Here is a 559,451-nt window from a genome sequence, read left to right as displayed (position 1 = left end):
ACTGTGAGCAGACCCATCTTGTATCAGCTCCATACCAAATGGACTCGTTACATCCAGTCACTAAAAACACAGACAACAGATTTACTATGAATAATTAAAGCATTTTGCAAATTTTATGTTCTACATCCACCTACAACTGTGTTTATGTTGCTACAGAAAAAAACCACCATTAAGGGTTGAAGATCATTAATATATCATTAGTATCAATCAGCACCACGACTGAACCGAGCCACGAGGGGACAGGACACCAAGAGATATGCTATTTTATTTAAAATCAGAACACAGTAGATAACAGAAAGACTTATTATGCAAACAACTCCACTGTATGTTTCACAATTTGCTGCCCCTCATTAAGAGAGTCCGGGGTCACACAGAGGAACCGTTCAGGCACAGGACGACTCTGCCCCCTCTGAACTCCACGTCCGCCACGCAGCTCCACAGGAGGGTAAGAGAACTGTCGGTCTGAGCTCTGTGATTCCAGTTTGAGAGGGCACAGAAGTCCCAGGAGAGGTGGAGACCGAGGCTGTGGAGGATGGGGATGGTGACCTCGACCAGGCAGTGCCCAGGTGCCTCCTGGCATCCCAGGGCAGCTCCTGTCCCCTCCAGCAGTACCGAGGTGACCTGTCTGGATCAGCTGTGCTGGAACAACCCACTCCACCTTCTGTGGGAGGCAGTCCTGAGTGCAGTGAGACCCAGCCAGGAGCCAGAACTGCTCGCTGCAGTCCCAGGTCCAAGTCCCAACTCACAGAACTGCACACAAAAGACTGGCACAAATAATGCTGCCCAAAGAGAGCATTTCCAATGCTACCAACACTCTAAAGCCGTGTTACACATTGTATTTAAAGGATTTTTCTCCACTCCAATTGCTTTGGGGAAGTATATGCTATTTGTAGCAGACATCAAAAATCCTTTCTTTTTATATATATATATATTTTTTTTTTTTTGGCAAGCATCGTGATCCACCCCCTCTCAAGTCTCAGCTTGCCTATGGCATTTTAATCTCACTATCTTATAAACAGTGCAAATTAGTACAATTCTAAACATCCTAGCCAGAGCAGAATTAATTTATTAGCTATAACAGAACAGGAGAAGCTGTTGAAGGGCAACAGGTTGAAAGCACTGACACAGCTCTTGCCTGGTTAGTGTTTCGTCAAGTTTGTTGCTGAGAGGATTGAACAGCTTTCCACAGTCATTCTTCTCCTTTACCCTTGAACTTCACCAGCAGTCAAGTAAATATTTACAGTTTGTGTGCAAACACACACACAAAATTAATGGCAAAACGTTTTCCATGAGCAGCTGGACTTCAGTTATGAGCTTGCAATAACTGAGACATCACATTAGTTACATCAGCTATGTTCAAACTTACCCATCAGTGAAGGCAACTATAAGCTTACAAATAGCAGATACAGCTGTTTGTTCTGAAGTATGAGGGTCAGTTTTTAGTAAAAGTCAGTGCTCTCAAAGAGCCCTTATATTAGAGTTAAGCAATGGCCATTCAAATGATAAAAATGCTAATATCCTAGAATTACAATCACAAGTAGTGATCCTAAGGCACATCAGCCACATGCATATGCAATAATGCATTGTTTTGCTTTCAGACAAAAAAACTGCATTAGCTTTGTCTGTACTTAGTGTGCACAAGAGGTTGTTTTTAGATAAAGTATCCCTGAAAGGTCATTGTTATCACAAAAGTTACCAAAAGACAGAAGATTTAACAAGTAGTAAAAATATTTTTGGACTACTAATACCAATAAAGTCTGATACATAAAATGCAGTGCAAATTCACCATACACTTATCTATCACCCCCATCGCTTCTGAGGATTTCCAACTCTCAGAAAAAAAGTTGGCACTTTGTAAGTGTAAAATATACCTGGTTGTTTTTATGAAATCTTAGTAAAACTGATTTGGGAGTGTTTTAGAGTTTTTGTGTAGCAGGCTCAAAGTATGAATTTCTGTACTCAGACAGCACCCTGGTAGCCCCCACCCACTTTAATTCTTTCTAGGACACAAACCATTTCTACAGCAGACTCATGTTTAGCATCCAGATACAACAGCTGCCACCCAAATACCAGCACTAACAGCACAGCAAAGTTACTTTGAAACGAGTCATAATTAACCATGCTTATACAAAGCTTCAGTGAGAAAATAATACCAAGAAAAGATATCACACTATTAAAAAAAAAAAAAAACAACCACATCCTGTACCATCACTAGATTACAGAAAAAACACACTTTGCAAACAAATCCAATGCACATTGCTTCACAAAATCCCCCATCTATAAAAACTTGCCAGATTTACACTGGGGAATTGGTTCAGATGCCAGTAACACTGACCAACCTTCTGCCCTGTCTGCAGAAGGCAAACCAAGCCAAATGACCATATTCATATTTTCAGAATCAAGAACTTCCTGTTATAAGCTTAATTCCAGATTAGTATTTGCTCACCACCACACTCCAGAGGAAATGATTAAGGGACAATCCAGGACTCACATAAAGAAAAACAAAAATAGATATTCTATTCTGTCCGATGTTTGTAGTACAAACTTCCAAACAATGCAGTGCATTCCAGCACAATGATACCAAAATAACTGAAATAACCAGGGGCTTTGACAGCTTCTGATTGATAACAAATTCACAGACACATTCTGTGCAAACAACAAGTGTTAAAATTTGCCTCCCCTAGTGTTGGATTAAAATACCAGCATGTGTCTGCACCTTAGGCTTCAAGAGCCACATTGAGAGTGAAATCTGAGCTGCCCTAAAAAGCCTCTCCCATCCAGTGGCAGAAGTTAAGAACAGATTCTGTAAGATGCAAACAGCCACCATGGACTTCAAAAGGCTTTTCTTTTTTGCCTACTTGCAGAGAAACATTAACTGCCAATTCCAGATAGATAGGCATGCCCCAAACTGCAAAACTAAACTAAATGGAAAAGTTAAAAGTAGTTCTGCCAAGTGAGAGACAGAGTTAAGGGATAAAATGAAATTGTGGAAATTCAAGTGGGCAATTACATGTGAAAATCCAGTATTTGATTAAGAAAATACCCTGCCTAGATTCCTGGAATCACATGGTAGCAAAAGCTAAGCACCTGTGTAAAAAAATCATTTCTGTATCCAAGGTGTGGAAAAGGAGAGAAAAACCAACCATTAGAAAGAGTCTTAATAGGCAAGGAAATAAAACTGCCTGGTAAAGTGTCTATAAAACCCTAAACTGGCTCTACAAACAGTTTAGTTGCATTTCAAGAGACCAGGACTTTGAGGGTATCAAGCTATTTAGGAGTGGGAGTAGTGTCTACTTTGATTACACACTGTCTAAGGTAACAAATGAAATGCAGAAATGAAACTCTTGTCCTTTTCCCTGCCCCAAGGTGTTCTGACAGGAGTTTCAGCTCAGTGAGCTCTGAAAACACCCTGCACCTGGCCCTGGATGCAAAAGGTGCCGAGGGGAGTCCTGTGCACACCCCTTGCCCAGCAGTCAGATATGGTTGTTACCATCCCAACACTGTCAGAGAATTCCTTAGAGGGACAACCAGCTCCCCGTTTGCAACACATACATCCAGCTGCCATGGGAATACTTCAGAACAGAGGAGGATGCTGATTTACCATCACTGAGGAATTCAGAGCACGACTCGGTTTGTAACATCAACAAATCCACTGCGAGTGCCTTCCCAATTTGATGGATTTACAGAATTTAGACCTCATCACCTTCCTAGGAAAACCTCGTCATCACTGACCTTTGCAAACAAACATCATCACATTTAGCAAAGCAACTGCAAACCTCTGTGCCACAGCTCGGCCTTTGTGCTCCATTGTGCAAAGAACAGAGGCTTCCCATTGCCTACAGCAAGTCTCTGATGGGGGAAAAGGAAATATAAGCACCAATACATAAGTCAGGCGCACCCAAATTTTTACTGGAGGATAAAGCCAGGATGTGGTGGAAGGCGAGCTGGTCTTTGGGGCAGAGGTGGAGGATAGGGGGGTACAAACTGAGCTGGGTACCCCGGCTGTGCCGTTTGACTCGTGGGCTGAGCTGCTCCCGGCCGGGGCGGGAGAGGAGGGTACGGAGCACCTGGGTAAGAGAGAGCTGGTCCTGAGCTCATGGCTGCAGTGAAGGGAGTGGGGAAGCGTCCTGCCGGGCCTGAGGGAGGCGGCGGGGGCGGGATCCGCCGGGGCACCACCGAGGGAGGAGGGTTTGCATCCGCCTTGTAGGGATCGGCAGGGGCTGCTGCGGGCTCGGCTGCCCTCGGCTGCGGCAGCGGCTGAACCTGAGGAAGTCTCTGTCCCTTCAGCACCATTTCCTGCAGCTTCTCGATCTTCACCCGGCGCAGGTGAGCCAGTTTCCTCTTGCTCTGGTACTCGTCGATGAAGGAATCCAGTGGTATTTCACCATCAAGGAACCTTTCTGCCATATTCTGTCAAATACAGAACATTCTCTTAGGGAACAGCCTACTGCAACAGAATCTAAATGGCTCACATCCCAAAAATAGCAGCATTTTGCCTGTGATTTTCCAGCTGGCATATGGAAGATGACTGGCATACTGAAGAATTCTGAGCAGAACTTTTAGTTATTACTCAGACGCACTGAGAGTTAAATATCACTTTTGCATAAATTTATACTGAAGTAACAGCAGTAAAAACATCTGAATCTCGCTCTGAGTGTTCCCCTGATCACCAGAGATGGGAATGAACCAAGTCCAGCAGCTTCCCAGATTGCCAGCTAAACTGAATTACAGCTCAGTGCTGCCTGAATGCCAACAGAAACACTGGGAACTCTGTGAGACTCAGCACAGAGATTATTGCTAAGTCAGGCTTAAGACTCACCCTTATTTGTGGCTTTGGCTAAATGATGTTTAATAATTGAGAGCTGAACCAACATAAAATCACAAAATTCAGCTTGTCCTGGGAATGTCTTTTTACGATCACAACTCAAGGCTAACGAGCGCATTTTTTTTCTCCTGATTAATTACAGAAAATGCCTGCATGCAAATCAGCAAACAAAACCAAACACTCCCATTATTCTGAAGTCACACCACCCTTCAAGCACTTGTGTCTCAGGAAGCGGTGACCACTGGCACCTGCACAGACCCACTGAAATCACAATGGAATACTTCACCAGAAACACTGGAGGAAAAGCAGCACAGGCACAGGGTTTTTTATTAGGCTACTAATTGACATTTATTATGAAGTAATACATGTACCAGGCAAACCCCATTGAAAAAAGATTCCACATTTTTTAACTCTACACGTTTGAAGGCAAAGCCAAGGAACTAAGAGGGTTTGCCTATCTTTTCTAAAAAAGAGTACTTTCTCTCTTGAACTCAATGATGTTAAGAGTAAAATATTACTCAGATAAAAAAGAAATAAAATTGCTGGAATCAAATAGCTGTTGCCTGAAGTTCAAAGCAGAGACAAGACCGTATCCTTAAAATTACTCCTTAATCTGTCACAGGCTCAACTGAGCACTGCAGCCATGGACACCGGAAGGTTCTGGCAATGGGTGGAAGTGGCAGAATTGGGGAGTTCTGTCATTACCTCTGTGTCCTCCTCAATCTTCGCCCCCTCAGTCTGCAGCAGTGCCAGCAGGGTCTCCAGGGAAGCATTACTGGATTGTCTGTCTGCAAAGGCACAGGAAGGACAGAAAATGACAGCTGGCTCTAAGTGACTTGGAACTACACAACAACCTCCAAGGCACATCTGCACAACCAGCAGACTCTGCAGCTCTACACAGGGTGATGCACAGTAAGAAATACATTAACAAGTTCAGGAATACTGTCAGAGTGCTAAGAGCTGAAATTTAATTCCAGTTATATATTTCTAATATTGAAAGCACTTCAGCAAGTGCAGTATCAGATGTACAGTATAATTCACTATGAAAGTTAAATGTAATATTCCATTTGGTTTATAAATAGTCACCAAAAATTCAAAGTGTTTTGCTCTTTAGCAAGGTAACTGAAGTTGATAATTTAGAGAAGAGTGGGTCAAGAATAGGTAGGTAGCAGGAAGAACCCACAGTATCTGTTACTAGGTGTGACAGTCACTTAATAAATCATCAGAGGTGTGATCTATTTCAGCACTACACAAGAATGACATTTCACTTTGTACCCTAATTCACACAGCTAAAATGAGATGCCAAAAACCAAACAACAAACAGGCAAACAGATTTACATTCACTTAAAAAACAGCAAATCATAATTGTCAACAGCCAGTGTTACCTAGTTTTGTTTTCTTTATCTGGTATGCTTCAAAAAGAACTTGCAGCTCTTGATATTTCTCAGTTAAATTTGATTTTAGAGACTCCAACTTTGGCTGGTACAGGAGATTTCCCTCTGCCAGACTGCGGTTGCTGGCAAGAGTCATGTCCTTGCTGTGCTGAACATTTTGGGCCTGGACATAAATTAAAAAAAAAAAAAAAGTGTGTGAAATGACAGTGAAATTATTAAGCAATAAATGAGACTTTGAAAACTTTTAAATAAACAACGAAAGTACGTAAGAATTAGTGCTGTGGCATTGGATCTGCACCTGATGAACAAATGATGAAAACTGACAGATAAAGCAACAGCTCTTGAAAAAATCTGAATTCCAGCAGTGAGACACAATGAGTGCAGAAGAATATAATCCTTTATCTTGTTAATGTGTAAAAAATAAGGATTGCATTGTGACTGTTCCTTCTCCAGAATATTCTTCCCCAACTGTGTTACACCAATGCTGGATTAATGCCAAAACCTTCATTTTTTTCAGTTTAATCCTTCTGCTCAACAGTTCCTAGCCTAAAGTGACAATTCTCACACACCCAAAATTCAGCCAGATTCCAGTTTGCTCACACTCACACATGCACATGATTTTATCAAGAGAGCCTTCAGGAGCTCTGGGAGAGCTGAGTGTTTGGAGAAGTCTGCCCTGGATGTCACATTAGATTCATTAAAATATTCACACATCAAAAGGGAAAAAAAAAAAAAAAAAACAACCAAGGGATTTGATTTCAGATTCTCAGGTTGAATCAACAAGTGGAATAGTCCTCCCAGGGCACAACAGACTAATTCTACTGAGCTGCCTTCAAAACCAACATTAGTTTGGTACATTTTCGTGACCTCCTCCATGCATGTGCCCCCTCTAGTCCAGGTTATCCCCGTTCAGCTGCAGCTGCTCCCATTTACAGCCCCTGCAAACAGAAGCACACACCTTGCTCCTGCCACACTTCTGGGTGGACACAGAGCCACACCCCACAAACAGGAAAAGAGCAAACCCAAATGGGCTGTTTAAAAGCCCCAGAAGAGGTCAGCATCGAAATGCAGGTGTTTTTCCAAACACAGCAACTGTCCTTGAGAGCAATTACTTCCTTTTGCAATATTGATATGCTACTTTAATTTCCTAAATTCAAAACTCGCTTGGTGTTACTTAAACACTTCTGTCCCCAGATATTGCTCTTTAAAAACCAAACTTTATTCTCACCCTGTTCTTGCCAAATCACTTAAAAACCCAACAACAACCACTAAGGATAATGCAGAGTCCTAAATTCTACATCAATCCCAGTTCTACTCCAAATTGTGAAATTCAGAAATTACACTTTCAATATTGTTTTGTCTCCTCAAGCCTAAATAAGCATCCAGCCCTATGCTTGTGTTTCAATGTGGATCTTTTCAAAGAATAAAAAGAAAGTTCTCTTCTTACCTTTGAATTTAATGCAAAATAATTTAAATTAAACTGGTTTCCATTTGTTTATTCTCATATGATCTGATCCTGTTGGTACTGTTGCTTTCAGAAAGCTGCAGTCCCCTTGTTTTACATTTTTTAAAAAAGAATTATGAAGGGAACTAAAATACACAGGGTTTAACAGCTTAATTTGTGGCATCCAACTCTTACCAACCTCCTGCCATCACCACAAACCTTGTTACTGGCTGCCTCCTGAACTGCCAGCCAAGGAAAATTGTGTGCAAAAAGATTGATGGGTTCTGGTGCCTCTTTCACCATTTTAATGAGCTCACTACTTCCTCACAGCAAATTCAGTATTTTCACTGCTTGGGAGGCTGATATTCTCATGTCAAAGCAGGTGCACAGTCAGTCAGGAGAGACCAGTTTAATGAGTGAAATTTGATCTCTCTTTTAGGATGAAGATGTACATTTACCCAGGGCAGGAAAAAAGCCAGTGGACACAAACCTATAAGCCTTTCAAGAAGACAAATACCAAGAAAAGGAAGCTTTTACTATAATCGTTTATAGTAAAGAGGAGGAGGTAGAAGTCCAGATAAACAGAGTAAGAAAAGGCTTCCTAAAGTCAGATGAGACTTTAGTGATGTCCTCCCTGGCTCAAGTGTCAGAATACTTCTCAACAGGAGCAGAAAGGAAGAAGCAGCAACAAATTCCTCATCTTTCATTATGATCTGCTGAATAACTTCTAAATAATTTCAAATAGGTGAAGATGAGTAAATATCACTATGACATGATGTACCTGACTTGTAAAAATAAGAAAAATGTGATTAATATGACCTGCCTACATCTAAGGCAGAGTAACATCCTGTCCTTTGGCTCTGATATCTAATAATTATGGACTAGACAAAGCTTTAGCAAAAGCCTTAAAAATACTTGTTTTAAACTGAAGAAGTTAAGGTATTTGTAATTGTACTGTAAGCTATAGTAATTGAGAGTACACAGGACTTCATGACTCAGCTTTCTCCATACTAGAGCACTTCTGAGAAGGGCCTATTTTTTCTAACAGAAGTTGATCAAAAATGGTAATTGACACTTAATGACAAATTAAAATGTCACTCCTGAAGTCTTCCAGCACTGGTCTGTGTCAAATTTATTTTAACAATGCACACTTGGAGAGATGAGAAACTTGAATCTCACCCAAAACCATGAGAAGAACCAGTTCCTCAGATACAAAGCAAACATAGGAATGATGTTTAATGAAATTTAAGGAGGAGCTGGTGATGAGCCATCCACTTGTTTCAGGACATTGAAACATTTCACGTCACTGAAAGAATTTTGAAGTCTTTGAATTCTATTTCACAAACACAGCAGATATAATCCCAGAGTGATGCAACTTGAAAACAGTCACAATCTATAAATCAGAATAATCTCTGTCACTGCTGTTAAGGTCTGTGTAAACTGACTACAGCAACTGTTCCACTACAATTGGAAGTTAATTTGAGGAATCAGAGAGCAAACACTGTAAAGTTTGCCTAAAGTGTGCTGTAGAAAAGCTTTCTAAAAATGAGTAATTTAAAACTACCAAAAAACCAGCTGCAAAATCATCCAAGGGTCAAAGGCACAGTCCAGCATGAGCAGTCCATTAAGATTATCAGTGCAGCACAAAGCATGCTTTCAGCATCCATTCACAGCTTTCCACAAGCCCGAGACAAAGGCTGTGGAAGGAATAAATCCAACAAAAGGTGTTTTGTTGTCACATGTGACAAAAACGTGCATTAGCAGGGAACTGCTCCTGCACTGGTTGTTCACCTGCCCATTGGAAGTGCAAGGAAAAAAGTTATTTAGAGATAAAAGTCAGGAGCATGGGAGTCCAGCAGAATTCCTAACAAGACTCTTGAGGTCATGAGCACTTCAACAGGCAGGAAACTGTTGAACTGTTAATCTGAAACCAGATGAAAATACCAGTCAGAATCACGAGACACAGTGAGACAGGACAATATTAAGGAGAATATATGACTTTTAAATTTTTTTTTTAACTGCTGAGCTTCCACTATGAATTCTGAATGGGACAAACAGGGCAACCATACTGAGCTGCTCATAAAGGGATTTTCATGGTACAAGGATTGCTCACTCCTGAGCAGAGCACTCAACACCAAACTGTGCTGCAAGAAAATGAAGCCATGGACACATGGAGGTTATTAAAAACAAAAGCCATGGTTTATGCAGCACTTCAAAATTTCAGCTGCTTAAAAAATGAATTTCTTTAATGGACATAATTTGAATAACTTTACTCAAAGATTTATTTAATAAGCATTTCCAAGAGCAGGCAGCAGAACTGCTTTGGGAATTTAGAGTCTACTACTTTTATGAACTGCAGCTTTGTTTCATCCCACTTTTAAAAAAGGGAAAAAAAAGCTGGATAAAATTAAACCAGAACTAGTACTGGCTTAGCAACATTCATACTATAAATGTTGATTCCCTTACTCCAAAATAATGGTTTGCAGCAAGAGTTATTTGTGTAAAATGTCTCTGAAAAGCGTCACCCTGGTTCATCCAAAAGCACATTTCCAGAGGAGCTGTCTCCTGAGACACTGAGCAATCCTGACTACCCACAAAGTCCATCAAGAGCTGCTCTAATTATAAGCTTGCTCTGGCCAGCACCACGGCGAGGAGTCTCTTGGTACCTTCGAGAAAAAGTCTCTTAAGGAGCTATAAATAAAAAGCAGCTTTGTGTGGCACCGTTTTAATTGCTTTATACATAGGATACATCCACAGTAGTTTTAGATCTCTCCAGCCTCTGAAATTCCCACATTCTCTTTCACTTACACATACTTGTAAATTAAGAAGGAAATATGCAGTCACACTGTGGAAGTATAAAGATGCACACTTGGAGTGTCAAATTAACCCCTGAAACAGGAGCTGACAGGTGCAGAGTAGGAGAAGAGACTTCTTTTACAGAAGATTTAGGAGTCCTTTTCATCAAGGACTCGTGAATAATAATACACCCCCTAACAACATCTGTTCTGTAATAAATACTAAAACATACTGCAAAGTAATTAGATTGGCTAAATTTAGCTCTTCTGATTATTTGAAAATAACGAAATAAAGCTTAGAAGGTAAGCTGCAGTTCCTAGACATTTCTTGCAGAGGCAAGACACTCAGCACTGCAATTTGCACTCATCAGACACAGATGGGTTACTCATTTGATGCTCAGCTAGAAGAGAAAAATCTATAGTTGTCACCAAGTCTAATTCCTAACTTTGCAACTAAATTTCATGTTTGGCCAACAAGAACATGACCACTTGCACAATGTGGTTTTAGGACAGGAGTAGGAATCCCAAGAAATCTGGGCATGAATGCACATAGTTTAACTTGGACTTTCTGCCCTGCATGATCTGTTCAATCAGCTTTTGAGACAAGGACTATGTTCAAAAAAATCCTTTTGTGCTTGCCAGTGTACTCTGAAATGCTGAAATGAGAAGAAGGCAATACATTTCTGACTTCTTGATTTCACATAATTAAGGTATTGAGAAGCAAACAATTTTTGGCCATGGAACCTTAGCAGTCAGTAACACAATACTGCACTGTTACACAAGTGATGCTCCAGGAGATAAAAAGAAAATTCACTTTCACAGGGAAATTCGTCAAATCATCACCAGTGTCAGGTCACAAATTCTCTCATCTGTGCTTTTTAGGGTTATCTCACCAACACTGACTTTTATAAACAAATTATTTTTATAACCCTGCCATGGCAGAAGGGTTGGAACTAAATGATCTTTCAGATCCCTTCCATGCCCAAACCATCCTGTGACTGCCAATTTCATGAAGATGGATGCTGCACACCCACTACAGAGATCAACCTGAAAGATGATAAAAAAAACCTTCCTCAGTTTTAAAAGACTGGGAGTACCAGACAAGCAGCTTCCTTCCCTTTTTCTGGCAGACAAGATGTTCGTTGTTCAAGCCCTGCAAGCCCAAGCTCAGAGAGGAAAAGCAGCAGTTCAGCTCTGATGCTACAGTGTCACCCACCTGGGGACACACGTGCAGGATGCCCTGGGAGCACATCACCCGGTGGGCACACACAGACACAGACACACGCCCCCACAAATCCTGCTCAAATGTCACACAGGAATTCATTCCCTCTAAGGCTGGAAGTGCCTATTTTTAGCTGTTAGCAAGAAAGCCAAGTGGTTTTTCCAAATCCTCCTCCTCTGTGAACAAAACATTGGGGTTTGAGCTGGGTTTCCCTTGCAACAAGGAGAACAAAGGGTTTTTTTCAATTGTGGAATAATCAGCTTTAACCAAGTTTGCCATTGAAAATACAAGTGACCTCAGAGAAGGGATTCAGGAATCGTGATTTAATTGGCATGTCACAGTAAATTAGGAATTTAAGGACTTTGGAATAACCCCACAACCTGGATACATAATGGACTGACAGCCAAGCAGCAGTGAAGTCACCATGGTGCCTCCTTAACGTTCAGGATTTCCCTCTCTCCCTCTTCCTGCCACACACTTCCCAGTGAAAACTCAGGTCTCAGCAGCAGAGGCAATAAACAACTCAGTGGAGGCAAAAACAGAAGGAGGAAGAAATATTCAAGCATGGCCAATTCCTTCCAAGATGGGTAAACACATTTCTAGTTGAACAGACTCCAGTAAAAGCCTCCACCTGCAATAAAAGAGGATTATAGCAGACAGCAGCACAGCCGTGTTTCCACACAGCCTGAGCACCTTCAAACCTGGCCACACTTTCCAAACACCACAAAATATTCCCTCGGGCCCACAGAACTTTACTCTACAATTTAAAAGCCTTAAGATGCCAACGAAAGAGGAAAACCTGAGGGTCAAATCGAGAATATGGGCTGGTTGTGCAGGGAGGAAGGACTTCGTCTACTGAGGTCATGAGGTTTTCTGTCACTTCTGATCTACAGTCTTAAGTCCACACTGACAAATCAATAATAATAAAGAGCCCACCGAGGCAGGCCTTGTGATCGTGCCCCTTGTCAGGGGGTCACACTGGAGCCAGCAGCACTGCACCCCTTCACATCTTCACCACGTTAAGCCCATTATAACCCGCTGAGTTTCCTTAAATAGCTTTTATTCAGCAGGGTGCTCCTGCCCCCTGCACACCACGGGGCCTCCAAAAGCTCTCTGCATGTTCTACTTTCTACAGCACCGCCTGTTTCTTCTAAGTTCTCAAAATATAGGCTTGCACAAAAAGTTATTATGGCTGCCCCACTCTCAGAAATCTATTGGCACAAAGTTCAAAATCTAAATTGCTGCATAATACAGCAAATAAATTCCCCAGGACACCTCATCAACTCAGTCCCAGCCTTCAGTGGGCCTCTCCATGTGTAATACTTTGACAATTTGGCTCGAGGTGATTGGGAACAATTTCCTCAGAAGCACCAAAAGGGCCAGAATCTTAGTTTGAAAGAACACAATTATAACTGATTTCACTTAATAAACTAAGCTCCTTTCTCGAGAAGATGTTGCCACTGTTTTTCTTCTCCTGAGGCTTTTGTCCTCTAATTTAAGAAAGCAGAAACCCCCCAATAAATACAGGACCCAGAGAGGCAGAGCACATTTTTTTCAACTTTTCATACATATAGCTTCATCTTATTCGCTCTTATCTGACTAAGAGCAAGATTCTTTCAGGGACATCTGTGGCCAAATAAACCCAGAACAGTCTCATATCTGAACTGTAACACCCAGTGAACACTGGCACATAGAAAAACCAGTTAAAGAAAACCACAGCCAGAGGAAGAAAACAGGCTCCTATTTTGTTTTAAGAATCACAGATCCAAAAGCACGACTTAGAGTCCGATGCACTGACAAAGACACTTCAAACAGGCAAAACAAGCAGCAGAAAAGCCTGACAGCCCTGGCTGCGCCCAGCATACCAAGCGAGGCACACAGAAATCTCTTTCACATTGTTTTGAATTCACCCTGGCAAAATCCTTCACCACGGCCAAGGCACAAAACAAGGGCTGTGCGAACGGAAAAGCTGATCCCACCTCCGGGCCGTCAGTGTCCCTTAATTCAGTGGACGAATTAATTGAATTTCGCGTTTTCAGCCCGCCGAACCCTCACCCCTCCTACGGCACCCAGCGGGCACCGATCCCCCCGCCGCGGGCCGGCGAACAAAAGGCCGGGAGGGCCGAGGCCGGGAGAACGAGGGCCGGGGGCGGCAGGGAAGGGGAAGCAAGGAAGGGACCGGCAGCGCTTCCCGCAGCCCCCGGGGCTCCTCACGCACCGGCAGCTCCACGGCGGGGCCGAGACCGCCCGGCGGCTCCGGGGAGCGGGGAGTCATGAACCCCCCAACACCGAGCGCACCGAGGGCGGGGGGCCCTGCGGGCTGAGGGGGGCGGCCCGAGGAGAGACCGCGGCCGGGGAGTATGAGGCAGCCGCTCACCTCCTCCATCTCGCGGGCCATGTCCTGGAGCCGCTCCTCGTCGTCCAGCAGCGCGCTGAGCTCCTGCAGACTCAGCGCCTCCAGGCGCCGCGCGTCCAGCGCCATCCCGGCCCCGCTCCCGTTCCCGCCCCGGCCCCGGACCGGAAGTGCCGCCGCGGTCTCGCCCCGGCCCGGCGGGCACCGCCCTCAGCGCCCCCTGCCGGGGGGGCGTGTCGGGGCGTACCACGGGGGCGGCGCGGCGGGAGGGGGGCGCTGCTGGACGGAACCAAAGGGGCCTGGGGAGGGGGGCCGCGGTGGCTGAGCGGGCCCGGGATGAGGGGAGCCCCTGTGAGGGGACGAAGCCCCTGTGAGGAGACGAAGCCCCTGTGAGGGGACGAAGCCGCTGTGAGGGGTCTGTGGAGACAGTCCCTGTGAGGGGGTGAAGCCCTTGTGAGGGGGTGAAGCCCCTGTGAGGGGTCTGTGGAGGCAGCCCCTGTGAGGAGATGAAGCCCCTGTGAGGACATGAAGCCCCTGTGAGGGGGTGAAGCCCCTGTGAGGAGATGAAGCCCCTGTGAGGGGACGAAGCCCCTGTGAGGGGTCTGTGGAGGCAGCCCCTGTGAGGGGACGAAGTCCCTGTGAGGACATGAAGCCCCTGTGAGGGGACGAAGCCCCTGTGAGGGGATGAATCCCCTGTGAGGGGTCTGTGGAGGCAGCCCCTGTGAGGGGACGAAGCCCCTGTGAGTGGATGAAGCCCCTGTGAGTGGATGAAGCCCCTGTGAGGGGACGAAGCCCCTGTGAGGAGATGAAGCCCCTGTGAGGGGACAAAGCCCCTGTGAGGACATGAAGCCCCTGTGAGGGGTCTGTGGAGGCAGCCCCTGTGAGGGGACGAAGCCCCTGTGAGGACATGAAGCCCCGGTGAAGGGATGAAGCCCCTGTGAGGGGACGAAGCCCCTGTGAGGGGACAAAGCCCCTGTGAGGGGCCCGTGGGAGAAGCCCCTCCACGGGCAGAGCGCTGGGCAGAGCGAGCTTTGTGTGCTGCGCTCACGTGAGGCGCTCGGGGCCCTCGGAATGCCGAGGGATCAGGCACTGAGGTTGGGAAAGACCTCTGAGATCATCGAGTGCAGCTTGTGACCGATCGCCGCCTTCTCCACCAGACCACAGCCATGAGTGCCACGTCCAGTCGTTCCTTGCACACCTCCGGCGATGGGGACTCCTTCCCTGGGCAGCCCTTTCCGATGTTTTATCACTGTTTCGGTTAACAAATTCCTCCTGATGTCCAGCCTGAGCCTCTCCTGGCCCAGCCTGGGGCTGTTCTCTCTCCTACTGTCCTTGTTCCCTGCAAGCTGTAAATTTGGAAGGAAAATCAGTTAGATTTAACTCGCGTTTCCTTACCCAGGGAGTATATCTCAAAAGAGTGATTGCGTTATTGTTCTCAAGCCTAAGCTGAGTACTTATTTAGGTTAAAAATAGCTAAAAATCATATCTGGCCAAGCTTTGGTGCTAGGCCATTTCATCCATCTTAAGCGCTTTCTTCTTCAACAGTGAAGGTCAATAAATATTCCGTCAATGATGTGTTTCGTGGTAAATTTAAATACTTTTGAAATGCAATGTAGTAACAACTGCGTCAATTAAACCACCATATATTTTGTTCTTCTGATTTTTATCAGTCATGTCACCAGCACTGGAGTAGGCAGTGTGTGGTAACCCTTAGGAGCAGCAGCTCCCCAATTACTGCTGCTGTTAGCAGAGCTGATAAAGGCAATTATGCCTGGAAACAATTAATTGTGTTAAAAGAGCCTAAGTTATGTGCATCACTTGGCATGCAGCACCTTCCTGGCCTGCTTTTGTCCCTACGTGGGTGTGTGTGCGTGTATTATTTCCGTGTGTATAACTCTGGAGAGAGAGCCAAAAGGAGCCAGGAGCCAAAGGAGCAGGGGAGGGAATGGCCACATGGTCTTTGTCCTTTGGAGTTGATATTTTTGATCTAACTGGGGGAAAAAAAAAAATCCATATAGTGACCGAATACAATTCTGATGTAATGAAGTTGCAGTCACACTCGGGAAGTGACCCAGCAGTTCCTGGCAGGACACTGTGATGACGTGACAGCATTATGGTTGTCCTTTTGTCCAATAACTAAACTCAGCTCCCCACACCTCCCACCCTCCTGAAAACCTTCTTTGTCATTATTATCCTCAGGGAATGACGACCAGCAAGGTGACCCTGCTAGAGGAAGCCTTCCAGCCCTTTTGGCAGCTCGGTGCAGATCCGAGGGTGCGCTCAGAGGGAGGTGAGGCGTGATGTTTGCGCAGCAGGAAGCTGAGCCGAGGGTGGGGAGAAGGTATTCAGTGATACAGGCATGTCCCAGTATCACAGCACTCACCACCCCAGCACACCTGCCCGCTGCAGGAATGCGCTCTGTGCCAGGTGAGTCAGCAGCCGTGCCCTGGGCACTGGCAGGGGTTTGCACAGTCACCACAGCCCTGCCTTGCTCTTTAAAACCAGCAGATAGTCGCCCTGCCAACACCATTCCACCGTAGCCTGTATTTGCACATGCCCATCAAACAGAATTACAGCCACGGGTTAAACCTGCTGTAAATCTGCACATGCAAACACACGCATAGATATACACACATGCAAACAGAGGAATTAGTTGAGGGATTAGGAGAAGCCCTTTCTTCCCAAGAACATTGGTAATTTGAACTTCATACCATAACTAAATAAATGGTTTGGGGGGAGTGTGGTTCAGAAGAGTCTGACTCAGCTTCATGTTGTAAATCTAGTTTTACCACTGCCTCGCTGTGTGATCCTGAGTGGAGTTCTCAGATTCTCTCAACCATGGTGCCTTTTGCTGAAAAAGTGGGAAAATAAGAACTGCTTAGTCACAGGTAAGAACATAACTAATTTGTGCTCAAGTGCAACATACATTGAAAATACTGCTTCTCCCTGGGTGGATAATTTGGGTTCCGGTGATGGTGGAGAGGAGTCTGCATTAAACATCTGGGTTGCTTTGGAGTACTTTGGTCAGCACCTGCATGTAATTGCGTTCTCCAGTTGTCCAGAAAAGCAGCTGAGGCTGAGGCACGAGATAGAAGTCAACTGCTTTTGTATTATTATATTTTCTATTTGGACAGGTAGAAGGGTGCCTTCCCATTCTGCAGTCTTCATGGAAGATAAAGGTTTTGTGACAGCACATCACTGGGACAGGATATGAAGGATTGCAGATAAACCAGGATTTTGGGCTACAGGGTTTATCAAATATTGCAGTGCTGCAGGCTGGGATTTATCATCTCCCCAGGCTTGGTTCCTATTTGCCTTTGCTGAAATCCTTTTGAAGGGTGACAGCAATCGAGTACATTAGAACTGTAAGCAGGCAAAGTACAGAAATCAGGCTTTCTTATTACAGGAGAAATGGAATAAAAAACTGTGAAGATTACAGGGGAAACCATGTCATGGTGAATAAGAAGTCAGGCTCCAATCTTGGGGAGAACTGGCATCCAGACTGGTTTAAATAAGATGCTAGATTTTTTTTTTCCTATTTAAACTTGATCTTGAATTTCCTCCTGCTACCTTATATCCTTTTACGGTCAGTAGCACTACCCTCATGCATATTTATTAGTTTTAGACATATTTTGCAAGTCACCTTCAAATCTTACTTTCTTTTCCTGGACAAACAGGTTGGTTATGTACACACTGAATTTGCAAATCTCATCTCTGGTGTACATTAACCCCTATTAGTCTGGTTGCTCAATGTGCAGATAAGTTTTGGGGCTTATTTGCAATTTAGCTTCCTTCTGTATATTAAACACAGCCCATACTTCTGTTTAGCTTTCACAACCCAGATTCCTTCACACATGGACATGAACTGCATATTCAGCATCCTGGCAGAGAAACAGCTGTTCTGTTTGAGAGATCAGTGCCCCTGCTGTCTGAGAGAGAGCAGGAATTAGGTGTTTGTAAGGTACTCCTTCCTTTCAGAGAGCTGCAGGTGTCAGAAGAGCAGCAGGTTTATTTACCTGCACTTATTTTCTTTGCCTTAAGCTCACAGTGAAGCTGGACTAGAAGAGGCAGATTTTATTTTTTCTCCCCAGACTAAACCACATCTCTGAACCCGAGCTAGAAGCACTTTCTGTTTGCTTGTGGCACTTCAGACCTGCTGAAGGCCTAGAAAGTGCAGCCACTGAAACACACAGTTGGTTATTGAGGCAGAGGTTGGTGTGGCAGGAGACAAGTTGGAATAAACACAGCTGTGTTTTTTCCATCACTGTGTGCTCATTTACTGGGTCAGTCAGCCACAGACCCTGGCTGTGCAAAGGTACAGGGTAAATCCCTGTCCCTGGGGAAGCACTGGGGACTGTAGGATCCACTCTCAAATTTCACCTTGGATGGGGTTCACTGTTGTTTAAATCAAATAAAGCTGTGGTTATACCTATTACAGGCAATGCTTAGAGCTTATTAATAGTGAGGCAAAGAACCTGCCATGGGATATACAGTCAACTTTGCAATCAGTTGTGCTTTCAAATGCTTAATTGCTTACAGTTATGCCAGGGCAGTCTTCAGTGCCCCTAGGTTAAGGTTTCAGATGAACCCCTCTGAGTTCCCTGTGAGGACTTTTCCCTTTGAAGAAAAGGAACTTTTTATCTCCATCACTCTGAGAAGCTCTCAAACTGGTTTTGTTCCCGTTCCCAACTCTGGGCAAAGCCACAGCCACAAAACTCTACAATCCAGGGTTTCAGAGGGAACAGTGGCCTTGTTTCCAGGAGAACAGCCTGAAACACAGACTGCCCACAGGCAGCCAGGCCCGAGGGATTGGGCAGCTCCAGGAAGCAGCTCGTGTTCCAGCACTGGAGCAGTTCCCACTGCTGCTCTGGGTGAAGCACAGCTTTACTGCCAGGCTCAGGCTGGCTAATGGGCATGGCTGACCCTGATTTTCACTTCAAAAAGAAGCCGTAGTTGGAATGATTTAGAAAGGCAGGATTTTCTATACAGGCCCAGGGTTTGTGCAGGCAAAAAGATCTGCATTAGATTAATTCTGTTGGATCCCTGGTGGTGTGTGGAGCTCCCACCCATCTTCCAGGGCATAAGAAAACCCTCACAGCTTTAGCACACAAGCAGTGCCACTTGTCACATGCCAAGAGCAGAATAAAAGGGCCCGTTCAAGCCACAAGATGAGAGGCTCAGGGGAAAAGTAGCCCTGAGTTATCTGGGTGCAGAAGAGAGAATTCAGCACCTGTGGCAATGAACAAAGTCAGGCCCTGTTATCAGCTGGAACTGGTGCCACCAGCAGACACAATCTGCTGTTTCCAGTGTGCCATTTCAGTTGAAGCTGTTTGGACCTAACCTGGGAATACAATGCTGGGATTATCATCACAGCAGCCTTGGGAAACAGGGTTCCCTTCCTGAAATTCAGTGTCGTTTTTGCAATAAAACAAATCTAATTGCACCCTCCAGTTCCCTTTTTGCAGTCACGCCTGGGAGGGACACACAGGATATAATCAAATTCTCTTTCCTGGCATCTCATGTACTAATGATCATTGTCCTACCGGTACTTTGCAGGCTGAGTTGGCTTTCCTAGTTCCCAGGCAGCCCAATTTGGGTTTTCCCCCAGTTTTTTTTAATTAAGCAGAAATCAATTCCACTTTTATGAACCGGTGGCCACATTCTGCTCCCAGATACTGATAAAAATGCAGAATGAATCACTTGCCTGTCAGCACTGGGTGGAACCCCCAACCTCCTCATACCCACAGTGCAAATTTTCATCAAGCAGGAACTCCTGGCCATTTACTGAAGGGGTGACTGAGGAGCTCAGAGCGCCACACAAGTTCCCTAAGTGGAGGGAGGGAAAACAAAAAGAGATCTTGTTCTTCTTCTGAGACACAGATTGTTATCGTATCACAAAAGCCAGCAGCTGAAAAGATTCCAGTCAGGAAGCACCGGTGCTTTGAGAACAGGTTAGACTGCCTGTCCTTCCCTGGGAGACTGACACCCAACGGGATCTGGGATGGAAATGAGTTATCCTGACTGCTGGGCTCACAGCCATTATCAGATGCTGAAGTGTTTTACATACCTCCTTCTCTGTGGGTTCCTCTTGTCATTCCCCAGAACAAGTGCAAGAGCAGCTGCATTCAGCTGTGGTGTCAGATGAACCTTACCTTGAAAACCCAGAAAGCAAAAAACACTCCCAACCAGAGCGGCTCGACGTTGAGTGGCAGAGGTAGTATTTTATTTTTTTTTTTTTTGAGCATCCCTCCTCAAGGACACCAAATTTAGAGTTTGTAAAACATCACTAACTGAAAACAAAACATTGCCAATAACAAAAATGCAAACCTGCTGGAAAGGAAAATGCAGCAGCATTCAGGTATCAAAAAACATGAGAGCTAAAGTGCTTGAGAGAATTTCTTAACTATGCAGAGTCTGAAGTGAGTGTTCCCCTAGAAATGCTATTTTTAAAACAGCACTTGCCTGGCTGCATAAAATTTTTCACCAATCTATAGCAGGATAACACTATTAAGCCAGAGCCATTACCCCAAAGGGCTAGGAGCAACACATTTCTTTCTATCCCTCATACTAAAATAAATTATATTCAAAGAAACACATTATAAAGTTCAGGCAGCCAAAGTTGGACTTCAAGGAACGTGACAGAATGGATTTCCCATGCAGTGAAGTCGCTAGCATGGCCTGAAGCTGAACAAAGCTTTGGTGGGATTTCTAAAGTGCTGTCTTTTAGTGTTTTTTTGCCTGTCTTTAGTAGTGTTTTTTTTTCACACCAGCACCGGGGTTGTGAGTTTAAAAAAATTCTGAAATAACAGACCAGTTTTCAGTGGATGCTGGAGCCAGACAGACATTGCACAGTGCACACAAATAACTTTAAAAAACTACAAACAAATCAAACCAAAAAAAAACCCCAAGCCCCCAAACCTAACCCAGTTATGGTAAAACGTTTCATCCCTAAAAACAAACACCCACCAAGCACCAAGAGCAAATCAGAAAGTAACATCTGCCTCCTGGTCCCCTGGCTTGTCCCAGCAAGGATGGATACTACGTAATACAAGCTCAGCAGCAATGGTTGAGAGCCTGAGCCTGCAGGCACTCAGTGCAAAACTCTCTCGGCATTCAGCTCCATGGGAGTGATCCAGCTTTCACCAAAGCCAAAGGGAACTCCCTACAGGCTTCAGCCAACTTTGGATTAGCCCCATAGATTGACGGAGGGAGCAGGACCTTACTTTACAGTCACCGTTTTTCTATCCAGCCACAAAAGCCACCCCCTGAAATTCCTGGAGGGGTTTTCGACCGTCCCCTCCACGCATGCATTTAACATCCATTACAGTTAATAGCAGTTACACATGCAGATCGATGGGAGAAAAGTCCCAGTTGAGAGGAGTTACTGGTAGTAAGAAAAGAAACCCAGTAGAAATGCTGAGAATTGCTAAAGACCCAGCTCCCTCGAGTGAATCCCTGTTTTGCCAGCCGGCAGGTGTCCTGCAGGAAGCTCTATGGTGTGTGTTTGGGTGTGCAGGGTGTGTGACGTGGGGAGAACCAGCGGCGCCGTTCTGCCACCTCCATCCCAGCTCTTCTGCCACCTCCGTCCCAGGGAGCGTCCGAGCGCCGGCCGCCCTCACTTGGGAGCAGCGTTGGTGAAATCGTCCTGTGCTACAGCTGGCAGGGAATGGTCTATCCTGAACTCCTCCTCCAGCCCTCCGGGCGCCTTGGCCGCATCCCCCCGGGCTGCAGGCTGGACACTGTCCATGCCACCCCCCTCCAGCCCCAGGATTTGTCTCTGCACCAGCTTGGAATAAAGGCCTCCTTCTTCCATCAGCTCCTTGTGCGAGCCCTGCTGCACCACGCGGCCCTTGTCCAGCACAATGATGTTGTGTGCCCTCTCCACAGTGCTCAGCCTGTGAGCTATGACAAGCACCGTGTGGTTCTGCAAGTCGCCGTAAATCGCCTGCTGAATCTGCGGGGAGAAAAGGCGTTAGTGCCCGGGCAGCAGCTCTGTGGTCTGTGTCCAGAACCTCTGGACAGGAGATGTGTTCTCCTCTGCTCCCTGCAGCACTACCAGCACCAACATGTCCAGCCCAGCTCCCAGCTGCAGCCCAAAGACCGTCTCAGTCCAGCCAGGTGAGCTATTAGCACAGGTCTGATCCTGCAAGCTGGGGACTTGTTACAGCCGGGCCCCAAATTTGGAGACCACGTGGTGCTGGCAGTCTGCAGGAAGCCGATATCTGGTGAATGCAGCTGCTCAGAAAAGCAGGATTCTTTCCTCAGTGTATCAAGGCAAGGCAAGAGAGGTTTTTTGCCAGTCAAGAGACAATAGCACTGACGTCTAAAGGCAGGCAGGTGGCCATCAGGCACATGTCACATTGACACCCCTGGGTAGCCAAAGCCAGCCCTGGGCTGGCATCAGGTACCACACACGTGACACCTGTGAGGCAGCAAGCTGCTCCAAGGTCAGATACTTGTGCTGCCCCAGCAGGATTTGTCCTCTGGGATTGGAGGCACATCCTCAAAAACCAACCTTGAACAGGCTTTCCCTTGAGTCATTGCATCAGGGAGGCCAAACTTCCAGACAGATAAACCACTTTACAGGATGCTCAAGGCTTTTCCTGCAAGTGTGGATTCTTTGGTGCCTTGGCTAGGATTTGAGCTCAGGCACTCCTACTCTCGTTGCTGCAGCACCATTTTATAGGGTCTTCCTCTGTATCCTGTCCTAAAAGACTGCACAGAGTCTCTGTATGCCAATTAACACCTTCCACATTGAAAAAATCAGCAAAGATCCCTACCTCATCAGGACTGTCAGGCATTGGCTGCTGTGAGCATGGAATTATTCCTTTCCTGGTGGCTCCAAGAGCATGGGAAGCAAATTTGGAATTCGCGCTTTACTCAACCCTCTGATTGCACTGTATCAAGAGTAAGTTTGTCCACTGGCTGGAAACTGAGGCTACTGTCTGTCCTCCAAACCCTCTTTGGCCCAAACAGCCAGGTCACCCACTCACTGCGTGCTCGCTCTCTGCATCCAGCGCGCTCGTGGCTTCGTCCAGGATGAGGATGGGAGGGGCTCGGATCAAGGCCCTGGCGATCGCCACTCTCTGCTTCTGCCCACCTGACAGCTGAGCTCCTTTTTCCCCTGCCTCTGTTGGGTCAAGGGAGAGAGGAAGGGGTCAAAATGAAAATCAAGAGCTGCCAGGACGCGCAGCTGCCAGGCCCAGCAGCGGGTGGGTACCTGTGTGGTAGCCGTCCTGCAGCTCGGTGATGAAGTTGTGGGCGTTGGCCTTCTGGGCAGCCTGAACCACGGACTCGAAGGAGGCCGAAGTTAAGCCATAGGAAATATTGTCTGCAATCGAGCGGGCGAACAGCACGGGCTCCTGGCTCACCAGGGAGATCTGCAGGAAGCAAAGGGAGAGCAGGGCTCAGGAGCAGAAGATGCACTGCATGATATCTCTGACCGTTGATATTTGTTCCTGCTGAGTAAGGACCGACATCAAGATACAGGAATGTCATTAAGCAAGATAGAGAAGTGCTCAAGGTGAGCTTCCAGTGAGGATGCCAATGTCAGGGTGCTCAGTTTGCATCTTCTGCTGGAAAGCCAGTTTGCAGGAAAGAAACCTGATGCAATGCTGGCACATTGGCATCTGGGATGGGCTTCCCCCTCCTAAAGCCTTCTGTGGTTTTGCTCCAGATCTGTTATTCCCATCACTGTTTGCTTTTCCCAGAATGGAAAACCAGCTTCTGGGATAAGTCAAGCTGGAGAGACCCTCTCCCAGGCCCTTGCTGATTTTCCTTTCAAGGCCAGTAATCACACTTGGGCCGTGTGAATGAGCCCTCTTGCATCTTTTAATCCCAAATGAGCAAGTTAGGGAGGTAACTGCTGCAATTCCTTAATTGCTTAGCAACAGTCTCCCTGTCCTGCCTTGCAGCCATGGCTGTTCACTGTCACGTTCAGCTACTTTATCAAATCCTTGATATTGGAATAAATCAAACCTTTCAAACTATCACTCAGAACTGTGCATGAGAGAGCCAGGGAGGCACAATCATATTTTAATTGACTTCTCTCCATGCCCCTAACACCACACCAGGCTTTCTAAACTGAAAGATTTGCTTGGCCTTTGATTTTTCCTCTGTACAGGCAGGGAATGTAAATTAGTCACAGTGACTTTGGCTTTCCAGCCTGTCTCTGATCAATTGTTTTCAGGTTTTCCTGCTGACTGCTGAGGCCATTTGCTCTGGGGGCAAACAAAGGAGGCAGTTACTTGCAGAGATGAAGGCTGATCTGTGCTGACACACAGATGAGAGCTGAGGGGCCCGGACCCCTCTCCTAGGCAAAGCACCAGCCCTTCTGGTGCTCCAGCTGCTGCCAGGACCCTGAGAGGTTTAACTCCCTATTAGCTGAGAATTACTGTAAGATCTTAAGGCAGAAAGGGCTGGAGGAATACAAAACTCTTTTTCCAAACCCAATTTAGATGATAATTAATCCAACAGCCAAAAACATATTTCTACTGTGTTGGCCAAAAAACACCAAACAAAAGATGTTTTTTGCTCTGTTTTTGGAAGGCTTCCCCTTCCCCTTGAAACCACCCTCCATCCCCTTCCCTTCCACCCCCACAAATTATCCAAATTCATTTCTTGGACCACTTCCAGCCTCCAGCTTTCTGGACATTTCTGGAGCTGCCAGATCAAATCCAAAGCAACGTGCAGCCGTGCCATGCATCCCCTCAGAGCCCTGCAGGCGGTAAGTGGGCTAAGCAGAACACAGGTATCACAACCAGAATACAGGTATCAGTGGCTCGTACCACGGAGTGCAGGTACTTGTGATCGTACATGTTAATGGGACGCCCATCCAGCAGCACCTGCCCGTCCTGCAGAGGGTAGAAGTTCTCCAGGATGTTGACACAGGAGCTCTTCCCACTCCCCGAAGGACCCACCAGCGCTGTCACTTTGCCGGGGTGCAGGGTGAAGGACACGTTCTGCAACATGGATGGGAGAGCATGCTCAGGTCCAGGCTCTTCTCAACGTCCTGGGGCACTACACAAGAGAAGGAGCCAGGATCTGGCCAGAGTGCCCCTCTGCCTTGGGGATGTGCCACATCAGCCATTTCTCCTGGCTCTGAGGAAGCAAAAAGCCTCCAAATGGCTTCAGATTTGCCTGCTGATGTAGCAGGTCCTCTAAAAAGCAAACTGACCTCTTTGCTGCTTCCCCCTGCCTCATGATCCCAGCCCCTCTCCCACGGAAAGAGCCTGAGGCAGCTTGGCACAAAGCCCCGTACCACGCTGACATGTTTAATGCCTGAGCGGGGAACAAAGGTTTTATTAATAAATCTCATTCCTTGTAAGGAAGGCCGGCCCTAAACACCCGCTGCTCCTTTTAATCTGTTTTCCAGCAAGCACTGAGCCTGCCTTTACACATCTCTGACAGGAGCTGACACTCCCCATGGGCTGGGGTTTGCTCCTGGCCAGGATGGAGCAGCAGCACGTGGTGCTGGGAGTGCGCAGTGCCCACGGGGCTCACCTGGAGGACCTGGGTTGCGGAGCGAGTGCGGTAGGAGAAGGTGACATTCCTGAACTCCACCTCCCCATCCACGTGATCCGGGGCCAGGGAGCCGTCGTGCACCATCGTGGGCTTGCGGTCGATGAACTCGAAGACCTTCTCAGCAGCTCCCACTCCCTGCATGAGGCCGCTGTACACGGAGCCGATGGACTGCAAGGGAAGAGGCAGCGGTGAGAGCCTCCCAGGTGATGGGGAAATCAGCCAGCGCCACTCGAAAGGGGAATGGCTGAAGCATTCCCAAGTCTCCCATCGCCTGATGTTGACTGCAGGCATCAGACACAGGTAAAGAAAACTCTCCCTCCTCTGCTGGGTATGGAAGGGATATACGGACAACCCAGGGAAAGGGTGTTTTCTAATACTAAACACAGAGCTGCAGAACAGTTTGTACTGTAACTGCCCCTCCCACCAGGAGGGGGAAAAACACTCCAAACCAAACTAAATCCACACCAAAACCACAGCCTGGAAACCCCACCAGAGGCTGCAGTCATCTGAACAGATGGTGAGAGCCAGGCGAGCTGCCTCTAGCTCTGCTCTGCCCCTGCACAGAGGCTGAAGCACCACCAAAACCACACTTGGCTGTGAGGAAACCTCAACTGGATCATTCCTGCCTGGATTAGCCAAGTTTATGACTCTGCAAGGGGAAGGCAGCCCTGGGTGGGCTCTACCATCCCACCCACAATCCCATCTTGCTAATGTGCTGCCAACGCAGCAGCTTGCAGCCTATTCCGGGGAAAGGGAAAAAAAAAAGTAATATAATTAAGTTCTTAATGAAGCCTGAAATTTAACAGGCAGCTTTGTAATCCCTTCATTCTTCAGGCCAGGAAATGTGCTTGGCAGGCAGCCAGGGCTCTGCCCTTCAGCAGGGCCAGCCTGACCCCTCTGGTCCCAGCTGCCTTTTTGGGGGACAAGCTGCTTCAGGAACATGAAGGTTGTGAGACCACAGTAAGGGAGGAATGGGCAGCAGAGGGGAGAATCCTCCCTCTGGCAGCACCACGGCACCAAAGAAATGTGTCAAGGGAAAGTCAGCACTGGATCTATCCCTGAAACTGCCCTGGGACCTTCTGGGAGATAGAAGGGGTAGTCCAGAGTGTGGGGAGGCCCTGGCACAGGTTGCCCAGAGAAGCTGTGGCTGCTCCACCCGTGGAAGTGTCCAAGGCAGGGTTGGATGAGGCTTGGAGCAACCTGGGAAGGTGTGGAAGGTGTCCCTGCCCATGGCAGGCAGCTGGAATGAGATGGTCTTTAAGGTCCCTTCCAATCCAACCCGTTCTGGGATTCCCTGCTAAAACTGACTCACCTCCATGCAGTCCCCCAGGACGAACTCGTAAATGATGAAGGATATCAGGTTTCCACTTGTCATTTGCCCAGAGATCACGAGGTGCCCACCATAGTAAAGGATGCTGACCTGGACCACCAGCAGGGTCAGCTGAAAGCAAGAAAACACCCCGGAATCAGCAAGGACAAATGGATATTTTGGTGCATTTGGCATTACTCACACAACAGCCCAAACTTCATGTGCTGACATTTATTCTTTGAGCCCTGAGCTGAGGATCCCTGACAGTGCAGCTGACAGCCCTAGGAACGAGCATGGAAATGAGAAAAACAACTCAAGTACATGGGCTGATTTAAGGAGCTGGGCAGATATCTTTCAACAAAACAAGTCCCGAGGGACAACAGCCAAGGAGGCAGAATTTATCTGAAATAACAGATCATCTCATGAACTTCTCTCTTGGATTAAGGTTCTCAAGCATAATAATCTATGTTCAAATTATCCAAGGCACGCAGTCACCTTATCACTAAAATAAACTTTCTGTTATATGAGTGTGACACATTTTAATTTAGAACACAAAATCAAGCCAGGAGTTAATGCAGAATATCCTCCTTGCCTGTACAAGTCCCTGAAGCATAACCCCAGCTGTCACCTGAAGTCAGTGTGGGGGGGGTACCACCTACTCTGGAAAGGAGACAGATCAGCTCTGATGTGACAAATACCAGCTCCTTTTACTCAGCTGGTTTTGTTCCATGCTGCCCATGCATGCCTCCTCTATAGCTCTGCTACGATCTGACCTTAAGCTCCTGTGTTCCCTCCAAGAAAGACTCTACCAGGGCTGAGCTACATCCATTGTCTTCTTTCTACGTGAGCCCTGCAGGAGTGGTTTTTGAGGGCTTTTGCCTTCTTAGATTTGTCAGGATCAGCATCAACCCAGCTCATGCTCCAGCTTCACCTGGGAGCCCAGAAACAATGCTAATAATACTCCCATTTTGTTTCCAGACTTGGGAAGCCATAAAGTCTCTTACAGCTGCATGAAGGCACCATAACTCACAGACCCTTCACCAGCGACTGCCTCGATCCCTGAACATGCAGAGACAAGGGCAGCCTCACGTGAGGGTTTTGCCCTGGAGAAATCCCAAACCATCTGGTGTTAAACGATGAAGAATCATTTTGGGGGGGAGGGAAGGGGGAAGAAAAAAAGCCCAAAGCCCAGAAGCCTCCCCCTGCCACCACCCACACGCAGAAGATCTCTGTTCCCGAGCAGAAGCTCAACCAACGCCGCGGCTGTTCCCAGCCGGAGCCCCGGAGCAGAGCTGGCACAGGCACGCACTGCAGCACCACGCAGCCATGGGCTGCTCCACGACCTTCAGCTCTTAGCAATTACTGCCCCGTTTGCAGGGGAAAACAGGCAGCTCCATGGGACAACACAACGCTGCCTCGGGGCGGATCGGGATGTATTCTTGGATGGATAAAAATAACAAATGATCGAGAGCCCAGGGATCTCTGGCAGCAGACAGCAGGGCTGGGCTCACCCCAAAGAGTTCCCTGGGAGCAGAGGAGAACCACGTGTGCTTTGGGATCTGGAGAGACTCCCCTGCCCATCCCAGCCCCAAAGAGGGAAGCCCCAGGGCCATCCACCTACCCCACTGGACCAGACGTAGTAGGTGTAAGCCATGGCCTCCCGCTTGTTGAGCTTGTACACCTGCTGCAGCTTCTGCCAGTACACATTGGCCTCTGTCTCCTCGTTGGCAAAACTGCGGACGGTCTTCATGGCCGAGATGGTCTCCTCGGCCGTGTTGTTGGCCTTGGCCAGAGCACTCTGCACATCCTTGGAGAGCTTCTGCAGGGAGCAGGGGGAGGCAGAGGGAGCTCAGCGGGCGGCAGGTTGCCTGCGGCACATCTCCCTGCTCGCCCTGGGCTCTGGGACCCCACCAAGCAACTCCAAAGTGGGAGGAGAGATGGCACGAGGACAGGCAGATGCATACAGGACATTCCACAGCCCGGCCACCTCTTCGATCAGACCTGAGATGCTTCCACTCCTGAGCATGAAGCAAGGTAAGAGCCCAAGCTACACCTGTCTGCCCACGCAGGTTTAATGTCACCTTCCTGCCCCCACTGCTGGCAGCAAAACGCTCCAGCATCACTCCCACCAGTTCCACAAGCTCCTTGATGGCTTCACAGGGAAACCAGCCCAGTCCTGTGGCAATGCCAGCTGCTCCTGCCTACCTGGTAGTACTTCCCATAGACATCAGACACCAGCATGATGATGGGGAAGCCCATGAAGGTGACCAGGGAGAGCTTCCAGGAGAGGCTGAACATGAAGAAGATCACACCCGTGGCCTTCACCACGTTGCGCAGGAAGATGTTGATGTTCTGGGAGACCAGGTCGCTCACGATGGTCGTGTCCGACGTCAGGCGGGAGATGACGTCCCCTGCAGCAACGAGGGGTCGGGGAAGGGGAGAGCAGGGACGTGGTCAGCACGGCAGGTCACTGCCTAACCGTGTCCCACATCCCATGCCAGGGGCCAGATGGAGCTCCCCATCCAACCGGCTGGGGGTCTGAAGGGTGGCATGGAAGGGGGGCAACTCTCCACCGCTGTGGATGCAGAGCAAAATAGAGGAGCTTGGATTGCTGCATGCAAGAGGAGCAGGAGGTGGCATCTGAAGGCATAAGCGACATCCCTGAGTCACCAAGGGTGGCTGTAGGACAGCAAAGGGGACTGTGGCAGCATCCTGTGCTGGAGGGCAGCCCACAGCCTGGAGCTGGCCCAAGGGACCTGAGGACATGGGTCCAGCTACTAAGGAATGGAGCTCTGGCGGTGCCTTTTGGTGGAGCTGAGTGTTACAGCCAGCAAACATCACACTGAACTCCTGAATCCTTGGCCTGTGTTTGAGTCCAGCTGAATTCCCATGCTTTTGTGCAAGTCCAGGGTTATCTGTATCCCACTTCCAGTAACATCTCTGCTTGCCCTCAGCTACCAAGGCACTGTGCAGTGACTGCTAAATACAGCAACAGCCTCAAAACTAAAAATACCACTGAGACAAAATTAAATGTGTGCAAGTTACACCGGAGTGGCACACACAGCCTGGGACTGGGACAGGACTGAACTGGAAGCGGGGAAAGCAACAAGCACACCCAGCAAGCCTCACACATCCGAGGTTTCGGGGACAGGAGCAGAGCTGGACAGCGGCCCACCAGTAGGCACAGATGGGGGGGAAGGAAATGGGAGTTTTGGGGGTGGGACTTCTGGATGCCAGGCTGATAGATGGCAACGGGATATCCCCACGGTGGGAGGCAACAGAAAGGAAAGAGCTTTCTGCCTCTATTTCTAACCACGAGCACGTGGGTGCCGCCTCTGGCTGCTCCCAGTCTGCTGTATGACAGTAGAGCAAGCCACGGGGAAAAAAATCTGGAATGGGATAGAGGGGTTAGAGCAAATCCAGGGGAGAGAGGAACCAACCTGTGCGATTCTCATCAAAAAAACTCATCTCCTGAGACACCAGCGACCTGAAGAGGCAGTTCCGAAGGCGGATGTTCAGCCGTGCAAAGATGAGCGTAAAAACGCCGCCCCGGATACCTGCGGCAAATGAGCTAATTGCAGATAAGAAACGTTATAGAGCCATGGACACGAAACCCTCTCAGCAACACCAACACCCCCACGCCGGGCCAAGGGCCTGGGCAGTGCTGACACCACTTATCACCAGCCCACACCTCTCCTGGGTGCCACCAGCAGAGCGGTGGCTGGTCCTAACCATGGTAGTCACAAGCTCTGGGAAGGAACGCAGCACTGCTGGAACAGCACTCCCCAGGGAACCCATTCCCTGTGTCCATTCCTGCTCCCCCACCTCCAGCAGATGGGCATGAGGGGCCACACAAAGGCCTCGTGACTGCCAGCCACGGCCTCTCTGCTCAGAGAATTCCCTGCGCATCCCTGGGGCCTGGCAGCAAACTGGTGGAGTGGGTGCCTGTGCCCACCATCACCACGAGCTCCCGTGGGAAAACCCCAAACTCCTTGCCAGGGCCAAATCCAGCCCCTGCGTTACCTTCCTATGGCGAGCAGCGACATGACCAGCACTGCCGTGGAGAAGCGATCCATGCTCTTCTGCACCACGATGCCGTCGATGGCCAGCCCCGTGTAGTAGGGCAGGAAGGTCTCTCCTGCAGGACAAGCACAGGACATGGAGGTTCAGCCCCACTGCAGGGGACTGGCACAGGACCTGTGTTCCCCACTGTGACAGCCTGTGGACAGCCCCATCCCCACCACAGCGATACTCAATACGCAATCACACAATACACCCTGAGAATGTGGCACACGGGGATTGTATCCCCTACTGCATTTGGTGTTGCCCCATTGCATTTTTCATCCACCCCACGCAGCACATGCCACCCAGCACCCCCAAAAAAAGCAATCCTAGGGTGCTTCCATGCCCCATCACCATGGCTCCTCCATCCCTCCTGGTGGGAATGGGAGCACACCACGGCCTGCCTGGTCCCTTCACTCACCCAGGGCAGCCACGAGGAGGAAGAATGAAGCGATGCCCAGGAAGAAGGCATCTGGCTTGGTGTAGGACAGCAGTTTATGGATGGTGGGACCTGCTGCCTCCTCCCTCTTGTCCCTCGGGGTGCCCCCATCACAGCTCTCCTCCACCTCAGCGCGGGACTCGGAGCTGGGCCCCAGCGCCTCGCGGGAGGAGGTGACACAGGCCAGCAGCTGCCACAGCCCGAAGGTGGCCGCCAGCGCCACGTAGGTCCAGGCAAAGAGCCCCCAGAACCAGGGGTCCCTGATGGTCTTCCGCACCTCCGAGTAGAGCAGCAGCTTCACCATCATGTAGATGCCCATGAGGAGGCAGACGACGGCGATGAAGGTCCGCGATGCCCTGAGGCGCCGGGGGCCATAGGCTGTGTTGGTGGCCACGCCGATGGCAGCCCCCAGCAGCACGCAGCTGCGGTACAGGCAGCCCCCCCAGATGTCCAGCAGCGAGTTGAAGATGTTGAAGTGCCGCAGGTCCTGCAGGACATTCCGGCCGCCCTGGCCGTGGGTGTAGAGCAGCGTGGTGACCACCACATCGGCCCCGCTGAGCGCCAGCGTGCTGGCCACCGCCTTCCAGGCGCGCATCCTCGCCGCCGGGCTGGGGGTCACTGACGTGGTGAGGGGCAGCCCTAACACAGGAAGGACGTGATCATGTCGGCCTCTGTGGGGTGAGAAGAGGGGGACGGGGTTATTTACCCAAGGGAGGAGGCAGGGAAAGGGAAGCAGGATGGGGGAGCAACCGTGCCAGCTCCCCACCAACCCATCCTGACCCCAGACACCACTATCTGCACCTCCCTCCCCTCCCCTGCTGCACACGGTATTTCATTAAATGAGCAGCACAAAGGAAGACAAACTTCTCTCCTGGATGCCTTCACCCATCCTGAATCCCAAAGCAGAAATCTGCACATCCCGATGAGAATCTTGCTGTGGCGGCTGCTGGGTGCTGCCATCACATCCGTGCAGCCACGTGTCCTGCACTACGGAGCCGTGTACATGTTAAACTTGGACAGTCATGATCCCAGAGTCCCTGCCCACCTTTCCCAGGACAAAGCTGAAACCAAGCAGTCAAAACCGTAGGAAAGCAGACAAGGGAGCAGCTCAGCTCTATAAGGGATCCCCCTCATCAAAGTAAGACTAAAGCAAATGTACCGCAGCTTGCCACACCTTACTGTCCCCAGCCCTCTTGGATATCAATTCGGGGTAGCCCGCTGAACCCGCTGTGCGGTCAGCGCGCAGTTCAATGACACAACAAAAATCCCGGGAGGAAATTGCAAAGGGATTGGAATTCCACAGCTGCGTCCCGCGGGAGGGAAGGCTCCAGGGCGGGCGGGACGCTGCCCTTGCCGTCGCCCGGGTCTGTCCGGCAGCGGCGATGGCGGGGCAGGCTCTGAACGGACACGGCAAAGAGCCGCTCACCGGCTCCGGTGCCATGCCCTGAGGAGCCGCGCGTTGGCAAGAGGGAGGTACCCGATCCCGGGATTTGTGCTGGGTCAGCAGCTGGTGACGGTGCACAGTGCGGAAGGCACCGCGCAAGGGGTGCCATGTGTCGGACACGCTCCGGCCTGTGTGACCGCAGCGCCCCAAAACCAAACCACCGGGACGAAGGGCAGCCCTTGGCACTGGACAAGCTGCGCCCTTGGGCCAGAGCTGCTCGGTGGTCGGGCAAGCGGGATAAAGAACTAAAAAGCGGAGGAAAACACGGCTGAGGCTGCAATTTGGGGAAAGCACGGGGGTTTACGGGGAGGGTGGGGAAGGAGGGATGGACGCAGAGCAGAGCAGCGGTGCCAGGGAGGAGCAGCACACGCTTCCCAGGGTGCTCGCTGCTGCCATCCGCTGCAAAGCTGCGCGGATCCGGCCCATGGAGGAGGAGGAGGAGGAGGAGGAGAAGGAGGAGGAGTAGGAGGAAGCCACCGCAACTCCCCACCAGCCGCAGCAGTGTCCCCAGCCCCCGAGCTGGAGCCGCCCAAGGTCCCCCACTCGCATCCCGCCTTCCCCGCGCAGGAGAATGTCCCGAGGCGGGGAGGGGAGACCCGGGAAGGGCCGTGCCCGCCATAGCGCGGCCGGACACCCACACACGGCTCCCCCTTCAGAGCAGCTCAGCCTCGGCCCGTCCGGACGGGTCTTACCGGCGGCGGGTCGGGGATCGGCGGGATCAGCGCGGTGCGAGCGGCGGCGGCGCGTCCCGGGAACAAGGTCGGTGCTGGGCGTGGCCCTGCCGTGGCCACGCCCCGACCCCGCCCTCTCCTGCGGCGCGCGCCCGGCCCCGCCCACGGCCGGACCGAGCGGCGGCACCGGGGACCCCCAGATCCGGGGCTCGGGGGGTGGTCCCCGGTCCCCCCGCTCCACCCTGCCCCGGTAAACCCTGCCCTGACGCGGCAAAGGCAGCCCCGGAATTTTCCCCGCCTTAGAAAGTTTTTTATCCTCCCCAAATAGACACGCTTTAAATTTTTTTTTTAATTATTTTATTGGTTCTATGTCATTTCTGCAGTAGGGAGGGAAAATACAACATAGGAGTTGGCTCAAAAGCAATCGGGAAAAGAGCTCGAAATAATATTTTAAGTTAATCCTTAAAGAGGGGCTCGATGGGTTTAATTTACCCCTCAAGAGGGACTTGACAAGGGTTTAATTAACCCCTAAAATAAAGGAATCCACTTTGAAGAAATCCAGCTTGTAAATTATTTTCCCCTTCACCTCCCACTCTAACTCTTTAGGAATGGAAGGGCTCAGGCTCTTCCCTGGACAGCACCCATGCGTCCAGGTGAGCTATACAGGTGACAGAGGGACGGTGCCATTATCCCAAAATTTCCATGTGTTTTTGGAGTGCTGGGCTTAAAAACACCCTTGTGACCCTCACTAGCACAGGCACAGATGTCAGGACTCCTGGAGTTTGCACCATTTCTGGAGAGAACAGAATGGTGACGTTACAAAAGACAAATTCATTTTTCTCTGCCTGGATAACCAAAACTAAAAATACCACATTCTGTTGTTGATTTTATTTCTGCTAATAAGTGCAATTTTACTTCTGCTAATAAGTGCTTAAACACAAAACATTAAAAACCAAAAAAAAATCTCTCACTTCAAGCCCTTCCCACATCCACCAGGAACACAGTCAGACCTGGAGTGACTATTCCTGGCTCAGGCTCACAGCAGGGACACTTCTAAGCTGCAGGAAACATTGTCCGTGGCTAAGCCGGGTCTGGATTCTGCTTCTCTTCCATCTGCACCCAGGTCACTCCCAGGCTTTGGTCTGCACCCAATGGCTCCCAAAGGGCAACTTCCAAGCCACAGTCAAGGTGGAGCTTTTTGGCAGGACCGAGTCTCTCCCTGCCAAACCTAAACAAGGACGGTGCCACCTCCCTCGGTCTGAGGAATGATCCAAGGACAAACCTGGACCAGGAAGGGACTGAACAGACCCCCTCGTCTGAACCTTCCCCTTCCTTTCTCCCAGGACAGAGCAGGCACGTCTGCGCCCTGCACTCCCACGCAGCCGGGCCACAAACCTTGGGGACAGTCCGTGCTGTCCCTGGCGCCGCTGGACCCCCGGCACGCCCCAGGGTTAACTGGGTTTCTTCCCGCTGGACACGCTCTGCTCAGGGGGCAGCACCGTCTCGATCTGGAACGACACAAACTGGCCCTTCTTCAGCTTCTTCAGGGAGCTGGCAGTGCTGCCCCCAAACACGTTGTCTTCCACCTTGAAGGCCAGAGAGGGCAGGCCCCGAGTTTTCCTTTTCACGCCCTTCCGCTCCCGCTTGCAGGCTGTGGTCATGTTGGAGATCACCTGTCAGGAGAACGGAGGGGCTGGGCTTCAAGGTGTCACTGAGCAATCAGCTCAGCTCTGACACAAGCTCAGGGAATCCCAGGAAGGGACCTCTGGAGGTCATCCAGGCCAACCCCATGCCCAGGCAGGGTCACCTGGAGCAGGTGACACAGGAACACATCCAGGTGGGTTTGGAACGTCGCCACAGCGGGAGAATCCACGGCCTCCCTGGGCAGTTCCAGTGCTCTGCCACACTTAATGGAGAGAAGCTCTTCCTCTTGTTGAGGTGGAACTTCTTGTGATTTAGTTTATGGCCACTCCTCTTTGTCCTGTCACTGGGCACCACCGAGAAGAGCCTGGCACGATCATCTGACACCCCTCAGAGATATTTCTACGGGTTGATGAGATCCCCTCTCAGTCTTCTCCAGACTGAGCAGGCCCAGCTCCCACGGTCTCTCCTCCTAAGACAGGCTGAGAGTGAGTGAGAGCTGGCAGTGGCAAAGAGTGATGCACCTGGGGCAAGGGAGGGACTCAGCAGGGACTTCCCAGCCTTGTTCTCACCACCCCAAACCAGCAGAGGACCTTGCAATGTGAAACTGCAATTCCACGGCCAGCCCTACTCAGAGCTGTCAGTGCTCCATCAGCAGAGGGCAGAAGGGGATCTAGGCTGGAGTGCCACAAAGCCCAGGGAGGCTTTATCACCTCCTGTTAATTACAGCCCCAAACCCTGCCTGGATGCAGCAGAGCGCCAGTGATCCCAACAGCAGAGGCTCCCTTAGGGACAGGACAGAGCTCTCTCTGCCCCGTGCCACAATGTGCAGCTGCATGTCACAAAAGGGGAGCTGAGCTAGTGAGCCTGAGCTGCCAAAGATCTTACATATCCAGCTCCCAGGCCCTCCTCCCTCCTGTCATTCCCTGGCAAGAACAACCACAGTCCAGGTGAGATCAGAGAGAACCACACAACCATGACTGAGTGTGAGAAATGACTGAGCAAACAAAGCACTTGAGTCTTGTCTGTGATTTTTTGGCATGCAGCTCACCAAGCACTTCACAGGGGACACTGAGGTCATTTTTCAAGTGAGGGAACCAAGGACTAGAGAGACAAAATGAGCTGCCCAAGGTCACCCAGCATGTCAGAGACAGTCAGGAGCTGCATGCTGACTTTCCTCCAGAAGCCCATCTCCCTGCTCACTGGGCCACTACTCCTCACAGTAGCCCAAACCTCCTCGCATTTAGGAGCAGGGCTACTTTAAACCCTTGTAGTTACACAGCATCTCCCTGAAGGCTTCTTGCCCCTGCCTAAGGAGGGACTCCCTTGGCTGATTTGGGATGCAGATTACAAGGCAGGGAGCTGGGCAGGCTGGGACACAGCTCTCATTAGCCTGATGGGGCAAGTCAGTCCCTTGTATTTCATCACCCACCTCTGAGCAGCACCACCAGCAGCTCCTCTGTGGTGCTGGCCCAGAGGGTCCAGCTCTGCTCCTGCTGCCTTGGCACACACTGAGGCCCCACCTCTCCTCTCAGGCCAGGCTTGGACTTAGCTGCAAAATGATTTCAAGGCACCACAAGACTTACAATCTCCTTCACCACGTTCTGCTGCTCCTGCACCGTGGCTGTGAACGGCGGGAGGCTGTCGGCCTTACCGGAGCCAGCCCCCTGCTCTTTAGAGTCCTTGACAAAATCCACCTGCAAGGCACAGATTCGGGTGTTACTCTGCAACTATGGCAGTGACAAAGCTCCCGCAAGGCTCCCCGGGGCCGGGCAGTTACCTCTGAGGACAGGCACACGTATCTGTTGAACATGAGGAAGAAGGGGCTGTACTTGGTGGCAGAGTTGACAGAGGTGCGGAACTCGAAGAGGACGGGGTCCAGGTGTGCGTCCCACTCGCTGGGCTTCTCGTTCACCACGCTGCAGATGGAGGCCCTGAGCACCTCAGCACTGCAGTCACCAGGGCTGGGAGGGTCTGTGGGGTCTGTGGGCGTGAGGAGCTGCGAGATGTTCCAGCGCTCGCACAGGTGCCGGCTGACCTGGGACAACATGGAGATCATGGTGTGTCAGCCCCACAGCAGCGTCCAAGGCACTGTCCCCCTGTGCCAGGACAGGCACTGTCACCCTGTGCCAGGACAGGCACTGTCACCCCTGTGCCAGGACAGGCACTGTCCCCACCCTGCCAGGACAGGCACTGTCCCCACCCTGCCAGGACAGGCACTGTCCCCACCCTGCCAGGACAGGCACTGTCCCCCTGTGCCAGGACAGGCACTGTCCCCCTGTGCCAGGACAGGCACTGTCCCCCTGTGCCAGGACAGGCACTGTCACCCCTGTGCCAGGACAGGCACTGTCCCCCTGTGCCAGGACAGGCACTGTCACCCCTGTGCCAGGACAGGCACTGTCACCCCTGTGCCAGGACAGGCACTGTCCCCCTGTGCCAGGACAGGCACTGTCACCCCGTGCCAGGACAGGCACTGTCCCCCTGTGCCAGGACAGGCACTGTCCCCCTGTGCCAGGACAGGCACTGTCACCCCTGTGCCAGGACAGGCACTGTCCCCCTGTGCCAGGACAGGCACTGTCACCCCTGTGCCAGGACAGGCACTGTCACCCCTGTGCCAGGACAGGCACTGTCACCCCTGTGCCAGGACAGGCACTGTCCCCACCCTGCCAGGACAGGCACTGTCCCCCTGTGCCAGGACAGGCACTGTCCCCCCTGTGCCAGGACAGGCACTGACCCCCTGTGCCAGGACAGGCACTGTCACCCCTGTGCCAGGACAGGCACTGTCCCCCTGTGCCAGGACAGGCACTGTCCCCCTGTGCCAGGACAGGCACTGTCACCCCTGTGCCAGGACAGGCACTGTCCCCACCCTGCCAGGACAGGCACTGTCCCCCTGTGCCAGGACAGGCACTGTCCCCCTGTGCCAGGACAGGCACTGTCCCCCCTGTGCCAGGACAGGCACTGTCCCCCCTGTGCCAGGACAGGCACTGTCCCCCCTGTGCCAGGACAGGCACTGTCCCCCTGTGCCAGGACAGGCACTGTCCCCCTGTGCCAGGACAGGCACTGTCCCCCCTGTGCCAGGACAGGCACTGTCCCCCTGTGCCAGGACAGGCACTGTCCCCACCCTGCCAGGACAGGCACTGTCCCCCTGTGCCAGGACAGGCACTGTCCCCCCTGTGCCAGCAGAGGTGCAGCAGAAAACACTCCCCAGAAAAATTAGAGCCAGGGAAAATGTTTTGCAATGACAGCTCCCGTGCTTGAAGCTCTCCACAGCAATGGGAAGCTGGGTTAATCCCAGGGTAGGGCTGGAATTTCGTGCACATTGTCTCTCCTTCTGAGCAGAGAGGACTTGCACCACTGATCCACAACCTTAAAACGCTGCCAAGGTGAAAGCAGTGGCAGATCTGCTCCCACTCCCAACAGGGGCAGGGACACGGCAGCATCAGCACCTCACCCCCGCTACACAGCACATCACAGCTCTGCCTTCAGGACCTGCTGCCTGCTGAAGGTCACACTGTCCAAAAACCCTGCTGAAGGTCACACTGTCCAAAAACCCTGCTGAAGATCACACTGTCCAAAAACCCTGCTGAAGGTCACACTGTCCAAAAACCCTGCTGAAGGTCACACTGTCCAAAATCCCTGCTGAAGGTCACGTTGCTTCCCCCTGAACCACTCCACAGCAGACCCACCTCCTCGCAGAAGTCCCAGCTCTGACTGGTGTAAATGTTCTTGGAGGCACCAAACCTGGGCAAGAAGAGGACACACAACTGGTTTTACTCCATCAGCTGAGGCAGAGCCCAAGGAGTTCCATCTTTATGGGTGCAAATGGGATAGGAAGGGGACAGGACTCTCCAGTGGAGCTGGTGCTAATGAGGCTGCCACGATCTCATGTGCCCAAGAGCAGAGAGAGGTCTGCTGGTCCCTCTGCTCCAAACCAGCCACGCCTGTTTGCTTTTGAATGATGAGGCAGCAGGAGAAATGAGAGCAGCTTCTTGCTCTGAATTCAAATCTCCACTGGCTCCACACTGTTTTCCACAAGGACAATGTCACATGGTGACACGAACACTTTCTAGGAGAAATCTGGGAATGGCTTTAAAGCTTCTGCAGAGAACTGGGACACAGCTTCCCTGGCCTCAGGCTACTCAGAGAAACATTTCTGCCTCTTTCTTCTCAGCCTGTAACAGGAGGACAACAGGCTCTTCCCAGGGACTCAGTAAAGAGCAACTGAGAGCCACTGCATGGTCTCTCCTGTAGAAGGGAGAGTTCCTGCTCTCATAGGAAAACATCCTGAGGACACCAGGTGTTTTTGCAACACGCCCCAGCACTCCCCATCACACCACAGGGGTGCAGTATAACCAACAGCAGAGGAGCCCACCTGTAAAAAACAGTAGCCAGGGCTTTAGCCACGGAGAAGGGATCTTTCTTCTGCAGAGGAGCAGCCTCCACCCACTTGGTGAAGTAGTCAGTCACAAGCAGGACGTGTGTGTTGCTCTGGCTTGTCTCGGGAAAAGGCCCTGCATAAACAGCCACCAAAAAAAAATCTATGTGATTGATGGGCAAAGTGAAAAACCCAGTCCCTGCAGAAGTGACCACGACTCTCTTCTGCAATGTCATTCGGCCAGAACATTTTCAGTGACCTTGGTCAGCAAAAATACACCCGTGGGAGCTTCAGTTCTGGGGAAGAAGGCCCGCTCCCAGCTCTCACTGTGCGTGCAGAGGGAGCCGAGCCAAGCCCAGGGATCAGGTTGCAGCCTGGGCGGCTGCTGTGGCCTCCTTGGCACCTCCTCAGAGGCAGCGGCAGCTTTCCCTCGGTGCGTGTGGCAGCAGGTCTGCCACGCTCCCGGCTGGAGGGAGGATCCCTGAGAGCCACTTGAGACACTCACTCACCGTGGATGTCTAATCCCAGCACTTCCCAGGGGGATTCCACCCTGACGGGCCTGGCTTTCCGCGTCACGTTCTTGTTGTGCTCCGCGTTCTGGCACGTTTCACACATCTTGATCTGGAGAGAAAAAAGTGGGATCAAAGGACTCGGGAATGTGCTGACAGATCCTGTCAGACTCAGACTGCACAGTGAGACACACAGCAGGGCTGAGCACTTTCCTTTCTCCCAGTAAAATAAGGAGGCGCAGGAAAAAAAGAGGGTAAAACACAAGAGGCTGACGCATCTCACCTTTCACAAGGCTCACCTGACAGCTTTCTCTGACACAATAACCAAATTTCTCAACGTGGCCTACAGCTAAGCTATTTCTCACCCTGTTTCCTGGCAAATTTTTATTGTATTTTGACCTCTTACTGCTGGTTAGAGAAATCCTCAGCCCTAGGACGCTGGAGGAGCTCAGACCACGCAATGCAAGCACACTCCTTAAACCACAGTGCTGCAGAGAACTGCCAGCAATGAAGCAGACGAGGCCAAGCAGCTGAGCAGACACCAAGATCCTTGTCTTGCCACAGTTTAGGGAACTGGGCAGCTCCGGAATGAATCCAAACTGCCCAAAGCCAGACTCAGCAACTTGACTGAAACAATCCCACACTGCCAGGCTGACCAAAACTGCCCTGCACGAGGAGGCTGGGGAGGCTCAGGGGAAGACATCCAGCCTACCCAGCTGCCTCGGGACGTTCCAAGATTCACCGGCAGAAGAACTCAGTGTGTGGCTTCTCAGCACATGCACAGGCAATGACACCACCCCTGCACCAGCGCTCCTGTGGCTGCTGCCTCGGGACGGCTGCCAGCACCGGTGTCACGGACACGGTCACTGCTCTCCACTTACCCAGTCCACAACATCCTTCACGATGCCCAGCCAGTAGTAGCGGCTCTGGATGCGGTGCACGGTCTTTTTCTGGCCCAGGTGGTTCCCGATTTCGGTGAAATGGCTTTCCAGGAAGACCTGACGCCTCCGCTCGGGATCCACGATCACCTCGCGCTTCTCCTCCTTCTTGGGTCCCACGTAGTAGAGGCAGCCGCCTGCGGATGCCAGAGGTTTGTCTGCAACAACGCCCTCTCACAGCTGCTCGCCTCCAGAAAACGGGTCATTCTCCACACCGGGAAACCCGGCTGAGACACAGCGCCGGGGGCTGCGCTGCCTTGGGAGCTCCTGCTGCCCCGGGAGAAGCTGCTAAACTGGAATCACCCCTACGCACGCCCACGGAGCTGTTCTGCGCCCGGGACTGCGTGAAATCCTCCGCTACAACAAAGCCGCCGCGGTCCTCACGGGGCAGCCGTGGAGCAGCGGTGCCGCCCCGGGGTGACACGAGCCCCGCTCCGTGCCCCCGGAGCGGTGCCGGGGCTCGGGGCTGGCCGGGGAGCGGCGGCGACGGCGCTGCCCAGAAGCCGCATCCCCTCCCCGCGCCGAGGCTCCGCCGCATCCCCCCGTGTCTCCCCCCGGCTTCCCCCCACAGGCTGCCCCCGGGGCAGGCCGCGGCCCGGGGCAGCCCGACACCGCCGCGCTGCCCCCCCGGTCCCCACCGTCCACGACGAACTTCTGGGCGTAGCGCTTGAGGTTCTTCCTCTTGATGGAGCAGAAGCTGGGCGGGAAGCAGCCCTCGGCCAGCAGCCGGTAGATGTCCTCGAACTTGCTGCCGTGGCCGCAGGGCTCGGCCGCCACCACCACCTCCCGCTCGGCCTCCGGCAGCGCCGCGTCCATGGCCGGGCCGGGCCGGGCCGGGCCGGGCCGGGGCCGCGCTGACCCCGCCGCCCGTGCGCGTCCCCGCCGCCCGTGCGCGCCCCCGCCAGGGGAGCTCAGGGACCGTCCGCAAAGAGCCTTCGGCCGCCGCTGCCGCCCCGAGCGGACCCGGCCCGGCCGTGAGGGCTGCGGGGCAGCGGCCGCGCTGCGGGACGGGGCCGCGGTGGCGCCACGGCGATGACAAAAACAACAAGCGTAAAACCGGGGAGAACGGGCGAGTTCCGCCGCTTTCCGTTTTCGCCCCGGTTGGGAATTTGCCGATGCGCCCTCCCGCGGCCGGAAGCGGAGCCCTTTGAGGGCAGGACCGCGACGCGTTCGCCGGCAGGAAACATGTCCGCGGGCCGGCCGTTCCGCGGGTGCGCCTGCTTTTTCACCGACAACATCTTCGTGGGGCGGTTCGGGCTCCACGTGCGGTACCGGGACGGGCCGCAGCTCCGCCGGGACCACGGCCGGGTAGCGCGGGGGCGGGCGGGGCCGGGCGGAGCGGGCCGCGCCGGCGGCCGCGGCGGTGACGGGACGTGTGTTGCAGGCGCTGCGGGAGCGCGGCTGCCGGAGCGAGGAGCAGTTCCGGGAGGTGCTGAGGGAGGTGAGCGGCGGGAGCCCCTCACGGCCACCGGGGGCTCGGGGGGACCGTAAAACTCACGCCGGCCGCGCAGGGACACCTCCCGCAGCCCCAGGGGCCAGCCTGGCCTTGGGCACCGCCAGGGATCCAGGGGCAGCCACAGCTGCTCTGGGCACCCCGTGCCGGGGCCTCACCTCCCTCACAAGGAGGAATTTCCCCCCAAAATGCCATCTCCGCCTGCCCTCTGTCAGTGTGAAGCCATTCCCCGTGTCCTGTCACTCCAGCCCTTGGGAACTGTCTCTCTCCATCGTTTTTTGTCGGCCCCTTGAGGCCCTGCAAGGCCACCCTGAGGTCACCCCAGAGCTTCTCCTGTGCAGGCTGAACACCCCGAGCTGTGCCAGCAGCGCTGCTCCGTCCCGGTGCCGCCCCGAGCTGTGCCAGCAGCGCTGCTCCGTCCCGGTGCCCGTCCCGGTGCCCGTCCCGGTGCCCGTCCCGGTGCCCGTCCCGGTGCCGCCCCGGGCTGTGCCAGCAGCTCCAGGTCCCTCCTGAGCGGCGCCCGGGGCTCCAGCAGCCCTGGCCCCGCGGGGATCCCCGCGGCACCGGCGCTTCCACACGCCGGGGTCGGTGCCCGAGGGAGCTCGGGAGTCGCTGGAGCCCCCAGACCCGGGGCCGAGCTCCCGGCACCGCGTCCCGATCCAGCCCGCTGCCGGGCGGAGTCCCGAGGGGAAAATTCCCCGCGGGCGCCCATCAGCGAGGAGTTTATTGAGCCGACACCCTGCAATTAAATGCTGTCATTCAACACATCCCAGCGGCCTCTGAGCCGCTCCCTCCTTGGATTTACTCCGCGGGTTCACAGCGCCCTGCTTTGTCTTTCCCTGCCTCTTCCCGTGTCAATCATTTTTAAAGGCAGCCCCGAGATGGGATCCTGCAGAAATTCAGCCTTTATCGCGGCATCTCTGCTTCTTTCCAGGCCAGGGATCAGTCACTCACCAGCTCCAGTGTCACCTGACACTAAGGGGACAGACAGGTTCTTTTAGGAATTCTTGGCGGAATGATGGTGGCCGTAAATCATGCTGTTAATTAAAGCTTTATTAACTGCATATTATGATTCATACAGCAGAGAATTTATGAGTAGAACAGCACAGGATTTCCCCGGGCAGAATCAATGGAGCACAACGAGCAATGTAATACAGAATTTATAAAACAAGATCCTAACTTTGGCTGTAATTTATAATCACCTCGGTCCTGAGCATTTTTTAATCACCTGGGCTCTCTGCAGATCTGCTCAGATCTGCATACAAGGTTTGCTGTGTCAATATAAGCATCATAAAGGAGACTTAAAAATAACATAAACAAATGTAATTTTAATAATTATAATAATAAGGAGTGACTCAGTGCTGGCAGGAAGCAGATGACAGTGGCTGTCCCTGGCTGGGGGAGGGCACAGCTCTCCCTGTCCAGCAGCAATTCCAGACCAAATTTCCCACTTAGAACTTGATATTGGTTTTTTTAGGCAGTGCTGGGTTACAGATCCCTGCTCTGTGACCTGGTGCCCAGGGACCTTGGGGCTGGGAGGGAGGGGAAGAGGAAGCAAGCGGAGAAATGTGTTTGATTTGTCTGCTTGGTTCCCAAGGCCGTCAGGGCCTGACACTGAGGGAAAGGGAATGAACACTGCTTGGTCCCAGGGGATGGCTGCTCACTCACCCCTCCTGCTGCAAATGAATCTCCTGAGGGGGAAATAATCGGGAGGAGCTGCCTGGATCAGCTGTTTGCTCTGAAAGGGCAGCTTAGCCTGTCTCCATCACACTTAGCAGTAATCCCTTCATGACAGGACTGTCTCGCTCCCAGCAAATGTCTTCATTTTGGACAATGCCTCTATTGTCAGAACAAAAACCAGATTTGGGAGGTGTCAGAATGCCTGAAAGGGCTGAGACCTCCCAGCTCCTCTTGACACTTCCACAGAAAAGTCCTCACTTTTTAAGCCACATGTAAAGGGAACATCAGCTCCTCTCAGGAATTTGGCTCTCCAGATATTTGCTGGACTTGGCTTGACCACAGAAAAACAAAGCAAACACTCTGTCTCCCAGAGGTGCCCCCAAACAAAAATAACTGCTTTAAAACAATGGGCAGACCCCTGGAGCTGTTTTACTCAGCCCTGCTGATTTCTGACAGTGTGCTCTGTTGTTTACCTGCAGATTGAGGCAGAAGTGCAGAGAAGAAAACAGTTAACCCATCAGTCAGTGGAACGCAGAGCCATCATCTCCAAGTGCTACAAACCAAAACACCCAGAGGTGTACACTCTGCAGGTACACAGAAGGTTTGGAATCTCTTTTGAACCCAGAAAAAAAAAATCACCTGAGGTTTTTATTTTTGCAGTTTATTTCCCCCTCTCCTCGGGACTGCACAGTGCTAAAGCTGCACTGAATTAAAACACAGGTGTAGCGTATGAAAACTGGATTTGAAACTTTAAAAACACGACAGCACAGTGTGCTCTCCGGGCAAGATTCCTGGTGTTCCAGCCAGGAAAGGCTCTTTCCTGACATGTCTGTGCTAAATCTGGCCAGTTACTCCTAAAAAAACCATGAACTAAAGCAAGCAGCAACTTCCCTGCCCCACCAGGTAAAGCACCAGTGCCATTCTGCATTTCCTGCCGTGGAACTACCCGAGTGTGACTCAGCCTTGCTCCCTAGGGAGTGGGTATTTCCCTGGGAGTCCATTTCCCTCTCGGGCTGTGCAGGCTGATTGTGTTTCTGTGTGGTTTTCCCATCCTTCCCTTGACACCAGGATTCCTTCCTGGCCCCAGAGTTCCTGGAAATCGAGAGGTTCTGCACATCTCCAGGTGCTGATCTCCAAGGCCTCCTGAGCTACCTCGAGTGCTTCTCAGGTAAAGAAAACAACACCTCAGTCACACAGATCTCCCTGGTGACAGCTGTTCCCAAGCCCTGTGTGGAACAGCTCTGCTGTGACACAAGCTGAGGCACACAGGATGTCACTCCTGCCTCAGGAGGGTCTCTGGAGAGGCAGCAGCTCTGCTCTGGATCAGAGGCTGTTTTCTGCTTTCCCATCCCAGCCTGCTGATGTCTCACCAGAGGCTCCAGCTGCAGCAGGGCTGGGGTTTTGGTTGTACCACACCTCACCAGGGAGCCTGCTGAGGGAGCACTGGGAGCCCAGGGAGCTTGGTTTTCCCTCCCCAGGTGCTTTCCCATTGCAGACAGTTCCTGTGGGTTAGTCTGGGCTGAAACAGCTTCAGTCTAGTTTCAGTCTTTGAAAGAGAGCTGGGTTTTCAGCTTCTCTGCAGGCAGCTATGAAGCTCCCTGCCTCCAGAAAAGCTGCCAAGATGCAGAGGGGAAGAGGCAGAGCTGCCTCCTTTCCTCAAGGCAAAGGACAGGAATGTCTGTGTGCAGAGCTCCCGGATTTATCCAGGGCACCAGTTCCAGACACAGCCTTCTGCTCTGGAAATGGGGGACCAGCATGAGAAACGACAAATACACCTTGGACCTGATCCAGGAAATGGTCCCTGCACAAAGTGGAGCCTGTGGGTGTGTGCTCTCACTGCCACCAGCACAGTGCAGCTGGACAGGCAGCCAGGAACACTGGGAATCTCCCCAGCAAACTCTGTCCCCGCTGTCCTGACAGATAAGAGGATCTATCGACTCCCAGTGTTCACAGAGCAGTTCTGCCAGGCCTTGGTGGACGAGCTGGAGAACTTTGAGCAGTCGGATATGCCTAAAGGCAGGCCCAACACCATGAACAACTACGGGGTAGGACTCGTTCCTCATGCTTCTTTAGGGGCAGCGCTCACTGTGCTCACCTCGCTCCGGTCCAGGGGGGCTCTCATTTCACATTTTGAGTTCACAGAGACACGAAAGAAAGTGGGAATGCAGGGGAAGGGGAGGGAGTTGATATCTCAGAGAAAAGAGCACCCTTTCCTCCAAATTTAAATCAGAGACAGTTTTTAAACAACACTCGCCTTTTAATTTTATTACCCTGTGTTTTCCCCCACCCCTCTCCACCTTGATCTTCCTTCCTTTTCCCTGGAGCTGGAGCCTTTGCTCCAAAGTGATCTGAGCCAGCAGCAGGGCTGGAGGAGGACAGAGCTCTGAGGAGCAGCAGCAGACCAGGCTGCTGAGCTGCTCCCCCCCGCTGTCCTCGGCACAGGTTTTGCTGAACGAGCTGGGCATGGACGAGCCTTTCCTGACGCCGCTGCGGGAGCGGCTCCTGCCCATCACGGCCCTGCTGTACCCGGAGCTGGGAGGAGCCTGCCTGGACAGCCACAAAGCTTTCGTGGTCAAGTACTCCCTGCACGAGGACCTGGACCTGAGCTCTCACTACGACAACGCTGAAGTCACCTTGAACGTTTCCCTGGGAAAAGAATTCACAGAAGGAAACTTGTACTTCGGGGATTTCAACCAGGTACTTGAGCACATCCCACTCACCTCTCCCTCCTCACCCCTCAGCTTCAAGGCATCCATCCACTGTGTTCTACAAAACACTTCTTCACTTCTGACAGTCAAACCTGCTCTGTCCCTTCCCCATTTTCTGCATGGCTTGGTTATACAGGAGCCTCTTCTGCTGCAATATTCCCATATCCAATACCTATATTCGCTATTTTAAAGAGAGGACAGATGCAGCTTCACAGTAGAAACTGGAACGAAACAAACCATCCCCTCTTTCTACATTGAAACTGTGAGCAGGGAGGTGCTGAGGGAGAGATTTATTTCAGATGTGACTTCAACCTAAATCTCTAGCACCTGTTTTTAGGGCAAGAGAGGGGTAGAAGCTCCCATGCAGCTGTGAAACATGTTTTTTTTTTTAAATGCGGGTGTTTTATGCTTGAATCTCTCTAAATTCCCTCTGAACTTGGCACTGGGATTGAGGGTTTGCCCTCTTCATGTTGCTGCCCGAGTTCTGTGGGGTAAGAGGTGACAAATTTCAACCATTTGGGGGACTCAGTGGTGTGACATCGAATCCCCTGCCTCTGTTCCAGGATCCCACCCCCGCGCCCAGGTACATCGAGGTGGAGCACGTGGGGGGCCGGGGGCTGCTGCACCGAGGGGGGCAGATCCACGGGGCCCTGCCCATCGCCTCCGGGGAGCGCTGGAACCTCATCGTGTGGATGAGATCCTCGGCCATCCGGAACCAGCTGTGCCCCATGTGCCACAGGAAACCCGAGCTGGTGGAGGCCGAGGGCTTCGGGGACGGCTTCACAGAGCCCCCGCCCGTGGATGTCTGTGCCTTGGGGTAGCAGGGACTGGGGGATTTCCCCACACCCAGCTGCCCTGAGCTCCTCTCTGCTGGGTGCAGAGTCCTGCAGGGAACAGCTCTCGCCTTGGGAAGGGATGCAAAGCCAGCCCTGCCAGGATTCCAGCTGGAAGAGCTGGAACTCAGCTCCTGAGGGCTCAGGCTGGGGCTGGAGGACTCTGTAAGGCACAGAAATCCCAATAAATCCCAACTCTGATCCTCTGCAGGAGCCCTGTCAATACTTCCAAGTGCACAATGAAACACCCCAAGCTCCTTGGCCTCTCTGCCCACAGCAGCACCCCAGGTGCCGCTGGAAACGGGGAAGAACGGTGCAATAAACCATTTCTGTGCTGTTCTTAGGGCCTCCTGTCCTCTGCCAGGGGAGGGGAAGAGCTTTGTGTTGCTGAGGGGCCAGGAAGGATCTGCTCAGGAATGAGATCCAGGTGATTCATAGTGAGCTGCTGGGAATGGCAGTGAACTACCATCACTGGATGTTTGTCTAACCCAGGCTCAGAAAAATCCACCAGGAGCAACACTGATCCCCCAGGGTGGCTGAGAGATCTCCCAAGGCTTCTTGGAAGCAGAAACTTCCCCTTCAAAGTTTTTGTGAACCTTTTTAAGCAGAGCCAGAGCTCTGCAAGCCACCTGCAGCACAGCAGAACTTCCCAGAGGAGGACAAGATGCACATTTAACTCCCTTTGCTTAAGTTACATGAGCAAGTGAAAATATAAAATAACTCTGCCAACCTGGATGCAGCAGCAGACAAGGCCTGGGGCTTCTTAATTTGGCCCCAGGATCCCCCAGGAACTGATGGATTAGAAGGGTCCAGTGCTTTCCCCTCCTTCCTTCCAGCTGGCTGAACGCATGTGACTCTTCCACCTACTAAACAAACGAAAGAAGCCAAACGTCGTCTGATTTCTCCGTGGAAAATTAACGTATTCGACGGATGCTGCTGGGTTTCTGAGGGGCTTTTCCACTGATGCCTTCAGTGCAGTAACTAGAGCACAAGGGCAGTCACATCGGTACTTGTGCAAGGCTGAACGCGAGCGGGTGCAGCTCCCACAAAAGGTTTTTATTGAGGCTCTCCCAGCGGCCCCGCTGGATTTTGGCCGGGGCTGCCATTAGCACAGGGCGCTGATGAGCTGCTCATTAGCAAAGCTCATTAAAATTACACCGGGGCAAGGAAACCGGCTGTTGTATCTGAGCGAGGAGTCGCTATGAAGAAACGCAGCCTCGAAGCCTTTGCCTCGTTCACTGGCGGACGCGAGCGCTCCCAATCTGCTCAAATCCACCCCAAAAATTGAGCGGCGGCCCGGGCCAGGCGGCTCCCGGAACCAAAGATCGCGGCCCGGCTGCCGCCCGGCCCCGCGCGCGGCGGACAGAGGCGGGAGGCGGCCAGCGCGGCCCCGGCGGCGGGAGCCCCGCTCGGGGCGGCGGGACCCGGCCCGGTGAGTCCGCGCTCCCTCCCGCTCCTCTTACCTGCGGCGGGGCCGGGCCGGGCCGCCTGAGGACACCGGAGAACGGCGGGCCGGGGGGCACAGGCCCGAGCGCTGCGGCGGCCCCGGGGCCGGGGGGGCGCATAAAGAGCTGCGCACTTAAAGGGGCCGCGCCTGGAGCCGCGCGAGGAACGCGCCCGCGGAGCTCTTAAAGGGCCAGCGCACCTCGTGCCGAGCTCTTAAAGGGCCAGCGCACCTCGTGCCGAGCTCTTAAAGGACCAGGCACTTCGTGCCGAGCTCTTAAAGGGCCAGCGCACCTCGCACGGATTCTTAAAGGGCCAGCGCACCTCGTGCCGAGCTCTTAAAGGGCCAGCGCACCTCGTGCCGAGCTCTTAAAGGGCCAGCGCACCTCGTGGTGAGCTCTTAAAGGGGCAGCGCACCTCGTGCCGAGCTCTTAAAGGGCCAGCGCACCTCGTGGTGAGCTCTTAAAGGGGCAGCGCACCTCGTGCCGAGCTCTTAAAGGGGCAGCGCACCTCGTGCCGAGCTCTTAAAGGGCCAGCGCACCTCGTGCCGAGCTCTTAAAGGGCCAGCGCACCTCGTGCCGAGCTCTTAAAGGGGCAGCGCACCTCGTGCCGAGCTCTTAAAGGGGCAGCGCACCTCGTGCCGAGCTCTTAAAGGGCCAGCGCACCTTGCGTGCCGCAGGCTCCCCGTGCCGGGGTGAGGGTGGGGACGGCCCCTGCAGCCCGGCCGGGCCTGGCAGAGCTGGCTGGGCAGGAGCAGTCGCTGTGGGCCCCGCCGGTGCCAGGGTGGAGGTGAGAGCCCGGCTGGGGGCACAGCCAGCCTGGGATGCTGCTGGGGCGGATTTGGGATTCGTCGCTGGGATGCGACGAAAGATCCAAGCCCCTAACGCTGGCCCCAGCGAGGCCCTGGTGCTAGGGGCAGCTGCTGGGTGTGTGTGCATGGAGGACTCATCCTCTCATCCTTCCCTGCCTGCCTGTAATGGTTGTGACTGGTTCTGGGGTTTTTTCTGATTGAAATTTCCCTATGGAAATCAATCGGAGGTCTGATTTGCTTGGGAGCAAATCCAAATTGCTGCCTGGGAATGCTGAGGTGGTAAACAAACAATTCATTAAATGTGGTGGTTGGAAGGCGGCTGTGAGAAAGCGTTTCCCAGCTCCCGCTCTGCCCCCGGTGCCAGTTTGTTTTTTTTGTTTTTTAAATTAACGAGAGCACGGCTCACACTGGCCTGGGGCCGCCGGCATCCCTGGGGCTGATGGACAGGGGTAACAGCTCAATGCATCATCTGATTTCTAAGAGTAAATTGGAATATTAAAAATTCATTCTTCCCCTTGGCTTGTGCCTGCTCGCAGCATTTGAAGCGACTCGGGGAGGACGTTCTGTTCTGTTCTGACCGTGGCTGCAGTGTCCATCACCCCCTGCCTGCCCCTTCTCCTGCTGGCTCCCAGGGAGTGACCACCAGGGGATGTTTGTCCCATCCTCCAGGGACAAACAGCAGGAGCGCAGGGAAAACCTGCTGGAAGGTTTTCCTGGTGGCAAACCTGCCCGGGGACAGCTGAGGGCTGTCCCTGTGCCAGCTCCCTGCCCAGGGCTCCCTGTTGGGGGCTGGTGGAATTCCCCAGGGCCACGGCTGTGATGGGAGGTGGGCAGAGCGGGCGGGAGCAGGGAGGGACTTCAACAGGAGCGGGTTTGCCAGGGCTGGTGGCTCAGACTGGAGGGAAGGATTTTGGGGCTGCTGAGCAGGGTTGGTCCCCTGATGTGACCCCTTCCCCCCAGGAGCTGCCATGGCCCACAGCCGCTCTCGGAAGCGGTCACGGAGCAGGAGCAGGAGCGGTTCTCGGAGCAGGCAGGAGAGGAAGGAGAAGAAAAGGAGGAAGAGCAGCAAGGACTCGCAGCAGGGCAGCAGCTCTCCACTGAGGAAGAGGATCTCTGGCTCTCACGGACACGCCTCGAGCTCGGCAGCAGCCAGGGAAGGTGGGGAAGGGCCCTGAGCCTGTGTTAGCCCACATTTCCCTGGGGCAGGCGCGCAGAGAGGGCCCAGGGGGAGAAGAGGGTCCCTGCTTCTAGCTGGTGTGTGTCACCTTGTCCTGCACTTTGTGCCCACTTTGGTCTGGTTCTGACAAGTGCAGAGCCCTCAGCCCCTCCATGAGCTGACCTGCCTGGGACCACAGAGCATCCTGGGTTGAACGTGGGCACAGAGGGGAATTGCAGGCAGGAAAGAAACCAGGCTGGGAGGGAGATAAACCAACATCGCTGCTGCTGCAGGGCCAGGGCTGCTCCACTCACCCTCTTCTTGTGTATTGCAGAAAAGAAAAAGGAAGGAAAGGACAAAAAGAAGAGGAAGGCCAGTACCTCTTCCTCTGGTACATCTTCATCCACCAGCTCTTCCTCATCTTCCTCTTCCTCCAGCTCCTCTTCTGATGACTCCAGTGACAGTGACTCCAAAGTGAAGAAGAGTCAAGACAGCAAAAAAAAGCGAGCGAAACAGAAAGACAAAAAGAAGAGGAAGAAGAAGAAGAAAAAAATAAAGAAGAAATCAAAAAAGAAGGCAAAGGAGAGGGCTAAAGAGGAGAAAGCCAAGGGAGAAGAGGTGCCCGGCCCCTCACTGGAGCAGTGGCAGAAGGAAGCAGTGGTGGACTCTGGGCCAGGTAACGAAGCTCTTTCCCTCCTGCTGGAGCCTGTGCTGGTCCCTTCCCATGAGGGGTGTCTGAGGGAAGCGGGGCTGGGTACAGGGAGGAGCCCCAGGCTCCCCTCCCTCCTGTGTGCGGTGCCCACCTTTGAGCCACACTCAGAGGTTGGTTTGTTAAGTGTTTAAGTGTTAGGATGTGGTTTATAGATGTGAGAGGGGAACAAAGAGGCCAAATGGAAGGACACAGTGAGCAGTAACATCCTGGCAAAGCTGTACTGGCTTTGGGGTGTGAAACGTCCCTTTCTCTGTGAGGTTTGTCCCCACACCCCGAGCACCGCCAGCACCGCTGGGATTCGGGTGTGGATTGTTGTCTGCGGGCTGAAGCCCTGGCGCTGCGCCCCTCTCCTGGAGCACAGCTCTGACTGAGACTGCGCTCCAGTCCTGACAGATGAACAGAAATCCCGGATCCAGGCCATGAAGCCAATGACAAAGGAGGAGTGGGACGCGAGGCAGAGCGTCATAAGGAGAGTGGTGGATCCCGAAACAGGGAGAACCAGGTATGACCCTGGGGAAAAGGGAGATGGGTTCTCCATTCCCATCCATGCTGAGCGGGCTGCGGGCCTGCGGGATGCCTGTCCATGGCACTGCAGCACCACACCTGGACCCAGGCTTCCTTCAGCAGCAAAGGCCTGAGCCAACTCCTCACAGGTCCCCCCTCACCAGGCCAGGTGTGACTTACCCAGAAAGTGACACAATGACACCAAATCACTGAACTGTGCTGGGGCTCCACACAAGGGACACTGGGCTGTGCCCCAGGATCCCACTGCTGCATCCAGTTACCTTTCAGCTCCAAAGCCCTGGGCCCTGGTTAACACCCAGGTGGGAATGAGGAGCATGTGCCCTGTGGGGTTACAGACAGCGATCAAACCCAAGTTCATTTAGCTGCCAAATAGAAATGACCCAGTTTTTAATAAACTGCATCTTCTCAGCAAGCAGAAAACGTCATGCTGAAGAGAATTGGGTATGACAAGTCCAGTCTTAAAATAGAAGGCAGCCTGCAGGGCTCAGGGAGGTGTGGAACAAAGGTCGGTTCCCTGTAAGGCACGTAATGAAGACAATTAAATTTCTGTTCATGTCTGGAGGTGTGAGCTGCCTCCAGCACTGCTTGGAATTTGCTCAGCAAGATATTCCCCAGCCTGGCTGCATTTCAGGCCCAAACTGGCTCCTGTTCCTGAATGGCTTTGCAGTTTCCTGGGGCAGCCAGGACCACACCTGAATGCTATGAAAAAAAAGAAGAGGTTTTGCATGGGTTGAGGCACTGTGGATTGTAGGGTGTCAGGGGATGCTTTTATTAGGAGTGTTTTGCTGTGCCAGTGTGACTGACTGCACAGAGCAGGCAGTGCCCACAGCCTGAGGCAGAGCCAGCTGGCCCTCAGTTCTCAGGGGAGCATTCCTGTCCTTGCTGCAGTGTGGTGACATTAACCCCATGGGAGCAGTGGCAAAGCCTGCTGTGCTGTTTAAGCCTGATACAAAAACAAAGTCACAAAATACAATGTCAGGGGTGGGTCAGCACTGGCCTTGCCTGGAGGTGCAGCAGCCCAGCACCTGCTCCTGGGTCTGGGGGAGCTGGGGCACGGCAGGTGCCCTCAGGGTGGGGGGCAGCTGCAGGAACTTGCCAGAACCCTCATGGCTCCTGGGCCTGCGCTTGTCTTGCAGGCTCATCAAGGGGGACGGGGAAGTCCTGGAAGAAATCGTCAGCAAGGAGAGACACAAGGAGATTAACAAGGTAGTGGGAACTGGCCAGCAGCATGAGCTGCACGGGGTGGCCGCGCACAGCCAGGGAGCTGCTGCACCCAGAGGAGTTGTGCTTCCACCCTGGGGACAAGCTGAGCCCTGGCAGCACTGCCAGCGCCCCCGGGGTGGTGCTGGTGGTCCTGCAGCCCTGGGCAGGGAGTGCTGTGAGTGCTGTGTGTCCCTTGCAGCAAGCCACGCGTGGGGATGGGCTGGCCTTCCAGGTGAGGACGGGGATGCTGCCGTGAGGGCAGGCACCAGCCAGCCCAGGAGCCCGTCCTGCTGCCCCTGCCAGCCCGGGGGAGCCTCTGCCTCTGGACCACGCAGACAGCACCGTGTCAAGATGTTCCCCAGGGGCCCTTTCCAGCTGCTCTGTAAGTTACTGACTGGGAAGGAGAGCGACTTTAGTGGCTCATCTCCCAGTAAACAGCTTCTCCCCTCCCTGTCACAGCTCAGGCCAGCGTGGCTGTAACGTACCTGAGCCATTTGCCCCGATGCTCCTCTGGATACTGGAGGAGCTCAGCAGCACCCAGGGGACAGGCTCGAGGGTGCTGAGCACCTCCAGGTGCTCTGGGCTTTGGGGGGCAGGAGCCAATGCTGTGGCCAGGACAGGGTGTGCACCAAGGCCACAAACACGCAGCTGGCTGCCACTTCTTCCCTTCAGGGGCTGCCCATGGCCCTTTCCCTGCTGGATCTGGCTCACAGGCCCCTTGCACTCACTGGCCCTGCTCAGAGAGGAGTGGCTGTAGTTTTGCTCAGGCTGCAGCTCCTCTGCACCTCTGAGTGCCACCCTCCACTGTGCCCCGGGGCTTCTCCCAGCCTTCCTGCAGCTTCACCTCCTCGGGTAGGAGAGCACTGACCTGGCACGCTGCACTGGCTTCTGTGCAGGTGTGCATTGTGGAGAGGTGGCTTTGCCTTGCTCTCTGCTCCTGCATGCAACTCGTGTCCCTTCCCCACAGCACAGGCTCTGGGCAGTGCTGGGGCTCTGGGCTTCTCAGGGCCCAGGGCTGCCGTGAAGCAAACACAGCAGCCTTTTCCCTTGCTGGAAAGTCCATAAATCTATAAACTGTAAAAAAGAAAAGGAGAAATGGGTTAAAGGACAAATGGGTCCTGCAGGACTGATCTCCACAGAGGGTTTCCCCATTCTGTTCATTGCTGTAACCCCATTAAACTGGCATGTGCTCACATTTGATGACTTGTCTGTTTCTAGAGTATTCCCCCACCCCAAAAAAAAGCAGACGGAGAAGAGCCTTCCCATTTCTTTAATCTGTGTAACTCACAATGGTACTGTACACAAAGCACACCAGGCATTGGAACGATGCACTAACAGCAAGGAGGAGAAGGAAGTTGTACAGAAGGTTTGCCACACACACGCGGGTCATCGGCACGGCACACGCGGGGCGTGCCCGGCGCCCTCGGGCATCCCCCCGCTGGTTCCCCACGCACAGCTGGTACCCCTAGAGCAATTTTTTATAAATAAAATATAACTAACATCGTTGGAATATAAAACTGACAGTCGAAGGTATCAACAGGCAGAGGGAGGGGACCGTAAGGCTTCTAGAACTAATAGGAAATGCAGCAAACAGTGGCGATACCTGAAGAAGGGGCTGCTACAGCAAGCACGGCGGCTGCTGGGAGGGTGGTGGTGACCCTTTGGCTGATTTCTGCTCTGGGCTCGCGCCCCCGACACTGTAAACGGTTTTTGGTATTAGGATTTCGCCTCATCTGACCGAGTGATCTGAGCAAACCCAGGAAAACGACTCGGGAGGGAATGCACGGGCTCCTCTCACTGGTTTTTTAAAATACTTTGAAGGGACAGCGTCAGGTAGAAAGTCCGGCCTAAGGGTGCAGTAATATAAAAAGCTGCTTTTCATAAAAAATCTGAGCTCCGCAGCAGAGTTTGATTCCCATGGAAACGGAAAAGCAACCCCAAAGCCCGAGGCTGTGTTGTGCTGATGTGCAGAACAGGACGTGGGCTGTCACCGAGGGCTGCCCAGAGTACGGCCGAGGGAGGAGGACAAGAAACTTCCCATTCTCTCCTTTCAAAGCAAACAAGTTACTCGTAACAAGGATAAATTAGGTCTTTACCCTGACAGTGCCCCTTTAGTAAGGATGGAATATACATTCATCTTTGCCTCACCACGTCCAAACGGATCCTCTTCCATACACGTGGAAAGGCATCGCGTCACATGCATTGCTCTCCAAAACAGCTCGGGACAAACAGGTTATAAACACAGAGTTAAACTATTGCTATTGTTCTGTGAGTGTTGATCTCTGCTTCAGAGGGATGAGTGCCAGATGGGGGCGGCTGAGGACTGAGCGATGGAGACGGGGATGGACTGAGTTGGTGAAGAAAAACTTACTGGCATTATTTCCTGGTAACTGCACCCACCTCCCAGGGTATTATTGCAGCAATAAAGGTCCTGCTCTAGAATTGCTTCTCCGTGTTGGATCCCTATGATGGCAACGGATGGGGGGCCAGGGGAAGGACCCGGGCAAGGTTCAAGAAGCTCAACAAAGGATGAGGACAGAGGTGCTGTGATTGTCAGGCTAACTGTTAGGAGCTGTTTAAAACATGAAGTGATGGAGAGGGTATCATATTGCACTTCTGCATTCATTGACAGTTACATTAAACTTGGTCCATAAAATAATTGCTTTGTACATAATGCCTGAAACAAAAAGCTACATTTTTAAAATATTAATAAACCCTGAAGGTTCCAAGTACCTCCAGACATTTTTTTTCCCTCTACATAAATAAATAACTTTCAATTTTATATATCCACTTTTTATGTTGAACATTTACATTCGCTTCTGTTTTACACTATCTACACCTAAGAAAATGTGAACATCTCATCACCTGGAAAATGTACAGGTCGTGCCTCGGTTCTGGACTTGGAGGAAAGGTGAATTTTGCAAAGGCCATATCCAAATTTGCAAAAATTATTTAGTGATGTGGTTTGGTGACTTCAGAGGATGGATTGTGGCTTGGCTTCCTACTCAGATGGCATCTGTTTGATAGAACATTTGGCTAGCAAAAAGCTGGGACAAATTCACATTGTTTTCAAACCCAGTAAACGCTCTGGATGTACATTCAGAGAGAGCCAAGCTGAGTCAGCAGAAAGGGAAGTCAGTTTCTGGTAACGAAAAGTCATCGGGTACATTCTGTACTCGGACAATTACCAAAGAGAAGCGGTTAAACGTTTTGCAGTTGGGTCTGAGCGCTCCAGGGGCTCTGATGCCGGCAGCAGCTCCGCACTGTCCCTGCTCTGCCTCGGCCTGGACCCTCCACACCACGAACACATGAGCTGGATGAGTTGGATTTGTCTACCGTGGCCCAGAGGCAGTGAGCAGAGCAGCGTTCACAGTGCTGTGTATCTCAGTGCGGCCGTCCTGCACCGTTCTTATTGAAACTGGTAAGAAAATGAAGCAGCCAGTCTAAAAAATTCTGTTATAAATAAGATCCTCGTAAGTAGAAAGTGATACAAAGACAGGAGAGTGTGGTGGGGAAAGCGGGGTTACACACAGTCAGGGAGCTCGGTAGGACTAGAAAATCTCCACGTGAAGAGGCCAGCTGGAGTCGGAATGGGCACCGTGGAACCCCCTGCGTGGATGCCCCCCTGCCCCGGGAGGTGTGTGCATGGAGGGAACCTTCGCTGGCCCCGGGAGGGACAGGACTGAAGGGCTTTCTGGCAAGCCCTGGCTCCAGGCACTGTTCTCTGTCCTTGTCTGGGTGTCACCGGGGTGCCAGCCCTCTGCCACGCGCCCACCGGCTCGCTCCAGCAGCACAAACCCAGTGCCTCAGGCACATCCACTGAGAAACACACCAGAAAAATTAAGATATGGCCTTTTCTTAAGGTTGCCTGACATTGTTGGCACACTTCCTTACAGTCTCCTTACTGCTGGAAAAACTTCTGCACAGATTGCTTGTTGGTTTTTTTTTTTAAATATATACATATATATATGTGTGTGTGTGTGTGCATATATGTATAGATATCCACACACACCCTGGCTTAGCAATATTTCGTTGTCATGCACTACAAACACTGGTGTAGCTACATGAGATGGTAACAGGTTTCCATTCTAAAAATCATCAGTGCAAAAAACAATGAGGTTTTACAGTTCAGTAACTATAGGTAAAAGAAGCGAGTCTAGTTCCCATGAAAGCTGCTACTGAACTTGGAGAGAACCTGGGAAGAAAAAAGGTCTCAGAGGTGGACAGTGAGAGAGTCAGACCCTGCATTTGAATGAGAAGAACTGCAATGCAATCCAGCTGCTTCCAAATATATGGTGGTTACTTGTTGGAAATAATACATAGCGAGAGTATTTGGAGACTTTAACAGCAATTAAGTGTCTGAGGTTTGTAACAGCTCAAACAAAATAGCTTGTATTCCTCTTTTAATAGGTCAACACATTAAATTCCATCAGCTTCTAAAAGATCTGTTTAAAAAATAACAGTAATAACGATAAGGACCCCGCTGTCTTGGGCACGAATCTGCCGACATTCTGCCTCTGCCAACGGCCTCGATGCAGCTTCAGCTTTGCACTGCACCAGCTCCTCGAGAAAGTGGCTGCACGTGGAGCTCTCTGTCCAGGAAAAGCTCTGGGTCGCTCTGCCCGGCACAGCCCACGACAAATCCCTCGCTGGGGCCGGGGAGTGGCGCGTTACCCAAGCCCAGAGCCCCCATCTGACTCCCGGGACAGCCCAGAACAAGCTCCCCCAGCCTCGTGCCCTGTTCCTGTGGCTCTGAGGACAGCACTCGGTCGCCGTGTGGGAGCGATGGCTAACAAGGCGAGGAGGCACCTATTTACAGTCACTGACCCTGGATGAGAGAAGGAGGCAGGAGAGAGCGCCGTCCTGATCTGGAGACTTCCCCCCGATTTCCAGCTGTTCCTCGGGCTCACGCTGCACAAACCTGACGCTTCCGCTGCAAGGCCTGCACGTTCTGTGTGGGAAACATCCCCTCTCTTCCCAGAACACCGTGTTTATTAGAGTAGCACCATATTTACCCTTCCAGCCCGAAACACTGGCCTCGTCCCTCTTTCCTTTTATTTTCTCCTCTGGTGGCTGCAGCTGACAATCCTGGCTCTGGCCCGGCTACTTCTGCCCCAGGAGGCCAGACTCCAGCCGGGACGCGGCGCTCCGGCCCCAGCAGCCCGTGGCGATGCTCATGCTCCTCTGGCTGCGCTCCCTGTCCCTGTCCTTGTCGCTGTCCGACTGGCTCTGGGTGCGCTCGGGCCGGTGGCCGGCGCCGCCGGCCGCGGGCTGGGAGGAGATGGTGCGCAGCAGGTGGTTCCTCTTGCGCAGGAACTCGGCCTGGCTGGGCAGCCCGAAGCTGCCCTTGCGCAGCGCCATGCGCGTGGTGTTCTTGGCGGGGCGCGCGCGGTGGTTGTACTCCAGCTGGGCCAGGTGGGCTGCGTAGCCCTCCGTGATGAACTGCGGGGCGAGGGCAGGCGTTAGAGGGGTGGGACACGTTTCCCTGAGAGCCACTGGCAGCCAGAGATGTTCACTCTGCCAGGTTCTCTGGCGTGACCAGCCATGGAACCGCCCGATCCCATTACGTGGCCCTGCTACCTGGTTGGTTCCTGCCCTGTTGGCCAACACTAGCTCAGTCACCGGACTTGTGATGACCAAATTCCCACCTCCCTCCCATGGGAAGCCCTTGGCAGCACCTCCAGGGCTCAGCCAAGTTGGTTCCTACCTGACACTGGCTCTGCAGCTTCTTGGTGGGTCGGCCAACGATGTAGATGTGCGTGGGCGGGAGGCTGATGGAGCTGTACACGGAGATGTCCTTGGTGGATCCGTACGCTGCGTGGATCCTCATGTGCAGCTGGGGGACACAAAGCAGCACAGGGTCAGAACACACCGGCACCCCGCGCTGCTCAGCAGGCTGGGCTTTGGGTTTTCCAATAGCATTTGTGGGAATCTCAGGTCACTGGAACTAATGCAAGTTCCCAGCTGGATAATGAACCACCCAGGGAAGAGCTAATGAACAGAGCTGGGGATGTTTACAGGCCGTGACAAGAGGAGCGACAGCGACACAAGAGCAGATCTCCACTTGCTGATCCACGGCCTTCCCTTGAGGTCTGCAGGGGGCAAGGATGCTGCACACTTCCCTGCAGTCACTGGGGGAGAGGAGCTGCAAGCCTGTGCAGGAATCGTTAGCCAGGAATGTTCCCCTCCCAGCCAAGCTGCTGTTACCTGCTGGGCAGAGGGAGAAGGGATAGGCAGCAAAACCTGCTGCTTTTCAGGGATACCTCTTTGCCTCTACTCCAAGCAGAGAGCAGCTCCTGGATAACCCTTTCTGTAGTGGGCTGGAGCAGGGGCTGGCAGGGGAGGTGTGGACATTGGTGCCACCACACACTGGCCAGCTTTGAGCCCAGAACCAGAGATCAGGGAGATGGAAAAAGAATTTCTGACCCTGGTCCCAAACTTGTGGAGGACCAGAGAGCAACTGAGGGCCAGCTGCTCCCTCCACTGACAAAAAAGGAGCCTAAGAAAGTTAAGGACAGGCTTTTCCTGCTAATGAAGGCAGGGCAAGGGCTTGGGACACTGGCAGCTCCTTTACCTGCCAGACACAAAAAACCTTGCTCTGTGTCTGGAGCTTCCCTGAGGCTCTGGGCTGAGCAATATCAGGACCTCCCAAGGGTGAAAGGCCTGGAAGATCTCTACCAGCAAAGCCATTTCTGCAGCAGCTCCATCCCTTCTCAGTCCTGCTGTCTCCACCACAGGCAGCCAAAAGCCACCAAGCCGGTGAAAAAAGTGCATGTGGTGGGGGAAGGGAGGCTCTACTGCCTCTGTTCCATGAGGGGTTTGAGGAGCAGTGATGAAATGGAGCAGTGCAGAGCAGAGGCAACACAATTTAACAGCATAGACACTTTTGTAGAGCAATAAAGGGATGAAAATAAAAAATGAACAGATTAATCTTCCACTGCAGGTCACATTGCTGCCAAGAGACCGGTGCTGACAGTGGCGGTTGGACGAGGAGCAATCTAAACCCGTGCCACGATCCTGTTTCAGCAGAGGCAGGCTTACGTCGGTGATGAGGGATTTCAGGAAGTTGGCCTTGTGCCGCAGCGGGTCGTGAACCAGCCCATCGCAGAAGGACACGATCCCGTGGGGGAAGTTGTGCTGTGCTAGCCACGCCACCACCCTCTGCTTCTGCATGTCAGGGCGGCCCGTGACATAGATAATGAGGTAGCCGAGGTCTTGCCAGTGCCTGGAAGGAAAGCCACGAGTCAATGGGTTGCAGAGCAAGGCCGGTGTCAGATCAACCGCCCCAGGCCCTGCCCTGACCTTACAACGTCCACGGCCCCGGCGCGGACTTTGGGGTCGCTGCCCATGATGGACACGCTGGCTGCGAAGGAGCCGTCGATGCTGAACACCACGAACTCCGTCCCCTTGGGCAGCACCGTGATGTAGCTGTCAGCAAACGTGTGGTCACCCCTGAGGGAAGGGAGGCAGGTGTTTAGAGGCATCAAAATATCCAGAAGGCATCACCAGGACCTGCAGAACACCACGAGCCAGAAGCAGCTCCCACGTCTGACCCAAAGGCTCCAACAGTGATGCCACCCTTGGTTAGAGCAGGAGCAGGCACTGTGTGAGGGTCTCTGTGCTCAAGTGAGGGTGGATTAGCACACCTTGGCAGCAGAAACTCAAAAGTTACTCCCAGAAAAACATTGCTGGGTTCACCACCAATAAGATGCTCCACTCCTCCCCCTCCCAGAGCCCAACACCAGCAGTGCTGGAGCTGAGCTGGAGCCCCTGGGCTGTGAATCATCGCGAGTACAAATTCCTGTCCCTCAAGGACAAGTTTATGATCTTTAAAATATGCTCAGTCGTGCAGTTTTGCAGATGGCCATGAGGCCCCGTGGTGCAGAAGACCTGCTCCTGCAGCAGGAGCTCAATTCCCGTGCTGGTGGTGATGCAGGAGCCAGAATAAAATGTGCATTTTCCCCTTGCAGCTGCAGAGTACAAATGGCTTTGCCTCTGTTGCTGGCAAATCCGGCTCTGAACCCACCCAGCAACAGGAGGGACCATGTTCTACAGCCATCCAATTCCTCTTTGCTCCTCCTGCAAAAGCCCCAAGCCCCTCACCTGACCACCATCTTGACGGGGTAGACGCCGATGCCCAGGCGCCGCTCCTCGGGGATCACGTAGGAAATCCTGCCACTGCTGTTGCTGATCTCCGTGTCAAAGTACACCCACTCCCCTGAGGGTGGCTGGGTCATGATGTGGATGTCCACCTGGGGACAGCGAGGCTGTGTCACCCCCGGCAGGACAGGCCAGGCACAGGGACATCCCACCCAAGCCCCTTTGGGTGGCAGCAGGCTTGGTCCTGCTCCCACCCTCTGCACTTCACGGATCTGAGCTGGGCAGCACCCAAACATCAGGGGCTGGAATGAAACCTGGCCTCGGTGGTGGGACCTCCGTGACAAATGCCGTTCCTGGTGGGAGGCACCCACAAGTCTGAGCAGGAGAACCAGGCCAGGACCCAAGTGCAGCAAACCCAGCAGGGACCAAGGGAGCAGTGACCAGCGCTACCTCTGTCCCACAACTGTCACCACATAGCGACAACCCCCAGCACACACGGTACCTTCTCTCCTGTGAGGGTGACCATGTCTAATGGACCATACATGAACCTCCCAGTTAAGGTCTGGGGCCCATCCTCGTTAGCAATGGTGTCGTTGATCCTGTGGTTGGCTGTGACGTTCTGCACAAGGCAAGAGGGGAGGAGGAAAAAAAAAAGAAAGAAACAGTTTGCAGCAATGGATAACCTCACAGGGAAATGCCAAACATAACTGGACAAATTGGAGCATGGGTTTCTCTGTGCCATTCCCCTCCCTCCACTCTGCCCTCAGCTCTGGGAAAGAATTTGACCTGTGGCAGAGGTGAGGCTCTGTGCCCTGAACTGATGGGTGGATTGGAGTGCTGGAGAGCCAATTTCCATGGCAGGTTGTACGTGCAATCCTGATACTCTCTATTAACTCTCACACTTTGGAATTAAGAGGAAATACACACAGCTGCCAGAGAAATCTGCTGATATTGTTTCAGTTCTAGCACAGAATTGCCCTCCTAGAAACTGGAGACTTTACTGGGAGCAAAGGGCATTTTCTGAGCTGAGAACTGGTATTATTGGACTTTGAAAGATGTTCCATTCTGACTCGTTCCCTGACCCACAGCCAACGCTTCCTGTCTTTAACAGACTCAAGGCTAAGAGGAGACCTTGCTGACACACATCTTCAGCATTGCTCTTTTACAGGCACCCAGGTAGGATATAACCATTGAAACAGCCCAGCAATGCAACACAACCCTCCGTCTGTGCCACGGCCTCAGAACAGCTTGTGCAGCCCAAACCACAGCAGCTTGTGCAGCCCCACAACTCCCCTTACCCGGAGCTTCACGTTCGTCCTCTTGCGGAGCCACTTCTCACGGGGCTTGGAGGGGGTGAAGACAGACACCTCCTTCCCATCCAGCTCCAAAACACTCGAGTTCTCGTGCCTCATCACCTGCAGGAGGACAGATCCCACCAAGGCATCAGCCCTCTCCTCCTGCCTGGCTGTTCTGCATCTCCTGAGCCTGCAGTGAGGAAGGCAGTGCCTGGAGAGAGGCCCCTGAGTTTGCTGCTGGGTGTTTGGCTTGTCAGCTTGCAGGCTGGACAGGACAAGTGGCCTTTTCTGCACCGGCAAAGCCTGTGGCCAGCGCTGACTTAATCCTGGCTGGGATGCAGGCTTTTTGGATTGTCAGGAGGTACAAAACTGACTCAAACACAGCAGGATGAGCTCTGCACTAAGATACCTGCCCTTCCTCCAGGGATTCATTAGTCCCTTCCCACGGCCTGCAAGAGAACACGAGCCTTCCCCATTCCATAACAGATCCAGCAGCAGCTGCTCTGACTGGCTGCATGCCGACAGATCCTGTTCCTTCAGCTCATTTCTAATTCCTACTGAAATTCCCAACTCTTGCCCCGTGGCTTTTGCTCCTCTCACTGATCTGACCCCTGTGGAGGCACACAGGGGTCTGGCTTGGCTGCAAGGCAGAGCCCAGGCTGTCTGTCCATCCTGGCTGACAGAACTCCAGGACTTTGTGCTGGTGGGACATCACTGCCAACCAGCCAGTTCTGTGAGGCAATTCCTGCCTGTCACCAGGGCATGGACAGGGATGGGAGGCAGGAACATGGAGAGAGGAGGGTTAACTCCCACCTAGGTTGCTCTTAACCTCTAGAATGGAAAAGGAAGAATAACACCCAAAGGCTGGGAGACACCTCAAAGACTCACAGTACTGCAGGACTGGGAGGTGACCCTGCACACAGAACTCCAAAACTGCCAGTAGTCCTTAGTGACCAAAAAATTAAGAAACCTCCTAAATGTGGGCTCTTTTACAAGGTCCTGAGCATGTTCTGTGAGGTCAGCCGCTCTCCAGCTGAGCTTGGCTGACACGGGCCAGCTCTCTTTGCAGAGCTGAAGCTGGTTTTCATCCAGGGAAATGGAAGAAGGACCCCAGGGAGGATGAGCTTGCAGGGGCGGCAGCTCATGGAAATCCAATGTAAACAAAAGAACAAATTTTACTGAAAATTATTTAAATCAGGAATGTATTTTGAATCCTATCTGGGCTTGTTTTGACAAGATTTAATCTTTGGAGACTAAAACTATTCAACAGCTTCTTTTTACATTTTGTCCAGAGATGACTTTCAAAGGCCATTAGGAACAAGTCCTTATTAGGGGAAGCAGTTGTGTGGTGCTGGTGAAGGACAGTGAGAAGACAAAAGATGAGATAAACCCCTGGTCTCAAGGCAAAGAGGAGTGAACAGAGACAGGCACTGGCCAAGGGGGTGCCAGACTACCCAGGCAGCCACCAGCAGGCTTAGAATGGATGGAGAGGTACCTCCAGGTACCCAAGGCACAAAGTTTGAACCACCACACAGTGCTACAGACCCAGGTTTGGGCTGAAACCTGAATAATTGACTATTTCCCAAGTGGAACATTTTGTGTATGAGACTGTCATGACTGTTCCCCCTCGTGCACAATGAGAGTTCTCTCTTCTTTCCTGCCCTGTTAGACTGGGCTGGATGTGGGACCATCCATCCAGCCAGGAGTGTGCAGGCAGAGCCTGGACACAGCCTGGGAAGAGAAGGGTCCCTCTGGATTATCAGCACTGCTCGGCCGCCACCGGCGCTGCCACTGCTGCCGCTTATGGCTCTCACACTATTTGGAAGATAACACTGAAAGAAAGTTTGCCAACAGAATCATAAATAACTGAGAGCTGCAGCAGAGGAGGCTGGAGGAGAACAGGGAGGATTTAACAGCTGAGCTAACACAAAGCAAACCCGGCACCGAAGTGGGCAACACAAACCACAGAGTTGCTCTGAGTTTTGTTTTTTTCCAGCTCCATGCTTTAAGTGTCATTCTCTGGGGAGTTCATATTTTTAAGGCGAATAACTCCCCCTCACCCCCAAGGAACTGAACGGAAAGTATTTCTTTTAGGGAAAACCACATTTTAGACAGTAAATTTGAATTTTAGGCCAAATATAGGTTGATAAAATCTGAGGTGTCAGACTCCAGACACCAGCAATCCCCATTCTCCTGGCCCTAGAACTGCTTTGTGCTGCAGGAACGAGGACTAAATGCCAATGAATTCCTAGAGGAGACAACAATAACTTAGAAAGGCAAAATGGAGAACTGCATTCTGCCTATCAATTCATGCTGAATTCATATAAAACTTCCCCTTTGGTTTTATTGTATCTGGTGCTGGTTTTAATTGTCCTTTGAGAAGTTTCAGTTTCAGACTTGAGATCTGACCTGGCTCACAGATCACTCCTAGAAACAAGTAACACTGACCTTTACCACTATGGATGTGATAGGAAACTGCCCTGGGCTCTCTCCATGGATCCCAGTGAGCCCATCTGAAACCTGCTCTGATGATAAACCCAGCCCCAAACCAAACAGGTGTGACAGCACATCCATGAAATCTGTATGCGTGCAGCTCCGCCAACACCACAGGTGAGGAAAAAAAAAAAAGAAGGGAAGAAAATGGATCTGCAGGAGCAAAGGGTATTTTTTCATCTCTAGGCCTCAACAAATCTTATGGAAGGTGCACTGGAAAAAACAAAGAGCCCTGAGAATTTTTCAGCCCAAGGGAGATGAGGGAGAGGGGATGACTGTACCTGTCTGAGCAGGAAGGAGACAACGTCCGTGGACTCCCAGTAGCTGGCGTGGAAGAGGTGAGGCAGAGCCACCGTCGGGAAAGCCGTGAGGGCGTCGGGGCAGTACAGGGCGTAGTCGATCCGTTTGGTTCCCCACCACTTGGCAGCAACTACAGAAGAAAAACACTCTTTCAGACAAAGGGGGTTCACAGAAGGCGTTTCAGGGCTCTGGCTCCTTGCTCCAGGCATGCCAGCAGGCTGCTCCCTGGCTGGTCCCGCTGCTCTGGGGGAACAAGCGACCCAGGGCTCGGTGTTTGCTCACACCAAGGGAGGAACACTCGGCCACCAGCAGTGAGCTCTCCCTTGTTTAAGCAAAGAGGAAGGCACTGGAGGGCAGGCTGTTAGTCCAGACCCCAGGGAAGGGGCTCAAGGCTCCTGTGCAACGAGCCAAAACATAAAGACAGCAGCAACACATCTCCCTGGAGCTGTGGGAGGAAGGATGGGCGGGTGGGCTCTGCCCTGCTTCCAACTCCTTTAGCTTTCTCCAGGGAATTGCATCCAGGTATTGGCCACACTAAAGAGGACTGAATACTGGGAATCCACAGGATGCTACAAGGCACCACAAGGCAGGGAATATGGCACATGCTGATGGGACTGGTAGTCCCCAACAAATTCTTATTGCCCTCCGGGGCAATGGAGATGTGCAGCCCAGCCCTCCCAGGGGCACAGCCTCTGTGGTGAACAAGACAAATACCTGGGAGTATTGGGACTTCATTGCATGGGGGACTGAAAAATACACTGGGATTTAGTGGGGGGGGCAGGGATACAAACAAAACAGACAAGTTTCTCCCTCGGGGAGCCAACAGCTCGCAGGCAGGTGTCTGACAGCCACCCTTCACCCCGGGACACCACAACTGCCCTGAGCTCTGCCCACACGCATCCTGCCCCAATCCCTGGAAATCAGCATGCCTCAGTCCAAAACCTCAGAACCCAAAGCCATGGGCTGCTTTCCAGCAGCAAGGAGTCCTCAATGCCTGGGCACTCCAGCCCAGAAAAGCAGCCAAGGAAAGAAAAGATGGAGATCAAGAGAGCAGTTTGTGTTTGCATGCAGGATGCAAGCTGGGGCTTTGACAAGGGCTTCCTCAAGCTTGGTTTGTCTCCGTGACAATGTTCCCTTTTTAAGGACTTCCAGGAAAGCTGCCAGGTTTAAGGTACAATCCAACACACCCCTCTGCAAAGGGCAATCTGCCTGATGATGAGCACAGATGCTGAACTGAAAAGATGGATCTACCTGCTCCTTCCAGAGACCTGCACAGAGCTGCCACCAGAGCAAATGCAGAGGGATGTGGATTCAGCACATCCCCAGAGCCCAGCCCTGGCTGTGCCTGGTGCCAGCCCACCCTCACCCTGATAGTCCCTGCTTTTCTGAAGAGCCATGGGAAGGAGGAGCAAGGTTTGACAGATCAGTGTGGCTTTTCCAGAGCTCACAGGCACCTCCTTGCAGCCACTTCTGATTCCCTGCCTTCCAAACTGACAGCTCCTGGTCATGTCCCAACTTTCATTTCTCATGCAAGTCCCCAGCTTGGGTAATTTCAGATTCTTTACAGGAAGCAGACAGGACTGACTCTTCCATGCTCAAAAGACAGTGGTGGAGGCAGAAGCGTTGTCCCCTCAGCTCTGCCCAGAGGAACTCCTGCTCCTGCCAAGTTGTTAGCGGTGTTATGATGGATCTTCAGGGCAAAGTGGCAGAAATGCTTGTTAAGATGGAATCAGAAACTGCAAGTGCCTCAGTGAAGCGCAGAGATTTGTTGTGAAGTTCTGTGACTACCAAATGAGAGAGGAGGCCGACAGGAGTGGATCTCTCCAGAATACCTGTCTTGATGTCCAGGTCTGGTATCCGAAGAGCACAGCCTGCAGCCCGGCTCCGTGGCCCTTTGAGCTTCCTTCCCTTGGCAGGGATTTCGTGTTTATGCTGCCTACGCCTCCTGAACGAGGTTTGGGTAGGGGATTTGTGAGGGAGGGCAAGTTGGGAGAGAAGGCTAAACCCCCTACAATGATTAAGGAGTTTGGTTTCTAAAAGGAAAAATAAAATATATAAAAAAAAAAAGCAGAAATCACTTATTATTATGGCACACACTGATTTCATCCTCCACAAACCCATGGCACCAGGGGAGCTGCACCCCTAGGGAGGCTCCTGGGAGGGAGCTGTGGTCTTGCAGTGCCCCTCCAACCTTCCTCCAGCTCTCCCTGGGGATAAGCAGGGATCACATCCAGCCCTCAGTGCCACGGCTCCACGTTACCACCACACCATGAGGCTGAGAGCAAGAGCAGCAAAGGCAGAGCCGGAGCGCGGGGGACACTCAAGAGTCGAGGGAAGACTCTTCCTCCCTGATGTCAGGAACAGGCTTTGATGGCTGTGTGGAGGAATAAATTACACAACGCAGAAGCTGCACAATGAGGGAGAGCATGGGGAAAGCAGAGGTGAGTGTTGTGTGACCCAGCCCTGCAGCAGCTCGGGACAAGATCGCTCTGTGGGACACGCCGGCCTCGGGGCATCACCCTGGCAAAAACACCTCCCCGTGAACCACCACTGTGTGCCAGCCCAGCAGCTCCCCGTGGGTGGGGAAGCAGCACAAAACAAACATCTTCTCCCCCAGGAGCTGCTTCACAAGCAGATTCCTACTTAGCAGTGCTTGGCAGGATGTCAGCGCAAGTAAAAGGACGCACGCGGGGAGCGCGGTGTCGGCTCCTGGACACACTTTGAGCAGGAAAGCTTTGTTTGTCAGAGAAGATATTTTAGTTCTGCTGCTGAGTGTTGCTTCAAACAGGGCAGGAGGTTACAGCAGCCCCTGAGCAGCGCCCACAGACCTTCAACAACTCATACCTGCCTCCGGGAGCATTATTAACCTTAGCAATTAATGATGGAGTGAGTAATTCACAACCCGTGCCAGGAATGTATCTCAAAATTTTTGAGACCTTCTGGGAATGGAGTTTGGGCTGAAAATTTCCTCATATGCATGGTTTTTTAGGTTTTGTTTTGGTTTTTTTTGGTGGTATTTTGGGTTTTTTTTGAGTTTTCAGCCTTTTTTTGGTCTGAGTTACCAGAGGTCCACGAGGCCACAGCGTTCATCTCATACCTGAGCAGAAACAAAGAAGGGGCTGAGCCATTAATACAGTCTGTTCTTCTCCACTGTATTAGCTGGGAAGTTATACAGGTCTTGGGAAAATTAATAAATAAAAAATCCCTTTTACTCCTCATTCAGCTCTGGGAAATGGGTCATAACTGACTGGGAGCTGCCCTGCGGGCTGCAGAAGAGCTGAATTTCTAATGCAAAGTAACAAATGTTCTGTTCTGAACCAACCTGTCCTTGCTTTTCAGCGTTACAGAGGGGCTTACTCATCCCTGTTTTTGTGGGCCACATTGGAGGGATCCGCATCAAGCCACATCCTGCATTACCCATCTGGTCTCAAGTGCTGATCCCGACCAGTTCTGCACGACTTACCATGGCAGCACAGAAACATGCCTCTGGATTAACCCTCGCCACACACAGCAGCCAGACGGTGCTCAGAGTCACAGTTATTATCTTTTCTTTAACAATTCGTCACCAGCAAGGTCCAACATGCGTAACGCAGCCGTGGTCCCTGCGTGGCCATCAAACACACCACCTGTTCTTGCAGGGGATGTGGTGACACACGGCACTGACTGGGGCAGAACCAATTCCAAGCTTTTGGTTACGAATGGGAAGCACGCCCCGGACAGACGGACGGACAGAAGCTGCTCGGCCCGGAGCGTGCTCTGAGAGCAGAGCCTCGGAGGGGTGCAACACTTACTGTTGGCTATGTTGGAAGCAGTGTAACTGTCTGCCATTCCTGAGACCTGGCTGGCAATGCTGATCTCACTGGCTCTCCGGAAGCCCCTGAACTGAGGGGCTGAAATGGGGGTGGACAGGGACGCGTTTTCCATGAAGACGGCACCATGAGACTGAACAACATCTGCTACAAAGTTGAAACAGGGAAATCAAAATATTAGACCAACAGACAGAGGCTGGGCAAGATGAACTCGGGGGGGAGGAAGGAGGCAAACAAAGCTGGTAGGTGCAAAAACCTTTCAGAGCTGATTGGAATGAAACAGAAACACCCCACATTTCATTGGAGCTCTGGTTAGAAAAGAAAGCAAACAGCACGGCAGGCAGAGACATGTGGCTGGAGGAGCAGTCTTTGATTGGGAGAAGCAAAGTAAGTAGCTCAAAAACCAGATCCAAAGAAAAACCCAGGCAGACTTATTCAAGCAGCAATAACAAGCATGTGTCATACATACAGATGTGAATATACACAATTTTATACATTCACATCGAGACAAGATAACCAAGGTAAGGAAAACAAAAAAAACCAACCTTAGAAAGAGGTATTTGTTTTCTTGAGATATTTAAATGTAAAGGAATGTCTCCAAGATGGAAGCATTATTAAAAAGCAAAAATCAAGAAAACATCTTCATGCCTGGCAGGGACTAAATTTGGACTTGTATTTTACTGCTGAAGGACACAGCCAACACTCATTAATCTGGAGAAAGGGCTACTAAAGGGAGTCTGGTGCTGAGCACTTCTATCTCCCATCAGAGTCAGCAGATCAGGGAGTACTCAGGCTCTATGAAAACGGGGTTTTTTTGGTACAACACGCAGGTCTGGATTCTTAAAACCCAACCTGAGGTTTACCAAGTTAGGCTGAACCCCTCAGTACATAAATACAGAAAGGAGGGTTTAAAACCATGCTCACATGGACCTCACATATGGATGGCAGGGAAAAGGACCTCGAACACCCAGGAGGGGCAAAACGAGAGACGCTGAAAGTCACGCTAAAATCTCTGCATTTCTAAGAGCAGCCACCCCTCTGTGGATGCTACGAGGCCAAACTAAGTGGGATATCCCAAGCTCCTGCAGGGCACAGGTTTGTAATGCCAGCACCAGGTGCTCACAGCAGACAGCACCAGCGTGGCAGTAACATGCAAAAACAAAGCAATTCATTATGGTTTTAAGGTTGCCCATCTCTGCTGCACTTGAGGAGCAGCACCTGAATTTATTCCTAGGTATCAGGCAGGAGGTATCACAAGGAATGTGAGCACATCACTCCCACACATCAACACCCTCCACCTATTCCAGCCGGTTTGGTTATCCCTGGATTTAATCCCGGCACACGGCTGACACAGGGTGTTGTTTTAGCAACTGGTTTATTTTAATATCAATCTTTTTTTGCTCGGGGCTACTGATTTTCTCCCTCCAATCCCTCAGCTCGCAGCAGCAGCAGCAGCGTCTGCGCCCACACAAATCCTGCTGCAGCCGAGGGAGAGGCAACGTATGAAGCAGAAAATGTGTGGCTAAGTGTCAGTAAAAGAGTTCTGGTCTCTGCAGGGAAAATCAGGCCACAAGCTGCTCTGTGTAAAAGCTTTGCGGACTGTGAGATCTGAGCCTTAGCGGGAGCCTGACCTGATGATGAGCTGCACACACAGCCCACGTTGTGCCTGAAAGGCCCTTAGCAGCATCACTTTCCCAGCACTTTCCCCCTCTTTCCACCTTGCCTCGAGCTGCTGGCTGTCAAGGCTGTGAGCAGGATCCACAACCCAGCCAGTCCCACCAGGCCAGTGCTGTTTTCTGACTGTACAAAACACCAGCATGAGCAAGAAGAGGCAACCCAAGTGGAAAACAGGAGCTGCACTGAACCCCACAAAGGTCTCAGGGGTAAAGGGTCTCATTCCCTTTGCTGGGGGACCTGGAAGAAACCTCTCTTCTCTGATCACCCCTCCCTCTCCATTCTCTGGCCTATGGGATGCTCCTGTGCTCCTGCTCTTGTGTCCCCAAACGGGTGACGATCATCGCCTTGCCCGAGTCTCCTCAGATGTGAGGAGAGGTTTGGCTTTGTCTGTGTCAGGAAAAATGCCAGGTTCAGGTTTGACCACCAGAGATACCTGAACTTCATCCTCTGCTTTAACCTAAAGCACCTGTGGCGTGAATTAAGAAGACAAGTTCAAAAAAGGCTGGGCCCAAAGAGGCCTGCCTGGGGTGGTCACAGCTTTGACTCCATCAGTTCATCTTCACTTAGCTCTGCCTGAACTTCAGCTCCTTTTTGAGAACCCAGAAAGTGAATAAAGGAAGAAACAGTGAGATTTTGGGCCTGGTCTTTTTTAGCCAATCTTGTTTTCCTGGGCTGACCAGGGATTTTGGAAAATAATGAGTTTGCAGCAAAAGCACCCAACCTCAGCAGCCCTTCAGCCCCATCCTGGTGTCACCAGAGCAACAATTCCCTCTCCTGTTAAAGCCTGAGGTATTTCAGCATTGCTGAACCCTTCAGTTCAGCACTGCCTGCACTGGTGGCAGGAGTCTGCTCGGAGGGGACAAGGAGTCTGCTCTGAGGGGACAAGGAGTCTGCTCGGAGGGGACAAGGAGCCTGCTCTGAGGGGACAAGGAGTCTGCTCTGAGGGGACAAGGAGCCTGCTCTGAGGGGACAAGGAGTCTGCTCTGAGGGGACAAGGAGTCTGCTCGGAGGGGACAAGGTGCCACCTGACAGCGCTCCCCTGCTCCTGCCCACTCAGGGTGCTCTTGTGCTTCTCCCTTTCCCCAAGCTACACACCCTCTGTCCCTGAGAAAGGGCAGTTTCTGAGAAAAACAAAGGCCAGGAAAAGGCAGGGTGGGAAATGTGGAGGAAAACCTGTTTTATGCATTACCACCCACTCAGAAAAGCTTCCTCCACACCAAAGCTGCAGTGACAGCAACTTCCAAAGAAAATCCTGAGACCTGACTCGCAGCAAAAACCCACAAAGCTAACAGCATATTTCCTGAATTTGTGTATTCCCTGCATCATGCCTCTTGTGCAGCAATTTTGAAACCAAAGGGGCTTTCTTGGGGAGCGTGGTGACCAGGGTAGGATGTCACAGATGCTGCCGTGCTGGCACAGCCAGACCCCAGCACCTGCAGCCAGGTGTTCCCAACAGGAGCCATGGGAAGCCTCCTGCACCCCAGAGGTGCATCCCCAGCCACAGCTCAGGTCCTGACAGCCACGGGGAGGTTTTCCAGGCAAGCCCAGAGGGAAGCCAGGAGGTCCAGCAGCAGCAAGACCCTTACCAAGATGAGCTGTTCCTCTGCCACTGGGTGAGGACAGAGGTGCCCTTGCCTACTGCCCTTTGTCCTGTGACTCAGGGCTGACTCAGGGCCACTGGACCAGAGCGAGGAAGAGGAGCTTGGCTGGAGCAGTGCCCTGAGCACCCTCCCAGCAAAGCACCTGCTGCTGCTGGAACCACAAGGCACAACCCATGGCATGGCCCAAGGTTTAACTGCACTTCCAGGGGAGTGGAAATGGGAAGCCAAATCACTTTTTTTGTTTTGGCCTACCTATGAATCTTTAATACCCATTTTGGTGCTGTGCTCTTTCACTTTTGGACTCATTTATCAATGTTCTTATAAGGGAACAGCCCTGAGCCATCCTCTCAGGTAAGTCCTTGGGGTACCTGAAAGACAGAATTTGGTATGTACTATTTGGAGACCGAGCTATTGCACCGAAGCAGGAAATACTGAAAGCCATCAAAAATATGTACAGTTCAATAAAAACAAAAATATTAAAAACCACAGGAAATCCAGGCAGCTGCTCAGCATAGGCCAGGCCCTGCTCTCACTGGAGTCACTGGCCAGTGCTGGGCACTCTGCAGTCACTACCCTGAGATCAAGAGCAACAGATTTCTGCTGTCCACAAGTTTTGCTGATTTTGGAAATCTCCTGCAGTGCAGTGGCTGAATTGGGATTCAGCAACTCACATCAAGAACTGCTTGGACACATTGTGCTCTTGACCCACAATGTAAAAAGCAGAAAATCACAGAATCCTGTCATGGTTTGGGTTGGAAGGGACCTTAAAGACCATCTAACTCCAATCCCCTGCCAGGGGCAAGGGATGCTTCTACAAGCTCTGTCCTGACCACAGGCAGCATCAGCTCACAGTGAAATGGCATTTCACCAGGGACCTCCAAAGTGATTAATCAACAGCACCAGATCCTTTCCCTCTGCTTTACCACAGACCCTCACAGCACAGGCAACATGGCAACTGCACACCTAAAAATCCTCTCCACCTCCAGGAGACGGAGGAGAGACCACGGGGAAAACTCGGCAATGTTGCCGTCCTGTATGACCACATAAGAGCCCCAACTGCTCAGGGACAGTGAGGGTCAGCTTGTTAAAGACAAACAGGGCAGCAGAACCCAGCTCTCAATGCAAAACACCGAGAAAGGAACGAGAACGGGCAAGTGAGACACGCAGGGAAGAAAAAAACCAGAACAAAGGCAAATCTCATCAAAATTGCAGATGTAGCACCAGCCACAATCAGAATAAATGAGGCCATGCAGGACTGATGATGGAAAATAAGGCAAAAAAAATGCATCAAACTTTGCTTTTAAGGCGGGAGACAAGAAATTAATTTAAATAACCAACACGCAGAGCCACGCTGGGGTCTGAAAGCCTCAGTGCTGTGCTCAGCAGAGCCACGAGTGTCCAAACAGGAAAATACTCACAGGGACAAAATCTGGTGTGACATGGACATCAATTGGAGTTCTGGGCACGGTGATTCGTGGCTGCTGGGGAGCTGCACACTGCAGGACACCCTTTCCCAAGGGATCCTGCCCTGGGTGAGCACCACACGAGCAGGGCCAGCAGGGATTGTCTCTGCCAAAGGCTCTTTCCAGCAGCACAGAGCAAACCAGTCCGTGCATGGCAGCAGCTCCCCTCCAGCATCTACACCAGAATGGGACAGAGTTTATAACCCCAAGCCCCTTTTCCACAGTGGCTCTCCCAGAGCCAGGTGTGATCCCCAGTGGTGACTTTGTGTGGCACAGCCTGAGACACAGCACGGAGATTTCAACTCCAGGAGGCAACAGTGTGATCTCCAAAAAAGGACCCCAAGAACCCAACAGCACAGACAATACAAAAGTGTAGATTACACACACTCAGCACAACCAGCACTTTTATTGGAAACATCTTGCCAATTCAGTACGGGAACGGGGATACTTGTTTCCATGAAGCTGTCCTGGTGCTGGAGAGCACCCAGAGGGCTACTTTCCATGAGGAGGATGGGATTGTTCTGGATTGTCTCAACTAGAAGCAGATGGGGAAAAAAAAAAACATAACAGAAGGACAAAGAACAACAGACATGCGGCCACAAAGTGTTAAACATACAAACAGTTACACCCCAGCACTTAATTATGAATCTTCAATGAACAGACAACCTTCAAATAGAGTAAAAGAAACAAAATGGGTGATTTCCAAACACACCAACATCCGAGATTAACTGGGAGCAGAGGAGAACACAAGGATGGCATTTCAACAACAAAAGGGAGGCATCTTCACCCCCTCGTGAGCCAAATCCATAAATACACAGCAGATCCAGAGAAATCTTTTTTACTGTGAGTGGAAAAAATATGCTGTAAGGGAAGAATCAGACTCACAGCCTACACTGTGCAAAGCACAGGAGTAAGCAGGGATGTGAGTTTGATTCTACTCTGCAAGTTGAAATGACACAGGCACCAGCATTTAGTACAGATGGGGAAATGGGGGAAAAAAACAGCCTGAGAGGCTTTCTGAATGGTGGACTCCCAAAAAAGCTACCTGCATGAGGAGATGTGCACAAGCAGCGTTACACAAGGTTTTGCACAAAACCAATTATAACTGAACACCTGAATTTGATGTGATCAGCAAAACACACAGCTTAATTATAGCAGCAATTAACTTTTCTGGAGTGCCCTCCAGTGAACACTAACTTCAGGAGCAGCTTGGTGAATCATGGTTAGTCCTTCTGGGTAATGTGTCCATCACAACGTGGACTCTAATGGAAAGGAATGGCCTGTTACTTTCTGATAAGCAAATGAAGAGGCTTTGTCTTACAGGAAAAAGAGAATTCAAAGCTGGTTTTTGTCAGTTTTATTCATCAAGGCAGAGCAGTATCTCTTAAAACAACAAGGCTCAGACCTGGAGGTTTTGCAATCACTCTGCCCTTCTCACAGGAGAGCTAATTGCTGTTTAACTTCACTGCATAGCAAGTGTCTCTCCAAACACAGCCAACTCAAGGTCCAGGGAGGCTCTAATATTCCTGCTGCTGTCCACAATGATAACCAGAACACAGGTTTAGTGTCAATGGGGCCTCTACCTCTGGGTTCAGTGACAACAGGGGCTCTGGCATGTATGTAAGAGAAAGAAGGTAAGAGGTTTAGCTGCATTTATTTTTTTTTTTAAAGCCCCTTGCAGCTGATACCTAGAATACACCCAAAAAGCAAATTGCTCTTCAAGTTGCTATAGATTCCCTGAGCTGTTGTAACTGGCCTGGGTACAAATGCAGCTGTGGGTGGATCCATTTTTAAAAAGTGTTGCAGCAAGATCTTGGCTAAATTTGACAAGTGAGTGGGGCCTGCAGAAAGCATTTTATTCACTTCATTAAACATGGGGCTTAGTTTGCCCATCTAACAAATCAGGCCTCTAGATTGAGCAATTGCAATACTTGAAGACACTGATACCTAGAGAAAGCCACTTCTTTGGATTTTCAATGTTAAAATGATGCAGAGGATGACCAGAATTATCCAGACTGTTACACAGACTTCTTCATTTAGTCCTGCATGGTTCAAATATCAGACAAATGGGATGCAAACAAGTAAATCATCTCATCATCTCACTGTAGATTCTGCTCCCTCCAGTCTTCTCTGGCCCTCCAAGTCCTAAATTCTGCCAACTCAATTGTGTTCCATTCACTCTCAATCACAAGCACCAGTCTGGGTGTAAAACAGAAGCCTTTACAGAGAGGTCACCACCTCATGACCCTCAGCAGCTGGAGGCCCTTGTGTGACAAACAGAGGGCACACAGGACACAAGGCACTGATTTCACTGGAAGAAAATTCCTTTTCTGGTAAATCAGGAACAAGCTCATGCTACAGGGCCAGTTCTCCTTCTCACCATTTCCAATTGTGTTGATAACTTCATGTAACACGTGGCTGTAACCCTTTAACAGCTACTGTGGATCCAGAGGGACTCACCCAAAACAGCAGAGTTGCCATCGCCCAGCGGGAACCTCTGGTACCGGGGAATATTGAAGGGGGGCAAAAGGTAAAACTTCCTCTCCAAAAGAGGCTCGAGGCGTGAAGCAGATGGGTCTGCAGGGTGGAACAGGTTATAGACCTGCTGACAAGCTGGTCTGAGCTGAAAGACTAAAAAGACAAAAGAAAAGAATCCCTCAAGTATCAAAATATCCCTTGTTAGAATATTGTAGATATTTGTCTCAAAAAAGGACAAGTGTCAGGTTACAAAATTGCAAAATATTTATCATCTCTCTCATCTTCTAGTTTAGTCAGCTGAAACAATTTATTACAATGTTTACAGACTCAAGAATTGCCCAGCGTTTTTCATGTCTGGAAATGCTGTAATCCGTGGTGCATAGAGCACAGGGAGTTCTGCTTCTTTACGGTGCAATAAACGTGATACAGAAATGTTTGGGTTTAACCAGACTCCTGCAAGTGCAGCAGGAGGTGCTTACACCACCCACCAAGGGAGCGCTTTGCACCAGCACTTACTGTCAAGAGCTGGAATTACAGTTTTCCGCAGTGCAAGCACCAGACCCAAGGGAGAACCGAAGAGGAAGAAGTCGGTGATCTCAAAGTCAAACTTCCCAATATTTCCTCCATCCAGCATCGTGGAGCTGCTGGATCGCCTGGATGTGGGGTCGTTTCTCAGGACACTAGAATGTAAACTGGGACAAGAACAGAAAATGAACCCTCAACTATATTATTACTGTGTTTTCATAATTAAAGCCTGGATTAGTGATTGACAGTGGATATAATTTCTAACTCTCAGTGAAGGAACTGTGCTAATCAACCCACAGTGACCCCACTGCACTGGCACCATTTAAATGTACAAATCCAAGCTTCAGGTGAGTTCATTTACACGCCATCTCCTCAAAATGTTTTTTCTTTAAGGAGTCAAAATCATGGTTGCTGTTACTATATAGAACATGTCCAGCTTTTCCTCCCTCTCTCAGGTGTCAAATCTGTTTGCAAAATTCCACCTCTGTGTTGTGCAGGCTGGGCAATGCACAGGTTTAACACAGAGATTTAAATTCACATTTTCCTTGGGCACTGAAGAAGAAGCAGCAGGATTGCTTAGGTGAAAATCCTGGGAATCCACCCCCATGTTAGGGAGAGTTGCTTCTTTGCAGTCTAAATCTGGGAAAATGAAATGACAGATGTGTAACACTGATAACCTGGTTCACAAAAGGCTTTCTGAGATGCTTCTGGTTCCCACTCAAAAGCATGAAGCTGCATATTCTTCTGCTCTCCAGGTTGTGCAGATTCCAGTGGCAGCTGTAGTGGGTTATCTCATTATAATTAGAAGCAGAGAGTTGAAGGCAGTACCAGCAGTGCCTTAAGAGAGTGTTTGCAAACACTTAAAAAAGCATCAGAACAGGTTCTATAAAACATGTAGGAGAAATGGATACTTAAAGAGATGGGTTGGATAAAGGCTTTACTGGCCTGGAGTTGGGAATGATGCAGATCCAACAGTCTCCTGCAAGCTCTGTGGCCCCAAAACAAAACCCCAGGTGGTGACCAGTACTTGTCACATCCTCATGTGCAACAGCTCTGGCTCATCAAGGCTACTTCTGAGGACAGTGACAGCCCAGCACTGCTGTGGTCCCAAAACAGGGTTGTTCCCACCATCCTCAGCACAGAGCAGTTGCTCACAGACCCCTCAGACACAGCCACAGCCTGGGAGCAGCTGCAAATGCTCACACTTTTGGGGAAGAAAACCGGGTTTCAGGCAGGCTTTGCTTCCCTAACGAATAATCCCAGAGACAGCTCCTGTGCTGAACGCCATTCCCAGAGGATGCTGAACCTCCGCCTGCTCCTGCTGCGCCGTTGTGTTCCCTCTGGAGCTGCACACACGCACATGCACGGCTCTGCTCTCCCGGTTCCCAGCCAGGGAATGATAAGTTACTTATGCCAGACACACACACACATCACAGGGAGTCAAAACAGTGGTGTCAAAAACGGGAGGAGCGGGAGGTTACAGCAGTGACAGCTCAAACGAGCCTGTTCCTGTTCCTGTGATGCAGACGAGGCTGCCTGAGATCAGAGAGCCGAGCTGCACAGCCCTGAAACAGCTCTGAGAACAAGCCACCTTTGGTGGAGCTACAACTGCTTTAGCTAACAAGATGCAACGCAGCGAGTTTGCTGCGTGTGAGGAATGCAAAGTCATTTTGAAGACGCTCAGTTTTGCTGAAGGCAGGGTGACAGCAACGGGATTCCAACAAAGGCTCCAGAGGAAAAGCTATCCCCATGGCAGGATGGGTGCAGGGGGTGTATTCCACACAGCTTCCCTCAGCATCTCTTCCTGGGGAAGGGAAGAAGCAGAGCAGGCACAGCACGGAGCAATTTGGGCATCTTCACTCCTTCTGCTGGGAACTTGGTATCGTCTTTTCAGCAATCAAAAGAAATGAGAGCCAAGGGGAACTCTGGATCAGTCATGCTCCAAGCAACCTGCAGTGCCCTGTTCTCCCTTTAAAGAGCAGCAGATGTACTGTGTGCATTAATTAAATAGGAGCTTATGGATTTCAAAAGCAAATCAACTCATTTACAATAATACAAGTACGGCAAAGCCAGAAATAATGTAGTTGTGCAGAAGGACCGAGTTTAAAAATAAATGTGTGATTGTAGTCTCCAGATGCTGCTCTGGCTTGCTGGGCATTATCCCAGGGAAGTGGGTAGGTCTGATACAAGAATAAAAATGAGTGTCTTTGGCACAGGCTGAAATCTGCAGTGGGCACGGACAGAAAGGTCCCTGTGTGCCAGGCTGCCCGTCTGCCGAGCCCTGGAGGAAAACTTGGCTCTGTTCTGCCAACCTCCTGCTCGAAGCCACGTCACACCAGGGCTTGGTTTTTGCATGGGAAAAAAATCATTCCTTGATGGCAGAGGCCAATGGGCATTCTGCTGGTGCTGGCTGGGAGAACAAGGTTCAGGGATGGGCGTGGGAGCGACGTCCTGCTGACATGCAGGAGGGGATGAGTGAATCCCTGCTCCCCAGCCTCTCCTGCACCAGGGATGAGTGAATCCCTGCTCCCCAGCCTCTCCTGCACCAGGGATGAGTGAATCCCTGCTTCCCAGCCTCTCCTGCACCAGGGAGGAGGTGAATCCCTGCTCCCCAGCCTCTCCTGCACCAGGGATGAGTGAATCCCTGCTTCCCAGCCTCTCCTGCATCAGGGAGGAGGTGAATCCCTGCTTCCCAGCCTCTCCTGCACCAGGGATGAGTGAATCCCTGCTTCCCAGCCTCTCCTGCACCAGGGATGAGTGAATCCCTGCTTCCCAGCCTCTCCTGCATCAGGGAGGAGGTGAATCCCTGCTTCCCAGCCTCTCCTGCACCAGGGATGAGTGAATCCCTGCTTCCCAGCCTCTCCTGCACCAGGGATGAGTGAATCCCTGCTCCCCAGCCTGTTCTGCACCAGGGATGAGAGAATCCCTGCTTCCCAGCCTCTCCTGCACCAGGGATGAGTGAATCCCTGCTCCCCAGCCTCTTCTGCACCAGGGATGAGTGAATCCCTGCTCCCCAGCCTCTCCTGCATCAGGGAGGAGGTGAATCCCTGCTCCCCAGCCTCCCCTGCACCAGGGATGAGTGAATCCCTGCTCCCCAGCCTCCCCTGCACCACAGAGCTGAGTGGGAGACATGCAGAAAGAATTCCTACTGCAGCTTCAAGCTGCCCCTTTCCCTGAGGGAATCCTGGTCTTGAGTTCTGGGAAGAGACTAATTTTTAGCCCAAGGTCTAAAGGGAGGTTTAAAAACACCTAAAACTCTTAAGAAGTAAAGATGGACCAATCTGTCACCTCACTGAATCCCGACAGCTCTTGCCAGGGACCCACAAGTGCTGCATGCTAGGTGCAAGCAGAGCCCTTCAGAGATGGAACAGGAAGGAGCAGCAGAAAGCTATTTGGAACAACAAAATGAGCAATCCATTATCCATATCAGGCCCAGCACTTACTCTAAAATAGGTGTAAAAATGCATCAAGATTCCAGCCTGATTTCCTTAACTGAGTCTGTGCCCCTGAGGTCAATAACAAGGAAGAAAATCAGCACATTTTTGCACAACTCATATATTCCCTGTAATACAGGAGACTGTTTTGAGGAGGCAAGAACAAGAGCCTGACTGCCTTTTATTAACCTGCTGGAAATAGCCAAGAACCTCACTGTGGATTCTGTAAATGCAGCTGTCTTTCTGAATATCCTTTCTCTGTGCACCAACAATATTCACTTCGATACCTTCTCTCTCCATAAATCATTTACCAAAGGGCCCTGACATGGCAGGACAACACAGATCCCTGTGCTAAAACAATGACTCCAAGTAGTGATGGAGGGGGAGAAAGGCAGGGGAAGCCTTCAGCTCAGCACAGGGCAAGAGGAACAGCCTTGGCTGCAGCTGCAATGCAGATAATGGGGTTTGCTGTGGGGGACACTGCTCCTCAGTTCCTGGGACATGAGAGAAGTGGGATTAAGAGCATATTTATTGCAGTTCCTCCAGGTCTGCAGGAGAAAAAGCTCTGGGCTGTCCATTCCAGAGGCTGAAGATTCAGTCAGAAAAAATCCTCTGGGTTTACAGAAATAATCCCTGAATGACCAGTGGCCATGGGCAGACTGCTATGAAAATTCCATGGGTTAAGTGAACAGACACATTTCTGTATGTCCATTTGAAAAAGCTTAAAAATGTGATACTGGAGGCTTCAACAGTGACTAACAAATTTGAAACATGTCCTTGGTGCAATGAAGCAGCCCTGGCAGGGCACAGAATAACTCAAAAATCAGGTTTCAGAGATGCTTTAAAATTAATACAACGCTGGGCTCCCAGTTCTGCTTTGCTGAGTTCCCTTACACGATTTCTCCATTTGCTTCTGACCTCATCCCACACTTGGAGCACAGCAGAGCAGCAGCTCCCTGGCTGCCTTGGCTGTCACACAACAGCTCAAAGGGCTTCTTGCCATTGCACCACTGATGTAGTAGAGAAGCTGGATTCTCTCAGTGCCACTCAGCAAGAAAGCTGTTAATTTCTTTTGCATATACAACGCACTGAAATCGATAACCCTCTCATCTAAATTGCCTTCCTACACCTTGCTTATCGCAGGATGACAAAGCAACACTCAGATTCCACAGATACACCACCCTCAGCTCCAGGACACTGCTGGATCTGTTCCTTCCAAATCTTAAATCTTACCTTGAAAGAAAGGCTTGATGCTGCTTTATCGTGTCCAGTTCATAGGTGGATGAATCACTCCTTTTTCGTGGCAGCTGCTTCTTTGGGTCTTCTCCATTGCTACGAGGAATATCAATGTTGCTCCTGCTGAGGTGTCTGCTGGCTTCCAGATTAGAGCCACTGGAACAGTGGCTGTTGTTCACCGTTATTCCAGGAGACAGGAGGTCGGTATCCTGGGATTTGAAATGTATGGGTTTAGCTGAATTAAGAATACACCCACATTGTAACACCTCCCTCCTATCCTCTCCCCATTTACCCCAAGATCCAGTTGAGGCCAGTACAGAATCTCAGGCCCAATCACTCTAAAGTGTGGGTGATGCTTCACACCAGAGGGTGAAACATCCCTGTTCAGAGCAAACACACCCAAACTGACACCCATATGCACCTTAAGACATGCCTGCCACTGATAAGGAACAGAGTCTTTGCTGTTTGAGGAGATCCTTACTAAAACCAGGGTCTGTGGAGGAACTGGGAGCCAGCATTACCTGGACACTCACGACGCTCCCTCGCCGACTGCTGTTCTGGCTCTCGGACACCGTCTGGTTGCTGTAGCATAAGGCATCAAATCCCAGGATCCCTCCAACACAGTCCCCTACCAAGCAGACCTGAGGCAGGAAACAGAAGCAGGGGAGGACAGGGAGGAGGAATAAAAAGGAAATTTTAAAAAAAGCCCCTGACTTCAGTTCAGAACTAACAGTTGGAGAGAGCGCTGGATTACAGCTGGACAAGCTGGAGTGACAGGATGCCCAGTGCCTTCATCAGTAAAACTGCTCAGCCAGTGAAATCCCATCACTGCCTGCAGACTCCCACCCTCTCACACAGCTCAGCTGTCCTGGCTGCCCCCACCAGCCAACTGGAGCAACAGGACAGCAACACAGAGCCCTGATCCTGATGCTAACTGCAGAAACCAAGCTGGATCCCCTCGGATCCCTGTGCGACCTCAGGGAAGCTTCTGCCCGTTTGTATCCCAAGGGGATAGCAGTGTTCTGCCTCCAAGGGTATGAGCAGACAGGCAGAGTAAAGCACCAAGATCCCTGGGAAGGAGAGGGCTGGCTGGGAAGAAGCTCAGGGTGAATAAACCACATGACAGCAGTGCAGTGTGACAGCTCCTCTAATTTCTCTGCCCTCGTGGGGCTGGGGAGTCACTTGGCTCAGAGGTGTGAGGCTCAGTTGTGCTCTTTATGGGGTGCAGCAGCTGCACAGCCTCAAAAAATAAACCCATGGGTGCGACAGCTCCAGCACAAGCTGCTGAAGGTCCTTTAAAGCCAGGAATGCTTAAACAGCCTTGGTTTGCAATGGGGACAAGACCATGTTTAGTAACAAAGGCAACATTCCTGCTCAGGCAAGGTGTGTCACACTGAAACCTGATTAACTTCACAGCTTTGGAGCTTCATTTCTGAACACAAACTCAAGCTTTCCTTCGAATCCCAAAGGTTCAGGACAGCATACAAGCAATAATCTCTCCCTCTCAGAAAGAAATGGAAGGCACAACACTTCCTTATTGCAGCCCAGCACTGTCCTAGTTCCATCCCTCCTGAGAGATTTATGGCAAAGAGAGTTTCAGAAGGAAATTGCTTCACTTGTTCTTCCTCTGGCGGTGGCTTGAGCAGCCCCTGGCTCACCTGGCCATTGAAGGAGGTGCCCTCCTGGGATTTGATGAACTCACTGTAGGCCTGGTTGGCTCTGACAATGACAGTGGCCACAGCTTCTTGGTACTGCGGGGAGGACGTGGCGAGCAGGGGGAGCGCAGCGAGGGGAATGTGATCCTGGCTGTTGGACAGGCAGCCCTCATCATAACTGTATGGGCTGAGGCTGCAGAAGGCAAGAGACAGTGGGAATGTGGGGAAAACAACTTGCAGGCAGTACAGTCAAGTGTTGTGGTTCATAAAAAAAAGCCTCAAGACAGAAAGGCCATTTAGTCCTCTGTGAATGGGTGAGAGCATAATAAATCTTTCCCTCCCATCAAACGTAAATCTTCAAGGACAACATACTTACACTGACAGAACAACCTCCAGACAAGGAATTAAATCCTTAGTATTTATTGGATTAATTAGAATAAATCAATCTCAGAACTCGTGCTGCACGATTACTGTATTCACTGCAGCTAAGTATGAAATCGAGATTGAATGCCTGGCTGGTACATTGATAAATGCATTCTCAAAGCATGGTCAGAGCTCCCAGTGCTACATGCAGAACATCTCAGGGAAACAAATAAAACAAAACAAACACCCAGAAACCCCCACTCTATGATCAAACAGCATCAACTTACCTGGACACCAGGGAAAATGCTTCGGAGCAGATGGCTGGGCAAGGGACAAGTTTGATGGCAATGTGTCCCAGAGCAGCTGGGTAATGCACCCTCATCACCGTGTCAAACACGGTCGTGATGGTGTTGACATCCCCTTGCTTGGAGCTCTGGTCACCACTTCCTGAGTCCAGGATGTTCCCTCCATGGAGGACCAAGAGGAGGACATGGATTTTACTTGGCTGCATTAATGGCTGCACAGATTCATCCTAGGTGGGGATGGAAGAGAGCACACAGAAAGGCTCATTTTTCAAAGGGGTGGGACTTGTGCTTAATTTATGGCAAATTAATTTATGGCAAAGGCCATCAGATACACCACAATACAATGCTAAAAACCTGAGTACTCCTTCCAGGTCTCTTATCCTACACTTGTGCATGCATAAATGCACAGACAGCCTCAGTGTGACTTGTCAGAAACAGAAGGAATGCTGAAAGTAAAAAAAAAAAACAAAAAAAAAACCCCAAAACACTGCATAAAATTGTATCCAGGTAAAACATGGCAGCAGTGAAGACATCCTTGTGTATATTAGGGTGGAAAAATACAGAAATAAGAGATGGGTGTTGTTTTTTTGTGGGGTGCTGAGCTCAGCTGAAGTAGTTGGCAGTGAAACACATTCAGCAAAATTAAGAAATGAGATCAAACAGGTCAGCAAGTGGCAAGTTACTGAGAGGTTGTGGGAAGATCAGTCATTGCATGTTTGCCTAACACAGAAGTTATAAATAAGACTTCAGATTTGCCTAAACTGTTGCAAGAGAGGAACTGAAAAGAAAAAAGTTCATGACCCCATAACCCAAGGAATGGCCAGCATGTGGCTGGGAGACTGCTGCATGAACACAGTGAGCGATTTTAATTTGGCTGTCCAGGTGATTTGCTCATTGTGTTGAACCAATTCCTTGCCTAAACAGACAGGCTGTAATTTGGGGGAAGGAGGGCATTGTATCCTTATCATCAATGCCCTGCCAGAAGAGCTGTAAGCCCAATCCTGATGCCCCAGGCAGGTACAAGAGCATCCATGGGCACATACTGTAACACAACAGAGCAGTAACTCTTTTTAATATCTATGTGCTACCAGGGCTTTCAGTGTTTACAGCTCCCACATGGACTCAAATCCTCCATCCCACACCTGTGAGATCTGTGCAAACCCTTCTGAGAACATCTGAGAACATCCTGAGCAACTCCCTGCTGCCACTGAGAGGGGGCAAGGAAAGGATGGAGGGCAGCACTGCCTTCCATTTGGCAAATTGTTCTAATTCTAGCATCTTCAGTCACCTGTTGTCCTTTGAGCAGTGACTGAGTCCCTGACAGACCTGCTGGTGGGAGGAAAGCATGCCCAGGCACACATGAGCAGCCTAACAACTAGATCACATTTTTGCCAGATAATGTTAAAGCTTGTCTTACTACACAGCTCACCAGAACTATTAAAATTATCATCCAAGTCTGTAATAATGATTTTTCCAGACCTCCTGCATAAGAATGGCCTTGAATTATTTAGCACCATTCCACTGCATTCCTGCCTGCTCTTCAAATCTTCTCTGACTCCAGTTTTAGCACCTGCACAGTGAACCTTTCCCTGGGTGGAGGCACAGGAGGAGCCCTCAAAGCATATCGGCACCTCTTCTGCTTCCAGACAAGGATTTTAAGTGTTCATTTGGAGAACAACATGAGTCACCAAGCTCAGGTCATGCAGAAGTTTATCAGCAGTGATTTGGAGGCACCTTTCAGTTCATTACCCTCTGCTCTGAAGGAAGTGGGGAACTGCTGATCAGTTTAAGGGCGGAGGTAACCATTTAGAACTTCCTTGTAAGATCTGGAGCCTCTTAAAACACCTAAATCCTGAACTACCTTCAAGTGAGGGAAGCTTTTAACCTGAAAATCATTGCAATTGGTGGCACAGGAATTTCATACTGTTTTAGCAGACAGCTTGTGAACAACTACAAATAACTGTCTTTTTCATCTTGCTTTGAAGTCTGTTCTTTTTCTAAAATGAAGGCAGAAACAGGAGGGGGGTTGAGTTTGCACATCCCTCCGAGGAAGACTAGTTTCCCACACCATCTTGAGCTCCAAGAGAAATCTTAGGGCTGTGACTGTGACTTGTTTATTTTGAGGTGGCCAGAGCTGTTCCCCTCCCAGCCATCCACTCTCCTCATGACCCTTGGACTCTCAGTCTATTATGGAAAAGCCAAACCACCAATCACTTACAAGCCTGGCAGAGACAATAATTCCAAAACTCATGATCTTTGATGGACCACTCAGACACAATGCAGGCACTGTGCAAAGCAGCTGCACCACCTCTGCAGCACAGACAGGCAGCTGCAGAAGGGCAGGATGAGAACAGCCAGCCTGGGGTGTCTGACCAGGCCTCTGAACTGCAGAAAGCTGGGCTGGCTCAGTGTGCTGTTATTTATTTATTATTTTGCCCAGAGTCCTGACACAGGCTGTGCTATAACTGGATTCCAAACACGACTCTGAGCAGCTCCATGCTGTGGGCTACGGCTGAGCGCTGTCCTTTGCACCTTGGTGCTGCAGGAACGTGTTCTCCCACTCCCACACTTGCTCATCTGGCATTGCAGGATAGCTCTACCCTAGAGCTGCTCTGATCCCCACAGGATTGCCAGTTTTTTCCAGCTAGATACCTGATGCTGCCTGCAAACTACACAGCATTTTCTATATGATGTTCCAAAGATGGGTGAAAAATCCCTTAAATTGGAATTACAGAAGGGCACACACAGGTGTTACTGGGGCTCAGCACATGGAGACAAGACACTGCTCACGGCAAAGGGACCCATTTATCCCACACAGAGACATTCCAGCAGCAAAGGATCTCTTTAGAAGAAGCCAAAGCACTCACCTCGATGATGCTGAGCCTCTCCACGCTGGAGCCAACGTGGTACTCTGCTGATGTCTCCTGGTACAAGTCACCTGGAAGCACAGAGGTGTAAAATGTCAGCACTGCCAGATGCTCTTTGGCAAAGACATTCTTCCATAAAGACACTGCTTGTTCCAATGCCTCACATCTCCTTCATTATTTCATCAAATCATCCTCTCCCTCCTTCCTGCCTCCTTCCACCTGAGAAGCCTGGGCAATGCTGGGTCATTTATTTTCCAGCAACTTCTTGTAACCTGGGTAAGAGCTGAGGACATTAGTGAGCTCTTCTCTCATTACAGAGATCTGGGACTGCTGCTTTATTAAGGATGGCAACAATGGGAAATCCCTGCACGACTGTCAGAAATGATTGGTTTGTGGGAAAATAAAAGGAATTGCTTGAACTACGCTGGGGAGTAGAGATCTGATGTATTCCTACATCTGTGCCTACACAGACTGACTTTGTAGAAAAAGCCTGAGTGTCACCTTCCACCGTGAATCGCTCTGGCTGAGGAGCTACAGCTTCCTTTCACCATTTCATAATGATGAGAAAAAACTGAAGCAGATACAGTCAGGAACAAAGGATGGAGCAAAAGGAAAGAAGAGCCAGGAGAAATTCAAGTCATTTGAGACGGAGCTGGGATATTTCATCATTATATGAGAGAATCCTGGCTGTCACACAAAGGAGCCAAACCAATGTGGAAAGTAAAAGAGAATCAAAAGCTATCCCCGCTCCCACTGAGCAAATCTTTTCCAGCAGCACTGGGCAGTCATTTTTATGCTCTGTCTCAGCTTCTCCCTTTGTGAGACGAGGATAACAAGTTTTACCTTGTTCACAATGAGGCTGTGACAATTGCCTGGAAATACTGTAAAATAGCACATGCAGTTTGTACTTGGAAAAGAATTACCCTGGACATCATCGCATTCGGGGGTTTCAATTTTATCCATCAGATCGTTGGAACTCCATTTGGTTATTTCTTTCGGGAACATTTCCTCATTGTCAGACAAGTCCTCTTTAAAAAACAGATTTTTTGAGAGTCACAAACACAAAAATATGTATACAGAAAAGAGCAAAACCCAGAATTCTAAATAAAACCCACAACTCTGTGCAATCTATACACATTTGGATAGCTTCAGTCAAAATAAACCACATACTTTATCAATTTTTGTTATGTAGAAACCAAAGCACCTTTTGAAAAGTAAACAAAATGTTTTAGTTGCATGATTTAAACAAACAAAACTCCTAAAACATGGAAAGAAGTAACCTGGATTTTTAGTGGTACCGTGTTTGGCCTTTGCCTTGCCATGCTCTCTGATGGTGCCAAAGCAGCCGGAATGCTCCAGCACAGGAGAGGACAAAGCAAGGACTGCCACTGGGACCCTCCCAGCCCTGCCTGAGAGCTGTGGGATTTCTCTGGGGGAAGAAGGGACAAGGATCACTGCTGCTCATAGGACCAAACAGCTAAAAAGGCAGAAGCAATAAAGGCAATGTGAACTCCCCAGGCTGGTTTCCTCAGGAGATGAGACACACATGGATCTGCCTTTTCCTGCCTATCTCAGTATCTTCCAAATCCCCTGGCTCAGTTCGACTATAGACAACAAAGAATAAGGGTCCCAAAAATATAATGTTCTTAAAAGTGTAATTAAAAGAAAGAGACATACAAAGGGCACCTCTCCTTTCTCTGTCTCTCTTCTTTTTTTTCCACTGAGGATGCATCTTTTGCTGCTATGATGGTTAAGTGCTTTCTAATTTATTTATACCTCGTGCTTAGTATGTCTTTCCTGAAAATTTTGGGCTTGTAAATTTAATAAAGAGTTATAAACGTAATAACAGCAGTAATTACAGATATCTTGAAGATCTAAAAGCTGTAATCTTCCGAGTCCCAGACTAGGATTTCCCTTTCTTATTGCTGTACAGTTACTAAGAAAATAATTAGATGGAAGAATCCCACAATGGGGAACAAAAAAGGTTATGAAATATATTAATCTTTTCAGCAAATCTGAGCAATAGCTCAAGAAAAAAATGTATGAAGGGCACTAGGTGAAGATCCAAGCAAAGCCTGCTTATTTTTAGGAGTTTCTATTTCAACTTTGACCATAAAAAGAGAGCAACCTGGAAATTTTGTACCAGCATGCCATTTCCTTTTCCAGCCATGGAAAGAATTTGAGTAAATCCCAATTTCCCTGCACACAAGAGTCTGGAGCTGCCTGTCCAGAGCAAGTGGAAAGCACAGGCCTGTAACACACGTGCTGGCAGAGAATTAAGAGGACGATTGCACTCTAAGCTCCTCCAGCAACTTAATCTAAATATTAAACTTAATTCTTTGAGAGGTCTAATTACAGCCCTTACTGCTGCTCAAGTGATCCCTGAATGGGATATTACTCCTGTTATTAGCATTTATTACAGGATAGATACTCGATATTACTGTATTTGTCACTATCTTTACCAGTGAATGAGCGTGAGTGGGAAGCTGGAGACAAGGAGTCTTCTCAGGCTCAGGTTACGCCCACTGCACTGTGAGGAAACGTGTGTGTGGATGGGAAGCACTTCTGAGGAACTCTGCTGGCCGTTGACTCACATCCTGAGCCCTGCCAGTTCCCATGGTACCGACTCGGGCAGGATGAGCTGCGAGCGGAGCCTCATCCCTGCTCACAGACCCGGAGCCTCTGCAGGCCAAGGGGCACCAAGAGGTCCCTCCTGGGGATGGGGCTCTGTTCAGCGGCACGCACACGCCAAGGCTTTGACTCACGAGCCAAAATCCCACCAGATTTAAGCAGACTTTTCAACCCAACCGTGCCGACTGCCGAGGACAAACTGTGCATACACGGAGACTCACAGGAGAGCAGCTGCTTTTACTCTTAGCAACCTCCTACAAATACTGCAACTGAGGTGCACAAGGCTCATTTTTGTTAATTCCCCTTCCCAGGTCCGTTAGGAGCATGCCAGGGATTCCCTGGGCTCTGGATCCCAGGCAGAGCTGTCTCCATCTCAGTTTTATTACTGAGTAATTAAAAAGGCAAAAAGCGCGTGGATAGCAATGGTGCCGTTTGGATGACTCACTCCTCTTCCCTTATACTGCTCCAATAAATCCCTCACATACTTGTTGTAAATGCTACGTAAGTTAATAAATAGTGACACTTAAACTAAGTTGGCCCTTCCCCTTCCCATTCCCGGCAGGAGACACGCATTTATCCCAATTCACACATGTCCCAGCCATTTCAGCTGCTGCTGTGCAGCTCACCACAATAACACAGCCCTTTCTACCCCACACTTTGAGATCCATGCCTAAACACTCATGGCAGAACTCTTCTGGAACACGATACTATCAGTTTTTGGAGGCTGAACTTCAGCGGAGCACCAGCGAAATTCTGCTTTGCGAGACTGGGGTGTCATCTTTTAACAACTGCATTTCCCAACTTTATCAGCAAATATTGCACCTCTCACTTCCATCAGACCAGCCAGGAGGAGAGTCCATCTGTTGTCAATAGAGATGGAACCCTTCAGGCTTAAATTTGCATTAAGCACAATACATAAAATAAGTGCAGTGGAACAAAGCTTCTTCACACACACATGCACAGAGGAAAAAAATATAACAGTGTTCTATTAATGCAGATAATCACAATTAATTTGAGAATTCTGGAATCAACACTGATTAATTTTGGCACCTGAAGTACCTTGCTGCATTCGCTGTTGTATTTCTTGGAATGGGAGAATGAGGAGTTAATAAAGGCAAATTTGGGTCTCTTCAGGCCCAGACAAGACAACTAATCATACCTCTTACTGATTAAAAAACAAATTAGAAAAATAATCAGTATTTAGGACACACCCACAGCCCAGTTAGTACTGCTGGCTTTCATGCACACTCGTTTGCACCAAATAAAATACAGCCCCTAGGGCTAAGACTGTTCAAGATCCCCTCAAAGAGCTCAGACTGCACCTGAAATGGTGCTGCATTAATCTAAGAGTCTGCTGGGTGATGCTGGAAGAAGCTGCACGTCATGGTTAGAAAGGAAAAGACTTCAAAGCAAAAAAGTCTCGCTTCCTTCCCTGCTCACCCCCCGCCCTTCATGCTTTCCGTTCTCTTACCCCACCATTTCAGGGAAGAAAAGATGGTGATTTAGGCTCCACATACCATGTGCATCAAAGAATTCATCATCTGAGCTGTCATCTGAATCCCTGGCAATGCTCTGCATCCTCCACTCGGAGATACTATGGCGCGAGGGACTTGCTGGAAAAAACAAAAAAGCTTTATGCGAAACGCTCCATCGACAAGACGGAGAGCTCCCAACATGATCTTTGCTGGAGGAAGAATCATGCGTTCTCCAAGAAAATTCACTGCTGCAATATTAAAAAACACAAAACCCCGATGATGCTGGTGTGATGTCAGTGTACTGCTTTACAGATCCTGTTTGTTTACTGTTGGTAGAACCTGCCAGCAAGATGCTACATTAAAGCAAAGCTGCTTGGATCACTCTTCTGCTATTTTGAATGGCAGCTATTTATAATTGTTAGTAGGACGTGCAAAATCAGCTGGGTTTTAAAGTTTGCAATTAGGAAGGAAGCAGGCTGATTGGAAGCTCTCTCCGTGCCTCTCATCAGCACACAAGCCATGCCTCTGCTTCGCTAACTTTCGGGTGGGTAGCTCAGCAGAGCAGCCTGGAGAGGAATAATCTGTTTTCTGGAAGGAAATTGCTTCCACACAAATTGGATTAGAGATCTGTTTAAACTTTAAACTTGAATGATTTAAACAACATGCTATCCGACTACTTCAAAGGAAGCTGTTGGAGCGGTGGTCCTGACAGAGCAAGGAGAAACCCCAAAGTCCTTGCAGTGCTGTTTGCCCTCCTGCTCCCACACCAACCTACTCCCTTTCACTTTTGCCTCCAGAGTTCTCTGAGCTAAATATAAATACATTATGGCTTCTTCTTTTATTTTTTTCAGATGTAATTTAGCAACCATCCAGCCTGAGCACTACATGGCTGAAGTTGTCTCAGAAACAGCTGCCTGCTGAAGGGAGCGCTGTCCAGAGAACATGGGAGAGAGGGTTTGTCCCCTCGTGCCTGTCACACAGAGCACACAAAGCACTCACAGCAGCCACCTAACCCAGCAAAAACCTGAGGAGACTGACAAGTTCTCATTTAGCATGTACAAGAGCCTGAAAGGCTCCGGTTACTGTGACAGCCGCACAAGCCGTTTCATGCTATTGTTCCAACAGAGTTGAATATGTAAGTCAAATTCTTCTACTCTCCCACCCGGTTGTCAGATGGAACAAGGATGGAGACCCGGTGCAGAGCCATGTAATTGCAGCTCAGCAGCCCCCAGCACCCCTCCGCCCACCCTCGGGAGCAGCCAGCGAGGAGGTGGCGGAGCAGAGCTAATTCATGCCGGAGTGACGTCAAGGCGCTCGCATAATAGCTGCTAAAAATAGAGCACCTAATAGCATAGGGGAGGGCGACAAGGGTCCTGCCATCACCAGAGGTCTCACTTGGGTGGTGGAGAAAAGGGAAATCTTTTGGAGAAAAGGCATTTTTTTCAGCTGGAGGTGGCGGTGCGTCGCGACAGCCCTCGTTGCTTCCATATGGTAATGTGCTGCCAGCATGAAGGAGGATTAAAATATCTGTGTGACGTACTTCCCAGCACATCACAATTAATTTCTTTCATTACTTTTCCTTGTAAAAGCTGAGACATTCTGCAGTTGAAAAGAAAACCATGCTTTACTCTCAGTGAAAACCTTCAAGTGAAATCCTGAGAGGTCTGAAAACTCCAGCTCCCAGTGAACATGTCAGCAGTGGAAGAGGGGGTTTGTGCAAAAAGCATAATGGGAGATGGGTACATCAATATAAAATCCTGGTGCAGGCAAAGTAGCCAGTATTTTTATCTTTATGCAGTGATTTATGAAGCATCTGGTAGGTTCTTCCCTGGGGCTCACTCGAGTGAGTCATCGCAAGGTAAAGCTACTGCTCCTCTCTCATTCACCCTGTGATGAAATCAGTGATGGAGTGGGAAATAAAAATGGAGACTCAGCTCCCGATATTTAGTGCATACGATAGACGGAGAAGCTTCACTCACCCAGGTGTTCCCTTCCACCATCACTGGAAGAAATCCTGCCCCTTGGGGTTTTCATAATTTTTTCCCCCTCTTGCAGGGAGAGCTGCTATTTCCCTGCTACCAGCAGCACTTGGCTAATCTGAGAGGGAATTGCCGAGGGCTTGAACCGTGTGGCTGTAACTCACCAGGGAGTCACCCCTCTGTACAGAAGGGTCCAAAGAAGGGAAGTACAGCAAAACGAGGCGAGTCCCAAGGGAGAGGTCAGTAATAAAATCCAAGACTCAAAGCTGAGTCCTTACAGGGTATCCACAGCAGAGCTTTAACATCAAAATCCTGAAAGCTTCCTTGAATGGTGTTTCAAAGGTAATGTACAGTCCCACCTAATCCCAGGGTGAGGAGTTGTCTCCAAACAGCTACTGCACATCATTACCAGGGGAAGGCAGCAGCCCCCATGCACCTTTGGGGGTTCCTGCCCTAATCTCCCCAGTAGCTGACGAGATGTTTCACTGTGTGCAGCCCCACGGAGCCAAACACCCCTCCTGAAATGACAGGCACATGGTGCCACAGAACCCTGGCCACGGAGCACAGGTACCTGCTGTGACACAAGTATCAAGGATAAGCAGATATCCAGAAGGGAACACCATGGAAAGGCACCAGTGGCTCCTAAGTAACAAGGACTAACCCTGTGCTGCTGGCTTTTGAGCCCCAGTGCTGCCAGCCAGCTCCTGCCTGCTTCTCTACAGTGTTTTTACAGATTCTGTGCTTTTGACATTGGCAACTCTGCCACGTGACACTGAGTCACAGTTATGGGATGACTAGAAACCTTCCCAAACCCAAAAGAGGTCGCCTGAAAAGACTGAGCCTGCAGCACCAGCAAAGAAGGCCTCTGAGCTAACAGGACTCACAGGACTAATACACATTATCCCAAAGGCACCCGTCACAAGGAGACATGATCCATCTCCCAAAAAGCCCAACCTCCATGAGTTCAGAAGAGCAAGTCACTGGCAGCATCTTACCTCCTCTCTTTGAAGACCGTGAGGACTTGGAGGAGGTGGACCACTGCTTGGTGAGCGACCTGCCGGAGGCCGTGTCGCTGTTTGCAGAGGCGTCCTCGGTGTCTGCAGGTGACCCCGTGCTGGGCTCCACATCCTTCTCCCCAGGAGTGTCCTTGACACCGTGCTGCTCTGGGTCATTCTCACCGCAGAACTGGGCCATCTTCTGGGCCAGCATCAGCTGGGCCTCCTTCTCCAGCTGCCGGATGTCCTCAATGGTGAGCCCGTACCACTCGTCCTGCCAGCACCAGGCCTGTCGGTGGGCCCGGACCATGACCTTCCGCAGGCCTGCAAAGCCAGAACGTCCCTGTCACTGAAGCTAAAAACTGCAGCAACCAACGTGTTCCCCTCCCAAAGCCTCTCAACACCATGGCAGGGACATTACAGTGACACCCAACCCGCAGTGCAGGACCGTCACGCAGTCAGAGCGGCAACCTGGTCACTTCATCTACTTTATCTCCTCAATTCTTCCTAATCAACCTGAAATCACTGAAATCAGCCAGTATTCTGTCACTGCTTTCAACTTGGAAAGGGATTTCCTAATTTTGGATGGAAGACTTTGGCTGCTCCACCAAGGAAGAGCCACACACAGACCACAGTTTCAACTCCCTGAAGTTTTAGAAGTTGTAACGTTTGGATCCTGTCTTCAAAGTGAAATATATTACCAAGTAATTTAAAAAAGAAAAAAGAAAATAGAAAAAAGCTGCTATTTTTTTTTTTTAATCCTGGAGAGTTTCAAGTCATTCCTTGATGGATGCTCCACAGCCCTCCCCAGTTGTTACATTACAGAAGCACATCCCACATTCCTGTCCTTGGAAACCCGTTTTCTGCACCTGGTTTCTACATATCAGTGAAACAGCATCACAAATGGGACCTTCTGAGATAATGGGATAGAAAGCAAAGTAAGGGAGGGAATAAAGATGCTTTATTTTGCAGATACCATCTGTCTTCTGCTGCAAGAGAAAAATGGAGTGGGTAAAGCCAATTTAAAATATTTCAATGTATCACATATCTGAAAGGAAGAGCAGCCTCAGTATCAACACACAAGGCACCTTACCAGGCAACAGATACTCTCCCCAAGACTCAGACTCACTCACTAACACCATCACACCCCCAAGACTTTTAAAACATAAGAGTCACTCAGGATTTTCATCAATATTATTCCTTAAAAGCTCACAACAGGTCAAAACTCCAAACTGGTATTTATTTCTGATAGGATCACACAGAAGTAATGGTGCTTTTAAAGCTTCTGTAAATACTGGCTAACTGATCCTCAGGTATTTTTCTGATAATAAACAATCAATTAATATTGCCCCCTCTTTAATTACTAGGAAACTGAGGCAGAGATGGGTTGAAGGACAAGCCAAAAGCATCAGTGGGATTTGCTGTCAGTGGGATTAAGAGAGCAATCAACAGGCTACATTAGAATCATTTAGGTTTTGGGAGCTACAGATTGAGCTCTCCAAGCACCACCGTGAGGTAAGACAGCCCTCGTAAGCCACCCTCCATCTCCAGGAGCATGGCCAAAGGGGGATGGTCCCACCCCGTGCAGGGTTTCTAAGGTGCTGCCAGCAACACGAGCTTCCCTGCGGTACAGAAAACCTTAGATCCCACCACTGTCACAGCTTCTGTGATGCTCAGCCTAAAAATCCGGTTTGTTTTCAGCCATCATTTTTTGTTTGTTTGTTTGTTTTCTTAAACAGAAAAAAGCAAGTTTTTATATGTTTATCTCCTTCCAGATCTCAGCACTTTATTTCTGTTCTGCTCTTTGGTCAGTCCTCAATGCCACCAGTCATCCCAAGCCAGGCTGCCAAGAAGAAATGGCCACTGAGATCAGCAGCTAATGCCATGGACCAGCTCAACCTGAACTTCATTTACACAGCCAGATTAAATCTATCAATATTTGATGTATTTTGCTGACAGACTTTCAGAAGGGAGAGGCAAGTTTGAGCCAGCAGACTGTAACCTTCTGGGGGCAGAATGACAGCCTTCAGCACCTTAATTCTGTTCGACCTGAGCTGAGATTCAGAGTTATTTCCCCTGCCAGATTACTTTTTGCAGAACTACAGGAGAATGTTTTAGCCTCTTCACCTCCTGTTATGACTGACAACCAGCAGAGCTTAAAAACCAAGATTAAATTTGCATCACACCCACAGTGAAAGCCAAGAAAACATTTCTCTTGCTGTCCCCACCACCCTTTGGACTTCCACACCCACGGTGTCCAATTCCACCTTGCTTGGAACACCTTGAAAACAGACTGTGATCAGACACAGAAGTGAATGTTGCTCTTATCCCACGGCTTGCCCCATTCAAGGGCTCAGCAGGCTCCACTCCTGCTCCTGAATCCAGCCTTGATGTATCAGTGCCCCAACTCCTCAGAAATTCTCTGTGTAGAGGCACAGATGCCACCGACCATGTATCCGTGTTTTAATGGATTAACCTCACAGGGAACATGAAAACCACTTGGGGGTAAAAGAAAGTCTCTTGAAGTTCCTCTCTGCCTTCTTAGATCTCAAACACCACCTGCACTGCTTCCTGCCAACCCACAGACCTCCCCGTGTGCCCTGCTCACATCCCTTTGATTAGACATCCTAAAACACCCTTCCTTAAAGCTTTGCTCCTTTGAAAATCGGATGGCACCACGGTGCTTCAGAGCTGCTGTGCCTCTACCCCTCCAGGTTAGTTAAGAAGTCCAAAAAACAGATTACTTTCCCAGCATTTGGCCTTCCCCTGTGACGTGCCAGCAGTGCTGCATTTCTCTTTCTTAAACACGAGGAGAAAACCTGGGGGAGAATGAGGCTGTGCAGGTACAAAAGAAACGGGAAAATAAAAGTCATGGCTTGCAGAAAAGGCTTCAGTGCTAGGGAAGAGAACTTGATGGGCTCCTCTGTGCACAGCAGTGGGCACTGAATTCCTGCCCAGCCTGCAGCCTCCCTGCAGAGACCCAGGGAACACAACAAGTGTCCCACACAGCTACAGGGAGTCAGGATCCAGCTACAAATGACTGACCTCACCTGTCCAGACACTGCTGCTCTCCCTGTGCAATGGAAAAAAAAAAAAAAAAAAAAAAACAAGGCTCAAAGCATTTTTGTATCAAAATCTTAAGAGAAAAACAAGTTTTCTATTGGAAAGTGAAAAGGAGGGGAGACACCAGGCCCAGGAAAGAGTAATCGGGAAAAACTCTCTTCGGAGCAGATGCCCATCAGAAGAGTGCTGAGGGAATCTGTGGCCCAGCTGGCTTTCCTTTTTCTCCCTGGAAGGAGAGAAGGTGTAAATGTGTCCTACTCAGCCTCAGAAGTCCCTGTCATACACTACCCCAGCTGCAGCACAGTTGGAAGTTTGCCTTGCCAGCAGGTTTTCCCCCTCCAGCAACATGCCCCAAGCTTATCTGAGCCTTCTTCCCCAGAATCAGAGGAAAACCCCACAGCCTCATCAGACACCTCACTGAAGTCAGGCAGAAAAAATGGGAAGAGGTTTTTTGACAAGGATGCAGCTACCAGCTGGTTATCAGTCATTAAGTAGACTATCATTTCTCCAGAGCGCAATGCTTTGTTTAAAAAAGCAAACAAACAATAACACCACACATGCACAAATGTGCAGGCTGAGTTCAGAGCACCCGTCATCATGTGTTGATTTAATTATTGTAACATTTCCCACTGTGCTGTGCAGAAAGATCATCTGTGAAGAGCTGAGTAGGGTGCAAACATTTAAATCATTTGATTTCCAGCTCACCACCTCAACGACTCAGGTTGAATCCTTGAGGTGCTGACTCCTAAATGATTTGTGGTGTTGGACTCTATCATACAAAAGGAAGTGTAAATGACCATTAGACAAGCCAGGAGAGACAGGTGACTTCATGTGAATTTAAAAAGCTTTGGTCTGTAATTCTGGGCTTGTTTTTCAATGTGAAATTAAAATAGTAAGTGTAATAAGGTCTCAACAGAAATAAATCACAAAACCCACCAACAAATTCTGCCCCATATGCCCTCAATATCCAAATAAAGCAAATGGGTATCTGTTAATATACCCATTGCCTCTGTACCCAGAAGCAACTTCCCAAATAATTTTATAATGCACTGTCACAATTTCCTGACAGCAAATACAGGATGCCTGATTGTCCATGTGCAACACTCTTTCCCTGACAGTCCCAAGAGATCCCAGGCCAGTACATTCCAACCAAAGGCCACCTGCAGTCACACCTGCTTGCTTCCCTGCCCTCCCTTGCTCAGACCCTCACAAAGAAAAGCCTGTGGTCACATCCACACCATGCCAACTGCAACCTGCCTCCCCTCGGAAAGACAAAACTCTGCCTTTGGGGTCCAGTGGGCAGTGGATGAACTGAGTCATTTTGAGTGCTTTCGTGAAGCCAAAGTTGGGCAAAAGAGCTTTCAAAAACCACTTCACCACTGTGCAGCAATTTGGGCATATTTAGCCTAGGACACAGTGGCTTAGACAAAGCTCCAGTTACTGGGATGGAACACACTTTGCCACAGTATATAATTAATAACCCATACACAGTCAACACACTTGTTTAACAACAAAGGACTCAGAGCCCACATGCACCATTAGGAAGCAAGTGGGAGCAGAACATCATGCAGTGCCAGTCCAATTAAACTTAAAATCTATGGGAAAGGAGTAAAAAAGCATACAAATATTACAGCCAAGCAGACTAATAGCCCACAATCACAATTTTAGTCTGTATCTCAGGCTGTCAAAGCACTGAGTAACTGTCCAATTAGTCATGGGAAAGAATGGCTGCTGCACTCAGTAAGAGTGAGATCGTTTCGACACCGTCCCCCAGAGTTCCTCCCTCTGTGCTCAGCAGCCCTTCCACATTGCACAAGCCATCCATCATTTACCTCACACCTGCTCTTTTTTCAACCCATTCTCTAATTTGTTCCACTAAGCATTGCTCCTCATTGAGCAGAGGTTGAATCTTGCTGTTTGTTGCCTTGCTGGCTTGCTGACCCTGCACAGGGTGGGCTAATTCCCCAAGAAATAAAGTTGCTCTGGTTGGGAACGGAGGAACCAGGAGGAAAATGCCAAGGAAGAAGGGGCTGACCACCACAACAGCTCTGGCTCCTGGGAACTTGGCTCACCATCAGGTGCACAATGCACAAAGGTCCCCATCCACTTTTGGCCACCAGCTGAAAGCCCCGCACGAGGATCTGCATCTAAGCCTGGTCAGTCCTGTTGTAATCACATCTTTCCAACTTAAACATCCTCATGCACTGCTGGCTTTGGTACAAATGCTGTGGCGCTTTGCCCACTCATGGCTTCCCCACAGCTATCCCAGGGCAGGGGGAGGCCACACAGCTCCTGCAGATACCCCAAGCTTTTACTCTCACTTTTCACTCACTCTACTTCGTCTTGCCTAAAAGACTTCTCTGATTTTATGCATCTTAACCACTTTGAAAAACACTATTTGCCATCTTTGTAACATGCTGGAAAAGCTTTTGAAAGGCAGACAATGAACTGGCTCTGCTCTGTGCAAAGCCTCAATCAAGAGGGAAATGGCAGGCAATCTTTCAGGGAATACAAAAGCAATATTTCTAAGGGACCACAGTTAATCTATGCCAAACACCTCTGAACTGGAAGAGTCACATGCTCCTTTTCTATTTAACAGATACAATGGAGTTGTTATTCTGCCTCCATGTTTTCCAGCATACACTAAATTAACCCGTGTCACCAAAACACCAAGGGAGTTCAGTGCAGAGAGGCACTTGTAACACAGCCTACAGCAGGAAAAGCCTTCATCCCTGCCCAAAGAAAAGCAAAGGAGCTGTAAGAAAACAATCTGTGAGCATTCAGAGAGGTGCACACTATTCTCCACTGCTCTATCAGTGTTTTTCACATTAGCTCTCAGGAGCACAGTTGGACTGCAAAGAGCTTGAAAATGACTTATGCTAAAATCAGGCACTTCATGAAGACCTGCACATCAAAAGCAGAGTTGTAGAGGCCATGAAGGAGGATTTTCAGTGCACAGGAAGGTGGTAGCATCCTCTACACATCCTTTTTTTGGCATTTTCTTTGCCAGAGGACAGCCCTTTCAGATGGGAATGCTCCTTTAAAACACTATTTAGGTTTTCCACTTGGCCATAGATCCCATCATTTGTGGCAAGCCTCAGAAACTGTATCAGGTGTTTTATAGATTTTCTGCAAAGAACAAATTACTGCCAGCACTGCCACCACCTGTACTGTCTCCACCTAGTTACTCCCAGACACATCCAATTCCTCCTTAAAAGCCCTGACCTAACAATGATGCACCCATCAAAGAAGGACATTTACTCACAACTCGGAGCCACACAGAGACCCACCAGCCCTGTCACAAGGCAGGTAGAAACTAGGGGTGCTCCAGGGAGTGGTTTTCTGGAACCACTCAGGACACTGAAGTGAAGCTTATTTCTTTAGGCAGCCCTTCAGGATGGATTTTGCTCACAATAAAGAAGACTGGCAGAGTTTAAAAATGATCTGGCAAGTTTATATTAAAAAAAAAAATTAAAAAAGGAGAATGCAAGATGTTGCCTACACAGGACTTGAAACCTTTTCAGTGGGCACACGTGGCTTGGATTTGTACATACCACGATTATAAGTGACAGAATAACAGGATTTTTTCTGAGCTAGCCCACAGAGTCACCAGATCTGAGAGCCTCTTCACAGACGTGTCCTGGAATGTGATGCATTGCACATACCTCACCTTCATGTTTCAATTCAGTGCAAATGTTGAGTGTACTCTGCAAGACCAGAAATGCTCACCAACATCGTGGATAAAGCGCTCGATTTTCGACTGCATCCCCCAGTATCTGAACTCCACTTTACACAGTTTATATGCACACATGATGGGGTATTTCCCAGGGTTGTTCTTGTACTCTTGAATCCAATCTTCTGAGAGGGGTCCTCTTTTAGTCTTCACTGATTTATACAGCTTTGGATCCTCCTCAGCTTTGTATTCGTGGGGAGGGATAGGATCTTTAACAATATCAATAGGATCTATAGAAAGAGAACAGAAACAGTTAGACCTTTCCTTTTCCTGAGCAAATCATGAAAACATCATTTTTCATGAGTTATTTCTGCTGTAGTCTTACTACCAGAAGCATTACAGCAATTTAGTTTCTTTTTACTTACACTTAAACAACTGATATTTAAATTGTTTATACACTGCTGCTGGGCAGAGATCAGCTCTGCCAGAGGAACGAGCACACGCAGTTCCAGCAAACGGAGGCTTTGCTCCAAATAGATGTTTTTGCCCACAGTAACTGCAGATCCACAGCACCCTGGCAGCTCTGCACACTCTGTCTTTCCAGCTCCACACAGATCTGTTGCACATTCCACCTTCCAGCTTTTCTACTATCACTCAGTGCTGCAGCTGTCTCAGCCAAGAGAGTTAAACACACCTGCCCTGCTATGGAACAGACATTGCCCATGGAACATCTCATCTTTGGGTCCATCAGAGGAGGGGACTGGGAACTCCTCATCTGCTATTGTTAGACCAGATGTACTGTGGAAAGCAGAAAGTTTAACTAAAGTCCTAATTGACAATCCAACAATGGAGAAGTGGAAGCTGCAGCAGGAGTGGAGTGAATTAACATATTTTAAAGGCCTGCAACCCCCAGAGCTCAGCAGAAGCATCTGAAGTTTGGATTCAAGGGCAGGATCACCCTTCCCCAGAAGTGACGGCTCTGTGACACCTCTCAGTGCACTGGTGGGACTCGAGCCTGCTCAGCAGTGAAAGCCTGGTCAGACAGGCCCAGCAATGAGGACAGATGAAGTGAAGTACAAAAGTACTTTTTTGAAATACTTTTGCCTTTTCTCATTCATTCCTTACGTTAACTCAATCTTCTAAAGGCAGCTGTGAAGTGAGTGTTAACGTACATGAGGGCAGGACTAAAAGGAGAGGGAACAAAAATTAAATGCAACTTCATGCTTCAAAAGTGCAGATAGGAATCATTTTCATATACATGAAGGAGCAACACAAATAATCAGCAGTATTTTCACAATTATACAGCTATTTTTCCTCTTCTATGGTTATTTCTACTTATTACCCCCAAATTCATTAGATGTCTTACTCCTCTTGGGAGCTGCATAAATAAGATGGAAAAGCATCAGCTTAAATTTACAGATGGGGCATTCAAATTATTTCCATGGGATTTACATCAAGCCTAGAAGAGAATTCTGGTATCCTCACCCTACTTGATGTAACCCTACCTGCAGTGACACTGACAGGGTGTGTGTTTAGGGAGAATGGACAGGCAGATGGACACACCAAGAAAAAAAAAAGACAAAAACAGGGAAAAGTGGAGGAAGAAGGTTATTTACCTAAAATGGTTTGCCTTTTTTCTGCAGCAGAAAGGTTGAACACGTTGTTATGGTCTCCTGGGTCAGTTTTGTAGTAGGTCTCAATATCAATAGAGAACTTCTCCACAAAAGGACACGTGTACCTGGGAGCCAGAACAACACAGCTTAGAGTAAATCAGCCTCAAATCCCAGCCAGCCTTCACTCATGTTCTCCTTCAGATATGCTTAAAATACCAACCAGAGATTGTTCTTTAAAAACTTCTTAAGACAGGAGCTCACCACTTTTCAGCAAGGAGATAAATTTTGGGCCCACTACATTAAAAATCTGTGACATGGATACTGATACAAGGACACCCAGGAAATGCACCTGTGCAAGGGGAAAAGCAAAGCTCCTGCCTGGAACCTATGGCAGAATAAAATACAAACTAGTTCTGTGCAGCACAGGTTTCCTAGCCAACTGATTGACTCATAGGCATTTCAAGAGAAGAGATAAAAACTGACTGGAAGTGAACTTTAATCACTTAAAAGTCAGGCAGCTCCATTATATTCAGTCACTGGCAACAGCCCATATGCACACACAGATTCCCCACCTTCCCAGGATTGATGTTACTTGCAGAGACCAGCTAAAACAGAACCAGAAAATTTTTCCAGATTTTTCATAAAAGTCAAAATACCCATTAAAGCCTTTTTATTGTGCAAGATGTCAGGAAAATCAGATTTGTAAATCTGAAAAAGAGCAAATGCTCTAAAATGGAGTAACTGGCACAAAGGTTATTTTTTTCCAGGGTGTGCGAAGTCCTCCCTGACAAAATCAGATGAAACAAGGAGGTCCCAGAGGGCTCCACAGAGCCTCTGGCTCTCTTCCCTCCTCAGGGTGAAAACCATAGGATGTAGGTTTGTTATTTTCTAGTTAAATGACAGACAGTTCTCAGAAAAAAAGTGCTGTGATTATTTATTTATTTATTTATTAAGATTTTTCTTTCCCCTGTACAAATGCATCCTGTCTTCCCTGACGGGATTCAGCATGACATCTGTCCCAGCACTGTGCACATTTATAACCTCCCCAAGCGTGCAGAGATCTGCAACGTTAAGCAGATACAAATAGAAACCATTTATGATTGCCCAAGCTTTGACAGACAAAACAGCTCCACATTTTACAGCAAGAAGCCACAAATTCTCAGGCAGGTGTGCAGTCAGCCCTGGCAAACTCCTGAGACCGAGCACTGCACAGGAATTTTAGGACTTGACCCCAGTTGCTCTGAAGGATATCACTGGAGAGGGGAATGTCACTGCCAGAGAGTGACATCAAGCCCTGTCTTTAACACAGGGAAAATGACGGGATCAGCTTTGCTTGGAATGACGCTGAAATCATAAAAGTCCCTGTTCCCCAGCCCGGCAGCCGAAGAAGAGGGCTGGAATGCGTGAGGTCAAGTTTTCAAGGTTGTTCACTTTTCCTTGTCTGTAACATTCTCTCTCTGACCTGCCCAGGTCTGTCTAGCACAGAAGCCATGGCAGTCTGCCCTGGGCAGCTCCCACATTATGTACTCAAAACTACGTGTGTATGTTTACAGACTTGTGCCAATGCCCATCACCCCTGTCAGACAGTGAATCTCTGCCTTAAACCAACAGAAAAGTGTCACCATCACACCAACACATGGAGGACAAGAGGATGGAGAAGAAGGCCAGGACACGCCCAGATTCCTCCATCTTGTAGCCCTGAATTACCTTCTAAAAACCCCAAAATTCTACTTTTCCACCCTGTGTCAATTCACCTATCACACTACTCAAACCCTTGTGGCTTGTAATTCCTCAAACAGAGTTGGAAGCCTCTCCCACAGGCTAAAATGGAAGCCACAGATGTTTTTAACTTCTTGCCGAGGTCCCCGAGCCCCCTGCCAGGGTCTCGAGACAGCCAGGGCAGCCAGAGGGATGTCCTGGACTCGACAGGAAACAGCTGTGGGCATTTTTGCCCAGATTTACCTTGTCCTTGTGTAAGGATAAGCATTCCAGGACTCCTCCTCGACGCGCAGAGCTGCCTTGGGCAGGATGGAGCGGAACCAGCTGGGGATGTGCATCCCGATGTGGTAAACCTTGTGTGTGTACTGCCCACTGCCCCCCGGGCCGTCCACGTAGGGCCTGTTCTCCAGGATCTCCACTCCACTGCCCTCCCCACATGTCTCCTCTCTGCTCTTTTTCTGAAAGGGAAAATAGATCACAAATAGATCACAAAAATGTTCATTTTCCAGGGCATCTACAAGGACCTGGCTCTCAAAGCACCTGGACACCAGGGATGGTTTCTAGGACTCCTTTTGAGCACAGCAGAGCTGTAGCAGCACCCCAGCATTAAGATTACCAAACCTAGACCTTGTAAAGGCAAAATTTAGAGATTCACCTGGCTAACAAAGAGATTTGATTTATTCAGGACCCCATGCCAATTTCCATTTGGATGCTCAGTTTGAATGGAGATGTAATGACACCTCAACTCCTGTTCCTGGAACAGGTAACACATCACACCCCAACCCTTGGCTCCAGCTCTGAACCACCCAACAGCACAAAACCCTTTTGCATCAGCAAGGGGGACACAGCCAAGGGGAGTGTGTCCAACCTGGCACAGCCCCGTGGTGACGTGTCAGCGTGAAGAATCACACACGCTCCTGCTGCAGCAGCTCCTCAGGCTGGACACCAGGAAAAAGCTCTTCACTGGAAGAGGGGTCAGGCATTGGAGCCACCACCCCTGGAGGTGCTCAAGAAATGACTGCATGTGGCACTCAGTGCTCTGTTGGCAAGCTGGGAATCGCTCACAGGTTGGACTGATGATCTCAGAGGTCCTTTCCCACCTCAATGGTTCCGTAATCACAGTGATAAAGATTATTCTGTGACCTACACCCACAGGATTTGAGGGTTTGTTGCATGTGATCTGGCCCAGCAGCAGCTCTCCAAGAACAGCTTGGAGACTTAGCTCTGCTAATTAAGATATTTAGAAGAAACAACCCAAGTTTGCCAGAATGATCACTGCACCCCCTGGCAGCCTCCGCATTTTGGCTTATTTGTAGGACTGCCCTTCAGTGAAAACCTGGCAAAATTCCCTCAATAAAAAAATACCAATTTCAGTGCTTCTAAGATGAGCTAGAGGCAAACCAAATATTTATTAATTTCTCACACATTTCAGCAGATTGGATGATGTATAACCTTCATCATTTCCAAACAACAGATTCATTCTGTTAGCATTTTGAGATTATTGTTTGTATTTGAAAGCACAGTACTTTGGAAATTAAGGGGGCAAAAAAGGAATTTTATACCAAGAATCAACTGTGAAATGTAACACAATAACAACTCCTCATTTTTGGCATACAAACAATTCAAAGGATAATATGGTTTAACAGAAAATTATTAATAAGATGCAAGAGATCAACTTCTTATCTTTTGAGGACAGTATGTTAAGCCAAGAGAGCTGCTTAGAAGTAAGTAGACCTGTTTGTAAAGACCTCTCCAGTGATTTTAAATTTAAACAGCTGCAACTGACAAACCTAAATAACTGACAATCTAAATAATCACTTTTTTCCTGCCCCACAAACTGCAATAGAAAAAAAAACCCCAGAAAAACAGAAAAGTATTTTGTTACAGTTTATTTCTAACACTCAGCTGGCAGTTCATTAAAGCACACATCCTCTTCTAACAAACTACTGTCTTTCAGTTCTTATATAAGCACTGACCAAGTCCTGTACAAATATTTATGACAATAACATTAAATAATCTTGATGACCCCAAAATCTGGTTAATTCAAAGGTCTCAGAAAAGGCAGTAACCCTGCCAGCACAGTGGAAGTGTCAGAATAACTGCACAGCATCTGCTCTGAACAGTTGATAGAAATTACAGAGATTTAGAGTTTTATTATATGGCAGAAGCACACAGAAATCAGAAGCACACAGAAATCATAAGCAGAGGGAAGATGGGTTTTCTTCATGCCAAGTTATTCAAAACTCCCTTCTAGACTGCACAGTTACAGCAATTCCAGGCAATTCTGCAAGTCCTCATTTGGGACCAAAATCCACTGAGGGGTTTTACTCACTAACACTGCCACTCCCCATTTCACTTTTCCCCGTTCAGCGGGTTTTAACAAAAACTTCTCTGCATGGAGATGAGCTGCCTGATTCTCACCCTAGAGCTGGAACCCTGAAGAACCCACAACACTGGCCAATTTTTGCTGTACACGAATAATTCCATCAGCAGCTTCTCCACCCAGCCTGGAACTGGTGACGCTCTGACGGTGGGAGATGCGAGGGTGACACAGTGTCACTGTCCCAGCTCACTGGGAGAGAAGGCAGGAAGGAAAAACCAAGTTCACTGAGACTCTTTGTGAAAGTCAGTTCACGTCCTACTTCTGAATTGTGGTTATTTTATTCACTTCTATGCAGCTGCAGCAGACTGCAAACCCTATTCTGGGAGCAGGGTGTGCTTCCTCCTCCAGCCTTTCCAGAGGACCAACTGCAGCCCACAGCCTTTGTCACCCAGTTACAAACCCTAAGCAAATTTTGGCCCTTCACATCCCTCCTACTTGTCACTTATCTACATAAGATATGACAAAACCATTTTCCCAGATGAATGTGAAACAAGAGCTGTAGCTCTGCTGACAAAAAAAAAAAAAAAAAATTTTAAAAATCAAAGATTATATCCCAAACTATCTTTAGAGCCAGAACTTTTGAGTCAGGCCAAATTTATACTCATAACACACCACACTGCTGGGAAGGATAGTATGATCAAAGAGAAATTCCCCAGGATAAACCCACACAAAGCTGCTTCCCAGCCCTCCAGGCTTTCACACTTAGCAGCTGGCTGGTTGAGAAGACAACGAGCTGCAGTGAAGTAAGGAAGGGCCAAGAGTCAGGAGAGATGGTGAACAGAGCAGTTACTGACCAATCAGAGAGACAAAGAGAAAATATGTTTCTCATATAATAAAAATAAAGACTTTAGCCACATGCACTTGAGAGACCAGGATGGTACTCTGGGCATAAGTGGTGCTGTGAAAGTGAAGCACTTGTGGGAGTGAAGAGCAATTTGCTCTGCAGCCATGCAGCCTCTTCATGCCTACTGTGCCTGAGCTACAGCCTGGAGAGGGCTGGTCACAAGGAAGTGGTCTGTAAACAACAATTAAAAAATAACCCTCAATTAGGAAAACATTTGGCTTGAGAAGTGTGTGGCAGGCCCTCTCCAAGGAATATCTGCTGGAGGTGATGTGCAGGCACTTGAGGGTCAGTCTCAGAGGTTTCAGCCTCGGAGAGAAGTAGAGACTTTATTTAGCAGATTACCTGGGTCATCGCTACTTACTACTGACACAGCATCTTCCCCCTCTATAAATACCTGAGGAATGGTCCCCAGCAAAATCAAAGAGTAGCTGACAGCCTTTATATGCAGGTTGTCTAACCATAATCACAGTAAACCATCCTATACTGTATTACAAGAGGAAATCCAGTCATCCCTTTCCAAGCCCCTCTCTCCTGCTGATGACACTCCATGTTCCCCACAGCCCCATCAATAGCTTTTCAGGACAGATGGTGACACAGATCCCTTCTAGCTAAAGTAATAGCATTAAATTACTCATAACAGGGAACCCAGAGAAAGCAGATGCACCATGATTAGCAAGAATGCCAGTTACTTAAAGGCTCCTATTAAAATAAATCTCTTGGCACAGCAGCATAGCATGGGACACAGCACATGACCTCAGCACAACAATCACAGATGAATAATTCCCATGAATATCACTTAACCACTGGGCCAGCCTAACCCATTTATCATCTGCCCTTCTCAACAGCAGACAAACAGCTGTAAACAGAGTCTTCCACAGGCAGGTTCATCAGTCCTCAGATCTCCCATCTCCTTTCCCATTTAGAAATGTGTCTCCCAACCAGAGCAAACCTTTTGTGCAAAGCCTTAGTCCAGCAAATGACCTGGCCCAGGTGAACAGAACCAGGTGACTCAATGCAATTTGTTTGTTTTTCTAGTGGGACACGGTTCCATAAAGGAATGATGGTTGATGGCAAGAGAAACCTTCACAGCCCAGGGAGTCTCAGCACAGCTGAAGGAACAGCATTCCTAGAACAGGAATGCATAATGCTGGATCAAACAGTTAAGGATGTGGCTTATTGGATCAGCTGGAGAAATACACAAGTCAGGCTGTGTAAATTAAGATTGCCTTGTAATGTTTTGCTTTTAGGGAATTAGAAGAAAAACAGCCCCATCAACCAACTCAGAACACCAAGAAGAATATTAATCTAATCCAGAGTCCTCCTTGTGTTCCTGCCCTGGAATCCAGCCCAGGCTGCTCACAGGCTCAGGTCTACAAGCAGAGAATCTCTGCAAAGCCAACAACAGCACTGCAAACAGCTCAGCTGGTTTAGCTTCTCCTCAAAGTGTCTGTTTTTATTGTAACTACTCTGAGCACTGCAATGGTCCTGCAGAGAACAGTAAGGACAGGGTAGGCAGCATGCTGATAACGGGTGATCCGGGCATGCTCTAGCTTTCAAAAACAGATTATAACTACACTCTCACCTTGTTTACCACTGATTATTGTTTACAGTACAAGCTCTCAATCTAAATAAGTGAGACAGTGCTTACAAAAGGTTGGGATGCTTTAGCTTCCTGATGTTCTTACTTCCCTTCAGCAGTGCAGTCACACAGGACCCACGAGAGTTCTGATTTGAGATTACTCCAATTATGAAGACTGACAGCAGCATGCTTGACAGACCTATCATCCATGGGTACAGAAGACACAAATCGTTGTAGAGAAACAATAACCAGAAGATTTTTTGGGGGTGTTTTTTTCCTCCAGCTCCCATTTGGAAAGGGGGTACTTTGATAGTCTGGACAAAACTCTTCTGGGAGAATGCATTAAAATAACACTGAACTCTCAGGATTTTTTTTAGCCCACTTAGACACAGATAGGGATATGAGAAGTTTCCAGCTGGCTGATGGCTTCGGTTAACAAGGACAGCAAAGACATCTCTGTAACCACAGAACAAGAACATGACAGCAAATATCCCCAGAGGACCCTGCTAACATACTTGCTCATATTGTTGTGGCAAGGGAGGCTAAGAAAACATTCTCTATGACCAATTACTATTTTTTAATTGTTTTGGATGCTAAGGCTACCACAAACACCAATTAAGTCCCCAGAAACAGACCTTTCCTTTGGGAACCAGAGAAAGCATGAAGTGCCTCATACAATCCATCAGACCACAAAAATGCCTGAAGCTGCTCAGGAAGATGACTCCTGTCATCACTGGAGAGCTCTTAAGACCTGTTTTCACCAACCAGACCTGTTCTGCTCAGTTCTAGAAAGGAAGTGCAAAGGCACCCAAGGTATAAACAAAATTTAGGCTGGGGGAGAGGAATAAACTCTTTCCTTTCAATCTCTTCCATTGAGGGAAAAATATTCCCAACTATCTCCAGTTGAACATTATCTAGGCTGAGGGATATTTCACTCTTACAATTGATTTTCCAAAGTGGAGTCTTCTTCCCACCACCAAGAGCCTTCCTTGCTATGCTCCAGCAGCTGCCCACCAGCCATCCTCACTCCCAGCTGCAGGCACCAGGTACTGAGGAGGTACCAGTGACACTGTGTGGCTGGGACCTTGCAGGCTGTAAACTTTAATAGAAAAGCTGGGAGAGGTTATGAGAAAAGCAGCCTGTTAGTCTCAGCCATGTAATTTGGCTTATTGTGGCAGTATCAGCAGTCAAACACCACAAACAAACCAGCACAAAATATGACAGCACATTCCAGCTATAACTGCTGGAATTAAACAGCATCAAAAACCAGAAAGCCAATGATGGACACACTGGGAAACACCAAAAGGTCCTGGAAGGAATGCTTGGTTTATTCTGGACGGGTTTTCCCAGCACAGGACTGCTGCACACAGGTGTCATGTCCAGGGAGGGTGTGCCTGCTCAGGGTGTATCTGCTCTGCCTCCAGCCGCCTGTGCTGCGGAATGACTCAGCTCTGGCTTCTGTTAACCACTCCTTCACGAGCATTTGAGATGACATCTAATTCATTACCAGCAATCTGCTTTCACCACCAGCAACCTTCTGCCTGCTGATGCAGATATCTGATAGACCAGGCCCCATTCATGGTCACTATTTACTGCAGGTAACCAAAACCCACCTAATGAAAACAAAATGCTGGGTTATCCTAAAAGTACCATAGTTTCATACTTTACAACTAGTTCTTTTCTTTTCTTTATGTGTGTGTCAAAGACCCGAAACACTCAATCAAAATTCATATCACCATAACCAGGGCAATACCTGAGCAAAAAGCTTTGTTCCAAGTGAAAGAAGGGAGCAGAGGAGATGGAGCTATTCCACTCTTAGAGAAGCCAAGATGCAGAACTTCTCGTCGCATCAAAACCAACATAATTTTATCAATGCACAATGTTCTAATAGCAAACAGGAAGTTTCAGGAGCTAAATTAAAAATAGAAATCACCCCTACTGTTACTTATGCAGGAGAGTGCTGAAGTACAACAGCACACACAACTTGTGGCTGTCAGAGGCTTTTGTGCCCCAGTCAGAACAGCTGAGTCCCCTCACATTAAAGATCATGGAATCAACAAAAGAGCACCACTTTGAAGAAAGTAACCTGAAGACACAGAGATGCTGACAGGGCTACATCCAGTACCCAGATCTTTAAATCCCCATTTCAGCACCCTAACCATTTTGTGACAGTGCTCTTTGCTGGGCTGGAGTAGAGACCTTTACCAAAATATAGCAAAACAGTCCTCAAACAGGGAAGTTCACTTAAGATTGTTGAGAACAATCTTAATGGTTATATTAAAGGTAGGCAGAGGCTTACCTTTAATAATGGGAATCCTGTTATCCCAGGGATGGTTTTAACAGAACTTTTGAGCCTGCACTTTGTAAGCTCCAATCAGAAACAATTACATCAAGTTGGACAGTCCTTCAACCACAAAACTGCTCAGGAGAGCAAGGGACTTGTGAGTTTTGCTCTTGTCCCTCAAAGCAAGGCTCACTCTGCCTCATCATGCCCAGTAAAGTCAATGGGAAAACAAGTCCAGCCACACAGGATTCCCCACTCTGCCCACAGCGCCATTCCTGCCCTTCCAGAAGCTGTGGGCACCACAGGACCCTGGTTTTGTTTACACCACGAGCATCATGTTATGCATGCAGGCAACTTTAAACTGCATCCTTTATTTCCATGGCAACGGGAGGGGCTGCATCAGCAATCCCCTAATTTGGGCCATCCTCACTCAGCAAGGATTCAGCTGCACTGAATCCTTGCTGGGAACAGCAAACCAGTGATGTCACCAGTAACCATGGTGCCCACAGCTGAGCCTCCCCTGTGCCCTTTGTGCTCTAACATGCCTCCTTCATATGTGACAATTACTTTAATCCAATTAGTGCTGTAAAAAAAAAACCAAAAACATAAAGGGCCATGTCAATACTTATTTTGGGAAGGAAGGTTAGTTTGAGTCAACAAGATAACGATCAGAACACAAGGCTTGACAATAGCACTTTGAGCCTCACTGCTCCAAATACACGGGAATGACCTGAAACCCTGGGGAGAGGGGAAAGAAATCTGTTCCTCATCAATGGCTTCATTAATACAGGCAAAAGAGCAGCTGTTTTAAACATCCCCCTTGCAGGTTTGATCAATGGGCTGGGCAATATGCAGTGCTTCACTCCAGCCAGGCACTGCCCTGTCCCCAAACACTGATGCCTCACCAGCTGCACGTAATTCTGATAGTAACCATGAAGTAGTTACCCTCTGTTAGTAACCATGAAGTAGCTACCCTTTTCCCAATGCAGCACTGATCAGCTGCAACTTCCAGGAGGGTTCCCTTTTGGGTCCTTCCCAGCTCTGCAGGGAGATGCCACCTGGTAACTCCTGCCTGTGGCAGGGATTTTAGGGGAGGGAATCTTCCCTCAAGTTTACTGAGCAAGAATTTGGACTACCAGACAGGCCTGTAACCACCCTCAGTGCTGCCTCCAAGGGGACATCCAGCACACCAGGAGACCAAGAAGGGTCTTTGCGGCAGGGAGAGAGGCACATGTAGAGCTGCACAAGCAAAGCTGGGCGTGCAGGAGGCCCTGAGGAAGGGACCTTTCTCACCCAGGCATGTGCACGTTACCTGCACTGCCTCTGCAGCACCATCAGCACCAGCACTCCTGGCTGCTTCGCTTGCAATGGAATGCACTATTTTTTGTAAAAAAGCCCTAAAAACTGCAGGCAGGCCAGGCTGTCAGCATCAGGCTCCTGCAAGGTGGAGCAGAAACATGCACAGCATCACTTTGTACAAGTGTTGTAGGCACTGCATTATTTAGAATCAGGGCTAGATATTAATGAAGCTGCTTGCACAAAAATAGGATATTTTGGGGACAATGAATTGTGCAGGGTCATAAAAAATTTACAGCATTAAGAGAACCTTTCTCATGGCCACTCATTAATCACTTTGCCTTACAAAGACACCCAGTCATAGTCCTTTAGAGTCAGGGCTGGATGTGCCAGAGACACATGAATTAGGGATCACTTTATTATGGAGATACCTCAAACTTGTTTACCCCACATGCCTCATCTTTCAAAATGTCTACTACACTTCCAGCTCAGTATTTCATCTAGTCTAAGTATTTCTTTCTGTGTCTTTAAACTGATTTTTCATTGCATTAACTATTCCACAGACACTGTCTGTAAGAATTACTGTCCCTGGTTTAAAGGGAGGCAGAGCAAGTTGCCCATTACTATATTGTGAGTCAGAGACAAAATTTCAACTTGGGCTGCTCTGGATCAAGTCTAATCCTCTGACTACATCCCTGATACTTCAGGAACCCAATGCAATTGTTCACTAACAATGGGCTGTGTGCTAAAATACCACAGGCCTGGCTTAAAGAAATCCCCATAGTCTTCCTCATACTTAATTCATTACTTGCCTTCAGGTATTTGAAAAAGGGAGAACCTAATCCCAGTCAGTATTTTTGTCCTTCATAAGAATAAAAAAAAAAAAAAAAAAAAAAAAAAAAAAAGGGGTTTTGACAGCCAGCTCAGTAGGATTGGCAGTGCTGTGTCCTGTATTAAAATCAGTGCAAATCTGAAGTTCAAAATTGTTTGTATTATAACATTATCCCAGCTTCATTCACCTTTGTTAAGAGAAAGAGAGCACATGAGCTGTCAAGGCAACATCAAGTCCACTACACTAAAATCTATCTTTTTTGGAACATGATATGGAATCCCAGACAATGCAAGAATTCAAGGATAATGACTACAAAACAAGAAAAAAGTAAATGTAGAAAAGGTGTTTGCTCCTTCTGTATGTTTTCCCAAAATGATAACCTGTATGGGTGCCACTGTCACCTGTGCAAATGAGACCCCAAGAGTGGTACCACCAAACGTAACCGTACCACCCTTGTCCTCAAAACTAAACATCTGCAAGTGCCTTACTCTCCTCCTCCAGAAGGATGCAAATCCTCAAGATAACAAAGAAAAGGTTATGAAAACCAGAGGAAAAAGAGAGAATACAGAAGCCACAGGTTTTAACACTGCAGCACAGAAATCAGGGGAAAAGCTTCAAACCAGGCTTTGCTTTTAGACTTGTGACCCTTCCAGGGTCCCTGGAGCTGTCAAGCAACATCACCTGCTTTAAAACTGAAGCATAAATGTCTGTCTGTGCAGATGGCCAAGGCATCTGCATGCAGAACAAAAATAATCAGCCATCCAGTATTCAGTGTCCAGAGATGAAGGGTTAGTTTGCTTTCCCCCACTCAATCAATCCTTCACCATCTGCTGAGCCTGCTGGCAACTGCCAAGTGGAGCTGAGGGTTTAAGGGACACGACTTTTGCACCTGGGTATCACGACAGGGCCTCAAGAATTACCACAGCACAAGCAGAGTTTTAAGTCTGTTCTCAAAGGTGCTTCCTGAGAGCTACACTGAAATGAAGGGGAAAATAGGACAGTGCAGGTGTCTGGAAACTGAGATGATGGACAAACCATAATCCTCCAGAAAGGAGGAAAGTGACTCAGGATACTCCATCAGCAGTCAGGACAGGAGATGCTTGGAAACACGCTTTGATTTTTCAGGGAAGGCAGTAAATGCAAAGCCCTGGAGGATGGTAGAGAAGAAGCTCATGTTAAAACATGAGAGAAGCCCTCAGTTCCCAGGATTCTGCCTGAGTTCAGCAGGCAGTGTTGAGCAGATGGGTTATCTTCCATGCAGGGCCTCAAACAGGGCCAAAGGCCTTTCCCAGTCATGGACTCTCAAAATGATGAATGACAAAGTATTAACTCAAAAAAGGATGACGCTGCATCTTAAAATAAGTCTTATCCTCAAAAGGTAATCACTAGGTCCAGCAGAAGAATATTTTTAAAGCACACTATCTTTGGAGGAAGGTCACAAATACCCAGAGAAATCTGTGTAGACAAAATGAAGACAAGAGTTATTTACAACAGACAAGAAAGCTGTGCACACTGATACAAAAATAAGTTTTAATAACAAGAGGAATTCTCTTGTCTTATGAAAGGGTCAGAAGGGCAGCGGTCTCTCGGAATCTCATGGCATATGGAAGCGCAGTAATGAACGCTATTAAGATGATAAAAGGACTGACCTTTGGCTAATAACATCCTAACAAATGCATTCAGGGCTCATATTTCAAGCTTTTACGAAACAGAGACTTTATGTTAATGTGTGCATTGTTTCTGGGGTGAGCAGGAGGAGTTGTACAGAAAGGAAGGTTGCCTGAACACACAAGGAAAGGATGCCAGTGTTCCAGGAAAGGATTGCTGCTGAGACCAAAACATGCAGGATTCAGGAGGGGAAGAATTAAGAGACCCTTTAATAAGATCTCTCTAATGTGTAACACAGATCCCTTCGTGCCCAGCAGGATTCACCTCACAGAGGCTGAAACAGCACACACACCTCGGATGTGATGTGCAGAGTCTGAGAAGACATCCAGGACAGAGTCCTTGGCTCAAAACTTCTGCAGAAAGAAACAAATCCCTACAAATGGTTACAATTGTTCCCTCCATAAATGGTTTGTGTTTCACAGAACTCATTCCAGTGCTCATCTCCAGTTCCTCCTCTCTCCTTACTTTAGGACAGCAGCCTGCAGCTTCCCCAGATCAAACAACTCCCAGTCCCATGGACAACTCAACTCCAGGCTGAGATCATTGAGAAACCCTCACCCTTGGAAGCAGAACTGGATTTTAAATGTGCACACAGATTTCAGGGGAAGTTACATTAATAGAGGTATAATTTCACTGTTTTGAAATATTTTGCCTGTTTTATGCACCAGAATAAAACCAGGTCACAGCAGGAAGGAAGATTGCTGCTTCTTAGTTCATATATAAAAATGAGTATGTTTTAATTTGGACCTCAAAAGAGACAAAACCTCATCAATGATGCAAAAAGGTCTTGTGCCTATGGAAAAGCTAAACCCAACTGCTCTGGATGGAGCAAGGGCTCCCAACCTGGAGATGCTGACAATGCTGCGTGAGAGGTTTCCCTTGGAAGGATATTGAAAGTCTGAAATTTAATAGAGAAAAACAATTCAGATCTGCTAGGCTTCAAGCAAGTCGAGGGTACATTAAGTCCTTGCTGTAATGTAAAATTAACTTATTTAAGGAAGAATTTAAGTGCTACTTAAAGTACTGAAACCACTGACTGTAGATAATATTTCAGAAGCCAGCAGAAAGCAACTTAGGACACTTTTTGCTCTCTTACCTCAAATTTTAAAAAACCACTAAAAAGTAAAGCAGCAGGCCACTCATCTCAGTTTTCACAGCTTTATACACCAGCCTGGAGAACTTGTAGTTATAAGAGGAATTACAGAGCAACACAGGCATGCACACAATGATTTATCGCATGTCTTGCCTGCCCAGTGGCGCAGAGAAGCAAGAGAGATGTGGATTATATACTGCACAATTTTAATTCTCCCATCCAGTAAACATAGCAAATATGAGTACAGCCTGTTCCCATTTAATGGAAGGATCCTTTGCTATTTGGGCATGATGCTGCTTACATCAAATCTGGTGCAAAATTTTGTTGAGACTTCTATGAATAAGAAGGGATTGTTCTCTCGTGAAAACAGATGATTGATCCTTCCACTGCAGAGCAAAAATCTACATGGAAATGGCTTTGAGAAGTGATGACAATACTCCAGCTTGACTCTGAACATCCTGCCCACATGACTTTGAGGCATCACTTCCACCACAGGGCGCAGGGGAAAAGGGCCTTTTGGAAAACTTCCATTTGGACAATGCCGAAATCTAGGAAAATGCTTATCTAGGCAAAAAGATTTAATAAAAAATAGGCAGCTTTGTACCAACTGGTTTGGAATTTAATGGGAATTTTCACTCATGAGCTTGAAGGAAACGAGTGATCAACTTCAGGTACATGCTTGAGGCTCCCTAAAAGCCTTGAGGAACAATTGTGACATCTCCTTTCCCACTGCTGGAGAAGTGCTTCTCACAGGAGCAGGCTGCCTGGTGCCACCAGCAGTAACGCCACCATCCGTACACGACAAATGTCTTAGAAATAAACCTTTTGCCTTTAAGAATTGCTCCTCTTCCCAGGAACTACTTCAAAACATTCTGTTCCACATTTCAGCCACAGATTTCTCAGAAATGCCTCTTCACTGGTGCTTTGCACAGATATCTCAGCTTATTCTCATAAGGGGCCCAATACACAGAACTTCTCCTGTGGCCTCTTCAGGTGTTCCAGAGGAAAAATAAAAGGACAGACATGAAGCACTTTCTCATTCTCTGAAAAGGACACAGTCACGCTCCCCACTGCTCCTTCCCCACTGCCTGTCTCAAAGACAAAACCTCCACTTTTAAATCAAACTGGAGATAAATGTTATCCTGGTCTAGGAAAAGCTCACACTGAAGCCAGCAGGAATCTTTCCACTAATTGCAGGAATAATTGAAGCAAATCACTACCAAACTATGAACTCTACCCTAAGTGGTCTTTGTTTTGTTATTGCTTTTTCTTTATTTCAAACTTGAGTTGAAACTAGTATTCTCAAGGAAAAGCACAGCTAACTTCTCCTCTTGTGCTACTTGTACAAGTAACACAGCAAAGTCCCCTGCTTGTCACGCACTCCTCCAGCTCCCCCAGACCTTGGGCTCCATGAAGTGTTTCCAGCTCAGCACCCTGCTCCAGGAGAGTGGAGGGAGATCAGAAACCTGACTTGACACTTGAGCTAAGAGGAAACCTTACTCTGCTGCCTGGCAATGCAGTAAAAAATTAAAGCAGGGCTGGATGGCAATTTGGAGAGGTAGTTTCTCAAGCTGGTGAACTTCCCCTTGCATGAAACCCTTATGGCTTCTTGTGTCCTTTTGACGTTAAGATATGGCCAAAATCTCTGTTACGTAACAAAGCAGAACCCAATGTCCTGCATTAAGAAAATTAAAACCAGCAATTTAACTTCTGAGATCAGAAAGCAAATCCACCTCCCTGACCAAGTCCTCCAGAATTCCCAGGAGGCCCCAAAGACACTCCCCAATTAAGGATTCATCCTCTGTTTAATCAGGTGGGCTCCCCCTTCCTAATCAGATCACTCTCCCCTACGCTCTGCTGCTCACTGACAAGATAATACTCTGCTGCCATCCACCAGCTCTTCATGCAAAGCAGCTGAGACAAATTAGGAAGACAAAGTTGTTAACAAAATAATTACACCAATACTGAAAGCAGCTACAGCATCAGGAAAAGGTACAGAAAAATGAAGCCACCTAAGAAAAATGTTTACCTGTTTATGCCAAGATTTAGGTTAAACACACATAGATGACACATTTGTGTCAGAAAATGGAATTTGACCATTATTACTGCAAAATACACACCATGCATTCTTTTAACAGTCAAGCCCAAGTGCATGAATCCTTAGGGAACACAGCTGGGTGGCCAGGAGAGAAATGGGGGAGTTATGCTTTTGCTTTCGTTTGGAGGGTTTGCTTTTCCCCCTTATTTTAGGTTTTAAGCCAAAGCAGATTTTTCTAGCACTGCTTCAGAAAGCAGAGTTCTCCTGCAAGCTCAATATTAGATGTGTGTTTTGCTGGATGAGCAAAATTACATTTTATTTAAAGTGTGGGACAATGAAGTAACACTTCAGTTTCATTTCCTTTTAAAACTGCTCCTGGTTGGATTTCAAACACTGTGAGACTATGGGCACAGAGGACTTCAGTTACAAAAACCCAACATTTTAATTAACTGCTTTACTGCAGACAGGGAATTCTGCAAAAATTCCCATCAGTATTCAGAAGCCCATTAAAAATAATCTACATTTTAGGCCTAAACTGATTAGTATCTGTTTCATTGTGGTATATGAACACAGATATTACATTTCTTTTTTTCCCCTCCCTTAATTCCAAATTATGCCTTTGGTTTACCCTCTCAAGTTTATATTAGACTGTTGCTTCCCAAGAAAAGAGCAGAATTTGGTTTTCAACTGGAATTGGCACAACCAGTAACCAGCACCCAGGTGGGCAGCAGTGCCTGTTTATGCCCTAGAGCTTGTTCCCTTCCAGTGGGTACCCACACACTTGGGCTGAGTGTTTCCACAGGAACACATTCTTGTTTCCCCAGGCAGGTCAGAGAGAGTCCTCCAATTTAAGCGGAAGAGGAAGCAACTCAGAAATCGAAGTTTGTGTTACTTTCCCCGCTACTCCTTTATAAGCAAACAGCAAAACCCAAATTTAAAACATCCAATCCTGCAGGAATTCTCCCCCGCCCCCCAGAGCAGCCCCCAGAGCCCTGCAGGGAGCAGAATGTTCCTGACCTGGATCATGTAGAGCTGGGCGATGCGATATTCTTCCACGCTCATCGGAAGAGGAATGCGATATTCCTTTATGAGCATTTTGGATACAGAAATCTCTTGTCCGCTCAGAAACACAATCCAAAAGCTTTTAGTAAAGGCTCCTTAAATAATGGCAAGGAAATGCATCGAGGATGCCTGAAACAGACAGAATGGAGGAGGGAGGAAAGAGAGAAGTCATTATTTTCCATTCTTATGGCAGAACATCCTATTTAGGAAAAAAAACACTCCAACAACAAGCAAACATTAATTTTTGTAATAGCTATAAGCATAATAGCAGAGAGAAGAATCTCTGGAGTGCTACCAGACCTTGGATATCAAATTGAACTGATTCTTTCAGAATAATTTTGATTTGCTTTAGGGGATACCATCAAAGCTATTACTCTCCTGACCTTTACCATAGTATCAATCAGACTTTCATATGCAACAGCATCTCCACGGAAGAGATGTGACAAAAGCTCCCCATGAATAGGCAAATCTGCTGCTGCCCACAGTCTCCAGTGTCAGCAACACACCAGAGATGCATCCTCTCAAAAGCATCAGGTTTTATCCTCTCAAATTCATTTAGCAGCAAGAAAGGGCAATAATTCAACTTCCTCAGCCCTCAGTAACAGCATGATGAAGAAAGACCTTTGGATTCTAAGAATAAAGACAGCAGAAATGTATTTTCTTCCCTGCTTTATTCTGAATTATAGTCTTGGTAGGACCCTTTCTTTTTGCACCTCCAAAAGAGTCTGCTGGCAAGATCCTCCTGTCATTTCTGTCAATGTCAGGCTCATTTTTACACTCCCACTGCATGAGAATACAGTCAAAGATCAAACTGCAACAGAGAAAAATCCCATGGTACCCCACCTCAAGGCACTGTAACAGAATTCTAGTTAAGAATTCAGGGAATACAGCATTCACTACACCACAGGTCAAAGCAGGAACTTCTCAAATACCTTTAATACTCCCCTATGGACTGTGGATAAAGACAACAACTTTATGTAAGGAAGGGGGAAATAAACGATGACTGGTGAGGAGAAGAGGACACAAGAAGCAAAGTCTGTTATCAGCTCAAGTCAGCCTGGGCAGGAGCTGGTGATGGCTCTCACAGCACACAAACCATTCACTTGGCTCCTTCTTGTCCCCAAAATCCACCTTCCTGCTGTGCCTGCCCATTGGATGTCTTCAGAGAGAGCTGCTGGAGCCAAACCAGCCCCAAGTCCTGTGACTGGTGAATACAACCAACAGAATAAACCCAACCAATTTCTCTTGTGGATTAAACCACGATGTGGGAATCAGGAAACCACACCACTATCAACAGCCTTCAGTGCCAGTCGGTGTTTGCACAACACTTCACCAACCTTTTACGAGGTTTAGAGAGGTTCAAACACGTGCCCATGGTCACAGAGCAACCAGGGACAGCAGTCAGTGTTTATAACCCAGGTTTACTGCGACGTCTCTGCCAGAGCTGCCCCAGTGCCGAGCACACACGGGGACAATGGCCCAAGGGACACCCAGCCCCATGCCACGGTGCCCCCAGCTTGCCTTCCTGTGACTGCCACATTTCCAGTCTGGCACTAAAGCAAATCCACCCCGGACCGACTCTTCTGGAATAGTGATCCGTCTGGTGCTGCATCATCTGAACAATTTATTTCCAAATTCAATTCTCTGCCGCATTTTATTGCTGTCAGAGCAATCTGTGCCTGTGGAGGGGAGGATAAAAACCTCTCTGCTATGGCAAAGCCTGTAGAGAATAATTCTGGGAAAACTCTGCTTCCCTACACTGCTGAGCTCTGCACAGAAGTGTGTGCATCCACTTGCATATACAGGATTTCCTTCATCAAACTAATCCTCCAGAACAGGTGAAGATAATATCATTAAGTGGTTTTTAATTAGTGTCATGGCAAGGAACAACGGTTATCACCACAGGATGGATCTCAAGGACCAGATCTGCAACGGTGCAACTCCAGGATCCCAACTCTTGGAGCTAATGGCTGTGGGAGACTCAGCTACACATCTTGAGCAGTTTGCTGTGTTTTAGAGAGCTTTGAAAATTAGATTTAAAAGCTTCTCCCCTTGTTCCCCAAATGCTCTGAAAGTGATTCTGCTCCATCATAAGGACATCAGTCATATCTGTCCTTGCTGCTTGCTAAAACCAGGATATTTCTATTGATTGGAAGAGATGAATAAAACAAAAAAATAGAACCTAAAAGGCAGTAAAATGGCAAGAAACCAGTAGCAATATGGAAAAAATGTGTTTATAATGAAGTGCCAGTCAGGTGATAATTCAGATGGCTGAGATACAAGAGGGTTTATTTTATTACAGACTAAAAATCCCAACATTTTGTTTCCAGGCAGGCACAGCAGCAGCCTTGGCATGTGGAGCCTATCTGGTCACAGCACTGGCTCCTGCTCCAGCTTCCTGCTCAGTTTTTATGGGAGCTGAGGGTTCAGCATCAACCCTCCTTCAGGCTTCCGCTTCCCTGTGGTCAGTGATGAAAAAGCAGCATTTGGGCTCAGCCCACAGGACTGCAGGCAGCAGCAGACCCTGATTATGTGCCCACTGGAAGTGACCCACTCCAGCTACTGCAGCCAGCCCCTGAAAGCTGGGTAGAAAACAACCATGGAAACACACTGGGCAACACCATGGAGCAAATCCCAACCTCAAACCAAGGGAAAGACATCTGGGATCAGCAGCCTGACACTGAAGGAAGCACAAAGAGAACAAACCTGACTTGTTTGCCTGGTTTTTAGCCAGACCAGCAAAAAAAAAGTAAATTGTTGAGTTGAAAATAACCTGTTCTTACCCTTTCAAGAGCAGTGGTGCCCAAGTATCAAACCATGAAATAAAACCATGGGATTTCACCAAATTCAGATCAGGGGGAACACCACTCCAGGTGGGACAGAGGTGACAAAATGGCCCTTTCAGACAACTCACTGGGGACAGTGGTCTTCCTCCAAAATCCTGGGATTTCACAGAGAAACACAGACCACTCATTGTACTGTCCAAACAAAACACAGAAGTTTGTCTGCAGAAATGATGAGAAAGAGGGAAAAGCTCTTCTGGAAGCAGGGGAGCCACCACGCAGCTCTGGAGAGCAGGTGTCAAAACCCCAGCTGTGTCCATGGCACTGTCTGCAGCCAGCCCACTGCTGGAAGCAGCCAGAGGTGTTTGAGCTGCTCCACGTGCTGGGATCAGCAAACAGCCAGGGATTTTTTTTTCCACCAGTGGATTTTGGCTACACCAAGATAGACTTTCCATGGATTTGCCAAACCCCTGTGACTGCACAACTGGAAGATCCAGAGGCTGTTTGCAAACCTCAGCCTGCAGCTGGCTTCCCAGCAAGAGGCAAGCAGCGGTGACGCAGGACATTTCCAGACTCGCTGCTGCTCCTGCTATAGCCAAGTGGCACATTTGTACAGCCCCTTATTCAATTTATACCCTGAGCTGTAGTAACTGTGAGAGCCAGGCGCATAATTTTATACCTCAATTATTTTAAAATCAGGTTCTCAAAGCATTATAATTATGCTGCAGAGTCAATATCCTGCTGAGATGAGTCAGGTCCACCTCTGAGCCATTGCTCCAGGCTGTCTGAAGGCTCATGCACAGCCTGCTGCATTTACTTCCAATTTTAACAGTCTCCCTCACAACAACAAACTCCCTAAAAAAAGTGCCCGTGCTTTAAAATCAGGGGAGGATTATCGGGATCCGCAGAAGCTGAACAGACCAAGAGACCCAGCAGAATCTCTCCATTCAACCCATGAACTCAGTTCACTTCGGGAGCGTCAGGGCAGCCTCCCTGGTACTAAAGGAGGTAGCAAAGGGCTGATAACAACTGACAGCTTGTAATTAAGGAGTAAGTTCAGTGTGTGAAGGGTGGTTACACTCTGCTACTGGAATGCTGGAGGCCAAATCCCAGCCAGGCTTCCCAGGCTGGCCCTGAGGAGATGGAAACTGAGTGTGACAGCAGAAATCCCAGCTCCTCGAGGGGTTCTCACACAGGAGAACCACTCACGCTGTGGGTGCAGGCTACAGAAGAGCTGCTATGACTCTTCCCAGCTGTCACCTCAACGATAAATTTTGACCAGCTCACTTTTTCCATGCTCAGGCTGCTGAGCAGAAGCTTTTCAGGGCTGCAGTGAGCAACGCGCCAGCAGCAGGAACCCACCTCAGGCCATGGCTGCTGCATCCCTTTTCCAACAGACACGACAGAGAGCAACTATAATGAGCTTTTTCCAGCCTCACACAGGAGCTTCATTTTATGCCATTATAAAGTTAAAAGGAAAACCCATCATGGAGGGTCACACAGCAGCTGGTAGCAGAAGCAGGTCCCAGCTCCAGGTCTCAGGTTCTGGTCACCCACTGCCTGCTTAGGGCTGTGCTCTCTGTAGAAGCTGAGAAAAGTCTCCTCTATGGAAGAACACACTCGTGAGCTAAGGATTGATAGCCTTGACTCAGCTGTTGAACATTTTTCCTTGCAATATTTTCACATCATCAAGAAATTTAAGATAACTAACAGAAACAACTGTAAGAAGACTAGGCCAAACCTGTAACGGCAAAAGGATGAGCAAAGGCATTAGCTGAAGACCTCACCTACCTCCCTAAAGACCTTCCTTAGGCTCTCTACATGGCCTTTATCCCCCCAAGAAGATGCTTCCTTGAAGAAAGTGATATCAGAGAGATGTCAGCACTGATCCCAAGTCGATCAAACACTTGGACTTTGGTGGAAGCAACACCAGGCTTAGCAGCCCGGCCACCTTCCCTCTCCTGCAGAGCTCCCTGGAGGAGGACACAGTGCTCTCCCATGGAAGCACTGCCTACTTACTGTGCTTGGATTTATTTATGCCTTTAGAAGCTGCAGCATAAATGGGAAACAGAATCCCAGGGCCTAAGTCAGCGGTTTTCAAAGGCAGCCTCGGCGCTCACACCTTGATTAATGCAGCAGTTTCCCTGCTGGCCCAGAGCAGTCTTGCTCAGCTTTATCTGTCCAGAGTGGCATTGCTGCAAAGACCATTCCCTGTCACTCAGGTCCTGCTTGTCCACAGTGTCCCTGCCTCTCAGAAGCTTTCCACAAGTATCTACAGAGCCTGGTTGTCAAACCTTGCTCAGCCCTCACTCGCCAGCCTTGCCTGCTCAACCCTGTCCAGGAGCTGTGGCACACACAGCTCAAGATCCACCACAGGGACCGGCACAGGCTGGAAATTGTCCTGCCCACATCCCACTGCCAGCTCCACGGGAAGGGCACAGGACAGAGAGGAACTTCTTGGTTTGTGAGTGCTCAGCACACTCCAGACTGGAGTGTAAGTGTCACCATGAATCTCTCATGACTGATCACTATTCTGTAAAGGTCAGGGGAAAGCACAATTAATGAGGCTTTTCCAAGGAGATGAATAATGAGTGCTCGTATTTTACCATTCCCTTCTCTGCCCCTCTTGCCCAACCCCACCAAAGTGATCTCTCCAGTGGGACTGTTTCAATCCATATCTACATCGGAAGGTTAAAAAGCCTCAACATTTCTATTTAGTAGCTTTGTGGCCACAAAACACTCATCACTACTCTCAAAACTATCTCTCTCTCACACACACATGTGCACTAAACTGAAGAGAGAGAATGAGCCTTTGAAAATCAGCAGTTTTCAGTTTTCATGGTGTGGGTTGTACCTGCTCACTGACAGCTAAGCAGATTTAAAAACTCATCAGGCCTGGGGAAAAAAAGAAAAACTGATCAAAAGTTAAAGCTCCTTAAAAGTGCACAGTTCACACGCTCTCGGCTCCAAGGCCACTGTGTCAGTGTGTGACATCGTTCATCCTAATCCCCCATCTCATCTGTCACATCTTCAGAGAGAAAACTTGCCATGCAGATGTTTGCACATCCGAGTTCCGTGACTGAGCTTAGATCCCATCCGACGGTGAATCAGCAGCTAACGAAAAGTGCCCTCATTGCACAACTGCAGCAGTCCTGCCAGTGCTGGAGCTCCCCGTGGGGATGGCCACTGCCTGCAACACAGCCAGGGGACAAGGAAAACACAGGCATTTGTGGAATTCAGCTTTCCCAGGTACAGGGCAAGCTCCAGAGCTCTCGAAAGCAGCAGCACAGTGAGGGGCTGAGGACAAGCATTGCTTGGTAAGACAGGGCAAACAAGTCCCATTTACAGTACCTGATCTTTTTTCCATTATTAGATACAATTTGACGTCACTTATAGAATTTAAGTGCTCTTGTAAAGTAGATGTTTATTACAACTGAAGGATGGAAGCAGTCCAAATGCAATATAGTGACACTGGAGCTATTAAATCTTGTTATAGTTCACTGGGCAGCCAAATACTGGCTCGAAGCAACGTGAGGAGAAGGGGAGGGGGGGGAAATAACACCACAGCAAAGTGTCCGCAACACCCACCACCTTTTCTGCTTAAACGTTCGTGGATATTGTGCTGGTTTTTTGTACTTTCCATTCCTATTACCCCTTCAACACCTGGGAGAGGAAAAATCGACTCCCTTCCTTCTGCTTTATAAGTGATGGCGTGGTGCAAGGCCAGCCAGCCCTCCCCATGCACACACAGACTCCGGGGGGGAGCAGGTGAAGTCCATCAGCTGAACTTTGGCTGGAAAATTAACATTTCAAGTCCTGCCGTGCCTGGAGGTTATGCAATAACGAACTAATAAAGAAGCCATTAAAAGAACTAATAAGCACACTCGAGCCACAGATGAGTTCAGAGGGAAAGACAAACCGGCCTCTAATCCTTTTGCTGATACTGGGGATAAAGATGAATATTAAAAAGAACGCTGACATTAAAGTTTAAACGTTTCCAAGTAGTCTGCATGAGGAGAGCAGCCACAAACCCCAGTGTCCTGCGGCCAGGCTGCAGAGCCCGGTGAGCCACAGGAACTGGGCAGATCCTGCTTTTAATGGGGTTCCTCAGCCCAAGACTGAGCATTATCCACTGAAAACAGGCCAACATTACACACACAAATACATAAATATAAATGTGTAATATATATATTTTATATATAGACACACATATATATACACACACAGAGGGAAACAACAATAAAAGCAACACTGACAGTGTGGCAAGTACAGCGTGTTGGCTGAAAACAGACCAAAAATTGCTGGCAGCTCATTAGTGTAAAGAAAAATCAATGGAATGCCACAGGCAAACAGCATGGACAGGATTTTTCTCTGGTTGGTGGCACATCCATTAGTCTGAAGGGCCACTGGCATGCAGAAGCCTGCACAATGTGGGCAGCAGTGGCAGGGAGAAGGGAGGCAGGCCAAGTGTAAAAACAAAATAAACATATCTCATTTGCCAGGTAGCCTCCCTGGGAGGTTATTGCATTTACACTTTACAGCTCCAGGTGCTACAATCCCTCTTCCTGACAGAACTCAGGAGAGGGAACACAAGGGAGCTTGGTGCAGTTCCCACCAGCTGGTCAAGGCTTCATTTGCATTAAGGAGTGAAAACCCAGCCAGAAATCCATCCAGGCTCTTAATGTCCATGTCCACACCACCCCTGGTCTCTTTCTCTCCATCAGTTGCTGCACTGGAAATCACAGTTTTCTATTAAAACATCATGAGCAGAAAGCCATGAAAACTCCCATTCTTTCATCTCACCAGTCACCAAGCATGAAAGTAAGAAATTGAGAGCAGGGAGGCTGAAGTCCAAAGCCTTATGCATTTCCTGTGACTCTTGTTCCTACACCACTGCACAAGGCACTTGAAAGCCACTCAGTCCCAAACCCATTACAGCCATACCCCATCTCCCCTGGAATGGCAACCCCAGCACTCATTCCCCACTTTATAGCTTATTTATTCATGGGTCTTTATGCTCATCTTTTCCAACCTACAGCCCAATTCAAGCTATTTCTCAATGTTAATTTGAATTTTTATCTCCAAATACTTGCATATCCACTGAACCTGCTTTTGAGACACAAAAAGGCAATTTTGGGATTTGAGTCAACATTGGACAGACTGTGGATTGCTTCCTTAGTAACTCCCCATTCAAACAGAAAAGGGTCATCAACAGCTACTTCACTTTTTCAGTAGTTACAGTCCTGATGGAAAAAACATTTTATTCCCTCACTTATGCAAATATCATGTGGAACAGGAAATGAACATTCAAAACTGGTTTAAAAAGATTATTTCATGGAGGAAAACATTGTACCATTGCAAAGGCAGTGTTAGAGCACTGTAATACTTTACACTGGTTTCATTAGCTGAGACTTGCCTGGCCTAAAGGCAAAATGGGGATAAAGAAAATAAGTCCCACTCCATCAGAAGAAACTTGTAATGACACCTAAAATTCTTACAAGGGGAGCAAGACAGACACAGCAGTGAAGGCTGATGAATGATGGTGCAATTGAGGTGGAAAGTACAGGGCCATTTTGCACAAGAGCAGTAAATGTTTAATATCTCTGTTGCATCTTTCATCCATAACACCAACAGATTAACAAGGTTTCTGTGGCTGGGTAATTTCTTTGGAGTTTTGATCTTGGAAATAATGACACTAAATATTTCATAAGTGCTTTTGAAAGTTTTTTTTCTTTTTTTTTTTAATAAAGGAAAAAGAATCGCTCGCTGCTCTTGGACTGCAGCAGGGTAATGACAGTGCACAGCTAATCAATAACCATTTTCAGTTCATTAGTCAGCACATTTTGGGCTGCTGTTTTTTGTTCCCTTCTACCATTCTACATCCCACATACGGAGTGATGGTGCATTTTTAAAACATCACATCTTACTGCTTTTGCAAATCATCCTTAATGCAAACCACAACATAGAACACCCAGCCTCTAAATACCACCCACACCATTTAGAGGCTTCCAGGGTGTTTCCAGCTGAGCACTTATGCCAGCTGAGACAGAGGAGGCTGAAAGTGCCAGACCAGTTCTGTTTCTTCTTTAGTCTGGGTAACAAATTGCTGGGTCATTTCTGTCCCTCACTCCTCTCTGAGAAGTCTAAAGAAGGACAAAGCTTGGTCAGTCACTTGGACAGTCCCAGCTCGAGGGCTCTGGGACAGGCAGCTCCAGGTTCCTCTCTGGGGAGCTGCTGATGGCACCAGAGCCTTGGCTTTGCCCCAGATCCAGCTGCTGCCCTGGAGCCACAGCTGCACCTCCACAACACCCAGGACCTCTGCACGTGCTTCCAAACCAGGGTGCAATGGCCAGTTCAGGCAGCAGAGACCCCAGGGGTACTGCCAGGTGTTATCCACATCCCCAGTTCTCACCTCCTCCAGGAAAACCCAACATACTCCTTCCCTAGTGCGCCCACTCCATAAAACATTCAACCCAAAGGACACACTATGATCATTTAAAATAGAGCTGAAACTGGAAACTGAACCCAGGACTTAAATAAATAAATAAATAAATAAATGGTGAATTCACCCAAGCCGAGGACAGGAGTGGTACCTAAGGAGACAAATTCAGGTACTGGCAAGAAAAGAGGAAACAACATTCTCTTAGTCACCCACCCAGAGCAGAGCCACAGGAGTGCCTGGCTGGGGCCCAGCTGTGCTCCTTGCAGCAGCTCCTGGTGCTTGAGGGATACATTGAAGTTCTGCCCTGGCTTCAGGGACAACCATCATTATCCCTCATTTGCAGGGAAATTGAGACAAAGGGAGAAAAATTATCTGGTCCAATATCCAAGAGAGAATCGGTGACAGAGCAGATTCAAGACTGGATCCAACTTTTTCCAGAAAATAGTTTTTTATAAAGAGAGGAGGGAGTGGAATAGCTCAAGCAAATTCAATTTTCCTGATAACTGGCACAATTCTGCAAGAAAAAAAAAGTGAAGAATTTTTTTTTTTTCTTCTTACCGACTGCCTTTCAAGATATCGGCAATTTCTGCAGAAAACAAAACAATTCTTGAAAATATCAAATTTCCCCAAGAGCCCAGAGGTTCTCAGCACACATGTCACCTCTGCCACCCCTAGACAAGCCCTTTTCCTGCTGGAAAGCACATGGGAGCTTTAAGAACTTTTCTGTTTTGTTGAAATCCTGGTAGATGCAGGTTTGGTTAACGCAGTAACTTGAATGAAGACTGGCAGAGCTGCCCAGGCAGCCTGTGACACTCAGACCAGCATGGCCTCAACTAAACACTCACCCTCCCTCTTGCAGAATGACAAGGAAAGAAACTCCTCAAGAGCAAAAGATGCTCAAACCCTCACTTACAACAAAAACCCCACGCAAATCATCCTTGCTGGAGAAAATAGTCTCAGATGTAATTAAGTGGTGCTCTGAACCCAATTTTTGCATTAATATCTTGGGCATCACAAACCAAACTCACATTTCAGCTGTCAAATTCACAAGACAAAACCTGGAAGCAAATCCTTTGGCCCTGAATTCTGACCCATTTTGCTGAACCCCTCCCACAGCCCTTCCCACTGCCACTGGTTTCAGAAAACCAACGTCTGGCTTCACTCAGAATGCTCTCCAGGAAACAATTCTCTTTTCTACAGAAAATTTCTGGATGTATCAAAGCATTTAACAGCCATAGAGCACATATTGTGGTTTCAGCCTGACAAAGCAAGCAGAGAGCTTTCCCAAGGGTGGAATTCTCCTGCTCCTTGAGGACTCATGTGTGGTTTTATTCCTCAAATTAAATGGGATTTCAACTGCCTCCCCAACTACAAATTCAGCTTCACAAGTCCATCGGGGTGTCCTGCAACAAGGTGTCATACTGCACATGTGGGTCAAAAGAAAGCAATTTAATGTAAATTAAAACAAAAGCAACAAAATCTCTTTCGTGATCCCCAAAACCCATTCAAATAAACTTCTTCTTTGTTCCCCAACAAATATCCAAATTGTTTTGGGGCTGTTCTTTTTTGAAGTGTCCCTTGCAAGACAGTGTTACAAAAGCAAGCTTACTAAGGGTTCAGGCACAAAATTTTCCTTTTCATGAGATGCACCATTGGATGGAAACCTTGTTCCAGCCTGACAGCAGCTGAGGAAGCAAAGCACGGAGCACAAAGTGTCCAAACCCCTCGGTTCAGCTTTCAGGGATGGCTCTGACCGAGTGGTGCAGTTCCCTGTCCCGGCTTCCCAGCTCCTGCCGTGGCCTGGCCAGCTGTTCCACACCTTGGGGATTCCTCCGTCCTGGCTGACCCAGCTCTGTCAGCTCTCGGATTGCAGGAGCGCTGCACAGCCCCACGTGCCCTTTGCTAAAGGGCATTACAGCTGTATTTTTATCTGACATAAATCTGCTTTGTAAACACTGACCTGATTCAGGAGCTGGGCTTTCTTAGACTGCCACGTCCAGAGCACACGTGTCTGCTGGTCCTGAGGGACAGCCTCTCAAAAACCCCAGAACTGGCAGGTGGGAACTCAAAACCACCCAAAGCTGGAGGGTTTGGGATATCCATGAAGTGTAACAGAGCAGCCAAAGGACTTCAACATTCCAGCTTGATCACACATGGCGTGAAGGACAATTAGTCTGTGCAAAAAAAAAGCTGCCTGCAGTCTACAAGAAGTGCAATATCTGAGGGACATTAAAGTTTGGACAGTTGAGCCCAAAATTCACTGCAAATGCTGGCTCACAGTCAAAACAATCAGGAGCTGAAACTGAAAATAATATCAAAGTTCTCACTCCAGGCAACCAGATCCTGTTTTGTCACCTCATTTCTATTCTTCTGTTTGCTGCCAATTCAAAGAACTGTGACCAAAAAAAATCAGCCCATTAGTCTTGTTCTTAGAAGTGTTAAAGCTCTTATTTACGAAGTTAGTGTTATCCACTGAGTCCATAAATTACAGCTAAAGTACATAAGAAAGTCATGACATAACCCCAATTTAATCTGAACCATGCCACCACAGTCAAAGAAGTGTTTTTTAAAATGTTAATTATTTTTTAAAAGAATGGATTAAAGGAGGTACTCAATTAAAAGAATACTTTAAGGAGACCAGCTAGAGAGGATTGTCCACTTTATTAATACAGCAATTTAACAGCTATTCAACATGTAATAACTTCTCATTAAAAGTCAACCCTCCCCCTTCTCCAGCAGATTAGCCACCCATTTGTCAGACACAATACAGCTTCATTAGCCTAAAAGTTCCATTTCTGCTCTTCTGCAGATTTGCTTTTATTTTGCTTCTGTGAGTAAGTGAAAGTCCTGAATGACAGCAAAGTCCAGAAATCAATATCACAAACAGGGCCATGGTCCTTCACGGGTTCCAGAGGGTGTTTGGAAGCAGCATTCCCAACAATGCCAGCAGTGACAGCACACACACCCAAACTCCTGCAAGAGCCAGGTAGGAAACCTTGGGATCAACCTAAATAACGCTGCCCAAATGCACGGCAAAGGCTCATCCATGAGCAGCACCTTGTCTGGAAGAGCTCACAAATGAAACCTTTTCCACCCAAGGATTACCCACCAGCACCTCACAGCCTGCTTGGAATTGGAACGTGTCATCGAAAAGAGGACATACAGTAATTTTACCAAAAGGTTCCCACTGCAACCTTGAGTTTTTGGGTTAAGCATTGTCATCACGTGTAACACAAAAGCAAATGCCTTCTTCTAGGTGGGCGTTCAGCCAGTGCTGAGGCTCCACAGACCTGGCCAGAAGGAGGAGGGAGCTCAGACAGGGACAGCAGGGACAAGTCCCGGCGCTGGGCACCAGCAACGTGCAGTTCTCAACACCTCTGAGAAACATGCACTCAGGTGTCCTAGAGACACTGACAGCAGACACAGTGAAGCTCCTGTAAGGGCAACCTACAGCTCAATAAATCAACGAGAGGAGCCCTATGATTCCAGTGGAAAGCTGGAGCACCGAGTGGAGAAGCTGCACACCAGAGCAGCACAGCAGCAGCCCCGCGCTCTGTGAGCCTCGCTGCTGCAGCCACAGCCAGATTCTGCATGGATTGCACTGCAGGATCAGAGCTCTAGAAGTCCTTATTAAATGACAACAGAAACTGAAAGAGGTTACAGCTAAGGCTAATACCACCCAAAAGCTAAAGCAAACAAAAATATTCCAGTCTAAGATTTATCTGCAGAGACCATTCAAGCTATTCTTAGGACCATTAACAGCCACATGCCCAGGCTTCAATAAAAAGGGACACCTTTCCTCCAGCTCCTGCAATTTTCAGGAATGAATCCAGACAGCAGAATAGGAAGTTCAGGATATATACAGCATTAGTTTCCAAGAGAATATTTATCATGTCACGTGAGACCAGCATTTTTAGCCAACTTGGGAGAAAATAGACAAGCTGCAAAGCTGCCCCAAAAATACCAGTCACGATAATTACGAGAAAGAAAAACAAAGCATAAGCAATGGCAGCACTAACAATCCATACTTTTAGTGAGAAGCTGCTAACAATTTTTTTTAATTACACAGACCACTGCCAGAAGATTATCTCAGCTGCTCAGGTGTGCAATTTGTGTTTCTAGTTTAAAAAAAAAAGAAAAGGTATCAATAATTATGTAAATCCAGGACCTTATCCTCTCTGTTCTCCCACTAAAACACAAGCATTTGCCAAGAACCAGCTGCCCCTCCTTCCTCAGGACAGCACTATTCAGCGTCAGCATTTTCAATAAAATTGGTAAAGAGCAAAACCATCCAAGGGGTAGTAAAAGTTTAACAATTAATCCTAGGCTAGAGGTGGAGAGAAAAGAGCCTGGCTGACAGGAGCCACCCCTGGGTGAGAAGCCTCCCTGGCCACGAGTTGGTGACAGTGGCTCTTCCCAAGGCACGAACCAGCTCCAGCTCCTGCAATGAGTAACTGCAGGGCTTGCAGGAGTCAACAGTTGTAATAGAAGATTTATTTTTGTCACTAAAATCAGTGAGGGTGACTCACAACAGGCTCAGGGAGCCTCGTTGATGAGTTTCATTTTATACAGTCACTTTTCACCCTTGATGCTCAAAAATACCGAGTGACAATAATGACAATAGAGTATAATAGCCCTAATTAGCTAATGAGAGAGAAAACGTCCAAGTTCCAAACTAACGAGAACTGTTACTTCTAAAAATGCAATGCAGTTGATCCCTGTTGATCTCTGAAATTAGAAGAGAAAGAAGAACGGCCATTCTCTTCTGCATATTCAGCAACATCATCCCCACAGCCCCATCAGGAGAAAGAACATGAGCAAGAGCTGTTCAGAGCCCTGGCTTCAGGATGATTTACTGCTAAATACATTAGAAGCATCTCCTGCTGACAAAATAAATAGGTCTGACTGCATCAAAACCCAAGCAAATCATTGCCTTCTCAAGCACAGGTTAATGCATTTTTTCCCAGCGATGATAAAAGAGGACAAAAGGACAATGGCAAGCTTTGAAAATGACTTGCCCAACTAAGTGATGGCTCAATAATTGCATTTTGGAAAATTTTCCTTGCATTTCACACTACTGAAGCCACTCTCAAAGCAACTGAGAACACCACCAACAAAGAGAAGCCAATGTGAAACTTGCTCTGTTGACTTGACCAAAGCAAAGGGCTGTGCAGGAGAGTGGACTTGGTAAAGTCAAATTTAGGACAACCACTACTGCCCTTTAAAGCACCAAAGTTGGTTGGAATCTTTATTTGGGACTAAAGTCCAGTAGCTTTCCTCTGAATAGGGGATCACATGGAAGCTATTTTCTTTGTGGAGGTTATTTTGAGCTGAAAATATTTTCCAGTTCCATGCTGACAGACAGATCATATCTACACTGTTTTACAGAATGATGGACAAGTTTCTGAAGCTTGTCACAGGGGAAAGTAGAGAAAGCAGCATTTTTCTCTTTAAAGTATTTATTCCTGCAGGAGTTTACTCTTTCAAAATAAGGTCATGTGCTCCTTTAGCACAAAAGGACCCAACTGAGCAGAGCACAGCTATCTGTCCCATTTGTCATCCCAGGCAAGATGAGATAATCAGATTAGCCAAACAGTTACAAATTGCACACAACTGAAGGAGAAGGAAGTAATTTTCTCATATTCCTCTCCCTGGCAATCACCTCCAAGATTTCCAAGACAGCAGTGTCAGCCTCCCTAACACTTCCCAGTGCTGAGCTCCTCCAGGATTCAGGGACAAATTCCTCTGGAAGCCCCACGTCAGCTTGTCACATTTATTGGAGAAAATGGTTTGCTAAGATGATGTGGTAAAAGCCTGCATTAATACCTCCAGTGCTATCCACACCTCCAGCAATGTTCCCTAAGAATGTTCTGGTGACTGGCTACAAAAACCCTCCTGGGAGAGACTCCTCCACTCTCCCCACCGAAACCAACATGCTCTGGGTGCAGCACAAGGGGTGATCCCAGGACAAGGGCAAAGGGAATTATTTACTGTGTTCCTGTTGCATCTTTCACCCTGAGTGGCCCACCACCTCTTCCTGCAGAAATGCTGCCAGAGAAGGGCAAGGGGAGCACCCAGGCAGAAAGCTACGGAGCATAAAGAGGTTTTAAAACCAGAGAAATCAGCAAAGTGTGGTATTTGCACCGCAGGCAAAATCCCACCTGAACCCCTTGTTTAGGGTTTGGGGTGCCCTAGGACCGAAGCTTAAGTTATCACGTTCTGAAAGGGGAAGGAGATTAGAAACTAAATTCCTTTATACCTTTGGAGTTCAGTTCTTACACCCAAAGACACTCACACGATCTGCACTGAACACTCTCTGGAAGAAGCTCCCTGAGCCAGTGCAGCACAAAGTTACCAGCAAGTACAACTCTCTTCCAGCTCTTCGGCTTGCAGGTGACTGACAGCATTTCCACATCAAAAGCCATGTACAACACAGACCCATCCGCCAGGCAGCACCAGACTTTTTTCAGTGAACAGTAAATTGCTCATTTGCCGGAACACAAGGTGCCTCATTTTCCTCCCTAAGACACCACTAATCCTGTATGCAGCAGGGCTAAAATATCTCTGCTGCCCAGCCTGGTGTTGTCAGTGCTGAGAAATACTGGAAACCAGAGCGCTTTGATTCACACTAAGGACAGCTGAAAGAAATGTCAGCAGTTTTTATTTTTAAATGCATGGAGCGCTCTGCCCAGGGCTAGGAACACTCCCAGTTCCCTCAGATGTTTTAGCACATACCAGTTCCTCTGAAAAAGGTGGTAGAGACAAACCTTTCACTCGGTAGTGCCCTTCTTGGGATCAGCCACAGAAATTCCTCTTCTCCTTCATTTCCCAAACCAACTTTCCAGCTCTGGGATGGCTCCCAGCTTGCATCACACCCCAGGGGACTGGGGATGGTAAAGGTCTATCCTCAAACTTGCATGGAAACAATGGTTTGTGCAGCTTTTTGACTTGTTTCACCTCCAGAGGATGGAGAAATCATCTGTAACTGGAACCCCCAGTTAAATGTCAAACATCCTCTGCTCCTGTCCTGTACCACAAAATGAGCACAAAAAAAAAAAAAATCCGCAAAAGTTAAGCAATACAGAGACAGACTGTGCTGCATTTGGGAGAGTTACACACACCACCCAAACTCGTGACATTCCCATAGAAACCACGGAGGGAAAAGAGAAAAGCCTCAAAAAACTGACAAGATAAAACACACATGGTGAAATCTGTAATTCTGGTGAAAAAATCTGCATGTGCAAGTTCCTCCGCAGCTCTCCAGCAGCTCAGGGCTAACACAGGTAACACCCAACTGATGCCAATAAAGGCTTTTTCAGATCACTCAGGCTGCCTGTTGGGAATAACCACGCATTCCCAGCAGTGGTATTTCAGAGGACAAAGCTGTTGGGTATTAGAAGCAACTTTTTTCCTGTCACTGATGGGCCAGTTCTTGCAGTTAAGTGTCACTACAAATAAAGGAACTTCCTTTACTTTTCCTTAGAGTGTGTAAAGCCTTTCAGAATGTACATGTCCTCATTAGCAGGACCAGTTAAGCAAATAAATACTGGGATGTTCAAGAGAAGCAATTCTTTCAGTCATATACACATCCCTGTAGGAAAACAAATCCAAGAAAAAATCCCCATATTACTACCAAGAGCACACAAGTTCAGCTAATGAGCTAACTGGCCAGCTTCAGAGAAAAAAAAAAAGTTAAAAAGTTAAATGTTCTATCACACACTTCCCTACTCTCAACAAGTGGTTTTGTGTGACATCAAAAAAGGGAAAGAAAAAAAGAAGAAGCGGGAAGAAAAAGACAGGAATGCTTAGCAATGGCTTTTAAATCACTCAGGATGCTCTGCTCACGTTCAGGAAAACCAGCCATATTCCAGTGCTTGGCAGAAGCAAGGCAGCTCCACCAGGAGAGGCACACACATGCACGGAAGGAGGGTGGTTGTCACAAACTGAATCATTCCCTGAGATGCCTGATGCAGCTCCAAACCCCTTCCAGACAGAGGAATAACATCCACAGCGTGCCTGGTGCTAAGCTCAGATGACTGCACACCCCCCAGCTCTACTACCAAAGCCAGAAATAAAAGCCAACCCCAAATCCAGGAGGTTTGGAAGTGAATCTGGACACCAACACTGTTCTGCTCACCCAGGTTCTCCATCCTAGCAGGAATGCCACGTGAATCTCCCTCTCCTGGGACGGCTGGGATATTACAAACCCATTGTCCCTGTTTCTTCCCCAAAGCTTTACCACCAGCATCTTTCATGCAGAGCACATGATTTTCTGGTTAAGAAAAATAAAAAACAGAAGTGTTTTTTGGGTCTTGAGAAATACTTTAGTCTGACAGATGGTTTTTTTCTGGAATTAGTTTCTAAATATATACTCTACTTACCATGTCATCAAAGTCAGGGCTAAAGACACTAACCAGTCAATACATTAAACAGTTTATCTTGTTAGAGGTTTTACAGCTACTTAATAATGAGTTTTGGTAACCACTGCCTGTATGTGTCTATTACTCTAAGACAGTCTTTAAATATATATATAATCTGTAATAGTATAACCTTTCCCTTCAGCTGCATAAAAATGCTGTACTCCAATCAATATCATCCTTAGCAAGAAACTAAAAAAAGATCAGCAGAAGCCATAAAGCACAGTAAATTATGTTCAGGGAACAACTCTACTGCCACCATATTTTATAGAAATTCTATTTAAAATTCACACATAGGAAAAAAAATTAGATATACAGAGAAAAAAAACAGATCTGGACAGGAGATAAAGCAAGTAAGTTGTGTTGCCTGACAAACAGGATAAGAAAAGCAGAAGGCTAGACTGAATCTGACCTTTGTGGGTCAGTCACATTTTCCATGTGCTGCTAAAGATCTCTCCCCAGGGGGAGGAGGGGGCAGCAAGAGAATCAATTCATAAGAAACCTCATCAGCGTTTACACGAAATAACCAGTGAGAAATTATTATTTTACAAATCACAATAAATCTCCCATTACTCATCTGGTCAAGAGGAAAGTTTAGCATCACCCTGCCAATATTTTGGCGTTTGAAGGTTTTACATATCTCAAGAGTCTGAAAACAGCCAGGCCCTTCCATCACACAAAATAACAAGCATTCCTCCCACTCCGAATCCAGAGCACTGAAGGGCACCACAGCAGCTGAGTTCACAGAGCACCAGAAGAGCACAAGCATTTCTTCAGCCAATAACAACAAAATTCAAAACAAAGCCACAAATATAAACTCAACCTGCACTGCAAGCCCATTGCTTGGGAAACAAGTTATTTGCTCTTTAACTTTACTGACCCTCCTGAGCAGAAAGTCATGAAGAGATGCTGACAAAAGGAATCAAAGTTGCTGCCGCCTTGTTGCCTGGACACAGGAGCCATAGGTTTATACCCCAGAGTCCCCCCTCCATCAGCATCTCCAAGCAGTAAGGAATCAGGTGTTTATTAAGAATAGCTGGGTATCCAAAACAGGTTGAAAATGTGGATAAACTTAGTACAGCTTAGGGAAAAAAAAAAAAAAAAAAGGTGCAAGCCCCCCTGCTTTTCCTGCTTGCTCCTTTCACAAAAGCTTGGAACATCTGCAGGAACTGCCTCTCCAAGTATATCCAGGGTTTACTTACTATTTATTCCCAGGCAAATCTCAAACCACCAGCCCTTGCCAGAGCTGTCTGAGATGACCCTGTGGCTGCCCCACCTCCGCTGCGTTCCCAAGCATTCCCGAGTGTTCCCAGGCTGCAGGTCCTGTGAAAGGTGCCAGCCAGGGCCCTCCTCTGCAAACGCTGCTTATCTCACCTACAGCCAAGAGTTCTTTCTTTTCTGCTCTAAGGCTACTTCCAGTCAGAGTCAGGAAGATGAAAAGAAAGCAGATACAGCGGCATGGCTGGAAGTAGAAGTAATTAGGATGTTGGAAACCAAATCAAAACAGAAGATACAGCTTTTAAGAAGTCCTGCTCTATTAATCTCAGGATGAGAGAGGGATAAAAATGTTTCTATTCCGATGATGATCTCAGAAGAAAAAATTCAGTATTTGGCAAGGAATAAAGGTAACTCTCAAACTGGAGAATTAAGCAGTACTTACATTCATTCCCATTTCCTTAGCTAACCCAGGTACAATTACCTCCAATGCATGTTTCCATGCACAACTCAAAAATCGGGAATATCCTTAATCTAAATCTAAAAGAGGGACTTGAGACACCATAGCCAGGTGATGCTCCCCATAAAGAGCAAATACAGCAATACTGTCATTTTCTTTGAAAAGCTGGTGGTTTAGGATTGTTGTTTTTCCAGGGATTTTTGTTTAATGGTACGCTTTTTTTCTTTCTACCTTTCTGCCAGCTTCCCTAAAAGAAAACAAAACAAATCTCTATGACTAATCCTTCACTTTGCCAGCTGATAGAAACCACGGTGTTACCACAGCACATTTAAAATAAAATTACAATTTTAAGAGGAAAATGCAGAAGCACATTCTGGTCCTTTGCTTTCCCCCTCATCCCTGAGCCATTACCCTGCACTGTCATCCCTCATGAGCGACTGGAGCTGCTCCCTTCCTTGGGGGAAAGCCTCAGCACTTCACTGATGTCCTGACTGGACAGAAAATCCACGTCAGGACAGAGAGGGAACTGCTTCTGCCACCCAGAACTGGTGTGAGAAGTTGCCATGGAGGAAAGGGAACTGCTCAAGTGTCTTGAGGTACTGTGAGATGCTACAGCCAAGCCAGAGGGAATACAGAAACAAATGGATTCAACTGCTCCCACAAACCTGAAGCTTCCAGACAAGAAATTACCAGTAATTACTAATAATATAATTTTCATGCAGCACTCATCAGCATGAACCAGTTCTGTCCTCACAACAAAGAGGAACAACAAAAGCCACAAACAGTTACTGAATTAGCTTATTAAGATCTCTGGGATTTTTTTGAACCTTCATAACCATCAAAATTGGTCTGAATGCACAAACATGATTACAATAAAAAGGCCCAGATGTCTTCTGGACACGGCAGCATCAGATCCAACATCATATTGCAGAGACCTCACAGTGAGGAATCTCTTCTGAGGGATGAAGGCTGCTCCTCTGGAGTCACTGCCCATCCTGGTCCTTCACAGGAAGGACTGCAGCACGGGAGGGATTCCAGAACCTGCTGCTCCAGTTTCAAACATGCTTCTCTTCAAAAGAGCACACACTTACCAAATGCCAGGGGTGGCCAAGCAGACTGGCCAGGGCATAGCACAGTAGAACCACAAACAAACAGAAACACCTAACAGCAAAGAGAGCCCAAAGGCTGCAGCTGATTTTCCTCCTGTGCCTGTCGCTCTTTGCCATCAAATCCCAGCCCTGTCAGGCAGAAAGCCCAGCCTCCATCAGATGCTCTGCTGGTTAAGAGCCAGTCACAGGCAATGTGACCTATGGACCAAAGCACACCTGTTTACATCAAAAATTTAACCTCTGGGATGAAAAGATCAGGAGGCCCATCCTGATGGTGAAAAAGAACCAATCACTTCATCAGTGAGGTGGTCCCGAAGGGAAGAGAGGCACAGCAGGACACAGGAGGCTTCATCCAGCTCTGCAGAGCCCTTGGCACTGCCTGGAGCCAGAGCCAGGGCACCAGGAGGGGAGAGCAGCTCTTTGGAGGCTGCTGTGCCCAGCCAGCAGGAGCAGAGCCAGAGCAGGACAGGGCTTATTCCAGAGACGTTTTTAGCACAAAGAGGGAAGAGCACAGCAGCTCTCCTGTACTACTGCATCCACCCCGTTTCCAGAATTTCCAACTCCATAATGATATGGTTCCTGGAAGAGCACTTCTAACTGGATTAGAGGACATCTCGTGAGCACGCCCTTGGCAGCACCGTGACCATGGTGTGGAAAGACTCCTGAGTGCATGATCCAGGCCCTCCATAATTCAGTTACATCCCCTTTTTAGCAGAGGTGGGAGGCAGGTGTTTTAAAAGCAGCTTGCCCTTAAGTTTGTTTTGTATTTGAGGGGTTTTTAATATTTTTTCGTTTGTTCCCTCCTTACAATAGTAAAACAAATTGCTGGTTTTTCTCCAGTCCCAATATTGAGAAAGCTCGTGTAGCAGAGCAAAACTCAACTCAATTAAAGATGAAGCATAGATTCGGTTTCTTTTGAGCAGGAAGGACTGAGACTCCCAAGAAGCTTCACCCTACACTAACCAGGTTTGGCACTGCCCAGACACACTTGCTTAGGGAATTTTTATGCAGTGGAAGAAGAGTTTTCCACAGCAACAAATACTTTATACAGCTGTCCAAACTAAACCACCCATTTGACGGGAGATTCAGCCCATCCTTGCATTCATTCATTCTCTGAACCATGCTCTTAAAAGGAGAGTGTGTTATTCTTTTGCATTAAGCAAAGCTGTGTTAAAATGTTTGTTTCTGATGGAACAGGGAGACAGACACCAGGAGGAAGCAAGCTGTGTCTGAAGAGCAGAATTCCTGGCAGATGGGTCAAGAGCAGCAGCTGTGTTCACAGAAAACACACACGTCTTTACATACTTGGGGCTGCCATGTGGAAAACATCACAAGAGATGGTTTTCAACGAGGGGAAAAGAGACTGTTTTTGACAGCAGGTATCAGGATGCTGCTCTGCTGAGCCTCTGCAGTGGATGCTGCAGATGGATGTCTCATCGGGCAGGGAAAAGGTCAACATTAATAATGGAGCTGCACCAGTTCGTGACAGTCCCAGGAATATCATGAAGAGATACTGATCTTTACGGCAGTGTGATCACCACACACATGAGAACAGCCCCACCTGCCCAAGACCAAGTCGAGCCACCAGTGCTCCCAGTCAGGCTTGAATTTCTTCCTTGGCAGCACCCTGTCCCTGAGCACATCAGGAGCACATTTCTCCCACTACCCACACAAGAGAAGTGCAAAGGGAGAACCAAAAAGTGACACGTCCTGGCCTCTATCCCTACTGTGAAGCAGATCCTTGTGTAGGGATGACCAAGGAAGACTGAACCAGAGCAGCCAGAGCCAAATGAGACTGAAATCAGACTTCACACTTAACAGATAAATGACCCGATTTTAGAGTGCTCGTTGCACACCACTTTGTGCAGCCAATTCAAAAAGCAGCTCCACATCTTCTCTGCGAGTCAGGCAAAAGGCTGCGGCTGAATTTACTAAACTGTGTCATGGAAAGAGCTACAGATGCCTTATCATTGCTGAAATGTTACAGAGATAAGGTCTGTGTGTCAGCTGCCTCCTGGAAACACAGCTAAGGGCACTTTATGCTTATTCTGCACTGAAATCAGTGTATCAAATCTTTTATGCTAACAGGAGGTCCAGATACCCAGCAGAAAATGAGCATCAATATTGCCACCACATACTTTGAATTGCCCTGGCCTCAGCAGGCTCTCTCTAGCCCTTCTTTCAAGATGTTTTACGTGGATTACTTTCCCCAAGAAGAGCCAGGGAGTCACAGAAATTGTTACAAGCAGAACGAGTAATGCCTTTAGCAAATCCCTTATGCCAGTTACACTTAAACTGCTGCCCTAAACGCACTAGGTAGTAACAGTAATTAAATAAGCAACAGCATTGTGCTCCAAGGATTGTATCCACTGAAGGGCTGGGAAGCACTTGAAGCCTTTGTCAGGAAAGCATGCAGGTGCAGCTTTGTTCTCTGCTCCTGGTGAGGATGGAGAGGCAGCTCTCCATTTCCAGAGGAGCACTACACAGGTTAACAGCACTCTTGTTTTCTCCTTTATAGCTCAGGGATGGAGGGGAACAGGAAGTGTGATGTGAACACACACAGGAGGGCTGCAGCAAGAGGAAAAATCATTGTTTCTGTTGCAGATGCCTCAGCACCATTTCAAAAAAACTACCCTGTTAGGATCAGCAGAATTTGCAGCCATCACCTCTGGATGCTGAACTCGATTCTTCATGGCAAGTCCCACAACAGAAACACACCCTCACCCTCGGGGGGCCAGCAACCAAAGGAAAGCTGTTTCCTTTATCACATATTCCACAGGGTCATCTCCTCCCAATTGTTATTCTGAGGATTTGGTCCTTCAGCTCTCTGCTATTTATGCACATTGTTAATCTGAGCGCTCCACGTACTCCAAGCACTCATGACTCTACAGACAGGACTTGCTCTATTCATAAATAGCAGAGCTCCTACAGGGAAAGATCCCGGGATTAGTCAGAGCTATTGAGAGAAGGGAAATTAGACAGCAGGTACAGAGAGAAAGCCTGAGTGTGTGTATTACATATTTAAATGACACTGACATTTCTTCAAAGCCTTACTGGGTTTTTCATAGGTTGGATTCTTTGGGGTATTTTTGGTTGATTTTTTTTTTTTTTTTTGAAGGCTGCAGTTGTAAAGGTAAAATTCTTACAAAAAAATGATCAAGCAGCTGTTATTGTCACAGTGGGAAAGGTTGAATACCATATGATTACCATATGATTAATATCCAAGCTTACTGTGGAACAACAAGAAAGAACAGCTAAAAGGAGAAGGAATGTCAAACTAGGGAAAAAAAAAAAAAAAAACAAATCAAAAGCACTCACACAATCCATACAGTTTAGACACTGAGCACATTGTCACAAGGGACAGAACAGAGTCCCCACAGCTGAGGAGGGACCTGTGTGACATGCTCACACCCAGGAGCAAAGCCCATTTTGCTCTGTGCTCAAAGAGAAACGTGAGGGGATTCATGCATCCTCGAGAGCTGGGCCTGGCTGAAGGCTGGAAAACACATAGCTCCTGCTAATAAATCCCTTAATTTATTAAGATAACTTCTCATAATTGAAGAAAAAGAAAAGCCATACCCCTGGAAACCACGCTCAGTGAACACAGCAACTAATAAATCCAAAGACAACACAAGAAATCTATGTTGTTATATCTTCTTAACTTCTTGCTTCATTAGCTGAACTGTAAACTAGCATATTTTTCCTCTTCTGTGAAGATCTTTTTTTCCCCCTCCCCAAAACTGACATAGCTTCATTGCTGTTCCAAGGATTTTTCCCCCTCCTCAATCTGAGAATTACTTGTCACTTAAAGCCTCAACCTGTGAAAACACACATGGACAGAGCTTTCCTGATCTCAAATGCAGGTAGTTAACACAGTTCTCTTTTGTGCTGCTTCAGGAGAAAAAACAAGAGAGAAAACCGAACACAAGACCTTTAGAGAAACCCTTTTTTTGCTCCACCAACCACCTGGACTAAAACCAAGCTCTGCCAATCCCCCTCATATTGGTGAAAGCCAAGCCATCAATCCACCTGCAACATCCCACTGCACCAAAGAGACTTTTCTTCCAAAAGCACCCACTCTGCATTTTCATCCTCTGCTGTACATGGACACAAGAGCCTCTCTTCAGTCTAAAAAACTGCATAAAATAGTTACAAGTTGAAGAACATGCAGGAACAAGCAAAATAAAACTAGCATTTCTGACATTATTGTGCTGGTGAGTCACCAATTCATTCTTGTTTGTCAGCTCCTGTAAGGACCAAGATCTTCAGAGGTGGCCGAGGCCAACTGAGGTGGCAGCCAGGCTTGGGCCCAGATGCCCACTGCCAGAAATGCCTTTTCCCCCCTTTAACTGCTGGCTGCCAACAAAAGCAAGAAGGGATCAGAGAGGAATTTCAAGTGACAACATCCTCCTCTCCAGCCTCTCTCCCAGCTGCAAACTCCAGCAGCATTTCAGCCAAGCTCAACACTGCCCATCAGTTCTGTCCCTCTGGGGAAGCGGCTCTTCCATCACACAAAACCACCAAGGTTTACATTCTGTCCCTGCAGTTTTACAGACTCAAAACGACCTTTGGCAGCACAGCCAGGAGCCCTCTCCACAGGTGGCAGGACTGGCAGATGCCCAGACCCCACAGAACAATAGCAGTGGATCAAAAAGCACCATCACGGCGACCCGGAGCAACCCAGGCAATACAGAACACTGCTCGTCTCAAGCTGAGGCACAAGTGGTTCAGGGAATTTGTTTGCATAGTTTGTCCTTCATTAAGATCCCATTGGCTGGGATGCAGAGGGAAAAATCAGGGATGTATTTGTACTAATAATTTGCAGTCTCTGTGCCTAAGGCTCACACTTGTATTGAACACTTGCTTCATTTCCTTTATTCTTTCTTCCCAGTTTTTCTGTCTTATGGCAGCCCACTGTGTCTTTCATACACTTTCACCTTCTCCCCTACCACGAGCTCTGTTTGAACAAGGTTTTGCAGAACAGAAAAATCTGTCTCCTGCTGGAACTAGCCAGATCTGACTCTTTTGCCTAAGAAAACAAGTGTCTAAGCATAATAGTAACCCTCCACAGCTCAGAGCTAGGATAGTTGGTGATCAATAATACCAAAAACCAAAGTCAGCAGGGACCAAGAGTCAAGTTTCTGATCACTAAAAACAGTTACCACAAACTCCTGTTGCTTTGCAAACTTAAATCAGTTTTAAAAGAGCCACCACAAGGGGAATGGAGCTTGTTCAATGGGGAACAGAGTTTTCTCCAAGTAGGAACAGAGGTATTCAGAAGCCCCATTAAGGAAGTAGCAGCCCTTTGATGTTTAAGTGACTTAATGCTTTTGGAAAACTGGGTTTGGTCACATTGGTGATCCAGTATTCTATAGAAAAATTGTGGTTCTGGTGCTTAAAATCTTGAGGTTTGAGGAAAATTCAGGCTACAGGAGAGGGCTGGAGAAATAAAACCTCACAGTGAGCAGCTTGAGTTTCCTTTGCTAATCATCCAGAGCCACTGTTGGCAAGGAGCATGACAGGCTTATCCAATGGCTTCCATAAAAGACTGCTCACTTGTGCACATTTTGAAAGGGCAACCCCTTCTGCCTGGCCTCTCTTTCACTGTTATATTTAAATACATTAATATTTTAAACTTCCAAAAGCACAAGCAATTTATCTCTTCTTTAAAAATAAATAAGGTGGGGAATGCGATCATATTTTAAAAACTGTACCTTCTACCTACTTTCATGTAGATAGAAACATATTTCAATACCCCTAAATCATGCAGGAGGTCAGTCCAAAGTCACAAGGGATCAGCAATTTTGGATGCCCAAAGTGACACCTTCTTTTAAAAGGAGAAGTTTTAAGAGATAAGCCTGCAACCAGCTACTAATCTCCTGGAAACAGAGAGGAACAAACAGACTTCCATCACTTCTGAGAAATACTTCCTTTCATGTTTGACAATAAAAAAGATAAATAACAATAATAATTATGATAATTAAAAAAAAAAAAAGAGACAGGAGACAGACAGACATCTGGGTTATGTTCTAAATGTAATTAGAAGCCTGACAACAGGACAGAATAATGTCAAACAAATTACAAGCAATGTGTTTTCATTCACAGGGTGACAAGTCAACAGGCAGGCAGTTAATTTTAAGACTGATTATGTACCAACTCCTTAAATAACATAAACACACTCACCTCCACGGAAAGCAACAGGGAGTCCAAACACACCATTGATCTCCCTGTGAGCAGGGCTGAGCATCTCAGCTGTGTCTGGGAAATGATGAGCGTGGATTTTAGGGGGGGTTGTTTGTTTTACAAGGTGCTGGCATTGCTCAGTGGGTGCCCCAGCCCATGTACCTTGGATCCCAGACCTGCTGGGCACCCTTAGCTCTCACTGACACATGGAAGTGAACAGACAAAACCACACTCCAGAGGTCCTGCCTGAGGTGATCACCGGTGGGAGGAAAAGCTGTGTGGTTCCTAACAAGGGTTTTTCAGGCCAGTGCCCTCACTCCACCTCAGATGATTCCTCACCCAGGTTCTCCAGCACCCCAGGACACCACAGTGTGCAGGCAGGGAAGGGCTCAGCCATCTGAGCTCAGGTGCACTTCCAGGGGCTGAAGCACATCCCCTGCCCACTCAGGAGCTCTCAGCTGTGTGGTTTGGGTAAACCGTGGCATGTTCTTACAGGAAAGCCATGGCCTCCCTTCCCACCATGTCTAGGCAGCTCCTGGAGGTTTTCCAGCCTGGACTTGCATCCCTGCTCCAAGGGACCCATTCTGACTCCCACACCAGCACCTGCAGGGACCAATTTACACAAAACTTCAACTTTCTGAGGCACTTTAGAAACAAAACAAAACAAAAAACTCCAAAAATCCTTATCGACCAAGGGGCAAAGGCAGAAGATGTGCAGCCTGGGGAGAGAGTGATTGCAGAGAAGAGCTCTTAATTCTCCTGCAGCAATAAGAACCACCTATTTGTTTGAGTGATGGTGGCTTCACGAGAACACCAGTGCAGAGCCAAGCGACGACAGCTCTGACGTAAACAGAGGGAAAAAGCAAACAGAGTCAGTGCAAAGCACTGAGCAGCAGCGGGACACGATGGTGGAGACGCCAGGCTGCAAGGAGAAACAACGCAGCGAGGCAGGATGACAGATGAAAAAAAAAGGTTACAAAAGCAGAACAGACTAGAAAGGCATTTATAGGATAATAATCCTTGCCTGTGTTTCTAATTATATCTGTAATAGTTAATAGCTGAAAGGATTTTAGAAGGCAAATTTACTTTTTATCCTCTGTGCCATTTTCTGGCGGCATTTGCCCCAAATGCCTGAAGACGAATGAATGGTTGGTTTCAACATCTACTGGTGTGTGTGTGTGTGTGTGTGTGTATAGCTGGGGTGAAAGATTTCCCAGGGAACTCTGCAAGGGACAGAGCTGAACTGGTTAAATCCCCCCACTGGGGCAGGGACAAGCTGAGCAGCCCCTGTCAGTGGAAATGCAGACTAAGCATCTGCAGTAATGCCAGGAACCTTTTGGGGAACATTTTAACAAACTACAAAATGGTCAAACAGCACCAGGCTGCAAGTTAGACATTTGCACCAGATGCTCTGAATAAATAAATACATGCACAGTTGTGGAAGGGCTGTGCTGGAGGTTGGTGAAGCTGACTGGAACAATGACAACCCAACAGAACCGTGCCTGGAGAGCAGAGGAATCATCTGGTTAAATTTCTCTGGACATTTCCAGTGTTTCTTTTGAGCTTCGCATTACCTAACACATATACAAGCTTACAGCTGTGAACAAATGAATTTAAATTAGACCTCTGAAGCATGAACTGCCCCAATCTACTCAAAATTGAAACAAATAGGAAATAATAGGTACTAGATTAAGTAGGTAAAGATACATCCATTTTAATTGTAAAGCTATACAGTGTAGAGTACTCTGGAGAGGAAAAAATACTTAGCCTATCTCCTTGGGAGTAGTAATACTTAGGTTTAATCTGCAGTGTTGTCACTCTACAGAGATGAGGCACACAGAGGATTGTTCTGCTGTGTGCCAGACTTCAAGAAGTCCACCCAAATTCCAGAACACCTCTGACAACAGTCAATCAGGACAAACATCATAACTGCAAGCACCTTCAGTTTGAGACTACACAGATATGATGATAACTGCAGCAGCACTACCAGTGCACTCTGAGAGTTAATGCTGCTACCCAAAGGGAAGGGGAACATCTCAGCACTCGCTCTCCACCGCATGATTCAGGAGCTTGGAACATTTGCTGCCACCTGAATCCCTCTGATCAGTGTCTTCCATTCAAAATTAAGGGAAGGGAAAGATTTTTGGAAAAGAAAAATTATGCAGAGATGATGTTGTAACAGTTCTGAATACTTCCAGTAATGCTTCAGATGCTGCAGTGAGAGATCTTACCCAACAGCTTTTGGAAACAAGGTGGTGATATTTACCATCATCACCTTCCCCAGCACAGCATGCTGAAAGCACATGGAAAGGAAAACCACACAGCCTTGGAATAGTTAAGTGTTGGGGTAGAGGGGGCTGGGGGTGAGTTTGGGAGGGCTTTTGCTGCTTTTTTTAATTACTTGTAACTGAATCAAACCAGAAAACCATCCCAAGGGCAGAGCCCTCGCAAACCACCCTGGACAGCAAAGATAAACACACTTTGGAAAAGTTAAAAACTGGCCCAACATGTTGAGCAGACATTCTCCATACCTCTGATCTCTTTTGAGTGTCACCTGAAGGGGCTGAATCCCGGACTGAGCATGAACAACATGACCCAAGACTCCCCACAAGGCTGGATGTGGAAGCCCCCATCCTGCCTTCTCTGGGAGATGTGGTGCACCGAGGATATTCCTGTTCTTGGGCAGGGCTCTTTTAACTGCTGCTTTCCAAACAAAGCTTATGAGCAAAGATCCTCACTGCGCTCTAGAATCACAGAAACTTCCAGGGATGGGGCAGCCACAGCTTCTCTGGGCAATCTATTCCAAGAAACAGCCAAAAGTCAGAGCCCAGACTGAGGCCAAGTGAGAGCCAGTTCAGAGCTGGCATGGAGTGGCTGGAGGCACCCACAGCTGCTTCCCACAGCTGCTGTAAAAACCATCAGCACTACCATGTTGCACCTGCAATTGTTTTAAGCAATCAGCTTTGGAAAAACACTAAGTAACGTTAATTCCTCCTTTCTCATAACAGTACAACTTGTACTGAGCCTTCCTGTTGCTAAAGAAATATTCCATTTAAGAAAGCAGTTCACTATCAGTTTAACAAGCAAGCAAACAATGCCTTCGTGTTGCTATGCCTGTTAACCTTTGATTTACAGCCCCTCTGATCAGTTTTGGTTTTGAAATTAAGATGCTTCTATGCTGAAGGGCAACAGAGTTCACGCCATTAAATTAACATCTGCTATAACCAATGTGCTACACAAGAGTCAAAGAACATGTACAAAGCACCAAAACCAGGGGAGCGAACATTAAACAGCCTTTTGCTGAATAACTTAAAACATTAAAAGATCATAAACATCTGAAAATAAAGCTCTTTTTTTTTTTTTTTTTTTGCACACATTTTCGGTAGAAGAGTCAGCTCCAAACTATTTGCTTTGTGGTGGCTGTCAGGGGAGATCCAAGTGAGATTCTGGCTGTGCTGAGGAACAGATGATGTGGAAAACAGAGGCTTCCAGGGACAGACAATTTGGTGACCCCATCTGCAGGTTATTATAACACTGACTGATCTCCCAAAGCAATTTTCATTAATAAGAAGTTTCCAAGACCTGTCTTTCTCCTTCCCTCACACCCTAGAGGAATATTTGCATGAGATTCCTGGAGACTAATCCTTCCTTCTCTCCCTCTATTTTTTTTTTTCTTATCATGGGAGAATCAAGCTCAGTAATTTCTTATGCCCTATGGGTAACAGAAACAACAATCAGCAGGTCATATAGCATCACTTCCCTGCATGAATTCCCTGTACGTGCTCTGCACAAAGGTTGTGGGATTTTTTAATTTATGTGAATCTGTGGAGCTCACTGCTATCACAGTCACTTCTGCACCATTTTAAAACGGCAAAGGAAATAAAAGGCATAAATTACCTTCTAAAACAAGCACTTTTTTTTTGGTGCAGAAGTCTTCAATGAAGAAATATAAAACACAATTGCAACAAAAGCTGAAATTGCTGCTTTAGACTCTAATGGCTTCATAACAGTAATTAAGGCTTCTTCCTGACTTCATAACTATGCCATAATGCATTTATCAAAAGCACTTTACCACAATGGACACATTCACTCTTTCTGCAATGTTTCGACAGCTCCCTTTGGACACTATCAGTAAATAAAATCTTATGTGGGCCAATTAAAGAAAGCATAAATCCAAATTCTCTGTGGCTATCTTGTTTTGAATGCACTGTTCTGTCAAATCTTTTTAATAGGAAACGGGTAAGTGCTTTGAATCCAGGAAAAAACTTCCTCCCCAGAGCTGCTCTGGGATGCAGTCTTTCTTAAGAGCCACAGGAAGGAAGGAGAGGAGTGTTTCTTGGAGCTGTGTTTTTATCACAGGAGGAGGAGAGATTTTGACAGCAGAGAGACTATTGTCAAGTACATTTGGACTCATATCAAGTCTCTGCCTTGACAAATTGGACTGGGAGTCCTTCCACAGTCAAAGTGCACAACGTGCAAGGCAGAGCCATTTCTCCACTTCACTGAAGAGAAGGGAATTACAGAGCTCTTTTCCCCTTGCTCCCATCCAATTGGCTCCAACAGGCTGCAGCGAGCCCAGTGCTCTGCAGGGACACATCCCCAGCTGTGAGCAGCCTCCCACCTGCCCCTGCCCCACGCAGACCCCTCTGTTTGGCTGGGCTGAGGGAACACAAATCCCCACTGCTGGAGGAGTGGCACATGTGCGAAGCTCACACTGTGTAATGAGTGCTACCCAAAGTGCAAATGCAAGTGGGTGAATATTGGCATGAACCCTGCAGAGAGAAGCTAAAATTAGGGCTTGCAATATGGAAATCTGTAATATCCTCTGCACCTGGGTATCTCAGTGTATTCCATCCCAAATGCTTTAACTAAAGGGAGGGTAAAAGGGGCAAGATGTAAAATACACATGACCCTCCCTCACCATTTTTATCACCAAAAGAGGTTTCTGGATTAGACATTCTGCAGCAACAGCTCAAAAGATTTTACAGTGGAGATAATTAGGAACACATCACCCTTTCTTTGATCACATGAAAGATTATTTTAAACCAAACAGGAACACAGCTCCTGCAATGATCCTCAGTCTTTGCCATACACTTCTCTCTCTTATCTCTTAACTGCTAGAGTGGGGAATGATTGGCAGGTGCTTTAGACATAGGATTATAAGTATGAGGTCAGTATTCAAGCCAGAAGTAACAAACCCCACTTTACACAACAAGGGATGCTGAGTGCTCAGCATCCCACACCAGTTAATCTGTGTTGTTTACTCCCTTGGTGTAGAAGGTTTTACACTGATCAGTTCTGACTGCTCCTTAGCAGAGGCAGAGCAGTAACCTGAGCAGGACTCTTCTGAGCACAGTTCTGCCACACCCTAATTTTAGTATCCTTTCCAAAAATCACAGAATTTCTCTAACAGCATCAGCGAGCCAGGCAAAGCAGCCAAGCACCACACAAAAGAGCTCCTGGGTTTTTGTCTCTGGGCTGCTGGGGGTGAAAAGGGAGATTTGTCAAGAAACCTTCCAGAAACCCTGGGGGTGAAAGGAGAGGCCTGGAACTGGCTGCAGTAAATGAAAAGCATAATTCAAATGCTGACATGTACTTCACAAAGCTGTTCATTCAACTACATGGGAAGGAACAGCACCAACCGCAATTTAAAATAGAAAAAAGGAGAAATTAAAAAAAAAAGCTTAGGTACAGCATTACACAGGAGCTGTTCCCAAGGCTTCCACCCAGAAACAGACTACCAAGCTTTCATTCAATAAGGTACTGCTACAACAAAATTACCTCCTGGGCGCTAACGGTCTCTTAGTTATAAACAACCTCTTCAAATAAAGGGGAAAGAAAAAACGTGTGTTATAAAGGAATTTGCAACACATTCCCTTCAATAAATCCTTCCTCCATTCACTGCTTCCCAACAGGAGCTGCTCTACCAACTATCATCACCAGTAATTCTCTCCCACTAGGGGGAAAGTAAAATAAAAAATTCAGACTATAAAAATATCTCCTTTATCATAGAAGAAAGTTATTATGAGCCTCCATGCTGCCTGGCTGATGCCTGTGCACACTGATGGTTCCCTCTTTCTCCAGTAATTGCTGGCAGAGGCAGAAAGGAACAAATGCTGACCGTGTGAGGTGGCTCCAGAGACTCCAGGTAATCATACTCATTTTATTTATAGTAACGAGTATTTTATTTGATTTTGTTTGCACCAAGAAGAATAGGTCCAAAGGTTCCTGGCAAAAGTATCCTGTTAAGGCAGCTGGGTAAGTTGGCATCATAATGTGCCAGGTATTCCCCTTCTGAACCACCTAGCCTTGGCATATGCCTGCAAAAGGGGAAAAAATATTCCCCTCTATTTCCCAGAGCTCCTGACAGCTCCTACCAGCTTGGTTTGTCCTCTGCCAGCTCCGTATCACTGCCAGCTCCAGATTTCTTGGCCAGTGCCCTGCTCTGGAGAAAGTCTCTCTTTGGGGCAGCCAAGGCTGAGTCAGAGCAGAGAGACCAAGCTGCAGGAACCTGGGATGAGCCCTGCAGGGCACTGTGCAAGAAATGCTCCTACAGGCCCCCACCCAGAGCTCCATCTACTGCAAACACCCTTGGTTTCCAGATTTCCCCAGCCCAGAACACATGCCAGAGCCAAGCGTGGATGTGCCAGCTCTCCCCAGGGCTGCTCACACGTTCCAAGTCCAGGCAGTGGCAGAGTACATCCCAGACCTCCCAGCTGTCACTCCCCTGCCAGAAGAGCCCAGCAGGTCAAGGGATGAGCCCAAGGGAAGGAGCTCTGCCAACCCACAAGCCCCTCTGCAGGGCTCTTCCACCACCTATGGAATGACAGGAGAACACACAGCCTGGGAGAGAAGTGGTTTGGACTAAGCTGGACTGGTCAAATCTGCCTCCCCAGGCCTGGCCAAAGAGCTGCTGTAGAAGGTAAAAAGACACATTTACCTTAAGCAAAGCCCAGCCAGAGAAATGAACATTTTTGTCCTCCAAATGCACAAGCTTATTGCTCATAAAAGGTTTACATTGGCTGGAGGAACCTACACTAATGAAGTTTTATCACTCCCTACACCAAGTCCCCATGGGAGTCCCAACAGAGCTCTGAAGGCAGTCACAAAAGTCTGGGATTGTGCTGCATCCCATCTGAAGGAAAAACAAATCCTGCTGGCAACCTAAAACATCAATCAGATATTGAGGATATATTCAGCCCCGAATCAGAAAAAAAGAAAAAAAAGAAAGGAAAAAAAAAAAAAAAAAAAAAAGAAAAAAAAATCCCCCACGCTTGTAAGCTGGTCACACCCTTAAGCTCTCCAGAGAAGTTTTACAGCTTGTAAAACCCTCATGATTCATTTGGAAAGAAACCACAGTCCGTGTGCAGCCACAGCAGTATAAGCTTTCACCAGGGGAAGAGATGCCTCAGTCAACTGGACTTCGAGGGGCTACCTAAGGAGCACTAATACAGGTCAGGGAATAGCTACAAACACACAAAAAAGTGTGTGACTATGTGCCCCATACCCACAAGAATTTATGCTGAGAAAAGCAGGTTATTTATACAGGGGCTTTGTTTTCAGCATCACCACTCACCTATCCATTATCAGCCCCAAAACAACAGGGCACAGGAGACTAATGAACAGCATGAGCAGGAAATACAGAGATGAGAAGCAAGATTTAAAGAACAAATAGTTCAGGCACTCTTGTATTTTACAGAAGGTCATTCACTGGGCCTTTATACTTCATTTATCAAATTAGATCTGAATTGGTGCAGTCATACTGATTCAAGAAACCATCACACATCTTTTCCCTTCAAAAGGGGAAATAAACACCTTATCTCTAAAGCAGTTTTCATCAGAAGATCTGCGAGTCCTTCCCTGGCACTTTGCCTCACACAACCACCCAGGCAGAGCTGCCTCCCCTACAGACAGCTTTCAGAGGTGCAAAGAGCTCGAGTGTTTTGCCGGTGATGGCTTAGACCAGATCCACATCCCCACCCCCGAGATGCACCTGACTGAGCCAATTATCCGTGTGCTGCCCTTAACCAGTGGGATTTTATAGCCTCTCTTTTTCTAGTGCTTTCCTTGTCGCCATAAACATCCCAGTGTTTGCTCACAAGTTGTTCCATTAAAAACAAATGTGCTGCCACTCCACGGCTGTGGAATTTGCTGCAGAAAATCATCCAGAGAACAGCCCTGCCTTGCCAGCCACCTGCATCACCTCCCCCTTTAACTCTAACCCAGAGGCACGTTACAATTACATTATTCCAACTAAATAATATTATTTTCCCCTGTTCCAAGACATAAAACAACCACATTATTATGGCCACTGCCACTGTGATTTAGTAATTTAAACAAAAGACACACACAACGATAAGAACATAGTAAGTAGTACAGCACTTCATTACAGCTGGAACCAGTATTTATGACCCCTGAAAGCAAAGATGGTCGTGAAAATTATATGCCCAAACCCATCACTTCAAAAGTACAACTTAATCATATAATGCTCAGCACAGAGGTTTCAAAGACACTGATGATCTTTTGTTTTTTTCCAGGGTGAAGAAAAGCCCTGAGAGACAATAAATCGTTTAAGGTATCGGTGGAAGCGGCTTACTTACGAAACAGGATTTGCAATGCAAAAAGTGAATCAGGAAGCATCACCCTCACACCCTGCACCCCTCCTCAGGCTGCTGCTGAAGGACCGTCTCTCCAGCTGGCCCCTGCCTCCCCAGAGCAGGCCAGGCACAGGGACAGCCACCCTGGGCCACAGGAAAGGCTTCGTGTGCTCTCAGAGCTGAGAGAGGAGCAGAGATGCAGAGCAGTCACTGGAGAGCTGCAAGAGCTTTGAGAGCTCCTGACCAGGCTGCACAGAGAAGTTAATCTGGTAAAAATGCTTTGGACGTGTAGCCACAGCCCAAGTACAGCTCTCTGCCAAGACTGAGGACAATACATTATTAACTAAAGTTTAATTATATCCACAAACATACATTTCTAGCTGAGGCTTACAACCACATCTCTGTAGATCTGTTTGTTCTTCTAGCGTCCTGTTAAGAAATGAGTTTCACGATCACTTTCATAGCCCAAAACACACATTCATCTGGTATGAAATTTACTTCTGTTTTGTTTCCATAGGAATTCTGCTGGTTCCATATGAATTAATTTATGTCAGCAACAGACAGCACTTCACAAAGGACCCTCTAATCAGTGGCTATTAAGGGTGGGCTGCAATATAGTTTCTTTGTAACACTGGTCAGAGTATTTTCAAAAGGCAAAGCCCAGTTTTAAAAAAGAAGCTATTATCTCCCCACCAAATGAGTATGGAAATTAAGGAGCACTTAATTATTACATTTGCAATGCTCTGAATTAGGCAAGACAGATTTCCAACAAGTATCATTCCCTGCAGAAAGAATAATCTGGCTACTTGTAATATATAGACCACGTTTTGTGGTTTTAAGAGACATTTTGCAGGAAGAATGAGTCAGCAGCAGACAAGCAGTCAGGTCTCTACGGCCAACCAACAACCATGCCATGGGCTTCAGTGGGGAAAGCCTCACACCTCAAAGACACAAGCATAAGGCAGCCCCGCTGAAAGGCTGCCCACTCTTCCCAGTAACCTGATGGCCAAAGAAGCCAGGCAAGTAGCTCCGAAGACTTTATCTCCTCCTGTTCTCTTTTATGTACATCAACCACAAGCTCAAGCGAAGAGCACAGGCTCCACTCCAGAGCAAAAGCCAAAATTCAGTTAATGACACCAACCTTTAAAAGCCAGCTGAGACTGCAGAAATGGCTCATTCAGGATTTTTTTCTTTCTACAAGCTTCCATGAACTGTAATAATGCAACTATTGCAGGCATTTATTTACTAATACAGAAAGATTTATTTATGAGAGATCTGCAATCAGCTTCATCTCCGAAAGCTCGATGTAGTTTAGCCCCTGGCCAGAGTTACTCCTCTGCTCTGACATCAGGAAGCAGCACCCCCCAGCTCAGGGTGACTGGGAATAGCCCAGGTAACACCTCAGCAAAAGCAGCAGGCACCCTGCACTCCCCCAAGCTCCACTTTGATGCCAGGCATTGATAAAGAAAAGAGGCAGATTCCAGAGGCCAGGAAAGCTGGTAAGTGGAACAGTCACGGTGTGTGTGATGGCATGGGTGGAAGGAGATGGAGAATTGACACTTAACTCAGCATGGCAGGGAGGATTATGAAAGGTTGGTAGTGTGAGTTACCAGATCCTGCTCTCGTGCAAAAGGAAGGCCAACGTCAGATGGTCACAGCACAGACGATGCAGCAGCAGCACATCTTTGTCTCTGCTGGGCAGAATATCCCCCTGAGCTACCAGCAACATGAGTTTGGCAACACTGGAGCCACTTGATTTCAGGCAACTGTGATATTAAATTAATACATTTATTTGCAGTAGAGGCAAGCTTATATTAAAAGAAAGGGAATGGCACAGGGGGTATTTTGATTCATAAGAGGCAGCTATTAAGACAGCACTAAGATGTGGGGAGGGAAGCTTTCCAATGGTTTTGCTACTTTGTCCCATCATGATTACAAAGTTTGAGTAGTCAACAAAAGTGTATTTCAGGTCTTCAAGGAAGCAGATCCCGACAGTACCTGGACTCTGTCTGCTACAAGAGACAATTCAAATGAAAGTGTTGCCCTCTTCCCAAGTATCAGGATCCTGATTCCTCTTCTGCTTCTCCTTTATCACCAGTGAACAGCCATGGTGATAACAAGAGGAGTGAGTACAGCTGTCTAGAGAGATGGCAGGTACTGCCCTGAACATCCCACAAAATTAAACACAAGCTTTGCCAAGAGCACAGAGCCAGAGCAGAAATAAGAACAAGTGCAACTTCTGTAGCAACAGGAGCTCAGGACCATAAAACTGCTTCCTGCTGCCCCACCTCCTGCCCTTCCTGCCACCCTGTCCAGGGAATATGCCTTTTCCCTGATCATGACCTGCAGAACACAGCCATCCACTCTGACACGAGCATTAAGAATGCCCCAGCAAAGTCACAGTGCTGGGGCAGTCCCTGCCCTCAGGGTTACTGGACGTTCAGCACTGCTGTACCCACCATGGCCTTGAGAAGGGACCCCCTCTGTGCCCTCCTGCTTCTGCCTCCTCATGACAAAGTCACTGGTACTGGGCCAAAACTGAGCATCCGTGCCCTGAGAACACAGGGAAGGAGAGAACTGCTCATCACTGCCTCTGAAACAACACAGATGATGTTTTGCTTATTAAGCACACACAGAAAGAAGAATTTGAGCTGTTAACATTTGTCACTGCTGTATCTCCCACTGAACCCCCGGGAACACAGCCAGGTGCTCAGAGCAATGGGCACCACAGGCCATAAGGGTGACATGAAACTAAGGACAAAGGGCTCCAGGAGCTTGTTTCACATGCAGAGAAAGTTCCCAGAAGGAAGAAGAAACAGTATTGAAAGAAAGGCATCAGACAACTGCCCAGGAGACAGCCAGCTGCCAGCTGTGGATGTCACAAGACATCTCTGCCACATGTTCTTACCCAGGAGTCTCACACTGAGGCAGGAGTGCTCTTGGGTACCCACCCCACTGTCCACACGACTGCCCCTCTGCTGAACATGTCCTCAGCTCCACAAACCACAGAGACACCTTTGGCTGCTGCTGACAAGGCCACAAAAGGGTCATGAGGGCTCATGCAGTCGTGGAGAACTGAGAAGCAGCTGGGCAGGACCCTTCAGGGTGCAGGGGAGCCCCTGAACCACTCAGCCAGGAGCACCTCTGCCCACATCCTCCCTTTCCATTTCACAGGGTGGTTCCTCAGTGGCACAGCTGCTGATTAAAGCTTGCACTGACATCTGAAGACTCAAAGGCAAATTAAAATAACCCTACACTTCTTAATCCGATTCATGCTTTTTTAATGACTAGAGTTCCTATCATGTGGAAAGCATCTCTTGCAGGAAACTGCTTTGACCACTGCTGTTCATAAAAGTAAAAAGACTTGCTAATGCTCTCCAAACTTCCTACAGAAGTATTTATATCAGAACCCCTCTATTTTTTTCCCAACAATAATCTAATTCATGTGACTCTTATCTCAACTATGAAACAGCATGTTAAATCCAGGATCACAGCTCATTTAGATAAATGGGATTGGGCACATCCAGCAAGTCATTCCTGCTGTGACATTTCTACTATTGACAGAGTTATTTCCAGGCCCAGCGTGGGCAGGGAACGGGGAGGACTCTCACCCTTCAGCACAGTCACTGCCCCTCGCTGAGAGTGCACAGAAGAGCCAGATTTTCTCAAGGGACTCTACCTGGGTCTAGTCACATGTTAATAAGCATTCTGGCAGCATTTCCCAGAAATAACCTTCAACTGTTACCTAGAAACATAATCCATCAAAATAAACCTCAAAATAGTAAGAAACGAAGAGAACTTTTATTGGTAGGCTGCTTTCTAGCTATATATACAAAAGAATTAGTGGACAATGTAGAGTCATTGATCAAGGGGATAGCTCAAATTAACTTCAAGGTTATTTTCTTTGTTCTTTTATAAACACAAACAGTATTTTTAAAAAGTTTCCTTTACCTCACTCTTTCCTACCCTCTGTGAGCTCTTAGGAATAGAGCTGAAACTCATGGGCCTCTACAGGACTTGAGAGTACCCAGTGGAACCCAAGCACTTAGCAGGTGATGAGCTGAACTGAGTCTAGAGCTTAACAGTTAAATCATCCAGAATAGATTAAAATTTCCCATCAAATAAATTGAAAGTCCTGCTTCAGCACTGAACAGTTCCCCTTCACCCTACAGCTCCATCTCCACACTCCTTTTTAATCTGAATAAATAGGGATGGTATTTGCCTCCCCTTCTTTTTCCTTCTATTTTTTTAATAAAAGAAAAAAATCCATCCTGCTGGGATGATGCAGGAACCACAAAGGATTTTCTTTAGGTACTCAGAACACTCCTGATCTGCATATTCTGCATATTGATTTCAACTCGTAACTCATCATAAACAAAACAGACACACGAATCTGTCAGTTCATGTGCTGGCGAATCCTCTCCCCTCACAGCCCCTGCACAGGGATTAACACACACAACACGCTGCCTCAGTAGGAACTGGAATTTCCTGGAGCTTCCACTGGAGCCTGTGAAGCTGAGATACCATCACATGTGGCTGGGGCTCAGCCAGGTTATCTCCCTGATAACCTCCTACAGCCTGGGGACGTGCGTGCAGCGTGACATCCACGCGCTGAGGGAGACCAGACTTGGCTGCAGCTCATCATTTCCCAGCACTGCCTGAGTGCCTCAGAGAGGGAGCTGGGCTTGGTTCACAGGGATGCCTGTGCTCTGACTGCACCCATAACAACGAGCTGCTGCCCATTTACAGCTCCCCTCCTTCCTGAAAAATTGTATTTTCAAGCAGGTGACACGCTTCTGATTATTAAGAAAGATTTCTGTATGCCCCAGAAATTAATCATTTCTCTACTCTGCTAAAACTCATGACAATGTAGCCTTGGCTCTGGAAAATTAACTGCTATAGGTCAGTCACAAAGATATGCAATTTAAAATTTTCATATATTCTTTTACTCAGGTAGAATCCTCTCTTCAACCCTTCTCTTCAACCTTCATCAAGGTTTTATTGGAACTGGCATAAATATTCAATCCATGCTGTTCATCAGTCTGGTTAGAGAGAGATGGTGGGGGTTCACTTCAATTCCTACACCCATCAAATTTTGCTTTTAACCTCAGTAAAAGCAGGGTTAGATGCTGAACAGGTCCACCCACAATGACATAGTGGGGCTTGAAATGGATGAAGAAAATACAAGGAAAGAGAACTTCAAAGCAAGATAGTTTAATCAGACAAGGGTGTATTCTATGCAATAAAATAAGCTAATCACCTTTATCTGCATTATAACAAATATTTTTTATTTCCAAAAGTCCTTAAGGCTGCAGAGTTTTCAGTTATCTTTTCCTCTAGGATTAATACTCTTCCTCAGCAGTCTGCTGCCAGCTGCTTCATGACCTCTCTGGATATCATGAATTAAATTCTTGGGTTTTCTGACTTTTTCCACCATTAGAAGGACATTTATCAGGTTAAGCCCAGATTTCTTTCACTGCCTTACCAGCAGAGTTTTGGATGACTAATCAAAGGACTGAATATATTTTAAAGATTTAATTCTCCCTTCACTATTTATACTAGTCAATGTCACTTTGACACTATTCTGGCTTTTCACTGCAAAAAACTTTCCAACTCAAATTCCCTTAAAACGAACATGCTCTCAATAAGCAGACAAGTGCCATTTGCTCCATCTTGCCCTCCCCCAAGTTAGCTTCAGCTGTCACCAAAAACACAGTAAGCATTTTCCTCCATGGGAACTATGTGTTCTTGCAGTTACATTCAATGGAGCAGAAGAGTCTGGCATTGGAAAAAGAACTGTCTGATTTCTTGGACTCACTGCAAGAGAACCTGGCTTGGCCAGGCACAGTTATACCCACCAAGGATTCAGTTAAATTCAAAGATACCGTGGGCAATGAATAGTGGCTGTACAAAAAGTGATCAGGCATTCACCCACCTCAGATACAGCTCTGGGGCTTGGACTGCTCTCTAAAGGGTGTTTCTTCCAGCAGTTAAAAATAACAGCGAGTAAAACACTCACTTTGTACGTTAGTGTGAAGATTTTCAGAGTCACCATCTATGAATCGCCACCACTATTTTAGTAAACAGAAAGTAGTCAACAGCTCTTGAAAATCTTTCACATCTTCACCTTTCTGAATTCAGTGTGTTCAGATCTGAAAGCTCGTTTTTCAGCTTAATTCAGACTCAGCACTTAAGGTCATATCTGCTATTTTCGCCATGATCCATGCTGCCTTTTTTGATCTACATTACCTAGAATTTCTATTTCTATGCCCAGTTCTAAGGAGGGAAATATGCCCTGAAAAAGCAGCTGCACTTTAGACCTACCCTGAGATACTGAACCTTGCAGTGCTCCTTTATGCCAGGAACTGCCACATTTAGATGGCTGATCCTTGTGTGACAATGACCCAGACGTCGCAGAGGATGCGAGGAAAAAGTACAAAAATAGAAAACACATTTAAACAAGCTTCCTAAAAACCTGCTCAGGGCAACAGATTTTCACAGACAATTCTACATTTCCATCTTCTGCCTCGCCACGTGCCAAGCCCAGTCCTCAGGCACAGCTTCCAAGCAAGTGAGGTTTCCACCCAGACCTGCCTCTGCCCTAAGTGCCCTTCTCTCACTCCACGAATTGCTCCTTTCCATCACACTATTGTGACATGGTAAAAGCATATCTGGAACACATCTGCAGCCTTCTGTCCCCTCCAGGAAGGGCCCGGCATCTCACTGGGAGGCATCAAGGAGAATGGTATCGAATGTCAGGGTGGGTTGCATCGCATCTGCTCTATGCTGTGCTCAGGACAACCTTCTCCAAAGAGCTTTTCCAGGAGAGGTTGTTCATCAGGTCTTATTTTTAAAGAATCTGGGCCAAGTCATCCCTGCTGTAGCTTTAATGACGTCAATGAGCTACAGCAGGGGTGAAATTGGGCCATTATTTTTTATGTCCATATGTCCTGTGCCTATTAAAGAAAAAAAAACGGAAAAAGAAGATCAAGGAAGAAAAGTTATTGAATCAAAAGACTACCAGGTGCAGAGATTAACATCTAGATGTGGAATGTTCCTCTTTTGTTCCTGCTGTACATTATAAATATAACAGTTTATGGAAAAAGAAATACTTCTGCAGTGTCAAGGTACAATATGAGTTCTGCAGTGACAAATTATATTCACATTTTGTATCCTGTTTTGATAAAAAAGCCAACAGAAAAAATCATTACCAGGAAAAGGTCTCTTCAGAACTCCACTAAAGTGAGCGACGCAGTTGCCAGTAAGTGTTAGTGTCTCCTCTCTAAGCCAACATTCATCACACCCAGCATATCACCACCAAGTAGTAAGGCCCAGTGGACCTTGTCCCGAGCTCATTTCTCACTCAGTCCAAAACATGATTATACAAATACCAAAAGAGAAAAATGTGATGAAGTTAAGCCTTAGAGTGTTTTCTGTGAGTCCACACAGCCTCAAACAGACAGCAACATGAGAAGGGACACAGCTGAGGAGCCCAAGCCTGCAGATGTGGGACACCAGCTGTGAACAGCAGCAGTACCAGCCACGATTCTGTGGGGATTTTCAGATGGCTGAACTGCACCACTAATGCTGATAAAATGTGCAAACAAGTTTCCCACCCCCCACGCCCCAGTCCACGGGGTACTGCCCGGGCTGCAAACGCGACTCCAGCTCACCCGACCGCAGCCAGCGAGACCTACAACCACAAGTTCTCAACTCCACACTTAAAGCCCACTTAACTGACATTTAAGAGTATGAGTAACCATGTTCAGAGGGACACAGGTAAAATTACTCACCCACACACCGATAGAGAGTCAGGCTGAGGCACCTTGTAAGGCAGAGAGCAACTGGCCAGCAACAGCCCCAGATCACAGGAGCTGGTGTTCGGGGCCTCTGCTTTGCAGATAACTTTTATTTCAAAGCTTTACAGAAGAATCCTTTGAAATCTTTGACCCCAATTATCCAGGTTGCAGCTTCAGTCAAAGACTAAGTCCTCTCTGCAAAGGCCTTTTTTCCCAATTGCTTCCCCTTTGCATTAATGAGCTCTTTTTCCCACAATAAGCTACAACAGTTTGAGGTTTTGTTTTTGTTTTTATTTTTATTCCTCTCCTCCCTCCTCCTCTCCCATTCCAGCTCAGGAATCAAAATAACTTGAGATGGAAAACGTGTGACCTCCCAAGCCTTTATTTACAGTATCACAAACCACAGGGGAAGGTTCTGTCCAAGTTTTCCAGCTGGAATGGGAACAGCAGGGAAAAAACGTGCCCTCATTTTTGCAGCTGTGATATTTAACACATCACAGGGGAGAAGGGTGGGAAGGAGGTAGGAGAATTAGAAGCCAGTAATGATGCCATGGGAATACTGGATGAAGCATCTCAGCCACACAGGCAGGTCCACATGATGACATCTTTTCTCCTCAGAAATAAGCAGAGCTTTGTACATGCAAATGTAACTGCAAAACCAGTCTGATTCAATGGCATTCCTTCTTCACTTCTACATTAAACCAGACTGTAAAATAAAGAAACTTTCTGGACTCCACCTAAGTTTGTATCAGTACTGTAATGATCTCTTCATGCCACCATCCCCCAAAATTATAACAAAGGCTTTGCCAAAATACAGAAGCCTAGCAGCAACAGAATCTTCCTCAGATATTTAAACAGCACAGAAAAACAAACACAAATGAAGTAGGTTTAGATCTATAGAAAGTTACTTGCAGCAGGAAACTGTCAGTTAGTTTGTGGTTACAACCACAGCAGCATCACAGCCCTTTCCTCTCAGTTAAAGACGTATGTCCAAACAGTTCCTCGTGTCTTGTGTTTCTATTGTAAAAGGAGGAAAACCACCAGAAGAAAAACTCACACGTTTCCATGAGAAATTTCACAGTGCCAGATTATACAGGAGACTGTAGATCTCTTCTTTTTGAAAAGGGACCCTTCTGTACCTTTCCAAACATCTGTATCCTGGCAGCTCTAAATGGGTTTACCTGTAAGTCTCTCCCACCTTTACAAGATCCCATTCTCCTTTCCTCACCTCTCAGCAGCTCCCCCTTCTCCCTGCCTGGCACAGTAACAAGCCAACCTTTACACACTGAGACAGGGAAATGTCACAATTGTGCTGCTCCATTATGCTGCCAAACAGGGTTCCTCTCCTTGGCAGTACAAAAGCAGCCATCACCCAGCTCCCTGGAGTGTCCTCCCCTTGATCTAACTCTTTACAGTGAGTTTTTCAATCCAGCTGATGAAGGATCCAACATGAAGACAGATTTCTCTGCATTCAGTCTCCACAAACTCACCCTTATCAAGGGGTTCAATTCTCATGTCATGGGTCCCACACTAAGTCCCCTGGTAAGTGCAAGGTGCAGAAAAAGTAAGGTTCAGGCCCATTTTGTGTCCATATAAAAGGACATAAGGTTCTGGAAGAAGAAAAGCTGGTCACATCACACAGCCAGGGGTGGAAAATCACAGCCCAGCATGGCACAGGGACAGGGACAGGTGCTGCAGGCAAGGCAGGGAGTGTTGGAAGGACAACAGAAGGAGACAACTGCAAAGCAAAGCTGTGCTTCCTTCTACAGGACACAACACATTCCTTCAGTGGTGTTACAAATTGCTTAGAGGGGACATCCCTTCCCCAGGGCACAAGTCCCCTGTCCCCAGCCTGCCTCACATCTTCTCAGGCACCTTGGATTCAACCTCATCTACCTTCCCCTCTTGTTATCCTCCTGCCCAATGTCAACCTCTGCCTCTTCTTACGGACAGAGAACACTCATCCCATCCAGGCTTCTGCAGCCACAGGAGTAGCGGAAGCACAAAAAGGCAGCAGAGTGCCCAGGAGAGCTGGAAGTGAGGATGCTGAGGGACAGAGCAGCAGGTCCCTCCCCATCCTGTATCAACACCCTCCATCTCCTCATCACACTGCATTCCCCCCTGGCTGCCTGCCAGCTCCCAACATCACTGGCACACACAGCTCACGTCTGCACACGCGTCCCTCGGGCTCTGCTCGCAGCAGAGATTGAGGACACCTCCCTAGATTTTGAAATAGTTCTATGCAAAATGGATGATTTGCAGAGGAGCATTCTCCCAACGTTTTCATTCTGTCCAGCAGGTTGGATTGAAAGCCTTCAGGTTTGGAAAAACAAAGGGCTGCACAGCAATGCTGGCAGAAAAGAGGGGGAAATTACCCAGTGCCTACAGCATTTTCCTGGACACGAGCACTGGACTCCTGGACATTTTGTCTCCATGAGCACTGCATTCCCTGACAGGGTTTAAAACCCATTTCTCTCCCTACATTCCCTACCTGCCAACTCACAGACGTTACTCCTCTCTGGTGACGCAAGAGCGGGGATTCATTTTTCTGTGAACACCGTTCTGGAGGCAATTTCCCCTCACCTACCCAGAGAATTAATGACCACTTGGGCACCTCATCAGCCCCGTAAAATCCTTCAGGAAAGCTAAATGAAAGGAGCCTCAGCCTTGGGGCAAAGCAAACCCTAAGCTCTGCCAAGGATTGCATTTCTTCTCTGCTGTTACAGCTAATTCAGAGAAAAATGCTCCCTCTACAACAGCCTGTGGGGGAGTGTGTGACCTAAAACAGGAGGCAAAGCTCTCGGGATACAGATGTTCCTCCTCAGCACAGCAGCACAAACTTACAAGGCAATTAATGCCTCTCTGAGGATAAACTCCTCTGTTAAAGCTGCTGCTGGCAGCTTTTGATCCCAGAGAGACCTGGCCACAGCTCCTTTGGAACTGCAGTGGGCAGGCGGGAGCTGCCGGGCTCTCTCCCGAGGAAATCAGGTACTCCACAGAGGGACAAGACACAGCACTGGGAGCAGCCTACCCAGCCTGGCACTGGGCTCTGCTAATCCCAAAGAGAGGCTTTAGGAAAGAAATCAACCTGGAGGATGGCAATGAATTCACTGGGAGCCAACTTCCTGACAGGAGACATTTAAGGTATTGAAATCACCCCTAGTTTTCAACAATTTCTGATAAAGAGATTGCATGTTAATACAGAGCTGGTGTCACTGCAGTCTCAGTGTAGCTGCTGTGACCCTGAGGTATAAACCCAGAGAGACTGAAAACATATTTCAGTCTGGTAAGTGAACAGTCTCGGATCCAAACTCATTTATTCCTTCTCTTCTCCTCGGCAATTTGTTGCTCTTGAAGCAAAACCTGACTATGGTTAAGTTTTAGTATCATCCCAAAGAAACATTTGGTGAAGTCAAAAAGACCATTTCTGATAAAGGAATAAAACACTTATGTGCTGAGCAATGTACTGGAGGAAAATGAGATGATGCAGAACTGTGCAATCAGGCTAAAGGCTGACACCCTGTCTACCAAAAAACTCCAGCCACTAATTTTGTAGTGAGAGTTCACACTAGGAGATTCATTTCTAGAATTCACACAAGAGGTTTGGATGGAGCTGGACACACAGAGTGAACCCCCAAGCAACGCTGCAAAGGTTACAGCATAAGGGAGTAGCAGGTACACACATTCATAAAAACACTACCTCTTCACTTTTCCGTGTTAAAAGCCACCACGGGTAACTGCTTCCCCTTCCACACTGTTTATTGGAAAGTTCTGCATCTCATGTAAAACAAATTTAAAGTTCAGACGACAAAGAAAGGTAGAAACTACAATTTGATGGTAGTAAATGAGGCTGTAACTCCTATTTATTTCAATACAAATAAATAAAATAAAATCAACAAGGTTAAGTTTTTTTTTTTTGAGAAAAAAAACACACCCAAGATTTAAATTAAAAATTATATGAATTGCATATCCTGCGCAGCCATTCTCCCTTTTAATTTATTTATTTGAAATATTTTAAGGAGAAAAGGATGCTGACTAAACAGAAAAAGGCAAGGAGTGTGAGCTTTCTTTCAAAAGAAGTTTATTACCAATGCGCACATCTATGCAATTTAAGCCAACCATGTCCTGTGACTGCCAAGCCCTTCTCAAAGAGCTCCTGCAGCCATTCTCCAGCCTCCATTTTACCACATTTTCCCCAAGCATTTATTCAAGTGGAACCCAAGCTAAGGTTAATCTCCTCTCACCAACAGCAAGTTAGTATCCCTCAGATAAATTACCATTCTCCCTAGTAACACCTAAATGTTTTTTTCTAACCCAGAAGAAAAAGAAAAGCCATCCAGCTGAAATGTCAGAACCTACCTTCTGCAAAAAGTCTCTCTAGATGATTCTGAATGCAGGAGGGAGCAAAACCAGCATTGCTGAAAAAGGATGTCAGTGTTGGTCCACATGTGTCAACATCCTAGAAAAGGACAGAACACAGTTGCTGAACTGCCGTGCCCATGGGAAATCAAGAGCAAGAATAAAGCTGCATTATTTTTCCAGTTACACCATGCTAATGGCTCTTATGCAAACAACATAAAGCTACAACATTTTATAATTGCACATCAGAGTTTCTCTGCAGACATCCCTCCGGTATGTCAGAAATTCAATACGTGATAGTAGGCGGCAATGAGCACCTCAGGGATTTAAAGTGTGTTCCAAACCATGAGTCATCGTCATCTCTAACTCATGGAAATTAAGAAGGAAAAAAAGAGAGAAGAAAAAAACACATGCGTCGCACTGACCACTCTCACGTGCTCCCTCTGTACAACACTTCTCCTCAAAGCATCTCCCTTGTAAACTTGGAGCTCAGTGACTTCCACGGAGGAGACACCACAGACAAACCCAGCACACCACAGATCCTCCCAGGGAGCCCCCAGAGCCTGGGCAGGATCCCACGTCTGAGGGTGGAAGCAGAGCTGGAGCTGCCCTTGTAATGCCACAAATCCTTCCACAACTGGAGGATCCAGGAGACAGCAGCTCCCACAGGGAACAAAGACAGGGCTGGCGAACCAGCAGCACGCAGGAGGGCAAACCCCGGTCGGGAAAGCCCAGGCACCCCATTTACACTCCTATTCCAGCCACCTGCTCTCCCCCAAGGCTGGTTTTTGTCAGGAGGGCTGAGGGCAGAAGGAACCTGTAACGCTGCCTGCAGAGCAAGTTATCAATTTGCTCAATATTCCAAGCAGCCCCAGTGCCTAAGAGATTCCTTTGGGCAGTCTCATCTTTACCTCCAACCACTGCAAACTGGTTTTAATGCTGGCTTTTTTAAAAATATGGTTTTAATGCTGCTTTTAAAGCAGCTGGGTTGCATTTGAGGGCACACACATGTGCTCTCCACTCCCCTCTCTACTGATGATCTCCCCAAGTATATCCAGGTTCCTTTAGGTCTTCTTTAATGTCTTTTTTCTCCAAGTAGCAGCCAGAGCAGAGCCAGGGCCATCACAGCACTGGTCTAACAGGGTGATGGAGCAGGGGACGTTGTTGTTCCCACATGCTCACATTAAAACTGCCTCTGTCTCACTGAACTGCCCATCAGCAGAAACATCCCCTTCCCCTTCAGGTCATGAAGGGCACAGTTGTCCTTCCCCATTCTCCTTCCCAGCAGCAGGGGCTGTGTTTTGCACTGGAACATGCAAATCTGGGTCTACAACCACACAAATAAAAGCACATCTCCTTGACTGGGACTTGGATCCAAGCCTCATCACCAGCACCTGCTACCAAAGTGTTACACAAAAAATAAATAAAACATCAATACACTCTGTTCCCTCCCCTAAAGAACCTGAAATGTTTGGAAAAACCATCAATACCTTTAGCTGCAAACACTGCTTCAGTTAACATAAATTTATGTCTTGCCAACAGCTTAAAAAAACCCCAGTAACTGATCTTCACTCTTGTAACTTCTTGCACAGCAATTTAAAGAATATAATATAATAGTGCTTGCACAGGTCAGATTCATCCTGGAGGAAGAGCAAATGCAAGTAACGTTTCAGGACCATTAATCTCAGAAATCTCACCAGGAGCAAGCAGCCAGACAGCTTAAAAATATATTTAGTCCACAAATGCTTATTAACGTCATTTGCTGATTCACAGCTGAGCCAGGCACATAGAGCCCAAATGGCACTTCTGCTTTCCCAGGCTGGGTGGTAATGGTAATAATAATAATAATAATAATAATAATAATAATAACTTTAAAAGTGTTGGGCATCAAGTTGCTTAACCTATCTCAAAACCTTCCATGATGCACCTTTTAGATTGGATGTGTCAGAACTGGAAACCACAGGTCCAGTCTATGTCCCTGTGGTTTAAGATCTGATCAGAATTTATCTGAAACTGAATCTTAAGTTTTCTTTTCTTTCACTGACTATTGATCTTGCTGCCAACATTAATACAGTCAAGACCAGAAGATAAATAAAATTAATTCTTCAGGCTCACAACAAAATAAACACTGAAAATCACCACTACTTTTAAAATTACATCCTCTTTATAACTGAAAAAAAAATATTTGATGATTTGATACCTGTGCCAGTATGTTGTGTGTGTACTTTGGGGCAGAATTAACCCACTAAATTCTTAATGAATGCTTTAAGTAAAAATTCTTTTCATAAAAGGAAATGTAAAGTGTTTCTTCTCCTACTCTTACATACAATACGACGATGCAAAGCCCAAAGGACTTTCCCTCTAAAGCAACTATTCAAATCTGTATGATGGAAATATATTTAAATACAACATTTTAATCTTGCTTTGCCTTGAATTTTAAATGCCTTTTAATGAAAGCAAGTATTTCACTAGTCCTTTTAGCCATTCTACCATTATGATTTGCAAGTAAACAAGAATCCTCACATTACCTTTCTCTTTTAAAAGGATTCAGTATAGCTATGTAGTTTTTAACTCAATACACATCCAGTCTGATTGAGCCTCACCAACTTTTACAGGTTATACAATAATTCATTCCTCAAGCACACTGGGATTTGTCCATATCCATTCTTTCCCCATTTTCCACAAGCAAGACAAGTCTCTCTAGGTGCTGGATATGCCAGACACCATCCTCCCAAAAGAACCATCCACTACAACCCATACTTTGGCAAATAAATTGTAAAAAATGGAGTCAGAGCAGGGCCCTGTTCTCTCTGTCTGGCTTTGCTGAGCAGGGAACAGTTCTCAGAATTAGCAGGGCCTGGACACAGGGCTTCAAAGGGTTTCAGAGTTTGGGTGAGGCCAAATCTCAAAGTCCCCCAGGGTGGGTACCTGCAAATCTGCAAGGGCAGCCACAAAGCCTCCTCCAGTTAAGAAAAATCAATCTTCCTATCTCCTTTATTCTTTTCTGTTCTGGGGTTGGGTTTTTTTTCCCCTGTGTTGTAGATTAGGGAAGGAGGACAAAAGTTCTTATTTTCAGTGACAGTAAGTCTGTAGCAATTGTTCCAAACAGAAAAACTGATTTCTCTGCACACTCGTTAATGGTACTGCAATCAAAAGTGATTAAAAGCAAAAACATTTCTGTACAAGAGAAACTGAAAGTATTGCCTCTGGAAAAACAGAAACACTGGCCTTTTCTCTGCAGCAAACACTAAAAGTAATAGATAATTAATGTAGCCTAGGGCATTATGACATTTATGAAACTTGTTTTCTGGAATAATCATAAACAATTCACCTTGACTGTATTCCCAAGTCATCACTTTTTAAAGTCACTGCAGTTTGCAGAGGCCTCGCTGATGCTATTCTTAATTTACTTATTTTTAGGTGTGAGAACAGATTACCAAGGCAAAATTTAAACTTAAAAATTGTCAGGTTTTCATCCTCTTCTATAAACATTAACCCTGTCTGCATTTCATAAACATTCCGTGCTAAATGGAAATCAATTACACAGTTAAAACTGCTTCTGCTTTAAAATTAAACTTCTGAAGTGTGGGAGGATTCAGCATTGTTAAACAAGCGGCACATTTGTCCAAACCACCAGGAAAAAGCAACGCAACAAAAACACAGAAATGTGAGTTAATGCAAGAGCTCCCAAAAGGCTGCAACAACATTTTTATAATGTGTGATTTGCAAAAAGGAACGCTACAAACTTCCTCCCTTCCTCGAAAGGCTTTCAGGGAAGCATCTGGGCACCGGAGCAGCACAGAACCGAATCAAAGACCACCTCTGGTTCTGGAGCAGCACGACAACTCAGCAGCACCCGAGGCACAGGAAAACAGACCACAGCTATTAATAGACAGATGCACATGTAAATATATTTTGCAAAGAGGCAGAGGTGCCACACGGCTCGTTTTCAGCACCAATGTTGAAAACACCACATTGCACTAACAGAACTGGCATTTACCTTTCCATGAGGATGATTAATTAATTATAAGATGCTTTCTGCTGGCTTCTGAAGGCTTCTCTGCTGAACTGATGTGCTGCACTTCACTTTCCAGTCCTTCCAGGAGGCACCATCACTGCCACCACTAAATCACTTTATACTGCTGGGATGGGCAGAGCTCCCTCCTCACCATTACCTGGACAAACACACCTGGTGACAACCCCAGACCACAACTCACCAGCCTCGGGACCAGAGCCCTGCCAAGCACAGGCAATAAAAAGGCTTCTGCAAAGTCAGAGGCACTGCCAGCACCGCCTTGCAGGGAGAAATGAACCAGCACAACTGTTCTTCATGGTCACCACAGCTGGTCTAGCTCAGCCTCCTGATCTTGCCCAATCTGCATTAATAAATTCTAAGCCCTACCGAGTGTCAGCTGTGGTCAAACACCACATGCCCACGGTTAGTGAGCATCAGTTTCCGACCACAGAGAGTCTCCAGAGCCCTTTATCCTCAGAAAAGGTGAATTCTGCTCTCCTACCAGCCACCCTAAAGCACTAAGGGGATACAAGCAAGCAACTAAAACCCAACAAACCACAGGGAAATAAATTCAAAATCCTGAAGAATTCTAATCGGAGGAACAGGCTCCAGGATGTGCCAGGAAATTAATCAACATGCAAGAGAAATGCAGCAGTTAACTGGAAAATACGAGCAGCTTGGAAAGGCACCGAGACCATTTTTCCCTCTGTGATGTTTGTAGCATCTGGACCCTGCAAGTGCCCCGGGGTTACGTTCCCAAAGGAGCACAAGGTCCTGGCCGCACTGTAAGCAGCCAGACCCAAGGGAAAGGGAGGGAAAACAAACAGCAAAATGCTTCCAGAAGCTGCCTGGGCTCTGGACCCTGCTGTAGCTATAATGAGCTTTTCATTTGCCAGGAGCCCTCTCCCTCCTTCCTTAGAAGTCATTAAGCCTTTCCTAAAAGTCTTTATTCCCTTATAAGAAATGGGAAATGTTACAACCCATTGCTCTGATCAACTGCAAGAAAAAAATATTAGAAAAAACTCAAACCCTACACTGTATATGCACACTTAAAAGATTTTAGGAACCTCACACCAGTCTATGTAAAACAGGAAGAGTCACATTTAATAGCACACAAAGGTGGAAAGGTGGCAACCTGCTCCCCACACACATCACCTCCCCAAACCTCCCTCCTGCCTCCAGGCTGGGATCCCAGGAACCACCTCCAGCAGCCCCTGCTGGGATTTCTCTGGGGTGGGCAGATCTTAAAAAGCGGCTTTCAAAAGAGTCCATTTAGTGTCAAGCTTCAGACTCCCCTCTGAGAGCAGTAAAACCAACCGGATTTTTTTTTTTTTTTTAAAGAAGAAGGAAGAAAAAAAGAAAAGGCCTCTGGGTGGGTTCAGCACCTGTGTATGCCAAAGGCACTTCATGTTTTATTCATGAGAATGCCATCACCCCGTGAAGGTTTCTAAGTGACTCAGCCAGACAGGGTCTCTACAACCAGCTTTGAAGAGGATCTTTTTGGAAAAAAAAAAATTAATTCAGCTGCTTGATTGATATTATTTTCCAGTCATTTCTAGCCAGGAATATTTCAAGCAGAGAACTCTATGTCAGCTTCCACCTTGCCCCTTCCCATATAACTGTAACAATTTGCACAGAAAAATTAGTCAATTATGCAGTATTTTACCTTAAATAAAGCAGCTCAAGAAATAAAACACCATTTAATTGGTAGCTGACAGCCAGGGAAAGAAAACAGTGGCTCAGCACCGTGCTTAAAGAGCGTCTGAAATCCATTCCTAGCCCTTGATGGAAGCCTGTCCTTGTCAATGAAATCCACAATCCATAATAATGCTCAGAACTGTGCTTTCATCCTCTGTTCTATCAGAGCTCATCTGCTGATCAATGAGGAGTCCCACAGAATAACACTGAATTTCAATGTCAACACAGCAGTACTGTGGTAATGATCGAAAATATTTACATATTGCCTCATTGATGGTGGGGTGTTCTCTTCCAACCATCTGGCTACTGGGCACTCATCTTTTTTATTCTTTTATTTTATTTTTTAGGCCTTTACAACTATTTCAAGCAGGTTACCTTGACAGTTAACTTCCAGCATTCCACCTGAATCAGGCTTTCCTGTTATTTTTAACCCAGAACATCAGCAACACCATTAATCAATTTCATCCCATCTCAGAGAACGGGAAAATAATTTTCTAAACAAGGACAAACCCCCAAAACCCCAGCAAACACCTGCTCCATGATGTGCCAATTCAGCTACAAGGTCTCATTTTTAATGTGACTCAAGGGTGTCACCATCTCAACAACGGATGAGTCAAATGGAAATATGTCCCTGACTCTGCTCCCGCTGCCAGCCTCAAAGAAAGAAAGGCTGCCAGGGTTGTTTTTCCACCTCCAGATGGAATATCCCTTGATCCCTGCAGTGCAGAGCCCTGGGCACGCAGCACAGGCCTGGGGTGATGCTCCCTGAGGACCTGCTCAGGTTTTCTGAGCCCAGTGCTTCAGACCAGGGGCTGTCACAGGCTGCAGGAATAAAAACCAGCACCAGCCAATCTCCCTTCCCCTCTCCCACCTGAGCCTGTGCACCCTGAGATGCCCCAGCCTGTCCCACTGTCTCCCATGGTGATGGGTTTGCTGCACCCTCCACCCCTCCGCTGGTCCAGAGACCCACCTGGAGTCAGAAACTGAGGGGAGAAACTGGGATTTAGCCTCAAGGAAACCAAACAAAAGCAAAAAGCACCTCCCTGCAAGGTGCTCTGAGCACCAAGGTGCTGCACTCCCCAGCACAGCACAACCAGTTTCCACTCAACTCTCATCTCACTGAGCCCAGGTTTCCATGTAAAAATGAATTTTTAAAAAGCTTGGAAAAGCTTATCCATGTGCATTCTCCTAGGAAGCTTATGAACAAGTTAAAATAAAATATGCAGGAAAGACTAACATCTACAAATCTACAAGGCTGCTGCAAGAAACCTCAGCAGGGAACTTGCTGAGAATATTAAAAAGGTGGTTCTCAAATAGTTGTCAAACTGACTTCAAGGAGGTTTTTAGTGGCTCCAAATCTGTTTATAATCAGAAGCTGATACTCATGGCTACTGCTACCATAAACTTGATTTAGGAAAAATGGGAGGTCTGAAAGCCAAATTATACTCAGTCTTTAAACCATGAATTAAAATCCTCACTCTACATGGTTCAGCTGATGATTTCGGTAACAACATTTAAAACAAAGCATCACCTCTTTTTTTTTTTTTCCTTCAGTTCTACTTTGATAATAAGGAATACAACACAAGTTCTATCAGCAAAATGACATTCAGACAAAAAGACAGAGCAGGGAGGGGGAAAGTACTCTGACATATCTGCCTTTGATAATACAGATGCTCCATTAGACAGTGAAATAAATCTCCCCTTTATGTCAAACTCCTCTTGCTGCTGGGGCACCTGCAAAAAGGAACAGGCAGGACAGAAAGCTCTTTCCTCTCCATCCTCTCTGCCCAGATGTTTGGCAGATATGATGCAGAAGGTCTGACCTAAAGATACCCAAGGCAAGTCAAACCATCTCTCCCTGCTCTAGGAAGCCAGGGCAACACACAGAAGTTTAATCCTTCAAGTAGGCATGTCCAAATATGTTCCTTTTTTTTCCTCACAGTGGCAGTGTGCTAGATGAAGGTGCCCTTCTGAAAAACTTATTTATAGGTATTAAACGTGAGCAAAAGAGAGTAATTTTAAAACAAATTTTAAATTGTTCTAGTCTCAATAGAAACAGTTGTGCCCAGGCTAAACACATTTCTGAGGATATTTGATGGAAGATGTTTACTGTTTGTTGAAGTTAACACAAGGAACAATGTTTTACAAGCCAGAGACAGGTTAGACAAACAAAGAGTCCCATGAGTCTGGATAAATGAGCCTTAAAAACAAGAGAGGGAGAACAAAACAGGCTATGTGTTCTCCATCAGTTCACTTCGGTGGATCAGAAGCCTAAGAGCCCCATGTCAAGCCTACTCAACAAATTAACAGGGAAACAAGGAAAGCAAAACAAAACCAGAGACAGAAATCTCAGGAATTTTAGTGTCTCTTCTGCTGAATTGTGCCTGCAACATTTCCTACGTCTGCTCCTGGCTTACCCTTCTTTAAGACAGAAGTGATCCTCCACCTTTGCTCATGAAGAGCACAGAGAATGTTACTGAGGAGATGGGATGGCAGAGAAAAATCAAGTGAGAGGCCTTCCTCCCCCTCCTGCTCTTTTCCACCGAATATCTCAAATTATTTACATCCTCCTGTCCCAGACTCCCCCTCCAGTTTCACAGCTTGCAGTTTACTCTGCATTCTAGTGGGGACAACACATGTCTAGCTTCAGCACGTTTAGGTTGGAACACCCTCTGAACGTGAGGCCGGGTCACAGAGCCCACAGAGGGAAGGATTTCCAGATGCAGACGGGCTAGAAAATAAGAGCCAGAAACACGAGGCTCCATCTCTCCACCACCCTGGAGAAATCAACCTGCTCTGTGAAGGAGACAACTTAAACAGCTTGGCAACGCCTACAGCTGGTGCTCAACCCCAGATCCAGTGAAAAGATGTAAATATTTAGATTTCAATTTCATCTCATATGATAAATATAAAATCTCTATTTCTTTCTTTTTTAAAAAAAAAAAAAGGCAACATTAAAATAGGTAAGCCACCCACATAGAGAAAGTGATTCTACCATGTTTGTACCTTTAGAAGGTTATTTCAGTTATGGTATTGATCTTGAAACAAATTACAAGTGAAAATATTCCCAATGAATTGTCCTCTGATGTATACAAAACATAATTACACCACGTTTATATACAAATGCATATGTGAAATTGTTTTGCTCTTCCCTCCAAACATGTAGTAGCTGATGGCAGCCCATTTTTTTTTTACCTCTTTAGAAATGCCCACAGCCCTCCAGGTTTTGCTATGGGCAACTCTGACTCCAACCCAAATCATCTGAAAAGAGACACAAAATGATCCACACCCAACTCCTTATGAACACCTGTACAAAGCAGAGCTGAAGCTAAACTGCTGGCGGTTCCAAAAAAACCTGAAATCCTCCCATAACCTTCTCAAGCACATAATGGAATTAAGGCCCCTCTACACATGCAGTTAAGTCATGCAAATACCAAACTCCTTTGGAGCCGGAGATAAGGCGGCCTCGCCCCTGCAGTGCCCAGGTACCTCAGCGTGCTGATGTGATTACACACTCCCACCCTCCAAATTGGCATCACACCATTAAAACGCCTTCCCGGGTCACTGCTCTGAGGGTTAAGCCTGAATTAGTGTCCCGAAGCTCCCTGATCGTTATGTAAGTGCCAGCAATCCAAACAAATCAGAGTTAGCTTCCCTGTCCACTACAGGAATCCCTGTCCAATGGTGAATTACAAATCGTTCAGCAGTTCATTCACTACTTTCTTCACCAAGTCCTCACCAGCTCACAGCAAACCACCTCTGTTCCACTACTGGATTTTCTGGATCTCAGTTTCTTCCCCCGACCATGAGGAGACCACAGAAACTGCTAGAAAACCCCTGAGTAGAAATCCCAGTATCTGGTCTCCAACTGAAGACTGAGCTGTTTAAAGAAAGCCATGAGGGGCAAATCGCTTTTCCTCATCACATCAAGGGACTCCCTCCAATTCACCTAATCCCACCTGTTTTCCTGCCAAGGAGAGTTTTAAGGTTTGTGCCCACATCTCAGCACTCACCAATCTCAGCTGTCCAAACACACAAAGCCAGGACTGTAAAAGCTGTGCAGAGTCCTCACTACCCAAAGTACTCAGCACTCAGGCTTGGGTTATTTTTGCAGGAAAACAACTTGAGGCCCACGGGGGTGCAGACTTCTGGATGTTGCAGGTCTTCAAATCTCTCTGAGCAAGATTTTCTGGAGACTGTTTAAAGCCAGGAAAAAAAAAAAAAAAAAAAAAAACCCAAACCTAATTTGGAGTTCTCAGCCACTACCTGGGTCAGGAGAAGCCAAAATCAGCCCAGGCTGCTGTTGGGAGACCAAGACTCTGCCATGGGTGCCCCTGCTGCTATCAGCACTCCTTCCTCAGCCAGGTGTGTGCTTTGTCCCTGCCCTCGGTGGCACCCTGGGCACACTCAGGGCGCTGGCATGTGCGTCCCTGCCCGGCCCAGGTCTGAGGCTGCCGGGACAGTGACCCCGGGACAGTGACCCCGGGACAGTGACCCCGGGACAGTGACCCCGGGACTGCCAGGTCCCCACCCTGCACTGACCCAGCCACCAAACCCAAGGGTCCTGCTCATCCTCCTCACCAGCCCTGCCACAGGGACACCCAGAGGCAGGAGGGCACTGCTTTCCCTCCTGGATGGCCTCTCCCTGCAAAGCCAGCACCTCCTCAGGTGTGGCCAAGCTCCCCAGGGCAGGTTTGAGCCCTGTGCCAACCGGACTTCTTCCCTGCACCCAGGTTTGCCCAAAAACTCCACTTGCCTGAGCAACCTCTTATTTCTTCTCCCCTCTGAAGCCTGACCCTGTGTCACACGCTCAGGAAGAGCTGCAGGAAGGGGAAGCAGCTCTGTCTCCAGATCCTGCCATCCCTCAGGAGGTCCCTGCACCTCCCCCTCCCTCCTTCAAAATGAAAGATACCCTTTTCCAACTGGTTTCTAAATTCTCCAGTGGGATTTACTGAAGCTTTTTGCTGTGAGCATCTGAGAAATATTAGTTCAATTAAAAGGGAAATCTGAAAGCACCATCCAGTCACACCAGCAAACCCTCTTTCCTATGGAAAATGCACAAGCCTGACTTCAGCTCTGTCTATTGACTTGGCATCGTGCTGGTTAGAATCCTCTGTAGTGACAGGATCTGGGCCAGCACCAGGCAAGATTGTTTTCTTCTTACATTAAGAACATCCAAATATCATCCGTTTGTTCATTTAAATTTTCCTAGGACTCTTGGCATGGACACCACAATTAGAGAAGCCACATTCCCTTTCAGTTCGTGGGTGAGCTCAGACAGACTCTGCCCCAGTACAATCTTGTGGCACTTGGATTTCCTCCAACACCCAGGAAATAAAGTTATAAATAAAAAGTGTTTTATTTACTCCCTCCTCCCTCCTCCATTAATTATTCAATTTCCATTCACACTGAAAACTCCAGAACATTTTTGTTTATAAGATGCTTTTGGGCTCAAAATTAAATTTAGGCATATTTTACCAATTTGGGGAGATAAACAGAAATATTAATTGCATCACACCCTACGTCAGCCAGTTTTAAAATTAAATGAGAAGGCATCTTCACCATTTAGAGAAACTGGCTGTTAAGGAAACCATGGGTTGCTTTTTCCTTCTAAGAAAATAGAAATAAAGCAAAGCAACACATCGATGCCTGTTTCTAGCCTCTCCTCTTATTTGAGTCTCTAATAAGAGGAAGCCTCAAAGAAAAGCACCTTAAAAGAAGAAATGTTTCTCGAGGGATCCTGCTTGTCCTGGAACAGGACATTATGGTGAATATGCATGAAAGGCATGAGTCAAACTGTACTCAGGAGCAAGCATCAGCTTTCACTTGCCATTTTCCGAAGCCTTCCACTCAGGCTGCCAAGACAGCAACCGAATGACAAGAGTTTTATTTGAATGCAGAGGGGAGATAAATGCTCCTCAGGACTAACTGGGGGAACCTTCTTTAAATTAGCTCACTTGAAGGATGTGCTGCTTCTCTCTTTGGTCAGCTCACAGAAGCAGTAACAATTTGTGCATAAAAAGAGAGTAATTATTTAAATTCAAAACCTTTTAGCCCCACTGTCAGTTTTAAGTTTTGATAATTTCTATTAGGGGGGAAAAAAAAAAATCAGGACAAGGTCTTTCCAAACTGGTTGCTGTCAAGTAAAATGAGAAGTTAGATAAAACTCCCACATGCCAGATGGTAAATCACAATAAATGCTCAGGCTGTTAGATGCACAACAAGCGACAAAGCATTGACACACACCATCAGCAGCAAACCCAAAATAGAAAAGATATTTTAATAAGAAGTTGTCATTTGGGGAAAAGATCCTCGTGAAGCTCATCAGAATCAAAAGTCATACACTGAGGGCTCCTTATTTTCTTCATCATCTCACATAAGCCTGAGAACAGCCAACAATTTCAGGTGACTTACATTAGGCTCAGGGCTATAGTCAGCAACAGCCTTGGAGTTCACTATTTAGGCACCACTTCTGACCCTTTCTGCCAAGTTCTTTAAAAAAATTTTGTTAAAGGATACCAGGGAATTGTTTACTCAAACCATTAGTGTTTCCCGAACACACATGCAAGAAAAAGTTTTATTAAGAAGATAAACAGCTGCTACTGTACACGGTTTAGATGGCAACAAAAGCATCTAAGGGCCATAAAGGGAATAGTAAGGGAATTAAAAAGCATTTTTATGCATGAAGATGGCTAACATCTGTAGGTTCATTAAAGTGGTATCAACTATGCTTTTAATTAAAAGTTAGTGACAGAAACTTAAATATGATTAATGAAGCCCAGCAGCCTACCAGAAGTCTGCTCCATCAAAAGCAGCACAAGCTGCGTTCCCAGCCCCGGCTGCTCATTTCTTCCCCTCTCAGAGATGCTGCCACAACCAGAACACACTGCAAGGACCACAAAGCAGAAATCCTGAGACAAACAACAAGCCAGGACAAGGCTGCAACAGTGCTTTCATGCCTGGCCATCCTTTACTCTGTATATCCTGAGGAGACAATTACCGAGCAGCCCGCGGCCACAGCCAGGAGCTGCTTACCTGTCACGATAACCAGGCACCCGGAGATCCACCGGAGGCACGAGGTCTGCCACAGGGAAAGAGGGAAAAGGGCTGCCCTACAAACAGCGGTCTCCTATTCAACAGTGGGTGGGGGGAAAACCCCTCGCCCAGAAGCCAGCGCTGAACTCTGTAAGGCAGTCAGTCGTCTTGTGTTACCCGGAGCACAACGCAGTCGTGACAAAAATAAACCAGGCGATAAAAATACAGCACGAGCAAAAAGATGTGGGCATGGAACAGGAATCGGTGCCATCGGGGGAGAAGGAGTCCTACAGCCCCTGACAGCCTCACATGCACTCAGACATCCGCCTATTCAAGTCCTGATGTCCACACAGACTGATCTATTGTCACTTTCCTGTTCAGAGCTGAGCACTCGCAGATTCTTCAAAGACTGAAGAGCTCCCTGACATCAAATTTCCACTTAGCAGCTTCCAGACACACAGAGCACCAAGATGGAAGCTCTCATTTTAGAGCAGGTACCAACACATGAAGAAACTTTTTTTTTTTTTTTTTTTTTTGCTTAAACACACAGTTTAAATAAGCTTCACCTCGGTCGGGGCATTTAAAGTGAAATGTGACAGGACTGAGTAGTGTAGCTGACGGAGCAGGGCGCTCCTCTGAGGGGCTCCCTGAATGACGCTCCCGGCCCCAGGCTGAGCACCTCAGTGCACTCTGTGCTTCTGCATCTTCCGTGGAGCAGGAGAGGCTGGGGAGGGCGTGAAGGAAGGGATTTAATCCTTCCACAGCTGGGCAAAACGCTGGAGCTGTTCACGCCGTAGCCATGGAGCAGCAGCACGCTCCAGGATGTGGAGCCCAGGGTTGCTCGGGAGCACAAGGCAGGACCCCTTCTGTCAAGGGGTGCGGAGGCCAGGAGAAAGGACTGCCGGGCCCAGCAAAAGGAATCTCCTCTGGCAGCCCATCATCCAGCTAAGGAATGGGCATTCTGCTCTTTCCAAAGGGAAGAATCTCTTCCTCCCACTCCCGCGAGGAAAAGCACCGCCTGGGGAGCACGGCCGGCAGTGCCCTGACACAGGGGGGTCTCGACCCCCGAAATCTCACGGGGCTGTCCCTCAGCTATAATCAGTCACCGGCATTTATTCTTTGAGGCTGCTGCGGGTCTCACCCTCTTCTCCCACAGGGATGGGAGGCAGCCCCGGGCAGCCCCTTCACCCCCTCCCCACGGCCAGGCCCCGTCCGAGGGGCTCCTAGGCCACCGCACGGCAAAACCTCCACCGGGGGCCTCTGCCAGAGCCGAATTCGGTGAAATTCAAGGCTCGGAGATGCGGTACCCGAGGAAGGGGGCCAGGACGGAGCTCTCCCGGGGGCTGGCTCCGGCCCCGAGCCGTGACCGCCGCGAACGCTCGGGGTGCCGCGACCCGGCGCGGAGGGTGCTCCGTCCGTCCGTCCGCCCGCCCGTCCCCGGCTGTCCCCGCGGGCACGGGGCGGTGTCTGCCGCCCGCGACCTGCGGGCGCGGGGAGAGCCCGGCACCGGCTGTGCCACACGCCGGACCCCGGCAGCGCGGGGCTGCGGTCCCGCGTCCCCGGCGTGCGGTGCCGGGCGCTGCCATGGCCGCGGGGCCCTCCCGGTCACCGACTGCTCCATCGGGAAACTTTTACCGCCGCATCCCGGAGAAGGACGGACAGCCCGGCCCCGCTCAGGCCGCGGCAGCCTCCAGGTGCCGGCCGGGAGCCGCCGCGGCCCGCGGGGGCCGTTCCGCGCTCCCGGGAGGGGCCCCCGCGCCGCACCGGCCCCTCCGCGGAGCCGCAGCCGCCCCGCGGGCCCGGCCACCCCAGCTCAGCTCCCCTCGGGCCCGCCGCGGCTCCCGCTCCCGCCGAGGCACAGCCGGCCCGGCCCGGCGGCCGCCAGGTGTTGGTGCTCGCCCCGCCGCCCCCCGCCCGCCCTCAGCGCCCCCCGCCACGCACCGGCTGCTCCCGGCGCGGCGGCCGCGGCTCCCGCTGCTGCTGCTGCTGCCGATGCCGCCGCGGCTCGGCGGCTGCCGTTGCCTACGGGTTGCTGCCTGCCGGCATGCCCGCGCGCCGCTGGCATAATCCCCGGCGCGGGCGGGCCGGGCGCGGGCAGCTCCTCGCCCGCCGGCGCTGCCGCGGCGCGGGGACGGCGGAGGCGGGGGGAGGCGAGGCGGGCAGGCCGCCGCAGCTGCGGGGGAGGAGGGAGCGGGGAAGGCCAAGAGCCCCGCGCCGGCACTGCCCCTGCCCTGCCGTGACACGGCGGCCGCGCGGATTTATCCGCCCGCCGAGCGAGCCGAGCCCCGCGCACCGGCAGCACCGGGAGCCGCCACTTCCTTCCCCGCGCCGCTCCGCGCTCCCTCAGCCGAGCGGGCGGGGCGGGGGCGCCGCCTGGCGGCCGCGGGAAAGAGCGCAGGGCAGCGGGACCGCCCCGCCGTGCGGAGAAAGAGCGGGGAGAGAGAGGGGAGAGAGCGGGGAGAGAGCGGGGAAAGAGCGGGGAAAGAGGGGGGAAAGAGCGGGAGGAGCGGGGAAAGAGCGGGGAAAGAGCGAGGAGAGAGCGGGGAAAGAGCGGGGAGAGAGCGGGGGGAGAGGAGAGAGCGGGGAGAGAGCTGGGAAAGAGCGAGGAGAGAGCGGGGAAAGAGCGGGGAAAGAGGGGGGAAAGAGCGGGGAAAGAGGGGGGAAAGAGCGGGGAGAGAGCGGGAAAAGAGGGGGGAAAGAGCGGGAGGAGCGGGGAGAGAGCGGGGAGAGAGGGGGGAAAGAGCGGGGAGAGAGGGGGGAAAGAGCGGGGAGAGAGCGGGGGAAGAGCGGGGAGAGAGCGGGAGGAGCGGGGAGAGAGCGGGGGAAGAGCGGGGAAAGAAAGAGCGGGGAAAGAGCGGGGAGAGAGCGAGGAAAGAGCGGGGGGAGAGCGGGGAGAGAGCGGGTGGTGGGGGATCCCCGGGCTGGTACCGCCTTCCTCCGCTCGGCGCCCCGCGCCGCGCTCCTTCGCCCGCTCGCTGCCGGTAGCGGTGCCCGCAGCGAGGGTAACGGCGCTCACCGAGCCCCAGCCCGCGCTGTGCCCTCACCTGCCCCCGGAGCAGCGCTGGTGGCCCCTCGAAATTTACTCTCTGCAAAGCTTAGTGGGGAAAAGTTAAAATCTCAACAAGTTCAGCGATCGTTTTGTGCAGAAACCTCAGGAAAAGACCCTGCCATTAAATTTACCGTGCCCTTTCAAACCTTTGTTAATTTCCTGCGGTTGTTTTTCGTTCATGATGCATCATCCCAGCCCTTTTTCCCTCTCTGCAAAGGCAAGCACTCGCAGTTTGTTTTGTAACTGCTCCCTGCATTTCCACACTCAAATTATCGTCCACGTTTCAGCTTTGTGCAAGGCAGATTATGCCTAAACCTACCCAAGCTACAACTTTCTAAATTTGCTTTCTAGAGATGTGAACAGAAATTTTATTTTCCAAAGTTTAAATCTCAGAGCTGGAGGACTTGAAATGTTTATTATCAAAGAGAAAACTATGCATGGGAGTGTCTTGCAAGAGCAGACTGAGGCAGAGGAGAGCCTGGGGCTCCAGGCAGGACCTTGTAAATCTGGAAAGGCGATAAATGCCAACATAGCTGGGAGGTGTCAGGTGAGAACACAAGAGGAAGGTGACTAAAGTCCTCCACAGAGGAAGCAAAAGCCTCTCTGGTTATCTGGAAATCCTTATGGGTCCTCAAAGAGAGAACAAGGCAATTTTCTCACGTTAAGGGGAAGTTGAAAGGGGATTAAAAACAAAAGGACAATGTCCAGCAAAGGGCAGGGCCAGCACACAGTGAACGCTCCCTGTGTCCCAGTTTTTGGCGCTTCGGGTCTGATTTTCAGGAGCACTGAGCATCCAGGCCTCCCACTGCTTTAATCTGGAACTGCAGAGCCTCTGCCCATCTGATGAATCAGGTCCAAGGCACCACGCTGAACAGGTCACACAGATATTTGAGAAGGTTGGCCTAGAAGTTTACTAAAAGCAACACTTTTTTCCCCCCTTCAGTGTTAGAATAGAATAGAAATAGCCTAAAGAGCTCCAACAGATGGAGGAGGACTTTTGATTAAAAAATAAATTCTGACTCACAATTCAGTTTTCTGGGTGTAATAAAAAAGAGTCCATGAATATGAATAGTGCTGGAGAGAATGAAGTGGAGATGAAGGGAGGTTACAAGGAGAGGCAGTGAAAGAGCTGAGCTGATTTACCTACTCGCCTCTAATGTCTGTCAGGAAAATTCTTTGGTTTTGCTGTAGCACTGATGAAAGAAAACAAGACCATTACTGGACTCATGAATTTTTCCTGTGATGGATTCCTTGGAAAAATCCTGCTGGCTGACTGATATTTCTGAAGAATGCTTTAAAATTGCACCTGTTAATAACAAAATAGTGGGGAAACTGCAGCTGAATAGAGCTAAGCAGGGAAGTAAAGATTCCTTTTTCTTCCCTCCCCTCCCAGTAAAAATTACCAATGAGAACATGGAATGCCATCAGAACTGTACATCTCTTTGTGGAGACTGGAAATACACTGGTCCTCTCCAAGCATTCACACCCAATTTCTGCATTTTAGATAAAGAAGAAAACGAGAAACTCCCATCCTTGGCTTCTCCCCAGCTCTGATCTATCACTGAAGTACCCACAGGATAGAAGGGGTTGCAAAAACTACAGAATTTCTGAAAAGACCATGCATGGCTTGGACAATTCTTCATCAAATATCTTGAAGCACAGCACTCTAATTTTAGAATCAGACCTTCTCAAGCTTCCTTTATGACAGCTATTCTGGCCCTGTAATCACATCATTGGTGGCTAAACATCTTGAACAAGGACAGAATTTGAAACACACAATATGATTAAAACCTACCATTATCACTGATGTAATATCCCAGAGCCTATTACTGTACTTGGGCAGCAGGAAAGAATCTAATTAAACATTTATTTAATATTAAAATACAAACCAAAATATCAATGTTGGACAGTAATGCAACAATATGTCAACTGGCAAATATGTATTTTTTCACCAAGAAAAATTCGTTTATGTTCACAAATACATGAAATGTACAGGAACAGAACACTGGCACGAAACCCAGCCTGGCACAGGGAACCAGTAACTTCAGGTAAGGAATTCCAGTCCTGGAGTGTCAGCTGGAGTTGAGCTGTTCACTGGGAGGCAGGAGGCTGCTGCCAGGTGAATCCTGGTACTCACAGTATCAAAACACCCCTCACTGTGACTGCTGCGAGGCAGCAGGTCCATCAGAGGAGGATTTTCCTGCCCCAGCCAGCCACAGTGCAAGTATTGCTCACAGTTCTGTGCCACTGAGAAACATCCATGTTAAAGGTTTCAATTAAAAGGATTTACCACAGAACAGTGCTTCTCTTTAACACAGTCCAAAATCTCCTCTTGGCTAATATTTACATCACACCATAAATATTTATAAAATGGTGGAGGAAAACCAAGTGCAAAAGGGTAACACTACCATTTTTTCTGAAAACAAGCTGCCTTTTAGTTTCTTATTATAAATTGAATATCACTATTTAAAAATAATTGATATTTCTAAAAATATTACAATGCAGGATAAACATTGATTTCTCAGGTGTAACAAAATACGTTTAAAATAGAGGTGGCTGTTTGAAGTACAAAATATTGCTGTTTGTAAAGGGTAACATGGTTGCAAAACTACTTTTCAGGGTTTATAAAAATACAAAACAATTTGCATTTACTGAGTGCATCATTATATATTAGTGCAAAAAAAAAAAAAGAAGTCTATTTGCAGTCAAGAGAGAACTGTCAAAGATTTGCAGAGGTTCTTAAAACATGAAATCTTTTCAGAGTCATTCGTATTAACCCCAAATCTCTGTTAATTCTTTCCAAACGATCTTCCAGGGCTTCCTAAAAGGAAGAGTTAAAAGAAAGAACAAAAAGCATTAATAATATATCATGAAATCCAAAGATCCTTCTAAAATTGGGAAACTGCTATCCTTCCTATATTCCTGGTATATTTTTTGAGGCCTTAGGTGCATTGTTCTCACCAAAAAAACAGCCAGACCTACAAACTTGTCATGTTATTTTTATGTATTTGTTGGCTTTTTTAACATGTGACTTACAAAACTCCATGAGAGAAAGCTGACAAGAATTTGGACAGGCTAATAATTAGGAACATTAGGCATATTTAGGAATATTAGGTGTGTTTAGGAATATTAGGTGTGTTTAGGAATATTAGGTGTGTTTAGGAAACAGTTGATCACTGTAGTAAGTGGCAGTATTGATTTACTGGAATGCACTTTTAATTTCAAATTGATAAACTGATAACACACCCTGGGATTACAATTTAGGAAATGCTGAAGTTGGAGGCTTTGCAGAGACCCCTAAAAGACAATTTTGAGGCTTGTTTTTATTAATAGAGTCTCAGAGTTTTCCACAGAAAGCACTTCCCTGTATTCCACCTGAACCAGTTATTTTTACCTTCTTACTTTCTTCTTTGTGCTTTCAAGGAGACAATGCCCAACCAAACAAAAACTAAACTTTTCAATTCCTCCTACAGCACAGCATCCTCTCTGCAGCTTCAGGGATCTATTTCATAGTCACTACATTTTGTTAATGCATTGCTTTTATTTCCTTCTCAGTTTTTAGCACAAGAACAGACTATTCTTACAGTAATTTGGCAAAATGCATCCCATGTACAAAAAATAGAAGATATTAAACAATATAAAAACCCATAAAAAATTCCCACAGTAATCATACTTACTACCCAGAGGATCTTTCCTCTGCATTATGTATTCTCAATTGTGGAAGAACAAAAGAGAACAGTAATACAGAGAAGCTTTTTCACCTGATTTAGTCTTGCTTGCAAGGTCATTCTTCCACCAGAACAAGGGATTCGGCTCAGTGCAGCCTCAATCTAATAACAGAAGACACTTCAGCTGTAAATTAGTTTCAAGAGCCAATATGAGCCTTCCTAATTCCTCTTACAGAAGGAGAGGTGAGGTGTATGGATTACAGATACATGGAGAGTTTTGTTCTTTAACACCATAATACTGTGCCAACCCCCATCCACACTCTGTTTGTTACAGTGACTCTCCTTTAATGAATTTAGGGACAGGGAAGGACTGCAAGTAGAGCAGGGAGGGACAATGGCACATTCCTGCCATGACACTGAAGCTGTGGGTGAATTTCAGCCATGTATTCCACGGATAAATGGCTCCATACCTCACCTCTCATAGAACAATTATGATTTGTCACAACTTGAAAACAAAAATAATCTTTGCCTGTTGCTTTTCATGAGTCAGCTCATCAAAAAGCCTCTCTGTTTCAGCCAGAGTTGTAATCCTTGCTGTGTACTTGAAGTCTTCCTCACAAGGTGATGGCACTGCCTCGTATCTCTGGCTCCTCTCCTCCCAAGCTGCTGCTTTCTTCATTCCATTACTGACAGATTCAGTACAGGAGCTGTGTCTGACACCTGAATGCTGCCTTCCTATCAACAGAACAGGATTGTCTTTTTATTTGTTTTGTAATTATCTGGGAAATTGTTACACAGGACAGAAAAAGAAACTATCGACAGCACGAGCAGTGTGGTTTTGGCAGTGCATGAACTGAGGAGAGGGACAAGCAAAGCCTCAGTCCTTGCCTTGAACAGCTTCCCAAAGGAATGCAAAACATTTGTATGGGTCATCTTTCAAGGGATCTTTGAAACACAGCATATTTTCTGTTAACAACCAGATTCCTGTGTTGTACTAATTAGGAATTACTTTTACTGGTACATTTCTAAATAGCACCAAGATGACTGGTTGTCACGCAAACACCAGTCTAAACAAGAGCATGGATAAAACCAAAAAGCAGAATATTTGTGACAAGGATTAGAGAAGGGAGAAAAGATCAATCATTTCAGAAAATCTGAAACAACCGGTTTTATTAGTTACTCTTTGCTGTCCATAATGCAATGTTTAGTAATAGAATTTTATTACTATGACTCAGTGTGTACATCTTAATATAGACTCCACTAAGATATGCATTGGATAACTGAGTTAAGCACAGGGAAATGTATTTCCCTTCTTCCTCAATTTAATTATTTTTCTTGTTCCACTGTGTGTGAGCACACACATGCATAAAAATAAAATACTGTATGAACAAAATTTCTCAGTCTACAGGAATAAGGCAAGATTTAGAGGATTTTTAGAAGTTGGATTTCACAGCGTAAAGAGTCAGCTTTCTAGTTAAGCAGCTACTATCACTGTGGAAAGAACTGTGGTACAAAAATATAAAGTTTCCCTCCACTTTGATAGATTACCTTCTATATCATCTAGTGAGTGAAACTGGAGCCTTTTCCTTGGATTATTGTGCTGTGAAGTAGAAGTAGCACCAGTTTCCAGGTCATCTAGAAGTATATCAAATCTACAGAGCAGGAAGCACACAGCAATTATTTGTCAGAAGTCATATATCAAGCAATACAATATTTTCTCCTATTTCACCTTTAGGTTGAATAAACAATTTTATTTTTAGAAGAAGAAGACTAAGTCTTCTAAATCCTGTTCAATCATTCTAGATTTTCCTGGCCAGATTTTAAAAAGCACAACTTAGCTTTATATTCAGGAATCTTCCCGACTCCTTTTTGAGGACATTTAATAAACAAGAAAGAGCAACACTAAGCCTGGATAAACATCCTGCTGCTCTAAAAATGATCAACACTGTATCCACCAGACTCGTACCTTGTCACTGTGTTTTCATTTCTGCTGAGCAAATGGCTAAATCCAGGAGAGAGGTTTTCCTTTGGAGATCGTTTTGGGCTGTATGTCACAGACACTGGTGCCAACATTATCTCTCTCCTTGCTGCAAAAGACAAAGTATGTTTATCTACCTCAAACTCCCCAGTGCAGTACCTCCCACTCATGTGCTTACAGCTTAAAAGGATGCTCTTCAAAGCTGTCTACATGTTTATCTAAATTAGATGAGAAGTGCATCACAACATGGAAAAATGAAAATAAACTTGGAGAACTCTCACATATTCTGTGATTACAGACATGGTATTTTTTCAGACTGCCAGCACAACGCAGAAACCCTGTCTCTATTTTTCCATCTTCTAGAGCAGCCTTTCATGATTTGATTCTGCTTTTTGAGTGACACAAAGCAAAGCTGAGAAAAGCACTGACTGGGAGTGTTGGATTTCCTGTTTGCAGGAGGAAGGGACGATGACCTCTGGCCACAGGGAGAGCTGAACCGTTTGGGTCTGTGCTGGTCTCTCCCTTTCTCTGGAGATCGGTTTGCAACCAAAGAGGTTTCAACAAACCCCACAGTCTGACGTCGAGTTGATGGTTCTAATTAAAAGAAAAAAAAAAGAGTTCTTCTATTAATCAGTCTTCTTCAACACAAGAGTTCACAAATATTCCCCTGAACTGAGCTTTTTGTCCCTCACATCAATGTTATTTGTGCTGCTTTGTTCTCTTCCTACTCACAGAACAGTTTAACTCATGAAAAAGGATCTCTGTAGTGTGTGAGGGAGAAGTTATGCTGAGTAACACTGTTTGATAGAGAAACAGAGGAAATCAGGACAAAAGCATCTTTTGGGAAAGGCTGAAGGACCTGCCTGAGGCCCAGAATACAAGATTTTAAGGAAGACTCAGCTTTTTCTCTAAATCAGCATTGCCACAACAGCTCAGGGTAGTCCCACTTCCTCAACTGCATTCCCATACAAACCATGGAAACTCAAATGGATGTACAGCAGCCAGAGCTTTGTTAGGACTCCATTAACTGTTTATAAATACTGAGATATTCTTAGAAAAGGGGACATTAACTAGTCTTCAGCTTGAGACCTAACAACAACCTCTGCATTCCCCCTATTCTAAACAAATCACTAAGATAATTAACTTTGAATTTTCTTAGGAGAACCCCACAAGTTTGCATGCCAAAACTGTTTTTATCCCATCACTGAAGCCTGATGGACTTGAATGCTGAGAATACCAAAGCCAAAAGACATGCAAACAAAGAAAAGCCAGTAAAGACACGTTTAGGAATATAAAAATAAGAGTTACTAGCTGGTGCATCTTCTTTTTCTGTCTGTGTACCCCAATCTTTAAGAATTTTTCCTTCTTCAAGTTCTTTAAAGGCTTTTATAATTGGTGCTTCTGACATCTCATTTTCTTTCTTTTCTGTTGTGTTTGTTGAAGAGTCTTCCTGTGAGGAGTCTTTCTCAGGAGGAGAATGGTGCCTTGAATAATGTGAGGTAGTGGAAGGAAAAAAAAAAGAAGATCAAGTTTTTTGTTTTATTTCCTATACCCAAACATGAACAGAATAAACAAAAACATGGAGAAATTTAGTTCAGATTTTAGTTTAGTTCAGATTTCAGAAACCAACTCACCTAGAAGGAATATAGGTTTCTTCCAGCCTGTTGTCTTTGGGGCTTTCCTGGCCCTCCAAAGGCTGCCCAGTGAAAATGGAATATTCAGCTCCTGGTATCAACCACTTTCGCCTGCTGACATCAGGAGTTCCCAACTTGCTGTGGGAATAAAAAGCTTCAAAATTATTAAAGGCTTTGGAGTTTGGTGTGGGGGGGCGGGTGTTGTGTTTGTTTATTTATGTTTGTTTGTGATTTATTCCAGTAAACAGAAACAAATATACAATAAACTTGTAAATACTATGGAAAAAGTAAAACATGCTTGTAAGGTAAAAATAGAATATTTTGGGGGGGGAAGCCATATGTTGAGGTTTCAGTCTAAATTACACAATATGCTCAGAATGCAGAGCCCCACAAAGATCTTCCTGTAATTTAATGCTGCTTACTCAGACCCAGGTTTGGGTTGCAAGTAGATCTCAACTAATTAGATGAAAACATTTGGTGGAGATTACTGCAGTAGTTCAGAGCATCTGATCCCAGCTTTCCTTTGGATGACAATTATTAGAAAAACAAAAAAAGAAAAAGCAAAAAACCAAGAAAAAGCCAGCGTTGATAACCCGAGAGTGATAAATATCAATTAATAAGCATCAATTAGTAGACCATTATCTTGAGATATCAAAAGAAAAATGTGATTTCTATACACAGGAAAGCAGATAATTAGGAAAAATGGGTCTTGTTTACCCAAGCTATGAACTATAGGCACTATTCTGTAAATCTATCCTGCTGGGCATTCAACTGGAATGAGGCTTTCCTTCAGCCTCTGGGATCAGTTAGGGACAGATTAACTTCTAAATCCATATTGGCTCTTACATCCCCTCCTCCCAGATGAACATGGTCTGCCATGTCCAGGCCTTCCTTTTTTCTGTTCATTGTTGAGGGGTCTGGTTCATAAATATTAAAAGAGCTCTAAACAGAAATCTGTCCCTTTAATATAATAATACATAAATTATTTCTGTCTTTGTAATCATCAAAATTCAAATCTCCCCAAGCTACTCCTGTTCAATACATCCAAATGGACATCCCCAAATCACATTAATTGTCCTTTTGGGCTCCACAGCATCAGGGCTGAAATGGGAGAGACACTGAACAGGCCATAACTGAGTAATTAAAACCAGAGGGGGACAAAGCTTTTCAGGCCTTTAAAATGGAAAAAAAGGCCCTCAAACAAACAAAACCAGAGCACAGATCAACTTGAATTTCTTTTAACATAAATTCCCAATTCAAACCAGAGTGTTCATCCTAACTGAACTTCCCCTCCACTCTCAGGTTACCTGTACAAACTATATTTAGAACCACACTAAGCCGGAATCAGCCTTTCAAACCAACGACACACAAGGAAAACCTCCAGTGCCTAACTGGACTATCAGATTGTATTCCCAAGATCTTTGTGGAGTATGGGAGTTCAGCTGAGCAGCTGAGACCTAGCACACACTCACCTGGGAAGAACAGGGACAGCTGTCCAAGTCAGAGATACATTAGCCAGAGGATTCAGTTGGGTTTAATAATTTCTTGGCACATCCAATCTCTGGATTACATCACATGTGTTTAACCCAGTTCAGCCCATGGACTGACCTCATCTTGATCCATTTCTAGCCAAAACACGTTAAAAGCTATTCCAAAACACATTGCTTTCATGTTTGAATGTTCACTTACTTGGCACAAGAGGTTCTTAAACGATTTTCACTCATATGGCGAAGTTTCAGTGCATTTTCATGTTCCACCTGCTTGAGCTGAGCTTCAAGTTTTAAAATTGTCCTTAAAAAGATGCATTAGGAGACGATTTAAATAGCATAAAAGAAACATCTTATTTCTGAAGAGTTTGCTCATTTTTATTCAGATATTCTGGATGAAGCAGGAGAACAAGAGCAACTGCTACGTTTCTGTCTATGCATCTCCATCTAAATATGGATATAAATATGTATTTGAATTTGAAGTTAAATAAATCAGGTAATCTGGCCAGAAAGATGGGACCAGAAGGCACTGCCGAGGAAGCAGAAAAAAAATGCATATCCTAAATTAATGAGATTTTTAGTTTGTACCAGTAGCATGAAGCAACATGAAATGCTTCATAAAATGTGATTAAATTTGAAAGATCTACAGCCCCCACACTCTGGGAGTAGACATTTAGACCACAGTTTGTAGTTCATATTGTTAAAACAATAGTAAGTTTCACAGTTACCTTTTCAAATCAGAAATCTCTGTGTTTGCATCAAGCAATTTGTTTTCAGTCATATTTAGGGTATCCTACGAGGACACAAAGAAAAATGTAAAAAGCCCAAAAACTACAGAAGTGCATTAAATAAAACCCAAGTAACTCCACATCACTCTTGAAAACAACACATCAATTACACCTTCCTAGTTCAAAGGGTCCATTAAATTTCTTCAGCTTTGACTTTGCAGTATTTTTGCTGTCTGTGACTGGAAAATAACAGATTCCACTTTCCTTCCTTTTCCCTCCAGGACTCTGAAGAAGGAAGTTATCAGCAAAGATAAATACAGATCATTCTGTTTGCGCCTTTTCAAAACATTTAAGTTAATTCAGCTAATTCCATGGAATATTATCACAAAGTTTGCATGTTTGGGTTTTTAATTATCCACTGTGTGCCTACCTTTACTCTTTCATGTTCTTTTCCAAGGGATTCGTATTCTCCTAAAAGCTAAAACAAAACAAAAGAACACCAACCCACAGTGAGACCACAGTCAATTAACAGTTTTGTTGGCTGCTACAAAATCATCTCAACAGCTTGGCTAACACATGCAGGAGCACTACAGGGGATAACAAATACTATTAAAGTACATTTTGTAAGTTTTTCTTATCATCTTCTAATTGGAACAAAAAGTTATAGACAGGACAAGAGGAGACAGAGCTACTTAGAGAATGTATTTCTAATTTTTAAATTATTTGTCTCTAAAGAAACTGAATGAAGGAATGAGTAAAATTCCTCGGTGACTTTAAAAGTGAATTTGTCTTTTGAAATTTCAATTGTAACAAGTAAGTTAAAGCATGAAGTAGCTTTTCCAGCTAATACCCATTCTGCCAGTCCGTTTAAACATTCCACAAAGCTCCTCCTAAAGAATCAGAGGAGCAATTCCTTAGATTCAGACTAAAATCACACACAATGAACAGTTTTAGCAAGTTGGGATGAGGTATGAAAAGTTTAGTCCATCTCCAACAAGTTTAAGAGAGGACAAATTCCTTTCTAAAATAATTTCATGTCATACCTTCAACTTAGAGTAATAAAATTCTCAAGACAGACTATTGCAAGGGTTACCACATCAAATATACACTTGCTGCCTTAAATAATTGCTTTTAAGTATCTTTTAGGTCCACAGTGCCCTCCAAAACCCAGCCTGGTAAGGAGTCAGCTGAGGAATTTCTGTTTTCTTGTTGTGCCTTAAGACTTCCCAGTTGTAAACTCAGAGTACTTTTCACACCTGGGACTTGCTGATGTACCCCTGCCAACACCACCATCCATTTTCTTACTCACATTTTGAAACATTTTGTTTTCTTCCTGGAGCCTTGTGTTTTTATTGTCAGATAACTTGTAAGCCTTCTCAAAAGCCTCCTCCAGCTCCCTGAGCCTGGATTTCAGGCGGCTGATGGTGTTGTCCTTCTCCTTGTGGGTCGCGCGCATTTCCTCGAGCCGCTCCTGCAGGGCTTTGGAATTGTCACTGATGGCATAGAAACGCTCCCTCCAATCTGCCTGGAGGACAGAAACCATCCTTCAGAATGTTTGAAACATTCCCTGGCAGATTATTTATTTCTAAGATTATTTTTATTTCAATGAATTCTCTTAAAAATCGCCCGCACAGAAAACAAGGGTACACCTGTACGTGAACTAAACAAGATTTTTGCTCATTTCTTCGACTTGGAAAGAAGGAAAATGAAGACTAAACCCACCAAAAATGTATATATTTTATAAGATTTTAAATATCTAGAGGTGAGGCCTCCGATCCATTCAATTTACTTACTTCCCAGGATAGAAAAATGTCAGAGGAAAGTGGAATTAGTCTCTGCAGGTGTCTAACTCTGATGACAAAGTTCAACTGTCATGACAAAGTGTCCTGGTTTTTTACTAATAATAATTAATTGACTAATAATTAATTAATTTTACTAATAATTAATGCAGCTATGCATTAATTTATGCACAAGCAAACAGGTCTGGCCCAGCTAGAAAAACCACAAATATACCTAAAGAGAGTATTTTTTTCCCCAGCATAAGTGAGATTTCTTTTATCACAGATCTAGTAAGAAAGTAATTAAAACAAAATTAATAAAGAAAGAAAATTTAAAGAGGAATGTGATAAACACAACACAGTATTTCACTCCTAGACTTTGTTTGGTCCCTGCTAACCTGGAAAAAAGTTCACAAGCAAAAGTGATGATGATTCAAGTAGGGAATCCTAAGAAAATCAGGTAAGAAAGTCATTGTGTAACATGTGGGCTGATGTTATATATTAAGGCAAAGGTTAAAAAGAAAAAGAGATAAGTATGGAAACACTGATCAACTTATTAATGAAAAAGTTCATTCTTTTACTCTTTTACTTAAAAAGCAACTTGATTTAAGAACACATACTTACCACTTGCTTTTCTAGCAGATTATTCTTATTTTCAAGGGCTTTTATGTGAGCACTTGCTTCATTCAGAGCTGAATCTAACTGGTCACACCTACTTAGAACATAGAGATTACACCAGTCTCTTGAAATTTTCAAATAATAAACCTACATTTTATAGCCTTTTTCCCTTCCTCAAGCATCCCCACAAATTTTGGTGCCCACCCTGTGATCTCCTCCCACATTTTTCATCCCCAGCAGTGTCTCTGCTCAGAAGGGCTGTGGTGGCCTGGGATGAGAAGCAAACTCGGAATACACAAATTTTGTGCAGTATTTCAGCTGTCTAAATTTGCAATATGTGTTTTAACTGGCAGTAATTATACAGAAACCACAGCAGTATTCTCTGTACAGCAAACGCTCAAGATGTAGACAATGGAATGCACAGCTGAGGCACACAGAATTCCAGGGCAAAGGCACCCATGAACTCAGGACTGGTCCTGTGTCACCTGTGGTTGTGACAGGGAAGGTACAGCAGGATGACGTTCACCTGCATGACAGGAAAGCACAGTCTTCCAACACAAATCATCCCATTACAAATCGCTCAGAGTACCTCTGCCTGCCAGCCATTCCTGAGAAAAGCTTGCACTGGCTCCAGAGAAAAACAGCCCAAACAAGAACTGTGGCCCAAACACCACATTTACTGTCTAACAATAGTGAACTGATCTTCACAGAAACATGGAATAGTTCGATGGACGGGATCTTAAAGCTCATCCAGCTCCAACCCCTCTGTCAAGAGCAGGAACATCTTCCACAAGATGAGGCAGCTCAAGGCCCTGTCCAACCCCTTAGCAACTGCATTAAATAATGCAAAATTTATTTTTACCAGGGAAATATTAGTATCATAGATGCATGAAATCTTCAGAACTGAAGAGGGACACAAACTGTTCAAGATATTCCAAACAAGGGTACTCAGTCTTTAAAATATAAAGAGCACCACATAAAGAGAAAGACAAGAAGGACAAACAGTACCTGTCAGCAAGGCTCTGATTGATTTTCTTCAGCTCCTCAGATGCAGCAGTTCTATGGCTTGACTCCAGCTGCTGTTTTAAGCTCTGGATCTCAGAGTCATAGTAAGCTCGTAGATCAGCGATGTGTCGAGCGTGTTTTTCCCTCAGGTTCTGCCTAACCCTATTTTCAATATAAAATTTTTTAAAATTCCACCCATCCACATGACCATTTGCACATAGTGAACTCAACATATAAATGTCTCTTACAAAACTCTCTTTGCATACAGCCTAAAGCAAAGACACCTTTTCATCTAAGGCAGAGAAGTCTTCACATTAACAGAGATGGATATTATGATTATTATACACAAACACAATATAAAGCTTTACTTTTTTACAAGCCCTCATACATGGAATATATGCCCTGTCTGCTTGTCCAGTGCAAATCATCAGAGCCTCAACAGTGAATGGAGGATATTTATTTTTCCTAAGCATAGTAAATTCTGTGCTTCTCTGCATTTGATTCTATAGAGGAAAATAACCCCCTCCACAGAAATTTGAATTTCTCTGCCTAAATGAACTCCCTCACACAGCCTGTGAGGGAAGGATGTATTTTTATGTATAAAGAGACACGACCAAGAGAACTCACATATTTTGTTTGGCTGACTACTATTGTTTCATTCCTTTCTTGAAAGTACCAAACTTTTGCCTTTTAAAAAAGGAAATATTACTTACTTTGACATTACCACAGGATCTTCAAGAGATGTCACTGAAAGGCTGTAATCTGGCAAACTGCTGTCAGCACACTGAGTAACAGAAGATGGAGTTAGAGTCAGTGTTTCTTCCTTCTCAGTGTTGACAGAATTATCATTGTCAGCATCCCTGTATGCCACTGGGAAGGGAGAGCTGGCCTTGTTTTCACTCTGGAATGGTTGATTTCTCCACAGGTCCAAGTGCACAGCTCTGCTGCTGGCAGGGTGTGTTGGAGAATCATCTAACTGAGATGAATGACTTGTCTGTGAAAAAGAGTCTGTGTCACAATGACTTGGAAATCCGGGCTCTGCCATAGAGTCTGGAGAAAAGGAAGCAGAGTCTGCAGGAGTCCTGAAAAAACAGAGTCCCTGATTCTGCTGGCATGGCTTCATATGCAGGGTTGGGTCCAACGTCAAGACCTAGGAAACAAGTTACAGTGCTAAAAAAATTGTGATTTAACTCCATTTACAAGAATGAAATTTATCCAAAGGCATCAGTAAACCATACAACATCCTGCAGGTATTACACTGAATATTATTACAATAATTTGGAAGTGAAATAAAATGAAGGCACCCGCAACACTGAAATGACGATACACATTCCCAATAACTGCAACTTGAGTTTCTAAGTTTCCATTAATGAAGGACATATCCAAGACCTGTAGCTTTGTAGAAAACCTCTGAAATTTCAGTTACGCAACCTCTGTCTGTGTGTTGAAACAATAACCTTGCAGGGTTACAAAAGCACTTCATCATTTACCTAAACAATACAGCCACACAGCAGCCACCATTAGTGGGTTATGCACAGGACTGAGAGCTATATAAAAAATAAATATGAGAAAGAATCATTTCCACAACCTGGGCCTGTTCTGTTCCATGGGTGGAACAAACTTGTCTTGTGGGGAAAACCCTGCCACAGCAGTTCCAGGAGCAGCTCAGCAGCTGCAGCCCCAGCAGCAGCAGATCCGTCCCTGCGGCATCCTCAAGGTTGTGCAGCAAAGGTGCTTCTCTGCTCAGGCTGTTCTTAGAGTTTCCTCCAAGCTGGATCCTTTCCCAAGCTGCTCAAACTGCTGTTCCAGCATAACACTGGAGGTGGCAGCAGGGGCCAAGCCGTGTGAAACCAAACCAACACATCTTCAACTGATACATGAAGTAAAGAAAGTAATGTTACCTCTGGTGGGTGACTTGGCTGGGAAGAAGGCATAAAACTCTGGTCTGGCATCTGCTTGTTTTCCCTTTGTCTTTTTTGATAAATATCCTTCAGTGATGACAACTTCCTTTCATCAGCAGAAGACAACTTCAACAGGCAAAATTGCTACATTACTTTTTCTGAACACCATCCTCCACCCCCAACAGACATAAGCAAGTTCTGGGGTGGGTTTAGTTAATAAAGCAGCTCAGAACACGCAGCTTTAGTCAAGTTTAAAAAGGGTTTTTACCAAGGCACATGCACCTTTAACATATTAGTTAGTCACTTCTCATCTCCTGTACACAGCTTCTTTTGAATGACAGAAGGTCAGCAAACTCCAAGTGAGGTTAGTGGGGTACAGGAATAATGAAGAGCCAGGGTAAGAGAGACTGAGATAACAAAAAGAGTTCTCTCCATCACAGGAAAACAGCAAAGACAAAAGCCAGCTACATAACAACTTTTAAACATGTATCAAGTTTACCTGAACTGGTGATACTTTTGTGGAGAAAACATCAGGCAACTCACTTCTGAAATTCTCTGGTAAAGTATGATACATTTCCTTTTCATCTAACTTCCAGTATGAAAGTCCTGATGAGAAAAAATACCAAAAGAAAATTAATTCTGCAGATTTTAAGCTGGCAGCTATAGAACAGTAATCCAAAACCCATTAGTAAAATGTTATTTTGTCAGTAACAAGAATGGTATATTAGTTATTTGCATTTGGTGCTTAAGGATGTCATTAGAGCATTTGTTACCAGGCCAGGAGTTAGAAAAACCTCAATGCAAAGCACAGGCAACAAAATCATTCTCACATCATACAGCACCAGCAACAAGAGCTATAAATCAGTTAAAACACACAGATTTGGTGTTCTAGGGGCAAATCCTCATTTACCGTGAACTTACATTTCTAATGATTCCAGGATAGCACTTAAAACTGGTACCACCCAAGGAATAATCCCAGGCAGCCACCTGATATTACAAACTCTTCACTTTGTGCAGCACTCTGCAGCATGCAAAGACAAACTACCAGGACTAAGAGGGATGGCACAAGAGGAACAGACACAGTCTCAATCCCACTTCAATTTCTTAAATGTGTCCCTCTCTCAGTGGCTTGTGGTGAAGCAATAATTATACACAGTTTGCAGGGCTGCATCTCTGTGCCCCTGTTTGTTACTGAAATGAATCCACCCTGTTATGATCAAAATATGTGAATTAGTTGTCTGGCTTTGATAAAAAAACCCCAATAACCACAACCCCCAAACCCATGCAAATCTAACACCAACCACCCCTCTCACACACCCCAAAACAACAAAGCCAAACCTTACCAAAACACAAAAAAAACAACCTTCCCCCAAAACTAAAGAATCGCCACATTACACATTGCATTATTCTGTTCTTGTCTATTTACACAATTACTGAATCATGCCCTTGGCTTAAAGGAATTCTGCCTCTATTGCTATGAACTCCAGTAATTACCACACCATTGATGCTAATATTTCATATCCTACCATGACATTAACAGAAATTCCATTATGAAACAGATTTAAATTAAAGTTCAGCTCTGAAATGCTGAGAAATTTGGAAAAAAATCCCAACTGCTACATGTCCTACATCTGCCAGCAGCAATACACAGGAGCTGCCATCAGCTTGAAAACAGGAGCAAGAAGAAGAATTAATGCCATAGCAAAGCTTGTCAGTGCTTAAATCCTCCTCACCTCCCTGAAGTTATTGGAGATGCATTCCAGTAAAAGCTTTAAAAATGAGAATTTAAAAGAAAGGGAATTTAATCGCAAGAAATTAACAATACCTGAAGCTTCTGACACTACGGAATTTGGACTTTCCTTGGGTTGATTGAGGTAAAAAGTGTATGGTGGCAAAGCAGCATCAGTAAGGTTTGTCTAAAATTACAATGGAAAAACAAATTCAGAAGGAAAATCACAAGGAAAGGGGAAAAAAAAAAGCAAGGGTATAATGTTTAAAAATTGCATGTAAATGTTATTAGTCTTTTTAAGCAAAGAGATTAAATACAATTATACAGCATGATCCAAACTTACAGAACTTATATTGAGGGTAATCATAGCTGAAAGTGGAACTAAGCTAAAGCACATAATTAAACTGGTATTTCCTAAGACATGTGCCTGTGTTTCTGTCCTGAGCAAAGTGGTTAATGCCTCAACACACAAAGAATCCTGTGTGCCAGAAGAGGTATCAGCAGCTGAAATCAAAGATCCTTCAAAAATTACAGGGCACAATAAATTACCATGACCTGAAGCCTCAGCTGAGAGGGTGGCCATCATCTCCACAAGGACAGAACATGTGCCACTCAGGGAGGTGTTAAGACAAAAATTAGGTAATGAATAAAATAAACCAAAATAGCTCTGTGCCTAAGTATGGAACGATCCAAGAAGTAAACTTTGCCCACATGAACTTTAAATATGTGAATGGGAACTCAAATGCTTAAAATATGAAAGTATATGCTGAATGAGAACATGCTGTAACTTTGAAAAAATACCAGTTACAAGAATAGCATTAGAAAAACATAATGAAATAAAAAGAGACTTACATTCTCAAGGGGTAATCTCTTCACTCTCTCATTTTCTTGCATAGAGTTCACACATACTTCATCTGCAGTTACTCTTTTTGGTTGGGTTTGTTTCAGTTTTTGTGCCCATGATGTTAAAGATTTACTAGATGGTAAGAAACACACACATACACCTTAAGGTACCTCCCCTAAATATATCTACAACTGGAGATGCAGACCTGCATCACCCAGAAACATCAGGCTAAATAAATACGTTTATCGATCAAGCAGCAGAACATCCAGAGGTTCCATTCAACTCAGACATGTCCCCAGTGGCCACCAGCTTTTACTGAGTGGGGACTGTCTATCATAAATTACCATATTTGGGAAGTTTATCGCTTACCTGGGTTTTTTCCCTTGCTGATGATCTTCATCAGCTTTATGTTCCAACCCAGCGGGAAAAACTAGAATATCACTCCTTCCCGATGAGCGATTTTCCTCTGGTTTCTTGGCTGGAAGTTCTCTTTTACTCTGAACGCTGCCTGCATCACCGTGCAGCGCCTGCCCCGCGCTGGGGCCGGGCTGGGCAGCGCTCAGCTCCGAGGTGGAGAGGGAGCCGTAGCCGCTGTTCATGGAGGCCTCGCTGCCCACGCATTCCTGCTGCACCTCCGAGGCCTCGGGCTGGCTTTCCCCTTCGCTGGATCTCAGCTGGCTGACGAGGCTCTCCTGCTCCTCCAACGCCTCCGAGCACATCCCCATGGGGCTCGGCAGGGAGGGGAAGGTGTCGGGCAGCTGGGAGGGCACAGCCCGGCTCCTGGCCCAGGTGCTGCTCTGCAACCTCACCAGCTGCTTTATCTCATCCTGAATCAGCTGCACGGGGGAAAAGGCACAATTGCCATCAGATCCTGCCAGCAATCACATTCCCGTTTAGATGCATCGTCCATTCGTGTTATTAGTGGGAGATTTAGAGTATTTATTCCACATAACTCCAAGTTTTCATGTGCAGACATCTCATGCATAAAGTAGATAAATACATACTGTGCATAACAGTAAATATAAATAAAACAGTAAAAATAACAGTAAAATGTCCATGGGAACAATCCTTAATTCCATGCAGTGAATTACGAGTCTCAGTAGTCATTTATTCATGTAAAAAACATGCATGAATGTATTCACTAATTACCCTCAGAACTAGAGTTACCTACCAACCAGCTAAAGAAACACAAACTATCCAGGTGTTTGGCTAAATTTAGGTCTGAAACACTTTTTCAATTGGATACACATTTTTAAAGATTGCAAGGATGCTTTGATGGAAGTATTAATCATTACTCTATCATGAGAATAGGAATAATGTACCTCTGCAAGATCATTGCAAAAAACTCGATTAAAACTCAATTAAAAAACCCAATTTGGATATTATGCTCTTAGGTTCATAGGGTACAGAGTTCTACCTTTTGATTGTTTTGGTGTCTGATGGAGTGGAGCACACCCAAAACTGGATCACCAGATTTAACAGGTCACTTACCCTTTAGTCTACAAGACTTATTACTTATATTAGGTAAGTAATTTTTGAAGTTCTACATTTTGCAGTTGTGCACTGGGAATACTCTGAGAAATAATGAATGCTTTTGCCAAGGGCTGTGAAGAGATTTCACATTTGTGCCTGTGGCCAGCACTTCTGCAGAGTTCAACGGAGAATACCGAACTGCAGGAGCACACAACTCTTGCACATGACAGCACAGAGCATAGAATTGTTTTCAAGAATGTATTTCAAACTAATTCCCTCAGGAAAGAAAGAAGAAAAACAACTTGCAATAATTTTAAGAACATGAAACATGTTTTTTCACAGAACTACAGTACATTACTCACATGTGAATAGCAACTGGAGAGCACAAATTGAACAAAAATGATTTATTCCCTCAAAGTAAGAAATAAAAAAGAAGACTTAATTTCAGAGGAACCTACATGTAATGCTAGTCAGGATCAAGCCTCAGATTTTTGATTAATTTGCAATGGAACAAACAACTGAATTTCAGTTCAGCCTTTCCCTGCCAAAAATAACAAACAAACAAAAAACTTGGGATGAAATTCCCTTCCAGTACAAAGTTTTGTGTTCTGCTAATGATTTCAATCATGACTGCAGCAATCGTTTGTATTTTAATTCTGTGATCCAACTGTCAGGAAGGTAGGGAAGGGAGAACAGAAGGGAAAGAACAGAACTGGATCAGGGGGAAAGAAGATCAGATTCACTGCTGACATTTCGTCTTTGTCATTAATACCCTGTGCAGGAAAAGTGAAAGGCTCCTATTCCAATTAAATTGCATTTTTACTTCTTTTTGCATAGTCACAAATAACTGCAAGAGATTTTAAAAAAGGGGGGAAATAAGATGTGCTTTCTACAGTTTTGGGATTGTAATTTTGGTTTTAAAATCTCTTTGATAAAGTCTGATCTTGGAGTGATCCATATCTGGTGACAGCTTGTCCCTGACACAGTTACCTTTTATCGTATAGATCCCATAAGCCAAGGGCTGACCCCACTGATTCCAAAAGGAACTCAAGGCTTTTTTATCCCTATTCTCACACGGATGGAGATTTTTATCCAGCTGGTCTTGAAACCCAGCATGGAGCAAACCTTATCTCAGAGTCATCTCAGTGCTGACCCAGCACCACAAAAAGCAAATTATTATTATTTTTGTGTCTTTTTATTACTCTCACTAGAATGTGTTGAGTTGCCTGTGTTTGTGTTTTCACTAGGTCACTGGCACACCAGTGTAAGTTTGGAATAGCCCTATCTATTTTATTTCATGCATAAAATAGCTCAGTTCTAGCTGTTGATTTCGTATTTAGTGTGGCAATCCATGCAGTGAGAAAGCCCCTGCTGACACCACACCCTCAGCTCTTCCAGAGGTAGCCTTTCCTATTAAAAAAAGACAAAAACCAGCAAAGCCAACACAATGGATTAGTAAAGACTATGATCAGCAACAAGTGAATCAAACCACTACAGTAAGAGGAAGGAAAAACAAGGGTAAGGAAACAGGAAAATAACAAGATGGGAAGGAGGGGGGGAAGGTGGGGAGGTGAGGCAGGAGAAACAGGAGATAGGATAAAAGGACAGTACCTCTTGGTAATTCAGTTCAGGAACTGCTGATTACTACTAGTGTGGAGGGCATCAGGAAAGGGAAGGGAAAAACAGCAACCAAAATGATGAAGATATTAAGCATTATATATTTGTAGTATTACTGTCTGTTATATATATATATATATATATATACACACACATTGCTTCTGTTCTAATGGATAAATGGGGTTCAGCAAAAATGTGAACCTTCACATAGGTTATTTTTCATTCTTAGAGAGGAAACTGTTCAACTGAAGGTGAAATAGGTGCTCAGCTATTACAGTGATGGTTTTCCTGGGCTATATACTCTCTGGATGAGGGGATGGTAAGTTGTATAACATTATTTGAATTAAAAGAAACTATATTATCTCAAAATTAGAAATTATACAGTCTAACAGTTAATAAAAACCTTGTGCCTACAAAATCCCACTATCACGTTAGCATTCTGAAGCAAATGTTTGTGAAAACGAAATAACTGAAAACAAATAATCCACAAATCACTCCTGAAATGGTTCCTAACAGTTACTTTGTTAACTAGCCAAGGCTGTCTCAAATATGCATCCTTTAAACAGCACTCCAGTCATCCACTTCCATTAACTGCCTCCCTGCATTGTTTTGGAGGAGCGTGGGGTTGGAGGGAGAAAAACAATCATTCAGCCTTATCTAGCTCCATGAACAGTCATTACTTACTTGGATTTGATGGTGGAACTGCTCTTGCTGGGCATTTATTTGTTCCTGGCATTGTTTTTCTACCAGTCTCAGTAGCTGTAGCCACCTTGTCTATTAAATCACAAAGTGAAATAATTAAAGCACAGAAATATTGCACCTCTTACCTTTTTCTCTGGCTACAAATAGCTTTGCAATCCTATCCTTGGGTGTTGGCATAATACAAAGTTGAGTAACAGCACTGTGGTTGCCCACCCCACAGCAGATTCAGCCCCCACCGTGCCAATCAATGGAAACTAAAAGTAGGAACAGCTGCCAGCAAAGAACAGTCAAATTCTGGAAAGGTTGATTCCAGTTCCATTAATTACAGGCAATTCTAAAATTGAGAATTGAACACCCTTCTGTCCATCCACTTCAGTGAGGAACTTCTCCCCTCAGCAATCCAGCTAAAGGCCATGATGCATAATTGTGTCATGAAAACAGAAATATTTTTTTAAAGAATCAAATATACAGCATTCCTGAAACATGGTAAAATCTGATGTTTAAGAACTATTTTATGCTAATGTTTATGGAGCCTGGTGCTTGAAGCACAGGACACGGGACACAGACATCAATATTCTGTTCCTGGAGGTGTTAAAGAGAACCCAAATTAAGCATCTGTCAACACACACTTGGATGGATCCCAGCCAGGAAGCTCAAAAATCTGCAAGAACAAGCCCATGGCGTGCAAAACCTTATGATAAGGTTTTGTTCCTTATGATAACTAAAAATAATAATAAAATTTAAAATACAAAAGGACAAACAATTTTCAAAAAAGTATCTGGGAGAATCAGTTCATTGAAACCACATAATTATTTTTGCATTGGTTTAAATCTGGAAACAAACTAATCCCCTACACATATTTACAAATGGATTATATAAATAAGTCAAGTGAAACAGAACTGTTTTTTTAAAAAGCCCTTCTAATTTCTAGGATCCTTTCAGACCAGTTTGATGTGATACAGTTTTAATGGTTTAAATTTTTCAGTTCAAAAACTTGCTACCTTTATTGTAACATTGGGAAAAAATGTTCAGATGTATATTATATTATAATATATATATATTATTAATATAATATCATTATATTATAAAACACCAAGATATAAAAACAAACTGTTGTAAAACACTAAGATAAAATTGGTAAAATTCAATTTATTTAGTTCATTTATTATAAAAGGATCCAATTTATTTCGTTCATTTATTATAAAAGGATCTGTCCCATAATTAAGAATAAACACAGATCTTGCTGCTGAATTGTGTCATTAGATTTGTCTTCCAAAATGCAAAGCAAATACATTAATCCCACATTTTAAAAATAAACTTCATATCAAATACCTCACAGTTCCTCACAATTTCTGAGTTAGCATGTCCAAAGTTCTGGATATCTTGCATAAAGGAGGCAAGCAGCTCAACAGAGCCAGGCTTTAATGAGGACCTGGTATTCCCTGAGTAACCAGAAACTCCATTGGGATTGGATGAAGGACTTCTAGGGAAACATAAGGAAAAACAGTTCAATTATTTATTGTGTCAGGTGGGCAACACAGTGGCCCAAACAATCCACTACATATGCCAGGCTGCCAGAAGAGAATTATCCACTCAATTTAGGACTCTCATCACGTTGAAATAAAAATTTCACCTTAATACATTATTACTGTGAAGGCGTGCTAACTAAGAGGAGCCAAAATAAAAGAAGTATTTGTTAGTGATTCCTTCAGCACTTTACCTGTTAGAATTCAAGTTGCAGACAGAGCTTTGGGTGTTTCTGACTTCAGAATCTGCAGAGGACAAAGGGGTTTCTTGTACAGAATTCACCACATCGCTGTTTTCCATATCTTAGTGCCAAGTATGACATTACCCTGAAAACAGAGAGAAATAAGCATCGCTCTCTTTCTTTAAAAAAGAACATTTTACTTTCTTGTGTGAAGAAATAGAATTGGAACTGAAGAGACAGTTGTTTCAGCCAAACCACCCCAGAAAGCGTAAATATTCCACAACCAGGCTCCCTCCCTTCTCCTGTGCCACCCCTGCAAGCAGGTGCTGCTCACTCAGCCTTGGGCCTCCCACAAGTCCAAGGATTCCCAACACACCCAGACTGGGCTGGAAAGGATGGCTGAATGCAAAACATTCCAGGTAAAACCGTGCTGCTGGGGTCCGATCGGTGGCTTTCCTTAAATCTGGGGCTCCACAGAGCAGTGCAAGGTGGGAAGTCCCCTCTTATCAATGTATTTAGATGTGATTGAGGAGCTGAACCTTGACTGGAAGAAACACACTCACCAAAAATAATAAAACTGAGACCAGCTGAGTTAGACTGGGGTCGACCAATTCTGCCATTTCTGTGTGTAAGATTTGGCTTACTTTTTTCACAGATCCCTTGTTTCATTGTTATTATGTAACATTAAATCAGAAAGCTTTGAAATTGAGCTACATTTCTGACCAATTAATAAAATAACAAAAAAAAAAGGAGTCAAACAGGACTCCCACAGTGGTTGAAAACAGCAGCTGGGTAACTGAAAGCATCATAAATAAATAAATACACAATACTTGGGCCACAGTCTTACAGCACTCAAAGCAGACTGGCCATAAAGAGATTAAAATATTGTTCCAGTTTGCATACTTTCACTAAGAAAACCCTCGAAATAATTAATTAACCAGTTCTTACATAGGGCTTATTTCAGCATGTTGTACACCCTGGTGAATTCAGCCTGTGTTCTAACACTGAAGGAAAACCTTATGATCATTTCATGGATGGAGAGTAAAAAGAGACATTAAGAAATATCATCTTGGTAGTCTGATAATGCTAGAGAACAAATTCCTGCTGCCTTAAAGAAGCACAGCACCACCAAAGCACAGCCCTCTTTATAGGGCTTATGGGTTTTACAGATTCAAGTTTTCATTATTTGCAAATTCTTGGAGATGTACCTCTAGTTCTTTTGGAATTATGAAATATTTTCACCAGAAGGAAACTAATGGACAACAGCCCTATTTTCCCCTGTTTCACTGGAGTCTGCTTGGCTTTAGCAGAAATGTTTTTTGGGCACTCGCTCACTATCTCCTCTGGGTAGGGCTGAAAATGCCACAACTGGGAGGAAGTTATCACAGACACACACACAGCCCTCTGGGAGAGCTTCGTGGGATAAAGAAGAAAAAAAAACACGGCTTTCTTCTTTTCCTAGAGGTCGGAAGTCTGCAAAACTTGGCAGTTACCAGGCTGTAAGCTGACAGCTGAAGCTGAGGCTGGCAGTGTCCCTGGAGCAAGGGATGGGGGCGGCATCAGTCACCCCCGAAAGCCCAGGATGGAATAAGCACGGGTGGCCTATCTCAGCAGCACAGCAAAGGGGTGGGACTTAGCTGTGGCACAGGCTCGTTTCATAACCTCATCAGAAGTCTGTTCTCGATTAAAAAAAAAAAATATTAGCGAGCTGTAGCCGCGCTGCGGGAGCGCTGTCGTCCATCGATCCCACAGCACGGCACGGTCCTGATACGGCCACGCAGCTGCAGAAAGGGGCACGGCTAAAGAAAACAAGCTGCGAGGCGTTTTTAACCCAGAAACAGCGGCGCTGATTCCGACGGCAACGCCGGCGCAGACACACAGCCCGTGAGGTTCTGCAGCGCTTCCTGAGCCAGACCCGATTCCTTCCGATCCCTCGCCGACACCTAAACGGTGACAGGGCGTCTCGGTCCCCGCCGCCGCCAGGCCTCCCCACGGACCGTGAGGGACCCCCAGACGGCACAGCGAGTCCCGGGGCTGCGGCGCCCTCAGGAGCCGCAGGGACCCCTGTCGCCACGTCCGCGCCCTCAGGGCCGCCTCCCGTCAGTCCGTAACCCCCTCCCCGGCTCCGCGTGCTTCCCGTCCGCTCGCAAGCGCCGCGCTGCGCCCCAGGCCCCTCACACGTCGCCCCTCACCCGGCGCGGCCCCTCCGCGGCCCCGTCCCTTCACCGGCGCCCCCCCAGCGGCTCCGCCGCCCCGCCCAAGCCCCGCCCCCGCGCTCTCATTGGGCGGCCGCTCCTCGCGCTCCGCGATGTTGACAGCGCCGCCGGCTCCGATTGGCTGCAGCGCCCGCCACTCTGCGGGGAAAGGGGCGGCGCGCCGGGGGCGGGCCTCGCGGCTCCGGGAGCGGGCGCGGGGGCCCGGCCAAGCGCGGCGGCGCTGCTCCCCCGGGCCCGCTCGGCTCATACCCGCATCGCTGGGAGCCCACGGCGCCCGGCAGCCGCCTCCTCCCGCGGCCGTGAAGCGACGAACAGGCGAGGCCCTACGAGTGGCGGCCGGCAGTTTCGAACCCGGGGACGGGGGTAGAGGGCGCTCGGCGCTGAGCGCGGCCCCGTGATTGGCCGCCTCGAGCGCGCGCCTCCCGCGCTGATTCGCTGCACGGCCAAGCCCGCGCGCCGCCGTTCCCCGAGAGAACCGATTGGAGGGCGAGCGCAATCCCCGCCCCCCTCGCGTAGCGATTGGCTGCGCGGCATGCCAATCAGCCCGGTGGTACCGCCTCCCCAACGTGCGCATGCGCGGTGCGGGAGGGCCGGCGGAGGTGAGCGGGGGCGGCGGGGGCCGGGCAGGCCGGGCCCGGTTCGGCTCTCGGCTGCCCCGGGCCCGGGCCCGGTTCGGCTCTCGGTTTCCCCGGGGCCGGGCCCGGTTCGGCTCTCGGCTGCCCCGGGGCCGGGCCCGGTTCGGCTCTCGGTCGCCCCGGGGCCGGGCCCGGTTCGGCTCTCGGCTGCCCCGGGGCCGGGCCCGGTTCGGCTCTCGGTCGCCCCGGGGCCGGGCCCGGTTCGGCTCTCGGCTGCCCCGGGGCCGGGCCCGGTTCGGCTCTCGGCTGCCCCGGGGCCGGGCCCGGTTCGGCTCTCGGTCGCCCCGGGCCCGGGCCCGGTTCGGGGAGCCGCGCTCCGAGCCTGATCCAGCCGCAGCGCTGCGCCAGCCGGGGCGGCCGCGGCGGGGCGCAGCGCTGAGGGAAATGGAGTCAGTTCTCCGGTATCTTCTGTGTTTACTCCTGCTTTAGTCGTGTCCAACAGCAGGAATAGGATGAGAGGGATGGTGATTGTTTTTTAACCTTATCAAGAGTTTTCTGTCCTGGTTTCAGAAAGGGTTCTGTAAGTGGGTAGAGCTGGATGAAACCCGTTAAATAAAGGCTCGTTCAGGACTGGCCAGAAGTGCTGCTCGTTATTCTGCCTGTATTCTTAATTTTAAAGTGTTACTAACTTCTGTAGCAGCTGCCAATAAAAGTTTTGTTTTAATTATTTTTTAATTTCAAGAGTTATGTTCAAATTTTCTGTTTGTGGCACTTCTTCACATACTGAAGTATTTTCTTCTGGGTCAAATAAAGCATTTCAAGCATAACAGCATGTACTGTTTTAATTGCTTACCTGATACTGAAGACTGACACTTGACAGGAGTAGGAGCTGACATTCCTCATTATCCATGAGGAAAATGCACACTTCCAGGCATTCCTCTGTGCCTTTGTTAATAATCTTGTAATTCCTTGACCTGGGAAAAATCAGGTTCCCAGTGAGACTGTACAGGTCAGACTGCAAGGCTGAAATAACCTCTTTTCCCACTGCTGTTTTGGTTTTTTATGTTTAGTATTTTCCGAGTGTTGGTAGGAGTATTCTTTTATTTACTGTTTTCCAGATCCCTTTTAAAATACTTTAAGAATTGAGAACCAGAATTCTATTCAGCATGATAAATATTTGAAGGCAAATGAAACCAGTTCCGATAACCTTGAAAATAAATCTGAATATTGAAATACTGCTCAATATGTGCAGCGAAAGCAGCTCATCTTAAAACAAGGATTCTCATGATAAACTCCTCTCTCTCCCATTCCACTCCAGGTTTCGTTCCAGAGAAGCCCTGTCCTGGTTTCTGTATGAATGCTCCAGGTTTATTTAATTTTGCATTCTTACTGAGAGGGGTGCAAACACCATCATGGACACGGTGGGTTCTGAGGAAGCAGCAGCTCTCTCTGCCCAGTGTCCCCCTGCTTCAGGCAGCAAGAAAAAGGAACTCTTTGAATCTCCTGGAACTGAGTGAGGCAGATTTAGAAGAACAGTTTGTAAGAGGTGATGGCCCAGGAGGTCAAGCCACAAATAAGACAAACAACTGTGTTGTCCTGAAGCATATTCCATCTGGGATTGTAGTGAAGGTAATTGTGTTTTATTTTATTGAGTCACAGATTGCATCAGGACTTCCAAGTCTCCTTTCAGAATAAAGCATAATCACAGTGCAGGTGGCATAGAGGAAAAATATATTTATATTCATATTTATACTTATATTCATATTCATATTTATATTGTAAATAGTCTCAGCAAGAAGCAGTCTTGGCTGTCAGCAGACAAATAAACTTGGGGTCAGAGCTGTTTTTCCTGGCTTTGCCACCCAGTTACAGTTTTGTAGTTTGCAGTTAATTTAATCTTCATTGTAGCTGTCACATTCCTGTCCCTCATGTGAGTTAGAATCTCTTCCTTAGCAAGTTGATCACTCTGCTGATCCTTTTAAGAATTTCTCTTACCTGCTTCTTGTGGATTAATACCTTGAAATTAATCTTTGCTTCCTGTCACAAGGGGAAGACACAGTTAAGTTAAACTCAAGCAGCTTTCCAGGGTAAGATGGGAAGCATTAAAGTTTAATGCAAAAGCCAGTCTGATGAGTTACAGTAGCAAATAATTATTAAAATAGATCAACTGGATTTAAAAGTTGAAGCTGTTATTGGTGGGAGGATGCTCTTGGCGTGGGGAGGAGGGGATTTTCTTTACTCTAACGGTAGGAATGTATAGACTGAAAGGGAAAGCTGAAGAATAAAGAGGGTAAAGTTTCAGTAAAAATGTCCTTTGTATTTCTTCAGTGCCATCAGACAAGATCAGTGGAGAAGAACCGAAAGATTGCCAGGGAAATCCTGCAGGAAAAAGTTGACCTTTTCTACAAAGGCGAAGACAGTGATGTTTTTAAAGAGAAGAAAGCATCAGAGAAGCAAAAGCAGGAGAAAAAAAGAAGAGCAAAGGAAAACCTAGAAAGGAAAAAGCTTTTTAAAGAGATGCAACAATTGGATAAGAAATAAACATGTGAAATATTGCCTTGCCCTAGCAGGGTAAGAGAATTGTTTGCCATTAGACCCAAACAGGTTTCCAGCTAACAAATGATGCAGGGCTTCATAAGCACAGCTGAAACTCCAGTGCTGACCTGCTGTTCCTGTAAAGCTGAGGAGATAAAAGCACTCATGTACTCCTGCTTCTCCCTGCCACCATCTCATTAATCACATTCAGCAATCAGTTTTTCTGCCAGGTCCAGGAGATAAAGGAATCCTTGTTAAAGAGGAGCTATAAGCTTTCCACCGTTGTTAGCACAGACCAAAAAAAATCAATAGATTTCTTTCCTTCTGTGCAGAAGACACCTTGGGCTGCTTCCTGGGAGCTCCAGCACGTGAGAACAGCACTAAAAGGTTCTCACTTCCCATCCTTCCTCAGGCAGTGCCTTCAGTGACATAAATCCTTTACAAACTGTGACCAGGTTTGGATGCTGGTTGTGAGGGAGTGAACTGAGCTGCTGCTGGAAGAGACACCAGTCACTGGTTCAGATCCATCAGCTGAACAAACGCTCTGTCCTGCTCAGCTCGGAATAAAGTTTAACCAGCAGCTTTCCAGATCTTACCTGGAGTGGTGCTGGGCACTGGGGCACAGGGAGGGCCCTCCTGCAGGTCAGCGATGGTCACTCATGGCCCTCCAGTTTAGAGGTAAAACTGAGTCATTACAGATAAAAAAATTACCTGTGTTGGAAGCTGCCTCCCGAGGCAACAGAGTTCCGTTCATCCAAGCTGTGAATGAATTAATTAGAGTTGTTTGTTTTGTTTCTGCTGTGCTGCAGTTCAGCTTGGCCATGCTGGTACCTTCACTCATTTTGACAGTTTCCCATTTTATAGGAACAAATGCAGCTGCATTTCCTTTGTCACCATTCCTCTGAAGCCACTCCTGAAGTACATTTTTCCTGGTTTTATCCTGTTAACAATTCCAGCAGCTTAACCAGAACTTCTCTTTCATTTTTGGACAGCACCCTCACCGGCTGCCACCATGTTTTGGCCTTCAACAAAGACCCAAAGCCAGAGTATGGATTTTGAAGGCAACAGAGACTTCTAGAACTTCACCTCCTTGTCCCAGAGACCAGCTGTACCCTGTGCCATGGATGGAGTGCTCCAGCAGTCTGCAGGCCCCTTCCCTTGTCCTTTCCTAAACTCCTGCATGAAGATTAAATTTTTATCTGTTGACAGTTCTGGCTCCTGGAGTATGAATCTGACTAAAGTGACTGTACATAGTTTTAATACAAACTGTTAATGAAAATAAGCTTTATTACGTCAAGTAATAAATACATACAAAGATGCAAATAACAGTTTTAGTAATTTATCCAGAATGTTCTTTTTTCTTTTTTTCTTTTTTTTTTTTTTGTTTTTTTTTTTGCAAACTTTAAACTGAAATCTCCAGCCTTAATGTAGAAATTAGCTTTCCAGGACCTTGTTATTATTTAATAGGTTTCCCTATTTTCCATATAGCTCATGCACTTTAAGTGGACTTCAAAGCACTAACAGTCATGCAAATGTTTATGCAAAGTGAACAAAAAAAGGAAAAAAATAAGAGAAAGGGAAGGTTATTTCTAAGCAGGGTCTATGCTGTATGACAAATTGTGACTTAGCAGACTACTAGGTACAGCATGCTACTCTGCATTTATTAAAAAAAGTCCTTAGAGCTTATGTCAAACTTTGAAAGATTGACGTTTTGGGGATAAGTGAATATAGTCAAAGGAAAAAAAAAACAGAATGAGGCTGTGGCTGGATAAGAAGAGAACTGAAATATAGGAGAGAAAGAGCACTCCTCTGCATGCACTTCAGTTTCCATGTTTTAGAAACATTTTAGGGAGTTTTAACGTCGTTAGAAAATGCAAACCCTCAGTAAGTTGAAAAATCCTTGGGTTTTTTTTCCATTTTAACTGTACATTTTTGCAAGGGCAAAACAAGAACGGTAAAACATTCAAAATAAAGGAGTTTGTCTGAATGTTTCAAGAGTCAAAAAGAATAAGTGTTACTTTTTCTTCATGAGGAGTTGAGAACCTTGCAGCTGAACCACTGGGCTAGGATCTCGCATTTCGTTCCGTCTCGGCCAGGCATTCCCGAACTAATCCTCTAGCATGGATAATGCCTGCAAAAGAGTTGGACATGTTTTAAATCATCCCATTCAGGCCACACTTGCAGTGACAGTCCACAGAAAGGTTTATGTATTTCTGTCCCCAGTTGCCAAGGCTACCACAGAAGGCCTCAGCAAAGGGGGACAGCCCTCGCTCCCCAAACATCCGCTGCCACTAAACAAAGTCTGCCTTCCCAAACTTGCATTATAAACTGAAAAGGGACTAAACCAGGAGTCAGAACACAGGAAAATTTGTAAGTCTGCAGTGGCAGGTAGATCTTAATATGCAATGTGGGCCTCCTTAAAATACAAGATTTAAGGGGGGAAAAAAACTTACCTACCAGTGAGTTATTTTGCTAGTGGAGTGAAACAAATTACAAAATTACCTGGAGAGTCATTTTAGCAAGATCTTAATGCCTTGGGATAGTTCTCCTCTGGTAGAATGCATCAAAAGCCAAGCCATCACAATACTGTTCAAAGACAAATTGTGTCTCATGTAAAAATAAGAGATTTCTTTTCTTTTTTATGGTGTGTGCAGAAAGTAACCTCCTAACGCTGGCTCAGCTCCCAGTGTAAATCATCACCACTTTACACGCTGCCGTGTCTGCTCTCGTCTGATAGACATAATGTGGAATTTTCCACTACAAGTCCTGTTGCCTTGAGTTCCAGCAATCTGGACCTTGGTTCATAATCCTGGAACTAAATATAGATTCATGCTCACAGAGCTACTGAAAGAACAGAGCTTGAGATAGATGTTAAAATGAGAGGTGGACAGATTTTTCTATGACAAAGGTTTATATTTTGCTGACTAGGCAAGACAGAAGGTGATTTCTCTGCTCATCATGCTCCTTAACAAGGTAGAGAAAGGGCAGTAAGGCAATAGATGGGGGTTAATCTCTAGAGATAATGGCTTCTGTTTCTAGAAGGCTGCTAGCCCAGATCACAGCAGCAGCCTACTGACCTGGGAGGACTTGATGAGCGCAAGACTTTGCAGAGGGTTAAACTGCCTCAGAGGAGGAAAGCTGCAGCTGTGGGATGCAGAAGCATGAACTCAAAGCAGCGTGTTAGACCTGGATCTGGTGGCAGGATGCCCAGTCCATGCAGCAGAACTACTCTGAATAATGTAGAACACTGGGAATTTGGCCAGTTTTAGAGGTCAGTAGCAGAGCTGGGCACAGGGACTTTATTCAGGGATAACCTCCATGGCCATGGAGGCAGCACTCACGTGTCACTCTCAATCACTTGTGCTCTCACACTTGCACATGCTCCTTCAGCCACCAGGCTCCCAAAATGGAAAGAGAGGTAGCTTTGTGACCAAAAGATGGCAGCAAAAAGTATTTATTCAGGATTTTGTGCAACACTGGCAAGTCACAGTGGCAGCACTGTATCTTAAACATACCTTGTTGCAAGAGGCAGCAAAGCAACTTTTTCCTCCCTGAGCTAAACCATCCAGTCCAGAGAACATCTGCATCTCTCTCAGTCTCTCTCAAGCTGTCCCCATTAGCCTGTTGCCATTCATGATCTATTAACACTGACTCAAGCAATGCAATAAAGAGAGACTCCGGCAACATTGATTTTAGCTGGGCCAGATTCCACTTACCACTCATCAGCAGGCTTTATTGCATCCTTTCCCAGAACAGCTACTAGTCATTTTATTGCATGTCATGGCAGATATATTACTCTTCCATAATGCTTGAGCCTTAAATACAGCTTTGTAGTCTGGGGTAAGTGTAAGGGGGATTTGCAAGGTGCTGAACTTAGTCTGTTACAATAACATTCCCATTCCGGGGTGAATGCATGAGCCAATCTCATCACAAGGAGCACAGGAAAGGAGGAAAAAGTAAGCATGTCATGCTAGAGAAGAAGAGAACTGCCAGTAGAACTGTTGTCTGTGGCCTTTCAGGGTCATTTCAGGAGCTGGAGCAGTGGAATGTCCCACTGCTCCTTCAGAAATATCCCTGCACGTCCCCTGCAGAGGACAATGTCAGGCTGATGTCAGCAGTGGGACTTGCAGGGGTTTCTTTTACACTGCAAGGAAAGGGCTTTATTACCCCTTCTAGCTGACAAAGCAAAGCTGGAGACACTCATCAGCCAGCCCTAAAAGCTGCTCTGTCCCTTTCTAGTGGACTTTTAATGACATGCACTTGACAGGAGGTAACAGAGCCTAAGCAGCCCCACTCTCCTCTGCAGAGTTCTGTTCAAGTTTGACATCTCAGCCTGAACAGCCTTCCCTAACACCTTTTTGGGTTGTTTTTTTTTTTGGTTTTTTTTTTTTTTTTTGTTTTTGTTTTTTGTTTTTTTTTTTTTTTTTTTTTGTAGCTCTTTTCTCCACCAGCCTCAGTGAGAACTAAAACCGTGTTGTATTTCTTTAGTCAAAGTGCACTTCAGTGAAGATTCCTGGGCCAAGTAGAGGGGTGATGTATATGAGATGCAAACAATGCTTGGCTTTGGAGTTTGGGGAGTGGGGAGAAAAGGGAATTGAAAGGGCAAGAAAATCACCAGGAGCCTGAAAGAATGTATCCATGAAAGGTTGTACAATAAGAATTATTTTTATTTGAATTATGAACTGAAACTCCCCCTATGCACATGAGACACGTTTTGTCACTGTTTATCTATCAAGTACTGCTCAGATAGAGCATCCCAAGGTTTCAGTTGCTGGTTAATACTCCCACTTTCAGGAGGAGCTCAAGTTGTTTCTTTTCAAAAGAAACAGTTGTCATTAAGTGTATACAAGTAGTCAGTGCACAAAGTGGATGGGAAACGATTTTTTTTTAAATAAGTTTTAAAGTTACCTCTTTTTAGCCTCTCCATCGCACTTTTACTCCCAGCATATGTAGGTCTAATCTCTTTTCCTAATTCTTCTATGATAGCTAGAAGTTCTGCATATTTGCTCTGTGGTACTTGACTGCTGCTGGTGCCCTGTAGTTGAAAGTAGATTAATCTCAGTCAAATACTGTGAAACCAAAACAATTACAAGAAACAGCAAACAGAAGTTTATGGAAGACCAGAGATAGCCCTGTAAATCACTTTTCACAAGAACAAAATTTCAGGATTATTATATAAACATGATTTTTTTTTTAATTGCTGCTACAGTTGGACACAATGCTACGTGCCCTTCAAAAACTGGGATCAACTGTGAGGATGCAGCTGCAAGCCTTGGACTTTGGGTGAAGCAAAGTTAAAACAGTCCTGCAAAACCAGAAAACCTCAAACTGCTTATTTAACCCTGTACCTGGTTTTTCAGTGTTACAGTGTATATTTTATGGAGAAGTTCACCAGGCAGGGAGACTCAGAAGATAAAACTGAATAGAAATATTGGGCTTTTAACAAATAACTTTAAAATATGTAAGTGCCCTTACAGAACATGATTCAAGACATTTCTCTGACTCAGACAGGACAGGACTAGCAGTTAATTAGGAACCAACCTCACTCAGCACTCAGCTTAGCCTAATTTGATCCCCAGACATGTGCGAGGAAGCAGTCTGCCATTTGGGTTTGATTTCAGACCTTGGTGGGAGGGAGAAACACCTCAGATTACAGGCCACAATCCCTGCTTCTATGCAAATGTAGGGTCAGTGATCTGATTAAAGGAAAAGAAGCAGAGCTGTACCTGCATCCCTTGTGTATAGCCTAGGGATGGGGGGCCGTAGTCGTTTATGAGCTGTCTGTATTGTGCCGATGTTGCCATACTTGTGGAGGGAGAGTGGACACCCCCAGCTGCAGAGAGAAAAGAGAGAAAAAAAACCCTGTTATTACCTAAAGATTAATTAGTCTGTTACATTGGGAGACATTTTAATCACTTGTTCCTAAAGCTGTGACCTCTCACCTTTGTCTAAGATCACTAATGACATTTCTGAGCATCACTGTTAGGAAGAGAATGGCTGAATTAATGCTTCTCTCATGTTTGATGAACACTTGGAAATAGCACAGCCTGCAGCATTACCAGTGCAAATTGTTTGCCTAAAAGTGAAGCAGAGTGTAGCATGACAGGTTGTTCTGCCTAGACAAACTGTAAGTATCAAGGAGCCCTATTTTTGCATATATACATTCCACACAGATGAGTCTAATGTGCCGTGCTATTTTTACTTTTTCAGTGCAAGTTATCTGAAAGTAATTTTGCAACTCAAAGTGTCATCACATGGTCAAAGCAAGTTACCCTCAGTACTATTTTCAGCCAATGCCAAAACTATTCCTAGGGCACAGTCAGTTGAGGTATATCAGATCTGCTGCTCATTGTGTGACATGGGAGGCGAGGAGTGCTACCATTATTCCTCTTTGTGTGATATCAAACATTTTTAGCTAGTCAAATTGTGCTGTATAAGTAGATCAAAGGGAAAATAGCATCACTTTGTGTTATGGTTACTTTTTCTAAAGTTATAAAAGATTATATTCACATCTAATGAGTTTTGAGTCAGTTACGAGCTCCAGAAACAGACTCTAATGTCATCACTGACAAACTGCTCCAGAAATGAGCAATCAAAATGCTTTCTCCCCCTTGCCCCACAATGGTAAGAATTTAGATTTGAGAAACAACAATTCGATTTTTTTTAAGGGGCTTAATTATACTGCCCACTTCACAAGTGTGCTAAAAACCTGCTGGTTATGCACTTGGGAGCAAGGGAGCATTACACCACTGAACTTCTTCACTCAAGTGCCCTTGCATCCATGGATGCCGCTGCCTTTGCCTGTAGGCACAGACACAGACTGCCTGCTGTCTGGAAATATCTCCCCCCTTACAAACTCCTTTGCTGAAAATTCCCAACTGTCTTTCATATGAGAAACAGATCTCATTTACCAGCCTTCATTTAAACCTAAATTAAACTGATGCTATAAGTCACTGGGGCTCAGAACTATGTAAATCTCTAGCTTTGTTTTAAAGTTGCAAATTACTTCATTCCTATTTTCCCCTCTACAAAAAGAAAGGGCCAGCAGTTACTCTGTAAAAAGCTCTGCTGAACATAGTGGAACAGACTCTTGTCCTCAGATGGGAAGTCTCTTTCCACTTCAAAATTATCACAGGATAACATTCATCAAGAGAAGAGACCATGTTCTTAATTTTCACTAGTTAACCAGATGTGAAATCCCAAAAGGGCAAATTGGGCTGGTCACTAGGTCACCTTAAAAAAAGCACGGTTTCTCTTTGTCTTTAACAAAGCTGCTAAAGTTTATGTCATTACAACCTGCAGTTTCATCACTGAGGTTTTTGCTTAAGCATACTAACATCCCCCCAAAAAAACAACACACCCATAGGGCACTGTAGGAACAGCACAGTTGTCAGCTATTCTCTCAATTAGTTCTTCACATTATCAGCTCAAAATACACACACAAGTGCAAGATTTCTCCATGTGAAACTCAGTACTTCAAATCTAGATGACTGAATTTCAACAATTACTAAACATGACACAACAGCAAACCACATCTTTTTTCCAAGCACTTCAAAATGCTTCAAAAACATTAATGAGCCCCTTGTGCTGCAAGGTAAGAAGGTTTAATTACCTCAATTAAGCAGAGAAAGGCTTAAGTGATTTTTCCTCATGTACAATAAAACAAAAGACCCATCCTGCAAAGACTTGTCTCTGAACAACTGTTGTTGCAAGCAGTCACATCCAAGAGCTGGGAGCTCCAAACTGGATGGGAATAAGGCAGGGATTCCCATGACCAGGCTCGAGAATCCTGCTCTACCCACTGAGCAAAACTGAGCTGCAGCCCATCCGAAACCTAGAGCAACTTATTGATCCCATACGGGTTGATGAAAACATATTGGTTAGGGATATCAGGAGATGGTGGACTCTGGAACAGGCTCCCCAAGGAATAGGTCACAGCACTAAGCCTGGGTTTGGGAAGCGTTTGGATAATGCTCTCAGGCACATGCTGTGAGTCTCAGGGTGTCCTGGGTGTTGGACACGATGGCTCTGATGGGTCACTTCCAACTCAGCATATTCTGTGATATATCACAGCACAGACAATTTAGTGACTGTTTCACATTCTCTTGATTTAAGCAATGACCTGCACTTGGTCTGCAGGAGATAACACCGCAGGGTGTACGTCTAGATAGGAGAGACAAACTCTCCAGCACAAAGCAGAAAGTTGGATCCGCATCCGCCGACCAAGAAAAGTTTCAGAGGCGTGGAAGCAGCACGGGAGCTTGAGCCCAGCTGCGACTCGGCAGCTCCGAGGGACACAAGCGAGCAGGGAGCGGGGGAGGCGGCGCCGAGGCGGGCGGGATGCGCGGAGCAGCGCGGCCGGGGCGCTGCAGAGCCGCGCTGCAGACACTAGAGGCCATCGCTGAGTGCGCCGGGCCCTGCCAAGTGACAGAGCGTGGTAACCATGGTGAGTTTACCCGTTTCTTTGCAGTCTGCATCAAAAATGTAATAAGACATAATGCCATGCGCCGACCACTTTATCAGCAGCAGCAGCAGGCCCGGAGAACAAAGGAAAGGATTTGGCTTGGCCGCGGTACCAGCCTCCATACATCCATGTCAGAAGTTGTGCCAGTCAAACTCAGCTGGAGGGGGGGAAAAAAAGAAAAATCCTTGGTTTCACCTCAATTTTAAAAGATGCGATCATGAAAATGAAATTAATTGGGGGAGGGGGGGTATTAGTATCTCACAGGGCAACAAGCTTTTTGACCTATCACTTTGTATGTTAATCTCAGGGAGAAGCCCTGGGTTTCGGATGACTATTACTCAATTAACCCAAAATTCGTCTGCATGTCTGAACAGTCTGTGTATCTCGGATTAAAAAAAAAAAATCACCAGATATTGCTATTATAGTTAGAAATTAGGCCAGGAAGTCTCACAGTCAATACCCAGTCAAAAATCGGTGTGATGATTAGGTATTCACTAGAGAGAAAAAAGGAGGGGGGATCTAAATTGAGGCTTGCTCTCTCCAACGTTAAAATGACAATGGAGACAGTTAAGAACTGACAGGATCGAAAAGGGAGTATGCTTGGTACTGAATTTCAGTGGCACCCTCTATCACATCCCAAATTGTCTTAGTGCTTGCTGTTGTTTAAAACCCAAATTAATAAACACACTTTCCTCCCTTCCTTTCTCAATTAAACGTACACAAAACCTTGTAGATCCCCACTTATTCTAGTGCAAACAATGTCTTTTATTTCTGTATTCCAGCAGAAGACTGCCACAAGCATTTTTCCCCACAAAAATATAGTGATTTCATTGTTAATTAATATTAATCTTTATTAATTTGCGGGGGCGGGGGGGGGTTCAGCAAACAGAAATGAGATTTTGGTATCAAAATCTCTTCCTTCCAGCAGCCTCTCAGCCCAAATTAACACCCTGAGAGACAAAGGATCTCAAATCAATCTTTGTTTGCCTAAACTCTTGCTGACCGGGAACATTTTCATTAATTCCTGATAGGTTTGTAGGGATCCCTTCAGCTCCAAGCCTGAGCAATGATGACCAATTTTCTGCTTCAAGTTTTAATTCTTAATTCTATTACTGCTGCTTGCTGGAAAAATAACAGGGAAGGCAGCTTGCTGAGCACCCTGAAGGAAGCAGCAGGAGCAGGAACACTTGGGTACACTCACCTGATCCACTTTGGCAGATGCCAAGGCATCTACACAGCTCAGCTACCCCCTGTTCCACAGGCAGCAAAGGAAAACCAGGAACAGTCACACAACTCACCGAGTTACTCATGTAGGAGTGACTTAGACAAGCCAAGGGCCAAATCCACTGGATGTGTGTTTTCCAATCCCACTGGATGTGTGCTTCCCAATCCCACTGGATGTGTGTTTCTCTTCTGCCCTGTACTTTGTAAGGTCCTATAAAACCACGTTTTACAGACTCTTTCCACAGATGAACACGGGAGCATGCAAGAGGAGATACCTGTAGCCTGGACTTTATCCAAGGTACGTGGTGCAGTCTGTGGAATCCCAACAGTTCTCCCTCCGTTTCACAGACCCTTCAAGATGAGGCTGCTTGAAGCATCAAGGCTGTTGCCATTTCAGTGGCTCATGGTCACCACCTCTCCAGAGCCCAGTGCTGGAGGTTATGGTCTCTGCCACACCCTGTGGGACCTCCTCACGGAGTCCTGACCATATGGGGTACCAGACTGAAATGAGGGTGGTACCGAAAGGATATAAAATCTTCTGTCCTAAACTAGGCAACTTTGCAAGAAAACACACGAGAAATGCTCCTGAAGCTGCTTTGCCAACACTCACCATGAGGCATCCTCGAGCACCAGGGGAGAGGTAACAGCTTCACCCAGCACAGCTATTTCTGCAGCGAGTAGCTGAACACAGCTGTAGTGTTTTGGCTGACTACAAGAATATTTTATTCCTTAACCCTCTACACACTTTGGTTTGAGTTCAATAAGAACTCCTTGCCATCCATGGGACACCACATGCATGTCTACACAAGTAGATCCACGGCACAGCCAAGCCACACACTGAATTCTAACAGCAGTTGCCAACCCAGAGCTCAAACAGAGCCCCCACTCCCCCCAAACTGCCCATAATTTTTTAAAATTTAAAATAATGGACCCTGTTCTCATTTGCACAAACCATTCCTTATAGCACTGGCTGTGAAAATTGTATTTTCACCCACTATTTCTCCCTTGAACAGCCCTTGTGGAAGGAACAGACCTTTCTTTGAATAAAACTATTTCCTTTTAAAAAAACGCAGTGCACAGACACATAAATATGTTCTCAAGAACTAGGACATTCTTTATCGTAACAGCCAGAGGCCTTGCTCTTTTGATCTGTCACACTCTGGGCCTTTCCTCTAGTACTCTTGTGCTATTTAATCTTTCCATGTGGATAACGGTCATGGTTTATGTCTCCTCTTCCTGCCCTCCTGTCTTTTTCTTTATCAGAAAAACTAAAGCCAGTCCCTTGACTCCCCACCATTCTTCTTTTCTTGCTTAAGCTATTCCTACACTAGCAAGTTATTTGGCACCACAAGGAACAGATCAAGAGATTAAAGCATTTGGTATGTGTACACCACATGTAGCTGGCCTGAGGGGGTATGACTTAAGGTTAGATTTTAGTCTGGTCTCCCAGACTAGGGGAGTATGGTTCAAAGCTGTGCCATCTTTGGTTTGGATCCTTGTGTTCCCATTGTAAGGGATGGAGCATCTGTGTTGCACAACTGGAGAGGAGCTTTTGGGCCACTTTTTTTTTTTTCCAGCAGGAATCCAGTTAGCATGAACCCAAACCACTCTGCAGCAAAACCAAGGTGTTGGGTGGGGACCATGGAGATTCGCTGACTGTGAAAACCACACCGTGAAAACTGCTCTCAAGCAAAACACTCAGGCAGGCAAAGCCAAAAATGCCCATTTTCTAAATGCCCAAACAAGTCCACTTGAAAATTGCTAATTCTAAAACATGTCTAGAGAGTTTCTTTTTGCATCGTACTTAACTTCACATGGACTTCAAGAGATCAGGGATCCCGCAAATTTCAGTCTGAATTGGAGAGGGGAGCATATTTCCTAGAAATTATCCCCCCTGCTAAGGCACAAACACTTTGCTCTCTGTTCTGCCTACAAAGAGTATTCTTTTCAGTACTCCCACTCCAAAAACAACCTCTCAATATGGTCAACAATATCAAACAGAAGCTGTCTCTGTAAAGGGCGACAAGCAAGCCATGTGCTCGAGCAAGTCTGCACTGCAGTGCTGAGAACATAAGGGCCGGCCTCGTGTGCTGGTATCGTTTCTCAGGGCTCAATGGAACTGGTCTCTCCAGCTGCCAGCTACAGCCCCACGCAGGGAAATGGTTTTCATTTCACCTCCCAGTGAGAATTTGCACTTTTCACAAGAAACTTGTGGTTGCTGCGAGGTGTGGCAGGTGCACTGAGAGTCCTCAGCTACAGCAGCACTTATTGTACAGGCCACCACTTGTTCACGTGGAGCCAAGACACAGCTCCTTCCCTTGTCACTGTCAGCTGGTATTGGTGTTTCCAGACCCTACAGATGACAGTTTTTAAGCCTTGTTACGTGAACAGGACTTCGTCTCAAAACCTGACATTTCTGCAAGAATGAGAATGAAAGTAAAGGAAAATCCCAAGCTGTTTCTGCTAGCTTCTGTATCTTGAAACATATTTTCTCTGACCTGTGCTTAGTCTAAACAAAATAGGAATGCTGGTGAATATCCACTGAGCCAGAAAACACATGGAAACATGGTGAAAAACAAACTACAGACCCATTCACGGCTGGTGTAAGTGTCAAGCTCGGCTTAAGTCAATGGAGATGCTCTACTTCACCTCGGCTCAGCAGCTGGTCCCTCACTGAGACATAGTCAAACAAGATGAAACACAAGACAGATGAGGAGGAAACAGTACTTCCCAGGAATCAGTAGGATGAGCAAGAGAAGACAAACAAATCAAAACAAGGTTGTTAGAAAAGGTAACCGAGGTTCCCCTGGGACACTGCAGGGTCAGGTGAGGCTGGGAAGGTAGAGCCACTGCAGGTCCCTAATAGAGCTCATTTACAGCCCAGGCAGAGAAGGTGCTTGTGCAGGAGATTAAATGGGGCTCCCCAAGCACAGGCAGCTTGGAATTGAAAGCCTGGGCTACTACATGCAGTAACCCAATTCCCTAAGCACAGGCACTCACAGGAAGGTGACTTTGGACAAAATTTGGGCAAAACACTGCAAGCCTGATTGCAGCCACCCTGGGCCAAGTGTCAGAGCTGACCTGGGCAACAGGGAAGAGAAACAGGCACTGAATTCTGCTGTGACAACACATTCTCCTTCCCTCAGCCTGGTGTAAGGCAGAGGAGTCAGCACCCAGATGCTTCCAGCATCCTGAGTCACTTGTGGAGCAGCTGCATTTTCCTCACCCACAGTCATCCCCAGATCTGCCGACAACCCACGGAGGTTTCCTCCCTGTATTTCCTCCCCCACATCCAGCTCCTCTCCCTCTGGACTTCAGTCCAGCACTGGATTTCCAAAACATGCTCCCATGCAAGAACAGAGCCCAGGCACCCACCAACCACAACTGCTTCATCTCACTGATGTGCAGTTTAAGTATAATTTTGCAGAGTGGCTACTCTCAGCCTCAACTTGAGAGGAGTTTGCTCTGCAGCAAGGACACGGCTCCAAGAGCTGAGTCGACACTGCCTTCCCAAATACTCCTGCACCAGAAGCCCTGCACTGCAGGGAAGCAGCATTACCTCCCAGAGGAAAATCCCTGTGAGATCCACAGCTGCCCAGAGCCCTCCGTCGGCCGAGACCAAAATATTCAGCATTCATATAGAGAGGTTTCTGCAGGGCTGATTTCAGGCCAAAAGGGACAGATTTCCTGTTTTCCTCTCCTCTGCAGGACGGTGGGGGGTGGGGGGGGTGGGGGTCCTTCACCCCAGTTTTGGAAGCAAACCTAGGATTTATCCTCCTGGCTGGGGGGCATTTAATTTAGGCACAATAGAGAAGCAATCTCCTCCAAATCAGAATTAAGCTCCAGAAAGGAGGGGGCCATTTGCAGTCATATCACTCTGAATGCGATATGTGCAACTGCAAGGACTGCTTTGTCTAAGTCCCTTGGCCTTAGGCCACGGTGCTGGCAATACCACTAGCTAGAGGAAGAGCTGGTGCGTGAGGATAATGGCAGAAGACAGGGAGGGAAGAGAGAGCCCATTTTGGATTCAGAGGAGGATGTTCTTTCATTGAAAAGATTCTGGGGGTGTTGAGGATGATCCGAACTCAGAAGAGAGGACAACTTAGACAAGAATAGTTCCAGCATGACAGCAAACTGCTGCTAACTTGCCGATACAAGGGGAAAAGGAGGGTGGGAGAGAAGGGGAAGATAAAACTGCATGAAAGAATCCAAAGCCCTGATCGCAGCCGGAGCGTTGGAAAGCACAGACACGGCAGCGAGAGGGCTGGAGACAGAAACTTCACCGCTCGGCTCGCATTGTGCGCGGCATGTCTGAGCCGGGATTCTGCAGTCCCTGCTCGCAGAGCAGCCAGACTCGGATCCCCTCCACTGCATGACCTAATCCCCACCCCTCACCCACCATCGCAAAATACCACCTTTGTTTTCCCTGCAATTTTACGGCTGTTCCGGAGAGCAAGGCACAGGTTCTCGTGGGAGCCGGCAGGAGAACGGTTTCCCTTGCTGGGCTTTGCTTTGTTTCTTTTTTAAATTTTTTTCCCCCCTCCGGTGACACTTCTGCTTTTTGTCAGAAATCCTCGGCACATCCCCTGCTCCCTGACCCTTCCGTAGAGCAGCACTCGAGCCCCACGGTGCTCCCCACACACGACCCCGGCTCCCCGAGCCTTTGCACCCTCGCAGCCCCACCGAGCTCAGCTCCATGCAGGATCGAGGTGGCACAGCCACCTCGGCTCATCCACCAGCTGGTGACGAGCCCTTGCAGTAAAATACGATTGCCGCTCTCCTGGTAGCTAGAATAGAGATGCATCCCGGAGATCCCTTTGGCTCCTCAGCTTCCCAGGATCACAACCACTAACGGTGCTGTAAAAATCACCCAGGCACATTTCCCTCCCTCCTAAACCCAACTCCAAAACTTTTTCTCAGGGAAAAAAAAAGAAAATCAGCCTGATTTGTGGCTGTGTGATGCCAGTCCTGCAGGCTGGGCTGCGGGCATGGGAGACGAATACGATTTTTTTAAGTCAGAACCAACTTCTCCATTTTGGTGCGGTTTAATCGGAGCCGACGAGCACAGATTAGCGAGATCCCCTCCAAATATCCCACAGCGAAGCAATTGCTGCTGCGGCTTTGTTCAGGCTGCACCGATTCGCACACCCGATGTACAGCAGCACCACAGCACCGGCAAAAACCCGCCGGCTGATGCCTTCGGAAATCGGGAAGAGAAAAACGGGGGACGTAGTTTAAAAAAGAAGAAGAAGGAAAAAAAAAAAGGCAGAAAGTTAACGCTGTCAAGGAAACTTTTTAAAGAGGAAAGTTGGAAGGACTCCTGTACAAATCCAAGGACGAGGAGTGATTTTTAAAGAGTAGTTTTTTAAGAAATAGTGCAATCCCCTGTGTGCCCCCCCATCTCCAAAAAGTCTCCAGCGAGCGGAGAGGGCTCCTCCGCTCGGGATGCGGGGGAGACTCCGACGGGGGAGCGCTGACCGAGGGTCGCCCCGAGGCGCCGGCCGCGCCTCCGCTGGCGGAGGTCCGGGCCCCGGAGCTCCCCTCCGGCCCGCGGAGCGCGGCCCGGGGCGGCCCCGCCGCCGGAGGAGGCGTGAGGCGAGGCGAGGCGCGGGGCGAGCGGCCGCACTTGCGGCGTCCCGCCAGCAGCGGTCCTCGCTGAGGCGCCGCCGGAATATTCCTGATCCAGATCAATCAGCCGCCCCGGGGAGCCGAGCATGGAGGAAACCCGGCGGCCGGAGCCCCGGAGCGGCGGCGGCGGCGGCGGCGCGGGGCCGGGCGGGCGCGGTGCCCGGCGCGGGGGCGGCGCGGAGCGGGGCTGGCGGCGCCGGCCGGCGGGCGGGCGGGCGCGGGTAATGGCGGCGCGGAGCCGCTGCCCCGCCATACCGGACTGGGCACAAACTCGAGTCCGGGGCTTCCCCCAGGTGCCGGTGCGGCACCCGCCGCTCGCCTCCCAAACTTGCCACCCAGTTGCCGCCGCGGACTTACCCGGGTTGAGGGGAGTCCCGGGGATGTGGGCGTTCAAGTTGGGCTTGTAAGACATTCCCAGAGACATGGCCAGCGGGAGGAGGAGAAGCGTCCTGAAATTCAGCGAAGCGTCTCCGTGTCTCCCAGACACTTTGGGTTGTTTACAGCAGTAGCAGCACCGGCAAATATGGCCGTCAGTTATATTGACACCCACAATGCAATATATCATCCATACATCATGAGGAGACGCGGATCCAAAAACTTTGGGGGAGAGCCGGCAGCCACCCGCCGCGGCCGCCCGGCGCCCCGCGCACGGCGGCGCGGAGGGCGGGGGCGCGGCGGGCGGGGGCGCGGCGGGGGTGCGCGGCCATCCCCTCACAGACAATGGAGCTCCCCTCAGGGACCGCCGGCAGGCAGCGGCGGCGCGGAGCCCGGCGGTGGCGGGCGCGGGGAGGGGTGTGTGTGTGTGGTGGGGGGGCTGTTTTAATTAACTTCGGAAAGTTTTGGCACAAGTTGCGGGTTTGGCCGGGCCGTGCCCGCGGCGGGCGGCGGCCCCTGTCAGCCCCGGGCGGCCCTCAGGGCGGCCCGCGCGCCGCCGCCTTCCCGCCTCCCCCTCACCTCAGGCCGGGCGTTCATCCCCCCCGCCAAGCTCGACGGAAAATACCTGTTGATAATTTTAAAATAAAAGATTTTTTTTTTTTTTTACCCCCTCTCACCCACCCCCCTAGATGCCGCCGAGAAAAAAAAAAAAAAACTGCCCTTTTTTATTTCCTTTTTTTATTTCCTTTTTTTTTTTTTTTCCCCAAACCACTAGTTCTCTCTGCTTGAAGGTGGAAGGTTAATGTGGATTGCAGCTTCTGAGGGACTAAAAAAAAACGTGGATCTCGTTGACAATTGCACATTTTCTGCTTGCAAGCAGCAGTAAAACTTCCCCACCAAAATCTTAAAAAATAATCAGGTTCAACGATGAAGCTTTCCAGCGTGCGTCTGCCATCAGAACTCATCCTTTTCTCTGCAAGATATTCGGGTTTGCTCCTTCTGTCAATTAATATCAAATACACTCGAAAATTGTTCAATTACTCCGGATTTATCCCAACAAAACTGCGTGGGATCTGGACAATCTCTCCTTAGGTGCACAGCTCAGCCTGAGGCCCCGCACATCAGACCCCCATGTGTATTTTACCAGCAGCCACTCTGAGATCTGATAGTTCTATTGCATGGGCTACTTCATATCTACCCATGGCTTCGTACCGCTCTTAATGCCAGTGACAGCAAACACGGCGAGCCTGGTGGTGCTTTTTGGAAATCAGGGGCACACTCCTCGTCAGTGACACCGACTCAGCCCAGAGTGGACTGCCCTGCAGAGGGAAGCAGGTAACACCTCCATCACAGAGACACGGAAACAGCCACGGAGCAATCAGATGATTTCCTCTGCATAAAGGAGAATTGAGGGAGAACGGGAAAAGAGGAGCAGCCTTTGAGCGCCCGGCTCATGCCCTTCTGACTGTGCACTGCACGAAAGAAACATCTGAAAATTCTGACTGGTACCAGATGGAACACCATTGTATTTTATTTCCAGACCGAGTGCTCGACTCCAGCGATCCTGGCGAATTCCAGACTGACACTGTCCTTACAACTGTTATCAATGAATGCTCCAATTTATTAATTAAAGAAAATGTATTAAATGGTCCAAATATAAATTTAGAGAACAGCGAAAAGCCACTATCAAAACACAAAAAAGGTCAGTGCCGAGCCCGGGATCGGCGCTGGGTGAGACACAGGTTCATCCTATGTTCATCCCGACCGTCCTGCTCAAGTGGTCTTTTATACAGTTTATTTTGCTCGAGGCAGGGATTTCGGCGATCGGGCTTTCCTTTCCATTCAAAGTCCCACATATTCATAGAGTCTCTTTTCTCTGCGCTGAGTTGAACAAAACTGTGTCTGGGAAGCGATGTATGCCAATCGGAGGGTTACTGGAACTCGACATTGAGATGCGCCTTCTTGATGGCTCTGGCTATCTCAATCTGAGATATTTATCAAGTATTCATCGCCTGAGTGTTCCTCAGATTACCTTGGAGAAGCACCCATCTCCGAGCCGGCCACGTCCATTCGCTTGCAAATTAACTCCTTTTCTCCCTGCTGCCAGCTGCGGTTTCCAAATACTGTGAAGCAACCTTCCCGTCCCCGGCTTGAGTGCTTAAAAAAACTAACAGGAATATTTCTTACCAATATAACATATTTCATACATGCATTTCTCACAAGCACGAATTATCTAAAATACACGTAACACAACTGATCCATGCTCTGGTCTATTAGAGAGGGGTCCTGAGAGCCCCAGGCACAGAATTACACGCTCAGTGACAGTAGTTTCACACTGGTGCTTGAGATTACAGCTGTGGAATTCTTCTCAGAGCCCTGAAAGACTGCACTGGTAAACCCTCACCGTGTGAGTGAGAACTCTGCAAACCTAAAGCTTCTCTTCTAGATTTGTAAATAACAGCCTTTCTGTTGAATCCTGGAAGGCCAGCAAAGTCCCGCACACCTCTCTGGGATTTTCCGTCGTGTGGTTGTTTACAGTCACACCAAGTGAGTGAGAAATGGGAGCATTCCAAGCTTGCCGTGGTTTTCACCGCTTTACACCAACTCTACAAAACTGAGCAACACTGTGAAGAACAAGATCCTCTGTGTTTTGCTTCAGTTTTATAAAGACAGCTTCAAAATATACAATATTCCAAGGGGGAGGCAGGGGATACGGAAAAAAACTCCTGTGAAGTTTATTCTTCCTTCAGCACAAGGAGCAAGGTGTGAGGGCCAGGCTTGATGAGATGGCCAGGCTTGTAGGGCAGCATCATTTGTCCTGTGAGCAGCAGCCCAGCAGCGTCAGATCTGGGTATCTGATGTCTGCTCTGCAGTTTTCTGGGCACAGGTAGCACTGGTGGCACAAGACACAAGACCCTGATAAAGGACAAACTTACTGCTTGGCCTCAGACTCTATTTAAGATTACTTTACTCTTTTTTTTGGCACTCACTGCAGGGTAGGAAGTACCTGCAAGTTCTTCCCATCTGCCGTGTGCTCTGAGGGCTCACTGCAGTTGTTCTGAGCCAGGTGTGGCCACAAGAACAAAACCACCGTTGTGCTCGGGCCCTGGGCTGGCTGTTCAGCAGGGTGACCACAGAGCCGAGCTCCCTTGGAGGGGCTGCCTGTGGTTTCACCTCGTTTGATGTCCCAAGCTGGGCTGCACCGCTGGAGTTGCTCTGCACATGCAAACTGTGCCTCGAGTGTGGCAGCTCCAGCTCGCAGGCTGTGTGCAGCAAGCTGCAGGTCCCTGCTCTGCAGCCTGATGGCTCGGCCGTGTTCACTGACAGCAAAAGCAGCTCTTCATCACCAAGCGGCCAAGTCACAGAGCAGGAAACACAGCAGAGCCATTTTATCACACAGGTGACATTTGCAAGCCTTCTGCATGCTAAGATGTAACTTAAAAATAAACGTGTGAACTGCTGTTTTCCAGCAAGGGAGGGTGGACAGGAATGTGTGTCTGTCTCTTCAGTCACGACAAGAAGCACTGATGATGTATTTTCCAGGTACAGCTGCCTCTTCTGAGTTGTGTAATAGCTGCAACATTCACTCTGTCCCCCTCCCCTTTCTTCTCTTGGTATTTTCTCTGTTCCCTCTCCTGGTTTGACTTCCTCACCTCTGCTCCTCCCAAACCACTGGGAATACTGAGCAGCCAATGTTTCCACAGAGTTTGCCTCCAGCCCCAGCTTAGCCAGAGCTGTGACTGATTTGCAGGAGGTTTTCCCTTTCCAAAGCTCTGTGGGTCGGTGCCATGGCCCTCGGCGAGGGTGTAAGGAATACACATGCAAAGTGGGATGTTGGAAGGTGCTGGCAGCTCTGCCACAGAGCCAGGGGCCTTGGGCCATGCTGTGAAACAAACTTGTTTGTCCCCTTTTATCTGGAAACAAAACGAAATAGTCATCACAGAGCTGTGCTGTAACACTCATGGGGACCTGCAAATGAGGAGCACAAACTAGGCTTGTTCCTTATCACCTGGGGTTAAATCAACAATGAGAAGAATTACAGATGGCACAGAAAGACCCTCTTTTTTCCTGGCATGTCTTTGACGTGTGTAAAACATTACATTTGCGCATTAATTTTAATGTAATTAATTGTTGTCAGGCTTAATGAATTGAGTGACTTGGGGATATCCTAACTGTCCTTTACCCACCACAGAGCCCCATGTAGCGACAAGGGGAAAGAAGTGGAAAGTTTGTTCCTTTTCCTAGAGGGAGTTTATATTCAAATGCTTATCCCCACATTTCTGGTGATCCAGCTTCGTACATAAAATAACCACAGATGCACCTTCAAGTTGCTGGGCACCAATTTAATCTTTGAGTTTCCAAACTGATCTGGTGCTACAGCTAACATGATCAACCAAAATGAAAAGCATCGGGTAAGCCTAGACTGAAAATTAAGCTTTTTAAGTCTTAAGTGAAGGCAAGGTTTAACCTCTGTGGAAAGCACAAGTGAGTGTCAGCTTTAACAAACAGCATTTTCAAAGATGCTTTGCAGAGCTGAGTACCTTTGTCACTGGGATTGTAAGGAGCCAGCAGCTCCTGGTGCAGAACCTTTCCTTCCCCAGGACACCCAGCACGCCCCTGGGGCAGTCTGGGACCCTGGCACAGAGGGAAAATTGTGCATTTTATGCTTTTTTTGGCATCAGTGTTGTTCCTTTCTTATCGCTTTGCTACAGCTCCTTCCATTCCTGTCTCTGTTCCCCACAACTGCTTCCTGCTGATGCTACAAAGTTTCCCTCGTGCTTCTTTTGTTCCCAAGAGAAAGCTGACAGCCCTTGGTGTCCCTTCTCTGTGGTCTGCCTTACCTGGCTGATATTTGGTGCCTGCTGCCCCATCCTCACCAAAATGCACAAAACCAACCTAATCCTGAATAAAAATACACGTTCCCCAGCTCCACCCGGTTGCCTTCTTACACCTCAAAACCCCCCTGGAAGCTCTGCATTGCTCCCCTCCAGGGGGAAGAGCCCTCTGAGACTGTCTGCAAGGCAGGCTGTAGTACAGCGTCCAACGCAGGAGTGCTGCAGCAGCAGCCAGAGCCAGGCCCCAGGAAATCCTTGCAACAATTTCAGGTGGAAGCCCAATTTCAGGTGGATTCCTATTCCGGACAGGCTTCCCCCCTTAAATCCTCCCTGACAAACTTCTTCCCAGTCTAGCCCTGCTCCCCACTTCGAGATGGTTCCTCCCAGGGCCAGATGCCGTATTATCTGGAGCGACTTTCCCTCCCAGCCTTGTTTTCCTCCTACTCCTGAGTCCTTTGTCTGGCTGCCAAGTGGAGCAGCCCTGCCAGGCAGACAGCTGCTCCGCATCGCCGCACGGGTGCTGCCCTATGGGCTGCGGAGCCGATTCCAGGCCCGTTCCATCTCCGAGGGGGACGCTCTGCCTTCGAGGTGGCGTGTACCAGCAGGAGAAAAGGCAAATAGCACCTGTAAAGCTGTCAGAAGGGGCTGGAAATGTTTAAGATAAAGAGGCCTTGATGGTGCTCTGGGTTTACCTCTGAGACAGCGTGAGTAGAGAGCCTGCTCTCTCCTGCTCTGGCTGGAGGTCTCCCTGGAGGACCACGGAGGAGGAATGAGAAGTTTCCAAGCCCGCAGCCGCAAAAGCACAGGCCTGGAATCTCTCTAATGAAAGTTTTCCTCTTTGCAGTTTGCCAGGCAAACAAGCACCAGGCACCAATATCAAAACCAGCCCAGATTCCAATAAAACCCAGCAAAGAAGTATTAGAGTAGAAATTAAAATGCTCCGTTTTGCTTGGTAAGAACTGTCAAATAAAACTACAGAGCCCCCTCAGTAAGAGGAGAGGAGAGGAGAGGAGAGGAGAGGAGAGGAGAGGAGAGGAGAGGAGAGGAGAGGAGAGGAGAGGAGAGGAGAGGAGAGGAGAGGAGAGGAGAGGAGAGGAGAGGAGAGGAGAGGAGAGGAGAGGAGAGGAGAGGAGAGGAGAGGAGAGGAGAGGAGAGAGCTCTCCCTGCCCTGCTGGACACAGGGCACAGGCAGCGGGGCTGATGGTGGGGCTTGGGCCAAGGGGCTCCTCCTTCCTTGCTGTTGCTTGCAGGGATGGAATATCACTTTATCCCCACATTACAGAGCTTCTCTGCATCATCTTTCCAGACAAACGAGTGCTCCACCCTGCCCGATTCCTTCAGTTTGCCTGGAAGGACTCTCCCTTCTTGCCCTGTGGGCTGGACTCCCGCTTCCCTCCCACTCCTGAGCCCTTGAAGGCTGTGCCAAGGAGTGAGCTGGCACTGCCGGGCTGCGGCACGGCCCTGCCTCTGCCTCCCTCCCCGCGCTGCCGTGGGCCCGGGGCAGGGAATACCCCACCCTTTGGCTGGGGCAGAGGAGGCTCCGAGACTTGCTTTCATCCCAGCCCTGTCTGGGAAAGCTCCTGGACCTGCTCTGCGTCTGGCAGCGCCGGCATCCACCGCAGCAAAGCTGAGTGTTGTCTCGCCTGGAGTGATTGCTGGAGGCAGGCTGGTGTCACACACCCCTGTCCAGGTGAAACATTCGTCCACGTGGCGCCTGTGAGAGCTGCAGGTTCAAATCACAGTTTGAAGGGACACATTGGGGTTAAGCCCCACAGAAAACCTCCTGAGTGCAAAGCAAGCATCACCTGACCAGTGTCATGTGCCTGAAACAGACAATCAGAAGCACAAACACCTCGGTCCCTCGGAGCCTCCTTGTAGCACCAACTGTGCAGCCTGCTGGGAGCATCCCTAATTGTTTAGTTACTGGTCATTTGAGCAGAGGAAGTGGAGGAGAGAGTGAAAGCAAAGCCCAGGGCTGGAAAATGGAAATGACTGTGAGGAAAGGAATGTGGAGCTTCACAACAACTCGGAGTTGGCGGGGGGATAGAAGAGCAGGGTGAAGGGGGAAGGAGGAAAAGCGGGAGGTAAATCACGGTGACAGGACAGCACAGTCTGAGTGCCGCGTGTGGCACGGACGGCCCCTCGGTGTCTCTGCCCATGCCTCACAGCCCTCGGCTGGCACTGCCGGGCACAGCCCTTCCTTCCCTCACCAGCCCACAGCCCAGACACAGCTTCTGCCAGGATGAGTCTGACACGTCTGCTGAGCTCCTGCCCCAGGACACTGCTCAGAGCAGAAGGGAGAGCCCTGAAATCTCTTGCCAAGCTGGTGTCTGTGTGTGGGGACCAGTGGTGTGCAGCCTGTGTGCCCAGCCCTGTGAGAATGTGGGTGCAGAGCCTTGCAGTGCAAATCCCCTCTCCCAGTGGAGGCAGCGGCACAGGATGATGCTAACAGCAAAGTATTTTTAGCGAGCCAAACGATCAAACTCTGCCTGAAGAGCGACAGCAGCCTCCTGCCCTGGCACACTGCCTGAAAACCCCTTCCTCCCTCTACAAAAGCAAAAAGGGGAGGCCATGGGTTCCTCCCCAGACCTTTTGGAGGGGACACGCTGAGGGTGCTCCCCACGGAGCCGAGGCAGCTGCCCCGGCAGATGCTGCAGCCTGGCAGCCGCCTCGCCGTCCCCCATGCTCGGTGTGCACGGAAAGGGAGCGACAATCCCGGATGTGAGGGATTTACTGCCCTGGCAGACGCCGGCGACGGGCGACGGCTCGGTCGGGAATTTAAACAGTGCAGTGCGAGGCCGAGCCTTGCCAGCGATCAAACACCGCGGCGGAGCCACGAGCCCAGGGCAGAGCCCGAGGCCCCAAAGGGGCTGCGGGAGGCCAGGCCAGGCGCTGGCATCCTCGGCAGGAGCCTCCCCTCTCCAGGAGCTCGTGGGCTTTTCTCTTGACACAGGCAGGGGAGGAAACCAGGGCTGTGCTCCAGCCCACCCCGGGGAGCAGCAAAGGGCCGGGGGCATGCGTGCGGCTCAGCAGCCTGAGCTGGGGGCAGCACAGCGGGGGAAACCTCACTAAAGCAGGCAGGAGCTGTCGCCAGGAAGGTCCCGATCCCCAGGGCTCTGCCCTGTCCCAAAGGCCAGGATTCCCACACGGAGAGGCGACACTGGGAATTGTGCAGGCTCAGATCGTCACCGTTCCATTGCTCTACGTTTGTATTCCCTCCAAGCAACTTCAGGGGAGACCTTACCCAGGAGGGATTCAATCACTTGCACCCTGGTTTATGATTTAACTCGCTCTGGCTAAGCCAGTACAGAGCTCTGCTTCGTGCCCTGCAATTCACTGTGCATTTAGCAAGCAGAGTCGGTTCTCCCACTTTATAAACGTGGAAGGAACACACAAGCCAGATCTGGGCTTCCAAAGGAAGAGGCTGTCAGCTCCTGAGCTGCCTCGCTGGCATTTTCAAGGTGTATTATTTACATGCTGGAAAGGAGCCAACCAAAACCTCTCTTAAGAAATTTCTCCCTTACGTACAGAACAAAGTCTACTGCTTTGTGAAAATGAATAATTAAATTCCGAGGTTTGGGCATCTTCATTTATTGCTGAGATCTTGGCATCATCATTTTTCCATATTTGGGGAAAATGAGAATAAAAGTCAATGTTAAATGATGTACAAAACTAAGATTAGTCTGTTTACCCCAGACTAACTCTTTAGATAAAGGAAAACTATTTTCATACTTTGCATAAAATATGCATAAAATATGAAGTTGATATTTTCCAATCTTGATACATTTTTATAAACCCTCCTCTCTTTTTTAAGCCCAATACAATTAGCATTTTGAGAACATTGTGAGTCTGCTCTTAACTACCAATAAAACCAGTTTGATTTACCAGTGACATTAACCAGGTTAAGTGCCAGGATTCAAGTGGATTGAAAGAAAAGCCGTTTGGATCACTAGAACAAGACTTCTGCTAGTGTGAGGGGTCCTAAAATGGTGTGACAATGAGTGTGTTTAATGGATGTAGATGCGTTGCTGAAAGGCTTCCAGCATCTCTGTGGGCAAGCTCCAGAACACAAAATTAAAAGGGGAAAGAAAAAAAAATCCCGAAGTAGCAATCAGTTTAATTTATTTAACAATTTTTTAACCAAAAAAGAACTGAGTACAGAGTCCATCGTGTCATCTTTGGGGGTATAAATCTTTCTAAACGCTGCTGATGTTTTACTGCCGGGCACTCCAAGTCCTGCTGCTCTGGGGACATTTGGGACACAGCACAACCCCAGGCTGCAGGATGGAGGCTTTCAGCTTGGCAAAGGTTCCCATTAGGGCAGAAAATAAAAACATCTCTCACAGCTCAGCTGAAATCCTACGTGGCTTTGGGGTTCTGTCACCTTGGACCATTAAAGGTGGAGACTGAACAAGCACTAATAGCAAAGCCCTACTCAAAAAAATCGGTGTATCCTTTGTGCAGCGAGTGCCTTTGTGCAGGGCTGGGGCACCGAGGCAGTGAACACCCACCTCCAACAAAACTCAATATGTCAGTGACTGAAAAATAAATCAAATTACTTGGCAAATAAAAATGCAATTCTGTGACTGCAAGGAAGCTGGCATTTTCCTGGTTATCTTCTCCAAGACAGAAAGAAGAGACATAAATATACATGGCATCAGAAATGGCAGCAGAAATGTCTCTTTATCCTTCCCAGTACAAATTAAGTGTAGGAAAACTACTCCTCCACTGAGGCCCCTGTCACTGGAGCGATGCCCTAAGCACAGCTAAGTTCAGAGACACCAACCAAAGCCAGCTCTTACAAAATAAAGTGTAACACACGTTGGTTCAGGTACTGACACTGCAGGACATCACTTAAATCTGAACATACTCCTGTATTTTGGTTCAGCTGCCTGTTTTAAGTGCACCAAATGCTTTACTTTGAGCTTCCACCCAGACATGTCAGCATCCTTCACACACGAGTTGCCAGGTTCACAGAATCCTGGATATTGGTTCAGGACACAGCAGGCATTTCTTCCACGAGTTTTGGCCTCAGCTTAACCCTGTCCAGTTCCTATTCTTGAATGAATCTTAGTGGTGCCTCAAATCCCTTTCACTCAAAAATGATTTTGGGCCAATAAAGAAACAGCGAAGCACATCAGATCCAGGAAGTTCTTCGCAGGTTTTTACATCTCACTCTATTCAGCAGAAACTTTTGGGGGCAACCAGCCTGCAGCCGTTGTAAGTGGGGCAGAGAAACAGCACCTTACAGCCTTCTCTTCCCTGTTTTTCTCCTTGAGAAGAGAGTTGCTGCTTTTCAAGCTCACTCCCCAACCGAAGCAGCACCTGGGGCCGAGGCTGCTGCCCGGGAAGCGGCAGCCCCGAGGTTTCCCTGCTCTCGCTGGGCTTGTGTTACTTTGCTGCTCCTGCCAGCGCCGCCGCGGAACCAGAGGCTGCAGCTGCCAGCACGGGCACCAGCACCCCCCTGAGCTCTCAGCATTCCCCGATACAGCTCACGGTGACCACAGAAACTACCAGAAGTATTTTGTTGCTATTTGCAGCCGCACACTTCTCCACGGGCTCAGACTCGGCAAACCACTGATTTCAGGGAACAACTGCACGGCCACAGCCCTTCCCTGCCGCTGGGGAAGGGCCAAACTCACGGGACAGCTGCTGGAAGCTCAAGGGATAAGTAAGAGACAAACAATTAATGGGATTTTTCATTCACCTCCCTCCAACTTTGATAGAAATATATTATTTTTACCTGGCAATTAAAAATCTGCACTGTTTTTTTCCCCAAGGTAAGAAAGCTTCATTACTTACTGATTTACTTATTACTTACTTACGCCATCAATTTTGCACATTTAGACATGACAGGAAGCTCAACATTTTCCCTGGAAAATGCTACAATAGACACATATTTTCTGCTCTCAATCACTGCCATTCTAGAGCACTTTTAAGACAGTTCACATTTAATATAAAGGCAGTAATAGACTTTGATATGTTAGAACTTAATTCTAGAACTCTGATTTTTGGCGTTCACTGAATGCACAGCTGGGGATACCAATAGGTGGAAGAAAACAGAATTTTTTCTAGGATTAAAGCTCAAGTTCTGAAATACTGAAAAGACTGAAGGAAAAAATCTGCAGGAAAACTCAAGTATTTTTTTCTGTGATGCAGGCACTACAAAGTGGACATGCATCACTGAAAGACATTGGGTCCATTTCTCTCAAGGGAATGCATTTTACACTGAAAATGTAGAATAAACCCACAGAGCATCAAAAGGATCATGGGAGACAGACAACGGAGCTTTGAAAAAAAAAAAGATAACACCACATAACATCTACAATGTACACACACACACCCTGGAAGGTTTATATATGCTCTATATATATTTCAAAGTACACACAAGCTGCCCATGTGGCAGGTTGAGAAAATAGGAATACATCTTGGGAAGGTCATGAAGGAAAAAACCACAGAGGAAAACGAGAGTTATTTACATTCAATAATTCAGTAGCCTTTAACACCTCTATATACAAACAGGCTCTATTTATGTACAGACTGCGCTGGGAGCCGGGTGAAGTTATTCCAAACACAAAAGAAAAATACAAAACCCCTTGATAATTCACTTGAACAAGCGTTTACAGGTTGCAGAGATTTCTCCATTTACAAAGAAAATACTACACATGGAACAGAGAACTTGCATCTTCGGGGAACTTTAAGTCCTTACAAGAGGAGTGTGATCCCAGTGAAGCACACAGCCGCTGGAAAAAGTGGAATACTTACAGTGCAAGGAGGTTTTGAGGGGGTTATAATTGCATTTATCATGCCAGACATATCTTAATTGTGAAACTAGTTAACAAGTCACAATTTAGTTGCTGTCAAGGGACAGTTAGAAAACAGAACCAAAAATTTGGGTTTTCAGTTCCCAAATCAACTCAAATATGTGCTGGAGAAGGGGAAGGTACAATTCCAAAATCCACACAGTACAGGAGATGCTGCCATTTTGCACGTGCCATTGCCCCGTTACCAGAGCCCTCTGTCCTTCATACGTTTTATATCCATTTCAGATGTACAAAGCATTTTGTATTTCATTTTGTACAAAGCAGATCAATATCCCACAAGCAGGAAAATACAGAGACCACCCTTGCCTGGCCTGGTAACTTCTGATTTAATAATTGGTCTTTTTTTCCTCCCCAGGAGGATATCTGTCTCACAGGCAGTGCTGCAAAGGGACACCACTCGCTGCTCTTACCCCATCCAGGGCAATTTATATTCCCTTTCTCCCCAAGCCTTATCAGCAGCTCATGCAGGGAACAAATGCCAAAATCCACACCCCAAGCAGAAATTTTCAAGAGAGAAAATACTGCTGTGGCTTGAAGGCAGTTTTCTTTTTTCCTTTTTTTAACGTTAATTTTCAAGATGTTACAACAGTCCAGAGCCGTGGTTGCAGCTGAGTTAGTAAGTGGTTGGCAAAGGCAAGGCAGTGATTCCGCAAGGAGCAGGGAGCAGGCAAAGAAGAGCAAGTAGAGGAATGGATTTCTGGAACAGGAACAGTTCTTATGGATCTTGGAAGTACTGTCAGCTTTTTTCCCCTCCAGGGGACACAAGTCCATGAGAAGTTAAAAATGTTGAAGCAAAATAGTGCTGTTTGCTCATCAATACAGGGAATATCAGATTTGCTCATCCCAACAATCAAAGTGAGCACACCAGGCTGAGAAGAGCACTTAGGAACTGAGTGTATTTAAATAATTATTTAAGAAAAAATATTTAGAAATCACTAATTGTGAATCTACCACTTCCAGAACTATTTTACTGAGGATCAAGACCTAAAATGCTATGTCATCATCTCAGATGGCACAAGTTTCTACAGCAAGTAACAATGAAGCAGCAGCCACACAGAGCCCCTCGTTACTGGCAGTTTGGTTTGCAGTAGTAATCTGTCAACACACTCCTCAAAATCCCAGCCCTGCTCCTGGAATGGGTGCCAAATACATCCCCTGGTGGGTACAGAACACAGGAACAGCCTCCCCCACACCCTGTGCTCTAGAGTTTGCCAGGGCATCATCAGCTCCCAGTGCTATGACAGCGCTCCCAGCAGACTGAAGATCCCCCAACACCCAGCACCTGCACCCCAGGTATTTACAGAGGTGCAGCAGGATTTATTCCAGATCTGCATTTCCACTTATCCCAAGCATGAGCAGGGGATTCATCCCTCCTGACCACTTCAGGCTGGGGCTGAGGGAATTGGGCAAACTTCCTTCGCTCAGTGACCACACTGAGCTACTGGCACAGGGAGCATTAACTGAGCCTCAGGAGCAATAATTCCATAAGGGAACCCCCTTCTTCAGCCCCACTCTTTCTGACCCTTGAGTGGCTCACCAAGTGCTTCAGAGGTGCAACACCTGCAGCCATCCTGCTCTGGAACTGAGCCTTCCTTAAAACACACACGGAGCTTTAGACAGAGTTTAGTTCTTGCCTCATGAGCGAGTTCAGCCGAGAGGTTTGGGCTGCAAGACAGAAGCCTGGTTAGAGCAGCCTGGAACATGCCAAGTCCTGTCCAATTCCAATTGTACAGACTTGTTAGTTTTTTTGGAATATGGTGATTGCCTAAACAAGACTCCACTTCTTGTTAGTACAATAACTTTTATTTGACATCTACAAGATCATTATCTTGTAGTTTTTTGGACAGGTTTATACAATCTCAATTTTTCAATAGTGCAACCTGTGCAAGCAAGAAATGACAAACATTGTCCTTCACTTTCTTATAAACATCTACTATTATAGGCAAAACAAAACTTACCCATATTATAGATAAGTGACTATTCACATTTGTACATTACAATTTCTTTTAAACAGCTCCAGATAAACTCTACAATGTCTTACAACATATTAAACATAACAGAAACAGCACATACAGCGGAACCCTCAAGTGTTTCCCATTCTCTAATTTACAGCTCAAGTAAGGTTTCATCTTAAAAGTGACAAATTAAATTATGTTAATGAAGTAAAAAACATAAGATTGTATGCAAGATGGAAGTGAATTTGCACTTAAGTTTCCATAACCACCTTAGATTAAGGAAATGCTTCAATTTAAGGAAAACAGGCATCCAGCCATCTTTGCAGTACACATTAGGAATACCATTAATACATTAAAAATGAACTAATTTTAATTTAAGATGTTTATCACAAAAAAGAACATGTTGTAGACTCAAATATATAACTCCCAGGAGAGAACCAGAAAAAATGCAACACCTGGGTATAAACACTATAAAAATGCAATAACCAATGCTGTACAACTAAGATTGTGTTTCTCTCTGAATTCCTGTCTCGTGTGTTTATGCTGTCCATGCCCGTTTCCAAAGACATGCACTGTCAAACAGAAACTGGGAAGGAACCTGAATGCATGATGTGCAACCTCTAGGTTTCATGCTTTTATAAACTCAAATTGAAGAGAAAAACCCAATATATATTTTCTATATATATACTCAATACATGCATTCGAGATCTCCCACAGCAATGGCATCGATGCACTGCGTTAAACCCTGAGCACTGTATGACAAGATAAAAATAAAGCCTGCTTGGGGATTTTCAAGCATTTTCAAACAAATTGTGGTTTGTAGCTTAAAAGGCCAAAAGTAAAAGCAAACAGGAAGCACTACAGAGAGCATAAGGAAAGACAGATGCACCACCATAAACAGCTGCTGGCTTTCAGTTCTACCAACCTTTTTAGATCTCTTTATTCCCAAAGTATTTGAGACACAACTGAACTGAAAAAGTTATATTTCTTTGGAATCTGTCCCTGATTTTTATGCAAGTGATATGCTTTTACAGCCTTTTCCTCAAACACCAAAGTCAACACCTGTAGCTTGTCCTCTTATGCGTTGTTGAGGTTGGTGATGCTCTGGGGGTGGTGCTGCTGCCAGATCTGCTGCTGCTGCACTGCGAGCTGCTGCGACTGGTCGGACGTCGACAGGAGGTTCACGAGGGGCGACACACAATTTGCAGGAATGATCAAACCTGAGAACAGCAACACATCAGTGGTTGCATAAAAACGCCATCAGTTGTGTTCATTAAGACCTCAGGCTGATGATTCCACCCTTTAATTTATGCAACAGTCAATAACGACTGTTCTGATGTCAGGTCTAAGCAGCACAGCCACAAGTCCTGCTCCTCAGTCCCTCACATCCTTTAGGTTGTGAAGCAAGAGAAAGAAGTTCTCATTTTGCCTGACAACAAAATTTATTCTCATGTTACCTTGCTGTCATGAGAAGTCAGCTATTTTTGCTTTTCTAGTCTCACAGACGTTACATCACCATGGAAGTTTAAACACAGAAAAACCTACTTCCAGCATCCTAGAAAACTGGTACTAGAGGAGCTGCCATGATATTGGCACATCCACAGGAAGTCCACACTTAAGAAAACATTTGGAGAGTTTGGTTTCTGAGGTCCCTGCTTTGAAGACTTCCCTATGAGGTTTAGTGAAGAAACAAGCATCTTGAAGTCATTCTACACACTTTCAGTAGCTCTAAAACCACGAAAATTATTTCAAAGGCCTATTATTCATTGCCAAAAGTGGGGGAAAAAGTGGAGCCATTATGATGTCAGAGAACCTCGGCTGAAGCATGCTGTGCATGATGTTTTTGCTGCAGTAAATCCAAAGAACCGAGATTAAGTGCTCCAAAGCCTGGCTGGAAAATAAACCTACCTTCATTAACCTCCTCGATATTTTGTACTGTAGATTTCTACAGCTGCACTTATGCCCCTCCACAGCAGACAAGACTGTTCTCTTTTAAACACCTTTATCCAAACTCGGCCACTCGGCTGCCAACACAGAGCCACTCGGCAGTTAGAGCCCCTCCTGCTCCAAGGTGCAGCAGAGGAGCAGCCCATGCACCCACCTACGATCCGCTGCCCATCCTCTGTCCTCAGGCGGACGATTTGCATTTTGACGTTTGTGCCACTGACGGAGGCCAGGACTCCTTCCACCTTTGTCCACACGCTCAGCACGGAGCCACACAGCACGTAGTAGGTTCTGCAGCGCAGCCCCACCTCACAGACCAGCCCCAGGCCTGCCTTCTTGCAATTGCCTCTCCTGCAGGCAGAGAGAAGAGCTTTCAAAGCCATTCTGCAAGCTAAAATATCTAATTTCATTAAAAATGAGACTCGTTATTTAATGTGCACTCAGAGTCGAGCAAGGGCTGCACATGCACTAAGGGAAGGACACTTTGAGCAAAGGAAATGGTAAAGCTGTGGGAAAGGTTGGCCTAGCTAAGCCCCCACCTACAAAATATACAGACAGAGCTTTGAGTCAAAGATACCATCACTGAGGTCACCTGAGAGCTAGAGTACATTACAGGACACTGGTATCTGATCAGGGTACTTCAGAAGCTCCAATATTAATCTGAAACTTCTACCAGTTATGCAGTTCCTCAGGAATTCAGCCATCAGCTGAGTTCAGACACACAGCAGGCAGCAGAGGAACAGCTGTTTCTGACATCCATCTCATCTCTAAACATTTCCCCCCAATAACATTTGAACTATCAGACTACAAAAACAGAACAGAGGAAGACACTTCAAGCACAAGCTACTCCTGAGTAGCTTGTGACATCCATCTCATCTCTAAACATTTCCCCCCAATAACATTTGAACTATCAGACCACAAAAACAGAACAGAGGAAGACACTTCAAGCACAAGCTACTCCTGAGTCACTGAGTGTAATTTATACATTAACATTCATCTCGTGCACTGGGACTTCAGGGCAAGTGCAAAGCTCAGTGCTGTCACTCACAAGCTGGGTCACTTGACTGGTCATGGGGGAATTTCCCTTACACAAGAAACACAAGACTGTACGGGAGGGACAGAAGAACAGGAGCAGTGATAAAGCAGTCCAAAGTGAACCAGTAGAAGTTAAAGCACAAACACTGACCAGTAGGCGTGGGTGCAGGTGTCTGCAGAGGAGTTGTACTGCTCTAGCCAGTGTGGCAGAGCATCCTCAGAAGGTACCTGGAAGAGTCATCCAAAGTGGGAATGAAGTGCAACACATCAAAACTTACACAGAATAAAAATAATTTGGTCATTATCGTGAGAAAGGAGGGAGCACCAACATCAGGATGCTGTAGAGAGGTACAGCATCCTACATTATAATAATTTCAAATTATCCATTCCAAAGGACGAGCAAAATGCTTAAACACAGCAGAACCTCAGAGCTTTTTCAATAATCCACCTGAGGAGAGTTTCCTTAAGTTCTTGCAAATTCAACACTTGCTAGACCATAAAGAACCTCCTTTTTTTATTACCACCCCACAGATAATTTATATTCAGAAAGAAATTCAGAAATGGAGATAGGAATGCCAAAGTCATGTAGACCTGTTTAAAAAGACCCAAATAAGTCTGCTCTGGAGAAAGAAGCCTACTTTTTGACTTGTCAAAATTATACATAAATATAAAAAAAATAAAGCCCTTACAATAATTTTCAAACTTTTGTAAGTTAAAAACCAAGCATAACTTAATTAGTTACCTTCTTATATTTCTTTTTCAGGTCTGCACATGTTTCTAGTTTGAGTTGTTTCCCAGTATTTGGTCTGTATATCAAAAAAAGCCTCTTTTTAGGATTCACTTCTTTTACTAGAATTGCCGTTTTCTTGTTATTTCTTATCTGGAAAACAAAAGACAAACCAAAAACTTCCTGAATTAATACATGATGAAAGTATCTGCTTAAGTGTTTCCATACTGAGTTCTTTACAGAGCAATAGGATTGTGTAATAGTACAGGACAGTAATACACCTCTAGAACACAGTAATCTCCCAGTGAAACCACAATTTCCTGGTGGAGGTTTAAATAAGAGCTATTAATTTGGGCTCATATTCCTATCAGAATATATCCTGGGGAGGTAACAGGAAGAATCTCATACTCAGTGTTTAAAAAACCCCCGATTTTAATGTAGGTAAGGTATTTTGCAAAACTGAACAAGTTTTTCAGTTTAGCCCTCAAAACGTCTGAACATAATCCAAGAGACGGAAGAATCTTACCTGTAGTGATAAATAAAATCCATCATCTGGACCTGTCTGTTCTGCCCAGATCTTTGTTGCTTCATCCCAAGACATTCCTCTCTCCACACTGATCTACAAGAGAGCAGTGCAGGGGTATTTGAGTGGGAACAGATTTTAACACAGCTACACACGTGGGGACTGAACACATTGTAAAAACTTACTGACAAATGTTATTAGTTCCTACAGAGATGACAGGATTAACTTACTGTGTACAGCTCAACATGTCCAGAGGTAGAATATCCAGGAGTTAAAAACTTCTTAACATCTGCCTTCCTCACTTTCTCATCCCCAGAGCCCAAATCTGAAAAGGAAAGCAGAGTTTTATTCTGTTGCTCTGTTGTCACTGAAGTTCAAGAGCACTGTGAAATGCTTTACTCACCTAAGATGCCCATGTCATATCTTCCATTCTTTTTAGCATTTTGAATAACTGCATTTAATGTGTCAGAGAAGTACTGGAACAAAGCATTCTGTTGATGGACTTCCATACCAAGAATTCGGTTCAGGAATTTCCCTATATTGTTGTAATCTTAAAAAAGAGTAAGAGATACAAGTATTAGGGCAAGTTTGATAACCACAAGCCCTCAATCAGTATTCAAAGACTCTTACAAACATTATTTAAATACATTCTTTCAGAAATGCAGAAAACAATTAAGCTCTTCAAAAAAAGGTCACTTTTTAGATAGTTACAAGTCCAGTTCTGCTGCTGGGAATCCACTGTCATGACATAACAGGGACATTCTACAGACACACTGAACACTCAAGTACCTTTATCAAGCGTCAGGATTCCAGATCTGTCTTCTACATTTATCAAGCCTACGCCAATCAATCCCTGACGAACATCTAGGAAAGAGAAAGAAGTTAAATCATAGCTGCTTTGCCATCTAAAAATAACCCAATGAAGTAACAGCTTGTTTAGCCATAGGATCCGATTCCAAAGCCTCTGACCCCCCTCACTTCCCATTACTTGCAGTTTCTGTCTAATAATCAATGAGCAAACACAGCTTTGCCTTCTGTCCCTGCAGGAAGCCCCGGCAGGGGAAAGCACCAATGGCACCATGCACGGGAACAATTCCAACAGGTAATGGGAAAATGAGGATAAAAATCTGTTTGTAACACACTGGCCAAGCAGATACAGAACGTTCCTCACACAGAGTTCACAGATCTGGTTTCATGTGTGAACTTCAACATTCAAGCAATGTGCACAGACTCTCACTGGGCGTTTACTCTGTCTCAGCTGATCATTTTAAGTTGTATCAACGTTTTACAGCTCTAACAGTATTTTAACTTTCTTTGCACTGGAGAAGGATCACAAGGTAGCTATCACAGCTAGTAAATTATCTTACCTTTGAAGAAGTCTCCAGGAAAATCAGGAGGGGGTGAGACCATTGGGGAGTCCAAGTTCACAATGGATTTCATAACAATCTCCAGAGCATTTCTGCCATACTGTGTAAGAAAAGAAGTTGCTCTGTCAATGCCATCCAGTGTTTGTGCCTCAGCCCCAGGCACACATGGTTTAACATGGATTTACAATTCACAATGAAAAGCTTTTCTGTGCAGCAGTGAAGGGAATTGTTTATCACCTCTATTATGTAGTGTGGTTTATAACTGAAAACAGCACAGCCTTAATTTTTAATTAGAACTGCCAAATTAAATTTTCATTGTGGCTTAAAGGACACACACCATTTACTTAAAACTTTGATTGTTTGCAAGAGCAGAAAAGTGATTTACACACGTGTGTTCCACATGGCTTCCCAAACAGAATGATGAGTTACAGAAAGAAGCCTTCCATCAGCAAGTGATAAAGGTAAGGGATGGAGAGGAACCTTCCTCAACAGGTCATGTGTGGAGTAAGTGCCACAGCATGAGCTCTCCAACAGAAATAGAATTGTCACCTTGTTGTCAAAATTGAATCTGCTGAGGTCTCGAGTTTCTGTGGCCCGTCTGTCCCCGTGGGTGAGGGCTCCCTGTTAAGACACATCATTGTCATTAAATACAACTTTTAAGAAGAAGAAATCCAAGTGGCATTTTCTCAAAGGAAGGATCAGACCTCTTGAAACATCTTACCAAACTCTCCAGTCTTTTTGCAACTATAGATGCAAATCTTTGCTCTCCTGCCAGTTCAGAAATGAGGAACACATACTCTGGAGCAGTCACTTGGTTGGATCTATGAGTTCTGCCTGGATAATTAAGTAGAAGCATGTCTATTAGATAAATTCTATTTCAGCGAATATTTCTAATAAAATACAAACTGTAAAGAGCAAGGAAAAAGGACAGAACTTAAACCTGCTTAAAATTAGTTTCTGCTGTAATAGAGCAAACAGAAGGTAACACAGAGATACTCTAGAAATTGTGGCAACTTCTAGAAATACACTTCATATGTGAATGAAACTCCAAAGCTGCAGTCTAGGCTTGTTTCTGAGGTTTCTTTCAAAGCTTTCAAGACCATTAGCTATGGCCACAGATAAAGGTGATTCTGTCCATGGGTACCAGAGACTGGAGGGGTCCTTAGGAGGTTGCCTATTCCATCTGATTTTGCACATTAGCAGTAAGTTCAGCTATTACTGCTGAGTCTGCTGGCTAAGGACACAGTGAGTGAATTACCAAACTGCTGGATTGCTCTGTCTGCGCTCCACGGCAGCTCCAGGGTCATGTGAACCCTCCGCCTCTGGTTCTTGGCCCTGCGGTCTGCTTGCAGTGAGATACCAGAGCTGGCTGCCTCTGAGATGATGGCAATGTTCTGTGATCGAGAAAAGAGCTCTTAGTTAGCAATAAATCCAAGATCAAGCTTCAGTTTCCAAAAACAAAAATTCTCGTTTTACAACTGTTACCAAACATGGGTCTAGAATGGTTTCACTGTTACTCACAAGGCAGAGGGAGGGCAGCAAAGGTGTGGCTTTATGTATCAGAGTCAGAAATGCTAATGAACTTTTCTGAGTGAAAGGAGGGGTTTTGCTTTACTTTTCAACAATAATTCCCTGAGCAAACAAAGACTGGCCATCCCAGAGGGCAGGTGTCCCTGACACTGGCCTGCACTTCAGAAGGAAAGGGGAGGACACAGGCTTGCTCCAATAGCAAACCACAGAAAAGACAAAATGCTGCTGCTAATGCAGTACAAGGAAGAGGATCCAGCCATTCCAGTGCCTGAATGCATTTGCCTAGAAAGAATGTAAATGTTTGGACTATGCACAAATCACTTACAGGAACCAGAGTTTTTACCCTCGAGTGTCACAAGGGACCACACCAGTTCCATGCACAGTGACATTTACTCCATTTGCCCTCTTGTGGCAGAACGACCCAAGTGAACTACTGGGAAGGGCTTTCTCCCCCCACTTCTTCTATCAGATGCAATTCTACCGTTATTCAGGTCAGGACTTTCTTTCAGAGTGCAACATAAAGGGCAGAAGCCACCACTCCTCCCAGTGCGACTTCTCAATCCTTGTTAAGGTTAACAGGTCCCACCTTTTCCCTTCACCCCTCACTGTAAGTTTTCATACAGTGGTCTTCCCCATTTCCCAATTTAATTATTTCCTCTTGGAAGGGGAGGTGCACAGTGACCCAGACCAATGAATCAAAGATATGAATCACAAACCTGCCTTTTAAACACATTGTTTTACAAAACCAGCTTAAAGGTGCCAGCTTTCAGTTTGGCACATGGGTGCACACCAAACACAGGCCTCCGAGGTCACCCAAACTACAGCCTGGCCTTTAAACACACTGATTTGAAAAATAAAACAGCACTGAAGTAAAAGTGCTTCTTAACTGGTACTTACACTACCTGCCAGTCACTGGTGAAAAGCTTAGCGTTATTACGGCATCTGGCACATTTGTCTACAGTCTCTCTCTTCAAAGATTACCTTATCTCCATCCATGAACCTCTGCTTTTCTGTGATGTTCAGGATTTCAACGGGCACATCGAGTTCAGACCTCGACTCGTACGAGATGCTGCCGTCGTCATTGCTCACCACCCTGCCTTTGCGGCCTGTCATCTTTGGAAGGGAACACAAGCTCAGGGTGGCAATACCAAAACCACCCCAGCCCCAAAAGCTCCAAGCAGTATTATTTATTCATGTACCCACATTAAAATGCTCAGTAATTTACTCTCAGTGCAAAACTACTACTGTGTGCTATGTGGAATATGACAGAGCAAATCTATGTAGAAATGATGTTGTATTATGCTACTGCTCATAAGGGATTTACCAGCAGCACTAAGAAAATAAGCTAAACAGACAGCTTAGGCTACCACTGATTTTAACAGGGTCTTTTAAATCACACTGATGCTGCTACTTGATAGAGACAGTTATTGAGAGATTAATTAATCAGGCTTTTCATCTTAATCTCCACTGCCTTGGAGGATGAACTAAAGCTCCTGTCTGTTTAATACACCCCAGCAGCAAATTGGCTGCAGCCAGTCAGAGAAGCAGGCCACAGTAAAACAAAAGAGAAACTGGTGTGATTTACCCAACCAGAAACTATCAAACCTCAGAAATAATGTGTTCACCCACTCAGATCTCCCTCTGTATTCTAACACAATCTTCAAATTTCTCTTTCATTCAGAGGCAGAGTAACCTCTGCTCTCATTCCTGAGATCACTGTCTAAAACTGATAAACAACCTCTTCAAAAACATACTTTTTTTTTTTTCTATATGTGAACACCAGCCTACCTCTGCAACATTTTCAGGACCACCCAGTTCATCTATAAGCTCATCCAGTGTATTAGGTGGAAGATCTTCAGCCAGCTTTTCCAGTTTATCCAGCAGTTCTTTTTTCATTTGTTGGGCCCTTTCAACAGCATCCTGACTCGTTACAAAGCTGCTGTTTGTGTTACTGTTTGCTGAAAGTTAAGAAAGACTCTTTGAGATTTAGAATTTTATTGCCCAACTGCAAGGAAATGAATCAACATCAAAGAAAGTTGCTCTTACCAGACGTGTTGGTACTAGAAGTGGTTGTTCCAACAGTGGAAGTGAAGCAGCTGGGTCGTTTGGATCCCAGACCAGAGGCTAGTAAGGCACTTTGAATAGAATCTGGGTCTATGCTTTTCTTCTTTTTCTTTTCTTTATTTTTTTTATGCTCTTTTCTAATCAACCAGGGATCTGAAGTTAAATAAAAGTTTCAAATATTTACTAAGCAGCCATCCATCCCTTTGAAACAAATACATTCTCATTGCATAAAGTGACTTACAAAAGTCTGATTTCCAGTGTACAAAAATCTAATTGAAGTTTCACATTCTACTAATTGTAGTCCCACTGGAACTAAACTACCTGCTTAGTAAACACTTCTCTGCTGGAATGTTTGGGAAGATTTTCTGCTTACTCTCTGCAAATACAGCTACTTTCTTGATGAAACACTTAGACTTGTCTTACCATCTTCATCATCTTCACTGGATTCATCTCTGAATGGGTTGAAGTCATCATCGTCCCCAGAACTCAAAAATTTGGAGCTCTCATTGTCACTTTCTTCATTGTCTGAAGCATCAGACTCGCTTTCACTCTCATCAGAGCTGCTCCCTGCAAGGCCACCTGTTTTGCGGGCTTTTTTGGCTTCTCTGCTTATTTCTTCACCTAATTTCATCATCCCAGAAGAAAGAAATACGTTTAAACCTTGTAGTCTACACACTTAGAGATCTGTTTTACCATACAAACTAGAAAAACATGCAATTTTTGAAAACAGAACTATTTAAAAGAATCTAAGTACTAAGCAAAACCTCTTTCCCAAGTTTAAGATCACCTACTTTTAAGATAATCAGTTTGGGAAGGGGGTGGTATTAGGCTTCTCTTCACTGAGCCTCAAGATAAAACAAGTTACTTGAGCAACTACATCAGGAAGTGATCTGACACAGACAAGGCATTTTAGGATATGGGTCCATAGCAGATCAACTCAATTTTGAGCAAAATTAACTAAAATTTACAGCTTATATTGCTTATCAGCAATATAACATCTATTAATGGCAACCTCTAGCAACAGCCTTAAGAGATCTATAATACAGTCTCTTTCATGGATGACTGTACAGATATTCCCTTTTTTCCCCACACAAAGTGAACTTTTAGGCAGCTCTGAAGTTGCCATTTTCACTGTGCCATTAGTGTAGGAACTTCAGCGTTACCTTTTCGTTTCTTTACTTTGTTCTCCTTGCAAGGGCTGTCTCGGGGTGAGTTGTTATTACTTTGAGCAGTCAGGTCAATTCCCAACAAGCTGAACAGCTTCTTCCTGTCAGGAGCTGGAAAGTGCTTCTCAATAAGAGACTGGAATACTCCTCTGTTTAAGAAAAAAAGGGTTGCTCAGTGGAATTTGCATTTATTTAAAGTACAAACCTGTAACATTGAACAGCTTGCTTGACTTCCCTGAAGGATGACTCCTTGTGAGTGCAGTTGGGCACTCTTTGTATTATTTGTCACCGTCTTAAAAGTAGGACACGTCTCTTTTACAGCACTGTTACAACTTGTTAAATTTGTTTTTGGTAACAAGTGGCATTGTTACTGCCATTTTTTTATTGCTCAATTTAAGTAAAAAATTAAGTTAATTGATTTAGATCTTCAGCAAGGCAGCCTTGGGATTGGCTCTGGTCCCTCTGATCAAAGAGGGAAGTCATGGTCTGTAACTTGCTCTGGTATAAATGCAGCACACACTTGGCAGGTCTCCCCGTCCTCCCAGTTTGAAGTACTGAGAGAACAGTACGAGCTGTTCACACCTGAAAACATCAGTTTGGAATGCCATGAGAACCAGGAGATAGCCACTGCCTTACCTGAGCAGGGATGCCAGATTTTAGATACAGGCAGCTTCAGTAAAGAACATCACTACTAAAGGATTCCCAACCTTCTGTGCACGGATGCACATTTGACACGCAGAAGGACAAATGACTACACACACTCTAAGCTGGATAAAGGTTAGTTTTGTAAAGAACAGTTTCAAAATTCAGTCTTACTTTGCTGTAGAAACAAAATCATTCAGTTCCCCACCACCTTCCTCCAAAGCTTCCAACGTTCTTGCTTCTCCTGTCGACTGCAGGCCAATGACAACGCACTGAAGGACAAAAGAATACCAGACACTGTCACTATGACTGAGATGTAGTTTTATTTTGCCTCAATTTCTGCTCATTAGACAGCATGAAGTACACAAGCACACTCCTACTATGGCTGAAAATATCTGTATTATATATGAAAAAAATTAATCTAATAGCTTTAAGATAAATGTTTAAAAATCAGTCTTGAACAACTTACTTTGCCATTCTTGATTTCTTCCCGAGCCAGCTGCACCACCCTCTTCACCTTTGAGGCTATGCAAAGGTACTTGAAAAACCTCTGGTGAGCTGACCAGAACTGACCCCACATGGACTTCTTCATGCGCTGCTCTGCGTCGATGAGATCGGCCGCCTGCTGAAACCTCTCTCGAGCACTGACCCACTACAAAAGAAAAGGAGCATTCAAATTTCAACCAACTTCAACCTCTCAGAACTTAACAGAGAAAGCAAATTTCAAAAGGGGTTCTTACCAGTTTCACAGATTTATTGTACATTTTAACATATTCCTGTGAGAGCAGAACTTCGTCGATTTTGAAAGTTACACCTGAAAAACTCAACTGTCTGGCTATGTACATTCCTCTCAGCTTCATATCCATAGCAACTATTTCCATGGCACCAACACCTCTAAAATAAAGAAACAGTTTAAGTCCATATTAGAATTTTCAAGAGCCAGGATCTGTTAAAAAAATGCCTCAAAATACAACCCCAAGTACTTTAGAAAAAAAACAGCTTATAAATGTGAAGGAATATGTTTTTGAAATAATTTGAAATTTAGACTTCACATAAAATTGTATCCCTGCCTTGTAAATGTTAAGTGTATCCCAAGACTTAAAACTCAGTTACTTTTTTCCCAAATGACCTAGGATGGATTAGGAGAAAGTAACTTATAAATTCGAACTGGATAACAAAGTTGGTCCAAATATCAGCAAATTCTTGCATTCTAATTTTACAAACTGCTGATGATTTGAAATAATACAAACCATTTAAAGTTTTATGCTGATATGAAAACTATTTAATTAGTAAGTAACTTCAGTTCTCTTCAACAGCAACACACCTTGAGAGCACAGAAGTGCTCTCACCTGCAAAACAGCTGACTGCTACTCACAGGCTTGGGGCTCTAACTTCATTATTGCATATTTGATATGCACCCAGTAATGAAGAGAGGCTACACTTGCAGAGTCCAGAAAAACCACACACGTGTGTTTTTTTTACACACATCACGTGTGTAAACAAGATGCATTCTAAACCCTATTGTGGCATTGTGAAGTATTGTGAAGTGCACAAAATTCTTTTTGAGTAGGCAAAGCAAGATGCTCACCCACCACAGAATGTGGCAGCGGCCTTTTCTACTGACCTCACACATTTAGTATTATTAGTATGTTCTGAAACACCAAGTACCTCACAACAGCACAAAGAATTTCCCTGAACTGGGTTCTTGTGCCAATGAGCACAAGATTTCCTCCTGTTAAATTGCCTAAGATGAATGCATAAACATTAGAGGCCTTCTACAAATAATGAGCCATTAACTACACTGAGCTTACTCACTACAGTACAGGCTGTTTTCATGGGGAGCAGCAAAGTATTTTGCTTTCCTAACACCCACATTTTTGAGAGGCCTCTTTTCCCAGAAAGCTTTTAAAGCTCTCAAAATTTTCTGTGAACAAAGGAAACATCTTATTTTTCACCACTTATTATAAATTACACTTCCGCTAGATTTAGAAGCCAGAGGTCTTGGTGGGACAGGACATGCTTGCAGAGGACTAGAGAGCAAAGACAAGGAACTGGGGAGTACAGTCAGCCACAACCCTGCACACTCGGCTGTAGGTCTTTGAAATTTTACCTTCTTTCAACAGCCTGAATAAAATCACTGAATTCCCTAAATGGAGTTCCTTCACCCCATATTCCAAGACGGTTCATATATGCCATGTTTCTTGGCTCAGATGCACCTAAAAAGAGAAACATAAATCTGTACCAGTGCCAGCAAAACCATCCAGAAACATTTAATACAAACCCAGCAGTACATACCTGTGGCACTGGCATAAACAACCCTGGCTTTTGGAAGTTTATTTTGAAGTTCCAATACAGCCAGACCTGTTTTTGTTGGTTTTGATGAACCAACAGGACACAGATTCTTTGCTTTATGACATTCGTCAAATACGATCTGAACCGTAATTAAGGAAAAGCTTTGTCCCACTAAAGTACAGAATGAGGAGCTAGAACAGAAGGCAAGAAAATTTACTACTTACAATAGGGGGCAGGTGGAAATTGTAAACTCAAGACACCAGTCATTTTAACTAAAAACCTTGGAAAAATATTTAGATAGTAAATTGCCACACTTGAGCTCTTGAAAATTTGGAGCTGGTGATACTTCAAATATAAATTTAATTAAGTCTATAAAAAATATCAGTGTAAACTTAGCATTCTTAAGGACAATAGTTTAATTTTATAGATTTGATATAGAAAAAACCAGAAACTTCACTCTTGTACCAGAGCTGTGTGGCAACAAGTTGATGGCAATGTTTGGCACAAAGTCTGTAAAACTGCAAGTGTAATGTCAGAGCATGCACACAACTGACTGCCATTACAAATAAAGAATACCTAAAAAACTTTAAAGATATAAGTTTAAATAGGAATTTCATTATAATCAAATGAATGCCAGAAAAAGGATACAACTCCATCAAAGTCTTCACCACACCAGTGAAGAAGCTGCTTTAATCTGGTTTTGTATTTACCACCAGACTGACTTTCCCCAATAAGAGAAGAATAGGTAGCAAAGATGACACCTTTCTTCACACTTCCATTATGTTTGGATGAAATTTTCCCATACTTGAACTGCAATAAATAGAAATTACAGAAATTAATCAAGAGAGACTCCTCCTCAACCCCACCTACCAGATGATTAAGGGATGCTGGTGGTCTTAAACTTAAAGGCGTGAACATTTGGAGCTACCCATTACCCCACATCATGACCAGGGCACAGCTGATATGGCAACGTGGTTAAGGGGTCATACAGGGCTCACGTAAACATAGACTTAAGGAAGACTAAATCTGAGGTCTCAAAAGCTTAGCAGCCACATTCTTTGGTTACATGGTTTCCTTAGTTTAAATACAATTGAGGTTTTAGTTTCAATGTATCCCCTTCAGAGCCAATACCTCCAGTGTATTTACAGCTGCTACCATAAATGAGGATTTCTAAAGCCTTGCTTTGGAAATTAAGAAATCACAAAGCAAAAATACCAACTTAAACCAAACTTTTAAGTTTAGTGAATTCAACTAGTAATCACACTTTACAATTTAAGCAGCTAATCCAGAGCAGAGGCAGTGTCTCCAAAAATAACTGCACACACCACTGCTGCTTTAATAAATCACTGAGCAAGTCCACTGTTCAAGTATTACACATAAAATGCATTATATATAAAATGCGCACCGAGAAAGGAAAAAATTCAAATGCTACAAAGCCTTAAAGAATATTTCAACTTTAGAAAATACTTTACTAGCAGTGTCAGTAGTGGCTTGAAGTGTAATTTTTTTAAAAAAAGCACACATGCCAAGACTTAATCCTACAAGGGGCCTATTTACATGATTAACTTAAAGCTCTGTGTGGTTCTTTGTAAGATTTAGGCCTGTCAAACAAGACCTAGACAGCAAATTTATTGAAATTAGTACATTCTTGCTCTTAAAACAGTCAACATGCACAACTCGTCACACAAGCGTACCTAAAGGTTTGCCTCAACTGTACATAGTAAAAAGTTTCCACACCTTGTTTAATGAATGCACCAATATGTTTTTTGCTCCAATATCTCTCAAATCTCTTTCAGCATCGTATTTCAGATCATTTGACACGCTAAACCTGAAGATACAAAACAAAGCACATTCTGTAAGTTACAGCAGGTCAAAAGGCAGTTAGTTGCTAGAACATTTGTCAGAAGACAGATGACCCTGAATTTGTCAGTCACTGGAGTGTCTGCTCTAACAAATAAATCCTGACACACTTACCAGACTGCTCTTTTTCTGCCTAACAAGTAATTTTCATAGATTATTCCAGCTATGGTCCTTCCTTTTCCTACACCAGCACCATCACCTATCAAGAATCCAGCTCTGTCTCCATTGGGCAGGAATGTTTCATGTTGCTGTAGGAGAAAGAACAAAAAACTTGTACCCATTCTCCAAAACACATCACAGGGGATTGTCAGAAAAGAGCAAACATAAGAAACATCCTAGTGGGGGAGACCAGTGGTCCAAGCAAACTCCTGGAAGCAGGAAGAGGGGATTTTATTTAGGGAGAGCACAGCACCCTAACTGTATTGTGTGATCTACTCTCCCCTTTCTTCCCTCAGCACCCAGAACTGCTCTAAACATCTGTCCAATATTTTTGCCTTTCCCTAATCCACTGATACAGCCTTTTGCAGCAGCAAGACCCAGACATCCACAGCCTGTGGAACGCAGTATTCTGAATCTACGCATTTTAAACCAAATCACCTATCAGTGTCACCAAGTTCTGCTTTGCTTTTGTGTGATATCATTCACTTCTTGATTATCTTAACCCTGATTTCATTCCCATTCCTTTCTCTCTCCTCCAGCCCCAGGTGTCCCAGCCGTGTCAGTCTCTTTTCATGAGGTAACTTTTCTCTCCTGTGATCATTTTAGTTGTCCTGTAACTCCACTGCCTCCTTCCCCAGCACACAGAGGGCTGCACACACATCTGGGGTGGGCACGCTGAAGTTTAACCCAGCAGCAAAAATAACACCCAGTGCTGTTCTCTATTCCCTTCCCAAGGACATCAAAGAGGGCTGGCTTTCTCAGCCTGCTGCTACTGCAGCCATTGAATTACTTCAGTGAAATAAAAATGACTAACATGTTCTAAGACAGTTAAAAGATCACCATCATGGAAGTAGTTTAGAGGAAATTTTCCTAGGTGCATTACCTCACATTTATCTGAGCTGAAGCTCACCTGCCATCTTCTAATGCAACTCAAACCTTTAAGCTCTTATTATTTTATCTCCTTGTAAAACTGACATAGCTGCACTTGTCAGATTTTAGATTTTCTTCTTAAATTCTCTGTTAGCTTTTAAGCTGTGCTGATGTCTGGCATACCTGGGCTGCATAAGTGATTGCTTCGAGCTGCAAAGCTGACAACCAGCCACTGTCAATTGTTTCCTCTGATATTGATGTCTGGTACCACACATCAGGAGGAGTCACGCTGGATAACGAGCTGGTTTCCACTACTGGGTCAGGATGACGTAGACCAATTTTTACTGGTGGAGAAAGAAGGGGAAGGAAGGCAGAAGATGAAAACAAAACACATCGTTCTGTTGCTGCAGCACAAGTTATTATATTTACCCAAACAACTTACAATTGTGATTGCAAAGGCTGAACTCAACAACGAGTATGTTGCATTGCAACAATCTGTCAAGTGTTTAACTGCATTGCATATGAAGGAACACATTAATCTGAATTTATAACTGCAATCTTAACTTTCGCTTCTCACCACCTTCCTACAATTTTTATGAGATTAGATAAAATTCACTTTACAGAAAATTAAAGTATTTGTGTACTTGACTTGTTTGAGAAAAACCAGTCTGAACCTTGTCTTCCCAAAAAGGCCAGAAGCAGCCTCAGGATGCCAGAATCACAAAAGCAATATTCTTCTCACTATTTATATAGTGCCATTTTTAAGCAGAATGAGAGGAGAAAAGATTTAGAACAGACATGATTTAATTGCTGACAGATCTCATCAGTAACAATAAAAATTAACCATTTAGCTACAAACTCCCTGCAAAATTTTGCCTTGCTTTTACAGCAGGCCACAGTATTTAGCAAATAAGATAACAGCTTGTTGTCAATGGGTACAACAAAGAAAAAAGAGAGGAGATGGCAATTAACAGCAGTGAAAGATTCAGTCAAAAACAACCAAGAGTCAGCTCTAAGTAGTCAGCCAGGAACAATGCAGGAAGAATGTACTTAGGGTGATTTCACACCAAATAACTCAAACTAGATTCCCAAGTGTAGCAGTGAGCGCTGAATTCCTTCACAAAATTTCCTCTGCTGAGGCACGAGGCATGCTAACAGAGGTAAAAAAGTGCCTGATTTTGGTTCATCAGTAATATCTGTGAAACAAATACTGCTCGATGATACTGGAGAATTCCTCTTTTAAAAATCCACTTATCTTCCAAATCTAAGCGTTACAGAAGATAGATTTCCTAGGAAAACCCACAACGCATTCAGGTCCCGTTAACTTCAGACAATATCTATTTTCTGTGCTAGTAATTACACAAGAGTAAATAAATTAACTCTCAAAACATTCAGCCTTTTGATGTAACAGAAGATCAGGTCATACATTTTATTGGCATATATTCAGCATAGGTCTCTGCATGGCCCATTTCTTCTTCATCTTCCTCCTCGGGTTCCTCCTCTTCTTTTACTGCTGGCACTTTCTAGAATTGAGAAATACTTGTGTTAGTCAAACAGCACATTGTTAATATTCCATCCACTGGAAATTAACATGAGAAAGGAAATGAGGACAAACTTGCACTTCAATGTTTTAACACATGTAGGGAACAAACCAGTGAATTGCTGGGAAACTACACACAAATGTAGACTGCTTACACTCTGAACAACCCTCTAAAGACACTAAGGGAACTTCCTCTTCTTTGCAAGGAGATCAAGCACTCCAAACTCACATAAGCAGCATTAAAAAGAAATTCTTCTTACTGCATATTAAAACCAGACTATGACTTAAAGAAAATTGCCTTGAAAACATGACAGCCCTAATGTTCAAGTACTCCCGTGGAGTCTCCTGCAGTTCCACAGTCACAACACCAGTTCACAACTTTATCGTTAAATAGTCAGTTCTGTCCAGTATTCTCTGAAACCTGAAAGTCACCCATTTACTGTGACCCTGACCAATGTAAATATATAAGTATTTGTAAAGCACTCAACAAATGAGAAATCAAACATCTTCCACAACGACTAATGTTTAATACAAAAGAAGTGATCTGAAAACTCCTTTCTGTATGGCAGTCACTGAGGAGCACATTTCTTCCCAAACATCAGCCTGAGTCTAGCTGTCAGTGAAGATGCCAAAACTCAAACGTTTACAGCATCAGAATGTAATTTTATTACATTTAGAAAATTGAATGATATTCAATTTACATCTTCAATTTAACTGCCCAGAAGCACAGCCATGCTACAGGGAAGTCTTTCAGTTTCCTCACTTCTAGTGATTTTAAAAGAAAATGTTTTAACCCAGAGGAAATGCTATGCTTATCACCTTTAATCAGAGCCACACCCTTCTTGGCCTACACCAGCTTCTGCTAAGGACAGTAATTTCTTGAAATTGTCATTTACTATCTAAGCTCAGCACAGCTGTTAACTTCACTCATCTAACCAAGTTTCATCTTGTGGAGCAACTGACCTTTTGAACAAACAGATGCACTTGACAGTTCCACCACACACAAGACAAGTATGAGTAACTCCTGGAACTGGTCACAACTGTTTATGGCCAGCAACACATTGGTTTGGCAAATGAATCATTTGTGCCACTTACCACAGTTGGTGAAAAACTTCTCATTTTAATGTCATTTATCCATATTCTTGCTACCTCTTTTGTGGAAGCCTCCTTCTTCACTGCACCATTGCTTAGGTCAGCTGCAAAAGAAAAGCTGTGGTTTACAGAATTCTCTCCAAACATCAACTGAGATTAACACGCTGCCCTATTAACAAGCTGGAACAGAAGTTTAAAGTATCCAGGAGCACAATGATGCCTCAAGAACAAATTTGTAACAGGATCCTTTAAGAAGACCATTTATTAACCTTCCTGCCTTCAGTCACATTTTTCAAGGAATTAGGAATAGGGTTCAGTACACAACTAAAATAATTTGCATAAGGATGGATGCAAAATATTGAAAGCAGCTGTCAAGCTTCCATCATAACAATGCATGTAATAAACTTAGCATAATTGTCCCTAAAAACAATTAGGGCACTTGCACAAATAAATGTTTTCCTCAAAGGCACTGCATAATTTAACTTCTTAATATTTTCCCATCTAGAACTCCTGCTGCCTGAATTATATGATATGACCATTTTCCTTTCAGGAGCTTCTCTTTTCTACAAGTATTTGTCATTTTTTAAAATAAACACAAGGAAAGATCCAGAGACACGGGAACACAAGAATGCAGTTCTAGAAGTTGCAGGTCTCCTTTTCACTTTACACAGAAGCTACAGATTGCATTGTTTTCTGCAGCTGTGCCACTCTAACAGTTACTGTGTGTTGGTGTCCCCTATTCTGTGCTTCTCTGAGTTTTCACTTGATTTAACAGGACTGACTTATCCCTTTCTGCTTTCTCCCCTCCTCCTCCCCACTTCCTTTACTCCCCACCCCAACTTCAGTTCATGTCCCAACTTGGGTTTTGGCAACCACTCCCTAAAAGAAAGCAGTGACATAGGAGGGACATTCTGCTTTTTGTTTCAGTTCTAACAGACAGCTCCTGCACTGCACTCTCTCTGCATACAGAAAAATAGGTTATGCCAACCACACCTATAAAATCAGCAAAGCTTGTTTCAGAGACAATGAAAATAACAGAAATCCAGAAAATGCCTGTGTATCTTTCAGAAAAAAAAAAGCTGAAGATATTTTCAAACTGAACTAGTCTGATCTTAACCTCATGCTAAAATCAGAACAACTTGAGAGGGTTAACTTCACACACATGTAGCTTTTTCCTTATACAAGTTGACCACATGTTAGAAATAACATACAAGAAAATATTAAGGAAGGAATCACAAAATGAAGATTTGGAGTGATAACTAAGAACTTGTGGCATTTAACTTACGGCAGTATTTCAGCAGTAATGTGAAAATAAAGAGCAAGTTTTTAACACTTAATTTCTTAAACAATAGATCTGATGCCTCCAGTGAAACAAAGGGACAGATTTTCCTTTTGTAGGAGACAATTCACACAAACGCCTTATGTGCCACAAATCTAGTTTGGAAGGAAAATAGAAAATAGTACTAGTTTGTTGTAGTTCCAAGTAATACACTAGAACAGGAACTGGTGGAGATTCCAGTAACATAGTTAATAGACTTCAGTAATGTTCACACAATAATTTTACCAATTTTCCAGCTGCAATCTGTCATTTTCCTCATTCCATGCTGTAAATCCAAAGTTTAATTTTCAAACTGTTATTTCATACTACTTCACCCTGAATTCTAACACTACTACAGTTAGAATGAAATTTACCAGGTTTCCTGAACCTGGGATATTGTACTAATCAATGAAAATCCACAATGTGCAAAGATCTTTGTTATTTCACTATTTAAATAAACACTGTAATTACAAAGAAAGAAAACTCACTTGCTGCTGTTGCTACTGGTTGGGCAATATTAGGAGGTGGCTTCAGTTTCATGAGTTCATTAAGACTATTGTTCTTGAGCAGATCTTTCAGCTGAATCTGGTCCTTGGAAGGTGCAGTGGTCAAGGCATTGCGAACTGCTGGTGCTGCCACCGAGGGCCGAGTGGTTGTGCTGGTCTGGATGATCTTTGCTACAGTGATCGTCTGCCTCGAGGTCGTGACAGGCGTCGTTTTTGTCACCACTATTGTCGTCCCCAGAGTTGGAAGCTGATTTATTTGATTCAGCACAAAGGTTGTGGTGGATGGTGGTTGCTGGCAACAAAGAAGCAGGGAAATTTTCAGAAACAGTCAAAAAAAGAACAAACTTTATTAGACTTCAGTTAGCACACTGGATACACAGTTTTCAGAAGACACTTGAAGTAAGAAATGTGTTTAAATAACATGCTGAAGGTGCCAGAGTAATTATCTTGTGCTGCAACAGTCTGAGCAAAAAGTATCTCTCAATACATTGTACATATTTCAGAAGGGTTTTTTTTTTTAATTTTATGGTAAGGAAAAGAAAAAAAATTAAAAATTCATCCCCCAGGTACAAGATATGACCACTACAGTTTCCCAAATATCTGATAAAGCCAGTCCAACCCACTGCTGGCCAAAGCTCAGCCAGTCAGTGTCACTGGGAGTGCCAGTGAGAAGTTGTTTGTTTTACAACGGCCAAAAACTGTTACACCATCAGCAGCTGCGATGGAGGAGTGAGAATATGTGAGAAATCACTGCAGACACCAAGGTCAGTGAAGGGAAGGGAGGAGTTGCCCCAGGTGCTGGAGCAGGGACTCCCCTGCAGCCCTTAGAGGACTATGGATGCCAGGAGTGAAGTTGAGCCCAGGACAAAGGAAGGAGTGGGGAGAAGGTATTTTTAGATTTGTTCTTATTTCTCATTTTCCTCCTCCATTGTTAACTGGCAATGAATTAATTTCCTCGAGTTCAGTCTAGTTTGCCCGTGACAAATTGCTATCTCTCTGTCCTTATGTCAACCCATGAGCCTTTCACCATGGTTTTTTAGCCTTTGTGCAACTGAGGTGGAGGAGTGATAAAGCAGCTTTGTGGGCACCTGGTGCCCAGCCCAAGTTAAGCCCTCTCCCCATCCAAATCCTGGAGCAGCAGTTCAGTTCTTACCCGAACATTTAATAAGGCTGGAGTGGAGACAGTCTCTGGTTCTTGTTTCACAGCAGCTGCAGCCTCAGTCTCCAGGCCCAGCTCTAATGCACTGAGTGGTACTGACTGCAGAGGGAAGAAAGCAAACAAGTCAGCAGGAATAAAACCTTAAGGCTTTTGCTCCCAGTTTGTGCCTGAAGTGGCTACACTCTGGCAGAGTGAAGGCCATCAGGGAGCTTAAACATGGTATTTCATTACAGTTTTTATGCATTTTATTGCAGAGCACCTAGACCCCAATGACATGAGAGCTCTCCATGGATACCTGACATTATGTCCCCATGTCATGTCCAGAATTAAGCATATTTCTGTCTGTACTGATCTCAAGTGTTTAACATTTTTTGTATGGAAGTTTAAAATTAATTCACAAGCCATTTTCCAATCTCAGTCCTATGAAGCAAGAAACTTAAGAAAGCTCCACATACTTCAACCACTTGCCATGCACACTATCCCCTTTAACCCCTCCATCCCAGAAAACCCAAGCTCTAACAAATCCCTGTGTTCTTGTTTTAACCTGCTGAACAGCTGGAGTTGGCGCTGGATTTGCAAGAACCACGTCTGGAGAGTCAATATCAAAGAGATCATTTGGACTGATTCCACTCTCACTCAAAGCAGCAAGCAACAGATCTTGTCCTGGCTCCACCATCTCTAAAAAAAAAACCAAAAAAACACTTGTATTTACAGTTTCTTAATTCTGATTTATTTTTTGCCCACACACAATTCCATTTCCTGGATTTAAGGGCATTCACAGTGCAGTTTCTTGTACAGAGTTTCACTTTCTAGATGCGCTCTGGTTCTTTTGTTTATTTGTAGGTTTTTCAACATATCCACATTTAAAAGCAGAGAGAATTAAACAGTTTACTACACAAAATGCTATCATACCCATAAACTTAAGACACCTTTTCTAGTCTTTGAGGCACTACATTTTCAAGCATTACAAGAAATACCAAGAACAGAAATGGTGAGACCGTGTTATGCTAATGATCCACCTTTGTTGGTGAAGCAACTGCACGAGGGAAGCACAATTAAAGCTCATTTACTTTATCTTGTAACAAGTTAGTGATAAAGAGCTTATAAGGAAAGCTTCAATTTCTTGCTTGCCCTTACATTAGGTCACATTCATTCACTGGAGAAATTTTGTTTTGCATAGTGGAGAGAACAAATGTGCCACTATTACAGTATGTAACTGCTTATTAAATAGGACACTAACATCAGGTCACAGACTCCTTTATGTGTAGGACAAGCAAAACTAATTTCAAAAAGCTATTCTAGACAGCATAAAAACTTATTAAAAAGCCAAATACTCTTCATTTAAAGATGAACAGAGAAGATAACACATTTCACTTGCTTAAGAAGGAAACCCATCTGCCTTAGTATTAAGAAAAAAATTAAATGATTTCACAGAACTTGAGCTGTTGCTTATACAGTCTAAAATATACCTCAAGCAGACCTTAATTTCACTCACCCTCCACACCCCTTAACACCCACTGGGAATTAAACCATCAAAACCCAATGAAGCCAAACACCTACTCTAAAGCAGGTAAGAGGACAAAACTATTTGTTGGCATTTTAGATGTTCATTCACAAGACTCCAAAACAGCATTCCCTTGCTTATCCCTTCGACATGCACAGCTAAGCCACATCCAGCTGGCTGGTCACACGTATTCCTCAGCACATTTGGCAGAACAGGTAATTCTTGTAATAAGCTAAGCCTCAGGCACTTAGTTCTTACTCTTCCCAGTTTTAGTCTGTGCAATAGCAGGGAGAAACCTTTTGGTTGTGGATCCATGCTGACATGGTGGCACCACTAGTGCCAGGTACTGGGACAAAGGGGAAGATACGTTTTGATGTATCAAAGACTTAAAGATGCTCCAAACAATATCAAAGCAACAAACAATTGGTGGGACTGCTCCTGACTACACACAGCCCCATCAAACACCACGTGCTTGTCAGAACCAGACTCCTCTTTCTTAAAGGTATTTGAGGTGATCAAATAAATTGGCAGAATGGTCTTGTTTGTTGCTATGAGGTACAGAAAATATTAAGAAGTATTACGTCATCTAGCAGATTTAATTGATATGGCAGCACCATTAAAAGGATGTCACCACCCACTAGCCTGTCTCCCAGAATCCTGAACGGGTCAACAAAAGTGGTAAGACCTGGCTTTTAGTTTCACCTTTAAATCCAGAAAGATTGTGCTTCCTCTCTCAAAAAAGGACACTATATATACACATTAAATCAAGTAGGATAAATCCTTAATTTTCATCAGACTAAAATCTTAACAGTGACCATCACATGCAAGTTGAGAAGCTTGCAGCATTGTTTACTAACCAGAAACAGGTGAGGGGAGGAAGGTTTAAGTCTGCAGATGAAATTTTTGCTTATCAGTACTTTTGGTGTTCTGAACTTGAGAGCAGCTACTGAGGATGAATTTCTCTAAAGAAGGGGAATTAGCACAGGTCACCCCATCAAAACAGCTCCAAAACACTTTAAAACCACAACTTCACAATACCCATTTGGGAAAGAGGCACGAGCACCCTTCCACACAGGGCAACACCTCTGCTCAAAGGACAAACTAAAATGTTTAAATGTACAAGGGAAAAATCATCACTTAAGTCATTCTTTAGTCTGCATGGAGTTGTGATCACCCCACTGCTAAACGAAGATATGACTAAAACTTGGTTGAGAGCTACAGGACTGGACTAAATAGAGGCACAAAAAGGCAGAAGCTTGGGGATTTTCACTTAACTAAGAGAAAATGAAAAGACTCAAGAACTCTTAGTGTGCTCTCACATTATAGGAATGAAAGGACTTTCGATGAAGTTGAGACTCTAAGCAAAACCAAAGCTAGAAGAAAAACCCACACCAACACCACAAAAACACATCTTCCCCAGCCACCCTACAATGGTGTCACAACCCATTCCATCTGTTTCAAGTCCACTTTAACATTTCCACGATGCCACTGACCTCCATATGTTTTACCTTTAAAAATGATGGTTTTTAAAAAGGTTTCAGAGTTCAGAAAAAAAAAACAATTCATAGCAGTTGCTTATTTCAAAGTTTTCAGTAAATGACTGGTGATAGAAACTAGCAAAGCAATTCCTACAATTTCAGAGTAAATATCTCCAGTTTAGAAATATCTCTTTCTAGTGAGGCTGTTTTCATGTAAGAAATCCCTCAGCTGCACCTCTCTCCTGATACCCCAAATTTTAAGAGTCTTAAAAATTCATGTTTGCTCACAACCCAGCAAAAAGCTCAGTAAAACAACAGCAATTGTTTGTCTGTCAGTTTGGACAATGAAAGTTTGACTAGTTTCACTTATTTTGTTTCTGTACAGTAGGAACAAAGCTGCATTGTTTGGAACAAAAGGAATTCTGAACTTCTAGAATTTTTACATCAGAAGTCACTGAATACTTCGCACCAATTTTAGGCTTTGTGCAACTTCCAGGCACCAATGCTGCCCACCCTCCTCATTTTAATTTAGCAAGGAAATTATATGAGGAAGAAAAAAGAAACACAGGAGAAGGTGCATTGTGATAACTTATTTTATTTTCTGTAGCACATGCTGGTTAAGCTTAAAACATTATCAGGCTGAACCAGCTCCACAATCTTGCAAGGTAGGAGGCTCCACAGCTAACACAAGTGAAAGTGACTTTATCAAGCTCTGCAGCTCAGCCTTGGCAATACTATATAAGGACCTGTTTGCCACATCTTCAAAATCTCCGAAAGAAAATACTTATTAAAAAGTTGTGAATATTACAAGCTGTTCTCTGAGCATTTCATCACTCAAAGAACTGTTCTGAGCATGTAGAATTTTGCAGATAAGATTGTCTATGTTTAGTGAGGTAGTCCAATGTCACTGAGCAAGAATCAGCCTATTAAATAAAACAAAAAAAAAATGTATTTATGAAATTTCAATGGTAGTAATCTTAATTATTGTCTTTGTATTAAGAAAAAACCAAACTGCTACTATTTCAAGAAGGGCTACCAAAACACACTAAACATTTCTGTAAGGTGCTCTCCTGATGAAGAACATAGCTTAAAACTTTGATGAAGAGGCAGTTATGTGATCACTGCACATTATGTAAATAATTCCTGATTTAAAGATACAAAACCAGAATGCCATGTTTAATATCATGTCATGTATCCATGCCAACCTGGCTCTCTCTCCTTCCATTTTAGCTTTGGTACAAAGAAACAAAACAAAAAAAAGAAAAAAAAGAAAAAAATTCTAAAACACATGTCGAGCAACCTGCTCTGTTTCCCCTGAGAAACATAATGGTAGAACCCCAAACAATGAAAAGCCTTTTGATTTTCAGGTCTGGGAGTTACACGTTGTAACACTGACTGCCTGAAATGCTTATTTAAAAGCCATAATCAATGACAGTATCATAAGTTGGTCCAAACCAAACATCACAATCAAGCAGGCACTGCTATTCACAAGCCCTTCAGACACCTGGGCTCTGTGGTGCACCCAGCTGCAGGCCTGGGTGTTAATGCCTGGCTGGGACACAAGCAGCATTCAGCAGCTTCTCTTCTTTTACTGGAAAGGTTTTCCCACTGCCTTTTGGGGAATACCTGTCACCTGAACTGTACTGGAAACCATTTATAGTATCACACAAATACCGCAGTTGTAGAGACAAGACTGCTTTGCCCTGCAAATTCTCTGCTTGTCTAAACCATGAGTTATTATTGACCTGAAAACTTCACATCTCCCTTTGCAGCCTCTCAGAGCAGAGGTGCAAGGGCTGCTGAGCCCCATCCCACCCAACAGGATTCTCTGGATAGCCACGTGGGTTCTGCTCATTTCACAGCTTTTGTCTCCAGAAGGCAACCTGGGTAACAGCAAAAAAAAAAAAAAAAAAAAGCAACTCAACCAACCCAACCCCTTCTGGTCCTCTCCAAGTCACTATCCAATCAAAGAGCAAAGCCCTAATTAATGAACTCACTCATCCTTCCATGCCTTAACCTCAAGACTAGCAGTTAATTTTGCATTCACACGTACAAAGGTGTTCTCACAAAAACCATAAGTTAACTCCAATCCTGGAAAAGTCATTCCCACTTTTCCAAGGCTGGTTACCACTCAAACCTCAAAGCTTTCAAGGACACAAGGGACACTTCAGGGCACTGTGGGCTTCATCTCTGCCTCAATGCTTTTTCATGACTGTTCTACAGAATTTACAACTGCCATGTTACACAGTCAGCAATGTGAAATTCAGAAGTTCTGAAAATATTAAAAGACTTAACAATGCAACAATTTGGCATAAAATCAGCTTTCATACTAAAAGGCTAAATCTGGTAATTTGGCCAGCAGTGAAAGTTTTTAAGAAGTAAAAAACCTCAAAGAAATAAGAACAAGTGAGCACCGGGATCCTTAGTTTTAGCCTGGGAGGCAGCTCCAGGTGTGCCTCAAAGCACCACTACCTATATCCATGACCTGCTTCATTGGCTTTTAGAGTAGTTCTCAGGCAGTTTTGAAACCAAAGAAGTAGTCTGGACAAAAAGACAAACTGCCCACATTTTATTAAGATTGCATACAAATATAACATCTCATGGCTGTGAGGGAGATACAGAATACCAATTCAAATGTCACGCTGTTACACAATTTCAGTTCTTGCTTTACAACATCAACTACAGATTTTCATTTTGGGGGAGGGCAGCTTACAAAACGTTAATGTATTTTTTAAAATAATTTTAATCCAGACACAACCTTGGTAGTCTAAAGCCGAACAGTCTACCACAGAGTTAATTCCCAACTTCACACTGTGCCGTTTGATCACACTAAGATTTTTTTTTTACTCACTCTGGAGTTACCTAACAGATCAATTCAAAGGTTTTATTTTTAAGCATTTACAAAATCTGCTTCATCTTTAACAGGTATCAAACACACAGAACCAGCCTACGTGTTTGAGTACCTGAAAGAAAGTACAAGAGTTCTAATTTATACTCTCAAATGCAGTGTGGAACCTGGTCAGCTAAAAATAAAAAAGAAACAACCCCCCCCAAAAAAAAAAACCAGAAGAAAAACCCAAAAGGTCTCTTCCCCATCAGACTGTAGGGGCATTTCTACGTTAAACTATTACTCACCCTGGCAACCTCTGTTTGAGGTGCGCTCGTTAAGAGTCCCTGGACTTTGAGGCCGTGTTTGTCGCCGCGGTTCAACTCCCCGCGAGCAGCGGGGCCCCAGAGGGCTCGGCAGGGCGGGGAAGCCCCCGGGGGAGGCGACGGGAGAGACGGGGGTCGGCGGCTCCTGGCCCGCCACCGTCCCACCAACACGTGTTCCCGACATAAACTTCCGGGTTGGGCCAGAATCGGCTGCGTAATCCTGTCCCATGCGCGACTTTTTGTTCCCAGACCTTCACCCCTTTAAAGATCCCTCCAACAGCACCGCGATCCCGGGGAAGGGCGGGAGGGCTCCGTCTCACGGCGGCTTTCGGAGCCGCTCCGGCACCATAAATCAAACACCCCCATCCCCCCCGCCTCGTTTCTCTCCATTTCAAACCTCAACAATCACCAGCCGCGGAAAGAGCGCACAAAGGCGCGGGCCGGGCCGGGCCGGGGGGCTCTGCCCGCGCAGGGATGCGGCGGGGGGAGCGGCCAAACCCACCGCCGCGCCCGCCCCCGTCCGAGAAGCGTTCCCCCACAACCGGGGGGCCCCACCGCCCGCCCCCGCACGCCCCCGGGCACGAAGTTCGCGGGACAAGCGGGGCTCCGCCGGGGCGGCGGCGGCGCCTACCCCGCCCGCCGCGCCGCCCCCGGCCCACCGGGACCCCTGCGGGGGCGGCCGCGCAGCCTTCCGGGGCTGAGGGACCGAGGGAGACGCGGAGCCGCTCCCAGCACAACGGGTCCTCCTCGGACACCCCCGCGCCGCCGCCGCGGGCCCCGGTGAGGAGCTGAGGGGAAAGAAAACCCCCGGGGCGGCCCCACAACGCGGGGAGCGGCCAGAGGCAGCCAAATAGGCGCGGCGCCAGGCAAAAGAACAGCGCGGAACTTACTCTCCGTCGCACTCGATCCTCCCGCGGGCTCCTGGAAGTCTCCGCCGCCGGCCCCGCCGCCCGCCGCTTTCTAACTCACAGCCGCCATCTTTGCCCTCCCTCCCCTCACAGGGGAGGGGAGGGGGGGGGGGGCCGGGGGCCGCCCGCACCACGTGACCCGGGCCGCGCCTCCCTCCCCCCGCCGCGCCGCGCGCGCTCCCCGCCCACGTGACCCCGCCAGCCGCCGCCCGCCGCTGGCGCGCGCTCGGCACCACGTGACCCGCCCCCCGGGCTCCCCGGTCACGTGGCCGCCGCCGCCGCCGCCGTCGTCTCGCGCCCACCCCACCCCCTCCTCCACCCCCCCCCTCCCCCCGCCGACACCGACCGCCGCCGGGCCCTGGCGCGCGCTCCCCGCTCGCCCCCCCCTGTCACGTGACATGCCGCGCCTCGGTTCTTCCCTGCCCTCAGCAACGGGAAGGCAGCAAGTTCCCCGTTCCCTCCCCCGCAAAAAAAAAAAAAAAAAAAAAAAAAAAAACCGCGTATCCACCGTCCTTCAAATAAGCGACGTCCCCGCGGGCGGGCCCCGCCCCAGGGCGGCGGCCGCAGTCGAGCCTTGGCGATCCGGGCCCGGTTCCCGGTAGGGTGGGGGGAGGGGAAGGCGGAGGCGAACGGCTGCGAGCGGTCACGTGACCCGGGCGCCCGCAAGATGGCGGCCGCCGGCGAGAACTCGGCGGCGCGGCGGAGCTCTCGCGAGATCTCGCGTTTCTCGCTGCATCACGGGGAGGGGAGGGGAGGGGGGGAGGCGCCGTGCGCGCGCCCCCGCCTGAGGCGGCGTTGGCGGGAGCGGGCCGGGCCCGGGGGGCTTCGGCGTGAGGGGAAACGGTGTTATCGGAGCTCATCCCCGCCCGTGCTCCCGCTGGTGGATGCGTCTCACTTCAGGCGGCCCCCTGCTCCCGTGCCGTCCCTCCGCGGTTGGCGGCTCCGAGCACCCCGGTGCGGCCGGTGCCACCCCGCCCTGAGGACGCCGCCGCCTCCGCCCCCTCAGGGCGCCGCGGCTCTTGCAGAGTTCCTGCACGGGAGCTGCCCCAGCAAGAATGCGAGGGGACTTCCCTGCTGCCCTCCCGGGAATGCCCAGGGGATGTGCTGGCTGACGAGTTTTCCCCTGCGAATATTTCACAAGCTGCTAACGTGAAGCTTGCTGCTGCAGAGAGCGAGTTAAAATCTGGAGACCGCTCGTGCTAGTTTCACGTTTGGAGACATTTTTTTAGCGCTGAAGGCCCCCCTGACTGAGAAGACTTGTTAAAAGAGACAATCTTCCAATAAAATGCTTTCCCAGTTGTGTAAGAACATGAACTTTCACACAGAATTGAGGCAGGCATAGATGAAGTGTAAGCAATCATGAAATTCCTTCAAGTGTTCAGTACTACTCATTCAATCTTGTGCAAGTTTGCTTATTTTATCATTAGACAAATTTAACAGCTATTAATATAACCAATAAAGGATTAGACAGATTAAGGGTAAACTATTTAAAGACAAAGCAACGTTAATTAAAGAGACTTAAGTAATTCAGATTAATCAGTGATGCTTCAGATGGAGAAAAAGATGACAGAAGTGAGGCCAGAGACCTGAAAAACAATTCAAATGGCAGCTTTTATCTTGATTATTGCCCTCTGCACACTTCAGATGAAGGCATGATGAAGTACAGCTCACACGAGCTGCATCCAACTTTAAATCTCAGCAGCCCTGTACAACCCTGACAAGGAAGGGAGGGTTTTGATGTCTTGAGTTGAAAAGGGAGTTACCTGTCAGCGTTTGTGATCATCCTCCACTGCAATAGGTGAGTAATCCCGCTGCTGGAAATGCTGCTTTCCATTGGCGTGGAATTAGCACAGGCACATTTGTCTGCAGGACTGTTTCCATAGAATTTTGGCGTGTAATTCACGGATCTCACTGCACTTTCTAGTCAGAGATTTATTTCTTTTAAACCGTTGGTAGATACAATTCTGAATGTAATTGTGTTTTATCATCTATGAAATGCAGTTAGCACCTACTGGCATTTTACTCTGTGACTTTATAAAATGATGTTGCTTAATGTAATACTCAGCAGTTACCCTCAGGGATTGTTTTTACTTGATTTCTAGTGGCTGAAGCACAGATTGTAGGGATTTCATCTCGTGAACGAGAAATTTGTGTAAATGCTGTCATTTATTTTGCAAATTGCAAATATGACAGGTGCTGTGTGAGAACTTGCTCTCAGGTGGGAATATTTAACAAGCATCTCCTTGGTATATTGGACAGAAAATGAAACTACGATTTGAAAGATAAAATAAGATTTTTTTTCTTTTTTGTAACTGGATGAAGTGTTCATCTAGACCGATGAGATTTACCTTGAAGATTTTCTTCCCTTTCTGAGCAAATCAACGCCTCGCTCGCTCTTCCTTCCCTTCCCCCACAAAACAATTTCACATTTCCGCAGTAAAACGTGGTGCTCTGGGGAGCTGCTCATGCGGCACTACGGGAGAGAATATTTAGGTCACTGGGTTTTAGCGCTGGCTCTAGCGGGAGCCGCGCTGCTCCCTCTGGATTACGGGAGTCGGCAGCGCTCTCTCCATGTGCTGCGTGTCCCGAGTCACTGGGACGGGCGGCTCCAGCCACGCTCTTTTGGGCTGGAGCCTTTAGCATTTCAGCTTCTGCTCATCTCTGGCTTTTGGCCGCAGCCAGCTGACGGGTAAAGCCAACATGTTTTGCTAATTCACAGTGTGATCCCACCGCGCCGGGAGCAGCGGCCAGTTAGAGATGACGTTGTTTTCTTTGTTGCTCTGGGGAAGAGAATTCCTTGGCTTCCTTTGCCCTCTGCTGGTGGCCCGCACGGCTTCGATGCCAGCTCGGTTCCTTTGCTTTAACATACTTGTAGAAAATCATTATTTAAAATACACAACCCCCAACAGCCGAGCAAAACTAGAGCTGAGGCCATTTCCAGAGCTCTCCCAAGACATTAGGAAGAGTGCTCCCTATTACTGCAAGAAGGAAATCATCTTAGTAATTTATGAAGATTTTTTTTTTTCCAGTTACATCCCAGCTGTGCTGTAAGTACAGTGCGAACTGGGGTGGAAAAATCAGAGCAGTGTCTGCTCTGGTGCTTTTGCAGAGAGCTTGGAGCACCTGCCTTGATGGAAGAACACCATGGACATGGATGTTCATGGACGTGATGCCCAGAGGATGTCAGCTGGCTGCAGCTTTGAGTTTACAGGGAAATACCCAGTGAGTTTTGGTTGCCTCTCTGTAAAATTCATGTGCCTGGTGATCGAAGACCCAGATGTAACAAATGACAAGCGCCCATGCAGAGCTGGGTTTGTTGTCTTCTCCCGAAGTGCCTGAATGCAGAGCTATCACGGGAAGAGGAGGGGGTGGACTGGAGTGCTGTGCTGCCTTCTGAGACTGCTCTGCAGTCACACTGAATTCCTGCCCTGTGAGTCCCCAGCTGCTGTGGGACAGCTTGGAAAGGACAAGGCCCCGAGTTCTTGCTTAAGATGAGAAGGGTTTTTTCCTGTTCTTAAGGGAAAGGATGGCTTTCAGCTGTATCACTGACTGGCTGTTTATGTCACTTTGGGATTGCACGAGAGACAAGCAGCAGCCTGTGGCTATAGATAAGCCTTGGGTGGGAAGCCACGCCTGTGGCGATAGCGCAAGTGCCACAGCTCCAGGTCCTGAGCACACACACTCAGAAGGGGTAACACAGATAGGAAACAGGAGTCATGCACCACTGCTCAATAGAAGTGTTCTGCTTGTCATGGAGCACCGAAGTCCTGTGTGACGCTTTCCTGATTTCCATGATGGCATCCACTTGCCATCCATCCAGATCCCCTGAGCCATCCGTGCTTTGCCTCATTGCTGTGTTGCTCTTCGCCATTGTACTTTCTTGATTTCAAAGTGTATGTACTAGTCCTGCTGGAAGATTCTGACCAGGAAATCGATGCTGAAGGCAGTTCCAACTCTCCTGGTGATAATGATGGCTCTTTCATTTGCCTTTGGAATATTTTAGCTGCCCTCGTTATGGGATTGGGATTTACATAAGGTCTTTGATGCTTTAGTGCAATGCTGGAGTATTACCTGCTCTCCAGGCAAGCTTGTAAGACGGAACTAATAGAGTTAAATTTCAGCCAGGGAGATCTAAGCTAAACATTGTGTAAAGCAGCCTAATGCTTTCGCAGAGCAGAGCTTTACAGTCCCGCCAGGATTAGGGGTCCCCCGAATCCCTGCTGCGAGGTGGCGTGGGCCGTGTGCCCTGCGGAGAGGCGCAGGAGGGAGGCAGCGTTGGCGGGACGGCGGCAGGAGGTGCCGGTGCACCGGCAGCGCGGACATGGCGGGGGTAGCCCGGGCGCCCCGCGCTCCGCGGGCTCGCACGGCCCGGAGGGCCCCGCTCCCGCGCGCTCCCACCACGTGGCGCGGCCCGGCCGCGGAGGGGCGTGCCCTGCCGGACCGCCAATCAGAGCGCTGCCTGCCCTCGGCACGGACCAATCAGCGCTCAGCGAACGCACATTTAAACCCTGCTCCCGGGAGCCGCAGCCACCGCGGTGTGACAGGGAGAGGGCGGGTCATGGCCGCTTGCGCCAATCAGAGGCCTGAGCGCGATGATTGGCAGGAGGTTAAACCAATGGGGTTGCCAAGGGTAACGCGGCGTCTCCCCGCGGAGCGGTTGGCGGCGGCGGGGACTCCGCGGGGACAGTCGGGGCCGCCCGGCGCGGGGGCTCCGAGGCGTGGGGCCGCCGCCGCCATGGCCCGAGGTGCGCGGGGCGGAGCGGGCACGAGCGGAGCGGGGCCGGGGCGCGGCGGGGCCGGCGGGGCTGGGCCCGCGCGGCGCGGGGCATCTCCGCGGCGCGGAAGCTCCTCCTGGGAGGTGCGGGGAGCCGGGGCCGGCGGGACTCCTCCCCCGCGCGGTGTGCGCAGCTCGCCGGGAAGGGGCTGGGCCGCCGCGGCTCGCCCTGCCGCATCCAGCCCTTTAAACATGGCGCAGGCCGCGGCGGCCGGGCGATGACCGCGGGCGGCAGCGCCGGACATGGCTCAGGCGCCGATCTTCCCCCGTTGCTCCTAGGGAAGAACATGCCCAAGACCAGGGCGGGTGGCGTGAAGAAGGCAAGCCCCGAGAGCGCCGAGAGGAAGGGCCCTAGCCGCCCCCGGATCGGCGGGGTAAGCAGTGCCCGGGCCTGGGCGGGCGGCTCCCGGGGGTCTCCTGTGCCCTCCGCTTCCCCCCGGTGCCGGTGCGGGCGAGCCGGCGTGCGGGCTGCCCCGGGGAGCCGCGGGGCCCGGGCCTTCGGGAGCCCCTCAAATCATTCAGAAATCGGTTAACTTTAAGTACAATCGGACTCTTTCCATGTTTCCCTGTGCCCTACCGCAGACCGGCACTAGGCTCGGCATTCCCTCCGTGCCATCTTCCCCGTCCTGTCGTTCTGTCACAGGCAGCTGGCCGGAGGCTGCTTGTCTCTTTGCCTTTAACTCCCAGTGGAAGTAGTTGTGGCTATTGCATTAAGTCCTGGAGCCTCTCTGCAGCCTTTCGTGTGTTTTGCTGTGCTGAGAAAATCTCTGCTCTCCGGGGTCTCAAGCCTGGCACAGACAAAGACGTGGCAGCGGCATCTCGGTTGCGCCAAGAGCGCAGCAGGAAGGGAGCTGGGAATGAAGGGAGGAAGCTATGCTGGAAAAATAGTTGTTCGTTTCCTGTTCATGGTGTATTCAAAGCCTGAAGGCTCAGCTGGCAGGTGGACTGCAGTTCACTGCTTTGGGCTTTCTCCCAAAATGCCCCTATTTAAACTTCTTACTAAATCTTGAGGACTTTGAAGCTCAGGGTTCATTGCTTGTATTTGTTAAAATTGAGAGTTTTCCTAGTATTTTATGCTTTGAAGCCCCGTTTTTTTAATAAGCAAGTTTTGCCTTTTATAGGCCTTTCAGAAATATGGGAGGTCAGGGAGTGTCTGTCCTATTTGCTTTTTCTCAGGCTGTTCCATTGTAATCTCGGTCTTTAGTAGTTTATTTTTGGACTAAGATTTGAGCCCGTAACTGGTCTAATTTGGTGTGAATTATGTACATAGGAAGTTTGTTATTCATGACCACGTTAATTATTAAAATTATCCTATCTGTTCTATTGTGTACTTTATTTACTTTTTCAGTGTCTGTGACTGAAATACTGAGGTATTTGTTTAGTCAGCTATATATGACCTTTTTTTAACTACTGGGACCCTTTGTTCCTTGCTTTTCTAAGAAAATGGATGCATATTTTTCTTGTTTTAACTGGCATGCAACGTCTGAAAACGGCTTTTGGTTGAGTCAAATTATAGCCAAGAAAAACTCATTCTGCCCAAGTTGCATCTGTTTGTCCAGACACGGAGATTTCACGGGTGGAATGTGCCTGCCATACCCTGCACAGGCAAACATAGCCAGGTGGCAGGAGGCTGTGAAAGCAAAGGTGACAGGGCTCCACTAATCTTTGCTAAATTTGACACTGCTCACTGTTGGCATCTTGGAGCCTGAGCCGGGGAGCAAACCCCAGGCTCTGTGGTGTCCGGCCATGCCAGAGGGTTTTGCCATTTTCCTGATTGCGCTTTGCATAGACTCTTTAAGGGGCCTTTTTTGCCATAGCCAACCTTTACACTTTATTTTTTATGTCATATAATGGATAAAATATAATACTGTTTATCTCCCATGCTTTGCTGAGAGGTGTCACTCAAGGTAGGCTGTAAAACTGATTCCTCTGCTGCTCAGTTGAGCATATAATTTGCTGCAACAACATTTGACACCTCCTGTGAGTAGCTGGGTAGCTCATACCTCTCTGGCTGTGAGAGCTCTCTACTGGGCCTGGACAATTTTTGCTGCACTATTCATATTTTTTTTGGCTTGTAATCTTTGAGGCCGCCTTCCTCCCCAGGAGCTCAGGCTTGGGGTTTTTTTTAGCACCAAAGTTCATAGTGTGAAGCACAAGGGTGGAGGCTGGAGTTAGCTATGATTACCCCATCCTGCCACGTCTTATTATTTAAATTCTCATAGTGCTCAGCACTATTATGTTTTCACTTAGAAATCACAACCTCAGTGAGGGTGATGCTTCAAACAGTGTAATTTGCATCAGCACAATCACCTCTCAGCCCTGGTTGCTGCAGACTGTTGGGGATGCCAGCTTGAGGTTCCTGAAATCTCTGTGCTGAACTGATTTTTTTTTTTTTTTTTGTGTGGGTCTATTTTAGGAGAATGTGTTTATTGGTCAATCCAAAATCTACAGCTACCTGAATCCCAACAAAGCTCCTGGTGCTCGCCCCCCGCTCCAAGAAGAAAACTCTGTCATGTATCACGAGGTGAAATGTCAGGGCAAAACACTAAAGGAAACCTACAGGAAAGGAGCTGGTAAGATTGAGCTTTGGATTGCTTATCTTGGTGAATGTGCTCCCACTCCCTCAATTCTAACATTTTCATCAAGAAATAAAAGCAGTGAGGAGGAGCCCTCCTCACTGTGGCTGCTGAGAGCCAGGCTTCACAGTGACTAGAAATGGGAGTGTTCTGTAAGTTTATGGAGGGGAAGAAAATCCATCTGGCTTGTGTTTAAAGGAGCATTTAACAGCCTTGGTAATTTGTCAAAAGACTTTGATGCAAACACTTTTACAAGCAGGTATTTTCAGTCCCATTTGATGCAGGGAGTGTCAGGCTTTCTGGACTTGGGGCCTTTAGTTCCTAATTTGGCTCCCCAGTTTTGACAAGGAAGGGAAGATGGCTTTAGCTTGTCCCGCTGCTGAGGCCTTGCAGCTGTGCTTCTTTTCTCCAGTGAGACTGAAGCATCTGTCTCAGCAGATGGGACTGTTAAACCTGATGATTTACTCTACATAAAAACGTTATTGAGCTTTAAACCACTCTCACCTACCTCTGTGTCAGTTATCTGAGAAGGATGTGGTTGTATTGAGGTAGGATGCAAAAAAAAACAAGTAAATGTTGGTTGTGGGGAGTGTAGATTTTTTGTCAGTGCCAGCCCTTTAGCTCCCATGGATTTACCCTGGGTGGCATTGGCCTCTTGGTCCCAACATCTGCAGCTGCTGAACCCAGCAGTGCAGGGTCATTGCTCTCCTTTTTCTCTCATCTGACAGAACTCTAAACCACTGGAATTCATTTAAAGCACTCGGGTATAGTTGGCCCTAAGTTCAGAGTCTTACTCGATTTCCTTGTCCCCAGGAAAAAAGAATGGTGGCAAAATAATTGAAGGTGCTGTGAAACCAGAAGACCAGAAGGATAAGGAGGGTGAGTGCAATCCTTCGGTGCCCTCTGATCAAAACCAAGAAACCGTGGAAACCCAAAAGACTCCCCTGCCTGCAGACTGCAGTGCTGAGGAGGCCAATGCAAAGCCAGCTCAGAAGAAGATGGTTAAAGCAAAACGAGGACCAAGGAAAAAGTAAGTGACTTATGGAATTGGGAAAGGACGGCTGTTTGTTTTCTCAAGAATATCATGCTTTAAAAACGCTGAAATAGCATCCACGTACCTACTTTGCAGAGGACTTGTTTGTCTTGAAAGCAAGGTTAATGTGTTCTATTGTTCTATCATAAGCGAAACATTTGCTGGTCACCTATGGAAGAAAAGAAATTAATGAGCCATTAAGACCTACTTTCCTGTAGACAAATGGGAATGTGTCTTGTCAGAAACAAAACAGTTGGAGGCTTCCTGGCTGAGCTGATACCCTTTCTCGGTATCAGAGTAATATGACCTAACATTAATGAATTCCTTGCCAAGCAGTTTTCATGACCTAAATTTTCGAGTGCCTTCTGGCAAGGCACGCAGGGGGCCCCAGACTTGTAATGTGACCTTCAGTTGATTTCCAACGACATCTCACTTGTATTGTTCAAGAATTAGTACTGGAGTAATGGAAATAGTGTGGGGGAGAAAAGGGGATGTAGCTGTGGCTTGAAGCTAAGAGTACTGATAAAAACCACTGATTCCTATTGATTGCCTTTCAACTTACCAAGCTCAAATAAAAACTTCTTGCATGTACCTTTGCTCTTGCAGTGTAACTTAACAAACAGTCTGAAATGTGTGTGTGTTCTCTTTTTCTTCCTCCTTAGAACACAAGGAAGAACACCAAACCGAAAAGTGACAGATTATTACCCAGTTAGAAGAAGTTCCAGGAAGAGCAAATCTGAATTGGAGGTAGTGCTTCTTGTTAAAACGACATTACTTATAACATGTCTGATTAGCTGAGCATTTGGGGAAGTGTGTAACTATGGTTTCCATTCCAAATGCAAATAAAGTTGTGCACTTGAAGTATTGTTAAGAACATGCTTAAGATTTGGAAATGCTGGACCAGTTTAGAACAGAATCTAGCTGTTTATGTATTTTAAGGGGCAGAAATCTGTCTTTCTGCTGTTCAGTTTACTGGAAATATGGGATGGTTTGGAACAATGAGTGTCACTGGTGGGTAATTTCCTTCCAGCTCTAGAAGAAGCTATCGACAGTATTATGGTTTTGTTTGTTCTTGTTTATTCTGCAGACTGAGGAACGGAGGAAAATAGATGAGCTGATTACAAGTGGGAAAGAAGAAGGAATGAAGGTAACTGCAGTGCCAACCTAAGTAGTCATGTACTGTTTATTATACAGTATATTGATATAATCTATTTAAACAAAGAGTAGCAGAACTCATTCTCAGGGCCCTGTGATTCTCTGATGAAAATGCAGGAAAACTGGAACACACAGTCCTTCCTTCTGAGTGAGCAATGTCCTTTTGAGTGAAGGATGTATGTGCAGCCTCAGTTATAAATACTGAGGGGGCCTTAAGGTCTTCACAGAAATGCACTCCTAAGCTCTTTGATTGGAAGACTTTGTGTGCAGCTACCCAGTAACTCAGAGTGTGTCCCAAACTCATCCTGCATTTCTTCCACTGTGCCATACATTGTGCTTCTACAGCTTTGTCTGCAGTACACACAAATTCCCTTTTGCAGCAGTTTTTTAATGACAGATCATTTCCTAGTAATCAGCATATCTGCAATGATGTAAATCAGCTGGGAAATGAGAAAGTATTTTATTTTCAACTCAACAGATTGATTACATTGATGGCAAAGGGAGAGGAGTAATTGCTACTAAACATTTTAATCGAGGAGAATTTGTGGTTGAATATCATGGGGATCTCATTGAGATCACTGATGCCAAGAAACGAGAGGCTGTGTATGCTCAAGACCCATCCACAGGCTGCTACATGTACTATTTCCAGTACCTCAGCAAAACCTACTGGTAAGCTCAAGTTTCTATTGATAGAGGCTTTGAATGCTTCTAATTCTTTTCTTGTTTTCATGCAAATTTTTTGTTTTTAATGAGAACTGTGAATTATGCAATCTTTTGGAGCACTGATCCATGGTCCGAGAGCCTCCTATAAGTCTGGGCTGTGAGGAATGGTAGGTGACTCAAAGCCCTCTTCTTTGAAGTACAGCACAAGCTATGTGGAGAGCTGCTGTGCTGGGATGAGGCTTGTAGTTCTGCAGTGGTCTTCTGCCTAAATTTATCCTCTTGTAAAATGGACTCCTTTATCTGAGTTGAGAGGAGGTGGTTTGGAAAGAAGGATGGACAGACCCCTTGGAAGAGAAACATTTCTTTTGACTTTGACTGGGTGTCCTTGTTGCTCTAGTCTCTGACACCCACTGCAGTCCAAGCTTTATAATTTTTTTCACATCTGGATTCTGCTATTCCTGGAAACAGGCAGCTCAAACAGTCCAAACGTTTCATTTTCTGGGTTTTGTACTAACTTAAAAATCTCACAGAGTTGTTTCAGTTTCCCTGCCCTGCCATATTATGGCTGCCTATTTAATCATGTTTGTTCTGTATTGTAACATAACATTATGTTTCTCCTTAATTTTTCAAGACTGGTGTGGATTCCTCCTTCTTTATGTGATTTGCACTTTGGGCTTTGTCCACAGGCGTGCCCTTGTCCCAGGCGCAATCCCGTGTTCTGTTCTTGCTCTTTCAGTGTCGATGCTACAAAAGAAACGAATCGTCTGGGAAGGCTCATTAATCACAGCAAGTGTGGCAATTGTCAGACCAAGCTCCACGACATCGATGGTGTGCCTCATCTCATCCTCATAGCTTCCAGGGACATTAAGGCAGGTGAAGAACTGTTGTACGACTATGGAGACAGAAGCAAAGCTTCCATTGAAGCTCACCCGTGGCTGAAACACTAATTCATCTTCCTTGTTTTGGGGTTTTTATTTTTGGACTGAGTGTTCTACAAGGATTCAGTGAATTTTTTTTTTTTTTCTGCCCTCACTTCCCTCAGCTTTCTTAGTGGATGGCTTATGGTCTTCCGAGCTCCTTAAAAACTGCCTTTTTGCTTTGCAGTATTTAAATACCTATTACAGTTTTCCAGGCAGGCTTGAATAATTGATCTTAGATTGCCAAAACTTTTATATCATAAAAGGAAAACCCTCCTTAAAATTCGAATGCTTCTGCCTAGTGACCAGTGCCACTTGAGCAGTGAAAGACTTGCACAGAAACTTAAATCACTGGGGTTGTGCTTCTGCGTTTGCAAGGAAATCTCACGCCCCACTTTGGGGTGCTGAACTTGGCTTTATGACAGAAATACTGCTGTACTCTGACTTGGTCATCCAGTGGCTTGACTGCCTGTCAGACTGCTTTTCACAGCCCAGTGCTGACAGGCCTCTGTGAGATGGATGCTACTGTCATTCGCAAATAATTTGTGGTAGGAATCCGGTTTCTCCTGTGTCATACATTCTGTTGGCATCGAACTTCAAATGCACTGGCACTGAGGGAAAAGGATGGTCAGATTGACTGCTTCCTTTGGAGAAATTACTCCCAGCCAAATGAGGATAAATTTTGATAGACTGGGTTGATACTGATTACAGATGTGAAGATGGAACTTCACAGTGAGAATTAATGTTTGACATTTACTTATTTTCTAAACTTTGAGAAGGTACCTTTTTTATAGTCGATGGCTGATTCTTGGAGGTGTCTCCCAGAGGATTTTAAAGAAGTAAAAACTCTCTCCAAAAAATTTTTATATTACCTTCCTATGCTAATTAGCCACATCAGAAGCTATTTATTTACTGTGAATGCTTGAAGTAGAGCATAGTGGTTCCAAAAATAGGAGTCATCTTCATATGCAGCTTCAGACTGTAGTGATGGAGTTCATGCAGTGAAGAAAGTAGATTCCTTATTGCCTGGTCCTGTAGGTCTGTCCAGCACGTCTGGTCCCTCTGTCTCACATGGCAGTCGAGCTCTTGGCATCTCGTGGATGTTCGGAACGTTTCTGTTGGAGAGCCAAATCTGGGATATAGGCAGGCAATACAATGCAGGTCCTTTATGTTAAAGAGGAATTCTTACCAGTTGGAATTTTTGCCAAGGCAGGCTTGGCATGTGTGTAGATGAAAATGGCTGTGAGCCATCAGCCACGCTTGCTGCTGGAAGATGTCAGCAAGGGATCTGTGGCTCTGTTAATGTCTTCTATTCCTCATGTCTTGAAGGCTGCTGCTGTTCCAGCTGAATGCCCTCTAGACAATCTTATGCTTGCCTATGTGATAGGTCTGATAGCAACAACATCCTGGTTGTGTGCTCCAGCAGCAAGAGAGGTGGCTTAGTGATGTATTTTTTAAATTAAAAACTTGAAGACAATGTCTCTGTAAAATAAAGAATATATTTATTATTGATGAAACGGCTGCTATACTACCTGTCTCCATTGCAGTTTTATGAGCATTTTGAAAGAAAGCTGTGAAAATCATTAGCTATTAAATGCTTTATATTATTTACTGCTTCAACAAGGCAAACTCGTCAGAGCAAGCCTAGGTATTTTCCCATTTCTGAAGGATTAACTGGAGACCTGTTACATTACATGTACTGAGTTTCAGGTAAGCCTCGTTGGCCAACTTGTCTGAGTTGGCACTGATTTTTCTCTGGTCTCAGTAACAGAGACCTCAGCAATGTGTACAGTGTCTTGTTAAACTACAGCACTTCCCTTAAGTCAAAATTGGAATTTTTTTTTTAAATTTTATTTAAACATTTACATGTTCTCTATCAGGTTGAATAGCTTGAAACCTCTGTACTTCAGCATCACTTTTGTAAACAAGAAAGGGGGAAGATCTCCCTGTTTTACATAAAAAGAAAATGTCTTCTCTGAAAGCTTAACTGGTGACTGAGTAGCACTGCGTTGGAGGATGGAAATAAAGCTCATGTTGCACTGCATATGTATCCTTTACTTTTCTAGGAGCGCATACAGAGACCTAGAGATCTGTCTCGATGTACTTCTCACTGGAATGTGTCATTTAGGTGTTTATCTCTGTGCCTAACGGGAAGGCTTCGTCTTCTAACGAGGTGTCACAGGGAAAGACACCCTTGGGTTGGGAGCTAAACTGCTTTTTAAAGGAAATTGGAAAATACATCCCTGGATAAACCATGGAAGAGGATGGAATTCCGATCACATGTCAGCATCTCTCTTCAGCTCAGAGGTGCATCCTGGCTGTTGCTGATTGATTGTTTCTTTGTTTCATTTTTCTGTGCACAAAGCCTCTGCTCAGGCCACGCAGTAACTGCCTTCCCTGTTGCCATGCTCTGGAAAATACACAATGAGGGCATGGCCAAGGCTTATTGATATCTTGAAGATGGCAAAAGGACTTCAGTGGTTCTGTGCCCTGGCTAAACCAGCTGGCTTGGGTCAGCCACCTGTGGTGTGGCCTTGCTAACAGACAGTTGTTCCTGACCTCTGAAGGGAGGCTGCAGCTCTGCCTTCTGCTGAGCCACATTTGCATTGTACAGCTGAGCAGATGTGTGAAGTGCCCTATATTTTTCATGCTGCCAGTGTAGGAGAGGGAATCAAAAGACTTCAGAGCCTGCTTTTATTTCTGAAGAGAGTAAGATCAGAGTTTGATACCTGTCACTGCTTCTTTTATGTCTGTTCAGACTTCTGCTCTGGATATTCTCCCTTTCTAAATGGAGAACCTAATTGGTGTCTTTCAAGCTTCTTTCCCCACTCCTCTGTTTGCCCTATATCCTTCCACTGGTGCTAAATCTCATTACTGGGGCCAATACACAGCTTGTGGCAGGTGATTGAAAGAACAGAGCTTATGCAAAACACAACTCCCTACCACAGGAGACCTTCAGCTGTCAGAAATGAAATGTTTGCTGCATCTGTTCCAGTCTGAGCACTGCCTGCACCTCAGCCCTTCGTGTGGGCAGAGCCCAATTGCAGCAGCTTTTCTTCCTTCACTGTGCTTTTCTCCGCTGTTCATCTCACCCCCAAGCAACCACTTGTGAATGGCACGTCTCTCTTAACTTATCTTCATCTTGCACAATCATCTGAATGTTTTGATAGCTGGACAGGATAAGTGTGCTGTAGTACAGATCATCACAGGCTCTTTTAATAAGAATAAACCCCAACTTTGTATAAATGTTTTATTTTCTACATGGGGGTAATATCTGACAGTAAGAAATACAAAAAGTGTCTGTTTCAAACAGTTTCTGAAAAAGCAGAGTAAAATCTATTCTGAAAGAATATTATACAACACAATTTTAATGAGATTGCTCATTCTCTACAGTAGGAGTGATGCTGCTGCTTCCAATCATTGTCTTTCCCAATGCCTCTGAGGCTCATCAGTGCCATTCTCACCAGCAGCAAAGTCCTTGAAGATACTCATTTTCCATGTTTAAAAGAAAACCTAAAAAAAGAGAAGAAAATCAACAGCAGAAAGGAAACAATAATGTACATCTGGAAAACAAGGAATAGGCAGGGGGCTGGCCCTGTCAATGTGCTATTTTGGGGGACTTTAGGGACAGACCCTGAGCTTGTGGGTTCTGTGTACAATGTAAATAAAGCCTAGGGCCAGCTGGGGTGCTCCCACAGCACCGCCCTGAGGGGCTGGCAGGGGAGGCAAGTATTGAATCATTTTGTTCAGGAATGCTTGCTTTTCCTAGGAAAAAAGTGACTCCCTACTTGCCTGGGTGGAGGTTGCTTTCCTGTGCAGTGCTTTTTCCCCAGGAAGAGATTGCTTTATCAGGTTTTTAACTTTATATGGAGAGCAGAAAACAATATCCAGCCAACTAGACTAAAGCTCAGCATCCCCTCCTGGATTCACTGTGAAAGGAGTGGGCCATGTTCTCACAAATTCTGTCCCAAAAGCTGCAGACAAACTTACAACCGTTTGATGATTGTCTTCTCTTCACTGTCCCTTCTGCTGCCAGCACTGCTGCCGCTGGCTTCCTTTTCCAGTTCTTCAGTTTGGTCCCTTTTCTGTGAGATGATCCCACTGGGAAAAGAAATGGTTTTGTTTATTTTTTGTGGGTTTGTGCAGAGTGTGACAGTGCATGAGTTAGACCTCTCACTGGACACGGGTGAATGGGTGTTCACAGGACAGGGATGGCGGCCCAGCCTCTTCCTTGTAGTGAACTGGAAATAATGAATTATTATCTCTAAATACAGCAATGTAATGGTGCCAGGGCTATGCTTTAATGAGAACACTAAAAAAGTAACAAGCTGACTTCTCCACAGAGAAAAAATGGCAGGTCATAATGGGGGTGAAAGGGAAGTGTGATCACACTTGGATTTGTGCAAAAGTCCAAGGGTAAGAGGAGGGTGCGGACACAAATGGTGAATTTCTGCAGGGGTGGATGTGTGGTACCTCCAGCGCAGCCACACAGGCTCACACCGGGCCTGGGAACAGATGGCAGGTTCCCAGCTCCCCTGCAAGGCAGGTGCCTGTTCCTCTTTCCACCCTACAGAGGAGAGAAGAAAGGCTTTGCCTCGGCTCTAGAATTTGCCATCCCACTTCAGTGTTTCTACAGTCCAGAAGCTGTAACCGCCTACTCCAGGCAACAGTTTCGGTTTGACCAAAGGATGTTTTCCCTGCCTGGAACAGGGTGAGATTTTCCCAGCCTGCACACTCAGTGTTTTCACAGCATGTCCTGAGCTGACCTCAGTCATTTGGAGAGCTCAGTGGATCAAAGCTTGTGACTGCAGTAGCTGCAGGCAAAGAGCAGCCAAGCAACACTCAACTGGATTCGGAAATAAAAACACAGAGCACTTAAAGACTGGTGTGACACCAGGCACAGGGTAATTCTGAGGCAGACTCTCCTCTTGGATAAATGAGACAGTGAGCTGTTGGGTGACACTGCAGAGCTCTAACATCTGCATAGTAACTTCTACCCAGAAATCATGATGAAAAATGCAGCCCCCAAACACCACCAGTCACTTTGAGCCAGTCTCTGAGATGTTTGTTACCTTGTGTTATGCAGAGCTTATTTCCAATGTGTACAAGGCATTTTAGAACATATATTTATCCTCTTCTCCTGCACAATTACTCTTTACTACAATTGCAATTAGGATTTTATGTGACTGTTTAGAGGGAAAACGGGTTTTGGCTTAAGCTGTAACACTGTATGAGGAGATAATCTCACAAATTACTCGACCTGAAAAGCAGCCCTGCCCAGCTCTTGGTGCACAGCATTGTGACTCAGATCACTAAAAACCTGAAAACATTCCCACTGATAGATTTTTAACTTGGCCTGTACTAAACTGTGTAACAGCTGGGAAATCAAAGCAAGAAGCCATTCCACTGCTGCGCAGCAAAGCAGCCAGCTGAGCTGGGGAAGTGCTGTCAGGCAGTTTGTAAATTCTTGGATTTAAGTGTAACTTCTTGGCTTAACCTGCCTGTTACAGCCAAGCCAAAGGGCAGGCTTGCTGTATCCAGGAGGGTGCTGCTGAGATATCCCAACTGAAATCTAATGTGCTCAGACATTTTGTGTCTAGATCAAGAAGTAATTTCATGACCCAAAGAGTTTATAATCCAACCTGATGAGAGGGGGCAGAGGTTGGGAAGGAGAGCCTTTGGGGTGAATGAATTTGTAGCACCAAGATCAAGACCCTTCCCACATCCCACCCTTGACTCACACTGTCTCTCCCTTCAGGAAAGACCAAACCCTTCTCTGAAATCACTTGCTTTGCACAGTTCAAGGGCCTTACACAACCCTCTGTTGGCAGTCTTAAAAACCCCACAGCTTATCATGAATGATGAAAGAGCTCAATATTCTGTTTCTAGATCAGTGCCACACCCCCGTGGGAGCAAAGGACCGGAGATCACCCAGCGTGGTGCTGCAGGAGGAAGGAAAGTTTGACTAAATCTGAGCTGGAAACCCCCCATGCTCTTTGGTATGTAGTGTGGCTTTAGACACAGTGTGTGTGCAGCTGCTGTGACTGCACAGATGAATTCCTGTGCACGAGAACCCAGTCTGGATGTGGAGTGGGAGTAACTCTGCGTAGGCTGAGTGGGACAGTTATGGGAATGGGCTGAGAACTGTGCAGAAGAAAAGGGAGTTTGGTTTTTAAATCGTGTTGCATAGAGACTTCATTGTTCCCCCACTTTTTCTTTGCTCACTTGCATGCTCTGGGGAGCACAGGGGTCACTTACATGTCTGGACAGTGCCTATCCTGACCTAGGGGCCCAAACCTGCAAGACTCTCACCTGATAAGCTTCGTGAAGTACTTGTTGTTAGTGGTATTAGTTCTCTGCTGACTTCAAGCTTTACCTCTTATAGCACTGTAGCTCCTCTTGCACCACCAGAAGCTGAGCTTTCAGCTGGTTCCTCTCTTGCAGTACATCTCGGAGCTCCTGTAACGTGAACCGGGGCCGGTTGGGGTCTGTGAGGTCTATCACCATTTGATCTGGTCCAAGGCTGGGCTGTAAAATTAACAGTGGTGGATCTTGTAACCTCTCAAAAAACAGCATTCACAGAGTAAAATATCTGGATTTTATAAATATGGAATTTTTAGAACTAGTATGAATTCATCACAATCCTGATTTTTTTTTTCCAAGCAGTTAATTATACTTCACATTTTTGTATTCTCTTAGTGACTGTGTTCACCAGCCGAGTATAGGCCACAACTGTGACAGGCTCTGACCACAGTTAAAAGCAAAGTCTCTGTCCCTAGAGTTTGCAATTTACTTGTTAAGAAGATGCTTTTATCAGATTATTCCCAGATGATGAATGAGGCTGAGCCATCTAATGCCACACCAAAATTCCGTGTCAAAAAAAGGTGAGAACTGAACTCTGCCTTTTTTGATTTAAAACCTTTGTAGTTATCAAGACATCCATTTGCCTCACAGGGGGTAAGGAAGCCTCAGTGTTTGCATACAGTTGTCTCTATGGGGCCGGTGCTGTGCAAGAGCTGATCACGGTGGGTTGGGTAGTCTCTGCACTTTGTGCGTGTCTTTGTGCGTGACCGACCCAGCTTTGCCGGGTCAGTCACTGCAGTGAAACGAGCGACGGATGCACAGCATGGCAACCACCCCGAAGAAAGAGCTTCAGGGCTTTCATGGCCAAAGACGGGAAGTGACTTGGTGAGACTCGTCCTGCCGACACAAAACAGACCCCAAGTACCGGCCAGCCCATCTGGTGTGGCTCCGGGCTGGCTCTGCGACCCGCGCATGGTGTGCCCGTGCTGGGGACGGGGCCCGTGCGCCGCGTGCCCCGGCCGCGTCCCGCACCCACCTGCGGGGCGCTCCCGCGGGCCGCCGCCCGCAGCTGCTCCAGCTCCCGCCGCAGGCTGTCCCGCTCCCGCCGCAGCTGCTCCTCGGCCACGCTGCTCTCGCTCACCAGCGCCTCCAGCATCTCCAGCACCCTGACGATCCTGAACTGCAGCCGGGCGCGGGCGGCGGGCAGCTGCGGCCCGGCGCGGAGCTGCAGCAGGTCCCGGCCCACCACGGAGGAGATGTCGTAAACATCTGCGGCCGTCAGCTGGAACGGGCTCTTCTCCAGGGCGCTCTCTGGGCCGCCATCCTCCTCTTCCTCCTCCTCCTCCTCCAGCTCCTCCTCCCCGTCCCGGCCCCGCTCCATGCCCGCCGCACCCCGGCGCTCCCTCCCTCCCTCCCCCGCAGCCGGGCCGGGCGGCGCTGCCGGCGGGGCCGCGGGCGGAGCGGCCCCGCTCCGCTTCCCGCCCTGCCCCTTCCCCTGAGGAGGCACCGCCCGCGCTCCGCTGCCGGTAAGGGACGGGGGCGTCTCCGGCAGCCCCGGGAACCGGCACCGAGGCGGGTGAGCGCATCGGCCTTTCCGCAGCGCCGCGTCCGCCTCGGCGGCTCCGGGAGCGGGCCGGGGGGACTGGCGGGCTCCGGGAGCGGGGAGAGGAGCTGAAATGGAGCCCGGCGGGAGCGGCTGCGGCTCCTCCGGGCCGGCGGACCGGCCCCTGGCCGCCGGGAGAGTCGCGTCCCGCCGAGCCGGGCGGGTGAGGGGACGGGCGGGCGGCAGCGGGGCCGAGGGCCCTCCTCGGCCGGGCCGGGCGGGCACGGGGGAAGGCCGGGGGAGGCCGGGGGAGGATGCGGCTCCCCGACACGGCTCTGTCCCGGCACGTGGACTCAAACAACAGCGACACGGCTGGTTTATTTTCGTGTGTCGCGCTTTGGGGGATTTTTGGATGAACACAGTGCAGTGGTGTTGGAAGCGCTTCTTGCACAGGCTGTTCTGACACAGCCGTGAGCCTGTGCCATGTGTGTTCTCCCCCACTAGACAATGGCTGACTGGGCTCCCATAGCGAAGGAGTACGACCCCCTCAAGGCTGGCAGCATCGATGGCACGGACGAGGAGCCCCACGACCGGGCCATATGGCGGGCGATGCTGGCACGGTACGTACCCAACAAGGGCGTCACGGGAGATCCTCACCTCACCCTCTTCGTGGCGAGGCTCAATTTTCAGACCACAGAAGAGAAGGTAAAGGAGGTCTTTTCCCGCTATGGAGACATCAGAAAGATCCGTCTGGTTCGAGACCTGGTCACAGGATTTTCCAAGGGTTATGCGTTTATTGAGTACAAAGAGGAGCGTGCGCTGCTGAAGGCCCACAGAGATGCCAACAGGCTGGTCATCGACCAACACGAGATCTTCGTAGACTTTGAACTGGAAAGAACTCTCAAAGGATGGATTCCTCGGAGGCTTGGGGGTGGGTTTGGAGGCAAAAAAGAATCTGGGCAGCTGCGGTTTGGAGGACGGGACAGACCTTTCCGAAAGCCCATCAATTTGCCAAATATGAAAAGTGATTTCTATGGAGAAGGATCATCAGAGAAAAGAAACTGGTCTCGTGAGGGAACGAGGGACTGGAGAACAAGGGACCGGGACCATGAGAGGAGCAGGGACAAACGCTGGCCTGAAAGGGAGAGGTCATGGGCTTGGGGTGACAGTGAGAGAGAGAGAGACTCCAAAGAGGAGAGGAGCAGGGGGAGGGAAAGGAAGGACAGAGACAGGAAGGACAGGGATAGAGACCGGAGCAGGGACAGAGATAGCAAGAAGCAAAGAGATGATGATAAGCACCGATAGGTGACCGTGCCTTGTCCTTGGGGTGTGTGACCTGCCCCTACAGCAGCTCGGGGCTGTGACAGCATTCCCAGAACAAGCTGTGGTGTTGCCACCTTATGCCCGTGACTCTGCTGCCAGCAGCTCTCTATGGTTTGGTTCCTACTGCAGTTCAGATGTGTGTCGAATTGTTCTTTAGAGAAAATAAACTTCTGTATGAATGTTTTTGAACTGGTGATTGCTGTAAGAAATGCACCGTGTGTACAGGCATCCCACTGAGATGAGCACACACCTTGTCTGGCTGCCTGGCTGAGGAGTTATCCGTGTGCCAGATGTCCACAGGTCTGTTACGGAACAGTCCCGTGCTGGAGACACAGGAATGAAAAAGCAACAAACTTCTGAAACTTTTGTGCTCCAAAACAGAAGCTGATGGGAAGTGGCTTCATTATTTTTGTGAAGACACTGGGACAGATATTGATACTGTGTCCTTAACTAGTTCTGCCAGGTGAGAGAGAAACATGGAACCAATCCACTGTCTATGACATGGGAGGATGAAACTCCTTTGTACAGAGGAATGTGCACCACAGGTCAGTAAGCACGTCAGAAAATGCCTCATGTTCCTGATGAATCCATGGACAGTCAGTGAAGGAAGGTGTCATGGGTAAATGTGCTTGCAGCTGCACTCATTCTGACCTCACCCTTCTACACAGGGTTTAAATCCATTCTGGAAACTGGGCTTGCTGCTGGTTTTGGCTGAATTGGAGAAAACAGGGCAAAACATCTTTTTCAGGGATAGGATGTGTAAATACAGACACACCTCTTCCATTAAGGAAAGGCTCTGTAATGTTCTTTGTCATCATAAGCCATTCCTAAATATATAATGTATTTTAAATTGTATTTCATCAGTCTTGGAATGGCTCTGTCCTAAACCTTGTCTGGTTTGAGGCTGTATTTCCATGAAGTTGTACACAGACAGATCCATAAGCTGCATCCCCAAGAATGGATGGTATCACTTTCCACAAAAAAAAAGACACAAGTCTTGCAGAAATATGTGTTTTTCAGAAATATTTATTAAACTGTTAAAATGACTTACTGCCCAACCAAAAAAAAAAAAATTAACCAACCCAAAAAATGTCAGTGATCCTGCACTTGGCAGGCAGGATTGTTACACTCCTAACCTGCCAGCATCCTGGCCCCTTTTCTAAAAGCAGATTTTCCTTGAATATTGACAAACAATACACGACAGATCTTCAGATCTTTACAAACGCTTCCCTCTGCGCCATCCTTCCCGATGGCCCCGGGGGTGTGTGAATGCAGCATTGCAAACATGAGAACGAGTGGTTAATGCCAGCAGGTCAGGAGGAGCTATGAGGGGTTGAGGTAATGCTGCAGAGATGTGGGGAAGGCTGTCCTGCCTCCTGCAGTTGTTGGTGTTGGCTGCAGAGCTGTCCCGACAGAGCCCTGGGCTCCGCTGGACGTGCACCAGGCCTGGAGATTTCCTTTGTGCTGCACTGGCTTAGGCTGGGTCCGTGAAGCTCCATTATCCCAGCTGATTTCCAAAGGGATCTGCTTACTCAGGCCCATGTCCCTGCGTTGTTTCTGCTCGCTGCATCCCTTCTGAACGAGCCACACGACTGAACTGCGCTCGGGACAGACTCCATGGGGTCATCCACAATTTAACTGCCTGCTGTGACTGTACTGCACTTTTTGCTTTCTTATATGGAAGTGAAGACAGATCTTGGCAATTGAAGTATCATTAAATTTAGACACTTCCCCCATTTAAGAATTGCTTTTCAGAGGAGGGGAGATGTTTTAAGGATGTTACCAAAACATAACCAGGCAAAAACACATCTACCCCATACCCACGCTGGACTCTGATCACCATGTCCCATATAAGGCCACATGTCCCCCCTGCCCCGAGCTGCAGTGACACGGAGGGGGCACAGTGAACACTCTCCCTGCCTAGAACACACAGAAGGTCCATGCTGGAATGAGGCAGTTACAGCCAGGAGCAGGGCAGCACACAGCCCACCACTGCAAGGAGAGGCTTTACTGCCAGGGTTTTACTACAGATGCTGCTCACACACATTAAAAATCCACTCTTGGATCACCCTGTAATAAAAACAACTGGTCTGCACGAAGCCCTCTGGAGGCCTTTGAGAGTTCCTCCTGCACTCAGTACCTGGAGTGGCTGGAGCTTTGCTCCAGCCTGAGCTGTATTTCCTGTCCTTGGTGCCACTCCTGAGAAGAGGCTCTACAGAGCAGGTGGAGCAGCAGGGGATGTGGTGCCAACAGCAGCTCCCAGCCCCTGGCACTGAGCTGCTCATGCAGAAGCTGCCCATGGCCCTGCTGGCACGAGATCCTCCCCACGAGCAGTGGTTTCCAGCATGGACCTTCCCAGCCCACGGCCAAGGCCACAGAAGAGACACCTCCACCCTCTCCTCACACGGAGCCATGGACACATGCTCCCTCTCCCTCCTGGTCAGGCTCCTCGTGGATGTGTGGAGCAGAGGTGGGGAGTGCACTGGCTCTGGGTGTCCACAGCACTGACGCTGTGAGGTTTTAGTTTTGGAAGGACAGCCTCGGTCAGGCCCGGGGTCTCACCAGCTCAGCTGCAAAGCAGATCCAGCCCCTGGGGTCGGCTGCTGGGCTGTTGCTGGCAAGTTCAGCCCTGTAACAGGGGCTACCCAGACATCTGCCACCACCAGAGGAGCAGCTTCACACACAGAATTCATCTGCTCTGCCCACGTAGTGCTTAGTCAAGAGAAAAGGCTGGGGTCATGTCTAGGTCAGCGAAATAGTTCACGTCAGCCAGCTGAGGATATGTTTCCCTCTGAAGCTGGGCAGTCTTACCTAGACAGGAAACTGAAGTGTGACTTAATTAAAGACCTGTCTGTGGGAAAGATCTAATTCTTTTACAGCAGCTGCCTGCTACACTGTGAGGAAGTCCCTGGTAAGAAGGGAAAATATTCAAGAGTTAGGATTCCTCCCTGTAAGCAATTTGTTTTCCATTAATACTGCAGAACACAAGGCACGCTCACCTCATACATCAGCTCTTCATGCTTTAGGCACTATAAGCACAAGGGAAATGTACACTCCCTGTCCCTCTCAAGGCTACTCCAGTTATCACTGTGTCAGGTGGATTTCCAAGGGGTGACTCTGCAAGATGCCGATGCCAGCGGCACTGACAGGACACAGCAGAGCTGTGGGCTGCCACCAAGGGCATCCGGCTGTCATATCCCTCTTGAAAAAATTCCTACAGAAATAAAAAGCAAACAACCAGTAGTGTTAACAAACAGGGTAGAAGAGTCTTTGCCCTGTACTAGATATACACTGCAAACAAACTTCTAATAATGGCACAGGTCCTTTTTTTGGTTTAAAGAAGCTTGTGTTACTGTAGTTAATGCATGAACAAGATCATAGACTTGTTATTCAGCACAAAACAAGTCATCTAGAAGCTTCCATGTCCCCGTGTGTCAGCAACTGTTACTACAAAGCTGGGGTTCCCGTTTGCAGCAGTCACCAAGTGAACAGTGAGGGATCCCTTTTGGAGAGTCTGAAATAACCCCCGAGGTGTGCAAGGCAAGTAAAAGTGACGAGCTGCCGCGATGCTTTACAGAAGCTTCTTGTTACGAGACTGTCGAGATTACTGCAGCAAACCAAACACCTCAGGGGTTTAGTCACAGGTGTTGCAGGGCTTCTTGTCCTTGTTCCGTGTAGGAGTCATCTCTGTTTGAATGTGACCATTCTCCAAAAGTTTCCTGGAAGTGGACATTTTTCTGTGACGCCTGCATGCGTTTTTTATCACGAGAGAAGAAACTAAACCTTCCGGGAAGGGAGCAGTGAGGGCGGGAGGGAAAAGAAAGAACAGTGTTTACCATCCTGAAAGCACTTCAAACACCCACCCCGATACACAGCACAACAAAACACCGAGCAAAAAGCTCTGCATCTGCAGAAAATCAAGGCAGAGCGGCCTGATGGGAGTGCATGTCAGAATGTTGTTAGGGATGGAGTCATTGCAATCTCAAGCAGTTTGGCCACAGAAGCTTCAGATAAGCTCTAAATGCTGTTGACTCTACAAGGTGCAGGTATCATTTAGATGTGGGTTTCCCCTTCCCCAGCCCTCAGGTAACGAAGCCACACGATCCAGGTTAGTTTCTTGGCATAAGTAAAGTGGTATCTTTGGCATTAAATCTGTATATTTTACCACAAAGCAGAAAAAAAAAATTAAGGTTGTCACCAGGGAAGTTCACAAGATAAGAAAATAAGCCTCCACATTTTTTCCCAGTGTAGAGTTTTTGATACATAGACTTGATTCCTGCAAAAATGAATGAACAAATGCACCTATGTGCACGAGAGTTTGCAGGATGAAGGCTCTAAACAAATGCACACGAGTGTGCACGTCATTTCCTGTCACACAGCTTGGGTGCTCTAAGATAATGACGTACATGAACCAACAGCCATTTAATACACGTAAAAAATATAGCTGGAAAAAACCTTAGTATTGTTTTATTTGTTTGGGATGAAGTTATTGGATTAGGCAAATTCAGTGTTCGTTGTGGGTTCAGTACAAGAGGTGTTAGTGCAGTGTTTAGGTCTGCTGAGAAATGCAAAAGTTGTGGTTCCAGCTACCAAAGGACTGAGTTGGCTGTGGATCCCTTTGCTCTCAGTGCTGGGTGGGCTTCAGGAGGTGAAGATTGTCTTGCCTGCACTGCACCAAGTGTCACACAGCTGTGATCCAGGACAGGAACTGCTAAATGCTGCCCAGTAAGGGATCGTGCCAATAGAACCTCAGCTTTGTCGGGGGCTGGAATATTGGCCAGGGCATAAACCTGACCCTGAGTCCACGCTCACCTTCCTCAGCATTCTCCCAAATCCCACTCTCCCTTCATCCCCCTCAGCGCCACGATCCCAGCCCTCCCAGCTGCCTTGTGCAGAGCAGGGAGTTCGACCTTCCGTGTCTCTCAGTACACAGGAGGCTGGATGATAATCACTGGGAATATTAAGAATAATTACTTCTTGTTTAGAAAGGGCAATAAACCACTACACAAGTTAAATGCACATAAATAACAGTGCCAGCAGAACTTGAACTTTTGCATTTCCTGGCTTCAAATGTGCAGCCTTAATAGTGAAGTAAGTATTTTGCACTTAATTAGCCTCGTATTTTTCTAGCACCTTCATCACAGGAGCTCATGAGTTCACACACATATACTGAATATTTTCAGGGCCAGGGCCAGCTCCAGCTGATAAAAGGAGTGTTTAGTGACCGAGCCTTTCTACAGAGCACATTTGGTACTGCCTGCTCAGGGTTACTGTCTGGGAGCTCACACAAAGGACTGCTGTGTTTATACAGTCAGTTACAAAGCTCAGTAATTTTTCACTTTATCAGGAAATTAAGCGGGAGAAAAAGAAGTTTGTAAATCTCTAAAGGGTTCAGCTTTTTAAATTCCTTCTGAAACAATGAAAATTGTTATTATGGCTAGAAAATTCTCATGGAGGATATTTGGACAAAGCCTGTCTGTGTGGAGAGGAAACTGTGTCATTGCTGTAAATATAAAGATTGCTAAAGCAGCAGTTCTAATGCAAAGAGACTTTGGATTAACAATTATCAGTATGTCTTCCAGGGAGAGCCAAGAACTGGATGACAGAATTGATTATGAAGAGTTTACACTCCATTCCAAAATACATAATTAGAGACAAAATATACAGGGCATAGATAGAAAGACATGAAAGCAACAGCCTGTAATTAACAGTGGAAATTAATGTGGAAATCAGCCTCTCCATTCTGTAACTCTAACTAATGATTGTAACAAATTATTAGAAACGAGTTTCTCAAAGAGCACTGGTGAGAACTGTGAATAGCCTTGCTTAGGAAGCAGAATTTACAGATGCTGGTTAAAACTGCATATTGCACCGATTTTCCAAGGAATAATGATTGGCTTAGCATGGCAACATTAAGGCAAAAGTTGATAACATGTCAGTTTGAGGATGAGCATGGAGGACTGGGATAAGTACTGACACTGACTGGTCATTCTGATTGGCACTTTGATCCTCTGGGATCCCACTGGCAGCCAGGAGAATGCAACCAGCAGTGCTTGTTAACACGGGGTCATGCAAGAGGAAACCACAGTACCAAACATTTTAAAAAAATTCCTACAAGGGACACAAGTCTTCTTATTGGTTGCAATGTGGGATCGTCTGGAATCAATCCAGCTGCTACCATGGGCATTATGGCTGTAAAGATCCTGGTCAGGAAAGTACAGACACAGAAGAGATAAGACTGGAGCAAGGGAAAGAAAAGGCATTCCATTAAAAAGAAAAGAGGCAAACATGATACACAGGGTTACTTTGAATTACAACACAGGACACGTTACAGGGAGAGGGGGATCTGCATCACCCAAGACAGCTCTCCTCAGTGAAAAACTTGTTCAGAAAAACCAGCTATTGGAGCAGTTTCAATTGCTTTTGGATTTCTAAAAGATACCACTTTCCTGTTGTGAGGCAGCCTGCAACCTGGGTTGGATTTCATGAAGGTATGGCCACCTCTAGCAATGCAGAGCAGAGTGCACATTTTTGTTCCAAGAGACAAACAGGCACAGACACAATGAAATGAAGGTGTGTGTTAAGAAATACAAAACAGGACTCTGCTGTGACTACTGGATATTGGCACAGGGTTAGAGAGGACCAGCATTACAGTTAAAGATTCCACAAGGGTTACAGCTGATATTCTCAAGTTAAAAACCAGTATTGCAGGTGAATTCTTGAAATAACCTCTTAAGAAACTCCTTGGTTAAAGGGCCTGTGTGTCTGTTCCAAAGGAACCTGTGTTACTTCTCATGCAGAAAGATGCCAACTGCAGGCAGCTGAATGCTTTTGGGAAACCTTGCAGCTGCTCTGGCAGGAGCACTTTGGAGCTGGCTCGCAGCAAGACGGGTTCTTTGTGAGGGTTCAGCACTTCCACTGAGCATTAGCCAATCCATGCAGCGCCCAGGCTGAGAGAGCCGAGTGCTCTGTGCCCAGCCAGCCCCACACAGCCCTGCCAGCACGCCTCCATCCGTACCTGGAACACCCTCTGTCTGTCTAGGGATTCTCCTCACAGGTTCTCCCTTGTGCCAAATATTTTTTTGAACTGTGGACTAATGTCAATTAAAGATTAAGTTGAAATCACGAGAGACATTTCACTTGTGACCAAATGCAGCTCTCCCCAGCTCCCTGACTGCTGTTCTGAGATTAAAACTGAAAACAAATGGGCAAGCACTGTTGGATCATTAGCAGCAGCCAGGATTTCTATTTTTGTGCAACATGGCACATCCTGAGCTGCAGAACTGACAGACACACCAGCTTTTGTAGACTGCAAGAATAGGAAGAAAACTCCTGGCTGCTTGAGGCATGACATCAGTGACAAACAAGCACGTAGTCTTGAGGAGAAAACAAAAGGGTGTTTTCTGCTCCAAACAGAGGGAGCATTTTTAATCCTTGGATTTTTCCTCCTCAGTAAAGCCTCCTGGTTACATTATTTCAATAAAACTCTGTCATGTGATGTGGGAGAGACAAATGTTCAAGTCAGGCAGTCTGAGATGAGAACTCAGAGTTTGCCCCAAACGTGCCAACCCAGAAAAAACGCTGGTTTCTGTAGCTTCTGGTTTCCTTTCGTTATGGACTTGCAGCACTGAATCACCTGAGCACATCTTGGATGGCACAGGCTACACATCCATATGGCTCATTCCCTCAGACTCTGTTTGGTGAAGGGAAAAAGGGCACATTGCACAGGCAAGCATAAAACTTCCCTTGAGAGGGCTCCTATTTTTGTACTTCAGCTTTTTGTTTAGTCAGGAGGAAAACACTGAAAGAGAGGGAAAAGCAACCCCACTTTCCTCTGTAAAGGCACTCTGCATGCAGAGAGCAGCGCTGCAAGTTTGCATCACATCACCGGGTACAGAGTTCATGTGCCTGGTGTTCCCCAGGCAGCCAGAGGGACCCTGGAGAGGGAGAAGGGAGCTCTGGAGACACCTCACAGCAGGCAGGGACTGGGGCAGGAGGGTGTTGGGACAGGACAGACGCTACACTGGCTTCTCTGGTTTGCCCAGCAGTGACATTTCCTGACTTTTTAAAGCCCAGCTATAACTACAGTGTTCACAGCACACAGGGAGGGGAGGAGGGAAGGAAAATAAAACCCCACCAGAGAAATCCTATCCAGACAGGCTGCAAGAATGAGACAAACCTGAAAACTGTTACCATCCTTCAGATTACTCAGGTAGACAGTTTTCTATTTAATGTGATGGCTAAGTGGAGAGAGAGCAGAGTGAAACCTGGGCACAGAGCATGACATCTAAAAGAAGTAATTTCAGCTTAGGCAGAGTCAAAACTAATACCTCACCAACATCTGCTCTGCCTTACAACCTCTATTTACATTTTTATGCTGCCTTTGCTTCATCAAAGGCAGCATTTCAAATCAAACATGGAAGCTGCACAACACAAACTGTGTGAGCTGAAACCAGCCATTCCCTACAAGGGAATTAGCTTTAAAAAACTCTAAAAGAAATGTAAAAGAAACTTTACAGTGAAGATCTTGTGCGACACAGTATGAGGATGATCATCATCACCACAGTCGCAGAATGAAAACTGAAATCCAAACTCAACGTGTATTTTCTAGTTGTGTGAGAGGAAGGTTTCTCTCAGCACAGGCAGAAAGTTGCAGTCTACTGCAAATAATCAACAGTGCCCTCCTGACTTCATGGTGTTTTGGGTCAGTCCAGATCTTCCTATGGAATTTACTCTCACAGGGCTGCTGCTGTTACTAACCAAGGACTGAAGGTTGTGGACATGGGGACAGGATGGAAGAACTCTTTATATGGAAACAACTGTTCCAAAATCATTTTATGCAGTTTAAAAAGTTAAGCTTCTGGTATCACAAAAATCCAAAGAGTTGCTATGAGATTAGAAGACTTAATTTGGAATAAATAAATGTACAGGAGGGAGTTTCAAGAGAGAAAAGGACTGGCCAACAGAGTGATTTTATAATTAAGTGATGCTCTAGTAACAGCACATCTCTGGCAGTAAGCTTTGGTTCCAACAGCAGCACTAATGTTTCAGAAAAAGGTGGGGTTCTTTTAGCCAAGCAAGTGCCCATCCTCTCAGCAGCAAATTTGCTCAGCAAACAGAAGGGTTTTGTGCTGCCCACATAGTGCAAGTCAGGGTCTAAAGGCTTCAGTCAACAGGGAAATGGGCACAGTGAGGTCATGGGAAAATCATAATCCAAGACTTAAAGTTGTCCCAGATCTAGGCAAAAGTTTTGGCCAAAACCAACTGTTGTTTCACATCAGCCAAGCGCTCATTCAGTGTCTCTCTCATATACAGTAGGAATGTGGTTATCTGAATTTTTCAAGTCTTTAAAATTGTCCTATGCATAAGAAACATTCGGTATTGACAGACTATACCCTGTATGCTTAGTAAATATGCTACTTACAGTCGTTTGATTCCAGATTCAGGCTGAGTTGAGGGTTTTGGCTGAATTATGGGTGTCGGCTGTGGGGATCTAGTTTCTTCTTCCATTTCCTCACTTGAAAGAAAGAAAAGATAATTAATGTTCTCCTCCCAAGCCATAGAAGCACTTTGAGATCTACAATCCAATCTGAGGTAGCGCTGTTGATGAAGGAATGCAAAAAGATTTGTTCAAAACCCATTCAAATCAATTGAAGATTTTTTATCAACCGAGGATCAGCAGCAAGAACTGGGTCTCCATTAAATATTTTCTTTGCATTGTGACAAGGAGAGGGAGAAGAGGAATGGATTAAATAAAAGGTCTAGAGTTTTCATTTTAGACCCACTCCTATCCTCATTTTTGAAGTTCAAATGTATTAAATGTTTGTAATCTTTCTAGGATTCAGGGCAGACCTGGGAGTTAGGGAAGGACAAGTTTGAGGTACGGGGTTCCAACTGAGGCTGCATTCTTGCAGTCTCTGCACAAGCCTTTGCAGAAACACGAACTTGGACACATTTATTGTTTCTACACCTGCCCTGTGGCTCCCTGAGTATATCATCCAACAGGAGAGGAGATGTAACCCACCTTTTGTAATATAAAAGCTCCTCTTGAAGCAAAAACACTCTAGATTTCAGTTCATTCCTCTCGTGAAGGACATCCCGGAGCTCCTGCAGGGTGAATCTTGGGCGATTGGGATCTTTTAAGTCCATTGCCATCTTTTCTGACTCAGAGAGACAATCATCATTGTTTGGTTCTGCCTAGGGAGTGAAATGTGGGCTTTAAATTCACTGTCCAATTCAAATGTCCACCTTTTGATAAGTCAGCTTTAGGAATTCATACTTTTAACAAATAGAGTAAATCAAACATCAGGTTTTTTATCTAAACACTGGAAAAATGGCATGGCAAAGGTCATACAGTTCCTTCCAGTTCCTCCCACAAAGAAGTGTCTTCTTCTAATGTAAACATACAATGATGAAAAATCACAAGGTTCTGGGAAGGGTACTTGGAACTGAGATTCTGAAAAGCAGCTCCAAGCCTTAAGAGGTCTGCAGGATTTATAACAATACAGATAAATGCAGGACACTCTGTTCCAGGAAAATACATTTGAAATGTAGCAAAGTCCATTTGAAATGTGATGTTTTTTGCAAGGACTGATAAAGGCCAGCACATGAAATCAGAGCTGCCAGCAGCCAGGTCAGCCTCTCACCCTCATGGGAGGATGCAGAGAGCAGAGTCTCAGAGCTCCTGTGTGGCAGTGACAGCTTGCTGGGATACAAGCTGGAAATTTGAGGAGTTGAGAAGTGAAATTCCTACACAGTCCATTTTTTGTAATCCTGACTCTACCCTCTTCTAAGCTCCTGTGTTTGTGAAACGGTTTTGCAATACACTGATCCATGGTTTCAGGCTGAACTTGGCTAAGGCTGGTGCAAGGTGAATTTCGGGTAAATTTCAGTGCCTGTCCTGCAGGGATGAGGCAGAAAAGTGATGCTCACTTGGGCACAGTTTGATCACCCTTTTCATCCAAACACATTCCTTTGCACAAACTACATGAAATAAAGATTCATTCAACCTAACAAGAGGTTCAAAGGAAAATACCCAAGCACTTTTCCTCCTCTTCACCCCCTAGGTACAGGTCTGAGCTGGTGTCTCTTCTTTTGGCTGTATATTTGTCCCATATCTCTGCCCTAAGAAGCTATTTTTGCTAGATTTGGCTCAAATCAGCAAAGACTGAGCAGCCTGTACCCGATGCAAATGCCCTTGACTGTGGCCAACAAGCAATGTCCATTCTGGAGCATGCAGCTATTCCAGCTTTCTGCCTGCCACTGCAATTCCTGTGTGAGCAGTGTCCTGGCAGAGGGAGCAGGGACGGCTCTCATTAGAAGAGGTGCCGCTGCCATGGAACTGATGAGTTAGAGAGAGGTGAAGAATGCATCCTTTCTCTGCAGACACTGAGGACACTTTCACTCCTGCTGGCTCCAGGCCTGGGCTCCCCAGCCCTGTTTACAAAGCTGGGTGTCCTGGCTGAATTAACAGCAATGAAATAATCCTTTTCATTATTAATACAGAGCTTGCCCAACTCAGCAGTGACATGTTAACACAACACTGGCTGTCACATTCCCAGGGGACCAAGGTACCCCGTCAGCACTTGTCTCTGCTTTTTGATGTGTATTCCTGCCTGTTGCCAGTGAAATGGATGTTTCACTGGATGCTTCACTCTCTGCTGCAGTCTGTCAGGCATTTACACCATGGAGCTCTTACCAAGGCATCAAGCTGAACAGCTCTGTGAGATAGAGCTTCTCTAAGTTCTTAAATATCATGGCACCCCTTATTGCATTTCCTACTCTGCTAAGAGCATCATTAGGAGAGGGAAATGCAGTACATTTGCTTCAGGAATAAAAAAGTAATGTCACAGGCACAAAGGAAAATACTAGGAACCATAAAGAGGACTAAGGGATCAACAGATCAGTGCATCTTTTTCTCAGGAAGCTGCCCTCAAATTTGCATCCCTGCTGCTCTGATCTCAGCCCAGCTCCATTTGCAGACTGTCACTTTGCCTGTTCTGCAAGAACCTGGCTCTGCCAGCAGGAATGTTTGCTTTTCATGAACATCTGTGCTCACAACACTTCACTGCACAAATTCTAATAGGAAGCAAAAGCAGAAATAAGGCCAAAGTTAGTTCCTCTAAAAAGTGCCTTGAAATATTTATATGTTGATTTGGTAGCACTTAACCAGCTTAATCCTGACTGTGCCATCAGAACTGCAGGGACCAGGTGTGCAGAGCTCTGCCCCAACTCAGGGACCACTTTGGGCAGTTTCTGTTCCACTGTGGTTCAGCTGCCACCATCACCCCTGTGCACCCCTGTGACCCAGGGTGCTGGCCTTGAATATTTGCAGATCTGGCAAAGCTGAAGCTACTGTTGGCTGTTTGTCTTTGGAAAACCCAGTCCAAGGAATTGGTTTGTTTTCCTTTGGGGGAAAGGGTAGGTGTGTACAAAGAAAATGAAGCAAACTCGCTACCACAACTCTGCCAAAACACAAAGAGGTACTTGGTATGAAGTCAAAAGCTTTTTAAAAAGCTGTTTAAAAAGTGATCCAAAGTGCCTCTTACCTTTACTTCCTCCCCATTTTGGCTGGCCTGGCTGTCCTCACCCTGCAGCTTTTCTCTGAGCTTCCCCAGCTCTGCTCTCAGGTTGCCCATCTCCTGCTCCTTGGTTTGCAGATACGCTTCCAGCTCCACCTTCTGCTCGATCAGTGCCTTCCCCTGGGCCTCAACCACCGTGATCCGGTGCCGCAGGTCGTGGTTAATTTTCATCAACCTGTTCTGCTGCTGCTGAAGCTGCAAAACATCCATGCAAGAGCTCAGTGTCCATTCAGCCATGAGCCATCATGGCCCAGTCCCAAACATCATCTTGAAGTAGTGGGTTCCTGTTGCATTTCATCTGAACAATTCCCCCCCTCTCCTCACCCCCAGATTAGTTTTTCTAATATCTAATTATCTAGTACAGTTTCAGTCACCCAAATTTAATTGATTTCTAGAGTAAATTCCCCTAGCACAGGGAGTTTTTCAGATAAAAGCAAATCCATCACTTCTGATATTAATTCAAGGATAGGATGGCTTACGGGATTCTGAATCAAATCTTAACCCAGGGGAGAAGAAAGACAAGACAGAGGAATCCTCAGAGTTCAGTTTATAAGTACTTTGTTTTGAGCTCCAGGGCTCTCTCCTAAGGCAGGATGTGACCTGCTGGGTGTGTATGGACAGCCCCAACTCGAAATGCGGCAGCACCTGCCAGAGGCACTTGGGCAGAGCAGACATCACTTAGGCCTGGCCTTACTAGCACCAGGAAAGTCCCATGGCCTAAGGACATGAGGCTGTGTGAGGAATGGGAAGCAAAATATGGGTAAGGAGGTCATTCCACAGAAAGTGCCAAATCTCATGTCATGCCCGGAGTCACAGTGGAGTCCGTGACTCATCTGAACAGGCCTGGGCTGAGCAGTGCCCTTCTCATGCAGAGATGATCCACACTGCGTCCCTGGTGTGGGACTGCACTGGAGCCTGACCGTTCTGGACACTCTGCAGCTCTGCTGGACACTTCAGTTGCAGGACTATTAATCCAGCGCTATTTATATTTTCTATATTAACTTCAAACTCAAAACCAGGCTATGGAGGTGTGGGTGAGAAAGAAGAGAAATAGGAAGACCCAGAACCACTTACAGCCTCTACATCCTCATTTTTAAGTCCGAGTTCCCGGTCCTTTGCCCTGATTTCATCCCTCTGTTTATCTACCACTTCCTTCAGCTTCTTCATGACTTGCCGCTCTCTCTCTGACATCCCTGGTTAAAAAAAGAACACAGAACACAAACTAAGGACAGTCAGGAGCTGCTGAGGCTGAGAACAATAACAATGAGAAATATTTAAGTAGCCTCTGGAAGTTGCCTGCTGGTAGAATGACAGAGATGCTTTGGAGGTTACCTCAAGGGTAACAGAGAGCACTGATGACAGAATCCACTCCATAAAGCCACTGCAAAGAGACTCCTTAAAAAAGGAACTGACAGCCCTCAGAAACATTTATAACAGTGAGTGACACTGCTGCATCTTGCTGCCTTAGTAGTTTTACATCAATGTTCACACCGTGCCCCAGGGAGCTTGGTTATCTGTGTGATTATCTCTGGAATCAGCTGGCCAAGGCCTTGTGAAAATTGTAAAAAAGATGGTCTGGATCTTCAGTAAGATGTAAACAACAAATCACTGTTGTGGATTGCATCTGGATCCAAACCAGCTGAGAAGATTCATTTTTAGTTGAAATCCAGTTTTTGAACTAGACTGATTTTTAGTTGAATTCCAGTTTTGTGTTTGAAAAGAAGATGAAACAGGACCTTCAGAGGGTACCCCCACCCTGAATGCAGAACCAAAGTTTAGTCTGAATTATGGTCACATATTTTCTCCTCATTTTTCCCCACCCTTTTCCCATCCTTATTGTGTGGTAATTCATATTTAGAGTAACTGCACTTGAGGGAAGAATACTCGATAGCATTTCACTGGTGAGAGGAGTTTGGAACATTGCCAAGAATCCAAGACCGATCTTGTCTGAAAATAAAGAAAGGGTTAAATTAACCTTAAATCTGACCAATTAATCATTAGGAAATGTCATGAACCACAGGAAGCATTCTTCTTTGCCATTACAGAGATAACTTGGATCTGGCACTGCAGTGATGGACTCGTGAGAGCAGACACAGAGCAGAGGTTTCACCGTGGTGAGATGATGAATCTCCTGCCCTGAGCTTCCCTGAGACTGGCACAGAGATGTGCAGTTTGAGGGTCCTGAGCTATCACATGAAACCACATTGCACAGCAGCCTTGAAGATGAAAACCCTGCAACCAGGGCAGTGTGTGGCTCCCCTGGCCAAAGCCCAGCCCAAGCAGGAGCTCAAATCCAGGGTCTGCTGCTGACTCTATTCATTTTGGCAAAGTACTTTGTTATGTGGGTCTTCAGCTTCTTCCATTTACGAACTGCAAGTGGTGCTAATTCACTCCCCACTCTGGGCTGGCTGGAAAGCTGCTTCCTTTTCAATATATTAAAGCAGCTCCCACATCAGAAATATTCTCTGTATGCATCAAATGTATCCAGCCAGGAAAGACTCCACTTTCTAACATCAGCTCAGACTTCCTGGTTTTGTTCTTCCCTCATCAGAGAAATCCAGAGTTGTTGCCACAAGTGAAATTAGCTGCATGTCTGTAGGAACTCCAGCTCACAGGTCAGCTACAGAATGAAATGATGGATAACAGAGTAGAGCAGGACAAAGCTCAGAGAAGGAAAGGGAGTAACTGGTGGATGTGCACTCCTGCAGCAGCTGTGGACTCCCATGCAGGGAGTGGACCAGGGCAAACAGGGGAAGAGCAGCTCCAGTCCTCAGTGCTAAAGGACCAGAGCTGTGGTACTGCAGAGAACAGGGAACTGCTCTGCTGGGAAAAGGACAGGAATTTGGTTCACAGGACGCGTTCCTGTCAAACCCCAGAAAAGAACTGTCAGTGACATGGTGTTCACAATCTAGGGTTACGTTCTCACCCCTTTTAATTCTGTGGTACATTTGCCTGCTCTATTTCTGGACCCTGGTTTTTATCAGCTCTATGCTGCTCTGGGTTGTAGTTTTTCACAGGATAATTTTCATTCTTTGCTGTGGTACCAGCTCATACCCACCAGGGAGAACAAGTGTCACAAACACAAACTGCTGCTTAACTGTTCTAAAAGATCCACATTCCTCTCTCACAACACAGGTCTGGTTCTTCTCTGCACCCACAAACCTCACTGCAGCTTCCTGGATCCACTCACTGCAGCCAGCCTTGGGGCTGGGGCCTGAAACATCGGCTGTATTTAAAACCAAAAGGATCTAAAACTTTGCCTTGAAGTAGAGGGACTGCAGTGAAACTTCAGACTGATGGTGTCACCCAGAAGGAGGTAGTGAATGCAGCTGTATCCATTAGTACTTGTGAGATGCTTTGAGATCTCTAGATAGCAGGTGCTATTTAAAGAAAAAATACCATTCAATGCTGACTACTTTTCCTCCCACTGTGCTAATTTTTTTCACTAACATTTGGTGAACCTAAAAGGCTTCAATTGTGTGCACAGATCACTACAATTTTTATTTCAGGAAGTGGGGGGGGAAGGAAAGGTGGGGAGTTTAGTGAAACAGCCACATCTCCTTCCATTTCCTCAGGCACTGGGAAGAGGAGAGGGAAATCACTAAGTGCCCTAAATGTAAAATAATTATCTCTAAATGGTTCAAACTCTAATAAATGCAAGATCTTAAATGGCACACCCAGCCAGCTTCCCCAGGCACATCCTATGAGCAGCTTCCTGTGGTTTGCTGTGATCCTGGCATTGTCCCAGCAAGAGAATGGAAAGCAGCTGGAGGGGAGGACACCGAAAAAAGAAAGAAATTAAACTGGAAAAAAAAAAAAAAGAAGAAGAACAAAAAGAACATTCTTTATGTTCAGTGATCTGTTCAGTGCTGTGTCCATACAACATCTGTCACTACAGGCCAAGTGCCAGGCAGAGCCTGTGGCACTGCACCATTACCTAAATGCTCAGAACAAGTTCAATGCCCCTTTTGAAGGGAACTGTAGGTCCTGCAGCACAGGAGGGTCACACAGGTGCTGCCACCCTGCTGCCTGTCCCTTACCACAGCCAGGCTGGGACAGCAGCTCCCCTGCAGTGGCACAGCAGCCTGCTCGTCCTGTTTGACACACTTGGGTCAAGGTTGCATGTGGCATTTTCCTGGGATATTCCAATCAGTCAGCACCGTCAAGTTCCAAGCAGTGCTCCATCTGGGCTTGGGAGGATCACTTTAATGGGTGTTACAGGCTCATCTTTAACCCCTCCCTTGTGTTTTGAGTTCTGCTGTCACAGGAACCCTGCTCGGCTCAGACTGCACAGAACGCTCCTGTTTGCACAGGACTGCCTCTGCCTCACCCACAAACACTTCATCACACTCAAGCGAGGCTCTGAGAATTAACTGGCAGGATTGACTTTCGAGGCCTTGCACACCCAGAGCAGTGGCCTCTGTTGCCTGTGTAAAATAAGCCCTCTCACCATGTGGTGAGTAAGCAGTGAGCTGCTGATCCCCGGGGCCAGCGCTGAGGGGAGATGTGAGCACAGTGCTAAACCATGCTCAGCTAGGAGCACTGGAGTCTGCTCAAAATTAGTCCAGCTAGCACAGGATTGAGCTTGACATGCTGCCTCTTTGGACTCTACATCAGACCAAAGACAGAGACTGAAAAAGAGCAGCAGAACTGCTTTCTGACACTATCCAAACAAGTCACTCGAGGCAAATCTATCCCTGCTCATTAATGACAATATGTCCTGAAAGAAAAACAGTCAGGTTTGATATAATAGAGCCAAATAATTAAATGGGGTTGATATAAATTAAAAGATTTCATTTAAACTGAATATTTTGGCCAAAGAATATCAGTGATCTCGGAATCTAAGCTCTGGAATGGGCTTATGGGTTTTTGTTTGTGTTGTCATACATGGGTAGACACAGTAAAAATAACAAGAAAAGCACGTCTGGCATTTGCTTGGCTGGCTGGATGTGAAGAGTATGGCTATATTTAAATGCAAGCACATGAGCTGCAGTGAGCTAGATAGCCACTGGAAGGGAAAAAAGAAGGGGGAAAAAAAGAAAGAAAACAAAGGGGAAGCTGGTTCTTTATAACACAATGTCAGTGTTCATGGTCCATGACTCATTGCTGCCATTCTGAATTTTGCATGGAGTTTGTCAGCCTGATCTTGAGCTACTTCTTTGCCACTAATTGACTCCTAATTTGAAAGCACTGCATTTGTTTTAAAAGGTACCTTGAGAGGTTTAACAATTTTTGCTTTTTGAAGGTTTCATTATGCTCTTCCCCAGTGCAAGTGAGCATCACGGAGCCTTAGGGAGAGAGTAAGTGCAACTTCCACAGTGCTGGACAGAGTTTCATCCACCTCCAGCAAAGTGAGAACCCAAACAAGAGATAGACCAAAAGGTTTATCTAGACTTTACTTCCAGAGATGCTTCTCAGCCAAACAAAAAGTTGGTTTTCTTTCCCTCATTCCTCTACCTCTTAGCATGTCTTCAGTGTCATCATGTATTCAGAGATTTTCTATTTATGTAAAAATAAAATAAACAAGACTTCAAAACCCAGATCTGAATTAATCTACAGGGAAAAACCACACCAGAATATCCAGTCAAAGTATTTTGATAAAGTATTGCTTTTTGTAACAAAGCAAGGACTGAATTTGAAGTAGCAAACTTGCCTTCATGCTTCTGAAATTCCTCTTCTGTGAAATTAATGTCTTTGTGAGACAAGTTTGTCATCAGTTGTTTATTCTCCTCCTGCAGCTGTGCAATTTGGGTAAGAAGATCCTGTGCTTCCCCTCTCCAGACATCCTCCACCAGTTCTAATTCCTATAGGGTAGATCAGGACAACACATTTATATTTTAAAACATGTTAAGAGTCTTTGACTGGACAACTTACAGATCAAACTAGTAATAATCCTACTGATTCTTATGGAAAACAATTAAATGAGACTACTTTGAGTTTCTTAGAAGACATCTGCTTTTCTAATGCCACCACCAGGAAACCAGCCACCACAGTCCCCTTTGCTACTTGCTGAATGCAGCAAAGTTGTTGAATATTGAATGTACCTGAGGGGATCATTCCTGATGCAAAGCAAGTTACCCAAAGGATGGCTCCTTGTACCCTGCTGTGCTGTGAGGACCAGGTTAAGGGGCTTGTGTTGGACAAATAACCAAACACCAGCACCAATTCGCTCCAGCACCCCAGGAGGCAACTGCAAAGCTGCTAGAGAACCCCCAGACCATCCCACAGCAGGGCCAGGAACTCAGGGGTGGACATGCTCCTTCTGACAGAACAGCCTGGTCTAAATTCCTGTTATGAAACACAAGTGTAAACTGATGAGTGTGTGATCCAGTGCAGCAAAGGCAGAGCTCCTGGTGCACACGATGAACACAAGTGCTGCTTCCTATGTAAATCGTTCTGCTGGAATGTCCTGAGTGGTGTCTGTGTTAGTGCAGCCAGGCCAGCCAAAACAGCTCCCATTTGTCGGGACACTCTGTGTCAAGAGCAGCTGTCACCAATCCTCATGGAGGTCAAGTCAGGACAAAAAGTAAAAAGTCCTTAAGGAAAACAGTTGTATTTAGAACCTTGCTTGTTCCAAAATCCTCTCTGTACATCTCACTTCTGCAGTGGGGGGCATTCCCTGCTCCATTTTCACTTATGTTCTTCAGACAAAAAGCTGCATGCAAATCCCTGGAGCCAGGCTGAGTCACTGCTGACTTTCACATCCATCCACATGCCCAGTTCCTACCTAACAACAAAACACATTCGCACAACAACCCAGCCAAGCACAGCTCGAGGCTAAAATAAGCTCTGCTGAGAGATTAAAGGATAGCTCTCTGCTTTGAATATATGCTCTGATAATGGGAAGTCATATTCCTGATGACTTTTGGGTCCAAATGGCATTTTAGTCCAGCATTTATTACCCTATTGCTGCTAAAAGTGTTGCAGAAAACATTAGGTGGCAAAGAATAATAAATAGCAAAGGTGTGGTAAGCTACACAGACAACTATTAAAAAGGAAAGAAAATCTCATCAATCACCTATTTTACTTGAAACTCTTTATCTTGAGAGAAAAGTAAATCTGTAATGAAATGGATATTTCCAAAAACCTGGACTATTTACAGTCATGCTGCCTGTTACAACTCTGTAGCTAAAATAGCAGTGACCTATTTTAGCAATAAACCAGCACATTCATCACTTACAAGCATATTGATAAAACAAAAATAGAATGCTCACAAACCCCCAAACAATCCAACTTATATGTGGCTACACTGTAAACACACAACCATCCCAAGGTTTGCCTTGGCAAACTTTGTCATTTATTGCTATTGAAGAGCCCAATGAATTGGAGCAGAAATTAACTTCTGAATCCTCATTAGTGGAAGTACCAGACAGGGAGGCACATCCACGGGCCAGGCAGTGCCAGCCAGCTCAGGAAGCCCCAGGCAGTGGATGCTGAGCCAGGTTTACAAGCAAAACAGATTCACACATAAAGTTTAAGTGCTGAAATTCTCATAAACTGATGCTTTCAAGAACCACTAAAAGCTTTTCTGGGTGTTTCTGGGAGGGTTTGAGGTCAAAATCTGTTTCTCAGTATCTGATTTTTTCTGCTTATCAGCACCTGTCCTGTGAAAGAGTCTTCAGACCCTCACATTGGAACAGGGAAGGTGAGACACGACAGTTCTGTAGGGACCTGGTGCACTGGGAACCAGCTTGATTAAAAAAAAAAAAAATAAAAGGTATGTATCATGCAGTTTATTTTCCTGTTTAGACTGAATAAATTGTTTATACACTCCCTGAGCCGCTTCATGACCCTCAGAGAAGCTGACAGAGCAGAGGTGGTTGACTGGCAGGGAGATCAACTGACCTGTTTAGGAAACTTTTTAACACTTATAAGAACTTCAGAAACATCTCCACAGAACAACTTGTACAATGACACTGGGTCAGTTCAGTATCTGCTTCACCCACAGCCTTTGGTAAATATCCAACATATTTGTATTTGTTCTCTAGACCTTTTTTCATACTCTTGAGACTTATCAAGGCTTTGTACATTAAAGGTCTTTTACTTTTCTTTTTGGAGACATTGCTCTGAGACTTCCTCTGCAAAATGTTTCAGGGTTTATCCTGGATTTTCCATATGCTAAGTGAAAGTCCTTTAGCTGACTGTTTTTAAAATATAAAACTGGGATTTATCCAGTTAAGCCAAATCTTGAAGTTTGGGTTCTCTCTTCCAGAATCTCCTGTCTCCTATTTATCCTGATTCTCTGTGTGGAATCAGGGATGGCATGAGGCAGCAGTGATGATTTAGCACAGTCATCTGCCAGAAGAACCATTTCTTCTATCAGTTATCTGGATGGTTTAAAGAGTGCATCTGCCACTTTTACTGCAGTAACTGGAGCCTGCTGTCGTGCCATAAGAGGCTAACAGGGTATGGGAAATGCTCTCTGCCTTGGGCTTTAATGGGAGTGGGGTCAGGGAAAGCTATGACCAACCCAAAACAAGCCAAGGGACATCCTGCCATCCGAGGATGGAGCAGCAATCTGGCAGAGTGCTCTTCCCTACTCTTCAGCTCTAACTCTGCTTTGAAATCACTTGGTTCTCCATCTCACTCCTATGACTGGTCTAACCCGAAGTCTGTTCCAGGAAAACTAGACTGCTAAATCATTCCCAGCTCCGAAGAGGAAAGTGTATTCTTGTCAGTGACCTTTCCTGGCCTAGCAGGAAGCAGCACTATCCTCTCCTCAGGAGAGGGGATGGAGCAGGAGTCCTAACCGGCCGGACACAGGGCAAGGAAATGCAGTGACTGGGGAAGGGGTGGAGAAAGGGAAGGAGGGAGGAAACTTCCAGGAGGGAAGGAAACAAAAAACAACAACACGCCCAAAGCCTCAGAGACGCTAAGGCAGCATCCGCGCAGAGCCCGTGAGCCCGCCCGGGCTGTACCGCACGCGTGCCCCGCCCGCTCCCACGGCTCCGCGGCATCCCGGCCCGCACACCGGCGTCACTCTTTGTTTTCCCGGTGGCGGCGGGGGGAGAACGGCGGCGGGGGAGCCGGAGCCCGACTTCCCCCAGAGCGGCTGCGGCAGGCGGGGGCAGCCCTGCCCCGCCGCGTCCCCCCGGTCCCCGCCCGCACCTTCTGGTGCTTCCTCTCCTTCTCGATGCGGTCCATCCTCTCCAGGCGCAGGCGGTCGAGCTCCAGGCGCAGCTCCTCCATCTCGGGGTTGATGTGGTTGCGGCTCACCAGCACCTCCAGGATCTCCAGCACCCGCACCACCTTGGGCATGAGGCGGGCGATGGCCTCGCAGCCGTGCTGATCGATCACCCGCTCAAACTCCTGCCCCACGGCCGAGGCAATGTCGTACACGTCCATGACCGTCAGCTCCGCCGCGTTCTTCTCCAGGGCGGGCGGCGCCCCGCCGCCGCCGCCGTCCATGGCTCGCCCGGCCCCGCGGCGCCCGCATAGGCGGCGGCGGGGCGCGCTCCGGGCGGGGCGGTCCCCGTGCAGCCGCTCCCGCTGCCCCGCGGCCCCCGGCAACTCCCGCGAACTCCGGGCGGCTCGGCCGGGGGTGTTTAAACTTGGCCGGGCGGTGCTGGGGGAGCGGCGGAGGGAGGCGGGCGCGGCGTCCCCGCCACCGGCGCCCCGCCGCCCGCGGCCAATGCCCGGCGCAGGGCGGGCCGGGGGCGGCCCCGCGCATGCCCGCGGCCCCCGCGCCTCCCGGGGCCGTCCCCGGCCGGAGCAGTCGCGGTGGAAGCCGTGCTCCGCGGGGCTTCGCTTGCGGTGGGGAGAGGAGCATCGCCGAGCGCGGGTGCGCTTCGCTCGGTGCTTGCGCCGAGCGTCAGCGGGAGGGCTCTCGGGGAGAGCCTCGTCCGGGGAGGAGAGCCGCGAGTCTGAGCGGGCAGAGCTCCAACCCGCCCGTGTTCGGGGTTCGGGTCCCACGCAGACGATGGAGCGGGTTCGCAGCGGGGGCAGCGTGTGTCCCTGGTACCCAGCAGCGAGCGCGGTGGCCAGAGCCGTCATGTCCGGAGCGGGATGGACGGGGGGTGGTGTTCCCCTGCTCCCGAGGAGGACGGAGGAGGATGACGGTGTCTGCAGGCGCGTGGAAGGGGTGAACAAGCCGTTTGCAGCACGGCAAGGGGCTCACACATCGGCGTTAGGGGTTTTAGGCTCTTCTCTGCAAGAGCACAGGGGTGAACAAGCCGTTTGCAGCACGGCAAGGGGCTCACACATCGGCGTTAGGGGTTTTAGGCTCTTCTCTACAAGAGCACAGTCTTTACTGAGCACGTGTTCAGAGGATCAGTGGAGATTTTACACATACAAGCAGCTTGCTGGCATGGATCCACTTAACAGAGGAATTTTAATGAAACTGAAGTGCATTTTTCTCGTCAGGTTTTTCAGTATTTTTGCTTTCAGGGGTGACTGTGAAAGTTTGAATGTTTTTACTTCCATAGTGTTTAGGAAGAGATGCTCCAGATGAGTCTGTACAGATAAGTTAAATGTACCTGGAAATAATTTTAGGTCCCAGTCCTGCCATTTGCTCAATGCAGAGTAGGAAGAATGCATTTTATTTTGGACAAGATGTGGTGAGTAATATCAAACACTGGAACTAGTCAGGAGAAAGACCAGTGGGGCTGCAAAAGCCAAGCCTGGAATGACTTGACACATGCTGCATGTTTTGAATCCAGCATTAATTGTCTGCTTTTGGCAGATGCAAAACGCTAGCACGGGTGAATGGGAGGGATGAACGATGAGAAATGTAACACCCAGAAATGCAACACTGTGACAGCCAGACCCGCTTTTTCCTGCAATTCTGTCACGACCTCGTTCTGCCACAAGGTACAAAATATTGATCTTCCTCACGCCCTGCAGTAGGTACCAGGGCAGCCAGGAGGGGAGCAATCAGTCCCCAAATACCGGAGCCTGGCAATCGATTGCCTAAGTTAGAGCATTAACTCAGTGACAGTGTATATCTGTACATTGCTCATGAAACTCGTTCCCATAGCGGAACACCACAGGATATTGCACAAAGTTCCAGGGAGAGCGGGAGGAAGAATAAGGGTGCAGTCATCCTTTCCTGGCAGAGGTGCTTACGAACACGAGGAGGAGAAGCAGCCTGAGCAGAATGTTTGGAGAACACTCTGCAGAACCTCCAGGGAGCAGCTATGCTGTGAAATCATCCTTCTGCCCAAGTTAGAGATGAGAAAAAGAGTTTTTGCCACAAGATTTTGGTACTACACGAGTTCCCGTTGTCCTGTTCAAGTGTGGGTAGAGGAAAAGTAAACAGTGTTGGGAACACGTGGGGAAAGACTAAAACTACAGCGGAGAAAGGTGAAAAACCGGCACAGTTTGTGGCACGGGAAGCAGCAGGTTTGATGTTGGCCTGATCCAAACTCTTGGAAGATGACTTGGCAGGAAAAGTCTCTTATCCAGCCAGGGACGTGACCTGCAGCTCCTCAGGCTCAGCTTGTCTTGCGGAGTTTTGCGCACACTTGTGCACACCCTGTGCGTGCAGTGACACAGCAGCTCTGGCTCACACCTGGAGCTGGAGAGGGAGAGCGGAACGCAGCGATGTCAATCTGCCATTTGTCCAGATAAACGTGTCTGGCTGTCACCAATAAGCTTTTGTTTACTGGCAAAAGCAACGCACAAATGTTTCACTGCAAAGCCAGATTGTGTTAGTCTTCAACTCTTCCCCACACCATTAAAACAGCTAGTTATGAAACAGGCTGCCTTGAGCTCAAGCACGAACTTCTGTATTTCTGTTTGGGAGGTTTAATTGGAAATTAGCGCTTAAGCATGGTCATGCAAGGAATGAGTTTTTAAACAGTTACTCTCAGGTGAAGCAGAAACTGGACGTGCCACGACTGTGTTTCCTTAAGCGTGAATAGCCCACAAGCTGGGCTTCCCTATTAACGTCTTAAACGCTGGCTACTCCCCAGACATCTCCCTCGCTGCAGCAAGTTCTGATTTCCCAATTTTAGGAGCAGCCTCGGCCGCGGTGACAGCCGCCTTGCCCCCTCCCGCCTGCCCTCGCTCCCTCAGGAGCCGCCGGGATCCCTCAGGAGCCGCCGGGATCCCTCAGGAGCCGCCGGGATCCCTCAGGAGCCGCCGCCCCCCCCCTCCCCTCAGCCGCCGTTTCCCGCCTCCCGCGCTCGCCCCGCCCCGTTGCCAGGCAACGCCCCCTCATCCCCGCGCCTCGCTCCTATTGGCTCTCGCCGCCACCGCCCCGCCTGTTCTCCCCGCCCATTGGCTGCCCCCGCGCGTGGGTCCCGCCTCCCGCGCCGCGCGGGCGCTGCCTCAGCGCCCTGGCGGTCCCGCTGCTGTTTGTCTCCCGGCGGCCGCCGTAGCGCAGCCCGTACGTGGCAGCGGGGCGGCGGCGGCCAATGAGCGGCGGCCCCGTGCGCCGGAAGGGGCGCGGCGAGGGCCGGAAGCGCCGCTCGGTGCCGCCGCCGGTCGCTCCGCCATGTCGCCGGTGCGGGCGGTGCTGGCGCTGGTGGCCGCGCTGGCGGCCCCGGCCGCCGCCTACTTCGTCAGCATCGACGCGCACGCCGAGGAGTGCTTCCTGGAGCGCGTGCCGTCCGGCACCAAGATGGGGCTCATCTTCGAGGTGGCCGAGGGCGGCTTCCTGGACATCGACGTGGAGGTGCGGCGGCGGCGGCGGCGGCGGCGCGGGCCGACCTTGGGGAGCGGGGCCGTCCCGGGGCCGGGCCCCGCGCGTTGCGGCCCCGCTGTGCGCGGGGCCCCTCGGGAGCGAGCGGCGGCACCGGCGGGAGCGGGATCGGGAGCGGGATCGGGATGGGAGCCGCCCGCGGCGCTCGGACGGTCCGGAGCGGGGCCGGACCCGCCCGCCGGGGCTTGGGGCGCGCCCGCCGCGCTGCGGGGGCTCCGTGCGGCGGGAGCGCTCTCGGCGCGGCGTGGGCGGCCTCGGGCGGGCCCGGCCGCGGGTGCGGGGAGTCAGCCCCGGCCGCGCTGCACGGGGCTCGGGCTGTGCCCCCTTCCCCCGGGGGCTCGGGCTGTCCCCCCTTCCCCCGGGGGCTCGGGCTGTCCCCCCTTCCCCCGGGGGCTCGGGCTGTCCCCCCTTCCCCCGGGGGCTCGGGCTGTCCCCCCTTCCCCCGGGGGTTCGGGCTGTCCCCCCTTCCCCCGGGGGCTCGGGCTGTCCCCCCTTCCCCCGGGGGCTCGGGCTGTCCCCCCTTCCCCCGGGGGTTCGGGCTGTCCCCCCTTCCCCCGGGGGTTCGGGCTGTCCCCCCTTCCCCCGGGGGCTCGGGCTGTCCCCCCTTCCCCCGGGGGTTCGGGCTGTCCCCCCTTCCCCCGGGGGTTCGGGCTGTCCCCCCTTCCCCCGGGGGTTCCGGCCCCGCCGCGCTCGGTGCAGCCTCGTCACCGGGAACCGAGGGCGGGTTCCCGGTGCTCTCTGCAGTCAGCTGCTGCCCCTTGGATCCGAAGGTGGTGTCTTTAATCCGGGCAAGTTCTGAGCCAATACTGATCTTCAAAGAGGAATGAAATCAGGAGCTACTGAGTACGAATTGCTTTCATCGTGCTACAGAGCAGAGAGCTTTTCGTGTGGGATGTCACAGAGGTGGGAGTTGTTGCTGAGAGTCCTGTAACAGTTGAGAATGACACATGGCTGCGACACGGGACAGGGGCTGGCAGCGGTGACATCCCCTGCACGTGTCGCCAGTGGAAGCTCAGCAGCAGTTTGGCCTGCTGGGAGGGGAGTTGAGGATCACAGTGAGCCCGAGAGCTCGGAACTCAGGTATTCGGTCCGTTTGAAATGGTAGCTGCAGCAGTGCCTGACTGTGCGTCTCAAGTCGATTGGAGAATGTCTTTTTTTCCTTTTTGTTTTCCTTCAGAGATAAGGTTTTCCCTGCAGTTGTTAATTTGCCAAAGAGCCAGGGTTTGTGATTTGCTTGTTCTTGACTGCTTATCTCGACCACAGGAGGCCAGGGAGAGAGGCTTTTGCATGACTCTCTTTACCAAGAAGTTCGTGGGGTTTTAAAAAGAGATTTCTGTGCGGGGAGCTGCACCAGCGAGTTGTGGGAGGGAGAGATTGGAGTGTGCCAAAGCAGCCAGATCACAGATGGTGTTGGTGCCTGTGAGTGGCTGACTGGCGGTGCTGGGATGGTGCACTTGAAACCTCTGTGTTTGGAATAAAAACGTGTGATCCTCTGTTTTCCCCACGCAGATTACAGGCCCCGATAATAAAGGGATTTATAAAGGCGATCGAGAGTCCAGTGGAAAATACACCTTTGCTGCCCACATGGATGGAACTTACAAGTTCTGCTTTAGCAACAGGATGTCCACCATGACTCCCAAGATAGTGATGTTCACTATCGATATCGGGGAAGCTCCCAAGGGGCAAGACATGGAGACAGAAGGTGAGGAAGAGTCCTGGAAGGAACTCGGCTCCAGCTCGGGAGCGTTTCCCTGCTTGCATGACTTGGGAACTTGAGTAGGGCTCTCAGGATTCCCGTTCCTCCAGGTGTAATTAGCTGTTCTCCTGCACAGCTAAAGTGGATGTTTTTAGACCTGGTTACACAATTTGAGGCAAAATCACCAGAGAATCCCTCGGCCATCTGCAGACACTAATGCTTCCATCCTTTAGCCCTTCATCAGTGCCATCCTCCGATTCCTAGTAGGCTCAGCAGTGTGGAGCCTTTAGCTGATAAATGTGCTAATATAAAACTTCTCCCATAGCTGTGTAAATGACTGTTTTATCTGCAGCCTTTTGTCCTGTACCTGTGTTCATCTCTTACACTTTCCTCTAGGTGGTGGAGATACCTGGGATGGTATGTGGACTGCTTTTTGAAAGCTCCTTAGCATCTTGTCTCTGGCACATGTGTTCATTCACTAACAGCTAACTTGGCTTTTTCTCTGTAACATTGGTTTGGAGCATGAGAATGTCTTTTTAATAAACTACCCAAAAGGTCTGATTCTGAGCAATGCTGAGCACCTGCAGGCTCCCTTTGGCAGGTTTATGCCCTGAGCAGCTCTTGGGATCAGGTCCTTGCACTGGCCACGGCAGTTTGTCTTCAGGTGGTTGTTTATGGCTGACAGAAGATTTAATCAGTTTAGGTGAAATTGAGCTAAAACACTGAACATCCAAGAATGCTGGATGTTTTTGGCAGCGTTTGCTTTCTCTTGCTAAAGGGGATGTTGAGTAAGAAGAGCTTTTGGAAGCAATAAGCTGTTTGTAGGTTATGAATTATTACTGATGTATCAGGGGAAAAACTCAAACTTGTCATTTGCTGTTAAAAAAAAAAAAGAATGTATTGCATAGCAAGCTATAAAGTTTATTTAGAAATTGCTGACTGTAGCTAGAAAGGTGACCAATTCTTATTTTCTATTTTAGCAAGTCAATAACTTGGTCATTGGGTGCTTGATGTCACTTAAAAGTAGCACATTCCTAACTTTGGATTTTTTTTTAAGACTCACTTAAGTCTTCTATTGAGTCTGCATATATCTGTTGTAAAGAGTATTAGTGCAATAAGACAGTTTTCTGAAGTGAATTTTTGGAGTGTTTTTAGACTATCCCTGCAACTATAGTTTCTTCTCTTACTAATAAACTGCACTTACTGCAATGACCAGTTGGCCATGAAAATAAGGGATTTGAGGTATTAGGAAAGTGAGTGTGGTTTGCACAACTATTTAGGTTTTAATTGTAACTTGTATGAGTGTTATTCTCGGGTCCTCTCTTTTGACTGTTCCCCACAAGGTGTGTGTTTTGAACAGCTCTATTTTCAGACTGTGATCTGAAACACTTAATTTACAAATAAAACTGTAGTGAGGTAGCTTCCAAGTCAACTATGTCCCTTGAAAGGAAAATATGTTGGGTTTTGTGACTTTTAAAGAGAGCTGGTTGCCCAGGGCGTGTCTGTGGAATGGTACCTCCACCTGATGCCAGAAAACTTTGCAAATGACTTGCCTAATTTATAAATTTGTGATGGACAGTTCTTTGAGCGTGGATGTATTAAAAAGATCCTGTGATTGACAGTCAAACCACTAAATCTGAGATCTCTGCCTTCCATCTGCTGAACTGTCTCAAGCTGGTTTTGTGCTACTGGTTTGGTGTTTAACTCCTCTCCTGCTTTCACAACACAAGGGAAGGCTGTGCCAGGCCCCCTGGGCATCGTGCCCCCTGAATGCTGGAGTTCAGCTGAGCTTGAAGATCACAGGATGTGATTTTTTGCTAAAGAAAGTGATCTCATAATTTGCCAGCATCATGATCTTGAGCTAAATTCTCAGTCATTCTATTTTTGCAAGCTTAACAACTAGGAAAAGCTGTCATGTTAAGATAATTTGCTTGGAATATATTGGATGATATTGGCAAAATAGATATTAGTGTGTGGTATTGGTCTTGTGCATTCTTCCATTCTGTTCTCCTGGAAAAGTATGTGCACACTGGAAATGTGGGGTTTGTTCTGAGTCTCAATTGTCTCCTCCCGTTTGGATGTGGGGAAATGTTTTCCCACTTGTTAAACACCACAGAGACGCATTAGGGAAATGGTGCTACAGAAACTGAACTCAGCTGTAAGGACAGAAAGTGTTCAGCTGTACTGTCAGACCTTCTGCAGCAGGAAATCACCTTTAACTGCTCATCAATTCATTGAAACCGTTTTTTCCAGTCATTAACAGACTTTGTGATGCTTCTGAAATTATTCTGCAGCTCATCAGAACAAGCTAGAAGAGATGATTAACGAGTTAGCAGTGGCCATGACAGCTGTGAAGCACGAGCAGGAGTACATGGAAGTCCGTGAAAGAATACATAGAGCAAGTAGGTGCCTGACTGGGTGAATGCCTGCTCCCCTCTCAGTGAGCTTGCAAATGGTCATTTAAACATGAGCGTTGCCCTGATTGTTAAAGGTGTTAAGTTTTCTTTTATGGTTCTTTTGAAAGTTTTAAAGTTTTCATACAACTTCTTCAGCCTTCTGATCATGTTCGCATCTTTGAGAGTCAGAGTTCCCACACAGTTTCATGTAGAAATAGAATATTTACATATTTCTCTGTAAGTGGAGAGAAATGATGGATCGATCTTTGGAGCAGTGTGGTTGGAGAGGTGGTAATCCCATCCTCCAATCCACGGTCACCTCTGGAATTCTATAAACACCAGATGTTTGAATAAAACTGGCTCTTTTTCTCTTTTGAACTTACCAGGCTTCTGTGTACTCACTTTGTGTTTAATAGTGACACATGAGTCCATGAAAGCTTTTTCAAGTGACTTTAAAAATAATAATTTAAATCCTGCAGGGCCTGCCCATGGAGTAAAGAATGTAGATTTTGCTTGCAGTCATCTTTAAATTGGCTTCACCTTGTGTAAGGAGGTTGTTACACAAAATAAGATTTGCTTAAGTGATGTGAATTCTGTAGTTGTTTGAATGGTGTATTCATGCAGATACCAGTGATGATATTATTTAATCCATCTACAAGGACATGGTAAACCATGGGATGGTTTTAAACTGAAAGGCAGGAGGTTTAGATCACATACAGGGGCAGAATTCCTCCCTGGGAGTGTGGTACAGCCCTGGCACAGCGTGCCCAGAGAAGCTGTGGCTGCCCCATCCCTGGGGGTGCCCAAGGAAGGTGTCCCTGCCCATGGCAGGGGGTGAGACCGGATGAGTTTTTAGGTCCCCTCCAACCCAAACCATTCCATGATTTGGTTCCCAAACTTTGGTTGAACTGTTATTTCACCATTGAACTGGATGTGGTTTAATAATTGAGCCAAAGTCTCTTTTGAAAATGTTTTGTTGAAATAGAGCAGAACTACTCTTGCTTTCATGGGTGAGAATCAAGGGCAAGTATTTTTCATGTGAAAACACAACATTATATGAAAGCACTGTCTCCTCAGTTGTCTGAAGCTATGAATATCTCCAGTTTTGTGACATTTGTTACTAATGGTCTCATTTAAGAAAAAATCTCCATGTTTAGAACCCTTCAGAGACCAGAAGTTCCCTGCTTGTCTCTGCAAAAGCAGGGGCTTTGTTTGGCAGCTCAGAGGCCAGAAGGGTGGGCAGAATAGAGAAAGATGCTGCAGTGTGTGTCCAAAGTGGGTTTAAAAACAAGTTGTTCAGAAAAATCCCCCTCAGATCTCGTCTCTGAGGCCGCAGGGACGCCTGTGATGACCTGACACAAGCCCAGTGCTTCATGTGCAATGTTCAGTTTCGTGGCAGAATGTTTTCAGTTTAAATGCTTTGTTACTTACTACTTTTTTCTCTCTTTTCCCCCAACAGTTAATGACAACACAAACAGCAGAGTGGTTCTCTGGTCATTCTTTGAGGCCCTTGTACTAGTTGCCATGACACTGGGACAAATCTACTACCTGAAGAGGTTTTTTGAAGTCCGAAGGGTGGTGTAAGATCCTTCTGTGGTCTCAGATTTCAGTTCACTCTCTACCAAACATCCTGGTCACAAAAAAAAAAAAGTAATTTAGTTTCTGAACCCTCTTTACTGAACTGTAAAACTTATTTGCTTATATTCCTTCCTAGTAAAGAAAAAAAAAAGAATTGTTTTTATATATCTCCTGTAGCAAAAGCTGTGCTGAAATCTTGTCACTTTATTGGCATCATTTTGTTCCACTGAGATCTGCCCAGTCTGTGTGCTAAGCAAGGTCCAGGCAAGCTGCAAACTCTGTAACTCACTCTAGTAACAAGCTGTTCTGTCTTTTCTGACTTGTTTCCACAAGCACTCGCAGTTCTGTTCTGTCCAGGGAGACGGTACAAGGCCCTAAGGTGACTGTTTGCATCCTTAACCCTGCAGTAGGTGTTAGGAAATTGAAATAATCCCTTCTCCACTCACAGAAACTGCCAAGGAAAAGGTTAAAATTCACACCTCGTTGCTATTTAAAAGATAGTCATCAGCAACTGTCTTAATGATATCAACTTCTTCCCAAAGTTCTTTTTAATTAAATAGTTGATATGAAAATGCTTTTTTTTTTTTCCTCCGCTCATCACCAAATGTTTCTCACGCGGTTTTTAGTCTCTCAGAGGTTTTATTTGGAAGCCAATTGTGTGCAGTGTCTTGGCAAACACTCGTGAACCCTTTGGCTTTTGCAGGTCCAAAGCTCAGACTGTTTGCCCGGTGCCCAGGGCAGAAGTGTTCAGGAAATCTGGATTCCTGAGGCCAAAGGGTTCTGGATTCTGGGGGTTCAGTCCACGCTATGCAGCCCTTGTATTTAAATGCAGTGGCAAACTCTGCCATGATCTGATCAGAATTAGCATAATGCTAAATACTGGTGTGTTTTCTTTTTTCAGGCACATGTAGATTTGTTTTTGTATAAAGTTACTTTCCTCAGTTTTCTGATGATTGGTTTAAAAATTTAAGAAGCGTCTGATGTGGGTGCTGAGCCAGGATTCTGTTGTGACTGATGTATATTAGTTGTAATCATTTTTGGGGGTGGGGTGGGGTCTTTTCCAGGGGGGATCCTCTACAAGTAAGACACAGCAGTTTTGTACAATTAATTTAAAATTTGTTACAGGTTTTCATGTTCCAGGTAAAGTTTTTTCAACCTCGGGCAAACACTTGCAGCAGTTCTTCAGAGAGGTGGCTCTTACACCTTATTGCAACTGTTGTGTGCCAATATTTTTGTGTAAAACACTGAAAATTGAATTCTAAGATGTACATTTAAAAATTGCTCGTGAATCTAAATATGACCCAGGTTCGATAAATAAACAAATTCTTTAAAAAAAAAAAAAGCAGCTTTGTTTATTTGTTCTTTGGTACCTTAAGAAGTACAGATCAAAACCAAGGGGTTTTTATAAGTTATTTGTTTAGTGATGGCCGTAAAGTGAACCACAAGGAGTTCCACAAAAGGGGTTTTTCTAAGTTATATGTTTAGTGATGGCCATAAAGCGAACCACAAGGAGTTCCACAAAAGGGGTTTTTCTAAGTTATTTGTTTAGTGATGGCCATAAAGCGAACCACAAGGAGTTCCACAAAAGGGGTTTTTCTAAGTTATATGTTTAGTGATGGCCATAAAGCGAACCACAAGGAGTTCCACAAAAGGGGTTTTTCTAAGTTATATGTTTAGTGATGGCCATAAAGTGAACCACAAGGAGTTCCACAAAAGGGGTTTTTCTAAGTTATATGTTTAGTGATGGCCATAAAGCGAACCACAAGGAGTTCCATACCAACGTGAGCAGGCACTTCCCAGGCAGAGCGCATCCCAGACCCACCTGTTGCTGTGTCACCTGCTCCAGCTGACCCTGCCTGCGCGGGGGGCTCGGCCTGGATGCCTGCAGAGTTTTCTCACCAGCCTGACGGCTCTGTGGTTCCCTTCTTTCTTAGCACATCGGGGCCTGACCCCGACTCCATCCTGCTCTGGGGGCAGGCGGAGTAAACACCAGGTAGCTCTGAACCGGCATCTCAGCTCTGGGCGAGTGGGGTGGCACAGCGCTGCTGTAAGACCCGCAGAAGTACTCGCTGCGATAGGCAGCTCGCCCTAAAGATGGGAATTTTCTCTTAAACCCGAGGTTTGTTTTTCACCACGGAGGCGCAGCCCGGCGGGGGCTGCGGAACCGATGTGCGGCGGAACGGGAGGTGCCGCGGTGTGCGTTTCCGCAGAGCGCGGCCGCGGGGCGGGGGAGCGGCGGCGCGGTGGCACCGGCGGGCCAAGATGGAGGCGGTGACTGAGGGCGGCTGGGGCTCGCTGCCGGTGCCGCTGAGCCCGGGCGTGCTGCGGGCGCTGCGGGAGCTCCGCTTCCACCAAATGACCCCGGTGCAGGTGCGGGGCCCCGTGGCACGCCCGGGGAAGGGGAGGCCGGGCTGAGGAAGGAGGGCGCGGGCGGTGGCAGGAGCGCCTGGGCCGCTCCGGGGCCGGCGGCGGTCGCGGCAGTCACCGGGACCTGTAGCAGCGAGAAGCCGCATCCGTGACTTTCCCACCGGCTCGGCTCGGCTCGGCTCGGGTGATGTTCACAGCGAGCTCTGATGTCTCGGAGGAGTTTTCACCTCTGTGAGATTTAGCAGCGCTTCACCTGCTCACGCGGTGCTTCTCTTTTTGCAGTCTGCGACCATCCCGCTCTTCATGAGTAACAAAGATGTGGCTGCGGAAGCGGTGAGTGCTTTTCCTTCGTGCAGCTCGTTGTTTTCCAGGCTTCTCTCTGGAGCTGAGGGAGGGCTGACGCTGTTTCCACTCTCCCAGGTCACAGGCAGTGGGAAAACCTTGGCGTTTGTGATTCCCATACTGGAAATTCTTCTCAGACGGGAAGAAAAGCTAAAGAAAATGCAGGTGAGAATAAAATATTCAGTACTGAGGATATTTTTATGATGTGCCAATAAAGTTTGAGAACTTCAGGAAAATATCCATGAGGAAAATTGCCTACACACAGAGTGACTGTGTGCTCAGCTCTTCAGTGGAACAGCAACAATAACCTGCTTAAAACTTGGAAATAAATTTGGGGTGCTCTCATTGCACTTAGATACAGCTTCTTCTCTAGCATGAACAGAACAGGGTTCTGAGCTGTTGGAAAAATGTCCCAAAATATGGAATACCCTGGTACACTGCAAGTGTTGAATGCTTTTTAGCATCCATTGACCTTGAATACATTTTAGTGTGCAGGGAACTTCAGTGTCACTTGCTGGTAAATGTCATTAATAGATGCTGCTCTTTCAGCAGAGATATTTTACACATTGATACAAAGTCTTTCAGAGACATTTTTGGATGTTTTTTAATACTTTACTGTATTTCTGTGGAAATGTTTTGTCCGACACCAGGCTCAAAATCATGGCTCATATTAATCTAGCTTGAAAGGGAGGATTCTGCCCAAATCTTTCTTTTTTTTCCTCCCCACAAATTCCTGTTTTCCACGTGCAGGTTGGAGCTATAGTTATCACACCAACGAGGGAATTGGCCATTCAGATTGATGAGGTGCTGTCCCATTTCACAAAACACTTCCCCATGTTCAGGTGGGTGAACTTCAGCGTGTCCCTGCCCACAGTTCCTCCTGTCACTGGTGAGCCAGCAAAACTTACGGATGGCCCAAATGTTTCTGATTTATTGTTTTAGTCAGATTCTTTTAATTGGTGGGAGGAACCCCATGGAAGATGTTGAGAAGTTCAAGGAGCATGGGTGAGTTGTTTGTCAGTGTCTCAGAGCTGTGGTTTTCTCCTTGTCAGGGTTTTCGGCCCAGAGCTGTGGTCCTGCTGGTGCTGGAATGGGGTGCTGCTGCCAGAATCTTTTGGGGTGAACTGGGAAATTGTGGGGTCTGTTTCTGGAGTGAGGTGCAGCGTGAGGAGAGGCTCTTATGTGACATCAGCACCATTTATCTGCTCTTTGGGTGAAGAACAGAGCTGAAAAGTGCCTTCAGTGAACATTTCACTTCTCCCTGCTCATCAGTTTCCTGGAATTGTTTGGGGCTGATACTGATGATGGAGTTTTGAAGGAGTGCTGGTTGCCCCAGGCTTTTTATGGAGCTACCAAGTATTTCCTGCAGCTGGTGGCTGCTTTCCATACTTGCTGTTTGTATTCCAAACTGTTATTGCCACAGGGGATGTGCTTTCACCTGGGCATTTCCCCCCGTGCCATGGCATCTGAAATACGGCTGCAGCTGAAAGTGACGAAATGAAGTTGTTTTAATGAAGAATGCAGGGCAGGGCTGTGCTGTGGTAACAATGTCAGGAGTTCTCCCAGATTCCTCACCCTGTAGTGAGGGAGTTGCTGTGTGTGTGCACCGACAGTGGGAACATCATCGTGGCCACCCCGGGCCGCCTGGAGGATCTGTTCAGGAGAAGAGCAGATGGGCTGGACCTTGCCAGCTGTGTGAAGGCTCTGGATGTGCTGGTGTTGGATGAAGCAGACAGACTTCTAGATATGGGCTTTGAAGCAAGGTATTGAAATAATAAATTCTGGTGGTTCTTCTGCAGATTTCAATGAGTTGGTGTGTGATGGATGTGAATGAGCGTGGCCTGCAATGGCCTCCAAAGTTAATTTGTGCTGTTTTTTGAAATTTCTGAATTTGGTCTTTCATCTTTGCTCTGTAACTACACGAAGCAGTTGCTCAGGGGGAAGAGAATCAGGAAATGTGGAGCTTCAATGAATGTGGAATTTCCTTCATTGAGCTCTATGTTAGCCTATCTCTATTAATGCTTGGTTAAATATCATTATTCACACTCCAGAATGGCTTAAAACACTTTAACCAATAAACTTTGATCTCTGATTTCTCTTTCTCTCAGAGTTAAGATAATTATTTCAATAGAAGTTTGACATGTGGTAACAAGCCTGAACTCCTTTCCAGTGATGAAACCTCTTCCTGAGGGAAGCCTTGGGCCAGTTACATTTTTCCATGTGCTTACTTGCAGCTTGAATGCCATTCTGGACTTTCTGCCCAAGCAGAGGAGGACAGGTCTGTTCTCAGCTACCCAGACCCAGGAGGTGGAGAACCTGGTGAGGGCAGGGCTGCGGAACCCCGTCCGCATCTCGGTCAAGGAGAAGGGAGTGGCAGCCAGCAACACCCAGAAAACCCCAACACGCCTGGAGAACTACTACATGGTGTGAGCCTGGGCTCTGACTGAGCTCCCTCTCCCCTCTCCTTTCTTCCTGCTTCCAGCCAAAAGATTTGAAGTCTTGGCCACTTAGGAGCACATTAACAGGAAAGCCAATCCATTTTCTTATGTTTTTCTTTTGCATTTTTTAGGTCTGCAGAGCAGATGAAAAATTTAACCAGTTGGTGCATTTTCTTCGGCAGCACAAACAGGAAAAACATCTGGTCTTTTTCAGGTAATTCTGTTTGTGTTTCATTGTGAGAACAGTTTGGTGTTTAATTACCTAATCTCCAGAACTGTGCCCTTTGTTGCAAAGGACACAACTATTTTCAAAGTGATTAATTTCGAGAGCTGTTTCTTAGAAAATGGTGCCTAAAAAGAGGTTAATCCTTGCTTCATGTCAGGATTGTCTTATTAAGCAAAACATAATTTTTTTTCATTTTTAAAGTAAGACATTATAGATGATTATATGTTAATTATAAAAATTATGTGCATGTTTTAAATAAAAATAGTGTATACTTTTGAAAGAGCTTGGGAAACTCTAGCTTGACTGTCTAAACCTGATTAAAAATTCAGCCAAACCTTTTGCTTTATGCCTGTCTTTATCACGACAGCACTTGTGCCTGCGTGGAATATTATGGGAAGGCTCTGGAATCCTTAATTAAGCAGGTGAAAATAATGAGCATCCATGGGAAAATGAAGCACAAGCGTAACAAGATTTTCACGGAGTTTCGGAAGCTCCCAGGGTGAGAACGTGGGAATGGGCTAAACCAGCCAGAAGGCAAAATAGTGAGGGGGAGGTGGTTGTGTCTGACTGTTCTGCTGCTTGGTGTGGAAGGATGGCTCAGGTGAAGGCTGGCTCTGAGTCACAAATTGTGCTGAGGTACACAAGGTATGACCACAAACAAAGGGAAAATGGGACTGGAGCATCTGCACCCTGCTTCAGATAATCCATGTGGCAGCACAGGCGGTGAGCACACTGCACTGTCACTTCCTACAATCGCATGTTAGCCCTGATGTTTAAACAAACAGGTTGCAAAAATAAGCTTTTCCTGATTAGCAAGCAGAGTGGAAACCCAGGCTGTTAATTTATTAGTGTATGAACAAGAACGTGGCAACACAGTGCTGTAACCTACCCACAGGGAAGTGTTCTTTGGCTGCTTTGCAGGATGCTGTTAAGAAACTCTTGCCTCATCAACTGTCATTTTTGTTATGGCATGGGACCCAAGTTTTAGCTTTTTGTGTTACAAGAAAAATAATTACCAGCAGATTGTAAGAACAGCTGTTGAAAAGAACAGCACGGCAGTTCTGCTAAAATTGTCACTCAAGTCTTAAGTCTTATATTTAAACATTTATTACAGTACATTCAGCTGTGGTGGATGCAGTGCTGGTTTAAAATTTGAATTTTTAATGGGGAATTGATTTGTCTTAGAAATGCAATATAAATCAAAATCATTTTCATGATGTTATTTAGAATTTTAGTTGGTGAAAGCTGCAATTACCTTATATTTTGTCTCTTAAAAAAAACCCAAATGTTTTAATATGTTTTGTTCCTCACTCTCCAGGGAAGGTGCAGAACACACAGCTGTCAGGAGGCTGGTTCTTCTCAAATGACAGGTTAATGAAAATACACTTTTTCTTCTTCCTAGGGGCATTTTGGTGTGCACAGATGTGATGGCCCGTGGCATTGACATTCCAGAAGTGCACTGGGTGTTGCAGTACGACCCACCCAGCAGTGCCAGGTACAACTTCAAATCCTGAGATCCTTTTTCTTTCTGTGTGGTCTTGTTAACTGTGCGGCTCAGGTCTCAGTTGGGAACAAAAAACTGCATAAAACACATTTAATCACTTCCTGGAGGTTAATCTGAGAGAACACACAAAATAATGCAGGAGCAAGGGAGGCTGGAAGAGTGCAGGTTTTGTTGTCACTGCTGTGAATTGAAATGACTTTGTGGTGTGTAGGTGTCAGGGGAGTGATTGTCACATCTGTGTGCACAGCTGGCTCTGGGGTAAGGCTTTGTGTGAGAATATCAGAGAAAGAGCGAGAGGTGACACTGGAGTGAGGGAGAACAGAGATGAGAGCAGGGACTGAGCTCTTCAAGGAACTGAAAGCTCACAGAAAATGAGCTTTTCCATGGATTTCAACTTTCGCTGTCATAGTTCTTCCTACGACTTCCTTGAACTTCACTCCCAAAACAGACACCCCTTGCTTTAGCCTAACAATTGAGTGGGGTTGCCACACGTGTCTCGTGTTACACTTTGCTAATTCCTGTTGGTTCAGTTTAGTGTTTTCCATCCCACAAGATTTGCCCTTTTGCTGCCCAGTGCTTCCAAACCCAGCTGAGCTCTCCTGCTGGGTTCTTTCAGTGCCTTCGTGCATCGCTGTGGTCGCACGGCGCGGATCGGCAACGTGGGCAGTGCTCTGGTGTTTTTGCTTCCCATGGAAGAATCCTACATTAACTTTCTCTCCATCAACCAAAAGGTGAGTAGGCTTTTATTTTACCCCACAGCAGGAAAGAGCAAGGGCACAGACTTACTGAGAGGAGCTTTGAAATCAGAATTTGTAGAACTTGGGGTCATACATGGTAATATTTTAGCAGAGGTGCAGAATTAAAAGACAAGAGCTCCTTATTAATCACCAAATACAGCTGGAACATGAAATACAGCTCCAGTGTTACCCACTGGGTTTGTAAGAGGAACATGTGGTGCAGTGAGTAAGGAAAGGCCTTTTGTTCCTAAGGGTGTAAATTGAGCATTTGCAGGAGGGCAATGCTGGCTTACTGTCCTGCCCCAGGCCTCACCAGCAGCTCACACCCTGCAGCCTCTCTGCTCTCTACTTACAACTCCTACAATCTCCCACGCCTGCTCCTGCCTTTGTGGGATTAATTGTGTGAATTCTCTGGAGACCTCCTAGTCAGACCAGAGCTTGGTGAAGCAGGAGATGAAGATGTTGCCTCTGTGGAGCTGCGGTGTGAGAACTCTGCTGGGCCAGGAGCTGCTGTTTGGGGCTGACGGTCAGCTCGTGTGTTGGAGAGACCAGAGGGAAAGGGGCTCAAAGCTGACAGAGGATTAACTGTGCAAGGAAGCTGTGTTTGAGGTTTCACAGTGCATTCCACATCACTTGGTTGAACTTTTCCTCTGGTCTTGTTTATTTTCTGGTTCCCAGTGTCCCATGCAGGAAATGAAACCGCAGACAAATGTGTTGGATCTTCTTCCCAAGCTGAAGTCCATGGCCCTGGCTGACAGGGCAGTGTTTGAGAGAGGGATGAAAGCCTTTGTGTCTTATGTCCAGGCTTATGCCAAACACGAATGTAACCTGATCTTCCGGATCAAAGGTAATTCCCAGCAGGCCTGGTGCCTCTCACTGTTTTTCTCAGAGTATAGTGGTGTTGTGCAAAAGCTTCAGCTTCTAATTTTTGATTTCACATTCACTTCCTGCACCATCAGATTTTGACAAAACTCCTCTATTTTTTTTTCAAGCAACTTGTTTCAAGAGAAAACACTCAGTTATAGAGCTTGACCAAACTGATGAAAGCACAAATAAAAGTGACTTCCTGTTGCTGCTAGTATTAAGGTGTAGAGTGCAAACAATACATTAAAATAATGTTGACTTTTTTTTTCCTTTTTCAGTTACATAAACTTTATCCAGCAGGAAACAAATTGACTTCATAATCTTTATTTCAACAGATCTGGATTTTGCCAGTCTTGCCAGAGGTTTTGCATTGTTAAAAATGCCAAAGATGCCTGAACTAAGAGGAAAATGTTTTCCAGACTTTACTCCAGTCACTGTCAATACAGACTCTATTTCATTTAAGGATAAAAACAGAGAAAAGCAGAGGCAAAAGAAATTAGAAGAACAAAGAAGAGAAAGAGAGGAAAATAAAGGGAAAAAGAAATTTGTAAAGAACAAAGCATGGTCAAAGCAGAAAGCCAAGAGGGAGAAGAAAAAGAAAGTAACAGCTAAAAGGAAGCGTGAAGAGGTAACTGTGTCCATTCCCTTAAACTGCGAGTGAGTGCTGTAGAGAGCCCTGGGACTGCAGTGTGGTGGAACTGATGGCTGTGAAATAACCCTTTAGGACTTGGACAAGCAAAGCTTAAAAAATGATAGAGGTTTTTAAAGCCAAACACTGAAACAACTTCTCAACACTGGTGCTGGTCAGTAATAGGATTTTTATTTCTCAGAGGTGCAAAGTATGGCCTGAAGATGCTTTTGTCAAATTTCAGCAAGTGTAGCTGAGAGTTACAGTTGCTTGGGTAGGAATTGAATACTAATTCCTGCTTGGATATTTCTGGCAAATTCTGACTTTTAATCTTCTCTTGTGTTCAACTGTATACAATGAAAACCTTTTGGTGTTGTGTTAATTTGTTTTTTTCAACTTCCAACAGGGCTCTGATATTGAAGATGAAGATATGGAAGAGTTGCTGAATGACACAAGACTCTTAAAAAGATTAAAAAAGGGAAAAATTAGTGAAGAAGAGTTTGAGAAGAAACTAACAGGCAACCACAGGCTCAAAGCAGAAACTGCTGAGGACACAGAATCTGAAGGCTGACAGTTACTCTAACCACATTTTTACATTAAAACACTGCTTATTTCAATAAAACTGGATTTCTATAAAAATGGAGAACAAAATACCTCTATAAAAAGAGAACAGAGCTGATCTAGTTTCTTCACAGAGAGACCTGGCATCCATAAAGACTCAGAGCCTGCAGTTGTTGAGAACAAAACTAAAAGCACTCTGGTGTGGCAGAAGCTGCAGGTTTCCATCAGCAGCCTCGTGCATGTTTTAATTTTGTTTTTTCAAGTATGTACCACAGATCAGTAAGAGCACACCTCAGAATGAGTCTGGATACACCATAAGGGATTTTATTTTACAGTATCAAAATACTCCATCCCTCTTTAAAATAATTTAGTTGTGGCCTTTAGAAGCTGTCATAACTTTGGGAATTTTTTCAATAGTGGTCCATAATTATGTTAATCCTTCTAATGGCATTTCCTTGCCATGTTCATGTATCATCCTCCAAGTTCTTAGAGCCCTGATAGTCACTGAAGATGACACATCCTGTGCAGGAGTCTCTGAGTTACAGGTAGAGTTTAATGAGTTCATCGCTGACAGCTGAAGGAGTCAGCACACCGAGGTCTGTGAACAGCAGTGTGATCAGTGATGGGGAGGTGTAGTCAATCCAGGGGTGCTCCTCCGTTAGGTTCTGACCCGTTTTCAGAGTGTCTGCTTTGTACTAGAAGGAAACAGAGACCATTGGTTACTACACAACTGCAAGTTAAATCCTCTTTTGGCCAAGAGCAGTGCTACAGCCTCAAGCAGATGTTTGTGGTAAAACTGAAGGAAGTCAAGTGCACAGACTGGTGCCACCTTGGTCTTAGCTCTTTTATCTCGTGTAAAAAGTACAATTTGTAGTTCTGGAGTTTGTTGGTTTAACTGTTTCTTACCCTCAGCTGCTCCTGTGCCCTAAAGGAACTGCTTTAGGAACAGAGTATCAGTATCAGGACAAATTCTGGCTGTTTGGTGCCTGAGTGTACCATGGAGCAACCCCAAAATACACCACAGCAGAGAGATCCAGATAATCAGAGATGCTTAGAAGACAATTTTTCACTGACACACCACTGTGCACCTTAGCTGGGTAAGACGGAAGTTGAGTTTCTCTTACCTTAAACCTATCAGGAACGTCCTGCTGATTGAGAGGGAAGAGTCTGACAAACTTGAAACTTTCTGCTACCACATAAAATGGCTTATTCTGGGCTTTGGCACACACAGCAATTTGATTGGTGCCAATCTGTGGAGACAGATGGAAAAGAAGTTGCAGACTCAATGCCTGCCTGGCAATATTGCCCAGCTTCCAACAATTAACAGACATTTACTGGGTAAAATCCAAACGGAAGAGACTTCTCAGAAAGCTTTAAATGCTTCAGAGAAACCAAACTTTAGTAGTCCAGAGTTTACAGAATGATGTAAGAAACTCATAATTACCTTGTTGATAATGCCTCCACTTTCAACTACACCTTCAGCACCAACTAACACCAGGTCCACTTTCTCCATAATGTAGCTGTCAAAAGGGGACAAAAAATCCAAGCATTACTGGGTAATAGGACAAATGACTTGCTGAACAGAACAGAAATGAGTAATTCAAACAATATTTCCATTTTCTGCACTAGTTCCATCTACCTCTTCTAAGTCCACATGCTGCTACACATCCTTGGAGTGAGATTTCATCTCCTTCCTTGCAGGAGTATTAAGTAGCTTTTTCTTCCCCGGCCATAGCTGACCCTGGCAACTCTGTAAATGCTGGAAGAAGCTGAACTCTAGCTAGGAATGTTCAGATTTATTGTAGTTTTATTTTCCTCATGTATTGGACTTGTACTAAGCAGCGATAATTTAGCAAATACCTTAAGAAACCAAAAAATGATAACACTTTTGCAAATTAGGAAAAAAAAGTGGCTTCTTTGTTTAGCACCTCAGTTCTTTTTTACAGATCTGTACAAGTTCTTAGGTCTGGTTCCTTCTTTCATTCCAACATGCAAAACCAAATGCTTCTGCTGTAGCTGACACATTGTAATTGTGCACCTAAAGCTGTAACTTGTTTGGCCTGTTGGATGACTATGACAAACTAAGTAATATCCCTGGCGTTTGAACAAGCTGCTCACATGTGAGTTTATTCTGTCTTACTGTCAAAATGAAATTGTGATGAAAAATACTAAAATTTATAACCAGACTTACCCAACTGCAGCATCCAGAATCACGGTCACGGGAATGTTCAGCTTCCTAAGGGCTTTTGCCATTTTTTGCCTATTAAAGAAAACGTTTGGACCTTAAAAATTATTTTTTTGAAGACAATAATATGAAAATACTGTCTGAAAGACCAAAGCCTATGATTGCCCCCATTGCCCTTCTGATAGAACAGAAAATGAGTTACAGTATAGAAATGGAAGGAATTGTTACGTGTTGTCAGTGACACATATTACCCAGTGTGCAGGGTTTATTCCTTCACTTATACAACAGTATCTGCTCTGAAGGAATTATTTGGCATCTTTAAATGGCATTGTTAGCTGTATATTTTACTTTGCTGTGATAGGCATAATACTGATTATTCTAGCCTACTTCTTAAAGACACAGTTATAAAGCAGTTGTCTCCCATCTCCCAAGGGAAAAGCAGGTTGCCCGGCGCTGACCAAAAGTCAGTGAACCTTTGAGGAAAACCTAGATAACACTAATTAGGATATTGACTATGGAAAGCTAATTACCAATATTTTTTAGATTTTTTTTTCACTTGTCCAGAATAATGTGATACGAGTGACACTTGCCATTTAAAATGCTCCAACCATGCCTAGCTTTTCTTAGGGCAGGACAAGTTGGATGGTAGCTGTAACTTACCCTATTAACCAAGATAAAACCCAAATTAATGAATACTTGCCCTGCTTCATCTGGCTGTGATTCAGTAACAAAAACGCTGAATCGCTTCTTGGACTCCACAGCTGCTTCCAACACCCTGAGGACCACCCTGGAGTAGGCGTGTGTCAGTATTCGCTGCCAGGACAAAAAATAATTCACACATTGCATTTGCTGAGCCTCGGGAAACCTTGACTTTTGTCATGGCTTGCTGTGCAGAAGCCCCCATCAGACTCCTCTCCCCTCCTGTTCCTCCCTCACTGCCAGCAACAGCAAAACCGAACAGGAGCGACCCTGCCCCGGCCTACTCACAGCACCGTCTCTGATGAAAGGGTGACACAGCTTGGCGATTTTATTCCTCGAGAGAGAGACTTTGGTCAGGAAGATCTCGCCGCGCTCGATCATGATTTCTTTGCACTTGGAGTAGTCCTGGCAAAGAGCGGGATGCCCGCTGAGCGGCTGCAGGGTCCCGCAGCAGCGGCGGGGCAGAGCGGGCAGCCCTTACCGAGTACTCCAGCGAGGTGAGGCTGATGAAGCGCAGGAAGAGCTCGCCGCCGGAGGACACGGCCACCGAGGAGTCCACCCGCGACAGGGTGTCGATGGCGTCCCGCAGGCTGTTCCGCAGGCCCTGGATGGTCTCCCCTGGCGAGAGGCAGAGACGCGTGGTCAGGGCCTCGCCCTGGGGACAGCCGGGGCTCCGCGGGGTCCGCGCCGCGCCGCGGGCACCCGGGCCCACCTCGGTCCTGCCTGAGGAATCCCAGCAGCGCGCGGATGGCGGCCACGGCCGAGGCGACATCGGGGTCGTCCCTCAGCTGCGCCCTGAACGTCTCGATCAAGTCTGAAAAGGCAACGGGGAGCGTCAGGCCCGCCTCGGCCCGGGGCCGCCCCGCGCCCCCGTTACCGCCGCCCCCGTTACCCTCCGTGCTCATCGCCGCCCCCGTTACCCTCCGTGCTCATCGCCGCCCCCGTTACCCTCCGTGCTCATCTCCGCTCCGCTCCGCTCCGCTCCGCCCGCCGCGCCGGGGCGTGGGCAGGGCCGGCCCGGGGCGTGCCCGGATGAGGAGCGCCGGGCCGGGGCGTCATCCGCGGGCGCCGCGGCCGCTGCTGCCCGGCCGGCGCGATGAGCGCGGGTGAGCGCGGCCGGGGCGGCCCGGCGGGGTCTGGGCGCACTCCGGAGGGGTTTGGGGGTGCGGCGGCGGGGCTCGGGCTCCTCGTGGGGAAGCAGAGGCCGGCAGCGGGGCCCCGGGGCATTACCGCTCTGCTCGGGGCCCGGAGTGACGCCGCTGTGCGCTCCCTTTGCAGATGATGAGCTGAGCCTGCTGGTCATCGTCCTCGACACCAACCCGATCTGGTGGGGGAAGAGGGCCCTGGGAGAGGCTGAGGTACGGCCTTTGGGCGCTGGCACTGCTGATTGCCATTTCTGGGGGAAATTGTGCCATTTTCTTTGACTTCTGAACGGTGTTAATATTGTCTGCTAAAGCGGGTATAACGGGTATCGTAATGCCTTTTGAAATACCTATGCAGCGTTCTGTGTTCATTAGAGCTTTTTTAACAGCAAAAGCTCTTTCTGCATCTTCAAATTTAGGTTTTTTAAACTGCAGTCATTTCACAGATTACTTCTGAGTTGCTTGTCTGTAAATGTTATTGTGCTACATCTGCTCTGTTCTTATTCCAGCAGTTCACCCTGTCGAAATGCATCGATGCAGTGATGGTGCTGGGAAACTCTCACCTGCTCATGAATCGCACCAACAAACTCGCTGTAATAGCAAGTCACACTCAGGAAAGGTAGAGCTGCTTCTAAAGGTTTCCAGTTTCCTCTGTCTGTCTCCTGATTTTCTTGTTTGATGGCAAGAAACCAAATTAAAAGTGTGTAATATATCATTGTCTTGAAAAAAGAAATGAGCTGAAACTAAGTAGGAAAGAATCTTCATGACTTACAAAGCAACAAAAAGACTTAGACGGGAGGTTTAAATAGACTTAAAAATACACAGAGAGAGAGTGGTAGATATGTGTGGAGTGGGACAATGCAAATGGAAGGAGTTCCCTGTTTAGGGGATATTTTTACCTCCAGATGTTTGTGAATCTCAGGATCTATCCCCAAGTGCAGCCAAAGAATTTCACCAGATCTCTTAAGAGATGTCTCAAAAGGAGGGAGCTGAATGTGGCTTTTACTCCAGTTTAAGTTGAAAGTCACCTAACTTACATAGCCTCATTAATGCCTTAAGTATTAAAAGGATTTTAAATTAAACTCCAGAGTATTGTTATCTGCAGCTGATTAATTTATAGCATTTTTTCTTACATGAATACTTGGTTTTCCCTCTGTTTCAGCCGTTTCCTGTACCCTGGGAAGCGTTGGGCTGCTGCAGATCCCTTTGGAGAGGGAGGCCCTTCCATGGAATCTAACTGCTCCAGCAGCAAGGATGGGAAATATGAATTATTAACAGCAATAAATGATGCAATTGCAGAAGAGATTAAAGACCTCATGACAAAGAGTAAGGAGAAGAAAATTCTAGGCTTAATATGCAGAATTGGAAAACGCTTGGACTGTCAAGGAGTTGCAGAAATGTCCTCTGTTTTCATCTGAGTTTTTATATGCTTAAAGTAGATGAGTTTATTAGGTTTGACACTTCAGGCCTCTGCATTAGTATTATTTGCCAAAGATAAAAATGCGTAGTATTTTTTATTGTTAGGTTCAGTGGCTGGTTTTATGTATAAAAGTAACTTCAGTGCTTTTTCTTGTATTGCAGCTGACATGAAGGGCCAGCAAACAGATACCCTGTTAGCAGGATCACTTGCTAAAGCACTCTGTTGTATCCTTTTGATTACAGAATCTTCAAAGCCTTTATGTGTTCTTAAAGCTGTTTCTTATAATACTAACTTTTACTGTTCTTGTTTTGTTATAATACTTAAAACTGAAACATTTGCCTGATAACTGTGGCTTGTGCTTCTCAAAATGTGTATTGGCCAAGGTGGTGAATGTGTGATGTGGATCATGGAGTTATGTCCAAGAAGGGAATGTAGATTCCTTAATGCCAGCTAATGTAGACATCAACAAGATGGGCAAAGACCTAAAAGGTAACACCTCTTTTCCTGTCAACACTGAGAGGTTTATTTTAACCTAAATAACAGGTATAAATACACTTGCACAGACAAACAAATACACATGTTTGGACACACTCCCATTTCCAAAATTGGCACTGATGGGTGGAGGTTTATTTTGATCATTTGAAGTTGCCTACATTAAAAAAGTTAAAGAACTTGATCAGTAGTCCACATCCTTATGGAGATTTTCTGGAATTTCCCTGGAATAACTGGAGTTTCAGAGGAATTAGTCCACAAATACTTGTCACTGGGACTGGAAATAGTTTCATATAGATACTTTATCTGACCTGTTAGATCTAACATCCAGTATATTCTGAGGTGTCATATGCTACAGAATTAAAGGGATGATACAAACAAGGTGCTGATGCATTTCTCTTTCTTTTTAATACTTAGCCAATCAAGAAATTAAATCAAGGATTCTGGTAAGAACTTCTGCTGTAACAGTTTTCTTTTTGTCTTAAAATCCAGTGATATATGTAGGCTAACAAGTTTGAATTTGTATTTAGGTCATAAAAGCTGCAGAAGACAGCGCATTGCAATACATGAATTTCATGAATATGATCTTTGCAGCACAGAAACAGGTGAAGCTGGCCTTTTTTCCATTTATATTATCTTTTATTTCTGTGTAAAGATAACACAAATGTTAATTTCTCTTATAATTACATAAATTATAGTGTATTTATCACGGAAACAAGTAATGATAGTGACACTGACAGGGCTGTGTGGGTTTTGGCTAAATTTATTTTTCATGCATGTCATCTCTTGCAGAGTATTTTGATTGATGCCTGTGTCTTGGACTCTGATTCAGGTCTTCTACAACAGGTACAGACTTGCTGTTGTTATTTGCCGTTTATATTAGCTCATAAATACTTGATGTTAGACAGTTCAACACGTTCTTCAGCTCTTTCCTTTAATCAAGAGTGGGTGTGGAAATATGTTCAGTGGATCTGACAGTTCTGACATGCAGGCCTTGTGCAGTACTTGGGTATTTTAAGTGCCCATTAATGTCATCAAACGACAATCTGATCATGGTCTCTGCTTTGCAGGCCTGTGATATTACAGGTGGCATATATTTGAAAGTGCCTCACATGCCATCCCTTCTGCAGTATTTGTTGGTAAGTCACTTAAAAAACATTTCGGTGTTTTTTGTGTGTCAGACGTGAAATCTTCACTGACCTGATAACACAGGAATACCAACCCAGTTCACAAAATACTTCTCTCTATCCATGCAGTGGGTTTTTCTCCCTGATCAAGAGCAGAGATCACAGCTTGTCCTTCCACCTCCCGTTCATGTTGACTACAGAGCTGCCTGCTTCTGTCATCGGAACCTCATTGAAATCGGCTACGTGTGCTCCGTGTGCTTGTCAAGTAAGTTTATAAATATTTAGCAGTCTGATTTCTTATATTCCAATGACCTGTTTTAGTGAAAGCAAATTCTTTGATTTTCCAGTATTCTGCAACTTCAGTCCTATCTGCAGTACCTGCGAGTAAGTGTTTATTCTTTGTAGTTCAAGGGTGGGTGTGGGAATATGTTCAGTGTATCTGACAGTTGCTTTTCCATATTTTTTTCCAGGACTGCTTTCAAAATATCATTGCCACCTGTCATGAAAGCAAAGAAGAAGAAATTAAAGGTAGCTGCGTAGCAACATTATGTAAATACATCATTACCTCCTCCAGGAATTCAATGAAATGGAACCTACTTGAGAAACTGATGGCACTTTTTATTGGATATGAAAGAGAACTGTATGCAGTGCTATTACTTGTTTCTTAGGGGATAAATATTTAAAATGTATGTCTTCTATGCGACCTGTTAAGTAACAAATCACTGTATTACCATGTAATCTGTGCTGTTTGATACTAATTCCTCACTGTAAGAGGAACCAGAAGTAAAGAGACACAGCCTGTGAATTTGAGGGTATTCTGTCCACTGCCAAGTTTCACACCTCCAGGTTATTTTCAAAGTCAAGAAAGCTTCGATTCTTTCTATATGTTGGTGTAAAGTTAAGAATGACCATTTCTAGTGTGTAGGATCAGAATCATAGCACTGTGTTGTTCAGGGACTTCAGCTTCCTACTAGCAATATGAGCCATCATTTGCAAGATGGTTTGTGAGCCACTTGGAATAAAAAAGGTGCTAATTGCCCTGCATGTGCACTCACATGTATTGATATTCCTGTGACTGTATTGTCCTTGTGGTATTTCTTTCTCAATTTGATATCTCTTCATTTGTGAATGAAAAGGCCTCCCTTAGTTTAAAATAGCATCAGTAAATGCAGACTAGCTGGTTAGTCTTCAAGGTTTTATTTTGAAACTGGAAAACAAGAAATGTGGTTGTAATCTGATAACAGGCACGCTTCTTATTTTTAGTATGTGGGTTTCCATCTGACATGTGACAAGAACAAAGACTTTTGGATTGGTGTCTTTCATGGCAGGAAGGTCTGCTGTGTACTTCTGAATGTGGCTTTCATTTAAAGAAACAAACAGTATCTCCTTCTAAAGAGAACTATGTAATTTGGTAGTTCAACCTTTTTCCTGAAAGGAATAGAGAGGAATTTTTTTCCACAAAGAAAATGAGTTATTTTTTCCTTCCCAATGTGTATATAGGAATTTGTCAGGTCTTGACATTCACATCAGGTTTTGTCACTGTAACAGCTGCAGTGCCAGTTATTTCTGGGCTTGCCAACCTAACAAGGCGAGCTTTTTTTCATTGACAAAAGCCATTTTGTGTGAAGGCTGTATTTATAATTTACGTTGTATAAAACTTTTGTAATAAAGACTGTCTCTTTTTCAAATGTGGTCAGATATTGCTTTGATACTTAAGGGTGAGCTACATGATTTTCCCGGAGTTTTGTTGTTTGAGTCATACTAACAAACAAAAGGATTAGTGTTTATTTGCCACAAGTTACATACTTCTCTTATTAATTAGTACTCTAATGCCTATTGGTTAATGATTCTCTCACTTCTCATTTTAATTAGTCCACATGCTCAGTTTCTCTGTTTTGGGTTTGGGGGTTTCTTGGGTCACTGGTCTCCTACCAGAATTACCTTTTACCTGCTTAGATCTGATTTCAGCACAATTACTGAGCTGGTTTTATTAGTTTCTTCCTTAACTGGGAACATGCCCTAGCGGCCCATAAATTCTACCTTCATAATCAATACTACCTCCCTCTTCCCAAACCATGCTGACTCCCTCCTTCAGGTCTGAGAGCCCTCAACTTTAATTTTTTTTTTTAAATTTTCTCACACACTTAGAGCTTATTTGTTAGCTTTGTTAGTTTGTGACCGGCCCGGCGTCTGGAGCTGCCCCGCCGCCACCACCGCTCGCCGTGAGGCGGCCGCGTTCCCGCCCTTCCCGTGAGGGGCCCGCGTTCCCGTGGAGCGGCCGCGTTCCCGCCCTTCCCGTGAGGGGCCCGCGTTCCCGTGAGGCGGCCGCGTTCCCGTCCTTCCCGGGAGGCGCCCGCGTTCCCGTGAGGCGCCCGCGTTCCCGCCCTTCCCGTGGAGCGGCCGCGTTCCCGTCCTTCCCGTGAGGCGCCCGCGTTCCCGTCCTTCCCGTGAGGGCCCGCGTTCCCGTCCTTCCCGTGAGGCGCCCGCGTTCCCGTCCTTCCCATGGAGCCCGCGTTCCCGTCCTTCCCATGGAGCCCGCGTTCCCGCCCTTCCCGTGAGGCGGCCGCGTTCCCGTCCTTCCCGTGAGGGCCCGCGTTCCCGTCCTTCCCGTGAGGCGCCCGCGTTCCCGTCCTTCCCATGGAGCCCGCGTTCCCGTCCTTCCCGTGAGGCGCCCGCGTTCCCGCCCTTCCCATGGAGCCCGCGTTCCCGCCCTTCCCGTGAGGGGCCCGTGTTCCCGTCCTTCCCGTGAGGGGCCCGTGTTCCCGCCCTCCGCGTTGCCATGGCGCCGCGCTGGCGCTGCGAGATGGCGGCCGGGCGGCCGCCGTAGCGCGATGGGGGCCGCCGGCTTCGGGGCGCTGCTGCTGCTGCTGCTGCTGCGGGCGGCTCCCTGCCCCGGGCAGCTGGCCGGGGACACCGGTGGGTCAGGGCGTGAGCGGCCGCAGTGAATGGCGACCTCCGGGGGGCGAGGGAGGGCGGTCGGCCCGCGGCGGGATCTGCCCGGGTGGGCGTGAGGGGAGGCGGCGCGGACCCTGAGGGTTCCCCAAGGCACGGCCCTGGGCGCCCCTCCCAAACCCGAACGTGCCCGCCGTGGAGCTTCTGCCGCTGCTCCGCACAGAGCGGGAGGGTGAAGCACTTTCTGTCGGACCTTTCAAGCTCGGCAAAGTGTAGAAAGCAAAATCCAGTGAAACTCCCAAGTCCGAACCCCGAACTTGGCCCTGCGTCCACACGCAGAACTCGGGAGCCCACAGCTCCTGGATCGCAGGTGGCGGGACACCCCTCGCACAATTCATGGCCCCAAGAAATTAAAAAGTGTAAGCTGAAGTCAGCAAAAAAAGCTAAATATGGTGTTGCTGAGCAGTGTAGTATCTGCGAGGGCTGTAAGTGCTGTAATGTTATTTTACTGCCTGTTTACTGGGCATCTTCACACTTGTAAACTTGTGGCATAGAAAGCTACACCCACTCCTCCAACACGTGGCAAGAATGGAAATACAACCCTGTACTAGGCATTACATGATACTTTTCTTCTGTTTGTGACAATTTAAAGTCTAAGAGCGTAAGAATATAGCCCAAGCGCAAGATCTTTATGTCTTACAGATGTTACCTCTTTCAGTCAACTTATTTCTTTCTCTTTTTTTTTCAGTCTTTCAGCCTTCGTTTATTCATATGTCAGGGCCCAGAGTAAATTCATTTTTTCTCGGCAATTCTTCAGGAGTTAATTTTTCTATAATTTTGAGTCCTAGAGGTGCAGAGACAGGTAGGAACACTTTAACCCCCTTTCCCCACGTAAATAAATACGTTTGAATTGTTAATATTTTTTGACACAAAAATTACTAGAGAAATGGTAATGCATGTCATTTAATGTCTTAATCGTTACAGGAGCAGGAATTTCAGACATTCCTGTGATTAACCCCTTAGTTCTCAGTTGTTTCTGTGTGGGCTGGGCCTGAGGGTGTATCTGAAGGCACAAGAAGAGTTTAAATGTACTTCTCATTTCCCAGTCCTTTCTAAATGACCTTTAAAATTTTTATTTTGTTATAGGAAAATTGCAACTTGCAAATTGCAGCGGAAGTAAAAGAGCTGGGGATTGGAATTTGGATGTAACTCCTGGTGTGGTATGTAGAATACTGATTCTTCTGTTATTCCACTTCATTCCAGCTCCTCTCTCAGAAGCTGATGAATGGTATAGACAAGAGCAATTTAATACAAGCTATCAGAGCTGTCAAACTTTATTTTGTGTTTTCCAGAACGTTTCCAAGGTGACTGTAAGCCTCAGCAGAACTCTGGAGCTGTGTTTGCCCAATGCCACCGAGTGCTGCCCCTCACCTCTGTGCGTGGTGGAAACACTGCAGGTTTTAGCCTGCCGTGGTTCAGTGATGCTGGCACAGCTCCTGATTCAAGCTGAAATATTTGCCAACTCTTCCTTTGCAGGAAATGTGTCAGGTAAGCGCTAAAGAAGAAATGGCATTTTGGCTGTTCTTTTCCTCTCTGTATGGAAAAATCAGTATTTGGGCAGCAATAAGATGTACTGAGCAATCAATGCAATTTTAAAAAAGGTTTCTACACAGAATCAACTGCAGCATGCATGGTCTTTTTATTTGGATTTCAGTCCACTTAATCTCATTTTCTCTTCTACTTCTGTTACAGAAAATGCAACTATCATCCCAAACCAGGCATTTAAGCCCTTGGGCTCTTGTCCTTGTAACTTAACAGCTGGAGCTTGTGATGTTCGTTGTTGCTGTGATCTGGTACTTATTTCTTGTTAAGCTTTGATTAAGTGTTTTCAAAGTTTCTAGACTCTCTTGTCTGCAGGGAGAGAGAGGTACTGAATGCTTCAGACTAGATGGGCCAGAGGGGTATTTGGATATTCCAGTATTTTTGAAAGTAAATATGTTCACTATACAAAGTTCCTTGATTTACCTGTAAGTTTGCCTTTATATAGCCATAAGTATTGCAATTACTTTGCTAAAAAGTGACCATTGTTTTCCCTTTCAGGAGTGTACACCAGACTTGCAGCAGTTATTCAATGGATCATGTTTCACTGGAGTGTTTGGTGGGGATGTAAACCCACCTTATGATCAGCTGTGCTCTTCCCAGACAATGGAGTATACCCCTGAGTGGTTTCCCTTCCTTTGTGTACAGTCTTCTCTTGACAACACACCATTTCTTGGCTATTTTTATCATGGCTCTATGTAAGTCTTACGAAAATTTATTTTCTCATCGCACTCATTATGCAACCAAAAATATAACTTGTCTTTATAATGAAAGTTACTTTGAAATTAGGGTTTTAGGGTGTAAACCTTAAATGCAAGTGGAGAAATGTAATTGGTAGTATATAGGAACAGGGGACATGAAAGCAAACCTGTAATTATTTGTGAGATAAAGAGTTTAATTTTTAAACTTGTTTGCAGTTCTACACCCAAAGTTTCTTCATTTAAGATCCCTCTACAAACTTCTCCTGGGAAACCTTTCACTGGTTACAGAGAAGGAGATCCAATTATAACAGAAGAAGATGAGTATTTTACTGTTCCCCAGGTAATCACTTGGTGCTTGTGAGCTTTTGATTCCTCTTGGTTGGTTTGGAACTCCCCGCATCACTCTCCTTATGGCTTTGCATCCAATTTCAGCAACTTGATGTTGGGAAGTGGTGGGGTGTATTTGTCACAAAAAACCCTCAAAAAACGAACAAAAAACCCAAAACAAAACCACAAAGTCATTATTAAAAGTAAACGTTATCCTTTCTCATCCCCTTGCCCATCCCTGCAAAAGGTAATAATGCATTTTGGAGAGACTTGTTGGTTATAATTATTTTCACAAATGAAGATGAAGTCATGGTGTACATTGAAGCTACTTTTAAAGCTGGGCTTTTAAAATGTTAACCTCTCTTTTGCCAGAGGCTGAGGCATTTTTATATCCTCAGCTTGCTTGTCAAAGTGTTATGTGTGGCTGTAGTGCACACGTGGGCATTTTACTAACAAGTAATCTTCAAATGAAAAGCCGGGGGCTAGAAAATCCTCACTTCTGTGACCCCCCTGCAGCAATCCATGGCTGGACAGTGTGTTGGGAATGCTCCTGTGGCCTATCTCCACAACTTTGATGTCAAGTGCCCGACCAATTTGGAGTCTTACAAGGAAGGCCTGCCCCATGATGTGAGGATAAACACTGGCACTGCAGGTATGCTGCACAGATCCAAGCAGGAATGTGTTTCATTGTTTCTCAGAGCTGCTGAACAGAACAAACCCGAGGGCTTTGGCACAGTTGCTAAATGTAACCTCTGTGTTATCTGGTGGCTGTAGTTCAGCATTTGGGGATGCTCTGTTCCTGGTTCTCATGAGCTTTTAGCAAGTGTCCCACTGTTTCCCAAGATTTAGGAGGGAAGAAATAACAGGATGGGTCTTTGTGTCCCACTTACCTGTTCCTGGTGACTCATTTTCAGACTGTTGCAGAGCCGTTTTTCCGTCAGGAGGGTGCAGCATCAGCGTTTTAGAGTTAGGGAGAAGTGGTTACTCTCTGCATTACAAAAGCCTGTACTTATGAAGAGTCATTCTGGAGTTTGAGATAATGTGATTACCAGCATGAACATATTTTATTTTATGCTCCATAATTGTCTAATTTTGTTAGTCTATATTACCTCTATAAGACCCACAGTTAATTAGCTCTGCTTTCAAAATACATAAACAGTCTGGGTCTCTACCAAAATTAATTTTCTAAATTTTCCTAGTCAGTTTTCATAACAACAAGGATTGCACCTTGGATGTGAAAACACAAGTCTTTGTTTTTTGTTCTCAGACTTCATCCAACAAAATGTTGTCTATAGAGCCATCACTGACAGGAGCAAATTCATCACTGAAAGTGGTAGGTCTCTTCCATTTAATTCATGTTTCTTACTTAACCCGGATTGTATATGAAATAGATTTTGATGTCTAAAATGTTTACCTGCTGCAATTCTTAGGAGGAGTTTTGTATGTTATGTAAGACTGAAAAAGTAAACTGGCTTTCTGCAAAGCAGGAAGAATTTAATTTACTCCAGTTCATCACAGCTGGTCAGGAAATCAGGTTCCTTACCTTGCATACACGAGGGATTGCACCATTGCACACTGAAACAGTAAAATAAATTCTCAAAAAGATGAATGTTGTAGTTTCCAGAATTTTGCCAAGGTTCTAATGTGTTGATTCTCAGATGCAGTAGCAGAGCTTTCGAATTAGATTGCTTTTCATTATGACCTTTTCTCTTTTTCCTTCTGCCAGAAAATCTTCTTGCTGCTGAGGTTCTGTGTCAAAATGTAACTTTTGCAGAACATTATAAATTCATTTGGAAAGACAAGAACATTGAGCAAGTAAATGTCACTGTCTTCTTTGGAAGCTTATGTGATGGAGGTATCAGGAAATTTCTTTTATGATTTTTGATTTATTTCTTTGTCTTCTGTATGGAAATTCTGTGATAGAATCACTTATTTACTAATTCTTCTTAAAATAATTTCCCTTGGACTCTAGAAAGAAAATTTTGGGGCTGATTTCCATTAATTTGTGTTAATATGAATCTTCTGTCACTAATGAAAGACAGAAGTTTGTGCCCTACACAGAACGTACATTTTGCTAATTTACTTATTTAAAAGTAATACTTGTTTCTTTCACCAGAAATCCTGACACAGAGATTCGCAGTCGAATTTCTAAGTTTAAACAGTACTAATGGAGAGGAACGGTTTGAGAATCCAGGTATTAATACTTCATTTTGCCTATTAAAAGTAAAAAAATTTGTACTGTACATATTCTTATCAGTGATTACATTTTCTATTTATTTTGTGCTTCCTTATGTTGCCAGCCTTCACCTTCCTGCCTTACTGCACTGCAAATAGCAGTGAGTGGTTCTTAGGCTTTTGTTGCATAGATTTTGATCATTTAAAGTGAGGCCATTCCCACTGCAATGGAAATGTCTTGTCATTTACTTCAAGATTGATGACATTTAAAACAATGCTAATGCTTATAGATTCTTCTACACTGTTGATAATTTACCCTTCTGTGTTTAGGGTATCAAGTTGGAAAACCAGTGAAAGCTGCAAATCTGAATGCTTCTGATCCTCTTGGAAGCCTCAACATTTGGCAGCCAGGTACTGGCTTGTGAGGTTGCAACTTCAATTGTAGTTAATGCTAAAGTTTTGGAGCTTTATTTGGTTTTTGGATTTTTTTAAACATATTTTAGTTAAAAATCTCTGCCAGATTTTGCTTTTCTTTCCCAAACTTCCAAAGGTCAGTGAGAAAACCTTTAGTGCTTTCTTGGAAAATTGAATGATCTGTTTTTGAACTCTACCACGCTGAGTTTGATGTTTTGCACAAAATTGAAAGCTGGAGATCCAAAGGTGGATAATAGGAAAGCTCAAGTAAGATGTTTTAATTTCACAGCTGGCAGAGGTTTATGTGCATCAACAACTGACAGACCAGTACTGTTTGGAGTAGACTCATACTCTGGGTGCATTCTAGAAGTTGATATTAATGAAGATTGCAGCCTTTTAAGGTGAGCCACACAGGCTGAATTGTTTATCCCTGCTTCATCCCTCTTGTTGATTGTCATGCGACTGTCTACAAGTGCCTCCCATCAGCACTGGTACATTCTTTTTAAATATTCATGTGTGTGTTTCAGCTTTCTGTGGTTAATAGTCTCACTTCTGTTTTTGATGGGAAATCATAATGATGGTTTCACTCTTTATTCTAATGAGGATTGTGTTGGCTGCAATACTTTTCCATTTCTTCCCTTCAATAGTTGAAGTTTATTTTTGTTGTGTGATAACATCTTTCAGATGAAATTGACCTTAGGATACAGTAATATTGCAACCCAGAGTGGTAAGACAGTACAGATTTACATTCTTACTTTGCAGAGGAAATGTGACTGAGAAATTGAATGCATTAATACAAGCTACTCACATTGGAAAGAGGGACAATTCCAGTTACAGTGATCTAAATGACTGGGTGGAAATTATACGTAAGTGAGGCTTGTGTTGTTCTTTGTAGTGTAAATATGCCCATACTGTAAATAAAGCATGTCAAAATAAATCCTAATAGTAATTTCAAATACCTAAAGCTAGTGATGTGTGTGTCTGTATCCATCCATCCATATATGTGTACACAGAGGCACATAATTCAGTATGTCTGTGGATACTGCATATTTTACTGCCAGCCTGTACACATGTTACTTGGTGTTTATCCATTGATAAATTAGTCCTTTAGGTGTTTTTTATAGAGAGAAACATTTTTAATGTGTTCCTGTGTGACGGTTACCAGCATTTCACTGGGCTATGAGAATAATCTAATTATGGAATATAGAATGTTTTCCATAATATTTACATTTAAATCTCTCTGTTCTCCTGTTCTCCTTCAAAGGTCTTGAGCCATTTAGTTCTAATGTGAGCACTGGAGGTTTAAAAGGCTTTTGTCCAGATATTCCTGCAAACCTGAATATTCACATAATCTTTGCTAAAGTGGGAGCAGTGCAAGGGATTCCCCAGCAGGAAATTCTTGCTGTGCAGATCAGGTAAAATGAGTTGTGTCTCTGACTACCTGACAAATAACTGCTTCATTTTGAGCCTTGCTTACCTAACACATCCCAAATTAATTTTACAGACAAAAAGGGTAAGGTTTTGTTGCTGGATTTTTTACACGCCTTTCACTATGCAACCCGAATTCCTTTGATCACAACCAGGTTAGCCTTTCTCCCTCTGAAATGAAAACTAAAGAAAAAAAATAATGATTAAAAGCAGATAATCTTTATACTTCGTTGAAATATTAAATAAAACACATGATGCTGCCAGCAGCAAGCATACACAGGCCATCCCATCAGGAGTCACGTGGTGGAAGCAACTAGATTGTGCTGTGGTCTGGCTTACCCCATTGCAGAGCTCTTGGGAGCTAAGCTAAATGCTTTATTCTTTCCTGAAACAGGGAATTTTCACTCTGCAAACACTTCCCCTCCTCCGCCAAGTCAATCGCTGTCAAATAAGTGGGATTCTGTTCTGTTTTACCTCATTTCCAGACTGTGCAAGTTCTCCCCTTGTACTTTGTGGAAAATCCAGGGATTATCAACCCTCCTCATAAATGCTGTGTGTTTTGTCCTTCCCTGCTTGTATTTATGGTCTAAACTTCCATTTCCAGCCCTCGAGCAATAGTTATACTTTTTGTTACAGTTACTCAACAATCTTATGGCAGTTCCAGTGTGGGCTTGGCTGCAGAAACACCCTCAGCTTTCTTCCCATCACAGCTTCTGTTCAGTTCGTTGAGGTCCCAGCACAACCACCCCCTCCAGTGACCAGGTAGTTTTGGTAAAAACATTGATAACCTCCCACGATGTTCAGCAGATGTGACGTGAATTACATTGACCAAAAAGTTCCTTTTTTTCCAGGTATCAGAAGATTTATGCAGAGTTTGACTGCAATCAAAATGAGGTGTGCTGGCCACAACTCCTTTATCCACTGACACGCTTTTACACAGGTAAAATGATGAACAATGTGGGATGCCATAAAACATGAAAGGCTGTATTTCTTTGAAACATAATTAGATGTGGGGAGTTGTCTGAAAGAATGCTTTTGCATACACTTTTATCTGTATCTTTGGGCTGTTGTATAAACTAAAATGTAGCTCTCACATGCTTACACTTTTTTTTTGTTTTGTTTTGTTTTTTTTTCCAGGAGAACCATATTCCCAGTGTCTTGCTAAAGGCCTGTTTCTGGCATTTCTTATTTTACTTGCAACAATTATGAGCAACCCTTGGTTTTCTAAATTATGGAACAGATAGGTAAAAATTATGGAGAAACATTCTTGGATTTTATAGACAATTTATGTAAACACTTAAAGATACATAAAATCAGTACTTCTACAGCATACAGAAAATGGCTGTTACTTAAAACAAAAGTAATAAATTATTTTTAAGCTGTAGACTCTGTGTTTGGAGTAGCAAAGTGCAGAGTTGACTTCAAGAAGGTGGCGAGTCCAGCCCAGAGGCTGCAGCGGGTTTGGGATTGTCCTCATGGATGGACTGTTGTCCTCTCAAGCCAGTACTCTTCTCCTAGAACTCTTGCCAGTAATCCCCTTGTGCCCACCTATTTTTGGAGCAGTGGGCAGACTTCTCACACTTCTGAGAAGTCATAGCCCTTCAGCTGTTTTCACGTGTTGATCTGAAATTTTCTTTTCCAGTTAATGCTTTGCACTGGCAACCTGCTGTGTCTGTGTGCAGGGTGCAGGAAACATCTTCTCATTGTCCTTAACTGATGAAATGCAACATTTGGGGTTTTCTTGTGGTTTGGATGGGCCTCAAAGCTGAGGACAGGAGCAGTTCTGCTATAAAAACAGGCTATAGTTTGGGATGTTCAGCCTGGAGAACAGGTTGTGTGGAGACCTCACTGCAACCTTCCAGTATCTGAAGGGGCCTACAGGGCTCCAGAACGAGACTCTTAATCAAGAACTATAGAACAGAACAAGGAGTAATGGGTACAAATTGAAAGAAGGATGACTGAGGTTAGATATTAGGAAGACATTTTTGCTGTGGGGGTGGTGAGACACTGGAACAAGTTGCCCAGTGAAGTAGTTGTGGATGCCCCAAGCCTGGCAGTGTTCAAAGTCGAGCGCCTGGTCTGGTGCGAGGTGCCCCTGCCCACGGCAGGAAGGGCTGGGACTGGGTGATATTAAGATCCATTCCAAGCCCACATGGCGCGGCTCTGGGGGATGGTGCTGTGCAGGGCCATGCGATGATCCTTCTCGTCCCTGCCGGCTCAGCACGTTCTGTGATTCCGTGATGTTCTCTCGGTCCCGCATTTCCCCTCTCCCCGCGTTGCCGTTCCCGGTAGCTCCGCGGGCGGTCGTGGCCGCGTTCTGCGCCGGTTCCCGCCCCGGAAGCCGCAGCCGGGCCCGCTCCGCCCCGCCATGGCCGCCCCCGGGCCGCGCTGAGCCCCCGCGCCCGCAGCCCCGGGCCGCGCCGCCGCCATGGGCGCGCTGTTCCGCGGCGAGCCCGTGTGCCTGGCGCAGCTCTTCCTGCAGAGCGGCTCGGCCTACGAGTGCCTCAGCGAGGTGGGCGAGCGCGGCCTGGCCGAGTTCCGAGACGTGAGTACCGCCGGGGCCCTGTGGGGCTGCGGGGACCCTGAGGGGGCCCGGCGTGAGGGCCGAGCCGGGCCCGGCGCCGCCGTCGGGAAGGTGCGCGCTTGGCCCCGCTGGGGCGGCGGAAACTGCTTTTATCGCCGTCTTTCCGCGACTCCGACGGGCAGGTGTATGGCCCGTCTCTGTGTGGCATTCGCCTGAAAGCAGGATCACAGAGTTGTTAGGGTTGGAAGGGATCTCTGGAGATCATCCAGTCCAAGCCCTTGGCAAGGCAGGGTCACCCAGAGGGGTGACACCGGAACGCGCCCGGGTGGCTGGGATGGTGGGATGAGTGATGGAAAGTCGGTGTGGAGCTCCCGCCTCCCCGGCGCTCTCGGGAGGAACGCTTTGGGATCCCACTTTTCTCACAGCAGTGCCTTAAACTGGGGTTAATTGCAGCGAGACCCCATGGGAGAGCCCCTGATCCACCTGCGAGATCCCATGGGAGAGCCCCTGACCCAGTGCCCTCAGCCTGAGCGTGTGTGCACAGCTGATGGCTCCATCCACCCCGCTGCCAGAGCCGCAGAAAACAGCTGCTCTGTAGGTTTATTGATAACAGGTTCCTGTTCCTGGAGGGGCGCTTCATCGTGGAGGAAACTCCCTGCCTGCCTGCCTAACATAAAGTTGGGTTGGGCACTAACTAGCCATGTCTCTGCATTGTCTCATCATAATTATATGATCTTTGCTTGCTGAGACTTTGGAATGTCTTCCAAACGTACATGAAAAATGCAGCTTGTAAAATCTTTGCTAGGAAAGCTGGGAAGACTTAAATAAACAGCTAGTTAGTAAATATGGCATGGAGGAAGAGGCAGATCTGTAAGAATGATTACATGAGTGTATATTTAACACTTCGATGTCATTCTAGTTACCTGATACAGCATTTATTGTAGAAATAATGCATTAGTGGTTCTGATTTAATAGCTGGATAAGTAGTCAGAGATACTGCACGTTCATGTTACAGGGATGTACATAAAATTTAATATTTCAGATAGACCGTGGAAATGCATCACAACAAATTTGTGAAATGGTTTGTTAATTTGAAGTCACTGAGTAATATTTTAAAACTGTCAAAATAAGATTAGGAATGGTTTCTCCAGTAGACCTTGTTGTTTTATTATTTGATGAAAACTAGCCAATGGCATGGATAATTCTGCTTTAATAAAACCAGCTTTGCTATTTGAAGACTTTGTAATCTTTCTAGGTTTTTGTGCCTTCTCAGCTGACAAGCACAGAGCTCATGCAAGTTGTCTCCAGGAAGTTGCAGGAACAGCTGTAGTTTTCTAGGGAAGGTTACTATTTCAAACCCCTAATAAGCATTTTGTCCTTCTCCTTCAGCTTAACCCAAATGTAAGTGTGTTTCAGAGAAAATATGTGAATGAAGTGAAGAAATGTGAAGAAATGGAAAGAATACTTGGTGAGCTTTTATTTTCATGTCTGCTGTTTCTCATCTGTGGCATTACCACTGTGGAGGTTTCAGCTACAGGTTTTTTTAACCCTCCCAGATTCTGTAAGCTGTGAAATTTACCTACACTAAATATAGATTTAGGGTTTTTTTTCGCTCAGAGGTGAAGAACGGTTGCTAATATGTTGCTGGTAAATAGATGAGGCTGTTTCAGTGTTTACTACTTAAAACTCTGCTAGGGAAAGTGAAGCTTTACTGTGGATATTTCCTTGACTGTAAGATATTCCCTGTTTTTTCATGTTGTGTAACTCAATGCTGTTGATTTTCCAGACACCCTTAAAAATATCTCAAGTTAATAATTGTGTTCTCGTGGTAGTTAATGAATAGAGAAGGGTAGGCAGAGCATTACAGCCAAGATGCAGATGTCTTCAGTGTATCCTGAGGAAAAGCTACAATGGAAGGATTCCTTCGATTGGAATCTCTGATCAGAGGCACGTGCTGGTCATGCCAGCAGCTATTTTGGCAGCCCCCCTGCCCAGTGTGAGTTGCATTTGTTGTCAAGGTTGCTTAAGCTGCTTTGTTTGAACACTTTTTACTCCAAACATGGGTCAGTGAGCAGCACGTCCGTTTCTGGCAGAAAGTGACACAGTTGCACCATTAGCAGAAAGTGGCACCGTGCAGCAACAAAGAGGTTCTGTGAAATGGTAAAAGCTTCTTAGAAAATACTTGTTGGGAAAGAGAAGCCTCTGAAGTTTGCTTGCTTCTGCAGGCTTCCAAGGCAGGAATAGTTTGTGTGTTTTATACCCACCACTCTTCAAGTTCTTAATTTTTGAAGACTTGTGTGCAAATTGTTGCTAAAATGAATGAATAAAATCCAGGGCTTGATGCTGCAGTGTGATTAGCACCATCAAGAGCAGCTGAAGGTCAACTCTGCAGCACTCTAGGAAGTGTAGGCAATGCAGTTTCCTTTCTGATGCTGTTTTTCTTCTCACTCCAGGGTATTTAGTACAAGAAATTAAAAAAGCAGATATTCCACTTCCTGAAGGAGATGTTGCTCCTCCTGCCCCCTTGCTGAAACACATTTTAGAAATCCAGGTAACTCCACTAAACAGATGCCAAAGTCTTGGAACTTAATTTCAAGCTTAATGACTTGTTACCTTACTACTTATGATTTAAATTATTGGGGTGTGGCCAGGGGGGGCAGAAGCATTTGTTTTCCTTTTTTCTGATTCCTCGCTGCCAGTGTGACTTCAAAGCCAGTGAGGTTTTGGTATTAACACAAAATTCCTGTGAAAGAGTCAAAGCAAACTCTCAGGGAGTGTGCACTCATCCAATATATTTTGATGGACTGGCACATCGCACTGTTCCAGGCAGATTGTCTGTAGATGAGGTCCTCATCAGCCTCGTTTATTGCTTTGGTACTTACCTAAGGCTCTTTGTGCATCCAAGATTTCCAGGTATCTGGGAATTTTTCTTGCCCAAGGCTCTGGAGGTGCTGCTCACACAGCAAAACGTGGTGCTGTTGTCTCTGAATGCTTTTTCTGGTGTTGCACTTGATGCAGAAGCTTGTAAAACACAGATCTAATTTTGAATAACATTGTTTTGTTGTAATTATATTAAAAGAATAAATGGGTATCTTTCACCCTGTGCTACCTGCAGGTCTAGTTCCAGGTCTGCATTATTTTGACACAAATTAGGGGCAGAGCAGCACTCTGAACAGGTGCCAGTGGAGGATCGAGTGTACTCAATACAAAGTAATCTGTGGCAGACTGAGGGATAAAACATCTGAAGCTTTAGTTAATTAAGGAATGGGAAACTCCTATCATTGTGTCAAATTATGATGTGTTCAAAATGAATCCTACTCTGTTTTCCAAAATCCTGTAACTGATTCTGTGTCTTTTCTTTGCTCTGCGTCTTAGGAGCAGCTGCAGAAGCTGGAGACAGAATTGAGGGAAGTAACTAAAAACAAAGAAAAACTGAGGAAAAACCTGCTTGAATTGACAGAATACAAGTACATGTTACAGATCACACAGAATTTTGTCAGGAGAACACCTGAGGTATTGCTTGGGGCATTTGACAGGGATTGTTGTTGTGTATAATTTTTGTGATTCTTCCCTGTAGAATTGCTTCAAAATGAAGCTGTAATTGTGTTATTTTGGTGCATAAATTATGCTAAGAAATTTACGCTGTAATTTTGCAGCAGTGACTATAATTGTTAAGAGAGGTGCACTTGAGATCCAGGATCTCTCTGTTGCCTGAATTGAACACGGAAATAAATGAGTTTTATATTTTTAATTAAACCATTTACCTAATTACCTTTTCTTTCTTAGAATAATAATTGAATGAGAGCTGTTTTTTTATTTTTCCTGGAAGCAATGAATGTTCTTTCTTTGAATTTGCTAGTATGAATCCCATTTACATGGAAATTTTGAAGAATTTCCTTCCGTGGAAAACGAGCCATTGGTGGATTACAACCGCGCGCACAGACTGAGTGCCTCGCTGGGGTGGGTATGGCGTGTGCTGTTTCAGAAGTGCTTGATGAGGGGCTGTAAAGAATGGGTTGTTCTCTTAAAACACGGCCTGTAGTGATTTCAGGTGTGCCAAACAGTTTTAGACAGCACAAGAGCCTGGCCTCAATGTACCTTTCTAACAAACCCAGATTATTCGAAGAGATAAACAGAACAGCGCCCAAAAAAAGCTGTCACAAAGCTTCCATCAAACCAAGGACATGTGTAAAGGAAAATCTCTAAATCAATACTTCCTTCTATTGTTTAAACTCTTCTTCTGTGGTAAACACACAGTGTTTTAATCACTTGGCAGTGTAAATGTAACATTAATTGTGTTGCCTTTGAAATGCTGAATGGATACTGCTGTCTGTGGTGTTACGAGAGGATATCTTCCAAGAAAAAGGAAATAATCTCACTATCACAGAAATAACCAATTAGAAGTAATTCTAGTTGTGCTCTCAGGTTTGTAGTCTGTTTTATTTGTTTCACAAATAAAAATTTTATGTACCAGCTGGTATTTTCTATACCAGTTACTTACTGTTCAGGATGATGCTTCCTTCCCTAGCCATGGCGGATACCAAATTATTGTGGTGATGTACTCTGAATTTCCAATTTTCTTGTACATTTTGTCTTATATTTCACATTTTTCCTTTTCCTAGATTCATATCTGGGTTAGTCCACATAGCAAAGATTGAAGCATTTGAAAAAATGCTGTGGAGAGTGTGTAAAGGCTATCCCTTTCTTACCTATGCAGAGTTGGATAAGGCTCTGGAAGATCCAGATACAGTGAGTAAACATTGTAGCGATCAGTTTATTTCATCTGTACTTCTCATATGATTTGGAAGAACTGCTGCTCAGGTCTTTCTGAAGTATTTGGAAGTGATTTCCCAGTGTCCTTGGAGGAAAAACTATTCAGAAGTATTAGAATTTGTATGATTTTAAAACTCAGGGTTCTAGAAGTGGGAATTAATTTGTCGTGGTTCAGCTTGAGGAGTGCAGGACTTCATTGTGGAACAGTGATGACTTTATGATTGGCCACCTTGGTCAAAATACGTGGCAGAAATGGCTGCTTGGATATTTATTAACTAGGTCTGTACAGTGCGCTGCCTTGTAATAGCCATTCCACTTGTTCATTCAGTAGTTAAGAAAGTAGTTAGTTTTCTGTGAAGTTTTTTCTGTGAACTTACAAAATTAGTTTTTGTCAATCAATTACGGCAGCCTAATCTGTCACCTTTTTTTTTTTTTCTGCTTGAATTCTAATTTGTTACCTTTTTAAATACTCTTTTCTTACTAAGAATTCTGAGATAGTAAAATATAATGTCTCACTGATTTTCCCTGGAAACTTTCTGGTTTTCTCTAATATTAAAAACAAAGAAAGAGATTCTGTCACCATTGAATTTTATTATTTGATCTTCACTAAACGGATGGAAGATTAATGCTACTAAGTCAGCTTTTTCTAGTTGTTCACCTTTGTTATTTAGCTCTGTTATTATGTCACAGTGGAATTGCTGGTTAAAACATAATTAATCAGCTTCACTTTTTATGTTTTATTTAGGGTGAAACCACAAAGTGGGCTGTTTTTTTAGTGTCCTATTGGGGTGAACAAATTGGTCAAAAAGTCAAGAAGATTTGTGACTGGTAAGAAGTAAATCTAATATATGTACATTCCTTTATACTTGGGGTATTTTCTAGTTGGTTTTTTCCCTGCACCCCTTTTTTAAAAGTGTTGATCTTTATAAGCTTTTTGTGTTAAATTTGTTCCTCCCCTTATTGCACCCAGCTCTATAATTACAGAGTGTACAAATAAATATATGAGTCATTTCACTTGCAGTCTTTACTAAGTACAGGCAAAATGCTGCCTCTGAGTTGAATCCGTTCCATGGTTATTAAGTGGCGTGTTGCAAATCTGGCTGCGGCAGGGAAGGTGATGTGCTTTGGAGGAGTTTGGTCATTAACACAGCCCTGTGTTCTGCAGCTATCGCTGTCACGTGTACCCCTACCCCGACACCACCGAGGAGCGCCAGGCCGTGGTCGAAGGACTCAACGTTCGTATTCAGGATCTTGAAACTGTGAGTAAAGAACAGATTTGCTCTTGCTGGAGCTGTTGCACCCTAGGAAACCATTTAATGTACCACAGTGTTAAGTTTGATTTCTAACATACATGCAGCTTTGGAGCTGCTGGGACAGTAAGTGGTGTACCTGGTCTCGTGTTGCACATCTCTGTTAAACCTCACAGCACTTGGCATTGCCTTCTGTTTTCAGCAGAGGTTTGCTTGCTCTCCTAAAAACATGGCCCAGCACTGGACACATACGAGGTGCTCTTGCTGTGATCAGCACAACCACTGTCACATTCTCAGTGAGATCTTTGTTTTTTTCTCAAACAAAGGTGCTGAATAAAACTGAGGAATACTTGCGCCAGGTCTTGTATAAAGCATCAGAATCCATCTATACTTGGGTTATCCAAGTGAAGAAGATGAAAGCCATTTACCACGTCCTTAACCTGTGCAGTTTTGATGTCACGAATAAATGTTTAATTGCTGAGGTTTGGTGTCCAGTGGCTGATCTCCAGAACTTGCGCCATGCATTGGAGGAAGGCTCAGTAAGTCACCTGAATGCTCACTGATGTTAAAGCTTTTATCTTGAACTAACTATGCACGTAAGGAAAGAAAATTGTTATTAACAGTAGACTAAAAGTAGGCACAGATAGATCTGGGTCTCTGTATAAAACAATTTTTTTTAATAAGCAGAGGCTTTATTTAGTGTTGTGTGTAGTTTTTTTTTTTTTGGTCTTGAATAATTTCTGTATTGGACTTGAGTCCAGCTGGGCCCGCAGTGTTATTTGCAGTCATGCAGAAGGTGCCAGTTCCCTTGCATTGGTTTTTGTTTTATGAGAGAAAACTGTAGTAACAAATCTTTGTTTTATAATGTTGTGACTGATAAGTCTCATCTGATATTTGATATGAGGTAAGATTTAGAACACTGTGCATAGTCTGTTTTTAGAGTGGGTATAAAGGGATAAATGTTAAACTTGGGGCATAATTTAATGGTATTTTTGGATCAGTGAAGCTGCTGATAGAGCAGATGTTTTCACTTTGATTAGATTAACAGAGATCTTACACAAATATATCTCTGTCTGTAATTAGAGGAAGAGTGGAGCAACAATTTCCTCATTCATGAATACCATCCCAACAGCACAACCTCCTCCGACTTTGATACGTACCAATAAATTCACCTCAGGGTTCCAGAACATCGTTGATGCTTATGGAGTTGGAAGCTATGGGGAAGTTAATCCAGGTTGGTCCTTCTGAAAGCTGAGCTCTGAGCTGTGCTGTCATTGCTGCTTGCCTTGATACCTTGTTGAACTGGGCACTGGCAAAGGCCAAATGGTGACAATCATACCGCTTGTTAGTAGCTGTTTTAAAATTTCAGTAGCTCATCAAAAGCCCAAACAGTGCTCCAAGAAGCAAGATGGGATTTGCTTTTGCTGAATTATTTTTTCATGAAAGGTAGTGATAATAGCTGTATAATTTTTCTTCTATATGCTTTACTTTGGGTAAGGAAGATATCTAGGGGAAAAAACAAAGAAAACTGGTAATGTTAATTGATCTTACTGGAGTGTGGAGCTCATCACTTGAAAAATTCAGCTTGTTGTATAGCCCACTTTAATATATACTTATAGCTATGCTGACTGGGTCATTCTGCACAGGAGAATGTACCTTATAATACAGACCTGAAATACCCACAGAGGAAGAGCTGTTTGGTTGGGTTTTATTTCCTGGGCTTGTTTTATTATCCTCAGAACTGTCAACTACTGCTCAGCCGCGAAGTTGTCCGTGCTGCACAATAAACAAGCTTTAAACTGAGTTAAATTTTTCAAATTTTTCAAACCTAAAAACTTTGAGAGATTTAATTATGGGATTGCTTGGGGATAATGCAGACAGAACATCATGTGTGTGCTGTGCCTGAAATCTGCTGTGTTGCCCTTGCAGCTCTCTACACCATCATCACTTTCCCCTTCTTGTTCGCGGTTATGTTTGGAGACTTCGGGCACGGGCTGCTCATGTTCATATTTGCACTCCTGACAATACTGTATGAAAACCACCCTAGGTTAAAAAGAGCACAAGATGAGGTAAAAGGAACTACAAAATATTTACTTCCCATCCAGCCAGATCATTTGAATAGTCAGCGTGTTTCTGAAAAGTACTGCTTTTTTGCATGGACACTTAATTAGGCTTTTTTCCGTTCTTTTAGGATTTTCTATGTTAAAAGACCCCGTATTCCATGAGATTAATGTAATATTTTAAACTATTCACTTTCCTTGGAAGAGCAGAAGTAATCAAGTTGTAATGAAAGACTTAGGAGTAAAAACAAGCTTAAAAGCATCAATTTTTTCTACCAGGCCTACTCAGTGATGTGTTTTACAGAATGTCATTACTGTGACAATGTGAGGAGAAAATGATTTTTCAAATTCCACCTTTTATTGTTTATAAAAAGAGTTGCAGTTTTAAATTTATTAAACTTCACTTAATTTTTTAACGGTATGGATTGGGATGCAGGAACACCTGCATCTCTCTTTAGAATTATGTTCAATTAAGAATGCCTGCAAATGTGTAATTTCTTGTAAAGTAGTCCCAGGAAGGAGATGGCTTTAAAAGACCCTTCCTTAGTGTAAGGATGCTGGTGGTAAAAGTCTCAGTGTGTGTCATGGGAGCTCATAATCCTTAGTGACTGTTCACAAATAAATTTTAGTTTTTAGAAGTCTTTATGTGTCCAAAAACGTGTTTCACTTAGACATGTCTAGCTAACCTTTGCTCACATAGCAGATGATATTCTCTATTTTTTCTTTTTTCCCCAATACTGACAGATAATGAAAATGTTATTTGAAGGCCGATACGTGATATTGTTAATGGGGCTGTTTTCTATATACACTGGCTTGATCTATAATGACTGTTTTTCAAAGTCAATAAATATATTTGGATCTGGATGGAATGTTTCAGCAATGTATGAAAAGGTTTGGAGGTGAGCATCATGTTTGCTATGCCATTAAACCGGAGATGTATTTCCTGCAGCAGTTTAACCCTTTTGTTCATGTGTTTTAGCTATCCTGCTATGGTTTATCTTTACATTGATGTTTTAGGTTTTATTTTCTAGGTGTGTGTGTATGTCTATATAAAGATTTTCAGAGAAGTAGAAAACACAAGTCTAGTTTTGGACTTATTTCTCCTAGATCATGCTTCTGAAATGAATAGCTGAGCGGCATTTACCTCTACTAAAAGAAATTACCTATTAATGAAGTAAATGAATTACCTGGCAATCACTAGTCTCTACACAGCTTTTCTTGATAGTAAAAAACAAAGAAAAAAATAGTCTATGTGAATTGTCAAATCTACTTTTTCTCAGAGTGGGATAACCTCACTGATTTGAGGTGTCGTGACTCTTTGGTATTTTAGTGTTCACAGCTTGCATCTCATGATGCCCTGCAAAACAGGATGTGGCTTCAAATAGTCAAGACCACTGGCTAAACTTTGAACGGGTTGTGTGCGCTGTGATAATGAAAAACTGTTTGCAAATAAAGTAGAAACTTCCCCAAATGCAAAAGAGTTACTCTTTGAATGTTTGGCAGTGAATTTTATGCAAAAGCAAACTGTGAACTTTTAAAATGAAATTTTGAGTTCTAGGAGAATGTGGAATAAAATGCATAAACTTTGCTTTGAAAGACAGTGAATGTGAATTAAGCCCAGATTGTGAGGTTCTAGGTGGATTTTTTTTTTTGCTATTGTTTGTATTAGTCAAGACTTTTATGCTTAGAAATCCTTTCACTCTTTCAAAGTGTGACAGTGGGTGAGTTAGGTAAAGGGAAGCAGGAGCAGTGTCCTGCAGAACTGAAAGTATGTTGTCATTATGTTTAAAGTGTCCAATCTGAGTGTGTTTTTCTTTCACTGCAGTGATAAGGATGTGGAATCTAATCGATATTTAGCACTGGATCCAAATGTTTCTGGTGTCTACAATGGAGCTTATCCCTTTGGAATTGATCCGGTTAGTTTCATTCTTTTTAATTATCCACTTGTGATGATCAGTCTATGTCCATTAGATTCTGGTATGTGTATAGGATAAATCTGCATATAAGATAAATCTGACTAAGAAAAAAATACATTTCTGTTTGTATTCTCTGTTCAACAAGACCTTTTCTTTTGACAAGTAAAAGAGTGAACTATTTTTACAAAACTCAAATTTCAGTTGTCACCTCCATTTGAGATAGAATTCTGGTCCCCAGTAGAAAAAGGATACTGGTTTATTCCTCCTGTTATGGTGTTCTTCAATGCTGGTTTGGTGTTTTCTTCTTCAGATATGGAATTTGGCAAGCAACCGTCTCACTTTTTTAAATTCATTCAAAATGAAAATGTCTGTGATCTTTGGAGTGACTCACATGACATTTGGAGTTGTGTTGGGGCTGTTTAACCACTTGTAAGTACAAGAAGTTAAAATAATAGCGATATTGTATTTTTTGTCAGGTCTGGAATGATAACAGTTAATCTTGTAAGATAAATTGGAATTACTGTTTGAGAACAGAATAAGAGTAATTGTGAAAACTGTTCTTATAAAAAGACAAAAAATCCCTTCACATATGCAAGATGATGGTTCAATATTATACTAAAAAATCCCCAAACAAATTAACACAAGACTTTATTTCACTTGTTGTTAAATAAAAATATGTGCCTCTTACAGTTTTTATTTCCCCTGAAATACCTGATAATAATTTCACTGAATAAAAAGAAATCAACTCTGGATTGTAATCTCAGTCTTACTGTTTAAAAGTGCTTTGTTTTATTGAAATAATATTTGGGCTGTTGGTAAAACTTACTTTTATTTTTTCCACGCTTCTACCTTTCAGGCATTTCAAGAAGACCTATAATATTTATTTGGTTTTTATCCCTGAACTTTTATTCATGTTGTGCATATTTGGCTACCTGGTGTTCATGATCTTCTTTAAATGGTTGGCATACTCTGCAGAGAACTCCACATCTGCCCCCAGTATTCTGATACAATTTATTAACATGTTCCTGTTTCCTAGTGGTGAAACAAAGAGCTTCTTCAGTGGCCAGGTGAGTAATGCTCTTCCAAGCTTTTGGAAATCTTGTGTTCCCTATGCAGATAATGCTTTACAGGAAAAGGGGATGGCTTTTCCTACTTTGGATTTTGTGATCTAATCTAATTTTCCTACCCCCCTCCCCCCAACAGGTTCCTCTGCAGAAGTTTTTGCTTAGTGTTGCTTTTCTTTGTGTTCCTGTAATGCTGCTTGGTAAACCACTTTATTTATACTGGGTGCACAGTGGAGGCCGGGGCATAAGAATGTACAGGGTAAGTAGTGAAAGGCACTCACACATTTCCTCAGGGTAGGGGAGTTCAGCTGCTGTTTTATTGCCCAGAGTATGTCCTTACTGGGTATTTCATAGAATGGGTTGGCTTGGAAGGGAGCTTAAAGCTTATCTCATTCCACCCTCTGCGGTGGGCAGGGACACCTCCCACCATCCCAGGTTGCTTCAAGCCCCTGCAGCCTGGCCTTGGACACTTCCAGGGGTGGGGCAGCCACAGCTTCTCTGGGAAAACTGTGCCAGGGCCTCACCACCCTCATAGGAAAGAATTTCTTCTGTGTGTCTATATCCAGTTTGAACCCATTACTCCTTGTCTTACCAGTTTCTGCTCAGTTTGGAAACTTTTGGACTAAAACACATAGTAGTACTTTGTTCCTCTAAGTTTTTTTGCCTTTGCCTGCAACTGCTTTAAGTAAATTTAAAAAATGATAGTGGCAGCCTGCTTGAAGAGACAATACATTCCCATTTTGCAGAGTGGCTACAAGCTTATCCGAAAAGAAAGTGAAGAAGAGCTTTGTCTCCTGTCATGTCATGATCTCGAAGAAGGTGTCAGTCACTCAGACAGCGGGCACAGAGAGGGGGATGCAGAGGAGGTAATGTTTTTACTTAGTCTCTGGTTTCTGTGTTCTTAAAAGCAAGTTAGAAGTGGGCAGTCAGTAGATAACCTGTACACTACCTGCTGAGCAGTTTTGAAGAAACTCAGCTGAGCCTTTGCAAAGACCTTGGTGGCCAAATGCAGTTTACTTATAGTTATTTGTGGCTATTTTATCATTATTTTTTGGTATTTTCAGACTGTTAGAGTAAACTACAACCTATCTGTAGTAGAGAACATAAAGAGTGTTTTATTTGCAGTTAAAATTCTGCATCTAGGAGAGTCTTCAATATAAAAGTATACTGAAGAGTGGGATAAAAATCCTGGGTTTTGTCTGGTTTTATGGATTCTTAAACTTGAGGCAAGGTGGTGACTGCTCAGCTTCCTCTTAATTAATCTTGGCTTTTCAACTGGACAAAAGTCTTTCTGTGTCTGCAAATTACATCTTGTGATGAGGATTATTGCTAAAGGGGGTTGGGGCAGCATTCCTGGTCCCCACCCACTGCTGCTGTTTAGTTTGGGCAAATTTTTAGAGATTCCACTGATTCCATGTGGATTGAAAGACAAAGAATTGCTTCAGCTTCCTAATGTGCCGAATATGTGTAGTTCTTGTCTCACTGGGGTAGTGGACTCTTGTTTCTTGTGTATAGAAAATACAAGAATTACTTACTCAAATTGTATTGTACAAAGTGTCGAAATACAACATTCAGACAAAGTAAGTGTTGAAATTTTCAGTTATATCAATTTTGAAACACTTTATTTGTAACAAGTATTTATATTTACATCTTACAGTATTAATGTGGTTATCTTTCTATCAGTAGCATTACTGATAATTACCCCTGCTTTTAAAGATGAAAAAATTGTTATTATAAATTTAGAATTTTAATAGAATGGGAATTAAGAGCTGGTTATAATACTTAAAGTTTTCAAGTATTAGATCATAATCCTTGTGGAAAACATAAATTCCATTTGTTTCTATCTATCAACAAGGTAATACTGGAAAACTGTAGCATCTGATGTTTTTTTAATGTTATCTCTGTAATAAGGATCTTCAACATGGCACACCTTTTTTACTTGATATAAAATCAATTTATTACCCTTCAATGGAATTCTTCTTCCATGTAATAAGGATTTGCAGATGAATGTTTTTGTTCTCTCATGTTTTGTTCTCTGTGTTGTTAAAATAGATAAAAATGTATTTTTATCTTTTAGCTGAACTTTGCAGATGTTTTTATGAATCAAGCAATTCATACCATTGAATACTGTCTGGGATGCATCTCTAACACAGCCTCATACCTGAGACTCTGGGCATTAAGTCTTGCTCATGCACGTAAGTGGGGGTGGTTTTTTTGATATTTTTTGGGTTTTTTTCCCTACATCTGTATTTTTAATGCTGGTAGAGGGAGGCTGGCCTGTTCTATTGATACTAATACGAAATACACTTTTTCTTAATAGAAAAAAAAAATCCTTATTTCAACTAATCATGATCTATGGAAGCCTCCAAACTAAAACTGGGACTTTATGTAAAATACTGCTCTCAGCAGATCTGATTTTGATACTGAGGCGTATCTTTGAACATTCGAGGGGATGGGGGCAGCTCTCTGGGGAGGGTGTTTGCTTATAGTTCCCATGTTCAGCAGGCTCTCTTCTGTTGGTTGAATCAGAGTGGCTCAGTGGGTGAAGGCACTCAGTACCAACATTAATGATGGCAACTTTTTGCTTTTTGTTAGAGTTATCAGAAGTTCTGTGGCAGATGGTGATGAGAGTGGGTCTCCGTGTGGATACGAAGTACGGTGTCGTGCTGCTAATCCCTGTAATGGCATTCTTTGCTGTGCTGACAGTTTTTATTCTGCTGGTCATGGAGGGGCTTTCTGCTTTCCTCCATGCTATACGACTTCACTGGTACGTTCTCTTTTTCTATATTGTGCTTCAACGTATACTGGCTTGTTTAAGGGGAATTTTTATGACAAAATTTTAGGTGTCTTATTAAAAAGGGAAAGTGTAAAATTCGACAGCCTCATTGCTACTGAAATACATTTATTTAGTTATATTAAATAAATGGCTTATTAGTTGGATTTGATTGTTCCTCTGGAATATTTTCAGTAGATTCAAATATTATATTGGCTTATGATGCATTTTAACTTCAACCACATTCACAAAATAGAAGTACATTTGATTTGTAGTATTGCAGCTTTACATAATGTAGAATATTAGTAACTTGGATAAGTATTTTTAGTTTCAGTCTGCCTATCTCACTATATGGTTTCAGTCCGTTTATTTAGTTCAACAGAACATTTCTGTTAGTGAGTGGGGCTGCCAACTTTTAAGTATTATAATCCTTTCTTAGTGTTGGTATCACAAGCTCTGCACTTCGGAGTGGATTCAGAGCATGTTTAGTTTGAAATCTGATGGAATTTACAATTTAAACAAAGGTGTATAGTGTCCAAAGACAGGAGGTGGAGCTACGTCCATGACAGATTGTCCTCATGATACTGCACGTTTGCAAAACAACTGGCTACAACTCACTCAGAAACAAATGAGTGAGCCAGGAGTAAGAAATGAGCCACTACCGCCCGGTTTAGTGTGTGTGGGTCTCCTGAGAAACAAAGTTAGCCTGGGACTGCCATGAGAAGGTTAAAGAGCTGCACAGAAAACAAGTGAGAGGATTGGAGTTGCTTTTGTTCAGCTTCTTGGGTTGCACGGTTCCGTCCCTTGACAACTAATTTTGGATTCATGTACAGATTCTGTTTTTTTGTCTTGTTTCAGGGTGGAATTTCAGAACAAATTCTACTCCGGTGGAGGATACAAGTTTACACCTTTCTCTTTTAAGCACATTTCTTTACATTTTAATAAAGATGGTGCATTGTAATTTGGTTGCTGTCAGCAGAAATGTTTGGAATTGCCCGCAAATAACTGTGGATCTTGCCTATGAACGGTTTCTTGTGGAACAAAGTGGTTTTCACTGATTGCCTTATAATGCAGCCAAACAATTCTGTAAAACATACCTCCCATAGAAAGACATAGCAGATCTGGAGCATCTTGTAAAGTATATAGATGTAAAATGTACATTTTCTTGATAAACTAATGTTGTAAATTAATTTTATTCTTTAAAAAAAAAAGTTACTGCTTGTCCTGAAACCCATGTAGGCATTTTTTTTGAGTCTCCTTATTTTCTTGAATGGTTACTTTTAAGTTATCGAAAAGACTTTTCATTATATTAAACATTCATTACTAATCACACACTTAACCCAGCTGCATCTTGTGCACTTTGGGAACCATTGAACAATGCAATAGAAGCAGTGTTTGTTTTCAGTCTGTATTCCAGGATGATTATGAACTGTCACTTTATACACCGATGCAATGTGCTCTTTTTTGGCCGTGTTTAAAATTGCACTGGAAACATTATCTCTTCATTCTGGGTTCTGCCTTGAGTTACTACTTTAAGCTTTCGGAAGCCACACTGATATTTATATTTACATTTAACGTTATGGAAGAAGGCAGGATTTGCAAGTATTACTCCTCGTTTTTTCCCCTGTACTGAGGAAAAACTTTTGCACATGGAATAAAGAATTGGCCTCGATCCCTGTTTCTGTTTGGCTCTGAGGACACACAAACAGCACTTCCTTATAGTGTAGAAACTAATTTATACTGCATAGGTGAACAGGGATCGTTTTATATTATTTTTGTATCAGTGTGAAAATGGGGATATTGCCATGATATTTTAACATCTGTGCCACACGAACAGCACAAATTAAATTTTGCACTTGTTTCATACGAATTCCCAATAAAGCCTCGTTTGCGCTGTGCCGAGCGGGCCCTGTGTTTGTCCGTACCCTTTTCCCAGCCTCAGGTGCCGCTTTTCCCGTGAGGGGCGGCCGGTGCCGGGGAGAACCGCTGGGCGCTGAGGGCAGCGAGCGGCCGTGAGGGGCGGCCGGTGTCCAGGGGAACGAGCGGCCGTGAGGGGCGGCCGGTGCCCAGGGGAACGAGCGGCCGTGAGGGGCGGCCGGTGTCCAGGGGAACGAGCGGCCGTGAGGGGCGGCCGGTGTCCAGGGGAACGAGCGGCCGTGAGGGGCGGCCGGTGCCCAGGGGAACGAGCGGCCGTGAGGGGCGGCCGGTGCCCAGGGGAACGAGCGGCCGTGAGGGGGGGCGGGTGCCCAGGGGAACCAGCGGCCGTGAGGGGCGGCCGGTGCCCAGGGGAACGAGCGGCCGTGAGGGGCGGCCGGTGCCCAGGGGAACGAGCGGCCGTGAGGGGCGGCCGGTGCCCAGGGGAACGAGCGGCCGTGAGGGGGGGCCGGTGCCCAGGGGAACGAGCGGCCGTGAGGGGCGGCCGGTGCCCAGGGGAACGAGCGGCCGTGAGGGGGGGCCGGTGCCCAGGGGAACCAGCGGCCGTGAGGGGCGGCCGGTGCCCAGGGGAACGAGCGGCCGTGAGGGGCGGCCGCCGGTGCCCAGGGGAACCAGCGGCCGTGAGGGGCGGCCGGTGCCCAGGGGAACGAGCGGCCGTGAGGGGCGGCCGGTGCCCAGGGGAACGAGCGGCCGTGAGGGGCGGCCGGTGCCCAGGGGAACCAGCGGCTGTGAGGGGCGGCCGGTGCCCAGGGGAACGAGCGGCCGTGAGGGGGGGCGGCCGGTGCCCAGGGGAACCAGCGGCCGTGAGGGGCGGCCGGTGTCCAGGGGAACGAGCGGCCGTGAGGGGCGGCGGGTGCTGCGGGGATCCAGCGCTCGTGAGGAGCGGCGGGCACTGAGGGGAAGCAGCGCCCGCGACGGGCGGTAGCGCGGGGCGGACTCTACGGGAGCGCGGCCGCTCGAGGCTCCTCCTGAGGCGGGCGCGGAGCCTCCCGAAGCGGGCTGAAGGCGGGCAGCAGCCGTTGCTCCACCCCGCACCGTTGCCGTGGCCACCGGCAGGCGTCTGGCCGGTTGCCGCCATGAGCCTGGACGATGTGCGGGTGCGGTGGCTGCGGGACCGGGCGCTCTCCCTGCTGGGTCTCAGCGATCCGGCGCCTTTCGAGGAGCTGCTGAGCCGCGGCGAGGATGCGCGGGTCGTGCTGCGCTTCTTCGGCCTTGGCGCCGAGGGCAGCGAGGATGCGAGCGGGGCGGGCACGGCGCTGCTGCTGCGGCGGCGGGCCGAGCGGCCGGGCCCGGCCGGTGAGGAGCGGGTGGGAGGGGGTCCCGCTGCCCCGGCCCGCTGAGCTCTCCCTGGGCACTGCCTGGCCCCAGCTCCCTGTTTCCCCCTTCCTCAAACCCCTCTTTGTCCCATCTGCTGAGTCGCAGCCCCTCACTCCTATTTTTACCCCTTTTCCTGCCTTTCCATCCCTTGGGTTGGGCTGTGTTCTCCTGAACCCCTTCTATCCCACCCATTTCTAGAATTTTGTCCCCTCTACTTGTGGGATTTGCATCATCCCTCTGCAGTGTTATATCATGCTTTACTCCCATTTTGCTTTTGGGCACTTGCAGGTGGAACGAGTGAGCATTTCTATGTGGCTTTTAATGAAATTCCCAAAGAGTTTGTGTCAAATTCTACTCTATATTTCCTGAGAGACACCAAAGGTATGTGCCCTGAAGAGCTGCAGCCTCAGCGTTTCCAGTTTTGCATTAAACAGCACTTCCCATTGTGAAGATATGATAGAGATGAGGACTCAGGATAGCGCACATCCCACTTATTTAACTGGGTAGGAAAACACTCAGAATAGAGCTGGGGTCCTGGATGCTTTGTCATTTAACAGCATTTCTGTGCAAGATTTTCCTCCTCTGTGTGTAGAGTAAGAGTTCAATTCAAGCCAAGGTTCTTTTGAACAGAAAACTATATTCTAACTATCAGGTTGAGTTGTAAAGATTTAAAACCAGGTGATGATGCTAAACTATTTTTCTGCCCTTTCTGAAAAAGCATTTGCACTATTAAAACCAGTACTAGTTTTGAACATGACTTGCACCAAACCTAGTAGTGTTTTATTGGAGTTTTAATTTATTATTAAAATTACTTTATACTTTCTGTATCAATTAATTAGATTTATACTAATTATTTTGTATACTGTTTAGAAACAGTTGCTGTACCTAAAGACCTGACTGAAGCTAATGAGATTCTTCCTCGAGTGATAAAGTCTGGTATGCTGACTGATGATACTCTCTTGATGCTACGAAATGCCATCTCACAGGTAAATGAGTGACAGCTTTTCTATATAGAATCTTGAGTATTTCTAGGAGTGATTTGCCTATTTATATGGATTATATGGATCCTATTATATGGATTATACATAAGAAATATTAATATTTAATAAGTGACCTTCATATGCCAAAATGAAGTATTTGTGAATGCTTATTTGATATTTTGTTTCCCCACTTTTTTCCCCTAGCTGAGAATCATTATATTAAATTTCTATTAATATAAATTTCTATTTAAATAATTAATTTAATATAAGAGTGTGACACCAGACACCTCTATTTCTGTGCTCACAGACTTTCATAAAGGCATGCTGGAGCTATTGCCCTGCAGAACTTGAGGCAGAAAGAATGATGCTAAGGATGTGAAATGGAAGGAGACACACTTAAATTAAATTTTAGAACAATATCTAATGGTTAGGTGAATTGCTCGTAAGCTTTTTTTTATTAATATGAACCATCTAATCTATGGCATCTGTTTCAATCCTAGCAGTTTTCACCAGCTCTCTCCCATGGTCAGCAGCAGACTGAGAAAACTTCCTTTGATTCAGACAGTGAAAACACAGATTCTGAAGAAATGAATTTACCCGAGACTGAGCCTAGAAAGTCACTGGAGGACTCTAATCCTGTAATGAGGAGTGAGACTCAGCTGAGTATACCAGGTGAGGAGAATGTTTTGCCTCTGCCAGCACTGCGGTGATTACAGCACATGGCAGTAGAACGAGGCTCACCTGAGAGTGGCTTTATTTAGAACAACAAATAGATTTGATTAAAGCTGCTCTTTGCTGATACCAGCTGTGCTTTTCCCACCCTGAAGCATAGCAGGCAGGGTGGAGAAATGGATGAAATCAGTGATAAGTCTTTCAAAAAGTTTTGGAGTAAGAGTGGGGGTAGACATACCCAGTGGTGCCACATTACCAATGCTGCCACTACAAGGCAGTTCATTCTGTGTGCGTTTTCTTCCTATAGAACATCTTAAACTGGAGATGCCCACTGTAAATCTGGATGGAGAAGTGACTGTTCTTGCCACAGTTCCAGAAGTGGTTCAGTCTCTGGAAATCTGTGCCGTGACCTGGCAGAAATTAATATCTGGAGTTCTGGAGGAACAACTGAAAAAGGTCCCACAGGTAACCTTACCTATTACACTAAGATGCTGTTATTCCTGGAGACTTTGCTTCATTTCCCCACAAGAACTGTGTTTATTTTTAATTATTTTTCATGTTTGATTGTTGGAAAACCATTTACTAATTCTTGAAAAGGAGAACAAAAGTAGTGAGGAACTGTGTGGCTCTGGGAAGTAGAATATAAATAAAATATTAAGTAATTCACTGCAGATCCTACCCACATAGGATAACTGTGGAAAACTAAGGGACTTTTGTTATCTGCTCTCTTCTGAAGAGCCGAGAAGTACTAAAAGCTGCACTGAGTAAATTTTTTTTTTAAATAGACAGCTATATTTTTCTTTTTTTGCAAAAAAGTGATCTCAAACAAAAGAAAAAAAAATTATTTTCAGGTTTTGACTCTGCAAATGTATGTATAACTAATACCACTAAACATGCTGAGGCATTTTGTGTCTATAAAGTTACCTGTGCAAAAGCCATAAGCTCAGGGATATACTCCCCATAAGCAGTTCCCTTCAGTGTGTGTAAGGCTCTTTATTTCAGGGATCTCCTTCTGCCTGGCTTTTTGCATAGTTGAATCATATCAAGTTTATCTCAGCATAGAGTTTATTGAAAAGAAGGAACAAATATAATCCTGATTATAAATATTCAGTCTTGCATAATGGTAATTCGTCTTTTTTTATTTGATTCCACGTTGTTTGTAGGGTAGTGGTCCACTTGCAGAGATTAACCTCTGGCGTGAAAATAATGCTACTTTAAGGGCTCTTACTGAACAGATAAAGCTTCCAGAGGTGCAAAAAGTCTTGGAAATACTGCAGGAAGCTGAATCTGAGTTTACTGGAGATTTACAGATAGTCTTAAGTGACCTCAAAAAGCATCACATGGAAGCTCAAGATAATGCCAAATTTCTCTCAATTCTTGAACGCCATTTGAAGGTACCTGCCCTTGAGAAAACTTGAAGTTTGAACTGTGCTTATCTGAGTTTGGTTTCTCTGTTGATGTAATCATCTCTTGTTTATTTTTTCACTTTTTTCACAGCAATAAAGATATACTCTAGATTAACAAATTATATTTAATTTTTAAAAAGGGGTGCATATTTTGTATGAGTTTCAATGGTTCTAATGTTTGAAAGCTCAGAGCTGTGAGCACTTGGTTTGTAGTCCAGCCTTGGGAGTTTTGATGAAATAGCGGAACTGGGGAAAACAATGATTTTTCTGCTCCTTTTTTTTTTTTAGGTACTTTCTACCACACATTACAGCTGATGTTTCAAAATTTAAATTGTATTGAAAATCATCCAAGCAAAGAGTTCAGCCAAAATTTAAAATCAGGACCTAAAATCATTTGGAGCAAAAGGTGCAGATTTGCACATCTTTAACCATCTGTGTTATTTATGCACCAGGATGTCTCCTTGTCCAGATTATTTACTTAATAATCTGACAGACTTTCATAACCTGAAGCATCTCCAGAATAAACATTAGTTTACTGAATATGAATTAGTATGTTTTCATGAGATCTTACCCACAATATGCATTTCATAGAATTTATCAGCTGGCACTGGGGTTGATGTTACCTCAAATATAATCCCTTCCCTGCTGAATGCCCTGAGACTGGTGTGGATCATGTCACGGCACTACAACAAGGATGTGCACATGGTGCCCTTCTTGGAACGAATTTCCTGGGCAATTTCTGAAAGAGTGCGCCGAGTTGTGGATCTGCAAACACTCTTTAAGTAAGTGCTGGGTTTCACTTTAACTGGGCTGTATTTATTAAAAGCTTTGCTTGCCTCACACAAAGTGCAGTAGATGATACTTCCACCAAAGAGGTGTCCATATTTTTCAACTATCTAAGTTGTATTAGAAGGTCAATTAAAAGTCTATTTTGAAATTTTCATAAATTACTAAATCAGCCCTGAAGAAATAGGTTCTTGTCCTCTTTTGTATTGAAAGAACATGAACCAATAAAACCAACAGAAAGATAAGATAGAGGTAAAAAAGTGGCACAAATATAACCAAAATCACTCCTCAAGTTATATTGCCTTTCAAAATCACATTGAAAATAAATTATAAGTTTTGCCTAGATTTTGTATCGTTAGAATCTGCTAAACCAGGGTATATTATTCCAGTTGAGATAGAATTTTTTTATCTGTAGTATTTCTATCTATAATATCTTAACTGTGTTGATTTGATTAATAGACAAGACTCAGCTACTGCAAAAAAGAAAATAACAGAAGCCAAAAACACTCTTGAACAATGGAAAAAATGTTATTTTACTACCTGTATCCAAGTTGAAGCGTCGGGAAGTAAGCGATACTGGAAATTTGACGTGAAACGTTTATTTGACAAAACGGATTATATGGTTTCAATCTGTCAAGATCTGTATGATATTTTTCAGGTAGGAATATAGACAGTAAATAAAGAGATTGTGCAATCACTGTCTTCTTCTGTAGAGGAGATTCTTTTGTGTTGTCGGTGTAGACTTGTTAACAACTTTCTGTTTTGTGTTTGAGACCTGAGCGGTGCCTTTGATTCCAACAAAACTACATTTAGCTGGAGGTGGAATAACTTTACTCCAGGTACTGGTTGGGGAAAGGTGCTACTGTGTACATGATGTGAACATAAGAGACTTGCAGCAACTGTTTCACACGTTTGTGATTTTCATGGGTTGCCACCTTAATGAGGTAGATAAAATACCATTTAAGTACATTATAATATAAAATGTGGCCATCTGTCAATCTGTGTATTAATTGCAGAATAACCTATGAATGGAGAGATGCTGCATTTAGGCTAATTTAAGTCAGGGTAATTAGCAATATGGACAATCAATAAACTGTGTGTAAAGTGGAGTGAAAAGGACTAATAACTGAGTATTATCTGTTATAACAACTGAACTGCTGGGCTTGTAGATTGTTGCTGTGTTTTTTTTCAGTGTCTCAAAATATTTGAGATTTAAATCACAGCACAAACTGATCATTCTCTGAGTAGCTGATATTTTTTAAAGGAAACATTTAACAGTAATGTGTTCAGTGGCAGAAAAAATATGAAAAAGAAAGGTTTATGGTATGTTCTTGTGAATGAATAGGTTAATGAAGAGCTTCACAATATATTTATTCCTGAACTGATAACTGTGACAGAAAATCCAAAGTGTGTTGATGAACTACAGAGAGAAGTAAAAATAGTAATTAGTCCTATGGAAGACCTGACCTTTGACCCTTTTAGCATGGAAAATGCACGTGACTGGGCATTTGTTATGGAAGAATTTAGAGAAGATGTTCTGGTAAGTACCATATAATGTGATTACCAAAAAACGGTAAAAGTAAGTTTGAGTGCTCTTATTAAAAAAGTATTATTAAAAAGTATTTTCATTTTGCCACCCTTTCTTGGTTTTGCAGGATGAATTTCTAAGTGACAGGATTTCTTTGCTTTCTTCCTTTGTTTAGGATATTGAAGAAAAGATGACAAGGTTTATTGATGAATCTTTCACGACCCTTCGATCGGCAGAAACTGCTTTTGACCTGCTGTTAAAGTACAAACACATCCAGATTCCTGAAACTATTAATAAGCAGTTAATGAAAAAGTTCAGTGTTGTTTTGGAGCAATATTGTAAAGAGGTATTCAATTTAGGGATTTCTTATCCAGAAAATGAAGTTCTTTACCTAATGAAAATCATAAATCTCTATATGTCTAAATACCTGCATGTGTCATTTACTATGTAAAAGATGGAAAACTTTTATAAATAAACATGATAATTGCTCTCCTTTTTTGGGACCAAGTTGGAGAAATAGTCTGGTCAATTTGCTGAAATGTTGTGCACATCTGCATATGTGAGACACTGTGTGGGAAGAGGAAGGTGCTCTGAATGCAACAAGGCTTGTGGCTGTTCCTGCACCTTGTAAACAGCAGCTCAACCCTCCTGAGAAAATTGATCTTTTATACCCTACAGCTTTCTTGTCATGACCAAGTTCATAATATGATCAGAAGGTGTCATAGATCAACTTTGGAAGGCTAGAATGTAGAAGACTGTATGTTGGAAAACTTTTCGTATCAGCTGGTTTCTTGATATTTCAAAGAACATTAAACTTAAAAATAAAACATAATCGTACAGAACATGCTGCCGTAATGGCAGCTCCACAAGATAGAGAAATAAAGACAAAATAATTATTTTTATCCTACTGCTGGAATTAGCTTCAGAATTTGTGCTGTGTATCAGACAGTGATCATGGACAAGCAGTGGGAAAATGATTCCTTGCAATATTTTATTCTCTTCTAGGTTGAAATTGTTGAGCAAATCTTTGTTCAGAACCTCAAGGCTCCACCTCTGTACAAGAACCATCCTCCAGTGGCTGGAGCAATATCCTGGTCCCGATCCCTTTCCCATCGGATCAGACACACCATTACTCGATTCCAGGAAGAAGAGGAGTTGCTTGCCTCTAAACGTGGACAGGAAGTATGTTGGGTCTTTTTTGGTACTTGATGAAGGAAGAAACGCTTTTGGTATACACTTCTAAAGATGTGAAAGTGCTCTAATGTGAGGGGAAGTCGCAAGACTTTGCACACAGCAAGCCGTGTTAGATGTGAAAACTGGATTGAAACCTTCCCTCTGTTTCCCAGGGAGACGGTGATGGAATCAATTACATAATTCAAGAGCCCAGATTCTCCAGTGTCTGCATTAATTACAGGGTGTTACTTGTTCTCTTATCTAATAAAAACCAGCAACCATATTGAGAGACCATATGAGGATGGATTAGTTAAACATTTCTCATGATCTTTAAAATGAGTTATACAGAGTTGTTCTTTCTAGGTGCAGCAAATATATCTCCAAGTGACCAAGAAAATGGGCCAGTATGAAGATCAAAAATACCACCAGTGGAGAGAGAGGACAGAACACGTGCTTCCATTGTTACTGAAAGATACTCTACTGACTCTTGTTGCTGATGGGGCTGCAACAAATGTTAATCCAGAGACTTCTGAGCAGGTGAAATGTAGGAAGATTGTGTACCAGGCTTCTCTGAGGGGAAAAACTGAAACCTACCTGATGGTCAGCGAGAATTTTCTGAGAGTAATATTTTAAACACGGATTTAGAAAAGGTTTTGAGCTCAGAATTGTTTGTGGTCCTTTATAAGACATAGTTCCTGAATCACCTGGCAAATGATTGAATGGTGTTTCTCTGTGTGTTCTTCTGTGCTGTAGTTCCTGTTAATTTTTAGGTTTTGGTAGAACATTTTTGGGACATTGCTACAGTACTTGGGACTGAAGTTAGGTGGAGGCAGGTTTCCAGCAGAATCCTGTTCCTACTAAACTTTTGTCTGACTCTGAATTTCCAGTGGGATTTCTATTGTAACTGGTTGCAGCAGTGTGTAAACAGAGGTGATTTGATTTGTTTCTTGAGATTGACAACTGATAAGGTAGTTCTGTGTAATTTCTGAACCAGGAATGCTGAGGCTGCTATCAAATTTTAAAGGCATTTCCACAAGCTCTGAGTGTCAGTCATTCTGACTTTTACCTTCTCAAATGTCTCCAAAAGCTCACCTTTACCTTGTAATGTAAGTTTGTTGCTCCTCTCTTTTCTGCTGCTTTCTTGTGTTGTAGAGCTCTGCAACAGATGAGGCTCTCACCACCAGGAAGAGTGTCTGCTTCGCTCTGAATTTTTCTCCTGAAATCCAAGAGATTATCAATGAAACAAAGTACATGGAACAGCTAGGGCTTCCAGTCCCAGAAATGGCGAGATATGTGGCATTACAGGAAGACAAATACCTTAGGTAAGGCTGTAACAGAGTATCTGCTCACATACAGGCTTATGGCTGCATTTCAAGTGATTTCAGTCCAGGAACAGGCTCTGAGTCATCACATTTTGGAAACATGAGACCCCTTAGTGATTCTTTTTTTTAAGGGTACAATTTCTAATGGCCATGTTGCACTGATAAGCTTTTCTCTGGCACTCTTTGCATCCTTTATGCTGTAGGACTGTTATACAAATTAACGACTTGTCCAAATCTGAGAGGAGAACAATTTGCAATGAATTGTTTCTGACATTCAGATTTCAGCTCATTTAAACTCACTACTGCATTCTTCCTGTACACCTTTGGATAAGTCAGTTGTGTCCAAATTATTGCAGACATTTAGCACACAGATGTGCCAATAGGTTCCTAAATGGATTTTAAAATTCACCTGTTCATTTCACTATTGTGCTGCAAACTGGGGCTTTCTCCATAACTTTCTGAGATGGGGCACAAGAGGTTTGTCCAGCTACTACTGGAACCATATGAAACTTTTCTTTGTTTTCAATGGGAAATAAATTACTTTTATAATCAATACATATTCACTGGTTAGTTCTGCAAATTTTGCTTTATATGGAAGTCTGAATAGAACAATGGAAATTCTCTGCTCTTTGGTGGAGTTTAGGGCTGTTTTTCAAGAAAATCATAATTTTTGTGTTTTCTTCTTTTGCATTTCTTACATTCCTTAGGTACACAAATAAATTAAAAGACATGCTGGATCGCTATCACAAATTAATGGAGATGATGAATGAAGCAGAAACCAAACTTCTTGATCACTATGTCCAGGAACTCTGGAGAATATTGAAAGCAGGGCACAAAAGACTCACATGGAAGTCCATAGGTAATGGAGATACTATTTTAAAATGGCCTTAGATGTTTATTTTTAGTTAAAATAAATCTCCTCAGTTCTGCAATCTGTTTTTATGATGGCAGAACATATGATCCATCCTCTTGCCACAGGGGCGGAATAGCTGATTAGACAAACTCTGATCCAGGAGATATTTCTTGTGTTTTTATTATATTTAAAACAGTGGAGATGGTTAGAAACCCTTAGCTAAAAGCTGTAATGGAACAAGATGAAGGATTAGCTGAGAAAACATTCAATCTATGATTTTGCAGAACCTTGGGTCATTCTTAGAGATAAAACATGTCTGGTTGTGGCAGTTTTGATGCATTGGTGAAATACTTGTTAAAAGAGAAAAAAAACCAAATAGTTATGATTTATTTCAAGGTATTGGTGAATTTGTTGTCCAATGTACACAAACCATTGGGAGATTAGAGTTGCTTGTCCATCAGATTCATCATATTTCTGAAGACATAAGCAGCAAACTTTGGTCCATAGAATCAACAAATCTTTTTAAGTTTCCACATTCAAAAAATGGTGAGAAATGTCCTGGTAAGTCTTTATATTTTCATTTCCAAGCTCTGTGGTGTTTTATTTTTCTCTATCTGCTACTTTGTGGTTTTAGTTGCTAAGATCAACCCTTTTAATTGTTACCAAAACTGGTTATAGTAGTAATTCAGGGTGTAACAGAGGATGGAACTGGTTTCCTCAGATGGAAATGGCAGCGAGCTGGTTGTCTGCCAGATCTCTCTGTCACTTGAGTGGGTGATGGATCAAATTTCTTTCAACACTTCATAGTTGTAAAAAGGTTGCTATTAAATGGTTGAATCTGATTAAAATCCATATTTCAGAGGGTTGAAATATAAATAAATTAAGAATTAATAAATGAAGATTTTTTTTAATCATTAAATAAGATAAATTTCATGTTCACAAATAAAACTCAGGTAATTATTCCAGTGTATAAAACTGTTTGATCTTTTGCAGTTAATAATGCTAGGTTTTGTATCTGTTGCAGGAGCAAAAGAATTTTTTGACTATGTTAAGTGTGAGCAAGCAAAAGATGTGGAACAACTGGTTAAAAAGTATTCTGCAATTCCACGACTGCTAATAGAAGTGGAAAGACGAGTTGCCTATACAAACACTGGCAAATCTCCAAAATTAGCTTCCTATTATGCATATTGGGAAAACAGGATCTATCAGGTGTTGACACAGTTAATTGTGAGGTAAGTGAATTGTTTGCTTTAATGGGTTTCCAGGTTCTCCTGGATCTGTTGATGAGTGTGTGTGCTGACATTCTGTTTGAACCCATCAGTGACTTACAGTTTGTGGGAGATTTGTATTTCTACTGATTTTTTTTTTCTATGAAGAATGGAGAACTGATAACAAGGTAGAGAGGAAACTCAAATTCTGAAAAAATTAATATTGGCATGTTGTTGGCAGAAGAGAGAAATAAGACATGTTTGCTGCAGTGTATGTAGTTGCACTTCCCTGGTTTATCTCTAAAATCCAGGTTTTGTTCTCCTGAAGAACATGATTTTGAGAACTTGGTGTCTGGATGCCAGGTGCCTTCCTGTACTGCATGGGGCACAAGTCCAAGAACAAAGGTTTTACTTGTTCTGCAGTGGCTGAGGCCAGTACTGGAGCAAGATATTATAAAGGCTTTTCTTACAAGCAAGGTGTTATTGCAGTACAGCATTGCAGCTCTGTTGTAATATCTGTCTAAGCTTCCCAACCATCTCTTTTTCCCATCATCCATGTTCTGTAATGTGATCCATGTTCAGATGACTTTGCCTTGATTTCTTGTCTGGGCTCTTGTAGTGAAGTCGACCACAGTCTCAGGATCCTTTTGCACTGAAATATCTCCAATCATTCCTTCCAACAGCTTCTTTTAGCAAGACAAGCTTTTACATTAAATCAGTTTAGTGGGACAGTTTTTTCCCCAGGCACATCAATGTTTCCAGCTGGGATCAATGGTAACTCAGGTTACAGATCTAAGCATACACTTGAAAATTGCAGCCTCTCTTGGGCATTTTCCTGGAGGCAGTACCTGATTATTTCTATCTTTGACACTATTTTTTTCCTTTCTCAGGAATTTACAGGCTTTTAATGCAACTGTTCTTGCAAACGTGCCACTGTTACAAATAGAGGCTGTTTTATCTGTTCCTGAGATAACCCTGCAACCTAGTGCCAGTGAGATTGAAAAAATGACTGTGCAATCTATCCAAGACTGTGTTGAGGTCACTAAGGTGATTTTTGATAAAGATTTCTTTTTGTTTCCAGAGTTTGCTTGTGATTATAATGAACTAATCTTATTTTATGCTTGGGTAAGTGTAAATATCAAAGGGGAGATTCATATTACTTTATCTTGAAATCAAAATATCCAGTACATTGTTCTAATTTTACAGACTGTCCTAATTTTACAAACTGATGATCAAGGGAAAAAAATCCATACGATTTTTACTCAGGTAAAATTGTTGATGACTTTTTAGCAGTTTTGGCAATGTAAGGACATGATTTGCTTCTATAAATCAGCATACATCAGAAGGAAGTACTTCTGAGATTGCACTGCAGATGTTGCTTTCTGATGTATGAATAAGCTGGTGGAATAAGGAATGTGACTGGCCTCCTCTACATTACATTACATTAGAAGCAGCAGAAAAAAACAGTTCAGAAAATGTTGAAGAAAGGCATCTAGAACAGCAAATGCCTAGATTAGGTATCTAACTTAACTGCCAATGATGCAGCAATATTTTCCTGCATAAATAGTTTCACACGGAGCTGCTTTCCTGAGAAGAAGCCAAATAATGTGACATGGTTCCTGCCCTCTGCTGATGGACAAATTATTCCAGATGTCACCTTAAATGAATAAATTTAGTTTAAGTGTGCTTTTTGTGCTCAGGTTTGCTGTTCTCTACTGCTGCATTCAAACTGAGCCAATACCTTTTCCTCTCTGTCGTGCTGTATTGTTGCTCAGCAGAGTTTTTAGAAGCAAACTGAGTAATGCATGGAAAAGTTTTTTTTAGGATGAGATGAACTCTTCTCAAGTTGATGGGAAAGTGTGATCTCTTTTTTGCTGTCAGAAAAGCAATTGATTTGAGAAACCATTGATACCAGTTCCTACATTGTGTACTAAATAATGGTGAACTCCTTCACTGAAAGGGAAGAAAGCATTGGAACAAGCTGCCCAGGGAAGTGGTGGAGTCACCGTTCCTGGAGGATGTGTAGATGTGGCACATGAGGACATGTCCAATTTAGTGGGTGACTTGACAGTCCTGGACTGCTTGGACTCAATGATATTAGAAGACTTTTCAACCTAAATGATTCTATGAACGGTTTAACTAAAATGACTCAACAAGGTAGCTGTTTTCTGACCCTGTCTTTAAAACTTTCCAGCATTTCGTACGATGGATGCACGGTACGTGTATTGAATGCCCTCCTCAGCATGTCAAGGTGGATGAAGTTGTCACTTTCAGCTTTTACAGTGATGTCTCCCAGAGCCCTCTGGTAATTGAACAGGCTGTTCTCATCACTCAGAATGTCCACAAACTCTTGGCTTCTCTCAAGAAGTGTTTGAACCAATGGAAGAAGTATGACCTGCTGTGGAAATCAGACAAAAGTGCAGTCCTGGACCGTTTAGCTGCAGAAAAGCCTCCCTGTGTTATCTTTGATGAGCACTTACAGTTCTATGTGAAGGTAGCTCAGGAAGTGACTCAACGGCCCTTGATTAAAGATGAGCAATTTATCAGGCTTCAGCTGGCTCCTTTAGCCTCTGCAGTGCAGGAGAATGCTAAAAGCTGGCTAATGTCACTTGGGAAGTTGCTGAATGAGTTAGCAAGAGAGGAGCTCTTCAGCCTTCAAGATGAGATTCAGGTAGGTGTTTTCAGTTTGGTTTTTTTGTTATCTTTATCACATAGACTAAGAAATGAATCTGGCATATTGTTTGTTTGTGTTTTGTGTTTGACTCATTATTGTAATTCTGACAATTGCTTTACCAGTGTTGATTCTGGTAATGATCTTTACATTTTACAGAAATTATCAGAGAATGTGAATAGACCTCCTGAAACCCTAGATGATCTCAGAGTTGTCCTGGGTGCATTTGGAGTGATCAGAGACATTGCTGTTGAGGTGGAACTGAGATACTTGGACATCGGGGAGAGATACAGAACTCTTGCGATGTACAATATTCCGGTTAGTGCATGTCTCATCAAACCTTTCAGGTCTGAGCAAAGGGCACAAATGCCTCACATGTGAATGAAGAAATGTTTGCCTTTTAAGACGTGTTACAGAATTACAGTGTTGTTGAGGTTTGAAGGGATGCCTGGAGACTCTCTAGTCCAGACTCCCTTCTCAAATCACTATGCCCGGTTTAAAATGGACATGCGGCCTGTGTTTAAATCTGATTAAGGTCGCTTCACTACTGGTCTTGTGTTTTGCACATTTGTAATGTGAGCACATATTTCTCACTTTCTTGTGAAAGTGTGTGTCTATTTATGTCTTGTGAGAGGTGCTACTTGTTTTGGTTTAGGTACCTGAAGAAGAGCAAGAGAAGTCTGACAGCCTTAGGGAAGCGTGGGAGACTCTCCGTATGGAAGCAGCAGAAGTCAGTCGCAGCCTAGACTGTAAAGGAGGTGTAAAAGAAGCATTCACAAAGGTAATGCTTGTAATTAGTATAGAAAACAATTAGAAATGGAAACTGTTTAATGGAACTATTTAAATGCTGTTCTTTTTAGGTGACAGAGCAACAAGTTGCAGACTACAGCAAAGAGACAGAAGATTTTTTCCAGAAACTCTTGACTGAGGGGCCTGGTGTTGTTGGGGATGATCTTGATAAAGGTAAATGGGCTAATGTGTGTGAAGTGATGGTTTGAAAATATTAGTCTTCGGACAATTCAACTTTTATGTAAAACAAGAAAATTGTGCTTTCCTTATTAATATACAGACTCATCAGCCGGGAATGTGAACATTTTTAGTAATGGAACATCTACAGACTATGTGCAAATTCTGTCTTATTTCCCATGATGATTCCTGTGATGATTTACCTGGAAAAATCCCTCTCCTTTCCCAGGACTAGAACTCATGGCTATGTTTGAAAAAGAATTAGAGAGATTAGAAGAAAGGCAGCGGGAACTGGGCAGTGCTCAGAAACTTCTGGGCTTGCCAGGAACATCGTACCCAAACTTAATAAAAGCACAGCAAGAGGCAAAAGCTATGAAGGAAGTCTATGAGATTTATTCAGAACAAAAGGTCAGTGTCACACTGAGTCTGCAGAGACACACGTGTTCATGCACAGACACACAGCAAAGATGGGGACAAAAGAAGAGGCTGCACTGCCCCCTGGTTACTGTCAACTCTGAAGCCTTTGCATGAAATAATCTATGCCCTGTGAAATGATTTTAATATCATTAGTGTAGCACTATCAGTGTCTCCATGGTGGACCAAACACATCCTTTCATCAGATGGGAACAGACTTCTTCCAGGCTCTAATATTTGTTGGATGGCATTTTACTGCACATGGTTCTTGATCAGTTCAGTGAAACTACTTTTGGATATAGGATGTGTACAGGTGACAGTGGGTATCTCAGGCTTCAACTATTTTTTAAGAAGTTTTATTTTTCCAAAATTTAAATTCCCTGTAAAGTATGGTCCTGTTGTCCATATTCCCTTTTTACTATTTTTTATACAAGTGATTGTGTTTGGCTATGAATCTGTCCTGGACATGAACTTGCCTCTCCCTATATTTGTAAAATGTTAATACAATTACATTTTGAGGGTCAAAACTAAAAGGAACATGATTTTCTTTTCCCTTCTTAATGTCCTTGTTTGCAGGCAGCTAAAGAGAAATGGTCTCAGACACTCTGGATAAACCTCAATGTCAAGGTTCTTCAGGATGGAACTGAAGGTTTTCTGAAAGCTGTTCGGAAGCTGCCCAGACAAGTGCGTGGTATGGCAATATGTAAGCAACTGGATAAAAAACTGAAGGCTTTTCTAAACACCATTCCTTTGTTGCTTGATTTGAAAAATGAAGCTTTAAGAGAAAGGTTTGTTTTGATTTATTTACATCACTATATATAGAAATATTTGATGTGTTTTGTTAGAACTTTCAGTTTCCATTACTGGGGTCACGCCGTGTCCTGGAGCTTGGAAATTTATTTCTGCCTAGTGAACTTGTGTAATAGCATGAAAGGTGCTGCAATGACTGGGATAATTTATTTATTCAGACTAGTACTTCTTATTTAAACAGCAGATACTAAATGTGAGTTCATTATTATATGTTACAGTTGGTTTTGTTTTTTACTGTATTATGGTGTTAAACTAATGTGTCAATTTAAAACAGGCATTGGGAAGACCTTATGGAGAAAACAGGAACAAGGTTTGAAATGAAAACAGAAACGTTCACTTTGGAAAATATGTTTGCCATGGAACTTCACAAACACACTGTGGTTATCAGTGATATAGTCGGAACTGCTGTTAAAGAGCTTGGCATTGAGAAGGTAATGTATTGAATGATAGAATCATAGTAAAACTATGACAACAATCAGTTTTATTTAAGATTTTTAATTTGGCATGACCGCAAGTTTGGCCATCTTCAGGGAGCTGCCATGAGCTATGTGAGCTAAGATTTATAGCTCTGTAATGAGCTCCTGCTGGCACAGGATCCCTACAGAATTTGGTTTGGCAGCAGCATATTGGATTTCTGTGATTACAGTAAGAAAGTTTGTCCTATGAAAATGGATCTGAAGAAGGATCAATTCTCTTGCTGTCATTCTTTGAAATAGATTGCTTCTTTATAAACCAGAGTTAGAAATTCTGCAAAAATTTTGCTGGATTAGCTGTTTCATTTTTTTGCTAAGATTATAGACCTCCAGTTTTTGAAGACTGAAATATGCATCTTTTTATGTTCACATGCAGGGAATGAAGGAAATAATAGAAACGTGGGAAAATATGAAATTTCCTGTAGAAGTGTACACCAAAGGCACAGAGACACGAGGCTTTATTCTGGGATCTGTAGAGGAAATTTTAGAAACTCTTGATGACAACAATGTCAATCTTCAGAGTGTTTTGGGCAGTCGCTTTGTGGGTCCTTTTCTTTCATCCGCTCAAAAATGGGAAAAAACTCTGTCATTGATTAGTGAAGTAAGCGAGGTAGGAGGAAAGTGCTGGACTAAATAATTAATGTTTATTATTTATAATCCAGATTTTCCATTGTATTTCTCTTTCCTCTGACGGTAACATTTGATTCGTAGATCTGGGTATCAGTTCAGAGAAAATGGATGTACCTGGAGAGCATTTTTGTTGCTGGAGATATCAGATCACAGCTTCCGGAGGAAGTCAAAATGTTTGACTGTGTAGACCAAATGTTTAAACAGGCAAGTAACTGACTTGTGATCAGCATATTTAGTGCATTTTGCTTCCAGTTCCATAGTTACTAATAGTCTTTTGTGGCATTTGTAATACTGAGGATGATGTACTATAATTAATTGAATATGAGATTAGGGAACCCAGGAATTTTGTGTTTTACTTCACATCTGTCCTAACCAGAAGACTTCTCCTGATTTAACTAAAAGATGGGCAGAGGTGAGATCCTTGGCTGGCAGCATGGAGTAGGCAGAATCTCTGTTTCCTTTCATTGTTTACAGCTTTTTACTTTTACCTTGGTAAGAAGCAGCTTAGATGTGTTCCTATTGATTGAGGACCTATGTACATGCTAAAAAGCCTTTCCTGCTTCATGCCACTGTTCCATACTGAACACATATTCCTGGTATGAATATGGCTTGCTTTTCTGTTTCCCATGTGCAAAATTGAGAGAGTACTGTGATTTTGAAATATGATGTTTGATCACTCCTTGAAGTACCATTGTGTGCAGGAGCAGAGTCAGGTATGTGCTTAAGCTGGCCTGATTGGGGCTTGTTGGGCTTACACTTGCTTTTACAGTTGTATCTCTATAAACACATTACCTTCATGTTTTCATACAGCACTGCAGCACCACAAAACCATTTCAAAACCATTTCAAAACCTTTGATTCACTTCTATAAGGACCTGTATTGCTTTTGCTATTTGCATGCTTTGTCATTAATTAAATATAATTTAATATAACCTATTGCTGTTCAACATTTTCTAAACTCCCTTTTCTCCCTGTGTAGATAATGGAAGAAACTGCGAAAGACCCAATAATAAAAAATTGCTGTGAAGCCCCAAATCGTCTGTCAGATCTCCACCATATAAATGATGTGCTGGAGAAATGCCAGAAGAGCTTGAATGATTATTTGGATTCCAAGAGAAATGCTTTCCCGAGATTTTTCTTTATATCTGATGACGAGTTGCTCAGTATCCTTGGCAGCAGCAGCGCACTCTGTGTCCAGGAACACATGATAAAGGTACAATGTCTGGCTTTCCACAGTGCCTTGTGCTTTTAGGTGCTTTCAAAAGTTCAACAGACTTTACTGTACATGCTCATAAGGATGCATGATTTTTTTTGCATACAAAGAGAATCCTGGCAGCATCTTGAAGAAGCTTCTGAATAACCAGATCAGATCTCAGGCACAGTCTCTGCTGCCTCTCATACTGGTTGGTAGCAGTTATGGTAGAGGAACATTCAAGATACCGCAGAATGATCTATCATAAAGAACTTTTCTCATAAACTGTAGCTCCTCTTAGCTCTTATTTTCTAGAAAAAAAAAAAATCAAAGTCATTTGGGCCTGATTGTTTGTTTGATATTCTGCAGTTCTGCTGCTGGACTATATATCAGCATTTATATTTGATTACTTAGGAGTCAGATCCATTTCTCTGGAGGAGAGCTGGGGCTGCATACACTTACATTTGGAGACTTTGTTTCTAAAATGCCGGTGAATTTCTTTGTTGGTGCATTTCAGATGTTTGATAATATAGCCTCACTGAGGTTCAAGGACGGTGGCAATGATGAGAAGATTGCCACAGCCATGATCTCAGCTGAGGGGGAGGTGATGGAGTTCCGGCAGGATGTCCCTGCTGTGGGCAGAGTGGAGACCTGGATGACAGTAGTGCTGGAGGAAATGAGACGGACCAACAGACGCCTCACCAAGGAGGCCATTTTTCGATATTGTGAAGACAGAAGCAGGTGAAACATTCAGTGTCAAGGGTAACACAAATAACCTGATATGTTAGTGATATAGAAAAGTTAAGGCATAATTTTACAATTCCTGCACAATTTAGTCTGTATTTCTCTATATGGAGGGATAAGAATACATTCACATGCACTATTTTAACCAACCATGAAGAATGCATATCTCTCATATTTATTTTCCTTAGCCTCGAGTTTTATTTTTGGTGTTGTGTGTTCAGTAAGTTTTTCTCACAATGAATACTACTTGGCAGTTTTATACCTGGAACAAACTGCTTTTCTATCAGAATATTTCCTAGGCTTTTGAAGTCCCACAGCATACTTTGATAATTCTGTATATCTCTGAAAAGTTTGGCTAGTGTTGTAGCTGTTGCAGGAACAGGAGGAACCCCTTTTTTGTTGTGGTTTTTTTTTTCTTTCCTGAGCAGCTACTTAAAATGAACAGTAACTCAGCCTCTCTCACTCCATGTGTTTTCCATAGAGTTGATTGGATGTTGCTCTTCCAAGGCATGATGGTGCTTGCTGCTAATCAAGTGTGGTGGACTTGGGAGGTAGAGGATGTCTTTCGGAAAGTAAAAATGGGAGAAAAGCAGGCAATGAAATTTTATGCTAAAAAATTGCACAAGCAAATCGATGACCTGGTTACCCGCATTACAATGCCCTTGAGCAAAAATGACAGGAAAAAATACAACACTGTTCTCATCATCGACGTGCACGCCAGAGACATCATCGATATATTTGTCAGAGACAGGTAAGCACCACCTCCAACTCCTGAGCAAACACCAAATCTGGGAGTTGTACTGCCATCCTTTTGGCTCACCTGAGCTCTGTCTGCAGCATTCTGCAGGCTCAGGAGTTCGAGTGGGAGAGCCAGCTGCGGTTTTACTGGGAGCGCGAGCCGGACGAGCTGATGGTGCGGCAGTGCACCGGCGCCTTCTCCTACGGCTACGAGTACATGGGGCTCAACGGGCGGCTCGTCATCACCCCGCTCACCGACCGCATCTACCTCACCCTCACACAGGTGCACCCTCAAGGACACTGTGCTAACCAGCCCTCATTCTACTTAGTCACATCCTTGTTGTATTGCCTCTTCCTGCTGTCTCCCACTGTGAACGCTAAGATGTTTGAAATCAGTTGTGATATCCTTCTCACCTCACTGCCGCAAAGACAAGGTAGAAGGTGTTCACAACGTTTAAAGTTTTGTGTACCCAAGGGTTCGGTTTTGGTTTTGTTACCAACCTAGCATAAATCTAATTCAAGCTCTGCTTTGCTTTTTGGTTTGTTTTCAAAGGCTCTATCAATGTTTCTGGGAGGAGCACCAGCAGGGCCAGCAGGTACAGGGAAGACAGAAACAACCAAGGATCTGGCCAAAGCACTGGGCTTGCTGTGTGTAGTGACAAACTGTGGAGAAGGCATGGACTTCAAAGTAAGAGTTAAAGATCTGTGTTCTCTGACAAAATGCCAATTTCTGCTCTTTATCAGTGCCCAGGATAAGGATGTACTCTGAACTTCTACATAAGTATCTCCCTTAGAGATACCATGCTGTTTGACAATTAAATTTAGTAAAAAATGTCGATTTTGAATGAATTCCTGAAGGAATTTCAGGCCCTTTCAAGCAGGGGAGCAATGGCTGTATGGTATGTGTTTAAGTTTATGGTAGGTAATCTGCACTTGGCAAGTAATTATTGCAAGACCTTATGACTGATAAACATCCAGAGGTTTATCCACCATTAAGTATTTTAGCGTGTTCCAAAGTTTTTTGACGCTGAAAGGTTTATGTAGTCACTGCTGCGAAGCTTTTCTTGTTGTTCCTTTCAGGCAATGGGTAAAATTTTCTCGGGCCTCGCCCAGTGTGGTGCATGGGGATGCTTTGATGAATTCAATCGCATCGACGCTTCCGTGCTTTCAGTCATTTCTTCCCAGATTCAGACGATCCGAAACGCTTTAACGAATGGGTGGACAAGATTTCAGGTGAAGATTAAAAAAGAAGAGTAATTGTGAAGGCTGATCTTGTTTTTCAGGGCAAGATACAGGTTTAGACCCCATCATTAGATCAAAGGGCTGCTGCTTCTGTATTTAGTTTGCGCTGAACATTTCAAACTCCTGAGTATGTACTTTCCATTTGAAAGATGTTAAATCCTTGCTGACTGCCTAATCCTTTGCTATGTTCTTCTTCTTTGTGAAGTGAGATAAAAGTGATCTTAATAGGACAATAGCAAGTAAATGGGTTAATAGTCCAGTAGTAATGAGGAGCAGCAGTAATTTAACTTGATGTGGATTGTGAGGCTTTATTTACTGACGCTTATTGGAATTAAAAAAACCTCAGACAGAAAATTTGAGGCTTGTGAAATATCTCAAAGAGGTGCATTCATCCTACTGTTTGTATCAGGATGACTTTCTAAAGCAAAATATTTTAGCACTTTGTCCTAAGTGGGTGCCCCAGTATTACTGGTTTTCTCTTTGAGCAAATAGTATTATTTTTTTTTTTAGTTCCTAATTCACATTGTTCTAATGTTTTCTTATGCCTTTAGTTTGAAGGACAGGAGATTTCCCTTGATAGCCGTATTGGCATTTTCATCACAATGAATCCTGGTTATGCTGGCCGGACTGAGCTCCCTGAGTCTGTAAAAGCTCTGTTCAGGCCTGTGGTTGTTATTGTGCCAGATCTTCAGCAGATCTGTGAAATAATGCTGTTTTCTGAAGGGTTCCTTACAGCAAAGGTAAGAGAAATCTATTGTTACTCATACCCCTGTACCCACCCATGTTTGCATGGCCAGAAGCAACATTTGTGATCGTTTAAATTAAATCTCAAACAGGTCCTTGCCAAAAAGATGACAGTGCTGTACAAGCTGGCAAGGGAACAGCTTTCTAAACAACATCACTATGATTTTGGACTGCGGGCCCTTAAGTCAGTGTTGGTAATGGCTGGAGAATTGAAAAGAGGATCAGCAGACCTCAGTGAGGTAGATTTGCTGCTTAGTTACCCTAGGCATATAATCTTTTTTCATTAGAAAGGGGATATGTTTCCCCATCTGATGTAGTTTGGTTTGGAAATAGGAATATTGGTGTTATTTGTCTTATTATTTCCCTTCATTCTTATTGAGTTTCACTGTGCTTTCTGCCATTAGAACTCCACTCAAAGTAGGGAAATCTATGGAAAATGAGATATTTTCCTGCTTGTTAAGTCCAGGATGCAAATAGCCAGATGAGTATCTCTGGATGACTAGCAAAAACTGGTTTTTGAACAGTGAGTGCTACAGCTCAGGGAAGCTGTGGTGTGGGACACTGCAGCCATTTGGCATTTGATTAACTTGGTAGAAAAACACAATGTATTATTCTTAGTTATTGATATGTTTAATCCATATAAAATAACTCTGTTTTTTCCACTAGGAACTGATGACAAAAAAACCATTCTAAAAGCTGCACTGAAATAATCAAGCAATAGTTTTTAAAGATATAAAGTTTTGAAGTACCTCATTTTAGCTGATAAGTTAACTATTTTGTAAAGATTGATTTTGCTGTATTTTGTCTAGGATGTTGTACTAATGAGAGCTCTGCGAGATATGAATCTCCCTAAATTTGTGTTTGAAGATGTACCTCTCTTCCTTGGCCTAATCTCTGACCTGTTTCCTGGTCTGGATTGCCCTCGAGTCCGCTACCCTGACTTTAATGATGCTGTAGAACAAGTGCTGGAAGAACAAGGTTATATCGTTCTACCAGTCCAGGTACAAAAAATTGTAATTGCTTGAGGTTTTGTTGTAAATGTGAGGCTGCAGGCATATTGCTGTACCCTGGAGTGGCTCCAGGAAAATGTATCTGATATAGACCAGCTGCTAATCTTGTCCACACAGTTATGACAGTAATCTCCTGAATCCATGTTTATTTTTCAGGTGGATAAAGTAGTTCAGATGTATGAGACAATGTTAACTCGTCACACTACAATGGTGGTTGGACCTACTGGAGGTGGCAAGACAGTTGTTATTAAAACCTTGTGCCAGGCCCAAAACAAGTGAGTGTAGAATGTAAACCAGGCTGTAAAATGGCACAGTCTGTATTACTCAGCCCTGTCCAGCCATGACAGGGTCAACAGCTGCCCAGAGTGTTTGCTTGGGTTGACATGAGATGATAGTGTGACATTTTACTATTGCTTTTCTTGCTGTAACTTTAGGCTGGGATTATTGACAAAGCTTTACACACTGAACCCTAAAGCTATGAGTGTGATTGAGCTGTATGGGATCCTTGACCCTGTCACACGAGACTGGACAGATGGAGTCCTGTCAAACATTTTTCGGGATATCAACAGACCCACTGACAAGAAAGAGCGAAGGTAGGCAGCCAGAAATCATTGTGGTGGTTTTGAGATCCTGAGGTTTACATAAATTAAAAAAAAAAAAATTGATATGGCACTATTTAAGAAAACAAATGCTAAATAAATAGAAAGTGTCCAGGGGTCTTTCTGTCTCCTGTGAGTTCCTAGTCTCAGAGAAACTATGCAATTTAAAAAAATGAATGGTAGACTTCAAAATACCTGGCCTGGCAATGACACCATTGCTGACACTTCTAAATTCAGAAATATGTTAGGAAAATCAGAGATCAGTCAGTGCCCCATGACTCTTGTACACAGGTACATTCTCTTTGATGGAGATGTGGATGCTCTCTGGGTGGAAAACATGAATTCCGTTATGGATGACAACAAGTTACTGACCCTGGCAAACGGGGAGCGGATTAGGCTTCAGGCACACTGTGCTTTGTTGTTTGAGGTAAGAAATTACTGTACCATTTTATACACAGAAAGAGTGAGATACAGATGGGGCTTCAAGGCCAGAAAAGCAGTTACAGTTTACCATTATCCTGTGTGATTATATTATAGGTTGGGGACTTACAGTATGCATCTCCCGCCACAGTATCCCGCTGCGGAATGGTCTTTGTAGATCCTAAAAATCTGAGATATGAGCCCTACTGGCAGAAGTGGGTCAAAGGAAGAGAAAATGAGGTGGGAATTTCTGCAGTTGTTCAGAGTATTTGTATTGAACAGTGTAGACTGTCTTTGGTAGAATTGATTCCTTCAAGAACAATCATATCTGGTCAGCCAGGTATTGATGGGAAGCTCTGCTGTCAAAATTTTTCCTCCCAACTGGATTATTGTCTTTTTTGTGTTCCTTAGCAAGAGAAAGTGGAATTGGATCGTCTCTTTCAAAAGTATGTGCCTTACCTTATTGATATGATTATAGAAGGAATTGTGGATGGCAAACAGGAACGAAAGCTGAAGACCATTATTCCTCAAACAGATTTAAATATGGTAAGAAACAGAGAATAAAGATTGAACATGTTTAATTAAAAGGGAAACAGAATTATGGAGGAAATAAAACCTTCCCAAAGAAAGAACAGGAGGAGAGTCTGTGCTGAAATGTCAGTTTGCTACTGATGAGCACAAAGAGACACCAAACCAATCAGCACCTAACAATGCTCTTCTACTGAACTTAATACATGCAGCAGTTGATCCACATGTAAGAACAAAAGACCAGCAATCAGCTGAAAACATATTAAGAGTTTTCGTGCACCTAAAGGACAACTTTCTTTACAGATTTGTCCTTTTCCTAACAGGTTGTGCAGTTGACTGTGATGCTGGATGCCCTGCTTGTACAGCCTGAAAACCCTGATGTTCTGGAGTGTTTTTTCTTGGAAGCTTTGTATTGCTCCTTAGGTGCTTCTCTTCTTGATGCTGGGAGAATTAAATTTGATGAAAACGTTAAACGTATTTCCTGCATGACTGTTGTTCAGGGTGAGGATGTCCTGGCTAAACCAGGGGAGCTGCCAGGTAGGATCTTGTAATAATTTAATCTGAATCCCATTAACTGTAATAGAAAAGTGATAGTTTCCATGAAGGTGCTAGAGTAGAGGAATTTTGATTGATGACTTAGTGGGTTAAATGCCTTGTAAATAGAACAAAGTGCTGCCCAACTTGGTCTATAAACTTACCCTTTGTTTTCATCTCAATCAGATTGTTTTCTTAGGAAATATTTCAGTGTCCTAAAAAAATTGCAGTTGCTTAATGGTTTGCAGGTCAGCTGCCAACTTTGTATGACTTCCATTTTGATGAATCGCAGAAAAAGTGGGTACCTTGGATGCAACTTGTTCCTGGATATATTCATGATCCTGAAGTGAAATTTCTTGACATTCTAGGTGAGTATAAGATAAAATGCAGTGATGATGTGCTTTCAATTCATAATGTGCCACCACTGAGTGCATGGCACTTAGCATGAGACATCCTTTTTCTGTACTGAAGGTCACCTACTCAGATTCAGTTTCTTGTGATGGCACAAATCAGTTTCTTTGAAGTTTTTTTCATAGTCATTTAGCAGTCATAAAGTTGATGTTTACAGCATTGTGTAATAAAAAAGTCAGGGAAAGGATGAAAGCATGTTTCAGTCAATAAAGCTTATTTAGGAGTTAGTAATGCCTTTTAAAAGCTGGAATACAGAAGATTCACCGTTTGCTCTACCAGAAATTCTTGGAAAACATCAGCTTGTGGTTCAGGTATTCAGTAGATAAAAATTACATTCTTAGGACTGCTATTGGTTGTCACTTCAAGCATTGCCTAATGGTGCTTTTCATAGTTAAAGACAAATGTGGGCACATTAATAGACAGTGGTACTCCAGCAAGCACAGGTTAACTTCACTGAAATGAGAGATAAATTTATCATTCTGAAGTTGCTCCAAATGCAGGCGATTTACATAGGAAAAAATTCATCTCTGTAGAGTTCTGGGAAATTACTTATGATCCAAATAAATCCTGATTATATCCTTGAAATAGGGATTAAATGGAGCTAAACCAAACCATGACCCTCCTTTATGAAAGATGGCTTCTTTTTTGGTATACATACATGGAAGAAAAGATCCCAGTGACAAAGACTGAAAAGAGGTGGTTAAGCAATTAAAATTTTCTTTCGGCATTGTTAGTGAATTGATAATTCAGATTATGGCTTTGTGCAACTGCGTGTTAATACCTTGAGAGTGTGTTCCAGTACTATTCTATAAATATAAATCCCCCAGCTGTAGTGCATTTTCATTCAGCCAGGGATTGTGTTCCTGCTCTTTTTCAGTGCCCACAGTGGATACCACACGCACTGCTTGGTTGCTGGGACAGATGGTAAAAGTGAAACGCCCCGTTGTTCTTGTAGGTGAATCGGGTACATCTAAGACAGCAACTACACAGAACTTCCTAAACAATCTGGACAAATACCTTAATGTATGTGTGAGGCATTTTGCCCTGTTTGTAAAGCTGCATTTTCATTCTTTGCCCTTGTGTAAAATTTGCATTGTGCATTGAGTCTCTGGGTTCCAATATTGACTTGGGTAATGTGACTGCACACTGAAGACCCACAGTGTGGGACTGATTTGAAAATTCTTCAAGATCAAAGATGTTTTGTCCTCTTTTACATTGTACAGACTCAATTATATAAAGTAAAAATATATTATTGAAGTTCTAAGGGTGGGCTTATTTTTCTTTGTCATATGTATTTCAAGTGAGTAGTGGACCTTAGCAGCATTTCCTATATGTCTGACAGCTAATATGAAAATATTTTTGAACGCTCTATAAAAATAAAAACCAACAAAACTGATTAGAATCCGTTCTTATCAACTCCTCCTGTTTGCAGCTGGTGCTGATAATTAACTTCTCTTCTCGTACAACATCCATGGACATTCAGAGAAACCTGGAGACAAATGTAGAAAAACGAACTAAAGACACTTTTGGCCCTCCCATGGGAAAACGTCTCCTTGTGTTCATGGATGATATGAATATGCCAAGGGTAAGCTGTCAATATTTTTGCCAGGTAGTATAGAAACATTTGGGGTGGTACTGATATGCTCCTTGCAATCACAAATCCAGCATGCATTTAGTTTATCTCAGAGAAGAGGCACTTTTCCTAGAGGAGACACTGGGATGAGTGTTGACAATCAGCGCCAGAGCTTTACAAAGAGTCCCTTAGTCCCTGCAATGTTCTCCTGAGTATGGAACCCAATATTCCCACACTTAAAGCAGTAATTGGTGAGCTGATGTACTGTGCTTTGATGTATCCTGACTCTTGTGCATCCTGCAGGTTGATGAGTATGGCACACAACAGCCCATTGCCCTGCTGAAGCTGCTGCTAGAGAAAGGTTTCATGTACGATCGTGGTAAAGAGATGAGCATTAAATTTCTTCGAGACCTGGGTTTTGTTGCTGCCATGGGCAAAGCTGGAGGAGGTCGGAATGAAGTTGACCCTCGATTCACCTCACTCTTCAGTGTTTTTAACATCCCTTTTCCTTCTGAGCAATCACTGCATTTGATCTACTTCTCCATCCTGAAAGGCCACACTGCGGTAATTTCACTGTTTTTAAAGGATTGCTCAACAGGTGTATTATTTTTAAGTATACATTTAGTTCTGTGTTGTTGCAAGTCCTGACATCTTTGCTACCTTTTTTTTTTTTGTACCTAGAACCTCACATAAACCTTTCTTTTCCTCTTCTCTTTCTCAATGCATCTTACATTGCTTGGATAAGTTCTTGTGTAATATGGAAACCTTCAAGCCAGCATATAATTTATAAACCTGGGGCTTTTCATTTGTTGAAATGTGTGAATGACTTGGTTACAGTTCCTTTAAGCAAATATACAAAGATCTGAAAATTCTTTCCTGAATGAGTGTGAAAAATGTAATATAATGCAACAGACTGCATTACTGGCAAGGTACCTGCAACATTAGATAAGAAAAGAGCACTTTAATTTTTCTGCTATAGAAATCTTGTAAGAATTCCAGTCACTGAGTTTGATGTTATCTTGAGCACTCAGAAGGTTCCACAGAGAAGATAGAGCCTGCCCTAAACATTTAATTGCAGAATATTCATACTACAGAGAATTTTTGAACCAAACAGGTTTAAAAGCTGGAAAGCAGATTATGTTTAATAGCATGGAATTCTGTCTGGCCAGTCTCATGAAAACACTTCTTCTTTCTCATGTTTACAGAACTTTAAGGAGTCCATATCAGCCATCTCTGACAAGATTACTCAGTGTACTTTGGAACTTTATAAAATGATTGTTACCGACCTGCCTCCTACTCCTTCCAAATTCCACTACATTTTTAACCTGCGAGATCTTTCCAGGGTCTATAATGGACTTGTTCTTACAGATGCAGAAAGGTAAGGATAGAAAAATTGTCATTACTGGTCCCACACCTTTTTTTTTTTTTTTTTTTTGGTGAATCTGAATGAAATTGATGTAATTTGGTACAGGAAATCAATCACATTTGGTCACTTTTCATTAAGCCACAATGAGAAATAGAACATCCTAAATTGTGATCTTACTCTCAATGCCAAACACTGATGCATTAGTCTATCTTAAATAAGATACCAGAGGTAAAAATGCAAGCAAATTAGTTGCTATCAAAATAACCAAATCATAAAGAGTAAAAGGGTCAGTCCAGAATTTGGTTCTTGTTATTAACCATATGGCCTTAGGAATCATGTCAGCTCATTTGGTGCAGTCTGATATTTTGATGTTATTTCAGGTTTCACACAGTGACCCAGATGGTGAGAGTTTGGAGAAATGAGTGCCTGAGGGTTTTCCATGACAGGCTAATTAATGAAGCAGACAAAGAATTGGTGAGTGATTTCTTTCAGTTTTTTAGTAGTCTCTGACTATTATTATGGCAATTAATTTGCAACAGCAACACTACCAAGTGTTGGACTCAGGTCTTGCTGTCTGACTGCAGATTTGTCTAAGCAATATGTTGCTCATTAATTTAAAACATGACCCATGGAAGATATTTTCCTAAAACAATGTGGACAGACTAAGAAAGCAGATCTACTGAAGGAATGGAAAGTATCACTTGGTTTGCCTGTCCAGAAAAATTGATTGGCAGAAGTACAGGTGACAAAATGTGAAAGAAGTACAGGAGAAAACTCAGGAAATCACTTCAAGTCAGTGTTTTCCTTCAGGAAGGATTGCACCAGAATGTGCCTGTACAATCAAGTAGTAAAAAGGATAAAAGCCAAATTCTTACACAGTGAATTCAATTTGGCTGTTACGCAAATTGAAAATGCTTCAAATTATATCTTAAAACACAGAAGAGAACAATGCCAATTTTAAACCTTGAGATTTAGGAGAGAAATTGAGTCTACTCATCTATAAGCAACCTGCTTTGCTCTGGAAGTTGCTTAGATGAAAAGAGGTAGGCCAAGAAGGCTTCAGATTTTTCTAGTTAAAACTTTCTCCTCTAACATACAAAGATACATCTCCAGCTCCATTTTTACAATGCAGAACATTAATGTAGACTTTGAAACTTTGTGAGAGATCTTTCTGGTGAGACATCTATGAATGGTGAAAAGGTAAGGTTATTAATATACTGTTTACACCAGTATATGAGAAGGTGTTTTATTTAACAGGCTTCTCCCTTTTAGTTTTGATGTTCTACAGTTGATTGGCTTGAACCATCCTTGAACTGCCTATTAGATCATTTTAGGTCATACATAGAACACAGAAGGGGGCTGTAACCTTTGGATCTTCTAGTGACATAAGTATCACCTTGAAATAAATCAGTATTTGAGCAAGAATCTGCATTATCACCTTTCTAAGTATTACTGGATTCACAATCAAATGCTTTGTTGTGTTGCCTGACTAATTTCATATCTGTGAAGGTACAAGGCCATATAAAAACCTTGGTCGAAGAGCATTTTGCCGATGACTTGGAGCACGTCATGAGGGATCCGGTTCTTTTTGGAGATTTCAGAACAGCACTGAATGAGGCAGAACCTCGTATTTATGAAGATATCCAAGACTATGATTTAGCAAAAGCTCTCTTTAAGGTAGAGTGCATCAGCTGGGAACTGTGCCTGAGAAACGGGCAGGAGCCTGCCTCAAACTGCAGGAAATCTGTTCTCTTCTGTGTGCACACAGAACTTTATGTGCTTTGATGCCCATTTGGGGTTTGCAGTGATGATAACTGAGGATCAGCTACAGAGTCAGCAGTGTTTTCCAATAGTTCATTTTCCCTGAGGAATGGGAAAGGAATAATGCTGCTGAATGGGCTATTTTCTTAATGTTATTAATTGTTTCATTGGTCTCCTAGTAACATTCTGTTCACCTTTCTCTGAAGGAGATTTTGGATGACTACAACGAGTATCATATTAAAATGAATCTAGTTCTTTTTGATGATGCCTTGGAGCATTTAATCCGTATCCATCGCATCATCCGGATGGACCGCGGGCACGCCCTGCTCATTGGAGTGGGAGGCTCAGGAAAGCAGTCCTTGACCAGACTGGCTGCTCACACAGCTGGATGTGAGGTTAGTGACCCTGGGTCTTGGCTGTGAAAAAAGACAAGGAAAGTAAAACTGTCATTGGGATTAAACTAGGGATGGGAGTGAGTCAGTCAGGACAAGATCAGGCTGGCAGCTCTTCCCTGTGGAGAGAAACCCCGGGTGAGGTGATTGCCAGGAAGTCCAAGATAATGACTGTGTGTGATCTGTCAGTGCCTGAATCTGGGTTTTAGCACTGGGGAAGGAAAACAAGGATGGGTTTGGAAAACAAGGATGAACAACTAATTGTCCCTAACTACTGCTCTTGATACTTAAATGTGTTCCAGCAGCACTCCAGTGCTGCTTGAGGAGCCTTGTTGTGGTTGATACTGTATTATTTCAGAGAGGAAATGTTCCTCTCAAAGGCACTTTACTTAAAAAGGCTTGGAAGAAAAGAACAAAAAAGGAGCATGAACACAAAGCAATTTTGAAAATGCAAGCCTGCAGGGTTGTACAAATGCAAAATTTTATTGATACTTAAACACTTACTGGTGACTTGGGCCAAATCAAGACTAAGACTTGATTCAGTCTAAGTGAAATTCAGAGTTACCATCATGTCTTGGGTCCATCTGTGTCTTCTCAGTGTATGTTTTCATCCATAGGTATTTGAGATCATCTTGAGTCGAGGATACGGAGAAAATAATTTCCGAGATGATTTGAAAAATCTGTATGAGAAGCTGGGTATTTACGACAAGTCAATGGTCTTCTTGTTTACAGATGGCCATGTGGCAGAAGAGAGCTTCCTGGAACTCATCAACAACATGTTGACTTCAGGTGCCACTGGCAGCCTCTCGGCTTGTGACTCATAATCTCAACTGTACCCTTGATACAGCCATTACTGCTTCACCCTGTGTCCTGTGCTGCTTTAGTTAGTTACACTTTTCAGTACTACCTGAAATGATCTTGGCCTTAATAACAGCTTTCTGGAATCTTCTTACAGTAATTTATGTATCTGGAGAGGTTACAGGGCTCATTCATGCTGGCGATGACGCTGCAGGAGTCTCAGATTTCTTCCAAGACTGAGGGAAACTTCAGCTGCATTTGGCCACAAACCCACCTGTTGTCCAATTGGCTTTTGAATAGCATTCACCTGAACTGCAGCAACTGTTCATGTGTATATTCATGTATATATGTCCTGAAATGTAGTTTGGTATCTTCTAGCAAATGAAGCAGCTAGCAATGAGTAGCAGCTGGCACTGTGTGACCACCCTCTCAATAGAAGTTCCTCCACAGTCTGATATGAGAACAGATGAGTTAATTGTATCCCTTTTCTTGTTCTAGTTTTCCCCGTCCCTGGTCTGTCATTAGGTTACTTACGCAGTATTTGCCACAAGACTGGGAGAACAAAAACATAAACTGATGGTGCACAGACACTAATGAAGATTTTTTTTTTTGCAAAATCCTGTGACATTTTGTCTATGTTGCTGAAGCCCAAACAAAAATTAATTAATTATTCCTCTAAATCCCAAGTATGACCTATTTTTCTTGGGGGCTATGGGGAGAAGAGAAGCATAAGAGAGATGAATTGATTCATTCAAAACTACTCAGAATCATTTTTGCAGAACTAGGATTAAAATTGGTTTCTCATCTGCCCTATCCCCAGCCATATGGTTTCCTCTTACTGGTGGTTCTCACTGGCATTCTTCTGTCCTTATGTTACAGGAATGGTGCCAGCCCTTTATGCAGATGATGAAAAAGACTCCATAATAAGTCAGATTGGAGAAGAAGCTGCTAAAGCTGGCATGGGCCCAGCTAAAGAGAGTATCTGGCAGTATTTTGTAAGCAAATGTGCAAGCAACCTTCACATTGTCCTGGGAATGTCCCCAGTTGGGGAGGACCTGAGAACGTGGTGCAGAAATTTCCCAGGTATCAATTGTACACACTGCTTAGTCCCTTCCCTGTGAAACACAGATTTACAGGCAAGAGAAAAATCTCAAGTGGACACTGAGAGATGTCTGGCAGCTAAAACTAAGCAGAGCAGGTTTCATGATTAAGGATTTGCATTGCATGTTGTTTTTCCAGTTCATTACCACATATCAGTGAACAATATTGATTAGCATTTATCAGATCAGTTCATTTTCCAGCTGAACAACTAGAAATCAGTTGGTCATCCTCACTGAACTGGAAATACACAGCCTTTGTCTGCAGCCTCTTTTCTGTCATTTACAGCAGAAAGTGTGGTGTTGAATCATTGTGAAACTAGGATGGTGGGAAGAGAAACATTTCTGTATCCAAAGCCAAAAAAGGGTGTGGTGAGATGGGCGCCCACGGAGAGAAAAAACACCTGAGCCTGGCGGGAGCTGCAGGGGGCTGAAAGGAGTCCTGGGAAACAAGAGAGTCTGGTGAAAGATGGGTACAGGTGGGAATGCTAAACCAGGCCCTAAAATACCTTATTGCAGCTCTTGACTGCGTCCTGTAGAGCCTAAGGAATGGTACCGTGGGGTTAGCGGGACACAGGGGCAAAGCTCATTATTTAATGTCAAAACTGAAGTATGGACTTCTTGGTAAGTTCTGTTACTAAGAAGGAGTCAAGAATAATTTGCAAATTCTTGGTGTAAGTAAAGTTAATTAGAGGATTGGCTGTCTGATTAGGGGTTAGTTTTACAAAGGATTTTTTCAGATAACACTGTCTTTTTATTTTAAGGTCTTGTCAACAACACTGGTATCGACTGGTTCTTGCCCTGGCCTGCCCAGGCCTTGTGTGCAGTTGCACAATCCTTTCTGGGTATGTAACATGTCAGTATTTCAACCCATTAACCCTAATGGCATAGACTAAGAAATATATTCTTTACTTTGCAATTATTGTACATTTCACATTTTCATTTCCCATTGTGCTTGTTACCTGGAGTCTAAATGGATAATGCAAAAACCCAGTCAAAAATGTCACTGGATGGTAGTTTCTTAATCACATAGATTTTTAAAATTGCTAAAATTCAAGTTCCCAACTCCACAGACAATGTGGGCTGCCTACCAGGAGGTCCTCTTCTGGCTTTGCCCTGGTCTTGCTTTTTGCCCCAGAAAAGACTTGTTTTGAGTCTGGCTTAGATGTGCATAAGAAAGATGGTAATTGGTGTACTCTGAGAAAAGCCACAAATCTTTGATTTTTTTTATTTCTTCTGCCCAATTTTAGCAAAAAACCCACGCATCCCACCAGAGAGATTCCAGTCAGTGATTGACCACATGGTCATGGTGCATGAATCTGTAGGGGATTTCAGCAAGAAATTTCTGGAGAAACTGAGACGTAGAAATCACGTCACACCAAAAAATTATCTTGATTTTCTCAATACCTATGCCAAATTGCTGGAGGAGAAAAATGAGTTCATTTTAGGTAAGGCTATGTAAATGTTTTCTCTTTTTAAATAAGTGATTTAAATATTTTAAAACCAAAAGAAGTTCTGATAAGAATCCCACATCTTATCCAGAATATGCAAAAACTGTGATAGCAGTACTATCTCAAATGCTGTGCTGGCACACAGCTGTGGGGCTGTGTTCTGACATTGACCTAGAAACCTGGCCACATGTGAATGTTCAGACTGTCAAACAATGGGCTCTCCTCAAATCCTTCTGTGAATGAACATGAGCCAGAATCTCCAAATCAGACTTGGGGAAGAGTCTTGCTGAAATCTAATACCAGCATGGCCTCACTCAGGGTTTGACTTTCTTCCTGAAGCAGAAATTCTCATTCATACTTCAGTGGCACTGAAATATGTGAAGAGGATAAAACTCAAGCAGTGTAATGCGGCAAATACGTCGTGGCACAGGGCCACTGTGCCAGCCCAAGTGACATTAACATCATTTGGGCTGGCAGGCTCAGAAAAGGAAAATCTCTCAGTGCACCTCTAAGGATATTTTCTCTTTGTGAGATGGTCTGTTGCTGTGTGCTTGAACACAATCAATCAATCACTGACATTTCTCCCTTTTTTTTTTTCCCTACCTAGCACAATGTAAACGGCTGGATGGGGGCTTGGTTAAACTGAAGGAAGCTGCTGTACAGCTGGCTGAGCTGAATGTGAAACTTGCTGAGCAAAAGATTATACTAACAGAAAAAACAGCTGCTTGTGAGGCTTTGTTAAGAGACATTAAATTAAACACAGAAATAGGTGGGTAGTTTACAACTAGTGAAATGTCCCACAGGCTAAGCAGGGCTCACGTCATCTGTGTTAGGCTGGGTTGGGAGACCCTTAAGGAGCTCCAGCTGCTTCTTGAGGTATCCCTCTTGTTCTGTGTGCTGCTCCCGTGCCATGCCAGAAGAGCGGGTCCCCTGCCTTGCCCAGATTGCCATCCTTGCTCCACATTTGGCCCACAGTACTTTACACAACGTTTGCCTGCCCTTGTCTTCCCTTTCCAAGGTGTAGTTGGAAAGGCAGTAGCAAGAAAGGCAACTTCTGATTCAGAAATTTAGCATTAGGGGCAAATCAGAGGGAAACATGGAGGAAAAGAGATTGTGCATGCTGTGGAAGAACACTTAACTGTTCCTAACCTGGTGATGTAGCTGTAACCAGAGGCAAGCTGGCAACACAAAGGTTCTGACTTGATGGTAATTTCTGATTTTCAGCAAAGAATAAATCTCTATTAGTGTATTACTATATGTTCTGTATGCAAACTTGAATGATCCATTTATGGTCCTGCCTTTGCAATTACTAGCTGAGGAGAAGAAAAAAATGGGTGAAGAAAAGGCTGTAGAGATACAGGAGCAGAATAAGGTTATTGCTGTGGAGAAGGCAGAGGCTGAGGCAGCCCTGGATCAAATCAAGCCTATCATGGAAGCTGCCAAACGGGAGGTCGAGAAGCTTGACAAGGCCGAAGTTACTGAACTCAGGTGACTCATTTGTGTGTACAGTAGCATAAACTCTTGGAAATACACTGAGAGACCCTTGTTTTCTGGGTCTGAGCCTTAGCCTCATCTTTCTCACCTGCCTGTGAAGGTCAGGACATCAATTGTCTGGGTGCAGAGGTCACAACAGAATGCCCTGATTCCTAGCCCACGCCTTTGCCTTAAGACAGTTCTTCCAGGCCTTTGTTTGCTGTTTACCCCATCATTCTCTGGCCTGTGTCTGATGCACCAGAACCCACTGTGGTTTTTTTGCCTGAATAGTGGCTGTCCAAACCTGTTCATTCCTCCTCTTTTTTTTTCCTGTGTAAGTAGGAATACATAACAGTTATTTTTCAGGGATACTTTCATGGCAGGGAAATGTATTTCCCTGCCAAATTTACTCCTCCCTGTGTTTTGATAATGCTTTTTTTTTTTTTTTTTTGAGGATTGATATAAAGGCACATCTGGTCTTTGGCTCTCCCTGAAATAGTTGTCCCCAAAATAGCAATGGCTCTCCCTTCCCTGCCACTTATTCAGTTTCCTTTCTCTCACAGATCTCTGGATTTTTCTCCAGCTGCTTCACTGCCCTAGGAAAGAATATTGAGGTTCAGTGTTTTAAGCTTTCCACTGTTGAAATCCTTTAGTATTTCGTGGATCAAATTGTCTGAATACAAGAATTGGTTCTGAGATTTTGATTAGTAAATAATTTATTGTCTGACTTGAGTTATCTTTTTCACTGTTGTGGCTTGTCTTATGTACAAGCCCCTGTATTGCAATGCCTCTCTTAACAGGGAGTACCCATGTCTGGCATCATGTGCTTTGTCTCCTTTTTTCACTCCCACTGTCTCTTTCCAGGTCCTTTGCAACACCCCCAAAGCAGGTACAGGTTGTTCTGGACTGTATTCTTATAATGAGAGGTTACAAAGAACAAAACTGGAAGAATGCCAAAGCTATGATGGCTGACACAAATTTCCTGCGACTTCTGTTGACGACAGATTTTAGGGAAATTCCGTGGAGCCATGTGAAAGCTATGAGAGGTGAATTTCTGTTCTGGGTATTGCAGTGAATATAGGACCTGGCTAATGGGAACAGCCAACAGAGTCTCTTTAATATTCTGACAAATGTTTCCTATTGTCTGTCATGGCACTGGCTGATGCTGCTGGTAGGAAAAGCTATTTCTTGGAGGGTTTTTGCAGTTATTCGACTCACTTGCAATATTTTTGTGTTTACCAATTTAGCTCTCTTAAAGAATCTTAATACTACCTGGGCTGAAATGGAAGTTATCAGCAGAGCAGGACTGGGAATGTTGAAGTTTGCTGAAGCAGTGGTGACCTACTGTGATGTAGTTAAAACAGTCAAGCCAAAGGAAGAAAAGGTAAAACGTGTTGGAATCAAACTCAGAGAAGGTCAAAACATGATCCTGATGGAAAAGATAATACTTGACCATTTCATAGACTGCCCACCTTTCCTATGGAAGTGCTTAAAAAGTGGTGTTTAGGAGAGCTATTGCAGTAGCAGTGCGGCAGGCTGTCAGTCATAAATCACTGTATTTGTTGTGTCAGGATGCTGGGCTGTGGGTTGCCATCCATGCCAGTGCTTGAGGGACGAGGGAGGAACGTGTTCAGTTGAAATTTTGTAATCGTGCTTAGAAAAACACAGTTCAGAGCTGTTTACTAAAAACAAACTTTAAAACCCATGGCATTTGGACAGAACAGAGGTCAGTAGTACACTAAATCCATGTTCCTTAAGCACAGACCTTCTGATTAGCTTTTCTAGGATGACTGGAGATACAGCTGTGTTATCAAAGGAAATCTAATGTCCAACAGATGACACTGGAAAATTTTGTCAAGAAAAGGTTATTTTATACAGCTGACTACAGAGAAAGTATATTCACTAGATGATATGTCTATTTTTGGAGCCTTCATATTGTTATTAAGCAGACAAACATCCCCTTTTGTCAGGGCATGAGAGTCCTGCTGACCTCCAGTGCTTTAATATTCCTTGTGGGTACAAAACGGGGAGTTTTTTATGCTTTGGAACTGCAGTCAGACCTTGATGTGCGTTTGGGATGGGGAGAGGAGGGTGGCAGTGTCAGTTATTTTGGCTTACACTGTTTATTACCAGAACACTTTGAAAAATATGATACAACCGAAAGAAATGTGAGAACTCAATACTTCTCTCTAAAATCTTTCTCTCCTCTCACACTTTTACTTTTCCTTCAAAATGTACTCTAGGTGGCCAGGCTAGAACGGAACTATGAATTAAGTAAGCGGGAACTGGAAAGGATACAGGCAGAGCTGGCTGCCATTCAGGATGAGCTTAAATCTTTGGGGGAAAAATTGGACCAGGCATTAAAAGAAAACAAAAAGTTACAAGAAGAAGCAGAGATAATGCAGAGAAGATTAGAAGCTGCTGACAAGCTCATCGCTGGCTTGAAATCTGAGAATGAGAGGTAAGTCTAGATTCAAAGAGGATCATTTTTGACACCAGAGGTTCATGTGTCAGGGATAAAATCTATCAGGTGGAGACATTTTTGAAAATTTGCTTTCTATGGTGTTTGTTTCTGAGAAGAGCTATTATCTGTTCTGAGCTAATATCCATTAGCTCTTGGAAAATAACTGAGATTAAATGGATGAAAGTTCAGATCAACTCAGTGTCTGTGGCCCCCATAATAGCAAGAGAAAACCGATTCTAAATTTGGGGGTCTGTCTCTCAACCTGTATCTAAAATAACAGGAAATTCTGCACATATACCTCATCTTCCTGGTACAGAATCTCCCATATAATTATTTCAGGTGGACAGAGGAATTCAAGGAATTAGAAATACGGAAGGTGAAGTTGCTTGGAGATTGTCTGCTCGCTGCCTCCTTTCTATGCTATGTGGGAGCCTTCAGCTGGGAGTTCCGTCATGAAATGCTCTATCAAGTGTGGCAAGAAGATATTTTCTCACGAGAAATTCCTGTCAGCCACCCATTTAAGTTAGAGAGCCTCCTGACCAATGAGGTGGAGGTTAGCAGGTTTGTCCAGTCAGCAGACCTGGGGACTACTGGATGTGACTTTATAAAGTGGGAGTCTGGAGCTGAATCTGCAGCACAGAATTGGCATTGTGGGTGGAGGTGCACAGCCATACCAGAGAGAGAATCTTACTTTGTCCTTCTGATTAACGGGGGCCATTTGTTGTAACAAGCTGTTGTACTTAACACCCCAGGGACATTCACTGCACTTAAACACATGTAATACCATTTCTAGGAAGTTTTTTAGGCGTTCTCTGTAAAATATGTTTCCATAACCCAACAGGTGTCTTTTCATTGACTTCAATGGGTTTGATATGAAACCCAGGCCCAGGTAGCCCATGTATCAACTACCACAGGATTGCTCCCCTAAGGCAACAGTCAGTACTTTGAGGAGTGCAGTTACAGTGAGTCAGGGTGAGCTGTGACTCTGTCCCCATAACCACATACACTGTGTGTGAGTCTAATTGTGTGCTCAGTGAGTTGCATCATTTTGCTGACAAATGAAATGTGCTGCTCTCCCATTGAGGTTTCATCCCAGGCTGGTCTTTGGTCCATTCTGTTCCCAGGTGGGTTTCTCAAGGATTGCCCCCTGATGAGCTGTCTGTCCAGAATGGCATCCTGACAACGTATTCCAGCCGCTTCCCACTCTGTATTGACCCACAGCAGCAGGCATTACATTGGATTAAGAAGAAAGAAGAAAAGAATAACCTGAGGGTAAAGATGGAAGATTGCTTTACCTCATTACTGATTGTTTTCAAAGCTGCATAAATATCTGTCACCTTGAATGGGGAACCAGTTATATATCACAGAATTAATGAATGGTTTGGATTGGGAAGGACATTCTAGTTCCACCCCTGGCCATGGGCAGGGACACCTTCCACTATCCCAGGGTGCTCCAAGCCCTGTCCAACCTGGCCTTGAACACTGCCAGGGATGGGGCAGACACAGCTTCTCCGGGAACCTTTGCTAAATATCTCTAATCTGCAACTGAGGTAAATATCTCTTCCTGTACTGGTCAGGTGAGGATGCTTTGGTGGAATTAGGATACGCAGTGATTAACCAGGGCCTCAGCACCCTCACAGAGAAGGATTCGTTCCTAATACCTAATTTAACCCTGGCCTCTTTCAGTCTGAAGCCATTTCCCGTTGTCCTATTGCTAAATGTGCTTTCCAAAGTCCCTCTCCAGCTCTCTTGGAGCCCCTTTAGGTTTTGGAAGGTGCTATAAAGTTTCCCTGGAGCCTTCTCTTCTCCAGGATGAACAACCCCAACTCTCTCAGCCTGTCTGCACATGCAGAAAGAGTCTAACAAAAAGGCTGGTGTAGATTGTGATTAATCTCAGCTCCAGGATGGAACTTCCATGTAGGACAATGTACACACTTAGAGGCACAGCTAGAACTTTAAAGGGTAATTTCCAAATGGAAATTATTCTCAGCTAATCTGCTACTGTTTTGTGCAAGTGCAGTTTATATCCTCTGTGAAAGGAAAGACAAAAAGCAGCAAAGAACAAACTTCATTAGTGTTGGCAGCTACTGCAAAATAATAATGTTCAGCAAATTGAATATCAGTTCTCCTTTCATGTTTTCCCATTGTTCTCTTGCAGATGGCTTCCTTTAATGACCCAGATTTCCTGAAACAACTAGAACAGGCCATAAAGTATGGAACCCCTTTCCTGGTGCACAGTGTTGATGAATACATCGACCCTGTGATAGACAATGTCTTAGAGAAGAATGTCAAAGTTGCACAGGGGCGAGCATTCATTGTCCTGGGGGACAAAGAGGTGGACTATGACAGTAATTTTAAAATCTACCTGAACACCAAATTAGCAAACCCAAAGTATTCTCCCTCTGTGTTTGGCAAAGCTATTGTTATCAATTATACAGGTAAGCTTAAGTGTGTATGTAATAATGAAGTAAGGATTATGCTGTTGTGCAAATCTAGGGCCTGAGTCATTCTCTGAAACCTCAACGAAACAAAAAAATTCATACTCTCCCTTATATTCAGCACCTGATTTAATAGAAAGTCCTTCTCACTTCTCTCTTCTAATCTGCAACTGAGCTAAATATCTCTTCTTGTACTGGTCAGGTGAGGATGCTTTGGTGGAATTAAGATACACAGTCATTAACCAGGTCACTCCATTTCATTGCTGTAGTTTTTTGAGAGGCTCGAGGTTAAATAAGTTGTATAAAAACTGTCCTGTGCTTACAAAAGTCTGTGCTTTGTCCATGTATTGTACCTGTAGTTACGCTTAAGGGCCTAGAGGATCAGCTGCTCAGTGTCATTACGGGTTTTGAAAGGAGGGAATTGGAGGAACAGAGAGAACGTCTCATCCAGGAGACAAGTGAAAACAAGAACCTGCTGAAAAATCTGGAAGACACTCTCCTTCATGGACTGTCAACTTCCACAGGAAACATGTTGGACAATGTGGAATTGGTGCAAACCTTGGAGGATACAAAATTCAAAGCTACTGAGGTACCAGCTCTGGGCTTTTTGGAAGGGTATCTATGGGCAGAATGTAGTCTTTCCTTTTTGTTGTGCTTCATCTTTTACTTCTGAAGCTTGCAAATAGTTTGAAAGGAAATTGAGTTTTCTCATGAATGCATTGCATCTTTCAGTGTTGGGCACTATTTTATGGGTCAGAGAACCAAATCCTATCTTCAGGGAAGTACTTAACAGGACCAAAGTAATGTTTGTTTACAGTTCTAAGATGAAAGAATCCATTCTTGGAGTTTTCAGGCCACAGATGGGCAAAGCCACACTGGACCTGATCTAGTGGTGGTCATAACCAAGCTTTGGCCAGATGTTGAACTGAAGATCCCCAGAGGGCCCTTGCCACACTATTTCCATGATTTTTGTAAATATTTGCCTTTACTTTTCACAAATATACAGGGTGGGATTCATTTTATCTTATTTTTAATTTTTATAATTCGTACAACTTCTTTTGAGTTACCTGCCCAGACTCCCTCTACAGCCACACAGAGAGGCAGGCACTGAGCAGCTCTGATTACTGTGGTATAATAGATCCACTCTGGATCAGCACAGTAATTACAGGTGTATAAAACCCCTGTCTGCCCAGGTGATTGAGAAACTGAAGCTGGCTGAGACGACCGCAGCAGATATCGACCGTCTCCGAGATGGCTACAGACCAGCTGCCAAGAGAGGGGCCATTCTCTTCTCTGTGCTGGCTGAACTGGCATTTGTCAACATCATGTACCAGTTCTCACTGGTCTCCTTCTTAGAGGTTTTTGGATACTCTCTTCGGAAATCCATGCCCAGTCCTATTCTTCCTAAGAGGTTAAAAAACATAATGGATACACTGACTTTGAACACCTACAACTATGGCTGCACAGGTTAGTGCTGTTTAACCAGGGGCTGAGACTGTGTAGTGCAAGTAAAGGTGAAGCCCTGACTTCAGCTGGTTCATGTCAAAGAGGCAGGTTACCAAGCAGGGAATTCAGCGATGTTCAGGTCTCATCACCTCTCCTGGTTCACACTTTCCTCCCTGCTATTTCTGATAGAAGAACATTGCACATTAGCCATTAACTCTTGCAGAAATGTTTTTCTTAACACAGTTACAAATGGTAAAGGCAGCCATAGAGCTCATAGGGGCTGTATTGACTCTTAAAGCCTGACTCAAAGCCCCAGCTTAGATCCCCCTGATCACAGAATCATTGCATTGTTCAGATTGGAGAAGACCTTTAGTAATATCAATTCCAGCTATCAACCAAATTATCTTTGTGGGGTGACCAGATTAACGAATCACTGAATGGTTTGGGTTGAAAGGGACCTTAGGAATCATTTGGTTCCAATCCCCTGCCATGGGCAGGGATGCCACTCACTAGATCAGGTTGCTGAGGGCCCCATCCAAAATGGCCTTGAGCACTTGCAGGGGTGGAGCATCCCATCAGTCCCACAACAGATGAAGGATGTGGATTGAAAGATTGCTCCAGTTGCACAAGCTTTTGCAGCTGATTTTTGAAAATGTCCCTTTAACGTAGGCTTGTTCGAGAAGCACAAGTTACTGTTCTCCTTTGATATGGCTGTCAAGATAGAACAAGCTGAAGGCCGAGTTCCACAAGAAGAATTTGATTTCTTTTTGAAAGGTAAAGTGAATATTTATATGTAAGTATGTAGCTCTATGTAGCAATAGCTAAAAGATCTTTTGAAGAGAGATCTTTGGCTAGAGATGATTTACTATGAGCCAGCACCTCAATAAGGGCTCCCACTGAGGAGAGCTGCAATGTGTTGGGTTACACAAACTGGGGATCCTGCTATTTCTATTTCATATTAGCTAATTTTTAGGATGTTACCTGAGGAAAGTAATCTGTAGTTATTTTCTGACTAGGTTGTAGTTATTTTCTGACTGTGTATACATAATTTTAGAAATGTTTGCAAAGATAAAACTCTGGCTTTTGCAAGCACTTGTAAAATGCCATCTTTCCTTCAGCAGACCAGCCTAATCTTACAGTGCTTCCAGGAACAAATTTCCACTTGGTTCCTCTGTGCGGAGGGACTGTATGTGTGGTCATGCATTGGAGGGTTTCTGACATGGACACTGACTCTGGTTTCTGAACATGCCTAGGCAATATTTCCCTGGAGAAGAGTGCCCGAAAGAAACCGTTCGCTTGGCTGCCAGATCAAGGCTGGGAAGATCTAATTCACTTGTCTGAGCTGTTTCCTGAGAAATTTGAATCTCTTCCAGATGATGTGGAAGAAAATCCAGATGTATGGAAAAAAGTACGTGCTTTTTTGCAATGCTGTTTTCTCTCCTAGTTTTTCTTCTGGTATTAAATGGTCAAGTGTGATGCAATGTGTCAGCACTCCACAGGGGAGATGTCACTGTGGGCTTCTTCCCTCAAGGCCTTTCTTTGCTTCTTGACCTCAGTTAATGATTGGTTTATTTGCAGAAGAATTAAGATTATATTATTTAAAAAACAACCAAAAATGTCTTCCCTGATATACCGTAGAATTTTTATTTGTCTGTCAAATGCCTTAGAGGAGTTATTTACCCTGCTGTAGTCGGTGGAAATTTTCTGTTCATTTTGACAGTCAACATTTCAGTGGTGTTTTTGTGCTGCTGAATTGTGCTTTGATCTTCTTGTGGCAGTGAATTCTATAGGCTATTGACAAACACAGATTTCCTTTGTTCCTCCTTTAGCTTCATGCCATGTCTTCTTGCTTTATAAGAAGTCTTCTTGCAAGTGATCTGTTAATACCTTTCTGCTTTTGATGCTATTTTCTATATCTTAAGATAATTAATTGACATAAAGTGAAAGTACTGGACTTGAATACTTCAAGTGTTTCTGGACTTGAATACTTCATACTGAAAAAGTTGGATTTTTTACATTCACCTGAGCTTTTAATATTTATTTGCAGCTGATTGACTTTCTTTGTTTTTGTTGTGTCTCTTGGCCCCTCATTCATCAAATTGATTTTCTCTTTCCTAGTAATTTCCCTGACAGAGCCACTGGGTTCATTTGTATGCTATATTTTCTTGCCAGTGGTACGACACAGATGCTCTGGAGCAGATCCCACTGCCAATGCACTATGAGGGCAATGTCACAGACTTCCAGAAGCTGCTCCTGCTGCGGTGTTTCCGGGTGGACCGGATGTACCGCGCGGTGATGGACTACGTGACAGTGACGATGGGCGAGACGTGAGTCACTCTCCTCTCTCAGATCCCAGCCACAGCCCTCACACAGAGCTGCAGCTGTAATCAGCTTTGTCAATGGTTCTGTAATTTGCCTGAAGAGCAGAGCAGGGTTGTGTTTGAAGCATTTCCATGTGCCCTTGCTGTACCAGGCTCTGTTCACACGTGGCAGCTGCTCTGTGCCCATCAGCCAAAGTCATTGGGCTTCTCCCTCTGCCAGGTATGTGCAACCCCCCGTGATCAGCTTCGATGACATCCTGCAGCAGAGCAGCCCTTTCTCACCTGTGGTTTTTATCTTAAGTCCTGGCTCTGATCCTGTCAGTGACCTCATGAAACTGGCTGAGAGGACAGATTTTAAAGCAGATAGACTCAAATTCCTGGCCATGGGACAAGGCCAGGAAGAGGTAACTTGGATGGGAGGGTGGGGATGTGCTGTGTGCAGTGAGTGTGAATTGCAAGCCATGCTCCTAATGCTCTGGGACTGATCAAATTTCCTTTCCGTAGATCTGCTTCATTTGAAAAGGAGTTACCTTATGATTCTGACATAAATTTGTCAGTTTGGGAGTAACATTTTACTGAACATGAAAGGGGCCATTTGGCTGACTTGCTGCTGTTCTGGGTTGGGTGAGGGTAGATTCAGAATCAGATTTTCGGCTATTAAAAAGTAGAGATGAGAAGATGTTGCTGTGTAGGGACATAAGGTAGTTGGAAGTTACAGTGTTTGCTACCAGAAAGTTCTCCTGTTGCTTCTCCTGCCTTTCCTGTGACTTTCATTTTTGTTATGGACACGAAGGCAGGATGTCCAGAGCTTAAGAGCTGATTGAATTTGCCAAGATTTCAGTCAGTGGAAGAACTCCTATCAGACTCATTTAGGCCACCACTTTCCGAGCGGGAAAACCCGCTACACGAGCCCATCAAAGGCAGTTTGTTCTCAGGGTAAAGGGAGAATTACAGATGGTTCTCCCTCTGTCCTCAGATCGCTTTGCAGTTGCTGGAGGAAGCAGTGGTTCATGGACATTGGCTCATGTTGCAGAACTGTCACCTTTTGGTGAAGTGGCTCATCCATCTGGAAAAGGCCATGGAGAAAATTACAGAGCCTCACAAAGACTTTCGCCTCTGGCTGACGACTGACCCAACGAAAGGCTTCCCAATTGGAATCCTGCAGAAGGCCTTAAAGGTGGGGAAACCCCAGCCAGGAGGGCATGTCCTGCCACTGGTACTCAGCAGAACAGGCTGGCTCTGGGAGGAGCCTGACTTGAGTGCAGCGCACTGGCCCACACTTATCAACTCACTTTTTGTCTTTATTTAAGCCAAATCCTTTTTTCATCATCCTGTTTATTTTCCTGGCATGTTTCCTTTGGGTGAAAACTGTTCAGCAGTTATTTCAAAGCAGAGGTTTGTGAGTCAACTTGGAAATGTGACAAATGGTCTTTAGATTTAAATGCTGCCACAAGTGAGGAGTACCTGGAGACAGAAATAGCCCAGTCAGCCCTGATGCTGCAGTGCAGAACCAGGGCAGTTTCAGCCTGGCAGTGCCAGTGGAGCAGATGTTGGAAGTGGATAATGGTTTCCAGCTGCTACTTCAGGCTGCAGTGTTTATCACTCAAGGCTGAGCTGATTATTTTGAAGGCACAGGCCATGATTCTGCCCTAATGTTCTTTTCTGTGGCTGCTTTACTGCTGCTGTGGTGCCCTGTCCTGTAAACATCGTTATTTAATTTCACAGATTGGAAAGCAGTGGCTCAGTGGCAGCTCTGGGCTGTTCTCCCACTCCTCCTGCAGTGGGAAGGGAGCTGGAGTGGATTAAAATGTGTAAAGTACTGCTATTTCAGTAAATTAGATCTTCAAGTATGAGAAATATTCATGTCTTGCCAATAATACGACTAATTCCAAAATAATATGAGAGTTCTCTTCGCATAGGTGTGTTTACCTTGATAAACTTAAAAGGTCTGTTTCATGTCTTTACTTAAGAAAAAATCCATATTTGACAGGCATTTGGAAAACAACTTAAATGTCAAGTTTGCATTGTATAGCTTACTTAATGTGATATATTTACAACTTATTTTCCTCAAATTATCAGCAATTGATGTCTTCCCTAATTATTTTGATAGGTTGTTACAGAACCACCTAATGGTCTGAAACTGAATATGAGAGCCACCTACTTCAAAATTCCCCAGGAAGCCTTAGAGCAGTGCCCACACCCTGCCTTTAAATCCTTAGTCTACGTCTTGGCATTTTTCCATGCTGTGGTTCAGGAGAGAAGGAAGTTTGGGAAGGTTGGCTGGAATGTACCATATGATTTTAATGAATCTGATTTCCAGGTAAGAAAACAATTGCTATGGCTCTTATATTCTTGAGTAGCTCAGATTATTTTTGAAAACACAGAATTCCTCCAGCTTTAACCTTTGTCACAATTAGATTTTGCTTAGTATTTCTTTCTGCTTCTGAGGAGTCATGTAGACTCCTGATCTTCTATAATGTCAATTTAGGATGCTAAAAATTGGATTCCCAATCCTTTATGCTTTTATTACCTCTTTCATAGGTTTCTTAAGAGCATTTATACTTAACTGTTTTTTTTAATTTCCAAAAGAAGTAATTGTTAGTTTTCAAACAAGAACTACATTAAATAAAACCTATGAATATGTATATCTGATTTATGAATCCTCTTATCTTACATGTTCCAACAAATTCATTAGGTGTGCATGGAAATCCTTAACACGTACTTGACAAAAGCTTTTGAACAAAAGGATGATCAAATCCCTTGGAGCAGTCTCAAATATCTTATTGGGGAGGTGAGTGCTACAATGCCACCGCAGTTCAGATAAATGAAGTTTCCTTTCTGCATGGGCTGCATTAAGTAAAGCTGGGAATCTTTCCTGGGCAGGTTTGAAACTCCAGCATAGCCCTGAGCAAAGGGCCTTAGTGTCGGTCTCAGGGAATTAGGGCCACTGTGTGCACCTGCACAACAGGGAGTGATGGTGCTTAATTAATTCTGAGAATTGTGAGAGAGCCCTTGGGACGCTGTGTGGAGGAGCACAGGGCTCTTGGCACCTGGGGTGTCACTGGAGCTGTACAAATGTGTGTTCTCAGAGCTGCTGCAGCTGCACTGCACTGGCAGCTGCTGTAATGTGAAGTCCTGCAGGAAACTGTTACTTTGCAGCACTGGATCCCAGCTGAGCATGAGCTGGTACCTCAGGAAGACACCACTGCACACAAATCATCCAGATGGGTGATGAGGAGTGCCCAGAGCGGCTCTCTCCAGACCAATGCCAAATATTTCCTTCCTGTCCCCCTGAGAGGGCACTGGAGATGTCCTTGGGATCCATAAGGGAGACTGTTGCACCACAGGCACTGCAAAAGCAAAGAGCATTTCTGACCTTTCAGGGATTTTTGTTTTTAACCGTATTTTCTGCTCCAAAAGCCAGTGCAGTGACATTGATGTCACTGATTTCCAGGTCATGTACGGTGGGCGTGCAATCGACAGCTTTGACCGGCGCATCCTGACTGTCTACATGGACGAGTACCTGGGGGATTTCCTGTTTGACACATTCCAAGTGTTCCATTTTTATAAAAGCGACACAGTCGATTATAAAATTCCAGCAGGGAAGGGAAAAGATGACTTTGTTGGTAAGAAATGCTTCTCCTGCCACATTAAGAAAAATCTGCTTCCAGTGTACATTGTCTCCATACATCGCTGCTGGGTGTGAGAAGCTGAACAGAACACCGGGCACTGCTGGTGTATGGATTACAGGAGCAGTCCTTTGGAAAGTGACCTCGTCACTGAGCTCCTTGGGTGTTTAAAAAAACCCGAAAAATAACCCAAACCACAAAACCTCAGTAAAGCAGCAGGTTAGTTTTGTTAATGGTATATAATATTTCTGTGGGGGAGTCCCTGTGTGTGTTTAGAAGTGTTTATTCGTGCATTACTCCAACACCAGGTTTGGCATTTGATTTTTTTATTCAAGCAGAGCAATAGCAAAATTCCTGTGGTGTTCTGGGTTACCAGAGCCTGTGTGGTTGTATTCCAGAGGCCATAGAAGCTCTGCCACTTTCCAACACCCCCGAGGTCCTGGGCCTTCACGCCAACGCCGAGATCGGGTATTACACGCACGCAGTGCGGGACATGTGGGTTCACCTCCTCGAGCTGCAGCCCCAAACTGGTGCGTGCCCTCTCTGAACTGGGTTTGTGAACAGGAAATCTCCAGTGGCAAGTGCTGAGCCCTGGGGACAGGGACACAGCCCCTGTGTGTGGGGAGTGCTCTGGGGGCTGTGTCCGGCCCCGGGGAGCAGAGGGAGTGGGACAGCCGGAGCACAGCTGCCGCAGGGCTCAGCCCTGCCAGGCTGGAGGCAGCTCAACACCTGCCCAGAGGCACAGCTGGGGACAAGCAGGGCTGAGGGCAAAGGTCAGAGCTGAAGAGGGGGAAGACTGATGCCAAAAGGTGACTCAGCTCTCAACCTTTTCTCAGAAGATTTAGTACAGGTTTAGTCTCACCAGAATTTTTTGGTTTCAGGTGAAACTGGTGCAGGAATTAGTCGAGATGAATATATTGCAAATGTTGCCAAGGATATAGAAAACAAATTACCTCAAGTATTTGATCTTGACCACATACGTAAAGGTTATGGAGTAAACATCTCCCCTACGACTGTGGTGCTGCTGCAGGAACTGGAACGTTTTAATAAGCTCATTGTTCGGATGGGAAAGTCCTTGGCTGAGCTGCAACGTGTAAGTAAAATCCCAGCAACTCGATGGGACCAGCTGGGCTTTGCCTGCCCTCAGAACTCTCACCATTGTTCCAGGCCTTGGCTGGGGAAGTTGGAATGAGCAGTGAACTGGATGATGTGGCTCAGGCTCTCTTCAATGGGCAGATTCCTGGGATCTGGCGGCGGCTGGCCCCTGACACCCTCAAAACACTTGGCAATTGGATTATTTTCTTTAGAGCTCGATATGACCAGTACAGCAGCTGGGTAAGCAAGTGCCTCCAGACAGCCTTTTGTTTTGTTAACCTGCACCATGTGCTGTGCAGGCTGGTGCAGAAGCCAGTGAACACTTCAGGTAAGTTCTTGAACTGGTGCCAGCACTGCATAACTGTGGATGCAAGGCAGACTCAGCCCAGCTCCTCTCTAAGGGCAGTGTAGGGTGAGTGCCAGCTGCTGCCCATCACTGTCTGTGGCTGCAGGTCAGCGAGGGTGAGCCTGAGGTGATGTGGCTGTCAGGCCTGCACGTTCCTGAGTCCTACCTGACTGCTCTTGTTCAAGCCACCTGCAGGAAAAACAGGTGGCCCCTGGATCACTCCACCCTCTACACAGAGGTAACCAAGTACAGGAAAGCAGAAGACATCACTGAAGGGGCTGCTCAGGGTAAGTGTTTTCACAACTGTTTGGCAAAACCAATTAAGCAGTTAATTGTTGAGAGAAAGTAATTGCTTGGCACACTAAATTACTTGGGTTAAACCTTGGCAGGCATTTGCCCTGGGTTTGCATTTCACAGTCCTCGTGAGTTCCAGCTGGGTTCTGTCCCTGCAGAGCTCCTGTGTGCATGAAGCACGCTCTTCCCACCCACAGGCAGGGACTTGAACTTACCCTCCTCCCTTCCTTGCTCCCTATATATACATACATACATACATACATCTAGATCTAGATATATATATATATATGTGTGTGTATATATATATAAATAAAAAGACACACTGATTTCTTTATGCCTAGAACATTACCAACTCCAGCAGGCTTGTAAAGATCTATTTACACCACAAATAATGTATTGAAATGTACTTAAGCAAAAAGTACCTACAAATATGTATCATTTATTGTGTAAATAGCTCTTTATGAGCTCTCTATGCCTAGCACTGCTCTAATAACTAAATATAACAAGCTGGGTGTGGGGAACAGCTAAGCAAGGCTCTGAGTACCAGCTCTGATTGGGAACAGAGGAGGAAAAAAAGTCTCATTTCTTAGAAATCTAAATGCTGTACTTGGTATTTGCACCAGAACAACTTTCCCAACCCTTCACCTGCTCTCAGTGACCCAATGATCAGGCCCAGGGGACTTAGAAAGCTCTCTGTGACTTGGGCAGTTGGAGGGCAGCAAATCATGTTTATTCCTACTCCTATCACGTTTAGTGCAACTGAGACAATTTGATTTGATTTGATTTCCTTATACAGCTGGATGATTAAAACAAAGCTCTCAGAAAACTGCACCCTGTGCAGCTGCAGTTTGAAATGCAGTGTGTTTGTGATGATGACTGTAGTGCCCTGAACAGGGACTGCAGGAACAATTATCTTAAAAGATCTCCTAGAGCTTTTCTAGGAGCTCAGTTTACCCAAACGTTGCATTTTCTGCCTTCACAGGCTGCTATGTTTCTGGTTTGTTCCTGGAAGGAGCAGACTGGGACATAGAGCAGGGCTGCCTCATCCAGAGCAAGCCCCGTGTCCCGGTGGTGGAGCTGCCCATCTTGAGGATCATCCCCACAGAAGCACACAGACTCAGACTGCAGGTGAGGCTCCTGAATTACCTTCCTTCTGCTGTCACAGCTCCCAGATGGCAGGCCCTGCCCTCTCTGCCCACAAGCTGCATTTTATCATTACCACTCCCATATGAAGCACCTGGTTTAACACTTCTCCTTACAGTAGCCATCACTACAGTTTTTTTCTTCTAAGGGGGTTGATGCATTTGTTGCCTCTTTTCCCTTCAGGCACTCTGGGACAGGGATCTTGTGACACACTCCCCCTACTCTTTCAAATACTTCCCATCCCCAGGAAATGACATAAAGGACATTTACATTTTCTCGTTATTGGCTATTTAAGACCTCTAACAAAAGTGAATTTCTGAAGCCAGTCCTGTCTCCTCGAGGCCCGTGTTGTTTGCAGTTCCATGCAGCAGCTCAGGCACTGCTCAGTGTCCGTGCTGCCTCCTCTTGCAGAACACGCTCCGGACCCCGGTGTACGCAACCTCCATGCGCCGCAACGCCATGGGCTTCGGCCTGGTCTTTGAGGCTGACCTGTACACTTCCAAGCACATTTCCCACTGGGTCCTCCAAGGTGTGTGTCTCACCCTGAATGCTGAATGACACTCAAAAACAGGCACCATGTTCTTCCCCCAGAATGAAACCCTTCAGAGGCACAGGGAAAAAACCCTCAACCCAAGGAGAGATCTGGCACCATGGGTGGGGTTGAGTTCACTTAGGCACACCTGACTTTAGTTAGAAGGAGCCTGGTTGTATTATACTCTCAATAAACGTGTTTAAGAATAGAGTGTTTTTTGTAGTTTGTGTTTCCTTTTGGAACGGCTCCAAGGCAGTCTGTGGCTGCAAAGAGAGATTAAATTGGTCTCACACACACAAAGACTAAGGTTTGCCTGGATGGTTGTAAGAAATGTCTTTAATTGCCCAAAGCATCACTTCTGCACTGCCTGGAAGCGGTGCCTCCCACCAGCCTCCAACAAGTGGCAGGGTAGGTCACTCATACAACACATGACCATAAAAATATGGTGCCAACAACCAAAGTAACCAAACCAGCTGCTGGTTAACGCAATACACGTAAAAACAGTAAACCTCAGAGTAACAACCTTGCTTTAACCAACCCCTTTCTGATCCCTCCCCACCACTTGTGAAACAAATTCCTACCACAGAGCCAGCAAGGCGCGAGGCTGAGGCGGGTCTGGGCCTTTGGGACAGCGAGTGACAGAGGGCAGAGCCTCGCCCGGGATCAGCCCTGCTGGAAGGGTCATGCTGCGGGAATCGAGCGGGACCACAGGCGGGAGAACAGCTCTGCCAGCTGCCAGGGCCTGGGCCGGGGACGCTGACAGTGGTCCAAGGCTCTGGAGGGAGACACACACCAACACAGCTGCAGAAAAAGCTTACAAGGGGCAAACTACAGCTGGCGAGGGGAGGGGACGGGGCAGGCAGGGATCCTTCATCAGCTGTCACAGAGAATACACGTTCCAAATTTTTAAAGGCACATCATAAGCTTAGCAGCATTTGGGAGCCAGTGTTTCTTGCTGGTCCTACTTAGAGGCTGCAGACAAGAGTGAAGCAGAGGTGAACAGAATGTAAGAAAAATGGACAAACTAGTGCTCCTATCCCAAAACTACGTACCCTCCCAGCTCCTAGTATGCCTTTCTTTCCTAGAAAAAAACAAAAAAATAATCAAGTAGTCTAACAGCTGTTGAGTCTACCTGCTACTTACTAGAAAGGAGTAAGGGAATCTGGTCAAGTGCAAGGCAAGTCCATCCCAATCCACAAGGACAGAAATCAAGGATGCCAGGTTCTCCTGAATGGATCAGTTACATCACTTACAACTAAATACTCACATTTTAGAAGGGCAGCTCAGGTTTCTAGGCTGGCAGCAGCCAGCACTGTCTGATGATGCCCAGAACAAGACTAAGGTTTTTAGGAAACAAAAATAATCCCTTTACAAAAAAAGTGCAGGTTAGAGCATAAAGAACCATTTCCATATTGGATAGCCAGTTACATTTCCTCCCTGAAAAGGAGCTCGGAGCCAGTATGAAAGGTGCTACAAGTGCAGTGTACTGACTAGCGTAAAATGTGAAGCTATTTGATTTAAAAAACCCAAAACAATCCCCACAAACAACCCAGTGTTCATACTCTTCCTGTGAGGGTTGTTAACCCTCATAAACTGGTGCTTCCCCCACCCATATTTTACTTAAAGCCACAAACCAAAGTATTTAGGATTAATCAAGTAGTGCTTGCTGGGGCTCTGGGGACGTCCTTAGGTCATTAAAGTGAACGTACACGTGCCCAACTTTCAGTGCTGCTGCGAGAGTGGCTGTGGCAGAGCTCAGTGATGGCTCTGGAGTGCTCACACACACAGTGCAGACAAGAGAACCCCTGCCAGGTCAAACATTACCAGCCCACACGTGTGGCTGCAGTGTGAGGGAGGGGTGTCCTCTCTAAGAGCGCTCACTAACGCAGCCCGTGCCTTTGTCCACGCGTGCAGTTACACTAAAAGGAGCAGCACTTGGAAGCAAGCGGTCAGGTCCCCCCTGATTTGGCCACAGCATGGAGTGGTTATATACCTTGCCATATGAACACAGTCCTAGGAGGTTTCCTTAGAGCAAAATGTATTAATGATGTACCCGGGAGGAGTTTGGCATGCATGGGGCATCAAAAGAAACTTCACCGCAGGTGCTATTTACCCTACAGGCTCACAGTGCATAACCAGCACAGAACAGCGCTTCCGTGGTGTTCTCAGACAGTTCTGTCTGTCCCCGAGTGCTTTCTGACCACTTTGTTTCCATGGACCTGATCCACTGCCAGGGTCTCCACCTCCTGCGGCTGGGCGGGCGCGGCGTGGTGGATGCGATGAGCCACCCCGATGTGCGCCTTGTGCGGCTTCTCGCGGGCGGGGCTGTGCGATTCGCCGGGCGCGCGATCCGAAGGGATCGGTGGAATGACCAACGGCCTCTCCTTGATCAGATGCACCTCTGCCGTTTCCCTGGCCAGCAGAAAGGGCGTGGGATCGGGCATGGCATCCACGGGCTCTCGCAGCACCAGCTTCCGGCTCTCCGACCCTATTCTGTAGGCCTCTTCGAACTCGGGGTTCAGCGGCGTGGACAGACTCTTCTTCATCCTGCGCCGCGGCGTCTCCGGCAGTTTGTCCTTGGGAGGGGAGGGTTTGTAGCTGGACAGCACGGGGCTGCCAGAGGGGGTCCCCTCCGAAGTCCCGCTGGCATTCATCAGCTTCTTCTTGGCCGCATGCAGCTGAGAGGTCAGATAGGCAATCGTGCTCGCTCTCTGCTCCAGTTCACTGGACAACATATTGAGCTTATGGCTTTTCATTTTTAACTCTTCCAAATACTTCTTTTCCCTTTCTTTAATAGTGTTTTCCAGCACCATTATCATTGCGTTCTTTTGTTCAAGTTCTTTCAACAATTCACTGTTTTCAGCTTCTTTGATTTTCAGCTGAGCTTCAAGATCTTTGCACTTACTTTTGAGTTCATCGCTTCTTGAACCACCACTTTCTAGAAGAACAGGAGAAGCAGAAGTGTTTTAAATTAACAACAGCCATTATGTAAAACAGTACACTAGGGTTCCTCTTGCCATCCCTGAGAGGAATCCAAAAGGCTAACTTCCTCCCTGATCCAGGGGGTTAACCTCAGGGAATTATCTTATTCCTGCTCCTTACCTGTTGTTAACACAATACATATAAAATAACTAGGATCTAGTGTGCACTAACACACACACACACACACACACAGAGATATATATCAATAAAAGCTTTGTGGTTATTACAGCACCAGCTCAGCTAAGTTATAAAAATAGTCTCACTCTTCTGCCCCTAAAATTTGTGTCCTGTGTTCCCATATAGCAAGCAGGGAACTGACTGTCTAGTGGAGTCAGCAGTTCCAGGTGCTGTTCCTGGCTCTTTCAGAGATTTCCTGTGTGACCTTGGGAAAGAACTTTTGACATTTACTTCATAAATAAATAAGTTTGGAGAGTAGAGAAGAAAATACAAACATTGAAAAAAAAAATTAGTAAATTGAACATGAACATTAGAAAAAAAAAAGCCATGTATTCCTTACCTGACGGGTCTGAACTCTTTACAGTCAGCTCATAGGTTAAATCTGAGAAAAAAAAAAGTTTTTATTTTTGTTAGAACATCATCATGGAGCTCATACATTACCTGGTGAGCAGATTTACAATGACAGCTTTCAAATAAATACAGAATTAATTATTTCCACTGCCCAAAGCAAGAACAGGAGATTCACTGCAAATTAGCAAACAGGTACAACAATTGAACTATCTGCTTTTTTAAAGAACAAATGAAAAAAACTTGGCTTTGATCAGCCAGTTTGCCACGAGATACAAACTGCAGACCCTAAATCCACCCTGCTGGTGGGCTTTGCTGCTGAGTCTCAGAGCTGAAGTGGGAAGCAGTCCTCCAAGGTATGGGTACCTGTGCAGCGCTGCTGCAGGCGGCGCAGCTCCGCGTGCAGCCCCTTCAGGGTGTTGGCGTGCTCCCGCTGCAGGAACAGCAGGTTCTTCTGGGCACTCTGCAGCTGGTTCTCCAGGGTTGAGGTGGCCATCCTGACCCTGCCAGGGAACAGACATGGAATTGCGACGGTGAGTTACCTTGCACATATGGGGATCCTCTTTCTGCAGCCAGGATCAACAGCAATGGCTGAATTCTGCTGTTAATGCATTGACTGATGTGTGATCATCAAATGCCACAAAAGGTTTTTCTGCTTTAGGACTATTTCGATTACCAGTGCTCCAAGTTCATCAGAAACCTAATTATACTGTAGGCTGGAGCAGGGAACTCATTTGTTTGGAGTTAACACATTTAAAGGATTAACTTCAGGCAGTCTAAGTCATTAATCCTGTTACAAGTTAAAAGCAGAGTTCTGAGGAATGGGCTACTGTGCCCATCTTGCTGAGGGTTTCCACTTACCCCCAGGGGCAGAGGGATTTGCAAAATCCTTGGCAAGAACAAGGAAGAAAGCACTAAAATGCAGCAGCTCTAAGGAAAAAGGCAAAGCAGGGGTCTGAGCAAAGCCAGGCTGGTGGCACTGCCATGGGTGTGGCTGCCATGGGTGTCCAAACTGAAATGTGGGCACTGGGACCAGCACAAGAAGCTCTGGCTGCTCTTGGGTTTCCTCAACACCAGGCCCAATGACACAGAGCAAGACAAGGAAAATGCTTCACTCAAAGAGAAAACAAACAGATTTTTCTTGCTCAGGTTACGAGTACATGGAAACCTGTTACACCACTGGGTTTCCCTTACAGCACAGCCTTGGCTACAGCAGTGCTCACACCCAAAGATAGGCACAGTTAACAGAACGATGCTGACAGACATCCTTGAAGACCCCTGTGCTGCCAGTAGGAAAGGCTAAATTCTGATGTACGAGTAGAAACCATTACAGGTTACAAGGGTAGGTGAAGAGTCAGAACCACCTGCAGCGGCATTGCAACCACGCCTGGAACTGTGCGTCCACACATGGTGTCCAAGGTGGACCCCAATGGGTTTGCCTTGCCATGGCAAGAGCTCTCCATTGGGACTCTTTGGTATGAAGTCTTAAGGCAAGAATTTTTTTCTACCAGTTTAAAATTGGTAGAGCATAAGCTCAGAGCAAGTGACACACTTTTGTTATTCCTAAACATATCACAGCCCTGCGTTTAATTTTAGACTTTTATTCCCCAAAAGAACACCAGACTTGGAACTCCTGCATCTTGGTGATACACTAAAGCACCTGGGAATGTGGTGTAGAAATCACACACAGAGCACCCTCCTGATTTCATCAGTGACCTGAACTGACTTCATCTTCTACTGACTTATCCCTACAGAAACAAGCATTTGATAGTTAAAAAAATAAAATGAAGGTGTGAAAGATGTTAAGAAATCCACTTCTGTGCAGGAGCCAAACAACCTGGTTACCTTGTAACAGAGATCAAGGATTAAGTTCAGTGCCCAGGAATGTGGGTAGTGGTGCCAACTGTGCTTAGTTGAGTAAATGGGTCATGTTACAATTACCATCGTTAGCAAACAAGCAAAAATTATGGACCAAACATATTCTAAAAAGAGATTTCTAGGGTGGTTAAACAAGTCTTGCAACACCCCATCATTGCCACACGAGTGGTCCCTCACAGTCACAGAGCTGGAGGCCTGTTGGAAGGGGCACTACACGGTCACAGCAATTCCTGTGGGGCACCATTAATTCTGAGGAGTGAGGATATTTAAGCTGTGATACATTTTCAAAGTGACATCCTCTGGCTTGCAAAGCTGACATCAGACAGACAGGAGCTTTACTGAATCATCCCATTCCTTCAGTGCTCATCCTGCTCTGATCGACCGAGCATGACAGCAGGATAAAGCCACAGCTGGAGCTCTGACTGTGCAGGACACTGAGGCTCAGAAGGGATTCTTAATCGAGGAATGTATTTTCCAAAAGAAACCCTAAGCTGTCAAAGAAGTAGGTGAAAGAAAAGCCTCCACACAATAGCCCAGAGCTTCTGTTCTTACAATGGGTATTAATGGTGGCTTTACACCTGTAACCATAACCTGAGCAGGAAAATACTTGCCTGAATAGCAAAATATTTCATCACCAGCAACAGACAGTAACTGTTCATAGCTCAGTCCTTGCAAATAAACATGTTAATTAAAAACTAGTTTCCTAAATATTAAAAAAAAAAACCCCAAAAAAAAAAACCAGAACAAGGCTCTTGTTATTAATCTCCTCAATTGCTTTTTCACTTTGATTTTCTGCATCTGAAAGATCACACCAGGATTACCTGCTCTGAAGAAAACAAATATAATCAGAGGCAAGCGAGGGTTATAGGCTTAGGAAGAAAATAAGAACTACCAGCACCAGAGCATCATCATCCCTGCAGCAGCAGGAGTTAATCAGTGAGATCAATCAAACCAACCCACAATGAGTTTTAGCTGCAGCCCCTCTGCACTAAGGAGTTTCCCACAACCCTCTGCAGCCTTTCTGTGTTTCTCCCCCTCACAGCAGCCTGGGTCTGCTGTCCCCTCTCTTTCCCTTTGAGGGAAAGTGAAGGCCAGCGAGGTGAAGCCACAGCCTCCATGGATGTGTGGGCAGCATATCCAGTTCCAAACCCACTCACCCACCCACTCAAGCCTTTTTACACAGCACAGCCAGCCTGTGAGGTCTGCCCCCTGTGCTCTGGGAAACAGCCAAAACCATCTACTGTCAAACCAGGGAAAAGGAAAGTGTCTTGCACAGACCGTCACTATAAGGAGACATAGATTTGCTATGTCCCATAGTCCTGGGATTGCACTGAGCTGATTTCATCTCAGGCTCTCTGGAACAAGAAGGTCAAAAACCACAAGAGAAACAGCGAATGCAGAAGTCAGTGGTGCCCTTTACAGCCCAGAAGAGCAATCTCCACCTCCCACCATGGAAATTGGTGGGACAAGCTCCCAAATCTATCAGGCTCTGGCTGGATGCTGGCAGATAAATGACACCAGTGCTGGGAAGAACGCTGTGACTGCATACACAGCACAAAGTTATGTCACTATGGTTTCTCCCCCTTCCCCTTTGTCACCAAACAACAAAAAAGTTTGCTATGTTCTTACACAGACAGAACTGTGCAATGCAGAGCCTGGCAAAGTCCCCTGGGAACGTGCACAGCATTTGGGAAGGATGACAGAACACAAAGGGACACTGCTGTGTGCAGGGGTGATGGTGAGGGTGACACATCCCTTCTTTGGCAGCAGGACTGGTCCTGAACACCAAGTGTCCCAAATTCAGCAACATTGTGTGGATTGTGCAAAGCATTCCACCCTTCAAACAGCCACAATTTCTCATCTCTCAGGACCACCACAACACCAAATGTTTCTATATATAGTTCAGATATTGAGCCTCAGCTCGTCCAAATGATGGATTCACAATTTCTCTTGAATATAGCCAAGGAGGAACAAATGGAATGAGTCAAACAGAATTCCCTTGGGAACGTTAAGTACAACACTTTAATCACGACTGCATCTACCTAAGCCATCATCTTCACGTAAAGCAGAGAAGGTAACTTATCGTTCCTGTAAGCTCACCTTAAAAAGGAACTGTTCTGTCTCCTTACAAGTGCATATTCTCTTCAAAAGGGAATACACACACAAAATCTTACATGGAAAAGGAAAAAATATTTAAAAGGAGCTTTTAAAATGCAACTTTATCACATACTCACCATAAACAGTCACTAGCATTTTAACAGCCACATCTTGCCTTGCAGAGGACGTGCAGGCTCCAGGCCTTTTTGGATCTTAAGCATTTGGAGAGAGTTCAAAATGTTCCAAGGCAATGAGCATCTGGCTGCGTATCAGAAGCCTTTGCACAAAATCAGAGCATCTCTACGCCCTGCTGCAAGATAGGAGGAGGGAGATGCTAATCTCTGACCTTAGACACAAGTCCAAAGGATGGAAGGAAGCCTAAACAACAGTGATTTAACATTTTCATTCCTGTTTGGTACCCACTCAGCTGAACACAATAACCTCCTTTTATGTGGATGGGGTGACCATCACCTGAGAAGCTGCTTTAGCTCTCTGCCAACTCACAGCCTTGAAATATGTATGGGCAGACATTTTCCCCTTGACTGCTCACTGGCCAGTGCTCCATCAAAATGTAACAAAAGCTGCCAAAATGTCATTTGTTTGCTATACAAAATACAATTTCAAGAACTAAGTAAGGACAGTGGATACCTCTTGTAAGAACCTCTAAAGTTTTAGCCAGACCCCATTTTAAAGATTGTCACTGAACTGACCAAACTTAACTAGACGCTGCTCTTATGCTGAAATTGCCATCAGCCACTTTGTTGTTCTTTGCTTAGATCAGCTCTCCATCTCCGAGACATAATGCCATCTCCAAAGTGTTTGCTCAGCTCCTTTCAAAGGACATATCAAAGGAGACCCTGCAGCCTCCACAGCCAGCTCAAGGGCTTTGCTCTCCTGCCTGGACATTTGTTTTAAGTCCCCCACAAACGGATTCTATCGCACCACTACACTTCTCCTGAAGCAGATCCAGCATAACACAGCTCAGTGACGAACTGTTCCAGTTCCACATTTCTGCTCACCCCTCATTCATCCGTGCATCACACTAAGCCAGTTCAACTAGTCCAGTGCTGCTGAAGTCAAGCTTTTCAGACAATGCACTCAGCCTAAGCATCCACCTCGGGCCATCCCTGGCCTTCTCCAGCGCTCCCTTATCAGTCAGGAGCACCTCCTGCAGCAACACCTCTGCGAGAGGTGCTCCTTACTGATAAGGGGTAATGATGTGCAAGCATTGTTACATTGCAGGCTGATCCTCAGCCTTCTGCATTACAATATAACAATGCTTGCTGCTTACACATCATTAGTGACCCACTAACTTGTTCTCATCTTTTCGTTTGTGTGTTTTGAACCAAGCAAAATTAGTAGTTCTTTCCCGGAGACAACGGAGGGGAAGAAGGAATCGTGCCACTGTCCTCCCAGAGGAAGGACATGATTTCGCTTTCTCAGCTCCTTTTCCATTTTTACTGCTTTTGATGCTATTTTACTCAGTGGTTTCTCTGCCTGACTTTCCCATCATTTTCTGATCAGAGGCTGTGTAAACTCTTTACAGTTAACCTGTGAATGTTCTGCAAGCACACATTTCAACATTTTAGTAACAAGATGATTTCTTGTTACTCCTACAGCAGCTGGTAGAATAATTGAGTGGACACCACCCTGGCAGCAATGATTTAATTCGGGATGCTCCAAAGGAACCAGCTGGTACTTTTACACAGAACTCACTGACTGCATAAGTGCCTGTCTACCTGGAATCAGGAGCGCTGACAGGAATAGTTCACATCGTGTTTTCTCTGTCCTTGAGACCACCCAACCCCAGAGCTGTCACTAGGGAAGAGACTAAAAGGAATCAGCTCTTAAAGTCACTACTGTGACAGAGACTATTAGAGAACCAAACCAAATGCTCCTGCAGTGGCTTTTCATACAGACCCAGTTATTATGAGCAATACCAGGGTGTGCAAAGCTATGGCTGACCAGCTGTCAGGAACAAATAGCTTACTCTGGCAGGAAACTTGGAAAATTACCTAATTTGAGCCTAATTCACTTCAGGGAGACAAAGAAAGCATTACCTAAATGACACTGACTACTTCAAAAGAACCCCTCTAACAATGATGAAGTGACAACAAAAGCCCTCACAAGCAAGATTACATCTCATGTAGAGGAACAGGCTCTCTAGCACACACTCCTAAAGAATGGCTTTTCTATTTTATTCAGCCTTTCATTCTGAGGATAAAACAATTTTTTATTTTAATATAACCTCCAGCAAAGCCACAGAATGCAAACTGCACCCCAATCACAACCAGGCAGTCACAATATTGCAAAGACACGTTAGTCTTTCTAGTAAACCAACTTCTTTTGTCTGAAGAATGACAAGAAAATTAATATTCAATTCTCCCAGACTAACACAATACCAATGTTACACATAAACCTGAGACTCATTCTATTTTTTTCCAAAGTCATTAAGAAAGTTCTCCAGTTTCAGTTAAAGCTGAATCAGGACTTAAGTTAGTAAGGTAAGCTGTGGGTGGTTTTGGTACAAGGATCTGTTAAGTATAACTCCAAATTCATGTTAGAAATAACACTATCCTATGGAACTGTCACGGGCTTTTTTCACAGATCACATATTCACTTATGAACACTGCATGCCCTCTCTTAATTTATTGCCCTCTATGATCAAGAATGTGTGACTTGCACCAGAAATTGAAGAAAATGTATTTGTGCAATATAAAAATTGGCCCTTTCTGCAGCCTGCTGAAACACAAACCAAAATAATGACTACGCTGGTTTCACATAACCAACTTGGCTGGGCCTTTTCCTGATCCCAAACTCAACAAAAACCCATCACCACAGACACATGCGACCAGTTCACCACCCAGCTCAGCCATGACTTTGTCTCACCCATCCCACTCACACAGACCGAGCAAGAATTTAGTGCTGCATTCCTGAAATGCTCCAGAATCACCTTCCTGGTCGTTCAGTGAACCAGGTCAGGGAACTGGTGCAGCTGAAAACAAACCCATTTTCCTACTGGCTGTTTTCAGGTGGCGGGTTCACTGTGCAGCACTGTAGATGCCTGGGGAAGGTGAAAAAAATAAAAATAAAAAACAGAATGTGTAAGCAGGTCAGGGGGGTGGTACAGGCAGAACTGCTTCCTGCAGCAGCGCCAGCTCCAGGCACTCGCCTGAGCTTGAGCTCCTACTGCATGAACTGCAGAAATCACAATTTTCAGAGGTTACCAGGAATATTTTTGAAACATGGCAGAAGGCACTGAAGCCTTACAGCAAGTTAAATCTGTCCTGAGAGACAGCATTTACAGAGAGCAGCTATTCTAAAGCAACTCTACAGAACTGCACAACTATTTCCAGGCAAGTGTAACAGGCTGAGGAGATGCTTCTCTCTAATGCATTCTGTGATGCTGTTTCATAAGGCATCGATTTTTATTATTTTAGAACAGCAACTACGATCAAACACACAAAAATTGGTCCCCACTTTGCTAAAGGTTTTGAGAGCTGCTGATGAAGGAAATCTGGTAGGGGTGATGACCTATGTCCAAGTCCTTTCTTAAGCAAGATTTTTTTGGTGTTAAATAGGATGCCAAGACAAAGGATCCCAAACAGAGGTGCTTTATACCCTCCCTTACATAACCCAGGTATCTCAAACTGAGACAATAAAGCTACACAGCTTAAACCAAGCTCTCCTGAGGCTGGAAAGGAAAGCAGACACACTTCTATTACAAAGTGCTGGTTCTGACATCATTCCCACGGCTTCTCCTCACAGATGGACTCTTCCCGAGCTCGACACCTCTGCTCCACAGAAAGGCGATCTGCCCTGCCTTTTGTGCCCTCCCTCCGGGCACGGGCTCGGATTACAGGGAGCTACTGTTCCCTGGCATATTTTCAGCCTTTCTGGAGACAGCTACCATTCTGTTCACAGAGAAGCCATGACATTTAATAGTCTTCAGTCAGTCCAGCACTGTTTTTAAATAACACTGATTTAAAATCCTATCTCTCTCAATCAAATAATTAAAACCAACATGCAGCAATGTATTTTAATATTTTAAATGCAAACCAAAGGTTTCCTTGGAGTTAAACGAGAACAAACATGCTCTCCAATAGCAGGAACGAAATCACAATCCAAAGAAAAGCCTTTTTTCAATGATTATTTAAAACCACCCAAACAGCTTGCAGAACTTCCAATACACTCTGAAAACATCAGTTTCAGCAACATTTTGTCATGCCTCTAACGTCTAGTAGTAAATAAATTTATTGTTCCTATTTATAGTACCACAGTCTTTAACATCACCAGGAGAAATGAGCTGTTAGATACTGGCAAAACATTATTAAACAGAATTATTCACTGCTCACGTGGAGATAGACTAACACCCATTATCACACTGCTGGACATCCTGGTTTAGAGGAAGATACTTTTTACATCACTTAAAAATGAGCACAGAGACAAATGAGGCCCACATTCATTGATGATACTACAGCCAGACAGGCGAAGGTGATGGAACAGAGGTGAGGGACAGCAGGTGCTAACCAGGGGTTAACATTCCAACTCAGCTCCACTCAATGAACTATTTGCCATCTTCATGTGCTGTTCAGATGAATATTGGATTCGTGCACAGCAAGGGAGCCGAGGGTTTGTCTCAGCAGAGCCCTGCTGATAAGGGTTGTGCCTGAACAAAGGGCACGCTCCCACCTCAACCCCAGCCAGGCTCTGGAGCGCTGCTCCCGGGGAGGCTCGGGCTCTGCTGGAGCCTTCTGGGGGTGCTGGCCCTGGTTCCACAATTGGCTCATCGCAGCAGAGTCTGTCAGAGCAGCGGAGCTGTGTCTGCGCTGTGGGACTGTCACAGCCACTCGTGAGCCCGTGTGCCGGGCACCTGTCCTTCCTCAACACCAACATCCGTAAATGTTCCTTTGCTGCCTCTGCTTTCCAAACCAGCAATAAGAAAAAGCAGTTTCACACACTCAACTTTGCCCCTCCTCAACTTATTTGACTGCTGGATTTTCAGTAAAGTGCTACTCAACGAAAGCCATCACTTTTAGTTACTAACAGACACATATACATAAATATGCATAGAAAGTATAACACGTCAGCAAAAAAATTCTTCAGCATTATAAATCTTCAGAAAGATGAAGATGTCTGTTCTCTCTATAAAACAAACTACAACTTGCTACCTTTTTTAAACTTTACTATACAAAATGAAGTTAAACATGAACTTGAGTAAAATTATTAATAGTAACCTTTTTACCCAATACAAAAATAATCCTTCATAGTTTTGCTACTTTAAACCCCTATTTTTTAAGCCACAGAACAGAAATGAGATGCCTAAAAATTACAACTGTCCTCCCTCTATTATGCTGTTTGCAATGTTGAATAAATATTTTGTTTTGCTTGACATTATGATCCACATTCTGGCGTAACAGCACTGGGGAGTTTGTGTTCTGCCTCCTGCAGTAAAAGGACTGACTAATGTGGTAGACCTGGATGAATAAATATATTGCCCTTAACACCTACATCCTCTTGAAGTAGGGCACGTTAAGGAACAGTGGGATTTTTGTAACAAAACACATTTTAAAAAAATAATTTTAAAGCCCTGAAAGTATGCAGCTGTATCTGAAATCTGATGTAAAGGAAACAAAGGCAAGAAATGAAATTATTGCTGCTCTACAGTTTGCAAGAACTACTGGACTGGAAACTACTTAGAGTATCTGGATTGGTCATGAGACTTTTGTCTTTTCTAAGAGGATGAGGAAGGAAACTTTACAGATATATTAAACAGAAGTACAAGAGGATGAAAACAAGTGCTTAGCATCACTTTAGCCAAAATTCTTTGTTTCCACTTAAGCAGCTGATACTTTCCTCTATTATGACCTTCCTATCTTTGTTGTTTTACTAAAAATGACTGCTGGAGCCTCAGTACAACCAAGAGCTTGAAAAATCAACAATATTACAAGTCAGCCATTATCTGTGTATAAAGCACTTGCTTTAAATTGTCAAACCAAAAAGCAATGTGCAGTTTAAAAGCATAAATGTCAGTCTCCCAGAGGCTCAGTCATAATAATGCACTACAGAATTGCATTCACTAATGAGCAAATTATTTGGGAAAAGGCACTGTATTTACAGTCACATCCATTTGTCTTTTATTTTTTAATTAAGGAGTCTAATTGATATTGCAAAAGCTCAATACAGCTTAGCATCTAAGTAAAGCCAACAAGTACCCTGGATGCTTCCTATGCACCTGCAATGCAGATCAAAACAGACAATTCCATCCCCAGGGCTGCCTCAGCTTCTGTGTTCACGTTTACCTTCAGTGTCTCAGCTTTACTCAATTTAATGAGGTGGGCTCAGGTGCACTCTGCTGCCGTCCAGGGCGGGGAGGGCCCCTCCTGCCTCCCTGCTGTCCCACCCCATGTCCTGCGTAGGAAAACTGCATCTGGAACCATCTCCATGTCTGAAGACGCCCTGCACTTCTCTGCTGCCAGATCCACAGACGACAGGCGTTCTCCTCCAAAGGAAAAACCTCCTCCTCTCAAACGAAGATTATTCCCTACCCACTCCAAAATACACACAATCCACCCGTCCAGCCCTTCGCAGGCCCTGTGTTGCTCGTGAAAACGACGCTGTTGTCACTTCGCAAAGAGCAAAGGTGCGACGCAAAAGGCGCCCGCGAAGGATGCGGGAGGATGCGGGGCAAAACCTGCGCCGGTGGCTGCGGGCGGTGCAGCGGGAGGCGATGGGCGGCCGCTCTCCTGCTCTGGGCCACAGCCCAGACAGAAATACCGACACGTCCTTGCCCCCGAACCGGCACGAACGGAACGACAAGGGGCGTACAGCGAGATGTAGGGCAGCCCCTTCACCCGCTGTGCTCCAGAGCCCCGAGCAGGGCGCTGGACGCTCCCAGGAGCGCGCAGGAAGCGCTCCGGTCCAGCGCACCGCCCGGAGCCGCCCTGCGCGCACCCGCCGCGCTCTGCGCTGCTCCGCAGCGGCCGCCCCGGCCCCGGGGGCTGTGGCCGGCCCCGGGGGGGCTGTCACGGGCCCTCGGGGGGCTGATCGGGCCCCCTGCCAGGGTATCTCCGCCCAGCCGAGGCGCGGCTCCTGCACCCGCCGCAGGCCCGGGGCCGCGGGGCGCCCCCACGGGAGGGTCCCTCGGCGGGCGGTGCATTCGTGTGAGGCGGGAAAAGGCCCCAGCAGCGATGCCACCACCCCGTTCCCCACCCGGCCCCGGGGTCGCGATGCCGCCGACGCCCCCTCAGCCGGGGCGGAGGGCACGGCGCGCCGCAGCCCCCGCGCCTCAGCCTCAGCCGCCGCCCCGCCCGGCCCGGCCCGGCCCGGCCCGGCCCGGTCCCTCACCTGCTCGGCCGCAGCCGCGTCCGCCGCTCGCCCCGCCCGAAGGACCGCGGGTGCCCCGCGGGGCCGGCACTGACCGGCGGCGGCACCGGCACCGGCACCGGGGGCGGCGGCGCAGGCGCAGGTGCGGCTGCGGCACCGGGCCCGTCGCTGTGGCAACGCGGGGACGGGGCGGGGCGAGCGCGCGCCCGGGAGCGCGCACCTGGGAGAGGGAGGAGGAGGAGGAGGAGAGGGAGGAAGAGGAGCAGGGGGAGGAGAGAAGGAGAACGAGAATGAGAATGAGAAGGGCACCGGGTGTGTGGGAATGTGGGGAAGGAGGGGATGTGCATTCCCGGGAGAGGCTGTCCGGGTTTAAGCCCAGCTGGAAATTAAGCCCAGCTGGAAATTAAGCCCCACGCAGCTTCCCCCCCCCCCCCCCCCCCCCCACTCCCCGCGGTGGAATGGCGGGGAGAATCAAAAGTAAAACTCAAAAGTAAAACTTGCGCGTTAAGAACAGTACAGTACCTGAAAATAAAGTGAAACAGAATAATAGCGATAGTAGTGATAATAAAAAGGGAAAGGAAAAGCACCCAAAACAAACGTTGCACAGTGCAATTGCTCATCTCCAGCTGATCGATGTCAGACTGCCCCTCCCCAAACCCACATCAGCCCCCGGTGTGACTCCCCCAGCTTGCCCCTGGGCATTATGTTCTACGCTGTGGAATATCCCTTTGGCTAGTTCAGGTCCTGTGCCAGCTTTGCTCCCTCCCAGTTTCTTTTGCAAACCTCCTCACTGGCAAAACATCATACACAAAAAAGAAAAAAAAATAAAAAATAAAGAGTTCTTGACTTCGGGTAAACAGAGTTTAACAAATACCAGAAGAGTGTGTTATCAACACCATTCTCATTCCAAATCCAGAACGCAGCACTGTGAATAACTGAGCTCCCTCCCAGCTGAAGTGAGGACGGAGGTGCACCAGGTGTATCCGTGTGTTGGGAGCAGTGTGTGTGTGCACGTGTGTGTTGGTGTGAAGGATGAGGGGGTGGAAACACATCTGTGAGCAGAAGTTGTGGCGTGTGCGCCAAAGGATCATGGCAACACGTGTGTGGATGTGTGGGAAACAGCCTACCTGGAGTTTGGGGGTTGTTTGTGCTATTGGCACACGTGTGTGTGAGTTTCCCCCAAGCCCCCTGAAACAAACTCAGCTGCAGCAGAGCCCCAGGAGAGCTGTGGGGCTGGAATTCCTGCAGCCTGTCCTGCTCTGCACTGTCATTTCTGCATTAATATAGGAATAAATGTGACCTTCAGCTGCCCACCAGTAGGGTAGGCTCTGGGTGTGCAGCCCTACATGGTTGGACATTCTCTGCATTTTCTCTGCAAATCAATGTTGAAGATTTGGCACACGGCACAGTCACTGGCCTGTGATTCTGTCTCTGGCAAATGCACACAAGCATTTATGGATGCAGTGTCTTTTCTATATATGTGGTGGAAATAAAATACTTCATTATAAGAGGCATCAAAATTAAGAGACAGAAACTTGGCTTTTGGAAGCAACCAATAGAAAAGGCCAATAAAGTTTCTAGAAGTGAGAGATAATTTTCTTAGTCAAAAGATGCACTATACACAGCACAGGGAAGTATTTCACACCTTCACCAAAATCAAATTCAGCATCAAGCTGCTGACTCTGGCTCTACCTACCTTCAAGGTGATTCTGTTGTGTGTGAGGACACAGAGGATGGATCTTCATGTACTTTGCAGCTCCTAAAGCCAGGGAAAAGGAAGCACCACATAGCCTAGAGGGAAATATTTTAAAGAAAATTCATTAGCCCTTTAGCTAAAGCTAAAAGCAAGGACAACCAGTTTTAAATGGGTGTTTAGAAGTGAAGAGCCTGGTGCAGGAGGAGATTTAGCTCTGCCAGCAGCAGTGCAGGAAGGCTCTTCCATTTCATCCATCCAACTTTTTATATAAAACATGGGCTCTTAATTTAGGATCCCGTTAGGTGACAACCTAGTCTGGGAAAATGATTCAGTTAGAACCTGTGCCAAAAGAGAAATGCATTTGCCATCTGACTCATCCTGGCAGGACAGACACAAGGATGTTAAATTCAATATGGATCCCTAATAACTGAACACAAATGAAGGAAAATCCCCATCTGCGTTGTTCCAAAGAAGGTTGTTTTATTAACAGGCCTTAAGATGTGACATTTATAGAACAGAAATGTGTACCTGTACTCTATGTAAGGAAAACCTGTTAGAAACCAAGAGATAAAAATACATTCATTCAGAAATAAAACTGAAATAGTCCCTGAGCGTTTTTTTTCCATGTGCCCCTGGTTTCTCTGAAATTTTCAGTTCTCAGAAGTTTCAGCCTGCAATTTGTCACCCCAATTTGCCACCCCTTGAAAGGCTGCTCTGCCCCTTGCCAGGTGAGTAGCACTGAGCTGCCCCAGTTTCTTCATCTTCAAAATGGAACGTGAGCATGGTAACGACGTGTCATTAATATCTGCAAAATTCTTTAACAGTCCTGAAGAGGGGAGTGCAGTATAATACAGTTACTATAGCTGGAGGAAGTTCTGACCCCCATTGCAACCCCTGAATTTGGAGACAGCCAGAAATTCAAATCCCCAACCCATCAAAGTGCAAACACCAGGCTCTCAGATATGAGCATTTTGCAGTAAAATCTCACAATGTTTGTGGTCCCCCAAAATCAGTGATCACAAAAGCTCTGACCTGATCTGCAGTGATCTGTAAAACTTCTTTTGCTGGCTCTCTGCTTTCCAGGTGCCTCTCTCCTAATTTTTCTTTTGCTTGCTTTGTTTTTTAAAAAGCAGAGGTTACAGGGAGAAGGGAGAGCAGCAGAGCTGGAAGCAGGAAGGTTTAATCACCTCTCCTGTGTCTGCACACGGATGTTGTTGTGCATCTCTAACATCAACAAGCACAGCTGGCCTGGTTTTGATTCCGGTAATGCAGATCTAAATCCAGGCACCCTCCACCCTCTAAAGCCATAGGAGTTACTATTAATTAGATCAGCGTGGCTGAGATGAGAATCCAGGATTAGCTTCCCATTCACCCCGTCGGGAAGGGGAGCAGCTCGCTGGAGTGGCTGTCCCTCTGTCTGTCCCCTGGGAGAGCAGGAGCTCACAGGCTGTAGGATGAGTTCCCTGCCCAGGGCAGAGGGAGGGCAAGGGGAAGGGATCGTGCAGAGCCTTTCCCAGAGCTTGGTGGGGAACAACAGTTCCAGGATGAAACTCAACCAAAATACTGAAATCTGGTGGGTGATGTGATCCCTCCCCATCTCAAAGGGGAAGATTTAAAAAATCAGAACCAAATATATGTGTGTGTAGAGAGAGACCTCTAACAGTGAATCTTATTTTGTACCTGTGCTGCCAGACATCCTACTGGAGGAGCATCAGTTAAAATCCCCTCTGCCTGACCCTGCTCAGTGGCACCATCCAAGCCAGCATTCCTCCCGCAGGGCTCTTCCTGAGCGCTGTCTTTGGTCCCTTTGCTGCACTTTACCAACAGCCTCTAAGATAATTAGCAGTCATCAGATGAGAATTAATTTTTAACAAACTTCTCCCTGCGTGGGAGAGGGAGTGGAAAGCTCAGTGGATGGCAGGAAAAGTCTGTGCAGGGAGTGACGACAGGTCCTTTTATCGTCCTCCAAAAAACAGGGGCATTACCAAGGATTTATTTACAGAAGCTGGGAGGAATAAGGGCGATGCTGTCAGCTCCTTAAGGCAGAGACTGGTTTTTCTTATTGTTTCTCCTTTGTTTGCACAACACTTGGGCTGGGGGGCTCCTGGTACCAGAGGGAACCTCCTGCTGCAGAACAAGGAACATCTGATGGCAAATGCTGAACCTGATGCCCAGACATCTACTGCGGAGGAGAAAGCAGGTCAGGATGCAGGGGATGCCTAATCCAGCCTGACGTCCGGGGCTGGAGGAGCAGAAGGTGGGAGCTGCTGAGAGCTGGGCACGGAGGGAGGCACAACACACACATCCTTCCTGCAGCTCAGCTGCAGCCTCACTTCCCAGCAGGGCAATGGTGCTGAGCAGAGCGTGGCCAGCTGTGCCCCAGCTGTGCCCCAGCTGTGCCCCAGCTGTGCCCCGCTGGCCTGCACTGCCCTGGGGTCACGGCTTTACAGCCGCAGCACCAGCAGTGGTTTTTAGTAGGAGACAGCAGCATCTGCAAATAGCTTTGCTCTGGCGCTGCCTTGCTTTGGTTCCCTCAGCAGCAGGCAGCCAGAAGGGTTTTGCATCCCTTGGATCATATATTGCCCAGAAAGCTAATTTAGTGCAAGCTGCCCTTATCTCATCCATTAAATGTGCAAGTGAATTGACCTGCTCCCTGATCGTAAAACATTGCTACAATTGCTGGCTGGGAGAAGGCGTCAGCCCCTTACCCAGCTCCCTTATCTCCACTTTACCAACCAGACTCTTAGTAAATCCATTATTTTTTCAGCATTAATTCATGAGATGGCCATTAGCCAGGATTCTGTGACTGTACAAACAAGGGCAAAAGCAGTTCCCACCTTTCAATTATATCATGGGCCTTTCTCAGAAACCTGGGGAGTAAGTGTTCCCATTCCAATCAGAAAGGGTGTAATTAAGGCCCAGAACAGCTTTCAAAAAGCTCTTCAACTAGACAGCTAAACTTACACAATTAGTCCACAAAGGAAAAAGGACGAGTTGCAACTAACTTAGAAATAAGAGGACCCGAACAAACTTTTTTTTTTCCTCGGCTGAAAGAAAACCTTTGAAATCCACATTTTAAGAGTTAAAATAAAAAAATAAAAGAAAAAAAAAAAAAAAAAAAAGAAAGAAGAAATACAGCCTGCAGTCTGCGAGCAATCACGGACAGGTTTAGATGTGTATGCTCAGCCTCTGCCTACTGTATTCTATCAAGGACCATCAGGAATAAACAGTGACCTCTGTGTTCGCAGGGAACAAAACACACATCCCGACCCTGTCGGTGCTGTCAGCCCCCTGGATGTGCTGTAGCCATTACCGTGCATTAGCGCTCGTCACACACATTTACACACCAGCCAGGATTGCTGCCTTTCAGGGCAGTGATAAAGCCGCTCTGGAGAAGCAGATTCGCAGTGGGAGATGTACCCTTGGGCCAAAGAATCATTAAATTATCAGCATCAAGAAACCTACTGCAATGTGACTTGACAGCTGCACAGTACAGTTGTACAGTACTAGGCTGAGGCTGTTTGCTCGGGATTTTTTAAACCTGGCCTACACGGAATTTTTTCCCCCCTCGGAATAATTTCCCAGAGTCTGATCACCTTGCACAGCCCCCCATCACTTCCTCAAAATAAGCAGTGCCCACGGGAAGAGAGCTTTCAGTCTGGTTGGGCAAAGACTGGGAGAAATCATAGGAGTTTTAAGGTGGAATACTAAGGAGTATTAGGTGGAAAATACCTAAATATAGGATTCCTATATATATTCCTATATATAGGATATTCCTATATCCTATATTCCTATAGGATTCCTTTTGCTGAGATTCAAGGCAGAGAAATATTAAATAACCTGCCAGAGCACACTGGGAAGCTGAGCTACATTGCCTGAGGGCCTGCCTCACATTTTAAGAGAGATTATGTCCATTCCCGTGGAACAGAATATGCTCAGTGTCAGCTCAGGAAGTACAGATGCCTATAATCTGTCTTTTAAAAAGGCCTTTAATGACCAGGAAACAGCACAAAGATCTGAGCTCGCCTTATAAACCCAAACCAGCATTCCACCTCCCCACAACTCCGCTGCTCCGTGGTCTCTAGGCGAGGGAAAACGAAGGGAGTTTATTTTATCTTCCCTGATGGTGGCTGGTAATGACCTGCGAATTGGTGTCATGTGTGGCTTTTTTTTTTTTTTTTTTTGGCTATAAAACAATTAGTCCTGGTCCCCAGTTAGAGTTTTGCTCCTTGTGTCTGGGAGGGTTTTTTCTTTCTTGCTGCCGGGGAGCTCTGGGTATCTGGGAGCTGTAAAGATGTCTGTGGTTTTATTGCTAGATTTTTACAAACCTCAGGTTTGTATTTTTATTATGATTGCTGCTGTGAGGACATTTAAAAAAGAAATATCGTGTTTCTCTTTGAGATTACATTTCACTCAGTTGATCTTTCTCTTGACGTTTCAGGGAGTTGGGGGATACTGGCAAAACATGCAGGGTAAGCAAAGGAGATCTCCTTCATCCCAAATCCTACCTTTGCCAAACTGGGGAGGCACAGGATGTTTTCATTTATTAAATTAACATAGTCTTGGGCTGGTGAGAAGCAGTGCCTGAACAGAGCAGGGCTTGCTGTGATGCTAACAGCCCAAGACAGTGCCATTTTCCCTCTCCTCTTAGAGCTGCTAAATCTTTTCCCAGCCTCCTTTTTTTTGCTCAGCCAAACCTTATCTAAATATTCTGTTCTTGGGGCAACAGACAAATTGCAGAGCTGTTTAACTGTCACTGCTTCAGACCTGTTTTCAGACTGCAGGGCTGTGTTTCAGATTGATTAAGCAAATGATACACAAAGAGGAAGTCTCTCCCTTCCATCTCTTTAGCTGAGACTAATGGTGAAGTTGAGATGTAGAGATGTGCTGGCGTTTGGCTGCTGTACAGCTGTACCAATTCTCCGTTCGCACTAGTCAGGGGAATTCTAAGATCTTTTCATCTTGCATTAAAGATACAGAATTGGTTTCCATCAGCTTGCTGAAAAAAAAAAAACCCACCCAAAAAAAGGCACGTAGAAACCTGCAGACTTGAAACCCATGGTCAGTCTCAGCTCGTATCTTTTTATTATGTTCACTTTCAAAGGACTCCAAAGAACTCGGCAGCTATTAAGGAGGTGGTGATAGAGCTGTAAATTACATGGCAGTGCCCTGGAAAGAGCCGGTTTCAGTATTTGGAAAGAAGAAATCTAAAGTCAATTTTCTGTATGAGCTGTTGCAAACACTCAGACTTTCTGATTGATAGGATGGAGATGGGAGCAACTTAGGACAGAAAAAATTTTGATGCTGGGAGTTATCCTGGATTATTTATTATCAGAGATGGTTCATTCCAGGCACTGATAATGACAGTGCTGTAGTCATCAAGTCTCAGCCTTAAATAAACTATTTATGGGTACCATTAAAATGCTGTTGCTCACATCCTCAACAGATTTGGCTGGGATGGACTCTGAGATAACACTGGCATGAGTGGCTGCTTGACAAATTGTCTGGAGCCTCTGCAGGGTTCAGGGTGCTGCTTTTCCTTCTGCTCTGTGACCTTTAGCAAGGCAGTTCCCTTCTCTCTGCCCACCTCCTGCCTGGCTGGGACTGCCTCAGGCTGTACAAATCTGCAGCGCCTGGACCAGCAGCACAGGGATGTTGGTAGAGGCTTCTTGGCAGCAGAGGGATGCCAGCAGCAGATAGTCACCAACTGGAGTCATCGGGTTTGCATAAACACAGAGCTGCTCCATCAGAGACAGTCTGTGCCCTGAACAGACTCTCTGGGCCGCCCGTGAGCCCCTGCTGCCAGCAGATCTGTCCCTGGGGCTGGTTCCTCCCTGGGCCACGAACAGTGCCGGGCTCCGGGGAATGTTCGTGAATAAAACCAGAGAAGATAGAAAGCTTTGTTTTTTGTTTTGTGTTTTTCCATGCAGGGCATGGTGGTTTGGCATCTGTCAGGCAAACAGATTAAGAACAGATGGGGAAAAATGTGAAACCCCGTTGATCTCCAAGGGATTATTTCAGAAACACAGGGAACAAACGTATGCTAGAGTCTGGCCCCTGCTCTTACGTCCTTTCTGCAGGCACTGCCCCAAACGTGTTTCGTGCTGGTGAAAAGTTCTGCCCCTGTGCCTTGGGCACCTCCAGTCTGCCCCTCTTGTGCTGCTGTCCCCTTCCAGCCCCCGCCTCAGCCTTACCTGGGCTGCACCAGGGAGCTGCTGGGGTTCCTTCCCCTGCACCCTGAGGAGAAGGGCTGCACTGCCCTGAACCTGCAGGCACGGAGACCGTGACCCCCTCCTTTGTCCATGCTGGAGGTTCCCAGCTCTGACAGCTGGTTTATTGTCCCTCTTTAGAGCCGGCTCAGGTCACCAACATCCCCGAGCGCGTCCCCGCTCCACCCCCGAGCGCGTCCCCGCTCCACCCCCGAGCGCGTCCCCGCTCCACCCCCGAGCGCGTCCCCGCTCCATCCCCGAGCGCGTCCCCGCTCCACCCCCGAGCGCGTCCCCGCTCCATCCCCGAGCGCGTCCCCGCTCCACCCCCGAGCGCGTCCCCGCTCCATCCCCGAGCGCGTCCCCGCTCCAAGCGCGTCCCCGCTCCACCCCCGAGCGCGTCCCCGAGCGCTGCAGGGCCGGCCCCGCGCGCAGTTCCGCCCGCGGCCAGCAGAGGGCCCCCGCCGCCCGCGCACAGCGCCTGCCCCACGCTGGGTGCGGGCAAAGGCGGGAAAGGGTCGGGAATGGATCGGGAATAGTTCGGGAATTATTCAGGAATGGGTCAGGAATAGATCGGGAATGGGTCTGGAATGGATCGGGAATAGATCGGGAATTATTCAGGAATGGGTCAGAAATAGATCGGGAATGGGTCTGGAATGGATCGGGAATAGATCGGGAATAGATCGGGAATTATTCAGGAATGGGTCAGGAATAGATCGGGAATGGGTCTGGAATGGATCGGGAATAGATCAGGAATTATTCAGGAATGGGTCAGGAATAGATCGGGAATGGGTCTGGAATGGATTGGGAATGGATCGGGAATAGATCAGGAATTATCCAGGAATGGGTCAGGAATAGATCGGGAATGGGTCTGGAATGGATTGGGAATGGATCAGGAATAGATCAGGAATTATTCAGGAATGGGTCAGGAATAGATCGGGAATGGGTCTGGAATGGATTGGGAATGGATCGGGAATAGATCAGGAATTATCCAGGAATGGGTCAGGAATAGATCGGGAATGGGTCTGGAATGGATTGGGAATGGATCAGGAATAGATCAGGAATTATTCAGGAATGGGTCAGGAATAGATCGGGAATGGGTCTGGAATGGATTGGGAATAGTTCAGGAATGGGTCGGGAATAGTTTGGGAATTATTGAGGAATGGATCGGGAATAGTTCAGGAATGGGTCTGGAATGGATCGGGAATGGGTCTGGAATGGATCAAGAATAGATTGGGAATTATTCAGGAATGGATTGGGAATAGATCAGGAATTATCCAGGAATGGGTCAGGAATAGATCGGGAATGGGTCTGGAATGGATTGGGAATAGTTTGGGAATTATTCAGGAATGGGTTGGGAATGCATCGGGAATAGTTCGGGAATGGTTCAGGGTCGGCCGTGCACGGGCACCAGGACAGCGCGGGATGGACCCGGAGGAAGAGAAAAGTTAAACCTCAGGGAAGAGCGGAAGAAGTGCGCAGTGACCTTTGCAAATGCTGCACCCACTGCGTTATGTAAATTCACCCAAGTTACGCCTCATCAGCGAGCACTCATCTCTCTAAATCCCCCCTGCTTTAGGGGCCTGGGACCCATACCCAGAAAATGGAGTCAGAATAGTCGAAAGCTACGTACACCACGTCTGTGCTCCAGAAATAAGTCAGTACCTCAGTTCCTGAGTGGTGCTGTGGGAGATGCCCATGGTGCCTGGAAGAGCCTGGGTTTTGGTCAGCTGGCTACCCCTTCCCTTCTGACTGTCCTCTGTATTGGAGAGGATATGGATTTTATATATTTAAATATGGACCTTACTCCTGGCCCACAAAGGAAATCTTGGTCTTCAACCAAGGTTGAACCATCAAGCAAAATACCTGGAGCTGGAAAGGGAACACAGAGGAATGTGCAGAGAAACATACTCAAGTCTTGCAGAAAGTACTGCTGCCTTTCACCACAAATGGGCCTCAGTACAGCTCTCCTGAGGAATACCTGGATAACATGGAACCTTCCAGGCATGGCAGCAGTGTGGGCTGAACTTTGTGGGCTGTGTGGTGCTGGAGCTGAGCCTGGCCTGTGGACTCTGCACCTCCCATGTCCACCTTGGCTCTTGCCAATATTGCAGGAATAACCACAGCTACAAGCCACGGGGCTCCTTCACCTCCCACTGATCCCTGGCTGTAACTGGGATCAGCTGTAGGAGAGCACCCAGAAGCTCCCACTTGGCACAATAATTAAAACTGTGTCCATTCCAGAATCAGAACAAACCAAATCTCTTTGCAACAACTTCAGGGATACATTTTCAGGAGTAGAACCAATGCGTGTGGCAGCTGAAGTGCCTGGCTAAACAGGGGAAAGATGAGGTACAGCCAACATCCAGGTGGACCTTGGGTCCATAACAGAGGCCAGACCCCTCACTGGCCGTAAAAGTCCTACATTAGGCTTTAAAGATTTGTTAGCTGTAATTAAGCAGCTTTCTGGTCCCATCAGCTAGATGTAACAATCCCTCCTAGCCCATTAACAAAAGGAGCTGGCAAGCCTGGATTTGATGAGTGACTGAACAATATGAAGAGGTGGTGATTTGCTGGCGATGTGTTAAAACAGGCAGCAAATCAGCTGGCAACCTGCACTGGACTGAAACAAAATCAAAGCAAGAGGCAGATGACTTTGAATGGGCTCCAAAGGTCACAGAGAAACAAGGAAAAACTGATAAAGTTCAGAGGAAAACAGAGCGAGCAGAAGGAGCACTGCATCTTCTTGGCACTGGGAACAGTTGGCATCCGACTTGGAACAAATGTATTTCTGAGTTAAAAAAATACATTTATCTGGAGGGAAGCTGGAGGCATAAACCCCAAAATGAACTGGTGCATGTGAGCTTGGGAAAGCTCCCAAGTCCAGCACTGGGAGAGCGTGCAGGGACTGTGGTGCTGGCACAGGCAGAGTTGCTGTGGAGCTGTAGTGCCACGGGGATGGTGACACTGGGGGCAGAATCCAACGGTGGCTGTCCCCCACGGTGGTACAAGGGGTCACAGCTGCAGGACTGTAACTGCACCCCATGGGTGCTTCACACTGTCCCATCAGTCACAGGTCAGGAGAACAATGCAGAAGAATCAGCTCCAGCATCAAAGCTCAGAGTCCGATGGTCCTTACACGAGGCAAGATAGAACCATGCATGAGAAAGAAGCAAAAAAAAAAAATCCCTTTGCATTGAGGATGCACCAAAGTGGAAAAAGCACTGCCAGGCCAGTGGAAGGAGCTCAGAACACCCTGGAGGTGGGATGAACGTCCCGAAGGTGGGATGCCTAGAGCAGAGGAGGATGAGTGTTAGTTGGTGCTTTCCTAATTACAGGATCTGCTTAGCTATTTTAAGCCACGTTCCATGCAATATTGAAACACACAAGTTTTCATCTTTTGGCAGTTTGGTTGGTACAGCATCTAATTATCCCTGCAGCTTGGGGATGGTAGAAAATCCTTTTCAGACACCCAACAGAGATAAAATAGGTAGAAAATGTGCAAGCATTCCCTTCTCTCTTGCACTTTGGCAAGGGCAGAATCCAGCTCCCACAGTGCCTCCTGCACATTTTGTCTTAGTATTTGCATTAGGAAGGCTTGGAGCAACCAAGCCCAGAGAAATGGGAAACAGAAAAGGGAATGGTTTGTACCAGTTCCTCCCAGTGCTGTGACATGAAGAGTTCAACTCAGCGTGTGAATTGCAAACTACCATTAGTTCCTGAGGGGCTGGAGCTCCTGAGGGCATCACCTTCCTGCAACCATCAATCTTCAACCTGGACATCAGAAATACCCCCGTCCACATGCCAAACCTGGAGCTTCTGACTGCTCCCAGCTAATGGCACTGGGCTTTTGGGATCCATGGGAGAGACTTTCATGAAGATCCCAGCCTGAAGCCTCTTAGAAGGAATGTCTAGGTCTTGTAATGCAAAAAAATCCTATATCCTGCAAGCCCCTGCTTGTCCCTGCCATGGGGTTGGGGGTGTTCATGGGAGGGAAGGATTGTATCAGTGCTGTCTGGTTTGGGTGGAGGAGTGGGTGGTGGATGATGCCATTTCCAATTCCTAGCAGGAATCTGGATCTGTCTGTGCTGGGAAATTGCAAAATAGAACATTGTGCTAATTAATGCCAAACAGGAGTGGTTTGAATATACATCATCAGAATAACCTTTAGTAACCACTAGATGCCTTCCATCCACGAGTGCCTCATAAGGAGTATTTATATTTATTACGTGGCAATGGAAATACATCTCGAGAGCGACCTGCCCAGTGCAACCATAACGCCCAGCTAGGAGTGAATTGTCCAACGTGCACAGAATGAAACACCCTCCGTTCATTCACACTCTGGGAGTGCTGGTTTCACTACTGGCAGCCCTCTGCACTAACTAAAATACCTCTGAGCCAGTCCAACAAGTTTTTTTCCAGGTTTGCTTCTCCACGGTGTAACCACAGATCGTGCCCTATGGAAAGCTTTGAAAAGTCTAGAGTTACTGTAGGTTGCAGCGGCTGGATTTGATCCTAAAACAATGAAACCAAATGTGAGGAAGACACAGATGCCTGTCGCCTCTGTGCCATTTGGAGTGGGGGTTGGGTTCTAGCCAGGCAGCCCCATGCCACAGTTCTGCAAATAAAAGCAGCAGAGTTGGATGCAGGGGTGCACTCACCTCTGACAGGCTGTGGCACGAGGGATAAAATAGCAGAGGGATTTCAGAGAGGGCAAAAACGTCACCACACCTGAAGGACAGAGGATTTAAGGACACAGGGTCATCAAATCCTGACTTCACTTAGGGAAAAGGAGGCTTTGCTGTGGCTCCTGAGGTACCTGGATACCGTGGGCCCTTGGGCGTGGAGCAGCCTGACGGCACTTCCCTGGGGGAGCTCAGTGCTTGTCCTGTGTAACATCAGCTCCTTGGGATGGGGACGCTCACGTGGAGCTCAGCCCAACAACTGACAACAAAGAGAGGCAGAGAAGGCAAGAGCCTGATGAAAGGAGGAATGAGAAGAAGCCATGGGAAAATAATTCAGATTGCCTTGACCGAGGGTGCACTGCCAAGGTCTAGACCTTGAATTCAGTGTGGTGCAAGGGGATGTAAACAAAACTGCATCCTCTGACTCCAGGGCTGGATTTAGTCCTGTCATGAATTCCAAGAGGACACAAAGGGGTAAGACTGGGCTTCAGCCTCCCATTAAAAATGCTTTTCTCCAGCGAGACACTAGTAATAGAGCAGATATCTCTGATAATTAAACTACTAATCAACCCCTTTTAAAAACTGCCTGATGGTTCCCATCTCAATCTCCTGTGAGGATGGGGAGGCTTAGAAATTTAATACAATTCTGTGGTTGAGTTAAACATCAGGCAGGTTTCAGACTGTGCTTTACTAGAACCAGATGAATTTCTAAGCTCAAAATCCAGCATACAGAATGCTGATTAAGTTTGATCTGGTGACCATCTGTCCTTGTGTTTGTAGTATGAGTAGCTAAATGAAATTCTGGGAAAAAAAGGGTTATCTTAAATACACACAGGATAAAGCAAATTGAAGAAAGCCCCTTTCACTGTTGCTATGTGAATCTTCTCAGCAAGAGGGGAAGATTAGGTTAGTCTCTCAAGTTACATATGCTCAAGTTCACTTTTTTGGGCTCTCAGAAGCTGAGACATCAATCTGTAACTTTTGCTTGAATTGCATCTTGTGAATTTTCATTTAACTGCACACTAAACCCCAGCAGACACTAGGTGAGTACTGTAGTGAGAAACGTTTCATGGTCACAGAAAGTCAGTATCTTGGAAGGTGTAAATTGGTGCAGCTCAATGCAATTTCCCTCCCTTTCCAACTTGAATTGGGCCAGCAATCACCCCAAATTGCTCCCCCACTCCTTCATCCTTTAATCTATCCATATCTATTGATTTACCCATCTTTTTACTTAGAGCAAGTGAAGACAATTAAATTATGAGTAATAGCTCAATAACCAACCAAAGTTCAGCTAAGAGCAGAGGTGATGGCTGCCAGACTTTTTTTTTTTCCAATCATAATGGAAATTTGCTGGAGAAAAGAACAGCAAGATAAATGATGGCATAATATGATGCCCTAAGAGGCTAGGCCCATCGGCAGGCTGAATAGGGAAGAAGAGAAAGTATTGGGAAATGCAGAAAAACAGCTCTGTGGGGATCACAAATACCAAAACAGACAGTGCTTGTCAGGCTTTCTAACGGAAATGGCTTCTAACATGCAGAGGCACCAGCTTGGTCCCCAAGCCCCATCTCAAGGCACACAGGGAGTGCAAAGCAAAACCAAATCCAGTCTGTGTCCTCTGCCAGCTTTCCCCAGCTGCCCAAGGGACTTTGCTCTTTGAAACAGAGGGTATCTGTTCTTTAAAAGGAGCTGTTCACATGTCAGCACGTCAGCCTGTGACCAACAGAGAGATGCTGAGGATGGCTGCAGGGCTTGGGTTGGGTGCAGGACAGCTCTGCAAGAGGAGGCAGCTCAGCAGAAACCACAGCAAACCCGGCTGGCTGAGGTCTGGGGAGTGCCTTGGGTGGGGGAAGCTCGCTGCTACTTGGGCAGCTGCCTGTTCCAGGTTTTCCCAGTGCTCACCCCAAGCCTGGCTGCTGGACCTCCTGGTAAACGGGAAAGGTCTGCAGCTGGGATGCTTTTCTGGGGGAAGAGAGAGCCACGAGAAGTCCCTTGTGGGGGGACATGAAAGGAGTTTGGCATGAAAAGCCAAGCAGATGCATTTGAAAGTTTATTCCATGTTTATTGTCTGGCTGGCTCTGGTGAGTCCCTGCATCCCCAGGCACACGCTCCTGCCTGGGTTGAAGTTCACTTTAGGTGCTCAGTCCCCATGGCTGGGAGGGAGGTCACACAGACAGTACCTGTGCACACACATCTGGCTTTGAGAAGCCCTGCCATTCGTGTTCAAAGGCTGCAGCTGACACAAGGAAAGTCAAGCATTAGGATCCTTTCTACCTCAGACAACCCTAGGAAAAGAGCACATTGTTTGGACGTCACAGGGCTACATCTCTGCTTTTTACCGTGGGCTTTTTCTTTGCATTTTCATTTTCTTTGTGAAGTTTAAAGAGACGCTTGTTTTTCTTGCTAATTCTTTCCTCCTGGGTGCTGATAGGGATCTCTGCAACATGAGGCCAGCTGGAAGAAATTCAAACTGCTTTCTAAATGTTGTTATGATAGAGTGTGGGGGACATGTCTTTGAAGCTGCTGGGCTCTGGAGAAGTTAGGGGCAATTAAACTCTCTTTCTGGAACAAATTTGGAGCCCCTACCTGTGAAAACATGAGCCACTAGCTGGTGTCACCCCTCGAGGCAAAAGAAAACTTAAGTAGATGCTGCTTAATTCATGTTCCTGCATCCTGGGAGGATGAGAGCCTTGGGCACAGCCACGTCCTGGTGCAAGGGAGGCTGCAGCCTGGCTGCTCAAGCTAAACAGTCCAGTTTAAGTGCAGGTGTGAAGGTGCACTGATTTGTGCTTCACATCTCAAATTAAGCCTTCTTTTAAACCAGGAGAAGGAGTAAGGGAATCCTCTCTTTGCCTTCTTGCCTTCTTGCTTCAAAAAAAGGTAAATGTTTTCAAGTGCTCACTGGAAGCAGAATCTGTTGCTGGCAAACATGTGAGGCAAGTCAAGGCTTTCCCACTCTCTCCTTCCCAGCTCTTTCTGGGTTGAAAACGCCCATGGAACAGGGCTCTATCCACCCCATGGATACCCTTCCACATGGCACACGTTGGTTATCAGCACCTTGGCAGAGACAAAGGAGGCAGAAAAAGAGAGAAGCCCTCTAGGGAGGAGGTATTCAGCCTATTCAGCCTAATGTTTATATTACTGATTCAGTCCTGGAGTAGGAAAAAAAAATAAAAAAGAAATAAAGGCTTTCCTCAGAGCCAGACTTTCAGAAAAGCCCAGTGGTTTATGGAGTGCTGGCCCTGTTTGAAAGTCTGGCTTCAGTCGTGGCTACTGAGCCCTTACAAGTTTCTCCTTCAGAGGAGAAGAGACTTGATGGGGCTCGGGCATGGTGGGAGGCTGACAAACCCTCATGAAAGACATTTGTAATGTGTGGGGCCTTGGAAGCAACATGAAGAGACAGCCAAGAGCCCTGAGGAGCTGGAGAGGAAGAAGCTGCACATGGTCTGAGAATCCAGGTCTGCTGGGCTTTGCCTCCCTCCCTCCTTCCCTTTGTAGCTGTTTCCTGCACAGGCAGTTTCTGTAGGCATTTCCTGGGAAGGCTGCACAGCCAAAATTGCATTTAAAGTTTTTTGGTTTTGTTTTTTTCAAACCACGCTTTTCAGAGTTAGAGTGTGTGCGTGGAGCAGAGAAGTACGAAATGAATGCAACTTTATCTGCACGGACAAAGCATAAGGAGGCTACAGCCAGCTCTAACAGACTCTACATCAAATCACACAATCTCTCAAAACACACAGTGGCAAAAGCAGCACGCTGCCTGCCTGGAGGCAGCCCACTCCAGCTTTCCAGGGCTCTGCTCCATCATCCCCTCCTTTCCCCAGGGTGCAAAGCAAAGCCCAGAGCAAAGCAGGTGCCCTCCGGCCACCTCCTGGCCCTGGGTGCTGCTGCTGTCATCACCCTGTGCCTCCACGTCCCTCCTCTCTCCATCCACCTGCTCGCTCTAGCCTTTTCCATGATGCTAGGAGTGTTTTGGAGCAGGAATGGTGTGTTTATATGACTGTGGAGCAGGTTTTGTAAAGGGGCCCAGTTTCCTGGCTGAGGGCTCTGAGTGCTCCAGTATCCACCTCTCACTGGACATTACAATTCCCTGCCTTGGAGGAAATAGTGTGGGGCCATTTTCCCTCTTTTTTGGCTACAGGGAGGCTTGACAACAACCTCCAGTAGGGATGTTTTCACCCTTCTATGCCTGCAGTGCTGTGGCAAAGCCCTGGGAAGGGCTCCCTTGGTGGGAGGGTTTTAGGATAAACATCCACAGCTCTGAGGAATGAGAAATCCTTGCTCCTGCCCCGCAGGATGGGGAAGCACTGGAACACCCTCACCAGGGACATCTAATTGCTATAAATAATCACAGCTGCAAATGGAGAAATCAGACAAACAGCTTTGGCGCTGCCTGGTTTCTCTTGGTTCCACAGATGACCAAAACTAGGGTGATATTTGACAATTCTAGTGCCAAGGCAGAGCAGGCAGGTTTGGAAAAGAAAAAGATTCCTATTGACATCTCCTGTGTGCATAATGCTTTATGAGGGTCAGGCACAAGATCTGAAGCCCATGACGACCCCACACAAAAACTGATGCCAGGTTGGCCCAAAGGATGCAGTTGAGATCTGCCAGCTAATTATTTCATTAGTCATTTTAAATAACTGACTCAGCCAAGGATGAGCACACCCAGCTGTGCCACCTGTAATTGAAAGGACGCAGAGAACAGGATGAATACCCCCAGATAAGATCCAGGGAAGGCACTCCTGCTGCTCTGCCTGATTGAGCCTCTCAAGACAAGTAAAAACACAGAGCGGCAGCCCGTGTTGAAACACCCATGAGCAATTAAGCAGAGGAGTGTCCTGGCAAGAACACTGGCAGGTGAATGTGTCCTAAGAACACCCAGGAGCCACTGAGGACAGAATCACCCTGTCCTGAGCTGTGCTTCACATCCATCTCCCCCGAAATCACACTGTGCTGAGTGGTCCTCAGCCCCACGTGGGCTGTAATCCAACCCTTCCCCACCGTGTCAGAGCAAGTGAGCGCCCAGTGACTCTCATTCCCCTTAACTCCATCAAAACCCAAGAATATGGAGCACCAGGAACACGGAGCAGCCTCCAGATTTGCCACCCTCAAAACCCAAAGTACAGAGTGTGTTCCAGAATAAAAGCAGTTTGATCAGTGTCAGCTCTGCCTGTGTTTGTTTCTATGGAAAATTGTTACTTTAATGTGAGTCATGGGAGTAATTAAGGGATAAATAGCAGCACTGCAGTTCATCAACACGCTGGTGCCATTGCAAAAGCAAAGGGAAGTGTATGCATTCCTACAGACACAAATCCAGCCAGGGTGCTGCCAAAATAACTGCTCCCATCTTTGGGGCTTTGGCAGTCTCCCCTGGTCTTAGGCTGGTGTCGATCAGGAATAGCCCTGCTGATGTGATTTACCAGAGAATCTGGGAGGTTGGTTCCATTTAGGTCAGGACACACAAGAAAGGGACCAGTGCAAGAACACAACCTCATAAAATGAGGCAGGCTCAGAGGGCTGCTGTTTGTTAAACTTGACAGCAAAAGAAAAACATATTGCACCTTCGCTGATTTTTCTTTCTTTTGTTCTTCTTTTTCCTTTAGAATATGCTGAACAAAAGGAAGAGCTTGCAGATGTTCCCTGTAAAAGCACTGACTGAATGGCAACTGCGACAGTGCTGTTCTAGGCCTCCCTGTGGGATCACCAGGGCTGCAAATCAGGCCAGCATGGGTGGAATTTGGGGGATCTGAGGAAAGACTTGAAGAGCAGTAAGTGCCAGGAGTGCTCTGCATTTGCACCTGTGCATGTGGAAAGACACTTTCTCAGCTGAAATCCATACTGTGGCCCCTTCCTCTCTATTTCTTTCTCCTTAGTATTTGCAGATGATTTCAAGCAACTCAGTTTTCCATTCTCCAACGAGCAATTTAAATGCTAAAGGGCAGTGCCTCTGTTGAAAGCAACTGAAGCCAAGGGAGCTGTGACAGTTTATGCCAGCTGAAGCTTTGCCTTTAAGTAAATGTTTTAAACTTTCCACTAAGGAGCCTAAAATAAGCCATAGCATGAAACATTAAGAGCGAAGAATGAACTCTGGAGACCAGAGGGATTTGGGAAATGAAATGAAATCCATCTTGCTGGCACATTTTCCTCCCTTGTCTATTTTTGGAATTTAAAAAATTCCCCCAGATTTGTCTTTTACAAACCAGCCTTTTGTTCAGTGAGCAGCATCCCGATTCACAGAGAGCAGGTGAGCTCTGGCAAGGCAGGATGCAAAATACAGAGCTGGAAACTATTAATATCTTTTACTGCTGGAGAACCAAAGAGCTTGGCACAGGTGCTGTTTGTTTTCTTTAACAGGCTTTTCAGCTGTGCAACGTGCAAACAAAAGATTTCTAGTTGGGGGGCAGAGGGAGCCGTGATGAGCCCAACTCTTCTCCGGGGCACCCTGATCCCTGCCAGGACCCAGGAGGTTTTCCTGGGGGGTTTTGGAAAGGTTTGCCCATGCAAGGTGTGTTCACACAGCTGAGTGGGAGGCAGCCTGGCTCTGCTCAGCAGACAGGCTCAGGAAAGCTGGGCTCCAACTCCTGCCAGTGGGATTAACCTTTGAGGGGACCCCAGCCTGTCACTTAAAGCCCAGTTCTCCTGCTGGCTTGCAACCACACTTTCCACTGACTTTAAGTGGAGAGGGGGATCTTTGTTGCTTATGAAAACTGAGCTTCCAAACACTTCACTCTCCCCATGTTTAAAACAAGAAGGAGAATATTTTGAGATCAGTGGATAAGAACACCTGGGAGTGCTAATACCTATGTGCCCTGCCAAGATACTGGGAGATTAAGCAAATATTTTGAGGGCTCTAAGATCTTATGAGGCGGGTATGGGGCTGCTTACTATATCAAGGATATATTTTTCTCCCTCCTTTCATTTTTTTCCACAAATGGAAGAACTCAGGCAGAGAGGGGGCTACTGAGACTCATGAAGGGAGTCTAAATTGAAAACAAAGAGCACATCTAATGGCACCCTAAGACTTGTCCTGAATATCACCAAAGAAGACTTAGCTGAAAAAGTAAATAATTTTTGGGCATGCTGGCTGCACAGGCTATTATTCCAAACAGGATGTTATGAAGCTGATAATGGTTTAGAAGAGATTTTCCCTGTAGTGGGAGACTCCATCCCCTCAGTTTGGGGCAGTATACATTCAGGAAGACAATAGACTGGAGTGTGTGCAAAGAGAATAAAATGAATGATAAAGAGGTTTTGAAAACATGACCTGCAAAAAAAGGTGGAAGGAAGGGAATTTGTTTAGTCTAGAAGAGAGAAGAATGAGTGGAACATGATAATGATCTTCCAATATTTGCAAAAGGGTTGGGAACTGTTCCCCAGAGCTTTGGGAAGGGCAAGAAGAAATCAGCCTAATTTATTGCCAGGAAGTTTTAGACAGTACTGTAGGTAAAGCCAGCGAAAGAGAAAGCTCTAGGATGGGCTGCCTAGGCAAATGGGAAATGTCCATCATGGGAAGCTTTTAAGAAGAGACTGTAGCAATTCAGATATAAACTCAGGTACTTTACAAAACAAATCATGATGTTTGCAGAGACAAGAATACCCCAGCGTGGGCAGACAGTTGCTTACACAAAAGTGTTTTGAAAGTCACCCAGGTGTAACAGCACTGAATAGCAGTTGATTCATTCCAAATTAAATAACTAGTGTGGGAGTAACAAACAGTATTTTTGTTTCCAAAATTGCTTTTAGTCCTCATCTCTAAAGAATAAGTAGTTTCTTAAAAAGCACTAATGACAAAGGAAATTATAGAGAAAGGTGACTGTGGTCCTGACCTCAACAGGAGAGTGCCACAGCACCTGGAGAGCTTTCAAAGCTGGCAGATCAGTATAAATAATCTAATATAGACTCTGACTCAGAAAATGCAGCCTTAAGAGGATGCACCTTTATCTCTGTCTACTCTTCCTCTCACCTTCTGTGCCTGAAGAGTACAAATAACAATCTTATATATAATTTTGCACTCCTAGTCACTGGCCCAAGTTGCTGCTCTTGCAGCCCTGTCTCCCTGCAGCATGGAAACCAATCCTGCTGCACACTGTATGATGGAGAAGGTTCAAGATCCACTCCTCTGCAAGGCACAGGGGAGGATATCCCTCCCAGGTGGAATATGGAAATGCTGGAAGGGCAGGAATGCAGCATGTACAGGGCTCACGGCCACAGGGATGGTGCTGGCAGTGGAGGCTACTCACTCACCAGCCCAGGCAGAAACCTGCAGGCATCTCCTGACAAACACCCCAACAGCTCTTTTTGCAACACCTGATCTCTAATTAAAGAAAAAACATTCTTCCCCAAAAGGCTGAGCCTTGAATCCTGTGAATGCTGCTGGTTGTTTGGAAATGAAAAGATTTTCAGGAAGTTCTCTGATCCTCTCAGAAGGAAATCTCCAGTCTCCTGATGGGAAGGAGCAGCAGCATATTGGCTGAGAGGAGACCACAGGCTGCTGATAATATTTGGGTGAAAACCCACACCCAGTTATGTTATTCCTCCAAAATCTCCTCCAGGGCTGTTTTTTGAACAGCACCTGGAGAAATTCTGCTAGAGGATGGTAGCACAGGCCAAAGAATGACTCAAAACCACCTCCTCCTTTTAGGATATTAAGTGGTCTGAAAGGATAGGATGCACCAAAGGTGAGAGCTGGTTGTGTGGCACTGTTGCATAACAAACCTTCTGGAAGTTCTGGATAAGAATAATGATAATAATTTCTATCTAATAGACACAGCCTTGCTCTCTTCTTCAAGGGCAAGGCCGTGCACAGCCAGCCTCTTTGTGAGCCCAGAGATCTGCTCTACACCAGTAGGAATTAGGATGTTCCCAGGGTGGGATTCACAGCTGCACGACAGCAACACATCCGTGTGGGGCTGCAGGAATTTGATGCAAGCACTACCCTGCTTAATTCCCTGGAGGCTCCCTGGCTGCTCTGATTTGCTTGCCAGAAGTGCTCTTGTGTCTGGGCCTCGCTGCAGGGATGCCCTGTGTTAGTTCCTCTTCCATTTTTCACTTTTTCTTTTTTTTTTTTTTTTTTTTTTTTTGCCTAGGCAGGACTGAGCGTCCTTGAAAGCACCAGTTATAACAAACAACCAGGGGCAGAGCTCAGGCAAACGCTGTGCGAGTCACAGGTCACAGCTGGAAGCGGTTTTAGGGGAAATTCAAAATTACTGTCAAAAGCAGTTCTCTCTCATTTTAATTGTAATTGGTTAATCTCATTTTATTTGCCTTGCGGCTATGGCTGTGAAGCTCAGGAAACTCTCAGGGCCTCTGCTCTGCTCTCAGTTACCCTGGGAGCAATTCTGGAGACTTTCAGCAGAGTTACTTTGGGTTTATCCCTTGTGCCACCGAGACCAGAGGCCATTGCTCTGAAACGTCCTTGGCAAAAGGAGGAATGAATGTGGCAGGCGGCTGTTCCTTTTTCAGAAATGAAACCAGACAAATGGTATTCACTGATTTAACCTTCTGTGTGGCCCCTCTGCTGAGCTGCCAGCTCAGGGAGTGATGGTTTTTGTGTGTGTCAGTCTCTTCATCCTCTCTGGACCTGGAGGAGAGGAGGGAAGGGCAGGGCTACAGCTGGGAAGGTGTGAATACAAAGCCAGGACAGCAGCAGCTGAGGATATACCTCATGAAACAGAAAGCCAGCAGGAGCAGTGTGCTCCTGTAGGCATGGAATGCACCATGCTCAGAGCCATGGGCAGGCTCTCTGCTGAGAGGTAAAACCTCTCCCTGCAGCACACCCAGGGCATTGTTAGTCCAATGGTGTCCCATCAAACTGCAGAGAAAACAAACCCCAGTCCAGTGGTGTCCCATCAAACTGCAGAGAAAACAAACCCCAGTGGTTTGATGGGACCACTGGTGTCCCATCAAACTGCAGAGAAAACAAACCCCTCGGGATGAGCAGGAGCTGCTGCAAACACGGGATGCGTTATTGAGCCAGCGGTGCCTGGTGAGGAGCTTGGCACAGACACGAGTGAACACACCTAGCAGGGTGTCCAAGGCCTCTGTCTCCCCACCCTCTCCTCAGCACACATGTGCAGTCGCATGGAATTTGCTGTTTTGACTTGCAGGCAAGTCAAAAAGCTGTCGAACAGCGATCGCATCTAACACCACTCATCATCACCATCAATTGTTCTCCAAATGAAACAGGCCACATCGCCAAGCAAAATGCTTGGGAAGATATTTTTCCACTGGACATGCATCCAAAATAAATACAGGAAAATCTCCTTCTCCAAGCACTTTTCCTGATTACTTTTCATTTGAATCATTAGTAAACCCGAGGTACACACACAATAGCACAAGACTGATGAAAACACACTTCAACACAGTGCCCCATTTTTTTTTCCCGGAGATTAATCCTCTTTGTTATTCTCAGTGTATGAGAAAAACATTCCTCCTGCCTGTCCAAAGCCAAAAATAGATGTGCACATCTTCATATGTGCACCCCTTGTTACATGGATGCTTCCTGCAGCTGGTCATTTCAGCCCTGAAGAACGCTGTGGTGGGCTCTTGCCATGGTGTGTATAAGCCCACATTTACTGTTAAGTCTGCCCTAACACACCATGAGAGAGAGAGATCCTGTTGCTGCAGCTTTGGGATTTTGCTTCAAGGGAACACCAAGGTCCACCTCTGTGACTAAATCCCATCCCAGATAGATTGCAAGTTTACTGCCCTGATTTACAATGAATAAGGGCAGGGAAGAAACCCCATATCTCTGTGAGGACTGAGAATAATGACCACCTGCACTGAGATGTGCAACCAGGGCAGAAACACAAGGAAAGGAGAGCTTGGAACAAAGCCATGACTTTCCCTCACTGCCTGTGTCCAGGAGCTCTCAGCACTCATCCCTTCACTGGACTGCTCAGTGTCACTTCAGGAAGGGCCTGGAGCAAGACGTGCTCATCAAGGCCCGAGCTTAGCTCTGCCAAGATCTGAATTCAAACCGCACAGAGCCTCTTAACTTCAGTGGGTCCCACCCAAATGGCCCAGGTTCACTTAAACCTCAAATCAAGACCCACCCCAGGCTCTGTGTACAAGACCTTCTCTCTTTTTCTCTTTGTCCAAATCCCTGCCTGCAGCGTATGTCCTGGAGAACCTGGCTTGCAGCTGGACACCATAATTAAACTTACAGAATGTTCACTCAACTCCAGTAACCCAGAGATGGGAAAGGCAAATTACAGGCCTCTAGTCCTTGGCTTTTGTGTGCTGGCATTGCCTTTAAATGTGTTAAACACTGTGGACAAGAAATGTTCTGGTTTGCAAGAAAGCAGGTTTCCAGCCATCTGCTTTTACTTGGTGGATTTTCTAATGGTTCAGTATCCATCTCTGCTCTTCTCTCCATTTCAGTGTGACAGGACAGATCACAAGAAATGGATGCACTGAGCTGTGGTACAAGCAGGTGGGACTCCAAGGATTTTCCAGGCTCCATCCCACACCTGGCATAACAGACACCAGGCTGGTTACTTATTTCTCTGCAAAGCAGTGGGCAGCCCAGGGCCCCATCTGGAGGTGACTGCATCTAAATGGAAGCCATTCCTTTCAATCTATGCCGACATCTGCATGCAGTCAAGCCTCACTGCTTTTTGCAGTGAAGGTGGGAGTGTTTAGACATGAAACATGCCAGAAGCTGAAGCTAGGATTGTACCACTGCTTAGAGAACCAGCATTACCAGAACCAGCACCTCCAGTCTTAATTCTCAACGTAATTTACTTTGCCCTGCTTTGGATTGCTTCCTTGGCTTATTTCTAACAAGGCCTCTGCCTGGCTGTGAGAGCAGCCCACAGCTCGGCTTGCTCAGCTCACTGCTGTGCTCGTTCCTGGGACGACTTGGAGCTGGTGGCCTGGCAGGCGCATGTGCTGCAGTGTCACAGCCTGGGAGGTACCAAACCAGGGCACTGTGCCAAGGGGAATGTGCTGTCTGGAATGCTCTGTATGTTCTGGAAGTGCCCAGAGCAAACACAGCTCCGTCCCCTGCAAAGGCAGAGTCACAATCGCTGCCTGAAAAGAGAAGCCCTCTCTCTTGGCCATCTGGATTCCTGCTCTGATGAGCAGCCACTCAGCATTGAGACTCCTGGCAGAGCTCTACTTCGCACAGCACGGCTGCCTCAGGACTGTGCCAAGCCTGTGCCCCTGCTCACCCTGGTCAGCACGAGCTTTGGGGATCTCTGCCCTCACTTACTGCTCCTCCTTTCCTGTCCTGTGCTTGAATAGAACAAACTGTCCCCTCAGATGAAGGTGTCCCCCTCCATGGTGGCCTCTGAGCCATCCCACACCAGTAAGGTGATGGTGCTCCCCAGAGCTGCTGGTGAGTACAGGCCTTCAGAGACCCTGGGATGTGTTTTTGGCCTGGCTCTGCCTGTCCCTGCTGCTCTGCTGCTACCAGCCCCCAGTGTAAACCAGTGCTCCCAGTCACGTCATGCTGTGGCAGCCCCTTGGCCAGCCCAGCATTGTCTTGGGTGAGCCATTCCTTGTCAGGAGGCCTCAGGATCGGTGGTACAAGATGACAGGAACCTGGCAGAGAACTGATGCTTTCAGAAGAAGTCCCCCTCTCAGCAGCCCCAAGACTCCTGTGCAAATACCTGACATTTACTAGCATTGCCTGAATTTTGGGTGAGGGCTCCTCCTCTTCCTGCTCCACAGCTCACTGCTGAGATTTTAGGAGCAGTGATCCTGACCTCACATGATAAGTGAAGCCCACACCTCCTGAGGCTGCAGCCCAGAGAGCAAACAGCTCTGTCTTTCACCACTTGGAAGCTGGGGCTCTGGCTGCACCAGAGCTGTGCTGAACTGTGCAACAGCCACAGCTCTACCAAGAGCCTTCCCCTAACTCACAGCCACCAGCTGGGCTGCAGGCATTGCTCACACTCTCTCTCAAGCAGAGCTCACAGCAACGGATTGTTTCCATAAAAAGCTGAGCGAGGAGGTAGCATCCATGGCAGGGACTGTGGCTGCAGGAACTGGTCATACCTACAAAGCAGGAGATGGAGGGAAGAGAGGGCTGGAGCTGCATTGTGCTGCTTCATTAGCACTGACATCCCGACAAACTGGAGCTTTGGAACAAATCTGACTCCTTCTTCCCACCCCCAACCCACTGCATTATTTCTCACAGAACAAAAATCCTGTCTCTTGCCCAGCCCTACCACCAGAGCACTAATCCTTCGGCTGTGGTGTTGGATTAAGTCTCAGACCCTGAGAAAACACTTCCAAGCCACAGTGAAGATTTTGTTTGTTGGGGTCTAACCCATGTACAGCTCCCAGCTGCCATGGTTGTGAAATTGTGGCTTTTCTTTTGCGTTTAAGCAGCCCAGATGAAGCAAGGAAACGAGAGCTGTTCTGAGAGACTATTCCTAATGGTCTGAAAATAAACCCAGTATTTTTCTTGGCTTGTAAAGGAAAATGGTTACCTTGATTGCAACTTGGTTCTAACACGCATTTCAGACAGTAATGAAGACTGCAGATATGAGATTTGTGCAGGCTCTGTTACACAAACCTTCACAGAGGTATTTTTTCCTTTTTCTTTCCATTCTATACCCAAAACTCTGCCTGGTATAGCTGAGGACCTCAAATGGCTTTTTGGGAAAAGGAGCTTTATCTCAGGTGCTAAAGTTGGGAGCCACCTTTTATTCTTTGCCATACTGACAGTAGGTTAATGAAACAGAGCTGGCATCTCATCAAGGCCAGCACTGAAAATTAGGGACAAAGCTGCCATTAAAAATAACCAGATGCATGTGCTTCTACCCCTGACACACCGGTCTTGAAATATCTCCCTTTTGGCTTGTACAGCTTCCAAGGAATAGCAGGAAATTACAATTGTTACACTGGCCAGAGAATGGATTTAATTTGTACTGTTTTATCCTCCCTGTTGGAAACTATCCTTTCTTTTCTTCCACACCAGCTAGAAAGAAAAGAAAAAAAATTCAGCAAACCCAACACATTTCTGTATGAAGCCTTCCATGCAGTTGGATCACAGCCTACCTTGAGGCGTGCTTGCTTCCTCTATCAAAGGGACTGTTTCCCTTCTTCAGGGTTTTTTGTGACACATCCACAAAGGGCATTCTACAGGCAAATTTATAGGTGTTTAATTAAAGCTAGTTTGAAAACCACTGGTTGGTGAGTTCAGCTGGTACACCATGCTGATGCTAGGGGTGTAGGTGTCTAGGTGCTACAGAAAAAGCTGTTTCTCAGGGTGATAAAGAGCTGGTTAAAGGGGCTGTGCCCATGCCAGGGCAAAGCCTAGTGGTTACAGTTAAAGTATCTGCAAGAGCAAAATTGACTTTTTGGATGCAGAGGAAGGAAGAAGCTGCAGTACAAGTAACAAATCAAACTGTCCAGGAGTGACTGTCCAAACAGAGGCTTCAGAGCCTGGTTTGGATTAGCTCAGCAAGCATCAGACTCTTACGAAGGCAACCACATTGTGCAAGCTCAGAGAAGGAGCTGGGCAAGTTATAAGCATGTACACAATGGTGAAGTTGCTTCAGCTGAAGAGTAATTGATTGTTGAGCAATCATAATCCAAATCATTTGATCTCATGTCGGTGTGAGAGAGAGATCTGCATTCATCTAAGCCACCTATTTTCCTTAAGTAGGTACAGCTTAAGGAACAAAGGGGCTACAAAGGTGGAAACAGCCTTTGGAAGGAGAGGTAGCTGGTCTGGATAGATGACAAAGAGCTGCAGATTCATGAGGGATGAGCAATGATAGACTTTTTTTTAAAAGGATGAATTTTGTACTCTTGTGACATCACAGTGGGAATATATTTGGCTCTGTTAAGGCTGGAGAGATGATTGCAGTGACTGAGTTACAGAGGCTTAATGAATTACTGCTGGTCAGCTGAGCTGTGCTAAGTGCCTGTGCTGCTGGACACAGAGTACACTGCATTAGCTCACGGCTGATTTGAGGCACAGTGAGGCATAATGTGGTTATCCAGAGCACAGACTGGCCTGAGCCTAAAACCCCTTGGCTTTTTGAAAGTACCTAGCCATGTTAATTGGCTCCAGTGGGATGGCTTTAGCAGCTCCTGTGGCTCCAGAGCGCAGTGATCCCCAAGCTCACAGGAGGACTGAGGGTGGTTCTGAGCTCAGAGAGGTGCAGTCCTGCTCCAGCCAGGCTCTGCGCCCCCATGGGCTGCACAGCCCCAAGACCTGCACCAGAGCTGGTTTGTTACTGACTCAGGAGGGAGGAATCACAGGAATGCATGAACAGCACAAACCCGGGAGGTCTAAAGGAGGTCAGGGAGGAGAAGAGCAGCTCTGCAGCAAGGCCATGGGAAAGCACTGGAGCTGTTCTGCTCCAGTGCTCCAGCCCTGAGGTGATGTGGCTGGAAGCAGATGAAAGGCAAGCATGGTGAATCACTCCTGTAGCGAGCCTTCCCTCTTTCAGCAGGGACTGGAGCCAAGAGCTGAAGTGACTCAGGATAGCAGCATGGGCAGATGATGAAGCAGAGGATGGCACAGCTCTGATCAATGCCTGTCATGGGGCCAGGCCATGTCAGGTCCAACAGCACCCCTGGGGCAGGAGAACTGCAGCAGCATTCTTGGTGGGGCTGCCATTGCCAATGATGTTGAGACTTTCTGGCTATCTTTTCTGCCTCCTAAAGCTTAATTTTCTCTTCCCTAGAGAGGAACAGGAGCTTCCAGAAAACCTGCCTCTGTAGCTGCCTTCAGCCCTACCCTGCCAATGCAGAGTGCTGAAGGAGGGAGGATGTAGAAGGGAGAGGAGAGCAAGACTGAGAAAGTGAAACAAAAGAAGGAACAGGACTGACAGGGGTGAGCACAGGGGGCAGGGGGGACAGGCTGCTGCACTGGGGTCCGTGGCACTGCCACTCAGCCCTGGAATCAGGTGGTGATGCAGAAAGGAGTGAGAGGATGGGTGGGGAGGGAGAGGAGAGCAGACATCCAGCAGGCAGGGATGAGCAGGGACATGGCTGTGGCTATGAGGTGCTGGAGTCTGACCAGGCAATCAAGCCTGGATAAGCTGTGCCCAGAGTTTCCTCTCCTCCAGGTGCCATGCACACAGGCTTACAGCTCAGGGCCACCATGATGGGATGCAAGCACAGACTGGGGCTTGACTGCTGTTTGTGTGATTCCTCCTGGGGGCTCCTGGCTTGACACAGCCTGAAAAAATGCTCAGCAATTCCTTGCACCTTTATAGTGGTCTGGACAAAATTTACAGCAAAAAAAAAAGAGGCCCAGGAAAAGCTGTTTGCATGGTAGGTCCACACAAAGAACACTTAATCCTGGGCTTTGCTACCTGTCACAGTGCATTACACTCCCCTGCAGCTGACCCCCACCGTGGAGCAGAGCTGCTTCCCCCAGCAGCAGGGCTGCAGTCACAGATTTGTGTGTATGCTCAGGAGGGCTCTTTCCAAGGCATCAGACAAATGGGGAGCTCTGGGAGGTGGGGCTGAGAGTAGGCAACTGTCAAACCCTTTTATAGAAGGTCCCACAGGAATTTGTTTTCCTCCTATTTTTAAGTTGAAAAGGATCGCGTTTCACTGCAGGAAATAGTTCTTCTCCTCCTCCCTCCCACACACCTTTAATTTTTTTCTACAGCATGTTGGAAGAGCAGGCTGCTGTCCGCCTGAGGTTTCCAAGAATCAGGCAAACTGGAACCGAAGCACTTGTTATCTGCAGGCAAGGAAGCAAAGGGAGAGAGGCTGGAGAAGAGGTGCTCCTGTCTGCAAATGTTCAGAGCCTTAGGGTGTCTTTATTGGTGAGATACACCCTTCCCCATCCCTGTTAATCAGGTTGAGATTGTAATCGGGGTTTCAGAAGAGGTTTCTGTGAAGTCCCTAGAGAAAAACAATACCCATATTCATTGAAGCTGCCCTGCTTCTTGCCCAGTAGAAAAGTGCCACAGGAAGATCCTGGGGTGGGAGTGCAATACTCTACCCTCAAGGAATCTCCTCTGCATTGTATCACTTGCAGGAGTGACATTTGCAGCAGCACTCAAACACAGGCCCGGCTCTGCATTCCCGTTAGAAGCAAACACGTTCAGTCCGTGCAGCGACATTAAAATCTCCACGTGCCCAGGCTCTGCTAACACCACAGCACAGATCCTGCACATTGATAAACCTGCACCATTTGCAGGTGCAAAATGTGCATCCATGCACGGGGGCTCTGGGCAAGATGCCCTTAAGCCACCGGACTCAAACCTGCAGTTCAAGTCCCAGCCTATCACCGAGGATTGAGAGCAGGGGTCTGGCTAAGGAACAACAGCCTGATGGACACCTTTTGATCCTCAGCATTCACAGCCCGGTGATTGCTCACCCACTCCTTCCCCATTCTGCTGATACTGATCAATTTTGCTCACCAGGCACACCCACCCTTCCCTCACCTGCTCCAGCTCATTTCTCCTGTTTCCCTTCAGTGACAGTGCAGACAATGCCTCCTTTATAGGTGCTCCCACATGCCTGGTGGAAAACCTATCGAGACTAGCACAGTTATATCAATGATCTCCTTTTCATTATTCCTCCTGGCACGGGATTTGCCATTACCTCTCTAGCACAGGCAATATTTTCCATACATCTTGTCTCAGCCAGTTGTTTGCTCATTTGCAGCGGGGGGCTTCAGAAGAAACAAAGCTACAATTGATGGGAAACATAAGGCCAGGCTGCTGCCAAAAGGGGCTTTCCTCAGGGATATCATAGCCTTACAAAGAGTTACTACAGTCTCTTTCAAGAGTGGATGCTCTCACCTGTTAAAAAAGCTTTGCCTTTGGACCTGTCTTTCTCATGACCTTTGTTGGCCACCTGTTACTCAAACACTTTTTGAGCTCACATCCTTCTGATGCAATCAGTGTTGGGTAAATAACTCCCTCTCACTCCACTGAAGCCAGTGACTTACTCTAGAGTGTGCCAGAGGGCTGTGGCAGAGCAGGACAACCCCTCAAATCTCAGGGCCTGGTATGTGTTTCTGGCCTGCAGAGTGATGTTGGTGTGGTTTCAAGTAAAGTCTGTCAGAGACTCATCTGCAGACCTGTTCCAAGAAAATTTAAGTAGATGTCTGCTCTCCTAACTTCTGTCAGAAGGGCACAGAATAACCAATTACATGCATTTCCCAGGCACCTCAAAATACAAAAGGGCATTTCAAATCTAAGAATCTAACCAAGTTCTTGGGTTTTTCTCTGGTACAGAGATTCAGAAACACCCTCTCTGTTCATGCTAACATTGTTCTGGCAAACATGGCCACTGCCCTAGAGCTGGGTGTGTTCCATGGACATAAAACTTGAATGGGGCTGAATCTTTCAGTTTTCAATAAGTCAAATGTCACAATGAGAGTTGCAGTAGTAAAGTTGCTGATGTAACCAGCCTTCTGCAAAATACTTTAGACTAGAAGATTTCTGCTATTATTAGAGCCACAATACTTTCCCTTTTTAGTCACAAAGGGGCAAGTAGGATGCTTTGCTCTAAAGTGCATCTGGTGGAAACTTCGAGTCCTGAAAACTGAGCAAGACACACAGGACAAACTACGGAGATCAGATTTGCATTTGCAAAACAAACCCAGCTGGCAGAGGGAAGATGTGGATTAGAGCAGACAAAGAGTGAGAGTTCAGCTGGAGAACAGACCACAGCCATCCTGGTGGAAGAAAGAACTTTTCCAGCCCTCCCTTCCCAACACTTTCACTGTGAAGCCTCACAGATTTTGACCTAGAACTGCCCTCTTCCTCCTCCACTCCTGCATGGACTGGCTGTCTGGAACATAATCTCAGCGCTGCTCAGATCCCACTGGGTTCTCTCTGCCTGCACCTCCCAGGCTCTGGTAACAGACACCTCTGAGTCAGAAGACGAAACCACCATGTTGTGGTCATTTTCCACAATATCTAGTTCCTTCCCTTTTGTTCACCTTTAGGAGCCAGTGGTGGCTCCTGGAAACAAATCACCCAGCCTGGGTGTAGCCCTCACCAGGTAAAGAACAGGGTCATTGCTGTTCAGACTCTACAAGTCCTGGACTCTCATTAGTAGAACAATATTGGTGCCTCGGTCATGCTGGTAAACCCACACACAGTCAAGAGCTGCTTGGCAACATTCACGTTCCACAAACACAGGGTGAGTCCCTCTTCCCTCCAAAAAAGCTGGAAGGGTGCTGCAGGCAAGCCCTTTGTATTTCACATGGATCTTCCACAGAAATGCGGACAGAGCCAGGTACAGCCCAGCAGCCAGGGGCTACCCCCACTTCAATGGGCCAGGAAAACCGTGCACATATGGAATGAGGCCCAGGAAAGAAGGTGAAGAATTTAGCAAGTTAGAGAAGAGAAACAACAGGAAATGCTGCTGCTGGCTAAGCATCTTCATTCAGAAGTTATTTGTAAATACAGCTCCTGCTCCTGCTGTATTTTTGCCCCTTGGCATTACAGAGGAGCTATAAATACAAGTACTGATCATGCCAAAGTCGGGGAAGGTGCTGTAGCCTGACTTAAAATGTGGGCTGGCACCCCTGCTGTGCAGAGCAAGAATGTGCTGTTCCTCCAACCAGGTTTTAAACATTTCAAGCCAGACAGAGGGAACAAATACCCACAGACCTTTTTATTGTCAGGAGACTGGCAGGGCCTCATTTACATGCCTACAGCTCCAGAATATCTTTCCATGAGCACTTCCAGCATGCAAGCCACAGAAAAAAACCTTTTCATCCTTGGAACACCACTGTGGCAGGAGATTGTCCCTAGGAAGGATGTCCAGGCTTGGCTCACAGCACTGTCCAACCCTGAGCACAGTTTGTTTTCCTTGCAGGAGAAGGTAGGCAGTGAGGGGCCAGGTCCTCTCTCCAGTTCAACCTTCAGAGCACCCACACAGTTCAGTGTTGCTTTGAACCAAATGCCAGCCTTGCAGGAGGAATGGGATCCCTACGGGATTTGTCCAGGCACTTTGGAGCAATTCAGGAGGTGACCACCATGAGCAAGAACATACCTGTAAAAGGCACGGGCAGAAAAATGGGCTTTTGTGTGTCTGCATGTGTGCAGTAGGTTCACACTGATAATGCTGTCTGGATTTGCAACTGTCTAGACAATGGGAAAATCAGCATCATGAAACTGGATAGTTTTGTGAAATGCCCAGCCAAATATCTGGGAAATATTTTTGTAATGGTTCTCCTCAGAGGGAGATATGAGCCTGTCCATTAGAGATGCAGCTCTTTTGTCTTGCATTCTGGTGAGGGATGAGGGTTTTACTGAGAGCCTCATCTGCCATGGTTTCCAGCCAGACATTGGTGCTACTGTGGAGGAAAACAAGCCCACAGCACAACCATGGCAAATGAGCTTTCTGTAGGCTGGAGCTGCTGCTTTTCTGGCATGGAAAGGGAATTTCAATCTAAGAGCTAGAGGCTAGGACTGTATGAACAGTGGTTTACCTCTGGAGACAAACAGCTAGAAGCCAGTGTCTCCCCAGCCTGTTTTACAGCCTGCAGTTAAGTCCAAAGGATTTCTAGGCTGCAGGGTAAGAGCTCCCAGACAGCAAACAAAACTCATTCTGAGCCTCTTGCCTGGAGCCCCAGGAGCACGGGGCTTAGAGATGCACAGGGATCTCTCCTCCTCTCACCTTGGACAAGATGCAGCAGCCAGAATTGTGCTCACAGCTGAGCTGGGAAGTGCTTTGTCTCCATGGCCACTCTTGCACAGAGCTGTAAGACCCAGTACAGTGAGACACCAGATGCACAGCAGCACCATAAGACACAACCTGGATGCAGAAGCCAGGCCAGAAGAGCAGGTAAATACAATCTAGTGCCCAGCTGGTTTGCAATACTTAGGGTGAGCTTAGTGGCCTCAAAGTGTTCTACTCTGATTAGCCCTATATGCTCAGGATTTTAAAGAGGAAGGCACTTTTGCTCTTGAGATAGTGCAGAAGCAGTTCAGAGAAATAAAAGCCTCTGTTCCCCCATTTTATGTCAGAGGTAGATACTAATTAATACCCTTCATATCCTATTGAAAGAATTTCCTACGTACGACAAAAAAAAAAAAAAACAAAAACCAAAAAACAAAAAAACAACACCATGAAGTTAACATTTTTGTGCTGCAGATTCTCTTGTTTGACTTTCCTGAACTATTTCCTTGCCCCCATCCATCACAACCCTGACTGGATAATTCCACCCCCCCTCCAGTTTTTGTAGAAGTAATCTTTTGAGTTTTGTGAAGTTGATCTTGGCTCATGGCACACATCCCACATCTGTTTTCCTAGGCCTTACTGTTTGACTCAGAATGATTGCATTTTAACTTCATCCCCCCACTGCTACCGTCAAGTGCAAAACCCAAACGAAGCACTCCCACCACCCCCGGGGCCCACCTGATGTCTGGGGAGGCACATGTCCCCTCACCTCCTGGTACTGAATAGTGAGAGGTTACTGTAAGAATGCTGACTGCTTATTTATTATTCTTGCAGATGATACGGTGTGAACTGACATCATAGGTTAAATACTATTATTCTGTATGAGCGGTTTTCAAAGCTCTCCTTTTGGTTCTTATCCAAGATCCTTAAAAGCACATCATTAAGGATAAGCATGCACACAGAGCAGTGGGATGTGACATGTTCTTTAACTTGTCATGTTGGTTATGTTGGTTTTGCTAGCTTTTGAAATTGAAAGAGAGAGAAACTGCCCATCCCTGTTTTGGGCAAACTGCCACGCACTTCCAGGAGATTTTGGACCAAAGACCTCACTGCTGCATGTCCAAGGTGACTTGGCAGAACCATCCCCAGGTATTGCAAGACACAAAATTTCAGGTGGAAAATACTTGCTGAAAAGCTTGGTCTCTCAAGATTCAGACTTTCCCAAGTTGAAACTTTAAATACTCCTCATTCTCTTTGAAACCATAAGCTCTTGGCTTCTTAGCACCTCACTGAATTTTAACAGGGGTGATGGGAAAAGAAAAATGCTGAGTTCAGCAAGGCAACATGTACATTTGAGATAGGATATAGTCAGAAAAGAGCACATCTCCTGGGCATGTAGTCAGAAAACCTCTGCTAGACCTCTGCTGATTCATGACCTTCAGTTAAAATTGGTTAGATGTGTCTGGGCTGGATTTGCTGCCTACCATTCTGCATCTGGTAACAGAGTTAATAAATACTTCTTTCAGCATTGTCCTTCCTGTGGTATTTTGCTCAGTCCAATTCTGCTACTAGGCAGAACTCAGAAATGCAGGAATCTGCCAGTTAGAGGGGAGGGGTTAACCCCAAGTGCAAAACAGTAAATCCAACAGGAAACATGAAGGCCATGGCTTAACAGCAGCTCCATGCCAGAGCACCCCCTTTTTCCAACTCTGAGCAGAGTTCTGACCATCTCTGCTTGGTTAATCCAAGAGCAGGATGGCTACAGAGCTGAAATGGTGACACATTAAAAAAAAAAAAAAAAGGAACTGAGGAGATATTTTCAATGCTGCTAGATGATAATTATTCTGAAGAATGAGCAATAAGGGAAATAGTTTTCACAGGGGCACATCACTTACTGGAACATTTTTACTGGAAAAAAGGTAAAGTTTTAGAACTCCTGCACAGCTCTCTGGTTGCAATTAGGAAATGTTAGCTCAGTCAGGCATGAAGTGCTTCCTTGCCAATGTCCGAGTCTTGTTTTGTCTCTGATAACTCCACATTCTGCTTTTAACAGACACTTCATGTTTGATGTTCCCGTGTCAATATATAAGGCTAAATTCTGTCCTGGCATATTCTGACCCTTGTGGAAAAAAAGAGGGGGCTCATTTTTTTACTGCTGGACTGACTGAAGATGATAATTCTTGGCTTTGAGGTGCACATTTTAAGCCCCATGACTTTTGCCATTGTTCTTCACAATGATCTCCTAAAATGCTACACTGGAAACAAAGTTGGAAAGCTGGGCTAGGAACAGGGGTCCATCTTTCTTGCTTTCATCCTTGGAGTCCTTCTCTGGGCTGCTGGGCTTGCTCTGAGTTTTCCAGCCCATTCAAGGTGTAATGGGAGTTTAAGGAGCTGTATTAGTTCCTCACAGCTCCTCACTCCATAAGAAAGCCCAGAGTGGAATACAAGCCTTCCTGTCAGAACATGGAAAACTATCAGACGGAACAGCTGCATTTGAACATATCCCTCTAGACACGTTTTGGCCACGGCAGGGAAGAGTTTGGAGAGATGGGCTGGCGTTTGGATGCATTTTAGTGCAGCACAGCATATCAGGCATCCCTGGAAGCCAGCCCTCTTCACCTCACCTGCTCCAGAGCTCCTCGTGTCCCCTTGCAGCTGGTGTCCCTTGGAGTCAGGAGAGCTCCAAGTCACACTGCTGCCGTTACGGACTGCTCTGCTCCATCTTACTCATTCCCTTGAACTTCCTATAGTCCCTCCTTTTCCCCACACACAAAATAAAGATCCTAGAGAGTGTAGGCACATCTTGGAACAACTAAAAGAATCCAGGACTTTGTAAAAACCAGGTCCAAAGTGAGAGCAATACATTTACAATGATCACCTGAGCACAGCACTACAAAAAACACCAAAAGCAAGAGAGCTGGACATTGCTGGTTTTAAACTACAGATGGGCTGCATTAACCACAAAGGAAACCCAAGGAGAGCTCGTGCCTGGAAGCAATAAAACATTTGCATAACATGCACTGTGCATTCAGTTCTAGCAGGAGGTGTGTGGCACCTCCTTGGTCAATGGGAGTGCAAACCCAGAAGTTCTCTCCCTAAAGAGGCCTGGAAGCACTTCCTCAGTGTCCCACCACAGGTACCATTTCACCTTTCACACAGTCAACCCAATTTCCAGGTGATCCCTGCAATGCATGACAACCACTTTTGAATACCAGAAGCAGATGCACAGAAGAAATTCATATGATCCAAACAACTACAGAAAAGGTTTAACCTCCTAACCCTGTGCTGGAATTAGGGCACACAAGTGCCCTTCAACCACTGAGCACAGAGCAACATCACAGGCTGAAAGCTGCAGAGACAGAAATGTGCTGGTGTAGCAGACCCAGTCCTGCTCTCTGCAGTAGCCCAGAGGTTGCCAGCACAGTTTCTCTCCACCACTGTACAGTGTATCCCTCCCACGTGCTGAGGTTGCAATAAATCCCAACTACTCTCCACTGCAGAAATCATTCAAGTGCTGATGGCTAGACCAAGAGAACTTAAACAAAGCCACCCCACAAGCCACACTCATTTATCCACTGTCTCATCCCTTTTTTGCATCAGAGGAGGACATGACTAAGAATGGATACATCAGTGCAGTAACAGATCATCCAAAGCCACGTCCTCACACGCTGTTGCCATGTGTGACATCAGGGCACAAACCTTCCCCTTTAATAGGAGTAATAAGGGCCTGTGTGTTTTGGAGCAAGGGGAATGTGGCTGAGATTCTTCCTTTGCTGACACACCACAGTGCTAAGCTAAGCTGCTGTGGCAGGCACCAGCAGGAGCAAATGTAAAGTCAAAGGCATTATAATCTAAGGAAGGGCTGGAGAAACCCAAACTGAGATGTCATAAAAACCATAAGCCAGAATTCACAATCCTTGTAACCAAAAAGAAACTATTGATATGCCAGTTTCCACCATAAATAACTGTAGTTGAGGGTCTGAGTTTATAAAACATTGAATGACTTACCATATGTTGCACTGGATGCTTTTGGTCGGAAGTCCACAAAGGATCTGTTAGACAGCAATTTCTCCTGTTGAGACAAAAACTCAGAGGTAAATCCTGCCTTGCCAAGCCCAGAAGATAAGCACAAAGACACATTGTTTTAAATCACAGGAGAGCAGAGTGTGCTGGAACAAAGCAAATACAGACTCTTGGGGTGTTTAGACTACAGCCTGTCTGCCTTTTTCCAAGGTGGGTTGACTGAAAAAGCAGTTTACAGCGAGTTCAGGATTACTGCAGTCATGCCAGAGAGCCCCAGCTGCACTGAGGATTGTTTAATCTGGGACAGCAGCTCATGAACAGGTGAAGCTTCCAGGTGTTTACAAGGCAGTGTGGGAGGGAGAAGCTGGCTCACAACAACTGGCTCCCATCCTGTTTTCCCCATCTCCTCTGTGGATGCTCAAAAGCCCCTTGCAAATGGGTCCCACTGCATTTTCTGCCTTTATCCAGTATAGCTTTATCCCTGAAGATGTGATGGGGATGGGCATGGTCAGCAGAAGATATCCCAGGTTTTCCTTTCTCTGCCAGGGATTTGTTTAGTTCCCGTGCCCTGTGCACCTTGTTCACCTCAGAAGTAGGTCTAATATCCAGGTTCTGAGCTTGGAATTAATTCCCTGGACTAGAATTGATTGGTTGGAGGTGTGTAAGAAGTACAGAAAAGCAGTTCAGGCACTACAGATTCTCCACGCTGATGGCCAAACAGAGGAATCCTGTTGACCTCCGTGGGATGGCTGGGCTGCCTTTGTCACAGAGGACTCCAAAGCAGGTCCAGTTTGAAGAAGGGGAGATCCAAGGTTGGCCATGAAGCTGGGAAAATGGATTATGGCACAAACTTTCTCACTGTGCACAGTGACGGAGGTGAACAGAGACTCTCAGGAACTGGGCTGAATTCTCTTTTCCCAAGGATTTTGATCATTGTAGGACATACCCTCAGGATTATTTGCCAGGCTTATTAAAACAAACATGGAGAAGCCCCTTGAGGCAGGACCCACAACTTCCCAGCTCCTGAAGGTCTCAACCCAGCAGTTAAAAGGCAGGAGGGGAGCAAACAGCAGTCACTTTGTGTGACATGGAGGGCTGAGGAAATTTGAAAGACAAATTATTCAAAATAAAAAGCAGTGCAAAAACAGATTAGGAAACTACTGTGCCGTGACTATTAATGAAGCGATAGAAAATATCAATCACTCCCTGGCCTCTGAAGCTTGCTGTGAGAGAAGAATTAGGAGATTTTATGTTCCAAGTACCAGGAAACCACAGGGCCCTGGTGCCTAGTTTTCAAAAGAACACTGAATCACAGGGAGGAAAGCAGAGTGCTGCAAAGAGCCAAGGGCAGAATTTAAAAATAGCAGCTTTCAGTTTTGCTGCTTTTTTCTTCTTCTTAAGTGCCTGGATATAGGATCATGTCAGAGGGTGGATAAAGAGAGCAGACCAGCCCCTGTGGAGAGAGAAGTGTTCCTGAATGAAGTACTGCCAGTCGGGGGTTGTGGGCTGCTCATTTTGCACTCCAGCTCTCCCCCTCAAAGGAACCAGTCTCTCCTGATCCTCCTGTCTGCCCAGCACAAGAGAAGGGTACTGGGGGAGTGGGGACTGGGGAGCTTTTGAAGCCCATCAATGTGTGCAGAAGCTGGTGCAAATGAGCAAAGCCAGGGGCTGAATGTGTGATCCAGCCAGAACCATCCCCTTCTGGACACATGCAGGGCCAATTTCTCATGGCATTAAGGACACTTCTGAAATGCTGTGCAAGGAATGGGATTTACCGAGATGTTTGTGCTGCTGCTCTGGGTCTGCGTGCAGGGAGAAACCATGTCTGGCTGCTGTACTCTGGCAAATGTGCTAAACCAAGAGAAAGGATATCTGACTCTTGACACTGCTCAAATTTCTCCAGCCCTCAGACTGTGCACCTCTTAAAAGACCAGTAGGCCAAAGTCACAGCACCTACCAAAGCAACCACCTGGAGAAGCTGAGTGTTGGTACTTTAGACAGGCAGTGGAGACAGATAAGTATCTCCTGAAATGGACAGTAAAGTTTTAAGTCATGCAGTGGGGTAACAGTGATGGTTTTAAGGCAGAAATGGGCAGGGATTGCAGAAAGAAATAAAATCTCATCCAAATAGATTGAAAAACAGATATGTCTTTAGGTAGCTGATCTTAGAAGACAAAGCTCTCTGCCTGCAGAGAGGCAGGATGACCCCGTGGGCCTTTGCTTTGTCTGTGAAAAGAGAAGAAAGGCACAGCTGATGCTCTGGATAAGGCTGTCTACATCTGCCTCTCCAGGGAAGTCTGCTGTGTCTTATGACTCACTGCTCAGAGGATGCTCTCAAATCTATAGAGGAATAATTCGTGTAATAAGGGCAGCAAGTGCAGGCAGCCACATAAAATCCCTTTTCCCAATTAAGCAAGCAGAAACACAAACCCTTTCCCCAGCCTTCTCAGGGACAAAACAAGTAAGTTTTTCACTGCAATAAGCTATGATTGAAGTGGAAGGTAGGGGAAGAGAAATACTGGCTCTGTCACTTGTTTAATGGGAGTACACAAATAATTTAAACTGCTACCAGCACATTGCGAGATTGAATCATTGCAAGTTCAGTTTCTCCTGTCACCAGCAAGGACTTCCAGGCTGTAGTGTGGACAGCAACCAACATTCACAAAAAACTGAGTACAGTTTGAAAACAAAAAACCTTGCATGGATAATTATGCTGACCAAGTCCTACAGGAACATTTTAACTTTACAAATATGCAGAAAAATCCCAAACATCTGGAATCTGAAGCATTTCCTTGTAAAGGAGTTTCCACTGGAATGTCATCTGTTCTTGCTGTTATTTGAGATGGGCTGCTGACACAACCAACTGGACTCCAGTGCCCTGCATGGCACAGAGATCTTCATTCCTGTGGCTCATAAAAGAACCCAGCAGTGCCACAGGCCAGTGTGATTGCCATGTCACATGCACAGGTTGTTAAGCAGACAAACCTCCTACTTTCATGGAGATAAGGAGCCCCAGGTATCCTAGAGATGCTCCAAGAGACACCCAAAGTTACTTGCTCTTGCTGCCCTTCAAAAGAGCCAAGCCAGGATGTATTAGGAGCAATTAGTGAAGCAGACCTGAAAGCTTTTATTATGTGGGGAAATCTTTAAAGCACAAACTCAGATCCAGTTCATCCACTGCTTCCCTCAGCCTTGCAGGTACAAAAAGCTCCTTCAGCCCAGCTGGCCTGGGATTTTCCCTTGCTCAGCTTTCAGTGGAGATCAGTCTGACTGCTGACAAAAGCAGTGTAGAAATGCCCTATAATGCAGCCCTAATGGTAGAAGAGCCCTCACCACATATCCACTCCAGGGACTTTCTTGTAGTTTCTGCACCTATAAAAGGCTGACTGGGATGTGGCAAAATTGTCCTCCCAATACAGGGAGGCCATTCAAAACAGGAGCAGGACTCCATACAATATTCCCCTCTTTTAAATGTAGATATTGCAGCAGATTGGAAAAACAGGTGGCTTTTCCTCTGGGAATATATACCAGGGAGCATTCTAAGAAGCAGGGCCAAGATGAATTAACCTGATCAACTACAGTAAACTTACTGTAAAGTACAGGAAACACGAACCACTGCATTTTCTCATTTGTGGCTTGGATGACAAATTTGCCATTGAGCTTCTTTTGGAGGGCAGTAGGAGAGGGCTGCTGCATCTTCATCTACCATTGCACCCTACCAGCACAGATCCCTGGACTTCCTTGTACTTTTTAGCCCTCAGCAGTTGTGAAACACCCACAAATACACATACTCAAGCCTGGAGAGTTTTCTGTTTTTCATCTGGAAGATTTCAAAAGGTTTCCCAAGGGCCAAAAAGAAAAGGCCATTTGGATGTTTCCTAGACAAAACCTTGTTTCCATTCTGCAGGAAGAGCTGACACTTTAAAAGACAACCAACCACAGACATTGAGAAATGGTGCAAGACATCTTTTGAGTTTGTTCTTGCCAATGCTTTGACCTCACCACAGCGACCAGACAGAGCTTGCTGAAAAGTTCTCAATACTTGGAAAAATAGTGGCACCACTCTACCATCTCTCATCCAAAGCAAAGCATGAACACATTGTACTTCTGCAACAATTCTGGCTCTTGGCTGCATTTTGGGCTGTAAACACAGACAGCAATGGAGGGGGCACATGAGAAGAGTAGAGGAAAGCTGCTGGTAATGATGGAGACTATTTTTTAACAGAGTTCAGTGGGGCTGTACAAGGAACAAGCCAGGCACAGGGAACACTGCATCATGCTCATGTTTCCCAGGTATGCCCTGGATTGAAATCCTGATAGATTTCTGTACCCCTTAGAGCTGGCTGCAGAGTAGAGTTACCTTGGGGTTTTAGAGACCAGCAATATAAAGCTATTTCTGAGAGAATGACACTGTTAACATACATGCTGATGCAGCAGCAAAACCCAGAGTCTCTGGCACAAGTAGAAATGTAGGAGTTTTCCAAGTGTTATGTCCCTTTATGGAGAGGGTGTACCTGTGGACATGCACTTTGTTATCATAACAAAAAAAAAGCCACCAGCATCTCCTGACACTTGCAGTGCAAGCATTTGTGGTAACCCAATAATTTGTAAGCAATTAGGGCACAGTGCTGTATGTTTACAAATGCTTAAGCAGAGAGGAAAAAGGTCTGCCAAGGAAATGGCACTTATATCTTCCTTGCAATTTCTCTGTGTATTTGCATTAGAACCAAGGGCTAATCTGAAGTAGCCTGAGTGTTCCAATCAGGGATCCTCCATAGAAAATCCTAATGAAGTTACAGATTTTTCTAGGAGTTCAGGCTGGATCAGACTCCTAGTACCAAAATGCCAGCTCTCTGGCACCTTCTGTGACAAATATAAGAAAATATGGAAAAACTAAACATCTCAAATTTCCTTTCTCTGCACAGAGAACCCTACCTAAGACATTTAAAATACCTTTATCAAAGAACAGAGCTCCAGTGGAACCTTGTTAAGAATAAATTTGCATTGAGAGCAAAGACATGGGTGTCCAGCAGTGAAAGTCAGTTCAGGCATGTTTTGACACAGGAGAATTCTCACACCACAGCCTGGTCCCCGAATAACCAGCAGCAAAATCCTTTTCGTGATAGGCCCAGTGGTTTGGATCATATTAATGCCAGCAGACACTTGACCTGGCTGTCTTGCCAGCTCCCAGGTTCATGCTTTCCTCCTTTGTTAATCAGATATTTGAAACAACAATATCTAATTCCTTGCCCATTTTCAAGGAAAAAAAAAAATCCCCTTGAGGAGCTTTCTCTATTTTCTTCACAGTTACACTTCCAGCTGGTTTTTGCCTTTGCATTGCTAGCTCTGTGCAAATCCAGGTCAACTCAGAAAATAAACCCCTGGCATTTAAAAACCTCTGATTTTAGATGGAATTTTGAACCTTTCCAAATATATTCTTGTGATTGGCCATGGAGATCCTACAAATCATCCCGCTTCTAGCTCTGGATTGGATGAGAAGCTGAAGTATATATTTGCCAGGTGATATAAACTGTGTTTTCCACATATTATGCATTCAGATTAGTTCTCTGCTAACAACAACTCAGCAGCAGTAAAACTGGCTATAAAAATTCATCATCAGGTATTCTGGAAGCCAAATCTCTGAGGTCTTAAAATGACTGCTTATTGCCCAGGCCTACAGAGCAAAACCAAATTACTGCAAGGAGCTCACTTCATTATCCCTGTACTGGATGAGCTGGAGCAGCATTAAGGTCCCAGTGTCAGGCATTGAAAAGCAGCCCCTGCCCTTGGGAGTTTGAGATCTAAACCAGACAAAGCAGAGAATAGTCCTGAATTGCCTTTTCCTACGCTGGAATATTTCAGATGAATAAAGCTGCAGGTTTTGGCAGGCAGTATCCAGCTCTGAATAATTTGCTTTGTATCCAGACTGCTTAAAAGATACCAGGGTGAATTCTTCCCATTGATTTTATTTTGGGAAGAGTCCCAGGTCTTTGATTTAACTCCGTTTTTTGATTGCACGTTATAACTCTGCCAAACAAATATCCATCCGAAGGAGCAGCACTACCTCTAGCAGATCCTTTGGGACCTACACTAATGTCAGTGGAGCTCAGGCACCTTTTGTTCTTGTTTCTCCTCCAGGACCACATGGCCACCACGATCCAAATGGGAAACAACACTTTGTGTGCACTCAGGAGCAAGGCTGGGGTACCACAGTTTTGACATGACATCAACACAGCCCATGCCTGTACTCCTGACAGGCAGTTTTGTGTTCCTGTTTCCCCCAGGAACACAAAACAGCTCCTCATGTCTCATTTCTGCCTCAGTTTTACTGGGGAATTTTCCTGCTGCACTTCAGCTGGAACAATATTTTAAGCAAATAGTGATGACTGGAGAGGCAAGTTAAGGGAAGGCATCTAGTAGCTGGAAATCAGGTCCATTACGCTGTATTAAATATTAAGCTCAGTGTTGTAAGCCAGACAATTGCATACTGAATTAATAATGTTATTTATTCCATTTAGTGGATTATGGAGGACACTTAATCATCATGGCATTTTAAATCAGAGCAGGCATCAACAGCTCAGCTCTAAGAGTATTATGGAGACACAGAGATGGATTGAGTAGCTGGAGGTGAAGAGAGTGCAAATGTGTGAAATACAGCAGGTTTGGTAATAATAAAGTTATATAGCCTTGAGTGTTCATTTGGATACTAATGCTCCAGCAGCACCTAAAAAAGCATAAGTAAGTCCCCAGAGATAAGCTAGAGCTGGAGCTTCTACAATATCTGAAGGAACTTCTTTTTGTAAAAGAGTTACAAATTTTTAAGCAAAACCCCAAAGTATCTGCTCAGTCAAAACACGAAAATGTCATGGGAAATTCTGAAGCTTTTTTTTTTTTCTGGCAAAGTGTAGATAAAATAATAAAAATATCTGAAGATGTAAGAAATATATTGATACAGCTGTCTGAAAGCTGTTTTAATTTTTTTTTTTAACCCAGAATGGTCAATTATTTTTTCCAGACTTCAACACTGAAAATCAACGAAATTTTTGCAGGAAGTTTCAGCAGTAAGAATCCTACCTTTTGAAATATAGGGATTAAAATATTTAAATATAGGGATTAAATATTTAAATATTCAAGGTATCTCCCACTCTCGTTATTCTTTCATTTTTTACTTCCTAGTTTTGGGCTCTCCAATTGCCATCTTTTTTAGCCATATGAAGAAATGGCTCCCCAGGCATCATGCAAGAATCCACATTTTTCCCAATCTCTCAGCAGGAACACCCTATCACTCCTTAGGCACATTTCTCAACCTTAATCACCTCCAGTCACTATGGGTTCTGAAATTCAGTCCACTGGAGAAAGAAATAACTGCTCTGCCATTTCCTGCAGCTCTGATTTTCATGCCTTTCATGGAACAATTTCATTGACTTCACGGGAGCCTATCTGGATTTACACCTGTACAGAAATGAGGCAAGAAAACCTGACTTTGGTGTGGAATATCAGGTTCATAAATGCATTCTGTATCTCCAAGAATCTCCCCATTTGCAAAGGTGAACAGCTGTTGCTATAAATCAGACAGTCTGAACCAGCCACTAGAACTTCATCCAGATGATCCGTTCAAAATATACAAAGGCAACGTTTTGGAAATAAAAATCTACCCTCATGTCCTCAGGGACACCTTCTGTTAGAGAAAAAAATCCCATCATTCAAGGCTAAAATTAGCTCACTTTAATGCTGTTTCAGGAGAGCCATGATACTCAAGAGTAACATTGCCTTGCAAAGGTCTGCTGGATGACTTAAGGGATTCCAAACATCTGGTAATTCGGTAAATACTGCATTGGAGACATCTAACATCTTTTTCACCTTCTCCGTGGGTGTAACTCTTTGCTGTTAGCTGGAATGGCTGTATCTGGTTCAGTTCCCATCAACCATTTTGTGTTTCAATAGGAAACACTTGCTAAAGTGTGGAAACAGCTGGCAGAGTTGGCTGTGTATGAACAAAACATGCTCTTGTTTCTGACCACAGACTGGCCTCTAAGTTCCAGCTGTGATTGCCAAGGGCTCTTGGCTTTTTGGATGAGACCAGGTCACCCAAGATGTACAAGCTGGCTGTGTTAAGGGTTGGTTCTTGGAGCATAACACTCACTGTCAGCAGGGAAAAAGCTTTGTGTAAGTAGAGGGGAGCAGGGTGAGCAGCCCCATTTTATTAGCTGGGGAACAGAAGCACAGGAAGGTTAAATTATTGGCCTCTGGACATTTACAGTGAAAGAAAGACTCATGTTTCTTCTTCTGATGGAAATACTGACACACAAGTGTTTACACAGCACTCAGCAAGGAGGACAGGCTGCTGGGGACAGTGTTCATGCAGGTACCTGTTCTCCAGGGTCCCTTTGGCACCCAGCTTCGCTGGGACAGCAGGAACTCACATCATCTCCTGCTCATTAGTAACTCCTGATTGCACAGCACACATCTGCTGCTCTCACACACACCAAGAGCATGAAATATAGCTAAAGGGCCAAGATGGTTGGTCAGCCCTGCACTGACCACTGAGTGATGACCTGTTTCCAAAGCAGCAGTTTCCTCTGCCTTCACCAGGGCCCTGCTTACTCCTGAATGGAAAGGCTAAATCATGTATCACTGTTCTGATGGCCTTTGTCATTTGTCTTTCTCAGGGTTCTGGAGAGTTAGGCATAACAAGAACATGAGGAAACAAATGAAACACAGACAGAGCTCTACCCTGAACCCCCAGACCATCACACAGAGTAACAACTCAGCTCCTTTCACTCAATTCCTTATGCTCTTCTGAGACCATGAAAAGGAACGTTATGATATGCTGGAAGGGATGAAGTATTAGCTATCAAAAACTAGACTGAAGTAACTGAGAGCCTGCATTATTTTCTCTTTGATGTATACTTATGTAAATTCCAATAAATATGCTCAAATGTAACCTGTCTTCAATTCTAGCAGAGCTTATTAAATCTATTTATGTGAGACAAGCTAGGCTTCATGGAATGCCAGGAACTCCCCTGACATTTGCCTTCCTACTTAATGTGATATTCTATGATTACACATACCAGAGCCTTTCATTCAGGCATTTTAATTTACAAATACTTTTTACATTTCTTAACGCCCCTGTGGACAGGCATTAAGAGTCCACTTTATTCAGGAGCAATCAATCGAAGTGCAGCAGGGCAGCCTGTTTTGCTCCAGATCACGCACTGAAATACTAGCAGAGTTTGGAAAACTCCTTCCATGTCACTCAGAAACACAATTTCCATTAAGAGCAGACACATGCTCTTAATGCTGGGCCAAACACTCCGAGCAGAGATGCAGAGGGAAAGCTTGGTAGCAGGCAGGCCATAGGAAGGAGATCAAAACTAATGTTCCCAAAGCAGCCACAGCAAGGACAGTGACCACCCCTCCTCTGCCAAGGTCACTCACCAAGCAAGTGCTGCTCTCCATGGTGTAAATGTGTCAGATATTTCCTCCATTTCTCTGTCCAGAGCCAAGTTACCTGCTAAAGGAGAAGAAGGTATTACTTAATGGCATCAACTCAGTCTTCCTACAGCAACCTGCACACTCCAATAAAGTCCTGACTCCTCAGAGGGCTGACAACCCATTGTTTAGACTCATCTTTTCTTGTTAGCTCTCTTATTTCTAGAGCTTTAAATGTCCTTTAATAATGAATTGCTTCTCTGACAGTCCCCAAGTTGAGATCTGGATAATTCCAGTCTTCAGGGCTGGCAGAGCTGAGAGAAGCCTGCCCAGCCTGGTAAGTACCAAGGAGCACAGGTTCCAGTGGGACTCCCACCAGAGCCAGGCACAGGACACGAACTCCTCTTCTACTGAGCCTCCATCACCCTTGAAACACTCAGCATCACTTCAGCTACTAATGGCAATCCTTAAAAGCAACACCTAAGAAGAGCCTCCCCTTCAAACTCATTTTCAAACAAAGATCACACAGTCGAGTACCTTCCACGCAGGAGCTCAGCTCCCAAGGACACTTTTGCCTCCCACCTGCAGGACACGAGCCCTTGGTGGAGCACAGCTGCCTTTGGCAGGCAGGTGACACTTTCTCTGTCAGACTTTAAGTGCAAAAACTCCTCATGGCACAAACTGGAGACATACTGCACATCCAAACCAAGCTGTGTTTGTATTTCTTCATGTTCTCCTTGCACAAACTGGAGACATACTGCACATCCAAACCAAGCTGTGTTTGTATTTCTTCATGTTCTCCTTGTAAGTGGAGTGTAATCATGCACACAAGGAAGCTCCTGCCCTACCTGGGTTAGGAGAGCACCTCCAGCTTTGCACTAGAATTACCCAGGAGAGGTGAGTCAAGAGGCCCCTCCTAAGAGGTCAAATTCAGGTAAATGAGCCCCATCTGTGCTGCTTTAGGGCAACAGAGCAGCAAAGGCTCCCAGGTGTTAGAAACAAACCACCTACTTTGCCTTTGCTTGGGCTTTATAATGAGAGGGTGACCTGGCTGCAGAAAGGAGAGAAGATAAAACCCAAGGTGCAATTTGCATCTGTAGGCAGAGATTTGGGCTGGAGCTGGGAGATAAACAGCCCTGGGGATAGCTCTGCATGAATTCTGCACCAGCATTTTTTTTTTGCAGGCCTGTTCCTTGCAATGTTTTAGCAGGATAAACCCCAAACTGCCATCCCTCCATGTAAATAAAGGGATCTGTCATAAAGCTAACAGATCCTGCTCTGAAGTAGTTCCCCAGAATATGATGTGACAATGAGGTGCCTAAGAAAATAACTTTCCCACTGCCTGGGAAAAGCCATTCCTAGGATGGTAACTTTCCAGCTGTGATCAATATGGGCTTCCAGAGAGAGCAGGGGCCTGAAAGACTCTGTGTATGGTCTGCACAAGGAGAACAAAGGCAACAAATAAAACTGAGGTATTTGTAAAAGGTCTGTGTCTTACCCCCAATTATCAGCTTGAAGGTAAGTTCTTGGAATGGTTACAGCCAGCCAGTTGCTCTGTGGGAATCTCACACACATCTGGCAGACAAGGAGCTGTTAACTGGTGCTTGCAGCCCTTGCCCACCCAGGAGATCATCCTGAGAGGTCCATGGTGCAGCCCCACAAGCTCTTCAGGTGCTGTTCTCTGGCTGCCCCAGTGCTGCAAAAGGTGACTGAGAGTTTTTCTTCCAATGCTTTTACAGTTTACAGTGCCCAAAAGGTTGAAGCAGAGAAACATGAGCCTGTGGCCTCCAAAACCCTGGGGCTCCACCAGAGTTTTGCAGTTCATTTACACTGAGTCAGGATTTGCTGCCAGGTTTGAACCCCCACTGCCTTCCTCTGCTACCCTTCTGGACACACAGACTTCTCCTACAATTTCCCCCATCCTTTCCCATGGGCTTGTGAGAACAAAGAAGCTCATGTTTGACAATTACTCCACGCAGAATCATTAGGTGTGATCATAACAGTGATGGAAACCATTTACCTCACAGGTCAGTCCCACTTTCCTGGCCCAGCCTGCCACCTCCCTCTTGCTGACTGTGGCAAGTTGGGCAGAAAGCAACGGACCGTTTTTAAAAGCTGTATTCTCACAAAACCAAAGTTATGATGGACAGAGAGCAAGCACGCTCATTTCACAAGGAAATACACTGACAGCTCTTCCCCCCTCGTGTCACTTCACGCACTCCAGGGCGATTGCAACAGCACTGAACATGGATTCATCCATCCAGGGGAAAACAAGGCTTCCTTCAAAGCCTCTTTTATTTACCCCAGTCAGCTGTGCCGAGTGTATCGATTCAATCAGCTATTTCCTTAACCATAAAACCAGATGTGCGCCGTCACGGCCCATCTACGGGGACTGAATCCGTGCCATTTAGAAATGCAGAATAAAAATAAAAAAATCCCAAGAAAGCTGAGATATGCTAATGTTTGGAGCTCTCAGTTTCCTAGGTAAATTGCTTTCTTTTGAGTCACATTTATTTTTGTTACCTCCAAAGAAATGCTGTTTTAGCCGCATTTCTTGGAAACAGTGTTGAGATCTAATGGGTTGTTACTGATGTGAATTCTCAGGGTGGAGAATAGAGGGAATGTAGTATTATCTTTGCTTCTGGGTATCAGCAACTTCTGCAAGCAGTGTGGTGCAGTGCATGCCATTCCTTGCTAAGGCAATTAATTACCTTGGTCCCTAATGAAAAGAACTGTTCAGCTAAAAAAAAAAAAAAAAAAAAATTGGGGTCCTTTGGACTTAGTTTAGCTCTGGACATTTGGGTAGATGTGTGAATTAGGGAGGCCACATTGCTCAGTTTTCCTCTGTTTCTTCTCAGGCCACGTTCTGTTGTTTTCCTCTGTACTTCTCATGGACACTACAGCTGAGGCAGGTCACTGCAGCCGTTCCTCCTTGCAAAGAGTCACCAAGGAAATGTGGTTTGGCTTCGTTCTTGCTTCAGTCCACTGGGTACCAGGTCTCCAGGTCAACTATTTCCCAAGTGAGCATAAGGAGTAGAGGAGTGTGAGGAGTTATCCACTTGCTGGGTCTTTCCTTCACCTCAAGGGATGCTGCAGGTGATGCAGGTGGGGTGCACACAGCCACATCCCACAGCCTGCAGATCCTGCCCTTGCTGGGGTGGAGACACAGGGTGAGCAAACATCTGCACACGGGAGGCCATGGCCCAGCTGAGCCTGCAGCCACAGAGAGGAGCCTTTGTGCAGGAACGGGCTGGGATTTGCTGGCTGGAGGTTTCTTTCAGCAATGCAGCTGTAATATGCTACATGCCAGATTGTAGACATTCCTGGGGCAGCTTTCCAGAACGTGAATAAACTCAGGATATATGTACAAACCCAGCACACAGTGTGGGCTCTGCGAGGCCTGGAGGTAGCATGGCACATGTACAGCCTGAAGGGATTTCTTCAAGCCCAGATGTCCCCTGCAGTTCCAGGATCCACATGTGCTGATCAATTCTTGCTCTGTACTGGAGAAATGATCTCAGAATGTCATACCTCCCTAATACATAAAGACTCATTCTCATTGCACTGTCCCTTGGCTGCCCGTGCAACATAACACAGCTCTGAAACACCACAAATATGAGCAGGGGGGCAATGGGAACATGAGACAGGGCTGTGCTACTCAGGGAAGTCTGCAGAGGCTGCAGAGTGTCTGAGTTGGTCCATCCTGGAGTCCCAGTCACAAGGGCAGGAGTCACAAGTGATTCACTGCATAGGGAAGTGTTACTTTAGAAAATGAATTATTCAAATTCAGGAATTACTGAATAGCATTCAGGCAAGCCATATCCTAATGCCTACCTAAACAGCATCTGTCCTCTGACATTTAGTATTGCCTGGAAAAAAAAAAAAAAAACAGAGGGGAAATACGGCAGCAGAGACAGCAAACACTTAAGAAAGACAAAGTGTAAATCCATCTCCCACAGCTGAGTACTCTCAGTCCCTAGGGAAGTGTGCCTGCCCTGTAGATGTGGTTTCCTCTGGTGCAAGACCCCCTCAAAAGAGTCAGTGAGGTCTTTCTGTTCATACAATCATAATGCCTTTGTGTAATTGAGCACCACTAATTAAAACCAAAAGGAAGGGAATATTTTCCAAAAATGTCTTGCTATTCCCCCCCCTTAAGAGAGTTTTCTGACATCTGAAGAGTGGAACTCTGTGTGGGCATGAGCACACACATAAATGAATCTAGAGATGGCTTGTGCCACTGTCATAACTGTCATAGATGCAGAGAGAAGTAAGTCAAGAGGAACAACAAACTCTGGAAAGTCAAACGTTGGGTTTGAAAACAGGAGACTGTCACATGTACTGTTCTGCTCCTGACCTGTACCTTACACTGTACTGTTTTGTGTGTTGTTCTTTGTCTTCCCCAGAGAAGACCGAAACCAGACCTTAAAACATTCACAATGAATTTTCAAATCAATAACATGTGAGACTTTGTCTAAAAGGTAAAGTTGTTGTAAAAATCAATGTCAGAGAGATCGCTTTGCCAATTCAATTATACTTGTTCCTCTCAAACTGACACCAAAAAAAAAAAAAAAAAAGAAAAAAAAAGAAAGAAAGAAAGAAAGAAAGAAGATGTGGGCTTATTTCAAGCTCAATAAATGTTCCTTGGACTAATATCCCAATTTTGCAAATATTCTCAGGGCTTCTTATGCCAGCTCCCCTCAAGGGGTCATAATTAACTCTAAATAGGGTTACCTTGTTTCAGAATCAGTCTAATGTCAAGCAGTGTTTCTGCTTGTGTCCACAACTTTAAAATAATGTTGTATCCATTAAAGAGCATGAAGGCTTCTCAGAAATGGGAACCATACGTCAAAATTTAAACACAAATAAGTGTGATTAGACATGGCAGCTGTCTAGAAAATATTCAGCTATTTCACTGAGTTTTGGACAAAATGTGAATGATTGTACCTATTCCAGTAAGTGCAGAACCAGAAAGGCTCCCACATTACCCTTTGCTTCTCAAGGCAAATTTCATTTTAAGATTGACCCCAAAGCAAAAGAAAACAGCAAGATAAAAGTATAAACAGCTGTGCCTTTTGCTGGCTTAGCTGGAGACTTCAAGGAGTTTGAGAGTCACTCTCTCAAAGACATGCAGCACACAGCACCCAGCCAAACTGAATCCAAGCCACCGTGGGAAGGGCAAAATCCCAAGGCACAGAATGTCCTGGTGTCCAGGTAAAATGTTTGTCCAGTCCTTGTCAAGCCTATCAATAATCTTCCCACAGTTGAAAGAAAATGACTGGGAAGTAAATGCCAACACCAGTAATTCAGGTGCAAACCCAAACTCTGAATCACGCTCTCTTCTCTCATATGAGAGAAATGTCCTATAAATATACACCAAATACAAAATCAGTTAGAGAAACTCCCTGGAAATCTGTACTTGGTTATCTTGAAACTAAAACATGCCAGGAATTTGGGTAAGTTTTTGCTTACAGACTATCATTATTGGCACTTGATCAGATGCAGATAAGTTAGGTTTCCAGCTTGGGAAGAGAATAATGCAAAAGGAATTGGAATAGATTAATTTCACATGTTCCATTTCAGGACAGGTAAGGGATTTTTTAACCATTGAAGAAACATGAATATAAATCTGTGCTATAGCAGCACTGTAATTTATAAGAAAGTTCTAAAGCTTCCAGTCTGTGAATTTTTGCAATAATTAGAAATTTGGTGTTTATTCAATTAAGTATGAAGTGAATAAGATTCAAAAGCTGTTGAGCACTTATTACTGTTTCTACAAATACTTGGTTACATGCCTTGTTTGTCCCTCAACAGGCGAAGAATGGGTTTCAGTGGTTTCCAGAGGAGAGTATGAACAGCACAGGAGCATGTTTTGAAAGGATGTGGCTATTTGGAGTAATGTGAGAGCTTCTGAAGGAAAAACAGCTTTGCTGTTTGGAACAGATGTCAGAACCCACTGCAGGCCATAACAATTGCTACTGGCACAGCTAATCACACACCACTATGCGTTTCTTCTCCAGAACTTCAGCTCAACTTAGACAGCATAGAAAGAACATTAGGGCAAATGGAGAATGAAAAAACCTGCAAGGAATGGTCAGATATGCGAAGTGAGGGGCTTGCCAAAATAACAGATGAGGGAAGGGGGTGTGTGGCAGCAGTTGGTGTTTGATAGGGATGTCAAGTCTCCTGACTCACAGATACCTCAGAGAGAAGTTTGGGACCACCACTGCCTGAGGATAAAAGGTGGGAGATCCTGGAAAAGAGAGTATTGAAAAAAAAAACCCAAAAAACCCCAACCCAGAATCTAAGAACCAACGCATTTGTGATTGCTTCTCCCTGGAGGAATCACTTCAGGGAAATCCACAATTCATTACTGCCATCCTACAGACTCTGGCAGAGCCTCCCTCCAGCACCTCGTTTCCCCATGTTGAAACTACCATGTTAATACCTTTCTCACTGGGATACTGCAGACAACTGGTGTTGGTGAAAAAATCTGGAATCTGCAAAAGAACATTTCTAGGAAATGGAATTATATCGCCAGGGTTTATGATGAAAACCTCATTAGACAGAGAGCACTGCAGGACACAACCCTCAAAACATTCCCACCAAGCCTTCTTTTCTCCAGAGATCCATGCTTATGCTGTAGAAGCAGTAAAATGCTTTTAAAATACTGCATGGTCAATAAATAAAGCAATTGTTGAAGTACAGATCAATAGATCAGCTGGAAACACTAAAAAGAAATAAAATCACAGTGTTTTTAAACTATTATCTCTTCTGTTGAAAAGGTACCATATCTGGTTCTTTACTTAAAATGTTGCTAGACAAGAGGGAAGAGATAATAAAACCCTTCCAGACATTAAAGTATTAGAACATAGTTTAGTTTTGTTAGGGAAGAAATGCACAATAGGAAGAGAATATCCTTGCAGTATCTTCTCACAAATTAACTGGCAGCCCTAAAGCAGTTGCCTTCCAAAAGCCTGGACTGATGTTACATCTGATCTCATGAAAATAGCCATAAAGTCTGACTTACCAAGATGACTCTGCTGGCTTTAAGCCTCAATGAATAACATAACCCTAAAAATAGAGCTCGAGTCTATAAAAATCAAAACAAAGTTTGATGTAGAGACAGTTTTGCAAGCAAAAATGAAAATATTGAATTCTTCATTAGGAAAACACATATAATAGACCAGCTTGGGGAAAATCTATTGAGCACCATGAACTTTGTGGAGATCAGTATGAAAGGCAAAGCTTTTTGAAGAATAGAATCTCATTTTTATTGATTGTCAGAAAACTGAAATGTTCCTTCCACAAGGTGATGAAAAATCCTTTTGGGACCTGGCTGTGGATACTGGGATTCATGGATTCTTGTGACTTGTTTTAACTGAGCTGCTCCTTCATGGTGGGGATATTTCTATCCTCAGATATCCCTGCAAGCCAGATTATGCTGCTATTTCTATTTACAGATGGGGAATAAAGACAGACAAGAGTCAAGGGCCAGGTTTCTGACTGCACTTGTTTATGGAAATTAAAGGATTTCTTGAAACACAGCTCAAACATGCCTTGACAAGGCTTGATTTCCTTCCAGCCCACTCCAGTGGGAGGCTCCAAAATAGCATCAAAAACAACACCTGAACGTTATGATGAAAGGTTAGAACCATCTGTTGCAGAACCTGCTGGCTACTGTGATCCCAATGGCTTTCCTGTGCTCATCCTCACTATGAGAGTCTGGAATTCACGCTGGCCTTGAGTCCATGAGTGGTGCAGCTTCTAAAATGCAACAGTGAGGATGCCATCAACATCTGCTCCAGTCTGTTCAGATGTCAACAACCACACCACATGGGAAGGTGTCTTGAATGCCTAACAAATGGTTTCCATGAAGTTTTGGGGGGGAATCTAGCTTTTCATGTGAATGCTGAGGAGGACTTAATAGATCAGGGAGTTTCTGCCAAAGAACTCTGCCTCTACTCTTTATGAAGTTTGATGAAACTTTTAGACATTCTCTTGATGACTTCTGAACTTCTTTAAAACCAGGATAAACCCAGTGTCCCTCTCGTGGCAGTGACAATTCTCAGGGCCCTTAAGAGAGACTGTCCAGAAGTGCAATTACTTAGGGCAAATGTGAACTGTTCATTAGCAGTACATTTCTCTCTTAGTTTATGCTGGAGCAGACCTGGGGTAAGTCCAAGAGCTTCTTCAGTTATCCCATGGTGTTGTCTTAGATATAAACTTAGGAGGTGCAGAGCATCCACGCTGGTTGTGTTCCTGCACAGCAGATGCCTGAGTGAGGCTGCAAGCTCCCAGCAGATGTGGGGGGGAAATTTGGATCTACATTCTGCCAAGAAAGTGAGCAGCCTTTAAACGTACAAGGTTTCAAACGTGATTAGAAGTCCAGGTAGCCTCTAAGGCAGAAGAGAATAATCTCTCTGTCTCTGTCAAGTCCCTTCCTTTCCAGTGGCTGTGCTGGCTGTTGAGGCCCAGCCAGAATGAGGGATGCTTTGCATGACTTTCAGTGTTTACTCCCACAGGAAGCACAGTATCCTGTCTGGCTCTTGGTATGCTCACCACCTGACTCCGGCATGCTCCAGACAGCGAAGCCTTTTTACCCAACTGGAATGTGCTGCAGTTCAGATGCCGGAATAAAATAAGCAAGAAGGGCTGCTCTGCTGGCTGGGAGGTCAGGGCACTGTTTGCTTAAGGGTTAGCATTGAATTGGGTTCTTTCTGTCTGGCCAGGCAGAGGGGCACAGCACCCTGTGGCTGTGCCTGTCGTGACTCACAACGGGGACTTCCAGGGAGCTGTGATCCTCCACTCTGCAGCCTTTGGCCATCTGGGAGGGTGGCTCCTAAAAAACAAGGCCAGGTCCAGATAACCAGAGGGAGTTAGGATCTGCCTCACTCTGTAAGGCAAGGGATGGTGAGCAGGTCTCCAAAAATGGTCCTTCCAAGAGACATTTGTGTGACTGGGTGTTGTAACATCATCAGTAACAAAGAGCAATTCCCCCAGCCTTGCACTTGGTACTGATGCATATGGCAGCACATAGTGCTTGGGTTCACCATTCACAGGACATGGACAGACTGGAAAAGGTCCAGGCAAGAGCCATGAATTGAATTTAAAGGTTACAAAATAAGTTTCAAGCAGAAGCATCCAGTACTGCAATTTCTTCTTGTTCCAGAGTGATCTTACATTCTCTAGAAGCAGAAATATGGGGAACAAAACTGACCAAAGATTTTCATTCTGGCAGACAAAATGTAGATTTGGTGGATGGGGGTTGAAGCGAGAATTTAGAGTAGCAATAAAGTGAACATTTTTAATAAATGGAACAATTTACTTAGGTAGCAATCAACTCCTCACTACTGGCAACCTTTGATGCAGACTGGACTCTTTTCTCAAACACATATTCAGTTCAAAGGACATTAATTTCAATTTGATTTTTATTACTACAGCCTGTATTATATGGAGGATCAGACTGATGCACTCATGGATTCCTGCTGCATGTTTCTAGAATACTATGAATCATCCCAGAAGTGTGGGAAACCTTTGATTCCCCTTTGTACAGATATTAACCTTGAGATATTTGTTCCTAGTTCTGCCCAACTGCCCCAAAATTTACTGCCTGATCACAAGTAGTGCCTCCCAAGGAGATGGCTCATTGCTGAAGCCATGCAATTTTTCCTCCTTAACTCAACTTGCATTTTTTGAGTCGAATAAACTTAGGGAAAGTTCACAGGAACATGTGATCTGTAATTTCATACAATAACTAGCTGTAAATTCTCTGTGTTGATTCAGAAACCAAGAAACCCCCAAGATGCATTTCTTAAAAACCAATTAAATATTCCTCTGAACAGCACAAAAATGTACAATCTCAGGTTGCACATAACACAAAACTAGCCAGCATTTTCGTCCTAATAAGTATAGCAATGTAAACAGAACTACAGACATTGTTTTCTAATTAGAAGAATGTACCATGAGATGTTTACAGACCCCTATGGAAATGTACAGACATTTGGTTGCCTAGCAAATGAAGGAAATGGAAAAGCCTCTCAGCTGGGACACTCATAATTAGGTTGGCAAAGGGAAAAATAAAAGGTCTAGAAGCAAAGAGAGGCAACAGTCCCACGCTGACCCAGGTAAGGCTAAGACAGTGCCAAGGAGAGGTACATAAAGATGAATTTTCCAATGTTTTTATCAGAATATTAGCTTACCATAACTCTGTGTGTGTGAGCAGCGAATTCGGGCTGCCTGTTGGAAGGACTCAGTGGGAATGCTGACACATGGAAGCTGCTGTGTGGCCTTGTCTCCGTGGGACATGTTCTTGATGTTGATACTTGGCAGGGCCTGGGAACTTCTTTCCTTCAGGGCAGGATGTTGCTGGGCAGACACCGCATTTATGGGAGACAAATCCAGTGTGCTCCAGTGTGAGGCAGCAGCTCCTGTTTGTGCAAAACATCAGCAAGAGAGGCCTGCTTGACATGTGGAGGTAAGACCAAAGGGATGTGCCACAGCACCTGCAAAATGGGTTTCCTGATGGCTGAGTAGCAAAATGCTTTGGCCACGTGTGATTTCCAAGGCTCCACCGTTCATGACTGTGTCTCCAAAAGCAGAACCTCCTGGAGTCTCGGCACAGCTGTGTCTGAGAACTGGTCCACCACAATCCTCCAGCCCTGCCTTTGCTGTGAGCCATGGAAAGCAAGTTCCTACACTGCTGGCTTTTGTGCTTCAATAAATAAAAGACTTGAAAAAGACAATTTTTACTGCCATCAGGGCTGGCTCCAAAACAGAAACTTTGCAGTTTTGATTCTGTTGGTGTCACAAGGAAACTGTCCCCTTATGCACACAGCAAGCAGTTCTGCTTCCAAATTCTCACAACTTCGTGCTGATGTTGGCTGCATCCTCTGGGAAAGTGAAAATAACAAAGCCTGGTGCAAAGAAACAATATGTTTTCCTTGGGGTAAAATGGTCAAATAAATGTGGGAAAAGGTATCACGCACTTGCTTGTGAAAGAAACGAGTTTCTCAGGCATCCTCCCCCATTGTGGTGTTGGTTACCACAGAAGAAACATTTTCCATCTCAACTCCTACCCACAGTTACATCAGACAAAGCTATGGCCAGACTGCACTTTCTTCATACAACATTCCTTCTCCCTGGAAAAGCAGGAGGAAACCTGTCTGTACTGCAAGAGTCAATCCCACAGCACCACTGCAAGCATTTCCTGGCCTACTGGCTTCTCCTCCCATGCTCCTACAGCTCCAGGGTTTTACCTCACAGTGCCTGGGTTGGGAAAGGGAGTGTAAAGTTGCTTTGATATAAAGATTGCTCTAATTTACAGGAGCTCTTAATACCATGTTACACAGCTTAACACATACATGAATCGTGGATATAACTTGAAGAGAATTTGGTTTTAATCTGAACCCTTGAATTTTACGTATGGGAAAAAGCCAATCAGTTTCAGATTGTTTATTTATGATGGGGTAGTGGGAATGTAGGTGAAATTAACTCCATAATAATCAGCCAGCTCTGCTTTTGGCCAAACAACTTCTACACCGAGCCAATTGTGTTTGCAGCATTTTTAATCCCTTTTAATCCGACTTTTATCCCATAGACACTTCAGATCAGCAGTTTTCAAGCCTCATGAAGTTTATTTTCCAGTGAAAACATAATGCTTTAAACTGCAAATTTTAACTTGCAGATAATATCTTTCTTACCCCTTTGGACCCTCAGCAACAGCACATCACCCTCTATGGTTCTGCAGAGCACAGGGATACAGTCCCTGCCTAGAAAAACAGCTGTATTTGTGTCACTCAGCCCCAGGATTTCTGCACAAGTAGAAATTTTGCCTGGCTTTAACACACAGGAATAAAAGGTGTGGTGGAGCAGGGGGAAGGGATGTTTGCAATGGCTCAAATCTACAAAGATAGTTTCCAGCTGCATTTCACATATGATTTGGGGTTTGGATGAAGTTTTAACAGAATTTCTCCATGAATTATGCAAGAGGCTGCTGGAACGCTGCAAGTACACAGAGGCACAAAGAGATTTTTTTGAAGCAGCTCTTAGACAACTCACTGCCATCTGACACAGGAACCAAATCAAAACCCACTCGCAAAAGGCAGAGAGTCTTAGGCTGGGGAGGGACAGAGAGGAGAGGAGCCCAGTGCTGCGGGTGCCGGGTGGGGACACGGGGTGGGTGACCTGCTGCAGTGCAGCACTAGATGGTGCTGTATTTTAGAAATAACGCTGCCTCGTGGGTCCCTTTATGTTGGATGCAGGCTCAAAGATGTGGCAAACACACACAGGCTCCTTTTGAGAAACGCTGCTGCTCTTTTCAAGGAAAGTATGGATTTTCCTTTCTGTCTGTTTATAGCACAGGAGTTAATAGAGACTATGAATTTGTAACTGGGGAGTTGCCAGTTAGACTCTCCAAGTGCTGCTCTTTCATTTGGGTGTGTGATGGGAACTTCAGAGCGCTGTAAAAGAGTCAGGAACAACACTGTGTCTGTGTTTACCTTTCCCTGACTTAGCCTCTTGCTCCTGATTTAGGCTGGGGGCAGTCTCCAAAAGCCCAGCAGCAGAAAAGCACACCCTCACCAGAAGCTCAGAGCGTTCAATTCTGCCAGCAAATCTCTGGTTGCACAGGAACACTGTCACCCTGGGAATGTGGGTGGCACTGAGCATGTGGCTGGTGCCAGGAAAGTCTTCAGTGGTGTTTTAGAGAAGCATCCACCCTTGGGTTGTCACACTGCTACAGGCTGTACATGAGGAGCTGGGGCCCTGTGCCACCCCACTGGTGTCACTTACTGCAGAGCTCTTCAGAGGTAACAGGGAGGAAGCCACGGGCACCCAGGGGAAGTGGAGGAAAGCAACTTTTAAATTAGTAGCCTAAAATGTCTTCTGTAGAAGGAGATGGGTAGCCTCCAGGGTTTACTCCTCCTGCTGTTTCTCACTGCACTTGTGCTGTTGGTGGTGCATTTCTAAAGATGCTGGGCACACACTCAGAGCTGGCCCATTACCCTCACTCCCAGAGACTCCAGCAGGCAGAGCAGGTGCTCAGCAGTTGGCTGGATCCAGCCTGGGCTGCAATGGGCAAAGCCTTCTATCAGCTCTCCCTGGGGCAGGAAGGGCTCAGAGACACCTGCTTATTCCAGTTGGCCATCCAAGGAAGCAGGCACTCTCTCTTCCCTCCTGCTTTTGCTTCCAGGCACAAGTGAGTTTGGTTTCCTGGCCACAAACAGGGCAGTCTGAGCCAGGAAAGGGTAATTAATGTCAGAAAAGATCAGGGACGCAGCACAGCACAGCTCACTTGGCAGGAGCACAAAGCAGGGAGGGGGAGAGATGTCTTTTGGAGAGCCTGCAAGAGGCCAAAGCAGCCAAATGAGCTCTGCAGTGGCTGGGCCAGGTTGTTCACAAGGCAGCCAGTCCCTTCAAGGGGTCATTTAACTTCCTCTATGGGGCATCAGCTGTCCAGACACAGCTTTTTGGTAGGGAAGGATGAGGCAAACACAGGTTTGCCTCTCCTCATAAGGTGTGGATGAAAGGACAAGGCAGCTTCAAAGGAAATATGAGCCTGCGTGGAAGTCTGTAGGATGGAGGTTGGCACAACCAGCGTGTCTGCAGGGATGCTTAGTGGCTGAGTGAGAACAGGCCCATTCCTGGCCGTGTGCTGAGCAGCCTGTCCCATCACACAGCATGGCAAGGTTTAGCTTGGCAGCAGAGGTGGTGTCTGGCTGCCAGAGCCTTGGAGGGAAGTCGGGAGCTAAGGAAGCACCGTTCCAATGGGCTAATGAACTCACGCTCAGGAGTTTTGGCTTTGCAAGGAGTCAGCAGTTAAACAGAGAAGGAACATTTGTGATCACTGCTTCATGGTCTGCACAAACCCACTGTTTTCAGGGGGCCTGAAAGGATGGGGTCTCCCACCTCAGGTAAAACCCAGGTGTTGTGGGACGTGCTGTGCTCCAACACCAAAGCAAGTGTGGTACTAAATTAAATTAAGATGCCAAAATGCGTCCTAGTGCTGTGGGAATTAGCTCTCTACAGCACACTCCAGTGCTCTCAGCAGGAGTTGCCTCCTCTTATCCCCAAGTCCCTCTGGCATCTGTAACATGACAAAGGATGCCAATCCCAAGGACTATGTATAGACTGAAGCAGGGATAAGCAGAAAGAAAGAGGACACTGTCTGCAGCAGACAGCAGGGCAATAGAGTGTGTCATGTCATACCTGAGGATGCTATTTTGAGAGCTCAAGACAGGATGAAGGAAGTAGAGTTATTAAACTCACTGGGAAAAGGCAATGGAAGTGGCTGGCACCTGTCCCAGACTGGAGAGAGAGAGAAGCTCTGCAGACAGCCCAGGAAAACCAAAACATGCCTTCCCTTTCGTAAAGAAGAGCAGCCAAACTGGGGCTCAGCCTTGGCTCAGAGTCCACCTACAAATTGTCTGCCACTGTCTGTTCTCACCGCCGAGGGCCATGTGGGCAGGAGGATCTGTTGGTCAGAATTTATGGCCAAATTCTTAAACCAAATTCTTAAACCTCTCCCTATCCTGTTCACAACTAATTCTGACAGGGAATATGAATCAGAGCCCGAAGCTCTCCAGTCCTTGCTCTCCTCTTCCTCATCTGTCAAACAGGCAAACTGAGGCAACACTGTGCCACAAGCCTCGCTGTTCTCATCCCAGGCTCTGCCTACTTCACCCAGCTCTCAGAATTTTGCTAATTCAAGTTGTCTCCTTAGAGTTTGCCTATATCAGACATGATATTTTCACATGGAATTTACTGCATTTCTGCACATTCTCTCTAGCAAAGGCATGGCTGTTTTCTAAGTGTGATTAATTCTGTGGCAAGGGGAGCAGATTCATAGAAATTCTCAAAAGAAAATCCATCATGGGGAAGCACTGGAGGCTTCTCCCACTGCAGATTACTGTGGGGAAAAAGATTTAAGTCTGCTGCTGCAAGCTTCAATGCTGGAAGAAACTAACCCTGATGCTGCACTGCAATAGAACTGTGAGAGAGGCTGATTGTGGCTGGGACTGCCACACAGGGGGACCTGATGTCTTCCTGGATTATCCCCTTAGAAATCCAGGCTCAGATTTTATGGGGCTGCCAGCACAGTGACTCTTAGCTCTCTTACCAGGAGAGCCTGATGGCCAGGGGATACTTTTAAGCAGAATAGAGATGTAAAAATCCTGCTTTCAATTAATTGCATCACCAGGGAACTGGAGGGCAATTTGGATTAAACTGCTGAGGCTCTTTCAATCACTTCCCAGGGGAAGATCCAGCAGGAGTGAAGGATTCAGCCAGAAATGACAAATAGGGAAGTGAGTGAAATGTGGGGAGAGTTATTCTTCTAAAATTCTGGTTTCATACTGATCCAGACTCCACCACTGCCAGCAGTGGGGAGATGTGGGGAGTCTGAGGCAGCTTTCACAAAACCTGTCACGCACAATGAGTGCAGAGAGATCTGCTGCTTGCTGGGATAGAGGCTGTATGGCCCAGGCTGACCTACCTGGGGATCCCTCAGCAAAAACAGAGCAGTGACCTGCTACCCTCACATACCCAGTTTGTGTGTGGTCCAGTTTCTGACTCCTCATAAAGTAGCCTCTGTTCTAGAGGATCCAACTTCTCACTCTCTCCATGGGCAAAGCCAGGACTTTCTTGGGTTCGTGCCTGATGCTGTCTATGGGATCTGCCTTGCTGCTCCTTCTTGAGTTAGAAAGTATGCACTACTGGCAGCAAGAAGCACAGCCTCCTCTCCCCACATAATGCCAAAGACTCATTTATTCTCTTTGAGTTCAAATAAAGCTCTACTGTATGGTCTGTTTTTTGTTTTACAGCTACTGATTAGATGGGATTGCTTCATCTGCCTCACAGCTCCAGGCGAGCAGGGCACCACTCAGCTCCTGTGCATCACAGGGCCTGGCCAGCTCTGGGAAGCATCTCTCACTCCCACCTGTACGCCCAGCAAATCAAACCAAGTGATTCTCTGGCTCCTCCATTGTAAATCAGCCTAGGAATTGGAAGTGAGGCTGGAGCATCCCCAGCTCAAGTTCCCCCAGGCACAGCGTAGGTACCTGGCTCTGGATAGGAGCCAAAAGCTTTTTCTGGCAGAAAGGTAGAGTTTCCTGACTCAGGGGATGGCTCTAGAAGGGTCTTCAGGCCTTAAAGCAGCCATTCTGTGCAGATGAACAGAGACAAAAGAAAAAAAAAAAAGGCAAAGCTAGTTTTTCAGTGGCATGTAATTAAACAAGTGGTCCAGCCCAGACTATACCCAGAGCAACAGCTAGGAGCAACTAGAACAAATATATCTGAGTTCAATTTACTAAAACAACCCCCCCCCCCACCAAAGTAGCTGGAAATCCCCTGTATCTGCATTTTAGTTGTGTCATTTCTTTGCTTTTAAAAGTCAATGAATGCCAGATGTCCCTGATTTTGGTTTCCAGCAAACAGGTATCTTGCCCAAACCATCCCTTTTAAATTAAGCACAATTTGCTGCTAAGTTGGTTTTGTAAAAGTGAGAAGGGGCAAGGGGGAAGGGACGTGAAAAACCCAAGAACTGCCAGCATTATCATGTGCAAAATGAGTCTGAAGGAAACTGGGGACATGCAGCTGTCAAGGCAAACAGCAACAGATTGAGGCCATGGCATGAAGCAGCATGGAGCTCTAATGAGCAGGAAGAGCAAAGCCAGAGCCACAATTTTATCCTGTGTTGATATTCTACAAGAAAAATGATCACAGAGAACATTTATTGCCCCCCTAACAAGATCAAGCTTAATAACAAAGCTACACATGTTATTTACTACAGTGTTTGCCTATTGCATAAGCAGCAGAGCCTGTTGCCTGGATCCTTGCTGCCTGCTGAGGTCTTTTCTCTCAGGCTGGCTGTTTCCCAGAGAGGTGGGTCTGGAAAACCCTGGATGAGTGTGTGAGAAAGAATCAGATGCTGGGGGATGGTGCTCTTACATGGATTGCACCGGGCAGAAGCTTATCCAACATGGACAGACACCTTAAACAAACCCCAGACCACTGTGCTGCTCCTTCCTTTGCCCACAGCTTTCATTCCCTGTGAGACACAGTTCTGTAGTTGGCACAAGGAGCTTATCCCAAAGTCAGTTTCAACTTGGAGTGACCATCTAGTATGTCCCCAAAGACTGATGTCCACAGGGCCTTCTGCATAGGAACCAAATGCCATCCATAAAAATAGCAAGTCTGGATAGAATAAGTGCTTATAATGCAGACAAATTGAGGATATACTGGGGAGAATACAGAAAACTCTGAGATACACAAAGAATGGCAGAGATGACAACATAACAAGATTCCAGAACAGCAGGGGAGCAGCACTGTGAACTCATCAGCTCAGACAGAAGAGACACAGGAATGAGCAGTCACTGCTCCTGTACTTAGAGGCTTCCTGCCTCCAGCACTTGAAGCAGCAGCATGTGCTCATTATATGAGTTTCCCAAAGTGCTCCACCCTGGCACAAGGACACTCGGGGAAGGCAGGACCTATTTAGCAGTGTAACCACCTAAATGGTTCAGCAGTTCTTGCTCTGGAGAGCCCTCTCAGATGGGCTGGTTGTTACCTGCTCATTCACACCACCAACACTTCAGCTTAGGCCCCTCTAGAACAAGTGTGCAGTGAGAGCCATTTCTCTCCCACCCTTCTTCCATGCCCAGGAGTTTCTTCTGATTTTGGCTACTTCTCCATTAAAAAAAAAAAAAAAAAAAAAAAAAAAAAGAACAGAACGGAAAATGAATGTGTGCCCTAATGTATAATTTTAATAAGACACAGAGGATCTGCTTTTATCACATCAACTAGAATATGCCCGGGGGTCCAGATGGGGTAACTGGCCCTGACACAGCAAAAGCAGAGGTTCCAAAAAATCCCCCAAACACAGCACAATAGGGAAGGAAGATACATCTTCATCTGTCATGCACTGTTTTACAGTTACACCCTGTGGGTGCACAAGATTAATTGTCTGGGTATGTTTGCCACATGTGAAAGCATCCCAGGAGCAGTCGAACAGGAACATGAAACTATGGTATTTTTATACTTTTATAATTTCCTACCTTTCTTTTTTACCTCTGGAAGACATGAAAAAGCTGCAAGGAAACAAGCTGGAGGATACAAGGACAAAAGGAAGGAGGACACTCATGGGCCAACTAACAGAAGAGGCCTCAGCAAACTGAAAATTAGGAGATCCAGCAGGTAGTGGCAAAAAGAAAAAAAAAGGGGGGGGATTTTTTCATCTTGGAAAAGGAATGTCTAGGTAATTTCATTGTGTTGTTTCAGGTCATGCTGCTGCCATGAGGTATCAGGCAACATGACTTCCAACACTGCTGATGCAATGCAGAAGGATGCAGGAGGAAATTAATTTTTGATATGCCATTTACCTACAAAAGACCTGGAGTATCAAACAGGCTGGCTGTCAGTAGCCATTTCAAAGGGAGAAGTGTTTGCATGGCCTTTGTGATGGTCCAGCTCCTGAGCTTCTACTGAACCACACTGTTAATGTATTTCCAGTGTTGGAGCTGCCAGGAAAAGGTGGATGGGTAATGCCACACAGACCCAGCTGGTGCTTGCTGCCCTTGTTATCAGCTGGCTCAGGTTTCAGTGTTAACTCTGTGCCTGAAGAAAGCCATGTGCAATACAGCAGGGCTAACATCTGCCTGGGAGGTCTTTGAAACAAATGGACTCCTCTCATCCTTCAATATCCCTGTTGTACCAGCAGGTCTAGCTGCTATGGAGTTCAGCAAGATAGATTCCCAGACCTGTCAGAGCCCTTTAATTCCAGGTTTCAAGCATGACTCTGGGATTCTCAGCCTGCTAAGGCAATGTAATCCCCATCCAAAATTCTCCCCAGTATTTCAAGGTACACCTGCTGCTATGCAGCAACAGGTGGTGCTGACTTGCAGATAACTGTTCTTGTAGTGATGAGGTTAAAGCCTGTAAAACTCAATGTACAGCAGGGATCTGCTGTGTCCCTTCTCCCAAACAGGGAATGTTTGGGAATGGCTGACAGAAATGCTTCTGCTCTCACCTGCGACAGAGTTCATCAACTCACAGTGCACCTGAAATTCCACCAAAATATATAGCCACGCACACAGAGATATGTGTATAGGTGTGTATACATGTATTTCCACAGAAATACAGCCACATCAGGACATTTACCCACATCATCCCTGCCCAGGAAGAAGATCTGCAGGAAAAATATTGACAACATGTGTTGCTGCTTGGCAGAAATGAGGTAGAACCGCCCCCATTTTCAGGCTCCAAATACAAAATCTCCCCATTTGCAGAGACTAAATAGGCACAATTGATCTTTCATGCAGGAGTCCTCCCCATAAACTTTCTCCCAGGTCACCACCACAAGTCAAGAGTAAATGAGACATGCTGGTTTCCTCCAGAAAAAAAAAAAAAAAAAAACAGGGAACAGGCATGGCAGAAAGAATTTGTTAAATACTACTTTAAAGAGCTTGTACTACTCCTCACTGACCCATGTGTAACTCTCTTACAGCTAGTTGGGACACATGCATGAAAATGAGGAAAGAATTTGGCATGTGGGCTTTGAAGAAACATCTGAGAAAGCTCCAGCCTACTAGCACTATTTTTTAAAATCCATCATGTTTTCTTTGGGGCAGTAAATTGCATTATCTTAATTTAGCAGATAAAAGGATGGAAACACTCAGACTCCCCAAGGTAACCTCCCTTTCAGGGGTGGAGCTGTTAAAAAAAGTTTTCTTTACAAAACTCTTTTCCTTCAGCCCAAGCCTGATGTCTTGGACACTTTCTCTCTACTGTTCCTTAGCTATTTTTACTTCTTTTTACCTCTCCAGCAAGCAGAATTGTGAGTGTACCAGCCACAGCATCTCCATTTCAAATGGTTTGGCTGTCCTTTCCACAACATTATTTCCTGACTCTTTTTCCAGCCTGCAGCTTGCTGAGCAGAGGATTAGGATAAACTGAATCAAGTAGAAAAAGTTTTTTTCCTGGATGGCCTGCAAATACTACCTTTTCTCCCTGAGCTCAGGTACCCAGCAGCTCCCTGTTCCTGCCCTGATCTGGGTACACAGAAACCTCCCTAAATTATGTGCATGTGCTCAAAGGGATTGTTTTGAAATCAAACCTTCTGAAGTGTGTCTTGAGCCCAGCTCAACTTTGGACACACTGTTGAAATTTGGATTTAATTAATTCCACTTGAGTTTTGAAATGGTGCGATACATTTTTCAGAGGTTTTTTCCCCCCCATTTCCTGGATCAGAGCCTCAACCACATTCATGGAAACACTGAAGGGAAAAAAAAAATCCTTAGCAATAATTCACCAAGTGGGAACTGAAAACATTTGCTGAAGAAGGAACCTCTTGGTCTTTGGATGCTGGGAATAGTTCAATCTCTCCTCCCAATTCCCTAAGGCTCAAGTGGCCCTTTTTCCGGCAGAGCTGTGGTTATTTGAGCAAGTTGCCCTGGGGACAAGTGCATGTTACTTGTAGGATTTGGGCTGGAAAGATCAAGCACATGGATTTGTAGGCAAGAAGGGCTTTGTGTTTTAATAACTGCCAACAGCCCCACAGAGGAGACCAAGCTCTCAGGATGAAAAGTCCTCCTTGGCAGAATTTAACTCAAAGCATGCAGGGAACGAGAGACGACTTTGTCAGCATCATCTCTTTTAACACTGCCTCATCTTGTATGCAACAAATGTACCAATCCTGGAGCCACAGAACCTCCACTTTGTGCTTCTCTCCTACACTGCTGGCTTTTGGAGATGTTTCGTGGTGTACCATGTGCCCAATGAACAGAATCCCATCTGCATCACAGAGGCCTGGAAGGAGGATTAAGAAAAAGGGAGATTTCAACAGGGAAACTGTACAAAATCTCTATTATTCTGCATTTCTCTGCAACTCAGTGAGCTGAATCCTCTTAAAACTTCCAGTGCCCTCTGGCCACGGTGGATGGAGAGGACTCCCTCTTCACTCAGCCCCAGCCCCATCTCTCTCGGGGCAAGGGAAGTTCTCCTCATTCCCAGACATGGCCAGCACATCCTCGAGGGCTGCAAGAGTAAGCGGTTCCATTTCCTGATGTTCAGCTATGCCAGCAGCACACAGCAACCATTGCCAAATTTCTCCCTGATGAACACTGGACACAGTCAGAACCTGAACTTCCTAGACTCTGCTCATGTTTTTTCCAAAAACCAAACCCCAATTCTATTTACAAACAGAGGAGGAGATCTAATATTCACAAATCTGTCAGAAATTAGGTCTTGATTAGCAATGAGCATCTTTGCAAGTGATCTGCCAGGTAAAAATGGGTGACTGAAACTAATCTGAAACAGGAGTTAAATTCTGAATACTGGCCTGACTACTAGGACAGCAGATTTTGAAGTAATCTCTCCCTTCTTGAAAAGCACTCAGAGCAGCAGAAAGTGTTAATGTGTGGTCATCACCCAGCTTCCATTATTTAAGCTGCTAGCAGGTAAAAAGAACTGCCAACCTGCATGGAAAAAAAACATCCATCTATTTCCCATCTGTCATATTTTCTCAAATCCATTCCACATAAATCTGAATACACACAAGACGAAGTATATACCATTGGCCTCAATTCCACTTCAAAAATATACAGCACGACCAAAGACAAACCACAATCCCACAACTAAGCACACATTTCAGGACACATGCTCTATGCAGCCATACTTTCCTTTACTGCTACAAAGAAATAACTTCACCAGTTCTGTACACCTGTGTTTAGTGATTGCTAACTGGGTCTCACTCCAAGATTCTCGTCACCTTTAATGACTGCTGACCCTTAAAAACCAGCAAAAGCCAGACTGGATTTGGTCCAAATTTCCAGGACTGCAGACCAATAGTGCCCAGTCTATATGCAATGGTGTCTGTAGATTTTAGCCCTCTGAGTGACATTTTGTGATGCAGACAGGAGACAGCAGTGGAACCTGACACCTCTCTTGGATGGCCACTGTCTCCCTCCAATCCCTGCTAACCCAGGCACTGGGTAGTGAAGGAGGGGGTTTCTTCTTAAGCAGTGGAAACCAAGAGTTTAAGATTAAAAGAGTCAGCTTAAACTTCAGTGAATTACCAGGGATGGGTAGAAACTTTAACAAAACTTTTTTCCATCAGTAAAATGATTGTCCATTGACAGCTAAAATATTTAAGTGAAAATCAGCACCTCAAAATGTAACGAAGACCTCAAATGTAAGGAAGACAGATTACCTCATTTTGATCAACTGGAAATAGGAACAATCCAGTTTGGTTTGAAGTAACTAACTCACCAGTTAAACACAGTGAAAAAAACAAAAATTAAAATGGAAATGAGTTGAGGCTTTTGCTTGAACCAAGATGCCTCTTAAATGTCTTGGCATGAACAGTGACTTTCCCAAATCTCTTTACGCTGTTTATTTCTAAATACCGGATGTCTGGTTTGCTCAGAGTGTGTGTGTGTGTGTGAAGAATTTGCCTGACTTGTCTGCCCCAATGTCACAATCACAGCACAGACTTCAAGAACTCCTGGCACAGGGAGAAAACACAGAAAGCAGACAAAGGGTAGAAGAGAGCATATATTACATTTGGAACAGCTTTTCCAGTAATATGCACTAGGGTTCTCCTCCACAGCAATTTGGGGAGTCTAAGTCTGGCTGTGGTGGTGTCACCTGGCACAGAGTGGCAGGAGGGAGCCAGCACAGAACACACAAGTGAAAACTCAGTTTGGCTCCTCGGAGAAGTCAGTGGTTTTGCATACACCCAGTTGGGTTTCTTCAGAAACCCTTCCTGTATTTCTGGGGAGAGGCTTTGCAATGCAGAATAAAATCTTGTCCTGCTCTGAGGATTCTCACAAATGGTTTGCCCAGCGCAGTCCCCAGCACAGCACAGCCCGTGGGAGCCAACACTGCAGAACCATGTGACGTCACAAGGGTTGTTATTCCATCCTGCTCCTTCCAGTACCCCGATAGGAGAGGCTGTGCTAATTACTGGTAATCAACTGCAGACCTTGTTTACAAGGATCTAATCTTCAGCTTCACAGCCAAACTACTGCACCTAAGCTCAGCTAAAGATGCTGGTCATCCACCATCAACAAGGCAGGAGCTGGCTGGGTGGGAACACCAAGCCTCTGTCTCCTTCCACATTTAAGAGAAAAGCAGTGTTCCTGCTGCTGGGCTGCTGCCAGAGCTATTCCTTCAAGTGAGCCTACCGTGGACAGCAGACCTGTGCAGTCAAGAATTTAACAAGCCAAAATGTCTCCCATGATATTTGGGCTACTAGAGACAGCCAGCCCAGCCCAGCAGGTTTCCTCCAGCAGCTTGCTAAGCTGTCAGCCACGGATGCCCCTTGCTGTCACTACACACAGGCTGGCAGCACAAAGGGCCAGGCACGGTCCTGGACTTAACAAACCACAGAAAGCCCAAATCAGCATGACAGCAGACACAAACAAGAATGTAATTAGTGCTGGATTATAAATCTCTGGCTAGGTACCTGGAAACACTTGCATCGTGAGAGAAAGCAACAGCCTTGCTCATGGCATTTGGGCTTAATTTAGGTCACGATTACAGACAGGGTGCTCTGAGCTGGCAGGGGTCAGATGGCAAATCAAAAACAGCTCGTATTTGTCTTGCCTCCTGCTGCTAGCCTCACCTTTCCAGCCCTACAGCCCAGACAGAGGCAAGCACTGTTCTCCCCTGGCCAGCTGGTGAGCAGCAAGTGTGGTGCAATTCACGCTTACTCTGCTTGCACTGTGTCTGTCCATGGAACAGGAGAAAAGACAACATTCTTGGGTTTTTTTGCTCTAAAGAGCATTTTTAAATCAAGAAAGCAGAGATGTCCAAACCCAGCAAGGGGAGTGTGCAGGTCAGCTTCTGTGTGGGGAATCAGAGTTGAAGACAGGCCCTGCACAGCCTTGTGATCAGAAAACCCAGACAGACTTTTGAAAAGATCTCAGGGCAGCTCCGCAGCTCCATCTTGCAGCCCAGAATGTTTCTTGTCAGACGGTGACAACCAGAGCACGGCAGATCCAAGACCTTTGTTGGCTCTCAGGCACACGCCAGTGAGCAGAATCTAGCAGTGAATATAGAAACTCCCTGCCATCCCCAGAACCACAGCTGGATCTACAGCCAGTGCAGGCACGTCTGTCTGAGCAGCCTCCCAGCCTTGACAGAGAGAGGAAAGAGCCGTGACTCACCCAAAAATGGAGGGGAGGTGCCAGACTCCAGACACTGACATCCCATCACTGGATCCCGCCATCCCTCCTAAAGAATTTCAGGGCTGGTTTTCATCCTTGCTTGAGTGGGATCGAGAAGCCAGGGTCTGACCAATCCAGGAGGCAATCCTGTGAACAGTGTGGAAGGGACTTTAACAGGAACATTAATAAATGAACTGCCTTTTCAAAGGGCCAGACGGTGTTTGAAGTGTTAATGGTTGAAGGCTACTGTATGATTTAAAAGCTTGCTGGTGTGGACACTGGCTGGCTTTGTTTGAGGTCGTTTGCATTTCAGGCCCACCAACTCTTATTCATCTCCAGAGAGGCAAATTTAGCTGTCGCTTGAACTGAACCCTGACTGACACTTCATGCTGATTTTCTCAGGAGTTTGGTGGCTGGACAGTCAGTCCTGGCAGAAAAGCAATACAAAACTAGCAGCAAAGGTTTGGATCTGATCTAAAATCCCTCTGAGTCCCTGCAAAACATTCCTCTGATATCAGTAGGTTTTGGCTGGGGGCCATCAAAAACAAGATATGTGCTAAAGTACATCACAGTTATTTCTATACAGGAGAGCAAAACAGGTTTCTGAGTGAGAACTAGCAGCTGGAGAGGGAAGTGGGAGTCTGGTCCCCCCGCAACAGCTTGTGCCTCAATGAATGCCATGTTAGCCAAGGAAGAACAATGGTCCCAGCTTTCCTATCCTGGCCTCTTGGGCACATTTGGGCTTCTGCCAATATGCCTGGAGATTCTTAAATGCACAGAGCAATCAGGCTCCTGATTTGCTGATATCCTACTACTTGTAGCATTTTACTATTTAACCCCTCACTTTTGTGAATAGGGCTGTGAAGTACAACAGGCAGCACATCAGAAATCAGGCAGCCCAGGTTTTTCTCTGGCAAAGCAAGGCAAAGAAAAGTTATTCAACTCAGCTCTTTGAAGCTCAAGATAACTTCCAAAGAATAGGCAGCTCGAAATAAAAAATTTCCACTTGAGAGACAGAAGACTATTACTACAAATAAAGCTGTCTTGGGGCAGAGTGGGTCAAGCACAGCCACCTCAAAGCTCTTCCCCTGCCAGAGTGCAGTGTCAGATGCTTAAGGAAGGCCTTGCCAGAGGAATCTGTGCATCCTTTCAGCAATTAACCATTGGGCATCAAAGCTTTTTGTGCACACAGGCTGGAGGACAGGATTTGTTCCTTAGTGCTGTTCTCTGTGGCTCCATTCCCCATGGCTCTGTACTCAGCCAGCATGAAAAAGATGCTTCCTAAACCTGGTTACATCAGCACTCATGTGCCACAGTCAATTATTTCTCCATCAAATAGTTCCTAATTATGGGCAGTCACTTACGTAAGTGCTTGAGCCTGGCAAGGCAGGAGGCCCCCGTTGTCTCAGTGTTCTTAGAGCAATGTGGGGCTCCTGGAGAGTCACACACAAGAGATTACAAGGGGAAAGCACAAACTGCCAGGCAGGAGCCAAGCACACAAGCACAGAATCCACCAAACATGGTCACTGGTGAGACCCACATGTGTGAGAGCACATCTTTCAGGGTACCCTGGCTTTCAAAGAAACAAAGTTTAATCTGGATGAGTCCATGACAATGCCGAGGCTGCAATCCAGTGTGCCACAAAAGATTAGATTAAAAATATCCCTCTTTTCTCCCAAAAGATGGAGCAGAACAACTCCACAGGTGGTTCATTTGGACAGCCATTCTGCACCTGCAGTCACTCTCCCCCTAGATCAGTCTGGGTTAGAGAGTGACCATATGGGTCATAGTGCTCAGGCCAGCAGGTGGGAGATTGCTGGGAGTCTCCCCATTTCATTTAGCACAGATGATGACAACCTGACTACAGCCTTGGATCTTCTTATAGAGAGAACTCTAGGCAGCTTGTGAAAAATAGACTCATGACATTAAATACCAGATGGTTTTTGGAAAGATGACACAGTTGGGAGAACAGCCCACTGATTAGTTTTCAGCAGCATACGACCATACACTCTTCCTGTCTGCAGCCACTCAGACCCTGTGGCAGCAGGCAAATGCAGATTAAAGTATCATTTTTTAGCTATTAAAAAGCTGACAAGCCTCAGTTTTTATCTGCCAGCAATTTCTCAATAACAAATTCAGGATAATCATAAATTTTATTCACCCAATAATTATCAGAGTGCAGATCACTTACTGGGTATTTAAAACTCAAGTGCTTTGCTGTGGGCATGTAAAGGACACTCAGGTTTCTGAGAGAATCTTTGTGCTGTGATGACTTGCAAACCCCCTCTAAAATATACAGAAAAGGTACTATTTTAGCCAGTCTAGAAATGCACTAAAAGTACACAAGTAATCCAGTTACAGGAAGGAGCAGGGCAGATGCCAAGCCTTTCAGAGGAACAGGAGGAAAGCAGAGATAAATGTAACTTATGTGCTTCAAAAATAAATCAATACAGATAACCCTTGTTTTACTGTTTTCCCCCCAACCTGCTAAAATATGCAATTAGCTCATTTACAGATCAAGAATTGATGGTTTATGGGCAAATTTCTTCTTGTTTGCTTCCTTTCACTCCTAAAGGTTGAAGTTAATGGAAAAGTTACAAAGAAGTTTCTACTTCGGTGTGCCTTCTAAAGTTACATGAATTTCAGTAAAATCCAAATGTTTTCTGAGAAGTTTTCAATCCCCTCCAGCCCCTGTCACCTCCCAAACAAATCTGTGAAAAATGATATTCGTGGTAAAATTTCCATTTGGATAAAGAACATTTCATTAAGGAACAGAATGAGACACTGAATACAAAGTTCAGATCAATTTTAGTCGAAACTTTGGCTACATATGTTTTCCCAAATTGCTTTTCTTCATCTAATGTCTTATTAGTTTTCTGCATTTTGTTTTCAATGGAAAAAGATATTCTAATAAAAAGGACTTGGAGGTTCCCAGGTTGAACCATACAGAGGTTTTGTATCTCCTGGGTGCTTCACAGGCCAGGACTCTGTTTGCTTCAAATATGCACTACACTTATTCCAAATAAACTCCATAAATCAATCTGTGTAATAGAAACCAGAAAAGTTTATGCAAAACAAATACAGAAAGTCATAAATACAGCATTTAAGATGTCATTTTTGTGGCTGGTATATTTCTAGGGTATGTTTTTACTGTTCGTGGGATAAGTTTTTCAGAAACATGAAAATCTTTCCTCCCTTCCATTCTCTATAGGTTTATCCCAAAGAAATAACGAGCTGAACTCTATAAACTAGCATTTATTAAATCCAAATGGGCACTTCATCTTACAGTAGCTTTCAATATAATCTATTTGATCTTTCAAAGTAGTTGGAAAATTATTTCAAGGGGAACTTTCACAGAACAAATTAACTTGAAAGAAGAGAACATTTTATACCCCAAAGAGGGAGGAAAGCAATTTCCTCAGTTTTCCCCTTTCTGGATTTCCCTCAGCCCAACTGCAGATGCACAGATTTGGAGAGACAATCTGGGGCTGCTGTTGCCTGATCTTGCAGGGATGCCAGCAGCTCAGGGAAAGCAGAGGCACAGACTCGTGGGGCCATAAGGCTACAACCATGACAAGTTCTTCTTTGGGGAAGCTCCAGATTGCACAGGAGACAAGAAGGAGCAGACTCATGCAAACTAAAAATGGTTTGCTCAAGCTGCAATTAAAAATCCACCTCTTAAAAGTTACCCTCTGTATTTTTAGAGGGACTTTATTTCCTGCCTGCTACAGCTCTACAAACTGCTTGTTAAGTCAGTAGATAAAAATAGCACTGGGGCCATAACCTGCTCAGCAGATGCAGGCACCTGCCAGATTTAAGAATCCAAACACTGAAGCAGTAAAGGGACACTGAGAGGGTGGAGCCCCAGCATAGATGGGTGTTGGGGTGTTCCACCAAGAGCTAAATCCATCACTTGGCAAATATGATGTCCCCGTTCTCTCTCCAGCAGCCCACTGTTTCTCTTTGGATTCATTCAACTCCTCCAAGCATTAAAAAGTCTTTCTGAACAAGTTTCTTAAATTAACAGCAGGATACTAGGAATCTTCATCCAGTCTAAAAACCCTGTATGAATTTTCTTCATCAGACCAAAGTAAAAATGCTGATTTTCTCTGTCTCCGTGCAGGTGGAGGCTGCAGGAACCAAACAGGGAATGAAGCTGAGAAGGACTAGGCATTTTGGGTCTCGGGGGTGAGACAGCCAAAGGAAAAAAAGACAAGTGTTCCGTATGAATGTCAGAAGGTTTGGAAGTAGCCTGCCTGAAGCATTTCATCCAAGGCCTAGATCACACCATTCCCTAGAGCACACACTGCTGAAGGTTTCTGTCTCCACAGTCTGCTGTTCTACATTCCCTTAATGGCTGGCAAGTTTACCTGAGTTCTAGATTCACTATCCGAAGCTGTAGAGAAAAAAAAAAAAAAAAAAAAAAATTGAAAGGCTTTAGAAAAAGAGGATTGCCTTAGTGTGCTCTTTCAGAGATATTTGTTTCATCCTTTTGGTGAGGTTACAATCTGTTACATTCTTCAAGGTTTTCTGTAAGTTGATTTCTTCTTTTGGGCGGAATACTGTTAAAGCCACACAGTACTGGGATCTATAACACAAGAACTAAACCAGTACTCACCAGGTTTTCTTCCACAGCTGCACAGTGAGGTAGGGGAGGGCTGAGGAATACTTTGTCCTTCTTTTAGAGGTGAGGAACCTGAGGCATGATGTGAGGATAAGTATGAGATTTGGCCAACATCAGTAAACAGCCAATGGCAGGTCCTGAAAGCCTCATTTTGGTACCCAAGCAATAAATGCCTCTCCTGCTTTAGTAATGATAGGGGTGTCTTTTGATCTCTGCTATTCAGTGTTGGATTGCAGAAAGCCTTTCTCAGATGCCCATGAAAACTTTAAATCTCACTGAGCAATACACAAACCCTGCTGGCAGATGCACACAGTGAAGAAATTGCCAGCACCTGGGCACAACGTAGGCTCTGCCAAGATCAGAAAGATTCTGCCAAGAGCACAAACTTTATCACCTCTCACTGGACACCTACTTCCTCCAGCACCCAAAAGCCTACACAGAGCCAACAACAACCAAACTCCAGACAGGAGCTACCCACTGGCTCAGGACTGTGAGAAACCTCAGTTCACCCTTAACCACCTTGCCCAGCACAAGCAATCTTTGTCTGAGCTAAGAGCCACGGCCTGGCACTTCTCTCTGGGCCAGCTACAAAGCTTCCCTGTACTCTACATAACCTTCCAAGGGAGACAAAATCATCCGCTGCTCCATGTTTAACCCAGGCAGGTGGTTTTACCACAGGCTGCTCAGTAGATGCTGTGTTCCACCCCAGAGGGGCTGGATTTCATTTATTTAAAATGGGAGTGGGGGAACAGACAAGGAAACGAAGCAATGCTTTTATGATGTATTTCCTGAAGGAGTGTTGGGAAGTCCAACTCACATTAGGGAGTCTCTTGTTCTCCTGTCATAATTTAAAAAATAGTCTCCCTCTACTTATCTGCAGATCTCTGATCAGCCTTTCCTAGGAAAATCAGAAGGAGGTTGCAGAACTGACAAGAATATGACAAGACCCTTTCCAGGATAAGGGATCCACCAAAGAGTTGCAGGCCATGTTGTTAAGTTATAAAATTAGATGGCTGGAGCAGGTAAGGCTCTTCAGGATATCAGACATCCCTGCCCCAGTAGGGAGCTGCAGTCATGCTAGATCAGGGCATTTCAAAGGAAGCTGTGCAGTCACAGCCTCCAAAACTTTTGCTACAGCCAATTTTGAGGAAGGCTGTTGACAAGGAAGAAAACTGTAATAAATGGGTAACTCCTGTGACAAGGCACAAAACTGTTTATAGCAACCTTGAACTCCACTGCTGGTTAAATCTACATGATGAAGAGACACCAAACAAGACATCCCTCCTCTTCAGGCAGCTGGACTAATCCAGCAGAGCAGAAAGCATCCACAGGGAGACTGATACTCCTGTATGTTGACCCAGGAAAGGGGCAGCACAGAATGAAGCTCAGCAGAGCCCTGAGAAAGTCTCTCCTAAGAGCATCTCTAGACATTTGCCCTTTTCCAGTCCAGTGAGGAAAATGAAGTGAAAGAAATTTGGAGAGCCTTAGATGGATAGGAACTCACCCAGAACATCTGTATGTGGGCCAGGGTTTTGCAGAAGAGGCTGATGATGCTTTGGGATGGGAATGCAGAGAGGTAGGGGGTGTGTAACACTGGAGGCATGGGGCTGGTGAGTGGCCAGCAGGCTGGGTGTAGATGGGATCAGTGAGTTGCCATGGGAGCAGCACTGCCATGCTAAAAGCAGGAGCAGGAGATGTGCAGGAGCAGGAGATGATGTGCAGGAGCAGGGTCTCCTTGGTGCAGCCCTTGGCGAGCTGCTGGAGGGAGGAAGCCTGCTCCTGCAGATGCAGAGGAGCTGTCAGGGGACAGAACACTCCTCCCAGCTCTGGCAGAGACTGTGCAGATGCTCTGGCCAAGTCACGTTTTAACAGCCCCATGCCTCAGTTTCCCCAGCTGTAAACTATTATAGGGATGTTTTGTGGCTGAATGCAGCCCATACTCACAAAGCAAGCAGAGCTCTTTGGACAGATGATCCCAAGGAATATAAAGCATTTACTTGAGATTTTTTTTCCTGTGCTTCTCTCTGATCTTTGATGCTGACACCTAAATAATTTACAACGTGAAAAAGGAAGGAAAAGACCAGAAGCAATCACACCAAAGCATCCAGCCTCCTCCAGGCATGGCCCAGGAGTTTTGGGGAAGGAAAGAATGCACTCCCACCCCACCCCTTCATCAGTCCTTCTGCATGATGACATGCAAGTGCTTGTTGATCAGTTTATGGATCTGGGGACTGCCAGACTTTGAAGTCAGAGCTTGGCATCCCCAGTTATATGCTAGGACTTGAAATGATCAAAGCTGCCAGCATTTTTGAGGCCTCATGAACGAGCTGCACTGGTAATGGGAGCTCCGAATTCAGGATTGGCTCCTAATCTCCCCAAGAGCGTCACAAGCATGAGCACACATTCTGTGGGCAATTTGGTGGCCTTTCAGTGTCTGCATTCCATGCTGTGAGCTGCAGAAGGAGGGCACACTACAGCACTGCACACATTGTGCTACTTATCGCTGGGTCCTAGTGTGAAGGATGTATTCTGCAAGCAATTCTAGGCAGGATTTCCTACAAAGAGGCACTAACAACAACAAAAACGTTAGCTCAGCTTTCAGATTCCAGCTGGAGTTTGCAGATGTGGTAGACAGGGATAAATACCCTCTTGTTTTTCCACAGGAGTGACTCTTTTAGGTGGAGGGACTGCACTGTCTTTGTTACAGGGTCAGATCCTGGACAAGAGCTGTTTGGTGTCCTAGTGCTTTTTAAGTGAACATATCTGAGCTGGAGAAGAGGAGAAAGAAAAAGAAGGTACAGAGCAGCTCTGAGGGCACAACTGCCTCTCAACAGTCAGAGTGACCCTTTTTCATGAAGCATCTGGGACACAGGTAGGAGCTGCTTGCAGTCTGATGTGGCTGGAAGGGGCAGAGGGCAGAATCCATGTGAGAAGTTTTACAACCTGTAGCCTGAGCATCAATCTAGCAGCCCACATGATCTGTGTGTAGTGCACAGGTATAAATCAAACTCCTGAATATGAGTTTTCTTTGATTAACATGTCCAACAACTTCCTTGCATTCCTTGCAATGCTCTTTGAAATTTGAACAAGCAAAGCTCTGTCCCAGCAGTCCCATTAAATTGCCTGGTGGAGAGAGGAGCAGCAGGAATGCAGGCTGGTCAAACAGCCTTTTGATAGACCAGACTTAGCTCAGAAATGCTGCCTGAGTGCAAGCTCCAGCCATGTGCCCGGAGTGCTCTGGTCTGTCCTTATCCTGAGGTCCTCCTTGGGAGGACTGTCAGTGTGACAGCAGACCAGACTCTGGTCCTTCCCCGAGTGGCTGCCCTTCAATTCCAGTCTCGTGGGTTTTCATACATACAGAGCCCCCAAAATCACACCATCATCCACCACCAGGAAGATATTTGGCATGTCAAGAGTCTAATTTTGCATTGTGACATTCTGTGTTACCCTTGTGACCAAAACTCTCAGGTGGTTTTTCCTGGATTAATACATATTAACCAAGAGCTGTGAATTCCCAGACTCCCCAAGCACTAATTCAGCCTGTAAATGAGCCAGGCAAGGGATCACTGAGACATTACCACAAACACCCTTGGAGTTCTTGCACACCTCATGAGTACAGCTTATCAGTGTCTGTCTTAACTAGGAAGCAGTTATAGGCTGTGAAATTCACATCACATATCCTGTTTCTGAGAAACTGCTCTTGGCCCAGAAGTTAGTTCAAAGGCACTCAACTCTCATGCCTGAAATTCAAGACCACCTCTCTGATTTCCCTCCACCACATGGTGAGAGGATCAAATTCACCCTTTGCTGGGACTTACTTTTTTTTAACTGAAAAACCATTAAAGACTGACATGCTGTTCACAGAGATGTCACAGCTCTGGACTCATTCTGGGCTTGTTGCAAAGAGGCCTAAAGCTTTACAATTCTCAACACCAGTGCAGTCATCTGCTTGAGAGAACTGATTGTAATAAGTCAGAGTCTACTAAAACCAGGAAGACTGTATTTGTCTAAATAGAAAGGTTTCTGAGAGCACCCAAAGATCACAGTATGGAAATAGAGCACATATCTGAATTGGCTGGGTCAGTGCTGTTGTTTCTTGACGCCTCAGACCCACAGAAACTGCAAGAAATCCCCATGGGTCCCAGTGTGCTCAGAGCTAGACCTACCCCAGCTCTCAGCCAGCAATTCTGTGGTGTTTGGAATGGCAGCAGCTCCCACATTTTTGCACTGCAGACCCTCAGTTCAACACCTCGAGCGCCAATGGAGACACAGGTGCACACACATCTCTACAGTTCACTATTCATGGGCCTCTTGTGTTCCAGACTGGGGCACTGAGTGATAATTTTACACCTGCTAAGAATTCAACAAGGCATTAATAATCCAAGAGTCACATGCCCAACTGGCACTCAGAGTTGGGTGAGATAAGAATTTACAGTGATGGGTACCATCACTCGCTCTCCCTTTTACCTGAAAGCTTTAAATACACAGTTTGGCTGGAAAACCTTGAAGAATTCCAGATTTTTTGAATTAGAACTGAAATCAGAACTGCTTTCATCAGGCAGCATCAAACTAAAAAGGTCATTCAGAAGTCTTGTGTGATTTAATAAATGTATATAATTTAACTGCCTGGGTTTCTTATTCGTGAAGTTAATTGCTGTATTTTAATTTTCTTGCCATTTCTTAACTAAAAGCATTCTTGTTCTTTATGAGTCAGTCAGCAGGTGTACACATAACTTTATGTCAACATCTGATTACTACTTATTGCTCATTTAACTCAGCAAAATATAAAAATTGGAGCGTGTCTCTAGGAAAATAAATAAAAGGAGAATGTTGTGGAGTTAGAGCAGAGAAGGTTTTTTTTTTTTAATCAAAACAGGAGAGGTTTTCTTGAATATTTTTTCCAAGCACTGTTGTTATAGGTGCTTCCTGAGGAAGTGACGGACTTCCCCCCATTCCATGACTTGCACCCTCGAGTTTCTATTTTTTTTCTTTAAGCACAGAGTCCAAGAGGTACGAGCAGGCCAGCACAGTGGACGGTTATTTCACTTTGCTGCTAGAATGAACTGATAGGAAGAGAACCAGACTTTGTACTCCAGTAAAGCAAAGCAGGGCACAGAGGTAGTAGTGTGCTTAACTTTAGGCAGGTGCCTTGCTAAGCTGTGGCCACGACAAGCCACACAAACCCATCAGCGAAATTAAACGTAATTCAGTTATTTTTATGACTGTGCTTTAGTGCAGGGCTCCTGCAATTGGAAGCCATCTGGCTGGGGATGGGTTTATGTTCTGCATTTCATGGCCAGGACATGAGAGGGCTCCTGGGACCTTAGCTCCTTCTCTACAGGAGCTGCTCCAGCACCATGATCTTAGCAGGGTCCCTTGAGGGCCTGGTTTCAGTCCTTTGTTGCCACCAACACACCAGCCCTGTGGTGGGCAATCCTCCGCATGTGAGGTGGAATGAGGAAGGGCAACTCTTGAAACTGGCCAGTGATGCACCCAGTTCTTCTTTCCTCCACCCCAAGCTGGTGATCCCAACAACTTCACACCACCTTTCGCAGGAGAAGGTTCTGCACCTGACCCACAAACTCTCCCAGTTCGGGGTGGAGGGAACTGGATTTCTGCAGTTGGTTTAGCTCTTTTACAGAGAGGAGCAGCTCATAAAGACAGAGCTTCAGGTGTGCTGGAAGCTTTAGAGAAAGGCAGGTTGAGATCGGCAGTGAGCTCTAACCCACATGTGCAGATATGCAGATTATCCTCTAAAATTAACACCTAGGATGGTGCTGGTAGATTTGTTAAAAAAAGGAGAGAAGCCTTAGGCAGCTGTGCTGATGCAGCTATTTCGATTTAGTCACTAAAAAAATTATTGTTTGACTTCTCCTTGTGTACATGGATTTAACTCTACAGTATCACACCTCAGTGGAACACGTCAGCTCAGAGGCTTCACTGCATCTCAGGTTCAGCCAGAAACAGCTTCAGTAGAACACAGGTTGATCCAGGGCACAGGCAAAATGTTCCCTCTAGGACTTCATTGCTGTGACAGTCTCAGCAGTCACTGTGAATCTGCTGTTGCTTTTCCTCCCCTCATCTTCCTCCTCTTCAAAAACCAGCACGGCCCATTTCCCCAGGCTTTGCAAACACCTCTCCCAGACATTTACAGTGCAATATTTAGCAATGGGAAGTTGCTTCTTTGGCAAGTTTCCAAGCTGCTAAATGAGAAGTGCTGCAGGACGGCGATGTTTTCTCCCACTGGGTTAACACCCTTCCCCTCAACTGTGCACAGTGGGGCTTGAAGCCAAGTCTTGTTTCTTGGATACTCTGAGTAACAAGAGCTCATAGAAAAGCTATTGCAAGGCATAAATGTCAGTTTTCATGCACAGAAGATTCCACTTAGGCCCAATGCAGAGTACGTCCAGGCAGAACACAGGCCCTGGTGCCAGCTTTATGCACCCTTAGCTGAGAGCTGTCCATGGAACTGACCAAAGGAAAGTGTCAACAGTACACAGAAGCACTAAGCTGTCAACCAGAGTAGAAAGAGAACTGATCTCAACTTTGTGTGCAGACACAAAAGCGGGTAGCAAAGCTGCCCTCTGGTTTTACACTGACACACCTGCTGTCAGTTCAGCATTGTGGCTCCAGATTGGCACCAGCATTCTCAAAAAAAAAAAAAAAAAAAAAAAACCCAATCAAGGCAGCAACCTCCACCTCAGTTAAGGCTGCTAGTTAATCAGAACAGGGGCAGCACATTTTGGGAAACATACTTCCATGGGCTTTTACCATTGTTCCTTAGCCAGCATTGATCAGAGAACTAAAAAAGTTTGCCAAGTCCTCAAAAGATTTTAGTGTGAGAGATGCAGACCACATGTGCTGGATGGTAAACAGCTCTTGAGGATCAGAATAAAAAAGTCTTTATAGTCCAAGCAAACAAAAGTAAATGCCAGAATCTAAATGAAACAGAACTTTTCAAAAGCCTGAGGCTACTAAGATTTCAGAGCTGAAAGTGTAAACTTGTTTGTTTCTTCGAAAGACCTAAAGCACACCATGTTGTCAAGAGAGGTGATGTTCCCAGCAGGGCAGCAGTGTCTTTTGATTCTCATCTTGTTTCCAAGCCCCCATCTGAGTAAAGTCAGTCCATGATATTGCTTGAGCCTCCTATTAAAGCTGCATGTAGTCGGTTACTTTGTAAGAGGGTAGGCAGCAGAGAGGAATATTGTCAAAGAGGCAAATACCATTTATACCATTTACTGAATACAGCCTAAGTCACAGCACCAGAAACACAGAGAAAGCTTTGAAATACTTTGCTTTTCTTCTTTAAAGGCATGTGTGCTAAACCAGATCTGAAAGAAGGAAAGAGTTTACTTTTGGGGACCACAAATCTGAGGACCAAGTAAAAGCATACAGATAGGAAAGGACTGCAATTTAGCCATCACAGACTGGTGCTGCTGGGTATGTAGAATTGTTCCACAAAGATCCTTGGCCCTGTTTCAAGCATCCTCAGAAGCACATCAGTGAAGCTTTGTGCAGAAGACTGCCTAGAATTTTAACCCAGTTGGGAACTAAAGGTTCCTGCAGGATAAATCCTCAGGCAAACGTCCCACTTGGCCCTGGGACACACTGCCTCTGTGAAGGCTGATGAATGCCTGCAGCTTTGAGGTTAGACAGATTTGGTTTATTTAAACTAAAGTTTTGGCTGCTGCAGCATAAACCTACTACTGCTCATGCAGTCCTGGGGCTGTGCAGGGCTGTTCCCCCACTTCAGCACAACTGGTGCTGCGGCTGCCAGCAGCTGCTGCTCCGCTTCCTCCGAGCGTGTCTGCTCTCTGCAGATGGCTCTGCAGCATCACTGCCACGGAGCAGGATGAAATGCAGCCTGGTAGCCTCCTCCTAGCCCAAACCCCTCCTTCCCTGGCCCACTGCTGTCGGTTTTCCCCCACCTCAGTTTCTCTCCCAGTGCATTAACCAGCCCCGCCTGGCTGGTTTCAGTGATGCTGCTCTGTTTATCCCAGGATGAACACACACAACCAATCTGTTCAGCAAGTCTCAACAGTCCTGGCAAAGGAGGCCTCCATCTGGAGTGTCCATCTTTGCTGCCTTCAGCTCTGGAGGAGGAGAGAAGTGACAACAAACTTGGGGGCAAAGGAGAGCCAAAAAGTATCTGAATATCACCCCTTCTAGCGACCACACGGGTCAGCAGCCAACATGTATGACATGAATAATTTGGCTTCTGGTTTTTTTTTTTTGTTTGTTTGTTTTTTTTTTTTTTTTGTTTTTGTTTTTTTTTTTTTTGGGGGGGGGGTGGTTCTTTAGGTCACTCAGAAAAATTCCGGGGATTTATATAACCACTCTCTACCAGGGAACTTAGTTTACGTGGGCAGAGTCAGCCCAAATCAGGTGCAAGATGAGGCACGGGACATGGAAAAACGCAATGTCAGTAGAGAGGCTGGAAAAGATGTTTTGAGATTAGCGATGGTTTGACACTTGAAGCTCATCCCACCTCACACAATCCACACTGGTACCATGTAGAGAATACAGGGAGAAGGCAATGTCCCTCTCCCTCTCCAAATCCTTAACAAACACACAAACCAACGATGAGAGAGTGCACAAATTTGAAAAGCTTGTAAAGCAGCACCAACACTTTAGTTCTTTTTATGGCCCTATGGGTAAACAGAAGAAGCATGGTTCACCTTGAGCCTCTTTTATTCCCCTTAAGAAATTCTTTCCAGTGCTGTTTTACAGGTTTGCACAGCCTTGCAATGAACAGACACCCCACAGCAAACCAGGCATTTAAAAAACACACTAAGCTACCATGAAGTAAATTACTGCCTTAACAGCCAGGCACCTACAGGTATAATTGGGTTTCATTTAAAGAACAAATTAAAGCAATGTGCATATTAGCTGTGAGTCTGCAAGGGGGCAGAAAAAGACAGTCTGGATACTTTCCAAAGTGCACAAGATTAAAGAAGCCCTGCCAAAACAGCTCCCAGGAGACAGCAGTCACACCAAGAAGGACCAGCTCCCAAGGAGAGCCAGACCCACACCCGGGTATATCTGTAGGCAGGCTCCCATCAGAGGGGCAAGGGAAGGCTGCATTTGAACCATAAACTCCAAAGCAGAGGAAGATTTGGGTCAACAAGAACATTGACAGGGACAGAAAAGACCAGGGCAGGGTGAGCAGTTGGATGGATGTTGCAGTTGTTGGGTGATAATGCTCATTCATGCCCTTTTCCTAAAGCCCAGGGGCAGCCATACAGAATTCCCTCTCCCAGTATCAAATCCAGCACTTCAGTATATTTTAGGGCTTTACTAGTACCTATAACTTCTGTTAAATCCCAGTTCCAAAGGCTTAAGTGGGAAAAACATAACCTCAAAGCACTCACCAAAAATTTCTTACAACAAAGTACTCCACTGCAGTGACAGCATGTCTCAGGCCAGTTTCCTCAGCTATACAACTGTTGCTACTGCAGGAATATTTGACTAGATCCAGTCTCCTCAGATCCAGATGTCTCCTCAAAGGGATAGGACTTGTTTCCTTACTAGCTTAGCCTCCTCTACCCACACCTCTTCTGCTTGCCATCTTTTTTGCTGCTGCTGAAGAGGAAAGCGAAGGATGAAAACAATCAACCAGCTGAAAGGGAAAATAAGTAACAGCCATACAGGGCTTCAAAGTTAAGCAAGGAAGTAATTAGTGGAACAGCTGAAAGAGGAAGGCATCAAGAAAAGGCAAAATGGTAAAAGAGCCAGATGAAAGTAGGGAGAGATAATGAAGAGACTATTAGCAGCCTCAAGGCTTGTCTTGGATGTTATCCTCCAGTTATTTTTCCCACCCTGTCCCTGGAGGAGTGCCTTTCCTTCAAACCACTTTAATTTCTGAACTCTGTACTGCTCCCTGTCCACAGTCAGAGTCCAGATCTAACTGCTGCTTTCCCTCTTCTGACTCTGAAGGCCACTGAAAGTCTTAGCACTCGCCTTCCCCAGACAAAGCACCTGGATTTCAGCTGTGCAAGCCAGTCTGCGTCGGGCAGGGATTGTTCTCTGAACAGCACCGCTCTCAGTCCTGCCCTGCAGAGCCAAAAGACTCAGATGACTCTGCTGAAGAAGGGCACAGTCAGACCTTTAGAGCAGGGGAACAACTTGACATGAAATCCTGCTGGAGCCCTGCAGAGGGAGGCCTGGTTGGTGTCAGTTCAGAACATGAGACTGTAATAATATTTGCCCTTGGTTCAACTTCATATACTATGTACAAAAGCCTCTGTTTGAATGAAGGAATGGCCAGGGAAACATTAACTGAGAAGAGCCAAGAAACTCAAAGCAAAGTCCCAATCCTTTTTGTCTGGAAATCTAACTGTTTTGGAAAGAAACAAGAACACACTGAAGGTAGACAAGGAAAGCTCAAAATACATTTCGTGCTGAATTTTCTCAGTTTTCTGTGATGATATTTAAGAAGGAGAGAGCAAGGACATGTGTTCCACAGAAAGGGTTCAAAAATATGCCATTTTTTTCCTCCTCATTCAGGGAACCAGTCTGGCTGTCAGAGCAGCCTTGGTCTCCTGGATAAATAAAATCACAGTGTTTTTTTCATAGCCTGCAGGGTGGAAAGTAAAAAAGCAGCAGTCAGGCAATCTAGCCTCACCCTGGCTCCAATTTTGACCTAGGACAAACCACTTGCTCACATGGCTCAGGAACAGTTATGAGGGGACGTGTGCCACTGCTTTTGCAGCCATCTAAACCACAATGCCTTCACCATTCCCTGCCCCACCTTTGCTTTGTACATTTGGAGGGTTGCTGTGCTGCACATTGAATGCCAGGGCCTTTGGTGGCTCCGGATCCTGGCACTCCAGGAAAAAAAAATATAAGCTGATTGTCAAGAGAAGAGTAAACCTGGTCCAAGGCCGGAGAGATGTCAGGATATAGTAAAGTTTTTCTCCATCCCTCACCTAGACCACGCTGCTTTCAGCACAGCATTCAGATAATGGCCTTGGCAGTTGTTTTTGCCACTGATAAGACAGACTGGCCCACTGAGAGATTTTTGGGCCTGTACATACCATTTAATATTTTGGTTTGGTCATATGAATGCTAGTTACCAAAGCTTTCTGGGCAACAAAGACCAGCGCAGCAGTGCTGAAGCACCAATATTTACGATTTTCCAGTTGACTGTGTTTTTCCAAATATGTTTGAGAAGGTCCAGGCAGGCGTACCTGCCCCAGACACTACCCCTTTCTCCTTGAGGTGTATTTACCCAGAGGGCAGGTGTTTTATATTTCAGAAAACATTCAAGTAGGAAAACATTTGTACAGGCAGGTTCACCTCAGAGGACTTATTTTCTTTCTCCCTTTTTTGTGGGAATAAAGAGCTTTCACCAGACCCTGGAGCTACTCACTAGCTAACCCTGTGTGCGCGTGAGGCCACGCAGAGCCAAGGCACAGGTGGGGGACATCTGTGCTGCCAGCTCCAGGGAGGCAGCCTGCCTTTGGCACTGCTAGGCTGAGGCAGGAGGGTGACATTATGGATACCTTGTCTAACAGTTCAGATGTGACTTAGATATGCACACAAGAAGCAGCTGCATACAGCTAGAGCTGCTTGTAGGATTTTATTTATTTATTTAATGCTAAAGCAAAGGTCCTCAGCCTTGTGGGCTCTGGATGGGCTGCAATGGGCAGGTAACCTGAGTCAGCTGCAGGAGCCTGATGAACCCAGTAATGTGTCACCAACCCATGAAGCATCAGCTCTGCCAGATTTCTCCAGATACCTGCTGCTCCCCACAGATAGAGGGAAGAAAGGGCCAGCCCTGAAACAGGCAGAGCCTGAAGCAGATCTGGCCAGGAAAGCCTGAGAATGCTGTGACCTGAAAGGTTACAATTATTCACAATTGTTCCTTTGCTAACTGGGCATCTTCTGCATGAGGGTTTGTCAAAAGCCGGCTGCTCCTTTCAGGAGAGGGAGCCAAAGCCCAAACAGAGCACCAAGGCCAGCAGTGCCAGGCCTGTGCCAAGCAGCCCCAGCCCCAACACACCTGAGAGCAGTGAGCAGAGCAGGGGAGGTGGCAGCCAGCTCCAGCTGAATCCACAGCACAGCCTGGGAATGCAGGGCAGGGTCAGACACAGCCCAGTCAGCACCAAGCAAGGTCAAGACAAGAACAGTCAACGATTTAGGGACCACACCAACAAAGTCCATGAGCAGACTTCCCTACAGCACTGCTTGGAGAGAGGGGAGAGCCTCAGGTCTGAGCTGAACTGGATTCAAGGACCCACCCCTTAGGCAGAGAATTTGGGTGGAGGCCCCAGGTGAGGCTCGTCAGGGCCATTAGGGACCATTGATCCCCTCAGGGCTAATGACCACCTCAGGTGTGGCTAATCAGGGCAGGGACAGCAGCAGTACAAGAAGGAAAACACACAAGGACAGATTTCAGTTCTTGTGATGGCAGTTTGTGCTATAAGCAGCTGAAGAGGGGTTTCTTTATGTAAGGATGTATGAAAAGGATTTTCTTATGTGAAGGAATATTGTCTTATATTAATTAATCCTGCTCTCTGCCAAAGTCTGCTGCAAAAGAGCAGGATGTCCTCTGAAAAAATGAAGCAGAGAGGTTCTCATGACCCAGCTAGTCCAGCCACCTGAGATCCCAGTCCAGTGCTCTGCTACATCACGTTGCCTTTAATTTTATTTTCACATTGCTCCCCGTTCTTATAAGCCAAGATGTAGAATCTAAAATTGTCTCCTATGTTTGCTGAAGTTTGGAAACTGGAAGCAAGCCCTGTAACTGCAGCCTATGTCTAAAGAGCCAACTCATTTGTCTTGTCAGTAGCTTCTTTCTTTTGATCTCCAGAGCTATTCACAGCTCAGTCCTTTCCAGAGATGACTTGTTGCAATTTGCTTTGGTTTGAACCAGGCTTTGAAACTAGTGACCAGCATGCACAACACTTCTGCACAAGATCTTGAGGAAACAGCAGGGTAATTTATGAGACAAACTACTAGTATTCAAAGGATAACATATTTTCAGCAGAAGTCCCCTTTCTTCAAAGGAAAAAATGCATTTTGCTTTGTGAACTTGTGTTTTTATAGATACACATATAACAAATATTTATTTTACACCCACAATGCCTGTGGCAAGATGTGTGTAGAAAGGTCAAATGAAAGGAAGAGATGTTGTCTGAAGGTGGCTGCTCCCAGCCCCTGTGCAGTTTAAAGCAGGATTGTGACATGCCCTGTGGAAGCAGCCAGCGAGGGCTGGCCTCCCACTGGGCAGTGCTGGAGCAGGAGCACGCCAGCATCTGACACAGGAATGGAACCTGTGGGAATCATCTGGCAGCAAGGAGGCTGCAGGGGAAACAAGCTCAGGCAGATAATTAAAAAGACACGAACGGCCTGGAATGGCCTGGATGTCCATGGTAATGATCCCAGTCCCATCCTTCCCTCCACACGTTCCTTGGAACAACTCCCTCACTGGGATCCTGAGGAAAGCTGTGTCTTTACACAAAGTGCCTTCTTCTGTGTGCTAGGACAATGAAAATGGATCACAGCTCTTGCTGGAATTAGTCCTAAGGTGGGAACTCAGCCATTCTGGAGCACATATGGGGTCAGGTCAGGTTTTTCCCTACAAACAGGAGAAGCCATGTGGTTTTCGTATAATTTGGAACGTTTTCTTACAGAATGAAGATTGATTAGATGCCTGGAGTTCCCCAGAAACAATGTTGATAGTGTTAGCAGCCTGCACACCACAAGAACCCATTCATAAAAAAAAAAAAAGTCCTCATTTTTAAATTTATTTTTTTTTAAACTTTATGTTCTTGGAAAAAGAAGCTTATTGAGTAACTATCTGAGTTCCTCTTTCATCACCTTGTCATAAATCCCACAGGCTCTGAATTCCTTTAACAATCTCTCAGTTAAATTGTGACCTGCCTATTCTAATAAATAAACCTTTTTTTTCTTCCCCCCCCAAAAAAGCTGGAAACATCCAAGGAGTTGCTCCCCCTTGCCCTTGCCCTGAGTTCTAGTAATTGAGACATCAAAGCAGATGGAAAATCAAGGTTGTGCCTGTACAATCCCTGGGCATTAACCTTTCTGTTTAGATCATTTGCAAACAGGGCAATTAACTTTTGCCAACATAGATCCCCCTCTGAAGTTTCAGCCATACGTTCTTCTATCACTATTTATGTGAAGCATGGAACAGCTGCTGCCTTTCACCCTGAGGTGGCTGTTCCCTGAGGGCAGGTGAAATGTTCCTGGGTGTATTTTGTGCAAACTGACATCCCATCCTAACCCAGTTCCAAACCAAATTCATGGTGCTGCTATAAGGTGCAGAGGCTTTTTTTATCATCTTCACAAACACTGGCAGATAAATTTGATACTGACAGGTAAATTTGATACTGCATACTGTCAAGGCTGGAGATGATACTGGTGTAAAAGGTAAACAAAGGAAAAAAAACTACCTAAAATTCATAGACCAAGAGAGTGCACTTAAAAAATGATCCCTGGGCAGATAGGAAGCAGTGTCACCTTAACTCCACCGAACTGGCGCTTTGCTTCCTTATGGAGCCCTGCAGATAATTTAAACATTTCAAAGAAACACAGGAACATCTGCATGAGGGCTCTTCTGCGCTCTGCTTTTGCCCCATCCCAAATTAAATCAGAAAGCTCGGCTATGGAGCAATGTTTAATTCACACTGCGCCTCATGGATGTAAACATTTCACTGACATCCCGAGAAAAGATAATGCCAAGCCTCCCAAGGATCCACAGCATTTTTGTAGCTGGTTGGACACGGTAACATATGCGTACCCATGTTATATGGAGCAAACAGGATGCATAAATGAGTGTTGCCCTTGGGCAAGAACAAATCAGGTGGTGCTCGTTTTCTCCCTAATTTGCTGGCATCGTTGTTCTGCTGGTGAGCCCCAGCAAAGCCCCCTGGCACATTTTCACTTATATTTAGCTCAGGCCTCTGAACAGTGAACATTCAGGAAGAGAGACTGAAATGGGACCAGGCTTCAATGAAAAGCTGGCCCCTAACACACACACACACACACACACACACACACACACACACACACGCTTAAGTGCTCTATGCAGTGAACACATGATTGTGCTTAGGACAATATGCTGCTCCCAAAAAGGGTTTGCAGGTTGCCTTGTAGAGGAGGTGGTGGCAAAGTGCCAACGACAGACACGGCTCATAAGCTCCATTTCTCTACAGTTTCTGCCTCTTCCTGTCATACAGGACAGTCCCACTAAACCAGATACAAAATAGAACCTTAGAATAACTGAATGCAAGGTGTCCCTGGCTGTCCTAGAGGACCTGGATGGAACACTGTAGATTCAGAATATATCAGTGGTACAGGACAGAAATATGCATCTTTCCCTCTTGAGGCATCAAATTACAGAGTGGAGGTGTGACATGCTGCCAGTCCAGAATGTGTCCCTGATGTCCTTCAGCAGGGGTAATTCACAGTAATCCCCAGGACATCTAAGCACATGCTGATTCAGCCAAGCATTTTTTGTGTGTGCTTCAGTTCTTCAGTGATGGGCAACCAGTGTGTGATGCTCCCTGTGAAGTGTGACCACCCGAGCATCTGGAACCTGGTTCTGCTTTTAGAATTAGCCTGTTTCACCAGTAGATGATTAGAAGTGACCCCCACTTCTGGCAGGAGTCCCCCAAAACCATACTCTGTCAGGACCTCAGTTCTTCACTGCCCCACATGCTGCTCACATTGAGCCTCCAGTGACCCCCACCCACTGCTGAGACCCAGTAAATTTTTCTGGGTATCCAAGTCCTGGAGAAAGAGCCTCGCCATCGTACTCAGCTTGGGAGGTGCAGATGAACACCAGAGCTTCTCTCCAAAGCTTCCTGGCAGGATCTGACTTGGAGCAGACGGAGGGAGAGAAGAAATTTGAAAACACCCTTTCCCCTTTCAGAGCAGTGAGCTGGAAATCAGTCTGCCTGCCAGCTCTTGTGGTGTAGTTGCCAGGCAGTAGTACTGCTCTGCAGGCCAGGATCAACAAACTACACATTTGTATTCTCACCAGGGCCAGCATTATTACTGCCACAACTTAACACCCTTAAACAGGGACTGCTGCAGCTGAGAGAGCTGTCTTGGGAATCAGGAGAATCACAGCAACCAGTTATGAAGCACCCAAAGAAAAGAGTGGTGGCTATAAACCTCATGGAGAGGGCAAACTCCTTCCTGTTGTGGACAGAAAACAAGGTATCTGATACCCAGATGGATAGAAAAAGATATATAGGAAGGAAATAGACAAACTAGTTGAAATGGAGCCCTTTGGATGGACTTCCTGATGGCTTGACCACAGCCACCAGCATTGCTCCAGCAGGATGCTGTCACTAGCACTGTGGGAATTAGGACTGACATCCACCACAGTCTGTAGGCACAAGCAAGCCCACTGCCACCTGACTAAGGGCTTCTAACTTTCTCCATCTTTCTCCCTCATGTGGCCACTTGTACAACCTCAGCAAGTGACCAGTTATGTGTGTTCAGCCAAGGGTTCAGCAGTTCAGTTCAGCCAGCAAGCAGTACCAGACACAAAGAAACACTTGTGCCAGTAGAAATAAAATTGAGATGCTGGAAACACTTTGCTTTTTCCAAACACAGATCTGACTCAGGTCACTGTAGAGAGCTGGAGTGAACTCCAGGTGAAAGGGTTTAGACATGGGATTACAGCCTGATATTCCCTGTCAGAATTTCACAGTGATCCCTTCATGGCACACAGCGATGGTGAATGGCAGGATAGAAATTCATTGTTACCAAGGGTTTTCTTCTCACCCTGGATTCTTGTGAACATCTCAGATCATGGACGAGACAAACAAGGAAAAGTGTAAATTCTGTGCTTTGACCAGTTTTTCTTCCCTTCTGGCACAGCCCCTCTTGCTGGCTCCCAAAACTACTGCTGCAGACAAACTGCATCATGGAGGGTCCTCTCCATTTCCTAGGACTGAGGATGACAGTCTTACATTTCCCAGGAGTTATTACTGCTGAAAATCTTCTTGAAGAGAAAACCAGATCATCCCTTGAGACACCACCTTCTATCTCAATCTTCCAGGGTTGATGCTTCACAGGAAAAGTCTTCATCAAGAGGTCTTAACATTGAGCCTGTGGAACACCATCTTCTCCCTTTTTGTTGTTTATTTCAACAAACAGCTAAAGATTCTCTGGCCAGAGAGGAGACCAAATCACCTCATCACCTCTGACAAGCTCATACCAATGTACCATCATGGTGACTGTAAAGCTGCGGATGGCTCCAAATCAGGATTTATTTTTAGGTTTCCAGACTGTGCATGCTCTTGCCAAAAGAGCCTGGTCCAAAGTATATTCAAGTCCACGATAAAAATGTCTAATGGTGTGAATGACCTTTGGATCAGCTCCAAACACTGTGCACTGATATTAGCACTGGGGCTGGCTGGGGATTCCCTTTGGGAAGGCTGCCCAGTAAAGAGGCAGTTTTCACAAAATTGAAATTTTCAGGGAGAAAAACATCCTGATTTTGAACCTTCTTTCCTTTCACAATAGAGAAATAAAAATAGCCCCCTTTTTTCAATTAAGAAAAGTCTAGAAGAAATATTTTCTTCAGGGCCAGTTGGAACAAAATCAGAAACTATGTTTTGGTTTGAATGTGTTCAATAAACCATTAAAACCTCATTTTCCTATAAGTACACAGTCTCAGTGGGTTGTGGTTTAGATGTCTCATCTTTTCTGCAGGCTGTTTCCTTGAGGACTCCATCTGCCATGGTGCAGAGACTCTTAAGGTCTGTGAGACATGACAGCAGCTACACATTGTTCCCTGAAAAATACAGGTATTAAGTTACTGCATGAGAGCTGCTAGAAGAAAATACAATTCAAGGCTGGTGTTCAGCATTGAGTGGAGTTAAAGTGAAGCTTTTAGGGTTAATTGAGCAAACTAAAGTGAAACACATCAATTTGGAGCATACCAGAGGTTTTGATCAAAAAATGTTGGGGCAAAACTTATTTCCTTCTGCAAAGCAAGATGTTTTGAAGTTTTATTCCAGGAAGAATTTGGAAAAATTGATGTTTCTTGACAGCCAGAGAGAAAAAGGTTTCAAGAGAGCAAACCTCCCTTTCACTGCACTGCTGTTATTAAGAAAGCAAGAAAGGTGAGGAAGGAAGATGTGGGAAGCTTACTGCTCTGTAGCTGAAAAGTCCTGCAGAAATGAGCACCAAACAGCCAAACTCTCTCTGCAACTGTATGCCTTTGTATTTCCAGGATCCTTTCACAGGATGACATGCAATGCACCAAGGAGGAGAGATTAAAGAATCCCCAGCTGATGAGAGAGTTTTGAGTAACCATTTCCCTGGGTGCCTCAGCTCACCATGGCAAGAACACATCTCTAGGGCTTTATAGGCTTTCTCAGATCTAATTTCACCTTCACTGCATTGTTGTCTTTCCTGGAAATGTTAATGGTTCAAGTAAGGGAGGCCAGAATTCATTCCTGTCTCACTTGCCACCCAGCTGACAGGTGGTGTGAAAGTGAAGTGGCATGTGGAGCAAGCACAGGGAAAATCACCTTTTGATCTCACTGCAGGTGGTCCTCAAACCAGGTCATGCTTGAGAAGGGAAAATGCTTCAGCAGGGAAAATAAGGAGAGGCTGGGCTGCAGCTGTCTGTTTTGGGGCAGTCTCCAGTTCAGAAGAATATGTGCCTTTCTCTCACTGCCAATTTTAGAGCCTTTATAAATACCACACCTAAATAAAATGGAATAAAATAAACTATGCTCTTCAAGCACCCCACACCCTTTAATCACCCTCCCTGAGAACATCCAAAAGCTGCAGAGATGCACAAGGGCAGGAATTACTGTTAAAAATAACCAGTCTAGGGAGGAAAGCAATTTATGCTGGGTCTGGAGCAAGGATGAGGTTCCACTTCCTTCTGAGAATCAAGTGAACAATGTCAACCCAGAGCCCGCTGTGCAGTCAGCAGTGACTTCCATAGCACAACTCACAACCTGTAGCAGCACACACAGAGTCAGGACACCGGGTGGGAGAGCAGCCAGCCCATTCCCTGTCACTTGTCCAGTGACAATATTTCACAACCATCCCATCCCATCCTCACTTGCAAATCTGTCCCTTCATGTGCACAGTTTTGTTTTACCACGAAGCACAAAACATCATTTTCTGATTATTTGGCCTTTGTCCTGTGAATGCTTCCAGGCTCAGCACAGATTTAGGGCTATTCCCTAGGGTCTTATACTCACAGACAGATATTTGCCAATTCCCAATATGTCCAGATATATAGCCACCTTTTCTGAACAAGGTGCTTGAGCAGAAATGAGATGCAAGACAGATGCAGCACTAATTACCTCTGAACCAAGTGTAGTTCAAAACACAGCTCTTAGAGAAGATAATGCCACTCACCTTTGAACTGGACCATGCGACCTATAAATGTCAGGTCTGGAATATACACTACAGTATGGTATTTATAAGTGCCTTTTTACTATTGCTATTATTATTGTTATTATTTTCCTTTTTTCCTAGGGACTGAATGTTTGGGGACTGTGGCAGGAGAGGTCTGTACATCTGGAAAGCGTCAGATTTAACGCCCAAAGTCATCAGCCCAGGTCAGCTAAAAGTACATGTTTGCTTCCAGCAGCAGCTGTGCAAACTCCTGTTGCCTTGGTTGTGCAGGGCTTATGTAAAGATTCCTCAAAGACAGTGCCCTCTTTGTGAGCCCATAGCTCTGCTGATCCCTGGCAATTCCAACCCCAGTTTCAAAAAGAAACGGGCCTAAAATGGCACTCCCACCGCAAACAGATGTATTTCAGCCTCTGTCTAAGGCAGCATTCATTTCATCATGAAAAGGAAAACACCATAATTTAGGGTCACACGTCTCCTGCCTGTCAGTCAGGCACTGCCAGCTATTTTTACAGCATCCCAGGGTGTTGTGGCAGTCTAGAGAACAAGTGACACACCTTTCCAAAGGCAGTTCAGAACAATACCGTTCAGCGAAGCTTTGGGTTTGTCCCTGGTTGTTTTTTTTCCCCTGAACAGGCTTGAAATAAAATCTGTCTGTATTGCACATTTTTTCTACTGCACATTGATTTTCTTTGCTTTCCATTGCTTCATGGACTGCAAAATCCACAGTGCAGGTTCAGCATTAGAACTTTTTCCATGGGGCTGTGGCATGTGGGTGGAGCAGATGTACCATGAGAACAAACTCTCACACACCAGTGGCCAACAGCTGAAGAAAACTACACCTACTCTAAGAGAAGCAAAATTTCACTCACTGATTTCAGGAGCTGTCAGTTGCTTCTGTTTTATACTGAGATTTAAACTGGCCATTTTTTCTAACCTTATAAAAAACTATAATTAAAAACAATCCAGTAAAACTACCAGGCATCTGAAAGACACACAGAGGGCAGAGAGAAAACCGTTCCAAGCATCCCTGCCTTGTAGCCAAATATTATATCTGCAATGCAAACAGAACACCTCCATATTTACAGTTTGGTGGGAGTTTTGATCAGCTTTAGGGTTCAGACCACTGCTAATTAAATTCACCAAAAGTCTTTACATTGACTTTAATGAGCTCTGAGACAAGACTGGAACATACAGCATTCTATCAAGAATTCAAAGTGGGAAAAAACCCAACTCTGGTAAAACTCTTACTTTGGTATTTTTGAAAGTTGAATGCCTGAAGGGACTGCACTGCTCTGTCTGTGCAGTTTCAGCCTGCATGGATAAAAAGCCCTGCTGAGCCCCTCCTGACAGCGCCCGAGTTCCTCACATGGCAAAATCCACTGGCAGGTTTCATTACGATAATTGTGCAAGTTAATAGTACACTGTGGAGAAAGTGGGCAAGAAAACACAAGGGAGCAAAATCCAGATGATCAATCATCCTTTTCCCTGACACTGTCTTTACGTGGGTTGTTTTCACCAGGAATATACATCTAGTAATTGCCCAGATTCCTTGTTTTTTCAACATCATTCCTATGGCAAATGCCATTAGTTACTGTACTGTGGTGATTTAAAGCTGAAAATGTACTGTGACCTGAATCAAAAGACAGATTAACTTATCTGCTTTAACAAGGAGTTGCTTGAAGGCTCATAGGAAACACTGTATGAACTTACATTTCATAAAGCCAGTAATAGCTTTTCCTGTTACTTTTCTATGAGAGAAATACAAAAGGAAATGGGAGCTGGGTGCATAAAGGGAACTGCGTTGCAGAGCTTTAAGTCTGCAGGTCATCAATTCAAGGTAATTTAGCTGATGACTCCAGTGGTCTCAGCCCAGCTGCCAGGGGACAGGTGACCACACTTGGCCATCCACCAATGCTGAAACCTTGATGGCAACTCAGTGAATGCAGAGAGCTTTGACTGCCCAGCCTGCCCAAGCCTGAATTCCATGCTGGGGTGTTTGGCTCAGCCCCATCTGTTGAGCAGCTGGATACAGCACGGGCAGAACTGACGAGAGGTACCCAGGTCAGTCCCTCTGAGCACCACACAGAGGTCAGGCTCTCTCTGCCTCGGATAACGGAAATCAGAAAAGGCTGAGTGGATTCCAGTGATACAGGCTCACCCCTAGACAGCCGCAGAGGAGGACTGTTGGTGAGGGATCTGCTAAGAGCCTGCTGATGAGGATAAAGAAGTAGGAGACTTTTTCAGCAAATGACCTCCAACAACGACTTTACTGAGTTGCAGCATCTGTGGACCGATATCCTTCAGGAAGGCTCCATTCTCAGCTTCCACTCTTTCACTAGGAGAGATGCTCAGGTTGGTGTTCAGTGGGGTATTAGCTTAGACACAGGAACCAAAGACTTTTAACTTGAAAAGTTAGGACGGTGAGTTCTGACTTTTCCCCCCCATTTGTGGACTCTCAGCAGCAACGCGGCTCCTCTACAGTGAATTTAAGCTGACTAGAATTGCTTTTCTTGGTTTTCTTCCACAAGTGACAGGTTGACAGCTACTGCTCTTGGAAGAAGACGGCCTTCCAATCCTCAGGTCACCATATGGTGCCAAATAATTTCTTTCATGTCATACCTGATTTAGAGGAGGAGGAAATAAAGCTAAGAGAACATCTCCCCCATTGTCCATCACGTGTCACTGCATCATGCCGTTTTTAACGTGCCCCATCCCAACAGGCAATTTGAGAGCTGTTGCTGTCCTTCCAAACTTTATAAACGTGCTAAATGGGGTGGATAGCTGGAGAAGAAATGTGCCGTTGACTGTTAGACATTACAGGAGGGAATAATGTGTCATAAATCAAAGAGACACAACACTATCACAATAGGCTAGCCAAGAATACGAACTGTAAGAGTTCTTATAATGACACCTATTTGTTGAGTCAAGAATTTCATCTCTAAGCTGTTCAGTGAGGCTTTACATCTCTGCTCTGGTCCTATGTTTTAAATGATCTCTTACAAGAAAAATCTGGAAAAAAAAGATGTGTTTTATTTTCTTGGGGAGAATTATCCTCAGTTATCCATGCTTCTTCCAGTTAAAAAAAAAATCCAGAAAATCTTAAGCTATGAAATACTTGCTTTTTCAAAGAGTTTTTAATTCTTCAGAGTACCTTTTGGTGTGCTCTTCTTCTTTAATTGTGCTTAGAACAGAAGCATCCTTCCCACTGTGAAATTTTCCCTTGCTTGTCACAAGAGCAAGCAGGCTAGAAAAGCAGAAGTAGGAAGCACAGTGTATGTCTAGAAATCGGGGAGAGTAAACAAACCAGCAGACAGCCACTTTGTTTCTACTCTAAATGGAAGACTATCTGAAGGAAGCACAGTAGATGCATGCAGACTGTATTCCACCACTTAGTGTTTCTTCTTCTGCTCCCCTTGCATCTTCTTCAGGCTCTCACTGCTGATCAACACTCACAGCAGGGAAGGCAAGAACTGCGCAGTCTCCCTCCTTTCTTCCTAGCACAGCGCTTGGTCCAAATGAACAGGGCAAGACAAGGCTCCATTTGGATCAGAAAGAAATCACCTGCCCTCCAGGTGGGGTGTTAATCCAGCCCTGCATTCCCTTTTTGGCAACGGACTTCACAATACCCTCACACCTTTAAACACCATGAGGTGCAAGTACAGTTAATCTCCAAATACTTTACTTGCACCATAAAACAAGGCACCAGTCTTAGTCCCATTCTGCAGTTGGACCCAGAGGCATGGTGGACTTGAGCCAAGAGGGGTCTGGAATATCTCGCCACTACCTCCCAAACAGGCAGCCCATTCGGCCTCTGCTAGCACTGGGCAATCCTTAGTCCTTCATTTTTGATGCCTTATTCCAGTCCTGCTGCTGTCCCTCCACAAGCCAGTTTGGTGAGAGAACAGGCCTGTTGGGGCTGCAGAGCATTCCCTGCAAGCGGGCAGAAGGGCCGTGTAAAAATCAAATCCACATGACTGTAGTTACAGGCAACCAAAGAGAGGGTTGCTCTTCCAAGAAAAACTTTTCCATGTAAAAGAATTCTTAATCTCCCCTTTGACTGTCATTGTTGAAATGATGGCTTCACAGGCTTGAAATTTAAGACCCTATCGGCGTCTTTTCTGTTTGCTGTGATTTATGAATGGTTTCGCTGTTGATTATCCTCCAAGATTACAGCACAGCAGCCCTGACAGACAAGCAGAGGAAATTTCACAGGATAACAGGCAGCTCCTTCTCTGGGGCAGTAAGGCAGGGAGGTGTGTTTTGATTCAGGTATGTAACAATATCTGACTGGACACCACAGGCAATTGAATACTCATCATGTGGCACCCTACTCAAAGGCAAGCAGGGTCAGCAGAAGCCTTGATAATTTTTCTGTGCTCCAGAGCCTTTGCTCATTCTGTAATACAGTGTTCAGCTGGGGTTTTTTTGTCTGGATTGTGGCACAAATCTACAGTCAAATATGAAAAGGCAACATTCTCATACAATCCTATGTATGTTCTTCAAAGATCATCCTTCTTTCCTGCAGTCACAAAGTCTACTGCCTTGTCTGGGAGATGGACCGTCTTTGTTCAAGTCCAGGCTATTCAAAGGAAATTTGCTTCCTTTGATTTATTGCCAAGAACAGGCACTCCTGACCCCAGAAAAGGAGATTCTTGTGCTTTTCATTCCCATTTCCTGCCAGACAGTTTGTTCCAAGTCACTGCTAGGAGGGCTGTTTGTCTGGTGAGGGTAGCAGGGCCAGAGCAGGTGCAGCCATCACTTGAGGGGGCTGTGGCCTTCACTGGAGCAGACAGCCAAGACTTGGGAGTCAGGGTTGAAAAAAATTTCTGATGTAGGGGCTGCCTAAAAATAAATGAGTAGACCTATCAGGAGGTGATTTTATCTCTTGATAAATAGCCTCTGCTTTTTAGGCAGAAAGGTTCCTTTGATTTGAACTCTGCCACGCTGCAAAATTAATCATTATTGGCATGTGGTTTCCAGGTCCAGTACTATGGATGTGCTTCCTGCTCTTTGTATCACATCTGGACCTGTGCAGTGAGCAGAGGTTTGCCGCCCTCATGCTTGGAATCATTTTGGGCTGAGGTGAACAACTTAGGGTGCCAGGCAAGGGTGGTGTGGGTCTGACAGATCTGAGTCCTGCTCTGTGGTCATATTCCCTTCAGTGATGCTGCTGCTTTGGTGCCTTTCAACACTGTTGTCAGGAACCCATGGCAGACAAGGAAGGCTGCTCTTCTTTGGAGGGAACCAGAGAGCACAGTTACATCCTACTGTGGCCCGAGCCATTCTTACTGGGACTGGAGTTACACTGTGGGTGTTCTCAAGGATCGGGTTCGACAGTGAACCAGAATGGACATTCCTAGCATTCTTCCTGTTTTGCCACCCAGCCTGCTTCAGAAAAAAGTCCTGATGTAGGTGTTTGTATCCTGTCTCTTTCTTCCCTCACTGTATTTGTCTTTCAAGCCTGGCAGCAGTGGAAGGAAACTTAGCACGTGATGCTGACTCTCTGCCATGTCTGTGGGACGGCAGATTCCTAAAGTACTCAAATCTAGCTAAGAGAACAGCTAGGAAAACAGAAGGCAGAGGACTCATAAAAGCATGGAGAGACTTGAATCCCAGTGGATTTGAGGAAGGATACCAGCTTTTATCCAGAAGCAGGGCTGCTCACATCAGGCGGGCTGTCTGGGTTCCTGCCCCCACTGTCCCTCTCTTATGACCTCCCACCTGTTTCAGGATTGGGCCTGGGATTTTGTGTTTTATAAAAAATAGATCAATGAAAAATAAAGTTGGAGAAGCTCTGAGAAATGTGTGTTTCAAAAAGCCCTCTAATTGTTGTTGTCAGGATTGCACCACTGCCTGAGAGTGAATCTTAACAGATACAGCCCTGCTGGAATATTCCCCAATTTTCTGCTACTTGACTCCCTGTTCCTTATTTGCCGTTGTTTTGCACTCAAATTCACAGCTAGGCAGGGTTTTTCCTTTAGAGACAGTGCTGGTAGTGGAGGCCACTCTCCCCCAGGCTGTGCCTTCACACTGCTGCCCTTGTACCACTGTTCTTGCACCTGTTTGTCTCTACTCAGCTGCTTCAGAAAACTCCCCTCCAGACTTTTCCTTCCTCCTTGTCCCACCATGCACACAAGGGCCCAGTTTCCCTTTTCCCAAGCCAAGACACAGGAATGTACCAGTCCCTAGTGATTCCTTCCAGCAAATGAAGAAGTGCTGAACTAAGGAGGGTTTCAGTAAAGCAACATGGCTTCAGCTGAAAAATTTGTTGTTTTTCTCCTTTTCTCCTTCGACAGGGCACTGTGCAATACTTAAATCCTGTTTCACCAGGCGTAATTCTACCACACCATATATACACCTGTGTCTGCACACTGAATCCTTCACTAAGTTTCCATTCAGGCTGATTTTCATTGGCCAAGAGCAAGATACTGTGACTCCAGGAGGACTCTGACCAAAATCTGAGTCACTTCTGTCACAACCATCAGGACAGGAGCATTTCTTACCACCTGCCCGCCCCGTGCCTTACACAAGAGAGCTCCAACTGGGGTGAGCAGCCCACTACTAACTTGAAACAGATTACTAATCATAACCATAACAACAACAATACCACCACAGCACACACATGCCCTGCAGAACAACAACAACCACAATAACAATATCAACGTTAGGTGTGTGCACACATGCCTTGCTGAACCAGCAGCAGTTTTGCCACTCATAAATGAAGTCAACATCCCTACCAGTGCTGGGGGATGCTCAGGAGTGCTTTGTGTCTTCAGCTGTTTGGAGCTCAGCAACTCCTAAACCATAACAACCACTGCTGAGCTGAACATGTGTTATACTGAAATCTACCTTTAGAAACATACATTATTTGGGTCCAGGAAAGATTGGATTGTAGTTTTCTCAAAACAAGAAACAGAAAAATCAGTCTCCTCTTGACTGCTCCCCAAGTTAAAACAGGGCTTTCTAGGATGAAAGGACAGTGCACTCACCCCTGCCCAGTGTCTCTCTGTCCTGCTCCTTTTTTCTCCGAGGAGGAAAGCAGCTCTGAAGACACTCCTTCCCCTTGCACACATGGTCTTGAGCCACTTCAGGAGAGGGGCAGGGGAACTGGGCTGCCGGGGAACTGCTGGGCTGGATTCCTGACTTCACAGTGTTAACTGGCCAGAGAATCCTATTATGTGATAGGTAGCAAGCCAGGGACTAATTTATGGAAATTTTGACCTTCAGTCCCCTTTGACATTTCCAGATCAGCCGTAGCCTGTGTGAGACATGAGAGCCCTTACAGTAAGGGGCTCTAAATCCGCCTGTGCAGCTGCTGGAGCCGACGAGCGGGTCAGAGGTAAGAATTCACTGAGGTTCGTGTGTGGGCTGCTCGGTGCCTGTTTGACATTTACAAATCAGTGACATTCCTCTGCACAGCTCAGTGCATACAAATCGCTTCAGTCACTCTGAGGAGGGCCCCTCATTTCAGTCAAAGGTGGATTTGGGCATCCATAGCCCTCCCTTTGGACTTTAGTTGGGATCTGCTCCCTCAGAAGGATGCAGTGGGGGCACTTTTAAGTCCAACCCAACTTCCAAGGACTTTGCACCATCTTTGTGGTTTGGGTGTGAAGCCTTTGTCACTAGGTACAGTATCAGACCCCTCACATTTTCATTCATTGCCACAACAAGTATTGTGTTTGTCCATTTTGTAGCACAAACAGACAGTCTCATTTCACTCAGTGCTGGGCCAACAATTCGGACCAAGAGAAGGCCATCTGGATTTCAACAGCTTCCCATGGAAACCTATTTGCCATGAATAAAGCTCCACTGAGCTGAGCCATATGAGTGGGCTTGCCCCAGATTTCTCACAGTCTAGACTCTATGTAGAGAGAAAACATGATGAGAAAAACACAGCCAGGGCCGTGGACAAGGTAACATTAGCTTCAAACGGTTATTGTGCAACAAATGACCATATTGGCTTCAGCCAGCCTGACCTGTTTAACCACTGCTGCTTCTCTGAACCCTGAGGGTTAATATGGACTCTTCACTCCCCTCCGTGCTGGCAGTGCCTCTGGCACATGCTGCTCCTCCTGCCTAGAGGCTGTGCTGTGATTTGGGACGCCTGTCCATGGTGTTTACGTTGGCCTTGACCACACAACGGCTGGGATAGGGAGGCCGATTCCTTGATTGTGGACCAGAAGCTGTGGAGCCAAAGAAAGAGGCGTGAGGGAGCAGGAGGTGTGAGGGCTGCCGTGAGGGGATATGGTGGGTTTGTGCACCTTAGTAGCCAAGACTGCCATGGTGACTGGCTACCTTGGTGAAGCTGCCCTTTGCCACCTCAAAGTGAAGAGGGACGATGGTTCTCAAGAGCAAAGTCTCCTCCCTCATGCCCACGAGCCACGACACTGAGGGGGAAGGCTACTCTGGGGGTGTGAGGGTGAAAAAAGGATGATGAAAATCAGAACTGAAGGGGAAATCAGCTCTGAGTGGGGGAAAACTTGGGACAGCAGTGAGGGAATGAGTGGAGGGAAGCTGTGTCCTGTGATGGCGTGTTGTATGTGGCGAGGCCCCTTTCCCAGCCTTGGAGAGTGCAGAGATCGAAGAGGGACAAAACGGAGGGAAAAATGGAACATAACTGAGGGAAAACTCGGACAGCAGTGAGGGAACGAGCAGAGGGCAGCCACAGCTCACGGGGAGGTGCGCTGGGGACACCCCTCTCCCGCCGGCCCTGCGCGGGGGCTGCCCCGTCCGCTCAGGAGGGAGAGGGCAGGCGGGCGGCGCCGAACGCGCTCCGTGCCTGGGAAGCGCCCGAGAACGCGCGGCCGGGACAGAGCTGGGGGGCCGGGGGAAGGGGAGGGCGCTCCCCGGCTCCCTCCCACCCTCTCCGGATAAATGAGCCGCCGGGAGGCGGCGGGCGGCGCAGGCTGTGGACGAGCGCGGCGCATCCCTGTCCCGTCCCCGTCCCGTCCCCGCCGCGCCCAGCGCTCCCTGCCGGCGGGGCCGCCCCGGGCGCTGCCGCGCGTACTCGGCCGCGTCCCCGCGGGGCTGGGCGGGGGGATCGGGCTTCGCTTCCCTCCCCTGGGAACGCCTGAGGGCGGGGGCGGCCGGGCGGGCAGGGCCAGGGCCGGTGGAGGGGAGGCGGCCGGGACACCCCGGTCTGGCTGATGCTGGCGCTGCCCCGCGCAGCACCGGGCTCCGGCAGGCTGGTAGCGGCGGTCAGGTCTGAGGAGGGCCCCCCCGGGCTCCCTTCCCCTTCCCTCCCTCCGCGGCGGGCGGCGCTGGAGGATTTTCTCCCGCCGCGGCCCCCTCGCTGTCCCCCAGACATGGTAGGTCACCTCCAGCTGCAAGGGATGGACGAGAGCCTGAAGGAGAAGAGCCGGGAAGGCTTGCTGGACAGTCCGGACTCGGGGCTGCCCCCCAGCCCCAGCCCCCCCTTCTACTCCCTGTCGCCCGGTGAGGGCCGAGCAGGGGGCAGCGGCGGTGCGGACCCCCCGGCCCCGGGCCACCGGCGAGAGGCCAAGGACGGCAAAGTGGTAAGAGCCAAACCCGGGCACCGGGCTCTGTCCCCTCCGGGCCCCGCGGCGGAAAGGCTGGCCAAGCCCCGGAGCGGGGGGCAGGCAGGAGGGCGCCTCTGACCACTGCCCGGGCACCCCTGGGCTGAGTTCCCCCTGCAGTGGCCCTCGCCGGCCGAGGGCACGCCGGGCTGCCCGTGGCGGCTGCAGTCCGGTGTTGGCAGCGCCGCTGCTGTGCCAGGCAGGGCTTGGCCCAGTGCCGGGCAGGGCTTCTGGATACACTCACAGAGTGTTGGCAGTTTGGCTGGGTGAACTCTAATAACGGTGTGGGAGTGAAACCCCAAGTCTGAACCGATCTCCCCTGCCCACCTTCGGAAAAGTGTAACTGTTTCTCAGTGACACTGCTCTGCCTGCTGGGTACAGGTTGGAGCTGCATCCATCCGGACCGAGGCAGGGGCGTCTGGCTCCCAGCCATCAGTACGCCCTGGCATCCCACATCTGGTTTGTGAGGAGCGTGGAGCCGCGTTTGCTGGAGCCCTGGCTGAAAGAAAGACAAAAGTGCCCTTCAGCTGGGGCAGGGTAGGGATGTGTGTCCGGGGAGTTCTGCGGGACAGGGTCTGGGAAGGGCTCTGTGCCGCTGCCCTTTGCTGGAGCGGGGCTTTGTGGCATGAGTCTGTGTGCAAGGTTTGTCCGCTGGCAGCCGAGCGGAGCCGGGGGTAGTGGTTTGTAAGCTCAGACAGCTGGCAGAGCACTGCAGGTCTCGGTCAGCCTGATGCAGTGCCAGTGAAGCACTTGAATGTGGAGTAGGATCTGGGTAGATTTATTATGACTATTATTTTGCTTTATTTGTTTATTTCTGTCCCTGAGCTATAAAACCTGTTTTTAAAACACAGCGTTCAGAGCATAAGCAGTGGTGGTGGTGGAGGTTTTTAAAGGATGATGAAAGTTCTTCCCCAAGGCTCTTTAAAAATTTTTTTAAACAAGTATAAAAGATGTTTGTAGGTGTATTCAACGTGGTTAATTGGCTTTAAACTGCAGCACAAATCTTTCCATGAGAAAAATTTATCTCCCTCTGGTCTGGTGACAATTCAGACTTCTTTCCCATAGTGACATTTTGCAATGACTCCTCACACCCTTGTGCACTTTCTCAAGTTCTAAGGCATTTTGAGCATATTGCTGAAAACTGCCTTTTACTCCTGAACATGCCAAAACCTTCCCCATGAACAATGACTCCTCACAGTGGAGAGGGTGTGAGGGCTTATTATGAAAGTCAAATCTCAAACCGGCTAACGCCGCAGTTCCTAATATGGAGCCTTACCTGCAGATGCCTGGGTGTGTGTGCCATCTCGATGGGAGTGTTTATGTACAAAGTTACCCCCACGCCTCTGATTTGGCAGGATCAGGCTGTTCCTGTGTGTCTGTAAAATAAAACTGGGGAGGAAGGTGAGTGAAGGCTGCTGGAGCAAAAAACAGCAGGGGTGGAGGTGTCTGCAAAACTCTGTAATGGGGATATGACAGTCTCCATTCCAGTCATATGACAGTTGGCCACCACGCCATCCAAGAAAGTCCTTAGATATCAAAGAAGAAAGAACATGAGAAAATTTATTTCAGTTCATGGGCTGTTAGGCTTGAGAGTTTTAGTGCTCGACTCCTACAGGGAGAAAAGTTATTCTTGTGATCTAAATGAGGTAAAGTTTTTCAATTGTTTTGATCATTGGTGAACATTTTAGACACTTCAGAAAAGCTCACACTGTAGATGTTTCCAAATTCTGTATCACATTGCAAGGGTAACCCTGGGTTCCTGCATAGAGTATGGGTTCCATACATTGGGAATGTATGGAATTCCATGCTGTTAGCAGGTACAGAAGGTTGCAGGGATCCAAATGCTGAAGCCAGTTGGACTGTATTATTTGGAGTGGTGCTGAGCTCTGCTCTTTAACTCTGTTTGGTTCACTGCAAAATAATGAAGTAAATAGGAATTTTCACTCTATTTGACTACAGAGAGTTTTACTTCCTTTCATTTCCACTGTGCAAATACTGTACTTGCAGCTGATATTAAACAAGGAAAAATATGAAGAGTATTGCTTGCTTCATACTTTTAAATTGCAGTGTCTAATTAGCTCTAATTTTGCCATTTTACAAGGGCTTGCAGATCTATGAGCAGTTATGCAACCCATGAATGTGCTTCTGTTTAATTCTATTCCACTGCTGTTCATCAGAGCATGCAGAATTGGCAAATCAATAATTGCAGCTATTTGCACACCAAGAAATGCTGTTTTAAATCGCCTGTTATATTAGTGTTTGTTTTCCTTATAAACGTGACAGAGCCAGGAACACAACCTGCACTCTTTGTGTTGGAATACTATAAAACCATACACAACTCAGTCACCAACAGCCAAGGTTCTAGTATGTACAGTTACAATAAATTGCTGTCAGGTGAAGGAAACAACATTTCAGATCTGTGTGAAGTATTTCATACTATTCTTCGCTGCAGAACTATCAAACCACCGGTCTGAGCCCAGTTGCAGTCTTCTGCAGTCAGCTATTTTGCTCCAACTTCGCAAATATGTTACAAAATTTTTCTGCTTTAGGACGGCCCTTCTCATGCAGACTAAAAGGAGATTGCATGCCCTTATCGAAGATTTTCCTGTGTGTAAAATCTGTGCTCTCTCTGCTCTGTGTTATTAACTGTGACTCTGAAAAAGTAAACTCTCTGCTCTTTAATAAGCACAACTTTGTTTCAAAGACAATGCACCATTTATTCACATTTAACCAGCCAATTTGGGAACAGCTTTGGGATCCAAGAAAATATGAAAGGCAATTTAGGGCCAGAGTCATAAATACCACAAGTTCAACACCATTTAGGGACTTTTTTTTTTTCTCCCTTTTACTTGTAGTGCAGGATAAATTGGCTTTTATTTCTTCAAATAAAGTCCATGTAGGGAATTTGTCAAGTGTTTTGTGCTTAAGTGCAAATATCCTAAGGAAAATAGAAGGTGACTTACCTAGTTCTGCCTTTTATTCTGAAATTAAATTGATTCTTATGACGGGTTACTGAATTCTCTAGACTGTGTCTGTAAAGCTGGGTCAAAACGAACAGAAATACAACAAAATAAATCCTAATAATATGCACAAAGAAGCTGTTGCTGAAAGCATGGGGAATGAAATGACATCAAAGTACCCATATCTGCTTAGAGTTTTCCCTGTTGTTCTTGCCCTGGGACACTGATTGAGGCTAGAAGAACTGCTTTTGGACTGTGCTGAAATAAGTGCTTTGCATCCATCACACAACTCCTAATGGATATCAGGGGACATCAAGCTCACATTCATCTCCAGAAGTATCCATTGTGTGTTCTTGAAGAAGTTTTATGTTCCTTCCCAACAGTGAAAGGAGCTTTTGCCACGGCAATGAGTTCCTTTTACTTTGTAAGATTTAAGTATTTGTGCACTCAACCTGCCTCAGTGAGCACTGACTTCTGTGGGACTATATCCCAGTGAATCAGCTGTAGGGATGTAGGGAATTTCTACTTAGATTCAGCAGCAAGAATGATTCAGAATCAGTCTTGAGTGGTGGGAGAAGATTCCAGCTTCATCTCAAGTATGGAGAAGGAGACCTTGCCCTTGGCACAGCCTTCACAGACAACAACAGGATCCCAACGACGTGATCCAAGTCAACATTTGTGCCAACCCTGTTGGATTAATGGCTCATATTAAAAAACCCAAGAGAACATCTCTTCCTGACGTGCAGCATTTTGAAGACCCATTGGGTCACAGAGCCAGCATCCTGTCCTGCACTGAAAGTGCTTCAGGAATGGGGCAATGACTTGTAGGGACTGGGTGGGGAACATGGCCATCAAAGGTTTTTCATATGTAATTTCATACCTGTCAACACCTACACTGAAAGTACACGTGAGAGGGAGGCCCAGCACCCCGACCTGAGCCAGCCTGCAGCCCGCACACGAGGCAGGGGGTGTGACTCCCAAGGCCCTGCGGGTCCCAGCAGCTCTGGGGAAGCCCCAGGCTGGTGCAGGGAGCAAGGCACCCATCTGGCACCACAGCAGGGTTTGCCTCAGGGCTTGTTGGCAGCCTGGCATCCTGATCCACTTCTGAGCTGCTCCCATGGCACTGGATCCCGCAGGAATTCCCCCAGCTTCAGTTCCACACCTCTGGCAAAGGCTAATCCCACCTGGCTGTTCCCTGTCCCTCAGCCCCACCCAGTTCTGGATATGCACCCGTTCCTCTTCCTCCTTGATGAAGGACAGGGCATGGCTCTGGGCCTCACTCGATTGGCCTCACCTGATCTGACAGATGTCCCTTCTGGGCAGATCAGGGAAACAGGCATCAGGATCTCATCATCTGCTCTGAAAAGTGTGGCTCTGATGAAAGACATTGAGGGTAATGTCTTCTAGCTGTTGAATTTCCATTGTGTCCCTACATAACCCTGTGGACAATAAGCAAAGTAGCACACATTTCCCACTTGAAATAAAGGAGGGAGATAAGCAGGAAGGATGTAATTCTTTGAAATAATAAACCCCTGCCTTTCTACCTGAGGTTTGCATTTTCTGTTATCACCTCCCAATATAATCTCATCCGGCTCTGGTATAAATTACTCGTAATGCGCAATACGTGCAGATATTGGGAAAATAAATGGTCTGTTAAACAAATATTGCTTATCTTCTAGAGCAAAGAATGTAGATGTGTGTCAAATAACTCACCCAGATCTTTCATTATTGCTGTAAATAACAGCTGAGTAAAGTGACATTTTCATGGACCTGACATGTTACCATAGTGGGAAAATGTGGTGAGAGATTTGCTTATGCCCTAGCTAAGTTAGGAGCTGGGAATTGGGGAAGCAGTATCCTGTTTGTAGCCCTGACACTTGGAAAGCTGTTTCCCCTTACAGTCTCTAGAGATCTAATGCCACATCTTAGTGCCTTCCATTTAATGACCATAGCAAAAGGAGTCGGTCAGTTCTGGTTCTTTGCGCTCTCTGGGGAAAGGTTTTAGGGGTTTATTTATTTCGAGTCACGTTAATTTCCTTTCCTTTTTCTTGCTTTGCTGCCTGGAATTTGGCAGCTAAAGAGCAGTCAATGCTGTGGATGAGCTGTAGATTGAATTCCATTCAGCAACCAATTTTATCAGTGTTTATCTATCTGCTACTTGCAAAAAGCAGAGTTTAGCTGCCCAGGCCGTTACATGCCTGAAAGGCATCAGAGTTAAGGCAGAGGGAAAAATGCAGCCAAACAAGAAAGCTCTTCAACTTTTTAATACTACTGTAACTCTTTGCTGGTTGACACAAATTATGTACTGGAGAAGAAATAAAAATAATAGCTCATTTACTGCCTAATATTCACCTTGGATCGAGTTCTAAATGTGGGAGTCACTTTTTTGATATCTCTGCTATCTTTCATTTTGTCTTCTCAACCTTCCTTGCCTACCTGACTCCTTCTGTCCTTAAAGATGGCAGGGTTGTGGTGTCTTTTTGTGCGCAGCGGCATCTGGTAAGTGCCAGCACAGCTCCAGTTACCGGGGACAGATGAATCAGGTCCCCACTGCAGCGTTCTAGCACAGCAACCCTTGGACAGACAGACCTCGGCTATGGATCACTTGTGGACAGCCTGGTCTGAAGTGATGTGGACTTCTCTTCACCATCAGTGACCCCCAGGAGTGTGCAGCCAGCTCTGCTCCCTCTATCCATAGTGCAGGATAATACAGAAACATACCTTACTTGTGGAGTATCTGGAGATCACCAATTGATTCCTAGAAACGAGCCAGGGACCCTGATTTTCTCAAGGGGGCTCAGCAGTCCAGTGCTCCTCTTCTTTCAACCATTCCTGTGCAGAAGGAAAAAGAATTGAGTCAGTATTTTTTTGACAGGCAGAACATTTTTGGTTTTTTTCCTTAAAGCAGATTGGAAGGAGTCGGTGTCAAACTCTTGCCAAAAAGCCAGCTTTTGACATGTGCCAGGGATATAACATTTCAACCCCAAAGACAAATCTTTTGGAAAGCTCATATCCCCTGTTCCTTGCTTTCCAGCTCCAGGTGACTTGCAGGAGCCGACATTTCAGAACATCACTGGAGGGAAAACAAAATGTCGCCTGAGGTGCCTTTCAGTGGCCGCTGTGTGAAACCTGTGGTTGCTGTTTAGTGACCCCTTCACACCGTGCAAACAAATCAGTTGCTGTTCGGTGAGCAGCCTACAGGATCTTAGAGATCTCTATTTTTAGGCCATGATTTGTAAGTTATTTACATCTTCCATGTGCAGACTTTCAGGTTACTTCAAGGTTTCTGACCTGCAGCAGCTCACAGAAGAGAGGTCTGAATCAGTAATGGTCTTGACAGGCAGTAGAAATCCTGGCTTTGGCCTGCCAATGTCCACAGTTGTTCCAGCTTTCTAAACGAAGCCAAACCTGCAGGTCTGAAGTTGGTGCTCATCCCCAGCATATGAAATGCCTTTTGCCACCCTTCCCTACCCAGACAAGGTTAACTGTAACCCCCAAAGGAAATAGTCTCATCACACCCTATCCAGCACTAACCTGGAGAACACTTAATCCTGCTTTCACCAAGTTCAGCAGCAAATTTTTGACTCTGATTGCTGTCAGTCGTGCATGCCAGCACCTCCGTTTCTCTGTGCGCACTGGTGGTGTTTCTGCAGCGTGTTCTTGTTTCCTGTTCCCTGCTGTGGGACCTGTGCTCTCCACAGACGGCGATTGCCGCCGTGCCCACGCTCTGACCGAGCAGCACCCCCGGCGCTCAGCGGGCTGGGAAGGCTTTTCCCATGCACACACTGAGGGCCAGATGCCCCAGCAATGTTCCGGCTAAGCCACAGGAAAGTCTTCGTAACATCTCCCGCATCCTGGGGATGTTTGGAGCGCACTTAGTGTCAGCATTTGTTAGCAAGAAGTGTGAAGGCTTGTTTGCCTGGAAGCGTGTCTTTGAAACTGCTTCTTTAAAGGAGGGACACGTATCCCCATCCTTGTTTCCTTCACCAGTTCAAGCAATCTGCATCCCTCTGCAGGTGAACCCCCAAAGGGCAGCCTGCCTGCTGTTCACAAAGCTCATGAGCATGTGCAAATGGTGTTTGACTCCTGCACCCAAGGGAACCTCTTCTTATGTACAAAATGTCTTTAGAAAGAGCTCTGGCCTTGTGCAGACTGTTACAAGCTGGACATCTGCACCCTTGTGAACTGAGGCTTGTCTGATGTAAACAATTCACATTTCAGAAGCAAAGTGCTTTATTTACGACCAGAAAGGCTGCCCTTGCCCTCCCCTGTCAAGAGTGTTGAAAGCAATTCAGGAATGAACTTTGCCTTTTGGCCAGTGTTTGCTAGGGAGGGTGAAAAGATATATTTTTTTTCTTTTTTCTCCCCATAACTGTGCAGACACTGTTTTGTTTTGACAATGGAACAATATTCAATCAAAAAGAGGGGTTGGCCATTTTACTTAATAGTACAACTTTACACAGTTGTAAAGTGCAGGGATATTTCAGTATGAAAAGAAGAAACAGCTTTGTGGCTTTGGGACACAGAATTAAATGGCTTGGCAAATTCAGATGGAGCAGTGACATTTTTTGCCTTAGCCTGAGACAGAAGGCCCAAACCAGTAGAAAAAAGCAGACCTCAGCTAGCCATCTACAGACCCTGCACAGAGGCTGCCAGCCATCTCCTTTAAAGAGATCCTGTGTCCCTGTGCGTCATAAATATCTGCTGACAGAAAAGTAGTGGCAGAGTCTGAAACCTGCAGTGACATTTTTCCAGGAGGGCAGGATTAGGCTGAATTAGCTGCTGGATTTGGTCCAGGCACCAGACACAGGATCCCCATATGTAGGAACTGGTGTTTAAGAGCACTTCAGTAAAGAGAAGTGGGATTAGTCATTTCTGTGGTGGGCAGAGTAGCCTAGGCTGGTCTGTGACAATTTGTCAGAGTAAGTGAGTTCACAGTGCAGTTAGTCTTAAAAATCCAGTTTTTGGTGTCATGAATTGGAGCTGCTCCATTCATTACAAAGTCCTGGCTTGCAACTGGCTTCCTGCATTGCAGAGGCCACAAGGTGCCCCAGTGTCTCACCCCACCCTCAGTTTTATGGTTAACAAGAATGTCCTTTGGAGCACAAGAGCCATTTTTGGCACAGAGACCTTGGGAGCAGCAAGTCTATTGCTTCCTCTGCTGGATTGTTGCAAGGGATACATGACTTTATGTACATATTTGTATGTATATCTATAAAAATACATACACATGTCTCACTTCAGTACACCTACATCCTTCAAGTCAGCAGCCTTAGGCCCTATTGCTGTGTTTGGTCAGACATGGAACACTTTTCCATGCTTATACATTTCAAGTGTTTCTAAGACTTGTTAATTCCTACCAGTAAAGGCAATATCACGGCTAAAGAAAACTCGAAAACCATTGCAATTCCTATGAGAAACAAGAAAGGAAAAAGGAAAGGCAAGGTTAAATTTCAACAAACAGATACTGCAGCATGAAGTGACAGAGATGTGGGCACAGTCACGTACCTGGGAGGTGTGCTGGGGCACAGGGAGGTGTTGGTAGGTGAGGACAGTCCAGGTGTTGTGTTAGGCTGCTCAGCTGCCAGCCACAGCACGTTATGAACTGTGCCAGCCCCATCTGCTGTGTTCCAACACTTGCTGTGCTCTCCTTCCCTGCAGATGCCTTATCTGCTCCTGAACCCGTCCATGCCAGAGATAAGGCCTCGAATGTGCCCGGTGTTTTTTGGAGAAAGCATTGAGGTCAACCCTGAGCCCGTGCAGGAAATCAGGTACAGATGGGATTGGGTGGGTAGATGGGGATTTCTTTTTTTCTGGTGCTTCTGCCAAAGATTAAAATGTGTTTGCAAATGGGAGTCACGGTTATTTTGATAGAAAGGGAAGGTGAGGTGGGAGGGTAATTCCCAAATTAAAGCCACTGACAGCAGCACAGGCAGAGGGGAAGAGGCAAGAACTGGAGGGAGGTTTTAACAGAAGGCAGCCTTCCTTCCAAGGCCAGCTAAAATCCAAAGTTATGAGAAAAAACCATTACCATCTGTGGGCTTGATGGCCTCCACTAAGTAATCTGATGGTCTTCGTACTGTTCCCAGATGACTTGTGTCTTCAGAAGAAGCAACACCCTTCTAATTGGCACCTGGTTTTGTTCGCTCTTGCCACAGAGAAACCAGCATTAGACAGCCCACAGAGACTGAATGAGCTCCTCTGTGTGAGGAGATGGTCCCTCAAGCCAGTGATGGAGATGTTCTGCCCTCCTGTGGGGCTGGTGCTGTGGCCAATGGATAAATGTTGGTCTTTGCTCTTTGTTTGCTCTTTTGCTGATGTGGAATGTATCCTGCAAACAGCATGGAGCACTCACACACAGCTTGGGGCAGGGACAGTGGGACAACTATAAATTCCCTCAACCTATGCAAAAGTCTCTCTGGAAATGTACCCCAGTAAATCTCTGCTGGCTGAGGAACTGCCAGCGGGCATGTTTTTATGGTGATTACATCGGAGTCTTGTTTTATGTGTGCTGAATGACTTGCTTACACCCTAGCTGTGCAAAATACATTACAGCAGCTCAGATTACACACGGTGCACAATCAGTCAGCCCCCCTCTGGGTGGAGGTAATGACAAGCACACACCCAGCTTTTAATCTTTTTTACGTGGAGCTGCACATTCCTTGGCTGCTGATTGCTGGAGGAGCATTTGGGGAGCAGGGAAAACCAGTGGAAGTCCTGCTGTTCCCCATGGCTAGGGATTCCAGAAAAAGCCCTCTTCCTGGCCCGGTATCTGCACATCCTTTCTAGATGGCTGCAGAAAAAAGGCAGGGCTGTGACATCCTACTTTTTGTGGTTCTTCATCTGTTGGCAGTTCAGGTGGCCAATTCCTTTGAGACCAGTGGCATGGGTGTTGAGCAGCCATAGCCCACAATATTCCTTTGGTTTACCTGCTCTTTCAGCATTGCTTGGATTTTTTTGTAGGTTCCAACAAGCAACCTCACCCCTCATCTCCCAGTGCTCAGGTTTTAGCTGGTTTGGGCATTTTTGTGCAATGATGATAGAAAAGACAAACAGCCTTGACAGCTCAACAGGTCCATTACAGGGCGTTTGTCTGCCTCCAGTGTAGCTCTCGGGGCTGAGCTGAGGCCCCAGTGGGACCCATGGAGAAAACTAGAGGAAGAAGAGCGTTGCTTGGAGCCTCTGCAACAAAGTGTTTTCTGCCCTGGTATGACCACATTGCAGAAATGCTGAGATGGATTCACAGCAAGGTGGGCTTCCAACAAGATTCCCCTGCAGGACAGAGTCCTCTTGGCTTTGTGTTGTAGAGCTGGCATCTGCCCCAGTGTCTGTGCAGTAAGAGGTGGTAAATGATGCCAGCTTCGAAGGGTTACAGAAGAGTCCTGCTTGTCTTGCCTCCTTTGCTGCCCGGGCTGTGCTCCTGATACCTTGCTGTCCTCTGCAGGTGCAATTCCGAGGTGAAGTACGACTCTGAGAAGCACTATCGGGACGACATCTTCTACGGCCCCATCCCCACGGTCACCACCTACAGAGAGACCATCATCGCCGCTCCCAACTGCACCTGGCGGAACTACAAGTCCCAGCTGATCTTCGAGCCCCGCCAGAAGCCGGTGAGGTTTCAGAGCACGACCATCATTTTCCCTAAGCGTGCCAAGAACATTTACCGGACCACCCTCAACTACAGCTTGGGCTGTGCCAAGCGCTGGTTTGCTTCCAGCGTGCAGCTGGAACTCTGTGAGGAAACCAACCCGTGCGTCATGTACAGCGAGACCCTCTGATCCGCCCCGCCGCTGGCAACCGCGCGACCCCCGGGAGGCCGCGGCCTTCGCGGGGCTCTGCCTGGGCCTTGCTTGGTGGCGACTGAATATTCATGGCTGGAGAACAGCTCTCGGGCGAGGCAGAACTGGCTGGGAGGAGGCTTGCAGGGCACAGGATGCTTTTGATCAGTGAGAGGCTGGCTTGTATTTTGTGACGTTCCTGACATTCATGATCTGGATTTTATTTTTGGGGTTTTTTTTTTTTCCTCCGAGCATATCTATTTTTGGCTTGTGTTTAGATGAAATCAAGATGACAAAGGACCCTCTTACCATTGCAGAATGATGCCTTATGAGCTCTGTAGGTCTTGTCTAGCACATAGGTGAGAGTCATTGTAAGCTTCAGAGCTATTCTGATCTCGGCAAAGGGAAGACCAACTGCAGAGTCAGCGTCTGGTTGGCCCAGCACACACCAGGCCAGATCTCTTTCAGACCTGAAATGCAGAGGAGGTGGTTATTTGTACCAGTACATCACAGCTTGCTCCAACAGCTCATCGGAGTGAGAGCTGCCCTATTATAGCACTGCAGTCACCCCACTTCCTGAGAGGAGTGGAGACTGTCACCCCAAGAAAGAGAGGATTTAAACAGGTCCCTGAGCTCTTGCTGGCAGATGGATATTTGTATACCATAGCAAAGCACAGCTCAACCAGGAGATGGGAGGAAGGCCAGCTGTGATGCACAGACACATCTTCTGTGACCCCAGCCAGGAGTAAGCAGGGAGACTGAGGAAAGTGAACAGCTGAAGGGCTAGTTTAGAAGAGTGACTGAGAATTGAGGAGCCCAGTGCCCTTCTATCAAAAGTATTGTCAGACCAAGTGTGCCGTGCTGCTTCCAACACCTAATTTAAGGGATCTGTATGCACTTGCAGCCCTTCTGAGTTTCAGGGTGTGGTTGTATTGCAGAGAGGAGTGTAGAGCAGGAAGATGCTCCCTGGCTTATTTGAAGCCAGGGCAGGGTTAACTCACCCTCTCAATAGTTTCCATATTTGTGGCATGGGCAGCTTTTTTCTGCCTGTAGAGGAGCAGCCAAACTTTCTCAGTGTAGAGCTTGAAGGATTGAAAAGCTCAAATCCATCTGGGTTTTCCTTGATCAGCCAGGCTGTAGCACTAGAAACAGCTGAACTGTCTCTGCAAAAGGACCAAGAAACAGTGAGCAGGAGTCAGTGAAGCCATCCTAAGGTAAAACATTCCCTACTCATGAATCCCATCTCGGGTATATCTTCACTTTGGTCTCTTGCTGAAAATCTGCAAGAGCCTGGATTCCCACAAACATACAGCTTTTGAAAATAGCACGGAATTGTCTCCAAAAATCTTACCAAGAATTTTTGCATGCTGCTCAGACTTAGAAATAACCACACAGCTCCGGAAATTAATTTCCAGCTTTCTCTCTTCTAAACTTTCCATTTTGTTCCTGACTTGCTGTGAGTCTGATGGAGTTATTTCAGAACACAGCTGAGCAGCCAAGTCAGAAAGCCTATTAACAATGTCAACAAGACGTAGCTGATTGCCCAGAACAGTTGACGCACAAACCCACTGAGATTTAAAAAAAAAAAAAGTCTGAGAAACTTGAAAAAATAATAAAATTAGTGCCTTACAAAGATACTTTTTCCATCAGTTTCAAAAAGCAGTTGGTAAATGTGACCAGAACTGTGACCTTTATGAAACAGAGTTCTCTTGTTTAAAAAGTAGCACAGTTTTTCCACCAGAGGTAAATATAAAGTCTTTAAATACAAACTTCAATCCTGACAGCCAAAGCATCATTAGTGCTGAAAGATGTGTGTTGTGGCAGTGCTGAACTCTCCCTGTCTGCTGGGAGTTAGGACTTGGTAGGAAGACCCCCTCAAAGGATTTCCAAGGCTTCCACCTACTGTTGAATTCTTTACAGCAACACAAACAAGGACTATATTTGTTAGTGGTCAGATTCTGCTGTCACTGTCTGTCAGCATCAAAGCCTGGAAAAGCAGCATCTGCCTCCAAAGGGATTATTATGCCTGAAGCAGCCCTTCTCCCCAGGGCTCCAGCAAACAGGAGAGCTGGCTTAGGCAGCAGGGAGTTGGTGCCTGCATGAACGTGGTCCCAGTGCAGTGAGGTTAGTGATGCACTTACTTGCTGGTTCATCTTCAGGTCTGTCCTGTTGGCCATGTGCTGCTGAGCGAGCCTTGGGAGCAGGGGAAATACCCCTCTGCCTTCCTGGGGACACGTGGAGGCTCTGGTGGGCTCAGTGCCTGCATGCCCCAGAGTCTGTGCCAAGGGGCAGGGTCCCAGGCTGACAGCAGTGTAATCCAGGTCCAAAAGCAAGGCCAGTACTCACACCCAGGGGATCCCTGCACGATGACAGAGTGGACTGATGGAGACAGGCTGACCTCAGACCCAAGGGGATGCCAGACTCCCCCTATTCTGACCACACATCAGGCTTTGCTCCTTTGAACAGCTGGATTGTACCCCTGCTTTGAGCACAAAACTGCTGCTCTTGATCATGCTGGTCTTTGAGCAGGACATGTTTTCCCCAGAAAAATCCCTTTCATCATGGCTGGCTGCAGGTTTCTGCCCACTCTGTCCACTGTTAGTTCTGTTTCCTAAACATCAGCTGCAACAGTAAAAGAGAATTCAAGGCAAGCCAAAAAAACCTAGTGTGCAAATACAAATCCAGCAGAGAGACTGAACCTCAACCTGGACTTTAACAACAGAGGAGAGGGGCTGCTGAGGCAAAGTCTCACAGGTGGATGCGACCCATGGGAGGGTGCAGTAGAGGGCTGCATCCTTGGCACCGGAGGGTCCCACACACCCAGCCCAGGCCTCTTTGAAGCTTCACGCTTTGTTTTCTCTGCAAATACACTAGAAGTAACCTAACATGCTCCTGCTCCTTTGAGTTTAAGCAGCTTTTCTGCTTTTGCCATGTTAGGGGGAAAAAAAAGATAGAAAGCAGCTTGGGTTTCTAGGCTGCTGAGCACATTTTGAGCTGTGTAGCCACGGTGGCTATGGTGGGACTATCACCCTGGACCACATCCAAACTGGGACATTGCCAAGTGCCTGAGATCTGGAGAATTTTTTTTTTTAAATCCCTTCTTATATGGTATCTGCCATGGGCCCATCACAAGCTGTTTTTTCTTCTCAGCAAAAGCTGGTGTTGGAAAGGGACTTTGTTTTTCCTGAGGTCAAGGAAACCACAGAGGGTCAAGTCTTCACCCATGCCTGGGCACACATCCCAGCCTGCCTGCCCACTCTGTCCGTGCTGCTCCCATCCCTGTGGCTGGGTTAGGCAGTGGTAGAAAAGCCAAAGTTCATCTTACTCAGGACTGGGAAAAGTGATGACTTTTTTTGTTTTGCTTAAACACCAGAAACTGAATTGTGTTTTTTTGTTGCCAATGAAGAATCACCCTGGGCAGCCAAGAAGTGCCTTGTGCCATACCTGTAGTGTGCTTGTACATCTGAAAGGAACAATTAGTCCCACTAGGGAGGTACTTTTCTTTTAAATGGAGTGTTGTTAATCTCAGCCAACAAATCCTTGTTCCTGTATATTTTCTCCAAGATACAAATTATAAATTTATAATTTAAAATTAGACCATGGAAATGTGAGTTTCCTTGAACAGCTGGGACTGTGGCTACACTATTTCTCCCCAGAAATCCTGATTTCCCCCAGGATCCTGATGTGCATGTTGCCCACAGCTCTGCAAGCCTGATGGGTAAAGTCAGACGCTGCCTTTATCTTTTGGGATGGGATTGTTCTTTTCAATATGGAAAGTCCCTGTCTCAAAGGTGGTGGGTCTCCCCTTCATCCCTATGATTCTTTTGCCCTGGAATACAACAGAGTGTGCTCATGTCTGGGCTGCCTGCATTGCTGTCATGGCATTTGGGGACAAAAAGATGAAACCTTAACCAAATACTGAACTGTTGGAAGCTGTGGATTATGTTGCACAAACCGCAGAGAACAAATTTGACCAAAAGTTTACTGCTTGTCTTTATTTTCTGCCTTTTTCTTTTGTTTTTTTTCCCTTCCTAAGCCAGTTCTACTTTCCTCAATGTGAAATACAGACAGATTTGCACCCTGGGTGCACGCTTTCTGCAGCTGTTGAAATGGTGTTTGGGTGTTGATAGCAGTGTTTGAGTGAGCTGCTGGTCAGAGAAGTGAATGCTATTTACTATTTATGTTGAGTGTGTCTTAAAAAAATGGGAAAGGTCACCAGAGGGCTAATGAGCAAAAAAGACTTTGTAGAGCAAGCTGAAGAATAAAGACTGTGTGAGTCTGACGTAGAGGTGAATGGTTCTGTGTGTGAACACTGTGATCTAGGATATTTAGCCATTGTGGTTTTAACCTGCCTCTTTTCCTGAAGGAAAAAGCATCTTTGCCTTTTTTAGAGCTGAAACAAAATCAGATCCATCCTCTGTCACAGTCATTCAGTCCTGCTGAAGTCTGTGAGCATCAGCATTCCCCCAGGCTCACGAGGTACTTTCTGTGTGTATCAATCAAACAGGCACAGAGCTGTGCCTCTGTGGAGATGGGGGAATGCTTTATAGGAGATGATGGATCTTCTTATGGGATATTCAGATTTTTATTGCCAGATAAAGTCTGCTCCCTGAGGATCACCTGATCACTCACAAATTGATCTGTTCTGAACAGCTCTCCCAAAGCTCTATAACCAGTGGATTTTATAAGGCTTGGGAGGCACTAATTCTTTTTCAGATACTGTAATGGCCATCAGAATGAGCTAAGTATCCTATCATGTGAATTGTGACCTGAGGATGGGATTGAAAGGTGTCTGAAGGTTAGAGAAGGAAGAAGAGAACTTTTAAGTGGTGGAAATGCATAAGGATGTGTCATATTTTTATTTTTGTAAGTCTGATTCTCTAAGTGCTTGTAAAGTACTTTACTGTTGTATATGTGGTGATGCAGTAGCTCACAATATCCTTTTATTTTTGTATATTCCTTCCTCCACCATAATCCCTTTCTGTTCAACTCATAGAGAGTAATTTAAGAAGACAAAATTTATATATCGTAATAAAATGCTCAAACCCTCCTGCAGAGTTTCCTTCCTCTTCCATATCCCTTTACTTGGTGCCTAATGCCCTTTTTCCATCCAGAGGGAACATTTCTGGCGTGTCCATCCCTACCTGTGGATTTCAGCCCAGCTCCCGTGGATGGGTGGCTGTGGCACAGTCAGTGCTGTGATGTGCAAACCCTGCTCTGTGTGCCCAGGGAAAGCTGAAAAGCTGAGGAGGGACTCCCAGAGGCAGTTTTACCTTTCAGGATTTCCCTGGTTGTCAGTTTGACCATTTCTTTGCTCAAAATTTCCCTCTTCAGCTTCATCTTGTTCTACAGAGCTCTGAAGCCTTGGTGTTGGATCTAGACAATTCCTCTCCCAGCTTTTCCATGGCCTTCAAGGGCAGGAAGAACCCACACAATGCTTATTTCATATCCAGGTATCCACATTCTAGTGCACTATTGGGATCCCTCCTATGTCCTGGCTTCCCAAATCCTGACAGTGGATGAGCTGCACTGGGGCTGAAACCCTGCCTGGCCGTGAAGTGCATTTTAAAGCCATTGCTGTAAATGCCTCAGGCTCACCAGCCAGCCATTAGTAGAACACTCCTTTGTCTTCCAATACCCAAGATGTCTGCAGGGAGAATCTGACACTAATCCTTACGGAAAAACCATTGGATTTATAGGGATGAAGTCAATAGGCTTGGATGAAAATGGCTGTAAAACTCTAAGGAATGGAAAGGAGAAGCAAAGCCATGTTATGCAAGAAGCTTGCTTCAGCTGCAGCGTAACCGCCTGTGTCCTCATCCCAAGCCTTTTGACAGGAATTATGGCTGAACTGCTCCTAGGATGAAGGATGGGAGACAAGCTCATGGCTAAGAACCTGAGGAAACACAACAACGTGGAGAAGGCAGGGGCTGTGCAGGCCGGGTGAGTTCACTGGCTGACACCCAAATGCCAGATGAAGGACATGTGCATCCACTCCTGCTATTTAAGTAAAACCATAAAATGTGAATGCTGTCCAATGAAGATTCCTGAGGTGGCAGCTAAATCCTTAGCAGCAAAAGCAGTATTAGATGCAGGATATGTGTTTTGGCAAGTGTGCTCAGATGAGCTAACCCCTAAGCTAGTGGCTTTTACTGTGCTAGTTGGATGTTGTAAATTTAAGCAGATGATGCTTGGTATTAGTTTTGCTCCTGGGATATTTCAGAGAGTAATTGCACATATCTCTGAGGGATTACAAGGTGCTGAAGTTATAATGGATGGACTTTGAATTTAAACTAGATGCCTTTAGGAACAGAAGGAAAGGTTTAGGCTGGTTTTACAGACAGCAAGAATGCTGAATATAAAATGCCAAAAGCCTCACCTAAAAGAATTTGCTGATTATGGGCAGCTACAAATTAAATAATAATAAAACTCCACATGGCTAAGATCCCTATTCCACTCAACAAAGCAGAGCTGTAAGAAAACAATAGAGGCCTTCATCAAATTTCATTCCACTGCTATTTACAGTTAACAAACAATGGAAAGATTTGCCAGAGAAAGACCCTTACCTGATCCTGGAGCAGTAAAAACTTCCCCCTGCTGCCAAACCATCAGTTCAAATACCACGTGCAAGACCTTAGGCTGGGTCTTTGCTCTCCATCAGCAGATGGCAATGTCTCAGCCTGGACCTGCAGGAGTGTCTTCAGAAGTTCCAGGCAATGCCAAGCAGCTGGAGGTTATATTGTCCTCAAAAATGTCAGGAATCTCTTGCAATGTGAAGGAATCACCAGAAGCATGCCCTGAGTGATGGCCACCTATAGGAACTGTCTCCTCTGGCACAGAAAACTGTCCTGACACTGGCACTTAATTCATCTCTGTGGGGAGACTGGAATGGAAGACTGTCACAGCAGATACATGTCTGTCCCCTGAGCCGACCCTGTGGCTTCACACCCTGTGAAACACACTTCAAGCCCTGAGAGACCCTGTGTCTCCCCCAGAAACCATTCCAGGATGACTGGATCCACCTGGGATGCTTTAGATGCAGCTCTGCAACCTCCTCGTGTCCTGTGTTGCAGGTTCAGTGCCCCAGGGGGCACCTTGGCTTCAGCAGTTCAGCCCCCAGGGTGGCTGCATGGGGACTCTGGATGCTTGGCATGGTGGCAGGATGGTGACTTCCAAGGCTGGCAATGCCAGCTGCCCTCAGCCGTGTCTGCCCAGCCATGGGATGTGGATCCAATGCTGCTTTCCCTCCCATTGCTTGTGGGAGCAATTCCCACTGCAGATGCAGCCCCTGCAAATACTCCACAGCCTGGCAGGAACGTGGCTTGGCCACCACACTGCCCATCCCCAGCTCTGTTTCTAAATCCCCTGGCGTGGTGACACTGCAGAGGAGCAAGGACCTGCCCCAGGGCCGTGCATCTTCTGCCAAAGCACTGAGTCTCCTTCTCCTGGCAACAAGCCCAGCCACAGCAGGGAAATTAATGCAGGAATGGCTTGTTCTCAAGTAGGATAAAGGGTCCTGGAATTGCTTTTTTGGGGTGTAAGGAGGGAGTTTTATCGGCTCTATTTTCTGCTTCTAATAATGATATTTGATCTAAACAGTTCCACGCCTTGGAGTCCACAACAGATGGGGAGTTCACATCTACAAGGATGAAAATGCTCATCCTGCCAAGCCTTTGATTCTCATCGTATCCTTCCTACCCTACAAACAGGCGGACAGCACATTTCTAGCATAAAAATATCCTCCTCTCCAGCTAACCACCTCCAGATTCCCTTACGGAGCCTGTTCTGAGCCTGGTGATTAGACATTTCTATATACATAAACATTCAGACCATCTCCCCAAGGTTCTTCCTGTCTCACAAGCAAATCCTGAGACCAGCAGCTATTTGCAGATCCTTGAAATACAAATGGGCTCCTTCCAAGTTGACTGCTGTGGCTGGGGCTCTCCATGCACCTCTCCCCAGGGCTCCTGGCTGCACCCTCCCATCCCAGGACACTGAAATGCCCATCACCTCCTTCTCGGGACACAAAACTGCTCCAAACACCCCATGTGTGGCTGCTGGTGGTGGTCAAGGGACTGGGAAAGGGTCAAGCCAAGGGATTGAGTAGACTGGGAAACATTTTGGACTGGGAATCAGCATGGGAGTGCCTGGGCATAGGCACACTTGCAGAGGGAGGTTGCAGACCCACACCAAAACCCACACAAAGCAGTGGAGGAATGAACAACAGATGCACACGCGCGTGCAAAATGCTTTCTCTTTGATGGAGGATTGTAGAAACATTACCTTCCCCTGAGGCTTTGCAGTGAAATAACCTGATTATTCATGAACCAGCCAGCATCATCAATCCCTCATTTATCATTTTCAACATAAATAATAAGGGCAAGAGAGGAACACACCAGCAATAAACTAGTTATAGATGTAGTGTTGAAATCTGCCCATATCCTTTAAATATGCCCCACTTACTGATAACAAACAGGGATCCAGCCGACTCCTCGCCTGATTCCTGAGCGTTGGATTACAAAGGACACAAGCCAAGGCTCAGCTTTATGTGAGTGAAAGTCCATTTGGCGCTCGCGTGGGCGGCCAGCTAGGAAATGGCAGCAAATTTTAAAAAACCCACATTTGTCTTGCTGACAAATGCCTCCAGGAAATAAAAGCCTTTGTATTCTTCTTTGACCTCTTCCACTCACAGATGGGTTTTGCCGTGCTTCCGACAGCGATTTTTTTTTAGCGCCTGCACTTCCAGGATATTTATTTTATCTGCTGACGAGCACAGCTCGGAGAGGCCACGAAGCACATCGTATTATGGGCCTGTTGTGGCCAAGTAGGATGGCCTTGGACAGGCAGAGCTGGGGTTTTAACATCAAGTCCAGCTGTAAATGAGGCATTTTGGGATGGCAGCACCTCTTGGAGCATCCTTGGCTGGTTGAGCACCAGCTTTACCCTGAGATACACATTGACCCAGAGGAGGGAGCACCCAGAGCCAAGCAGGTCCCTCAGTGTCTGGGAGAGGAGCTGAGCATCCTTCCAGCTCTAGTCTGAGCCTGTTTTCCAAGCAGACTGAAGGTGGAGTGGAGCAGGGAATGGAGGAGCAGCCTTTGAGGCTCAGGGTGCTTTGCTGAGCAGAGCTCTGCCCTGAACTCTGCAGACTCTCCTTTCCGAGTCCCCTGGGACTTGTTCTGGCAGCGCAGCCCCGTGTGTGAGCCCAGCCATGGCTGAGGCACTCTGGTAATGAGCCATGTGTTCCCAAGGCCCCCAGGCTTGGCAGGGACCCTCTGGAGCCCGGCTCTGCCAACGGGCAGCCCCGCTCAGCACTTCTGGTGAAGGTTTCCCTTGCCCTCCCCCTGCCACTCACTTCACTCCTCCAAGGGTCTCTCCCCATGTGCACTCCGAAAGAAGTGGGGAGGGAAATCACACTGCCTAATGGTGAAAAATAACATCTGGAGAACAGCCTTGCCCTTCACAGAGCATCCTCCACTCCACATCTCCCAACAGGGAACAGAACCAGATGGAACCCATCAGCTCAGCACTGGGACCAACTCTCCCTGTGGGTGCCACTGGCTTGGGGACAGCAGCCACTGACCAGGAGACAGCAGGTACCCAAGAGCCCTGGAGAAGTGGGTGGCTGGCTAAAGCCACACTCACTGCTGGGAGATTTTAGAGAGTAAGGGAAGCTCAGCAAGGGGTGACTCCTTGCCCATGCTGGCCCATCTCCCCCATTCCCCCAGGAAACAAACCTGCTTCATTCGAGCCTGTTTCCAGAGAGGCTCTTCCAGCCAACATTAACACACTCTGCTTTACTTCCCAGCATGGCCTGGGGCAGAAAGCAACATCTGAACCTAATAAAAAGGCTGCCCTCCCCCTCAAAGAGACCCAAAAGCAACCTCTGCTATTTGGTTTCCAACCTCTGCTATTTGGTTTCTCCTTCACCAGTGAATGGAGGAGGCAGCTCCAGCTCAGGGGCTCTGGCTGGCCTGAAGGGAAACAGGATGTTCTGGCAGCCCATGGAGACTGGTAGCTTAAAAATGAGTCCAGTGGGGTGGAGTTAGATGGGTTTCAGTGCTAAGGAGCCAGTTGTGACTTCTTACTGGGGTATAAGGACTTGTTCTTCCCTTGAACAGAATGGCGCTCTTTTTCAGTTCCAAAAACATGAAAGCTGGAGATGGCTGTAAGCCAAGGCCCAGGATTAACATTCCCATGGGGGAAAGCTCTGCTTTGGTCCAACTGGAATGCAGATCCAGACCTGGCACCCAACTTCAGGCACACACTGACCAGGTTCCTTGTGTCTGACCTCTGGCAGCTGCTTCGCTTTCTGGAAAGGGCTCAGGACAAAAGAGCAACAGAAAATACTCCTGGGCCTTGGGCAGAGCTGGATCAGGATTTCACAGCTGAAGTCTGGACTTTTGCAAACAAACACCTGAGTCAGTGGAGTCCAAATCTCTTCAGAATCCCTGTTGCACTGGAGCTGATTTGGGGCCCATCAGGCCACAGCTGCTGACAGCTGCGCAGAGCAGTTGGAGGAACGTGTTGAATTAGGATGGAGTGACTTCAATGGCAACCTCCTGGATGGTGCTGCTCGGTTATTTGCCCTTCATGAAACCTTCCCTTCCTCCTGTGCCATTGGAGGCAGGAGAGGAACCCCCCCCAGAAGCTCCTGGTACTGCCCCTGTCCCATGGGCATAACATTTTCCACAAGTACTGACCTGCAGCCTTATGGAACAACTTCCCATAGGTGAGACCTCAGAACAACCTCCCCAGGGCTCCTGCTGGCTCCGTGAGTTTCCTCAGCATCTGCTCAGGAGGACTGGGCCTGCCATAGCAATTAATAATGACTAATCTAGATGCACCATGGCCAGTGTGGTCAGCATCTCCTCTGCCCCGACTTACCTCAGCAAATACTGCAACAGTTTTCTCCAAGCTGAACATGCATTTAGTCATCAAAGAGATTGCAAGTGACTCATAAATATGAAAAGAAGTTGGGGAGCAGCAATGATGTCTGGACCAAGATCAGTCTTTACTGACAACTGCTGCTTTTCCTAAGCAAAAGTACCCTGCAGAGTTTAAAACAGCATCCGACTTCAAAGCAGAACAGCTCTCCAGATGGAGCTTACCACCCCTGCAACACCCTGTGCTTCGTCAGGTTCCCTGCACTTACAGAGGGACAGTGGGATTATTTCCAAAGAAGGGAAACACAGCAGCCTCCTGGAGCCCAGGGACTCGGAGCAATGTGTGACTGATGCACTCCCCGCGGTGCTGGTGGTGAAGCTGAGCTCTGGGCTGGCCTCCCGAGCACCACGGGCAGCCCTTCCTGCCTGCTCTGTGTTTCCAAGGGCCAACAAGAGGAAAGCCTCACCTGTCAGCTGTGTCTGCAGCTGAGATGAACACGGTCCCTCCTCGGTGGGGTCCGGATACCCTCCCGTACTGGGAAGCAGGAGCCAGGACGTGCTGTGCTTGCAGCACAAGGATTTCACCTTTCAACTCTGTTTCGGCAGATTCCCAGTTCAGGGCATGCAGGCAGGTGCTGTGAATTTCACAGCTGTGGCTTTGGTCACCCTGGTGCCACCAGGGGAAGGGACCTGCAGCCCGGCAGGGCCTGGCAATGTGCCATGTCCTGGTGGCTGCCCAGGCTTCACCTCCCCAGGCCCCCCTGCATCCCTGCTAGAGGATTTCTCCACAGCTGGAGAACTGTGGGTCCACGGATTTCATTTCAGGGGTATTTCTGCAAAGCTGGCTGGTTGGTTTGTTGGTTTATTTGCTTGTGCTGCAGGCTCCCAGCCCCTCTGAGCACTTGCCCTTCAGTAACGCCAACACCACTCTCAGATCACTCCAGTTCCAACTGCTCCAACCTCCTGTCGGTGGCCAGTGATTTATTACCACTCCACTGCCTGGAGTCCTGACAAATCCTTTTTGGTAATTGCAGGAGGCCAAAAAAAAAAAGAGAGGATAAATAAACCTGACAATTAATCCAGCTATTACTCACACATGCACGTAGTGACATCCATTCCCAAGTCTCTTAAGAATCCAATTCTCCCCAGATGGCACAGAAGCCAGGCAGAGCTCAGCCAGCCTGGACACCTCTGCCTCTGCCCAACACCCTTCAGGGTCCCAGTGCTGATAAGAGCCAGGCATCCCACCAAAAGCTGCTCTATTTTCCTTCCAAGTTACTCCCAGCCTACCCCGTCTCATCTCCTGCCAAGATCAGCTCTTTAGCCCTCTGCATCATTATCACAGAGCATACATAATTTCATGGCAAATCACAAGAACTGATGTATGGCTATTTGGATTGCAATTGTCAGGAGAGTATAAAATGCTTCCTGCTGTTCAGAGCCCAGGAACAGCCTCTGGCCAAAGGCTCAGCTGGGGAACCCCTGCTCTGCTGGGGCCGGTGTGTGAGGGCTGTGGGCCACCATCGTGGGAGGACACAGGGCTGCCAGCACAGAGGTGTGGTATTCTGGTGTGATTTGTACCCTTTTGAAAAACAAATCTTGCCCTGCTCATCGCTGGGTACCCCAGCTGCATCCCAGTCCCCTTCATCACCCACAGGGCACCTGCAGCCTCGGCGTGGTACTGGTGCCCAGTGCAGTGTCCTGGGGTGCACAACAAGGACACCTCGTGCCCTTTTCTCCCTGCTCTTGTCACTCAGCCTGACCTAGCTAAAAAAAAAAAAAAAAAAAAAAAAAAAAATCCCAAAACCCACAAACAACTTGTTAATTCTTTCCAAAAGAAAAAAAATAAACTCTAATCCTGACTAAACACTGATTCATTACCAGAAGGTCACAACGCTCCTGCACCTTCTCAAAGGGCAAAGGTATCAGGGGCATATTTTATCTTCCCTTTCTCCTCAAAAACTCTTTCTGCCACTTAAAATACAAGTGAGTGTGGATTGTGGACATGTTTTTATTGCTGGTTTTCAAAGCCATCTGCTTTTGTCCCATTTCATTTTCATCTCTATGTAAGAGCTTTGCAAGTAGACCTAACATTTTCCATCATTAAATTCTAAGTGTTGGCCTTGAATTGAGAGTTTTGCCACCTTCTCTTTCTTCAGCATCAGTGTGAATTATTGACCAGGGAGACAGCTGTCAGCCCTTGTCAGCATTTAAACCCTGATGTGAGAGGTTGAACAGCCCAACTTCTGTTTGTACTGAGTTATTAACTTACTCTAATTGCCTTCAGAGTGGCAAAAGCCTTTCCACTAAGGTTTTTCAACAAAATCTCTGGTCTCAAGAGATCTTTAGGCTGATTTTTAAGAGCCAGCAGTATCTGCCCAGTGCATTGCCATGGCAGCTGGTTGTGGAGGAGCACATGGAGACAGGAGGAGGCAGTTTTGGTCAGTGTGGGTACATACCTGGAGGGATTTCAGAGGGTGTCTCAGCAATCCAGATGATCCAGGGTGAATCTCAGCAGCATGGAGAAAGAAACCTTTTGGATGTCCCTTGGGCAGACAAACCAGCACTGGCAGAAGGCAGGGATGCACCCTGGCTGAAATGCTTGTTGCTGTGCTCAGGAAAACATCATTGGTGTAAAATCCATTTCTGAGCCCCAGGAAAGGCAGCAGAAGGCCCTCAAACCACCTAACAGCCATTCAACGGACTACATTCCATACAGTCATCAATTAGTGCTCATGCACAGCCATCCCCCTCGGCTCAGTGACCCCCACCCATCACTCCCCACCTCAATCACACCCTCCAGCAGTGGGAAGTGCTCCCCAGCCTATGGCATCGCTGTGGGAGGGGGACCTGGCCACTCCCAGCTGAAGTTAATCACACCTCATGGGACAGGTGTAGGAGGTAAAGCAATTTAGACCCACAAACAGATCCCAGGGCTTCTTAATTAGGTTGCACTTCTTAACTAGGTAGTCACTCATTAGCATCCCCCAAAATTTCTTACAGCCCTGGGTGAATGAGACAGGGGTCCAAGGGTGTTCACTGTGCCCTCATACATGGAAGAACACCTGCTGCCATCACCCCTTGGTCCCTCAGCCCATTTTACCTTGGACACCCCATCAGTGCCAGCACAGGGGTCCCTTCACCCTCCCACCCCTCACCTGCAGCCACTCCGTGAGCAGCTCGTCCTGCCCAGGC

At 46.0% G+C, this 559,451-nt stretch overlaps 22 protein-coding genes and 6 long non-coding RNA genes across 69 annotated transcripts; 16 read left to right on the top strand and 12 right to left on the bottom strand.

Annotated features, from left to right (window-relative positions):
• Positions 1-3,850: 3,850 nt before the first annotated feature.
• Positions 3,851-14,243, bottom strand: VPS37B (VPS37B subunit of ESCRT-I). The gene is made up of 4 exons (XM_068208430.1): positions 14,058-14,243; positions 6,211-6,382; positions 5,531-5,613; positions 3,851-4,410 (listed from the first exon to the last, which is right to left on the bottom strand). The coding sequence occupies exons 1-4, from the start codon at positions 14,160-14,162 to the stop codon at positions 3,907-3,909; spliced, it is 864 nt and encodes a 287-aa protein (XP_068064531.1). The 5' UTR covers positions 14,163-14,243; the 3' UTR covers positions 3,851-3,906.
• A 1,144-nt stretch (positions 14,244-15,387) lies between these two features.
• LOC137484533 (uncharacterized) lies at positions 15,388-21,543 on the top strand. The gene is made up of 2 exons (XR_011004911.1): positions 15,388-16,892; positions 17,168-21,543. It is a non-coding gene; the product is annotated as an uncharacterized lncRNA (long non-coding RNA).
• On the bottom strand, positions 20,231-32,316 carry ABCB9 (ATP binding cassette subfamily B member 9). The gene is made up of 11 exons (XM_068208420.1): positions 31,349-32,316; positions 30,889-31,003; positions 30,306-30,436; positions 29,071-29,276; positions 28,487-28,684; positions 26,869-26,997; positions 25,536-25,724; positions 24,821-24,994; positions 23,254-23,413; positions 23,027-23,163; positions 20,231-21,987 (listed from the first exon to the last, which is right to left on the bottom strand). Exons 1-11 carry the CDS (start codon positions 31,959-31,961, stop codon positions 21,649-21,651), a joined length of 2,391 nt encoding a protein of 796 aa, XP_068064521.1. The 5' UTR covers positions 31,962-32,316; the 3' UTR covers positions 20,231-21,648.
• A 9,513-nt stretch (positions 32,317-41,829) lies between these two features.
• OGFOD2 (2-oxoglutarate and iron dependent oxygenase domain containing 2) lies at positions 41,830-47,838 on the top strand. 6 transcript variants are annotated; one of them, XM_068208425.1, is made up of 7 exons: positions 41,830-42,155; positions 42,329-42,385; positions 44,557-44,667; positions 45,165-45,245; positions 46,036-46,122; positions 46,520-46,774; positions 47,349-47,838. In XM_068208425.1, exons 5-7 carry the CDS (start codon positions 46,084-46,086, stop codon positions 47,604-47,606), a joined length of 552 nt encoding a protein of 183 aa, XP_068064526.1. In that variant the 5' UTR covers positions 41,830-42,155; positions 42,329-42,385; positions 44,557-44,667; positions 45,165-45,245; positions 46,036-46,083; the 3' UTR covers positions 47,607-47,838. The 6 variants fall into 6 exon arrangements, with proteins under 6 accessions (XP_068064526.1, XP_068064527.1, XP_068064524.1 ...); XM_068208423.1 differs by having other exon boundaries at positions 41,835-42,155; positions 45,998-46,122; positions 47,349-47,637; XM_068208422.1 differs by having other exon boundaries at positions 41,835-42,252; positions 45,998-46,122; positions 47,349-47,637.
• ARL6IP4 (ADP ribosylation factor like GTPase 6 interacting protein 4) lies at positions 46,641-54,663 on the top strand. Of its 2 annotated transcripts, none has more exons than XM_068208429.1 (6): positions 46,641-46,774; positions 50,833-51,030; positions 51,363-51,704; positions 52,125-52,242; positions 53,402-53,471; positions 53,668-54,663. In XM_068208429.1, the coding sequence occupies exons 2-6, from the start codon at positions 50,841-50,843 to the stop codon at positions 53,722-53,724; spliced, it is 777 nt and encodes a 258-aa protein (XP_068064530.1). In that variant the 5' UTR covers positions 46,641-46,774; positions 50,833-50,840; the 3' UTR covers positions 53,725-54,663. The 2 variants fall into 2 exon arrangements, with proteins under 2 accessions (XP_068064530.1, XP_068064529.1); XM_068208428.1 differs by lacking the exon at positions 46,641-46,774 and adding an exon at positions 48,959-49,050.
• Positions 54,664-54,722: 59 nt separating this feature from the next.
• On the bottom strand, positions 54,723-181,734 carry PITPNM2 (phosphatidylinositol transfer protein membrane associated 2). Of its 9 annotated transcripts, XM_068208411.1 has the most exons (27): positions 181,350-181,734; positions 176,387-176,569; positions 166,661-166,760; positions 119,252-119,425; positions 104,461-104,675; positions 102,502-102,623; positions 100,942-101,175; positions 94,150-94,473; positions 91,218-91,313; positions 87,993-88,097; positions 87,070-87,140; positions 84,185-84,429; positions 83,538-83,727; positions 82,401-82,520; positions 81,877-82,088; positions 77,201-77,376; positions 76,667-76,837; positions 74,592-74,741; positions 69,448-69,612; positions 65,638-65,786; positions 62,867-62,983; positions 62,071-62,187; positions 61,572-61,720; positions 60,771-60,920; positions 60,510-60,693; positions 59,176-59,304; positions 54,723-58,910 (listed from the first exon to the last, which is right to left on the bottom strand). In XM_068208411.1, the coding sequence occupies exons 4-27, from the start codon at positions 119,327-119,329 to the stop codon at positions 58,572-58,574; spliced, it is 4,008 nt and encodes a 1,335-aa protein (XP_068064512.1). In that variant the 5' UTR covers positions 119,330-119,425; positions 166,661-166,760; positions 176,387-176,569; positions 181,350-181,734; the 3' UTR covers positions 54,723-58,571. The 9 variants fall into 9 exon arrangements, with proteins under 9 accessions (XP_068064512.1, XP_068064511.1, XP_068064515.1 ...); XM_068208410.1 differs by lacking the exon at positions 176,387-176,569; XM_068208414.1 differs by lacking the exon at positions 176,387-176,569 and having other exon boundaries at positions 69,448-69,609.
• A 2,576-nt stretch (positions 181,735-184,310) lies between these two features.
• Positions 184,311-207,927, bottom strand: MPHOSPH9 (M-phase phosphoprotein 9). Its single transcript, XM_068208409.1, has 24 exons — positions 207,793-207,927; positions 205,340-205,472; positions 204,952-205,102; positions 203,602-203,691; positions 200,197-200,663; positions 199,836-199,959; positions 199,080-199,170; positions 197,754-197,860; positions 197,255-197,380; positions 196,067-196,503; positions 195,357-195,515; positions 194,355-194,442; positions 193,262-193,477; positions 192,383-192,430; positions 191,953-192,017; positions 191,427-191,528; positions 189,738-189,875; positions 189,412-189,587; positions 188,533-188,697; positions 188,092-188,212; positions 187,674-187,777; positions 186,655-186,860; positions 186,219-186,287; positions 184,311-185,278 (listed from the first exon to the last, which is right to left on the bottom strand). Exons 2-24 carry the CDS (start codon positions 205,444-205,446, stop codon positions 185,177-185,179), a joined length of 3,459 nt encoding a protein of 1,152 aa, XP_068064510.1. The 5' UTR covers positions 205,447-205,472; positions 207,793-207,927; the 3' UTR covers positions 184,311-185,176.
• Positions 207,928-207,942: 15 nt separating this feature from the next.
• MTRFR (mitochondrial translation release factor in rescue) lies at positions 207,943-212,406 on the top strand. 2 transcript variants are annotated; one of them, XM_068208403.1, is made up of 4 exons: positions 207,943-208,142; positions 209,437-209,747; positions 210,447-210,689; positions 211,646-212,406. In XM_068208403.1, exons 1-3 carry the CDS (start codon positions 208,076-208,078, stop codon positions 210,657-210,659), a joined length of 591 nt encoding a protein of 196 aa, XP_068064504.1. In that variant the 5' UTR covers positions 207,943-208,075; the 3' UTR covers positions 210,660-210,689; positions 211,646-212,406. The 2 variants fall into 2 exon arrangements, with proteins under 2 accessions (XP_068064504.1, XP_068064505.1); XM_068208404.1 differs by having other exon boundaries at positions 211,518-212,406.
• CDK2AP1 (cyclin dependent kinase 2 associated protein 1) lies at positions 211,923-226,675 on the bottom strand. 4 transcript variants are annotated; one of them, XM_068208405.1, is made up of 4 exons: positions 226,327-226,675; positions 216,380-216,486; positions 215,562-215,688; positions 211,923-212,784 (listed from the first exon to the last, which is right to left on the bottom strand). In XM_068208405.1, the coding sequence occupies exons 1-4, from the start codon at positions 226,532-226,534 to the stop codon at positions 212,717-212,719; spliced, it is 510 nt and encodes a 169-aa protein (XP_068064506.1). In that variant the 5' UTR covers positions 226,535-226,675; the 3' UTR covers positions 211,923-212,716. The 4 variants fall into 4 exon arrangements, with proteins under 4 accessions (XP_068064506.1, XP_068064508.1, XP_068064507.1 ...); XM_068208407.1 differs by lacking the exon at positions 226,327-226,675 and adding an exon at positions 224,757-224,877; XM_068208406.1 differs by lacking the exon at positions 226,327-226,675 and adding an exon at positions 223,901-224,038.
• A 58-nt stretch (positions 226,676-226,733) lies between these two features.
• GTF2H3 (general transcription factor IIH subunit 3) lies at positions 226,734-338,396 on the top strand. Of its 2 annotated transcripts, XM_068208401.1 has the most exons (14): positions 226,734-226,741; positions 333,613-333,633; positions 333,806-333,885; positions 334,179-334,288; positions 334,832-334,995; positions 335,251-335,313; positions 335,549-335,578; positions 335,999-336,027; positions 336,112-336,186; positions 336,374-336,427; positions 336,652-336,720; positions 336,838-336,973; positions 337,056-337,092; positions 337,179-338,396. In XM_068208401.1, exons 2-14 carry the CDS (start codon positions 333,624-333,626, stop codon positions 337,246-337,248), a joined length of 927 nt encoding a protein of 308 aa, XP_068064502.1. In that variant the 5' UTR covers positions 226,734-226,741; positions 333,613-333,623; the 3' UTR covers positions 337,249-338,396. The 2 variants fall into 2 exon arrangements, with proteins under 2 accessions (XP_068064502.1, XP_068064503.1); XM_068208402.1 differs by lacking the exon at positions 226,734-226,741 and having other exon boundaries at positions 334,182-334,288.
• LOC137484522 (uncharacterized) lies at positions 232,238-240,338 on the top strand. Its single transcript, XR_011004908.1, has 2 exons — positions 232,238-239,629; positions 239,660-240,338. It is a non-coding gene; the product is annotated as an uncharacterized lncRNA (long non-coding RNA).
• SBNO1 (strawberry notch homolog 1) lies at positions 237,527-268,933 on the bottom strand. Of its 2 annotated transcripts, none has more exons than XM_068208390.1 (32): positions 268,778-268,933; positions 262,297-262,430; positions 261,747-261,851; positions 260,576-260,885; positions 258,773-258,873; positions 257,564-257,660; positions 256,321-256,481; positions 255,223-255,356; positions 254,986-255,076; positions 253,897-254,058; positions 253,252-253,387; positions 253,067-253,172; positions 251,697-251,850; positions 251,426-251,608; positions 251,131-251,228; positions 250,312-250,463; positions 249,572-249,769; positions 249,131-249,301; positions 248,873-249,042; positions 248,066-248,197; positions 246,813-246,948; positions 246,276-246,388; positions 246,104-246,175; positions 245,555-245,654; positions 244,977-245,051; positions 244,591-244,737; positions 244,418-244,512; positions 244,191-244,283; positions 243,680-243,817; positions 243,089-243,165; positions 242,060-242,253; positions 237,527-241,178 (listed from the first exon to the last, which is right to left on the bottom strand). In XM_068208390.1, the coding sequence occupies exons 2-32, from the start codon at positions 262,426-262,428 to the stop codon at positions 241,036-241,038; spliced, it is 4,176 nt and encodes a 1,391-aa protein (XP_068064491.1). In that variant the 5' UTR covers positions 262,429-262,430; positions 268,778-268,933; the 3' UTR covers positions 237,527-241,035. The 2 variants fall into 2 exon arrangements, with proteins under 2 accessions (XP_068064491.1, XP_068064490.1); XM_068208389.1 differs by lacking the exon at positions 268,778-268,933 and adding an exon at positions 267,870-268,145.
• Positions 273,668-286,537, top strand: KMT5A (lysine methyltransferase 5A). 3 transcript variants are annotated; one of them, XM_068208395.1, is made up of 8 exons: positions 273,668-273,943; positions 275,986-276,142; positions 276,959-277,175; positions 277,841-277,925; positions 278,266-278,325; positions 278,812-279,002; positions 282,138-282,195; positions 285,803-286,537. In XM_068208395.1, exons 1-8 carry the CDS (start codon positions 273,788-273,790, stop codon positions 285,929-285,931), a joined length of 1,053 nt encoding a protein of 350 aa, XP_068064496.1. In that variant the 5' UTR covers positions 273,668-273,787; the 3' UTR covers positions 285,932-286,537. The 3 variants fall into 3 exon arrangements, with proteins under 3 accessions (XP_068064496.1, XP_068064497.1, XP_068064495.1); XM_068208396.1 differs by lacking the exon at positions 282,138-282,195 and having other exon boundaries at positions 273,673-273,943; positions 285,803-285,918; XM_068208394.1 differs by lacking the exons at positions 282,138-282,195; positions 285,803-286,537 and adding an exon at positions 279,733-281,957 and having other exon boundaries at positions 273,678-273,943.
• Positions 283,150-287,641, bottom strand: RILPL2 (Rab interacting lysosomal protein like 2). Of its 2 annotated transcripts, none has more exons than XM_068208399.1 (4): positions 287,253-287,637; positions 286,290-286,441; positions 283,904-284,014; positions 283,150-283,426 (listed from the first exon to the last, which is right to left on the bottom strand). In XM_068208399.1, exons 1-4 carry the CDS (start codon positions 287,595-287,597, stop codon positions 283,402-283,404), a joined length of 633 nt encoding a protein of 210 aa, XP_068064500.1. In that variant the 5' UTR covers positions 287,598-287,637; the 3' UTR covers positions 283,150-283,401. The 2 variants fall into 2 exon arrangements, with proteins under 2 accessions (XP_068064500.1, XP_068064501.1); XM_068208400.1 differs by lacking the exon at positions 283,150-283,426 and adding an exon at positions 284,387-284,480 and having other exon boundaries at positions 283,938-284,014; positions 287,253-287,641.
• On the top strand, positions 285,813-289,271 carry SNRNP35 (small nuclear ribonucleoprotein U11/U12 subunit 35). 2 transcript variants are annotated; one of them, XM_068208398.1, is made up of 3 exons: positions 285,813-285,912; positions 288,264-289,077; positions 289,108-289,271. In XM_068208398.1, the coding sequence occupies exon 2, from the start codon at positions 288,267-288,269 to the stop codon at positions 289,062-289,064; it is 798 nt and encodes a 265-aa protein (XP_068064499.1). In that variant the 5' UTR covers positions 285,813-285,912; positions 288,264-288,266; the 3' UTR covers positions 289,065-289,077; positions 289,108-289,271. The 2 variants fall into 2 exon arrangements, with proteins under 2 accessions (XP_068064499.1, XP_068064498.1); XM_068208397.1 differs by lacking the exon at positions 285,813-285,912 and adding an exon at positions 287,636-287,742.
• On the bottom strand, positions 290,095-311,362 carry RILPL1 (Rab interacting lysosomal protein like 1). 3 transcript variants are annotated; one of them, XM_068208392.1, is made up of 8 exons: positions 310,772-311,362; positions 307,317-307,467; positions 302,738-302,856; positions 301,631-301,858; positions 299,107-299,279; positions 298,507-298,599; positions 295,198-295,285; positions 290,095-292,865 (listed from the first exon to the last, which is right to left on the bottom strand). In XM_068208392.1, the coding sequence occupies exons 1-8, from the start codon at positions 311,069-311,071 to the stop codon at positions 292,860-292,862; spliced, it is 1,158 nt and encodes a 385-aa protein (XP_068064493.1). In that variant the 5' UTR covers positions 311,072-311,362; the 3' UTR covers positions 290,095-292,859. The 3 variants fall into 3 exon arrangements, with proteins under 3 accessions (XP_068064493.1, XP_068064492.1, XP_068064494.1); XM_068208391.1 differs by lacking the exon at positions 295,198-295,285 and having other exon boundaries at positions 310,772-311,239; XM_068208393.1 differs by lacking the exons at positions 290,095-292,865; positions 295,198-295,285 and adding an exon at positions 295,307-296,176.
• Positions 314,045-320,130, top strand: TMED2 (transmembrane p24 trafficking protein 2). Of its 2 annotated transcripts, XM_068208388.1 has the most exons (5): positions 314,045-314,279; positions 315,816-316,008; positions 316,399-316,419; positions 318,297-318,404; positions 319,858-320,130. In XM_068208388.1, exons 1-5 carry the CDS (start codon positions 314,100-314,102, stop codon positions 319,980-319,982), a joined length of 627 nt encoding a protein of 208 aa, XP_068064489.1. In that variant the 5' UTR covers positions 314,045-314,099; the 3' UTR covers positions 319,983-320,130. The 2 variants fall into 2 exon arrangements, with proteins under 2 accessions (XP_068064489.1, XP_068064488.1); XM_068208387.1 differs by lacking the exon at positions 316,399-316,419 and having other exon boundaries at positions 314,049-314,279.
• DDX55 (DEAD-box helicase 55) lies at positions 322,192-329,752 on the top strand. Its single transcript, XM_068208382.1, has 14 exons — positions 322,192-322,346; positions 322,626-322,676; positions 322,764-322,850; positions 323,436-323,527; positions 323,628-323,690; positions 324,299-324,448; positions 324,920-325,109; positions 325,255-325,337; positions 325,717-325,848; positions 326,752-326,844; positions 327,470-327,584; positions 328,269-328,437; positions 328,790-329,082; positions 329,489-329,752. Exons 1-14 carry the CDS (start codon positions 322,239-322,241, stop codon positions 329,651-329,653), a joined length of 1,791 nt encoding a protein of 596 aa, XP_068064483.1. The 5' UTR covers positions 322,192-322,238; the 3' UTR covers positions 329,654-329,752.
• Positions 329,946-333,526, bottom strand: EIF2B1 (eukaryotic translation initiation factor 2B subunit alpha). 4 transcript variants are annotated; one of them, XM_068208384.1, is made up of 10 exons: positions 333,500-333,509; positions 333,420-333,466; positions 333,240-333,341; positions 333,009-333,145; positions 332,816-332,932; positions 332,529-332,641; positions 331,835-331,903; positions 331,088-331,163; positions 330,768-330,893; positions 329,946-330,338 (listed from the first exon to the last, which is right to left on the bottom strand). In XM_068208384.1, exons 2-10 carry the CDS (start codon positions 333,430-333,432, stop codon positions 330,183-330,185), a joined length of 909 nt encoding a protein of 302 aa, XP_068064485.1. In that variant the 5' UTR covers positions 333,433-333,466; positions 333,500-333,509; the 3' UTR covers positions 329,946-330,182. The 4 variants fall into 4 exon arrangements, with proteins under 4 accessions (XP_068064485.1, XP_068064486.1, XP_068064484.1 ...); XM_068208385.1 differs by lacking the exon at positions 333,420-333,466 and having other exon boundaries at positions 333,476-333,526; XM_068208383.1 differs by lacking the exon at positions 333,500-333,509 and having other exon boundaries at positions 333,420-333,475.
• Positions 338,397-339,462: 1,066 nt separating the features above from the next.
• TCTN2 (tectonic family member 2) lies at positions 339,463-347,628 on the top strand. The gene is made up of 18 exons (XM_068208370.1): positions 339,463-339,624; positions 340,349-340,462; positions 340,747-340,820; positions 340,953-341,148; positions 341,353-341,453; positions 341,701-341,897; positions 342,117-342,240; positions 342,744-342,879; positions 343,495-343,560; positions 343,954-344,082; positions 344,344-344,421; positions 344,733-344,813; positions 345,106-345,217; positions 345,579-345,682; positions 346,081-346,231; positions 346,881-347,006; positions 347,096-347,184; positions 347,382-347,628. The coding sequence occupies exons 1-18, from the start codon at positions 339,540-339,542 to the stop codon at positions 347,486-347,488; spliced, it is 2,070 nt and encodes a 689-aa protein (XP_068064471.1). The 5' UTR covers positions 339,463-339,539; the 3' UTR covers positions 347,489-347,628.
• A 956-nt stretch (positions 347,629-348,584) lies between these two features.
• ATP6V0A2 (ATPase H+ transporting V0 subunit a2) lies at positions 348,585-364,502 on the top strand. 2 transcript variants are annotated; one of them, XM_068208368.1, is made up of 20 exons: positions 348,585-348,789; positions 350,158-350,236; positions 351,222-351,319; positions 352,144-352,281; positions 352,628-352,728; positions 353,391-353,517; positions 354,287-354,369; positions 354,707-354,800; positions 355,118-355,330; positions 355,875-356,025; positions 356,721-356,860; positions 357,596-357,750; positions 358,677-358,767; positions 359,078-359,196; positions 359,624-359,834; positions 359,971-360,090; positions 360,578-360,697; positions 361,909-362,026; positions 362,427-362,598; positions 363,463-364,502. In XM_068208368.1, exons 1-20 carry the CDS (start codon positions 348,673-348,675, stop codon positions 363,563-363,565), a joined length of 2,550 nt encoding a protein of 849 aa, XP_068064469.1. In that variant the 5' UTR covers positions 348,585-348,672; the 3' UTR covers positions 363,566-364,502. The 2 variants fall into 2 exon arrangements, with proteins under 2 accessions (XP_068064469.1, XP_068064470.1); XM_068208369.1 differs by lacking the exon at positions 348,585-348,789 and adding an exon at positions 349,599-349,658.
• A 948-nt stretch (positions 364,503-365,450) lies between these two features.
• DNAH10 (dynein axonemal heavy chain 10) lies at positions 365,451-415,738 on the top strand. 8 transcript variants are annotated; one of them, XM_068208355.1, is made up of 77 exons: positions 365,451-365,835; positions 366,145-366,237; positions 366,727-366,842; positions 367,337-367,499; positions 367,783-367,973; positions 368,672-368,902; positions 369,506-369,696; positions 370,160-370,358; positions 371,046-371,240; positions 371,404-371,574; positions 372,234-372,410; positions 372,765-372,938; positions 373,554-373,723; positions 374,431-374,582; positions 374,973-375,137; positions 375,601-375,808; positions 376,675-376,831; positions 377,979-378,455; positions 378,615-378,773; positions 379,111-379,236; positions 379,316-379,418; positions 379,651-379,829; positions 380,412-380,623; positions 380,920-381,076; positions 381,495-381,728; positions 381,830-381,952; positions 382,727-382,960; positions 383,457-383,680; positions 384,165-384,434; positions 384,521-384,704; positions 384,975-385,109; positions 385,502-385,654; positions 386,215-386,403; positions 386,500-386,646; positions 387,217-387,408; positions 387,574-387,692; positions 387,852-388,010; positions 388,308-388,443; positions 388,554-388,676; positions 388,848-388,982; positions 389,288-389,501; positions 389,747-389,866; positions 390,787-390,932; positions 391,342-391,494; positions 391,786-392,046; positions 392,688-392,860; positions 393,229-393,322; positions 394,358-394,525; positions 394,816-395,004; positions 395,619-395,790; positions 396,679-396,882; positions 397,661-397,741; positions 398,147-398,344; positions 398,955-399,116; positions 399,661-399,835; positions 400,685-400,866; positions 401,068-401,204; positions 402,064-402,281; positions 402,624-402,845; positions 403,409-403,556; positions 404,443-404,722; positions 405,082-405,311; positions 405,916-406,189; positions 406,838-406,942; positions 407,422-407,576; positions 408,341-408,495; positions 408,710-408,893; positions 409,466-409,666; positions 410,600-410,809; positions 411,185-411,280; positions 411,944-412,115; positions 412,517-412,648; positions 413,000-413,211; positions 413,286-413,453; positions 413,666-413,846; positions 414,836-414,981; positions 415,408-415,738. In XM_068208355.1, exons 1-77 carry the CDS (start codon positions 365,616-365,618, stop codon positions 415,552-415,554), a joined length of 13,608 nt encoding a protein of 4,535 aa, XP_068064456.1. In that variant the 5' UTR covers positions 365,451-365,615; the 3' UTR covers positions 415,555-415,738. The 8 variants fall into 8 exon arrangements, with proteins under 8 accessions (XP_068064456.1, XP_068064448.1, XP_068064449.1 ...); XM_068208347.1 differs by lacking the exons at positions 365,451-365,835; positions 366,145-366,237; positions 366,727-366,842; positions 367,337-367,499 and having other exon boundaries at positions 367,752-367,973; XM_068208348.1 differs by lacking the exons at positions 365,451-365,835; positions 366,145-366,237; positions 366,727-366,842; positions 367,337-367,499; positions 389,747-389,866 and having other exon boundaries at positions 367,752-367,973.
• A 108-nt stretch (positions 415,739-415,846) lies between these two features.
• On the bottom strand, positions 415,847-430,523 carry CCDC92 (coiled-coil domain containing 92). The gene is made up of 4 exons (XM_068208376.1): positions 430,358-430,523; positions 419,402-419,538; positions 419,028-419,069; positions 415,847-418,466 (listed from the first exon to the last, which is right to left on the bottom strand). Exons 2-4 carry the CDS (start codon positions 419,529-419,531, stop codon positions 417,694-417,696), a joined length of 945 nt encoding a protein of 314 aa, XP_068064477.1. The 5' UTR covers positions 419,532-419,538; positions 430,358-430,523; the 3' UTR covers positions 415,847-417,693.
• A 5,683-nt stretch (positions 430,524-436,206) lies between these two features.
• On the top strand, positions 436,207-437,835 carry LOC137484990 (uncharacterized). Its single transcript, XR_011005133.1, has 3 exons — positions 436,207-436,365; positions 436,474-436,504; positions 437,137-437,835. It is a non-coding gene; the product is annotated as an uncharacterized lncRNA (long non-coding RNA).
• Positions 437,836-461,942: 24,107 nt separating this feature from the next.
• On the bottom strand, positions 461,943-477,934 carry LOC137484507 (uncharacterized). Of its 2 annotated transcripts, none has more exons than XR_011004902.1 (4): positions 477,795-477,930; positions 476,953-477,028; positions 467,500-467,563; positions 461,943-462,861 (listed from the first exon to the last, which is right to left on the bottom strand). It is a non-coding gene; the product is annotated as an uncharacterized lncRNA (long non-coding RNA). The 2 variants fall into 2 exon arrangements; XR_011004903.1 differs by lacking the exon at positions 461,943-462,861 and adding an exon at positions 466,787-467,196 and having other exon boundaries at positions 477,795-477,934.
• A 16,363-nt stretch (positions 477,935-494,297) lies between these two features.
• Positions 494,298-495,120, top strand: LOC137484509 (uncharacterized). Its single transcript, XR_011004905.1, has 3 exons — positions 494,298-494,564; positions 494,875-494,909; positions 495,019-495,120. It is a non-coding gene; the product is annotated as an uncharacterized lncRNA (long non-coding RNA).
• Positions 495,121-528,104: 32,984 nt separating this feature from the next.
• LOC137484508 (uncharacterized) lies at positions 528,105-533,214 on the bottom strand. Its single transcript, XR_011004904.1, has 2 exons — positions 533,073-533,214; positions 528,105-528,340 (listed from the first exon to the last, which is right to left on the bottom strand). It is a non-coding gene; the product is annotated as an uncharacterized lncRNA (long non-coding RNA).
• Positions 533,215-533,930: 716 nt separating this feature from the next.
• RFLNA (refilin A) lies at positions 533,931-550,420 on the top strand. Of its 3 annotated transcripts, XM_068208378.1 has the most exons (4): positions 533,931-534,611; positions 543,254-543,363; positions 545,037-545,202; positions 550,087-550,420. In XM_068208378.1, the coding sequence occupies exons 1-4, from the start codon at positions 534,243-534,245 to the stop codon at positions 550,093-550,095; spliced, it is 654 nt and encodes a 217-aa protein (XP_068064479.1). In that variant the 5' UTR covers positions 533,931-534,242; the 3' UTR covers positions 550,096-550,420. The 3 variants fall into 3 exon arrangements, with proteins under 3 accessions (XP_068064479.1, XP_068064478.1, XP_068064480.1); XM_068208377.1 differs by lacking the exon at positions 550,087-550,420 and having other exon boundaries at positions 533,934-534,611; positions 545,037-547,145; XM_068208379.1 differs by lacking the exons at positions 533,931-534,611; positions 550,087-550,420 and adding an exon at positions 535,040-535,169 and having other exon boundaries at positions 545,037-547,145.
• The last annotated feature ends 9,031 nt before the right edge of the window (positions 550,421-559,451 follow it).

The sequence above is a fragment of the Anomalospiza imberbis genome, chromosome 18 (assembly GCF_031753505.1).
Source record: "Anomalospiza imberbis isolate Cuckoo-Finch-1a 21T00152 chromosome 18, ASM3175350v1, whole genome shotgun sequence".
NCBI classification, from domain to species: domain Eukaryota; kingdom Metazoa; phylum Chordata; class Aves; order Passeriformes; family Viduidae; genus Anomalospiza; species Anomalospiza imberbis.
Note: the sequence above shows the minus strand (reverse complement) of the source record. Positions and strands in the feature narration are given on the sequence as shown.

Excerpts from the sequence above, each read along its gene's own strand:
- VPS37B (XM_068208430.1), bottom strand. The coding sequence starts at position 14,162 with ATGGCGCTGGACGCGCGGCGCCTGGAGGCGCTGAGTCTGCAGGAGCTC. Across the intron at positions 5,614-6,210 it reads GATAAAGAAAACAAAACTAG|ACAGACAATCCAGTAATGCT; the intron begins GTAACACTGGCT and ends GTGCCTTTGCAG. Across the intron at positions 4,411-5,530 it reads AGATTGAGGAGGACACAGAG|AATATGGCAGAAAGGTTCCT; the intron begins GTAATGACAGAA and ends TGTATTTGACAG.
- KMT5A (XM_068208394.1), top strand. The coding sequence starts at position 273,788 with ATGACCGCGGGCGGCAGCGCCGGACATGGCTCAGGCGCCGATCTTCCC. Across the intron at positions 276,143-276,958 it reads AACCTACAGGAAAGGAGCTG|GAAAAAAGAATGGTGGCAAA; the intron begins GTAAGATTGAGC and ends CCTTGTCCCCAG. Across the intron at positions 277,176-277,840 it reads AAACGAGGACCAAGGAAAAA|AACACAAGGAAGAACACCAA; the intron begins GTAAGTGACTTA and ends CTTCCTCCTTAG.
- RFLNA (XM_068208377.1), top strand. The coding sequence starts at position 534,243 with ATGCTGGCGCTGCCCCGCGCAGCACCGGGCTCCGGCAGGCTGGTAGCG. Across the intron at positions 534,612-543,253 it reads AGGCCAAGGACGGCAAAGTG|ATGCCTTATCTGCTCCTGAA; the intron begins GTAAGAGCCAAA and ends CCTTCCCTGCAG. Across the intron at positions 543,364-545,036 it reads GAGCCCGTGCAGGAAATCAG|GTGCAATTCCGAGGTGAAGT; the intron begins GTACAGATGGGA and ends TGTCCTCTGCAG.
- TCTN2 (XM_068208370.1), top strand. The coding sequence starts at position 339,540 with ATGGGGGCCGCCGGCTTCGGGGCGCTGCTGCTGCTGCTGCTGCTGCGG. Across the intron at positions 341,898-342,116 it reads TATTTTTATCATGGCTCTAT|TTCTACACCCAAAGTTTCTT; the intron begins GTAAGTCTTACG and ends ACTTGTTTGCAG. Across the intron at positions 346,232-346,880 it reads ATTCTTGCTGTGCAGATCAG|TTACTCAACAATCTTATGGC; the intron begins GTAAAATGAGTT and ends TTTTTGTTACAG.
- TMED2 (XM_068208388.1), top strand. The coding sequence starts at position 314,100 with ATGTCGCCGGTGCGGGCGGTGCTGGCGCTGGTGGCCGCGCTGGCGGCC. Across the intron at positions 314,280-315,815 it reads TCCTGGACATCGACGTGGAG|ATTACAGGCCCCGATAATAA; the intron begins GTGCGGCGGCGG and ends TTCCCCACGCAG. Across the intron at positions 318,405-319,857 it reads TGAAAGAATACATAGAGCAA|TTAATGACAACACAAACAGC; the intron begins GTAGGTGCCTGA and ends TTCCCCCAACAG.
- GTF2H3 (XM_068208401.1), top strand. Across the intron at positions 334,289-334,831 it reads GCAAGTCACACTCAGGAAAG|CCGTTTCCTGTACCCTGGGA; the intron begins GTAGAGCTGCTT and ends CCTCTGTTTCAG. Across the intron at positions 337,093-337,178 it reads CCTATCTGCAGTACCTGCGA|GACTGCTTTCAAAATATCAT; the intron begins GTAAGTGTTTAT and ends ATTTTTTTCCAG.
- ABCB9 (XM_068208420.1), bottom strand. The coding sequence starts at position 31,961 with ATGCGCGCCTGGAAGGCGGTGGCCAGCACGCTGGCGCTCAGCGGGGCC. Across the intron at positions 28,685-29,070 it reads TCTATGGGAAGTACTACCAG|AAGCTCTCCAAGGATGTGCA; the intron begins GTAGGCAGGAGC and ends TGCTCCCTGCAG. Across the intron at positions 26,998-28,486 it reads ACTACGTCTGGTCCAGTGGG|CTGACCCTGCTGGTGGTCCA; the intron begins GTAGGTGGATGG and ends TCTTGCTTTCAG.
- ARL6IP4 (XM_068208429.1), top strand. The coding sequence starts at position 50,841 with ATGGCCCACAGCCGCTCTCGGAAGCGGTCACGGAGCAGGAGCAGGAGC. Across the intron at positions 51,031-51,362 it reads CTCGGCAGCAGCCAGGGAAG|AAAAGAAAAAGGAAGGAAAG; the intron begins GTGGGGAAGGGC and ends TGTGTATTGCAG. Across the intron at positions 52,243-53,401 it reads CCCGAAACAGGGAGAACCAG|GCTCATCAAGGGGGACGGGG; the intron begins GTATGACCCTGG and ends CTTGTCTTGCAG.
- CCDC92 (XM_068208376.1), bottom strand. The coding sequence starts at position 419,531 with ATGGCCACCTCAACCCTGGAGAACCAGCTGCAGAGTGCCCAGAAGAAC. Across the intron at positions 419,070-419,401 it reads CCTGCAGCAGCGCTGCACAG|ATTTAACCTATGAGCTGACT; the intron begins GTACCCATACCT and ends TTTTTTTCTCAG. Across the intron at positions 418,467-419,027 it reads AAAGAGTTCAGACCCGTCAG|AAAGTGGTGGTTCAAGAAGC; the intron begins GTAAGGAATACA and ends CTGTTCTTCTAG.
- SBNO1 (XM_068208389.1), bottom strand. The coding sequence starts at position 268,116 with ATGGGACAGGATTACGCAGCCGATTCTGGCCCAACCCGGAAGTTTATG. Across the intron at positions 256,482-257,563 it reads TGAATATATGCCAATAAAAT|TAAAAATTGGTCTACGTCAT; the intron begins GTATGACCTGAT and ends TTTCTCCACCAG. Across the intron at positions 249,043-249,130 it reads TTCTAGTACCAACACGTCTG|CAAACAGTAACACAAACAGC; the intron begins GTAAGAGCAACT and ends CTTAACTTTCAG.
- DNAH10 (XM_068208355.1), top strand. The coding sequence starts at position 365,616 with ATGAGCCTGGACGATGTGCGGGTGCGGTGGCTGCGGGACCGGGCGCTC. Across the intron at positions 367,974-368,671 it reads AACTGAAAAAGGTCCCACAG|GGTAGTGGTCCACTTGCAGA; the intron begins GTAACCTTACCT and ends CGTTGTTTGTAG. Across the intron at positions 369,697-370,159 it reads GATCTGCAAACACTCTTTAA|ACAAGACTCAGCTACTGCAA; the intron begins GTAAGTGCTGGG and ends TTTGATTAATAG.
- DDX55 (XM_068208382.1), top strand. The coding sequence starts at position 322,239 with ATGGAGGCGGTGACTGAGGGCGGCTGGGGCTCGCTGCCGGTGCCGCTG. Across the intron at positions 323,528-323,627 it reads AAACACTTCCCCATGTTCAG|TCAGATTCTTTTAATTGGTG; the intron begins GTGGGTGAACTT and ends TTATTGTTTTAG. Across the intron at positions 325,849-326,751 it reads GAGTTTCGGAAGCTCCCAGG|GGGCATTTTGGTGTGCACAG; the intron begins GTGAGAACGTGG and ends TCTTCTTCCTAG.
- CDK2AP1 (XM_068208405.1), bottom strand. The coding sequence starts at position 226,534 with ATGATATATTGCATTGTGGGTGTCAATATAACTGACGGCCATATTTGC. Across the intron at positions 215,689-216,379 it reads GCTATACACAAGGGATGCAG|GGCACCAGCAGCAGTCAAGT; the intron begins GTACAGCTCTGC and ends TTTCAACTACAG. Across the intron at positions 212,785-215,561 it reads GATGGAGAGGCTAAAAAGAG|GCATTATCCATGCTAGAGGA; the intron begins GTAACTTTAAAA and ends ACTCTTTTGCAG.
- PITPNM2 (XM_068208411.1), bottom strand. The coding sequence starts at position 119,329 with ATGCTCATAAAGGAATATCGCATTCCTCTTCCGATGAGCGTGGAAGAA. Across the intron at positions 94,474-100,941 it reads GCGCTTTATCCACGATGTTG|GCCTGCGGAAGGTCATGGTC; the intron begins GTGAGCATTTCT and ends CTGGCTTTGCAG. Across the intron at positions 77,377-81,876 it reads CATCAAGCCTTTCTTTCAAG|TTTACATTCTAGTGTCCTGA; the intron begins GTAAGATTTAAG and ends TTCTTGTCCCAG.
- ATP6V0A2 (XM_068208368.1), top strand. The coding sequence starts at position 348,673 with ATGGGCGCGCTGTTCCGCGGCGAGCCCGTGTGCCTGGCGCAGCTCTTC. Across the intron at positions 357,751-358,676 it reads ATGTATGAAAAGGTTTGGAG|TGATAAGGATGTGGAATCTA; the intron begins GTGAGCATCATG and ends CTTTCACTGCAG. Across the intron at positions 360,698-361,908 it reads GAGAGGGGGATGCAGAGGAG|CTGAACTTTGCAGATGTTTT; the intron begins GTAATGTTTTTA and ends TTTATCTTTTAG.
- OGFOD2 (XM_068208421.1), top strand. The coding sequence starts at position 41,977 with ATGACAAAAACAACAAGCGTAAAACCGGGGAGAACGGGCGAGTTCCGC. Across the intron at positions 42,386-44,556 it reads TCCGGGAGGTGCTGAGGGAG|ATTGAGGCAGAAGTGCAGAG; the intron begins GTGAGCGGCGGG and ends GTTTACCTGCAG. Across the intron at positions 46,123-46,519 it reads ACACCATGAACAACTACGGG|GTTTTGCTGAACGAGCTGGG; the intron begins GTAGGACTCGTT and ends TCCTCGGCACAG.
- SNRNP35 (XM_068208398.1), top strand. The coding sequence starts at position 288,267 with ATGGCTGACTGGGCTCCCATAGCGAAGGAGTACGACCCCCTCAAGGCT.
- MPHOSPH9 (XM_068208409.1), bottom strand. The coding sequence starts at position 205,446 with ATGGAAAACAGCGATGTGGTGAATTCTGTACAAGAAACCCCTTTGTCC. Across the intron at positions 193,478-194,354 it reads ATCTGCTAGAAAAGCAAGTG|GCAGATTGGAGGGAGCGTTT; the intron begins GTAAGTATGTGT and ends TCTGTCCTCCAG. Across the intron at positions 188,698-189,411 it reads AAAAGAAGATGCACCAGCTA|AACCATCAACTCGACGTCAG; the intron begins GTAACTCTTATT and ends TCTTTTAATTAG.
- RILPL1 (XM_068208391.1), bottom strand. The coding sequence starts at position 311,071 with ATGGACGGCGGCGGCGGCGGGGCGCCGCCCGCCCTGGAGAAGAACGCG. Across the intron at positions 302,857-307,316 it reads GGAATTTCAGAAGCATGAAG|GGATGTCAGAGAGAGAGCGG; the intron begins GCAAGTTTGCTA and ends TTTTTTAACCAG. Across the intron at positions 299,280-301,630 it reads AAAATGGGGAGGAAGTAAAG|GCAGAACCAAACAATGATGA; the intron begins GTAAGAGGCACT and ends TTCACTCCCTAG.
- EIF2B1 (XM_068208385.1), bottom strand. Across the intron at positions 332,933-333,008 it reads TCACCTCGCTGGAGTACTCG|GACTACTCCAAGTGCAAAGA; the intron begins GTAAGGGCTGCC and ends GCTCTTTGCCAG. Across the intron at positions 332,642-332,815 it reads CTTTCATCAGAGACGGTGCT|CGAATACTGACACACGCCTA; the intron begins GTGAGTAGGCCG and ends TTGTCCTGGCAG.
- RILPL2 (XM_068208399.1), bottom strand. The coding sequence starts at position 287,597 with ATGGAGCGGGGCCGGGACGGGGAGGAGGAGCTGGAGGAGGAGGAGGAG. Across the intron at positions 284,015-286,289 it reads GAGCTACAGTGCTATAAGAG|TGGGATCATCTCACAGAAAA; the intron begins GTAAAGCTTGAA and ends TTCTTTTCCCAG. Across the intron at positions 283,427-283,903 it reads AAGACAATCATCAAACGGTT|GTTTTCTTTTAAACATGGAA; the intron begins GTAAGTTTGTCT and ends CTCTTTTTTTAG.
- MTRFR (XM_068208403.1), top strand. The coding sequence starts at position 208,076 with ATGCCAATCAGCCCGGTGGTACCGCCTCCCCAACGTGCGCATGCGCGG. Across the intron at positions 208,143-209,436 it reads GTGCGGGAGGGCCGGCGGAG|GTTTCGTTCCAGAGAAGCCC; the intron begins GTGAGCGGGGGC and ends ATTCCACTCCAG. Across the intron at positions 209,748-210,446 it reads CATCTGGGATTGTAGTGAAG|TGCCATCAGACAAGATCAGT; the intron begins GTAATTGTGTTT and ends GTATTTCTTCAG.